Source organism: Epinephelus lanceolatus, chromosome 6 (assembly GCF_041903045.1).
Source record: "Epinephelus lanceolatus isolate andai-2023 chromosome 6, ASM4190304v1, whole genome shotgun sequence".
NCBI classification, from domain to species: Eukaryota; Metazoa; Chordata; class Actinopteri; order Perciformes; family Serranidae; genus Epinephelus; species Epinephelus lanceolatus.
In genome coordinates, this window is record NC_135739.1 from 46,918,298 (window position 1) to 47,482,982 (window position 564,685).

The 564,685-nt window shown below is 41.5% G+C and overlaps 5 protein-coding genes, 2 long non-coding RNA genes and 3 pseudogenes across 16 annotated transcripts; 6 read left to right on the forward strand and 4 right to left on the reverse strand.

Moving 5' to 3' along the window:
• Positions 1–30,092: 30,092 nt before the first annotated feature.
• LOC144463710 (uncharacterized) lies at positions 30,093–58,357 on the reverse strand. Its single transcript, XM_078169085.1, has 3 exons — positions 56,611–58,357; positions 56,455–56,511; positions 30,093–32,287 (listed from the first exon to the last, which is right to left on the reverse strand). The coding sequence occupies exons 1-3, from the start codon at positions 56,798–56,800 to the stop codon at positions 32,157–32,159; spliced, it is 378 nt and encodes a 125-aa protein (XP_078025211.1). The 5' UTR covers positions 56,801–58,357; the 3' UTR covers positions 30,093–32,156.
• LOC144463711 (uncharacterized) lies at positions 56,448–60,120 on the forward strand. 2 transcript variants are annotated; one of them, XR_013491746.1, is made up of 4 exons: positions 56,448–56,524; positions 56,597–56,790; positions 57,455–58,070; positions 58,999–60,120. It is a non-coding gene; the product is annotated as an uncharacterized LOC144463711 (long non-coding RNA). The 2 variants fall into 2 exon arrangements; XR_013491745.1 differs by having other exon boundaries at positions 57,455–60,120.
• Positions 60,121–65,421: 5,301 nt separating this feature from the next.
• Positions 65,422–486,628, forward strand: szt2 (SZT2 subunit of KICSTOR complex). 7 transcript variants are annotated; one of them, XM_033622785.2, is made up of 74 exons: positions 65,422–65,595; positions 67,911–68,036; positions 70,376–70,549; positions 73,609–73,779; positions 76,451–76,573; positions 104,701–104,860; positions 108,104–108,210; positions 108,954–109,164; positions 110,672–110,842; positions 110,945–111,176; positions 111,319–111,448; positions 114,901–115,046; positions 115,279–115,431; positions 116,812–116,926; positions 117,235–117,440; positions 117,715–117,951; positions 119,271–119,349; positions 119,501–119,589; positions 120,463–120,631; positions 121,652–121,769; positions 122,172–122,285; positions 126,792–126,995; positions 127,175–127,272; positions 129,863–130,001; positions 130,098–130,421; positions 130,631–130,838; positions 144,970–145,097; positions 150,204–150,471; positions 159,155–159,326; positions 159,731–159,823; positions 160,109–160,187; positions 166,257–166,550; positions 166,868–167,003; positions 168,572–168,688; positions 168,816–168,885; positions 169,759–169,944; positions 173,517–173,738; positions 213,753–214,005; positions 229,538–229,612; positions 233,353–233,491; positions 233,925–234,060; positions 237,030–237,150; positions 237,354–237,506; positions 238,747–238,849; positions 251,721–251,835; positions 256,036–256,123; positions 272,369–272,487; positions 272,721–272,885; positions 288,055–288,139; positions 310,732–310,911; positions 320,895–321,086; positions 325,413–325,612; positions 326,647–326,813; positions 359,877–359,974; positions 360,112–360,244; positions 376,053–376,183; positions 377,489–377,536; positions 380,007–380,128; positions 384,864–385,049; positions 405,041–405,296; positions 405,423–405,502; positions 424,105–424,230; positions 438,720–438,922; positions 440,687–440,783; positions 443,405–443,485; positions 446,237–446,311; positions 462,207–462,272; positions 464,990–465,203; positions 466,621–466,798; positions 466,896–467,018; positions 470,448–470,964; positions 473,333–473,443; positions 485,069–485,137; positions 485,230–486,628. In XM_033622785.2, the coding sequence occupies exons 1-74, from the start codon at positions 65,572–65,574 to the stop codon at positions 485,371–485,373; spliced, it is 11,142 nt and encodes a 3,713-aa protein (XP_033478676.2). In that variant the 5' UTR covers positions 65,422–65,571; the 3' UTR covers positions 485,374–486,628. The 7 variants fall into 7 exon arrangements, with proteins under 7 accessions (XP_033478676.2, XP_033478677.2, XP_033478679.2 ...); XM_033622786.2 differs by having other exon boundaries at positions 377,492–377,536; XM_033622788.2 differs by having other exon boundaries at positions 310,732–310,905.
• Positions 143,508–144,142, reverse strand: LOC144463721 (uncharacterized; annotated as a pseudogene).
• On the reverse strand, positions 336,100–337,311 carry LOC144463722 (E3 SUMO-protein ligase ZBED1-like). The gene has a single exon (XM_078169109.1). It carries the CDS (start codon positions 337,309–337,311, stop codon positions 336,124–336,126), a length of 1,188 nt encoding a protein of 395 aa, XP_078025235.1. The 3' UTR covers positions 336,100–336,123.
• LOC117254467 (dynein light chain 2, cytoplasmic pseudogene) lies at positions 483,022–484,842 on the forward strand (annotated as a pseudogene).
• Positions 486,629–490,439: 3,811 nt separating the features above from the next.
• hyi (hydroxypyruvate isomerase) lies at positions 490,440–500,443 on the reverse strand. 3 transcript variants are annotated; one of them, XM_078169087.1, is made up of 9 exons: positions 500,147–500,443; positions 499,925–500,036; positions 496,184–496,298; positions 493,933–494,011; positions 492,753–492,802; positions 492,590–492,659; positions 492,077–492,211; positions 491,914–491,993; positions 490,440–491,118 (listed from the first exon to the last, which is right to left on the reverse strand). In XM_078169087.1, exons 1-8 carry the CDS (start codon positions 500,343–500,345, stop codon positions 491,935–491,937), a joined length of 819 nt encoding a protein of 272 aa, XP_078025213.1. In that variant the 5' UTR covers positions 500,346–500,443; the 3' UTR covers positions 490,440–491,118; positions 491,914–491,934. The 3 variants fall into 3 exon arrangements, with proteins under 3 accessions (XP_078025213.1, XP_078025214.1, XP_033478682.1); XM_078169088.1 differs by having other exon boundaries at positions 491,909–491,993; XM_033622791.2 differs by having other exon boundaries at positions 491,939–491,993; positions 500,147–500,442.
• Positions 500,444–508,712: 8,269 nt separating this feature from the next.
• Positions 508,713–509,252, forward strand: LOC144463767 (uncharacterized). Its single transcript, XR_013491771.1, has 3 exons — positions 508,713–508,778; positions 508,892–509,043; positions 509,167–509,252. It is a non-coding gene; the product is annotated as an uncharacterized LOC144463767 (long non-coding RNA).
• A 2,925-nt stretch (positions 509,253–512,177) lies between these two features.
• LOC117253374 (uncharacterized) lies at positions 512,178–515,138 on the forward strand. The gene is made up of 4 exons (XM_033620761.2): positions 512,178–513,187; positions 513,414–513,569; positions 513,764–513,856; positions 514,047–515,138. The coding sequence occupies exons 1-4, from the start codon at positions 512,843–512,845 to the stop codon at positions 514,323–514,325; spliced, it is 873 nt and encodes a 290-aa protein (XP_033476652.1). The 5' UTR covers positions 512,178–512,842; the 3' UTR covers positions 514,326–515,138.
• A 7,411-nt stretch (positions 515,139–522,549) lies between these two features.
• LOC144463638 (uncharacterized) lies at positions 522,550–562,915 on the forward strand (annotated as a pseudogene).
• Positions 562,916–564,685: the final 1,770 nt, after the last annotated feature.

Consider the following 564,685-nt stretch of genomic DNA (forward strand, 5'->3'; position numbering starts at 1 on the left):
GAGCATTTGAATATCAATATTATGAAAATGTGACAACACATGTACAGCATCGACACGCTCACGACCAGTTGTTTTCTCCCCTTAGAACAACTTCCCATATGGGAAGTTGTTCTCCCCTTAGAACAACTTCCCATATGGTCTAGCAGGTTAGGATTCCTGGTTTTCACCCAGGTAGCCCGGGTTTGACTCCCAGTATGGGAACTACTGTTTTCTAAATATTTGGTGATTCTTGAACATGACAGTGAGTTCACTGTACTCCAATGGCCTCCACAGTCACAAGATCTCAATCCAATAGAGCACCCTAGGGATGTGGTGGAACGGGAGATTCTCATCATGGATGTGCAGCTGACAAATCTGCGGCAACTGTGTGATGCTATCATGTCAATATGGACCAAAATATCTAAGGAATGTTTCCAGCACCATCTTAAATCTGTGCCATCTCTGCTATTTCTCCCATAGAACACAACTTATTTATTAGTGCCTATTTTCCTATTTATAAAGTCTTGCATATCTGTCCACAATAAATGTGAATGATCACATTGAAAGAACAAATAAAATAATGCTTCTCTTTCTGAATTACAAAAAGCACATGTATTATCTGCATTTAGCTTAAATCTTTCCAGCACTTCTTTAGCAAATTTGATGTAACATAAATAAATAAAGATAAACGACAAAGGATATCTTTCACTTTATTATTGATACAATATTTGCTTAAAATAGAGCAAGCCTTTTTCAAACGTAAATCTCCCATGATGGAAGAGCTAATTAACAGTATTTTTAACAAAACATAGCTAATTTAGTGACGTTAAACAACAACAAACTCCGGTAACAAATAGTCACTGTGGTTCCAAGACTGCAGGCTAACTTAAAAGCAGACAAGCTGTAATATAAACTCAAGGACACCGCCGGCTTTGACACGTTTATGAGCCAAACATGAAATATAACACAGCTAGCTCCCGCTGCTCCGGGTTGTCTTACCAAAAACAGAGTGGAGCTCGTGCCCTGGTCGATGGCAGCAACCAGCGGCCCCAACATTATCCGGTGTGAGGACGCGGCCATGGTGCCGTTCACGGGCAGCCCCGGAGCTTTTGGCACTGAACTGGGGGACAGGTGTCCATGTCCATATGGGATAGGGCTTTAATTACTTTCCCACAAAACTGTTGCCCAGTAAACATGGGGAAATACAATCAATTTGTTTATCTAAACCAGTATGAATATTACTTGTATAAAAACAAAGCTTTGGATAACACATCAATAATGAATCATACATTTGATCTAGTTCTGACAGACAGTGCATCAGAGAGAGAGAGGATGTCATGCTACTTGCCACTGTGTGGGATTTAGTGGCATCTATTGGCAGAAATTGTAAATACTAGCCTGTTCACGACTGTATTTTCATTAGTGTATAATCACCTGAAAATAAGAAGTGTTGTATTTTTTCTTTACGTTAAAATGAGCTGTTTATATCTACGTAAGAGCTGTGTTCCGAATCACATACTTTTAGCGGGTGCTGCCCTTATAAAGTAGGTACTGTTGCATACAGTATGCACACAATCACAACATACCACTTCATCATAACATTGTACCCTGAACTATGACCCTCTTGCTTATATATCCATTATCTGGAGATAAAACAAAGCACCGAGCTCACCAGCGAGAGCTCTGCTGTTGTTATAGTCCAATGTATGTCGTTTTAGCTGTAAAGTTATAACTGCATACATTTTAGATTCTAACATATTATGCTCATGAGAGTTAAATTAACCTATTATTTTTATAGTTATGTCTTTTTGTTTTTGGTTATCTTTATGATTATTTTGTTAACTTAAAAACTTCCTACTCCCATTTTTACTATCTATTTGACTGGTCACCTGTCGCCGAAGGACTGACCAGCCGTGGCTTCCCTCGCACGTCACTGTTTACGTCACACGCTGAGCTACACGTTTTGTTACTTGCTCACGCCCCCCATTGCCCCGAAAAAGGCGCATTCTGTATAGACAAAAGTTGGCAGGTGGCATTTTGCTGCACTCCCCGATTTTGTTTTTATACTGCCAATGCTGAAAAAAGACTGACTGGGCTTTCCTGCAAATTTGCACAATTCCTATTTAAAAAGGGTGATAGACAGTGCAGGCAGTTCTGCTGCACTGGGACCCTTGAGGCAGGGGGGTCCATAGAGAGAGTGGGCCCTCCAACAATGTGTTGGGTGAAGAATGGGCCCTCATGAGTGATTGCCACCTTGGAAAAATGCCTGTTTCGTAGAAGAAATCTCATTTGCTAATGCCATTTGCTAATATGCCTTTGGAAACAGCAATCTCATCTCTGTCATGTTTTTTTTTTTCTTTTTTTTATAAAAATAGTCAGTAGCATCTATAACAAAAATATATGCTTATTTCAAGTAAACTATAATAAACCATTAAAATTGTTAGATGAAATGAATAATTTCTCATTTTCTTCTGCATTTCTTGTGATATACAGATATCCAGTGATGATTGCTGGGTAATATATATGTAAATGTTATCCAGTGTCAAGTCTCAGGTCGTGTAACAATATGATATCTGCACGATAGCATGCACTGGGGTCCGTCGTGGCTACATTACGCCACTGGTTCCTTCTTAAAGCTGGTATTTACTATGTGTGCTGTCTCAGACCATCTATTCTAGTAACAAATGCACCGTCTCATTCCAGGGACTGTCTTTGGACATAATCAAGTAACTGCAGGACCTGTACAACAAAGCATTACTAAGCAGATAGTATGCCCAATGTCCCACCAAACCAATGAACCAACCACACGCAGCAAAAATTACAAATATCACTAGAATACATTTAGACCTAAGAAAACATGGTGTGTTAAACAATAAAACAAAATGTTACATACTTAGTGACTTCAATAGGCCCTTTGTTTGAGTAAAGATTACTGCTTGGTACTCACAACCAAAATACAAGCCATGGGGAGACTATTCTTTCACAAAGTCACCTAATTTTGTTTGCAACACATTAGATAGTACCACCAAGAAAAACCTGACAGTAATTCTTAGTTTTAAGTGATAGTATTTTTTATTTTATGTAAAACTTCACAATTAAAAAGTACACATAAACATGAATCCAATAAGATTTACCTTAAAATTACGAATAAAAATGGCAAGACAGATGTTGCTGGTACATTAAGGTCTCCGTAGCCAACACTGCTATTGGCACCTGGGGTGTAAAAAGCCAATGTTGCCGTTTACACCGAGGTGTTTATGCCAATGGCAAAATATGACACAAACGAGTCTATTCCACTATTCTCCTGACAAATATGTAAACTGTGTGCAATCAGCAGCTTTATACATCCTTAAAAGTGAAAATAATAAGTCAACTAAATACGCCAAAACTCACTCACACCCAGCCTCTTGTGTGAAAGTCCAGTGTTTAACCCCTTCATTCATCACATATGTGTGCACTATTGTTCTTTTACACTACATCACCTTACTAGCAGTGCATTTGTGATTTTTTTTCCGTACATCTGGTAAGGTGATTGGAGAAACTAACACAAAGTGAATAGTGTGTGTGTGTGTGTGTGTGTGGAGGTCAGGAGGTCGTTTGACTACTGTAGGTTCACGCTTTGGGTTGTTCAGTGACAATTGCTTGTACTTTTCACAATAATGTTTAACCGTTCATCTTTTCAGTCGTTAGAACTCATCTTTTCACCCTCTGTAACTAATATAATTAACGTGCTGAAACTTTTTCATGTCAAAAAAAAAGAGTTTAAATAAACTGAATATTTAATTGCTGTGTGTGTGTGTGTGTGTGAGACAAAGAGAAAGAAAAAAAGAAGATGGTGAGGACGTGTACAGAGACTTTGATGATGATGTTTCCAATTTAACCTCCTTTCTACATCACCATATCATGATATTATGAATCATGAATATCATGAACATACAAACATCATTATTGTGCCTTTTTTTAACCTCTCTTTTTCCCCCTCCCAACATCCTGAGTTCCAACATCTAAACAAACGGCGTTAACCCGGTGTTCACCCTGGAGGAAGGAGTGATGTGAATACCTGAACATCAGAGTTATTGTGCCTTTTTAACCTCCCTGTTTACTTCATCAACATGCTTTCTGTAGGGCGACCGTGCTCCCAGATGGGTGAGACCTTGCGTTCACCCCTGAGGAATGCATGGTGTGAATGCCTGAACATCGGACATCGTTATTATGCCTTTTTTTAACCTCCCTGTTTAGTTCATCAACATGCTTTCTGTAGGTTGATGGTAGACTCACAAGTAAGTCTTTAGACGCTTTGCTTAACTAAAGACTGATGACTTTCTCCCTGATTTTGTGTTTAGATGGGCGGATACAATTTCAGAGTTTAAAAAAACTCCCTACGTTGCAGAACCAATAGTAAATCTGCAGGGCGGTCCTTTGGTGGCTTGCTGAACTCTTGTGCTCGTAAACATAGTCCCACTAGAAACACATGTAGCGGTACAAAATGGCTCAGCCGTGCTCGCAGAAAACGCCGTCAAAGTTAGTGGATGTTTGTCGCGTTTGCGGCGACACATTCTCACCAACTAAAAGAAACAAACATAATCTTTTACAAGGCCGTGACTCATCTGTCCGATCGGACTATAGAGGGATTCACCTTGTTGTTTACAAATACTTCCGGGCAGAAAACCAGCAGAGCTTTTAGCTATATATATATATATATATATATATATAGCCTATATATCATATTTTTCACATCACTATATCACCGTTTGGACTAATCCAATGTTTGTAAAGTCTATAAACACAATGATTGAACAAACATTAGTATTTCTTAGCCGTTAGCGGTGTCTGTAATAGGTAATAACTCATTAAACGGTCCGTGAAAAAAATATTTTTTCCAGCGGATATCTTAACTACAACATAATTGAGCTAGCAAAGCAGTTTTGTGTTGCTATGTGTGGTATTTATTCAGTTTTAGGAAATCACAATGTCTAGAAAGCATCAGTGGCTGCAGCTGACAGGGACAGCTAATGTTAACACTAGCAGCAAAGCTAACATCAGGATCGTCAGATGTTAAAAGCCTCCCGTTGTCGGATACGACATGAAACTACTCCAGTTAGCTCAATCATGTAACTAAGACATCCGCTGGAAAAAATATTTTCTTCACAGATGAACACACGTTTGATAAAACGGAGTTAAATCTCTCAGCATCCATTTTCAAGCTCTCTGTGTGTTTGTTTCCTTGCGGACGAGAAAAGGAGGAGCGCACATTTCCGAGAAGGCGTGTCCTTTTCAAAAATGCAAGAGGCGTTGCTTTGTTGCCGGCCGTTTTCACTAGTGTGTTAAACACACTTTAGAAAGGAGTGTCCCCAGACTATCAGAAGGCGGAGATCTCTGATCGTCTGGTGGCGAGACTATGTTGACGGTGCTCACAGATGAGTGAGATCTAAGAACAGATATTTACGGATCTCAACAGACACACAGCTTCTTAGGTGAGGGGCGGGGGTCCGCAGAAAACTCCCTCGTGATGTGAGCTAAAATAGGTTAAAGGGCACCGGCCATCACATTTTGACAGAAGTCTCCTAGGAGGGAGGGGTGGATGGGTGAGTGGGGGAACCCCCATCCCACCTATTATGATGTGGGGGGGGGGGGGGGGGGGGGCAGAAGCGGAATTATACTACTCTCTTTCGGGGTTAACATGTTCCAGATTACCTGCGTGTCCACCAACACTGTCATCATCACTGTTGTCATCATCTCCTGTTGTGAGTGGGACTTCTGGTTTGTGTTTCAGAAGTTTGAAGTGTGATCTGTGCCTTGTGATTTTGTGTTCATATCTCTGTGCGGTGACCATTGTTCCTTTCACTGTGATGACTTTGTATGGGTTAGGGTTGAATGGTGTTATGAGTTTTCCTGTTTTCTTCTGATGTATTAGGACAACATCACCCTCCTTGAGTTCAGAGTGTGATGCGTTCCTCTTTTTGTCTGCATAACGTTTCATCCTGTCTTTCTTCAATCTGTCTGTTAGACGGAGAGCTTCATCATCGGGAGGATGAGAGATGGAAGGCAGCTTTATTGCTACGGGTCGACCATAGAACACTTCAGCTGGAGGCCGGTTGGTGGTGTGATGAGGGGTTGCACGGTAGTTCCTGAGGAACTTGTAGAGCTCCTGTTTCCATGGCTTGCCTTCTAGTGTAGCTGTGTGTACTGCTTTGGTCAGAGTTCTGTTAAATCTTTCAACTCCAGCATTGGCCTGTGGCCAGTAGGGGGTGATCTTTCTATGGTGGAAACCAAGGTACTTTGCAAAATCTGAAAAGTCTTTGCTTGAGAATGGAGGGCTGTTATCACTTTTCACCACTTCTGGTATGCCCACGGCCGAAAAGACTTTGTCCATGACAGGGATGAGTTTGCATGCTGAAGTGGATTGCATAATCTCGATAAAGGAAAACCTTGAGTATTCATCCAGCATGACCAATAGATAGTCACCTGAAGGGAAAGGTCCACAGAAGTCCACTGCAACATTTTTCCAAGGTCCCTGTGGAAGTTCTAACATTTGTAGTGGCTGATGCTCGGTTTTGGGTGTGGATGACTGACAAGGAAGGCAGCGGGATATCAGTTCTTCAGCTTGTTTGTCTATTCCTGGAAACCATATTTTCTCTCGGAGCAGCTGCTTAGTTTTGACAATGCCCTGATGTCCTTCATGAGCAAGGGCAAGTGCTCTGGATTGCAGGGTCTGAGGTATGATAAGTCTGTTGCCCCTGAGAATGAGGTTGCCTCCTTCCAGAGTTGTAAGTTCTTCTCTGATGTTGTAAAATGTTTTCAGGATTGACTGATCGACTTGTGTAGCATTGTCATGCAGGCTGTTCCAGTTACCTGAGTGAATCACTTTGACAAGATGTTGTAGCGGTGGATCTCCTAAGGTCTCTCTCTTTACTTCTTCGAGAGTCATTGCTTTCGGTACTGCATGTGCTGCAATAAGGAGACATGCATTTCAGTGTCAACATCATCTGTGATGCTGGGTGAGTGAAGTGTTTGCGGATGGTGAGACATGTAGTCTGCTGGGCTTGATTTTTCAGCTTTGTGGACTACTTTGAACCTGTAAGGTTGCAGTCTGAGGGCACACCTTTCTATCTGTGCGGGAGGCTTGGATTTTGGGTTGTTGAAGACGAGCTCCAGTAGGGGTGGGCGATATATATCGTTAACGATAATATTGTCATTGTTGTTTTAACGATGTGCAAATTTACGTTATCGAGTATGCAAATGACTTCACAAAAACAACTGAAAACACACGTTGAAACCAGGTTGAAACCTCACATTCACTGAACAAGAGTTACGTAACTTGCGTGCAGCAGCACGCCGCAGTACGCCTAGGTGGTCACATGATGTCTCACTGGCACCTTCCCAGCAGGTTAGCCTGCTGCTAAACAAACATTAGCGAGACAACATGGCAAGCTTCGGAAGACGTGGGTCAACTGTAGTGATAGGTCCCAGCCTGTCAGGTGGGAACTAAGGTCATGCTGTATTGTGTTGCAGGGGAACAATTAAAGGGTTGCTCAAGTACCTGAAGCCTGCGTGGTTCATGAGTGGTTTGCGGTTATACCAATAAATAACTGAACATGGTGTCAGAAGTAAAGTCAGACGTGAGCGACAGTACTAGTGACTTAGTCTGCATATAGCGACACGCAAAAGTGTCTAGTTGTAGGTCGGGAAAGTTCGCAGTACCGGAAGACCATCTATGGAGCTACCTAGCCTAGCCACAGTTAGCTGAACAAAGCGGCAACATGGCACAGTTTCAAGTCTCCCTGCCGGAAAAGTTCACCTTCAAGGCTGAAGACTGGCCTAAATGGATTAAATGCTTCGACAGATTCCGCATTGCTTCTGGATTGGAGACGCAAGCAGAAGAGAATCACAGGAATGTGATCTTTGAGAGAGCAATGTTTAATCAGCAGCATCAAGAAACGGGCGAGACGGCCGACAGTTTCATTACAGCGCTGCACTGCCTGCCTGGCGGAGCACTGCGGTTACGGGGCTCTACATGATGAGATGGTGAGGGACAGGTTTGTGGTGAATCTGCGGGACAAACGCCTATCTGAACAGTTGCATATGGACCCAGAATTGACGCTACAAAAGGCCGTCACCAGAGTCAAACAGAGCGAGCAGGTAAAAAAGCAGCAAGAAATGTTAAGAACATTTTTCGTTTAAAACATTGCGCCCATTAATATCATCCATTAGAAACAATTAATGAGCTATAACTCAGGCTGTTAAAAACACATATTTAAAAGAATATCGTCTAATTATCGTTATCGTCAAAATCCCCCAAAATATCGAGATATAATTTTTTGTCCATATCGCACACCCCTACTCCAGTGGTTTGTGGTCTGTGATCATGGTGAATTCAGCTCCATATAGATAGAGATGAAAGTGCTCACAGCTCCAAATGATTGCCAGCGCCTCTCGTTCCGTTTGGGAGTATTGCTGTTCCACTGGAGTCAGAGCCCCGCTTGCATAGGCTACAATGTATGTCTTGTTTTCTACTTCGTCAGTCTGCGCCAGGATGGCACCAAGACCAACTGGACTTGCGTCCACGATGACATTTGTCTTTCTTTCAGGGTGAAAGTAGCTCATGACTGGATTGCTGATCAGCCTGTTTGTCAGCTGATTGAGGGCCTCTTTATGTTTCATTTCCCATGACCACTCTGCATCTTTCTTTGTGAGCTCGCGTAGTGGCTGGGTAATTGAGGAGAAGTCCGGAATGAAAGGAGCGCTGTAGATGGTCATCCCCAGTAGACTGCGGACTTCACTTGGATTCTGTGGGACTGACATGTGTGTAATGGCTTGTATTTTCTTAGGGTCAGGTGAGATACCTTCCCTGGAGAAGACGTAGCCATAGAACTCCAGAGACATTTTGTGGAACTCACATTTGTTCCTGTTGATCATGAGATTGTTGTCGTGGAGTCATTTGAAAACCTCTTCCAGGGAACGGTCGTGCTCTGCGGGAGTGGTACCAAAAATGATGATGTCATCACTGAAGTTTCTGACTCCCAGTATTCCATGGAGCACATTTTGGATTGTGTGTTGGAAAACCTCTGCTGCTGAAGAGATCCCAAAGATGAGCCTTGTGCATCGTCTCAGTCCGACATGTGTTGAGAATGTAGTGATGTACCTGGATTCAGGTGCTAGTTCCAGTTGTTGATATCCTGCATTGAGGTCCAATTTTGAGAACATGGTTGCACCATTGAGATCATGCACGATGTCATCCACAGTGGGTGCTATGTGTCTTTCTCTTTGGACAGCTTTATTAGGTAGGCACATGTGTATGCAGAGGCGTATTTTCTCTGGGTTTTTTGGTTTTGGGGATGCCACAATGGGTGACACCCATGGTGTTGGACCCTCTACTTTTTCAATAATGCCTTGGTCCTCCAGGCATTGTAGCTCCTCCTCTACTTTCTTCCTCATGTGAAAGGGAATGCGACGGTGGGGCTGGAAAATTGGTTGCACGCTTTGGTCAATGTGCAGCTTGACCTGGAAGTTTTTCAGCTTCCCTATGCCTGAGGTGAGACTTGGATACTGCAGGAGCAGCTGTTCAGCTTTAGACAGATTTTGTGGTATGACCTGCTGTGGGCTTTTCCATCCAGGAGGTTGGCTGAAGCTCCTGAATCAACAAGAACATCAATGTTTTCACCAGCTGTTATAACTGACCTCACTGGTGGTTCTCCGTCCTCTGCATCTTTTGTGAGAAAGACATACTCCTCATCTGTACTTGAGTCAGCAGCAGCTACGTGACTGATGGGGGCAGTTTCAGCATCATTAGTAAGAATAGTTTTGACTTGCTTGCGTCGGTTAGGCAATGTCATCTTTTGTGTGCTTTGTGTTGGTTTCATTTTCTGTCCATGTTGGTTTTGTTTCACCTTTTTGTCAGGGTCAGAGAGACAGCAGCGGGCATAGTGGTTGTATTTCCCACATGCTCGACACTGGGCGCCTTTCGCTGGACATGCAAACTGACCACCCTGATGAGGAAATGTACCTCCACAATTCCTGCATGTCATCTTTGGCTGATTTTGCTGTTCAGCGTTTGCCTTTTGTTGTTCAGCGTTTGCCTTTTGCGGCCCAGAGTTGGTCCATTTTTTGTTTCTTGTGTTGGGCATGGCTGCGACCTGTCCTGTTTCATGTTTGTTTTCCATGCCAGAGGCCTGAAGTTCTGAGGTTTCCAAAGCTCTGGCAAGATCCAAAAGTCCTTTAAGAGTCATGTCTGGGTCTCTCAGTGCCCTTCTCCTGAGGCATGATGATGTGCAGCTGAGTATTATCTGAGACTTCTTTGTCCACGTCACTGAATTCACAATTCTGGGCTAGCTGTCTTAGTCTGGTATGAAACACATCAACAGTCTCACCTGGGTTTTGTTTTGATTGTCGAAATATGTAGATTTCATACTCCACATTATGACTTGGACTGAAGTATTCGGTGAGTAGCTGTACTGCCTTATCAAAATCATCTGGCTCTCCTTTTTCAGGAAAAGTCTCAAAGATATCTTGCACTTGTTCTCCAGCATAATACAGAAGCATAGCCCTTTTTCTTGTTTTATCAGTTATGGCGGCTGCAGTGAGGAATGTTTCAAATCTCATCATCCACTTTTTCCATTTTGGGGAAAGGGAGGCTGGTTCTGCATTTACATCAAAGAGTGGAAACGAGGGTAATCCAGCAACACCAGCCATTGTTGATGTTGTTCTGTTTCTCCGGGGTTTTTTTTTTTTTTTAAACTACTGTCCAGTTACATCGATGTGTGTCTTGTTGTTGCTAGTTTATTAGCATTAACACATTTCTCTTGGCTGCAGTGCTGAGTGTCACTAACCAGCAAAGATTTCAAGATAAGAGTTCAGTCCGTAGGATAGCTTTGCTCTGGAGATCGTTCTGTATTTTTTTTTCCATTTGGCAGTTTACTCACAAAGCTGTTAGCAGCACTGTGGCCCTCCTGTGTTTCAGCAGGCAAAGCGGTCGTGTGAAGGGAGTAACTCCGTTGTGTGGATCCGTTCGCAACGATTGCGCAGCATCCTCGTCGCCTTTGTAGAAACTCAATGTCCTCATCGTTTCATATGTTTGGACTTGAAGCTTTAATTAACTTTCTTTTACATGAAATCAGCACAGATAGCATGCTTCATTGTCAGTCTCTCAGCTCCTGCTGCAGCTACTAACGCCGACAGTACACAAACATGACTTCCTCAGTCTCTTAAAGGGATACTGCCTAATTCTCACAACACTACAGTGTGAATGTCAGGGGGGAGCTTGTTCCACAATCTTGGAGCAGCAACGGCGAACGAACGGTCACCCCATTGTTTATATCTCGACCTTGGGACTTCTAACAGAAGCTGACCAGACAAGCACAGGGCCCTGCCACTATTGTGGATAGTTAAAATCTCTGACAAGTAGAGAGGAGCAAGGCCATTAATGTCATTAAAAACAAACAACAAAAGTTTAAAATCTATCCGAAAACCAACTGGAAGCCAGTGGAGTGACGACAGCACAGGGGTGATGTGTTCATGTCTGGGTGTGTTTGTTAAAAACTGGGCCGCAACATTCTGTACAAGTTGAAGACGTGAAAGGGAAGACTGGCTGAGGCCTGTCATGTTCCACTGTTTGTTAATTATTTTATTTTCTCCCTCATGTTTCATGTCTTGTCTTCCTGTTTTATTTTGTGATCACTCACCGCTGTCTCTGTTCCAGGTTCCTGTCTGCCCTGCCCCCTCCCCGTCTGTGTGCACCTGATCCCTGATTGTGTCTCCCGCACCTGTGTCTAATCACTCCTCATCAGCCCTGCATATATTCCCTCGTGTGTCTTGTCTCGTTGCCAGTTCGTCGATGCTCTCTGCTCACGTTCCAGCGTTTCTTTCAGTCATAGTCATAGTCATAGTGTGTTTGATCCTTGCCTGTTTTTTGACCTTGCCTTTTTGCCTCACGTTTTGGATACCTCTGCCTGGTTTGTACTGCTTCCTTGTGTATATACCGCTGCCTGGAATAAATCCTGTTTTACTGTGTGAAACCGGACTGAGTCGTGCATTTGAGCCCTGCCTTTTCTGTGCCAAAGTTCATGACAGAACGAACTGGCCAGAATGGACTCAGCTGACTCGGACCCGGTTCGCCAAGCCCTTCGTGTACAGGGACACAAGCTGGCTCAACAGCAAGAGCAGCTCACGTCCCTGTGCGCTGATCTTAGAGATCTGGCGGTTCGCCAGGACTCAATGATGACATCGTTGGGCTCACAGATTAATGAATTACTCGCTCACCTGCCACGAGAAGCTCCTGCGGCGGCGCCGTCTAACCCAGCTGCTCTTTCTGGGTTATCCACAGACTCACAGCCACCGGCCAGCGCCGCCTCACCCTGCCTGCAGCTCTCCCGTCCGGAACGATTCTCCGGGGAATCAGGTGACGTGAGACCCTTTCTGACTCAATGTGAACTGCATTTTGAATTGCAAGCTTCGGCTTTCCCCACAGACCGGACCAAGGTTGCTTTCATCATCTCCCACCTCACGGGGCGGGCAGAGGCGTGGGCCACCGCTGAGTGGAGCCACAGGTCCACAGCCTGCTCCACCCTCACCAGGTTCACTCGAGCCCTCGAGCAGGTCTTCCAGCACACCTCGCCGGGCAGGGAAGCCGCCAGGTCTTTGCTTAAGTCATCCGTCCCTCCTCATCTCCTGCTGGAGCAGGGTTTTTCTTCATGGAGAAAAAGGATAAGACCCTCAGACCCTGCATAGACTATCGCAGCCTCAATGACATTACTGTTAAGAACAGGTACACTCTCCCCCTCATCTCTACAGCCTTCGAGTTGTTTTCACCAAACTTGACCTCCGTAATGCGTACCCTTTAGTTCGAATCAGGGAGGGGGATGAATGGAAAACGGCTTTTAACACTCCCACAGGTCACTATGAATATCTTGTCATGCCTTTTGGTCTCACTAATGCTCCTGCAGTATTTTAGAACCTGGTAAATGATGTTCTCCGTGATATGCTTAATGTTTTTGTTTTTGTCTACCTAGACGACATCCTGATCTTTTCCCCCGATGAAGAGACCCACACTCACCATGTCCACTCAGTGCTTCAGCGGTTGCTTCAGAACCAGCTGTTCGTTAAAGCGGAGAAATGCGAGTTTCACAAACCCTTGGTCTCATTCCTCGGGTTTGTGCTTGCTGAGGGGGAGGTCAGGATGGATCCCGAGAAGGTTTTCGCAGTTGCGGATTGGGCCACCCCCAGTTCACGCAAAGAGGTTCAAAAGTTTTTGGGTTTTGCCAACTTTTATAGAAAGTTCATTCGCAACTATAGCACTATAGCCTCACCTCTGCATGACCTTTCCTCTCCTCACAGACCATTTGTCTGGAGCCCCGAATGTGATGCTGCATTTCAGGGCCTCAAGAAGAGCTTCACCTCCGCCCCTGGTCTCATCCTCCCGGACCCCAGCCAGCAGTTTGTGGTGGAGGTAGACGCTTCTGACGTTGGAGTCGGAGCGGTCCTCTCACAAGTCAATTCCAAGGATGGTAAGCTGCACCCCTGTGCATATTTGTCCAAGAAACTGTCTTCCTCTGAATGAAATTATGATATTGGGGACCGTGAACTGCTGGCTGTGAAGGTGGCCCTGGAGGAGTGGAGACACTGGCTGGAGGGAGCTTCCCAGCCATTTCAGGTTTGGACTGATCACAAGAATCTTGAATATTTAAAGACTGCTAAGAGGCTTAATGCGAGGCAGGCTAGATGGGCTATCTTTTTTAGCCGCTTTAACTTCACGCTCTCCTACCGACCAGGTTCCAAGAATGTTAAACTTGATTCCCTGTCTCAAATATTTTCTCACAACCATGTTGATCCTGAACCCAAGACCATTTTACCCGAAACTTGTTTTGTTGCTGTGCTTTCTTGGGAGGTGGAGGGTAAAGTTAAGGCGGCGGCTGAAGCTGTCACCCTTCCCCCGGAGTGTCCTGACAGCAAGCTTTTTGTGGTTCAGCCCCTCAGGGGGGAGGTGATTCACTGGGCTCACACTAATAAGACTGTCTGTCACCCTGGTATCAATAAGACATTATTTGTGGTGCAACAACGTTTTTGGTGGCCTAAAATGGCTCAAGATGTCACTGATTATGTCAATGCTTGCTCTGTGTGTGCCAGTAAAAAGGTTTCCCACCAGAAGCCCTCAGGAGAACTCAGGCCCTTGCCCATTCCTCAACGCCCCTGGTCCCACATCTCCATGGACTTCGTCATGGGGCTACCCCCCTCTAACGGTAACACTGTGGTTCTGACGGTAGTTGACAGGCTGTCTAAGATGGTACATTTTATTGTTCTTCCCAAACTTCCCTCAGCCAAGGAAACGGCTGAGGTCATAATGTTTAATGTTTTCCGGATTCATGGTTTCCCCAAAGACATTGTTTCGGACCGTGGCCCTCAGTTTATCTCACGGTTCTGGAAGGAGTTCTGCAGCCTGCTTGGGGCCACTGTCAGCCTTTCTTCCGGGTTCCATCCACAGACCAATGGGCAGTCTGAGCACCTCAACCAGGAGTTGGAAACTGGTCTTCGCATCACCGCGTCCCAGAACCCTGACACCTGGTCACAGAAACTGGTTTGGGTTGAGTTTGCCCACAACACTCTCCCATCTGCCTCCACTGGTTTATCCCCATTTCATATTGTTCATGGTCATCAACCCTCTCTTTTCACCACCATAGACTCGGAGTCCTCGGTACCCTCCGCATTGGCCTTGGTGAGACGCTGTAGGAGAACCTGGGAGCGAGCCTGCCAGAACCTCCAATGGCAGTCCAACATCTACAAGGCAGCCGCGGACCGTAAGAGGACACCCGCTCCACGCTACAGAAATGGCCAGAGGGTGTGGTTATCCACCAGGAACCTTCCACTTCGGGTGGAGTCCAAGAAGCTCGCTCCCAGGTTTGTCGGCCTATTCCCCATCTCCAAGGTCATCAATCCGGTCACAGTCCAGCTGAAACTCCCAAGGTCAATGCGGGTCCACCCCACGTTTCATGTCAGTCACGTCAAGCCTGTCAGAACCAGTCCGCTCGTCCCTCCTACCAGACCCCCTCCGCCCGCCCAGTTCATTGATGGTGACCCGGTGTTCACCGTCCGGAAGCTCCTGTCTGCTCACTGTCAGGGCCAGGGGGTCCAGTACCTCATCGACTGGGAGGGCTATGGGCCTGAGTAACGTTCCTGGATCCCGTCGAGATTCGTCATGGACCCCTCCCTCATTCGGGACTTTCATGCCACCCACCCTGATGCGTCTGGGCCTTCAGGAGCCGGCCCTTAAGGGGGGGGTACTGTCATGTTCCACTGTTTGTTAAGTATTTTATTTTCTCTCTCATGTTTCATGTCTTATCTTCCTGTTTTATTTTGTGATCACTCACCGCTGTCTCTGTTCCAGGTTCCTGTCTGCCCTGCCCCCTCCCCGTCTGTGTGCACCTGATCCCTGATTGTGTCTCCCGCACCTGTGTCTAATCACTCCTCATCAGCCCTGCATATATTCCCTCGTGTGTCTTGTCTCGTTGCCAGTTCGTCGATGCTCTCTGCTCACGTTCCAGCGTTTCTCTCAGTCATAGTCATAGTCATAGTGTGTTTGATCCTTGCCTGTTTTTTGACCTTGCCTTTTTGCCTCACGTTTTGGATACCTCTGCCTGGTTTGTACTGCTTCCTTGTGTATATACCGCTGCCTGGAATAAATCCTGTTTTACTGTGTGAAACCGGTCTGAGTCGTGCATTTGAGCCCTGCCTTTTCTGTGCCAAAGTTCATGACAAGGCCGACATAAAGGGCATTACAGTAATCCAATCGTGAGCTGATGAATGCATGAATTGCAATTGGGAAAAAATGGTAGAGACCTCAGGAAGAGCAACTGAGGAGGGATCCCTCTTCCAGGATGGACAGACGTGCAATAGATGTCGTACAGAACAGATCAACATGATAAATTAATAGTAATCCGTATGACACAATGAGACAGAGAGAGAGAGAGACAGAGAGAGATGCAGGACAGACGGTAATGACAGTAGCTTACAACAACATTAATGAAAATAATAATATTATAATTATAATTCTGGCTACTGTGGTACAATATGTTAAAAGTATATATTAATATCTGATAGTGTACATATGTGACAATAATCATATGTGTATAATAACAGTAGAAGTATGACTAATGATAACAGCAGCAGCAGGAGGCATCTGGCAGGACCACGGCAGCAGCACAACCACACACGTCACGCTGTCCAGGCACCGCTGTGATATGAGTTAATCTGAGAGACAGTGGAGCACAAAGGCTCCGGAGAAGAAGCCGAGTTAGTGACATCCAGAATGGCCGAGTTAGCAAGATGCAGTAATAGGATACGAGAGAGAGAGAGAGAAGGAGAGAGAGAGAGAGAGAAGGTGCCCGGTGTATTATAGGGGGGTCCTCCGGCAGACTAGGCCTAAGTCAGCCTAACTAGGGGCTGGTACAGGGCAAGCCTGAGCCAGCCCTAACTATAAGCTTTATCAAAGAGGAAAGTCTTAAGTCTAGTCTTAAATGTGGAGACGGTGTCTGCCTCCCGGACCGTAACAGGAAGATGATTCCACAGGAGAGGAGCCTGATAGCTGAAGGCTCTGGCTCCTGATCTACTTTTGGAGACTTTAGGGACCACGAGTAACCCTGCGTTCTCAGAGCGCAGTGTTCTGGTGGGATAATATGGCACTATGAGCTCTCTAAGATATGACGGAGCCTGACCATTTAGAGCTTTATAAGTTAACAGTAGGATTTTAAATTCAATTCTGGATTTTACAGGGAGCCAGTGCAGAGAAGCTAAAACAGGAGAAATATGATCTCGTTTCTTAGTTCCTGTTAGTACAAAAACAACTTTTTCTAAGACCTTCGAAAGAAAAGGTCAATGGGAGACAGGTCTAAAATTGGACAGCACAGAGGGGTCAAGATGGGTTTTTTTTAGGAGGGGCCTAACCACAGCATGTTTGAAAGCAGCTGGGACAGACCCTGAAGACAGGAGTTAATAAAAACAAGGAGACTTGACCCAACAGAATTTTTTTTTAATATATATATATAATCTATTAATCCAATTACACACAGGTCCGAAAGACACATACATGCACAAACAGGACCTATACATGCACAAAGTGGAGAGATGTCAGAGTGAGGGGGCTGCCTTGGTCAGGCGCCCTGAGCGGTTGGGGAGGTTCGGTGCCTTGCTCAAGGGCACCTCGGAAGTGCCCAGGAGGTGAACTGGCACCTCTCCAGCCACCAGTCCACACTCCATATTTGGTCCGGATGGGGACTCAAACAGGCGACCCTCCAGTTCCCAACCCAAGTCCCTATGGACTGAGCTACTGCCGCCCCCTAATGAAAAACCTCCTTTAAGAATTTGGCAGGAATAATATCTAAGGGACAGTTAGTAGGTTTCACGCCATTAACCACCTTAGTGAAAAACGAGAAATTGTCTCAAACCACTCGAAAACGGTAGACAGTGAAGGAGGAGCACACACATCACCAGGAGGGATAGATATTTTACTAATATTCTGCCTGACAGATGCCACTTTGTCAGTAAAAAAAGAAACAAACTCTTCACAGGTTGCCGTGGAAGCATCAGACAGGACAGTGGGGCGTGGGTTAATGACAGAGTCTATAGTATTAAATAACACCCTTGGATGATGAGAGCTGTTAGCTATGATAGAGGACAGATATTTAGACTTTGCCTCCTTCAGAGCTCTCTGATAAGCAGCCAAACTGTCCCTTAACAAGCCCAAGGAAACATGTGGTTTGTCCTTCTTCCACCGCCGTTAAGCCTGTCTGCATTGTTGCCTGAGCGTACGGGTGGAATCATTCACCCAGGGATCTGCCTTGGGTTTAGTGCATTTTTGCCGAAGAGGGGCAACTGAGTCCAGAATCGTGGAGCATGTGGAGTGGAAAGCAGAGAGGAGGCTATCTGTGCAAAGGGGAGAAACCAGCCCACTGTCACCATACAGCTGACAGTCCTTGAAGGCAGCAGCAAACTCTCCAGCCGTTGATGAGGTAAAGATGTGGCGGCGGCAAGCAGGGGAAACAGGCCTGTTGGCAGGTGGGGCAGCAGCAAAGTCAAAAATAATGGGGAGGTGATCCGAGGGAGACAGGAAGCCCATGAGAAATTACGAGGTCAAGAGTGTGCCCATGCTCAAAACACCCTTTAAATTTATTGATTTTTGTACTCGATAATATGTTCGCCCTTTGCTGGCTCCATCTCATCTTTCTTGCCATTTGCTCATTATCTCTTTTTTAATTATTGCTTTTCCTTCTCCCTTTCCAAACTTAACATGTAGGATGTTATATGTAATATTAGTTGATCTTTAAGCAATTTTATCAGCTGCTTCATTACCTTTAACCCCTACATGTGCAGGCATCTAACAGAACCTTACATCCTTGCCTATTTGATGCAGTCTATACAGGCTCTGATGTATTTCAAGAGTTAAATCAGGTCTTACAGATTCCATAGATTTAATACAAAGTAACGCTGCCATAGAATCAACACAGAATACCACCCTAACATCTTCCACCTCTATTATTATTGCCATCATTTCTGCTGAGAAAACTGACAAATGATCAGAAATCCTACTCCCTATACTGGATTTTGTCTTTGGTATATAAACCTCTACCTACTTTACCAAACTCATCTTTTGACCCATCTGTGTAAATGTCTAGATAGTTGTAATATTTACTTGTTATATATTGACCTGTCACGATCCCTATTTCAAAATCAGCCCACTCCTTCTTTAATTCTTTTATGTTGACATCTACTTCAGGTTTCATAAATAGCCGTGGGGGAACATTGCTCACAGGAGTACGGAAACTAAACTAAAATCAGTATTGTGCAACCTATATTCTTCTGCTTTACTTTTTGCTGTCCAGCCAAATCCATTTCCCTGTAACCCATATTCCCAACATTCCTGTAACACCCCTTTAGCTGGATTTTCATTGCCACACCTGCATAGCCTGATCCAGTATGACATCATCAGTTTATTCCTTCTCAGATCAACTGGTACCTCTCCTGCCTCTACTTGAATTGCATTGATAGGTGTTGATAGCTGTGTAAATTCTGAGAGCTTTGTTCTGAATTCTTTCAGTTCTGCTGAGGTGTGTCTTAGCTGCCCCTCCATACCCAAAACATCCATAATCAATTGACGATCTAATTAAGTAATCACATAAGTGATTCTTTATCAGCTCCCCAATCTCTTCCTGCTATTGCTCTCATCAGATTGACCATGTTTTTTCACTTTGTTTCCAGTTTTTCTACATGTATTTTCCATGTGTTTCTTTGGTCTAACCAGACTCCCAAATACTTGAATACACTGACCTTTTCCATTGATTGCCCATATAGCTTGAAATTTTGATTTTCTCTCCCCTTTTTCTTGTAAAAATCATGTAGCAAGATTTACTTGGTGATAACTTAAACCCCCAGTCGTATGACCACTGTTCTGTTTTCACTATAGCTTTTTCCATTTGGTCTATTACTCTTCTCAAATCTCGTCCTCTACTCCATATGGCTCCGTCATCAGCATAGAGAGCTGATCCTATCCTTCTATCTAAATTATGAAATTTATCATTTATCATTATATTAAAGAGTATTGGGCTAATCGCGCTCTCTTGTGGGATTCCATTATCAATATTAAATACATCAGAAATTTCAGATCCAACCGTAACCCTGAATTTACAATCTGACAAAAAAAATCTAATACAAAATTATACATTTTTTCTCTAATCCCCATCCTATTCATTTTAATTAACAACCCATTTCTCCCCATGGAGTCATATGCCTTTTCAATATCAAAAAATACAATCACCATAGATTCTTTCATTTTATTTGCTTTTTCTATCTCATTACAAACAGTAATAGCTGCATCCATTGTTGACCTTCCCTTCTGAAACCCACTTTGATATGGAGCTATTAATCCATTTCATTCCAAAAAGCAGTTGAGCCTCTTTACCAAAATCTTTTCCATCCATTTATATAAATGTAATGTGAGTGCTATTAGTCTATAGCTACCTACATTGCTCGGATCCTTACCTGGTTTATTGAATGGAAGAATTAAAGCACTTTTCCAGCTTACTGGTATCTTCCTTCCTCCCAAATCTTATTAAAAAACTGGAGTACAAGCTTTAGGACTTGTTCAGGAAACTTTCGAAACATTGCATAGCTTAATTGATCTGCACCTGTCGCTGTATACCCAGTTCCTTCTAATGCTGATTCTAGTTCAGTCATAGTTATTTCATTATCCATTACACTGTCTGACTCTGCAATATCTTTCTTTTAATGTACATCTCTGTTTTCTTTCAATATATCCTCTTTCCTTTGTTTGTGCAGCTCATCCAAATGATTACCACTGTGAACATTAGCAAAATTCCTTCCTAATGCATTAGCCTTTTCTTTATCTGATATTGCTAATAAACCATTCTCTTCCAGTACTTGAGTTCTCACTGTCAACCTTTTCCCATTCATTCTCTTCAACATAGACCATACGTCCCTAATATCCACTTCTCTGCCTATCGAAGAACAATAATTCCTCCATGTATTTCTTTTACTATTCTTAATGATTCTCCTTACACTTGCCCTTTTCTTCTGCTATTCTAATACATTTTCTTGACTCATATTATTTCTTATTTTTTTTAAGTGCTTTATTTCTCTCTCTAGTAGCCTCTGTGCATTCATTGTTCCACCATGGCACTAATTTCCTGTTCCCTCCTATTTCTTTCATTGGAATACTTTTTAACGTTGCATCTCTTATTAATTTTGTGATTTGGGAGGCACACTCCTCTATGTTCCCACCCATTTTAACTAATGTATACATATACATTAGGTCCATAATTATTTGGACAATGATACAGTTGTCGTCATTTTGGCTCTGTACACCACCACAATGGGTTTTAAATGAAACAATGAATACCTGCTTAAAGTGCAGACTCTCAGCTTTCATTTAAGGCTTTTTTCAAAAATGTAGTATGAACCGTGTAGGAATGACAACCATTTCTTCACACAGTCCCCCAACTTTAAGGGCTCATAAGTATTTGGACAAACTAACATAATCATCAATTAAACAGTCAGTTTTAATACTTGGTTGCAAATCCTTTACAGTCAATGACTGCCTGAAGTGTTGGACACATAGGCATCATCAGATGCTGGGTTTCTTCCCTGGTGATGCTCTGCCAGCCCTTTACTGCAGCCGTCTGCACTTCCTGCTTGTGTTTTGGGTGTTTTGCCCTCAGTTTTGGCTTCAGCAAGAGAAACGCATGCTCAGTTGGATTCAGGTCAGATGATATGATTTGGCCATTGCAGAACATTCCACTTCTTTGCCTTAAAAATGTCTTTGGTTGCTTTTGCAGTATGCTTCAGGTCAATGTCCATCTGCACTGTGAAGCATCATCCAATGAGTTTTGAAGCATTTAATTGAATCTGAGCAGATAATGGTGCCCCAAACACTTCAGCTTTCATCCTGCTGCTCTTGTAAGCGAGACAAGACTTCACTAGAATAAATACAGAGGGTTTATCACAAGATGCAAACCATTGGTTAGCCTTAAAAATGGAAGGCCAGATTAGAGTTTGTCAAAAACCATCTAAAAAGCCTGTACAGTTGTGGAACAGCATACTATGGACAAATAAAACAAAGATCAACTACCAGAATGATGGGAAGACAAGAGAAGGAAGAAGGGAAGGAACTGCTCATGATCCAAAGCACACCACCTCATCAGTGAAGCATGGTGGAGGTACTGTTATGTCATGGCCATGTATGGCTGCCAGTGGAACTGGTTCTCTTGTATTTATTGATGATGTGACTGCTGAGAAGAGCAGCAGGATGAAAGCTGAAGTGTTTGGGGCACCATTATCTGCTCAGATTCAACCAAATGCTTCAAAACTCATTGGACGATGCTTCACAGTGCAGTTGGACAATGACCTGAAGCATATTGCAAAAGCAACCAAAGACATTTTTAAGGCAAAGAAGTGGAATGTTCTGCAATGGCCAAGTCATATCATCTGACCTGAATCCAATTGAGCATGCATTTTTCTTGCTGAAGCCAAAACTGAGGGCAAAACACCCAAAACACAAGCAGGAAGTGCAGACGGCTGCAGTAAAGGGCTGGCAGAGCATCACCAGGGAAGAAACCCAGCATCTGATGATGCCTATGTGTCCAACACTTCAGGCAGTCATTGACTGTAAAGGATTTGCAACCAAGTATTAAAACTGACTGTTTAATTGATGATTATGTTAGTTTGTCCAAATACTTATGAGCCCTTAAAGTTGGGGGACTGTGTGAAGAAATGGTTGTAATTCCTACACGGTTCATACTACATTTTTGAAAAAAGCCTTAAATGAAAGCTGAGAGTCTGCACTTTAAGCACGTATTCATTGTTTCATTTAAAACCCATTGTGGTGGTGTACAGAGCCAAAATGATGACAACTGTATCATTGTCCAAATAATTATGGACCTGACTGTACACTGAACAAAAATATAAACGCAACACTTTTGTTTTTGCTCCCATTTTTCATGAGCTGAACTCAAAGATCTAAAACATTTTCTATACACACAAAAGACCATTTCTCACAAATATTGTTCACAAATCTGTCTAAATCTGTGTTAGTGAGCACTTCTCCTTTGCCGAGATAATCCATCCCACCTCACAGGTGTGGCATATCAAGATGCTGATTAGACAGCATGAATATTGCACAGGTGTGCCTTAGGCTGGCCACAATAAAAGGCCACTCTAAAATGTGCAGTTTTATCACACAGCACAATGCCACAGATGTCGCAAGTTTTGAGGGAGCATGCAATTGGCATGCTGACTGCAGGAATGTCCACCAGAGCTGTTGCCCGTGAATTGAATGTTCATTTCTCTACCATAAGCCGTCTCCAAAGGCGTTTCAGACAGTTTGGCAGTATATCCAACCGGCCTCACAACCGCAGACCACGTGTAACCACACCAGCCCAGGACCTCCACATCCAGCATGTTCACCTCCAAGATCGTCTGAGACCAGCCACCCAGACAGCTGCTGCAACAATGGGTTTGCATAACCAAAGAATTTCTGCACAAACTGTCAGAAACCGTCTCAGGGAAGCTCATCTGCATGCTCATTGTCCTCATCGGGGTCTAGACCTGACTGCAGTTTGTTGTAACCAACTTGAGTGGGCAAATGCTCACATTCGATGGCGTCTGGCATGTTGGAGAGGTGTTCTCTTCACGGATGAATCCCGGTTTTCACTGTTCAGGGCAGATGGCAGACAGCGTGTGTGGCGTCGTGTGGGTGAGCGGTTTCCTGATGTCAACGTTGTGGATCGAGTGGCCCATGGTGCAGGCGTATGTTATGGACAACGAACACAGGTGCATTTTATTGATGGCATTTTGAATGCACAGAGATACCGTGACGAGATCCTGAGGCCCATTGTTGTTCCATTCATCCACGACCATCACCTCATGTTGCAGCATGATAATGCACGGCCCCATGTTGCAAGGATCTGTACACAATTCCTGGAAGCTGAAAACATCCCAGTTCTTGCATGGCCAGCATTCTCACCGGACAGGTCACCCATTGAGCATGTTTGGGATGCTCTGGATCGGCGTATACGACAGCGTGTTCCAGTTCCTGCCAATATCCAGCAACTTCGCACAGCCATTGAAGAGGAGTGGACCAACATTCCACAGGCCACAATCAACAACCTGATCAACTCTATGCGAAGGAGATGTGTTGCACTGCGTGAGGCAAATGGTGGTCACACCAGATACTGACTGGTTTTCTGACCCCCCCAATAAAGCAAAACTGCACATTTCAGAGTGGCCTTTTATTGTGGCCAGCCTAAGGCACACCTGTGCAACATTCATGCTGTCTAATCAGCATCTTGATATGCCACACCTGTGAGGTGGGATGGATTATCTCGGCAAAGGAGAAGTGCTCACTAACACAGATTTAGACCAGTTTGTGAACAATATTTGTGAGAAATGGTCTTTTGTGTATATAGAAAATGTTTTAGATCTTTGAGTTCAGCTCATGAAAAATGGGAGCAAAAACAAAAGTGTTGCGTTTATATTTTTGTTCAGTGTAATTCTTTCAGGGAATTAAAACAGACAGGTTATTTTTGGTCAAACAGGAATTTTATTACTATATTTGAAACTTGAAGCCATTTTTTCACGGAAGGATGTGTAAAAAGTGTCCCTTTTGAAAATAACTCAAATGGAGTTGAGATTTTCTGTCCAGCTGTTTATTTTCCCCAGTGTTGTCGATAAGCAAATGTACACAGTAGCCTACTATAACTGTCAATTTTAATATCAGGGTATACCTTGAAACTGGTATACTATTGTAACCCCAGTGGTGATTACATATAGCAAAACCAATACACAAAAAAATCTTGCTAACTCGGCCATTCTGGATGTCACTAACCCGTATTGCAGCGGTGCCTGGATAGTGTGACGAGTGTGGTTATGCTGCTGCCGTGGTACTGCCAGATGCCTCCTGCTGCTGCTGCCATCATTAGTCATTAGTCATACTCTACTGATATTATACACATATGATTATTGTCACACATGTATACTGCCAGATATTAATACATACTTTCAACATATTGTACCACAGTAGCCAGAACTATAACTATAATATTATTACTTTCAATAATGTTGTTGTAAGCTACTGTCATTACCTGCATCTCTCTCTCTCTCTCTCTGTCTCTCTCTCTCTCTCTCTCTCTGTCTCATTGTGTCATATGGATTACTGTTAATTTATTATGCTGATCTGTTCTGTACGACATCTATTGCACGTCTGTCCGTCCTGGAAGAGGGATCCCTCCTCAGTTGCTCTTCCTGAGGTTTCTACTGTTTTTTTTCCCCGTTAAAGGGTTTTTTGGGGGGAGTTTTTCCTGATCAGCTGTGAGGGTCATAAGGACAGAGGGATGTCGTATGCTGTAAAGCCCTGTGAGGCAAATTGTGATTTGTGATATTGGGCTTTATAAATAAAATTGATTGATTGATTGATTGAAACAAACAGCATCACTTCATTATCACAAAAAAAGCAGGAAAAAAGCAGATGGAAACTAAACAATGTACCTCATACAACATGGCGGCAAATAGACATTTTATATCGACATAACAATATTCCAAACTAGCTCAACTGCAAGTACATTCTTGAAGAGATTAGGTTCGTTCGAGATGAGCCAGGCCTGCGCAGATTAGATCACCGGCGATCGGCGCACAATGCATGCCGGTTAGTTTGTTAGTTTTGTGTCCAACTTCATCCTGACTTGCTCTGACGTATTACAAAAGTGGACGGCGATAACATTGAGAGAGTGAGGCGGCCACAGTTTTCAGAGCCAGGCGCTGCAGTTGCTCTCCACCGACTACACCGCCTGGCTCTCACCTGATCTAACAGCTGATTGGTTTAGATGTCGACTCAGCAATATGACGTTTTAGATAAACTATTCATTTTTGTTGAATTTCAGAGATTAAAATTTAATTTGTCTGATTTGAAGTTTATTCTGTCACAGAAAACATTTTGTCTTATAGTCAAACACAGTGTATTCAGCCTGTGTAGTTGAGGGGACAGGTCAAACTGATATGATGCTGATTTACATGAAAATACATGTAAAATGGAGGATAAACATGAACATGAACCACAGATCACCTGTAAAGCATTTTAATAAATTAATCTATCATAATTAAAACAACTGGAGACTGAAAACAAATTGATATATGGGTCTGATCCCTTTTATTAACGAATTGACATCATTCCGGACAGGATGTTAGTGTGTCTGTGACTTCCTGTACGGACTGAAGGCTGCTGGAAACTGTTGGGAAACTGTCCAACTTCACCGCGGCTTTTTGTCACCGCCTCCTGCTGCAGCCGCCTGCTCTCGTCTACTTTCCAGGCGAGGTGCAGTTCATCTCGAACGAACCTAGTAGAATAGAGGCCAGTCACTGTCAAAAGTAGGCTGCATAACTTATAACTAACTGGATAACCAACTACCTCACGGGTAATCCACAGTATGTGAGGCTGCAGAACACAGTGTCAGACATCATAGTGAGCAGTACGGGGGCACCTCAGGGGACGTCTCCCTTTCTGTTCACACTCTACACCACAGACTGCAGATATTGCTCACAGTTCTGCCACCTGCAGAGGTTTCTGGACGACTCTGCCATCATATCTGATGGAACCAATACAGGAGTGCAGTGGACAGCTTTGTGGAGTGGTGTGGACAAAACCACCTGCAAGTCAGTGTCACAAAGACAACGGAAAGGGTGGTGGATTTTAGGAGGCAGAGGACCCATCTCAACCCAGTCAGCATCAAGGGGACTGAGGTGGACTTTGTGGATGATTACAAGTATCTGGGTGTTCACATAGACAATAAGCTGGACCAGACTAAAAACACTGATGCTGTGTATAAGAAAGGTCAGTGCCACCTGTATTTTCTCAGGAGACTCAGATCTTTCAACATCTGCAAACCATGCTGCAGATGTTTTATCACTTGGTGGGAGTCAGCATCATCTTCTGCTGGGGCAGCAGGGTGAAGGGAGCTGATGCTAACAGACTCAATAAGCCCATCAGGAAAGCCGGTTCTGTCCTGGGTGTTGTGGTCCTGATTTTCTGTGAAACTGTGTTTGCTGCTATCTGATCCTTCTCTCCCTCTCCCTGCAGAGTGAGTGCTGAGGGGCGGGGCGATCTCCGGGAGCACTGGGCTCCCGGCACACCTGCAGCTCGTTCTGCCTAATTAGCCGGCTTCTTAAGCCACACTCTCTTTGTCTCCAGTGCTGGATTATTCTCCTTGCTATAGTACTACGCTCGTGCTCTCTGTGATCTCCTGCCTCTCGCCACGTGTTTATGCTCCAGTGTTTGGTCTCCAGGTTTTGTGAGTTTTGTGCCTTGTCACTCTTTTCGTTGCACTTTTGTTCTTGCTTTTTTCCCATGTTAATGGTGATTTTCAGTTTAGCCTTTTCTGTTGTTACTTTTCCCTCAGAAAGAGTTTTGGTTGATACTTTGTTTGCTCGTATTTTTCTGTGAACTGATTTTTTGTTGCTACTTTGTAAATAAACTGTTTTTTGAACTTTGCAACTGGGTCCTGGCTTCCTTGACTGGCACGTAACACTGGGAGTGGAACTCTTAAGTGGAGGTGTCTTAGAGAAGCATGTATTCCAGACAATGCTTCTCACTCCCTGCATGCCACTCTGGAGTCATATAAGAGCACATTCAGCCATGCATAGACTGAGACCACCAAGGAGTGAACGCCACAGGACATCTTTTCTATCTGTGGCCATCAAACTGTGTAACTCCGTCCCCTTCTGTAGAGAGGAGAGCTGAAACAAAGGACACTGATAACAATATTCACCTACATTAGGTGAACTATTACTTTTACTCGCTCGACACAATAGGCTCGTTGGAGGTGAACTGCGCCTCGCCTGGAAAGTAGACAAGAGCAGGCAGCTGCAGCAGGAGGCAGTGACAAAAAGCTGCTGTCAGGTCGGACAGTTTTCGGACAGTTTTCAGCAGCCTTCAGTCAGTACAGGAAGTCACAGAAACATTTAACATCCTGTCTGATACAATGTCAATTTTTTAAAATATCGTCAGACTTATATACAAGTTTGTTCTCAGACTCCAACTGTTTTAATTATGATAGATTAATTTATTAAAATGCTTCACCTGTAGTTTATGTTCATGGTTCAACTTCCATTTTACATGAATTCTCATTAAATCAGCATCATATTAGTTTGCTGCTGCAGAGCAGACCTGTCCCTCAAATACACAGGCTGAATACACTGTTTGACTATAAGGTTAATATTTTCAGAGGAAAAAATACAAGACAACAGTTTTCATTAAAGATCAGTCAGATATAGTCAGGGCCTCACATCTGTACAGATATTATTTTAAGAATCCTCACATCCCACTGACCACCAGTTTCTGTGATGCTAAATACGTCAATAATTAAAACAGTCCAACGTTAATATACAGTAGACTACATATAGTTTATGATGAATGTATTTAGTCTCTAACAACTAAACTTCATCAGTCACACACCATGTTTTCTGTTCACAGAATAAACCTTCAAATCAGACAAATGAAATTAAAATATATATGAAATTCAACAAAAATTAAAAGTTTATCTAAAATGTCATATTGTTGTGTTGACATCTAAACCAATCAGCTGTTAGATCAGATGAGAGCCAGGCCCTGCATCCGGTGGACAGCAACTGCAGCGCCTGGCTCTAAAAACTGTGGCTGCCTCGCTCTCCCAGCATGCATTGTGCACCGATTGCCAGTGATTGAATCTGTGCAGGCCTGGCTCTTCTGGAACGAGCCTATTAACAGCAATAGAAACGTTTGATGGAGTTTGTTGCTGCACGCACATATTATTATATATACATATATAATGATAAAGATACAGATATCAGTAGCAGAGCAGTGGTGTTTTCTCTCTGTCCAACAATCATCTGCACATGAACAACAACCTGCGTTTTGTATTACTGTGTCCTGCTCAGAGTCACACCATGTGTTTATATGATCTATTCATTATTTGCATCTGTATTTATTGATATTCTGATTGTGAGTTAATTATTTAATCACCCAGAATATGATCACGATGTCTTTGAACACTGGAAATAATATATTAGGCCAAATGTTTCAGGGAAAATTAAAATTCTGTAACTCATCAACCCGTTGCTCAGGAATGATCAGCCTCAGTGTGACTGAATGGAAAAGGCGATCACTGATGTAAAAGTGTTTCTCGTTGACCATTCTTGGAACCCATCGGCTGTATTCAGAGTCTGACTTCCAGCAGACGGCGATACAGCCTCTGGGGGCAGACCCCCGATTTTTTTGGCATTCTGGTTTGATTTGGGCGGAGGAGGCGAATTTCCGTTTGTGACTTCCATTTATATATAAGTAAATATGCTGAACCACTGCGATGGATTCAGAGTTTGCAGTGACGCCAATTATGTTCTGCCTCATTAGTTCACCGCACGGAGCGTTTAACCTGGCAACAACTGCAGCCGGCTCAAACGTAATTGGTCAATATCAAGCGGACTACAAACAGCCTACAACTGGAAACCAGGGCTCTTCCGCTTTTCTTCTGGAGGCAAGATCTCCGGGGTTTGCCTACAGACTCTACATTCACTGAATGTAGAGTCTGTATATAGAGACTACTTGTTGGCAGACCGACTCTGACAGACAGACTCTCTGATTGTATACATAATCAAAGTTGATGACAGAATGAACAGATCGTGAAGAGAAAAACTCTTTCCGATAAATGAAGACACTCGTTTGTTTCCTTTTCTTGTTCAAATTTTTAACTCGATGGTGAATTAGAAAACAGATAAAATATCTATAGTCTATAGTTTAATCTGTTATCTGTCTTTACTCTATAGGAAACTCCAGTGATGTTGTGATGTAGCCTATCAGATCAGTCTGATCAGCTGGCTGTCCAATCAATAACTGATATCCAATCAGCCAGGGGTATGTGTCGGTTGGTAAAAGACTTCCGCGAAGGCTGCATTCGTATATCCTTGCTTCCCTCCCCTGTGAAAGCCTCCTCTCTCCTCGACTCCTCCGAGTGCATTTAACGAATTGAGACGTCCTACCAGATGGCGAGTCTCAATCGATTTGCGGGTCAAGTGATTGAGGATAGAGGACAGAGGAGTCAAGGAGGGATATTGGGATGAACCCCTAGTGTTTCGATTAGTGATGTGACGTGAGCCAGTTCCTAATTTAACGAGCCAGTTCATAATTTAACATACTAACCCACTGTTGGGGTCAACACATTAGGCTTCACACGGAGGCACCAAAAATGTTGGGAACATAAATATAGGCTTCACATGGCGGTACCAACTATGTTGAGATTTAATTGGCTGTCGGAAATAATTAATAATTATTAATAATTAATAATTGTGTTAAATAATGTGACTTAATTAACATTAAATCACCTCGTGGGGCACCATTCCCGTAAAGGGAAAAATGATAGCCAGTTAAAGATATCAGTCTCATAAAATAGGCTAAACTATTAATTTGGAGTTTTGATTAATAATTAAATTAATAACAACCAAAATTAATGGTAATGCCTGAAGGATTTCGGAGTTCTTGACGCAGCAGAGGTTGACTATTCATTCACTCTTGTGCAACATTAAACAGACAGCAGGTATGATTCCAAAGAATTATATTTATTCACAAACTAGCAAAGCAAACCAAAACACACAAATTCTAACTAACTATATACAAGCTTGGTGTGTATATGTGTGTGTGTGTGTGTGTGTGTGTGTGTGTGTGTGTGTGTGAGTGAGAGAGAGAGAGAGAAAGAAGAGAAAGACTAAGGCGGGTGTGGTGATCAAGGAGCTGTTTGGCCTACAAAACAAAATGGCTGACAACAGAGAACTACCAAAATGGCCGCATCAAGGCTGGCTTCAGGGGAAGGTGTTTGTCTGACCGTGTGGTCAGGACAAAGACAAAGGAAGAGACCTTTGAGATGCCTATTTGGGTGTAGCTCTGTTGAAAGTCTATTTGTTAATGAGTCTATGTGACTGTGATTTGTGTTGCAAACGGTCTGAATTAGTGCAGAGATTGTTTAGTTGGGTGCAAGAATCTGTTTGTGAACAGTATTAGCAAACTAAACACTTAGCTTTGGCAAAGCCAACTAATCAGTGACCTAACTGCAATCAATCACAATAATAACTCAATGACAGCATCAAATCACATACAACAAGTCAAACAGTCTTGCTTAGCCTGTAAAGCTGTGATAAACTATGCCCAGTTGTTACGTTACCGATCCTTGAATGGATGGGAGAAAGAGTCACTTGGTGGTGTGCTGCTTTGTTAGCCGGCAGAAGAAGGCTGGGAAGATGGTTCCAGCTGCAGTCTTTGTTGGGTCTTTTGTTCCAAAGGTGAAACTCAGAGGAAGCTGGTCGCTCAGGGTTTAGCAGAGTTAGACGCTGGGTGCTAACTCACTTAGTTCCTTGCTGCTGGAAAGCTAGTTGCAAACCTTGTGTTTGCAAGAGAGTCTATGATCAGTTGCCCTCCCTTTAGTGGTTTGGGCTATGGAGCAGGGGTTCGGGCCTCTGCTGTCCAGGCCCAGCCAGAAAGGGGTGTTAGCTGTTCAACAGCTGGAGAGCAAGAGGGAGAGAGATCTGAAAGGAGCAGACCTTGTACAGATGCCTGTGACATCACAGAGTCACATGACACTGTAAAAGGTCTTGTCCAATCAAGTTTTGGGACTTGAGTCTCACTGAGGTGTGAGGTGAGACCTCCTGTGGAGATGGGTGTCACCTAGCTCTCTTTGTTTGAAGACAAAGAGCATGCAGAGGAAAAAGCCTTGAAATCAGTGATGATTTTACCAAATGATAAATCATCTGTGGTCCTGTGAATCCCAACACCACTATCCGCTAGCACTTGCTTGTATTGACAGGCTTGTTGTTTATAAAGGCTGCTGCTATGGCTACACCAAACTTTATATCTGCGGAGTCTATTCTGGGTCCACGTTACAATATCCACATCACGTGATGCGATAAATAAGTAATGCGATTCGTTGTTGTACCCACTAATGATCCCTACACACACACACACAGCAAAAAAAATAAATAAATAAAAAAATAAAAAATGAACCAACAAACCGCATCTTTAAACTGGCTCTTCAAAGTGAACGAGAGCCAAAGAACCGGCTCTCACAAGTGAAAGAGAAATCCCATTACTAGTTTCGATCCCTGCTTTGGCATGCCCACAATCACTTAACTACTGAGAGCGAGGCCTTGTTACAGGCAGTCCTGAGGCTTTTTCAGGTCTTCCACTTAGATGCAGTTCTGACACACAGCAAGCTATGTCACTCTTCTGACTGTATGAAACGCTTCGAAACACTGTTTCATTCTTGAAGCAGTTGTGTCAAAGTGGTTCACTGCTTCGTGAAGCTTTGATTTCACCATCACTAACTTTTACATGATGTAGGCTACATTACTACTCTTCAATATCTTGTCCTATATTTTCTCAACATCATCATTACTTTTCAGTATTATGATCACTTTTCAATGTAGCGCAATATCATTTTCTCAAAGGAATGTGCCATACTACTTCTCATTTCTATCATATACAATATAACATTGATAATGAGGTGCAATCTGTATTTTTCCACCATTTCAGTTAATTTTTTGTTACAGGGTGGCAGCAAGGACCCAAGTGCAGACAGACGGTGAAGCAGCAGTTTGAGTCCAAAAGGTTTATTTTAGCTTTCTGGGTGAGGGGCTGAGTCCGGAGGGGAGGATGGGAAGGGTGAAGGGGTATGGGCCCAGAGCGTCCGAGGTGGGGGCAGGTGGAGCAGAGTGGGGCCAGAGAGCAGAGCAGGCAGGTTGGATACTGGAAACACAGGAAAACAGGATTACTGACAAAGTTTAACTCAGGGATTCAAACTAGAGGCTAGAGTCGAGCTGATACTGACTGAACAGTGGCTACGATCTGGCAGCGTGGATGTGGCAGGGCTGAGTACAAGTAGGCAGAGTCGATTGCAGGATGAGATCATACCTGTCAAGTTTTGCATTTGAAAATAAGGGAAATTTTCTGGCGCGCTGTGAGCCGTCCCACCTCCCCAACCAAGCTCCAGTATCCCTTAGATTTTAAGACAGGTGTACAGGAAATCTAAAATAACCACTTGTCAACCAGACCCGCTATTGACACTAACCTCGCGACAACTGCCACCCAGGCTACTGCAAGTGGCAGTTCTCATGAGGCTAGTGACAGAGTTCAGTTTGGAGAGGCAGAGGAATGTTGTTGGTTTTTAAATTATATTATAATACGGGAGATTTATGTGAAAATACTAATATGGGAGGACGGCGGGAAAGAGGGGTAAAATACGGTAGTTTCCCGGCCAAAACGGGAGACTTGACAGCTATGGATGCGATGCAACCAGTGGTGCTCTGCTCTGTCTCCGGCACACCTGTAACCACTCTGCTCACCACACACACACACACACACACACACACACAGACACACACACTCAAGCAGCAGATGTAACATTTTTAGTAACTCTTGTACTTATCTTACTTCTATCGTTACTCTCTTAGGCGCTGGCTTTTGTTCTTGCTCCTTAAACACTTGATATCTTATGCATTTTGAATATTTTGACTCATACTTAATACTCTATTGTTTTAAAAACCAGGCCAAGTGTGTGACTCTGACCTAGAGAACCAACTGTTTTTTATGCTTGTTTTTGGTTTAAGAACTTTAATTGTTGTTACTGTATTTTGTGTTACTACAATTGAAGCATTCTCTGGCACAAGAATTTTTCGATGCCATAGAAAGCGGAGAGAAGCACAAGAACCATGATTGGAAAGCGCACCACTGATGAGCTTAATAATTTCCTTGATTTCATTAACTCTACCACGGAGTTTCTATGGTTTACAGTTGAACAATCCAAACAAAAAATCAATTTTTTGGACTTGACCATTTACAAAAACAAACACGTGGGTCTGGACACTACAATCTATTGCAAACCATTAAGTAAAAACACTCTCCTGAGAGCGGATAGCCATCATCCCAAGCAATTAATCAAAAATATCCCTACGGGACAGTTTCTGCGACTGAAAAGGAATTGCAGCACTGAGGAAGAGTTTGAGCACAAGGCAATGGAAATGACGGAGCACTTCCTGGAAAGAGGCTACGCTGAGAGGGATGTATCGATAGCCTATCAGAGGGCGGCGCGCACTAACAGGTCCAGCCTTCTTGATAAATCCAAGCGCTCGTCTGCACCACGTCTCTGCTTCTCCACTGCATTCTCTCCTGTTGTGGGAGAAATTAAGAACATTATGAAAAAACACTGTGGCACGTCTCACAAAGCGACCCTGCCCTCAAAAAGATCTGTGCTGAACCCCCTCTGGTCTCTTTCAGAAGAGTGCGCTCATTAAGAGACAGACTGGTTCATACTGTCTTGAGTGTCCCCTCTCCCAGGTCTATGTGGTTGCCCTCCCCACCTCTAGGTTTTTATAGATGTGGTCACTGTACCCACCGCTCCAATTCAACTGACTCTAAATATTTTTGTCATCCGCGTACGGGGAAAAAGTTCACAATTAATTCATTTATCAACTGCAGCACAACCCATGTTATTTACATTCTGAAATGTCCATGCGGTAAGGTTTATGTGGGACAGACTAAATGCCCTCTTAAAGCCAGGATAGCTGAACATAAGGCTGCTATTCGCAATCACAACATGGATTACGCAATAGCACGCCATTATGTTAAAGCTAATCATGGTTCTTGTGCTTATCTCCGCTTCTACGGCATCGAAAAAGTCTACCCCCCACAGAGAGGTGGAGATATTGTCAACAAACTCCTCAGAAGAGAAGCTTATTGTATTTATACACTGAACACTGTTGAACTGCATGGACTTAATGAAGAATTGAATTTTTCATGTTTTCTGTAAAACATCGGGTTACATCTTTAGGTGATTTGTAATTTTATTTTATTATTATTAGTATTCATTTATTTTATTTATTGTTATTATTATTATTATTTGATTTATATGTATATGTATGTTTTTATGTATGTATATACAGTACAGACCAAAAGTTTGGACACACCTTCTCATTCAATGCGTTTTCTTTATTTTCATGACTATTTACATTGTAGATTCTCACTGAAGGCATCAAAACTATGAATGAACACATGTGGAGTTATGTACTTAACAAAAAAAGGTGAAATAACTGAAAACATGTTTTATATTCTAGTTTCTTCAAAATAGCCACCCTTTGCTCTGATTACTGCTTTGCACACTCTTGGCATTCTCTCCATGAGCTTCAAGAGGTAGTCACCTGAAATGGTTTCCACTTCACAGGTGTGCCTTATCAGGGTTAATTAGTGGAATTTCTTGCTTTATCAATGGGGTTGGGACCATCAGTTGTGTTGTGCAGAAGTCAGGTTAATACACAGCCGACAGCCCTATTGGACAACTGTTAAAATTCATATTATGGCAAGAACCAATCAGCTAACTAAAGAAAAACCAGTGGCCATCATTACTTTAAGAAATGAAGGTCAGTCAGTCCGGAAAATTGCAAAAACTTTAAATGTGTCCCCAAGTGGAGTCGCAAAAACCATCAAGCGCTACAACGAAACTGGCACACATGAGGACCGACCCAGGAAAGGAAGACCAAGAGTCACCTCTGCTTCTGAGGATAAGTTCATCCGAGTCACCAGCCTCAGAAATGGCAAGTTAACAGCAGCTCAGATCAGAGACCAGATGAATGCCACACAGAGTTCTAGCAGCAGACCCATCTCTAGAACAACTGTTAAGAGGAGACTGCGCCAATCAGGCCTTCATGGTCAAATAGCTGCTAGGAAACCACTGCTAAGGAGAGGCAACAAGCAGAAGAGATTTGTTTGGGCCAAGAAACACAAGGAATGGACATTAGACCAGTGGAAATCTGTGCTTTGGTCTGATGAGTCCAAATTTGAGATCTTTGGTTCCAACCGCCGTGTCTTTGTGAGACGCAGAAAAGGTGAACGGATGGATTCCACATGCCTGGTTCCCACTGTGAAGCATGGAGGAGGAGGTGTGATGGTGTGGGGGTGTTTTGCTGGTGACACTGTTGGGGATTTATTCAAAATTGAAGGCACACTGAACCAGCATGGCTACCACAGCATCCTGCAGCGACATGCCATCCCATCCGGTTTGCGTTTAGTTGGACCATCATTTATTTTTCAACAGGACAATGACCCCAAACACACCTCCAGGCTGTGTAAGGGCTATTTGACCAAGAAGGAGAGTGATGGAGTGCTGCGGCAGATGACCTGGCCTCCACAGTCACCGGACCTGAACCCAATCCAGATGGTTTGGGGTGAGCTGGACCGCAGAGTGAAGGCAAAGGGGCCAACAAGTGCTAAACACCTCTGGGAACTCCTTCAAGACTGTTGGAAAACCATTTCAGGTGACTACCTCTTGAAGCTCATGGAGAGAATGCCAAGAGTGTGCAAAGCAGTAATCAGAGCAAAGGGTGGCTATTTTGAAGAAACTAGAATATAAAACATGTTTTCAGTTATTTCACCTTTTTTTGTTAAGTACATAACTCCACATGTGTTCATTCATAGTTTTGATGCCTTCAGTGAGAATCTACAATGTAAATAGTCATGAAAATAAAGAAAACGCATTGAATGAGAAGGTGTGTCCAAACTTTTGGCCTGTACTGTATATATATATATATATATATATATATATATTCTTTTTTCTTCCTTTTTTTAATATACATTATTATTTAATTTTTTTCAATATATTATTATTATTTATTTTTTTTATTTATTTATTTTTTTTTTTTCTTATCTTCATCATTCTTAGTGGGAGTGTTTTCTGTTTTGGATTGCTGATTCTTTACACCCTCTTTTTGATGAGTGCCTCAACAGTTAATTTTCCCTCATCCTCATTCACCAATGAGAGACCGTTGGGGTTTCAGGATGTGTGTATTTAACTGCCATTGTTCTATCAGTACCTGTTTGACTCTGAAGAAGACGCAGTAGCATCGAAATGTCAGTCTGTTTGCACCTTATTAAAAGCTCTGCAATTTTATCGAGTGCTCCAGCCTCCTTTCATTTGGGTTCAGTCATTTTTGAAGTGGCCCACTTGATGTATTGTCTAAGGATGACTGATGCACTTACATTAAATGTTTGCAATAAACAAAGACATGGTCACACCAGATTTAGCTAAAAGCTACATTCCATCAGCAGTCCATTGCTACTGGTGTTTTAGGACCCTTCTTATTTTTGTCACAGCGCCACCCACGGTTAGAAGGACTAGAGAGGATGAGATGAGAAAAAGTGAGTATCTACGGTTAGAAGGAGTAACGTTAGAGAGGACAAGACGTAAAGTCCGCTGAGTATGATACTTTTACGATAGTTTGCTGCAACGGCGTTAGCTTGTTAGCATGCTGGCTTACACGGATGCTACATTATTACATGCTAATGTGTGTTTTTGAAAAAAAAAAAAATCCTAATGTTATCCACCTTATTTTTAAACATGGAAGTAAATCAGAATCAGAATCAGAATCAGAAATACTTTATTGATCCCCGAGGGGAAATTATTTATGTTACAGGTGCTCCTTGCAAGAGAGGAAAGACACGTGAAAATATAAGAAATTTACACAATAGTATTTACAAATATATAGTTAAATAAACAGGAATTAACAAACATAAATGTAAATAAATATATATATATATATATATATATAAATATATATATATTGTAAGTTGAACAAGATTATTTACACAAACAGAATATATACAGTCAGGGTGAATGGGGTTATTGCACAAGTTAAATTAAGTTATTGCAGTGTGTGAAAAAGTCTCAGGGCCACCCAGAGGGAGGAGTTGTACAGTTTGATGACCACAGGCAGGAATGATTTCCTGTGGCGCTCAGTGGTACATCTTGGTGGTATGAGTCTCCCACTGAAAGTACTCTTGTGCCTGACCAGCACATGGTGGAGTGGGTGTGAGACATTGTCCAAGACAGTTCGTAGCTTAGACAGCATCCTCCTCTCTGACACCACCATCAGAGAGTCACACTCCGTTCCCACAACGTCACTGGCCTTGTGGATCAGTTTGTTGAGTCTGTTGGCGTCCGCCTCCCTCAGCCTGCTGCCCCAGCACACAACAGCATAGAGGATAGCACTGGCCACCACAGACTCATAGAAAATCCTCAGCATAGTCCGGCAGATGTTGAAGGACCTCAGTCGCCTCAGAAAATAGAGACGGCTCTGGCCCTTCCTGTAGAGAGCGTTAGTGTTCTTAACCCAGTCCAGTTTACTGTCAATGTGTACCCCCAGGTACTTATAGTCCTCTACAATGTCCACACTGACCCCCTGGATGGAAACAGGGGTCACCGGTGTCTTGGTCCTCCTCAGATCCACAGCCAGTTCCTTTGTCTTTGCCACGTTGAGCTGCAGATGGTTCTGCTCACACCATGTGACAAAGTTATCCACAACAGCCCTGTACTCATCCTCATCACCCTTGGTGATACATCCAACTATAGCAGAGTCATCAGAAAACTTCTGAAGATGGCAGGTCTGCAATAGCTGAAGTCCGTGGTGTAGAGGGTGAAGAGGAAGGGAGAGAGGACAGTCCCCTGCGGGGCCCCGGTATTGCTGACCACTCTGTCTGACACACAGCGTTGCAAGCGCACATACTGTGGTCTGCCAGTCAAGTAGTCTACAATCCAGGACACCAGGGGGGCATCCACCTGCATTGCTGTCAGCTTGTCACCCAGTAGAGCTGGACGTATGGTGTTGAACGCACTAGAGAAGTCAAAAAACATGACCCTCACAGTGCTCGCCGGCTTATCCAAATGGGTGTAGACGCGGTTGAGCAGGTAGATGATGGCGTCCTCAACTCCAAGTCGGGGCTGATAGGCGAACTGGAGGGGGTCCAAAAGTGGCTTGACCATGGGCCGGAGCTGCTCCAAGACGAGTCTCTCCAGTGTCTTCATGATGTGGGAGGTCAATGCCACAGGTCTGTAGTCCTTGGAGCCACTGGGACGTGACGTCTTTGGCACAGGAACAAGGCAGGATGTCTTCCACAGCACGGGGACCCTCTGGAGACTCAGGCTCATGTTGAAGACATGCTGAAGTACTCCACATAGCTGGGGGGCACAGGCTTTGAGCACCCTGGGGCTGACACCATCAGGGCCTGCAGCCTTATTTGAGTGGAGTCTCATCAGCTGTCTTCTCACATGGTCAGCAGTGAAGCACATTGTGGAGGTGACGACACGTGAGGGAGGGGTGTAGTCCTCATGATGGAGAGAGCAGTCAGTCTGACCATGGGGGAGGAGGTGTGAGGAGGAGGAGGGGAGGGTCAAGCAGGAGGGTGTTGAGGTGTGAGAGGGAGGAGGGCGGAGTGGGAGATGCAGGGCTGCCCCTGACCAAATTGGGGCCTTAAGCGAAATTTTATTTGGAGGCCCCCATCCCAAATGTATCATAGGTACAAAATGACCATGCAACAACTTGCCATTTAACTTGACAACCTTTACTGGCAATAACAAATGTACTGTAGATACAGTAGTTTGGCTGTATGAGTCAAATAAAATAAAAAATTCAACCTGAAATAAATAAATAAATATTAAATAAAAATAACTTCAAACTGAAATAAATAAATAAACAAATCTGAGTCACAAATAGCCATCAATTACTCATCAAAACAAAGTAACTTCCACCACCTCATCCCCCACCCTTGATTAAACACTGAAAATAAAATAAAAGAGGGAGACAGGTTTTTCCTATTTAATCTTATTTTGTTATATTTCTCCCTCTCCCCTCTCTGGAGGCGTCCGATCTCGCTCAGCCCTCCGCCTCTCCCACCTTAATTCTGTTTTCAGTGGAAAACAGAAATGAAATACAGAGACATTCTTTTCATCCGACCTCCGGGCCCCGCACATACCCCCGAGGCTCGAGGCTCTTCACCTGCTGCAGCTCTGCAAGTGCCTTCCAGCGCACCCCTCTTATTGTTCAGATGTCGAGTGCTGTCAATCATTGCAGCAACGCATAGGCGGTCAGGTCTCTTCTCTCCTTCCTCGAGCTGATTCTACGTGCGCCTCATCCATTGCACACAGCGCATGTTCTGCGTTTAGGGAGGGGCGGCCCTGGGGAGATGGTTGACCAAAACAGACAGCGGGGGGGGGGGGGGGGGGAATAGGGCCAGTAGTGTCAAATCTGTTAAAAACAGATTCAGTTCATTGGCCCTGTCCATGCTGCCTTCAACTCCTCTGTGGTTGTTGGTCCTGAAGCCAGTGATGGTCCTCATTCCACTCCAGACCTCTCTCATATTGTTCTGCTGGAGTTTCCTCTCCAGCTTCCTCCTGTACCTCTCCTTAGCCTCCCTGATCTTCATCTTCAGTTCCCCCTGTATTGTTCTCACCTCCTCCCTGTTACCAGCTCTGAAGGCCCTCTTCTTTGCGTTGAGGATGACTTTGATGTCCTTTGTTACCCACGGTTTGTTATTCGGATAACAATGGACAGTCCTGGCTGGGACAGTGGAGTCCACACAGAAGCTGATGTAGTCCGTGATGCATTCTGTGAGCCCGTCGATGTCCTCCCCATGTGGCTCACAGAGTGCCTGCCAGTCTGTCACACTAAAACAGCCCTGCAGCGTCTCATAAGCCTCCTCCGACCATCTCCTTACTGTCCTCATGGTCGCAGGCTGGCTCTTGACTAGTGGTACATAGCAGGGGTTGAGGTGCACCAGGTTGTGGTCTGACCTACCCAGAGGGGGGAGCAGCTGTATGCATCTTTGGCGTTTGCATACAGCAAGTCCAGTGTCCTCTCCTCTCTGGTAGGGCAGCTCACATACTGTGTGAATGTGGGCAATGATGTTTCCATGGTGACATGGTTGAAGTCACCCGAGATAGCTATGAAGGCACTCGGGTGTTTAGTCTGCAGGCGGGCTATGGCTGAGTGAATGACATCACATGCCGACGTCAGGTTGGCAGAGGGGGGGATGTAAACAGTAACAATAATGGCATGTAAAAACTCCCTGGGCAAATAATATGGCCTGAGTCCAACAGTGAACAGTTCAATGTCCGGGCAACAGATTTGTTCCTTAATGAAAATATGGTCAGGACTGCACTAGCGGTTATTTACCAGAACAGCAAGCCCCCCTCCTTTGCGCTTACCGCTCTCGGTGCAGTCCCGGTCGGCCCGAACAGTCTGAAAGCCGCTGATGGAGACGTTGTTGTCGGGAATGTCCTGGTGAAGCCATGTCTCAGTGAAGCACATAAGACTACATTCCCGGTACTCCTTCTGACTCCTGGCGACCGCTGTCAGCTCGTCCATCTTATTTGCCAGCGACCTCACGTTGCCCATGATGAGAGAGGGGAGACACGGCTTATATCTTCTCTTCTCCATAAGCCTCCATTATCTCAACCCTGCTTTTTTCGCTGCTGTTTACTTCCTCCCCTGCATCCTCTGTGTGTTTTCCTCCACAGTTCAGCTGGTATCTCCGATGTTCCGGCCACCAAGCCGGCCGTTCTCAGCGCAATCAGCTGATCTCTGGAGTAAACAATATGGCCATGAAGTTGTTGCACAATGGTGCCGGGTCTGAATGAAATAAGTAATTCCAGAGTGAGGAAAACGAGCACAACTCTCTCAATCAGCATGTTTGGAGAGGGCGCAGTTTCAAAATGACAGTCACAAAAAAGCCAGCACAAATACCAAACTTAATAAAGCAAAAAAGTAAGAAAAGTGAGAAAACAAGCAGGAGCGACTGCAACAGGCTGCACGCACTGAAAAGTGCGAAAAATAGTGATCAACTTCCGTGTTTTTGTGACTTCCGGTCAGCCGCTTTCCCTCATGCTTTCCCTTACCGGAGCTAACGGTGCAAGCTAATTTTTTTCAATTTTCATTTGTTTATGTTAGTCAATCAGTTAGTTAGTTAGTTAGTTAGTCTGTGTATTTTATCTCAAGGCAATTGAATCGAACGCAACTGGACTTGGTTTTGTCTTAGAAGACGTTTCACCTCTTATCCAAGAGGCTTTATAAGTTCATGCTTGTCTGACTAGGCTGGAACTAGTCTGACAAACTGGTGTGGAAGCACCCAGGTATTTAACCTCTGAGGAGGTCTTCACAAGGCCAATGATGTCACTGGTTGGTTAGTGCTCCAATGGTGTGTCAACTACAGTCGTTGAGACTCCTGCTGCAACGGTTGTCACTGGAGTCGTTAGAGTCACATGAGGCCATTTGTGAACGACTGTTGTTTTTAGAGGTTAAGTTGTTAAGCCTCCTGGGAAAGGATGAAAGGACAGCATTATAGGTGGGGGATAGGTAGTGTTGCAGACCTCCTCCTCTATTGAGAGATGGCTTTTCCAATTTCACATAGATGGCTTCTTTTACACCTCTTTCAAACCATCGGTCTTCCCTGTCCAAAATGTGCACATTGCTGTCTTCGAAGGAGTGTACTTTCTCCTTGAGGTGTAGATAGACAGCTGAGTCTTGCCCTGACGAGTTAGCCCTTCTATGTTGGGCCATGCGTTTGTTTAGTGGTTGTTTTGTTCACCAGTGTACAAGTCTGGGCATTCCTCACTGCATTGGACAGTGTACACTAGGTTGCTCTTCTGAGTGTGTGGTGTACGGTCTTTTGGGTGTACCAGTCTTTGTCTGAGTGTGTTACTGGGTTTGAAATACACAGGGATGTGGTGTTTGCTGAAAATCCTCTGAGTTTTTCAGATACCGCAGACACATAGGGGATGACAATGTTATCGCGCCTTGTTCTTTCTGGAACAGGCTGCTGATTTCACAAAGGTCCAACTGGGATAACCACAAGTTTTTAGAGCCTCCCTCAGATGTTCATGCTCTTTCCCTTGGGCCTGAGTGCTGGTAGGTACGTTATCAGCTCTGTGTTGAAGGGTCCTGATAACACCTAGTTTGTGTTCCAGTGGGTGGTGAGAATCGAACAGTAAGTATCGGTCTGTGTGAGTGGGTTTCCTGTATACCCCAATGTGGAGGCCTCTGTCCTCTGTAATGTGCACGTCACAATCCAAGAAGGGCAAACTATTCTCCTTAACATCTTCTCTTGTGAACTTGATGTTTCTGTCCACTGAATTGATGTGTTCAGTGAAAGCTTGTACCTCTTGAGTTTTGATTTTAACCCATGTGTCATCCACATATCTGAACCAGTGGCTCAGTGCTGTTCCCTCAAAGGAGTTCAATGCTCTGTATTCTACATCCTCCATGTACAGGTTAGCCACAATGGGAGATACCGGTGAGCCCATGGCACAGCCATGTTTCTGTCTGTAAAAATTGCCATTGTATTTGAAATAGGTAGTGCTCAGGCAGAGCTTCAGTAGTTGGCATATCTGGTCTGGGCTGAGCTTGGTTCTGTCGTGGAGGGTGTTGTCATGTATCAACCGTTGCCTGACTGTTTCCAAAGCCTCCATGGTTGGAATGCAGGTGAACAGGGAAGTCACATCATAGGATACCATGGTATCATCTGGATCCATTTTTAAACCTCTTACTTTGTATAACATTGCCAAACATTTAGCCAACATCCTGGCTCCCTTGGTGGGCACCATATCCAGAACTCCGTAGACTTTGTGAACAAAGTAAGAGGTTTAAAAATGGATCCAGATGATACCATGGTATCCTATGATGTGACTTCCCTGTTCACTTGCATTCCAACCATGGAGGCTTTGGAAACAGTCAGGCAACGGTTGATACATGACAACACCCTCCACGACAGAACCAAGCTCAGCCCAGACCAGATATGCCAACTACTGGAGCTCTGCCTGAGCACTACCTATTTCAAATACAATGGCAATTTTTACAGACAGAAACATGGCTGTGCCATGGGCTCACCGGTATCTCCCATTGTGGCTAACCTGTACATGGAGGATGTAGAATACAGAGCATTGAACTCCTTTGAGGGAACAGCACCGAGCCACTGGTTCAGATATGTGGATGACACATGGGTTAAAATCAAAACTCAAGAGGTACAAGCTTTCACTGAACACATCAATTCAGTGGACAGAAACATCAAGTTCACAAGAGAAGATGTTAAGGAGAATAGTTTGCCCTTCTTGGATTGTGACGTGCACATTACAGAGGACAGAGGCCTCCACATTGGGGTATACAGGAAACCCACTCACACAGACTGATACTTACTGTTCGATTCTCACCACCCACTGGAACACAAACTAGGTGTTATCAGGACCCTTCAACACAGAGCTGATAACGTACCTACCAGCACTCAGGCCCAAGGGAAAGAGCATGAACATCTGAGGGAGGCTCTAAAAACTTGTGGTTACCCCAGTTGGACCTTTGTGAAATCAGCAGCCTGTTCCAGAAAGAACAAGGTGGGTGAGGAAGAAAAGAACAAGCGCAATAACATTTTCATCCCCTATGTGTCTGCGGTATCTGAAAAACTCAGAGGATTTTCAGCAAACACCACATCCCTGTGTATTTCAAACCCAGTAACACACTCAGACAAAGACTGGTACACCCAAAAGACCGTACACCACACACTCAGAAGAGCAACCTAGTGTACACTGTCCAATGCAGTGAGGAATGCCCAGACTTGTACACTGGTGAAACAAAACAACCACTAAACAAACGCATGGCCCAACATAGAAGGGCTAACTCGTCAGGGCAAGACTCAGCTGTCTACTTACACCTCAAGGAGGAAGCACACTCCTTCGAAGACAGCAATGTGCACATTTTGGACAGGGAAGACCGATGGTTTGAAAGAGGTGTAAAAGAAGCCATCTATGTGAAATTGGAAAAGCCATCTCTCAACAGAGGAGGAGGTCTGCGACACCACCTATCCCCCACCTATAATGCTGTGCTTTCATCCTTGCCCAGGAGGCTTAACAACTTAACCTCTAAAAACAACAGTCGTTCACAAATGGCCTCATGTGACTCTAACGACTCCAGTGACAACCGTTGCAGCAGGAGTCTCAACGACTGTCTTTGACACACCATTGGAGCACTAACCAACCAGTGACATCATTGGCCTTGTGAAGACCTCCCCAGAGGTTAAATACCTGGGTGCTTCCACACCAGTTTGTCAGACTAGTTCCAGCCTAGTCAGACAAGCATGAACTTATAAAGCCTCTTGGATAAGAGGTGAAACGTCTTCTAAGACAAAACCAAGTCCAGTTGCGTTCGATTCAATTGCCTTGAGATAACTATGACCTGGATGAATGAGAATATCCACAGGCATGTCTGTGTATTTTATATAGATAACTGTGCCCACGTTTCCGTTATCCGGCAATTGCCGGTAAAAATAATACCCTCTAAACGCAAATAAATCGCACGTCAATCAAAAACTATGACCCAAAAAAAGCACAATCTATCCTGAGTGAGACAAACTGCTTGATCCCCGTCTCCAGTGTACCAGCAGAGAACCTGCAGAACCGAATCAGTGAAAAAACACACCGGGCTACACAGCCTCTCTACCTGAGCAGCTGAAGCTGCGGCTCACACCCTCGACACACAGACACACAGACGGTGCTTCTGCATGCCAGCCACACGTGTGCGCACCTGTGAGAAATAAATATGTGAGGTGTACGCTGCTTTTCTATCTTTTTTTTTTTTTCCTTTTCTTTCTTTCTCTCTGTCAACGACATACACTCCTCACACAGGACGGGTTGTTTTTATTGACTGAGTTGATTATTTAAGCAATATCACACTCGAGCTTGTAATGTTATACTCGTATATCGTCACGGCTGTGATTTGGTCATCGGCACGAGGCCGCGCATCACTCCCTCTCGTGTGATATTGCTTAAATATCACATTTTTCACGTCACTATATCACCGTTTAGACGAATCTGATGTTTGTAAAGTCTATAAGCACAATGATTGAACAAACATTACTATTTCTGTGTGCACGTTTTGTAATAACATGGTTATTGTAGATTAGCTGGGCTAACCGTTAACCGTTAGCGGTGTCTGTAATAACTCAATAAACAGTCCATGAAAAAAATATTTTCTCCAGCGGATGTCTTAGTTACAACATGACTGAGCTAATTGGAGTAGTTTCATGTCGTATCCGACAACGGGAGGCTTTTAACAGATGACGATCCTGATGTTAGCTTTGCTGCTAGTGTTAACGTTAGCTGTCCCTGTCAGCTGCAGCCACTGATGCTTTCTAGACATCGTGATTTCCCAAAACTGAATAAATACCACACATAGCAACACAAAACTGCTTTGCTAGCTCAATCATGTTGTAACAGCTGGATGGTTGATGCGTACATGCTGATTCAGGCGCTATCAGAGCCGATCCGCGCATCACTATGGCTTATTATACAACAGTTAGTTCCGGCCCTGCAATCTCATTGGTTGAGAGACAGTAAAACCGTGACGATAATGGAGTACAACATCACGGTTATTTCACTGTGTATGTATCACTCCGCCTCACAGCTGATTGCAATCAACAATCAAATCAAAACTGACGGTTAGTGTCAGTTAGGTCAGCAGTTGCGTTGCATCCCTGGAAAAGTATTTAAACAAACTTCCACCAGATGCAAATGCCTTTTATCTGAAGCCCAGGATGACAGCAGCTCACACAGACAATATCTGGTATACTAAAGCTCCGCTGGGAATAAACTCACTCGCACAGATGCTGCTGAAGATGTGTAAAGAGGCGGGGACAACAGCTATCTACACCAATCACAGCCTCAGGGCGACTGCCATACAGAAGCTGTCAGATGCGCGTCTTGATGCTAGGGAGATCATGACAGTGAGTGGGCACAGGTATGATGTTGTTTTAATGTAGCCTATGTGTAAAGTTAGTCTTCTAATTAGGAGTTGGGCCCTAAAATATACCTTTTGTCTTGCTGGTCTGAGAGCTCGTTAAAAGCTACTGGAAGCCATCCATGGAGAGCAGAAAATGATGGAGCAACATACTTTCAGATCAGAGGGCAGAGTCGGCTGTGCCTGTGAAGCGACAGTCCACCATGCAGTCACCAGAGACTTATTTCACCGGCTGCACAATTAATGGAAATGTGCAGATAAATGTGTATAAAGAGTAAATGCCTGGCGCACCATGTCTGCGTTACATAGCAACGGTGACAGCGGAGTCCTGAGGGAACTATTTTTGTTGGCGGAAGACAAATAAAATGCTTAAATTATCTATTTTGTCCTCATTTTTCAACATTTCTTAATCAGCCTTGCTTATTTAACTGTTGAACTGTTGTATAAAAGCAATATCACACTTGAGCTGAAAAATAAGGTGAATATAGCCAGTGGGTTTATTCTCTTACTTAGAGAAACATCACAAGTTGGTTTAATTATATAGGTTTTTGCAGACACGTTTTATTAACTCCATACTGACAGTGTTTTACTACGTTATACTTCGATTGAGGACGTTTTCACAATACTGTAGCGCCCCACGGTACAGAAGCTACTACAATCTGCTGGTTTGTGAAATAGACGTAAAGGGTTGATTCCGGATTTGACTAACTATGTTGTCTCTTTTTTAGGATGCTTATTTCAATACAAAGCGGGCGATCACTACCAGACATTAACATATGCAGCACATGCTGCAACAAATTTCGTTGTCCGTTGTGCAGCTCAACAGTTTATCAGCCCACAAAGCAGAGCAAAGTACAGGCTCATCTGGACAGCCACTTTTTTTTTTTTTTGGAAACGTCTCTCAGAAAATGCTAATAAAGTTACCTTGTGTCTGTCTATGCATTAATACCAGATGTGCACAATATTGGTGTTTATGAATGTCAGTTGTGCACATAGAACTTGTCCTTTTCCACATGTAATAATTTATTTCAATGTTGTTATTAAGACATGGCCAGAGATTTGCCTTGTGGAGTAATGAGGCCAGAAGCTTGCTCCAGGGAACTCTTCAGCCAGTGTACAGAGTGCCAAAACAGTGGCCCCAACTGAAGATGTTCCCGCTCACATGCAGGCAGTCAGTAACCATGTTTCCATCAGTCTGTTTAGAAGTAGGCATCTAGAAGTATCGCATCGGAAAATTATGATGGAAATGCCAAAATTCAAATTAAAATCCCGATTCGCATAAACTAAAATACGCTCGCTTTAGCCGGGTTTTGGTTGATTCGAAAAAATGTTGATTCGCAAAACGGGGGATGGAAACAGTTATGTTTGCATTAAGTCTGACGTAGCGCACCTCTCTCCATGGTGATATCCACACTCCGGGTCAGGAAGGTGGTAATGCATTTACAAGCTGGTTGCCAACCACCAGAAAATGTAGAAGAAGAAGAATGCAAGACTTGTTTTGTTTCTGCGGAAAACTCGCGCAAGTTTGTAGTTTTCACCAAAGTCCGTACATTTAATGGAAACACACAGGATTCGTATTTTTTTAATGCACATTTCCCAATCATTCGAATCACTTTTGGATGGAAACATAGCTAATGACCGTAGACAAAAAGAAAAAAGACTTGTGGACTTCATCATACAGTCACAGGGAGCAGTGCAGCATTGGGTGGTACTTTGACAACTATTACATTTTACATACTAAATAACTGAATTGATTCACCCTCTCCCATTATTAGGATATTGTACATAACATAAAAACATAATTATTTCTGTCCTTTGCTTTATTTACAGGATGTGCTTAATGGAAAGTGTAATTGTAATTTCATTTTCTTTGTGTATTCTTTGTGTTTTCAAATACTGATGTCTAGACCTCTTAACCTCCCACCTAGATACAAAATCCTGCAGGATACGCTAGGTGTGAAACACACCCTAGGGGGTCGGAGCCAATACTTGCGGCAGGCAAAAGAGTGTGAAAACAATGGGTAGGGGCGCCGCTCCCTGACGCAGACAGAAGGGTGTGAAACACACCGTAAGAGGCGGTCCTCAGGTATAAATGTTTAAGCCTCCCCATGCTCAGGGTCTTTCTTCATTCTGACCACTCGTGTGCTGATTGACCTTTTCTTTGCAAAGAAAATAAAAACCTTGTCGGCCGGCAGAAGTCTCTATTTCATCATTCACCAGCAGCAGAGAATTTCCACAACAATTTGGTGTCAGAAGTGGGATCCTCGAGCAATCGTCTGGGACGGAGCGCGGACAGTGACAGGCCATCCTGGAAGGAAAAAGATTTCCAGCCTCCAACCTCAAATCCTCTTCTGAGAACGGAGGACTGACTGCAGACGTCTCAGATCGTTGCCACTGGGATTCCATGAACGCAATTCAGCAAAATTCATCTGGTGAGCACTGAAATATTGACATTTAAATTATTTATTTTTTTTTTTTTAATTTGGGTTTTTAATTTGGCATAACATTTCCATTTCTCATATTATCCACAATTGATCTGCTTTTTGTCGCTTGTAGCCTAAACGAAGTGATCCTTACAGAGACGTCTGTATTGTAATAGTCGTGCACGACCTCCACATTTGGAATGGGGAGTAAGATTTCCGTCAAGGTTGGACCTCCGGAGGGGCCTATTGTGGATGTTATGAGAAGGAAATATGGGGATAAAAGTCTAAAATATTTAAATGTCTGGACAGCTGAGTTTGGATTCCCAATAGGGGGATCCCTCAGTTTAAAAAACATATCAATATTAGAAGAAAAACTGAAGGGAAAAGAACAAGAAATGAGAAGGAAAAAGGAAGTTTCTGTTAAAAAAAAAATTAAAAATTATGGAAGGTCAAAAAGAATGTTTACAGATATGGAAAGGAGAAGCAGAGACACAAAATAGGAAAACAATGCAGAAACAACTACCCTTTTCATGTGAAAAAGTTGGAACCAATGAAAAGCAAAATTCACACACACAAAGAACAGCAGACTCGCAGATCTCCTCTTCTTTGTTTCCACAGTTGGCGGCTTTGAAGCTGGATCCAGACCTCAACAGCAACTAGGGGTGGGGGAAATTTCCGATTCTTAGATGCATCGCGATTCGGACGTGGACGAATCTGAATCGATTCACAAATGTCCAAATTTCGATTATTTAAATCTGTTAATTAGAGTAATACAGAAGGTTCTAAATAATGCGGAACTAAGAAGCGCGGTACGTGTCATCTCCAGGACACTTTGGGATGCGCACCTGGAGCAGACACGCCGACACGCGCACAGAGGAAAACAAACATGGCTGACCTCTACCCACCTCGCCATGAGAGCTGAACAGCTTCTTCTAATTTAAAAGCAGATGTGTGGAAATACTTCGGCTTCTACAACGTTGACGGCGGAAGCGAACTGGACAAGAGCCACGTTATGTGTAAGCTGTGTTGTGCTAAAATAAAATACTTTGGCAACACAACAAACATGAGAAGCCATGACGGAGGAGTCAGGGAGACGGCAGGCAGTTGTTGCTGCGGCAACTAGTGGCGCTACCGACAAGCGAACAATCGAGGAAGCAATTAGAAAGCTGCCACCCTCATCGGAAAAGGCGAAGCGAATTACGAAGGCCATCGCGGCATTTATTGCCAAGGATTTGCGTCCTTATTCTGTCGTGGAAAATCAGGGATTTCGAGCACTGCTGCATACACTGGAGCCCAGATACACCATCCCATCCCAACGCTATTTCACCGACACTCTACCATCAAACCAAAACAGAAGTCATGGCCTCACTGTTGAAGGCAGGCAGGAACGCAGTTACATGTGATGCGTGGACGTCTGTCGCCACCGAATCATTTGTTACTCTAACTGCGCATTTTATCTTGTGATTTAAGATACCTGTTGTTACCTTTGGTTCCGTACAACGAAGTTGTAACTTTCCAGTTTGCAAGCATTTCCATTTATATGTTTAATAAAATATAATGGAAATGAATTCAACTCTTTCTTATTACAAATGCACTGTTTTTAAAAATTGCAAGTGTTGAATGCTTATTCAGTGAGACAAAAAGAAATGTGTGTTGTGAAAAAGTGCATCAATATACATAAATTAAAGATGCATCAATAATCGTTTTATAATCGAATCGTAGCCCCTGGATCGTAATCGTAATCGAATCGTGAGGTGCCCAAAGATTCCCACCCCTAACAGCAACCCATCTTTTCGTCCTTCAGCTCCACCACCATACAACTCCACAACACCCAATGAGAGAAGATGTTTGCCACAACAAAAAACAAGTTCAGAAGCAGCTCATCCTGAAGTGTCTGTTTCACCACAAAACTCTACAGTAGACAAGTCGGACTGAAAATGGTTGAGGGTTGTTGGAGAGAGATGGACTCCTGCTGACAAGCCAAACCAACTTGTGGGGCCAGAAGAAGGTACTGCACCACACTCACATACACACACACACACACACACACATACTGAGCAGATTAATACACAAGCTATTGAGAGTTCAGACAATAGATATACAATTGCTCTAACATATGTTCAGTACACATCTGATCATTTCAAGAAGTTTCCGCAACATACATTGACCATCACAGAACTAAATGTTGTATTCTTAGTTGACTCAGGAGCCACACATTCTGTGATAAAAGCTTTAGAATTCACTAAGAAACCAAAATTAAGTGGAGATTATGTGTACTCTGTTGGTTCATCAGGTCAAACAATTAGAAAAAACATTACTATCCCACTCAAATGTGTGGATGAGTCAAATACAAGCTTCAAACATGCATTCTTGCTCTCTGAAGTCTGTCCCATTATCCTGATGGGCAGGGACTTGATGTGCAAATTAGGCCTTTGTCTGATCTCAACCCTAGAAGGTGTCAAAGTTCACAGACTATCTGATCTGGAACCAAATTTTTCACACTCCTTTGTCCACCACACCTCGAACCTGAGATATGCATATCAGTGGAAATTGCAATCATCAACAACCTCTGAGCTTGTTACAGAAGCTAGGAAAACAGTTTTAACAGCTTCAACAGATTTCATGACACCAGAGGACCTGCATTGCACCTCTCATGTGTCACCAGGACCTGATGAGCCATATGAATAAGATTGGTTGAGGGAGAGATTTGACAAACTCACATTGACACATAGTGGGGTGGCTTAGGTCAATATATCACAACAATCGTTCATTTTGTGATGAAAGCACAAAATTTGGTACATGTGTTGGTGGATATATTTCAAACAAATCTAGATATTGGGGCATCACAAAAACGCACCCTAGTTGCCGTAGCAACCATTTATTCCATAAAATTAATCAAAATTATTAAATGATTCATTACAAGATTTTAAAAATGTAAATATGTATTAAATTAAGAAAAATACAGTTAGACACACTCACAGTTCACATTAAATTAAGAACAAGTGCAAATTCGCAATAGCTGTGACCTCATACATGCATGCATCCACACAACATGCATACACACAACCTCAAGAAAAGCAAAATTTTCTTGAAATGCTTAGTATAGCGCCACCTATGAATGAATCCTTGTCATTCTTTCTGGCATAGTTACTCATGGTCTCTACTTGCAGTATGCAAATTTAGAACATTTTTGGTCAAGTACTTTTTGAATTATTTAAGAAAAGCTTTGTGGACAGACCGACCAAAAAATACAGTTAGACACACTCACAGTGTCTCAAACACTTTCTACCCCACCACCACTACAAGCCAGATAGCCAACTGCCAGCCAACTGCCAGCCAGCGGCAGTTGCTTCCTGCAACAAGCAGTGCAGTGGGCTGTCCATTAAGGTAAACATTTAATTACATAGACGGAAGTTCAGTGATAAGAAGTTTGTCATAGATGATGAGGAAATCTCAACAATTAGGGAAAAGTCAGTAAAGAGCTTAGGTAGATGGTACAATGTGGAGTTGAATGGTGAGGAACAGGTGGTGAAATTTAGAAAAGATGTGGCTGAAGGATTGGATATAATAGATAAATCAGAACTTCAGGAAAGTTGAAGTTGTGGTGTTTGCAATTTGGGCTATATCCTAGGTTAATGTGGCCATTGTCAGTTTATGAAATTCCAATATCTGTTGTGGAGAGAATGGAAAGGTCGGTTAGCTCCTATATTAGGAAGTGGTTGGGTGCTCCTAGGTGCCTAAGTAGTGTTGCATTGTATGGAAAAGGGATACTTCAGCTGCCAGTATCGAGTTTAACAGAGGAATTTAAATGTACCAAGGTCAGGACAGAGCTCTTGTTATCTGGGAGTAAGGACGTGGTAGTTAGGAGTGTGGTTCCAAATCCAACCAAGGGGAGGAAGTGGAACCCAAGATCGGCAGTTCAGGAGGCAGAGGCAGCTCTTAGACATGCAGAGATTGTAGGTAATGTTCAGTTTGGCCGGGGAGGCCTGGGGCTTGGCTCAGGTAAACCGGTATGGAATACAGCAGGTCTCTAAGATAAAAGAAAGCTGGTTGTAGAACAGATACGTAGACAGGAAGAGATAGTAAGGGGTGCAAAGGTAGTGGCCCAGGCTAAACAGGGACAGTGGTTGAATTGGGAAAGTGTAGAGAAGAGGAAGCTTAGTTGGAGGGACCTGTGGAGTATGGAGGAGAATCGTATTAGATTCCTGGTAGGGGCTACATACGATGTGTTACCAACCCCCCAGAACCTAAAACTGTGGGTAAATGAGGACCCATCATTCCCATTGTGTTCAGGTACTGCAACTTTAAAGCATATTTTGTCAGGCTGTAAAGTTAGCTTGTCACAAGGCTGATATACATGGTGACATAACCAGGTGTTGAAATGTTTAGCTGCAGGCATCGAAGGGAAACGAAGACAGGTGAATTCAGAAGGTGTTAAGAAGAGGAGTTTAGCAATTCAGTTTGTCCGTGAGGGAGAGAAATACAGAAGGGATAAGTTAGTAAGGAGGCAAGGGTGTGGCTGCCTAGAAGGTGCTTGTGATTGGGAAATGCAAGTAGATTTAGGGGGAAAGCTTGTTGTTCCTCAGGAAATAGTTTGTACCAAGCAGAGGCCTGACATAGTGTTGTGGTCAGTGAGTCAACAGATAGTTTATTTCATTGAGCTGACAGTTCCTTGGGAAGACTCAGTGGAAGAAGCCCATGAAAGAAAAAAGCTTAGATATGCAGGCTTAGGAGCAGAAGCTGAGCAGCGAGGATGGAAGACTAGGATTTGTCCAGTGGAAGTGGGGTGTAGGGGATTCATAGCAAGATCAACTGTCTCACTCCTGGGGGAACTCGGAGTGCGGGGACAGAGTTTGAGGAAGACAGTGAGGGAAATCTATCTATCTATGGATCTATAAGAGAAGAAATAATGTCAGTTGGGGGCCAGCATGGGGAACTACTAAGCAGGGTACATAACTCCTTGAGATCAGGTGGAGAGAGATCCACCAATCAGTCCTCTCAGGAGGAAATCCAGGAAGAGGAAGGTTATTTAAGTGTGGGAGGGGCCTATTTGAAACCCTTTTGTTTGAGACCATGCTGCAAGGTGAGTGTGTTTGCTGATCATGTGAGTTTATTTATCTCTTTTAACTTAAAGGGATAGTGCACCCAAAAATGAAAATTCAGGCATTATCTACTCACCCATATGCCGATGGAGGCCCTGGTGAAGTTTTAGAGTCCTCACATCCCTTGCGCCTAATGGCTGACGGCGCCCCAGACCAACGTCCAAGAGCACAAAATTGAATCCACAGAGTACCTCCATACTGCTCATCCATAGTGATCCAAGTGTGCTGCAGCCCCGACATAAAAAGTTGTTTCGAAAAACGTCATATGAACTCTGTTTTTAGCCTCACTGTAGCCTGTAGCTCTGACTGTTTCTCTGTGCTCCGCGCTCATGTGTGCGCGCTCAGGGTGATCGGTGATGCACGGTCTCTGAAGAGCAGCAGTCTCGTCAGTACTGATGTCCAGATTCTCAAGTGCAGGCATCGCCAATCCCCAATCTGAGCAGCAAAGACTTTCCTCATCCGTTGGCATTGCTTTGCATTTGAAACAACTACACCACCAGGTTTCCAGTGCTCGACTCCGGTATTCTGCGGCTGGCTGAGGGTTAGGCTCATGAGCTGCGGCAGCTGCTTCGTCCAGTAGCCTGAGTTCCGTCCGTATACTCGGGCTCAAACAAATACGGCTCAACAAAGAAATGCTGTTCCTCCTCAACTTCAAAGTCTTCAGACATGTTGGGCTGTACTTTACTAAAAGACCGTAGTGCAAATTATCTTTTAGCTACTGTGGTTACTGCTATCTCCCCCTGTGGTGCACGTGTCACGTGATGTAAACACGGGTAAGCAAAGCTCATGCTTTCACTGGTCTCGTGCAAGTGCGCACACGTGAGCGCGGAGCACAGAGAAACAGTCAGAGCTACAGGCTACAGTGAAGCTAAAAACAAGATTTCATATGACGTTTTTCGAAACAACTTTTTATGTCGGAGCTGCAGCACACTTGGATCACTATGGATGAGCAGTATGGAGATACTTTGTGGATTCAATTTTGTGCTCTTGGACGTTAGTCTGGGGCGCCGTCAGCCATTAGGTGTGCTAGCCGCTCCCCCCGCCGATCTCCGCAAGGGATGTGAGGACTCTAAAACTTCACCAGGGCCTCCATCGGCATATGGGTGAGTAGATAATGGCTGAATTTTCATTTTTGGGTGCACTATCCCTTTAAGCTTATATTGGAGTTATGCTATGTAGCATGTGAAATAGAGTATGGTGAATGTGCTAGGAAAGGTAGTATCAGCACTACTTCTACCTGGAGCTCGCAAGTACGGAGCCTGGGTGTGGTTGAAGGTGGCAGTGCTGTTTGGGCTGAGAAGGCTATGTGTAAGTAAGGTAAAGGAGGTTATTGGGTCGGTGCGGGGAGCAATGAGAGCTGGCATTAGGGGAGTGTCTCTGGGACGTCAGAGTCTAGCCTCCTGGAGGTGTCGTGGGACCAACTAGACGAAACACTGGTGAAAGGAGGTTCCCACCTGATGACCCCAAAGACATGCTAGTTATCACTGCTCACTGGTCTGTATAGATAAGCCTTGCCATAATAGCTTATCATAGGGCTTAGGAGGTTATTCACTGAGTGCTGATCCTTTCTCTAGAGCACAAATTCTTGTGTTTATGTGAATGAATTATTTCAACTGTAATAACTATGTAATAAAATTTAATTTTTAGGATGTACACATTTTGAACATCATAGGTAAAGGCTAAAGAGAAAAACAATCAATATGGGCCTCAGTGGAAAAGTAAATTCACAAGCTAGCAAAGCTAACTAGTTACGCTAAGTAGTTAGCTTGGTACATGTAGCAGTGACAGAGCTGAGTGTGGGAGAGTAAGACATTGTAAAATTATGAAGGAATGTTTGAACCCCACTGGATGACACTGCCACAGGCATCAAAATCCTGTTGGGAGCTGATCTCTTGTGGTTGCAAGAGCGGTTGCAGAAAGCTCTGCGGGTGGAAGAAGGCTGGTGCACAGGCCTCTGCTTCTGTGAGGGAGAATGTGAGAGCTGACCATATCTCTCATAACTAAAAGTACAAGGTAGGTGTTCTATTTATTTTGTACATTCACTGTACTGAAAATAATGAGTCTAACAATATCATCTGGCAAGTGATTAAAATATTTTAATTTTTTTGCTTTTTAAGGAGCAACAAAGGAAGACAAGCCAAAGAGGAGGCCGTAAACTGTGAATGAGAAGCTAATAAAATGTTTTAAAGAGCTCATGTTCTATTCTATTACATTTTAATAAAGCTTTTTCCACTTTAATATGCCTCTAAATTATATTTGTGGCACTAAAAACATGAAACAGCAGCTCTAGGATAGACAAAGCATTCCATGCCAGTAACCAATGGCTGCCACATTCCTCAGAATTAAAATTTGCGATGCCCCAATATCCAGATTCATTCAACATATATTCAGCAATGAGTGTACCAAATTTGGTGCTTTCATCACAAAATGAACGATAGTTTAGCTATGCCGCCCCACTAACACATTTATTGGACACAACACAAATGCGCTATATCAGTCTTTCTCACACCAGCTCAACGTGACATGTACACCATGGACCATTCAGTCCCACACATCACACTTGCAAAACACACATCAGATAACTGGGAAGATTTGGGCCCATTTATAAAATCATGTCAGCGCGCAGCCGATTGGCAAGAAACATCTGATCGATCTATTTGATTGTAGTGGTATGAGATACCACTGCCACACTGAACACAAGTCGCGGCTTCACCACGCCCTTTCTGGGCTATTAGCCTATCACTGTTCAGGCGAAGGTGATAAAGGAGGGCCGTGTCCCTCCTCCTGACCTCTCACTTCCTGCCTCTTCGCCCCGCCCACTTCCAGGTCGTTGCACTCGCCGCTCGCTGCAGAACACAGGTATGCACACCTTAGCATTGTATTTACATTCGGCTGCGTCTTATGTATCTGAAACCGTAACCTTTTTATTAGGTCCGGCATCTCACCTGCAGTCGAGGCGATTATCCAGGGTGGTCTATCGCTGCCGACCGGAGCATAGCCTGCTGCACATGGGATACGCGGTGGCTGCCTTCCCCTGCCGCAGTGACTCTCTTCACCCCTCTCCCTCTTTGGGCGGACGCCTGTCCTACCCAGCTGGCCACCAGAACACACGGACGCTAAGCTAAGTAGGAGCATTGCTGTTTAACTATGGTCTTTTAGCCACGGCTACCGCTGTTTCGCTGTTGCTGCTGCTTCGCCGGCTTGGACTGGGCTTCCTGTCGGCTGCGTGTGTGTCAACCTGCTTCCTGCTGTCGGCTCGCTCTCCTGCTTCTGCGAGTGTGGTGCTGCTGGATGTGTGTGGCTGCCGCTCGTGTTGACCGGGGCTCCATCAGGACTTTCAGCCACCCATGTGGACTGGGCTGTGTGTGTGTGCGTGTGTATGTGCGTGTGTATGTGTGCGTGTTAATCAAGGTTTGGCTTAATTGTTTTGTTTATTTTCTTATTTAATTATTGGTCGATTCTCTTGAATTTCTTAGTTTAGTTCCTTGCTTTGTGTTGGGGAATTTATTGTAATTAAGTTTCATTTGGGAGGGGAACTCCTCAGTTTGAGTTCTCAGTTATTTGTGTTATATCAGTTATGATGATTAACTGTTGAGTTGATATCTGTGGCCAGAGACTCATTAGTTTCCTTTGTGTTTCTTTTGTTTGGTTGATTCATTATTGATCTAAATCCATATTTGTCAGTTTATTAATTCATTACAATTTGTTTCCTTATGTTATGGGATGTTGTTTGTTTTCTTTTTTTCTTATCCTTGAGCCTTGACTGTGTCTCTCCTTTTTCCCCTACAGCTGAAGGCCAACGGTGGTGGTGGTGGTTTCCCTGGGTGGTGGTGATCCCCTGTTTGCTGTGTGACCCCTGTTCAAGATTTGCTTTGTGTGCACTTCACGTTTTTGCTGTGTGTTTGGGGTGTTCTCCCTTTTCTTTTTGGACTTCACTCCCCCTTGTCACCCCCTCCTCCAGCCAGTAAGCCTCAGTCTGTGTCCCCTTCCTTTAGTTGGGCTCTCTTCTCCTTTTTGGTTATTGTGCCAAACCCCATTGTTTTAATTAATAAAATATTTTTTTTTGATCATTGAACTCCGTCTCCTGTCCTCCCTGAGTGAACGAACCTGAGTGTCTTTCTGGTGATAGCTCACCTTTAATATGGGTCCTTGGGCCCTACCCCAAGGTGGCGTTGTCTGTAAAGAGATCCCCTAATATATAAATTAATAATCACCCCCTCGTGTTGCCACATTATTTTCATCACCACTGCAGTGCTACTCTAAAACTTTAACATCTGTTGTGCACACTCAAAGAAAAATCCAGCTGGTACCTAAAAGCACTTCTAAATCTTTTTCTTTTTGTCCAAAGAACAAGCTACAGCTATTACAGCCCCACAGGAGGTCCCTAAGACACTGTGGGCTGTCGGTAAGTATGATGTTAGCCTCATCAAAGCCTGTGAACCTGTTGTCATCACTCCAAAATCAGACTTTAGACTTTGCAAGACTCAATATCCACTTAAACAAGAAGCCATCGAGGGCATAACACCAGTCTTTGAGTCTCTTAAAGCAGCAGGAGTAATTGTTCCCTGTGGTGACTCTCCAATGCGCATACCTTTGTTCCATTTTGCTCCCAAAACTCAGTTGCTGTATGTAAATGCCTTGCTCATACTAACAACTCAGATTCTGTCTCTAGAAAACGTAAGAGGTGATGCCGCTGCACTCCAACCCACTATCCTTGATCCTTTGTTTGTTTCAACTCCAGTCTCTATTCCCAGCTCCCTTACAGCAAAACAGTCCTTTGCCACACCACAAGAAAAGACGTTGTGGAGTCGCTGCGGCGCCACACAGAAAGAAGCAGTGTGGCCGGGACACGATAACAAAACCTTGCCTGCCCAAACATTTCTTTCCTCACTTTGTAAAATTGACACACCAGACAGACCATTTGAACATTTTAATACCAACTAAACTGAGCAGCGATAATGGCTCACACTTTGTCAATTCTGCAATAACCCAAATCAGTGATTTTCTTGCCACTGACCTCAAACAACATTGTGCATACCACCCTGCCAGTGGAGCTGCTGTCGAACGAGAAAATGGCACTCTGAAATCAAAATTGGCCAACTGTTGTAAGGAAACGGGACTGCCATGGACAAAAGCTCTGCCTATTGTTCTAATGCATATGAGAATGAGAAAAAGGTCCAGAGTGAACATGAGTCTCTTTGAAATTCTTTTTGGCAGACCTCCATCCCTAGGAGTGGAGCCTGTAACCAGGCCACTCCCCTCCACTGGCCTATGTGAGGATGACATGTTACAATATTGCAAAAACTTATCTTCCACTCTCTCTCAAATCTCAGCAGGTGAAATCAGCCCTTCCACCACCAGCTTCCACATCACGCCATGATTTCCAACCTGGCAACTGGGTGGTGATAAAGGACCTAAGAAGGAAACACTGGCACTCCAAACACTGGCGAGGTCCATTCCAGGTGTTCCTGACAACGCATACTGCTGTGAAGATCGCTGAGAGAGCAACGTGGATTCACGCCAGCCACTTCAGGAAGATCCCTGAGCCAACGGAGGAACTCAGCTGTCGACGCAAGGACGGACAACGCGAGGACGGACGAGCGCGCGCGCGCAACAGAGGACGACACGAGAAATAACTCTGTGAATTCAACAGACACCAACTAGACGTGCAGGACTAACAACGCAAAACCTTTTCCCACCAGACTACACCATGCACCACCTGATCCTGACTCTATCATGCGATACTGATAGAGACCTACACCTACAAACCTGCCAAGACTGTCACTCTGACAGAAGGATAAAGTGCAACATTCACCTGTACTGTTCACCCCGAAATTTGACAATCAGGTCAAATTCACACATTATGTACGTTAACAATGCCGATCAAAATTCAGCCTCATTTCACATTCCTGATCCCCATCATTACCCCAGCTCAGACTCTGACTCTAATGATGACATTTTGTACATAATGTTTTCTTTTTTTTGTTTTTGTTTTGCTTTTTTTGTCTTGTCTCTCTCTCTCTCTCTCCCTTTCCTTCAGTTTTTACATACATACATATTGTTTTGTTTTGTTTTAGTGATTAATCAATAATCAAAAGGGGGGGATTGTAATTGTAATTTCATTTTCTTTGTGTATTCTTTGTGTTTTCAAATACTGATGTCTAGACCTCTTAACCTCCCACCTAGATACAAAATCCTGCAGGATACGCCAGGTGTGAAACACACCCTAGGGGGTCAGAGCCAATACTTGCGGCAGGCGAAAGAGTGTGAAAACAATGGGTAGAGGCGCCGCTCCCTGACGCAGACAGAAGGGTGTGAAACACACCGTAAGAGGCGGTCCTCAGGTATAAATGTTTAAGCTTCCCCATGCTCAGGGTCTTTCTTCATTCTGACCGCTCGTGTGCTGATTGACCTTTTCTTTGCAAAGAAAATAAAAACCCTGTCGGCCGGCAGAAGTCTCTATTTCATCATTCACCAGCAGCACAGAATTTCCACAACAAAAGTCATCTAAGTGGTTTCCTCAGAAACCCTCATACAAGGTGCCTGTGTACCTCGAAAGTGAAGAGCAGCAGGACACCCTGTTTGCCTGTCTTAAGGGCATATTGGAGAAAACACAAACAACACTGAGCTTTACCGATGAAGTAGACTTCACATGTGGTGTTCTTTTTCCTGAAGTAAGCATGACTGTGTAATGCATTTCTGTGTGGTTATTGATTTTAAAGCTCCCCCTCTCACTCCCATTTATTTTTATATATACATACATACATACATACACTACCTCTTGAAGCTCATGGAGAGAATGCCAAGAGTGTGCAAAGCAGTAATCAGAGCAAAGGGTGGCTATTTTGAAGAAACTAGAATATAAAACATGTTTTCAGTTATTTCACCTTTTTTTGTTAAGTACATAACTCCACATGTGTTCATTCATAGTTTTGATGCCTTCAGTGAGAATCTACAATGTAAATAGTCATGAAAATAAAGAAAACGCATTGAATGAGAAGGTGTGTCCAAACTTTTGGCCTGTACTGTATATATATATATATATATATATATATATATATATATACACACACACATATATATACACACTCAGAACAAGAGTGAATACCAACAGGAGAATATTGCAGGGGATTTTGGCACATTGTTTTGGGGCGTTACCCACATGTTTAGCTCATTCCACTAAAGCATGATCCTTGCAAGTTTTACCTCGTTGTAAAGGTGATGAATCAGGCTTTCCAACAATATAAAATACAACACCAATTGGTATAAATAAAGGGGAGAAATAATTGACTGAAATAACATTTCCAAACCTTTTTTGGTAGGATGGCCCCCCCTGGCGACCCGTAGGCTCCTACATTGGTACACCTTTATATATAAGGCAATTCTTGGTCTGCTTCCATATTACCTGTGTGTTTTCATCACGCAAAAAAACACCGGGCAGTATTCACTGCGTTCTCAGGACCTCTTTATGCTCTCTGTCCCAAATGCTCGGACTGAAATTGGGAAAAGGGCTTTTGGGTATTCTGCACCCTCAGCCTGGAATTTGTTGCAGAATGATTTAAAACTGAAGGAGCTCGTGTCATTACATGTTTTTAAATCTAAATTGAAGGACTTGGAAGCAGTTTCTATGGGATGTCGATGTTTTTAGCTTGACTGTTTGTACAAATTACTCCCAGAAACACTCGTTTTGATTTATTGGTAGTTTTTCTTTATGCAAATTTTAGTGCTTGTGAATTGTACTTGTTCTCCCTGTATGTCTCTGTCTGCAACTTTGTGTTTTTGCTGCTGACCGTCTTGGCCAGGTCTCCCTTGAAAAAGAGATTCTTAATCTCAACGGGACTAACCTGGCTAAATAAAGGTTAAATAAATAAAAATAAAAAAAATAAGTATAATGTGTGTGTGTGTATATATTCTGGCGGCAGGCACTCATATATGGACTGACTGAGCTAAAGGGGCTGTCCTCACAGGAGGCTGAACAGGCCTATCTCTCTGGTCCAGTTTATGATAAAAGGTAAGGGTGGATAATTACATTTTCAAATGCAATTTGAAGTAAAATATCAACTTGGCAATCATTGTGTCCTCTGTTACCAATTTAGTGAAGTGGAAGACTTCATACAGAAGCCTGCAAAGAGAAGGAAGATAGAGGAATGGAATTTCCATTAAAAATGGGAAGAAAAAAAACTTGTCTCTGACTTCTCATTTCTTATTGTTTTTTGTACATTTTTATTTATACATGTTCAGTTTAATATTTTGAATCTGTCCCCACAGTAATCATTGTGTTTTCTGTTTTTGTAATCTTAAATATCTGGTGAGGAGTCAGTCAACTCAGCTTTATTTATCAATCATACAATAAGAGAGGTCTGTTAATCTTTTAGGGCACTTTTGATGGAGATCTGAATTGTACATGCAATTGTTTTTATTTCTGGGTGTACTTAATTATTACTATACCATTATATTAAATTATAACCAGTGTTGGGCAAGTTACTAGTTAAGAGTAATTAAATTACTTTTTACTCTAAAAAGTAATCACGGTTCTGATCTATTTACTTAAAGGACAACTTCGGTATTTTTCAACCTGGGCTCTATTTCCTCGTGTATGCGTGCGTATGATTCATGGGTACCACTCGTTCTAAAATTGGTTCAGTATTGAGCCGCGAAACGAGCTAAAACGGTAATGGGGCAAATGCGTCCCGTATAAAAGTGCTTTTTTTTTGCCACTGACTGGTTCAGATAGCCAGTGTTATCTCTGTAAATAGCATATGGTAGCGGCCCTGGGGCAGTGGTGAGTGTGAATGAGTGGAGTCAGCTGTCAGTTAGTCTGAGTGGGCGGAAGTTTGGTGCAGAGATCAGCCTCTCATTGGGCGGAACGAGCCACACTGAAGTCCTGCCCTACCACCTCCGGTTGTGTAGCAGTTTTCAACCGTTTTCAACACGTCCTTTACTAACTTTTGCGGTGTTTGATCTTGCGGGGATGTAGCCATTTTTCTGCCATGGTTCGCGTCCTGTAGGTGATATTTTTGTGGGCGTGTTACACCAAAACCTGTTTCCCCCCTGCAATATTTTTGCAAGTGCCCGTTGCTGTGGCACCGCCCAGAACGATTGTGATTGGTTGAAAGAAGTACAAGCAGCCGGGACGTTTTTTTCTCCAATCTCAAAGTGAGAGCGAGACTAGCTGTCAGCAGAGATATTGGTTTGAGGGAGAACAGGCTCTGATTGGAGGGAGACCTAACCACGCCCACTTAGGAGACAGGGCTGTGTGACGTCACGAGCTTTGCTCCACTGTGTCTGTAGCTCTCTCTACTCGTGGGACAGCCCTTTTCTTGAGGAAGAGGTGTTTCGGGATTGGATGTCTTCTCTTCTTCGGCTGGCAGTAGTCATCTTGGGAGAAGTGAGCACTGCAGACCCGATGGTCTGCAAGGCGCAGTGTCTGGAGAGGAGTGTTGGCATTTATGTGAGCACTCCAAAACCTCTGGTAACACTCCAGGGGGTAGCACGTAAAAGACTCCGTCCTCTGACTCTTCTAGCGTAACACACACTTCACACACACATACTCATTTACAATACCGAGCGGGGACACCTTCCGCCTTTCTGCTCACCTCAGCGCTGAGGAAAGCCAAGTGCTGAAACGTGTCCGTTTGTGATACTGCTGTGTGTATATGTGTGTATATGCATATGTATATATATATATATATATATATATATATGTATGTATGTATATATGTACGTATGCATATATGTACATATATGTACATATATGTACATATATATATATATATATATATGTACATCTATCTATCTATCTATCTATCTATCTATATAATATATATGGCATCTTGGACCATTTATATCAGAACTGATTACTGCTTTAGCATTAAAATATATCATAATAAAATAGCCTATATATTATTATTATTATTATTACTGTCCCCTTACTGTACAAACTGTAAATAAATCTTTATTCCTGACTATGTGACGTCGCCATTAATGTGTTTCTAGTTAAAATACTGATTTTTTTTTTTTTTTTGGTAGATTGGCTTATGGTGTGATTTTGAAGGAGTAATTAAGTTAATCTTCTCTTAAGTGGATGTAATATGTAGAGATGCCATTTAGGCCGTTTTTCTTCGTTTTTTTAAAGTCTATATTTTGCTTTACAAAAACGTGAAAAAGCAGCTGTGACCAAGCTATCACGAGGTGAGTAGCATTGTAAGCATAATTAATAGCGATATACTTCAGTTTGTCTGTGTGTTTTTGTATGCAAGCGGGTCTGCTGCGGTCTGCTGACAGTCCAAAATGGCGGCGGTAGGACGAAACCATGGGCGAGTCTGTTGTTCTATTGAGCTTCGCCTCTTGGTATCCATGCTCTTTGCCTACGGTAAGGGGGCATAAAGGGCTCACTCACTGACTCACTGACTTGACGATTTGACAATGGGACAGCCCTCACACACTCACGTACTTAACATGAACGCGCCTCTAAATCAGTGAGTCTGTAAGGGATCTGATTGGAATTGGGCCTTAGTCACCGCCCCCCCGCTGCAGCCGCCTGGTCTCGTCTACTTTACAGGCGAGGCACATGACCATGAGCCAATCGTGCTCGTTGTTCTGAGACAAACGTCACCTGTATCTCACGCTAAGCAAAGCGCGATTGGCTGGTAACATGTCACATTGGAACAGATGCCTTCAGGGTTCACAAAAACCTCCGGCATACTGAAAACAACCACACATTCACGAAATGGTCAAATTATCGTTCATTTGTTCTTTCTTGGGATTATTGATTGTACGTCGTACAGAGGGCCAAATTATCGCACAAATACGATAAATAATATTTATATTTTTTAAAGTTTTTTTGGGGCTTTTTAGCCTTTAATGTATAGGACAGACAAGCGTGAAGGGGGAAGAGAGAGAGGGGGGAGTGACATGCAGCAGAGGGCCACGGGCTGGAGTCTAACCCGGGCCGCTGCGGCAACAGCCTTGTACATGGGGCGCCTGCTCTGCCACTAAGCCACCGGCGCCCCAATAATATTTACATTTATTAAAATCGTACACCTGTCAACGCTGGCCGTCACGCTTCCTGTCCCGAAAGAGGGAAAAAAAGACGCGATGACGCTTCCGGATCACATGGCGCCTAAAAACATGATCCACGGAAGTGTAATGAATGTTATTTCAAAACAAAAGCTTATAAATTGTGTCTATGCCTTAAACTGTTGTCTTACTAATGGATAGATCCTCCATTAAATTTTTTAAAAATCTTTAGACAGTGTGGGAGATATATCGGTGCTATAAAAAAAACTATAGACCTACAACTACACTATACTCCATGAAAACGTTTCTTTTAGTAGCTTAATTCTGTAGGCTACTTGTGGTAGCTGAAAAGAATGTAAATCCCTTTAAAACAACTGACTCAGCAATAGGTTTACAGTACATAGTAGGGTCTACAAAAGCCCTGCCCACATAACCTGTCTCGGTTTCCTTCAGCAGAGTAGACTTGCTAGATTCTATAGGAAGTCAAGGTAACTCGTATCTTTATATCTGTAGTTTAGCCCAGGAGTGTCCAGACCTTGATGGACGGGGGCGGTGCAGTGCAGGGAGCAACCGCACTGCATGCACTGTCTATATACGCCCTTGCACCATACCGATGTAAATGTCATGTTTGAGGGCATTATCTTAAGGCACTCTCATTAGACGTATCTATGTATTCATGTTCGTCTAATAGGTTTTATTTTGAAAGATCTGACCGGAAATATATGCTCTGTAACCCAGTGGAAGCTGATAGTACTCCACAAACATCTGGTTATTAGACAGGACAGTTGATAAACAAGTATTGGAACAGACTGTTTCACAGAAACCAAAGTGAATATTAATCAGCGGAGGCTCGCTAACGTCCCTGCAGTCCCTATGCGAAACACGGCATGGCAGAGAGACAGGACAATGAGGTAACGTTAACGTTAACAGTGCCTTTAATCTGCAGTAAAAAGTACAGGGGGGTACACTGGTGAGGAAATAAGCGCACGTTTATCATTCGATTGTGTGTCCTAACCGTCACATCTCGATAAAGTCTTGTGTGAAGTGACGCAAAGATAAAAACAGCCTCCAGGCCGCAAACAGAGCTTTGCTAACACTTACGGACGAATATAAACTCGTGTTAGCGCTACGTTAGCTCGGCTGCTAGCAGTGACCGCTCAGCTGCACGTTACCACGAGCCACCTTAACGTCAGGTCCCTCGTCACATCAAAGATAAGAGATGTTCTGTGTTTTTCTGCCCCATCAGTCCACTGCTCAGACCAATGCAGATTAACGATAGACCATCGGTTAATCGAGCTAGACCATGCTGCGCCTTGGTAAACAAAGTTTTCATCCAGCACCAAAATTTGCCCGACCAATAAAGGGATTTAGTGTTGTTTTGTTAAACGGCTAACATTGATTTTAATTATCATATCATAATTGACGTTCAGCAAATTACTTAGACCTTTTGGTGAACTCGGCGTACAAGCTACCCGTTAAAGTGCATTGTATTTAATAGAGTTGCAACGGTATGCCGTGATATTAAAATTGACAGTTAAAATACCGTGTACATTTGCTTAACTTGAAAAAAAAGCAACTTACAAAAAAAGTCTTTTATTTTAGTTATTTTCAAAAGGGAGACTTTTTACATATACTTCCATTAAAAATGGTTTCAAGTTTCAAATATAATAATAAAACATCTGTTTAACCAAAATAATACATCGGTTTCATTCATTTAAGGGGCATTTTGATGGATAATAATAATAATTCTCTAATGCAGTGATACCTTGAAACTGCAGTATTTTCGGAGACGTAATTGTACTGTGAAAATCTCATACTGTTGCAGCCCCAGTATTTGAGAAAAATATTAACTTGAAATGGCACACACTTTGTGTCAGCGTTGACATGGTACAGAGGGTTGACATTAGATAACGAAAGACTGTATCAAAAGTAGAAATATGATTGAGGAAGATGCTGGTCAGTGGATTGGGGGTAGCTACACTGTGAACTTTAATATTTGTTAAAGTTTTTAAATCATAATTTTGCAGCTGTTCAACTTTGCCAGCAAGGACACGTGATGGACTAAAAACTGTCAGATTTAGGCAGTATCAGCCAATATTGGCTTTAAAATGAACTATCAGAATTGGCAGACATGCTTTTTCTTATTTTGCACAATGAACATTACATACATTGAAAGTATTCTGTTTCATGTCTCCATCTTCTGGTGGGCCATCACAATAAGAGTATGCATGCATAATATGATGTTAATTCCTCTACAGAAGAGACTTGATGATCACTAAAATTTGGTGGGATAAAAAGTGGATATATTGATATCGGTATTGGTTATCGTCAAATTAGCTGTCAATTAGTTAGTTACCAGCATATTGGATATCAGTAAAAAATCCAACATTGTCCATCCCTATTAAAAACATGTAGAGTTTATAATAACAATAATAATAATAATTTAATTTGTGTAGCACAGTTAATAGAGCGAGTGCAGCTCAAAATGCTTTACACAATAAAATTTGTAAATACAGACAAAAGACTGTATAAGATAGAGTAAATAAGATACAAATACACAACCACACACTCACACAGGCACATGCACACATAAAAAATACAAATTAGGTTTGATACCAATTAATTAATTTAAAGCTACATAAGTACGAGTCTAAAAATATAAGTTTTAAGAATTTGTTTGAAGTTGTCAACTGAATCAGAGAGTCTGACCTCCTCTGGAAGGCTGTTCCAGAGATGAAACAAATGACACAGAATGCAGCATCACCGTACTTTTTAATTTACTCTGGGGGACATTTGGTAGACCAGAGGTGGAGGATCTAAGGGATCTCGAGGGAACGTATTTGACCAACATATCAGATAAATAGTCAGGAGCCATTCCATTAAGTGATTTAAAAACTAAAAGCAAAATTTTAAGATTAATTCTGAAAAGAACAGGAAGCCAGCGAAGAGCCTTTGAAACTAGAGTAGTGTGTTTCTGATATTTAGTCTTGGTGAGCAGACATACTGCTGTGTTTTGGATCATCTGAAGTTTGTAAAAAGGTTTCTTTGAGAGGTCTGAGAACAAGGCATTACAGTAGTCCAGTCTGCTTGAATTAAAGCATGAACAAGTTAAATGCTGTGTATTTTAGCCATTATCAGGAAACTTGCTAATTCTTATTAGTGGGTAAAAAGTACTCTACTGCTTAACTCTAAATACGTACTAATGTAATATGTCTCCCATGGGAAGGTGGAGGAGGCTGACCAGATCTACCTGCTGATGAAGGAGGAGTATCGGATCTCTAGGAATGTGCGTCTGGCGTGGTTCCTTGGTAAACTTAACCAAGTCATCTGGCCAGCATCAAAGCCTGAACTGGTAAGTCTCCTGTTCCCATCGAGCCTGACAGCGTCATGATGGAAAAGTGGCTCATGGTGTGCCACTCGTGTTGGAAGTTGTACATTCTGAATGGTTCCTCACTGTTGGCCATTACTATGCTGCTGCTCTTTTTACTGGTATATACCACTGCAGATTATAATCTTTTGCTGCTGTATGGGGCATTCTGTCAGACATCAGTTACCTTCTGACTTCACCACTTAAAGTTTGAACCAGTCACTGTAATATATAAACCTAGTTTGTAAGCTTGGAAGTGTCTGTGCACATACAAGGAATTTGACTCTGTTTTTTTTCTGTTGCCCTCAATGCACACACACACAGAATAGACATACAGTGAAAGACAAGGACAACAAAGGTGACAAAGGTGGCCCTAGCTAACAGCAGCTAACAGCTAACAGCGGCGCAGTGATGCGAGGAGAGGGATGAGATGTGTGAGGTTGAGCCACTTGTCAGTTGTCAAAAGACAAGACGTGATTGGTTTGTTTTGATTTACACCCGCCCCAACAGTCCTACGTTGTAAACACAGCCAGCATGGTGAGGAGGGGGTTTGTCAACTCGCGTTGCGTGTGTCTGTGTAGGAGCCTGAATGAATACTCCATGAAGTATCGGATGACATGGTTTCATCAATGTTATCATAGCTTTTTGGTACATAGCAGCTACCGTTGTTGCAATACGCGTTTGAAACAGTGAGGTGCTAGAGTGCGCTATCCGTTTGAATGCAATATATGATTTCAACATTAGATGGGAGAAATTCCTACACACTGTGGCTTTAAAGAAAAGGAACCAACCACAGGATTTTATGATAGCAGATATGCAATTTTAGCAACAGCTAAACCAATAATAAATCCATCCACTGAACATGAAATCTATCCACGATCTCATCATTAGCCCCTTTTACACTGCCAGATTTTCTGCAAATGTTGGGCCACTTTGCCGGCAAGCTGCGAGCACAGAGCCGGATTGACGAGTTGATCCAAGGTGCCCAATTTTCCGCCTCATAGGGTAGTCATATTGGCGGAACCTTTTTAGTTTAAACAGAACGAGGCGGCCCTCCGTCAGGGGAGGGGCTGTTGATGACGCCGCATGTGCGACCCACTGGCGGTGGATAAACAGGAAACAGCTGATAGCAGGAATGAGCAGCTAGTACTGGTAGCAAGACGGAAATGCAAACCTGACGGACACTACAGTAAAGATGAGCAACTGGGGAGACAGAATTGCGGGCCCTCCTTGTCCTTGCAAACAAAGAGGCCATTGATCGTCGAGTGACGGGGATGGTGAAGGGCGGGCCAATATGAGAGAATCACTGAAGGACTGACTAGCAGAGCTACATGTTTTGTTACTCGCACACGTCCCCCCATTGCCCCAAAAAAGGCACATTCTGTATAAACAAAAGTAGGTAGGCGGCATTTTGAAGAAGACTGATAGGGCTTTCCTGCAAATTTGCACAAATCCTGTCTAAAAAGGGCTACTGACTCTGATAAAGGCCACGCATATCCCATAACTTATATATGCTAATGCGTAACCATGGTAACACATATGCAAGCCAGTGAGGGTATTTTCCCTGATTAAAATGCTGTTAAAACTGCCATCATTGTATCCCGCTCCGTGTACTTTTTCTGTTCATGAAGTCCATTAAAAAGTGAGTGACAGTGATTCCACAGTATTAAGCCTTGGATCATTACGGTACAATACGCCTTCTTTTCATCCTGTCTCTGTGTTAGTCATCATTCATAACATGCCATTGCCTTGCAGTCTAATAATAGCCTACTACTAATGCTCACAATCAGTTCTTTCTCTATGAGCTCTTTGTGAAACCAGAGAACATAAACACTTTAAAGCATTAAAGTGCTGCTGCATAAACCTAAGTTGGTCACCAGAATTTGATTTCCCCACGTGGGTCCTGATTTTGCAGGATGACAAGCATCAAAACTGTCTGTCAAAGAGTTGCCTGTCAGTCAGCAGGACTTCATATTTACTCCTCTTGGTTTGTTTGCAAAAAGTCAGTGTGAACAGGAACCAAACCAAAGTGCGACCAAATGAACCCAACTACAGTTGTGAAAGCACCCATAAAGAAAAGTGGCATATATCGGTGTATTCTAGTGAAGAGTGGTACCTGCGGTAGTGGACCATGAATGACTCCACAAAGCCAACACTGACATTAGCTATCATTCACCTTTCAGTCTCAGTGTCACTCTGGTGGCCTCTGTCCTCCACATTCATACTAACATTTGAAGGACAATGAAGTACAAAATTCCTGAACCACATGAATGTTGTGAATGATAAGACGCTGATGTCATGTTTCATTCTCACTTCATTTACAGCTCAACTCAGAGAATGAATTAGACTTGCTGAGTATTTTACCTAAAGGATGGCAGGCAGATTTCTCCCCCACCATGTACCCCTACAAGTTGATGCCATCCACTCGAGCCACCTTCCTGGCCCGGAGGTACCGCTTCATTATCGAGCTGGACCTCAGCCCCTCCACGGGGATTGTGGTAAGACTTAAACACACTTTAATGGTTGGTGACTTTATTTATTTATTTATTTTTTATTTTATATACTTTTATTAATCCCCCTGAGGGGAAATTCACTGTTTACTGAATGAATGCGCTTGACACAAATTAGGTAGAAAAGTGGTGGAGTGATGTTCCCCCAACAACAAATATCAATTTTGTTTCATTTGCAATATTTGTCCTGTAAATTCTTCACAGTAGAAAAATATCTATTTGTATCCATAATATCTACAGAATATCCAACATAAAATCTTAGTTGTCCACTGCTGAGTTGCCCATGGGTGCAGCCATACTTAGTACTGGACCAATTTCAACAATTGTTCACATCAGTCTCTTTGACCAATTTACACAGGGAAATAGGGTCCAGGTTGAAAAATGCTGAAGGTATCCAGTTAACCTCTTTAGCTCCAGTGCTATGTGCAAAAAGTCAACATAACAGCCCTATTTATTTGATATCATTTTTCATTTACATGTTATACAGCTGTATATTTTCAAACAGGGAAAAATCCCTGTTTTTGCTTTTTTGTGTTGATCCCAGCCTGTTTTTATAAAAGAGCTGGTGACATCTCAAATGTGGCTTTGACTTGCAACTGAACATATAGCCCATTTCATTGAAAATACTGAGGTATACAGTGCCCTCCAAAAGTATTGGAACAGTGAGGCCAATTCCTTTATTTCTGTTGTAGACTGAAAATATTTGGGTTTGACATCAAAAGTTGAATATGGGACAAGAGATCAACATTTCAGCTTTTATTTCCAGGTATTTACATCTGGATCTGATACACAACTTAGAAGATAGCACCTTTTGTTTGAACCCACCCATTTTTCATGAGAGCAAAAGTATTGGAACATGTGACTGACAGGTGTGTTTTGTTGCCCAGGTGTCTCCCAATTACATTGATTATTCAAACAATAAATAGCACTGAATGTCTGAGCTCAGTTTCAGATTGGGTACGATAGGTTTTGCCTGTGCAGACTGCATTTAGAGGTGGAACCAACATGAAAACCAGAGAGCTGTCTATGGGTGAAAAAGAAGCAATTGTGAATCTGAGAGAAGATGGACAATCAATCAGAGCCATTGCACAAACATTGGCCATAGCCAGTACAACCATTTGGAATATCCTGAAGAAGAAAGAAACCACTGGTGTACTAAGCAACAGACGTCGAACAGGTAGACCAAGGAAAACATCAGCAGTTGATGAGAAACATTGTGAGAGCTGTAAAGAACGACCCTAAAACAACTGTTAGTGACATCAGCAACAACCTCCAGAGGGCAGGAGTGAAGGTATCACAATCTACTGTTCGCAGAAGACTTCATGAACAAAAGTACAGAGGCTACACCAGAAGATGCAAACCACTCATTAGCAAGAAGAATAGCAAGGCCAGGCTGGAATTTGCCAAAAGGTACAGAGATGAGCCTCAAAAATTCTGGGAAAAAGTTTTATGGACTGATGAGACAAAGATGAACTTTTTCCAAAGTGATGGAAAGGCGAAAGTTTGGAGAAAGAAAGGATCTGCTCATGATCCCAAACATACAAGCTCATCTGTGAAACACGGTGGAGGTAATGTCATGGCTTGGGCTTGCATGGCTTCTTCTGGGACGGGCTCTTTCATCTTCATTGATGATGTAACACATGATGGCAGCAGCAAAATGAACTCAGAAGTCTACAGAAACATTTTGTCTGCTAATTTAAAGAAAGATGCAACCAAACTGATTGGGAGATCCTTCATCATGCAGCAAGATAACGACCCAAAACACACTGCCAAAACAACAAAGGAGTTCATCAGGGGCAAGAAGTGGAAGGTTTTAGACTGGCCAAGTCAGTCTCCAGACTTAAACCCAATAGAGCATGCATTTTACCTGCTGAAGAGGAGACTGAAGGGAGTAACCCCCCAAAACAAACAACAACTGAAAGAGGCTGTGGTGAAAGCCTGGAAAAGCATCACAAAAGAAGAATGCAAACGTTTGGTGATGTCAATGGGTCACAGGCTTGATGCAGTTATTGAAAGCAAAGGATTTGCAACTAAATATTAAGTCTCATTCACTTTAATCTATTTTAAGTTTATATGTTCCAATACTTTTGCTCACCTAAAAATTTTGTGTTCCATTACAAATAATGCTATCTTCTAAGTTGTGTATCAGATCCAGATGTAAATACCTGGAAATAAAAGCTGAAATGTTGATCTCTTGTCTCATATTCATCTTTTGATGTCAAACCCAAATGTTTTCAGTCTACAACAAAAGTAAACGAATTGGACTCACTGTTCCAATACTTTTGGAGGGCACTGTACATTGTGTATCGCCATTCAGCCTGAAAATACTGAGATATGAATTTCTGTCCACATTGCTTAGCTCTACTTTCTAATATTAATATTGGTATTGGTATATGCATTGATAAAACTGTATTGGTCAGAGTCTAATGTGAGCAGTGTTTTGCTGGTGGATAGAGCATTTAACTCTGTGTCATCCTATCATTTGCTCTGTCCAATGTCAAAACTAAAGCAGTTTGGGATTCTTTGTTAAAGGTAAGATCTGGAGGATTTTCAAACAAAACAAAATATAGACATATACAAATGAAATCCTGCTTAATCATCACCTATGGGCTTCTACTCATGTGTGGTGGTGACTCTGTTTGCAGAGCAGATGCCCCTTAACTGTATTTTGATGTTTTTGTGAGCTCGGACCGCTTCTGGGCGGAGATTTCCCCAGCCAATGAGAGAGCGCAGGTGCCGTGCCTGAGCGTGTCCGAGCGTGCACCAGCGCGAGCCTTGCTAGAACCTCTTCTGTGAAGCCTTCTGTACCTCCGGGCTCCGTACACCCGGGAGAGTTGAGCCTGATAGGAGAGGCCAAATTTGAATGTGTGTTTACAAAGAGCAAATGGAAAATCCTCCAGACTCTACCTTTAATGCTACTGTTTGACAGGTGCTGTGTGTGTATCAGTATGGACCTTAACTCACAAGAGTAATACCTTCTATCTGACAAAACAGAGGTTGCTGAGTGCAGAAATGAAATGAGGTATGTATTGTTTTCTCTTGTTCAGGATGACAGCACAGGAGAAATGATCTTCGATGAGGTGTTTCACGCCCTGTCGAGGTGTCTGGCTGGTCTTGCTCAACCATTCAAAGTTCCTGGAACTGATCAACTTTTCAAACCAAAGATCTTCATCACCATCTTGGCGTATTCATCAATTATTGGCCTCACTTCCCATCAGGTCATTATAGTAGCTTACTTGTCATCCTGTTTTTGTCCACTGGTGTTTTATGTACACATTTATGTATCCAAATATCCCAAAAAAGGTTCAAAGGCCTTGGAATAAATGATCTAGTATGAATGTTTAAAGGCAGATTTATACTTGTGCGTCAGCTCTAAGTAGAACCTAAGCACGTGGCCTATGCCATTGTGAGCGTTTATACTTGTGCGGCAGTGTGCCTATGTCACTCTGCAGTCGCCCTTTCAAAACACTAGTCAGCGGTGGGGTTTCTGTGTAGTGCTGTAAAATTTGGTTGATTCAAGACACACCCAAAACACACATAAACATGGCTTAATAGAGACAATTTCAAACATAAGTACACAAATTGGCTTCATTATAACTCGCAGGATTCACAGACAAAACACTTGTCTTTTGCTGGTCACATTTTCCCCACAAATAAATCATGCTAAAGTTAGTAGCACGAGCCTATGTCATTTTACATTGCATAAATAAGCTTAGCGGCAAGCAGAGATTTCCTCTACTCATATGAAGTCAGGAACAACAGCAACATTTAACAAAGGTAACTTTACAAAATTTGGCTCCATTTCAACTCAAAAGGTTCACCGACAAAACAACTGTCATATACTAAACACGTTTTCCAGACAAATACAACATGCATTATTGGCACAGGCCTAGGTATTTTACATTGTATAAATTAGCCACATGACTAGTGGAGATTTCCTCTACTCAAATGAAGCCAGGATGAATACCACATAAGACTTAAAATGCTATTTTGTTGAGACAGTCTTCACAATTCATTGTTTCTTATTTGTGAAATAAAAGTAGATAAAAGCCTAGTTTCCACTGAGGAAAATGGTTTTCATCTTACAAAAATAGACAGGAAGTCTGCGTTGCTGCGACGTGTAGTTATATTTCTGGGTAGGTGAGTGTCAGGCTACAGTGTATGGTCGATGCAGAGCCTACGCTGTAGGTACGGCACTGATTCGATGCAGAAGTATCAATCAGCTTACAGGGTTTCCCCTGGGTTTTTTTGAGACCAAGGTGGCAAAGGCCTGTGGCGGGGGGCATCTTGACAGCTGTACTTTAAGATACACTCTCCCCCTCTATTAAATATGAAAGGAGGCCCCCACATGCTTGAGCTTTACACTGCTGACTTGTATAATCAGAATAGACATGTCCTGTGATTTTCAGCCCTCTATGATTATATTTACCCTTTACAGCAGGCACATCCTGACAGCTGAGAATATTACTGTCAGGCATTGTCCCCCCTCTATTAAATATGAAAGGAGGCTGCAAATTACAGGACACGTCTGTTCTGATGATACAAGTCAGGGGTCCTGAAATGTGTGTTTCTCTTCTATAATACACATTCTACATCTCGGAGGCGACTTCTTTGCACATAAGGGCTTCCTTCACCTTTCAGATGGGGCAGAGCGCTGTCGGAAACAGCAGGAGAGACACAGCCCGAGGGGGAACCGGGATCTGACACAATACTGGAGGGAGAAGCAGGTCCGTGGAGCTGTGTTCTGGACGAAAAAATGAGTGCATCGCACCGAATGTGCGCCGCTACGGCATCGCTTTGGGTTGCGAGCGCGTATGATGCGCGTCAACATTGACAGTAATGGGTTTGTGCGCGCAAAAGACGCTACATCTGAACACCCCCCCATGCACACACACACGCTTTAACCAAGGCGGCGGCCAAAATCACACAGGCGGCCCGCCTTTGTCTTAGATAGGCAGGGAAAACCCTGGCTTAAGACTATGGCTTCTTAATTACCAAGTTAACTTTACATAGACGGCATATCTTTTCAATTTCTCCTGACATTGTGTTGTTTGATACGGATACCGCGGAGGTCCGCACGTACTCAAAGTGGACGTCCGCAAGCCCTGTGCGCGCAAAGCGCAGATTTTACGACCGCGCGGACTCCGCTCCGCGCACCAGTGACTGCTCGGCATGTATTTTTCACATCGCGGGGATTTTTCACGGACATTTTTACAGGAAACTACAACGCGGAAGTGCGCTCGACTATGAAAGCCCGAATGACTGCGGACATTCCTCGCAGAGTCCGCTCCGCCTATAGTACGCCCGAGTATGCTTGTGTCGAGTGGGTGAAGGCGTTGATCCCCCCCTCCGCTCTCTCACTAAGCAGCCTCCCTCTGTCTCCTCTCACTCAGCCTCGTTCAGCCTCGATCTCATCAGCACGCTCCACACACGCGCTGTCTCCCCCCCCACACCTTGCGATTGCATCGTCATTTAAAAAAGATCGGATCGGATCGCCCATCGGCACAACCCTAGTCGGCATCACTGTAGGATGTCAGAAGTGTGCTCTGTTGATCCTGTAACCACACCCAACGGTGATGTCACAGGTTCCAAGAGTACACCTGTCCCTCACTGCAGCAAATGAAAACCTAGATGGATTCAATGAAGGACTTGAATAAGCAACCTCTATGCTGTTTGAAGAAGGATGCATTAATGAAGCACAATGCAATCCTGTCCTTTGTTAGGTCCCAAGAATATCCTATATCTTGAAATTGCTTGGTCAGATCATCTTATCCTTGCATCATGTGCCCCTAAAAATGTAAACATAGAGCCCTGGTTTGTTTCAGTGTGATGCATATAGCTGCTGCAGATGTTGTTGCAGTTCTCTGACAGCCTCATTTCCCCCTGCAGGTTTTGGTACAGGGCTGTCAGCTTGACAGAACAGACCTCGTCGAGTTCCTACATCACATCTATCAGCAGCTCAGAGCAGTGGAGAGTAACATCGCAGAAGTCCTACATCAGCAACATGAACAGGCAAGTGCTCATGAATAGTATTGACATGATGTCAATCATTATTACCAATAATGATTAATTATGTTAAATAATGTGACTTGATTTACATAAAATCACCTTGTGGGGCACCATTCCCGAAAAAGAAAAAATAATTGCCAAACACATTGCCAATTGCAATATACTAAACTATCGATTTGTTACTTAATAATTAAATTAATAACTACAACCAAAATTACCATATTAATAGTAAAGGCTGAGGGATTTTTGAGTTCTTGACACAGTAGCTGATGATTCAGTCACTCTAATGCAACATCAAAGAGACAACAAGTATGATTCCAAAAACACGTATTCTAAAGAAAGCAAGCAAAATAAACACACAGATCCTACCTAATATACAGTACAGGCCAAAAGTTTGGACACACCTTCTCATTCAATGCGTTTTCTTTATTTTCATGACTATTTACATTGTAGATTCTCACTGAAGGCATCAAAACTATGAATGAACACATGTGGAGTTATGTACTTAACAAAAAAAGGTGAAATAACTGAAAACATGTTTTATATTCTAGTTTCTTCAAAATAGCCACCCTTTGCTCTGATTACTGCTTTGCACACTCTTGGCATTCTCTCCATGAGCTTCAAGAGGTAGTCACCTGAAATGGTTTTCCAACAGTCTTGAAGGAGTTCCCAGAGGTGTTTAGCACTTGTTGGCCCCTTTGCCTTCACTCTGCGGTCCAGCTCACCCCAAACCATCTGGATTGGGTTCAGGTCCGGTGACTGTGGAGGCCAGGTCATCTGCCGCAGCACTCCATCACTCTCCTTCTTGGTCAAATAGCCCTTACACAGCCTGGAGGTGTGTTTGGGGTCATTGTCCTGTTGAAAAATAAATGATGGTCCAACTAAACGCAAACCGGATGGGATGGCATGTCGCTGCAGGATGCTGTGGTAGCCATGCTGGTTCAGTGTGCCTTCAATTTTGAATAAATCCCCAACAGTGTCACCAGCAAAACACCCCCACACCATCACACCTCCTCCTCCATGCTTCACAGTGGGAACCAGGCATGTGGAATCCATCCGTTCACCTTTTCTGCGTCTCACAAAGACACGGCGGTTGGAACCAAAGATCTCAAATTTGGACTCATCAGACCAAAGCACAGATTTCCACTGGTCTAATGTCCATTCCTTGTGTTTCTTGGCCCAAACAAATCTCTTCTGCTTGTTGCCTCTCCTTAGCAGTGGTTTCCTAGCAGCTATTTGACCATGAAGGCCTGATTGGCGCAGTCTCCTCTTAACAGTTGTTCTAGAGATGGGTCTGCTGCTAGAACTCTGTGTGGCATTCATCTGGTCTCTGATCTGAGCTGCTGTTAACTTGCCATTTCTGAGGCTGGTGACTCGGATGAACTTATCCTCAGAAGCAGAGGTGACTCTTGGTCTTCCTTTCCTGGGTCGGTCCTCATGTGTGCCAGTTTCGTTGTAGTGCTTGATGGTTTTTGCGACTCCACTTGGGGACACATTTAAAGTTTTTGCAATTTTCCGGACTGACTGACCTTCATTTCTTAAAGTAATGATGGCCACTGGTTTTTCTTTAGTTAGCTGATTGGTTCTTGCCATAATATGAATTTTAACAGTTGTCCAATAGGGCTGTCGGCTGTGTATTAACCTGACTTCTGCACAACACAACTGATGGTCCCAACCCCATTGATAAAGCAAGAAATTCCACTAATTAACCCTGATAAGGCACACCTGTGAAGTGGAAACCATTTCAGGTGACTACCTCTTGAAGCTCATGGAGAGAATGCCAAGAGTGTGCAAAGCAGTAATCAGAGCAAAGGGTGGCTATTTTGAAGAAACTAGAATATAAAACATGTTTTCAGTTATTTCACCTTTTTTTGTTAAGTACATAACTCCACATGTGTTCATTCATAGTTTTGATGCCTTCAGTGAGAATCTACAATGTAAATAGTCATGAAAATAAAGAAAACGCATTGAATGAGAAGGTGTGTCCAAACTTTTGGCCTGTACTGTATATATGTATATATATATATATATATATATATTTATGTATATATGTATGTATATATATATGTACATATATATATACCGAGATAATCCATCCCACCTCACAGGTGTGGCATATCAAGATGCTGATTAGACAGCATGATTATTGCACAGGTGTGCCTTAGGCTGGCCACAATGAAAGGCCACTCTAAAATGTTCAGTTTTATGCTCGTCGTCCTCATCGGGGTCTCGACCTGACTGCAGTTCGTCGTCATAACCGACTTGAGTGGGCAAATGCTCACATTCGATGGCGTCTGGCATGTTGGAGAGATGTTCTCTTCACGGATGAATCCCGGTTTTCACTGTTCAGGGCAGATGGCAGACAGCGTGTGTGGCGTCGTGTGGGTGAGCGGTTTGCTGATGTCAATGTTGTGGATCGAGTGGCCCATGGTGGCGGTGGGGTTATGGTATGGGCAGGCGTATGTTATGGACAACAAACACAGGTGCATTTTATTGATACCATTTTGAATGCACAGAGATACCGTGACGAGATCCTGAGGCCCATTGTTGTGCCATTCATCCACAACCACCACCTCATGTTGCAGCATGATAATGCACGGCCCCATGTTGCAAGGATCTGTGCACAATTCCTGGAAGCTGAAAACATCCCAGTTCTTGCATGGCCAGCATTCTCACCGGACAGGTCACCCATTGAGCATGTTTGGGATGCTCTGGATCGGCGTATACGACAGCGTGTTCCAGTTCCTGCCAATATCCAGCAACTTCGCACAGCCATTGAAGAGGAGTGGACCAACATTCCACAGGCCACAATCAACAACCTGATCAACTCTATGCGAAGGTGATGTGTTGCACTGCGTGAGGCAAATGGTGGTCACACCAGATACTGACTGGTTTTCTGACCCCCCCAATAAAGCAAAACTGCACATTTCAGAGTGGCCTTTTATTGTGGCCAGCCTAAGGCACACCTGTGCAACATTCATGCTGTCTAATCAGCATCTTGATATGCCACACCTGTGAGGTGGGATGGATTATCTCGGCAAAGGAGAAGTGCTCACTAACACAGATTTAGACAGATTTGTGAACAATATTTGAGGGAAATGGTCTTTTGTGTGTATAGAAAATGTTTTAGATCTTTGAGTTCAGCTCAAGAAAAATGGGAGCAAAAACAAAAGTGTTGTGTTTATATTTTTGTTCAGTGTACATATATATATATATATATATATATATATATATATATGTGTGTAGTAATCGCGCTGTTTATTATTATTAGGGCCCGAGCGACGACAAAGTCGTCCGTGAGAACCCTATTGTAATCACGCTGTTTATTATTATTTATTATTAGGGCCCGAGCAACGACGAAGTCGTCCGCGGAGGACCCTATTGAACTCGCGCTGTTTATTATTAGGGCCTGAGCACCTAGCGGTGTGAGGACCCTATTGAAATGCAAGGATTTTTTATTATTATTATTATTATTAGGGCCCGAGCACCTAGCAGTGCAAGGATTTCTTCTTCTTCTTCTTCTTCTTCTTCTTCTTCTTCTTCTTCTTCTTCTTCTTCCTCCTCCAAATGAATTGCCTTATTGGGAGGCTTAACATACCTGAAAACTCATGAAACTTTGCAGATATATCAGGACTGATGAAAAATTTGATATTTTAAGGGTCTCGTGCATGGGTTCCAAAAAATGGCTCAGTAGCGCCCCCTACAAAAGTTTGAGGAAGCAGCCCCTGAAGCTAGTTTAACCTACATGTATGAAACTTGGCAGGCTTATGTAATGCTCAGAGACGTACAAAAAAGCCTCTTGGAGGCATGCTCTAAACCCAACAGGAAGTCGGCCATTTTGAATTTACTGTGCAATTTTGGTGCATTTTTGGCCATTTCCAGGGGTCCTAAATGAATGAACTAGTCCTAGAGATTTCATCTGATCGACTTAAAACCTTGGTCTGTCCCATCCCAAGACCTTGAAGATGAAAAGTTATCAAAAGCTTGAGTTTTCGTCAATGCGTATGACTGTGGGATGGCGTCAAAGTTAGGGGTGTCGCCACTAAACAGGAAGTAGTTTATAACTCCAGCATACATGGTCCAATCTTGCCCAAACTTCACAGGATTGATGCCAGTCCCGCCCTGAACACATCTACATGTCAATAATTAGAGATAAATATAGCGCCCCCTACTGTCATGTTTTAGACTTTAATGTACATCTCTTACAGAATTGACCAGATCCACCTCAAACCTGGTGAAAAAAGCCATAAGACGTTGATGATGCTTTATTGCAGAAAAGGGAGTGGCCATGGTCTGGCGGCAAACTTTGATATTTCGCTGTGATGATAAACGTTGCTGTAACTTGACTCCACGTGGGAATATCTTGCCAAAACTTGACACATATGATGACAGTCCATCCCTGAACACATCTACAGAGGAATTTTGAATCACTGCCATAGCGCCACCTACTGGCAAGAGAAAGTTACTTTATACATTCTTTGATGTCTCGCTTCTAGCAGATTAATCAGACCCACCTCAAACTTGCTGATCTAAGTCCTTGTTCGCCATTAAACACAATGTTGTTTTGAAGGGATAAGGGATGCTTGAAAACTCACCAAACGTGGCATACACATCACAGGTTGCAAGTCCTGTTGTCTGATGTGATTTTTGTGCTTTGATGCACCAAAATGGCTCAACAGCGCCCCCTAGAATATTTCAATTAAGCAGCCACCAAAGCTGGTTTGACCTGCATGTATGAAACTTGGTAGGCACCTTTAACACTCTATCACATACAAAAAAGCCTCTTGGAGCCATGCTCCAAACCCAACAGGAAGTCCGCCATTTTGAATTTACTTGTGCCACTTTTGTGCATTTTTGCCCATTTCCAGGGCTTGTAAATTAACGAACTTGTCCTACAGATTTAATCAGATTGGCTCCAAACTTGGTGTATGTAAGTGTGACTACGTTGTGACCAAAAGTTATTACAGGATTTGCCCAATGTTGAATGGTGCGCCTGCTGCCGAGCGTTGAATCTTGAGGTCTCGCCATGAAAAACAAAATTGCTGTAGCGTTGGCATAAATGGTCCAGTCTCCACCAAACTTCACGTGATTTATATTAGTCCTGCCCTGAACACATTTTCGTTACCATATTTCCTAGGGATGCACCGAATATTCAGTAACCGAATATATTCGGCCGAATATTGCAAAAAAACACACATTCGGTATTCGGTTGAATAAGTTAAAAGCAAGGCCGAATAATAGCAGCGTTTTGATAACGCAATCAAACGGCGTGCCGTGACGGGCGGAATAAAATGTCAGTAGTGTGGCGATCCGCCCGTCACGGCACTCGCATTTGCGACTAAAAATAGTTTTGAGCAAGCAAAATAGGCTTAAATCATTCAGCACACTGTGCGAGCAGCCTACAGATTTCAACCAGCAGCAGAAACGAAAGGCGAATCCCACTGATTGTGGGTTGAACGGGGGTCACAGACACAGACAGTAACGTTAATGTATTCCTGTCAATTACGGTGGCCATCGGCTTACCGGGTGACGGAGAAGTCGGTTCCAATAATATCCTCTTCTTGGTGTCATGACTGCCCAGAAGTACCTGAACAGCCAAGCCAGCCAAACACAGGTATGTGACGTGTCAGAGGAGAAACGAGCTGTTCACATTTCTCTCTTTCTGGCAGTAACGGCCCACAAACCTCACCACACTTTAGAGACTGTTCATTACTTATGAAGGGACTGTTCTTTACTTGTCAGGGGAGGAGGGTGGCTGGTTGATTTTTATTTTATTTATTTATTTTATTTTGATCCCCCCTATGTTAATCACTTATTGATGCTGTTTTTGAAGTATGAATAAGTCAGTAAGTAATTTATTCCATTGAAATATCATTGATGTATTATAGAAAAGTGACTTATCTTTTTATAAATGACAAAAGGCACATCTGCCTCATTTTCGCTGTGGTATTGTGATACTACTCAGAACCATGGTATTTTCATTGGTATCGCACAGTGGGTCCCAATTTTGGTACCGTGACAACACTAATCTGGAGGGGGTTCATCTGCAAAAACTAATGAAAAACTAAACAATGATATTCGGTATTCGGTACTCGGTATTCGGCCAAGCGTTTAATAATATTCGGCTTCGGCTTTGGCCACAAATTTTCATTTCGGTGCATCCCTAATATTTCCTGATACTCATAGTGCCACCTAGTGGTGACGGGAAGTAGGTCTCATCAAACACTTATTTTTCGATTCATGTGAAAGTTACATGCTGTGGTGTATATTTGACGTATAAAAACATGATGCATAATTAGTGAGCTCTCCAACTCCCTCTAGTGGAAGGAGGAAGTGATACAAAATGTGAAATATGTCATTCCAGCACTGTATCAAGGATATGCCAAGCCACTCCTGCATGCGATGTCTAACTTTGACAGAAATGAACTGACGTGTCAGAAGGCGTACTGCCAGCCCCCCCACCCCCCGAGTTGCGTGAAGGTGCGAGGGTCTGTTCATCGCTGCTGGCAGCTTTAATTATTATTGTTATTCTTCAGAAATGTTTTCGCAAATTCCTGTGAGATGGTACATCGCAGAGACATGAACTTTTCACCAGTGATTGGAAGTTGTGTGCAAATGTATGGAGCTACATTAGGGTCAAATGTTTTGTACTTGAAAAAATAAAATTTGAAACTGAAAATTCATGTGTTGATCTTGAATTTTGAAAAATACAACAATGTATTCAAAATAAAAATAAGTGTATGAAACGTTTTTTTCTGGTTAAATATAATTTTGATTCACTTTGGTAATTCTTTTGGATGAATAATTTATTTTCACTTTTCACTTCCATATATATATTTTAACATTTGAGGTCTTATTTTTTTCAGTTGCATGTTTTATCTTTTCAGATTCAGATCTTTATTTTTTTATGATTTTTTCAAATCATATTTTTTCACTTTCAAATCTTTTTTTCACTTTCAAATCTTTTGTTTACTTTCAGATCTTTTTTTTTTTTCAGTTTCAAATCTGTTTTTTGAGTTTCATTTTTTTGACCCTGATGTGGCGTGGGGGGCGTGGCATCAACTGAGAGGGGTGTGGAATCATGAGTGACAGTGCCTTCAGGTAACGTAGGAACTAAAACAATTCTGACTCAACACTTATATACACCATATTCATGTGACTGGCAGTGTAAAAATTGATGCCAGTGACAAACTTCCATTTAGAAATCTGTTTTAGACAGTACTGAGCACCAATTGCGGTATAAGAGTGATAACTTATGCCAGATTTTGCAGTTCAACAGCCACATTTTAAGTGCTGATATGTCCGATATGCGTTCACAGTGCTATGTGAAAATCGGACATATCAGCACTTAAAATGTGGCTGTTGAACTGCAAAATCTGGCATAATTTATCGCTCTTACACCGCAATTGGTGCTCAGTACTGTCTAAAACAGATTTCTAAATGGAAGTTTGTCACTGGCATCAATTTTTACACTGCCAGTCACATAAATATGGTGTATGTAAGTGTTGAGTCAGAATTTTTTTAGTTCCTATGTTCCCTGAAGGCACTGTCACACCCCTCTCAGCTGATGCCACGCCCCCCACGCCACATCAGGGTCAAAAGTCTGAAACTCAAAAAACAGATTTTAAACTGGAAAAAAAAGGATCTGAAAGCGAAAAAAAAGATTTGAAACTGAAAAAATAAGATTTGAAACTGTAAAATATAAGATCTGAACTGAAAAAAATAAGACCTGAAATGTTAAAATATATATGGAAGTGAAAAGTGAAAATAAATTATTCATTCAAAAGAATTACCAAAGTGAATCAAAATTATAAAAGTTTCATACACTTATTTTTATTTTGAATACATTGTTGTATTTTTCAAAATTCAAGATCAACACATGAATTTTCAGTTTCAAATTTTATTTTTTCAAATACAAAACATTTGACCCTAATGTAGCTCCATACAATTGATGCTCAAAATATGAAAATGCCAGTCAGCCAGATGGGGACGCTATGATTAAGCTCAAGGAAAATTTGGTTTTGAAAAGCCACCACCCTCGCACCGTGTGTCAGATTGACATGAAACTCTAAACAAATGGTCTGGTGAAGGAGTTCTACGAAAATCTACAATATCCTTAAGATCCGCTTTCTTCTTGATATGTCATTGTGTTTTGATGATCTTGACCAATGAACTTTAGAGGGGGCGTGGCTCAGCACATACATGGCTTTTACTCCTTAACCGTTGAGCCAATTGTCACAAAACTTGTAGGAAATGTCGACATAAGTATCTGAATCATACCATGAAAGGCTGATCAAATCAACCAATACTGGGCGCTACACAAGCAAAAAGTTGATGCCAGAGATATTTGTACGAAACTTAGTTTGCATCATCTAGGGCCATGTCTCAGTCAAAGCACAGAATCTGAAAGTGATTGCTTAAAGGAGGCGTGGCTTATTACGTTAAATCTACGTTACATAAAAAAAAAAGACATTTTACATTCCATACTTCAAAAAATCATAATAAATCACCAGTGTGTCCTACACAGTTGAAAGTTTTTCAGCACATCCACTGAATTGTGACAAAAACTTACCACGTTGCAACCTATGGTCAATTCAGAAGTCCATCACTCTATATTGTTAAGAATGTACAAAATTAATTAACATCTATATCGCCATCCGAAGTCCACCCCCCATCATTTTGTTGTGACAGTGTAAGAAGATGGGCAGATACCCACCCCTCTCCCTTAAAGTTAACCCTATCTGATTAGTTGGTTATTTCCTTGATTGACAACTGTCACACATTCATAATCACTCACATACACCCCCCCATACGAACAGGGCAATCACTCCTAGCACAAAGCACAAACAAAAAACCAGCCCCACTGCTTGCCAAGGGAAAAAAAAGAAAAAAAAAAAGAATAATATAGACAAAATATGTAATACAAATAACCATAATAATAATAATAAAACATATACATAACATGACATTAACACATAACTACTCACACATTAGAGATTCACACATACACACACACACACACACACACACACACACACACACACACAGCACATCTCTCCCATCCCTGTACACACAAATCCACATCTCCACATCCATTCCAACGCAAATCAATAGAGATAATACCATAGTCAATGGTGGAAACAATAATAACAATAATCATCATCCCCATTGTAACAACAGTGACAGCACCCAATGTGAAATATTAAGTGAGAATAATACTTCTTATTTTGTGCTATAGCTCAGATAAGGGTAGTAATTAATTGAGCAAGCTAACATAAACTTAATTTCATTTTAGCTCATATACAAAACAACAGTGGTGAAACAAGTAGGCTCCTCTTCTCCGGCCACTGAGTCAAGGAGTCTGTGTAGTATGAGGAACTACAGTGGTAAACAATAGTCTCAAGTTGATTGCTTATGTTACTTATCCTCAAATGAAGTGATGTACTTCTCTGCCTCCGACACCTCTCGGAATAAAAGCTGATCGGAACCATTGATCAGTCTGATGGTAGCCGGGTAGATTAAGAAGGCTTGCATACCCAGGACACGAGCTCTGTTCATCACCGGGTAGCAGGGTCGTCTGCGCTTCATAGTGTGGTCGCTGAAGTCCGCAGTGAAGAGGATGGTGTGGCTGGCGATCTCCACTGAGTTCTTCCTGGACTCCTTCAGGATGCGGTCTCTATCCGTGAAACGAAGGCATCTGAAGATCAGGACTCGAGTAGCAGATGAGTGCTCTCGCTGTTGTCTCATGCGATGCGCTCTCATGACCTCAGGAGTTTTATTAGCGAGGGCTGGGAACCACTTGGGGATGTTAGCAGAAAGGTAGGCTAACACATTGTCCTTCTCCTCACCCTCTTTGAGGAATAACACCCGCAGGTTCTGTCTCTGTCCTCCATATCCGTAACTTCCTCAATTCACTGTTTTGAGCGGCCGTTGTTTCCACTTTCTGTAAGCGCTCCTGCATCTTTGACGTAATTGCACGCTGGGTTTTAATTTCTTCATCGTGTTTGGTTAAGGTTGCTTGCATTGTTACCAGCTTAGACTCCAAGCGATCAAATCTTTCATTGGTATTTTTCTCGGCCAAGTTGAAATATCTTTGTAGTGTGGCTTCGAGAGACGCCGTTGTCAGTTGGCTGTCATTAGTCTCCACCGGATCCATTTGTTTTGTTCGTCATTTTCTCTTTATTGCCACGTGATCGCGTTGTTGTCATTGCCACATCAAACAATGAAACTTGTTAAATTTACCACTGTTAAAGCTAAGTGGAGTCTGTTTCGATAACAATAGAAAGTTTGCTCAAACAATTGCGGGGGAGAGGAGCTGAGTTTACCTACTCTGCCATCTTGGTCATGTCCCCTTGTTTTTCCATCTGATTTTGGGGTGGGAAGGGCGATACGGGATATGTTTGTTTGATCCTATGTGTAGTTTATTGTTTTTGTTGCTTGGGTTGGTATGGGTTGCCAATTGTGGGATGGGACCGGACCTTTTTTATGGACAACGATATGCTGCATTAAACAATGGAAATGAAATCATTTGCAATCAAGTTTTATCTATGTTACAGAGGAGTAGTGATAGCTGCCTATGTTCTCCTTTTAGTTTGATTCCAATGCACTTTCTACGAATCATCCATGGTTGAGTTGAATATTTTATCTTTGAATGTGAGCGGCCTTAATATCCCTCATAAGAGGGCGAGTATATTAGAGATACTTTGGAAAAAAAGAGCAGACATTGCCTTACTGCAAGAGACCCATCTGGTGACCAAGGATGCAGCTAGATTGAGTAATAGATTATATCATGTTATAGGTTTTTCCTCAGCAAACACAAAGTCTAAAGGAGTAGCAATTGTGGTAAGACGTAACCTTAATATTGGAATTATAGAACAAACCCAAGATACTCAAGGAAGGATTGCGATAGTTAAAATGCAGTTATACAACAAGAACATTGCATTGGTATCAGTATATGCTCCCAATTCTTTTGATAAGAAATTCTATGATACACTTACTAAAATGCTTTTAGACCTCACAGATTACTCTCTCATAATAGGAGCAGATTTTAATGCTGTGTGGAATCATGAAAAAGATAGGACTGGCATATATGAAAGTAGTGAGCAAAAATCTACATCAGCGGCTCTGCGTCAATAGACATTTCATCTGGGGGTAATAGACATCTGGCGTATGGTCAACCCAACTGAATGTGATTTTTCCCACCTTTCAGCTAGGCATAAATCCTTTTCTAGAATTGATGTTGTCTTTGCCACTAAGAACATTTTCTCTAATATTATAAATTGTTCTCTATTGCCTATGACTATCACAGATCATAAGGCTGTTTTCTGCAGTGTCCATCGACAACACTCCAGCTCGTGCGGCCAGATGGCGGCTAAATACAACCTTATTGAAGGATGAGAATTTCAGAATACAATTTGAGGAAAAATGTACAGAATTTATACAGTTTAATAGGGAATCAGTGAATGACCCTAGGATCCTCTGGGATGCTACTAAAGGATTTATCCGGAATAATGTTATTCTATTTTCCTCCAATCTAAAAAAAGATAGACTTCACAAATTGAAGAAACTTGAATCTAAATATGCAGAATTAGATCATACATTACAAAATAGTTATTCAGATAGCATAGCCATACAACGAGAGCCTGTTAAAAAAGAAATAAATTCCCTAAACAGGTCTCAGTCAGAAGTTCATATTCACAGAGTAAGACAGAAATATTATTTTCATGGATCCAGACCGAGTCATTTATTAGCTATGAAATTTCAATCCAGCGATCAATTTGCTGACATTCTAACCATTAAATCTAAAGATGGGATGTTGGTAACAGAACCCAAACAAATAAACTCGGTATTTCAATCATTTTATGCTGAGCTTTATAAATCAGAAGTAGTGTATAATAAATCTGCCTGTGATGCATTTCTTAATAAACTAGAACTACCTTGCTTATCTGAAGAAGAAGCTAAGAAACTGGCTGATCTTATATCATTAGAAGAATTAGAACAATCTGTGAGAGAAATGCAAACAGGAAAATCACCTGGAATAGATGGGATTCCACCTGAATTTATTAACATTTTAGAATACTCTTGGTCCATTGCTTCTAAATATGATAAATTACTCTATAGAAAAGGGCTCATTCTCTAGGAATATTAATATTGCTTTAATATCTGTATTATTAAAAAAAGATAAGGACCCAACTGAATGTAGCAATTATAGACCGCTGTCATTATTGAACAGTGATGTTAAGATCTTTGCCAAGGTCCTTGCCCGCAGACTACAAGCTCACATGACTACACTTGTTCACTGTGATCAAACAGGTTTTATTATATCCCGCCTGGCCTGTGACAATGTTAGACGGCTACTACATATTTTGGATTCAGTAGGGAAGAATAATTCAGCAGCAGTGTTGTCTTTGGATGCAATGAAAGCATTTGATCGCTTCAAGTGGTCCTACTTGGGGTCTGCACTACAGAAAATGGGATTAGGAAAGGGGTTTATATCAATGATTAAAGTGTTGTATACCAATCCATCTGCAATGGTCTTGACAGGCAAAAATTGCTCTTCTTTATTTGATGTTTCTGGGTCCTCAAGACAAGGTTGCCCTTTGAGTCCACTTTTATTTGCTTTATCACTTGAACCATTAGCTCAAGCAGTGTGCCAAGCAGACAATATTTGCCCAATCTCAATTCACAATACTCAACATTCTATATCTCTATATGCTGAAAATTAAATATGATTTTGATAGATGGATGAATCTACCAAACGAATTACAGGCTCGTATAGCTATTATAAAGATGAATGTGCTACCTAGAATTAATTTTGTAAGTTCCATGTTACTGCTTGCTCCCCCAGCGGGAAGTTGGGAAAAATTACATAAAGACATTAACAAATTTATCTGGAAGGACAAGAGGCCTCGACTGAAAACTTCTACTCTCGATCGAAATAGAAGGGATGGAGGATTGTCATTGCCTAATTTTAAATTCTACTCCTGGGCTTTTACCCTTCGCCCACTCACTATATGTTTTAATCCCACAGCTAATGTCTCGTGGCGTACACTGGAGGAATACATAGTGCATCCTTGGTCTCTCAGAGAGGTGCTGTTATCTAATTTACCAACTAAAATCTGCAAATTACAATTTGGTTCAATCATAGCTCATCTGATCTCAACATGGCATTGTGTGGAAAAGCTATGTAATATTAAAACTCAGTGGCATCTGAATACCCCAATTTTTAACAATTTTAGCTTATGAATTGGGGGCAGACCCATCCAGTTCCCACAATGGAGAGATCGGGGGATTCATCTGCTTAGGGACATCTATGATGGAAATGGCCTGCGCACATTTCAAGACATCAAGTCTAGTTTTGATTTACAGAATACATCTTTCTTTTTTTACTTGCAGATTAGGGCCGCACTTAAGGCGCAAGGTGTACCTAATGATGTCAATTTATCTGAACATCCCTTATTTGTGCTAATAGACAAGTTAAAAACAAGGGGCGTGGTCACTACTATATACCAATACATTTTTAAAAATTCATATAAACCTTTAGCCCTAGATGCAAAATGGAGAAGGGACATACCAGATTGGGATCCAAACCACGACTGGAATGATGTATGGGCTAATATAATAGCATCTTCCAGAAACCCAGATCACCAGCTTATACATTACCAGTTTGTGCACAGAACTTATTTAACACCCTGTAAGCTTTACCGTATGAAGATCCTGGATAATTCTTTATGTACACTATGCCCTCAGAATAAACCAGGGACTTTCATGCATACGATCTGGGAATGCCAACCTGTTGCCAGCTTCTGGCAGCAGGTTGCAGCTGCACTATCTTCAATAACAGCATAAATTATTCCAGTTAACCCTCAAACACTTAATTTAAATAACTTATCCACAATTGATACATCACAATGTAAAAAACGAATATTACTTGATGGCCTAACAGCAGCAAAAAAAATAATTGCAGTAAGATGGAAACCACCACACACACTTAACATCTCCCACTGGTATTTAACTTTACTTGATATTATCTATCTAGAAATATCTACAGCCCGAATCCATAATGCAAAACAACAAAATATTTTATTTTGACATATGGCAGCAGATCAAATTAAAGCCAGACTTGAAAGATGAATTTTAATTGATACACCTTGTTTCAGCTATCCTTGTCCAGTCTGTGCTATCTATATTGTCATCAAAGTGTTCAGGTCCGAGGGTGGGTAGGGTGGGGGGCGGTAAATATGTGTATAATGTTTGTTTGACATAATTGTTGATGCCACTGCTTATAAAAAGAAAATTTAAATGAAAACATTTGATCACAAAAAAAAACATCTATATCTCCAAAAGTCTTCATCTAAATGCAACCACCATTGCCACAAACATTCTTTGGATACTAGATGTCACATGTTTCAAATGGTGTTCATAACGGTTAGCTCACAGCGATATTTACGGTGGCCGACGAGGATAAACGCGATGCAAATACAGAAACACACTGCAAATAGAGAAATGCACTGCATATAAGAAAACAAATGCAAATGAAAATGCTACAAATACAGAAACGTGCTGCATATACAGAAACGCACTGCAAATAGAGAAGCGCGCTGCATATGAGACAACAATTGCAACGGGAAAACGCTGCATATACAGAAACGTGCTGCATATACTGAAACGCGCTGCAAATAAGAAAACACTGAATAGCCACTCATACAACGGAAGTGCTCCAGGCCTCCAGGGGCAGTGCTGAGCTCCCACCTGAGAGACAGACAACGGACGTATCAACATATGGAGCAGACGACTGAGTGAGAAGAAGAAAGTTATGTTTGGAGGAAAGTTGGAGCCGGCACAGGCAACACAGAAAGGTACGTATTCTTTTTTATTTTTCTTTCCTTCTTGTTTTTCACATGTGGCCCTCATCTTTTACTGTATAATGAAAGTTGAATGAAAGTGAAGCTGATTTACACAACTGACGTTAGCGTGCTAGAGACTTTGAGTTCTACACGAGTAATGTATCCGTAGTAGTAATGTTAGCTAACGTTACTGTAACTAACGTTACTTTCCGGGACACCCCAGGTTTCAGTTCGGAGGCCTACTTTTCTGAACATTTTTTAATTTATAATACAGAGGTCATGATTATATTGTAGACTTATTCATTATAGACTTTTAACAGCTCAGATCATAAATAATTTGATATTAGTTTTTCGGATATAAAATTAAATATTATATATTAGTGTTTAGAGCTGAACCGCTGTGAAACAATCATGAAATAATGTTTTCTCTGATTTGCCTGCTGTCTATCAGCGCTAAGTGCCACCTCCTCCCATTCATTCTGTACCGTGGACACAACGCTGCACTGCCCGAGTCCGAGGAGGACAGAAAAGACGCTTTTGCTACTCATAATAAAAACTCCATGGGCTGCAATAATCCAAGATCAGAGGCTCACCGCAATTGTAGAAAATATGCACAAGTGGGATAAAAAACATGATGGTGAAAGTGATTACATCCAGCAAGGACTTTCACCCAGCATTGATTATGACATATTCCTATTAACATAGGAAACAGATTATCATGACATTTATATTAAAATCCTAAAAACAAGGAAAATCAGTTTTTTTTAATGAATGTGGTTTTGATATGCTTTACATTTAGTTAAAAGACAAGTTTCAATATTTTGTAAGACAGCCAGGCTGTCATAATTTGTGCATGTGCATGGTCTGAGGAAGTTCAAAATTTGTTTGCAGAATGAGGCCCAACGTGTACAAGTCCACAAGAGACGGCAGATTGCAGCTGAAGGTCTTCTCTGCAGACTGGATAATGTGCTGCAGACTGAAAAATGTTGTCTCTTTATCTTTTTCTCCCTTTGTTTGTCAGGGTCAGCATTGGACAGTACCACATAAGAGGATCTGATTCGGAAGTATTTCCATCTACAGTAAGAAAGAGAAGAGAATAAAATGGAAATCAATAAAATGTAACACAGCTATATAATCTGTCATTTGACTTTATATGAGTCTACATGGTTACTGGTGTGTGAGCATACCTTCACTGTTTTCTGTTCCTTCTTAGACCTAAGACGTGTCTTTGAAAAGAATGTCTTTCTCTCCCTCTCTTTTACTTCCCTAAATTTAAGAAAGGACTCTACACCAGACCTTGCTGCTACAATGGAAATAAGAAAAGACAGGAATGAGACATTAATTACTCTTTTATTTATTCTTTACTGCTTTATTAACTCTTTTTAAAGGGGACTTATCATGCATTGCGTTGCATTGCATGCTTTTTTCCTCATCACATATATAATATACATATATGTATATAATGTTAAAATATCGGCTGCTCACATTATACATGGTCAAAGTTTCAAATAATGGGGTAAACATATGTAGAAGTAATCACTGTGAGTAGAAAGCACAAGCCTAAGACTGCTCTGAATGCCAGCTGATGTCATCTCGCGAGTCAACATATTCCATATTTCATATGCTCACAAGTTTCAACCCAGGCTGGAACCTCTTCAGGGAGAAAATAAAACATGGCTGCCCGAAGCTGGGCTGCCCAGTAATAAAGTTTCATATTGGGTAGTTTAAGCCTTCCCCGATGATATGGCAAATAAAGTAAACTGGGACGAAGTCAAGGGTGTTTATTGTTCCATATAAAGCGAGTAAAGCTTTTTCTTAGTGTAGAGAAAAAGGAGGGTGGCAGGGGAAGTGGAATTGATTGATACAAATATAGAAATTTGGATAAAATCGATATTTTGATAAAATTGATGCGTCCTACCATAGAAATAGGCAAAGGGCTCCATCTCACTAACATTTCCATTACTTCTTTCACCAAGGGATTATAATTGGCTGATATAATATTTTCAATGTCAGGGGTTATTTTAATTCCTAAATAAGTGAATCCATCAGGGGCTAAAGCAAACTGTATGAATTGTCGGATGTTGTCTCTCTCTTCTTTGTTTAGTAATAATAGAGTACTTTTATTGTTATTAGTTTTTTAGCCAGAAAATTGTCCGAATGCATTCAAAAGTTAATGCAGTGATTTAATTGAAGTATTTAGGTTCATCAAAAACAAAACAACATCATCTGCGAAAAGGGCTAGAAGATGCAGTGTCTCTCCTATTATTATACCTGTGATTTCAGAAGACTGACAAATGGCCATGGCTAAGGGTTCAATGGCAAATAAAAATAAAAGAGGTGACATAGGGCAACCCTGGCATGTGGATCTACAGAGTTTAAAAGGTTTTGAAAATTTTTTTTCCACCTGATCACTGCAGATCTTAAGGATGGAGGTAATATCCCTTTTTCATAGGATTCATTAAATGCATTCAGGAGATGTGGGAACAGCTTTCCTGAAAACATCATATATATATTTCTGTGGGCAAGCCATCGGGTCCAGGTGCCTTTCCACTATTCAAGCCCTTCAGAGCTTCTATTAATTCTTCGATGCATATTTTTTTTCCAAGATTAGTTTTAGCTTCTTCGGTTAGGGTTGGAAATCTAAGCTGGTTAAGAAAGCCATTTTGTTTTTCTGGGTTATTTGGGTATTCAGATTTATATAGCTCTTTATAATAATTTGTCAACGCAGCATTTATTTCAACTGGATCGATTCGATTCTTTCCTTCCTCAGTTTCGATCAAATTAATAGCTCTGTCTGTCTGTCTGTACCTTTTTAATCCTCCATGCCAGGACCTTTCCAGCTTTCTCCCCTTGATCGTAATATGACTGATTTAACCACATCAAGCTGTAGGCGATTGTATTAGTAGTTAGTTCATTGTACTGACATTTTAATTGTAGTAGTTCCCTCTCTTTTTCTTGATTGACACTATGATATAGCTGGTTTTCTAATTCCTTAACTTTTTTTCCATAAAGTTCAGTTGGGTATAATATAATTTAGATTTATGTTTATTAAAGCTTATTATCTCAGCTCTTACATAAGCTTTAAATGCTTCCCACTTTTTTGATGCACTGGTTTGATTTGTGTTGAAAGTAAATAAGTCATCTATTTTCCCCTCAAGGAACTTGACAAAATCAGGGTTTTGAAGCCACCTAGGCTGAAAACGAAATCTTGGTGTTGAGGTGAGTATATTGGATACCTGCAGTATAAAGGAGATTGGAGCATGATCAGAGAGCAATATACTATCGTACCAACATTTTTCAACATTTGATAATAGGCAGTTAGAGATCAGAAAATAATCAATCCCAGAATATGTTTTTTATGTGTTTGAGAGGCAAGAGTATTCTTTCTTAATAGGGTTAAGTTGTCTCCAAATATCTATTAATTTTAAATCACACATATATTTCTTAATTGTTTTTCTGGTTTGTTGATGAGAAGTATCATTACCTGTAGAGCGATCTTGTATCGGGTCCAGCGCACAATTGAAGTCACCACTGATTATACACTGACCAGGGTATGATGATAGGGAAAGGAAGCGATCTTAATAAAAGAAGGGTTCGTCGACATTGGGGGCATATACATTTATTTAATTGATTTGAATGGATACCATGGCGCAATTGAGTATAATATATCTATCAGATGGGTCTATGTATTTGTTTTTTAGCAGAAAAGGAACTGATTTGTGAATCAATATCATGACACCTCTGGCATGAGAAGTAAAGCAAGCTGAATATATTTTTCCTGGCCACCTTCTACTTACATTTTTAATGTCTTCATTGGGTAGGTGTGTTTCCTGTATGAAAATTATATTGGATTATTTGTTTAATTCTATTCAGCACCTGTTTGAGTTTTGTCAGATTGTTCAGTCCTCTTGTATTCCAGCTAGGGATATCTTTAACTGTGAACCATTAAACATATTGAAATAATAAAACTATCAGTTCAATGCATAGAGCAATCTCAAACATAATAATGATATGTACTCTTTTTATTGCTTTAGAATAGCATGACCCTGAACATAAAGAAATATGATAAAGTAACCCAAAACAAAAAACAATATGCTGAGATCCCAACTACCCTGTATAGCAGACCATGTTCATGAGCAACTAAGAAATAAACCTGATGCGTCGATTTTTGTTGTCGGAGATGTAAACCATTGCAAGTTAGAACAGGCTCTTCCTGGATTCCAGCAATATGTAAAAAATAGCACACGTCGAAATAATATCCTTGACAAGTGCTACGGCAACATTAAAGATTAAAACATATGCTGCTAGAATCAGACCCCCTCCTCTTAAACTCGGACCATAACACTATTCAGCTTATCCCCATCTTCAAACCAGCCATCAAGAGAAGTAAACCTGTCTCTAAAACCATCAGTGTCTGGAAAGAAGAAGACAAGGAAAAGTTGAGGGGCTGTTTCTTCTCTACAAACTGGGATGTTTTTTATGAGGACAATGATGTACACTCTGCTGCAGAGGCAATTACAGACTATATACATTTCTGTGTTGATAATATTATTCCTAAAAATATTATCAGGAAATATCCAAATATCAAAGAATATACCACACCTGACATTAAGAAGTGCATCCAAAGAAAAAAGGAAGCCTTTAGGAATAAAGACTCAGTAGGTCTGAGAGAGGCTCAGAGAGAATTAAAAGGAAGTTAAAAGCATCTAGGGAACAACATAGTAAGCGGGTCAGGGAGGCCTACTCCTCAAAGAGCTCTACGGAAATCTGGGACTCAACAAGGGAAATGACTAATATGAAAACTGGGAAGAAAGAAATGCATATGATAAATGAAAGTGAGAAGGCAAATGAGCTAAATAACTTTTAAAAAAGATTTGACTCGAATGCTGAGACTAACATTGAGAAGTGCAGGGACCTGCTGGATACAGTAGTATGTGAAACAGATGACAGAATAATAATAGACACGAAGATGTGACTAAAGTCTTCAAGAAATTGAACATAAAAAAAGCCTGTGGGCCAGACGGTATCACAGCCTTTATGCTCAAAACATTTGCGGAGGAACTGACCCCAGCCTGGAGTCCCCTGTATCAGCACTCAGCCGACACAGGAGAAATACCCAGACTGTGGACATCAGCGATAATTATTCCAATTCCCAAGAAACCCTGCCCACAGGAAAATAGTGATTTTCAACCAGTAGTGCTTACTTAGGCAGTTATGAAGTCATTTGAACGTATAATGGTAAGGAAAGTGAGGGACGAGGTTCAGCATCTCCTGGATCCCTACTAGTTTGCGTATAGAAACGATAGAGGAACGGATGACGCTCTTTACACAACAACCCATTTTTTATTAAAACACTTGGAAAATAACATGGCATATGCGAGGCTCCTGTTCATGGATTTTTCCTCCACATTTAACACGATTCTTCCTCAGATCATGTTAAGAAAGCTGTTAGAATGTAATGTGAATCTCTACTCAATTAGATGGTACTCTGCATTTCTCACTAAGAGACAGCAAAGGGTGAGGGTCAATTCAACCCTCTCTAATACTTTGGAAATAAGTACAGGGGCCCACAAGGCTGTGTAAGTTCCGCCTTTTTTTTACATTATATACAAATAACTGTTGAAGCCAGCATTCATGTAACTACATCATAAAATATTCTGATGATACAGCCTTGTTAAGTCTACTGACCTGGGATTCAGACATATCAATCTATAGATCAGAATTAGCTGATGTTTTTAAGTGGTGTGAGGAGCACAACCTCTTAGCACAACTCTTTTGTCTTCACTTAACCTTGTTAAGTGAAGACAAAAGAGTTGATCTTCGATCCCAGGATCTGGTTTGGTAACTTCCCTGTTAAATTGAAAGCACAACTCCAGAATTTGATTGGACAAGCAGGAAAAATTATCGGCATGCCACCCCCATCCTCTCTCCAGGAGATATTTGAGGACATGGTGAGGAGGCAAGGCCGCAAAATTGCTGGTGACCCAAACCACATCCTTCACAGCGAGTATGAGTTGTTGCCCTCAGGCAAAAGGTACAGGGTACCAAACTGTAAGTTGAATAGATACAAACTGTCCTTTATACCTACCTTGCTAAATAATGCAAGATAGTGTGTGTGTGCGTGGGTGTGTGTTTAAGTGAGAGATTGTAAAGGGATTGTGCAATAAAACTGATAGTATAGGGAAATGCAATAGAAAGGACTCCAATGAATTAATTTGTGCAATAGAAGTAGGCCTAGTGATTGAATGGGGGAGTGCAATATTAGTAGTGCAGTAGTGCAAATGGCGTGTGTGTGTGTGTGTGTGTGTGTAGGGTTGCGAGATGGAAGGATTGTGGACATCTGGTGCTGTTTCTTATGTTTCTGTGTTGAGACAAAGTAACTAAACTAAATTAAACTAAACTAAAAACTCCCTCATGAACTTCCCCAAACGAAGCACACATAAAAAAAACCAAAAAGTAATAGAATCCCGTTATGTAGAACGGTTGATCCATGTTAAGAGGAGCAACGTATTCTGCACACCGACACATCCTTTATAGGCTTGCTAAGAAATAACAAAAGACCGTGAGCTCAACTTACCGATATTTGAAAGAAGAGGGAAAAAATAACAATAGACTAAATAAAAAAAGCAATAAGGAGTTCACTCCTACTTAAATCTTAACAATTGTCCCTTATATTGCCTTCAATTATTTAGCCCTTGATGTGTGGAAAGCCAAATTTTCACATAAAATTGTCCATTTGGTGATTTAACACTGATCCACAGGTGCAGTGCGCAAAGGTAAAAAGAGGGACAGAAAGAGAGAGAGAGAAAGAAAAGTGCTTGCACTGTCTCATATTAAACACCGTTATTAATCACCTGTATGTAGTCCAACATACCTTTTAGCATTTGAGATGAGGATTACTAAGAAAAAAAGTCAAAGGCAGCAGAAAAAAAGAGTAAATGTGGAATACTTTAGACAACGTCAGGGCTTGGGTCTCGGTGACTCTCCTGAAGAAGACTGGATACTGTGAAGATATTTCTTGGCCTCTGGGACGGATCTGAAGACCGTGCGCTGTCCGCCATGGGTGATCACCAGGTTGGCCGGGTACAGCATCCCGTAGTGGACGTTCAAGGCTCAGAACCGGGCCTTTACTCTGTCAAATAGGTGCTGAAGCTGGCGGGTCTCAGCTGATAAGTCAGGATAGAAGCCAACTAGATGATTTTCTTACCGCACTTCTTTCAGGTTTCTGGCTGCTCTCAGTATCTTCTCCCAGTCTTGATAGTTGAGAAGATTCATGACAGTCGATCTGGGTGACGAAGGCCGGTTTGGATTTACCTGGCCTACCCTGTGCGCCCTTTCAATGACTGGTTAAGGGATTAAGGAGTCCCCCAGCACTTTAGGTAGCCAATTTTCCAGAAAGCTGCACATATTTGGACCTTTGGTTTTTTTGGGAAGACCAACTAGTCTCAGATTAGAGCGTCTTGCTCGGTCTTCTTGGTCTTGGATCTTGTTTTTCAGCATTTCCATTGTGTGACAGTATGTCGTTTTAAATGTTGTTTATTGCTTCCATCATATTGGCAGATTGTGTGTTGATATCTTCCTTATGTGCACCCCAGGATGTCGCTGTTTGTAGGCACACCAGCTACGGCTTAGTCTTCACTAGCATTTGTAGCAGCACTAGCATCTCCTGCTGCTCCTTTAGCACATGTGGTCATCATGCTTATTTCCACCGTTGTTTTCAGTGATTGTTGTCTATGTCTGGATTTTTTGGATGGCATTAACTCCCACAGAACCTCTTCAAGTGTTCAAACCAATACTCGAGCCTTTGGTCGTTTTAACAGGAGTTTTCAGAAAGTTAGTGAGGAGCCAAGTGTAATGCGGCTTGTCAGCATCGCACCATAACTGGAAGTCCTATGTCCTAGGTACCTGGGTTAGTTAAATGTAGGTTTAGTTGCATGCAAGACTCTGTCTTTGCAAAGGATTAGCAAACTAAAATCAACTTAGCTTTGGAGGAGCAAACTACCCAATAACCTAACGACAAAAAAGGTGGCAACAATAATGCATGTAAAACATCAAATCAATATGTTACACATACATGAAGGTTAACACTCTTGCATAGCCTGTACTGTTGTACTACCTCTATTTCCAGTTGTTACGTTACCAGTCTACGAATGAAGGAAAGAGTTGCCTTATGATGCTGCTTTTAAGCCGGTGGTTGTCCGTTGTGGATGAGCCTGGTTTAGAGAAGGAGGTTCCAGATGCGGTCATGCCAGTCACTTGGTATCCATGCAGAGTTAGAAGTTTGGCGCTAACTTGACTTTGTTCTCCTTTGCTTTGAAAAGTAATATGTAGACTTGTCTGGTTTCTTGTACTGGAAAGTTCTGTTGAGGTTTTGTTTTAAACAGCTATTTAATCATGTGCGTGTGAATATACACTGAACAAAAATATAAATGCAACACTTTTGTTTTTGCTCCCATTTTTCATGAGCTGAACTCAAAGATCTAAAACATTCCCTCAAATATTGTTCACAAATCTGTCTAAATCTGTGTTAGTGAGCACTTCTCCTTTGCTGAGATAATCCATCCCACCTCACAGGTGTGGCATATCAAGATGCTGATTAGACAGCATGAATATTGTACAGGTGTGCCTTAGGCTGGCCACAATAAAATGCCACTCTGAAATGTGCAGTTTTGCTTTATTGGAGGGGTCTGGGGGGGGTCAGAAAACCAGTCAGTATCTGGTGTGACCACCATTTGCCTCACGCAGTGCAACACATCTCCTTCGCATAGAGTTGATCAGGTTGTTGATTGTGGCCTGTGGAATGTTGGTCCACTCCTCTTCAATGGCTGTGCGAAGTTGCTGGATATTGGCAGGAACTGGAACACGCTGTCGTATACGCCGATCCAGAGCATCCCAAACATGCTCAATGGGTGACATGTCCGGTGAGAATGCTGGCCATGCAAGAACTGGGATGTTTTCAGCTTCCAGGAATTGTGTACAGATCCTTGCAACATGGGGCCGTGCATTATCATGCTGCAACATGAGGTGATGGTCGTGGATGAATGGCACAACAATGGGCCTCAGGATCTCGTCACGGTATCTCTGTGCATTCAAAATGCCATCAATAAAATGCACCTGTGTTCGTTGTCCATAACATACGCCTGCACCATGGGCCACTCGATCCACAACGTTGACATCAGGAAACCGCTCACCCACACGACGCCACACATGCTGTCTGCCATCTGCCCTGAACAGTGAAAACCGGGATTCATCTGTGAAGAGAACACCTCTCCAACGTGCCAGATGCCATCGAATGTGAGCATTTGCCCACTCAAGTCGGTTATGACGATGAACTGCAGTCAGGTTGAGACCCCGATGAGGACAATGAGCATGCAGATGAGCTTCCCTGAGACGGTTTCTGACAGTTTGTGCAGAAATTCTTTGGTTATGCAAACCCATTGTTGCAGCAGCTGTCTGGGTGGCTGGTCTCAGACGATCTTGGAGGTGAACATGCTGGATGTGGAGGTCCTGGGCTGGTGTGGTTACACGTGGTCTGCGGTTGTGAGGCCGGTTGGATGTACTGCCAAATTGTATGAAATGCCTTTGGAGACGGCTTATGGTAGAGAAATGAATATTCAATTCACGGGCAACAGCTCTGGTGGACATTCCTGCAGTCAGCATGCCAATTGCACGCTCCCTCAAAACTTGCGACATCTGTGGCATTGTGCTGTGTGATAAAACTGCACATTTCAGAGTGGCCTTTTATTGTGGCCAGCCTAAGGCACACCTGTACAGTATTCATGCTGTCTAATCAGCATCTTGATATGCCACACCTGTGAGGTGGGATGGATTATCTCGGCAAAGGAGAAGTGCTCACTAACACAGATTTAGACAGATTTGTGAACAATATTTGAGGGAAATGGTCTTTTGTGTGTATAGAAAATGTTTTAGATCTTTGAGTTCAGCTCATGAAAAATGGGAGCAAAAACAAAAGTGTTTATATTTTTGTTCAGTGTATATATCTAAATAAATATATCTAAATAAATAAATAAATATATATATATATGTATGTATGTATGTAGACATACATATATGTGTATGTATATATGCATGCGTATATGTGTACATGTATATCATCTTATCAAATTGAGTTAAAAGCTAATCAAGAGCACCAAAATCTAAGCATAATCACTGTGTGTTGAGTTGTATTATCAGTGCATTATCAATATGTAATCAATATGTTACCACTGTGTCATCAATACATCACTACTACATCATCAATATGACATTACTGTGTGAATCCAAATATAACAGTAGAATGAAGCCCCTATTGAGTGTGCCAGGGCTGACGTCAAAACCCGGAAGTTTAGCATCACGCTTGTTCCCGGAAGAGTAAATGAATGTGATTTTTGCATTGTGTTTATGTCAGCGGATTATGTCAGAAAATAAGCTCTGTGGCTAACACAAGTTTATGATACTTACAGGTTTTTTTCAGCGAGATAATCGTCACATATGAACACCTTTCATACTGCATTTGAAGCTTAAATGCGATCGCCAGAAGTAAGAAAGCTAACGTTAGGCTTTAACGGACTACATGACTACTCCACGGTCGCATGACTCTTGATGTCAACTGATTTCGGCCGCTTTATTTTAAAAACATTGTATAATGGGGAAATCGGACTGTTTAAGCTAAATAAGAAGCTGTAATGGCGGACTGACAGCACTCTCGCCTGTTCGGGGGTGATGACGTTTAATGTCCCTGACAGGGTTTGTAGTCGTATTGAGCAACTTGTTAGCAACCGCCTTTTTTACGACACGTAAAAGCTTCAAAATTCACAAGTTGGCTATTTACTGACGTGTTTTATGTCGTAGAACAAAACCTGAAACTAGTTTAAGCTTTTGTTAACCACAGACCTTATTTGAGGCATTTTACCAAAATCCCATTCAAAAAACGTATTGACTTTTAGACGAGAGAACCGGAAGTGCTAAAAGCACTAACGGGGTTCCGGGTTTACTGGCACACTCTATAGTATAAGCAAGCCAGGAGAACGAGGGAGCACTGGGAGACTAGGGCCCACTGGCAGGCTAATAGACACCATAGTACATGCACGGTCTGGGAAATACAAATATCCCAGGGCCAGTCCAAGCACCCGCAACATACACACCAACTCAGACCTGGATACATGAGGGGAGGGGGTAAGATAAGGGAAGACGAAAACTGCATAGGTCGACACTTGAGAAAAACAACCTGCCCAACCAGTTTCAACCGGTTTGAGGGGATTTCCAGGGGTCTTTCAGGAGCCAAGTGATGTAGAAGTGATGTTGTGATGTATATGAATTAGAAAAAATAAGAGTAGTTCTATACATATGATTGGTTAAAAGAAAGAGAGAGAGAGACCAAGTATGAAGGTCAGTACCCGAGCCTTTTGAGTTCAGTTCTTGGTTTGGACCACCAAATCAAATGGGTTTATTTGGATGTCATCTTTAAACAAAGAATAAACCTTCTGTCATTGGACTTCTGATCAGCCTTCTGGTTTTTCATCAGAGTGCTCTGAACTGTCTTTGGTTTTATTGGAAGCAAGTTTTACTGAATTTTTACCAACACCACAGACTAATCTTTTGTTTGAGGGCGACGAATTCATCCACAACAGTTCAGTGTGGCTGCTTGTGCAGGCCACGTTCCAATCAGAGAGCTTTGTTTTTTAGGTCCTGCTGGAAGGTAAGGTGAGACAAGGTGGACATAGGGGCTAGCCGGTCCAGCTACCACCCATGACCATCCTCTGTGGCGGTCTGAGGAGAAGAGAGAAAGAAGAGCAGTAACATTCTTCTTTTGGTTGCTTAGTGACCTTCCATGGGGTCACACGTCACAATGGCCAATCATATTTGAAGCTTGGTCCATGGGCAGGATGTCACACTGAGGTGTGATAGATGAAGCACCCTGGGAAGTTGAGTGCAAAATGGCTCTCTTTGTTCTATAGAAGAAAGAACATGCAGTCTCAGCCACTGTTTTCCATGAGAGCTGAACTTACAGGACATGTTCACGTGTCCAATGAACAAATCATCTTTGCTCCAGTGACACACCACATGAACCGAGTTTCATGTACTTGAATGAACCACCACACCACCGTGCCGCCCACCAATTTATTTCAAACAAAAAATATTTTGAAGCCTGAAATCCACTCTGCATTTATGTGGTAAATATGTATGGGCTTCTCGGTTATTTATTTCAGAATTAGGGCATTTTCACACCATAAATCTCTAACTCTCCATAGTCATACATGGTCGGGCACAACATGGAGTTTATCTTTATTTTTAACTTTAACTTCTTAACCACAATTTAGAACAACAAGAGAAACAACTGAGAAACAATGTTTTTAGTGACATCAAGATGTGTACTTTTTTTTTTTTTTTTTAAACGGGATTAAAAGTCCTGACTGCACAGCTGTGTTAGATTTGTATCTAGTTCTATTTTTGCTATCAAAATATATCACATTATATAGCCCATCGATCTTCTTCCCGTAGCGATTGTGAGAATGATTGTGGCAGTTAAAATGACACAGCAAGTCTGCACCATTTTCAAACGATACCGTTACATTTAAAATGCTAAAACAACAACAACAGAACACAAGTGTAGCGTTGCGAAACGTAAACAACTTCCCAATTGCCCGCAAAGCCCACAATGCATTGCGGTTTTTCCACCTCCGCTACGTCACCCTTTTGAGCCCTATTATTAGCACTGCAGATGGGACGGAGGTGTGGCCCTTCTCTATCCCCGACCCCTCTCCAATTGACTACAGTTCAAGATATTCGCAGAAGATGAAAGGACGGGGCATCGGTGGCTTAGTGGTAGAGCAGGCGCCCCATGTACAAGGCTGTTGCCGCGGTGGCCGGGTATCGACTCCAGCCTGTGGCCCTTTGCTGCATGTCACTCCCTCTCTCTCTCCCCCTTTCACGCTTATCTGTCAATTAAAGGCTGAAAAATGCCCAAAAAAAATCTTAAAAAAAAAAAAAAAGAAGATGAAAGGACTCTGACTCTTTCAGAGGAGGCACCCTGTTTGTCTTTCAAATGACAAGGAAGAACTTTGTCAACCCAAACTGGTGAACATCTTGACCCTCATGAGTTCTACATCTACAGCACTTATTTTGTCATTTGTCTTGTTCTGGATTTGGCGCTTTAATGACATTTAACATGCACTTCACATGTGTTACTACCTGTTAAGGACCTGCTTGAGTCAAATCTTGTGTATTTGTTAGCGTTTAGTGTTGAAGATATAGAGTAATGTATTTTTTTTCCTGTGCCTTTAGTCTGTGGAGCCAATCCAAAGCTCAGACCTCTTTAGCAACAACCTGGATCAGCCCCACAGGAAGCAAGGGATTTCCATGGTGTCAGCCGATATGGGTCTGGTCAGCATGGTACGCCAGGGCATCCTGGCCCTTCAGTTGCTGCCCCCAAACTCCAGTGCAGGTAGGTTTGATGTATTTACTCAGAGCTGTCATTTAGTTTCTCAATTAAGGTTCTGTCTACAAGGTTAGGAGTTCCTCTCTTGCAGAGTCGCAAATTTTTTTCATACAAGCTCTTTGAAGGAGTCCAAATACCTCTAAAAACCAGGCTTTTGACTGGGTAGCTACTGCATCTTTGTTTATTTGTTGGCATATTAGAATTGTACAGTTATTTTAAAATATATATGTGCACTAATACAATGCTGTAAAAAACAGCAGCAAAGAAAGGTAATGAATTGTGGAAAATATGTAAGTTTAAATTTCACTAAACAGCTCCTCTATATCAGTCAGTCAATCAACCAATCAATCAATCAACCAGTAAACCAGTCAGTCAACCAATCAACCAATCAATCATTTGTTACATGGAATTATACAAGGTCCAGCTCTAGTGAAATGTGATCCCATCAGCTCCTTTAACTTGTGTTCTTAAATTTGTCCTTTTTTGCTAATTCGCATTTTTAGCTGCTGCTTTATAATTGTCCACGTTTCAGGATGGTTTTGCTAATCCATGGTCTCAGGCTGCGGAATGATTAAACAGTCGACGCATTCCGACTTCAGCAAGATGGCCATATGGTTACTCCACCTGAACACAGGCAGCGCCACTTAGCATTCACCTCTGAATGGCATATAGCAGTGATCTACAGCAGAAACTGGACAGCACCTCATATTTTTTCACCATCACATCGGTCCTTACTCACCGTAAAGCACACCCCTCCTCTCCCTCTCTTAACAGAGTCCTCTGCTCTGTCAAATTGACATATAGAAAAATCATCCTGGTTAAATGGTGCTGCAAATTTAGGGCCAGGAAAGTCACATAAGATCCCACCCTCTGAACAGCCTTTTCTCCCTGCTGAGGTCAGGAAGAAGGTACTGGATACACCAAGCAGTGCTGGGAGGCTCAGGAGGAGCTTCTACCCTTAGGATACAAGGATACATCCTAAATAAAGACACTGGCTTACACTATTAGCAAGTCTTTTTTAATGCACACATTGAAGGAACTTACAGGATAACATTTCACAGGAATTGATTGACTGATTGATTGCCTTTAAGTTCGGTGTGAACTGTGATGGCTTGAAGTTGATGCTGGTTCCATTCCATTATTTTACTCATGCTTTTCAGGTCGACATGGCAATGTTAACAGAACAAATTGCATCATTTTGTTTTTAACAAGAAAATTAAGAGAATTAGTATTTTGACTGTAGCAGAAAGGGGAAATGGAAAAAAAGGGTAGAACAGGAGTAAGAGGGGCTCAAGGAGAAGATGATTTAAAGTTAGTTTAAGTTTAATAGTTTATTTGTTTAAGAAGGGACACTGTACATCAATGAACATTCCTTTTAAAGAGAAGAAAAAAAGAAAATGTAGATGCACCCAATTGCAGCCAGGAGCTGATTTACATTGGTAGTCCCCTGCCAGATGTTTATCAGCGTAGTTCCTAAAAAGTAATATAAAATCAATACAGTACACATAAATTATACAATTACCGTATAAGATACATTAAAACACATAACAGTCTTTTCGTTGCATTATAGAGTCGGCCAGCGACACATAACAGAAATATTGCACACATCATTTTGCCTCCAGTGCCTTAAGTATGTGTAAGCTTTACACCTTGTTTCTGGATGCAACCAGGTAACAAGCAGACAGGGAGAAGGGGCTGTATGGGGTGTGTGGATAGTGTGTAAGCCTGTAGCAGTGCAGAGTCCAGTACATAGATCTTGTTGTAGTTGTGATCAGTTGTGACAGATGACAGTAGTAGATGTAGAGACATTGGGGGTTAAAGTGCTGGAGTATTGTAAAACACTAGAAATTAAAGTGCTTACTTCACTTTATGGACAACTTTGCTTTAAAACTAAATTGGAAAAAAGAAAAGTAAAGCAAGCAGCAGTTAAAACAAGGACCAGCTGGATGGTGTAAACGTTTCTGGACACCAAAGCTACTGAAGGTGTGCTGATACCTGGAGCAGGTAGAAGGGAGGGACTCTTGTTCAAATACCTCTGAAACCTGTCTGGATACATTGGTAGCCATCAGATAAGTTTCCCTGTACTGCCCTCTCCAGGCTTCTCTCGTAAGTAATTTATATTACCCCTCGTCCTCGTTACTTTACTCTTGAGTCAGTTTACCCCACATACACTCACTGAACTGAACTGGTTTGAGCTCAACTGCAGCCACACGCATACATGCACATTGACACTCACTGAATTGAAATGATCAAGAGTCCTACTTTTATTCATTTATTTGAAGGACATTTAATTTTCAGAGCTTGTCTCAGAATTTGAATTTTGTTTTTTTAATGTGATGGGCATTTGGTGTGTGAGATTTTGTTTTTATTAACCATAATCATTTGATTTGATGCAAAACGCAGCCGCCTGCCTGCTGACTGGAAAGAAACGGCGTGATCGCATCAGTCCCACCCTTGCATCTTTGCACTGGCTGCCTGTTAATTTTAGGATCCAGTTCAAGGTTTTATTAATTGTTTTTAAGTGTTTAAATGGTCTGGCACCGTCTTATTTATCAGAGCTTGTACAGCCTCACAGTGGTTCTAGAGCACTTAGGTCGTCAAACCAGCTGCTCCTGGCAGTACCTCGGTCCAGACTCTCTACTCGTGGGGACAGAGCCTTCTCAGTGGCGGCCCCAAAGCTGTGGAACAGCCTACCATTCCAGGTTAGAGCTGCACAGTCTGTTGAGCACTTTAAAACATTACTGAAAACCCATCTTTTCTCCTTGGCGTTCAGTCCCTGCTAGGCAAGAATCCTTGGCTTTTACTCTTTTTACTCTTTTATTTTCCCTTTTTTAATCTAATTTTTAGTTTTTTTAAATTGAGCCCTTACTATTTCCTTTGTTTTATTTATTATGATATTTGTGTATGATTATTTTATATTTCAATAACTGTACAGCACTTTGGTCAACTGAGGTTGTTTTTAAATGTGCTTTATAAATAAAGTTTGACTTGACTTGATGATATTTTGGGTTAGGTACAAAGAGATGTAATTGATGATGAACAGATAGGTGGTGTCTCGATCTCTTCGCATTTAGCAGGGGGGGTGGCCAGATATTAGGAATATCTAATCCCCCAACCGTTTAAATGAATATTTTTCATAGAGTGACAGCGTTGGATTGTGTTTATTCTCTTGTCTGGTGCCCAACTCCTACTTTTGTCATTTGGGAATAAATTTGGGAATATACCTGTGTCACAATTTGTGTGTTCTAGGTATCATTATAATCACAGATGGAGTGACGAGTGTTCCTGATGTTGCTGTGTGTGAAACCCTGTTGAACCAGCTCAGGAGTGGAACCATTGCCTGCTCCTTTGTGCAGGTAAAGACAATAACATCTCTCTGTTTGCAACTCTGACTTTGTTTTTTGTCTAGTGTCTCTAAATTTAGTTTTAAATGGAATGCTAAATATATTCCTGACACAGTTTTGTCAGTGGTTTTCATTGTGTGCTTATGGTGTATTAGGCCCCAGTCACACAGAAAGCGTTTTGCAGGTTGCAAAGCGCTTGAGCAAAAACACCAGGCGCCTCAAGCGCAGAAACACAAGGCACATCGCAAAGCAAAAACTGCAAGCAAAAAGCTTGATTCTTATTAAAAACAGGTATTAAAAAGCTGCCTCCAGCTGCCAAAAAGCTTTCTGTGTAATCGGGCCTCAGTGGGTTTTGTCAGTATCCATAGCTGTCTTTGTTGTTTTAAAGGGGTACTTGCATGACAGTATTACAGGTTTTATTCAGGGTGAGTGAATTTATTCTCAACTGCTTCTGTAACTTTGACAATACAGAAAATTACACTAAAAGGCTGAGATGTTTAGGGTTATGTTTGAATCATGCATGCAAAGATATGGAGAACCAGGTTGCTGTGCTCTCCATTTGATAAAAATGTCTCATCTGGAATATGAATATAAGGAATATAAAACTGAATAAGTGTGTATATGGTGACACACTCAATAACTCTAACTTAAAGAACTGTTTCTGTGATTCTTCCATAGTCTCGATCCAGAATGGAGTAGACATTACTCTGAAGCCTCTGACTGCTCCTCTTTGAATTGTGTTTGTCTTATTTCAGGTTGGCGGTGCATACTCCTATGACTGCAGCTTTGGCTACATCCCCAACGTAGAGCTAATGAAGTTCATCTCATTAGCCACCTTTGGATCATATCTGCCCAGCTGTCCTGATGTGGATCTTAACAGCCGGGAGATGAATACCTACCACAAGGCCTTCTTAACCTACTCCTTCCTTAACATCCCAGAGTCTTTGAACTCTGAGTACTTCTGTGGTGAGACAGCTATGCAAACTTTTAAATCCTGAGTCTGTGTGAAGGTTATTACAAACACACTCAATAACAATGATACAGGCAACAGGTGTCGGATTTACAGACACAGACAAATGAATGCAAAGTGCTCTGAAAATTAATTTTGTTGTTCAAAAAAGTTCTGTTCTGCAAATGGAAGTGGGTTCCAAAGAAGGCTGTGTTTACTGATTGGCCCATTTCATTGTAAAGCTAATTTGAAATGTGAAATGAATTTTAAATTTGAAATAGATTTTTGAATGTAGTCAAACAAGAAAATTAGGCAGTGTTTTCTTTCCCAATAAAACACAGTAGAAAAGAAATACAATCCAATTTAACTGAATACAACTGATCATGAAGCAAAATACATGTGTATCATCCGCTTATAAAGTACATTTTTATGTTTTGAAACCCAATATAATTAATGTACAACAGAAACGGTAACTGGCCTAACAGTGAACCGTATCATCAGTTTAAATTAAAATATAGTTCTTTTTTGTTTTTCAATTCAGATATGACCTATATACATTTTAGCCCGGTAAGACCATCCTGATGACATGAGCTGACATGACATTCTGTTTCGCTCTTTGTATCAGTCTTGATTTGCTGCAGCCCCAAATCCAGAAATAAAAGAATCCAGTTGGGGCCAATCAAGATTTTACACCGTAACTGACAACGTAAACAGCCAATCAGCGACTGCATTGTAGTTGATGATGTAAACTGAAGGCAGCAGCTTGCAGAACATTGGGTCCTCGCCATTTCAGTGTGCCATGCACTACTTAACACATAATGGTGAGGGCCAGGAAAGTTATTTAAGTGGAGTGTAATGTGTCAGCCAGAACAGCAACCACATAACTGTCAGCTGATGAAACAAACAACAGTGTCGGCCTCCCTTGACCTGTTTGTGTTTGTATGAGCCATGTAATTGTGATGACGTATTTGCTGCTTGCGCTGCTAAAATTTAGTTGCAAATCTGGCATATTTGCTGGCTTTGATAACTGTCAAATGATGTGCAGACTCCGCCTACTTGGCACATGAGCTCCTGAAGCAACAAACACTAACTCTTATGTTAGTAAACACATTAATTAGTGAAGTAATTGCAGAAATAGAGTCAATAACAACAATTAAACAAGAGCAGGAGTATGCAGTCACAGAATTTCTTGGAGTAAAAGATGATTTTGTTGTTCCTCCAACTGGATTTGGCAAAAGCTTGATTTATCAACTGGGTCCGTTGGTGATGAAGAAGATGTTCTCCGGTGTTTTGTAAGCTGATTGGCTGAAGGAGTTTGTCTGTCAAGGCGAGTACTCCCGCCCACTGAAAGTGTTTGAGTCCAAACTGATACAGAGAGTGCAATAGAATGTTGAATTGTTGACATTAGTTTCCAGGTAAAATGGAATGCAAAATAGGTTTATTTGGTAATGATGATGATGATTATGATGGTTATGAGGATGAAAATAAATAGGCCTACTTAGTGACTACTTCACTGTTTTGTAGTTTCCCAGCACAAGCTGTTCAATGAGCACCTGGTGTCAGCTAGTGGTAACCCCGCCCTGGTCATGAGGAGGAAAAAGCATGCAGAGAAGGAAGTCCATGCTCATTTAATCAGTGTGGTGTCTGTGCGACTGAGAGAGGGCTATACCATCAGAGAGATCAGCCTCACCAAAGGTAAACATCTGTCTTCACTAAAGTCTGATATATTTGAAAATTCTGAGAGCAAGTAGCTCAACAGGATGGTGTAGTGTAAGACCTTAGTCTTGGTTCCTTCAGGTGGGACTCAGCTCGAGGTGAAGCTGGTGCTGTTATGGAAACACAACATGCATATCGAGTACCTGGTAGCTGCCTCATGGCCGTTGGACCCTGCCAAAAGAACCACTAGAGTGGAGGTGACTATGGAGGGAAGCTACGACATCCTGCATGACATCAGCTGCACCCAGAGGAAACCCATCACCAGCCCATACCGCACATCTGTCATCCGACGCTTCTGGAACACACTGCAGAGGTACACCTTTTCTGGCGGGCAAAGAGAAATTCTATGTGCAATTTGTGTGCAATTCCACCATCATGTAGAACATTAAGTAATGATGATGCATCTGAAAGAGAGTGTGTTGTTACCTTACTGCATGGGCTGTGTGTCCTTTCAGCATCAACCAGACTGATCAGATGTTGGTGCACCTCCAGTCATTTAATTCAATTCCTGAGAACTACACAATTCCTGAGAGCACCAAAAATGGAGTTCCTCTGTTCTACATCCCTCCTGGCTCTACCACTCCGGTACAGACCTTCCCTGATCATATTAAAATACTTTGTTGGGAACATGTAGACATTCTGGTCCAAGTGAATGTCCACTCCAGTGTAGCATTATGTAAATCTATAGCTGGCTTTTGTGAGCCTTTTCATGAAAATGTATTTTGTATGCTAATAGCTTCCATCAAATCCACTCTGTGTTGAATGTAGCAGTGTAAATTCTCCAGTGTCTTATTTGGTACTACCACTAGTGGCTTAAAGCAGTTGTAGAAAATAGTGCAGAATCTGCAACAGAAATGGTCCTAAACAAAGAAAAACAATTTTGCTAAAAATCAAATTTGACACAGTGATGTCAGAGGTTGCTGCTGTTATTGAAGTCTTAAAAGTGGCATGAAGATGTGTTTTGAGTAATTCATGGTTCAGGTCAGAAGTTGGAGGAGAGGAATATCCTGGGGGTTTGTAATTCTACAAAGCAGCCCGTTAGCTAACCTTACCACACCCTGTTCATTACTAGGTTAGAAAGGAACTGAGTCTGATAATATACAATATTTTTCTTATTGTCATCAAATGTCATGTGCAGACGAATATTGAATGTATCAACTACAAAGTATTTTATATGTATCTTGAGCCTGATGTATCTTCTTCATCTGTGCCATAGAGCTCCACTGTTGTCTAAAAATTATTAAAACACATCAATGAGCCACACTCAATACATTTCCATACACAGTTACGTGGAGCTACAATTATAGCTTGACTAGGTCATTTAATTGGACTACTGTCTTAGTCCCAGTGTACAAGCACGGGAGGGGAATTGATATATTGACCTAAGTATGTCTAACTATGCTACGATAGGTGGTGATATGTTCCCTTTTAGCTTGTTAGTATTGGACCTTTTTCCAGTTGACGTATTACAACACAGACCAAACAATCGCAATTACATGTTTTCCTCCCATCCATGTATTTTAAAATGTTGAACTCTTTCAGCTGACACAGCATGAACTGTGTCTCCTAGTCTGTCCAAAAATGCACGGTCTCGATGTAGATTTCACCATGTTGCTATAGGGCTCTTCTTCTGTTGCACATTTAATGCTGTTTGACTTCCGGTCAAAGCCTGGGGTGGAAACTGTGGAGCATGTGTGGAGCACCTAGGCCAGTTTTGGTCTGATTGACTGTATACATGCAGGAGTAATTCGACTCCCAGTCACATTATCTGGGTGTGTTAGTCCAACTTTGAGAAATTCGATTTAGTACGATTTCAGTCGGACTAACATGCTTACATGAATTTTAAAAGTCTGGTTTTAGTCGGATGAACACAATAAATCCGTTTTCCCTAATGTCATACAACACTGTAGTCTTTTTTAACTCATGCTCACATACACCGTCCTGCTGCCACACATGCTCACTAGAGCACCAAACATTGATAGAATTGAATGTGCTTTATTTCAAACATTTAAGTTAAGTTATGAAATAAGATACTATGTCTATGTAAAAGCAAGAAACAAAATCAGGGTGAAAATATATAACAGACTTGTCAGTAAATAACATAAATTAACATTTCATGTCCAAAAAGAAGGAAGAAGCAAACAGCTTGTCTTCTCCAGCCCCTGTTATATTTGAACTCATCAATACACAGTCAATCTCATAAGCTAAATCTCCACCCCAGCGTCCATCCCCACAATTACACCTCTCTGTTTATGCCCTGCATATTTACATACACGATCAACAACACTACCCAAAAAATAATAAAGAAAACTAATAACATCAATATCTCCATTAGATATTTACATTTCCCTTATTCATTGCTATACCTCTCAGAATTTATTTTTTGTATCTCATTTTTTTATTTTTACTTTGTTTGATTTCTTCCTCTAGTCCGTGGCAGAGGAGATTCGGCACACCAATGTAACTGGGCTAGACAGCCACAAAAAGGTCTAGATCAAAGGTCTGCGATCAGTGCAAAAATAGTCAATTTATTTAAGACATCCGTGCCCAAAGAAAAGGTACTCAAAGTGCAGAAAACAACAGCAGCAAATGTTTCAGTCCTCATCAGTGCTACTGACATGAGTGGTTCACACAACAGATATAGACACAGACAGATTCCTACCAGGTGTCATAAATCAATCAGCTGGTGCCACTAATTGGGTGAGATTAACTCTGAGATGTAGAAGCATGACTACCAAATCACAATGACCTGTCATCCAAGAATTACACTATTCACATCATCCTTAAACACTAATATGATAGCAGCAGTAAGAATATACAAATGTACAAACACAACACAACAATACACAGAATGATAGAAAAGAAAGGAAAAAATATGACAAAGCATGTCCCACAAGGCCATGTTTGTACATGCAGATGCCTATAAAAAAACAAGACAAATTAAGTGTTTCATTTAGGCCTAAAGGCTGTTCAGTTTTGAGAAGAAGGGTCTATCTGCTTTCACACTGAAGTAAGTTTTGTTTCCAGATCTGTATGTCTGCAGCTAGGGTTAACTACATCACTGCCACAGAAACTGAGTGCAGTGGCACAGCTTGTTTTGCACTTTGAGTACCTTTTTTTGTGCATAGATATCTTAAATACACAACATTTTTTGCATTGATCTCAGCCGGTAGGCCTTTTTGTGGCTTCCTAGCCCAGTTACACTGGTGTGTTGGTGTCTCCTCTGCCGTCCTTTCTAGGTTATTGTACCAATGCACCCAAGACACTTTTTTGTTGCCACAAGTAAGAACAGTTTTACAGCAGCCCTGAGACTTATAGTCCCTTCTACAAAAGCACACCACAAACAGATGCACACATACTTTTAAGGTTGGTGCCAACACAGCATCATTTCAGATTCAGTTTGCCTCTTAAGTCATAACCCCCTTCCCTCTTCAGGAACAGTTTTTGTATAGTGCAAGGAAGTAGATTATTTCTTGCTCTCTGTACGGTATTTGTGCAGACTTAAATTCTACCAGATCCATGAATTTCAATGCATGTGACTTTAAAAACAAATAGATTAAGCCGCCACTGAAAATAGTCCCCAACAAAGTCACTCTTTCCTCCTTTGCTTGTTAAAACTACAGTGAGCAGCTGTTCAAGGAAATCACTGAGCCTTTTTTAAACCTGCAACTATATATTTGTGAGATGTTTTTTTTTAAGATTTACATCTACAGTGGAAACCAATGGGCCATAGACAGGAAGTCAGAAAGTATTGAGAGACGCATTGCATTGTGGTAAATATAACACATGCATTGCTGCTTGTGGTCTTTTCATGGGATTTGTTGACATTAAGAAAAAAAACACCATCTTTATCTTGGAAGCATCAAAAAACTTGAATGACAGTAATTAAAAGAACCATGGTCAATGCATATTCCCCATCTCCAGTCTGCCTTGCCCTGTTAATGCTGATTAAGTTGGATCCACAATCATTGTAACCTCTCAGCCTTTCTTTAATTTTGTTCTGTTTTCTTGGACTGAATGAGCTCCTGTTTTCCCAGGTCCTGTCCTTGCAGCACAGCGGATCCAAAGACTCCTCTCAATCCCAGTTTGCTTCCTATTGGAAGCCCATCCTTTCCATGGATGCCAACTTCTGGCAGAGATGGCTGCACATGCATCGCATTGCTATCATCCTTGAACATGACATGTGAGAAACACATAGCTGTGTTTTACTACTGAAGGATGATTTGCACAGCCACAGATAACAGCTTTACTGATATCAACTCTTCCCAGAGACAAGAGGGATGTTTTAAGATAAATTTGAAAGAAAAAAAGGCTTGTGTGGATGTAGATCCAGAGTTTACAAATGCTTGGTGTTAAGCCTCATTATCTGTCAGATTTTCTAATCCTTTGTTACATTAACCATTTTGTCCCTGCAGGCCTGTCCCCAAACATCTGCACACAGCTGGAAACAATGGGCGTTACAGCACCATTCAGTGTCGGATCTCCCACTCTGCCCTCACATCACTGCTGAGGGACTGGAGCAGCTTTGTGCTGGTGGAGGGATACTCATATGTTAAACTCATATACAGGTGAGACAATGGATGCAGAAAAAACAGCACTGATAGCTGCCATTTATCTGCAGCTGGAAATACCGTGTGAGGTCAAGAAGCCTAGTGAGACCATCCTGATGACATGAGCACAACAAATTTTCGCTTTTCTGAATCAGTCTGAATTCAATGCCGCCCCAAACTCTCAGTACATTTACATGCACAGTTAAGTCAAGCTCGATCGATTATAACTGGACTAGGCCATTTAATTGGACTACGGTCCTTATCCTAGTATACAAGCACAGACTGACTCCGCTACGATAGATGGTGATATGCCCCCTTTCAGCTTGTTAGTATTGGACCTTTTCCAGGTTGACCTATTATGTCACAGACCATCAATTGCCATTCTGTGTTTTCCTCCCATCTATGTATTTTAAAGTATTTAACCCTTTCAGCTGACACAGCATGAACTGTGTGTCCTTGTCCATCCAAAATGCACAGCTCTGGATGTAGATTTCACTATGTTGTTACCACCCTTTTCTTCTGTTACACATTTAATGCTATTTGACCTCCGGGTCAAAACGGAAACTGTAGAGAACGCGGAGAGCGCCTCAGCCAGTTGGGGTCCGATTGACTGTATACATGCAGGAGGAATTCGACTCCCAATCGCATTATGTGGGTGTGTTGGTCTGACTTTGAGAAATTCGATTTAGTGGGATTTGAGTTGGACTTACATGTCTGGTTTTCGTTGGACTAAAACAATAAATCCATTTTCTCTAATGTCATGTAAACGTACTGACTTTCAAAAAATTAAAATCCAGTCAGGAACAATCAGGGATCTGCACCGTAGTTGACAATGTAAGCAGTCATTTAGGGACTGTGTTGTAGTTGATGATGTAAAATGCAGACCACAGCTTGCAGAACAGTAATGGCGGCTTTCAAAGCAACAAGCACTAACTCCAACGTTAGCAGAGTAAACACAGCAAATAGTGAAGTTATTGCAGAAATAGATTTAATAATAACAAGTAATCAAGAACAAGAGTATGCGCTTGCTGAGTTTTTTTGGAGGAAAGACGTTTTCGCTGTTCTTCCAACTGGATTTGGCAAAAGCTTGATTTATCAACTGGCTTCATTGGTGATGAACATGATGCTACTAGATACGTTGATATCTGTACGATTTTAAATTGCAATCATCCATGAAGAAAAAAAAGACCATTTTGTCAAAGTGCTCATGTCCACAGTTAGGCTAAGGCCAATATATTGCAAGTATTTAACTTGTTTAAAGTGGCCACAAGCCAAAATGGTTGGGTAACACTGCTTAAAGTCACAGCACTTTTTGCTCTTTAAAATGAGAAGTCCATGTTACATCAACTCTGTTAGACATAATTCTATTCCTGAGTTAAATCAATTCTGTCTCTGCAGTGCGTTGGACCAGCCTCCAACCTCCTTCTATCTGGTCCGTCTCATCTCCAAGACGCCTTGCATGGTCCTGCGTCTGGGCTTCCCTATCGGGACACCAGCCCATGTTAGAAACAAGGTACTGAGAGGCAAATACACAACAGATTAAAACAGTATCAGGGACAATCCAAGCCAGTGTCTCTGCAGGAATCCTGTCCTTATGAAGATGACAATGTCAGTGTTTGGTGCCCACTCTGACTGTAGGTGCTGGTAATGTATTGGATTGCATGTTGCATTAGTGTTTGTATTTAGTAGTGTTGAAAATAATACAGCAGTAGACATACGTACGGTTGATTAGCATGCCTCCCTCATCTGTACAGGCAGTGTGTGTCTGAATGATTTATTTTTTCTGCACTAACTCATCCTGACTTTTGTGTTTTCCATCAGATTGTAGATGAGCTGCGAGAGCAGATCCTCAAACTTCGCTTCCCTCATCGTGTTCAGAACAAAGAGGCAACGCCGAAGACCAAGAGGAAGGTTGTTGGTCATCCATCACCATCCAAATCTCCATCCATCCCTGCTCCCAAACCTGCACTGTCAGACAGACCCTGTGTGGTGGTGCTCAATAAGCCTCTAGAGAAGCTGCTTATAAGGTCAGTGGATATGATAGACAGGCATTAGAATAGCATATCATGTCACCAAGTAAAGAGTAAAGAACGAGTGTCATAAAACACAATATGCATTTATTTTTGCTTGTACTGTTAAAATTCCTTAGTTAAAGGTTTTGGTTACACCTGGTTGTGACTACCCATGAATTTGAATGTGTTGTGTAAAGAGACCAAACAAGTTCCAGCAGTGTCTCCTCTGTGTGAAAGGAGGCTGCCAGTTGGACACATTTTAATGAATCAAACCGTCGCTGCTTTGCAGGTATGAGAAGCTCCCATTGGACTTCAGGACTCCCTTCATTTTCAACATGGAGAACTTTCCTCAGCCCTCCAACAGTTCCGTCCCCCTAAGCATGGCAGCCAACCGGACAGCCTCCTCCACCCTGGCATCTCTGTCACGCTACTTCCTGCACCAGCGCTGGGTATGGGCCGTGCAGAGCAGTCAAGGATCGGCTGTGGCCATGCAGGCTGTCGCTCACATACTGTCCATGCTCTCCGAGTGAGTTTATACACCAAATTTTTTATTTTTTTTGGCATGCCCATACTCAAGTTCTGTTTCAAGTTTGAAAGGATAGGATTCATTCTTTAAACAGTATTTCTGAAAGAAACTGAGACCAACAGAGTGGCGAGTGGAAACAATGCTGTTAAATGTACATTAAATTTACTTTGATTTATTGTAGTACAGCGATAGCCGTAGTCAGTGGCATTATGTTTTTGGGTTGTTCATCCGTTCATCAGCTGTCGCATTCTCGTGATCATGATATCTCAAGAACACCTTCAGGGAATTTCTTTAAATTTGCCAAAACATTCACTTAGAGTCACGGATGAAATAATTACAATTTAATGATCAAAGGTCAAACTCACTCACCGTGACCTTGTTTGGTGCATTCTCATGAACACGATATCTCAAGAGCACCTAGAAGGAATTTCTTTAAATTTGGCATACTGTAAATGTCCATTTGGACTCAACAATTAAATGACTGACATATTTTTGGCCCTATCTCAAGAATTCTTATGCTATTTATGACAAAATTTGACATGTCTCATAGAATATAATGAAAGTGATGACATTTGATATCCAAAGGTCAACTTTACTGTGACATCATAATGTTCTGCAAAAACACTTATCTGGCCATTACTCACATACTATCTTAGGAACAGAAGACATTTGGTCAGATACTCAATTGGTGACACTCACTTTGGGTGTCCACCTTGAAACCATGCTGATTGTATAGATATTCTTTTCTGCCAGGGAGATGTGTGTCAGGCATCCAGACATGGGTGTAAACTGTAAGAGAAACCTGAATGGTTCATGGAGGCATACAACCATGGGGAAGTAATTCTAGTTAGTTATACTCCGAGCTACAGTTACTTATTGCTTAGCTTTTAATTACAGGGCTGTAAACTGCATCTAAACAGAGATGGAGCACATGTTTGATTTAATAAAGCCAAAGTAATCCATCACATTTAGCATTAGGCAAGTCTATTTGTACAGCACCTTTCAAAAACAAGAAAATGTTAAGTGCTTTACATATTATAAACACAGGATGTTGGTAAAATGAAGGACTGCGTCTTTGATAACAGTTAAACAGTAAATCCTGAGCAAAACTTCCTATTCTAGAAAGCAGTGTTTGTGTAGTTATAAATGTGACCTTTAGGTTTTCTGTTTCATCAGTGGAGTTAATTCTGATGAGCTATGATGTTTCAATGCTGTTTGGCTTGTACATGCTTAAAGACATAGCAGCTGGGTTGGCTTAATATGAGAGAAGCAGCTTTGTTGAATGTGTTGCCTGAAAATGTCTCTTGATGTCTGTGAAGGATCCGCATATCAGAAGGCTTTCATTTTGCTGCCAGTGGAGAGGGCATTGTTAACATGGTGATTGAGCTGCCAATGAAGGTAAAGAACAGCAGGACAGCAATCTCCCACAACACTAAATACTGAGGTTTTCCATTTGTACCATGTGATTGGTTTTATCTTCAGTGCTGTCGTGTTGATGTGTGATGAGTGGTTCTGATCTGTTTTCACTGAATTTAATGTTGATTTTTAGGGCATGTCAGGAGACACGGACAGAGAGAGTCACTCTTGTATTGTTCAGTACATCCTGTTTCCACCTCACTCCACATCCACCAAGGACAGGTGAGACTGGCAGTAATCTTATCCTTATTTTATGACTGGTCAAACCGACACACTCAAAAGAAATGCAGCCCCTCAATCTTTAGAATGAATCCTGACACTCGGGGCCTCTGCAAAAAACTAACAAACAAACAAAAAAACAATCATTTTGCAAAGTTAAACTTGTTTCAACTTTTGTTGCAAAACAAGGCGATGGTGATGATGTTTGCCTGGGTGGTGTTTTGATGCTACCTTTAGATGGTGAAGAAATACATTCAAATTGTACAACAGCATGGCAAAACCATATACCATGGAGGCCAAAACAGTTAACAGGTTTGTTTTGCCACAAAAGACCCCAAACACTTGCTTCTTCTCAAAGTCAAGGATGCTTCCTTGGTAGGACGGGTCCTTCCAAGGGTAATACAGAAGCTAGGCAAGACTCCATCCTGGCATTCGATGAACATACAATTGAGGCTACGGAGTGCAGAAGCCCCGCCTTTAATTCTGGTAAATCTTGCCCAAAGCATTGTGGCTACTTCATGCCTGCTGAGGGTACACATGTGGATCTTAAATTCTCGGAAGGAAGGACTTGGTCCTTTGTCCTCCTTCAGTGGGATTGGATGTCATAGCCACCTTGAAATTCAGCAGTTTAAGGATCCTTCATTGACTTTGAGAAGCACCAACTGATTAGGATCTATCAGGAAGGAGGAGGAACTCAGTGAACACTTCTGCAGAATGAAAACCTGCAGACTATTGGCCACCCCTGCTCTACACGTAGTGGTTTTAACTCAGATGTATAATCTGCATACCTTAGCATTCACACTGACCCTTCTTAATCAGTGCTGGCACCAAGTGCATTTGTCAGCCTGTTGTGTTTTGTCTTTCATGGGACTCCAGCTTCTCCACTGATGATGACAACGACACCGAGGTGGAAGCTGTAGACGTGGACTTGGAGCTGAACCTTGTGACAGAGTGCTGGGTAGAACCACAGAGCGGCATAGTGATGAACTGCATGGACCAGCATCGCCACTTTCAGGGCCTTAAGTACCAGGAGATCCCTCAAGCAGTGTGTATAGCTAGTTTACTACAGCTGCCTGTCCCGGAGTGATAGTCCGTCCACACACTCATTCACTGTGACATAGAGTTGTTGGTAGGACCTGTCACCTGTTGGCGATAGTCTAAGGCCCTGATCACACAGAAAGCGTTTTAGCAGCTGGAGGTGTTTTGTTTTGTTTTTGTAATTGTTTTGCATGAGAATGAAGCTTTTTGTTTGTGGTTTTGTGTGCACCTCAAGTTTCTGTGCTCTAGGCCGGATCGCTTTGAACTCCTTGAGTTGAAAAAACTTCAACTTAAAGCGGAAAAACACCCACGTCACCTATTTTTTCATCATCTTTTTTTCCATGGTCCAGTTGGATGATTTGAGAGACAGGCCTTCTGTGGTGGTCACGACAACAAGTTTACAGTTGGTAAACAATGGAGGAGAAACTGGTGGTAGCGGTTGCTGGATGCCCAGTGCTATACGGCCTGACGATAGACAGCAGGTTGTCAAACTGCCCTCGAGTCATCCTAAAATATGCCTGGAAATGGCCAAAATCGAGGCAAAGTACCTGGAATGACTGATGGTACTCCCCGTGATTCGCCCTTTTGTTTTAGGGTCTCATGTACCCTCACAGTTCTCGGTTTCCCTGTGCCCAAAAACATATTTGCTGACAGCCTCTCACCCTCAACCAGAGCTGCAGCAAGTACTGCCTGCCTGTCCATTTTAGTAACTAGATACTAATTACCGTTGAATATAATAATGAAATTAATGGTGAACTGATTACACTGGAAGGTTAGAGTAAGGAGGTGATTGCGTGGTTGCCTGGCAACAATAAAAAGGCGAAGCAAGTTTTTTTTTTTCACTAGTGGCATTTAGTTTAAAAAAAAAAGCAGTGCATTATTTTACAACCTACAAAACACCTTCTATGTGATCTGTGTGTGCCTACAAAGAGCTCAGTTTACTGTTGTGACAACATGTCATCTGTGTGTGAGGTTATTTTAAGACCTATGAGGTTGTGTTTAATAGTGACCTGATCTGTTGTTATAGATCTATCCAAAGGATCTGGCCTGTATGTCCACCATGATGACCTTTGAGCATTTGAGCCAGTTGTGTCAGAATAAAGACCAGGTCTGCTCACTGCCAGCTAGACCCAAGGATGTGACAGGTAATAAAACACTCTGCAGTCCAGAAATTCACAATTTTTCAAACCTCCAGCATAGGAAGAATTCTGGCCTTTGAGCTGCTAGGATGCTTTTAATGTGAGGCAACAGTGCAGGAATGGTTCAGTTTTATTAATGGTAGATTAAAAGTAATTAAAACACACACACACACACACACACACACACAGACACACACAGAATGGAAGCAGTTGGAAATAAGTGGATTTGTTATGTTTCTGCCAGTGCATCAATATATTTGTGTTGTACTAATACCTGTCTCTTGTAGCTAATGGCTCTGTCGAAATTGTGTATTCTGTGTGGTGTAAAATCTGTGTGTTGCTCTATTTGAAGGGCAAAGCTTTTGGATACTCAAGAATGAATTTGATTGCACATGATTGTGTGTGCAGGAGAAGCCCTGGCCTCTGAGGACAGTATTCACATGGTTCCTTTCCAGTTTGACCTCATTCAGCTGCTCCCAAAATGCCAGCAGGTGGAAATCTTCTTCCTCACATTCAGTACAGGTACAATACTCATAGTGTTCAACTGCACACTTCACAGTTTTCAACAATGAGAATGATATATGATTTAACTCTTATATGGCACTGAATCATAGTAAAATCAATCAATCTAATCAAGTAAAAAAGTAGACAAAAAAATGTACAAACCACTTCCTGCTTGGAACATATGATGAGATATGCTGGCTATGAACAGGTTGCTAGGTACAGACTTTGCCAGATGCCTCTGTCGCCTCTGTCAACTGCTTAAATTTTCTGTTTATCTATGGTATTTAAGTTTATTTACAAATATCAGCTGTGCTTTTTATGATTAATATTGGACAATGATGGTAACATATGACTTTAGGTGACTTATGAGGATAAGGAAATCAGCTCACCGCTTTGTGAACTCTTCTCCTGCTGATTCTGCTAACTAACTGACTGATGGAAGTTTTCAAATGTAAACATAAGAGAACACATTGAGGAAAAGTGGAAAAGACGAGCAATACCTACAGTTCTGACTGCATGGACGAGCAGCACCGTCTCTTCATCGGAAGAGGCGCTGAGGCAAATGAGGAGTGGTTAAACACCAGCTGAGATCTCGGCAATATAAATGCTACTGCTAGCTAATGTACAGGTTCTCCATAATAAAATGGGTGATCTCAGTGCCTGTATCAGTTTCCAGCAGGATATCAGGAACTGTAATGTGTTTTGTTTCATCAAAACTACACTGCTCAAAAAATAAGGGAACACTTAAACCACACATCAGATCTTGATGAACACATTATTCAAGTTGAAACTCTTTATTGATGTACATTGTATAATTTGTTGAGATCAAAGTGACTTAACAACAGTCAGTGGAAACCAAAATCATCAACTCACTGAGGGCTGGATTAAAAATCACATCAAAAATCTAAGTAAAAAAATGAATTCACAGGCTGATCAAACTCAGATGGATTTTATCACAGCAACACAATGTGACTCAGTAGTGTATATGGCCCCCACATGCCTGTATGCACTACTGACAACGTGTGGGCATGCTCCTGATGAGTGTGTTGATGGTGTCCCAGGGGATCTCCTCACAGACCTGGATCAGGGCATCACTGAGCTCCTGGACAGTCTGTGGCGGTACTCGGTGGCGTTGGATGCACCAACACATAATGTCCCATAGGTGCTCAAATGGATTTAGGTCAGGGGAATGAGAGGGCCAGTCAATGGCATCAATGCCTTCGTCATCCAGATAATGTTAGAGGCGGTGCCAATGGTGGACCTGACTATTCTGGTTTTCTCTGGAGAATGCTAATCAAGCTGCACTGTGCTGGGCTGTGAGCACAGGTCCCACCAGAGGATGTCTGGCCTTCATGCCACCCTCATAGAGTCTGTTACTAACAGTTTGGTCAGAAACATGCACACCAGTAGCCTGCTGGAGGTCATATTGTAGAGCTCTGGCAGTGCCCCCTCTGTTCCTTAACACACAAAGGACCAGATACTGGTCCTGCTGCTGAGTCGATGCCATTCAAGGGCCCTATCCAGCTCTCCTGGTGTAACCCCCAGTCTCCTGGTATCTCCTCCATGCTATTGAGACTGTGCTGGGAGAGACAGCAAACACTCTTGTGACTGCATGTATGGATGTGTCATCCTGGAGGAGCTGGACTACCTGTGAAACCTGATTGGGCTGTAGGTACTGCCTTATGCTACCAGTAGTGACAAGGACACTAGCAGAACACAAAACTAGAGAAGAATCAGTCAGGAAGGATAAGGAGAGAGCAACGGTCTGTGGCTACCATATGTAAAACCATTCCCTTTTTGGAGTAGTCTTGCTTTTGCCTCACCATTGCACCTGTTGTCACTTTCATTTGCACCAAAGCAGGTGAAACTGATTCACAATCACTTGTGCTTCCCAAATGGACAGATTGATTTCCCGAAGTGACTTGGTGTTATTCTGTGACTATAAAGTGTTCCCTTAATTCTTTTGAGTCGCGTAAATCCTAAAGTGCTGGACAGCGCCATTCAACTGGGTGGCTATTTTTCCATATATTGATGTAACAGAACAGTGGACTCCTGGGAAAAAGGGGGAAGAGGTGTGTGTGCTTTCTGGTGAATAAGAGCTGGTGTGACAGCAGGAATATTAAACTGCTATCCTGTTCCTGCTCACCTGACCTGGAGCTATTGACTGCACTTCAATCTGAGGGTATTCACATTGATCATTATCACAGCAGTCTACATTCCACCACAAGCAAATACAGAGGCTGCCCTGTCGGATCTGTGCAAAGACCTGAACTGCTAACAGACTGCTAATCCTGACGCTGTGCTAATTGTTGCTTGAGACTTCAATCGTGTGAGCCTTATGAAGGTTATGCCTGACTTCCATCAACATACTGACTGCGTCACAAGGGGAATTAAGACTCTAGACCACTGTTTAACAGCGTTTAGAGGCGGCTGCTGAGCTGAATTACAAACCCCATCTGAGGGGTATTCCAGAAAGCAGGTTTAGTGAAAACTCTGTGTTATCTATGTTAACCCTGAAATGAGGGAAACTCTGGGTTTTCAGTTCCAGAAAGAGAGGTAAATCAAACTCTGAGTCAGTCACCATGGCAACAGACTCTGTGAACCTAACCTGCTCGCTGACAGGTTTTCTTCAATAAACCCTGAGTGTTTCTCTGTCTCCTCCCTCTTACACGCTGTTTCATTTCCTCATTCATTCAGTCCGTGTCAAAGCTTGAGATTTACCGTCTGTCACAGTCTAAATCCTGCTGGATATTAGTTTGTTACTCAGGACTGTCTTAAGTTACTGAATTTATGCACATCAATCATTTCTTTGGACATCAGCTTTTGTCTTAACATTCAAATATTACACAGGGAGAATTCACCCTCAGCTCAGAATCAAACCTCTGTCCTTTTTATATTTATTATTATTTTGTATAACACTGTGCACAAGGATCAGACTGTCGGTTTAATGCAAATGTTTATTGCACATAATGTGTAGGTCTAATTATTTAAATTTTAAAAATCGGTATAGACACGTAGTATCAATGACTAATGATCTCTGTCACTGATGTCATTGGTCGCACTGATGGAACATAATTCCTATAGCCTAATATTGGGGATTATATGTTTATATGTTAATATTTCTGAGTGAGCAATGGTGCAGCATTTCACTGTCTTTAAATTTACTACATTCATAGCTGAAATAAAGTCACTGAATGCTGTTGAGTCAAGATACAAATAGATGTGCAACATTTTAAAATCTACTGTATTTTAACCTCAACGTCTTTTCAAGCGCAAATCACCAAACATATTATTACTGGGTCAGACTGTGAGTTTACAGTCATGTCTTTATGTCTTTGATCTATAGCCTAGCCTATATGTTTTAAATCTTCTGCCTCCTGTGTTTTTCCCCATCAGATTAAATCTGAACAAATATATTATTATATATTATTAATATAATGTAATGTATCTACAGCCTGATACACAGTCAGATTCCACCACTTTATCTTCATTAAGGAAATGTAAGTCTGATAAATGATGAATCAACTTTTTTATTAACTTTATGGTTAACTTATTTACACTTTCCTCGCTCTGACTCAGGCTCTTCTTTTAAAGATAAACGTGCACCGTCTGCTACACATGCATTAATATCTCTGCATCCACTGGATTAAAATGGAGGCGCTGTCTTTTATTTACCTGTTGCCATGGTGAATCGTGGAGTCGGAGCTCCATTGATGATGGCTTTTTATTGTCGGCTTAACTCAGAGTGAACATACTCAGAGCTGACTGAACTAACTCAGATCAGCTGTTCTGGAACCGGATACTCAGAGTTTCCCATCTCAGAGTAAATCAACTCAGAGTTCAGGGTCAGACTCAGAGTTTGTTGAACCTCCTACCTGGAATACTCCTCTGGTAACAGCAACCATTGTTTCATTGAGGTCAAAGTATGTAAACAAATTTAGCAGCTTACAAATTAGGACTGCAGTCTGGAAACATGGACATTATAAATGTAAGCAATGTAAGAAGAGCAGTCAGAGAGGCAGAAAGGGACTATGGAAAGAAAGTGGGACTACAACTCCAGGAGAATAATCCCAGAATAATTTTTCAGCTCCTCTCTCTCCTGTGTGTATCTCACTTACTTGAATCATAATGAATATTTTTGATTGGCTGAGTAGTATCACATGAGATGATTTTATGCATACATTTCGTGTGTGAGCATTGGTCACTAAACCTGTGCTATATGTTTTGTGCCGGTTAGAATTGAAATTATGTAGTAATTATTTATTTGTTTATATTCAGTTATTTATTAGTTATAATTCTGGGTATGGATAGAATGGCAGGTTAACAAGGGGGACAGATTTTGGTCATTTTGCTTATAAGGGGGCTGACCTCCCCGCCCGTATATCACCTACTGCAGCAGATGTACATAAGAAATTTATGATGCAATTAAGAAAATACTGGGAAATTCCAGGAATACCATTTTCTTTTCTAAGATCTAGGAAGTGTTTCTTGTTGTCATGTGTGTCTTCACCTTTTTCTCTGTAGCAGTGGAGAATGAGGAGCAGATTTACAGCTCCCCCTGTCTGCCCAACGAGCTCCTGCTTAGTCTCTTCCACAGCAGCCTGGAGCATGAGCTTAGTGACCGAGAGATCCCGTTAGCTGACAGCGACCATGCTGCCTTCATGCAGCATATCTTAGAGCGAGAACGAGACGGTTTTGTTGCTCCTTTCTCCTTACCTGTTATTAAAGGTCAGTACATGTCTCTGCATCTTACCATCAGCTATTGTACTAGCTATTGTATGTGACTTTGTGAGAGTGTGATGACATGTACTGCTTTGCATACAGTTTTATACAGGAAGGGCTTCCTGATGACCTACTGTCTTCTAATGTATCACAATTTATGCCTCTTATGTTGTGCTTTATGTCAGAGGAGTTTGTGAAGCCTCCAGACAGACAGGACACCCTAACGTCATTCCACACCACTGGCAGCAGCAAAGAGGTGATGGGATCTACCAGCACTTTACAGGTAATCTCATCTATCAGCAAACCTTAATGCACATTCAAGTATTAAGCCATAATAGGAAGTAATTTACTTAAGTAATTATAGACATTATACTGTATATAGCACAATATCACAATTTGATTTTGTATTGGCCATAATAGTAAGTAATTTACTTAAGTTTTTATAGACATTATACAGTATATAGCACAATATCACAATTTGATTTTGTATAAGTAATACATTCATTCTTATACATGTTATATGTTCTAAAACATATGATGTTTATCCAACTGGCACTAATAGGGCATATTTATATCATCAACATTGGCATTTATGGCAAAACTAAACACATTTGCATCTAAGTGTAACTCCTTCAGGGTAGTCTGAGAGGGAACACATGGTCCCTATATCATGTTAAAAATTTAAACCATCTGTTCTACCGACCTGTTTACAGTATTTCCTTTCTAAAGATACGGCTTTACTATTAAGATCTGAGACCAAAGTAGGTCTACAGTATGGGAAGAAGGTTAAAGGAATACTTCACCCACAGAATGACTGTTTATAAATCAATGAGTGGTCAGGGTTTCACGCACATTAATTTATTTGTGGTGGCCCGCCACGATTAAAACATCTATCACCTGCCACCACAAAAAGATTTTGTATTGTTATTTCAACATATACAGTACAGGCCAAAAGTTTGGACACACCTTCTCATTCAATGCGTTTTCTTTATTTTCATGACTATTTACATTGTAGATTCTCACTGAAGGCATCAAAACTATGAATGAACACATGTGGAGTTATGTACTTAACAAAAAAAGGTGAAATAACTGAAAACATGTTTTATATTCTAGTTTCTTCAAAATAGCCACCCTTTGCTCTGATTACTGCTTTGCACACTCTTGGCATTCTCTCCATGAGCTTCAAGAGGTAGTCACCTGAAATGGTTTCCACTTCACAGGTGTGCCTTATCAGGGTTAATTAGTGGAATTTCTTGCTTTATCAATGGGGTTGGGACCATCAGTTGTGTTGTGCAGAAGTCAGGTTAATACACAGCCGACAGCCCTATTGGACAACTGTTAAAATTCATATTATGGCAAGAACCAATCAGCTAACTAAAGAAAAACCAGTGGCCATCATTACTTTAAGAAATGAAGGTCAGTCAGTCCGGAAAATTGCAAAAACTTTAAATGTGTCCCCAAGTGGAGTCGCAAAAACCATCAAGCGCTACAACGAAACTGGCACACATGAGGACCGACCCAGGAAAGGAAGACCAAGAGTCACCTCTGCTTCTGAGGATAAGTTCATCCGAGTCACCAGCCTCAGAAATGGCAAGTTAACAGCAGCTCAGATCAGAGACCAGATGAATGCCACACAGAGTTCTAGCAGCAGACCCATCTCTAGAACAACTGTTAAGAGGAGACTGCGCCAATCAGGCCTTCATGGTCAAATAGCTGCTAGGAAACCACTGCTAAGGAGAGGCAACAAGCAGAAGAGATTTGTTTGGGCCAAGAAACACAAGGAATGGACATTAGACCAGTGGAAATCTGTGCTTTGGTCTGATGAGTCCAAATTTGAGATCTTTGGTTCCAACCGCCGTGTCTTTGTGAGACGCAGAAAAGGTGAACGGATGGATTCCACATGCCTGGTTCCCACTGTGAAGCATGGAGGAGGAGGTGTGATGGTGTGGGGGTGTTTTGCTGGTGACACTGTTGGGGATTTATTCAAAATTGAAGGCACACTGAACCAGCATGGCTACCACAGCATCCTGCAGCGACATGCCATCCCATCCGGTTTGCGTTTAGTTGGACCATCATTTATTTTTCAACAGGACAATGACCCCAAACACACCTCCAGGCTGTGTAAGGGCTATTTGACCAAGAAGGAGAGTGATGGAGTGCTGCGGCAGATGACCTGGCCTCCACAGTCACCGGACCTGAACCCAATCCAGATGGTTTGGGGTGAGCTGGACCGCAGAGTGAAGGCAAAGGGGCCAACAAGTGCTAAACACCTCTGGGAACTCCTTCAAGACTGTTGGAAAACCATTTCAGGTGACTACCTCTTGAAGCTCATGGAGAGAATGCCAAGAGTGTGCAAAGCAGTAATCAGAGCAAAGGGTGGCTATTTTGAAGAAACTAGAATATAAAACATGTTTTCAGTTATTTCACCTTTTTTTGTTAAGTACATAACTCCACATGTGTTCATTCATAGTTTTGATGCCTTCAGTGAGAATCTACAATGTAAATAGTCATGAAAATAAAGAAAATGCATTGAATGAGAAGGTGTGTCCAAACTTTTGGCCTGTACTGTAGGTCATTCGGTTATTTATAGCACCACACTGTTTGAGTGCAGAGTGCACTCATGGTAGAGATGGAGCAGCAGAATGTCATGGACACTGAAAGTGAAACTTAACCGTTGATTCAGCTGGGCCTTAAAGTTTACATTCACTTGCAGCAGCTGCTCCTCTCATCCATCGATCCGATCTGATCAGATCAGCCCTGAATATTTCTTGACAGGAGCTATTTGTAAATGTAAAACTAATGTAAAAAACTCTTACTGAGTTCTTGCAGTGCAGTGATACAGTAAACATATGTTTCCTCTCTGTCTTTGACAGAGTTTCAGTAATGCAGACCTTGTGGGTGAAGAGCCTTTGCTGGGGGAGAGGAGCTGCTCTGTGCCACAGTGGAGGTGCTACGCCAAATACATCAACTCCCAGCAGATTCTCCTCACCTTTCTCCCTGCCTCCTTCACTGGTACATCTTGGATTTTTACTATTATGTGGTTTCATATGTATTATGAACAATGTGTTCAAAAAAGAGTTAAATGTGGATATTATGTGTATGTTGCAGATGTTCTGATGTTGATGGTGTCAGGGCTGGAGACAGAGCCTCAGAGTAATGTTAATACACAGGAGGATGACACTTTGACTCCTAGCAACAAATCTCAGGCTGACTCCCTATCTGGCTCCATCAGCGGGCTGGAGAGGTCTGAGTCGGGCCTCAGTATGGCCAGTAAACTGCAAAGGAGCTTCAGCAACGGACTCTTCACTGCCAGATCCCCTGTGCTCTCACCACAGTCTGAGGGCCAGACTGGAGCCGCTGATTCCCTGGTCCTTGACCAGCACAGCTGGGACAGCAGAGTGTCAGAGACAGAGTCTGGGGCCCCAGGCTCAGGTCGGTTTAACACACTTATCCAGAGTTGTAATCAAAAGCAAATTGGTATCTTCTAGTTAAAGACAGGTTTAGGGCTAAAGCAACACCACAAACTTGTTAACTGACACACATTGAAATCTATGTTGGCACCACATGTATTTTACACACAAAAGGTAAGCTGAGCCAGAGAAAATAAATTAAGAAAAATATCCACCTTTCTATCTTTCCAGATCTGGTAGAAAAAGAAGGGGTCCAATTTTCTGAGCCGCAGAAGGCAGATTTACACATCAGCTTCATCAGGCAGGTCTCCCAGCAGAACACCAGCGACAGCAGCCAATTAAAGTGTCCAGTCTATGTCTACAACTGCTCTCTGGAGCACCTGAAGGAGCAACTGGTACATCCCAACTCCAGCCGCCAACCTAGGGACATTTTCTTCAGGTACTGAAAGACAAAGGCAGGGTTCACATCTTAAAAGAAATATAACAGGTCCCTATTTGAAAAAAGGTTTTAAGGAATTACACATTTGATCAGTCTAATCATATGAGAGGAAATACACTTTCCAGACATCACATTCCAGCTGGCCTGTCCTGCAGCAGAACCACCATCTGTGATCAGCGCCACTGGAACACGAAGTTCAGATAGATACTGACCATCAGCTAATTGCTAAAATAGAAGTAAGATAGTGAACAGCACTGATCTTTGCAGTAAGAATTTGCCATTATTGTAAATATACCGTGTTATCAATATAAATAGTATTTTGTAGTCGTGGCAATCATTGTTATCCGTAATAACAGTATTGTACTCGGCAAAGTAATTTCTTTTTTTTTTTTTTTTTTTGGTGACAAATCTTTTTGTTTTCATCATGGAGGAAACATCACAACTGAAAAAATACAGTATTGACAATACATGCCATATCTACATCTGTACTTGAAGGTATCCACAAAAACATTAAGCATATAATGTATTTACGTAAATTAGATGAATAGCAATACAAAATAAATTTGAGCGATACTCAAAATGTTTATATACTGTACCTTCACTTATCCTCCTATAATCCAAATAAAAGTTTAAACCCTACTCTTTACCCCCACACACAATGAAGAAAAACTCATCCTTATGTTTTACATTGATTTAAATCTGTGTTTTAAAACCAGCCCTCAATGGAATGAAGATTCTGGTCTTAAACTGAGTAACTTGTTCATCCAGATTCAATGTATAATCCAAGTGTACCCCCAATTTAAAAAAAAAAACAAAAAAAAAAAACATATGCAACATGCAACATTATACACATGTGCATACACATACACATATAAAGGATGACATATTCATATTATTTTAGGCGTACACCATATACGACCATAAACAGACATCAGTAATCTCTACACATGCTAGTTATTGTGATTTCAATTTTTCCATTATTAGAAGAAGAGCTTCTGTTACTTCAGCTTTAATGCCCCTTATTCTACCTATTGCCACTTCTATGGAAAGATTAGAATAAAAAGATGACTGCCAGTAACATATATTTAAATCTTGTGGATGTTTCCATCTCATTACTACTATTTCTTTTGCTGCATTTAATCCACAAAAAAAGAGTCTTTCTTTGATGGCTTGATAGAGCAAGCGAAGAATCATCGTTCAATAAAATAATATGAAGGGTATAATTAATTCCAATATATTTGATAAAGTTCTTGTTACTTGCATCCAGAGGGTGTTAACCTCTGGGCATTCCCATAGCATATGTATCCATTGGGTGAATAGGTACTGGCTGGGTCCATGGTACCCCATATGTACGCATGGCTGTGCGCAATTGTAAATAAAAAAAGAAGGAAGACCCAGGTAAATTAAAAATGTCTTTCAGATCTTGAAATGACCGTAGGCCATTATTATTATAGATATCTGAGAGAGTATGAATACCAGTGTTTTGCCACTTTGGGAACTATATGGGTTTTCCACCTATTTGTAAAATAGTGTTATTAAATATTGGGATATCTACATGCCACTTTGTTTCCCAGTGGCCTATCTTTACACAATGCTGCCAAGTATGAATCGAATGTCCTATTATTGGTCCAAATTTAGTACTACATTGCTTATATGATAGACCTGAAAAAAGAACATCTTTAAAAGTATATGGTGATATGTTTGTGATATGTGATGATATGTGTTTCTAATTGGACCCAGGGGTCTTTAACTCATCTTCGAACCACTTTTCCAATGAACGAAGCATAAAAGATAAATAATACAATTCAAAATTTGGGACATTTAAGCCACCTGATCTATTATCACGCTGAAGTATTGTAGTTTTAATCCTTGGTTTTTGTCCTTTCCATATAAACTTTGATACATGGTTCTGTAATTTATTCCAATAACCTGCTAATGGGGGCATTTGTAACATACTACAGTAAAAGGTAATCCGAGGAAGTAAATTCATTTTTACGATAGAGATTATAGCTGTTAATGATATTGTTAGTTTTGACCACTTACTTAAATTCTCTATAATAGAATTTGAAAGTTTTTTGTAATTTTTCATCACTGTTTTCTCCAAGAAAGAGTAAATGTCAAGTCCCAAGTATCTAAAATTAGACACTACTAGAATTTGTGTTAATACTCTTCAGCACCGCATTTAAGGGCAGCAAAGAAGACTTTCCCAGATTGATCTTATAACCAGAAATAGAACCAAATTCCTTCAGTATATTTAAAACAATTGAAAGAGAAGTTGGTACCTGGTCCAGATATATTATCAAATCATCTGCATACAAAGATGTCTTATGAATTGTGTCTTTTACTGTTATTCCCTCCAGCTCTTGCGAATTTCGTATTTCTTGGGCTAGCGGCTTAAGGGATAAAACAAATAGGAGTGCTGACACAGGGCACCCCTGACGGGTACCCTGAGCAATGGCAAACTGTGGAGAACACTGATTGCCCGTTAAGACCACGGCCATTGGGTTAGCATATAAAATTTTAAGCGTATTTATGAACATTTTCCCAAATCCCATATGCTGCAGTGTGTACCACAAATATGACCACTGAAGCAGGTCAAAGGCTTTTTCTGCGTTGACGGATAAAACTGCACATGGTGATGATATCGTCTGACTAAAATGTATAATGTGGAGGAGACGCCTTATATGCAAAACAGAGATAATTGCGGTATTCACATTTCTATTAAATTCACCTTTATGTATAGATGTTTGTATCATATGTAATAATAAAGGACCCAATTCATGCAGCATATAATTCATCTAACGTTATAGGAGAATCTAATAATCTTGCGTCCTCACTGGAAAGAGTGGGTAAATTAATCCCTTCAACAAAAATGTCAAAATTATTTTTTGTACACTGTTCTTTTGAAGAATATTGTTTTCATATAAAAATGTTGAAATTCACGAATAATTAGTAATGGGTCATACAGTAGAACACCATCATTGGACATAATCGCTGAAATATCAGCCATTCGATCATTTTCACGTATTTTGCTAGCTAACAGAAAACTGGGGTGACTTCCATCCAAATATTCTATTTGCCTCGCTCCATGAACTAGAAACTCAGCTCTTCGTGTAAGTAATGCATTTAATTCTGCTTTTACTTTGGATAATTCAATTTCATTTTTCAGGATCAAAATTACTCTGCTGCTCTGCAGTCAGTCTAGCTTGAATATACTATATAGATCTGTGATTTTTTTAAGATTTGTCTTATTGAGACCACAGGCAAATGCTATAGTATTATTTCTAATGAGACCTTTGGTAGCATCCCATAAGAACCTTACATCATTCACAGAATTCTCACTGAGATCCAAGAATTCCCGTAAAGCTAATCGAAACTGCTTGCAGTACTTTCCATTCTATAATAATGTTAAATTAAATCTCCATCTAGGGGCCCGATTTGGAGTATTAGGAAATTCTACTGTGCATAAATTAGCATGATGATCAGAAATAGACATGGATACAATTTCTGTCTTCTGCACCAAATAAATAATCTTAGTTGACATCAAAATATAATCAATTCTGGAGTATGTTCGATGTCTAGCTAAGAAAAAACTAAATTGCTTCCTGTCTGGATGATACACTCTCCAAACATCTACCATGGCATAATTTGTTGCCATATTAGATAATGCTAAAGTTGAGAGAGCCAGTACTAGTTATTTTAGAGCGATCCATCAAAGGATCAAACACAGAATTCATATCTCCTCCAAAAATTAATTGATAATCAGTCATATCACCCAAGATGCTAGATGATTTAGCAAATAAAGCAGGTTCATACATATTTGGTGTGTATACTGACAGAAAAGCTATTTTCTCACAAAAAATTGTTTTTATAAAAGCTATTCTACCTTCTTCATCTTGCCCTTTAGCAATTACATGTAGTTTGAGATTATTGCGAAGCAATATTATAATTCCCTTTGTTTTTTTATTGGCAGAAGATGAAGCAACTACTTTATACGCATTATTTCCTATTTTGTGAATATGTTGTATATTCAGGGTTTCTCGAAGTAATGCAATGTGCGCACCTTGTCTGCCAATAACATCAAGACACCCTATACTCTTAGTCTGGTTATTAATCCCCTGGACATTCCAAGATAATACTTTTAAGTTAATCCTTGACTGTGTATTAAAATGATTTGGTGAACCTGTTTCCATATTAACTTTGCTGCACAACTTATGTGACATTACTTGTATGCGAAATGAGGGGGACTGTAACAACCCAAAAACTGTACACATAAAGTAAAATAAAAATAAAATAAAGTAAATTCTACCCTCAGGCCACTTCCCCATGTCATTCCCCAGCTGTTTTTCCCAAAACCCACCAAAGGGAGTCAACCATTCATAATTATTCACATCATTTTTCCCTATTTCTGTGACTTCTCCCGTCTGCCTCCCCATACCTTCAGCTTCATCAGCGTTCCCCTTTATATTCCCATTGTGCCCCTAAATATGAAAAGGTACTAGACAGTATAAAACTAATTCAGTAACTTTATTCTGTCCCCTCTACTTCTAAGTAAATTAAATTAAGGGGGAAAATCACAAACAGATCACAAATGTACTATATGTACTATGTACTATACTGTATTGTCCATCCAAGTTAACAAAAAAACAGCAAAATATTTACTGTATTCCTTTTTTTTTTTTTGTTTTGTCTCTGGCGCAGTTCATGACCAAATTCCATACCTGTATTTCAGGCAAAACCACACAGTCTGCTAGTCATTCTTCAAAGCTGGCTGGATCACCTTCATGTAGAAGTCCATAGCTTCAGATGGGGTATTGAAGGCTTGCATTTCATTATTGAAAGTAATCAGCATCTTCCCTGGATTTACCACCCCGTGCTTCAGCTTGGTCTCGTTGATCAGCAGTCAGGTCTGGTGTTACAACCCAGTATGAGTCTAGGGGTAAGGGAAGCAACATAAAACCAGACAATGAAAGTAAAGTAAATAAGGCAAGCTGCCGTTTATTTGTACACAATATAAATTAACGATACAAGCTACGCTTTTGAAGACAGCGGCACACAAAAAGAAAACACGCTCACAGGCTCTGCAACACAACCCGGAAATCGGACCTCAAGAAAGGAGCCTCAGCGGTGAATTACATTTAAGGTATAACAAACTCAGGGAAGGGCTGCGGGTGACGGCAAACCATAAAACAATTAAAACAAAACTCTGACCTGTCACCAACAAAATAAACACCCCAGCTAACTAACGGTGGTGGAAGGCCACCCAGAATAACAAAACCAAAACATATCTGCCTGTCTGCTCTATCACTTACCTGTCAAACAAAACACACTCAACCGACACCCATAAATCTAGTGATCTATACAGCAAACAATCTACGTGTGTGTGAAAAAGGATGTGTGGCTAGGCTAAGGAGCTAAATCCTAAAGCCCACAGATTCCCCAGATACAACAACTAACAGATTACAGCAATTGAAAACACAAACGGAGCGAGGCGGACTGCTCAGATTAAATCACAGCCGCCGATTGCCGTTGACGCCGTGCAGCTTTTAAAGGTTCGGACGAGAGGCCGGTGAAGCCGTGATTGGCCGGAACCGATGACGACAGCGAGGAGGCCGGCTGACCAGCAAGCAGGGGAACACTGAACAGCATCAGAGGAGGGCAGGCTGGAGGTGTGGTTCGCCAGGGATTTCCTCCAGAAAAGCAGACAATTAGACACACACATAAATGATTGACAAGTGCTGGCCGAATAGCTCCCACAATGACGTGCATAGCACATTAAACACAGAAAATAAATGTACTAAGGTCCGGAGACCGTAACACCCCCCCCACATAAATACAAACCTGCCGGATTTGTTACTGAACAGACTACACACGGGACAGGGTGTTGGCTACGACATTATCGGCCCCTTTCTTATGCTTAATCACAAGGTTCCACTCTTGAACCAACAGGGCCCAGTGCATGAGACGTTGGTTGTGATTGTACATGCGTGCAAGGAATACGAGGGGGTTATGGTTGGTGTAAACGACGATGGGGAGACTACAAGACCCAAGATACACCTCGAAATGCTGGAGTGACCATAGTAGGGCGAGCGTCTCCTTTTCTATGGTCGAATAACGAAGCTGGTGAGTGTTAAATTTTCGCAAGAAATAGCTGACAGGATGCTCGACACCTGCCGCATCCTCCTGCAGCAACACCGCACCGGCACTGACCGCTATGGAATCCCATTTCTGCCACTTGATGGAAAAAAATAAGATCTAATAAGTCAAAATAATGAGATACTAAGTCAAAATAATGACTTACTAAGTCAAAATAATGAGATACTAAGTCAAAATTATGACTTACTAAGTCAAAATAATGAGATACTAAGTCAAAATAATGAGATGCTAAGTCAAAAATAATGAGATACTAAGTCAAAATTATAACTTGCTAAGTCAAAATAATGAGATACTAAGTCAAAATTATAACTTGCTAAGTCAAAATAATGAGATACCAAGTCCAGTAATGGGGTGAATGAGTACAGTTTCAGCCTTCGACAATCCATACTCTTCATCTCTCAGTCACGATGGATAACATCATTGAGGGATACTAACTCAAAACAGTGAAGTAATAACTGTGTACATCGGATATGCCACACATGATGTGATGTATGGGGTATGTTTGGCTACTTAAGTAGTCTACAAATTACAAAATGTAGTAAAATAGTGTTGATTTTAAGTGTTTTGTTTGGCTAAGACATAAAGTTAATTATACAACATTTAGTTCCGACCGAGTAATTTGACTGGACGAGAAGCATTCCGTGACCGCTGACATAGAGTATAACATCACTGGGACATGTAACAGTAAAATCACTCTGCTCATAGGTGTTAAAAATATAAACACAACTGTTAATTAACCAACTGTCACACTCGCTACACTGACACAAACTGACACTAGCGTTACACCAAGAAGATGGATATTAAGTAGGTAGGGGCGTCGTTTCAGCAAAAGCTAAGGTATGGCGATATGACATGACGTCACAGAGCTACTGATGATGGAGTTTCAAAAATATGAACTTATATAAAACTTCACTTTGGTCTTTGACCTGTCAGAAGTACATACTATGCTATTGAAAACTGTTTCAAAGGACATGAAGCTGTTTCTCACATTCATAATACCTCATGTCTGCATGCAATGCACGACTTGGTGAGAGCAGTGAAAACATCGGACCTATTTCGGTGCATATTTCAGCACCACGGACAGCGAGCGGACATTTAATTATCATTATTTAACTTCACAGAAAATAAAGAAAATAAATTAATTACAAGCTCCTTTCTAGAAGATAACCAAGGGGTCCAGTGTATGAAACACAGTAAAACAAAGGCCAATTTGGTACAATACTGTATAGGCAAATTTATTGGAGTGTCTCCAGAGACCGAAAATACAAGCTTAACATCCCGACATGAAGAAAAAAACCCCACATACAATCAGACAGGCATCAAGACATCATTTAGACAGGCTGTTTACAGCAGCAGAGCAAAATGCTTTTACAACACATAGATACCATATTTTTCCAAATAGTAGCCCTGGCGTTTATTTCGCAAAATCGATTTTGACCCCAGGCGTTTAAAAGAACCAGGGGCTATTTGCTCAAGGCTTTTTTTTTTTTTTTTTTGGCACTGACCTGCACCAGGCCGTTATTTGGTTTCAGTTCCTGTCCAGTATGTTTTTAGTACAAAAATACTGTATAATGTAGGGGTAAGTTCATGTACAAAAATCTCTAAACATTTAGAGTGGGTCATTTTTTTCGTGTACATGGGTTTCACCGCTGGGTGGTGCTATTGCATTATACCAGTAAAGCCCCAGTCATCCCAATACCAACCGAACGGGCCATTTAACCAACAGTTACAGGCCGCCACACCGAAATATCGCCATCCCGACGGTCCGCCATCCCGAATTCTGGTCCCTGAGTCCTGACAGTGAGCTATGGCGAGCCTGTAGAAGCTGTATTCCCCATGCATGTCAGCGATTTTCACCGGGGACGCACGTGAATAATTCAGGCTGACATTACCTGTTTTTCAGCGAACTCTTCTGGTAATTTTGTTAAAAGGCATGGCATATAGGTCCACAGTAACTTCTTCTTCTTCTTCTTATTACTATTATTGGGTCTTCTAAGAGTGAGCTACAATGAGTACCGGGCCATCAAATCACAGCATCCGCGGTGGGAGGACACGGAATTGTGTGCGCTTTTACGCACGCGGGTCAAGGCGATCACGGATATTTGATGTGGGAAAGATGTAGCCAGATGTATTAGCTGTTTTAGATACGTGGCTGTCTGTCTGTCCGTCCGTGCGTGCATAGCATGAGTCATGTGCACCACTTCACCACCGACACCTGCATAAAAGCGCAAACAGTCCTAGCCCTTTTTAGATAGGAATTGTGCAAATTTGCAGAAAAGTCCAATCAGTCTTTTTTCAGCATTGGCAGTATAAAAACAAAATCGGGGAGGGCGGAAAATTGCCGCCTGCCTACTTTTGTTTATACAGAATGTGCCTTTTTCGGGGCAATGGGGGGCGTGAGCAAGTAACAAAACGTGTAGCTCAGCGTGTGACGTAAACAGTGACGTGGGAGGGAAGCTGCGTCTAGTCAGGTGGCGATTCTCTCCTAAATCAGCCTGTTCTTCACCGTCCCCGTCAGGGGTCATCCCTATGTTTCCCGACTTCTATGCTCCCCACTTAACCCTGCTAAAAAGGTTCTATGTTCCCCGCTTACACAAAAAGGGTTCTATGTTTCCTGCTTGGTTGAGCGGGGAACATAGAACCTTTTTTGCAGGGTTAATTGGGGAACATAGAACCCGGGAAACATAGATACGCTCCCTCCCCGTCATCTGATGGTTAATGGCCTCTTCGTTTGCGAGGGCAAGGAGGGCGCGCAATTCCTTGTCTCCCAGTTGCTCATCTTCACAGTGTCTGTCAGGTTTGTGTTTCCCTCTTGCTACTAGCTGCTCGCTAATTCCTGCTATCAGCTGTTTCCTGTTTATCCACCACCAGTGGCTCGCATGTGCCGCGTCATCAACAGCTCCTCCCACAAGTCATCAACAGCCCCTCCCGTTGGGGAAGACCACCTCGGTCTGTAAGGGTTCCGCCAATATGACTACCCTTCGAGGCTGAAAATTGGGCACCTCGGACAACTTGTCTTTCCGCCTCTGTGTGTATAAACACTCGCGGCTGGCCGGCAAATCGGCCCAACATTCGTGGAATACCTGGCAGTGTGAAGGGGCTTCTCTCTCTCTCTCTCTCTCTCTCTCTCTCTCTCTCTCTCTCTCTCTCTCACACCTGTAGTTTTGTGTCTCTTATGTGAGGTGGAACATGGAATGGAACGGAGTGTTGGAGCACTTCAATTCAGCTTAATTCAATTCAACAGGCTTTACTGGCTGAAATGTTGAGGGTAGGGCTACACGATATTGGAAAAAACTGACATTGCGGGGTTTTTTTGCAATATATATTGCGATATTAAAAAATACAAGAATTTTCACCAGATGACTTGAATAGCTCTATTTGGAAAGAATTAGATTCACTCACCATGACACCATTGTATTCATATAACACCCTTCTATTAATCCAGGCTGAGGTCAATGATCTAACATGTCACACTCTAAAATAAGGGGGTTCATCTGTGAATGAAGAAGATTGCTAGTATATAAAAGGGATCCAGGAGGCCATGTCTCTGTACTCGAGATTAAAACAGAGCATTAGGGATATCATCTTTTTATATCTGAAATAGTTCCATGTTTTGGACGTTGACCTTCTTTTGGGGACTTGCATGTCGCTCATTTTCAGTGTGTGACTGCAGCATGTGCATGAGAGGGGGAGGGGCTGCTAGTGCTTAGAGAGAGAGAGAGAGAGAGAGAGAGACGAGTGGAGCGGAGCAAGGAGCTTTCTTCAGAACTGCTTTTCTGAAGCAAAAAGTTTACATGTTCTATAAAAAAAGAGAAAACATTGCATGTCCTGCGATGTGACTATCGCACATGTGCACATCGTGATGGCGATGTTCAAAAGATATATCGTGCAGCCCTAGTTCAGGGGTCAACACACACCTGGAGGCTGACAATCAAAAACCAGGATACTGTTATGATCATGTATATAGGGATACAGTAACCAGATTTAAACATCAGATCCAAAACACGAGCTAAACAAGGATAAGACTGAAAGCTAAGATTCTCATGCAGATGAACACATTCATTGTTGTTATTGGACTGAAAGTGGTTTTAGATAATCTGGGTAAACTATTGCCATCCTAGGCTGGTCTGTGCTTCCTTCTCAGGCTTGTGTTGCTTCATGTACGCACAGGATGTACAGTGCTGCCACACACGGAACACAACTTATATTTAATCAAGTCCCTTTTCACACTTGTCAGTGTTAGAGCATTGTTCAGTCCAGAGACACTTATCTTGTGCTATGCTGTGTAATGTTCGTTTGTAGCACTGGTCAGGTAGTTGCCTTTTTTTTTCCTGCCATTGTCATGAGTTCACACAGTTTTCCATTAAAATGCTCATCATCATTGCCAGGAAATCAGGAAGCCAAAAAAATAGGTTTTCTATTCAAGAATATCACATCATATAAGAGGCAATCCCAGATATAAAGGAAGCATAATGTTTGTGCATTAAAATAAGACAAGGAAGGCTGCTGCTTGTGTTGGGCCTTTGGAGCTTGGTTGCACAAGCAAATGCAGATTGCCCATCTTTTGCAGGTTAATTGGTGACTTTAAATTGCCCGTAGGTGTGAATGGTTGTCTGTCTCTATATGTCAACCCTGTGATAGTCTAGCGTCCTGTCCAGAGGATAATGGTTATGTGGCGCAGCTCTGAAATATGCATAACTTTAAGCCTTAATAAAATGTAAACAGGTGAGTTATATAAAGATTCACCTCTACACAGTCAATCTGGAAATCCATCTGGAGGCACAGCCCGGAGTTTTTCGACTAACCGGAAGTGAAGGGGCCTCACGCCTTTCACTTCCGGCGGTGCCCCCAGGGAATCGCCGTGTTGTTTACAAATACAGAGTTTAGCTATATATCACATTTTTCACGTCACTATATCACCGTGTAGATTAATCTGATCTATGTTAAGTCTATAAACACAATGACTGAACAAACGTTACTATTTCTGTGTGCACGTAATTAATATGGTTATCGTCGATTAGCTGGGCTAACCGTTAGCTGTTAACGTTAGCCGTTAGCGTTGTCTACAACCATAGACTGTATAAAAATAAGGTAATAACTCAATAAACGGTCCGTGAATAAAATATTTTTTCCAGCGAATATGTTACAACATGATTGAGCTAGCAAAGCAGTTTTGTGTTGCTATGTGTGGTATTTATTCAGTTATGGGATACGATACCAGTTACGATGTCTAGAAAGCATCAGTGGCTGCAGCTGACAGGGACAGCTAACGTTAACACTAGCAGCAAAGCTAACATCAGGATCGTCATCTGTTAAAAGCCTCCCGTTGCCGGATACGACATGAAACTACTCCAGTTAGCTCAATCGTGTTGTAACTCAGACATCCGCTGGAAAAAATATTTTTTTTCACGTTGACGAGACGGCATTACTGGAGCGGTCGCTATGGACGTGGAGCTTGCTGTTTCTGTAGGTACACATTTCCTGGGGACACCTGCACGTCTCGGCTGCACCCCCTCCATTGTGATTGGCTAAAGCGCAGTATCGTTCAGACTCAAAGCCCCGCCCTCCCCCCTTCTCTAGTCGTCTTTCACACAGGGCTGCTGACAGATTCTACAATGTAGATTGCAGAATCTGTCTTGAGAAATTACTACACAGTTGTCATGAATGTTGAAATTAGTTAGAGACCAAAACCAGGCTGTAAACATGTTTATATCTGCTGTTAAGTTGGACATTTCCACATGGGAGTCTATGGGGATGGACTTGTTCTTGGAGCCATCCTCAAGTGGTCATTAGAGGAACTGCAGTTTTTGGCACTGAGGCACTGGCTTCATTTTTTAGCCTTGAAGGTTACTGCTTGATGTGTCTGTGCTTGCTGCAGCTTTGCAGGTGATTGTGTATGTTGCAGTTGTTTGTCTTGAGCTGTTTGCTTCCTATGACCTTACTGTTAAATACAGTGCCACCAGAAAGTATTCACACCCCTTCACTTTTTCCACATTTTGTTATGTTACAGAGTTATTCTAAAACTGATTTGAGTATAGTTTTCTTTTAAAAGATCTACATAAAATGTCCCATAATGACAAAGTAAAAACATATTTTCAGACATTTGTGTAAATTTATTGAAAATGTAAACATTTAAACATAATAGGTACATAAGTATTCACACCCTTGGTGTAATATTTTGTTTAAGCACCTTTGGCAGCAATCACAGCCTCAAGTCTTCTTGGGTATGTCTCTACGAGCTTGGCACGCCTGTTTTGGGGCATTTTCTCCAATTCTTCTCTGCAGATCCTCTCAAGCTCAGTCAGGTTGGATGGGCAGCATCACTAGACAGGCATTTTTAGGTCTTTCCAGAGATGTTCACTTGGATTCAAGTCTGGGCTCTGACTGGGCCACTCAAGGACATTCACAGGCTGCTCCTGAAGCTACTCCTTTGTTATCTTGGCTGTGTGCTTCGGGTCATTGTCGTGCTGGAAGGTGACTCGACGCCCTAGTCTGAGTTCCAGAGCTGTCATCTTACCCTCTATGCGGACTAGTCGCCCAGTTCCTGCAGCAGAAAAACATCCCCACAGCATGATGCTGCCACCACCACCATGCTTCACAGTAGGGATGGTGTTAGCCAGGTGATGAGCAGTGCCTCTTCTTCTCCAGATATGACGCTTGCAGTTCAGGCCAAAAAGTTGTATTTTGGTTTCATCAGACCAGAGAATTTTGTTTCTCCAGCTCTGAGAATCCTTAAGGTGCCTTTTGGTAAACTCCAAGCGGGCTGCCATGTCCCTTTTTGTGAGAAGTGGCTTCTGTCTGGCCACTCTACCATAAAGGCCTGATTGGTGGAGTGCAACAGCAATGCTTGACCTTCTGGATGGTTGTCTTATCTCTGCAAGGGAACACTGGAGCTCTGCCTTAGTGACCATTGGGTTCTTGTTCACCTCTCTGACCAAGGCCCTTCTTCCCCGGTTACTCAGCTTGGTCGGACGGCCAGATCTAGGAAGGGTCCTGGTGGTTCCAAACTTCTTGCATTTCCGAATAATCGAGACCACAGTGCTTTTTGTGACCTTCAATGCTGCTGAAATTCTTTTGTATCCTTCCCCAGATTTGTGCTTTGACACAATCCGGTCTCGGAGGTCTGCAGACAATTCCTTGAATTTCATTGCTTGGTTTCTGCTCTGATATGCACTGTCAACTGTGAAACCTTATATAGACAGGTGTGTGCCATTCCAAATCATGTTCAATCAACTGAATTTACCACAGGTGGATTCCATTCAAGTTGTAGAAGCATTTCAAGGATGATCAGTGGAAATCAGATGCACCTGAGCTTGAGCTTGAGTGTCAGAGCAAAGGGTGTGAATACTTATGTACCTATTATGTTTAAATGTTTACATTTTTCATAAATTTACAAAAATGTCTGAAAAGATGTTTTCACTGAATCATTATGGGCTATTTTGTGCAGATTTTTTAAAAGAAAACTATACTCAAATCAGTTTTAGAATAACTCTGTAACATAACAAAATGTGGAAAAAGTGAAGGGGTGTGAATACTTTCTGGTGGCACTGTAGATGAAAACATTGTGGTGGTTGAGGTCTTTTTTGTTTACCGTTTTATATTTTGTCCTCTTTTGTCCTGATTTTTTTTTTTCTTGAATACAACGCTTCAATGGCATTTGTAAAGGTTGAGCTGTCCCTCACAGGTTTGTGGGTTCTCTGGACTTTGCTTACTGCTGTGGAGATCTGGGCTGAAGCTTTCTAAATGCTTATATACAATTACATGGAATGGAATTATCTGTTTTTATGTTGTCTGACATTGTATCTTTCCACGTACTATATGTGAAATTTAGGTTGTATAAGCATAAATCTATTGGAAAACAATAAATTAGGTTGTAATCCATGTGGGTGCAGCAGATCCTTCATTAGTCTTGCTAACGGTGAACTTTGTTGAATTCCCGTCTCAGTGTGTATTCTGTTTTGTTGTCCTCTTGCAGGTCACTGTCTCAGGACCGCAGTAGTCCTTCCCCTTGGACTGACCTCCTGGCTCAGCCTCACAAACACAAGGAGCTCACCAACTACTGCAGCCTGCTGCAAGAACATTACCACCAGAGCTACGTCAAAGGTGACCTCCCCCCACCTGCATACACTTGAAAAAGTTACTTTTGCCCAAGATTTCTTCGTAACAATTTATCTAACTAAAATAAAAGCACATATTTTTACAGTTTACCTGCACCATTATTCTCTGCTGGTACAGTGCAAAATGCCCAGTCCAGTATTTACACCATGACTATTTTATTAAATCCTGTAAATAGGAAATAGGTTATCTGCAAGCAGCTCTCTGAGAAAAAAGCTATCTGTACACTTGTTTATCCACCTTATTTTCAAACACGGAAGTAAATAGTGATCAACTTCCGTTTTTTGTGCGTGACTTCCGGTCAGTCGCTTTACCTCATGCTTTCCCTTACCGGAGCTAACGGTGCAAGCTATTTTTTTTTAATTTTCAGTTGTTTATGTTAGTCAATCAGTTAGTTAGTTAGTTAGTTAGTTAGTTAGTCTGTGTATTTTGTATAGATAACTGTGCCCACGTTTCCGTTATAAGGGAAATTTATGCCTCTAAACGCGAATAAATCGCACATCAGTCATAAACTACGAACCAAAAAAGCACAATCTATCCCGAGTGAGACAAACTGCTTGATCCCCGTCTCCAGTATACCAGCAGAGAACCTGCAGAACCGAATCAGCGAAAAAACACACTGGGCTACACAGCCTCTCTACCTGAGCAGCTGAAGCTGCGGCTCACACCCTCGACACACAGACACACAGACGGTGCTTCTGCATGCCAGCCACACGTGTGCGCAACTGTGAGAAATAAATATGTGAGGTGTACGCTGCTTTTCTATCTTTTTTTTCCCTTTTCTTTCTTTCTGTCAGTGACATACACTCCTAACACAGGACGGGTTGTTTTTATTAACTGAGTTGATCATTAAGCCATAGTGATGCACGGATCGGCTCTGATAGCGCCTGAATCAGCATGTACGCATCAACCATCCAGCCGTTACAACATGATTGAGCTAGCAAAGCAGTTTTGTGTTGCTATGTGTGGTATTTATTCAGTTTTGGGAAATCACGATGTCTAGAAAGCATCAGTGGCTGCAGCTGACAGGGACAGCTAACGTTAACACTAGCAGCAAAGCTAACATCAGGATCGTCAGATGTTAAAAGCCTCCCGTTGCCGGATACGACATGAAACTACTCCAGTTAGCTCAGTCATGTTGTAACTAAGACATCCGCTGGAGAAAATATTTTTTTCACGGGCCACTTTGTGAGTTTAGTGAGTTATTACAGACACGGCTAACGGCTAACAGCTAACGGTTAGCCCAGCTAATCTACGATAACCATGTTATTAATTACACACAGAGAAAATACTAATGTTTGTTCAGTCATTGTGTTTATAGACTTTACAAACATCAGATTAGTCTAAACGGTGATATAGTGACGTGAAAAATGTGATATATATATATATATATATATATATATATAGCTAAACTCAGCAAGGTAAACAAGGCGATTCCCATTTACACAGTGGTAAGAGTGCTGGACAGGAAGTGTCGCACAAAAAAACGGAAGCTGGCTGCGTTCTGTTTTGCCTCCGTGTTACCGTGAAAAATAAGGTGGATAGCATTCGAAGGAAAGGGAATTGCAAGGACACAGAGAGTAAATTGTACAAATTGAAGTTCTTAACCCTATGGGTGCGAACAACGCAAAGTGTGTCCAAATTCACACCTGTTCTTCTCTATTGATTTTCTCCGTAACCGTTCGTCACAGCTTTCCGACAAGACCAATCACTTGTCGGTAGTCCAATGTTTTCACAACGACAAAAAATGATAAAGTTACACTAAAATTATGTATAACAGAGCTTTCATAGAGCTCTGCACACACATTACTCTTGGATGGATTACTGACGAATGCAGCATCGCACACAAATGCCACGCATATCATGAAAGCACAGGACCGGAGCTTTCCGATGATACCAAACACATCATTGTGCTGTCATCCCATCACGCTATAAATACAGATCAGTTGTCTACAAAATAAAAACCTGATGAATTTCTTTACAATCCATTATACAGATCTTGTTATCAGTCACTTCATATAGTGAGGAATAATATTATTACTATTTTTCTATGATCTTAGATGTAAATATTGCATGTTTCTTTCAGATAAAACACATTTTTGACTTGTGAATGAGTCAATGGAATTTCTTGCAATAATGAAAAAATAATGGCAATCATGTCCGCCTGGCACAAACCACATGTTTTGGACAACTGTGAAGTGACAGAATGTCCCACCATCATGGTTCTTATATTGCCAGATTCCAGAGAGTCTCCCCTCTTCATATATGGCAGAATATGTCAACTTCCAACTTGCAATGGTGAGATACATGTAAAAATGTAAGAATTTAGTAACACAGATTTTTTTTCCATTGATTTAAAAATTAATATAAAATACAGGCACATAGAAGGACATGGAATGATGGCAAATCTGGTTAGCCCAGATTTTCCTGAAAAAAAAACCAACAAGATATAGCATGTGTATGTAGCCTTTATAATGACTGTGATATGAGCTTAAAAGTAAAGGCAGTAAAAATACCCCAAAAAAGTCCAAGGGTCCAAAGGTTAAAATTTCCACTGCATCACAGAAAAACATTAGATAATATGCAGTCAACTTATTCAGTCCCAAATGGAGATTCATGATCAAACCTTTTGATCTCATTAATAAACACAGTGTAAGAGCAAATTTCAAGTTGTTAGGCTTAGGGAATTAGGGGTTGGCCGATGTAAAAATGATCAAAACTGTTTGATATTATGCATAATACCGGACCAGACCAGTATACCTCATTTGCCAGGTGTCACACTTGACTCAGCAGCCGCTCCAGAGTGGAACATAATGACACCATGTCTCAACAGCAAACGAGCGTCTGACTATAGCGTCACATAACATAACATCAGAGGTCTGTGTCCACTATGAATCCATTAAACATGCACTTCTGTTAGGCCTACTTCATGTAAACACACCATGTAAATATCAGCTGTGTGTTCGAGATCAGACTTGGAGACGTAACCACTTAAAACAGTGGTTCCCAACTGGTGGTTCGCAGTCCAAAAGTGGGTTGCAGGTCCATTCCAAATGGGCTGCAAGTGACTCGCAAAAGTGTCAAGTTTGTAAAAAAAACTCACACACTTTATTTTTAAGTGCAGTAAATTTCCAGCATAGCGCTTTTATTTTGAAGTGCCGTTTACTGCCGTAGAGGGAGTGACTAGCTGACAGCTACTTGACAGAGACAGCAAACGAGCTCAACGTCCTGGCCAAATGCAGGTATGACGCTGAACGTATTAAACTGTGTGGACCTTGAACTAATTACTAAGGAGAAATCTGGACTCCGTGGCTGGACCAGTTGGGAACCACTGACTTAAAAGATGAGTGAGTAGCCCTCCAGTCCCTGTACCGAAGGAGCACGAGTCTGGTTCGCGTGGCCGGCAGTAAGTCGGATCTGTTCCCGGTGAGGGTTGGACTCCGCCAGGGCTGCCCTTTGTCACCGGTTCTGTTCATAACTTTCATGGACAGAATTTCTAGGCGCAGCCGAGTGGTGGAGGGTGTCAGGTTCGGTGACGGGAGGATCTCGTCCCTGCTTTTTGCGGATGACGTGGTCCTCCTAGCTCCATCGAACAGTGACCTCCAGCTCTTGCTGGGACGGTTCCCAGCCGAGTGTGAAGCGGCTGGGATGAGAATCAGCACCTCCAAGTCTGAGGCCATGGTCCTCAGCCGGAAAAGGGTGGATTGCCCACTCCAGGTCGGGGGGGAGGTCCTGCCTCAGGTGGAGGAGTTTAAGTATCTCGGGATCTTGTTCACGAGTCGGGGTAGGATGGAGCGGGAGATTGACAGGCGGATTGGGGCGGCGTCAGCAGTGATGCGGACTCTTAACCAGTCCGTTGTGGTGAAGAGGGAGCTTAGCCAGAAAGCGAAGCTCTCGATTTACCGGTCGATCTATGTTCCAACCCTCACCTATGGTCACGAGCTCTGGGTAGTGACCAAAAGAATGAGATCGCGAGTACAAGCGGCCGAAATGAGTTTCCTCCGCAGGGTGGCTGGGCTCAGCCTTAGGGATAGGGTGAAGAGCTCAGACATCCGGGAGGGACTTGGAGTAGAGCCACTGCTCCTCCACATCAAGAGGAGCCAGTTGAGGTGGTTCGGGCATCTGGTAAGGATGCCTCCCAGACACCTCCCTTGGGAGGTGTTTCGGGCATGTCCAACCGGGAGGAGACCTCGGGGCCGCCCTGGGACACGCTGGAGGGATTACATCGCCCGGCTGGCCTGGGAACGCCTCGGGGTTCCCTCGGAAGAGCTGACAGAGGTGGCTGGGGAGAGGACTGTCTGGGCTTCTTTGCTGAGGCTGCTGCCCCCACGACCCGGACCCGGATAAGCGGAGGACGACGAGACGAGACGAGTAGCCCTACTCTGTAAGGTTACTTTTTAAAAGAGAAAACTGTTTAATATTGTGACAGCTACTGGAAATGACAAACAACATAGCCATCAGCAAATAATGTTTGCCTGGCTTGTTATTAGCATGGGGTTGTTTCGCTCACCAGAAACTTTGAGCTCCCCGTTGATCTCTCTTCAGCCAGCCTCCACCTGATGTTGGTTTTTGTAGTGGAATTAGAAGGTATGGTGTAGATAATTCCTCATCTTAACCTGATGAATCAGTCGTTCCTCATTCATTGCAGCACTTTTAAAGCCAGTGACCAATATAAATAGAAACACAGCATCCAACAAAATTTTGTCTCACCACAGCAACACTCGCGGTTATGTAAGGCAACCCTTTCGTCGGCTGCAGGTCTACAATGTTGTCATATTTGTGCAGTTTTAGTTTAATTGCCTCTCCTCACCCAAAAACACATGAACTTTGTTGTAAACAAACACTGCATGCCCTGCTCTGCCCCTCATATCTCCTGAATTGTGATCACTGTCATGTTGCCTACACCGGCCTTGGCTGACAGCAGGCCAGGCACTAGTGGCTTCATTGGTCCATTTATAAACATAATAATATGTTGATCTTGCAGAGCAAGATCTACCCTCTGCTGTGATCACATGTCCCAGATAGGTCACTTGCTGTTGAACCCATTGCAATCAACACAGCATCAGTCATTGTTTTCCTCACTCTGTTCCTCAGGTGTGTACCGCAGCCTACAGCAGTCCTACAGCATCAGCTCCCAGGATGTCCTGATGGCCATGGACTACTGTGAGGAATCCCTGCAGGAGATCGACATCACCTCCTTCCTGCAGACCCTCTGTGGACACATCAAGATCTTTAGGGAGCATAGTGTGACTCCAGGATGGGGAGGGAACCCAAAACCTTCAGGGAGTTCTGCTGCTTTCGTCATTGGAGAGGTTGAGGAGGACCTATCAAATGACAGGGCAGCCATGGCCTCCTCATCCAGGTAGGACATTGTATATTAGTCATACTAAGCTTAACCATGATACTGAGCTTAACCAACATTTACAGCGATTTTAACCACTGTTAATTAGAAATGTCCCTTCCAGGCTTCCAGCAATACGTCAAGTGAAATACCCGTGATAATTAAGTTTTAGATAAATGTTACGGGAACATTAAAAACGCATACAGCGCAAGATCTAAGCCTCCTCTATCAATTTCAGACCACAATACAGTCCATTTGATCCCTGCAAACAAAATGGTTTTTAAGAGCAATACGCCACAGTCAAAAACAGTGACTGTTTGGACTCAGGACAGCTTAGAAACTCTAAAGGGATCTTTGCTCTGCACAGACTGGGACATTTTTCACGAATTGGAAATAAATGAGGCCACTGATACAATTACAGATTATATTTCATTTTGTGTTGACTGTGTAGTCCCCAAGAAGGACATTACTGTATATCCAAATAATAAGCCTCACATTACTAGAGAGATTAAAGACTGCATTAATAGGAAAAAAATAGCTTTTAGAAACCATGACAAGGTGGGCTTAAAAGTGGTGCAAAAGGAACTTAATAAACTGCTGAGAGGGGCAAAGAGAAAACACAGGGACAATATTGAACATCATTTGAAAACTATAAACAACACACAACAGCTTTAAACAGCTATGGGACTTCATGAAAGCTGCAACCAGTATGTCCACAAGCAGGAAGCCCATTGCCACAGATGATGAATCTAAAACAGCAAACTACTGACTTTTTGTCAGGTTTGACACACAGGATTTCTCCTCAGAATGTAATGAACTGCTGCTGACTATCCCAACTACTGATTCCGTATTGGTAGTTGACCCTTACAAAATTCAATCTATTTTTAGGAATACATGCAGGACAAAATCCACAGGCCCAGATGGCATTTCTGCTATGCTATTAAAGACGTGCAGAGGAACTTACTCCAGCTTGGTGCCCTGTATTTCAGTTGTCTGTGGATACACACATTGGGCCTCATTCATGAAAAGTGAGTAAATCTATGTGTAGATTTGCACGTAAAAGCCTACGCTACTAAAAACCTACTCTGGATTCAGGAACGCCGCGGGAAACTCAGATTTGATCGTAAACACGTGTGTATGATCATGAATGCCAATCCATCGTAAAGTGACAGTGCGCTCCCGGTAATCAGCAATTAGCATAAATCCCCGCCCATGAATAGCCAATGACCACCATATAAGGAGGTGTAGGTGCATCCTGTCGACCTGTCAGTCATGGTGCAAAGAAAGAAAGAGAGAGAAAGAAAAAATAATTTTTCTGAAGCGAAGATCAAAATAATTTTGGGTGAAGTGGACTTAAGAAAAAACATTTTGTTTTCTTCAGTTAGTAGTGGTGTGACAGGGACAGGCAAAGCGAAGGCCTGGAGGGAGGTAACAGATGCTGTTAATGTTGTCTCCGTACAAAGAACCATGTCAGAGATGAAGCGTAAATGGTTTGATATGAAACTGGAGGCAAAGAAACGCATAAGCACACACAAAAAAATACAGCGGTCACCAAACAAACAGAAGATTCATTTGTGGGGTTTTGAATGAAGTGGGAACGGGAAACCAGAGATGTTTTGTGCGTAATGGATAACCTCTAAATCAGTGATGGCTGTAGGAATGTAGAGCTATTTAACATTTATTTTAACAAATGATACAGATAACATATAGCCTACAGCAGTTTGTATGCATCGTCTTCAAATTATTTGAATCTTAATAGACTAAAGCTCTGTTTTATACAACGTAAATTAAACAGTTTTCAAATCAGATTTATTCATTCAAATGATCAAAAAGCCACCAAAAAAGAAAAAAAAAAAGTCTTGTCTCAAATAATTCTTTCAGCTGGCGCGTGCTCCTTCGTGGCTCCACCACCTGCTGCTCCTGCTGAACCCAGGCACTGAGGCAGAAGAGGCTGTGATCCGGCTGTCCTTACGGATATTTTTATTATCATCATTCAACATGTAGAAAGAATGTGTAATCTGTTTAGTCAATTTACATAGATAATTCACAATCATGAACCTAATCTGGATCTTAAACCTGCTAATTGCCAACTAATTTAACTAAATGTGTTATATTTTTAATATTTTTGTCATGTTTAGATTACGTGTTTCAAAGGCATCTGTGTATTATGTAGGCCTACATAACAGAGGGCAATACGAATTAAAATTGTAATTTCCAATAGTGACAAGCAATATTTATGTGCTTTACTAAATTTACACAAGCACTACGAGTGGTCAGGAGCAGGAGTAGATTTTGTTAGTAGCTACGAAAAGATCGGAGCTACTAAAATATTGATGAATGCGGACATGCACATAAATTTACATCTGCGAACAGTTTACACACAAATTCCTTCTGCTCACGTTTCATGAATGAGACCCATTGTCCCTGCCCTTTGGAAAAAATCTACAATCATACCTGTGCCTAAAAAACCTTGTCCTTCTGAGAATAATGATTACAGACCGGTCGCTTTGACTTCAATCGTAATGAAATATTTTGAGAAGTGTATTGTCGATACTCAAATCAGAGGTAAATTCTCAGCTCGATCCAAACCAATTTGCTTACCGACAAGGGTGAGCTGCTGATGATGCTAGTAATAGTATCACCCACCTAACGTTAAAGCACCTTGAAAACCCTAAAGCGTATGCCCGTCTTCTATTTATTGATTTCAGTTCGGCATTTAACACCTTGCAGCCTCATCTGTTAATAAGGAAATTGTCTCAGATGACTGTAAGCCCCCTGATCATTAAATGGTTTTATTCTTTTTTGACTAATAGAAGTCAGAATGTCAGAGTAAACAATACCCTCTCTGACACTAAATCTATAAGTATGGGAGCTCCTCAAGGTTGTGTGAGTTCCCCTGTTTTATTTACACTTTACACAAATGAATGCTGCAGTAGCTTCCCTGGCAATTTAAAGAGGCAACAGATACCATATTTTCCTAAGTATATCATTATGAAAATAATGTGGGTTGCACAGGGTAGTGGCCACAGTAAAATCAGACTATCAACGTTTACATAGGTTACTTAGTGGCTTTGCAATCTTTGTAATAAGCTTTTGCCACCGGTGCCAAAATTCCGCGGAAAAAATCTGCCTTTTCGGCAGGAAATGCGTCATGTATTGCGAAACTGGTCGGTCAGCCAATCAGGGACTGGAGCTGGTCCTTATGAGGAGTTGGGCATGAGATAGTTGAGTCAGGAGCACAATGGCAGACGGACAAAGTTTGGAGACAAGTGAAAAATGGCCTAGCAAAAGAAAACTAGCTCCTCTGTCTGAGGAGGTAAAGAGCAAAAAGGAGAGTGATAGAAGAAGAGGAAAAACAAGAGTAAACCTCAGTCAGGCGTTCAAGAGATGGAGGGAGCTCCGTGACCAAAGAGGCTTCAACACCGGTGTGCAGCTAGCTTTCTTTCTAATGGATCAGTAAGTAACACGGCTAAATGCTAGCTAGACCAGAGAGGACTGTACTGTACTGGCTGCTAGTTCATTCTAGTGCTGCACGATTTGATAAAAATGTGCGATTGCGATTATGGTGGACAATATCGCGATTTGCGATTGCGATTACAATATAATTTCAATAAAATATAATAAATAAATGGTATCATAAGTCTTTTTGCTTGATTCAGTGTTTCCCCTACATTATATCAGGGGGCACTGACCTGACCTGACATAATTATTGTTATGGACAGACAGTGTGTAAATGACCATCAACAGACTGAGCACAGTCAAACACGCTGCTCACACAGCAGCGCAGCACGGAACTGTACACACAGCAGAGCGAGCATATGTTGCGTTCAGGCGTTGTCACGTAAATGACAAATTCCAGCGCCATAGCACAACACAACAGCATGTCAAGTGGGCCGAACCCGAGCTCAGTTTTTCATTTGTTATGGAGTCCATGATTTCCCTGTGACACTTACAAATGTTTGCTTAACTGTGCTTGGATGTTGTTTTATGAGGCTCTGGCGGCTTTCAGTTGTCTCTTTGTCTTTAACGTTACACGGCTCGGCTTTCTCTCACATACATTACTCCTACTTTTCCCTGTGCTGTGCTATCTCAAGTGTTGATATAGATTGGTCGCGTTGCCGCAGGATGTGGCGACTTTAATTTTTACACTTACACAGCACGTCTTTCTGTCCAACATCGCCGTACCTGAATCCAAAGTATCGCCATGCAACAGACGTTTTTTTCGCCACCAACTCAGCCTGTTCATGGTCGAGCTCATGCTCTTCTTCAGCATCTGTGTTGGTCACTGCTGCACGCCGGCTGCACACACCAGGATAGCTTGTGGGCGTGATGTCAACGAACTCCACACACTACAGGAGAGGCAGTCACATTCACAGGCACACACGTTAACATTTATTTAGCCTACGTTAAATCGCAAATCGCAGCCTTTTATGCAGTTATGTAATCGCACAGCCTGACATCGTGATTGCGGTTAGATTAATCGTGCAGCACTAGTTAATTCCTAGCTGGCCAGCATCTCAAATCACCGCAACCAGGGAGCGGGTAGCGAGTGTTGGTCAGCTGACATCCTGTTGCCATTCTAAGTCAGCCCTTGGACAGCGATATGCTCCGTTGCTAGGGACGCCATAGCAACGGCCTTACAGCTCTCCCAAGCTGGCCTGGAGAGCAGGGAGATCATGTTGGTCACTGGCCATAAATGTGAGGGCAGCCTTCACAGCTACTGGGCACCCAGCATCTCCGACCGGGAGAGGTGGAGTAAAATCCTCTCCTCCACTCGAGTTTGTCTGGTGAACGCCTCTCCTCTGTTAATACACTCTGCCAGCAATTTAATAATATTGATGCCAGTTGTAACTAGGGCTGAACGATATATCGTTATCGTATCTATACCGAGATATGAACATGCAAGATATTAATATCCCAAAAGGCAACGATATTGACGATATAATTTCCCCATGAGTTTCCCCAGCTTGACCTGCATGTACAGCTCAGCCAATCACAAACATCCTTTTTACGCTTACCCTAAATGTACGGCTACAGCCAGCCAATCACAAAACTCATTTCCTGCTTGCCTTGGATCGACAACAACGCCAGCCAATCACAAACATCCCCTTGAGCGAGGGAGACGTGCTGCTGCTAGCAACTTGCTAGTACACACAACACATTTGCGACTAAAAATAGTTTTGTTCGAGCAAATTAAATCATTCAGCACGCTGTGTGAGTACAGATTTCAACCAGCAGCAGAAACGAAAGGCGAAACTTACCGGTTGTGCGTTGAACGGGGGTCACAGACGGGAATACGGCGGAGCGCTATGGCCGCCGCAAGATAACGTGGTTTACCGGCGTTTCGCCGTATGTGAAGAGCCTGGTGACGCGGGGCTACCGGCGACCGAGAAGCCCGGCTCCAGGTGAATAAGTTGGTGTCATGACTGCCCAGTAGTATCGGAACAGCCGAGCCGTAGCAGCACACAGGTATGTGACGTGTCAGAGGAGAAACGAGCTGTTAACATTTCCACAAACCTCACCGCACTTTAGGGACTGTTCTTTACCTATGAAGGGACTGTTCTTTACTTGTCAGGGGAGGAGGGTGGCTGGTTGATTTTTATTTTATTTTTTTATTTTATTTTGATCCCCCCTATGTTAATCACTTATTGATGCTGTTTTTGAAGTATGAATAAGTCAATAAGTAATTTATTCCATTGAAATATCATTGATGTATTATAGAAAAGTGATTTATCTTTTTATAAATGACAAAAGGCACATCTGCCTCATTTTGGCTGTGGTATCCTGATACTACTCCTGAACCGTGATACTTTTACTGGTATCATACCGTGGGTCCCAATTTTGGTACCGTGACAACACTACCAAGGACTGTATGAACAGTGCCTTGCATTAAAAGACACGGCAGGGACATCTGGGTCCTCCTGTGTCAAGCCCAAGCAAGGTCGGATTGCCGATGCATTCAGTAGCATAATGCCATACAAATCGATGTCCAGCAGGCACAAAGACATTACAAATGCTATAATGTACCATATTGCTACACATGATTCCCGTGTATTCAGTCACTAAAGAGGGCTTCCAGAAAATGGTTCGGACTCGTTTTTTTTAAAAAAAATTTTATAAAGAATGCTTAGTTTTCACTGAACCCATAGTCATATCGTATCGTATCAGTATCGAGATATCTTGCATAAATATCGAGATATGAAATTTTCTCCATATCGTTCAGCCCTAGTTGTAACATTTGAATGTTTTAGTAGTAAGCCATGTTCTAAGCGGGATAATGTATAGTGAGCCAGTGACAGTTGAAAAATAACTCTGCTGCGCGTCCATTCCCTTGTTGGGAGTTATTTTTCAACAGTCACCGGCTCACTATACATTATCCCTTACGTGTCTACTGTTGTTTGTACTGATACTGTACATATTGGTATAATTTACTGTGAGCTGTTTGTACTGGTACTGTGCATTGTGGTATAATTATTTGCATTACGATTTGTTTTTTCTTCAGATAAATCTGATAATTGTTGCTCAGTCTCATTTATTGTTTGTTTGTCTGTTTGTCAGCAAAATAATTTGAAAAGTCTTTAACGGATTTTGATGAAATTTTCAGGAAAGGTTAATAATGGGACAAGGAACAGATGATAAAATGTTGGTGGTGATCGGTTGAAGCGAAGTGGATAAAATAATAAAATGGCAGCGGCCACGGGTTCGAATCCGACTTGCGGCCCTTTGCTGCATGTCAGTCCCCACTCTCTCTCTGTCTCCCCATTTCACCTTCGGTCCTGTCATTAAAGGCAAAAAAGCCAACAAAAATAATAATTAAAAATAATAAAAAAATAAAGAAATAAAAATAATAAAAAATAATAAAATACATACATACATACATACATATATATATATATATATATATATATATATATATATATATATATATATATATATATTTATATATATATATATATATATATATATATATATATATATATATATATATTTATCTCTTAGGGTTGGGTACCGAAACTCTGTACTTTTTGTACTTGGTACCGATTCAGGTCGGTACTACCGAGTAACCAATTCACTTAAAATTAATCGGTGCCAAATTTCGGTACCTGAGGTGGAGGCGGAGCGAGAGCGCATGACTCGCACCTCAGACTCAGCAACAATGGCAACAAAAAAAATGTGCAGACAAAAGTTAACGTGCAGCACTGTTCCTAAATGTTCTCAATAAAATGTTGAAACTGAGAAATTTAGACTATGGGCCCGAACAACGCATAGTGCGTCCAAATTCACACCCGTTCTTCTCTGTGAATTTTCTCTGCGAAGCCACACATATTACGTGAAACGGCAGAACTGTAGCTTTCTGACAAGGTCAAGCACTTGTCGGTAATCCAATGTTTTCACAGCGAAAAAAATTGATAAATTTACAATAAAATGATGTGTAACAGAGCTTTCATACAGCTTTGCACACACATTACTGTTGGATGGATTACTCGCGAACGCAGGCTCGCACAGAAATGCCACGCATTGTACATGAAAGCGCAGGAGCAGAGCTTTCCAATGATACCACACATCATTGTGCTGTCATCCCATCATGCTATAAATATAGATTAATTGTCTACAAAATAAAAACCTGATGAATTTCTTTACAATCCATTATACAGATCTTGTTGTCAGTCACTTCATATAGTGAGGAATATTGTATCTTACCACGTCTTAGGGTTGCGTGTGTTTCTCCCTGTCTATCCACATTTGTAGTCCAGCTTTCAAGATGCAAATATCTCCATATTGTCCAGTTGACACTCCATTAAACTTTGTATGACAAGACCAGCCACTTCACCTTTGCGCACCCAGACAACAGTAGCCTAATTATGCATGCTGACAGGGCCGTAGTCACCATATACATTGAGGGGGACACCAGATTCCAGAGAGTCTCCCCTCTTCATATATGGTAGAATATGTCAACTTCCAACTTGCTATGCTGAGATACATGTAAAAATGTAAGAATTTAGGCACACAGATTTTGTTTTTTCATTGATATAAAAATTAATATAAAATACAGGCACATAGAAGGACATGGAATGATGGCAAATCTGGATAGCCCAGATTGTCCTGAAAAAAAACAAACAAGATATAGCATGTGTATGTAGCCTTTATAATGACTGTGATATGAGCTTAAAAGTAAAGGCAGTAAAAATACCCCAAAAAGGCCTAGGGCCCATAGAGTTAAAAAGTACCGAAATAAGGTACCAAACGGTACCTTATTGCTTAATTATGAACGGTACCCAACCCTAATGTGTATATATATATATATATATATATATATATATATATATACACAGATTAACTAATACAGTGGCCTCTGGCTATTTTTAACAACACAAACATTCCATAAACATTACGCATTTTATGTCAATTCCTGAGTGAGCAAGTACCTTGTAGCTGGTATAAAAAAAGAAATTGTGGAAAGAGGTAGGATGAACTACACTCTGTTTTTAACAGCCTTTTTTCTGCCTCCATATGGCCAAAAAAATCAGCTAATACTGTTTGCAATGGTGTCATTGGATTGATAACAGTATGTCTGAGGGCTGATTCATTTACGTACAACAAACCCCATTCAATGCTCTTAATTTAATGAGGTCTCATTTTTACATGTCAGCCATTTTACAGTGAGCTTTTAAAATGATTAATGCTGTGATATTTATGGCTGTAGTACTGAAATGGAAGATGCTGGTGAAGCTGAACCTAGAGGGAAGACCTCTGCTCCTACATCTCCACTGATCCTGGATGAGTCCAAGACAGCCAAAATCCCAGAGTTCCCTCTGACACTGCTTCAAACACAGCCCACGTGTGAAATGTATCCAGATCTGCACAACATTATACAGGTACTGTCTAAGGACTTAATGATTAATCAGGAGATTAATCATGACAAGGCCTACATTTTATATGTTTCAACTAGAACTGGTTATTTCCTTTTATTCATAGACCCTTTTCTGAGTCATGATGAGTAACTAGATTAGCTATGAACTCTCTATGCAGCACCTCAGTTTCATTGTCTGTATTGGAACTATGTGAAATTTTCTTAACTGATGGTATCTATTATTTTTTTTTTTATCCTGTTTTATATCTTGTACATGTTTCATAAGATTTTATTAAGGTGCAATATAGATAGTTATTAGTATTATCATAATTAAATTGCATCGCCTCTATCGAATAAAATAAACTGAATTCCGCTATATCAACTAATAGGGTGAAACTCATGTCAAATATGAAAATAATCATTTGACAGGATAAATTCATGGGGATCGTGTCTCAGTATTTCAAAACTGTGCCCTCCAATCCACACTACTACTTCTACTGCCCATCTTCATGCAAGAAAGAGGTGAGTTGACTGAGTTGTGTTTTGCCATCCTAATTGTTATCCTTGTGTTGAGAGGGGAAAAGGAGATGACTAGATTAACACTGGCTGTCAAAAAAAAAAACAATAAAAAAGAGCAATTTGTAATTCTTTAACCAAAGAAAAATCTAATCTGACAGATGGTATAAATGATGGTAGTGCGATTTGTGCATGTGAAAACATGTATGTGCACGTGTCAGCTCTGGCATGGAAAGAGAAGATTGTTGATTAGCCTGGATGAAATGTTGCACTGTGTGTTTGTCTTGTCAGGAGGACTCAGAGGACGGTGAGAGAGGGAGGAGGCCAAGTGAGGAGCTGGTGTCAGAAGCTGAGCCAGCTACAGAGGATGGTAAGGATAATTTAGAAAAGTTGAGCTTTAATTAGGTATTGTTCAAATTCTTTCATTGCAGCTAGGGGCTTTTTATTACATTTTTTTAATTCTGACACTGCATTCACACAGTCAGTGGGAATGTTATTAAATTTTCTGTGATCAGGATCATGGTGCAGCTGCAGAATGACAGTGAGTTTTTTAAATAGGCTTTGTATAGTATGAATGTATTTTATCAGCAATTTTGTGACTGTGTTTAAAATGACTACATTGGTTGAAGTAGCTGAAGTAAAGCCACTGAGCACCGTTGAGCCAAAGATACAGATAGATGTCCTATATATATATATATATATATATATATATGTATATATATATATGTGTGTGTGTGTGTGTGTGTGTGTCATATTTATACATTTTCACTCACATTCATATATTTTAGTCTCATATTTATATATTTGAACACACACATTGATACATTTTTCTCTCATATTCATATATTTTATGCACACATTCATACACTTTGCTCTCATGCACATGCAATCATGTATACATTTAATACTACAAGTAATATATGTATGTAAAAGGAAAATGTATGTATGTTGGAAGAGAATATATGAATGTAAGAGAAGAATGTATGCATTTGTGAGTGAGAGTATAGTGAAAACAGAAGGAGTATAGTGGAAACGGAAGGCAGTCCATTTATCGTCTACATACTCCGGTACAGTAGGTGGCGGTATACACCTAATGAGCTAGTAGTTGCAACGCGCCATAAAACCAAACTAAGAAGAAGAATTTATCGCACTGTGATTGGCTGAGAAGGATGTTATTGACATGGGTCTGCTGTGGTGAAACTACACTGTTCTAAAGATGGACTACAAAATGCACACAATGAGAACGTATGGGGCGTACGTTCTCATCGTGTTGTTTCATGCAGGATATATAAACGTGGACAACACGGTGAAAGATATTGTTTAATTACTAAGGTCGGAATTGAAATAAAAAAAGGAATATAGGCTACCAGCCACAAACTGAAATGAAATTGTCACATTGAGAATGTTTGCTCACACTCACCCGTCTGAATCCCAAGTAGTAAAATGAATTAATGATATTACTAAAGGCTGGCAATACAACAACGCTCAAATGAATAAATGACTGATGCAAACTGAGCATATGTTGCGGTGCGTGTCCCCTCCGTCCACAGCTGTGTTCAACTTGTTTGTTTTATAACAGGATAAACACATATTAAATGCATTATTTTGTTTTTCTGTGTGAATAAAAAAAATAATGGAAATCCATCTTTTTCCATTTTCTTCTTCAAATGGGCAGTTGGAGTAGAAATGAGACCACAACCAGTAATTAACTTGTGTTTGGCCTTTATTGTTAAATCAATATTATGTGCCCCTACTGCATAGATAGACAGATAAATAATAAATAATAATAATAATAATAATAAAAGGGACGCTGCTGTGCCTCGTGCGTAAATGCGCACAGCGTCTCTCTTTATAGGGAAACGCGCTTATTGTTTCTGCTGCGGGGTGGGTTGCGGGGTGGGGTGGGGTGCTCGCTGCAGGTATCTAATAACCTCAGGCAGATATCTTTTAACGTTACAGTCTTTTGTATTTTTTGTTATGATCCTTCCACTGTTGCTCTGCAGGGAAACACTGTACAGGGGAATAAAAAGTGGGAGGCAGTAACTTCACTGATTATTTAAATCTCCAGATACGCCAAGTATATGCGCATTTACGCACGAGGCACAGCAACGTTACTTCATTGATTATCTATCTATTTTTTTTAGAGAGAGATGCAGTAGGGGCAGATAATATAGATATAACAATAAAGGCAAAAAACAAGTAGGTTTCTGGTTTTGGTTTAATTTCTATTTTCAATTAGCCATTTGAAGATGAAAATGGGAAAAGCACGTGGATTTCCGTTTTTTCTCATTCACACGAAAATCGGAAAATTTAAATGATGCATTGTATATTTGTATATTTGTTTATATCCTGTTATAAAACAAGTTAAACAAAGCTGTGGACGGAGGGTACACCAATAGTAGCGAAACGTTTATAGTTCACATCTAAGTTTAACATAATGTTGAAAGTTGAAAAAATATATATGACCAAGTTATGGCATGAGATGTATAATGCTTCATAAACAGCGGTAACTTAGATGGCGATCTCCTTCCTTTCTCGGTCATGTTGATCTTTTTCTTTCCTAATCATTTGAGTTTGTGAATGGTGCGTAAATATTGCTGCCGCAATGACTTGTGGGATGGAATTATCTCCTTTCCTATTGCTTAGGAAGGTCTGATGTATCCTATGCTAAAGGAGATCTGAAAGGAAGCATTGAACCTTAGTGTTTAGAGAATTCAGCTTTACAGCTCTTATCATGGCGGCCACTAAAATACTTCCGGGACATTTCACTCAGCTAGGAACCTTCCTAAGCAAAAAAGACTTTCCGACCGCAGCCTATGTGTATGTGTTGAAAAGTAAAGTGTATATATATGTGAGAGTGAAAATATATGTATGTGAAAGAAGAGTGAAAATGTATGTATTTGAAAGGAGAGTGAAAAATAAATGTATGTGAAAGGAGAATGTATGTGTGTGAGAGTGAAAATATATGTATGTGAAAGGAGAATGTATGTGTGTGAGAGAAAATATATGTATGTGAAAGGAGAATGTATGTGTGTGAGAGTGAAAATATATGTATGTGTAAAGAGAATGTATGTGTGTGAGTGAAAATATATGTATGTGTAAAGAGAATGTATGTGTGTGAGAGAAAATATATGTATGTGAAAGGAGAATGTATGTGTGTGAGAGTGAAAATATATGTATGTGTAAAGAGAATGTATGTGTGTGAGTGAAAATATATGTATGTGTAAAGAGAATGTATGTGTGTGAGAGTGAAAATATATGTATGTGTAAAGAGAATGTATGTGTGTGAGAGTGAAAATATATGTATGTGTAAAGAGAATGTATGTGTGTGAGAGTGAAAATATATGTATGTGTAAAGAGAATGTATGTGAAAGGAGAATGTATGTGTGTGAGAGAGAAAATATATGTATGTGAAAGGAGAATGTATGTGTGTGAGAGAGAAAATATATGTATGTGTAAGGAGAATGTATGTGTGTGAGAGTGAAAATATATGTATGTGTAAAGAGAATGTATGTGTGTGAGAGTGAAAATATATGTATGTGTAAAGAGAATGTATGTGTGTGAGAGTGAAAATATATGTATGTGTAAAGAGAATGTATGTGTGTGAGAGTGAAAATATATGTATGTGTAAAGAGAATGTATGTGTGTGAGAGTGAAAATATATGTATGTGTAAAGAGAATGTATGTGTGTGAGAGTGAAAATATATGTATGTTAAAATATATGTATGTGAAAGGAGAATGTATGTGTGTGAGAGAGAAAATATATGTATGTGAAAGGAGAATGTATGTGTGTGAGAGAGAAAATATATGTATGTGTAAGGAGAATGTATGTGTGTGAGAGTGAAAATATATGTATGTGTAAGGAGAATGTATGTGTGTGAGAGAGAAAATATATGTATGTGAAAGGAGAATGTATGTGTGTGAGAGAGAAAATATATGTATGTGTAAGGAGAATGTATGTGTGTGAGAGTGAAAATATATGTATGTGTAAGGAGAATGTATGTGTGTGAGAGAGAAAATATATGTATGTGTAAGGAGAATGTATGTGTGTGAGAGTGAAAATATATGTATGTGTAAGGAGAATGTATGTGTGTGAGAGGGCCAGAATGAATTATGGCTTGTACGGGCCCTCATGTGTGAGTGTGTGTGTGTGTGTGTGTGTATATATATATATATATATATATATATATATATATATATATATATATATATATATATATATATTCATATAGTATTCAGTTGCTGCCCCTGTGTTGTGTTCCCGTCAGATTAAAGATGTACAAATATATTTATGATGATGTGACACTTTAGCCCCTTTTACACTGCCAGATTTTCCGCAAATGTTGGGCTGTTTTGCCGGCAAGCTGCGAGCGTTTAGACACACAGAGCTGGATTGGCGAGTTGATCCGAGGTGCCCAATTTTCCGCCTCATAGGGTAGTCATATTGGTGGAACCCTTTTAGTTTAAAAAGACAGAAGACGCTTTCTGCAACGGGAGGGGCTGTTGATGACTTGTGGGAGGAGCTGTTGATGACGCCGCACGTGCGAGCCACTGGCGGTGGATAAACAGGAAACAGCTGATAGCAGGAATTAGCGAGCAGCTGGTAGCAAGAGGGAAACACAAACCTGACAGACACTGTAAAGATGAGCAACTGGGGAGACAAGGAATTGTGCGCCCTCCTTGCCCTCGCAAACGAAGAGACCATTGACCGGCAGATGACGGGGACGGTGAAGGACGGGCCGACTTACGAGAGAATTGCCAAAGGACTGATTAGCAGCGGCTTCCCTCCCACGTCACTGTTTACGTCACACGCTGAGCTACACGTTTTGTTACTTGCTCACGCCCCCCATTGCCCCGAAAAAGGCACATTCTGTATAAACAAAAGTAGGTAGGCGGCATTTTGCTGCACTCCCTGATTTTGCTTTTATACTGCCAATGCTGAAAAAACACTGATTGGGCTTTCCTGCAAATTTGCACAATTCCTGTCTAAAAAGGGCTTTTGTTTCATATATATATATTTTTTAGATAAATCTGCACTGTATGCATATTTATACATTAATGTCTCTACATCCACAGGATTAAAATGGAGGCTCCGCCTTGTATTTACCTTTTGCCATGGTGAATCGTAGTATCAGAGCTTAAGTAGCTTTGCATTCAATTTGTATGAGCTTATCTCAGATTGAACATACTTAGAATTGACTGAACTCTGATCAGCTGTTCTGAAACTGAAAAATCGTAGTTTTCCATCTCAGGTTCATCAACTCAGAGTTCAGGGTTCAACTCAGAGTCTTTTAAACCTGCTGCATGAGTTGTGTGAGTTTGTGAACAGATGTTTTGGTTAAAGCCTCAGTGTGTAAAAATGGTAACAGTGACATCAGCGGTCAAATTCTAGATTGCAGCGCTCACTTGCTCACCCCTCCCGTCGAGTAAGTGATGGTGGCCTCGTAGGACAAATATGGCGACGCAAGAGGGCAGCCTCCAGCAGACTGCGCCCTGCCTGTGTACTGTATATATAGAGAAATCATTCTAAGCCTATGAGAAAGCTTCCATTTGTATGTGAATTGCATTACACTTTAGTAAATATATATTTACGGAAGCAATAGTTGATATTTGCTAATAAACAACCACGTAAATTACACATTGTAACTTGCTGTTGTTAAACGTGGAGCCCGATCAATCAATATGCTCACTGTTTTCCGTGGAGGCATAAGAGAAAGCATTTTCTTTACAAATTCAAGGTAAAACAGAGTGAGTAATTAATATACAAATGGTGATTTGGAGGTTGAAGTATTCCTTTAAGTTAGGTTTAGTTAAGGATAAGTAAGGTTAAGTTTAAGTCATCTGGCTAATTTAATGTTACGAAACAATAACAGTTGATGTTGTGTATGGATTACTGGAGACACTTGGGTCTCTTTAACAGTTCAAACAGCATAATAAATTTTATTTTATTAGCCTAATGCTAACGTTTGATAATTCTATGAGAATGACTTATAAACATGATTTTAAACTGATGACATCCTTCAGAAGTAAAAAAATATGCTGTACTTTTCTCAGAGACTTCAGCTTTAAAACATGTTTTAGACATGTTCATATGCTCAGTATCTGTGACCGGTGTTGACTATACTTTTACTATACTCTTTTTTTTGGTTATTAAAGTTTTGTAACAGTTAATTCATAAGATGACTTAAGTAAGGCCACCATGTAGGATACTATACAATATGTGCATTTCTTTGTCTGTGAATTACTTTTTTTTGGACACAAAGGAATGTATTTTTCCTCATGCACAGCCTATTTACAGTATAAAATGTGAAATCTTCACTTATTTGGTGTAATAAATGTGCTTCATGGTCATTTCATTTTTCAACCATAGTTGAGATACACTAAATTATGTTCCTTATCTAGTGATATAAAAATGACCACTTTGTTATTTTGTGTATAGAAAATCTTTCGGGCTGCTGCATTATGACGGAAAGCGACACAGATTTGGTGGTAGAATACGAGGAGCAGGCGCCAGGTGCCATTTCCCACATAGAAGGTGACGACCAATCCCTGTCCGACTCAAACACTGTCAACCAGGACCAGGACTCCTTCAGTATCCTGGAAGGAGACTCCCTGCTGGAGCCCGAGGGGCCACAGCTGGACATGCCACCGCTGTTTGTTCATATCACTTGCTCTGTCAATGTGAAAAGCTGCCATGGCTCCATGCCCATACAAACACTGCCTACGTGCCTGGGTGAGTAAGGCCTTGGTTTTCTCTTCCTCTAGAGTCAGGACAGACCATGTCAACACAAACCTCTGATTATGGAGTTAGGTTAAGATCTATCAGTTTCTTCCATATTTAACATTGCTATATATTTTTTTCCCAATATTTAGACGGTAGTTCAAATTTTTAATCAAAAGTTGCAGCCTTCATTCTTTCATCAAAATAACGGTTTTCCCAGCTTGTCTTCCTATCTTCCCTCTGTAAAATATTTGTAGTTGAAAAGTTGACATTTGACCACTGAGACTTTTGCTTTTGTCATGGCGTTTATTTCTGTTTTGTGACTGCAGGTGAGATTATTTCCTGCCTGGAGAATGCTGAAGCCTTACAGTCTTTGGATTTGAATGAGCTTTCTGCCACCTTAGATATTTTTGTCCTGACACTACCTCTGGAGATTGAAGTCATGGCTGATTTCCATCATAACAGGTGCATCAGAGTGTGAGCAAAAAGCAACAACACAGCAATTTTGCAAGGAAAGAGAATTCTACAAGGTTTTTTGACATATGTTAAAGTTCCTAACTTCCTGATCACGCTGAGGCCTATTTACAAACATGTTGAATGCATTTCTTTTTTTTTTTTTTCTTTTTTTTTTTTAAGATATTTTTTGGGGCATTTTCGCCTTTAATGTATATGACAGACAAGTGTGAAGGGGGGAGAGAGAGGGGGAGTGACATGAAGCAAAGGGCCACAGGCTGGAGTCGAACCTGGGCCACTGCGGCAACAGCCTTGTACATGGGGCGCCTGCTCTACCACTAAGCCACCGGCGCCCCGCATTTACTTTTTTAATCTCAAACATATTTGTATTGATTTTTTCACAATAAGAAATGCACGTACAAAATTATGACAGGATTGTAAAACGTAAAGGTACATAAAACCTTATCTTAACCCTCCCCTTACCCTCCCTAACATCTTTAACAAGCCAAGTTGTACATAGAAAGATAAACAAAATAACCAATTGTATTTCATTCCTGGAGTGGTACAGGTGGTAGCTGGAATTCAGGTTCAATTCGAGGAGAATAATGCAATGAGTAAAGAGATCAGAATACGTATGTAAGCACATATATACAAGCACATCCACAAACATATACCCATATATGTACATACACACAAAAACAAGTATAATAAGTAATAAATCCATAGATGGGTTAGAAGTAGGGGTCCGAGAGATGATTTTATACATGTGATATTACTGACATGAAAATAGACAGGCAGACCAGGAAGCAAGCCTTTAGATGGTCTGGAGATTATGCATTTCCTTTTTCATAACATTAGTAATGATGACCATGAATGAAATTTTGGAGCCTACATTGTCAATGTTTTAAGTGGCTAGCAGTCTTGTTTTTCCTTCCTTCAATCAATGGAAAAGTGTAAGATACAGCTAATTGGATCACTATCGACAGAAAAATAATTGGTAACTATTTTGATAATTTATGAATTGTTTGAACATATGTTTAATCAAAAACAGCAATAATACCCAGTAATTTTATGAAAGGTAGAAGATATATCTAAAACAGTTGTTTATATTCATTGCATTATGTTTGTTTTCGGGTTGTCCGTGCATACATCTGTATGTCTGTACGTTCCATTCTTGTGGTCACGATTTTTCAAATTTGGTACAAACATCCACTTGGACTCAACGATAAACTCATAAGAATTTGGTAGTCGAAGGTCAAGGGTCAAGGTCACGGTGACCTTGTCTGTCTCATTCTAATGAACATGATATCTCAATAAAACCTTGGGGGGGGGGGGTGGGATGTGTGACGCATCCATGTTTTCACAGACATGGATATAAACTGTAAGAGAAACTTGACTGGTGCATGGAGGAATATAGCCACATTTGGTAATTCTAGTAAAGTTTTCATTAAGCTATGCACTCATTGGCCCTAAATGTCTGCTGATGACCATAATGTGGCTTAACAATGTAAGTGTTATCCTTAACATAAGTGCAAATGATAAAACCAGTGTGACAAGTCAGATCTTGTTTTTGTGTGCAGGTACACCTCAGAGAGCAGTGTGTCCTTGAATCGTTCACCAGGACAGCCCTCCTCCTATCGCTCTGATGAGGAACTGATGGCTGTGTTGGACGGTCTTAGGGGGGCTGGTGTTGATGAGTGAGTTTGTTCAACACACATCCTAGTTTAACTGGATAATACTGAACTTGAATTTCTCTGATTGACTCTGATTCTGTCAGTCTACAGAGGTATCTGTTTTACTGATATCTGGCTTGTCTTTCATCAGGGTCTCTGGAGATTCCTTATCCAAACTCCCAGTTCCTCACAAGTTAGCTATTCTGGCCACAATGGATGAGGTGAGTCTTTATCTACCAAATGTGAACTATCAAAGCAGCAACATCACAATACAATATAACACATAATAAATACAACACATCTACATCCAGAGGAGAGTAGCTTTACTTATTAGCTTTACCCAAATATTCACTATACCCCTCAGGCAGTCTGGGCATTCACACAGTTCACAAGTATGCTATCAGATACATTTAATTAGACGGAATTTACCTTTTCCCCAGGTGTATGTACTGAAATCAGTGATGTTAACCACCTTTAGAAATGGACATTATCATTCTTTAAACAGGATTAGTGGTTTAGAAAATTGAGTATGAAACTACAAAGGAGGAAATCGAAAGCTTCCTAACTTCCACACTTTTCTCTAGCAACACCATCAAGCCTAGATTTTCATATTTACACAAGAAATAATGAAACTGTCAGGTTACTATGATATTAACTGAGCATATACATGCTCCATACAAGGCACGCCCTTTAAGCTTTTCTTTAGCACCATGCTCAGGCAAAGACCAGACATAACCTAGAATAACAGGCTGATTGCCATTTCATTTATTGGCCACATTTATGTGCACAAGTGGATGAACCCTTTTATGTTTTAGCACAAACTTTAGCCTCACTGTTGGTCAGATCTTAAGGATATCAAAATCATCAATCATCATGCTTCTGCCTCTTTCTAATTGTTTAACACAGGCATTGTAAATGCATCTTTGTAATGAACATTGCAGCTTTTAGAATATGTTAACAAGCTTAAGTTTCTTAGTCTTACTGATATTAGAGGGGTGTTTTTTCCTCTCTGAAAACTCTCAGGGCCATATTTTTGTTACTACAGCACACACACACACAGCAGTGGTAAGCTTTTCTTGGTTCTGCTCTTTCAGATTCGCTGGCTGCTGGAGGATGAGATTGTTTCTGCTTTGCGTCACTCTCGGGTCATCAGCTCGGACACTCTGCAGAAAGTAGCAGAGCACGTTTTGCGCTCCACAGGTCGACCGCATTGTCACTGTGAAGATGTCCCCCTTCAGTTTGTCTTCAGGCCTGAGCAGTCTCTGGAGAAATTCAAAGAGGCAAGGACACACATGCATTCACATGTATACACAAACACTCACACACACGACTCCAGGAGTATTCTCATTACAAGGACAGTTACAGATGTAATTAAGGTTCTATGAATTCTGGATGATCGCCAGAGATGGTTTGACATACCTGGTTACCTCCGTACCTTTTGTTCTACTCCATTCTCCCTGACCACCAGAGATGGTATAAAAAGCTGACCTGGATGACCCATACCATGAATGTCACAATTATTCTATACTCACCCAGCCTCAGTTGCAGACTGAAAAAGCTAACAAGACCATTGTTGCCACAGGGTGGGGAGCATTCACATTAAATGTGTAGAAGTGGGCAAAGCTGGAGCAGCTGCAGCACAAATCCCGCTCAGCGGAACATCTCTCAAGGCAGCCCAAGAAATTAAAATGCTTCTGTTTAAATGACATTTCACTTAGGGAACCTGGACCTCAGCTTGAATGCTTGAGATATGATGCTGACAATCCAGTTTGAGAGTCTTTGTTTAGGCCGTAGACTAAAAATAATGGATGTAGCTACTATGACTTCACCCGTTGGTTTGTGGACTCCCGATTTGAAGCCTCAAGTTTGACATTTTGGCCGTCCCCATCTTGGTTTTTTTGGAGCCAGAAGTCACCATTTTTGGATGAGAAGATGGAGCTGTGGAGGAGTGAGGGGTGGATCTCCCTGACAAGCCAAGGACACTATCAGCAGACAGTCTGTCACTTAAAGTAGCCCGCCCTTAATTATTTATAACTTAAAGCCTGAATACAATGTAAATGGGTGAGTTATATAAAAATTCATTCCCCTCCCAGCACAGTTGTCATGAAGGAGGGAATAAGCTATAGAGAGCAAAACGTAAACATGTTTATTTCAGCTGTAAAGTTGGTTGTTTAAACATGGGGTCTAAGCAGATTGACTGGCTTGCGGAGCAAGCCTCAAGTGGTTATTAGAAGAACTGCCGTTCTTGGCACTTGCATGTTTTAATTTTTCAGCCTCAGATGTTGCTTCCTGGTTTACACAAGGCACAACCCGAACAGTGCATCAGACTTCCGGAACCCAGATGGCACATCAGTGTACTGCATCAGAGCCCAAACAGGCTAAAGTAGGCTGGCATTAGGAGGAAGTTCCTCTGCCACTGGCTGTGAGGTAGGGCTGGGCGGTATGTTGATTTTTTTTTACAATACATTGATATGTTTTCAAGCAAGATATAGATTAAGACAATATCGTTTATATCGATATAGGGACAAGTTGCGCCACTTAACGTGTACCAGTGTTCATCTCTACTTTCTCACACTCACAGCTCCATGGGTAGTGGTGGTGTCTCACCAACCGCAGCAAACCCCCGACCACCGTGTTTGTCGGGAGACTCTTATCCCCTCTGTCTGCAGGAGACCAGAGAGAAAGGTGTTTTCAGAAGTCTCTGTGTGTTCAGGTCTCAGTACTTCTGTAGCTTCTAACTGAATCCCTGTGGCTTGGAGTTTAGTTTCTCCTGGTTCCTGTTTGTACTTGAGATATCTGCTTTATTTTACTGTTTATGTTTGCTATTTGCCATTTGAAGTTGCGTGAAGTTGCTGCTTGAAAATTTGACATTGCCTTATTTTGCTGCTTCACAATGAAAGTTTTTACATAGGGGCAAGAAGCTCACTGTAGTAGGGGTCTGAACAGCACAAACAGTGTACTGTCAACTCAGATTGTCCTTTTTATTGCTCACACACAATGTCACAACCATTATTCTTCCTGTTTGATCCTCTGCTATCTTGCCTGGTGACATCCATTTACTCCAGTTTTTCAAATGGCACAAACTGAAAGCACAAGTATTCCTGACAGGAGGACAGGCATTCATTTTAGGGAGTATGATTAGCCAACTCACCGAACACTGCTCACCTGAGCCGTCCAAACGCCTCGTGTCCTGCAGCTGAAAGCCAACAATGCTGAGCTCCACACTCACCAACTGGTTTTGCAGATGCAACAGCAAAACGAAAAACAGTCTTTCCAGATAGTCATCTAAGGTCAGCTTATTACAGTGGCTCAAACAAGGGGAATTAAAAGATTTTAAGATGATACGCAAATCCTATGAAGGAACCCGTACAGCACGTCGGCAATGAGCAACCGGAGAGCACCTTTCAGAGTACAGCTCACCAGAGAATATGACCCCACAGTTCAGCCTTCCACCAAAACATGTTGACCTGATATGGCAGCAAAATACACTTACATGGAGACTGACAGCCCCTTATCCAGTAACACCTGCAACTGTTTTAGTAATATAGGCAAAGAGCAATGTTCTGGGTCCATAAGTTGATCCCTAAACCAACTGAAAAAAAGTTCCAACCTGTTGACACACAGTGCCCTAGTCGAGGATGCACAAGCATTGAATATGGCCTAGACCAGGGCCCAAACAGCCTCTCACCATTTAAGACTACACAGTCAATTGAGATCACTTGCATCAAAAGAGTTTGATTTTTAAAACGGCATTTGTTTGTTATCCATTGGAATATCTATTTAATTTAGCCAACAAATAGTTTTGTTACACATACATTTAAAAACATTTTGAAACACAAGCTCCCACCTGGTCAAGGCACCTTGTTTGTGCATGCCAACCATCTTGCTGGATCATTCTTCCTTTACCTCCACTCATATCTCATCCTGGACCAGCTGACGTAGCGGGGCTTGGGACAACTACCCAAACCTGTCCACCAGGATGCTGTGTCTGCTCTGTCGTCCACTCCCTGTGCCTGCCATTTCCTTATGGTCTTAACAGATATTCCGGCTGAAACGACTTTAACATCAGAGCAGTCTCTGTACTTCATCACCTCCCTACTTTGGGGACTTTGAACTCATCTGACAGGCCACTGATGGGTAGTTGCAGCTTGGTAAAATGTCCATAAAAGGTGATGTTGCTGAATGACTGAGGGAGCCCCAGCATCCTTTGCAGGAACTAGCACTTTTCATGTGCCTCCACTGTTGTCACAGGCACCTCATAGGCTAGAAGAGGCCAAAGTAGCCTTGGCAGGACTCCATGCTGGTACATCCAGACTTTGAATTTGTCTGGAAGCCCCAACTTGTCTATAGCAGTGAGCCATGCTGTCAAGTCTAATAATTAGAAATTGACAAAATTTCAACAGTTAACAGCTGGGAGAGCTGTTGTTGCTATAGTACATTTAAAAGAATAGAAAAGAGAGATCGAGGATTAAGAAAGAGAGACCAGAGATGCAGAGGCTGTCAGTACTGCCAATGAAACAGTATAGCCAAAGGGTCAGACATAGCTTAGAGGAATACTTCACCCACAAAATGACCATTTGTGAATCAGTAAGTCATACCATGTTACCTTGAATTTGTGAAGAAAACTTTTTTATGTTTGTCTCCATGGAAAACATGGTTGATTGGGGACCACATTTAACAACAGCAACACTATATCCAAACATCTGTGTACAGACTCTCACACAACTCCTGCAGTGTAATCCAAGTCTCATTGATCCAGTCATTTGCACAGTATTTCCCAAACACATGTATTTTAACATACAGTTAGGATGTATGATTCTATTGTATGACTGAATCATGTATGATCCTGCAGGAGTTCCGCAGAATATCTTTCTGTGGCTACATGTTGAATGGAGAACAGTGCAGCTTCTACTACATGTCCCTGAGCAGACTGCACCCTCAGAGGATCCACGCTACCAAGAGGCTGTCTGAGAGTACTGCAGACCCCCCACAACACACCAACCTCTGCAGTGCTGGAGCACAGATGGAGGACGTGATGCTGGAGAGTGAAGCAGAGGCTCACGCAGAAAGCGAGGTCAGATACATGTGATGTGCAGGAATAACTTGATGTCTGCATTAGTATAATCATTTTTAGTAGCTAGTGAGACTTCATTAGCCAACTGTCCTTGGGATCATGTGTATTTTATAAATAATCAAAATTGAGCTTCATGAAGCTATTTGACTACAGTACTTGATTGGCCTTAGATAATTGATTAGTGGAGGCGGCTTGTCATACAGTCTCTCCTGATTCTGACTTATTTTGATGTTTCCCTACACTTTTTTTTCTATTTTCAACATAGGAAACCTCAGGTTTTAGTTGTATTTTCAATATTGCAATATTCCACCAAGTTTACTACATGTGAGCAACATTTTGTAAAATGACTTCAACCCTCTTTCTCATTTTGATGGGCCGCTAATCAGAATAAACGCGATACTAAAGTTAGGGCTGCACCTAACCATTGTTTTTTTATCGGTTAATTTTGTTTTGATTAGTCAACTAAGCTAATGAGTAATTTATTGATTATGTTAAAGATTATTTTTTATTACTCGATTGAACACATAACTAAAAAACAAAAAAAGAAAAACTTGTTTCATGAATATTTAAATCATTGTCTCTTAAAAAACAATGACAATAGTGGCATATGTTAATTTCTATGTCACTGTTGTGTTATGATAATATTAATTATAATAATATGCCCTATGTGTCAGATACCTGTTCAGGAAGTACTGGACCTTAAACTCAACAGCATTGTTGTAACACATACATTAATTTAATCACTGTACATCACAGCAATCCTTTCCCTGAACTGGAGAATAAGGGTTTTTTTCTTGAGTCTTCTTTTTTCGGCTGTTCCCTTAAGGGGTCACCACAGCGAATCATCTGCCTCCATCTAACTCTATCCTCTGCATCCTTTTCTCTCACACCAGCTGACTTCATATCCTCTTTCACAACAACCTCCTCTTTCATCTTCCTCTAGGCCTCTTGCCTGGCAGTTCCAACCTCAGCATCCTTCTGCCGATGTATTCACTCTCCCTCCTCTGAACATTTCCAAACAATCTCAGTCTGGCCTCTCTGACTTTATCTCCAAAACATCTAACATGAGCTGTCCATCTGATGTACTCATTCCTGATCCTATCCATCCTCATTAATCCCAAAGAGAACCTCAACATCTTCATCTCTGCTACCTCCAGCTCTGCCTCCTGTCTTTCCCTCAGTCCCACTGTCTTGAAACCAAACAACATCGCTGGTCTCACCATCGTGTTGTACACCTTTCCTTTTAATCTTGCTGGTACTTTTCTATCACATCTGACACTTTTCTCCACCCGTTCCAACCAAGCACACATTTCTTCACCTCTTTTCTACACTCTCCGTTGCTCTGGTATGTTGACCCGAAGTACTTAAAATCCTCCACCTTCTTTATTTCTACTGTAACCTCACTGTTCCACTTGGGCCCTTCTCATTCACACACATGTATTCTGTCTTGCTGCAACTAACCACTTTAACACACTTCTCTGCCACTCCAGACATCCTCATACAATACCACAGCTCCTCTCTCTGCACCCTGTCACATGCTTTCTCGAGATCTACAAAGACACAGTGCAGTTCCCTTTGACCTTCTCTGTACTTCTCCATCAGCATCCTCAAAGCAAATACTGCATTTGTAGTACTTTTTCTTGGCATGAAACCATACTGCTGCTCACAGATGCTCACTTCTGCTCTTAGGCTAGCTTCCACTACTCTTTCCCATGGCTTCATTGTATGCTTGTATTGTATGTAGGCTCATCAACTTAATACCTCTGTAGTTGCCTCAACTCTGCACGTCTCCCTTGTTCTTAAAAATCGGCACCATCACACTTCTCCTTCATTCCTCAGGCATCCCCTCACTCTGTAAGACCTTGTTGAAAAACCTAGTCAAAAACTCTACTGCCACCTCTCCTAGACAACTCAATACCTCCACAGGTATATCATCAGTACCAACTGCCTTTCCACTCTTCATCCTCTTCAATGCCCTCCTCACTTCATCTTTACTAATCTTTGCTACTTTCTGCTCCACAATGGTCACCTCTTCTACTCTTTTTCTCTCTCATTTTCCGCATTCATCAACTCTTCAAAGTTCACTTTCCATCTTCCCATCACACTTGTGGCACCTGTCAATACATTCCCATCTCTATCCTTAATCAACCTAACCTGCTGCACGTCCTTCCCATCTCTATCTCTCTGGCTTGCCAACCTGTATAAATCAGTTTCTCCCTCCTTATTGTCCAACCTATCATACAAGTCGTCATACGCCCTTTGTTTGGCCTTTGCCACCTCTACCTTCTTTCTCTGTATACACTCCTGCACTTCCTCATTCCACCACCAGGTCTCCTTATCTCCTTTCCTTCCAGATGACACACCAAGTACTCTTCTACCTGTCTCTGTGATAACATTAGCTGTAGTTATCCAGTCATTTGGGAGCACCTCCTTGCTACCCAGAGCCTGTCTCCACTCCTCCTTGAAAACCACACAACTCTTACCTTTTCAGCTTCCACCACTTCGTCCTCTGCTCTGCCTTTGTCCTCTTCATCTTCCTCACCACCAGAGTCATCCTACACACCACCATCCTATGCTGTCTGGCTACACTCTCACCTACCATGACTTTGCAGTCACTGATCTCCTTCAGATTACATCGTCTACACAAAATGTGTGTGCTCCAACCTCCGCTCTTGTAAGTCAATCAATCAATCAATCAATCAATCAATCAATTTTATTTATAAAGCCCAATATCACAAATCACAGTTTGCCTCAGAGGGCTTTACAGGACATCCCTCTGTCCGTAGGACCCTCGCAGCAGATAAGGAAAAACTCCCCAAAAAACCTTTTAACGGGGGGAAAAATGGTAGAAACCTCAGAAAGAGCAACTGAGGAGGGATCCCTCTTCCAGGACGGACAGACGTGCAATAGATGTCGTACAGAACAGATCAACATGATAAATTAACAGTAATCCGTATGATACAATGTTCCTGCCTCTTCTGGAAGAAAGTATTCACTACAGCCATTTCCATTCTTTTTGTCCACCACAATCTGTCCTTCTGCGTTCCTATCCTGGTTACCAAACCTGCCCATCACTTCCTCCTCACCTCTGTTCCCTGCCCCGACATGTCCATTGAAGTTTGCACCAATCACCACTCTCTCACCTCTAGGGATATTCTGCATCACTTCTAACTCACTCCAGAATTTCTCCTTCTCTTCTAACTCACAGCCTACCTGTGGGACATAACCACTAACAACATTGAACATCACAACTTTAATTTCTAGCTTCAGACTCATCATCCTATCTAACACTCTTTTCACCTCCAAAACATTCCTAACAAACTCCTCCTTCAGGATAACTCCTACTTTATTTCGCCCGATCCAAACCATAATAAAACAGCTTGAACCCTGCTCCTAAGCTTCTAGCCTTGCTACCTTTCCACCAGGGGCCTCATGCACAAAGGGTGCGTACGCACAAAAACGTGGCGTACGTCCTTTTCCACGGCAAAGTTCAGATGTATCAAGAGTGAAATGACCGTGGAAATGTGCGGTGCCTCACGCCAACCTCATGGCTGGTGTACGCACATTTCTACAGCTGTTGATCCTTTGACAACACTTAGAGGTGATGCTGGGAAACTGTTATAATAAATAAATGTGAAAACAATTAGTCCTCGGAGTGATGTGCACATCAGAGACACATGAACAATTAACACTGATGAACAATTAACACACCCACGTGTTGCAATTAGATGAGTGGATATAAAAGCATGCGCAAAGTGGTGCCAAAAATACCGTTAACAACAACGGCTGTTTTAGCAGTATTTGCCGCATTGGTTCCTGAGGTCAATCCTCCTGGAACCGTGCGCAGAGCTGCGGCCGACCTTGGAGCGCGATACGGCGAGGAGCCATGCGCTGCCTGTATCCATACAGGTTCTGACCACACTGGGGTTCAGGCAACACGGGCATTCCAGAGGGAGCTGGCTGACCGATCGGGACTGTGCCAGTCGACCCTGAGCCAAGTCATGCCAGCTGTGTGGGACGGAATTATCTGCATGTCAGCCAGGTTTATCAAATTCCCATATGCAGCTGAACAGGCCAACATTAAAGCGCAATTTGCATCGACAGCCGGTTTTCCTAATGCTGTCGACTGCACACACATTATAAAAGCGCCATCGCAGGATGAATTTGTTTTTGTTTCGATCAATGTACAGATCATATGTGATGCGCAAATGCAATTAACCAACATTGTGGCGAGGTGGCCTGGTTCAACGCACGATTCATAGCCTACATTCTGAGTAACAGCATGGTTGGGAGCAGAGTAGCTGGCGCTGTGCGCGATGGGTGGCTTCTTGGTGAGTAAATAATTTATTCGTTTAACTGTCCTAATATTAATAATCCCCCTGATGCGCACTGAGCATGTGCGCCCCCAAATATTATCTTGTCTTCACAGCATCAGTACTAGTCAGTGGTTAAAGTTAGTGACTTGTTGTTTTTTAAACTACAGCTTCAGAGCTTTCGAACAAGCCCCTGATTGTCTCTGTGTGTAAAGTACTCATGTCAATAAACCCGTGCGTAAAGTGTGACATTTCCTTATCAGCCTCACCTTTTCCCCGGTGCACTTCTGCATTCATTTACAACAATAGTGTTTGATCCATGTAAGTGGTGTATAAAATTAACAAATGGAAACTGTAAATCCAGTTCACATAATTAATTGTCTGCTTTCAACTGACCCCAGGCGACTCTCTGTTCAAACGGGGTGAGTTCCACCTCTCCTGTCCCCCCGCCTGTTTTGGCCACACTTTGGCGGTGGGCAGCCCTCCTCTGCTTCACGTCCACCTTAATGTTGGACCACTTCTTTTTAATTCTGCGTGTGTACGCTTTTCTGTCCCCACAGCATTGACAGCCTCACACACACTCTTCCACTCACTCCTCTTGCGTTTTGTATTGATGCCGGAGGACAGTGTGCCAAAAAGTACATCTTTGCGCGCCTCCACTTAAATGAGTAGCGTTTCCAATTCGCATTCTGTGAAGATTTTCTTTTTTTCCCCGTCTTATTCATTATTTTGTTTTAATTTTCTGATCTCAGGTGCAGGGTTTATTTAAATATGATTTGCATATTTAAATAGGGGCGTGGACAGGGAGGGTTCGGGTACTCCAACATGTGCGCTCAATTCCACGTTGATTGGGATGTACAAAAAAAATGTACTTGGATTCATGCGTATGCACTGATTCATACATCTGGATATTTTTGTGCGTACGACGTTTTCTGGATTTAAGCGTACACCATGTTTTAGTAGGAGATCCACGCAAGTCTTTGTACATGAGGCCCCTGGTCTCCTGAACACACAGTATATCCACCTTCCTCCTCTGCATCATGTCAGCCAACTCTTTAGCTAGTCATAGTCCCAACATTCAAAGTCCCTACTCTCTGTTCTAGGCTCTTGCCTTTCCTCTACTCTCTCTGCCTACAGACACGCCTTACTCCTCTCCTTTTTCGACTAACAGTAGTCACCTTGTAGGTCAACAGCACTGGTGGAGGTCGTTGTTAACCCGGGCCTCGACTGATCCGGTATGGCAGTCATATTCGTAATTCGCATGTTTGATTTGGCATAGGTTTTATGTCGGATGCCCTTCCTGACACAACCCTCTGCATTTATCCAGGCTTGGGACCGGCCCAATGAGAACACTGGCTTGTGCCTCTTTGGGGCTGCATTAGGGTTTTTTTCTCAAGTACTTGACTTAAAACTTAATCAGTGTGGGGCGAGGAAAATAAATTAATTACAGACTGTAACAGCAGTCACAGACTGTAACAACGGTCTGTAATATTAGTTTAAACCGTTTTGTTGCTTGTGCATGCCTATTAAAGTGAATGGAAAATATTAAACAGCAGAACAACAACATTTGATGACACGAGGTATTATAAGTGGAGGTGCAGAAAGCTTAAGTGACGTCTACTAACAGAAGAATGTTCGGTGTGTTGTTAATCCTAATATATCATTGTTGGGTGGGGACGAAAAGTAAACAGGATGGTGCTTACTGCTGCTGTCTTTACAAAGTGCTCTGGGATGCTTTCACTTTGAGTGTCTGTGCACTGCAGTTCTCCTGTGAGAAATTATTTTCACTTTGTAGGTGAGGTTTTCAGCTGCTGCTCATTCTCTGAAAGAATACACGCTTTCACTGAGTGCAGCCTACTTTATTGTGACGTGCTGAAATACGTTTTGCAAACTGATGTATTTTCGTAACCGATGTCGATGAATTGCCCCACCCCTAGTGATAGTAGTAACCCATACATGGGCAGGCAGGAGGGCAATAGGACCTCCAAATTACATTGTCGTTTGCAAGTAACAATCATTTGTTATATGCAACACTGCCACCATTTGTGATCTATGTGTAAGCACTGCTTACTTAATCCTGATTTATAATGCTGCCAATGGGACATCTGAGCGGCAGCAGGATAAATCCCCCCATGGAGTCCAGACACTGGTGGTGGTGGTGGCTGATGACTCTGAGGCTGCTGACTGCTGAGTTGTATTAGAGTGATGAATCCGTAAGGGCTGGGTTGTGATGGGGATGTGGTGGGCCCGCACACTGCGGCAAGAAAGAACTTTGGGAGAAAAAGAACCATATTTAAAATAAGGAGCAGTAAGATGATAGACTGACAGAGAAGGATTGTCGCTGTGCTATTCAGGGCCGGCCCTGGACATCTGGGGGCCCTAAGCAGGACACGCTCCGGAGGCCCTACTTTGCCATAAATAGACAGTTAAGGATACACAAAACCAGATACCGTATGCAATTATTAACCTTTTGCATTAAATTTTTATCTCTATCAACATGATGGGCCATGGTTTATTGCTACACTCACGTACTCAAGAACAGATGTTGGGTGGCTTTGATCAGCAGTCTCAACTGGATCCGAGGAGTAAAATCAGTTGGAAAAGCTTTAGTAACTTTTGTGTACACAATTTAATTTTCCAAGAAAGACCTCCACAATTTGGTAGCAAACATAAAACTTACCAAATTCAAATAAACACAAGAAGTTTGTGCTCTAGAAAAGGATCAGCACTCAGTGAATAACCTCCTAAGCCCTATGATAAGCTACTGTGGCAGGGCTTAACTATACAGACCAGTGAGCAGTGATAACTAACATGTCTTTGGGGTCATCGGGTGGGAACCTCCTTTCACCGGTGTTTCGTCTAGTTGGTCCCACGACACCTCCAGGAGGCTAGACTCTGACGTCCCAGAGACACTCCCCTAATGCCAGCTCTCATTGCTCCCCGCACCGACCCAATAACCTCCTTTACCTTACCTATACTACCACAGAGGAGGTAGACCCAGGGAAGGAAGCCTTGTTAGGCTATCACACTCCCCCGCCGGGTTAGGCTGTACAGTCTACCTCCCCAGGACGAGCCCTCACAACAATGACACCTCCAGGAGGCTGGACAGTGATCTCAGCCCAAACAGCACTGCCACCTTCAACCAAACCCAGGCTCCGTACATGCGAGCTCCAGGCAGAAGCAATGCTGATACTAGCTTTCCTGTCACATTCACCACACTCTATTTCACACGCTACATAGCATAACTACAATATAAGCTAAAGTTAAAGGAGCTAACTGGACTTACAGGATCAGCAAACACACTCACCTTGCAGCATGGCCTCAAACAAAATGGATTCCAATAGGCCACTCCCACACTTAAATAACCTTCCTCTTCCTGGATTTCTCCTGACAGGAAGTGGATCTCTCCACCTGATCTCAAGGAGTTATGTGCCCTGCTTAGTAGTTCCCCCTGCTGGCCCCCAGCTGACATTATTTCTTCTCTTATAGATAAACTGGCTGGCTCTGGCTGCTTCATCTGACATTTCCCTCACTGTCTTCCTCAAATTCTGTCCCCGCACTCCGAGTTCCCCCAGGAGTGAGACAGTTGATCTTGCTATGAATCCCCTACACCCCACTTCCACTGGACAAATCCTAGTCTTCCATCCTCGCTGCTCAGCTTCTGCTCCTAAGTCTGCATATCTAAGCTTTTTTCTTTCATAGGCTTCTTCCACTGAGTCTTCCCAAGGAACTGTCAGCTCAATGAAATAAACTATCCGTTGACTCACTCAATATATCACTGGAACCAACCCCAGGGGCTGAAGATGAGTCAGCATTTATCTTATATCTCAAAATCATAAATTAGTTCAAATTGTTGTAAACAAAGACATAATTAATTTCCTGTTGGGAATATATTTTATGTACCAGGAACATCTGTTGAGGTGTCCTTTGTGGATGAACCAGGAGTTGGAGTATTGTCATCTCCAGCTGCTGTGTGAGAATACAAATAGAACATGCATAACATGCAGAGTAGATAAAACATAAGCAATTATACCAGGTAACATCCATGAACAAGAAGACAACACAGTGAACTGTAATTTTAAAACATTTTCACCTGCCAGTGCCATCCTCTTTCATCCTAGTTCCACCACCACTAAAATATTTGAGTATTGCTCCTTCTGAAAAAGTGATATATTAATTACTTTATCTATTTCAATAACACATACTAACAGAAAATAATGCTAAAAGAAAATTTATGTAGGGGTAACTAATATTAATTACCAATATAGCTTTAGTTTAGTATGATTTTTTAATCCTTTCATACTGTTCATATTCTGACCTTCGCAGTATGGAGCAGGTAGTTTTTGACCCTTTATTATTAGACACTGTCAAGAAATATAAACCACAGATATGTTGTGCATCCTGGCCAATGCTGCTATTAATTTTTTCCATGAATTCTATTGAAAGTGAAGGATGAAACAACCTTGCTAAATGATAGGTTTCACCATAATCATTTGAAACTCTACACTGTGTGAATGCATTAGTCAAACAACAAAACAACAAACTGGTCTGTAAATTTCAAACAAACACTGCAAAAGCACATATTGCACATACCTAACTAATCACGCATGTAGTGACAAACGTTGCTTTACTTGACTTTACCTTGAGCTTGTTTGTTTGCCTCTTCAACCTTTTTTTTTCTTCTTCCTCTTCTCCGCTCCTGAGGGATATGCTCGCTTCGACATCTTCGTAAATGGTACTCTGCATGCTCTGTTCAGCGAACGGCACCTGCCCCCTGGTCTGTAGGGTCCCCGCCCTGCTATAGGTCATGCTATGTATGTTGACCATTGACGTTGACTCAGTACTCATCGTTGCCAGTTTTTGGGATCAAACAAACATGAGGATCCTCACATGCTGCCCTATAGACAAGTAGGCTGCAGTTCATTGTAAATAACGTGGTTACCAGGTCTGCGCAGAGGTGTGACAGACAGTTACTTCAGTTTACTGTGCATCCATCTGGGGGCTCCCTAGCGGCCGCGGGGCCCTAAGCAGCTGCTTAATTCGCTTATAGGGAGGGCCGTCTTGTGATTCAGCTGATGACTCAATTGACCTACTCAGACAGTGACACCTGGAGACAGTATGTGAGCATACATGCAAGGAGTGAATGGCAGGGGGAGAATGAACGTAGAGCCTGAGCGATAAAAGTATTGTCTTCCTGACTGAACTTTCCCTAGAGCTTCATTACTGTGATATACAATCATGTGAAAAAATTAGGACACCCTATGAAATCCTGTGTGTTTTTCGTAACATATTTGGACATATGGATATTTAATATCAATTTTAACAATACTGAGAGATTCGAGTAATATAACTAAACAATTAAAACTCAAGAAAATACTTTATAAAACTTTCTGTAAAATGTAATTTAAAAAAATGCAATTTCTAGTGAAGCATGAATTAGGACACCCCCACATTTATTCCCACTTAAAATGGCTAAAATTGAGGCGCCCTATGTACAAGGCTGTTGCCACAGCGGCCCAGGTTCGAATCCAGCTCATGGCCCTTTGCTGCATGTCATCCCCTCTCTCTCTCCCCCTTTCATACAGTACTTACCTGTCCTGTGCATTAAAGGCAAAAATGCCCCCCAAAACAGCTTTAAAAAAAAAAAAAAAAGGCTAAAATCACACACAGTAATACCACATCAGGTGCACAAGATTTGAACATCTTTACTCAGCATTTTGAAGGAGGCTTGCCCTATTTAAACCTCAGACATTTAGTTTGGTGTGCTCCTGATTTTTGAAGTGAGAGTGAACACCATGGTGAGATCGAAAGAGCTGTCTGAGGCCATCAGAAAGAAGATTGTAGCAGCCTATGAGTCTGGCAAGGGTTATGAAAAGATCTCAAAAGAATTTGAAATCAGCCATTCCACTGTCCAGAAAATAGTCTACAAATGGAGGACATTCAAAACAACTGCCAACATGCCCAGGTCTGGCCATCCAAGCAAGTTCACCCTGAGAGCAGACCGCAAGATGCTAAAAGAAGTCTCCAAAAACCCTAAAATGTCATCACGGAACCTACAGCAGGCTCTTGCTACTGTTGATGTGAAAGTGCATGCCTCTACAATCAAAAAGAGACTGCACGAGTCAACTTTCATGGGAGGTGTGCAAGGAGGAAACCTTTGCTCTCTAAGAGAAACATGAAGGCCAGACTGAAGTTTGCCAGAGAACCTAGACAAGGACCAGGACTTCTGGAATAATGTAATTAATGTAAAATAAGTAAATCCACTAAGGACTTTCTGAAAACTAAGAAATGGAGAGTCCTGGAATGGCCGAGTCAAATCCCAGATCTTAATCCCATTGAGATGCTGTGGGGTGACTTGAAACGGGCTGTACATGCAAGAAACCCCTCAAACATCTCACAGCTGAAAGAATTCTGCATTGAGGAGTGGGGCAAACTCTCCTCAGACTGATGTCAGAGACTGATAGATGGCTACAAGAAGCGTCTCACTTAAGTTATTTCAGCCAAAGGGGGTAACACTAGCTATTAAAGTAAAGGTAAAGGTAAAGTTCCACTGATTGTCACACACCTGAATGTGTGAAATTTGTTCTCCGCATTTGACCCATCCCCTGAGGGAGCGGTGAGCAGCAGCGGTGCTGCGCTCGGGAATCATGTGGTGATCTAACCCCCCAATTCCAACCCCTGATGCTGAGTGCCAAGCAGGGAGGCAATGGGTCCCATTTTTACAGTCTTTGGTATGACCCGGCCAGGGATCGAACCCATGACCTCCCAGTCTCAGGGCGGACACTCTACCACAAGGCCACTGAGCTGGTATTAGGGGGTAGGGAGTCCTAACTTTTTCCTAGAATACACATTTTTGTTGATATCTTTTGTTTCATGAGTAAAACAAGGTTAATTTTTGTTGTTTACCTGCAATTACATCACCTTCTTTTCCAGAGATAAATAAAAACAAGATTAGACATTGATATGTGAACATTTCTTAATAAAGAACTGAATATTTAATAGGGTGTCCTAATTTTTTCACATGACTGTATGTCCAGGTTTTTGAAAGGCTGACGCTACACTACAATAGGCCTGTCACGATAATAAATTTTGCTGGGTGATTAATTGCGTCAGAAATTATTGCAATAAGCGATAATATTGTGTAATATTGTGCTTTTAAGACCATTTTTATTATTGTTGTTTTTAATTTTGCTGTTTTTATACCTTTTTTTTAACGTATATAATGATAATAAAGGCATGTTGATGCAAGTACACCCTTTTAAAGAGAAATAAACATTTATTTAACAAGAATATTTAGGAATGCAAAAAAGGAAATTTAAATATCCGAAATAACAAGTAAAAATATTGAAATAAATAAATGAATACAAAAAAATAGACTCTCAGTCTCTCACTCTCAGGTGTGCAGTTAAGTTGGTCATATTCGCTCTTTTTGTTGAGATGGTTTTAGAACAAACTCGGCATACTGGCTCGTCCAAATTACTGGGCTGCCCTCTGTCATTTGGTTTAAATCAATATACTTCCACACAGGGGCCGTGGCATTTGGTTTGGGAACAAGTTCCCTGTCTTTCTCTTACTCTCAACTCTCTGTTTTTTCTCCGCCTCGTCTCCCCCTCACGAAGATCGCACTGTGTGTGTGTGTGTGTGTGTGTGTGTGTGGCCCATAGCCCCGCCTCCCCCACAGAGACAAAGACACTCGATGACAAGAGCTTTTCCTCCGTTCATTACGCTAATGAACCAACTCACCTGGCTGCCAGACGATGCACGGCAGTGAACGCTCTTGTCGTCCAGTCTCTTTGGTGGAGAGAGACGAGGAAAACAAACACGCATGAATAGTTTTTGAGTTTGACTTCTCAAGCTGTTTAATTTGTGCTTGTGAAGTTCAGTACCTTTTGGGAACTCCTGGTCAATGTTACCGTGTGTTGCTTTGAAATGCCGCTTGAGATTTGAAACTTTGAAATGTCCCAACAACGTCTGGCATATCAGACATAACGGCTTTCCATTACGTTCAACAAAGAAAAAATCCCTCTCCCACTCTGTTAAAAATGTCCTTTGTTGGGCTTCATACTTTCACTTAGCCACTTAATTCTTCCCTGCCATTTTTTGTTGTGCGATATTGCCACTGTGCTGTCGTCCTGCATTACTCCTGAACTCCACGCCCTCTCACCTGTGCTCCCTCCTCTCTCTCACTTGCTCCACTCACGCCTGTTACATTTCTTAAAGGGCTATATGCACTCATAACAATGAATTGATTTTTTTATTACGGATGGAAGAGCCGCATGCCGATGGTTTTAATTAATGGATCGAAGAGCCGCACACTGATAGGCAAAGAGCCGCATGCAGCTGGCGAGCCGCGGGTTGGCCACCCCTGTTATAGAGATTTAGTTGAAGCACAACTGCTGGCCTTTCCTCAAAAACAGTGTGAAATTTGTGTCTGTAGTGTCAAAAATGTGAGCATGGTCGTAGGTTAGAAAACTGGCATGATCTGCTGTCCCCCAGAGATTTCTGGTCTCACCTAACATTGAGTTCAGTGTGTCAGTTGGTGGAGTTTCTCTCACTTTCAGGCTCACTGTGCCAAATGTATAAGGCCGATTGCTGCCAAAGTAATATTGTTTCAAAGAGCACAAGTTTTACTCCACTTTGACCAAAAATGACTTATGTAGAGTGGAAATTGTGGGCATGACAGTGAGTTAAAGATAAATGTTTTAGAAGCTCTCTGCACTCTGACAGTTGAGTCCCCCACTGTAGCCCTGAACATTTTGTTCCATTGAAACCCATTATAAAACCTGAGCATGGCATTTTTACCATGCTAGGAACAAGTTTGAATATTTCAAAACGTTTGAATGGGATTTGAAAGTTGAATGGAAGAAAGAATGTATGGAAGATAAAGAACATTTTTAAAGTTTGAATGGAGTTTCTACGTGAATGTATGAATGAGGAGATATGAATGAGCTGAAAATGCTTAAAAAAACCTGAATTTGTGTCAAGTTTGAACAGTCCTCCCATCTGCTTGAATGGGGAAAAAATGCCAGAAAAACGATGAATATTTCAGAAAGTATGAATGTTATGAAAGTTTGTATGTTGAAAAATGTGGAAGGAGTAGTGTGGCAAAAAAGTGAAAGAGTGATAATTATAAAGAATTCCGAAGCAGCTGTTAATGTTGAAAGCATTCACACCCAATAAACAGATGAATTTACTTGCGCATCATCTATCTCTTGTACAGGTCCCTTCTCCCTTCAACCTGACAGCAGGGTTCCCATGATCCTGAAATTCCTGGATAAGTTGTGAAATTCTAAACACTGTTTTTACTGCCTGAAATGGTTTCAATATACATTGTTTTGGCTATTTCATAAAATATGTTCATAAAAATCCTAAAAGCATGTATAATATTACACGAAATAAGTTTCTTGTATTACTAATTTAAAATCTAGTACTGCACTGCCTGACCATTAAAGCATCATAGTATCACAAGGGCAGAGTGAATTGGTGAATCACTAGTATCTCCGTATTTACAAACAGACTGGCGATACCCAGTATATCTCAGTATTTTCTACGAAAAGGGCTACACATCAATTTGCAAGTCAAAGCCATATTTGAGATATCAAAGATGCATTTATAAAAACAGACTGTGATCAAAAGTAAATGCAAAGACAGGAATTTTTTTTCCCGTTTGAAAATATACAGCTGCATAACATGTAATTGAAAAAAATGTATAAAATAAAAAGCAGGGCTGTACATTTATGTTTTTGCTCATGACACTAGAGCTACAGAGGTTCAAAGGTTTGCAGCACAGGCCACAAAAGTATAACATGACTATAAAACTATCAAGTACGCCTAAATCCATTGTAGTTTGAGCAATTAAAAATCTTTGTGGGGGTAGTTAAAAACTCATTTCCATGGGCTTTCAAATTAATGTAGTGCTTGAAAATGATTTTTTTTAGTTTAGGCTATTAATCTTATTTATGCACATAGCATCAGTAGAGAGACGGAAGGAGGGAAGGAGAGCAAGACACTTGTCCACTTATGTCTTGTATTATGAAACATCTGTGTTGTCACCACATTTTTTTATTTTTTTGTTAGATATATTCATTGACTTTTCTTCTCTTTATAAACAACATCGAACAGCTCAGCACAACACTGATTTGCACAACCATCAAGAAAGAAAAGATGAATCATTTAGATATAAATTCAAAACAATAGTACGATCCATAGGTGCATTGTCTATGAGTCAACCCAGCAAAATGCTTGCAAGTGTTGAAGCCACAGTAATGTTTGAGAAACGGAGGTAAGGAGTCCATATTTCCATAAATCGTCCCTTTGTGGTCAGGTATTCCAGAGGAAAACACTCCATGATTATCTTATGCCAGTTTGCCTTAGAAGTTAGTTTGTCACTTATCCATGACAAAAATATATTCTTCCCTGCAGCATATGCAAGAATGGCATATAATCTGCTAGAGCAACCAACAATAGCATCTTGACACGGGCGACCAAGGAACAAAGTGTTCATGCATAAAGCAATACCAACAATTTTTCCCATATCCTGTAGAATGTCTACCCAGTATGCTTGAATTTTAGGATGGAGCCAGACACAATTTGTATATGTTCCTACTGAGATTTTACATTTTAAACACAAAAGTGTCATTTACTGGGAGATAGTTACAAGCGATGCAGAAATTTATATTTTATATTTATATTTTACATATGTATCAAGTACGATTGCATACTGACATCTTCCTTATATGGTTCCATATCAAATCCCATTCATCCTCATCAATATTTACACCAAGTGCATTTTGCCATGTTTGTGCAGCAGCTGGAACATTTAACACATCAGTCTGATTTAAAACATTATAAAAGCGAGTAATGAATTTCTGAGTTGGACACTGAAGCAGTAACTGCTCTATTGGTGATAATGTGGCATTAATATGAAAAGTGTTTTTGCTGATCACAAAATCTCTGATCTGTAGGAATCTAAAGAAGTGGCATCTGGGGATATTATATTTTGTTTGGATTTGTTAAAATGATAACAGGGATGTCCCCTCAAATATATCACACATTTTCTTTATACTCTGGGCTGTCCAAGAGCTATATCCAATGCCAATCATGCCTAGTTTAAAGTCCGGGTTACCATAATCTCTCAAGACAGATTCTGCAATCTACATTGTAGAATCTGTCAGCAGCCCTGTGTGAAAGACGACTAGAGAAGGGGGGAGGGCGGGGCTTTGAGTCTGAACGATGCTGCGCTTTAGCCAATCACAGTGTAGGGGGCGCGGCCGAGACGTGCAGGTGTCCCCAGGAAATGTGTACCTACAGAAACAGCAAGCTCCGCGTCCATAGCGACCGCTCCAGTAATGCCGTCTCGTCAACGTGAAAAAAAATATTTTTTCCAGCGGATGTCTGAGTTACAACATGATTGAGCTAACTGGAGTAGTTTCATGTCGTATCCGGCAACGGGAGGCTTTTAACAGATGACGATCCTGATGTTAGCTTTGCTGCTAGTGTTAACGTTAGCTGTCCCTGTCAGCTGCAGCCACTGATGCTTTCTAGACATCGTGATTTCCCATAACTGAATAAATACCACACATAGCAACACAAAACTGAGATATTCGCTGGAAAAAATATTTTATTCACGGACTGTTTATTGAGTTATTACCTTATTTTTATACAGTCTGTGGTTATAGACAAGGCTAACGGCTAAGCCCAGCTAATCTACGATAACCATATTAATTACGTGCACACAGAAATAATAACGTTTGTTCAGTCATTGTGTTTATAGACTTAACAAACATCAGATTAGTCTACACGGTGATATAGTGACGTGAAAAATGTGATATATAGCTAAACTGCTGGTTTTCTACCCGAAGTATTTGTAAACACGGTGATTCCCTGGGGGCACCGCCGGAAGTGAAGGACGTGAGGCCCCTTCACTTCCGGTTAGTCGAAAAACTCTGGGCTGTGCCTCCAGAGGTAAGGGTTTTTTTTTTTTTTTACCAATGGATTTCCAGATTGGGGTTACCTTAAATTGGAATCAGTAGGGGGGTTAAGTTTGATCGCCCCTTAAGTAAGAATTGGCCTTAAACATCTGATGAAACAACATTTGAGTAATCTGAATACCCAGATACACAAATCCTGACATGGACCACCGGAATGGGAATGGGACTAAGGAATTACTTTTATCTCTGAGGGTTCCCATTGGCATTGCAAGAGACTTCAAGAAATTGATTTTGTAGCCAGAGAAGGCACGAGCAAATTTAATTATTTCAATAAGATGTGGAACAGAGGTTGCAGGCACTGTAATAAACAACAAAACGTCATTGCCGTAAAGAAAGATTTTATGCTGGGTTTTACTGACACTTACACCCCTTATAGTTGGAAACTGTCTGATAGCCTTAGGCTAAGGCTCCACTCTAACCCCCAAATTCCACCAGATGCGTGTGGGTTGCGTCTGCGCTCCTGAACGGCAGCGGAGCCAATCCGTTTCAATTCTAGTCAATGTGTGTGCTTCCACCGGCTGCGGCTGTGCTGCGTTCTGGCTCTGACTCAGCTGCGGCGCTCCGGAGCCCTCCGCAACAGATACGCAGGACTTCTATTTTTGCTGGACGCTGGAGCACAACGCAGCAATTCAGCACAGAGCAGGTCGTGCGGGGCAGGAAGTCGTGCAGAGAAACAAAATAAAACATCCGGTTAATTTTCAAAATAAAATACACAGTGTTCACGGCGGATCATATTTCTCTGCACTATACATTGAAAACGTCATAATGGGCGGAGGCAGGCCTGAAGTCAACAGGTCAGAGGTTTTCAGACGTTATTTCACTCCGTTGACACCATGGACGAGGAGATGTTAATCATGGAGGTGCAAAACCATAAAATCATATATGACCCCTTTAATATATCATATATACATCTTGTTATATCGCGCGATTATCCGTGAATTTGCGAGATCTCGTGGGTCCTTGTGACTCCCGCTGTCCGGCGGAGCTGCACCGCACCGCACCGCACAGCAAACGCAGCCGGTGGAGCACGCAGCGGATAACCAGCGCAGCCGTTCCGCAACGGACACACATCCAGTGGAATTCCGACGTAAGGGCACAAAGGGTGTGAAAGGCTGCCCTCTCAGTCTTGCCCTTGAGCAGTGAAGTTGGAAGCTGTTGGATTTTTAACCATTGATGACTGAGGCCATTGTGTACAGTGCCAGGCTGTGCTGCTGTGCGAGCAGCGTGTTAGACTGTGCTCAGTCTGTTGATGGTCATTTACAAACTGTCCATAACAATAACTATGTCAGGTCAGCTCAGTGCCCCCACCCCCCCCCCCCCCCAAATATAATGTAGGGGAACCACTGAATCAAGCAAGAAGACTAATGATACCATTTTTTTAAAAATTATATTGAAATCGCAATTGCAAATCGCGATATTGTCCACTCAAATTGCAGTCGCACATTTTTATCAAATCGTGCAGCACTAGTTTGTTATGTAGTAGTTTAATCCATTTTATAAAATTCTCACCCAAATTAAATTTGTGTAAAATATGGAACAGATAGGGACACTCCACAGAGTCAAAGGCCTTATCTGCATCCAGTGAGATGACAATGCTATCAATTTCTTGTGTTTGGCAGAAGTGAATAATGTTCAAGAGCCTCCTAACATTGTGACTAGAGTTCCTGCCTTTGATAAAGCTTAATGATAGAGGGCAAGACCCTCTCCAATCGTAGTGCTAATATCTTAGATAGCAGCTTAAGATCTTGATTTAGGAAGGCAATAGGTCTGTAAGTTGAACAGTCCTCAGGGTTTTATTAGAGAGATGTCAGCTTCCATTAATGAATGGGGAAGGCTGCCAAATATAAAAGAGTGTTCCGGCATCTCCAAGAAAGGATCCACCAGCTTATGATTAAACTCTTTATAAAATTCAGAGCTTAGGCTGTCCAACCCAGGTGCTTTACCTGACTGAAGCTTTTCTCTTCTCTGGAGATGGGAGCTTTTAATTCACATTTCTGAGTGTCAGAGCTGGTAAGGAGAACTACACCTGCCAAAAAAGATTCCATCTTTTCCAAAGTCCCCAATAGCTGGTCTGCTTCGTACAACTGAATATAAAACTGCCTGAAAGCATTGTTAATATTTTTGTTGTCAAAGTGATGGGAGCCATTTGCGTCTAAAATTGAGGGTATCACTTGGGGGTCTGTCTTAATTTTGGTTAGGCGAGTTAAATACTTGCTAGGCTTATCACCATACAGGGTCCGAAGTTAAGGTTTTTTCCTACTTGCCCTGCCGGGCAAGTACTTCTCAAATCTACTTGCCCCATCTAAATTCTTACTTGCACTGCCTAAGAGGTTTTTTCCAGTGGAGGCAGCAGCACATAAAAAAAACAGCACACTGCAACTGGCCCCTCCGAGGACAGAAACAGGAGAGGAAATACATGATTACAGGCCTGAAATTAAGATATTTTTAGGGCAAGGCCACTTTGGCCTTTGATAAATACAAATTTATTGGGGCATCATGGCCAAAATGTGGGGCACCAAGGCCAAAACAAATGGCGCAATAACAATATGTGCTAACTACATTGAATGAAGACAAAACAGTATATGTGTTGAAAAACAGTACTGAGTTTATTAAAACTGGGTGTGCATGACTGGGGATATATCTCGTTTCTTGTTGTTTTGATTCATGTCCCTTATTTTTTAAGTCTTTGCAATTCTTTATTCTTTTGTTATCTCCTAGTTATTAAGAAATTATTAGAAGAAGAATATGTCCGGTGTGTGTGTGTGTGTCTGTCTGTCTGTCTGTCTGTCTGAGGAGTGTCAGTACGTTAACTTGTTAGCTGTAGCCTTGCTGTTTGTCATGTTAATGTTAAAAAAACATGGCATGCTACACTGGCCCTATGGGTAGGAGGGGCATTACGGCCACACTCCGGGGCATCCACGGCACTGGCCAAGGTATAATTCCTGCCCTGCGATTAGGGGAAAAAAAAAACAACAGAAAATCTGAGTCGGTGCTGCTCGCCCGATCGGGCATGTCTGCGCTGGGTCTGCTGGCCCGCCAGCTATTTTTACTTGTCCCGGGCATTCGGGCAACCATTAATGTCGGACCCTGCCATATTCATATAAACTTTGTTTTGAAAAGAGAATAGCACTCTTGGCTTGCCGAGTTAACAAGGCATCTAAAGCAGCCTTTGCAGCACACTTCCTTTGTATTTTTAAGTTGTCGGCTGATGAACCAAGTGTTTTCTTAAAGCAACTCTTACCTTTCTTGCATTTCACACAGTACTTAGAAAAAATTTGAACATCCACAACTCCCGCCTCCCTCCAAAGTCCCATCCTCCTCCTCCTGCAACTCTACCTCCCTCCAAAGGCCTACTCCCCCCTCCTCCATTACGTCCTCATTACGTCTATGATAGACGTAAGCATTGGCATGGTAACGTTAGATACACGGAAGAGGAGAGCAAGTGTAACGTTACAAATGCAACCCCGGAGTTTTAAAACTCAACCGGAGTCAGTGATGACTGATGAGTTTTAGAATAAGGTTACAGTGCTAAAGTTAGATAGCAGCGTTAACATTACTAGTTAGTGGAAACGCACAAGGAAGAGAACGTTAATGTTTGAGAGGCTACGCTACAGTAGGCTAATGTTAGCCATTAGCAACTGGATGCTGTGTTGTCATATATAACGTTATGAACTGATGTGAACTTATTTGTCATTTTTATGCGCAGCACAAAAACGAAATGACATTTTGCATACCCCCAAAAAAAGGAAACAAAACATTTAAAAACAATTTGTGCAACATATAAGAAGGAACATATAGTGCAACAGAAAGATGGCGAGTTTTGAGAGGGATGTCTGTCAGTTAAAGGGTTGAGTGAACAGTTGAAATCACCTCCCACTAAAGCCACTGCTGAGCTGAGGATAATTCTGTAAATTCTGAGAATGCTTTTGTTAAAAAATCTGGGGTGTAATTTGGTGGGCAATAAGGATTCATAACTGATTTCTTCACCCTGAAAAACACCCTTAATAATTACAAATCTTTATGACTACTCCTCTGCTGCTGGTAGTAAAGGAGGAGAAATAAAGTAGGCTAACCCAGCTGTGTCTGTAAGGTGTACATTGTCATCTAGATGTGACTCTTGTGGTAAGGCTACATCAACTCTCTCCCTTTTCAATAAAGCAAAAACTTTTCTCTGTTTGACATTACCCCACAAAACCCCTTACATTCCAGGAGCAATAGTTTATCTTATTAGATGACATTCACACAAACAGAGGTTTGAAAGATTAATTCTCCCCAAAAGCAAACTACAGGACAATGCACCTTCTTTTGCACCGCTGAGTCTTCTGTTCAGCCAACATCAATAACCACATTAACATGATAATATAAATGTGACAGACTAGTACTGAGCATGAAATACAAACAAAAACACAGAACCACAGACATTAGGAATACTGAAAAACAATAAAAAGAAAATAATTTGGGGGTCTGTCCCCAGTTTACATGGGGATTGCTGATCTGCGAGGCACCTGTAAGAGGTTCATCATATTTCGTGTACGAAAAAAGTAAACTGAAAACTGGTGTTAAATAACCCTCTAATCACCAGTGCACAAACGATCAAAGCAAGTCACATAACTCAGTTGACTGGGAGCAACAGAAACACCGTAAAAATTCCTGCGTTATAAATCTAACATTCACAATAATGTAAAACAATGATGTTAAATGTGATACGGTATCTCCCATTCAAACAGCTGGGAAACAATGGGTTGCGCCTCTGCAGGCATAACAATTAACATTGTGTACATTGTTTAAGCCGTATGTAATGATCAGCAATTTACACATTTATACTAAATATGCCATAATAAAGGATATCCATCAGTATAAACGACTCACTTTACAAACTTGGCTCTGCTACCGGCACATCCATCATCAGCCCTGGCTTGCTATGCTGGACACAAATGACAGGGCTTCAGTGGGGGAGAGGAAAGTTTTCTTTTTGCCGTTGAATGACACCTGTAGCCTCGCCGGGAAAAGCATGGAGGATTCTGCCCTGATATCTCTGACACGTCGTTTAGCTTCTGTGAATTTCTTTTGCCTCTGAAGCACAGCGGCAGACAGATTGTAATTAAAGGAGATCTTCTTCCCCTCCAGGATGATATCGCTCTCACCAGCTTTGCGCCTCACAGCTGTCATCACTTTCTGCTTGTCAGGAAAGGAGTGGAATCTTATGAAGACCGGGAGTAGCTGCTGGTCGTTGCCGGCTAAGGCGCTAGGGACCAGTGAGCTCTTTCAGGTTTGACCCAACTTCCCTTGGTCTCCATGTCGAGGAAATTTGGGAGCCATTGCTCAAAAAAGTCCAAAGCATTCCTCCCCTCCATGATCTCTGGAATATTGAAAATCCGTATGTTCTTTCGCCGTCCTCTGTTTTCAAACTTGTCTATGTGATCCGTGAGGGATTCAACTTTCCTCTCGTGGGCTAGCATTTTAGCAGCTTGGGGCTCACTAGCCATTTCCACCTGTAGCATCCTCGCTTCTCCTCATCAAATTGGTCGTTGGCCCTCTTTAATTCGTTGGTGTGTGAGAGGACTGTTTTAAGATAAGATAAGATAAGATACACCTTTATTGATCCCACAATTGAGAAATTCCAGTGTTACAGCAGTCAAGGGGAAAGAGTCAGATTAAAGATTTCAATATTTAAAAACTTAAAAAACTAGGCATGCAAAAAAAGGTACAAAAATACAAGAAACAGCAATAATTAATAATAATAATATTATTATTATTATTAATAATAATGAGTAGTGGATAAAAAGTGAGCAATGGATTAAAGTGAGCATATTTAGTGCAAAGTGAATATTGTATGTGCAAATAAACAACAACAAGGGGGACAGAAATGCTTATAGTGGTGTTTAAAAAGTGTCCATAGTGTCCCTAAAGTGTCCATGGTGCAGTTTACTGTGAGCAGTGCTGGTTATGTAGCCTGACAGCAGCAGGCAGGAAGGACCTGTGATAGCGTTCCTTCACACACTTTGGGTGAATCAGTCTATCACTGAAGGAGCTCTCCAGAGCTTTTATCTCCTCCTGCAGGGGTTGGGAGTCGTTAGTCCTCAGAGATGTGGAGACATCCTCCTTTCTCCCACCACCTGCACAGAGTCCAAAGAGCATCCCAGGACAGAGCTGGCCTCCTTGATCAGCTTGTCCAGTCTCTTCCTATCTGCAACCAAGACGCTGCTGCCCAAGCAGACCACTCTGTAGAAGATGGCTGATGCCACCACAGTGTCAAAGAAGGTCTTCAGGAGCGCCCCCTGCACTCCAAAAGACCTGCCTCAGCAGGTAGAGTCTGCTTTGGCCTTTCCTGTACAGTGCTGTTATGTGATCAGTCCAGTCCAGTTTATTGTTAAGATGAACACCCAGGTACTTATAAGATGTCACCATCTCAATGTCCTTTCCCTGGATGTTCACCGGTGTTGGGGGGAGGAATCTGTGCCTGTGGAAATCCACCACCAGCTCTTTGGTTTTCCCTGCGTTGATCTGAATGTGGTTCCTCAGGCACCAGTCCACAAAGACCTGGTTCAGTTCTCTGTACTCCCTGTCGTCCCCATCTGTGATGAGGCCGACTATGGCAGAGTCGTCAGAGAACTTCTGCAGATGACAGGTGGTGGTGTCGTATGAAAAGTCTGCAGTGTAGAGGGTGAAGAGGAACAGTGCCGGCACCGTCCCCTGCGGGGCCCCCGTACTGCAGACAGCCAAGTTCAATACACAATCCTGGGTCCTGACATACTGTGGCCGGTCCGTGAGGTAGTCCAGGATCCAGGATGTGAGGTGATTAGCCACCCCTATGTGCTCCAGTTTGTCCCTCAGAAGCGCAGGCTGTATGGTGTTGAAAGCACTAGAGAAGTCAAAGAACATTATTCTCACAGAGCTTCCAGGCTTCTCCAGGTGAGGAAGAGCTCTATGCAGGAGGAAGATGATGGCGTCGTCCACCCCAATGCCAGGCTGGTTTGCAAACTGCAGTGGGTCCATTGAAGGGCCTACTGCAGGGCGGAGACAAGACAGGACCAGGCGCTCCAGAGTCTTCATGAGGTGCGATGTTAATGCCACCGGTCTGAAGCTGCTGAAGTCCTTGGGGTGCGGAGTCTTGGGCACAGGTACCACGCAGGATGTCTTCCACAGCTGTGGTACTCTCCCCAGCCTCAGGCTCAGGTTGAAGATGGTTTCAACTTTATCCCGCACAGTTGGTCTGCGCAGGACTTCAGGAGCCTGGAGCTGATGCCGTCTGGACCCGCAGCCTTCCTCATCTTTATCCTCCTCAGCTGATCTTGCACCTGACAGGTAGTGAAGGACAAGCTGGAGCAGGGGGGCTGTGCGCTGGGGGGTGGAGGTGATGAAGTGGGGGGAGGAGTGGGGGGTGGTGAGATGTCCGGGGGAGCGGGGGTGGGGAAGGTGTCGAAGCAGTGTGCCAGGAGTGTAGGTGGGGGGGAAGGTGAAGGTGAGGATGAGGGGGGTTGCAGCCGTGATGTCTGGGCCAGGGGAGGGGCAGACTGATCAAATCTATTGAAGAACAGATTCAGATCATTCACCCACTTCTGGTCGCCTCTGGCCTGGGAGTCTGGTTGTTTGTGTGTTTGAGATGGTTTTCAGACCTCTCCAGACTCCACTGATGTCGCTCTGCTGCAGCTGTTCCTCCATCTTCTTTTTATATTCTTCCTTTCCTCGCCTGATGTTTCTCTGTAGCTCCTTCTGCATGGCCTTCAGCTCCTCCCTAGTTCCAGAGTTAAAAGCTCTCTGTTTCTCCTTCAGGAGAGCTTTTATATCTGGAGTAATCCAGGGTTTGGTGTTGGAGAAGCAGCGTACAGTCCTAGTGGGTACAGTGCTTTCCACACAGAAGCTTATATAATCTGTAATGCATGATGTCAGTCTGTCAATGTCCTCCCATGGGAACCGCTGAGTACCTCCCACACAGTGGTCTTGAAGCAGTCCCTCAGGGCCTCCTCGGCCCCATCAGACCACGTCTTCACAGTGCGGGTGGTTGCTGGTTCCCTCTGCACCGGAGGTTTGTAGACAGGCAGAAGATGAACCTGGTTGTATTCAGCTTTTCCCAGGGGGGGGCAGGGGGGGTGAGTGGTATGCCTCCTTGGTGTTGGCATAAAATAAATCCAGTGTTTTATTGTCTCTGGTGTGGCAGGAAACATACTGGGTGAAGGTGGGCAGGGTGGTGGAAGGACAGGCATGGTTGAAGTCCCCAGAGATCAGAAGGAGGGCCTGAGGGTGCTGTGTCTGCAGCCTACTTGTAACAGAGTGGAGAACGTCACAAGCAGACTCAGCCTTTGCAGATAAGAATAAGAATAACTTTATTCATCCCCAAGGGGAAATTCAATTATCTGTCAGCTCATCTATTATATGTCAAAGAATTATAAAGACTGATGGCTGTTGGTATATAAGATCTTCTGTATCTCTCTCTGTCCTGCATCGAAGAGAGAGGAGCCGTCCACCACAGTTTTTTTGGTCCATGAAGGTGTTGTGGAGTGGATGATCTGGGTTGTTCATGATGGCCTCGAACATCTTCAGTGTGCATCTCTCCACCATCTCCTCCAGTGTGTCCAACCTGACTCCAATCACAGAGCCAGCTCTTTTGACTAGTTTGTCCAGTCGCCTTGCATCTTTGTGTCTGATGCTTCCTCCCCAGCAGACTGCAGCATAAAACAACACACTTGCCACCACAGACTGATAAAACATCTGCAGCATCTTACTACAGATGTCGAGAGATCTGAGCTTCCTCAAGAAAAAGAGTCGGCTCTGCCCTTTTTTGTAGAGAGCATCTGTGTTTAGGGACCAGTCCAACTTATTATCCAGGTGTACACCTAGATACTTATAGCTTGGCACCACCTCGATTTCCACCCCACAGGTATTCACTGACTGAAGAGGGGGCTTGGACCTGCGGAAATCTATGATCATTTCCTTGGTCTTTGAGGTGTTCAGGAGGAGACAGTTCTTGTGACTCCAGTCACTGAAGGCTTTTATCAGGTACCTATATTCAGACTCCTGCCCATTCCTGATACACGCCACAATAGCAGTGTCGTCTGAGTATTTCTGGATGTGGCAGGACTCAGAGTTATATTTGAAGTCCGCCGTGTACAGTGTGAACAGGAATGGAGCCAGGACAGTCCCTTGTGGAGCCCCCGTGCTGCTCATTAATGTCCCAGAAACACGGTTCCCCAACCTGACATACTGTGGCCTTCCTGTCAGGTAATCTGTGATCCAGGAGATAAAGGAAGGATCCACTGCCATCTCTGTGAGCTTGTCTTTGAGTATGTTGGGTTGGATGGTGTTGAATGCGCTTGAAAAATCAAAGAACATGATTCTCACATAAGCGCCAGGTTCCTCCAGATGAGCTAGGGCATGGTGAAGCATGTAGAGGACAGCATCGTTCACTCCAATGTGTTGTTGGTATGCAAACTGCAGGGGGTCGAGTTTATCTTTGACCTTAAGTCTCAGGCCCTGTTTATACGACAACGATTTCAACTGAAAACGGTAAACTTTAGTTGCGTTTTGCTCGATCATTTACACAACAGCGGCGTTTTGGGTGCCTGAAAACGCAACGATTTGAAAATGGGTTCCAGAGTCTTTGTTGTCATGTAAATGTGCAATATGCAGTTCCTCTGAAAACGGACTTTTCGCACATGCGCATTACGGTTCCAGTCACTAGGCATGCCGACCGTCACAACAACAATGCCGAGCTCAGTTTGTGCTGCTCACCCTGTTGATTTGAAGTGAAGTGTAGATCTGTTACTGTAGCAACTCCACCTCGTCATCCATCCAGACAAAGTTATCTCTGCCTGCTTTCGCCATTGTGTCTTCTTTGTTTTGGTTTGTAATCACCGCATTGTAGAGGAAGGCGCTTCAGTGCAGGTGCATGGTGTCATGCTGTGGTGTTGTTTTGCAAATTTACACTGCCACCCATTGGCCTGGCGTGCATACTACAACATTTCCAGTAGATTTTGCAGCTCTGTGTGAACGGGATTGTTTCAATAATGTTGTCATATAAACGCAGAACTTTTTTAAAATGCAAAGGACAGACTCTTCTGTTTTTACTCAAATCGTTGTCGTATAAACGGAGACACACTGGAGTTGTACACAAGTTGTGGAGGTGATGATGGAGGAGGAGGAGGAGGAGCAGTATTGGAAGTGGGAGTGGCTGCCGTATTGAATCTATTGAAGGACTGATTGAGTTCATCAGCTCTTTCTGCATCACCCACCACTGGCTGTCTTTTCTTGTTGTTGTAACCAGAGATGGTGTTGACTCCTCTCCACATTTCACGGATGTTGCTGTGTTGTAGATTCCTCTCCAATTTCTTTTTGTATTCCACCTTTGCCATCTAAAGTCTCTTCTTCAACTCATGTTGCACTTGTTTGACCCGTGCTTTGTCACCATCTTTAAAAGCTGCCTTCTTCTCATTGAGGATTGCCTTTATGTCACTGGTAATCCAAGGTTTATTCTGGAAACAGCGTACAGTCTTTGCAGGTATGACTGTGTCTCTACAGAAGTTGATGTAATCAGTACAACAGTCAACCTGTCTATCAATGTCCATGATGTTCTCCTCTGTTTCCAGCAGCACATCCCAGTCTGTGCATTCAAAGCAGTCTCTTAGAGCCTCAGTAGCCTCTGGTGTGCGTTTCCTGACTGTGAGTTTAGTTGCAGGCTGCTTCCACACACAGGGTTTGTAACATGTCTGCAGAAGAACCCAGTTTTGATCTGACCTGCCCAGTGGTGGTAAGGCAGTGGCTCTGTAAGTTTCTTTGACATTGGCATACAGCAGATCAAGGGTTTTATAGGGGGGGGGGGGGGGCATACACTGCTACCATAATAACATGAGAAAACTCCCAGGGTAGATAATGGTCTCATGCCAACAGCCAGCAGCTCAGTGTCCCTGCAGCAATGCTGTCCCTTGATAGTGATGTGCCCAGAGTTGCACCATTTATCATTCACAAACACAGCCAGCCCTCCTCCTTTCCTCTTACCGCTGTCCGCTGTCCTGTTGTGTCTGATGAGCTGGAATCCGGTACTTCCGCGTTCAGCCATGTCTCTGTAAACACCAGCACGCTGCTCTGCCTGTTCTCCCTCTGATTAGGGTTGGGTCGGTTCTCGGTAATACCAATTCGGTTTGGTACTTCGTCATGGACCAGGTTTTTTTTTTTTTTTTGGAGACCGACCGCATACGTGATTTTACAGCTTGTGTCTGCAAGCAGGAGAGAGGGGGGTGGGGGTGGGGCGGCGGGCGCCAAGGCTACTGTAGCCTGGAGTTTGTTTAACAGTGATGGGGAGTTGATAATGGCAAATAATTTAGTCTCGAAGAAATCAAAGAATGCACCAGTATGGCAACACTTTGGCTTTGAGCCAGATGAAGGAGGCAACCCTTGTTTGCACTGATTGAGTAAGCTGTAAAATTTATTTGTAAGGAATAAAAGAAACAACGTGTTACTGTCACTTTGTTGTCCTATGGTCATTTATATATTCATATATTTATTTTAAATGAGTCAATTGCGCCCCCAAGTGGCGAAAATCCGGTATTACCGACTTGATGCAGTTTTTCACAAAAACCTGACCGTTTTTTTTTCTCATACTGACCCAACCCTACCTCTGATGGTGAGTCAGCGCCGACAGCTCGTCCATCTTGTCGGGGAGCGATCTTACATTGTCCCATGACGACGGATGGGATGACGGGTTTGTACCGTCTCCTCCGGTATCAGCACTGCACTCCGGCGTGACATTCCCATCTCCTTCTCTGCAGCTCGCGGGGAATATCGTGCCTCTCCTCAGGCTGCACCGCGGTGTGTCATATCGCTAACAGCTGGTCCCGGGTGTAAACAATGGAACCACGGCTTGGCGCGGGGTCCCCGCACACGAACATATCCATAGAAAAATGGGAGAAAGACCGCTATGAACAAAGCGGTCTTCATCTCCATACCAAAACAAAACATAAGTGCTAGGTAGCTAAACTGAAAAACAAAAACCCTCAAAGTAAGAAAGTTAAAAAGAAAAAAAAAAAAAGAGAAAAGCTCAGCGTTGAGCAGGAGCTGCTTTAACAGGCATCTGCACTGCGGGCGCCACCTTGCTTGTTTTAGCCAGGTGGTCGAGTTTTTCGTTTATAGCCATCATTATTTTACGAGTCATTAATTCAAACTCTTTCGTCATCCCAGGTTCCAGCTCCACCTTGTTGTCATCTTCCTCCTGCTCACGGCCTCGCTGGGCTAATGTTGTAGCCATGCTGTAAGTGGTCTGCTGTTGTGGTTTGCCGTTGCCTTTACCTTTGGAACACGGCATTGTCTGATGTTGTTTTGTCCAGACATGTTCAAGAGTCTCTCTGATATCCTTCTTTTTGATTTTTTGGTTATAATGATTTCTTAATCTGAGGTATCCTAAGAAATCCTGCTTTTCTAATGAAAAGGTCTCTCTTACGGTTGGAAGTACATAATTTCATCTTTCTGTACAATACTAGGTAGGGATGTTGTGCCTTTTTTTAATCCAAAACTTAAATCTATCATTCAGCAAATTTGGTGTACAATCAGAGTCATATGCACACCAATTCAGGATTTTAATAACTTCCTCCAATTTAGGCTTTTTTTTATTACAGCTTTCCAAACCCATGGATCTAACCCATGGGATTTCCACTCTATCTATGTATCTTTGCAGGTTTTTATCTGGAAATACAGCCTGAATATGGACATCAGATATTATTCTACCTTCAATGTCTTTCCACTGTGCTTTATAGAATGGGTCACACCAATACAGCAATGCTCTAATCTGTGCTGAGATATAGTAATTTTTCAAAGATGGTAAGCCCCAGCTTTCTTTTCTTTGGGTAGTTGTAATGATTTGTACTGCACTCGGGGTCTCCTTCCTTGCCATATAAATCTTGATGTCATTTTGTCCCACTTTATGAATTGGTTTTGGGCAATTGTGATTGTGAGGGTTTGAAAAAGATACAAAAATAAGTCAAATTTATTTATAAAGCACATTTAAAAACAACCCAAGTTGACCAAAGTGCTGTACAGTTAAAAATGAATAAAGGAGATACAAGTGAAGTAAAATAATATACAGAACAAAAACAGCAACCAACATAAATCAAGGCACAAATAAACACATAGGCAACATCAGGAGGACTGAAAAGCTTTAGTAAAAAGGAACATTTTTAGCCTTGATTTAAAAGATTCGATGGAGGGGGCAAGTTTGACAGAGGGGGGGAATGCTGTTCCAGAGTCTGGGGACTGTGACCGCAAAGGAACGGTCACCAGAGCCGCCTTAACCTAATGTTAGGCCCTGGGGCTCAGAGGTTTTGTAGGCCCCACATCCCCTCAATTTACAGAGTCTCATTATAAAAAAGTGTAATATCTAGGTAATCTACATCACAAAATGCATTTGTTTCTTTCGGGACATACAACAGTGAGTTTTCCCTCTTTGAGCCAGAAAACACCATCATATTTTGATTAACTTATCACTGAGCCCACTGGAGCATAAACACAAGACACTTTTTATAACAACCACACACAGCAACTCATGGTGATAATAAAACCAAGATGTGTGTAAGTTTGATTTCACACCATATTATGGAAAACATCACCATCACCAACCGCCACATGCAACTGCACAGACACACAAACGCACACTCCATTCAGCACCATGGATAGCAACATGGCCTAATGCCAGGTACCAAAAGATGAAACTGATCAACATTTATAGAAGATTTGCAGTATAATCTAGACAAAAATCTAAGCAAATATGCATTTCTCTTAAAACAATGCACAACCACAACAATTTAAAACCTGCACAAGCTAGCAATAAATACAGCACTTTCTTACCTTTTTAGAAGTGCTTTCGTCTGGTCTTCTTAGAAGAAAAGGCCCTGATAATATCCTTGAAATCCAAATCACGAAGGATGTCATGCTCAATGAACATCAGTGTGAGATGACTGACTCGGTCTTACTGCATGCTTGATCGCAGTCTATTTTTCACCAAGGCCAGTTTGGAGAAGGACCGCTCTCTGCTTGCGTTGGTCACTGGCATAGTCAGGAATAGCCGTAGAGCTATGTGTGTGTTTGGAAACACTGTATGAAGTTTTCTTCTTCTTAAAAAATTCAGTAACTCCACTGCAGATGTGCTGCTCACCTTCTCATCCCATACAAATTCTCTGAACTGTACCACCTCCTCCACAAAGTCCTCTTCCAAGTCACTGTTGTATTTCCTCTGCAGGCTCAACGCTGCTGAGCGGAGGTCTTGGGGGGAAATCAAGTGCAATCCATTTAAAAACCCAAAGTTTTCACACACAGCATTGTATGACTGGTATCTTCTGTCCAGTTCTGACACTAAATGGTCAATGGCGTAAATATACACAGATGTACAGAAGCATTTGCGGCCTGATAGTTCGCACTCAGGCTCAGACGACTCATTAACCTGTCTCTTTCTTTTTTTCTTTCGTTGGGTGTCTGCTTTGTACTCATCAGACACGGTGGGGGACATGTTCCTTGCAGCTGTCTCAAAGCTATCAAACTGATCCCGGAGGCCTGCTACATATTCACGCAATGACCGAACCAGATCCACAGCATTGCACAGATCCAATTCCACCGCTTGTAGTCCAGTACTCACACCCTGGAAACTTTGAAGGATGGCATTCCACATGTTGCACATGAATGCAATTTCCAGTTTATTCATCTTTTTGTGCAGTGCCCTAGCCTCCTCTCTCTTGTGCTCAAATTCTGGTGCTCATCATCAGCAATGTTGAGTAATGACTGCTGGATCCCAGCGTAATTCTGACATAGGGCTTTGGTTGCGACAGCGTGCGCTGACCATCTTGTATCAGAAAGTGATTTCAAAGTCTCTATTCTTTTATTATCATTGGGCTGCAACCCTGCCCTGATCATCTGACAGTGTGAAGTGGTCTTTGATGAAAAGTTGAACAAAGCTTGTACAAAACTGAAAAACTGTTCAGTCTCCTCACAGCAGTTCACACTGTTAACCCCCACCAGGTCTAGTGTATGTGCTGCACAGGGTATCCACTGTGCCAATGAGCTGATCTGCTTGATACGGGCCTGCACGCCTTTGTAGGCTCCTGACATATTACTAGCATTGTCATAACATTGTTCTCTACAGTTATTAATGTCAATGTCCATCTCCTCTTAAACACTAATAACTGAGTTGAACAGTGCTTCTCCCGTGTGGCTTTCAATAGGGAGGAACTTTACAAAGCGCTCCTCTAAACAGCTCTCTGGTGATACGTACCGCAGGATGAAAGTCAGCTGGTCCACATGTGTGATATCTGGTGTGGAGTTCACACTGATAACAAAATACTTTGCAAGTTTCACTCTGCTGATGATTTCCTCGAGCACCTTCTGTCCCATCAGCTGTATGAATTCCTCACACATATTCAGGGAGAGGTAGGATGAAGTTCCTCTGCCAGCGTTTCCGTATTTTTCAATATGAGCCTTTAAAAAAGGATCAAACTGGCTGATCAACTCCATGCTGCCCAAATAATTGCCGTTGTCGGTGTCTCCAAGCCTGTGGCTGTCACCCCTGAAAGCAAGTCCCCGTTCAGCCACAACAGTAACAACTCTCTGTAGAGCCTGTGTCCAATATTCACACTCCTCATTCAACTGTTTTTTGAGTTCTGAGTCCACTGTCCCACAGTCAGCTGCTTGATTGATGTAAGTGATCATGGCTTTTCTGTGAATTTCACAGCTTTCATGTTCTGCTGTATGATCACTAGCATATTTCCAGTCAGAATAACCCCCACTAACAAATGCTGACTTTTCCTTGTTCTCGCCGAATATTTTGCATGCAAAACAAAACACACTACCTGCTAATGGTGAATAACACAGCCATGCTCTGGACACACACTCCCTGTTACTGAGTTTGCGTTTGAAATGCATTTTTGAGAAAAATATTCTCTGCTGCTTATATTGGCGTTCTGATGCTGATAAGTCGGCATCTTTGTTTTGACAGGACTCTGGTCCCATTTTATCCCAGTAGGCGCACACTTTTACGTCCATATTGTTTCCCCAGCGGCCCGGGTCTTTGTTATAGGGGTCATCCGACTCGTCTCCCCCTGCCTGGTTTGCAGCCTGGTCCTCTCTCTGGGGCTCGTGTGTTCCCCCTCCTCCTCCCCTCCACTGCGGGCAGTCCCCTGCTCCTCTCCAGCTACATCCACCGGCGCGGCCCGCGCCTCCTCCGCTCCCTCCGGTGGGTGAGTTAGCGAGCTTCCTCCTCCCGTGGGTCAATCATCAGCAGCAACAGCTGGTTTAAAAAAATCCTGTGAGCTTTGGGATGCTCTTTAGCAATTCTTTTTCTCAATTCTCTTTCTCAATAAGTTTTTTTCTCCTCTGGGCACCGCTCTCAAACTTCTTGCCCGACATTTTGCAACTGTCACTCACTCAATCATAGAGGGACACACCCTAAAACTAGCTATACACATTCTGATAGGTGAGGCCATAGGCCATGGGGCCACGTGGGCCACTCGTAATTTGAATCAATCAGCAGCCATGTAAAGTGCGTGTAGAGTGACAGACAGAAAACCTGACAAGTTACAAAACAATATGACTTTTTCAGCTCATCATGACCCCAAAATGATAAGCCCCTGAACTTGGTAGGCCCCTGGGCTTCAGCCTAGGTAAACCCGTGCATTAAAGCGGCCTTGACGGTCACCCCTGAGTTTAAAATAAGTGTGTGGAACAGTTAAAAGCCCTAGGTTAGCCGACCTGAGGGGTCTGGAGGTGGAGTATGGGGTTAAAAGTTCTGTCGTGGGAAGGGGCCATTCCGTTCAGGGCTTTGTATGTGAAAAAAAGAAGTTTAAAATCAATATGGCACTGCACTGGCAGTCAGTGGAGAGAGGCTAGGACGGGTGATGTGGTCTCTCTTTCGGGTACCTGTCAAAAGTCTGGCTGCAGCGTTTTGTACTACTTGTAAATGGGAGAGAGATGACTGATTAATTCCAGTGTAAAGAGAATTGCAGTAGTCCAAGCGGGTGGAGATGAAAGCATGGATGACTTTTTCTTGGCAGAGCATTGATTTTAATTGTTTCAATTCTTGAACTTAAACTCAAGAAAGGTATAAGATTCCACTTTGCAAGCTCTTCTTTGATTTTTTTTTTGACAGCGGGTCATAATTTTCTCAAAAATTCTTGAGAGGTCTTTAGGCAAGATTACACCCAGGTATTTGAAGTATTCTGTTTTCCACTTCAAGTTCAATTTGTAACCTGATAGTGGACCTACAATTTTAAGAGAATTCATCACTTCTGGTAGATATTTCAGGGTTTTTTTAAGTATAAAAGAACATCATCTGCATAATAAGCTATTTATGTTCCACTCCATTAATTTCAATACCCTAAATTTGGTCATTCTGTCTAAAATGCGTGGGTTCGTGGCTCAAGAAACAAAAATAAGTGGGGACCAAGCAAAACCTTGTCTTACTCCTATTTCTAGTGTTAAGGGTTTTGATAAGTGCCCATTAATTCTGATTTTGGCTGTGGGGTTGTAATGAATAGCCTTAATGCTATGTATTGCTGGTTGACTAAAACCAATTTTATTTAGAACCTTGTATAGATATTGCCAGCTAACAGAATGGAAAGCTTTTTCTGCATCTAGACCTTTGTTGTTGTATGTGATCCATAATATGCAGAGTTCCGCTTATATTATCCTGTGTTTTACACATGTGTATGAATCATGTCTGGTCATTATTAATTAAGCTGGGGAGAAATTTCTCTATTCTTTTGGCCATTATAGATGTACAGTAGTCCACATTAAGGATTGAAATCGACCTATATGACCCACATTCTGTCTTTTCTTTTCCTTCTTTCAGTGCAAGAGCAATAATAGCCTCTTTCCATGTAGGAGGGATCTTAGCTTTTTTAAACCTCCAGTTGCAAGTGGTCATTTGCATAGGCGTAAGTTTCTTTCCAAATGCTCTGTACCATTCATCTGTGTAACTGTCACTTCCTGGAGATTTGGAAGCTTTAAGTCTACTAATTGCCTTGTTTAGTTCTTTTGTAGTTATTTCTGCACTTAGGTCCTTATTCTGTTTTTCAGTCATAACTGGTAATAACAGGGCCTCCAAAAAGGAGTCTATCCTCTATCCTATATGGTCCTCATTATCCTCTGGCATTCTAGAGTAAAGTCGGTGATGGAGTGATTCAAAGACAGCTTGGATCTCATCCTGTTTGCATTCTGTGGTATCTTTTTGGGAGTCTCGAATTTTATATATTGTATTCTCGGCTTGTTGTTTTTTCAATTTCCTTGCCAGTAGTTTTGTAAATTTTGAGCCATTCTCATAATATATTTGTTTAGTGAATAGCATCTTTTTTTCTGTGTCCATTATGTTTATTTCATTTCTGATTTTCTTTATTTGTTGGAGTATCTTTGGGTTTTGGTCTTGTGCCAGAGTCCTGCATGGGTCCAGTTTTCAAGATCCGCCCTGACCCGACCCGGGGACGTACAAACCCACACCCGAACCGCAAACCCGCGCACCAGGCCAATTAGTACCACAACCCCGTCTGACCCGTTGAAACACAACCCGCAGCCCGACCCATAACCCGGATTTAAAGTAATCATTTTGGGTCATATTGGCTGAATATTGAACAGCATATTGCCACAGTTAAGGTGCCAGTGAGTAAGCAACGACTTGAATGAAGCAGCTCTCACAATAAAAACCTGACTTCAGCTCCATCATCAACCCTCTGTGTTCTTCTCCCATACGGGTGTAAAAGCACTCGTTTGTTATGTTTAATGCTTTTAAACGTTTAATCTATGTAAAGGAACTTTACATGTGTAATAATAGACATACTTTCTGTCCAGAGCGACGTTCAGCAGTTACGAGCCGTCACGTGTTTTTAGAATCCATCGAGGAGAGAAGTAATCCATCAGGGAAACACTTCAGAAACATTATAAAGTGATAGCTGTATGTTTTATCCACTTATTTCTCAAATACTTAAATAATTATTTACTGTTTTGGAAGCGGCGCTTGTTAGACGGTGGCAGCAGGTGTCGTCCAGTCACAAATTGTGTTATTAGGTGGTGAAACGCGTGTAAACAGCAGAACCAATGACCGTTGCGAAATAGCGGAGGCGATCCTCAGAGAGTAAATAATGACCAAGATAGTTATCTGTAATTTACCAAACTAATGACTGATGTGTTTATCTAAAACCCCCGATCCAACCCGCATGTTATTTTTTCCACCCAGATCCGAACCCGGGAACATTGTTTTTAAAAAAAAAAAAAACACCCGCAAATCAGCTGTTTTTGCGGGTACCCGACCCAGTGCAGGACTCTGTCTTGTGCATGTCTACCCTCCAGCAGCTTCAGCTGATTTTGCAAATCAAGTAATTTTCTTTGACGTAGCCTTTTTTTTCAGTGAGGTCATAGCTATAATTTTGCCTCTTAAGACAGCTTTCGCTGCATCCCAAATCATAAGGGGTGAGACCTCTCCATTATTATCTTTAATGTACATTTGTATTTCATTGCTCATTTGTCTTTTAAAGGAAGGATCATTAAAGGGATAGTGCACCCAAAAATGAAAATTCAGCCATTATCTACTCACCCATATGCCGAGGGAGGCTCTGGTGAAGTTTTAGAGTCCTCACAACACTTGCGTAGATCCGAGGGGGGAGTGGGTAGCAGCACAACTACACACCTAATGGCTGACCCAGATTAAAACGTCCAAGAACACATAATTGAAACCACAAAATATCTCCATACTGCTCATCCGTAGTGATCCAAGTGTCCTGAAGCCCCGACATAAAAAGTTGTTTGGAAAAATGTCATTTGAACTCTGTTTTTAGCCTCATTGTAGCCTGTGGCTCTAACTGCCTCTCTGTACACTGCGCTGATGTGTGTGCGCTTGCGCGAGGCCATGAGACATGGGCACCGACTTCATGTGTGTCCACGTGCTTTCGCTGGTCTCGCGCGCAAGTGCGCACACGTGAGCACAGTCCACAGAGAGGCAGTTAGAGCTGCAGGCTACAATGAGGCTTAAAACAGAGTTCAAATGACATTTTTCCAAACAACTTTTTATGTCGGAGCTTCAGGACACTTGGATCACTATGGACGAGCAGTATGGAGATATTTTGTGGTTTCAATTATGTGCTCTTGGACGTTTTAATCTGGAGCGCCGTCAGCCATTAGGTGTGCAGTTGTGATGCTACCCACTCCCCCCTCGGATCTACGCAAGTGTTGTGAGGACTCTAAAACTTCACCAGAGCCTCCCTCGGCATGAGGGTGAGTAGATAATGGCTGAATTTTCATTTTTGGGTGCACTATCCCTTTAAAAAGGCTTGACTTGAACTTCCATATTGTATTTCTCTGGCAATTGATTGTGATGTGTATGGGGGCATGATCACTCAGATCTATTGTTCCAATATCTGAGTCCTTGATCCTTGACCCATCTTTACTGAAAATGATGAAATAATCAATTCTAGTATAGACTGAATGAGGAGTAATGTGTATACTGCCTGGCATTTGGAAACATTTCTCTCCATATATCTATTAAGCTTGTGTCTTTCATTAATTCATTGAACTTTTTACTTACAGCTTTAGATGTGTGTTTATGGTTTGATATATCCAGTTTTGGTTGCAGATGTATGTTCAAATCTCCTCCACATACTAGGACCCTTTCTGTATAACTTATTATGTCAGATATATTTTTGAAAAAGAGAAGTCACTTCCTGGAGGAGTATAAATATTAAGTAAAGTGATTTCAGTCCCATCTACTGTTCCCCTAACTAGAATAAATCTACCCTCCTTATCTTTCTGTTTATGTCTGTTCAAAAGCAGTCTTACTAGAAATCAAGACCCCACATTTATTAGATTTAAATGATGAGTAAAATGTTTTTGTTCAGCCCATCTTTTTGAGTTTTTCATGTTTTTATCCTCCAAATGTGCTTCTTGTAAGTATACAATACGTGCCTTCTCTTTTTTTCATTTTCTAAAGTATCTTAATGTGTTTTATTTGATTAAAGGGCCAGTGTGTAATATTTGGCATGGTTTATTGTCAATCTGAATCTGAATCTGAATATTCTACCCATTAATATGTTTATATAAGTGTATAATCGCTATAAAATAAAATTCGTTTGGTTTTCGTAGCCTTATAATTATGCTTTTATATACATATATATATATATATATATATATATATATATATATATATATATATATATATATATATATATATATATATATATACAGTACAGGCCAAAAGTTTGGACACACCTTCTCATTCAATGCGTTTTCTTTATTTTCATGACTATTTACATTGTAGATTCTCACTGAAGGCATCAAAACTATGAATGAACACATGTGGAGTTATGTACTTAACAAAAAAAGGTGAAATAACTGAAAACATGTTTTATATTCTAGTTTCTTCAAAATAGCCACCCTTTGCTCTGATTACTGCTTTGCACACTCTTGGCATTCTCTCCATGAGCTTCAAGAGGTAGTCACCTGAAATGGTTTCCACTTCACAGGTGTGCCTTATCAGGGTTAATTAGTGGAATTTCTTGCTTTATCAATGGGGTTGGGACCATCAGTTGTGTTGTGCAGAAGTCAGGTTAATACACAGCCGACAGCCCTATTGGACAACTGTTAAAATTCATATTATGGCAAGAACCAATCAGCTAACTAAAGAAAAACAAGTGGCCATCATTACAGATGGACTTATCCTCAGAAGCAGAGGTGACTCTTGGTCTTCCTTTCCTGGGTCGGTCCTCATGTGTGCCAGTTTCGTTGTAGCGCTTGATGGTTTTTGCGACTCCACTTGGGGACACATTTAAAGTTTTTGCAATTTTCCGGACTGACTGACCTTCATTTCTTAAAGTAATGATGGCCACTCGTTTTTCTTTAGTTAGCTGATTGGTTCTTGCCATAATATGAATTTTAACAGTTGTCCAATAGGGCTGTCGGCTGTGTATTAACCTGACTTCTGCACAGCACAACTGATGGTCCCAACCCCATTGATAAAGCAAGAAATTCCACTAATTAACCCTGATAAGGCACACCTGTGAAGTGGAAACCATTTCAGGTGACTACCTCTTGAAGCTCATGGAGAGAATGCCAAGAGTGTGCAAAGCAGTAATCAGAGCAAAGGGTGGCTATTTTGAAGAAACTAGAATATAAAACATGTTTTCAGTTATTTCACCTTTTTTTGTTAAGTACATAACTCCACATGTGTTCATTCATAGTTTTGATGCCTTCAGTGAGAATCTACAATGTAAATAGTCATGAAAATAAAGAAAACGCATTGAATGAGAAGGTGTGTCCAAACTTTTGGCCTGTACTGTATATATATATATATATATATATATATATATATATATAGCAAGGGCCTTGCTTTAGAGAGGTCGCCATCTTGCGCCGCCATGTATGTAAGGCAGCCCGAGTGGACAATCCAGCCAGCCAGAGAACGCGTTTCACGTGTATAAATCAACCAAAGAAGACAGTGGAAGGAAGGAAGAAGGAGGAGGAAACAGCAGAGAGTGTTAGTAGTTCGTCAATAGAGAGTAGTGAACAGTTTTTTTAGTTATAAAGTTTGCGAATGGACCACACTTACCACGCAACAGAAGAGAATGAACCCAAACCGTCATCTGCGAGGAAAAGAAAACGCAACTTCACTCCTTGTGATGCACTCTCTGCGGCGCTTTTCCTCCTGATGATATATCTCCCCAACGATGGCAGCAGTAGCACCGAATCCCATTCTGTGCATTCAGCCTCTCTTCTCACCCGCTCAGCATCAAACACATGGAGTTCCTCATCTGTATGCTCCGGCTCAAACAGGTATGGCTCTGGGTCTGTGTCCGCTACAAGAAACTCTTCAAAATCACGTTCAAAGTCGTCCATTGCAGCTACTATAGTCCGGAGATATTGCTAGGCTAAATAAACAGCTGAGCTCTGTTTACAGGCTACGCTGTCAGTCAGTGTGCGGGCTGGAGATTGGCGGAGCAGAGAGGGGAGGGGGTCTCCACTTGGTAATGTAAATGAGAATGTGTGTATGGAGTGTGTGTGTTATGCTAGAAGAGTCAGAGTTTGGGACGGAGTCTTTTACCCCGTGGAGTGTTACCTGAGTTTCTGGAGTGCTCAAATAAACTGGCCTTTTTCTCGAACGCTCCTCTGGTCTCCTGCTCGTGAGGGATTCATTACAATATCGTAACATGGTTTAGATTTCTAAATAAACATTCACCTCGTCGGTAGATAGACCTACTCCTGAAAAACTCGTGCGCAAGGCTTTTGGTCCCTACGAGGCCACTGTCATTTACCTGACGGGAGGGGTGAGCGAGTGAGCCCTGCAATCTAGAATTTGACCAGTGATGTCACTGTTTCCAACCCATTTTACACACTAGCCCTTTAAGTATAACATTAACAATGAAGGATTCATTTTGATGTGGCCCACCTTGGTGCAGGAAATCCTTTGATACAGACAAGTAAACAGATATATGGTATACAATGTCACAACTGAGATTTTAATAGCTGCGGTGTGAGCACAGGGTTTGTCTTTGCAGCCTTTATTCAAACTCGAAATATCTGGCACCATAGAAAAAAAGCACTGAGAAATATCCACTGTTATGTCCTCACAGGAATGATTCAGCACCAATTTATTTATTTTACTCTATTCAGTGATCTCAGATCAAGCAATCACTCTCTCTCTCTCTCTCTCTCTCTCTCTCTCTGTGCGTGCATGCATGTTTCATCTGCACTCTTTCCCACTGCAGAGTGAAGTCAAGAAGTCCATCACTATTGCTGCTGACACTCCCAGTGACACAGCTGCAGAGGCCAGTGAGCCGGTCAGTGCCTTGAGGCTGGAGACTGATGACACTGTTTCTCAGAGCTCAGTTAGCATGGCGGGGGACAGAGGTCAGCCCAGAACCCCCCAGCTCCACACTGAATGCTGTATAGATGCCACCTCACCACCAAAGACGCCGTCCAGTGTCAGCCTGGCTGAGTCCATGCAGTCAGCCTCTCACAGTGAGTCTAACAGACACACTGCATACCTTTACATCTTAGACCTAAATATATCTGCTTGAAATCTATATCTGTAATGTGATACTGTCTAACACTAATTATTAGGCATTGCAAGTATGCTCACAACACTTCACAAGAATTAGTTATCTCAGTGTGGTCATGTGTCGCTGTAATGTCTCAGTGACTGCTCATTTTTATGCCTCCACACTGGCGATTGGTGACACTGATCTTGGGTGTCCAGCTTGACACGTGCTGATTGTATAGCTTTTCTGTACTGCTGCGGGAGGGTTGTGTGAAACAGTAAAGACGTTTTTGGTATGTAGGCCAAACTATATAACCAGTCAGAGTTTACTGTGTGTTTGCTATGTGAGCTCCACTGTGAGGACTAATAATCTTGTTTACAATTGTATTTAATAAGATATTATGAATAGTTTTACCAAGGCATTATGATTATGATTTCCAGTGGAGGAGGCACACAGGGTTGTCTTTTGTTCAGTGCCATTCACATAAATGTACTCAGAGGTGGAAAAAGTACTGAAAAATTCTACTCAAGTAAAAGTACCTTTACTTTGATGAAATTCTACTTAAGTACAATCAATCAATCAATCAATCAATTTTATTTATAAAGCCCAATATCACAAATCACAATTTACCTCACAGGGCTTTACAGCATACGACATCCCTCTGTCCTTATGACCCTCACAGCTGATCAGGAAAAACTCCCCAAAAAAACGGTAGAAACCTCAGGAAGAGCAACTGAGGAGGGATCCCTCTTCCAGGACGGACAGACGTGCAATAGATGTCGTACAGAACAGATCAGCATAATAAATTAACAGTAATCCATATGACAAAATGAGACAGAGAGAGAGAGAGAGAGAGACAGAGAGAGAGAGATGCAGGACAGACGGTAATGACAGTAGCTTACAACAACATTAATGAAAGTAATAATATTATAGTTATAGTTCTGGCTACTGTGGTACAATATGTTGAAAGTATGTATTAATATCTGGCAGTATACATGTGTGACAATAGTCATATGTGTATAATAACAGTAGAAGTATGACTAATGACTAATGATGGCAGCAGCAGCAGGAGGCATCTGGCAGGACCACGGCAGCAGCACAACCACACACGTCACACTGTCCAGGCACCGCTGTGATATGAGTTAATCTGAGAGACAGTGGAGCACAAAGGCTCCGGAGAAGAAGCCGAGTTAGTGACATCCAGAATGGCCGAGTTAGCAAGATGCAGTAATAGGATACGAGAGAGAGAGACAGAAAGAGAGAAAAGGAGGGAAGGTGCCCGGTGTATTATAGGGGGTCCTCCAGCAGACTAGGCCTAAGTCAGCCTAACTAGGGGCTGGTACAGGGCAAGCCTGAGCCAGCCCTAACTATAAGCTTTATCAAAGAGGAAAGTCTTAAGTCTAGTCTTAAATGTGGAGACGGTGTCTGCCTCCCGGACCGTAACAGGAAGATGATTCCACAGGAGAGGAGCCTGATAGCTGAAGGCTCTGGCTCCTGATCTACTTTTGGAGACTTTAGGGACCACGAGTAACCCTGCGTTCTCAGAGCGCAGTGTTCTGGTGGGATAACATGGCACTATGAGCTCTCTAAGATATGACGGAGCTTGACCATTTAGAGCTTTATAAGTTAACATAGGATTTTAAATTCAATTCTGGATTTTACAGGGAGCCAGTGCAGAGAAGCTAAAACAGGAGAAATATGATCTCGTTTCTTAGTTCCTGTTAGTACACGAGCTGCTGCATTCTGAATTAGCTGGAGAGTTTTTAAGGACTTACTAGAGCTACCTGATAATAGAGAGTTACAGTAATCCAGCCTTGAGGTAACAAAAGCGTGGACCAATTTTTCTGCATCTTTTCGGGTCAGGATAGGCCTAATTTTCGCAATATTACGCAGATGAAAAAATGCAGTCCGTGAGGTTTGTTTTAAATGAGAATTAAAAGACAAATCTTGATCAAATATTACTCCGAGGTTTCTTACGGTAGTGCTAGAGGCCAGAGCAATGCCATCTGGAGAAACTATGTCATCAGATAAAGAGTCTCTGAGTTGTTTGGGGCCAAGAACAATAACTTCAGTTTTGTCTGAATTTAACATCAGGAAATTGGTGCTCATCCAGGTTTTTATGTCTTTAAGGCGTTTTATGGAGTTTAGTTAATTGATTACTTTCTTCTGGCTTCATCGATAAATACAACTGTGTATCATCCGCATAACAATGGAAATTTATAGAGTGATTTCTAATGATGTTACCTAAAGGAAGCATATATAGAGTAAATAGGATTGGTCCGAGCACAGAAACTTGCAGAACTCCAAAACAAACTTTAGTAAGTAAGGATGATTCATTATGAACGTCAACAAACTGAAAACGATCAGATAAATAAGATTTAAACCAGCTTAGTGCAGAACCTTTTAGGCCAATTAAGTGATCCAGTCTCTGCAGTAGAATTTGATGGTCAATTGTGTCAAACGCCGCACTAAGATCTAATAAAACAAGAACAGAGACAAGTCCTTTGTCTGAAGCAATCAGAAGGTCATTTGTAATTTTAACTAGTGCTGTCTCAGTGCTATGATGCACTCTAAATCCTGACTGAAATTCCTCAAATAAATTATTATCATGGAGAAAATCACACAGCTGGTCTGCGACTACTCTCTCAAGGATCTTTGACAGAAAGGGAAGATTAGATATCGGTCTATAGTAAAGTACTATAGACAAGTAATACAAGTAAAGCTACCCATCTAAAAATCTACTCAAGTAAAAGTAAAAAGTAGTTCGTTTAAAATGTACTTAAAGTAGAAGTTACTTAGTTACTTCCAACAACTTGATGGGGGTCTCTCCTATGCAGTGCAAAAATGGTCCAGGGGTCATAAATCAAATCTGAAAACTGGTTATTTTTCTATGATGAACCATAGAATTCAATTCAGTTTAGGGCTGCACAATATCATTAGAGCATCACCATCGCAATGTGTTCTTGTGCAATAGTCACATTGTGAGACTCTGAGTATAAGTTCATCATATCAATATAATATTAGTCAAAGGCAATATGCCATACTTATTTTGCTGGTTAATACTTTAGGTTGTGAAGTTCTCAATTTCCATGACAGCTTGATCATTAAATGTATATTTCATGCAAATACAGCCTTTCCAAATCCCAAATGATGATTTCTTTCCAAATAGAGCTATTCAAGTTATTGCAGTACACTGTATATTGCAATACATATTGCAGTATACAAAATCGTCACATTGTCAGTTTTGTCTAATATTGCACAGCCCTCATTCATTTTGACACACAACTGTTAGACTGATGATACACAGAGCAACTTTTTGAGCAATGTTGTTGGGCATTATTCTCAGAGATGCAAACAGGTGTATGGTCAAAAAAGAGAGAGCTTGTCGAAGTGAAATTCTGAATATTAAAATACACTAACCCTAATTTGGAAAAATACTGTGTATTCCAAAACAGAACAAATCCATTGATCAGCAGTGTTTCCCCTATATGCAACTAGCAGCGGTGGTGCCTCGCTGCGGAAATACTGTATGACTGCTGCTGCTGATTTATTTTTAGATTTTTTTTTGCTCTTTAGAAACCACCGTTATATTATTTGGTGCTACAGACGCTTCATATCCAGGTCAATTCACACACTTGTGAGTAAAGCATATAAGAGGAGAGGAGAGGGCTCCGTCTTATCTCTTCATAAACTAAAGTTATATTATTTTGAGTAACAGACCCTTCATATAATAACATAAAAACTAGTCCATACCCGGGGATGTGTTATGTATAGAGGAATAAGAAATCAAAAACAGTATATTAGAGGAGATGCAAAATCAGAGCACTTTGTAATAAATATTAATGTAAGACAAACAATGCACACTGTATTTAGAAACATGCTTTATGGCAAAATACATGGACCATAGTTTTGGCTGACAGCATGGAGGCACGCGCGTGCGCGGGACCGTGCGCGGGCACACAGGTACACACATATAGGTTTCGATCCGCAAGTGTTGGAGATAAAGGCTTCCCAGCCAAACTGTGGTCCCAGCGCAGGTGTTTTTGAAGTGGTCTCACGCTGCTAATGGTACTCGCAGTATGAATGGGTAGTGGACAAAAACGCGAATATAAACAGTAGAAATATGGGAAAAATGCAAAAACGGCATTGTGGCTGTGTGCACATGACCCGCGCATGCACAGCTCGTGCTGCTAATGGTGCTCACAGTATGAATGGGTAGTGGACAAAAAAACGGCGATAGGAACAGTAGAAATGTGGGAAAAATGCAAAAACGGCATTGTGGCTGTCTGCACATGACCAAGATGAAAGCCTGTGTGCAAGTTCAGAGAAGTAAGTCAAAGCAGTGAGGAGGAAAACAGATGATGACAGACAGACAGACGGACGGACGGAGGGACAGAAGTTTCTCCATTTAATAGTAGGACATACTATTTATAGTGTTACACGGGGAAACGTTTCACCTGATAACATGATGACTTATATTGATTACACGACGGCATGTCATTTCTTTCTCTACATGGTTGCACCTTTACAGTCCTCCTCTGCTCTCTATAAATAAATGTTAACATTTAGGTTAAACAGTATTGTGTCATTTGTTATCATATTCAGTCCTAGATCCAAAAGCACAATTCAGGAGGCAGAGAGCAGGTGAAGCCTGGGCTTGAGGCGAGGGACAGGAGACCTGTGACAACAAAATATTGTATTTTATAAGATGGGGGAGAAAAAAGTGATATCGGCCATCAGCCACCCTGCTCTCTCTCAATATTGGCATCGGCATAATCGGCCTAAAGGCCATATCGGTCGACCTCTATTACAAAGTGCTTTATAATAAAACTAGAGAAGCAATTTCTGAAGAAATTGCAGGTGTGAATGCTGTGAGCTGAAGCCACGCTGCAATGCTGCCTTGAATACAATGAAGTTTGAATGATTAGAATATTTGAATGTTTTACTGAGATTTATGAAATCCAATATGGCCGCCGCCTAGTGACGCCACAATATGCAAATTAGATGAGTTAATTTACTCCCATGACAAACTTTGGGTCATGATGAATAGTTTTCTCATTTACAGTATGCCTCTATCTCTCACCACTTTCATGCGAAAGCCTTTTGAAATGTTGAAATGAATATTTTCCTCAATAAACTCTGGCAACTAAAGGGTTAAAATGGAGATTCTGCCCCTGTCATGTCTGCATGTAACATGTAGACACACACACACATCATGTTTCTGTGAGTTTGTGTGGCACAGTGGTTGCCATGGTAATAAACTAGGTGCACCTGGCAGAAGAGCAGAGAGAGACAGACAGAACACAGAGAAGAGAGCTCTTTTAGAGGAGATTTAACTCCTCGAACAAGTTCTTCCCATACCCAAACCGCTGGTCCAATCATGAAAATAAAGTGATTGGGAAGAGAGCCACTTCTTGTGAACGCACGTGTCATGTTTTATATTTCTACAGTCAAAAATGGGGTCACCAGAGCGATTTACAAATGTGTTGCACCTCGGCTGTTTCCAGAAATTTCTCCTCTCAGTTTACATGGGAGTGAATGAGAAAAAAATCGGCGCTCCCTTCGCTTTGGAGCCGCTCAGCAAAAATGTGTACATGTGACAGATTCCATGTCAACATTTCTGTGACCAGGACAAATTTTCCTACGTTTTGTGGTATAAATTGTGTATGTACAGTGAAAATTGTGGCCATATGAGCGAGTTGAAGAGAAAATTTCTTGATGAGTTTACAGCTGCTCTTCACTCTAGTGATGACATCACTCACTCTAGCTCACGCAATACACACCCATTATAAAGTCTGAGAAGGGCTGAAAACGTCATGTATTTTAAACTGACTTTGTAGAAAAACTAAAAGAGATATTGAAAATTTGAATTAGTTCCTGAAAGTCAACGACAGCGTCAACATTTGAGAGTTGGAATGGAGTTTCTACGTCAATGTATGAATTCGTGATGTGTGGGTGAAGATGAGTGAGTTTGAAGGATTTTCTCATTGACTTCCATTATAACAAAGTTCCAGAAAACGCTGAATATTTTTGAAAGTTTGAATGGGATTGAAAAGTTGAATCATATGTAAAATGTCAGCAAAATGATGAATATTTTCCATTTTGAATGGAGTTTCTAGCTGAAAGTATGAATCGGTAGTTACAGTTTGAAAAAAGGTGAAATTTTTAGATTTTTGAGGATTCCGTAATGCATTCCCAATGGGAAAAGGATTTGGGAAAAATCGGAAAAATCTCGGAAAGTATGAATTTTAGGAAAAAAGTGAGTACATCCGTGAATGTCCTAATTCAGCTGAACGTTTTCATGTTTGAATGGTTTGAATCGGTTGAAGTTTGTGGAACTAGTAGCGGTCCAACTGTTTTCACTCCATCCGCTTTAATAGAAGTCGGAATTTTAACGTTGAATTCCCGGGAAAATATGAAGGTTATGGAAAAATTTGAAAGTTTCCGATAATGTCCAAATGAAGCCGAATCAGAAGAAGTTTGAATGGTTTGAATCGGTTGAAGTATGTTGAAGATAATTGATGTTGAAAAACGCGGCGGAAGAATAATAATAAGAAGAAAAATAAAGAATTTTGGTAGTAGAAGAACATAGGCAACTAAACACATTTAAAACACAAGGAGAGTGGAAAACAAAATTGTGAAAAACTAAAATGTCTCTATAATAAAAGAAATACAAAAAGGCTAGAAGTCACATCAAGATAATAAACAATAATTAAAATTAATAAGATAGCAATAAAATAGACAGCTCAGATAAAATCAGATCATGCTTTTTGATAGAATTCCGTTTTTAGGGGAGAGTTAAATTAAGACCATGGGCTCTAGTTTCCCGGTGCAGCACAGGGCGGCGCAGGGTGGCGAACCCTGCGCAGAGCTAGTTTCGAGCGGCGCAACCCGAGGCATGCTCAGTTTGGTAGTTTGTCAGACCGAGGTGCGCTGAGATGGGTGTGGCGGCTCAGCAGGGGGAGGTGTCGACAGATCCAGCTTAGCTGAAACCAGGTCTACTGTCAGCGCAGGCGGAGCGCAGCCGGTGTAAGTGGAAGTTTGGCCGACCGGCAGACAGTGCGCACACGTCACCAAAACCTCACAGGCAGGTTTCCAGAATGTCAGGCACATTAAGGATGCAATAAATAGCCACAAAATCCACTATTCAATGCAACTATCTGCAATCAGCACATAAATGTATCTCTATATCGACTGTCCCGTCACATCTGATGTCAGATCAAAGAGGATTGGCACTGTTTGGCACGTTTGGCACGCGTAATGGAAACCCAACCTGATTTGATTAACACAGCTGCAAAGTAATGAGTTCACATCCCTCTCAGCCAACCACAAACAGCCACAGCATCAGATAGGGAGAATATATTCAGCATCTGTCATCTTAGAAAAGTCAAAAGAAAAGAAACAGTGTTGCGCGCACGAGAGAAACACAACATTGATTTACAATTGTGGTGACCTCCTCCCAGGCTACCTTTGCATCATCAGCCCGTGGAGGTCTGCTCGCAGTTCTGTATATTCGAATACTGTGAGCTTGGACCTCCCGAACCAAAACATCAGTTTCCTCCTGAGAGAAGTTTGGCCGTCTGACGCTGCTGCTCTCTTCTGCCATGGCGAATTGAGTAAACTCTCATTAAGCCTTCGCGCGGCACATTTAAGGGCGAGGAGAGGGGCTCATTTGATTGGTGTGATGTGTGTAAAACCCACTCCACGCCTTCTCTCCTCCCTCTTTCTGACTTGCGCAGGTAGGAGGGACGGAGGTGGGAAAGAGGAGTAGCTGCGCCAGGGTGCACGGTGTGCCAAACTTGCAAAATCCGCCTGGCCACATCCAGTTGGCGAAGTGCAGGTGCGCTGCGCCTCCGCCTCGCCCGGTATGCGAAACTAGAGGCCAATGACTCACACAGCTTTATATCCTGTAAGCCTATAACCCATCATATCTTTGTTGTTTCACCTTGGACTGAAAAATCGTTTCACAAAAATTCTAAAACACAGGATGTGATGCTTACTGTTGTCTTTTATCTAAATATGTGCATTTGTTTTTCTTGTAATTGGTCTCTAAACAGATCATGACTCTGTTCAGCAGCCGCATCTCAAGCTCCTTAGCTCCATGATAGCTAAATGCTATCTGCTGTTAGCGGCGACTTCATTTGATTTTCAGTGACTAACCAAACTTTGAACTGTTAATGCTATGTAATAATATTCAGGAGGACTAATGTTGGAAAATGTTTTCTATTATTGTCAGGAGGTGGCGCTAATCACCACATTGTTAGAAATGTGGACCTTCATCACTTGCCAGTGCTCTTACTGTGTTTAGGAGTAAATCAAGCTAGCATTTGCACTTGTTAAGCTGTTTAGCTACCATTAGCCAGCAATTCCTCTGTTGAGACACCCTACATTATATGAACTGTTAATGTTAGTAAGTAATAATTCTGGTGAAGATGTAAAGAAACAGACAGAGAGCTGTATTGTTGGTGAGTGACAGCAAATACTACAGCCTCTCTAGCTTGATCGCTGACTTGTGTGCTAGACAGTAATGGCAGACAGTAATTATTAATTATTAAATACTGTGTGTCAAATTTTCTAGTCATAAATCTGTGATAAATATTTAATTTTGGTAAGGGGCCTATTCAAATGTTAATGGTTTAGAGCAGAGGTCTACAATATTTGTCAGGCCAAGGACCCCCAAACTGATGGAGGGTTGGAGCAGGGACCCCCTACAGTATATATTTTATATTAAATTGTGTTTTATATTAAACTGGGCCTAGTACCATGTATAAACGCACCTTGTTATTGTGCATCCAATACTAAGCTATTCAAATAATACACAGGTTCATGTATTCATGTTTTTATTTTAAACATGTACAAGGTACAGTGAGTAGGGTGGCCTTGCCACTGCCATTTATAAACATATCTTGTCAAATGATACCAATGCCAATATCAACGCTGTCTGTGAACAGGCTCTGATTGGAGGGAGAGCTAACCACGCCCACTTAGGAGACAGGAACATAAGAGTAACTGTTTTCTTAACAGTGGATAAGCCTACAGTTGGGTGTCTCCCTTCAGCCAATATCTCTGACTGTTCCCTCTAAAAGCTGTTTTACTGCGCAATTGCGCACTGCTCCCCACCTCTTTGCGCAGATGACATAAAAGTTGCGCGCTCAAATATCCCCGACCAGTTTTTATTTTTATTTTTTTCTCATATGCACTGTTCTATGACTTGAACAGTAAATACGTAACGTTACTCCACTGTGGGCGTCTGTGCAATGAGTGACAGATGACAGTGAACTGTCAGTCAGTGATGATTAAAAAAACATGCCCACCAGGCGCTGCCCAGCCAATACCTGCAACGGTTGTTTAGCTTGACAGCCAATCAATGGCATTATGTTGGGTATTCGCTGCTGTCGTATTTGTTGTTAGCCGTTAGCCATAGCATCGTAGCTATGGCTAAACGTGTGGGCTATTTCGTCCGAAATCTTAAGAAAAAACGTGTGTCGTTTAAGGTGAAGTGGCTGTCAGAGTACATACAAACAGACATGCGAACGCCACCGGTGAAACTCGGCGATATTTTTTCTTTTTCAAGCGAGAATGGAGTTCTTTGCGAGACGTGCAAGACGTGAAGCAGGGGTCCGTTTGTTTCAAATTTTTAATAAGACGACTTTGCTGTGGCCGTCAAGGGCCGCCCCCTAACACACACTGGCAGCGGCGCGCAGCGGCACCGTCAACATGTATTTCCCACCCCTACCTACACTAGTTGCCAACGGTTGCCAACTGCTAGTAACAGAGGAAGAAGAGGAAAAACTTTGAGGCAACAACAACTTGAATTTCACGGGTGAGTTTCTTATCAAAGTCGTCTTATTAAAAATTTGAAACAACCGGAGTTGATCCTACGAGACGAGACGTACATAAAAGGCTTTTCTCGCAGCGCCGCCATGAGCGCCGGCTGCACTGGAAATAGAGCAGTGGGCTGAAGCAGAGCGGCGCGGCGCGTCGGCCAGCGCCAGTGTGGGTTGGTTCATAGAATATAATGGAGGCGGGCGTTTTGACGCGCGGCGTACGGCGGCGGTGTGTGTTGCACTTAATCCTGAACTCTGAGTTGATCTACTCTGAGATAGGAAACTCTGAGTTTCCGGTTCCAGAACAGCTGATTTGAATCAGTTTAATCAACTCGGAGTAGTTTCACCTGGAGTTAAGCGCGTGCACCACGACTATAAAAAGCCAGCATCAATGGAGCCCCGATTCGACGAGTCACCATGGCAACTGGGAAGAGGAGGGCTGCGTTTTTCAGCCCACTAGAATTAGAAATCTTAATACGCTCATACGGCAACATTGCTGCTCTGGTTAATGCAAGGTTTAAATGTAGTCCTTTGCAATCATAATAATATTACAGGAGAAAACTGCTTGAATGGTAGCCTATTAATTTATTTCATTTAGGTGCAATCCCGCGGGTGAGAAGCGCACTTGGCAGCAGTTTAGGATGAAATATATAAACATTGTTCAAACAGGTAAGACCTCGGCATAATCTCATGGGGGAACCTCATTCTGATCATGTTTTACATTGTAAAGTAAATATTAAGTGGCTGTTTGACTGTGCAGTTGTTTTATCCCCAACATAATGCTGTTTTCACACACATAAATGTCTTCTCATCTATATCATGTTCTGTTAAATAATTAAGCCTATTTAAACTAACACAGACTTCTACTCAGCCAACAGAAAGAAGGCAGATGCCGTAAAACGAGCACACTTTTCTGACCGCCCTGCATACAGTTGCCTTATTCAAGTGCTCAGCATCTCCGACATTGTACAAAAACTTCCATTTGCAAAGAAACGCAGCGCAACACACAATATCTGCTGGGATGTGAGAGCATGACTATGATTGGTAATGTTGCAGATGTAAGGACAGATTAGGTTGTGTATGTAGATGATGGACTGTGACGTGAAACGGTACCGCTCAAAAAGATAATTGTGTGGAAATGCTAAAACATCTATGCGCGGTCTGATAACCATCTCCTGACGAATATTTAATTCTCTGCGCAGTAATGCTGCACCTTCATCCACGGGATCGTTATCAAAAGGACATGCCATGTTAGTGAAAAAAGTCGCCACCTACTGTGCCTAATGGACTTCTGATATACTGACTCTGATTTTTTAAAATGATTTTTTAAATGACAGACGGCAGAACTAGGCTACGCCAAAACTCGCCTGCTGACTGAATGAATGAGGAAATCACATGGAGTGTGTGGCTCTGAAAGAGGGCGGAGACAGAGAGAAACTCGAGGTTCATTGAGAAAAACCTGGTCCCGACCAGGTTAGGTTCATAGAGTCTGTTACTACGGTTACCTCTCTCTCTGAAACAGGCTGGAGTTACCCCTCTTTCTCTGGTTTGAGTTACCTCCCTTTTTGAAACGGAAAACTCAGAGTTTCCCTCATTTCAGGGTTAACAGACTCTGAGTTTTCACTAAACCAGCTTTGTGAAACGGACCCCAGAAGTACAAGGCGAGTTTACACACACACACACACACACACACACACACACACACAGAATATGTATGCACAAACACTTACAACATAAACGTATTCTGATATTTTTCTGCACTACCTGGCCAGGCCAGCAATATGTTTTTGCCACTAAAAACTTCATCCAGTACAGCACTGTCTGTAGTAGCAGCTCTGCTACAGTTTTTTGTTTACAATGTATGTTTACATGCACTCATTGCACTGCCTGGCTACTAATATTTTTTGCCAGGAAAATGTTTTCATCCAGTACAGCACTGTCTGTAGTAGTACAACTGCAATTTAAGTTTACATTTAGTTTTTGATCTAGCATATTATATTTGTTGCAGTTTAGAGGCCTAAAGTAGCTGGCAATTACTATTAAAGAGTGTTACTTATTTTATTTTCCAAAGAGAGTCTTTTTGTTACCATCACTCTTAAATGTTTGTGTATTGTCTCCAAGTGACTTTTATGGAGCACATTTCCTCTTAATTGTTCACATTATGGCAATAAATGCAGAATCTATTTTGCCAAAACAATGTTTTGTTATTGTTAATTGTAACTGACCTAGATATTCAGTAGTTCATGTTGTTAAAATAATCTTATTATTAGTATTTATAGTAATATTCACTTGTAATGATATTTGGGGTTGGAGAGGTGATGCCATGGCACTGCTATGTGGATGTAGTGTGTACGTGTCAGATGTCGCTCAAGTAGGTGATCAGAGGAGTTGAATGTCTGCTCAGGAGTTTTCAAAATTAGAGGGAACATTGGTATCCATGTCTTGTCCCTGCGCCAGGAGTCAGCCTCAGAAAAGTAGTTCCTATAAATTGACCCTCAAGCGCTTCCAAGTGCGCAAGAATTGCTTGTGTTACGGGAGGGTAGAGCACAGCAGAATCTCCCAGCTCATTCACTGATGGAAATATGGAAAATATTCTCTCCCCGACACGCTCCCTCCATCTTCGGATTTTTTTGAGAAAGCCTTCCATTCTGTCGTACAGCTGAATGGCATGTGTATTGCGACCTTGCATAGAACTGTTAAGTTTGTTTTGCTAAGTGAAAATGTCAGTAAGATATGCAAGTTTGGTGACCCAGATATTGTCACTGAAAAGTGTAGCCAGCTCTGTGCGCTTTTGGAGAAAAAAAAACTCTTGAATAGATGTGCGTAATTCCAACACACGTGACAACACTGTTCCACGTGAAAGCCATTGAACCTCAGAATGGTACGGTAGCGCAGTGTGGTGTTCTCCCTCAGCAGCACAGAGATTAGAGAAGAGAAGTGTTTGTAAAGCACTCTTCTTGACTACATTGACAACTTTCACGACTGAGTCCATGACATTTGACAATTCAGCACTCATGTCCTTGGCAACAAGTGACTCCATGTGAAGCATGCAGTGCATCCAAATCACTTGCGGAGCCACATCCTTTACAAGCACAATTAGTCCACTTTTTAAACCAGCCAGGGCTCTTGCACCGTTGGTGCACAGCGTAATACATTTTGGCCATGAAATGTAATTTTCTCTGAAAAAAAAAAACGTCAGTCACTTTGAAGATTTCAGAACTAGCTGTGCGTTCAGGAAGCCGCTTACGACACAAAAATTCCTCCTGCATTTAATTTTGATCGACAAAGTGCACAAACGCCAGAAGCTGGGTGTCCTTTGACACATCTATTGATTTATCCAATTGTAATACAAATGCATCTGTCAGCCTCAGCTTCTCTATCAGTTGCACCCTCACATCAGATGCCATCTTGTCAATACGGCGAGCGATGGTTGTGTCCGACAACGGAATAGTTTTCAGTTTATTAATGTCAATATCATTCCCATACATTGTTTTACACATGTCAATTGCTGAAGCCAATATTAAATCCTCTACAAGTGTGTATGGCTGTTTCTTCTGGGCAATCCGGAGAGCAACTTGATAAGAGCATTTCAAAGCTATCTCACCAACTTTGGCTGATTTTCTCATCAATATCTGTTGACCTTGGAGGGATTTGAGACTAGTTTGGAAGTATTCAACAGGTTTGTCTTTTAAGTGGCTGTGGGTTGTCTCCAAGTGACGCTGCAGCTTTATGGCTTCATTGATTCATTTGACAGCACAGTAGAGCAAATGACTTCTCATTCTCTTCTCTTCTCTTCTCTCATTTGCGCTTACCCTTATCAGCTGCTACATCAGCAGCAGGTGCCGCCTCGCCACTTGCATTTTCACCAGTGGTGTCTGAGGTGGAGGGTATCTCTCTTGTGCTTGTGGAGTTTTTGGTCGAGTTACAAATCGATCCATTTTCGCTCATAACAATGTCCATGCACTTGGCATAATAATATACTAGTGTCAGTAGTTGACTGTTGTGGGTAGGAGCTGCAGTGTTTTAGCCAGGAATATCTTGCAAAAATTATTGCACAAGGATTCGTGGTTGAAGTAAATGTCATTTCTTCATTTATTTGTTTTATTATTTTATTTTTTTTTTACAAAGGTATGTTCTTTTCAAATAATACTGCAGCGTGTATCCTTGTGTCTGGGATCTTAGCCAGCTGGGGACTGAATAGGCTCTTGGCCAATCATGGGGAACCTGACAGAGCCAGCATGTAACATGCGGCCGCGTGATTGGCACAGCAGCGTGAGGGGTGGGTCCTCCTCTTTGTGTGCAAGAGGCTTGGAGGGACAGGTCAAGGCTAGTCTCGTACTGTGAGCGAAGCGGTGCCCCGTTTGAGAGAGCTCCTGTGTGTCGCTGAATGTTTGCATTTCTGACTGAAAGATAACATCTTCTGCCTCCATTTATCCATTTGCTACAATATGTTGGATTCATGTTAATGTGTATTTAAAGACATTATAATTTGTGGAAAACGAATGGGGGAAAAAAATTAAAAAATATAAAAAATTATCTAATCAACCAAAAATGTCATGACCCCATCTGCAGTACCTCCGCGGACCCCCTAGGGGTCGCGGATCCCCTGTTGAAGACCTCTGGTTTAGAGTGTATAGGGGCTTACAACATAATGATAGAGGCATATGATATTTAGCAGATATTTACCAAACTGACAGACCATATCATTAAGTCCAGCCAGAATAATATTAAGATATCATTAAGAACTGAACTGGTTATGATTGCAATCTGATCAGTAATAACAGGTCATACCATTTGCCTATGTATTATGATGTAACTTAAACTATCTTGGAGCAAACAGGAGCTTGAGATGCAGCTGCTGGACAGAGTCACAATCTGTTTGGAGACCACTAACAAGGAAAACAAACACATATATTTAGATAAATACATCAGTCAACACCATGTAATGTGTGCTTTTTAATCCAGTGGAAGTATTTTTTTTTAATTTTTTTTTTTATTTTTTTCAGTTAAAGGTGAAACAACAAAGATATGATGGGTTGAAGTGTTACTTGCCCACCCTGTTCCTCAAATGCTGTCACTGACGTCATGTGCTTTCCTTCTTTTATATTTTTCTTGACAGGAAGGAGACATTAAAGTATTTCACATATAACTCATTTCAAATAATTAAATTTTCTCAAGTTTTCTGATGGAGACCTTACCACCACAGGATTTCACCTTTAATACAAGATATTTAGGAAAAACCTTTTACTGTTAGAGGAAGATACTTAACTTTAAACAGTAGCTAAATATTAAATTAGCATTAACAGTTCCAATGGGGGAAAATATTTCCAGGTAGTTATAATTGTCCCCAAATCCCCCTTCACACCTTATCTATTCTGTGGCCAACATCTATTCAGTGTATATGGAACTGTTTGTTTAGCAAAGAGTGCTGATGGCAAACAGCGGTGGATGCCAACACAGCAACCAGGTCAGGTTGAGCTTGAACCTTTATCACATGTCTGCCTCTAGGTTGTTTCCTCCTCTCCAATGTGGCAGATGACACTCAGCACTGACAGATTTGTACATGAACCAGTCAGGCTCTGAGGGTGTGTAATCAGGCAGAGCTCATCTTTTGTTTGTGATTTAATACTGTCATTCCACCGACTCTGAATCTCCTGACTGAAATGTCCAATGGTCTTTCCTCAGGCTGTGGCAAACTCAGGCCGAGCCGAGTTCAGAGTGTCGTCTCCAGCCAGGGCAGCCTGGACTCAGACATGCAGGGTAAGTGTTGCACAAAGATGAATGATGTTTGAAGAATTAAGTGGTTGTGACAAGTATTAAATCCCTTAATGTTAGCTCAATTCTCATCAGCTTGTTAGTTTCACACTTAAACAAAATTAGGGCTGTACCCCACTAAAAATGATGTCAGTTGAATCAGATTGGGAAGTTTAATATGAATATTCAATGATTTGTTTTGTTTTTTTCCATATAAAGTTAAAGAGTTTGAACGAAGTTCAGTGTGACAGTGCAGTATTCATGTAATGTAGTAAACAAAGTAACAGCGCTAATGAGGGATCGGAAATGTGCCACAACATTTTTTAAACTAAATATCAAACAAAAACCAAAGACTGTGTTGTATTAAGTATCTGTGAGCTATAAATTCACCACTTCCAAGCAGACAAGATAATGCTACCTTGGAGCCTTAGTGTGGAAAGTTTCTCGCTTAGTGGTAGAGCAGGCGCCCCATGTACAAGGCTGTTGCCGCAGCGGCCCGGATTCAAATCCAGCCTGTGGCCCTTTGCTGCATGTCATCCCCCCTCTTTCTCTCCCCCCTTCAAGCTTACCTGTCCTGTCCATTAAAGGCAAAATGGCCAAAAAAAAAATCTTTAAAAAAAAGAACACTCACTCCACAACAAAATCTGGGGATCAAAACATCCCCAGGCTCACACTGCACAGCATGCTGACTAGCAAAATAATAGAAATCTATCCCTACAACACAGATTTGCTTCCTCATTCAAAGCCCTTAAGACCAGAATGTATTTTGCAGCATAGCCAGCCTGTAGCCAGATGATTTAGAGAGTCTGTCTATTTCTTTAACCTGTGGACAAACACCTCTAATGATTTAAATAGCCTGTGCTTTTGAGTATACATTTTAGTGAATTCCGAAACTATCTTGCAACTTCAACTCACCAGCTTGGCTGAAGCTCAGCATCATGCAGCTGCTGGTACACATTTTCAATACATAGTAGATTTTATCTTTTATGTTTATGCTTATTTTATTTTGAAAGGAACAGTGCACATTAATGAACATGATCACTTAAGTTGCGTAAATGTGCCAGATCTAGTCATACAGGCTAATTTTCATCTGCAGTCCCTGGCAGGTTGAATGTGTAAGTATATAGGAGAAAGACAAAATAACATACAAAAGCACAGAAACACATATGCACAGATAAAAGATGGATTGATGGCATGTCAATAGAAAGGCACGTGAGCACAAAGCAAGCATGTAACCACAGACAAAAGCACATAACAAGGCACACAGGCAAAAACAACAAGATGTAAGCAGTATTAATAAAACTATGACCTATACCATCCATCAATCCATTCATTTTCATCCGCTTACCTGAGGCTGGGTTGCGGGGGCAGCAGGCCGAGCAAAGCACCCCAGGCATTCCCAGGCCAGATGAGATATGTAATCCCTCCAGCGTGTTCTGGGCCTACCCCAGGGCCTCCTACCAGTGGGACGTGCCCGGGACACATCCAGTGTCTGTCAGCCTCCCCCAACATCTGATCCAACTCACCACCAGGTGGTGATCAGTTGACAGCTCTGCTCCTCTCTTCACCCGAGTGTATAAGACACACGGCCACAGATCTGATGATACAACCACAAGGTCAATCATTGATCTTTGGCCTAGGGTGTTCTGGTGCCAGGTACACTTATGAACCTCCCTGTGCTCGAACATGGTGTTCGTTATGGCCAGTCTATGACTCACACAGAAGTCCAATAACAAAGCACCACTCGGGTTCAGATCAGGCAGGCCGTTCCTCCCAATTAACCCCCTCCGGGTTTCTCCGTCATTGCCCATGTGAGCGTTGAAGTCCCCCAGGAGAATTATGGAGTCCCCAGCCGGCATCCTTTGCAGGACACCGCCAAGAGACTCTAAGAAGGCTTGATACTCCGCACTGCTATTTGGCACGTACACACAAACAACAGTCAGAGACCTTCTCTTTGCAACCCACACAGTCGCATCGAGGTGACCCTCTCGTTCTCCAAGGAGAATCCCAACACAGCGGCGCTCAGCCAGGGGCTTGTGAGTATCCCCACACCCACCCGGCGCCTCTCACCTTGAGGTGAGCCCAACTAAATCTAGTCAGTATCACGCCACCTCCCGCACGAGCTCCGGCTCCTTCCCCACCAGACAGGTGACATTCCCCGTTCCCAAAGCCAGTCCACGACACCAGGGATCAGCACGCCAGGGACCCCGCCCCTGCCTGCTGCCCGGCACACAATGCACCTGACCCCGATTTCTGTCGCTGTGGGTGATGGGCCCACAGGGTGACTGCTCTGTTATCTGTTCAGGCTGAGACCGACCTACCCCCATGGCCTAAAGCCACACATATTGCACATACTTAACTAATCACCCATTCAGGTAAGTGACAAACGAACTTATTTGTTTGCCTCTTCGACCTTTTTTTTTTCCTTCCTCTTCTCCGCTCCTGAGGGATATGCCTGCTTTGACATCTTCGTAGACGGTACTCTGCATGCTCCGTTCAGTGAACAGCACCTGCCCCCTGGTCCGTAGGGTCCCCTCCCTGCTACAGGTCACGTTATATATGTTGACCATTGACGTTGCATCAATACTCATCGTTGCCAGTTTTTTGGATCAAACAAACATGAGGATCCTCACATGCTGCCCTATAGACATGTAGGCTGCAGTTCATTGTAAATAACGGGGTTGCCAGGTCTGCGCAGAGGTGTGACAGTCAGTCAATTCAGTTTACTGTACATCCATCTGGGGGCCCCCTAGTGGCCGCGGGGCCCTAAGCAGCTGCTTAATTCGCTTATAGGGAGGGCCGGCTCTGACATTGATGACATGATTTTTCTTTTCTACTCTATCCGTCTCTCCTCAAGCTCTCCTCTAAAACATCTCACGCTCTGATCACTGCAATCACACACAAGGTGCAATACCTTCACATTTACAATCCCTGTAAATGTGAAGGGATCTTTAATGCCTGTAATAATTTATGAAATGAAATTTTGATGTAAATAAAATAACAGGCAATGTTATGTGATTATGTGACAGTAGAAAACAAAATCCAGTTTCAAGAGAGATTGAAGACATGTCCAGATATACAACACAAAATTAGAAACAACAGCTATGACCATAGTCAACATTTTAATAAAATACACTGCATGAAAATGAGAGTAAGGTTGGTAGAAGAACACCCTAATAAAGCACTGACCTGAACCAAAATGACCAAATGTTCTTGAAAACAGCTGAGACGCCTCTGTACCAAGCTTAGATATAACAGTAGAAAATACTGCCAGCCAATCTTGCTTGTATGACAGTCACTCAGTATCAAGTGCTGTGGTGATACAGTAAGTTTCAGTGGTGTTATGGTACTGTCGGATTATGGAGCCAGGACAGTATCATTATATTTTGACATTGAAAATAATGTTTGACATTGAAAAAAGTTCCACTAAGAAATAAAACACGAGCATTAAAAATTATTTTATTCTACTTTTTACTATTAAAACTGACATATGTGTGAACGTTTCCAATCCTCTCTGTTAGCTCTGCTATATTTGTGCTTAATTTGGCCCTTATGTCTATTTTGCAAGTGTTGGTGGTGCTTTTTATGGTTGTTGTTGGTAGAGTTTGAAAGACTTTAGTCACAGTAATAAATCCTGTTGAGAGATGGGGAGCTGTCCTGTCACCAAGGTTTACACACTTGGCATGACTTAAATAGTGACACCATAATGTTGCCTCTTTTTTTGTTTCGCCCCTGTGTGTTTAAAGGTTACGATGGTGGGAGCAGTGACTCTGAGTGTGAGAGCCCCACCCTGGATGAACACGAGTGTCAGTCACCACTAATGCCCGACTTCTGGCTCATTGTCAAGATCCACCAGGATAGAGTAAAAGTCTACTCCCATTCCAGGTCAGAAAAACCTCAGACAATAATCCAAGCACCTCTGTGTAGTCTGTTGCCCCTATTTATCAAACACTTCGAGGTTCCTACCTGGTCCAGGATTCTCAGAGTAACACTTTTTTGCTTGTTCTGTTAGGCTTACAAGTAAAAAGAAATGTATCAAGTTTCCTGCAAAGTCATCCTGTATTCAGCTGCAACGATAAATTATGAGACGTCAACAATGATTTCAGTTTAAACGGTCTGTAAAATAGTGATGTCATTCACTTTCAAAGGAAGGTGCTTTCTCCTTGGTGAGACTGCCTGTAGGAAGCTTCATTAAAACTCTAACAACAGTAATGAAAGTCCCAGTCAAACTTTCAGCACAGTCCCTTAGATGGATTCTTAGATGCTGGATCACAGCTGGTCATTGTCAAGTTTCTTATGATTTGTCATATTGCTGCAGGTGCTTCACAGAAGGAAAAGTGGTCAGTGCTGAGGAGTTGGAGAAGAAGGAAGAAGAGCAGGAACTGCCTGAATACTTACACTTGCATCAAATGGTGGTCAGGAAGATCGGTGAAATCTGCAGAATAGTCAATCAGGTAGCTCCTGCAGCACTCAGCACACTACATCACAAATATTTTGTCTTTCAAAAACATTAGCTGCCAAGGAGAGCCTGTAGCTGTCCAGTAATTACTTCTTGGCTCGGTGTGTTTTTATTCACCACTCTCTCTTACCATCATTCTCATGATTCACAGAAGTATCTCTTAACACCAGACCAAGAGGTTATTGAAGGATCTTCTATTTCTGGTCTACTAACCATCTTGCAATTAGCTAGCTTAGTGTGTTAGTGTTTTGGGATGGGAGGGGCAGACAGCATGTTGCCTGTTCCGTCCTGTGGGCTGCCTTGTTGAGCGCAGTGGCACTGAGGACATTATACACTCACTGGCCACTTTATTAGATACACTTGTTCAACTGCTCTTAAACGCAAATAGCTAATCAGTCAATCATGTGGCAGCAATTCAGTGCATTTGTTCAAGACAACCTGCTGAAGTTCAAACCGAGCATCAGAATAGAGAAGAAAAGTGATTTAAGTGACTTTGAACGTGGCATGGTTGTTAGTGCCAGACAGGCTGGTCAGAGTGTTTCAGAAATTGCTGATCTACTGGGATTTTCAGTCACAACCATCTGTAGGGTTTACAGAGGATGGTCCAAAAAAGAGAAAATATCCAGTGAGCAGCAGTTCTCTGGGCAAAAATACCTTGTTGATACCAGAGGTCAGAGGATAATGGCCAGACTGATTCAAGATGATAGAGAGGCAACAGTTACTCAAATAACCACCTGTTATAAGAAAGGTATGCAGAAGGCTTTCTCTGATCGAACACGTTGAACCTTGAAGCAGATGGGCTACAGCAGCAGAAGACCACACCGGGTCTTACTCCTGTCAGCTTAGAACAGGAAACTGAGGCTGCAGTTTCCTGCACAGGCTCACCAAAACTGGACAATAGAATATTGGAAAAACGTTGCCTGGTCTGATGAGTTACCAGTTGAGTGGCTACCTGATTATTTTTGCTGACTGTGTCCATCCCTTTATGACCACAATGTGCCCATCTTCTTATAGCTACTTCCAGCAGGAAGCAGAAACCTGGTTTCTTGAACATGACAGTTCACTGTACTCCAGTGGTCTCCATAGTCACCAGATCTCAATCCAGTATAGCACCTTTGGAATGTGGTGGAAAGAGAGATTTGCATCATGGATGTGCAGCTGACAAATCTGCAGCAACTGCGTGATGCTGTCTTGTCAATATGAACCAAAATCTCTGAGAAACTTTTCCCGCACCTTGTTGAATCTGTGCCACGAAGAATTAAGTCAGTTCTGAAGAGAGCCTCAAACAGAATGGCTCCATACGAGCATGTGTATTGAAATGCCCCTATTGCAAATGTTTAGGAAAATTGTACGAATGACATTACCTTGCCACTACATGGCAGTGTTAAAAAGAGCACAGGAATAGAAACAACATATGCAAATGAGGAAATTAAAATTTAAAATAACAGGAATACTGAACCTGAATAAACATGTACATCAGTCCAGACTTCTATCCACTCAGTTGATTTAGTGTTTAAGTTTTTTTGTTTGCTTTATATCGATTCAGTTCTTAGCAAAAAACACAAAAACAAAACACCCAAATGCACAAGGAAACGTTTCTTTTCACCTATTACGAACACACAGCACTGCAAGTGTCAAAGACAGATGCAATATTAGGACCTTTTCCATCAACGCCACATTTGTTGTTGTGAAACTTTTGACTCTGCCCTCTAGTGCCATCTAATGGCTGTATGCCAACATAAAAGGATGCATGAGGGCAGTGACGTTTGAAATGAACAAATCTATGTTCGTACATAAAGAGAATGTAATGAACCCTTAGGTCTGTTGCTTTTAGACCTTAACCATCAGCCTCTGGTCATTGCAGTTTATGGTTGCCAGAGCATTTCTGGTATTTGCAGGGGGGCCATTGAGCATTGACACTGTCATTGGTATCGCTCTACACCAATTACCTGTTAGTATAAGTTTTGCACCCAACTGTTTTCCTACCAGCTACAGTCTTGCTACTTACTGCATTTTGTTCTTTTTCTGTCTACAACGTAAAATAACACAAGAGTGAGGTTTTCAATAAATAGGGAGGCACTGAAGTTACACTATTCAAGCATTCCATATTGGATCCCATCAGTTTACCTACTGTGGTGTCTCTGTCATAAGGAAATACAAAAGTCTCTAAAGAAAACTGTATTAAATTGCTAACTCAGGATGAACAAATGCTGACCTGCCGGTCCCCTCGGTCTGTATCCTCTGTTGGAAGCAGTAGTTCTACAGTATACAAATGATGATACCTTCCAAGTTTTTTTTTTTTTGTTTTTTTTGGGACTCGGTAATCTTGTTGTACACATGGAGACTCTCCATTTTTTGTTATTTAATTATGTGCAGCTAACATTAAGTGTGTCATATTCTAGTCACTTTTGTGTCTCCAACCCAACTGTCCAGGATGGGTGGCCATGGAACTGAAGTCATCTCATAATGTATCTCTGCACCCCACAGATGGATCACTAACCAAACTGTGTGTCACACTCTGGGATGTGGGCCCAGTTCAGAAAATATTTTGAATTTCAACTTTCCTCTCTTACTTGCCTCTAACCACTCTATATGCCATCCATACAAGATACAAAGTACCAGGACTGGCACAGAAGAGACACAAACTAATAAAACAAATTTTTGGGAAAAAAAGTTTCTGGGCAGATCTCTTGTATTGCAGAATGCTGTGTTCTGCGTACAGCTGTGTGCACTGGACTGTGACAGTGTTGTGCAAGTACACGAACCATTACAGACCGATGTTTTCAGCATTTGTCTCTTACCCATAAACCCTTACAAAGTTCTTTGCGATACTGAACTATCAAATCTCACTATTTTTTGTTAGAAATACATCTTTATTCTAAGCAACACACACATCAACACAATCCTATATATAGTAAGTGCAGTTGCTTGTGAAATGATTCCTTTGTTTGTGTGTATATGTAGCGCATGTTGCTGCAGGACCTACACGACAGCCATGTATGTAACTCTCTGCTGGTGGCTGAGAGTGAGGAAGACATCTGGAAGAATGAATCTCTCTACAGGCAGAGGCTCAACACCTCTGATGGTGAGTCAGAAACAGATACAGATAGTTTTGGGTTTATTTCTTTAGGTTTTGAGATTTCTGTGTTTTAGACCTGTCAATATAAGATTTTAGAGGTAAAAGGAAGTTTTGATTCAATTGTGTCAACAGACCCTTTAATTTCTTCTTTGATGTCTCACATGCCCTCACCTTTATATTTTTTTTTATATTTTGGCCTGCCCACACAGATTACAACACAGATGAGAGCTACCAGGCCAGAGACTATCTTGCAGCCACCATGCAGTTCATCCCTGGACATTTTGCCTGTGACGTAGTGTGGAGCACAGTCATCCACATTCACCCACGCCTCAAGATGGGACCTAACATGGGGGTATCCAGGGGTGAGTAGCAGATCTGAGTTATTGGTTTTATAAAAAAAAAATAAAAACACAGGTTGACATCCATCATGACATCAAATCTATCTGAGCAAATTGGTAGTTAGCAGAAAACCAGAATCCTAGGTATTAAAGTTAGCGTATTCACTTTATAGAACTGCTCAAGATGACTCAGAATAAATGGTTTCATATGTAACATTTAAGCTCTGTTCTGCTCTTCCTTATTTTTCTGTTTACAGAAGATGAATTACAAATACTCAATTATATATTTACAGGAAATAGATTATAAAAATACAAAGTAAATACAGAAACAGGGTGGTAAAGAGACGTAAGACATAAGACAGGGTCCAGTCCATTCCATTGTTACAAGAGAGCCATCGCTATTGACACATGGAGTTATTTACAGTTCAGAGGCACTCATTTAAAGCTCACATTTTCTGTTACAGTAAGAAAAAAAACATCATTAAAGCTGAATATTATCTAACCTAGCCTGTCAAATGTAAATGAAAAGGCAAGCAAACCCTCTTTCTCTTCTTGTTGAGAAGTAAAATCGTTTGCCTGCTTATCGACATTACGCACAGTTTTACGCCTCTGCACCAGTGACCAACAAGACACATTGTGATCCAGTCATTCAAACTACTTGTTATCTGGGACGCATTTGATCACGTATCCTTTTTAGTATAATCGCTTAAGCATCCTGATGCAAGGACTGTGTCATGGGTGTAGGACGAGGTGGTTGTTGTGCTTAAAGCTCTATAACTTACCCATTTTACTGTATGTTGGGTTGGATGTAGTGTTGCATCATCATTCCTTGTTTTGCCCTGTGAAAGGAGACGTGTTAAATTCTGCTGACAGCTATATATATATATCCGGCTGTACTGATACAACCACTAATGTGACAAGCAAACATGCAACAGAGCAGCTAGCAAAGGTGTGGACGTAGTGACTAAATGGGGCAGTAATGAAATCTGAACATAAGTGGTCAGCAGGTGTGAACAGTGATGGGTCTCGGCTGTCCGCTAGTGGTCGGATCACCGAAAGGATTTTTAATACCAGGTCTAATCAGACTATGTAGGTAATTAAATTAAATTGAGCATAGTGTTAGTTCAGTTAGTTCATTAATGAACCACTTCTCAATTTAGTCTGTTTTTGTTTGAATATAGTCATGATCGTCTGCTTAAATTAAATAGATATATTTTGCAAACATGCTAAATTTGTTAATATATTTTTTATCTCCCTATGGTAGCGATCCAGGCCCTGCGCTCTGTCCTGAACTCTTTCTGTGTGGTCAACAGGAAGAACATGTTTGTCTATCAGGAGCGTACAACCAAATCAGTCTTCTACCTCAGGTTAGACTCTCATCATTATTCACTCTTCACATTTTCATTTCTTTACTGGATTTCAGTCTTTGTCTACTAGGGATCACATTTTTCACAAGTGTGTTCTTCAGCATTTTAAACCCAAATTCACAAACACACATATCTTATAAACCCTCCTTTACATGTAATGGCTTTGAGAGGGCTGTGCCAGCATTCACCTTTAAACTTTATCCTCAAGGGTAGTCTCACTCACCAGACCTTTCTCAAGAAAAGAAAGGTCTGGCTGCGCCGACTCTCACTTTAAGATTGGAGAAAAAACGTCCCGGCTTTTTTTGCAGGACGCGAACCATGGCAGAAAAATGGCTACATCCCCGCAAGATCAAACACCGCAAAAGTTAGTAAAGGACGTTTGTCGACTATGACAACCAGAGTTGGTAGGGCGGGACTTCAGCGGGTGGCTCGTTCCGCCCAATGAGAGGCTGATCTCTGCAGCGAACTTCCACCCACTCAGACTACCTCAAGGGTGACTGTCATGGGTGTGGTCTGAACCCAATAGCAGCACCAAAGAAAGAAAAAAAACAGTCAACATTTTGGCCTGGAACCTTTCAAGACATAGGTTCAGTCCAAAGTGCTTGAAGTGGCACGCCAAAGCAGAGAGCAGGTGAGTCAGTGGCGTTTGCTGGATGCACACAAATGGCAAACAGTTTAAATGTGTGCAGCGGTGAGGAAGTAGTCAGAAGGCAATGTCTGACGAGCACAGAGTCCACAACCAGGACTACACACAAGAGAAGCCAACACACCTGAGTGGAGCGGACTGTAGGCAGCGAGGGTCTTGAAAACGGCAATGATGATCCTGCGGTGCACACACAACAGCAGAATGTACAGCCACATGGCGAGGTAATCCACAGCACAGGAAATCAGGCTTTTTCTTTTTACAACAGGTGAACTCACTATGGAGAACTGGATGACTGCAACAAGGAAACAGTCTGGGAATAAATGCTGGAAGTCTTGCATGAGTATGACAAAGAACAATTTTGCAAGAAAAGTCTGTGAAGCTGGAGTCTTTATACTGGCAGGAGGCAATGATCCACAGATGAGAGCAGTTGGCTTGATGAGGTGGGTGTGGTGGACTGGCAGGAGTGGGAGATGTGTGGACAGGTGATAGGCTGGCAGGCAGGTGTGGTGCAGAGGCAGGATTAGTGAGAATTAACTAGGTTAACTGAGAGAGTTGCATGTATGGCAGGTTGACAGTGCCCAGTGTGACAGTGACACTAAGTGTTGGGCAATATTTTCATAAGTCTGCTTAAAGGAAAAATACAACCACTGATGGTTTTAAGGCAGCAACATAGTAGAAAGGAAAAAATACTTGCTGGAAACTGACCTGCTGTCAAAACGCCCTTGTAAGTGAAGGTCATTTCTGGATGCCCTGAGTCAGATGGTGGAGCTTCTATATTACATTGTTAACTGTGAGGCTAGAGCGAACACTTCGGTATCTTCACAGTCCCACCTTACAGAGTTCACACAGATGATTTCACAACTTCACCATGACTGGGCTCAAAGTGACTTGTCATGGCAGTGAGCAGAATGAAGAGTAAGAAAGTTACCTAAGACCATGCAGCTGTAAAGATGTAACACAATTAATCATATAACACTGTTGACCACTTTATGCATGCTTAAGTTAAGCATGCTGAGGGTTTTCCATAAAGCAACATTACCAGTTAAATCACTTGAGTAAATAGTGGTTGTTCCAGGATAATCTCTTTAATAATGGAGGTGAAGCTCAGTCCTATAGTTCTGGTGTGCTGAGAGCAGAAGTCAAAGTCTAATTGCAGCAAACATCACCTTTATCACAATTTAACATGGACTGCAGTTGTTGCCAGTCCAAATGGTAGAACTTAGACCTTTGTCAAAATCAAGTATCTTGCAGTAGTCTAGGCCACATGTGTTTCCAAGTACACTTGTTTTTTTTAGGTTGTCCGTCTGTCTGTCTGTCCCATCCTTGTGAACACGGTATTTCAAGAATGCCTCAAATGAATTTCTTCAAATTTGGCACAGACTTTCACTTAACTCAGTGGTAAACTCATTAGATTTTGTGGTCAAAGATCACGGTCAGTGTGACCTTGCATCTGTCTGATTCTAGTGAACACAATATCTCAAGAACACCTTATGGGAATTTCTTTAAAGGGACATTGTGTAACATTTTCAGTTGTTTATTGGCAAAAAATTTTTGTACATTGTGCGGGCAAGTCATCTGGGGGGTTCCATAACGTTTCGCCATCTTGAGAATACATCCGCCAGCAAGGGACATACAGCACCGCCTTCAGCTTTTTTTGTGGGGAGCCAGGCCAGCGCTGCGTGACTGAGAAGCTGAAGGAGAGGAGCAAGAGGCGCTTCGCTACTACCCCAGCACTACTGCAGCATAACAGTCCCACTCTTTGAGCATAATGCAGGATCATGCATATGCAGCATCATAGGAGACGGAATCCTTGTCAGCAAGAAAGTGCAAAGGGAATCAAAAAGGCAACGAGACTGGCGAATTAAAAAAAAAAAAACGAGGGTCAACATCGGGGTAGCCTTTCCCAGGTGGAGAGAGCTGCTGAAGGAGAAAGGTAATGCAATCACAGGTCATCGCCACTGCGAGCTAAGAGCGACAAGTGGCTCAACCTCACACACCTCATCCTTCTCCTCGCATCACTGCGCCGCTGTTAGCTGTTAACTGTTAGCTGCTGTTAGCACCACCGCTAACAGCGGTTAACAGCGGCGCTGGCCTGTGATTGCATTACCTTTCTCCTTCAGACACACGCGACACAAGTTGACAAACCCCCTCCTCACCATGCTGTCTGTGTTTACAACGTAGGACTGTTGGGAAGGTTGTAAATCGAATCAAACCAATCACGTCTTGTCTTTTGACAACTGACAAGTGGCTCAACCTCACACACCTCATCCCTCTACTCGCCTTGTGTAGGAGCCTGAATGAATACTCCATGAAGTGTCAGATACATGGTTTCATCAATGTTACCATAGCTTTTTGGTACACAGCGGCTACCGTTGTTGCAATGCGCCTTTGAAACAGTGAGGCGCTAGAGTGCGCTATCCATTTGTATGCAATATACAGTACAGGCCAAAAGTTTGGACACACCTTCTCATTCAATGTGTTTTCTTTATTTTCATGACTATTTACATTGTAGATTCTCACTGAAGGCATCAAAACTATGAATGAACACATGTGGAGTTATGTACTTAACAAAAAAAGGTGAAATAACTGAAAACATGTTTTATATTCTAGTTTCTTCAAAATAGCCACCCTTTGCTCTGATTACTGCTTTGCACACTCTTGGCATTCTCTCCATGAGCTTCAAGAAATCTCTTGAACTGTCCAAACTTATGGCCTGTACTGTATGATTTCAACGGTAGATGGGAGAAATTCCTACACACTGTGGCTTTAAATTGGACACAGAGATCAACTGAACTGAAGAATAAACTTATTAGAATTCTGTGGTTAATGTTCAAAGGTCACGGTCAGTGTGACCTCACAAAATATGTTTTTGGCCATAACTCAAGAATTCATATACTAATTATTACAAAACTTTATACATATGTCTAATAGGATAAAATGATGAAGAGATGACATTTTTTATCCAAAAGGTCAAAGGTCAGCTTCACTGTGACAACACAAGCCCTTTTTAGATAGGAATTGTGCAAATTTGCAGGAAAGCCCAATCAGTCTTTTTTCAGCATTGGCAGTATAAAAACAAAATCGGGGAGGGCGGAAAATTGCAGCCTACCTACTTTTGTTTATACAGAATGCGCCTTTTTCGGGGCAATGGGGGGCGTGAGCAAGTAACAAAACGTGTAGCTCAGCGTGTGACGTAAACAGTGACGTGGGAGGGAAGCTGCAGCTAGTCAGGTGGCAGTTCATCTTTACAGTGTCTGTCAGGTTTGCGTTTCCCTCTTGCTACTAGCTGCTCGCTAGTCTGGGGCCGTTTAGTGGCCAGAACCAGGGTGAGAGAGACAGGATCCGGAATTCGATGGATGCGCCTTTCCGTCAAAATAAAAGCACCAAGCTAATAAAAATGCGGTGAAACTTTTTAATTTAAAGAATATAATTCACAAGAAAAAGCCCCAAGCCATTAAGTTAAACTTTTTCTTTTATTGTAAATCAATGGTGCGCCAGAATTTAAAGTTTTACTTCGGTGAACACTTTTAGTTTGGTGAATTTGGTGAATTCCGGATCCGCTCTCTAGATCAGAACCAGAATCCAGACAAAATTCAGAGTGAATGGAAACCAGGCTCTTCGCTGTATGTGAAGAGCCTGGTAACGCGAGGCTACTGTGTTGCTAATTCCTGCTATCAGCTGTTTCCTGTTTATCCACCGCCAGTGGCTCGCACATGCAGTGTGTTTAAACTTAAAGTGTTCGGCCCATAGCCATATATACATAGACGCCGCATTGACTGTGGAGAGGCGTACCTAAAACGCCGCATGTACATGTACATCTACGGAGGTGAGAGGTACTCCACAATCTGAAAGTAGAATTATTCGCTGAATTTTCGACCGATTTCCAAATGGTTTGATTTGTTAAAAACGTCACACGTGTAGCTATGACACAGGATGCTTGGACATTTTAAAAATGACGGTTTTACTACCCAAATACAAATTCTACTTAATGTTTTCAGCAGACAGTCTTCTGACTGAAAAAGATTTCTGACTTTTGTGCCGCTTATGGATGTTCAAATGAGCGGAACATACAAACCAGATCCCGTGGAATCACTTTTCACAGATAAGGTGTACGTAAGGGATAATATCGAGTGAGCAGGTTGTTCGTACTCGTCTCGTACTCGTCGTCCTCTGCTTATCCGGGTCCGGGTCGCGGGGGCAGCAGCCTCAGCAGAGAAGCCCAGCCACTTCCGTCAGCTCTTCCGAGGGAACCCCGAGGCGTTCCCAGGCCAGCAAGGCGATGTAATCCCTCCAGCGTGTCCTGGGGTGGCCCTGAGGTCTCCTCCCGGTTGGACATGCCCGGAAAACCTCTCAAGGGAGGCGCCCGGAAGGCATCCTTACCAGATGCCTGAACCACCTCAACTGGCTCCTCTCGATGTGGAGGAGCAGTGGCTCTACTCCGAGTCCCTCCCGGATGTCCGAGCTCCTCACCCTATCCCTAAGGCTGAGCCCAGCCACCCTGCGGAGGAAACTCATTTCGGCTGCTTGCACTCGCGATCTCGTTCTTTCGGTCACTACCCAGAGTTCGTGACCATAGGTGAGGGTTGGAACGTAGATTGACCGGTAAATCGAGAGCTTAGCTGCAAGTTGTTAAATAGTGAAATAAACCCCGACAGAACGGATAGAAGCCCTCCGCTCCGCGTTCTATCCATAATATAACCAGCTCATTTTACATTATCCCACGAATTACACAACTGCTTACTAGTGAAATAACTAATTTGAGACATAATTTTGGTTAAAATGCAATGTTATTTCATCTATAAACTGCCTCTGGTCTGAAAACAAAACAGACCTTAGACTGCAGTGATTGACCAGTTAGAAAATTAATGATAAATATTGGATGTATATTGATTTTTTTGATTTGATTTCTTTATTTAAATGTCATGCTTCAAAGAACCCCAGCCCTTATGGGCTTATAAGACACTTTATCTCAAAAACAGAAACAATGATCAAACATACAATTAAGAAACAACCAAGATACAAAACAGATGTACACTAATACAGATATACAATAGTAGAACGTAAACACAACAGTCCTCATGATTAGGACAGTGAACCCTAATCTAATCCATTGATATATCTCACTTAAAGAGCAAGGATTGCCTTCTATTCCAGGCTTTGAAAATGAAATTAGCAGTCTTAAAAACCTCAGCCTTAAATAACTACTCCAACTTCTGACCATCATCCGCCCAAAATAAATCAGCTTTTTGTTTTTGCATTTCATCAAACAAGGGAACCCTTACATCCTTATGCTGTGAACAATAAAACATAAAGTGAAATTCATTTTCAACCTCTTTTAGATCACAGACTTTATATCCTATTGTCTTCAGGTACAGCAGTGAACCGCCCCACTTCAGTAGCGAGGGGTAGGATACCAGCTCTCAGCTGAGCACACAGTGACCTCTGGCTTCTGGTTAGAAAGAAAGTAATGTCGGGTTCAGGGCCAAAACTCTGCTTCATTTGAACATATGATCTAAGCTTGGGCTTGAGCCATATGTCATTTGACCATTTCTCTTTATATTGGAGAATTAACTTTTGTTTCAACATATTGACATTACAACAAAGCATGTTATGTTGTGAGCCTTATCCCAGTTGAAAACCCTTTTTGTTAATCTACTCTCTGGCATATTAAGCAGAGAAGCAGAGAGAGAAGCAGAGAAGCCCAGACAGTCCTCTTCCCAGCCACTTCCATCAGATTCCACAGCCCTATCATTTCTCCCAGTTGTTTAATTTCCATAGGCTCCCACCCCATATCTCCCTGTATTGCAAGACTGGGACAAATGTATGTACCCCGAGGAAACATCTTAGAACATAGAATTTACTTTTTTTTTAGCATCCTTGTTACCCAATTCTCTAGCTGCATAAGTGAGAATTGGACATACAAAAGCTTCATAAAGCTGCGAGAATGTGGAGTAACCAGTATCTTTACAAATTTTAATTTTACTAATTATTGACCCTATAGCTCTTCCCCCAGAGTCTGCAAGTATTCCAATCCCCACATCATAAGACATGGATTCATCCAAAGTAAAGCCCAGGTATCTATAAGAATCAATAAATTCCAAAGGCATATCACCCAGTAGAAAGTTCTGTGAGGATCTTGCAGTACCCTTTTTTCTGAAGTGCATAATCTGGGTTTTAGTCTGGTTGAACACAAGCCTCCATTTAGAGCACCAGAGCTGAACTTAAGAGCTTAAGTTAAGTTAAACAAGTTAAGTTAAACACATGACTAATAATAATTAAATGTCCGCTCGCTGTCCGTGGTGCTGAAATATGCGCCGAAATAGGTCCGATGTTTTCATTGCTCTCACCAAGTCGTGCATTGCATGCAGACATGAGGTATTATGAATGTGAGAAACAGCTTCATGTCCTTTGAAACAGTTTTCAATAGCATAGTATGTACTTCTGACAGGTCAAAGACCAAAGTGAAGTTTTATATAAGTTAATATTTTTGAAACTCCATCATCAGTAGCTCTGTGACGTCATGTCATATCGCCATACCTTAGCTTTTGCTGAAACGACGCCCCTGAGAGGCTGACATGAGGAAGAAGTGGAAAGTTCTTCTCAGCAAGGCAAAAAAATACATCTCCTCCAAAAAAAAATCATCCAACTGGCGGGGGTCCTCCCCGAAAACCTCAGTGACATCATTGTTGACGTATTTGGGGAGGATTCCCCTGCCTGGTGGGAAGGCTGGTGGTAGTGCTGCGTTGCAGCCCAACACAAACTGTAAATCCAGTGACAGCTCTTCATTAAGTTCAAACAGATCTCTCCTACCGAATTGAAACCTCTCAATCAGCTCCTCGTCATTATATAGGCTATGTCCAATTGCTTCTGTCCCTAATTACCCTCTCCCATCTAAATGCCCGCTCATTTACAGACGGTGGATGAGACGTGCCATAATCAAGTTGCGCTCTCTGCGCTCTAGAGCTCATGAGCACAGCTTGATAATGACCTTACACCTGCTCTTGACTAGGTGTAAGATTTACGCCCTGTCTTAGTGAGAGGAAGGCTTAAGCCCTGTTGGTGCAACCGGCGCAACTATTAGATCGGACTTAGAATGCCAAGTTACGACCGACTTAGCTTAAGACCAGGCTTAAGACCAGTTGGTGCAACTGGCCCCTGAACTCCTGCATGATTTCCGTGTTGCCACTCTGTAGCGACTTGCTTCTCTTTTCTTCCGTCATTCATCAGTTTTCCAGATGTTGAAGTAATCTTTGTGATCTTGTTGCTCAACCAAAAGTTATTATTGAAGTTTGATCAAAGTTTAAAGGAGCAAAAAGCGAAATCCTTTCACCGCTAGGTTTGCTGTTGTGCACTGCCTGTAGACCAAAACAAAGTGTGTCATGAGCCACACCTCCCTCTACCTCTGCTCTACACCCCCCCCACCCCCCCACCCCACTCACCTAATCTGTGCAGCCAAGTACTGCAGCCTCTCCACAGACTATTAAATCCAGACGGTCCCGGTGTTTCTTCCGCAGGCTCCACTTCACTCAGCTTCACTCAGCTGCCCGATAAACCCGCTGCTTCTTCCCATATTAACCTGAATAACAAACCAGGGCTCGGTGCTCTGGTTGGATCCTGGCGCAGCTACTCCTCTTTCCCACCTCCGTCCCTCCTACCGGCGCAAGTTGAAAAGAGGGAGGAGAGAAGGTGTGGAGTGGGTTTTACACACATCACACCAATCAAATGAGCCCCTCTCCTCGCCCTTAAATGCGCCGCGCGAAGGCGTAATGAGAGTTTACTCAATTCGCCATGGCAGAAGAGAGCAGCAGTGTCAAACAGCCAAACTTCTCCCAGGAGGAAACTGATGTTTTGGTCCGGGAGGTCCAAGCTCACAGTGTCCGAATATACGGAACTGCGAGCAGACCTCCACGGGCTGATGATGCAAAGGTAGCCTGGGAGGAGGTCACCACAATTGTAAATCAATGTTGCGTTTCTCTCGTGCGCGCACGCTCTCTCTTTCTCTCTCACAGTCTCACTCTGTTTCTTTTCTTTTGACTTTTCTAAGATGACAGATGCTGAATATATACTCCCTATCTGATGCTGTGGCTGTTTGTGGTTGGCTGAGAGGGATGTGAACTCATTAGTTTGCAGCTGTGTTAATCCAATCAGGTTGGGTTTCCATTACGTGTGCCAAACGTGCCAAACGGTGCCAATCCCCTTTGATCTGACATCAGATGTGACGGGACAGTCGATATAGAGATACATTTATGTGCTGACTGCAGATAGTTGCATTGAATAGTGGTTTTTGTGGGTATTTATTGCATCGTTAATGTGCCTGACATTCTGGAAACCTGCCTGTGAGGTTTTGGTGACGTGTGCGCACTGTCCGCCGGTCAGCCAAACTTCGGCTTACACCGGCTGTGCTCCCCCTGCGCTGACAGTAGACCTGGTTTCAGTTGGCGAGCTTTTAGCGCACCTTCGGCGAAGCCTTTTGGCACAAAACTGTCACTGCGCCAAGCTGGATCTGTTGACACCTCCCCCTGCTGTGCCGCCACACCCATCTCAGCGCACCTCGGTCTGCCAAACTACCAAACTGAGTGCGCCTCGGGTTGCACTGCTCGAAACTAGCTCTGCGCGGGGTTCGCCACCCTGCGCCGCCCTGTGCTGCGCCAGGAAACTAGAGCCCTTAGAAAACCTCCGTGAGACACAATGACACACGTGCACCATATGTATAATTTATACCTACAATAATAATAATAATGATAATAATGAGAGTGATAATAAAAATAATAATAACGATACATACACATAATAAAATAATGATGATAGTAATATAGTTATAATAATAGTGATGATAATAATAATAATAATAATAGCAAAGATTATGATAAAATAATGATAATAGCAATATCATTATAATGGTAGTGATAATAATAATAAAATAATAATTATAATAGCAATATAATTATAATGATAGTCATGATGATGATGATGATGATGATAATAATGATAATAGCAATAATAATAATAATAATAATAATAATAATAATAATAATCAAATGCAATATATACCCTACACGCAATTCTCTAAATAAAGACCTGAACACCTGAACGTTTTCTGGGTTCCTTTTGTTCTATTTATGTCTGTATCTGTCCTCCATGTCTGACGTTTGTAACAAACAAATATATGTTGACAATTGAGCGATTTATGATCACTTTAATAGTGCAAACATGTCATTCCTCTATAGATGTAATGCGCTGTAGGAGCGAGTGGCACTGTACCAAGATGGCTGTGCTTTAGGCACGCCCCTCCAATCGGCAGCAGCAGTCAACGCGGCGTTTATGTATATATGTCTATGGTTCCACCAATATGACTATCCTCCGAGGCAGAAAATTGGGCGCCTCGGATCGACTTGCCTCTGTGTGTATAAACGCTTGCAGCTGGCCGGCAAATCGGCCCAACATTCGCGGAAAATCTGGCAGTGTAAAAGGGGCTATAATGTTCTGCATAAAACACTTTTCTGGCCATTACTCAATGCCATATCTCAGGACCAGAAAGGAAATATTTGGTCAGATACTGAATTGGTGACACTAATCTTGGGTTCCCACCTTGAAACTGTGCTGAATGTATAGATCTTTTGTGCTGCTGGTGGGAACATGTATATGAAGCATCCATGTTTTCATGGACATGGATTTAAACTGTAAGAGAAACTTGACTTGTGCATACAACCCCAGGGCGGTAATTCTAATTTTGCCTTTGCCTGCTTTAATTTATTTCTTAATAAGGGCAATATATAATACAGGCACAGCAGCTTTCATATGGTTAAAATATGTTTTATATATCTTAAGACTGACTGCCTGCCCCTATGTCTGTTTCATTTCTTTTTTTCATATGTAAATGGCTCTGTTCGAGAGGTCAAACATCGGCTTTGTGTTGTCTTAATGAAACAGTTTAATCCTGGTTAGTCTATTTAAAGTTACAATGTGTAATTTATGTGGTTGTTTATTAGCAAAAATCAACTATTGCTTTCATAAATATATATATACTAAAGTGTAATGCAATTCACATACAAAGGGAAACTTTCTCATAGGCTTGGAATGATTTCTCTATATATACACAGGCAGGGCGCGGTCTGCTGGAGGCTGCCTTCTTGCGTCGCCATATTTGAATACAGTGGCCGAAAGGGATATACGCGCTTCGCCTTTCACGTTTACCTAGAACTTGCCGTCACCGTAGACAGAGACGGTGAAGCTCAATCCGGGGCGCTTCTGCGTGACCCTGCTTTATACTTTTATGATTCTGTCGCACTTTAAATGGAGGACCACACATATGTTTTGCCCCGTAAGAGGGAAACCACGGCACCAAATAAAAGAAAAAGATCAGATAAGCGAGGACGGGACAAAACGCGAGTGAATATTGGCGTTGCTTATTCCAGGTGGAAAGAACTTCTGTGGAAGAACACTCTGGAAACGCATATATTATATTAATGTATCACATAAAACGTGTTATTTTATCATTACTGTGCTAATGTTTGCTCGTGTTACCAAAACAATTAGAAATAAAACACTCCTAACATAAGGTTATATCTCACAGATAACCTATATGTCACTGGTAAGCTATAACATATTGTAGCGCCCGCCAGGACGTGTGGAAAGGATGACGCAGTTATTCGGCAAACCACCGTTTATTACTGAACAGTACAGGTTACTGTTGGCCGTAACCACGCCAAAACAACCAACAAACAAGAATTTAGCTGTAACTCCAACTGTGCACTGCTGCTCTCTCCTCCAGCTCGCTCATACACACACCAGCACACGCACTCACACAGCCCTCATTCCCGTCACACTCGCACCCCGCCCCCCTACCTATACTCATTCAATCCCAAACATGCCATTAACTCACAGAACATTGACATTAATACAGAACGTTTACTGCAGGGTCGCTACAACATCGTAACATGGTTTAGATTCCTAAATAAATATTCACCTCATCGCTAGATAGACCTACTCCTGAAAAACTTGAAAAACTCGTGGATGATGCCATCTCTGTCTGCGCAAGGCTTTCTGTCCTACGAGGCCACCGTCACTTACCTGACGGGAGGGGTGAGCGAGTGAGCGCGAGGAAGCCCTGCAATCTAGAATTTGACCACTGATGTCACTGTTACTCACCATTTTTACACACTGAGGCTTTAAGGCAGGCTTTTCACAATAAGCCCTGCTTCTTTATTAAACACTATTCTGGTATATTATGGGGTCAGTTTGTTCAGCTGACCCAGCTTGTACACAGCAGCAATGAAATCTTATATGAACCTGTTCTTTGTCACAGTTTGACCATTTTCCTTGAGCAAACAAGACACATTGAATTGTATTTAACTGTGTCATGCTGCCTGTGGCTTATAAGATATCATCAGTTTTGAGTGTTAAGTTTCAAAGTTATTCACTGACCAAGTGCTGTAATTTATAGGAGTGGCCATGAGTAATATTTTCTCAAATGCACTCATTCAAGGGGGGATTGATTCCTTGTGGAGGGAAATCTATTTATAGATTGCATTTAAAGAGCACAGCAGCATAATGCTTATTTTCAATCAAAATAGTCACCTTTTGATACAAAGAATTAATTCAAAGCAAACAAAATGTAACAAAAAAGCATTAGATAATAGGCCTATTTACTAAAAAAACTATTATCAACTATTGAACTTGTGCCCTGCAGCTTCAGCGTCAGGTGAGGGAGATCCTACTGTGCCTTTGACAGTTTGGCAGAAGCTGTGAGACTTTATAGTTTGTGATGTTTAAAGGCTCCAACAGATTCTCAATACAATAATTTGTTAGGTGTTCTAAAGTTGTCTGTTACATTTTGTTTTGCCTTTAAATTGATAAGTATCCTCATCATAAAAGATATTAAAATTCACCTGCTCTGTGCTCCTACTGTGGAAAACACTCTCACCAATCAAGACCACACAGTCAATTTGTTCATTTTCCATTTTTGATTGAGAGAACAAATGGTTGTGTTCTACATACATGTTAAAAGATTGTTAAATATATCGATAAAAAAATCCAGTTCCATAGAATTACTTTCCAACACTTTGTTGGAAACATTAGCGCATTAGTGTGAGTGGCTAAGAGAGAAAAGGATAGATGGAATTAGTCCAAAATAATCATTATTAAGTATTAAAAGTACATAACTATTATCAGCTTAGCCATAAATACATCAACTTACAAACCACTTGCTTGTGTTTATCTTACCAGACTCTGTGAAACATCACTAACAGGGAAATACTCTGATCTGGATGGAAACCTCTACATGACTCGCTCTATTGGGCTTGCTAGGAGTCAAGAGCCCCTGTTTTCCGATGAAGTAATGGTAAGTGAACAAATGCAGTGTACACCCATTTGACTAACAGCTACAGTAAATTTTAATAATTTATATTGGCATATGAATTCCATAAGCAAATAACTAAAACACTGTCCTCAGATTCTGGTAATGAATCTTATCAGAGATGTAGACTAACATGGACTTGAGTCACCTTGCAAATGAGGACTTTTGACTTGATTTGAACCTGACTGCTATGTGATGTTGTGATTTGAGACTTGACTGCCAGAGCTCCTAATTTGACTTGAGACTTTACAAAAAGCACATAAATCAGTGCCAAAATAGCATCAGTAACTGACACAGTCACAGAGATGCACATGCTAACATTCCACAATCAAACAGTTTTAGGTGCAATACACAGGAATAAAATTCGGAAAAAAACAATGCAGTTGAAACATAAAGCCTAATTTATGCTGGGCGTGTAACACTTGCTGAGTGATGCTTGACGGAGATGATGTGGTATTGACATAAAAATTGCTGCACGACACTTTTCTTTTATGTCATGTGCATGGAAAATGTTTCTATATCGCGGACAACGTCATATTTTGTCATGCGTTGTTAGTGATAGTGTTACTATTGTCGGCAAGGAGACAGTAGTTTTAAATCCACACCGACTCTGACCTGCATTCAGCATCTCTGTACACAGATGGAGTGTCTATCAGCAGCAGCTCCTGTGGAGCAGAGAGGACAGGCTGATCCATTATACACCTATGGGCCAGAAAAATGAGTGAGCAGAATCTGCCTCTTACAGACAGACTGGGGGCTAATTACTCAATGACAATAAAATTAATGAGATAAGCACACATGTTAAGTGGGATATTTGTGTGATTTAAACAGCTGTCTGTGCAGATTACTCTTTACTAAACAGTAGCTATGTTTCCATCCAAAAGTGATTCGAATCATTGGGAAATGCGCATTAAAAGAAATAGAAATGCTGTGTGTTTCCATTAAATGTACGGACTTTGGTGAAAACTACGAACTTGTGCGAGTTTTCCGCAGATCCGGAAACAAAACAAGTCTCGCATTCTTCTTCTTCTACATTTTCTGCCGGTTGGCAACCAGCAGTAAATGCATTACCGCCTTCCCGACCCAGAGTGTGGATTTCACCATGGAGAGAGGTGCGCTACGTCAGACTTAATTCGAACATAACTGTTTCCATCCCCTGTTTTGCGAATCAGCATTTTTTCGAATCAACCAAAACCCGGCTAAAGTGAGTGTATTTTAGTTTGTGCGAATCAGGGGATTTTAATTCGAATTTTAGCGTTTCCATCATAAATTTCCGATGCGATACTTCTAAATGCGCATCTAAACAGGGTGATGGAAACATGGCTAGTGACAGAAATAGACTCACAAAAACAGGGAGTATCTGGTTGCCATGGAGACGACTGAAACATTTTGCAAGAGCATAAATTGAAAATGTAGCTTTTTTTTTCTTGTTCTGCCAAGTAACACTCTTCAAAAGTATTGCGTCCCCAAGCATAGATTAGCCTTTACTCTGACTAAAGACCCAAGACTTGACTTCGAGCTGCTCTCAAAGACTTGAAGTTACAGAAAACACATCAATGACAACTGTGGAAACAACAAAACGTTCAAGTCTCTCTCTATTTAATCGCTGTCTGTGACCTTCTCTTAAACCTGTTTGTCCTCATAAATAGGGGTGTCAAATTATCGTGTTAATTGCGAATAATTAATTACAGCCATATTTAACGCGCTATGTTTTTTGATCGCATTAATCTCATTTTTAATCTCTAACTTTACTGTTTCTGTATGCCACAGAGTTGCCTTTTATAAAATCCGTCTGTAGGCGTACGATTGGGCTTCTTTGTGCTTGAGTTGTGGGAGAGCTGCAGTGCTACAGAGCAGAGCCCATGCATCAGCATTGTATGAAAAGCTGTCTGCCCTAGCATGCAAGTATCTGACCTCCCCGGCAACCTCCGTGTAATTTTTGGGACAATCAGGGCAGGATTCAATCCTGAATCCTGAATCCTGCCCTGATTGTCCCGAAAATGACATTAGAGCAGAGTCTGGAGTAGTTATTGCCCGATAAAACATTAAAAACTGATCATGATGGTTGAGTTGTCTTGCAGCTCCCACCGGCTGCACATTGGCTGCAGCAGTTCCTACATGAATTATGGGTGTTATAATTTGAAGAAGAGAAGACAGCGCAAGTTGCAGCCGCAAGGACAGGGAAAGCGCAGGCAGCCACGAGAAGGAGTGATTTGCACGTTGCAGTGCAGCCTCTTGTTCTAATGGCTCAAAACTGTTCTATAAACTGATACAGCTGTAACCAATGTACCAGGTGTCTTTTATTTTGGTAGCTTTTATTTTTTATTAAGTTTAAAGGACAAGCGCACTTACATTGATCACTTCCATGAAATAAAACGAGAAATTGGAAAAGAGGAAAATAATTTAGAAAATTGTTAAAATAAAATTAAGGAGCTGATCACAGATGTATTGTTTCTGTGTGTTTTTACATTTATTGTTGCGTTAATCTGCAGCTATGCTTTTAATGAAGCTGACATGTCATGACAGTCAAGCACCCCCTGGTGGTCGAGACTGAAGGTTGCAGCACTCTATATTGGGACTAATCTCAAAAACAATAGAATGTAATGGCTAGGTGTACTGCATCTGTGTTCAAGTGTGTTATTGTTGAAAACAATAATTATGACTATAAAACCACTTTTTGTAATATATATCAATCTTTTGATCATCTGCCACAATAATATAATGAATTTAAATGAAAATACCTCAAGATGAGGGCTTTTCTCAGCAATTTTGAGATGAGATTAAAAAAGAGATTAATTAGATCAATTAATTACAGATCATAATTAATTAATCTCCCCATTTTTTTAATCTCTTGGCAGCACTACTCATAGTCAGTGTTGCAACTTATTAACCTTAAACTGTATGTCAAATTGTGCTGTTTTGGGTCCTTGAGTTTGAGGAAATCGGCCCTATAAACATCTTGAATTTGATGTTTTTCAAAGGTGTGGGAAAACCTGTACAATTAAATACAAATGCAACTTTTGAGAAGTTGGGACGCTGTGTAAAGCATAGATAAAAACAGATTGCAAATATTTGCAAAACTTTTTTAAACTGTATGGAATTAAAGACAAGATAGTTTATAATTGAACTGATAAACTTTACCTTACAAAGTGGAAAAGTGTGCTGTGGTCTGATGAGTTCACATTTCAAATTGTTTTTGGAAATCATGGACGTTGTGTCTTTCGAGCTAAAGAGGAAAAGGACCATCCAGATTGTTACCAGCTCAAAGTTCAAAGCCAGCATCTGGGATGGTATGGAGGTTTGTTGGTGCCCATGGCATCTTTCGTAACTTGCACATCTGTGATGGCACTATGAATGCTGAAAGGTAAACACATGTTTTGGAGCAACATATGCTGCCATCCAGACGACGTCTTATTCAGGGGGTGTCCCTGCTTATTTCAGCTAGACAATGAGACACATTCTGCTTGTGTTCAACAGTGTGGCATTGTAGTTAAAGAGTGCAGGTACTAGACTGACCTTTCTTCAGTCCAGACCTGTCTCCTATTGAATATGTGTAGGGCATTATGAAGCACAAAATCTGACAATAGGAAAGTCGGTCTGTTAAGCAACTGAAGTTGTATTTCAAGCAAGAATGGGAAAGAATTTCACTTTCAAAACATCAACAGTGTCCTCAGTTCCCAAACACTTACTGATGATGTCATACAGCGGTAAACACACTCCTGTCCCAACATTTTGGGAACATGTTACAGGTATCAAACACAAAGTTAGTGCATGTTAACAAATAAACAACAAAGGTTATCAGTTTGAATATTAAATATCTTGTCTTTATATTGTATTTGATGAAATATATGTTTAAACATCTCTCATCTTTGAATTCTATTTTTATCTATATTTTACACAACATCCCACTGTTTGTGGAATCAGGTTGTACAATAATTCATTAGTGAATAACCAAAAGTAGGGCAGGATTTTGGCATACGCTGGCTTGAATGTGTGATCACATTTGTGGGTTACATGAGGATGCCAAGTCCCTGTACAAATTAAATGTTTCACACAGAGATGAAACGTCCAAAATGAATTCTGTTTTTTCAAAGGTCAGTCCATGTAATCATTCTCAGTTTGGATTAGTTTGTAGTCAAAATGCTAATGCAAAATTGTTGACCTCATTGGTATCTCTTTCCTCAGGGCTCCAGGTCTTCTCTGGATGGCTCTCGGCCAGTTGGACAAGTAGACAAACACATCCTGCTGCTTGTGCATGGTGTGGGAAATGCAGGTGGGGAATATTAAGAGGTGGTAATGATTTAAATTTCTAATATCTAGAAAAAGTTATTTATGATGAAATGGTGCAGTAGTAATAACAACAACAACAACAGTTTGTGTCTTGCAGAAGGCAGATTTACTGTGCCTCAGGGAGAGTCAGTGGATCAGGGGGTGTGGAAGATAACTTCACTCAGGTTAAAAGTTTTAAAAAGAATCTTTGTTTAAGCTTCAGAAGAAAAGTGATTCTGGTGAGCATGGAGACAAGACAAACACACTTATAAGTTGTCTCTGCATGTTCTGCTCTGCATCGTAACAGCAGGGGTTTATACTCATTCGTCTGTGGGCATCAAGAGTTGAGGGGATTTACAAAGACTGTAACACATCTGGTTCACAAGGCAAAAGTGCAAACTGAACTTGAGGGATTCTTGGATAAGACAATCTACGCCTTAGTGTTACTTAAAGGTTCTGCGTGTAACTTAAAGAAATTTCCTGTTTTTAATGACCCCCCTGTCTCTGAGGTTGTTAAGTGATGCTGTTGCTCATTGCTCGAGCTTCGCTGCTGCACTCCATAGCCGTGAGCAGGCACTTGCTCATTGGCCAAAACAGTGACAAACAAGAAGCTGGCAGTGATTGACCACCATCATGTTGATAGAATGCTTGAAAATGAGTTACAGTCATTTTTAGAATAATATTATCTGTAATGTTTGCTGTAGCAAACAGCTGTAGCTTGCTGTTTGCAAATTGATTTATCAGCTGATATTAGCAAAGAACATGCGATCCATGTTGAGAAGCAGCCCGATGGCTAACCTATAGCTCAGGATAGATTTAGCCTGTTGGCCGCCCCTGCAGCGCTCTAGAAAGCTGTAGAAAGCACTTAACATGTTGCTGTGCTAACATTAGCATTGGTTTTGGTTTGTGTCATTTGATTCAGTTACTCTATTCATTCCAAATCCTCTGATTGTCTAGTACCTCAGATTTAACAAGCAAGGAAGACCTGATGATCCATCATGCATTTTGATTTTAAGTCAACATTACAGTTTCACAGACACTTGCATATACTTGCTATAGAATCGGTGTGTTTATTAATCGCTAAGGGGGGATTGGGGTGTTGGCAGTAGCTTAGATAAAATACAGCAATATGAGGATGAAATAGATATATACTTACCATAGCACTGCATGTGTTTACTTTACAGATTGACATGTCTCAGTGGTATTTACACAGTCACCTTCTATCTGTGGATAATTTGTGAACAAATAGCCTCTCTGAGGCTGTAGAAGAGTAAGAAAGAAGAGCGAGGTGGATCATGCAGAAATGGCAGAGCAATTCTCAAAAACTCCCTAAATGCCTTCAGCTAATCATGTTGCTTATGGTGTTAATGGGATGAGGCATTTTCAACGTGGATGGCAGTCATTACAAATAAAGGCCCAAAGCAGCACTGTGTGGTCCTCAGTGGAACAAGCTGTTGACTGATGCTGTTCCACTGCACTGACAGCAGGATGATGGAGGTTGAAAACAGCCAGAGCTGGGGAAACTTTTACTAACATCCTCTGCTGCACTTAATGTGGTGTTAATGTGGCTTGGTCCACTGACAAAGCAGGCATGTCTCACCTACTACTCCAGACAACTCTTAGGTCTAAGGTCCTGCAAAGTCGGGCTGGGAGTACCAAGTTAGATCCAAATTAGATACAAATGTGCAGTTTGTCATAGTCATTTCAGTTACATGTGCTTGGATTTTGACCAAGTAATACACATGTAAAATAACTGTACTGTGGATATCCCTCTTGTGGACCTTATTAGCACAAGAGGGATCCCTCCTCAGTTGCTCTTCCGGGGGTTCTTATCCGCTGCGAGGGTCATAAGGACAGAGGGATGTCGTATGCTGTAAAGCCCTGTGAGGCAAATTGTGATTTGTGATACTGGGCTTTATAAATGAAACTGATTGATTGATTGATTGATTGATTAATTGATATCAGTGTTCAAGAGTTTAAAGAGTGATGCTGACCAAAACCAACAGTGTGTTTGTTCGTCTCTCTAAACTTCCTGACTTCTCCACCCCTAGTTCAGACTGAAGATGTAAATCTTTAAAAACACTTCACAAATATATAGTTTTGACTCAAACAACTGATCAACATAGTTTAAGCAAACAAACAGGAGGAGGAGGATTTCAACTATTTTCACAAAAACACATACATGAACATTTTTGGTGAGGTAGTTTGTCAAAGAGGTACTCTTTCAGTGAATCACTGAGTACGTTTACATGACATTAGAGAAAGTTGATTTAGTGTGTTAGTCTGACTAAATCCGGACTTTTGAAATACATATTAACATGTTAGTCCCACTGAATTTCTCAGAGTCAGACTAACACACCCAGATAATGCATTTGGGAGTCAGACTACTCCTACATAGTCAATCTGACCCAAACTGGTCTAGGCGTTCTTTCAACCCTTGATACTTCTCCACCTTTTCCTGTTCCTTCTTTCTGATTTTGCTGTCAGCTGGTATTGCCACATCTTCCACCACTGTCCTCTTCTGGTGTTTATCAACAACCACTATGTCCGGTTGGTTAGCCAGCAGCTGTTTGTCAGTGTGGAAGCTGAAGTCCCACAGGATCTTAGCCCTGTTGTTCTCAACCACCTTTGGTGGTGTGTCCCATCGGGATTTGGGTACTTCCAGTCCATACTGGGTACAGATGTTCCAGTACACTATCCCAGCCACTTGGTTGGTGCCTCTCCATGTACGCTGATCCTGCTTGCATCTTAGACCCTGTCACTACAGTATGTGCTGGATTGTCTCAGGGGCATCTTTGCACAGCCTGCACCTTGGGTCTGATCTGCTGTAGACCCTGGCCTCTATGGCCTTTGTGCTTAGGGCCTCTTATTGTGCTGCGATTAGTAGTGCCTCCGTGCTGTATATCAGTCCAGCATTCTCCAGCCACTGGTAAGTCTTCTTGATATCAGCCACTTCCTCTATCTGACAGTGGTATTCACCATGTAGGGGTTTGTCCCTCTATGTTGTTTGCTCCTCCACCTCTTTGCTCTCATCAGGTTTCTGTTGTCTGAGGCATTCACTTAGCAGCTCATCCTTTGGGGCCATCTTCTTTATGTACTCCTGGATTTTGGATGTTTTATCCTGGATAGTGGCTCTGATGCTCACTAGTCCTCGGCCTCCCTCTTTCCGCTTAGTGTGTAGCCTCAGGGTGCTGGACTTGGGGTGGAACCCTCTATGCGTAGTGAGGAGCTTTCTTGTCTTGATGTCTGTGGCTTCTATCTTCTCCTTTGGCCAGCTAACGATCCCAGCTGGGCATCTGATGACTGGCAGTGCGTATATGTTGATGGCTCGGACCTTGTTCTGACCATTCAGCTGACTTCTGATCTGCTAAATATTAAAAAACAAAACATAACAAAAAAAAAAACAATCCTGTTAAAGTCCTTTCAGTTCCTCATCATAGTCTTATAGTCTATAGTCTGTATGGCTCTCCTAAAACTGTATATAATAAGTCTGAAGAAGTTTTTAAGACATTGTCAGTTCCTGTGTGTGCATTTACTCCAATCCAATCTCAAGAAGACACCACTGTCAGTTACTGACTTATTCATCACATCACATCACATCACATTATTATTGACGACTTTTTACCATATCTTGCTGTGCTTTGCATTGGTCCTGACCTCAAGTTAATATAGAATTTATATTTGGGCCTTTAATGAAAATAGGCTGAGTACCCCTTTTGTAGAGAGTTGCTGGAGCAAGCTGCTGTTGCTCCTGTGGATGCCTTGATGGCAGTGTTGTACTGGGAACATTACTCTGTTTTAGACATGCTGGGATTACATCAGCACTTTCTCAGAGGTACAGCCCATTAAAATCCTTGTCTGACTGCTCCTTCCGTTCACTGTACTTTGAACTCACTGTCTTTATTTTAAAACATCACTGGATAGCTTTATTGACACCCTCCTTGAATTATGAGTGTATGTGTTTTTACAACGTGCACCATCAAGTAGGGCTGGGCGATATGGCCTTAAAAAAAATCTCAGATTTTTTCCCAACAAATCCGATTCACTATTTAAATATATTTGCGGCCTGGGGTGCAAAACTTTCAGCATGTGAATAAACCCCGGCTTTTCCACGGTAGCCTATATATGGGCACCACATCTCTTATCTCAATATACATGGCGACTGCATCTGTGATCGCTTTCCACCGGACCCCTTTCTTATCATACGGCAGTGTTTCCCCTACCATCATATTGGATCACAACAGAAGTCATTTAAGGTTACCTTTACTATAGAACAGGTCTATACCTTGTCCTTTTATTAAACAAACTAAATAGCCTTATGTTACAGGCTGAGCCTGATGTGTGTGGCTTATGTGTGTGTGTGTGTGTGTGTGTGTGTGTGTGTGGAGCTGTGTATGTGTGTAGTTGATGTAGGAGGTATGAGACGTTAGTGCGCCGGGTGTGGTGTGTGACGTCAGACGGATACGCTCCAGGAAGAAAGTGAGGCATGTGCTATGTTGTTTACATACACAGTTCTGCATGCTGTTTTTGAGTTATTTCCCTCTATATAAAAGTCAGACACTGATGAGAGAGGCTGTGCATCATCCCTGCAGTGCTGAAAATAAAGTGCCGTTCTTTAACGCAGACGAAGTCCCGTTTATGTGTTGTTGCCACAACGAGCTAACACAAGCTAAAGGAGCTAATGGTCTTCGGAGGTCCCTTTACTACGGTTCGGGGGTCTGCCAGCTTGGCGTTGGTATTTATCTTATTTACACAACGGCATGTAAATTCTGTCCCTACACGGTGCGCGTCTAAAATCCTCCTCTGCTCTCTGTGTCGCGCATGGCAGAGTTCAGCCCTGATGCGCACACACAGACACAGACACAGGTGAGCACACAAAAGTGCTGAAGAACTCGTTCCCTTTCTTGAGAACAAGTTCTTCAGCACTTGCTGCCATGTTTGTGTATCAAGCGCGCGGGGGGAGGGGTGAGCCCACTCTGAACTACGGGAGCCCAGCGTGGAGCGGCGGTGGCGGATTTTAAATAGAAACTCGATTTTCATTCAAACAAATCGGCCTAAACTACAAATTCGAATTAATCGATAAAATCGATTTATCGCCCAGCCCTACCATCAAGGTCAGCAGAGAGAAATATCTAAGTTGAACGGCACCTGATATTTTAACCCCTGAACCACTAGTAAATCACATATGTAAATGATTGTCATGTACTGCCTAACATTGTACAACACAGTGGTGAGAACATATGAGAAGTTTTTTTATAATTGAGCATGAGAGAGAGAGACCGAACCTGTTGGCAGCAAAAATGATGCACTCTAGACTTCTTTAATTCTTTAATATGTGGAGTTTTTCATAATGAAGTAGATGATTTACAATTTATCCTACGACAACGATGAACATCAATGGTCCAGAATACTTTTGAGAAAAGGAATGGAGACTTTTCATCATCTACCAAGAAAGGACCAAAATACAACTGCAACAACTACCAGCTAGCTAGCTAGCAAGCTAACAACAACTGCCAATAACTGCCACAGAACACTGACTGATCAGAGCAAGAGAGGACTACTCCAAGTAAGCCTAACTAGCTTATTGAAGTTGACTAAAGTTAACTACAAAAAAAAAAAAAAAAAAAGAAAACAGGGAGAAGCTTCTTCTTTTTTTCCCCAATTACCAAATCAAAAACTACTTTGTTTTTGAAAAGAAATTGAAAGAAAACCAAAAACAACAGTTTCTGAGAAGAATACAGTCAACTGCTGGAAGTGCCACAATGATACAAGGATGTGAGATACTGTGCCCAAGTCACATCACATCTGTTAAGGCTAAAAAGACTTTCAAACTAAATGTCCTAAAGGAGTCACCTGAGACAGTCATTGCAGACTTTAGAATAACAGAGAACAGCAAAGTAAAGACAAACCTGCTGTTCTTTATGCACCAACCAAATGCATGGCATGCAACTTTCACAGAAGCCTTTACGCACACAAAGAAGAATGGAATCAGCAAAAGAAGACAAATCTCTGTCGACACAACCTGCACAATGTTGACCATTAATGTTTATCACAATGGTACAATCATGGTCCAAGGGTCAGAAAACTGCCTGGATAATTTTCAGCATAATTTCCAGAACATGAAAGAGGAAGCTGAAAAGAAAGAGAAAGAAAAATCAGCACACTTAGAGGCAGACAACACAAACAAGACAGCGACCTTCACTACATCCAGCAACCGCTCAGTTACTCTCTCTCCTGAGACCACTCCTAGATTCTCCAACAGTCTAAAGACTCTCAAAGAACGACTTTCAGTGTTGGAAAGGAAATTCATGGAGTTCAGAGAGAGAACTCTTGTCAGCCTGCATCAGAAAACCACCATTGACCGACCACAAAATGAGACCCACACTCTGATCCTACAGCAACGGGACCAAATCAGAGAACTGCAGCAGGCCATGAGAGAGCTGGAGGAGGACAACCAATCTCTAATGATGATGGTCTGGACAATAAGAGATGAAATCACCAACATCAACCACAGCAGAACCAGGCAAGAACTACAGGAAGAGGATCATCACCAACCTATAACCCCTACCCCCTTCTACTCCACTCCTGCTAACCCTCCAACTCCCTGTGCCTCAGCCATCATCCCACCTCCCTCTAAAATCAACTCTCCCATCCCTCCTAACCCCCAACCTCCTCAATATCCTCTACTCCTCTGACTCTAAGCCCACTCACCCCTCCAAAGCCCTCAGAAACTTACACACACATCTCTGCTGACAACCAACCTGACAACAGAATCAACATATCGACACACAAAGAAATCTTGTTTCTCTGCGACTCCAATTGGAAACACATCAGTATAACATGTCTGAAACTCTGTAGCCCCACCACAGAGAAGGCCATGGAACACCTGACCAGTGGAAAGTTTGTAGGCGTGGAACATATCATCATCCATACTGGATCAAATGACCTCACCCGGAGAAACAGTGATATACCCACAGCACTATGGCAGCTAGCAAAAACAGCCACTGAGGACTTCCCAACTGCAAAAGTAACAATATCCACATTACTCCCCCGATCAGACATTCCCCGAAACATTATCAACACCATTAAGTCAGAGATCTTCAGGAGCTGTACTCATCTCCCTAACGTGAGTGTGGTACACCACAGTAGAATACGTTACCAGCACCTATATGATCACATTCATCTTAACCACAGAGGAGTAAAAGTTTTTGCCAAAAGCAAGAGACAGCTCTGAACAGAGAAGCTCAACATCAGCAACGCTACCCTTGTTACCCCCAGGAGCACCAGAGAGACCCTCACCCTCTCCAGGAGCACTAGAGAGACCTCCACCCTCCCCATGAGCACCAGAGGTACCCTCACCTTCCACAAGAGCAACAGAGGTATCCTCACACTCCCAAGGAACACCACAGAGACCACCAGCCCTTCCATGAGCACCACAGAGACCCCCACCCTCCCCACCTGGGATGCTCCTCCCCCCAGCATCTTTTTCAATTAGTAGTTGGAATATTCAGGGATTGAACTCTCAACTTTTGGATTGAAGACACAATAACACCCCTTCAAACTGCCCAAGTATTTTATATTGAACTGAGTCTGCCCTCCTTAAAATATTCAGATCAGATAACACTGTACTTGAAAAAAATAAAGACCCAAACCCAGGCACCTACCCCTGATGACAACCTGTTACCCCTCCCAAAACACTACAAATGGACAGAGAAAAGTCTCACTGATTACACCAATGCATTTAACAACACTAATATCCAAAACATGCTAGATGACTTTCTATGTAAACAATACCTGAAGAACAAAGAGAGTATTAATATGGCCACACAAGATTTGAATCATATATTTATGAAATTGGCAAAATGAAGAGACCAAACCCCAAATCAAACAAAAAGCAAGCAAAAGAAAAATGGTTTGACAGTGAATGTTGCTTTTTCAGAAAGCATCTCAGAAACCTGTCAAACAAGAAACACAATGACCCTAAAAACCAAGAATTACGCCATGAATACCACACAGCCCTTAAACAATACAAGCAAATTATCAACAAAAAAAAATGCTAAATACACAGATGATGAATTACTCAAAATTGAAAAGGTGATAGACCAAAACTCTTAATGGAAAAAATTGAATTAACCAAATATAAAGATACCATTGCAATACAGAATGGCAATTTTTGGAAAAACTATTTCTCAAATTTGTATCAAAATCCACAACACTATGGTTTAAACACACATCAGATGTCCACAATTGACGAATTGAAATCATTAGAAAATGTAATAAAGGACAACCAAAATGCTTTGGACAGTCCAATCACAATGGAAGAGCTTCAAGAAAAACTGTCTGATCTTAAAAATGGAAAGGCTTGTGGTATTGATGGTATCAGGACAGACATGTTTGAACACAGTAGTAGTAAACTTAAAATGGCTGTTCTAAAATTATTAAATTCGGTATTCAAAAGTGACATATATCCTGCAATTTCGAACAAGGGACTGATTACTCCTATTTTTAAAAACAGAGACAATCTAAATCCCAGTAATTATAGAGGTGTCTGTTAGGGTTGTGCAATTAAAGCAACTCTTACCTTTCTTGCATTTCACACAGCACTTAGAAAAAATTTGAACATCCACAACTCCCGCCTCCCTCCAAAATCCCATCCTCCTCCTCCTGCAACTCCACCGCCTTCCAACGGCCTACTCCCCCCTCCTCCATTACATCCTCATTACATCTATGACAGACGTAGGCGTTGGCATGGTAACGTTAGATACACGGAAGAGGAGAGCGAGTGTAACGTTACAAATGCAACCCCGGAGTTTTAAAACTCAACCGGAGTCAATGATGACTGATGGGTTTTAGAATAAGGTAAAGGTAAAGGTAAAGTTCCACTGATTGTCACACACCTGAATGTGTGAAATTTGTTCTCCGCATTTGACCCATCCCCTGAGGGAGCGGTGAGCAGCAGTAGTGCTGCGCTCGGGAATCATGTGGTGATCTAACCCCCCAATTCCAACCCCTGATGCTGAGTGCCAAGCAGGGAGGCAATGGGTCCCATTTTTATAGTCTTTGGTATGACCCGGCCGGGGATCGAACCCACGACCTCCCAGTCTCAGGGCGGACACTCTACCACAAGGCCACTGAGCTGGTTACAGTGCTAACATTAGATAGTAGCGTTAACGTTACTAGTAAGTGGAAACACACAGGGAAGATAACGTTAATGTTTCAGAGGCTACGCTACAGTAGGCTAACATTAGCTATTAGCAACTGGGTGCTGTGTTGTCATATATAACATTATGAACTGAACTGAACTTCTTTGTCATTTTTATGCACAGCACAAAAAAACAAACTGACATTTCACATACCCCAAGCAAAAAGAAACAAAACATTTAAAAACAATTTGTGCAAGATATAAGAAAGACACATCACAGCATACCACGGAGCTTACCAGATGATGCAGCCTCCCTGTCTGCTCTGTCTAGCGTTAGCCTCGTTAGCTCAACACCGGCGTCTTATATATTACCATTCATCCTTGTCTCAGTGAACACAAGGACGCAACAGTCCCTCACTCCTCAGTTAGTGGATCTCCGTTGTCGGATGTAATCCATTTCGTGTCCAGTGAGCGGATGTTCGCCAGAAGGCTGCTGGGAACAGCTGGTTTGACGGGGTTAGCTGTTAGCATAGAGCTAACCTCTGCAGCGCTCCCCCCGCTCCTGCGTCCTGTCACAGCGCTGGGGCCAGCATCTTCCCTTCGGGACAGCTCCAGGCGAAACCAAGGTCATCTACTAGTATCTACTGGTTACTAGTTTATATCCACAAGTGTCCCTGTTACTAGTTTATATCCACAAGCGTCCCTGTTACTAGTTTATATCCACAAGCCTCCCTGTTTCTAGCATATTTCTTGTCTCACAGACTCAGGGGTGGAGGGTGTGGGGGGGATGTTACGCGAGCGGTTACGTCTGTCGGAGGCCTCCACGTGGGGAAGACAGACAGGACAGGAGAAAACTCCGACCAATCTGTTATGCCCAGTCTAGGGGTGTCTGGGACACAACATGAAAGGCCCCCATCTTCCCCAAGTCCCAAGTAGCCACAATGAAAAAGACGTATGGAACGATCAATAGTGCGAATTTATTTACAATATTTAAATAACAGAATTAACTGAATTAGTAACTTCAGGGTGGACTAAGGCCAAAATAACAAACAAAAACAATCCTGCCCAGGGAGTAAGTAAATAACCTAACCAAACAATAAAAAAAAACAAATGACAAAAAGCTTACCTCCCTAACTAAATAAACAGGAGAAAAAGGGTTGGTAACACAGCTGGCAGTCCACCCCTACTATTTAACAGTCTTTAACAATAATGATTTACTGCAACAATATGTGTGGCCGGTTGGGAGAGGAGGAAGGTGAGGTCTGCCTGCTAGCTCGCAGCAACTGCCATCTTTGTCCTTTAAAAACCTGACCCCCCTTGGCGGCAGCCAATCAGGAATGAGCACCGATCAAATTCACCAATCCTCGCCGGGCTATGGCACACACCTATTTGCAGACAGAAAAACACAGAGAACACGCACAGAGAACACATGCAGCAGAACACACGCAAACAAAATAAATTACGACAACAGTCGGAACAAATCATTGCATTCGGTCCGAATGCAATGATTGGTCGGAGTTTTCTTAGAACCATATGAGAATGGTATAATGATGAGTTTTCATCTCTGGTGGAATTCACTTACATTTTAATGTTCCATCAGCGTATTAATAGCATTTTAACCTAAACAGAGAAAAGTGTAAAATTTTCAGAAAGGTAAGGGTTGCTTTAATTGTCCCGGTGATCGTGATTACAATTTTTTTTTTGTCACGGACGCCTGGAGATGTTATTTTATCCTCTATGGAAGCCGTGCATGTGCAATACCGCCTTTCCCCTCCTCTCCCCTATTCACTCGACGAGCCAGTCAGGTAGGTGAACTACGAATAATGCGAGGGGCAGGTGATCGCGGAAGATTTCAAAAACAGCATGCGGAAAATGGCAGAGGGAGAGCGAGAGAGGTTGGTCTGTGTGTGTGCGCATTGGGGCCGAACTCCGCCGTGCACGATACAGAGAGCAGAGGAGAATTGTAAACATACGACCATGTAGAGACAGAAATGACATGCCATCATGTAAACAATATAAGTCATCACGTGCGCCGCATAATCGTTTGCATAATTGGGATTTCAATTTTGACCAAAATAACCGTGATTATGATTTTTTCCATAATTGAGTAGCCTTAGTGTCTGTAAATTCTAATTTGGGAAACTATTTTGTAGCATATTAAATTCAAGAATACTGTCCTACCTGATTGAAAGCAACATACTAAGTAAATCCCAAATTAGCTTTATATCCAAACATAGAACAATAGATCACATATTTACTCTCCATACTCTAATCCAAAAACATTCACACCAAAAAAATGAATGAAAAATGTACGCTTGCTTTGTTGATTTCAGGAAAGCTTTTGATTCGATTTGGCACAATGGTCTTTTCTACCAGTTACTCCGAAATGGCATCGGTGGCAAAGTCCAAAGGACTGAGGTGGAGAGGGCGGACAGCCACAGATTCCTGGGACTGCAGGTGACATCTGACCTGAGCTGGTCTCTAAACACTGTTGCCACAGTGAAAAAAGCCCAGCAGCGGCTGTATTTTATCAGACTGCTCAGAAAATCAGGACTGAACCGTCGCCCTCTCACCCTGGCCTACAGTGGACTTAAAGAGAGCATCCTCACCTCAGGCATCACTGTCTGGTATGGGAACACCACACAGGCAGAGAGGAGGGCTCTCCAAAGGGTCATAAAGACTGCAGAGAGGATCATTGGGACTACACTTCCCTCCATGGACTCCATCTACAGTCAGCGCTGCCAGAAAAGAGCAGAGAGAATCATCAGAGACGCTCTCCACCCAGCTCACCCTCTGCTCAAACACAAACAATATAAATACAGCCTCAGACACAGCAGAGCACAGTTTCATCACACACAAAACAAGATTTCTCAACAGCTTCTTCCCTGCCACAGTGAGACTGATGGCAAAAACAAAGTACATCTGAACCCAAATCCATATACTAAAAAAATAATGTGCAATAACCCTCACCACCCCACCCCCACTTACTATGTGCAATAATGATGTTACCCATGTGTGTATGGTTACACTGTGAATTCTTGCTGCTAAGTAGACTGTAATATATAATGTGCAATTTGTCTTAATCCCAATTATTAAATTTGTATATTTTTATAACTATTTATTATACTGCGCTTTCTCTCTCTCTCTCTCTGTCTCTCTCTCTCTCTCGTTTTTATATTCTGAACTTGACTTGGGAAGCCCTGCACAAGAATTCCTATGTGCTTAGACTGTCTGGTTTGTGCACAAATGGTGAATAAAAGTCTTTGACTTTTGACTTTGACTTTGAAGTACTCAGAAAATGAGTGTGCTGTAAAAAACGGACAACAAGGAACTGAATTTTTCAAAAAATGCAACAGAGTCGACCAAGGTTGTAATATATCCCTGACACTTTTCAGCATATACATTGACCAGTTATCAAAACTACTGGAGAACTCTCCAGCCCCAGGACTGGACTTAGAGGGAAAGGAAGTTAAGTGTCTTTTTTATGCGGATGACCTATTGCTGCTGTCACAAACAGAGCAAGGAATGCAACAACATTTCAGCATACTCCATGATTACTGTGAAAATTGGGCAATCAGAGTAAATCTAGATAAAATTAAAATTACTGTATGATATTTTAAAAAAAGCAAGATTACAAACAAAAAAATATCAGTTTATTTTGGGAGAGACAACATTGAGTCATACAGCGGAGTACACATACCTCTGCCTAACTATCACTGCTTTAGGACATTTTGTCAAGGCTGTAAGTGCACTGGCAGATAAAGTTCTTCAAGCTTATTACAGTATAAGAAAAGTCCTATTCCAATTAAACCCCCCAGTAAAGATTTGTCTTAAAATTTTCCAAAGTGTTTTTGAGCCAATCCTTTTATACAGAAGTGAAGTTTGGGGCCCAGTGATTAAACAAGAGCACTGGGACTCAAACCCAGTTGAAAAACTACATCTCAAGTTCTGTAAAAACATACTGAGAGTCAATAGAAACTGTCCAAACCACGGGTACAGAGCAGAGCTGGGCCAATTTCTCCTCTTAATTAAAATCAAGAAAAGAACAATCAAATTTTGGAACCACTTGATAGAGTAAGATTCAGATTCACATCATCACAGAGCCTACTTAGAACAGCAAAGCTGTCTGAACCCAGCTAAGATCATACTCACAAGTCAAAGTGATGCTATGAAAATAATTCCCAACTCACCAGTAAAACAAATAGACAAAGACAATAAACTGAGATACTTCAAGCAGTGGAAAACAAATTTAATCAACAAATAAACGAGAAAGCTGTAATTCACTGGACAGAGAATTTCAATCAGCCCAATATTTATTTATTTATTTATTTTTTAAAGATATATATATATATATATATATATATATATATATATATATATATATATATATATATATATATATTATTTTTTTCCCCCCTTTTTTTTTATTGAGCTTTTTTAAACAAAAGATTCATGGACACAACATGACGAAAGCACAAAAGGTTGCCCAAGTATTATACATAATACATTATTATAGGCTAAGTAAAAAGAAACCAAAAATATAAAAAACAAATAATCACAACATGAGACAACAACACAAGATAGAAAAACACAACAAAATAGGGCTGCATAGCCGTACAGTCTTGTTGGAGTCGCACTAAAGTTTGCCACAACGTCCAAAATCATACGGAGCCTGAAAAAATGCCACACCCATATGAAAACGCCAGTCCCTTCCTAAAAGAAAACAACAGCACTAGCGTGTTGTGAAAATGCCTGCCTTCATATCGCATACAGTGCACAAACGCATCACAAATAATACACATGCGCATCTCGTACAACGTGTGCAACAAGAAAAAAAAATAAATAAATAAAAATATATGTTTATCTGGCGCCATTGTATCAACATGAGCTCAAAGACATGAAAGCGACATCCAACCATCATGTCCTTATTACATAACAAATCATAACACATTGACAATCAAAATACTCAGAACCAAATTTACCAGTAGCTTACCAGTAGGTGAACAATCTTAAATTGAATAAGAGCATGCCTTGCACAGATAGATGAAGAATGATTTTTTTTTTAAAGAATTTTAGACCACTTATGTTCTGATATGCTACATTCAAGATCATTCTCCCACTTTTCCTTTATAGACACAAGTGAAGAGTCTTCCAACTCAAAAATAAATGTATAAAGCTTGGATATTATTCCCTTGACTTCTGGTTTGATTTCCAAGATTAAATCAAGAGATGTTTTTGGTGGCATGGAGGGATAATGTTTACACTGACTTTTAAAACTATAATGCGTAACTTCTACAGGTCCATAAATGTCCGTTTCACCCAAGCCACTACTAGAGGAGATGACACAATGCTGATTAAGCCGATCGGCTCCTCTAACATCTCGCGGTATTTTTCAATATATATCATTTTTAGTATGCGTGTCGACTGGCGACATTCCCGCGCTGGCACACAGGAAATGCTTCCTCACAACAAGAAGGGAGGGGGAGGAAGAGCGGAGAGTGTCACAGCAAGAGGTAGAGCGCAGGTAGAAAGAGAAAGCAACATGGTGGAGAAGCGGCCGAGACACGGTTCAGAAGTGGATCCTACCACAAAGGCAAGCGTTACTCTGTGTATGGTGTGTGGTGACTGGCAAGTGTTACTCTGTGTACACGGTGTGTGGCGAGTGTTACTGAATTTAGTCAGTGAATTTGTAAATAGCGGGAAAAAAAAAAAAAAAAAACTGTGGAGGAATATTAAATTTGTTCCTGATTTGATCGAATGACATCAAAGTTCCTTCATTATACAGAAAGCTTATATTTGAAATACCTGCGTTGGACCACTGATCAAATGCTTTGTCGATGAGGGAGGCTGGGAACAGATGGTTAGCTGCAATAGGGCCATATATAGACTGGGAAAATAATCTGTAATGTTTCCTGAACTGAGACCAAATTTTCAAAGAGTGTAAGACTACTGGGTTCAGACAGGCTTGGGGGGTGTGCAAAGGGATTGATGAGCACAGAAGGGCAGAGAGTGAAAATCGTGTGCAGGAACTTGATTCAATTTGTAGACAAGCAGGAGTATCATGAGAAGTGGTATCAAATAACCAATAAAGCATAGTCTTGATATTTACTGCCCAGTAATAAATTTGAAAGCTCGGAAGAGCCATACCACCATGCATCTTTGGTCTTTGCAAGAATATTTTCCGAATCCGAGCTGTTTTATTGCTCCAGATAAATGTAGAATGTTCGTTTTAACTGTGTTAATTCGTCCGATTAATGATAGAGGCATATTAGACCAGCGCAGAAGATCCCGTCGGGTATGATTCAGAAGTGGAGTGAAATTGGCTTTTAACAGTTGAGAGTATGATTTTGTAAAAGGGGTTGCAAAGGGTTGCAATAGCTCTGATAAGCCACAATAAAAGCATCACAAAGATAGCTTGATTGTCTATTTTTGACTTAAGCAACCAATGTCAAATGTTTCAAAAAACCCTTAACTCGGGGCATTGGTAGCGTAGTGGATAGTGCCGGTGCCCCATGTACAGAGGCGATGCCTCGCTGCAGCGGTCACAGGTTCGACTCTGGCTTGCAACCTTTTGCAGCATGTCAACCCCCTCTCTCTCTCTCTATCTCTCTCTCTGTCTCTCTCTCTCTCTCTCTCTTTCTCTCTCTCTCTCTCTCACCCCAATCCAGTCTGTCCTGTCTATTTAAGGCAAAAAGCCCAAAAAAATAATCTTAAAAAAAAAAAAAAAACAAACAAAAAAAAACCTTAACTCAAGGCCTGTTTACTGGCTTTTTTCCTAAACCTTTCAACTACACCATCCATGAATAAAGATCACCTGTTATGATGTGACTAGATTCCATACCTGAGCCCAAAGCGTCTACCATTTCATACCTTTGCACACCTGGCCAGCTACTTTGTGAAGTGGACTGTTGGATTGTCACTTTCTGATTGTGCTTCTGGGCGAGGGTGTTTCTGATCCTGTTAGAACACTCACAGAGAACCTGACCAAACAGTTTGAAACATACTACGACCTAAAATTGCTGAAATACAATGACATTTGTAATGCATTAGCTAGATTGTTCATGAGCATGAGGGTGATGCAGATATTTCTACCCCTTTTTTTTCCAGGTCCAGAGATCACAGACGAGCTGGTCAAGGTGCTGCGCAAGCGCCTGGATGAGACCACATTGGACATCATCACTGTCATGCTTGTGAGGAACTGCAAGCTGACACCAGCTGATGTGGAGGTAAATTGCTCATTTTTGTCAATAGTAATTTTTATAAAAGAAATTGGTGGAAAGGCACACAGAAACCATCTGTGTGTTATTTGTGGCTGCTCTGTAGTTCTGTTTATGAACCTGTGTACACCTCCAGAATTGTGGGTTTTATTCCTACTAGGGCAACCAGAAAACACTTGTATGCACTCATGCTACTGAAAATTGCTTTGGATAAAAGCTTTCATAACATATTGTCTGGTCAGTTCATCCAGCCATCAGGATCTCCAGCCACTGAGGTGATGAACTTCAGTCTCCCCCAGTACTGTCTTCCCTGGCTGCCCGCTGTGGCTCACTACCTCAGGCAGAACCTACTCATCTTCCTGCATGTACCCAAGTACACTGACAGCAACACAGCGCACCACTTCAAGGTACAATCCACACTGACTTAATTTTATTGACTTATAGTGTCATGTGCATGTGGCATGGTAATGTTTCCCACAAATGCCTGGAAAATACCTAACATTCAGATATCAGACCTTTCTTTGAGATACAGATAAAGGCCAGAAATTGTTGCTTGACCTCAGAGACAAGTCCTGCTTTAAAGCTATGGTCATATGTTGTAGTTTTTTTCGCCGTCATTTCTGGTGGCTCACAGGTCTAGCTTATGCAATAGTTACATTGTACCCACTAAAGTAATTACTGAGATCTGGGGACAGAACAAAGTGTGACAGGGCAAGAAAGAAACTCAAGCAGTCAGAAAATCGAAAGGAAATGGTAAAAACAAAACAAAAAAATAACCCAGTTGATCCAAATCATATAAGTCATGTAATTTGAAGATTAGATTAAGAGTGAACTCACACAGTTTGATGCCAACAAGCCCTCACTGCACAGGAAACTTGTGCCTATACTACCAAACGTAGGACAGTAGGTAAAAGTTGAAGAGGAAGTGGCTCATCATTATCATCTTCTTTTTATTCTTCTTCATATTTTTCTTTTTTGTTGTACTTTTCTTCTTTGTATTTTTCTACTTACTCATATTCTCCCTGCTCTTCTGATTATTATTTGTTGGTCCAGTCCTGTGTCACAGTTCCTCTACTTAACTAACAGTCCTGATGGTGGCGCTGCAGCAACCCTCAAAAGTTTAAAATGTTGAAAATTAATTTTAAATTCAAATCCAATTAAGGAGAAATGTTCATATATTTAGCTCAATTGACACCAAACTGGCTACAAAGCATCTTCAGACTATTCTGCACAAATGATCCAGCTACATTTTTATGCTTCTGCATCTGTCTGTCCATCCGTCTGTCCATCCCATTCTTGTAAAAGCGATATCTCAAGAACTCCTCAAGATAATTTCTCCCAAAGTTGGCATAAATGTCCACTTCGACTGAACAATGAACTTATTAGATTTTTGTGGTCAAAGGTAGGGATGTAATGATCCATCGATCTGGATCGATATATCGATTGAATGATCAACGATCCAATGTCACCGATGCAAATCCATATCGTCATCTTTATCATAGGCTTTTATTTTGAAAGTCTGTGTCACTGTCAAACAGTGGCAGGCAGACGGCAAACAGCCAAGAAAAAGACGGTGATGATAATGTTGTTTACTTGGGAATAAATCAGCAGAGTGGAAATATTTTGGATTTCGGAAAAACTGTAGGTGAACAATGATGTTACAAGATAAAACACAATGTAACGTTACCTGCCTGGACGAGCGTCTCACTCCGCTAGCTCCTTGCTTTAGCAGCATTAGCTGCTCATTTATAACAACATTCGGCTGAAAAAACGTGCATGCAGGCTGAAATTCAACTGATCTGTTCTGTCAAGAGTTGCAGAGACCTAAACCACCGGTGAGTAAGAAAAATGACAACGGGTACGTCCCAAGTCTCTTATTTTATACTGCTAACTCCTAACTCCTGACTTGAACCGGAAGTCGTTCGAGGTCCGCCATCTTTAAGGCCGTCTCACGTCTCTTACTCCTGCCAGTAAGGAGTTAGCGTTAGGCGTTAGGAGGGATCTGTTAGGTGCGATGAGTAAGGTAACACGAGAGGTTCCTAACAGGAAGTCTTTTCAGCTTGAGGCCATGACGTATAAATACCCACCCCCTTCCTCTGTCTCATTTGAATGAGATGGCGGAGAAACAGCTCAAGTGTACCCGTTACATGCATTCTTTGCAATGACACGCTGTAATTCACATGCCTACGTGACTACAAAGAGTAACGTTGATGATATTTTCTGCAAGACTGTCATGTTGTAATTAAGTTTATTTCATTCACAACCCGTTGCGTTGTTCAGCGGACTGTCTGTGATGTGTGGCTGTTAAATGTGCAGCTGCTCGAGTGATATAACACCACGCACACACACACACACAAACACATTTGCCCATCATTAATTGACCTGCATGTCATGTGAGTGGAATGTTTAATAGCTTGTAGGTAATATGAATTAGCCTATTAATATTGATTAATATTATTACTTTCATTAATGTTGTTGTAAGCTACTGTCATTACCGTCTGTCCTGCATCTGTCTCTCTCTCTCTCTCTGTCTCATTGTGTCATGCGGATTACTGTTAATTTATTATGCTGATCTGTTCTGTACGACATCTATTGCACGTCTGTCCGTCCTGGAAGAGGGATCCCTCCTCAGTTGCTCTTCCTGAGGTTTCTACCGTTTTTTCCCCGTTAAAGGTTTTTTTTTTCCGGAGTTTTTCCTGATCAGCTGTGAGGGTCTTAAGGACAGAGGGATGTCGTATGCTGTAAAGCCCTGTGAGGCAAATTGTGATTTGTGATATTGGGCTTTATAAATAAAATTGAATTGATTGAGGCAGACTGACAGGTCTGATGTCTTATTCACTCAGCAGCTGACTTGTTGAATGATGGCGAGTGGATTTAATAATAGTGATAATAATGATGATAATAATAATGACAATGATGCTCATCACAGTGACAGTGGCAGGGCTACAGGTTCTTTAATTGCACAAACTTCGGCAAATTCATGACGGCGGGGGGTGAGGGTTGCGGCTTTGATCAGTGAATATAATGTGACTTGGGATGTACGCCAAACGCTGGCTCCTTATGCAGCAGATCCAGCTGTGCTGCCGTCACCAGGAAAGGACGTCGCTTTACGTGACGCTTCAGAGTAAGGCCGTCTCATGTCTCTTATCAGCAATCCTTGCTCCTCACTCCTTACTCCTGACTCCTTAAATGTTTTCCTAAGTGGGAGGGACTAAACAGTTAGGTAAGGTGGCTAGGTTAGGTGGTTAGCAGTAATTTTAAGGGACTTGGGACGTACCCAACTTTGTATGTAATTAGTAAAGCTAGGAGAAAAGGAAAAATGTCCGCTAGCCGCTAGGCTAATTTATGCAGTGTAAACATGCTTAAGCTAATAATGGGTGATTAGCAAAAAACAATTGTTTTGTCCATGAACCTTGACAGTTATTGCCGAGCTGAATGTTATACTTTTGTTGAATGATCTTGTTGTTAATCTGTGTTTCATGGCTGTTCGGAGAAGTTTGCCCTCAGGGCTTTAAGCCAGATATTCCTGAAGTTTTATGAAAAAGCTCATGGTCCAGAAAGGTCTCTCTGACCGAAAGCCCTGGAGGGTATCTTATCCCATTTGCTGTTTTATTTGTGTTTGTGTTGTCAGTTTTAAAGTAAACTTTACTGCACTTATTATTTATGTGTTGTTTTTAGCTTTTATGGCCAAAAGTAATAAAGAAAGGGCTGGCAGTGTCTTCTGTAACAGACTGTGTTAAATGGGCATTTAATATCACCTAATATCGATTGCAGACCCCTGAATCATATTGAATCGAAATCGTAGCAGACTTTGTAATATCGGAAAAATATCGTATCGTTGTCCAAAGAATCGATACAATATCGTATCGTGATGAAACTGATGATTTACACCCCTAGTCAAAGGTCAAGGTCACCGTGACCCTACATCCATCTCATTCTCATGGATGCAATATCTCAAGAACACCTTGAGGGAATTTCTTCAAATTTGGCGCGAACATCTACTTCAACTCAGTGATGAACATATTACATTTTTGTGGTCATAGTTCAAAGGTTAAGATCACTGTGACATTGACAGTTTCATTCTTGTGAAAGTGATATGTCAAGGACAACTTGGATGAATTTCTTCAAAGTTGGCACAAATGTTCACTGGACTTAACAATGAAATGGTTAGATTTTGGTGGTTGAAGCTCAAGGTTAGTGTGACCTTGCATCCTTTTCATTCTCGTGAATGTGATATCACAAGATTACCTTTAGGGAATTTTTTTCAGATTTGACACAAACATAATGTTCTGCATGAAACACTTTTCTGGCCATTACTCAATGTCATATCTCAGGAACAGAAGGGGAGACATTTGGTCAGATACTGACACTAATCTTGAAACTCTGCTGATTATATACAGTACAGGCCAAAAGTTTGGACACACCTTCTCATTCAATGCGTTTTCTTTATTTTCATGACTATTTACATTGTAGATTCTCACTGAAGGCATCAAAACTATGAATGAACACATGTGGAGTTATGTACTTAACAAAAAAAGGTGAAATAACTGAAAACATGTTTTATATTCTAGTTTCTTCAAAATAGCCACCCTTTGCTCTGATTACTGCTTTGCACACTCTTGGCATTCTCTCCATGAGCTTCAAGAGGTAGTCACCTGAAATGGTTTTCCAACAGTCTTGAAGGAGTTCCCAGAGGTGTTTAGCACTTGTTGGCCCCTTTGCCTTCACTCTGCGGTCCAGCTCACCCCAAACCAGCACAGGGGGTAGCAGGAATGCAGAAGATGGGGCATAAGTTTTTGTTTTTCACAGTCTTAGTGCAGTAAGGGCGGGGTGGTCTCTGCTTTATGATGGACTGTATGGGGAATGTCTCAGGTGGAAGGGTTAATGATAGGTATGGTCAGACGGGGGCGCTGGTGAGCGGGGCTGTGCTCTGTGCTGCTGTTTGCATGGGGAGAGGAAGAGTGTCGGTGGGGGGGGCGTGTGATGTAAATAGTCATGCACGTGGTGCATGATGTTCAGCATGCTGAATATTGGCTGCCAGCGTGCGGCTTCCTAGGGTGGTAGGGTGAATGCCATCGTGTTTGAAGAAAGAGGGACGGTTCCAGAAAAGATTAAAATTGTCCACGAAGTTGAAGCCTCAAGCATAGCAGGCAGGCATGAGCCAGGTATTCAGCAGGAGCAGTCTGGAGAAGCGTGCGTCCCCGCGACCAAGTGTGGGAATGGGACTGGAGATAAAAACTAACTTTCCAGAAGTGCGTAGGAGGTCCAGGAGGGAGGTGAAAGCACTTTTGGTCAGCTCAGAGGCACCCCGAGCCAGGTCGTTGGTCCCTACATGCACCACGATGTGGGTAATGGAGGATGGGAGTGACTGCAGCAGCCCAGGGAGTTTTCGCAGGATTACTGGGACTGTGGCTCCGAGGAAACAACAGATGGTGGCACTGAAGAAGCGGATATTCCTTGTGATGGAGTCTCCGATGATCAGGGTGATTGGAGGGAAGAGCGGGCGAGGAAGGGTTTTTGCCGGCGGAGATCTGGGTTGCCTGCTAGCACCTCAAAGCAGTTGGAGAGGCTCAGGCGAGGAGGAGAGGCAGTCGCATCGTGGAGTCTGTTTCTGTCGTGGATGGCAACTTAAGCCCAGGATGTCTGGAGGCTGGGTGTGGAGGAGGAGGAAGGCCGCGGACCAGTGGAGGTATCCCATGGGACGGTGTCCTGGAGGGCCACTTTGAGGGAGACAATGTGCAAGGACTGTTCGTGAGCCAGGTCCAGGCAGGAGGTCAGCATGGCCTGTATATCTTGCAGTTTCTGGGAGAGTTGGCGGATGTCTTCCTTAAGGTCTGTAATCTGTTTGTTTGCTTTTGTGAGCATTGTGATGTCACAGGCCATGGATGTAGCACGTTGGCTAGCTTGAGCTATGCTAACGGCTAGGTGCAGGGGTAGGAGGTGCCGGTAGTCAAGGTGGTGGGTAGATGCAGAACTAGGACAACAGTCAGTAGACCCAGCAGGGTTGTGATGAGGTGGTAAGGGTGTATAGGTACCACTGGAGGGAGAATAGCTTCTTGGATCAGCAACGTATCAGGCGTGGAGAGCAAGCTGCTGTGCTGCAAATAATCGTCATTATTTAGTCATTATTTAGTTGACATCGTGGTTAAATCATGCAAGGAAAAATAAGCTCTAATCTGCTCACATACCACATTCTCCATAATTTTACTCAGCATAGGCAGCAAACTTATCGGCCAGCTATTTGACCCAGAGAAAGGTAATCTTGCGTTTTTGGGCAATGGTGTTATTTTTGCCGTCTTCCATTCTTTAGGGCATACACTTTCATTCAGACTTTGGTTGATAATGTGACAGACAACTGGGACAATTAAATCTGCCACCAATTTAAGAAGTTTACCATCAAGGCCGTCAACACCTGGTGGTTTGTCTTTACAATTCTTTAATATATTTTCTGCTTTACTAGTACTTACTTTATCAAATTTCAAACTACAGTTTTTATCTCTCATAATTTTATCTGTTATTAATAAGTAATATTGTTCATTATATATTTTGCTCATATTATGCCTTAAATTATCTATTTTCTTTCTAAAATGATTATTTAGGTGGTTTGCAATCTCCATTGGTTTGGTGAGAAAGTTTCCTTCCGCCTCCAGAAAAGATGGAGTTGGTTTGGTACTCCTACCCATCAAATTATTCAATGTATTCCAAAGTTTTTTACTATCATTTTTAATCTCATTAATCCTTCCTTTATAATATAATTTCTTCTTGTTTTTATTTAACTTGGTTACAAAATTCCTTAATTTGCAGTATATTTGCCAGTCTGATTTATAGCCAGATCTATTAACTGTTAGTTTTACTTGATCACGTTCCACCATATATTCTTTTAATTCTCTATCCAACCAAGGTGTACCTACGCTTCTGACGGTAAACTTTTTCATGGGAGCATGTTTGTCAACCAAAGGCATGAAAATATCAGCAAACTTTCTTAGCGCTTCATCTGGATCCAATTCCGACAAAACATTTGACCAACATACTTTTTTCACATCCTCAATAAATTTAACCTGATCAAACATTCAGCTGCATTCGTAAAAATGTGGTCAATGCAGGTGGAAATTTGAGTGCTGTCGCTCTTAATAGATATTCTGGTTGGTTTGTCAATTATTTGTGAGAGCCCACATACATCTGCCACATTTTGAAGCCTTTTTCTCATTGGACAACCTAAATCACTCCAATCTATGTTCAGATCTCCCATAAAATAGGTTTCACAGCCTGGTCAAACATGTCACATATTTTATCTAGATATACATTATTTGCACTAGGCGGTCTATAACAGCAACCAATCAACATAGGCTTCAAATGTGGAAGATGAACTTGCAACCATAATGCTTCCACCTCCATTGGCATTAAGTCATTTTTAATTTTCATTGGTATATGGTCCTGTAAAAAAAAAATGTGACGCCTCCTCCAAATGCATTTCTATCCCTTCTTGCTATATCCCTGTATAGTAAGTGCTGAATCCTCAAACGTTGAGTCAAGATGTGTTTCTGTTACAGCTAGGATATGTAAATTGTCAGCCAGTAGTATTTCAGAAATTTCAGTTAATTTATTTCTAATGCTACAGATGTTTATGTGGGCTATCTTCAATCCCTTCCTTGGTAGTTTAGAGTGTTTTAACATTGCATAAAATAATGAAAATTACCTTCCAGCCCATTTAATAACCTACCTGCATTGGAGCTTTCACTAAGACAACATTTACCTATACACAAAACCAAAAAACACAACGATAACAAACACAAACACAAAGACAACCACACATACCTTGATAACATAAATATACAAACACTTGTATTGACACTCAAACAGTCCATATCTGCAAGCTTGAGCAAGCTGAACTCCACATTTACTATATTATTGTTAAGTTTCTTTTAAATCAGTGGTTTCAGTATCATCCACTACTTCCTAATTAATTATTCCAATGATTTATGATATATCCTAATCAGCCCGGATGAGTAAACGAAAAAAGAAGATGTCTCCTTATTCACACAATAAAACAACAATACCAGGTGTTCCTTGGACTAGTTCTAATCAGCCCGTATGAATAAACAAAAAAGAACATTTTTCTCCTTATTCACACAGTAAAGCAAAACACAACACACATTAAGTCATAATTATTTCAATCAATTTTTCTTTCCCTCTCTCTCTTTTTTTTAATCTCTATATAACCCAATATGAACTTACTCATACATTGAAACGAAAAATACCAGACTGGATTTTCAAACATAATTATTTCTGCTTATTGTAATCAGAATGGCCCATAGCAATTTTTGTTTATAATCTTTTTTATTATCTGTATACAACTCTCCTTATTCACACAGTAAAGCAAAACACAAAATACCAGACTGGACATTAAGTCATAATTTTCAATCTCTATTTTTTTTTTTCCCTCCCTTTTTAAAAAAAATAAAAATCTGTATATAACCCAGTATAAACTTACTCATACATTGAAACAAAAAATACCAGACTGGATTTTCAAACATAATTATTTCTGCTTATTGTAATCAAAATGGCCCATAGCAATTTTTGTTCATAATCTTTTTTATTTATCTGTATACAACTCCCCTTATTCACACAGTAAAGCAAAACACAACATTTTTTTCTCTCTCTTTTAAATCTGTATATAAGCCAGTGTAAAATTATTCATACCATGAAACAAAACATACCAGTCCATACCAGACTGGACCTCCAAACATAATTATTTAAGCTTATTGAAATCAGAATTATCCATAGCATTTATTTATTTATTTTTTTTTTAAATCTGTAGGTTACAAAATATTAATTTACTCAAACAATGAACCAAAATATACCAGACTGGGCCTTCAAACGTAATTATTTCAGCTTATTGTAATCAAAGTGGCCCATAGCAATTTTTAGTTCTTTTTTTTCCTGCAGATAACAGAATATTATCTTTTTCCCTTCTTTTTTCTTCTTTTATCTCTAATCTGTAACACAATATTAACCTACTTATCATGAAACGAAAAATGCCAGACTGGGCATTCAAACACATTATTTCTGCTTTTTGTGATCAGGATAGCACAAAAGAATATTTAGTTTATAATTTAGTTCATAATTCCTTAAAGTGATCACTTAACTGTCTCTTGGTCCTTTTCTTCATGAGTCTTCTCTTTCGTCTTTGTCTGTGTTCATCTTTTCACCATGTGGACTGTGGACTTGATGTCCATGCTGAGGATGATCTTAGGATTTAATCACTGTGTTGAAGTAGATTTCTGCTGCTTTACGGTGCTTGAAGTATTTCTTCTCCTCCTTGAAGGTGATTATGAGCGTGGCTGGATGAATAATCCCATGTCTGATGCCATGTTCACTCAGTTTGGCTCTGACATCCTGGAACTGGGCTCTTCTTTTGGCCATATCAGTAGTCAGATCCTGGAAGATCCTCACTTTCATCTCTTGAAAATTAATCACTCCCTCATCCTTCGCCAGTTTTAGGCCCAATCCCAATTCCTATCTTAACCCTCAATCTTAATTTTCAAGCTCAGCCCTCAATCTCACTAGCCCTCAAAACCAAGTGTTAAGGGCTATCTTGTGACTTTAAAATGGGACACCACTCAAAGGCGAAAAGTGAAATTCATGGGTACAAAATTGCCAAATATCTTTCAAAAATATTTTATTTGTTTTTCTCAAATCCATTCTTACACAACCAGACAAATTAATAACCTTTATTTACCTAAGTTTAATACATCTCGAGCACAGTACTCATTAAGATACAGGGGAGTACAATTGTGGAACATGTACCATTACTTATTATCTGCCTCTATGTCTTTGTCAGTATATTAGACAAAACTAAAATCTGCTTTGATGACCTAAAGATTCTATAACTGAATAACGTCATCTATAGGGTGATATGTTTTTGCCTGCCTCAAGATGTAAAATGTTATTTTATATTTTTTATTCTTATTATCATCAGTTGTCCACTTTTGTTTTTTGTTTGTTATCGTGTATGTTTTGTTTGTCATTATTTTTTGCATAGTTTTGTTATGTTTGTCTCGGTGAGGTTTCTTAACATAAGCCTGTAATGGGTTTCTACCTCACCTGCACATGCTATGTATGACTATATTACTTCTATGTTCTGTTTTCTTATTTCATATGTGCAAATAAATGAAATGAAATGAAAGGCAAATACGTCTTAAGACTGTCGGGGGCAGCAATATGCCAAAACTCCATCCAGTCTGTCAATTCAAAGAAGAAGAAATATATGTCATCAGTAGTCGTCGATAAAAAGACGTGACGAGTTGTTGTTGTTTTTTCCAACACTTTATTTCAATTCTTGTACAAAACAAGCAGTGACAGACATGAACAGAACAAATATGCCAGGGTTAAGAGAAAAGAAAAAGAAATAAAATAAACAAACAAATTGTTTACATATTTTCAGAGTCTTTATAGCTTTGGAGTTTGTGGAGTGCTGAATGGTTTCTAAGTATTGCTGCATTTCATTCATAAAAAATTTGAACAAGGGTTTTCTGTTACAAAATTTACTCTTATGAATATGGAATTTCGCTGTCATAATAAATAGATTAATGATATAGAATTGTTTTTGTTTTGAAATGCTAACATCATAAAATCCAAACAGCACATCTTTGTACAGTAGTGAAAATAGAACATAAATGTTGCAACGAATATACTCAACAAAATCTTTCCAAAAAGTGACAGTATAGGGGCAGCTCCAAAACAAATGTACAGTTACTAAAAAATAATCTTCGACAATGCCGTCTGCAGCTGTGCTGATTTCATATTGAAACAGAATGCTTGATCATTAGGGGAACAGTTGCCGTTGTGACTGAGAATTATGTTATGAATATGAACAGTTCACAAGTTACAAATTACTCACTCCCATAGTTTTTTTGGAGCCTGTTTGCTTTTTGTAAACTTGTCTTCATTGGTGGCCCTGAAATGAATCAGGGCTTGTGTTTTGTCTAGTGGCCCTGAAATGGAACAGAGATAACAACATTACTTTCTTTTATTTTTTGGGGCTACCTGTCAGATATTCATTACGTTATTAGTTTAGTTTCATGTAGTATTGCAAGTATTATCACAATGAATACTGTAGTCAACATCCAGCAGAACTGGTGAGGCTGTTTACACGGTCTCACAAGTGTTATCTGGTGACTTTCATCCACGTTAACATTTCACTCTTTGGGTTATACGTTGATATTCAACCAAATAACCTGTAAGTTACCACAACAACTGACGTAACTTGTTCAGCGGAAAGTCACCAGATAATACAATCTCTAACGTTAACCTGCAGCTGTAACGTTACCAGCTGCAGACTCTACGGCTACAGGAGATGACACCGTCCGGTCATCTTACAAAAATGATGATGCAAACATTTCACGTATTTTAAAACAACATAACAACTACATTATCACTGAGAAAAATGACTTTTTGTAACTGAATGACAGCATACTCGGTTATCAGAGAACTGGGGTTACGTGCGGCGGGGCAGGCAAGCCGTCGCCCGTGACCAAAAATATGTGTGTTACACTACAAAGAGGTCTATAATCCATAAAATGACGTTAAACTAAGATAATGCAATGGTTATCATAATTTTAAAACAACTATTAACGAGGAAAATACTCACATTGATAACTCTGCTGCCTTAGCTTGTCACCGCCATCTTGCATTGACTGAATCGTCTGTACTTGGCTGGGTTCGGCTGAGCTCGGGGGATGATACGCAAAGGATTCTGGGATAGCACTTATTGCCAAGGGTGGTCCTGGAAAATCTTAAAAGTGAGGGCCATACAGCCCATATTCTTGACCCTCAACTCAACACTCTGAGAATCGGGACAGCACTAGCACTTCGCGGGAGCGCAGATTTTTGAGACTGAGGGTTAAGATTGAGGGTTAAGATAGGAATTGGGATTGGGCCTTAGAATAACTTCTTTGGCCTCGTATCTTTGGATCCTCACAATCATTGGCCTGGCTCTCGACTTCGTAACTGGCCCGACTCTGTGCGCAATTTCCACTTAGGGCTCAGCTGTAAGCTTTTTCCCTTTGAAAACTTCTTTAAAGAAATTTGACATATATGCAGTGGGATTACCTAGGCCAGTCCAAACACTCTCAAATTGAACCTGTGGCTGTGTGCTTCCAACTTTTCAGCCCTCTCTCTCAACTCCGTATTCTCTTTTTGGAGTAATTCATTTGAATTCTCCAGCGAGGTTACACAGTCCTCTATACCTGACAGAGACTGCTCAACCTCCGTGAGTTTCTTGTTGCAGTCTTTCAACTCTGCCTTCATGGAGTTAAGTTGAGGCTGCAGTTTATCTATAGCTGCTGTTATTTCTTCTCTTATGATCGAGCGCATAAGCGTCAGCATTTCACACTGCTTCTCGTCTGCGCTGTCTGCTCCAGCCATTGTACCTGTTGGACGCTCAGCTGAATCAGGTGTAACGCCAGGTGAAACTTCTCCAGGTGAATCAAGCTGGTACAGATTTCTCTTTCCTCCTCTTCCTCGTTTCTTTGGTGCTTTCACAGGCTAATTGATTCCGATGATTTGACCGAAAATTTGACCAAAGTTTTTCAAAAGTTTGTGGAGCTCAGCATTTGCTCGCTCACCCCTTGCAGCCGGACATGACGTCTCAACTGTTATAAACTGTTACTGAACTTGTTAACTGAATTTTTGACACTGCTTGTAAATCTTTCTTCACATGCAACTCTGGTGATTGTTGAAGTCATGTGTGGAGCCAGACTCTGGTTTCTTACTTGGCAGGTAGCTCATCCTGACTTGCTCTTCATGTCTGAGGTTGTGAGTTTGAGCCCTGGATGATGCAAAATGAATGTGCTAATGCCTGCTCAGACATTTTGCTGTGTGGATGAGAGACACATGATTTCCAAGATAGTTTTGATTCAAGATTTTTTAAATAGCTATGATCTGGGCACTTCTTCTGACAGACCCTCTTGTATTTCTCAGTTGTCTTCCTCGTCTTTTTTTCATCTACCTCTTTCTTCCCTCTGGGTAAAGAAAGTGGTAGTGAGTGAAGTTTAGCAAGCTTGTACACTTGCAGACATATTTGTCATATTGAATGCAATCTCAAACTGTTTGCCAACCATGTCTCGTCAGTGGAGCAGTTTGTGCTCCAGCAGAACAGGATTATATAAAAGTAGATGGTAACGCTTTACAATAAGGCGCACAAAATTAGAGTAGTTACTGAGGAATTAATGAGGAACTAATGACTAGTTACTGAGGAACTAAGATACACAAAATTAGAGTATTTACCGAGGAACGAATGAGGAACTAATGAGGAACTAATGAGTAGTTACTGAGGAACTCAGGTACACAAAATTAGAGTAGTTACTGAGGAACTAATGAGGAACTAATGAGTAGTTACTGAGGAACTCAGGTACACAAAATTAGAGTAGTTACTGAGGAACTAATGAGGAACTAATGAGTAGTTACTGAGGAACTCAGGTACACAAAATTAGAGTAGTTACTGAGGAACTAATGAGGAACTAATGAGTAGTTACTGAGGAACTCAGGTACACAAAATTAGAGTAGTTACTGAGGAACTAATGAGGAACTAACTATTAGTTAATGGTCAGTTCTTCATTAACTCATGATCAAATTTCATAGAGGAGTTAATCGTGACTTTATGATTAGTGAACTAGTTACTTCATCAGTACAGAATCATTACTCAATAACCCGTCCATTAGTTAACCTTTTTATGTCCTAAAGTAAAGTGACACATAATGAGTAGTCTTTAATTACTTCATCATCATCTTTACAATTAGTTCCTTAAGAAAAAAAATCACAGACAGCAGGATTCTTGAGAAGAGTTTCATTCATTGTTTTCAGACCACATACACATTAATATGATCATCCATGTTATTCTGTACAATGATGCCTTAAGGTGCTGACACACCAAACTGACATCAAAGAACTAGCGGCGTCAAAAGCCAACTGTTGCGTCGACTCACGTCGCCCTGTGTCAATTGCATTTGAACACACTACAAAGACTACATCCAACGGCCAAGTGGCACGTACGTTCTGCGCCTGTGTGAGAGGAAATAACTCAAAAAGGGAAACCGGAAGTCCCGCCGGGTCCCACAGGACCCAACCCAAATCTTGCGGGAGCGGGCGGTTTGAACTTTGCTGCGGGCGGGATCAGGCGGCTAAAAAAACCCACTGCGGGATTGGGATGTAGCCTATAGCGACAGGATGGAGTTAACAAATGTTGTGGAAAAGAAGCTCAAACAAGGTGTGAAGGCGCACTGAGCTCTCTACCTCCCAGCGCTCTCAAAGCTGGCGCGTTTCATCTTCAGTATCCCCACATCCAGTGCGCCTTCAGAGCGGACCTTTAGTGTCTGTGGGCGCATATTGGAAGAGAGACACAAGGGATTGGGACCGCAGTCGGTCAGCAACATTCTCTTCCTCCACAGCAATATTATGGCCAAGTGATTCATTTGTTAAATTCATTCGTTTCATTCGTTAACTTTGTTTATTTTATGTTATTTATTAGTGTTATTTGAGCCACTCACAGCCTACTCTCGTTGCTGTTTGTTAATTACATAAAGAGGAGTGATGATGCCGGTGTTATTGAGCATAGGCTTTATCTTTGTCTCATTAATGTTTCTTCAGGTCCCTCTTAGAAAAGAGACCTTAACCTCAATCACTGCGTGATAATATAAAGGTAGAAAAATAAATAAAATACAGAGGAGGAAAATAGAATATGAAACAGTCTTTATTTCATTAAAAACTAAATGAAAACAACGAAATAGGAGCGCTATTCCTGACCAGTGCGTCAAAAGACATGGAGGCCAGGGAAACGAAACAAACAACCCCATGAATCTCTTTATTAATAGCCTATAAAATGACATGTTTTCTCCTGCGGGACGGGAGAACACACAAAATCAATGCATCTCTATTATTGTGTGGGCATAAATTCTCAGAGTTTTGCGGGAGCGGGCGGAAGTGGACATACACATTGTGGGTGCGGGCGGGAGTGTAACACACACGTTGCGGTTGCGGGCAGTAATGGTCAGAAATTCAGCGGGAGCGGGCAGGAACGGGATGAAGAAAACAGTCCCGCGCAGGGCTCTGCTCTGTGTTATATTTGATCAACAGTTATCTAATCATCGCAAGAGGATCTGTGATAGTTCTAACCCACACATAATCCTTGAAACTATTGCTGCATGCTCAGTGTCTTAGAAGCAGTTAAAAAGTCTGGGTAACAAACAAAGAAAAAAAAAAAAAAAAAAAACAATGTAAGCAGCTGAAGAAGGATTTATTAACTAGTAAAAATATGTCATTGCTGCTTTGCAAATGAAAAATGCCTCCCTGCACTAATAGATGACAGTTTGACATATGTAAGTGCACTACAAACAGCTCTGTTTAATGTGATTTGGATTAAGAATGAATACATTTTAGATATGGGAGGCTCTGAGCTCTGCAAACCGGTGGCACAGACTGAGATCATTCTGACAAGTCTCATTGTGATGTATGAAATACATGCCGTCTTCTGTGGTTTGAGCTTCCAGGGATGCATTTACTCTCCTGTTCTGTCTACAGCACTACTGTAACCTGATCGGTGACTTGGCTGATGGTGATATCTACCTCTACAACAAACCTGGAGGCCAGGGGACTGGAGGCAAAGGTATTAACATTCCCCAAGCCCTGTCCTTTGTGTGTGTGTGTGTGTGTGTGTGTGTGTGTGTGTGTGTGTGTGTGTGCGCGCGCACGCACATCACCACAGTGACTCAATGTTCTCTTACTGTATTATCACTGATTATTAGATACAATGCAATGGCTGTCTAAGGGCCAGAACTGAGACCTCTTGAAGAGAAGAAACCCATTAGATCACAGATTTACATCCATGTTAGTGCCGAAATGATTAGTCGGTAAAGCAGTTATATACTCCCCCAAAAAAACCCTTTAATGGGGAAAACAATGGTAGAAACCTCAGGAAGAGCAACTGAGGAGGGATCCCTCTTCCAGGACGGACAGACGTGCAATAGATGTCATACAGAACAGATCAACATGATAAATTTGCAGTAATCCATATGACACAATGATACATAAAGGGAGACAGAGACAGAGTTGTTGCTCAGTTGCTCTTCCGTTTCTATCATCCCCCCCCCCCCCCTTAAAGGGTTTTTTGGGGGGGAGTTTTTCCTGATCAGCTGTGAGGGTCATAAGGACAGAGGGATGTCGTATGCTGTAAAGCCCTGTGAGGCAAATTGTGATGTGTGATATTGGGCTTTATAAATAAAATTGATTGATTGATTGATTGACTGTCTCGTTGTCGCTGAGATTTAAAAGTATCAATCAATCAATTGGTTGGCATCACCCTTTAAACTCTTGAACACTGATATCAATCAATCAATCAATCAATTTTATTTATAAAGCCCAATATCACAAATCACAATTTGCCTCACAGGGCTTTACAGCATACGACATCCCTCTGTCCTTATGACCCTCACAGCTGATCAGGAAAAACTCCCCAAAAAAACCCTTTAGTACTGTTTCATCTCAAATGTTGTGAACTAGCCTACTTCATTCTGATGATGTTGCTTGCGATTAACACTCCCACCTCTTTCACATGAACACACTAGAGGCTGGATAGGAAAACCCAGAGCTTTGTAGTACCTGTTATCCGGACAGTCAATGTTCAGATTAGCCAAACCCGATAATGAGAATATAGCCTGGGTAAATTGAACTGGCTTCGTAGTACTGTTACAAACAGTGGTGGAGGCCCAAGTGCAGGACACGGAGCGGGATGCTGTTTATATAAGGTCTTTTATTGTAAGGGGGTATTGGATGACGGGCTGATGGCAAGGGCAAGGAGATCCACAGTAGATGAAGGCAGCAGTGGTGTGGAGAGGCGGACGTGCAGGTAAGTGGATGGGTAGCGTGGCAGGCAGCTTGATGAGCAGGGAGCAGGTGATGGATCTGAAGCAGAGGAAAAACTATGTTAAACACTGAAAAGTCACAGGGAAGCAAAGCTTAGAACACTATAGAGTTGGCCTGAAGCGTACTACCGCAGCAGTGAAACAACAATCTGGCGATGAGCGGCTGGAAAACTGGGGTAGATATACCGCAGGGCTGATGAGCTGATGGACTGCAGGTGACTGGCTTGGAACAGGTGTGTCAGATCGGCAGTGACCAGGGAGCCGGAAGCAGAGGGACGCCACGCCCACCGCACAGACACACAGAGAAACAGACAGGGGAGCATAGGAGACACAAGGGTAGGGGAAACACAAGGAAAAAACTGGAGGTCAGGCTGTGGCCGCAACAAGTACAGGCCTCAGCTCCCTCTGAATGCTCCCTCACCTCTCCCTAAATGCTCAAGAGGACCTGGACATGTTGGTTTGTCCAACAGGTGTTCTCCATTGTTTTGTAATTTTTTTTTTTTTTTGTTACAACTTTATTTATCATTTTTTCCATAACGAAAATATTAAAAAAAAGTTGTAAACCCCCCCCCCCCACCAACTCCAGGTGGCATCCCCCACTACAAACATACAATCACACACACAACCAAATATACATAGGTCAAAAGCAATCATACACATGTGCATATAAATAAAGGCATACATGTCCCTTCCATCTGCAGGAATATACACTGTATCCAAACATAAATACCTAAAGAAGAAAATAAATACACAGATACAAAAAATAAATAGACATATACTCACACTAAGGACTCAAGCTAGTCTGTTTTGAATATTGCAGTTATAATACCAGCATTTTGGACCTTTTGAGAAAACAAACAAAAAAAAAAAGTACAAATGGATCCTGATAGTCATAATTTGGGCATCTAAAAATATAAGTCAGAAGTCAAAGGGAGACAACGAGTGGTCAGGTGAAAGGCAAGGCTCCTACTATGAGTTATGAACCGTGACCACGTTTTATCATACTTATCCTCCAGCCCACATACTGTATACCTAATTTTTTCTAAATCTAATCCCAACATCACCTCCCTAATCCAATGAATATAGATGGGAGGATTCTTTCCCTTCCAGTTCAGCAATATCAGATGACTGGCATGCAACAATGCATAGGCAATTGCATTTCTGTGGAGGCGGGACAACTCCAACTCGTCTCTAACGATACCAAAGATGGCTGTTAAAGGGTCAGGCCGCTGTGTTTTGCCAGGTATCGCCGAAAGCGAATGAAAAATTGGAGACCAGAAATTATGCAAAGACGGACATGACCAAAACATGTGTCCCAAGGAAACGGGAATATTGACATCTAGGACAGTCTGGTGCAACATTGGGGTATAGTTTGGTTAATCTATCATTAGAATAATGTAATCTATGGACAACTTTAAATTGGATCAAGCCATGTCTGATACAAAGGGAGGATGTATGTATACGTTGTATGGCATTTTTCCAGGTGTCTTCATAGTCGGTCTTCTATAGCTTCTCCAAGGTCTCCCTCCCACACTACTTTGGCTTTATCCCACGTATGAGGACAGTTATTCAGAAGTAATGCATATATTTTTGATATTGCTCCTTTATTAAATGGATTCATATTAAGGATACCAGGTGAGCAGGTGCTGTATGCTGGCTGTATCTGAGAACTTGTGAGCATGCTTGAGTCAAACCATAAGCCACAAATAAAACAAAACAAAAGATGTCTGCTCACCGGCTGGGGCCGTGATCTTCAGTGTGGCGGGGTATAAGAGGCCGTATTTCACGCCCGGACATCAGCGAAGCAATCTCCTGACCTCGGTGAAGGCCGCTCTTTTCTTCCTGATGGCGGCCAAGTAGTCTGAGTAGATAAAAAAACGCTTGCTGTTGTGGGAGATGGGCCTTCATGGTCTTTCGGAGAACATCCACCTTCTCCTGAAAGTAATGAAACTTAGCAATTATTGGCCTCGAGGCATTCCCATCCTTTGGCCTTGGCTGAAGGCTTCTGTGAGCCCGATCGAGCTTCGGTGTATAGCCGTGGCCCAGTGCTTCTTTCAGCAATTCGGCTACGGCATTCTCCGGTCGTATATTTCCAAGTCCTTCTTCCACGTCAACCAGCCTGATATTATCCCGCCGCTGTCGGGACTCCAAGTCCTCAGTCTTATCCGTCAACTGAGTTACTTGTGTGGACAGCGTATTGACTTTAGCTTCAAGTGCTATGACCCGGTTAGCATAGCCGTTAGCCCCGTCCTCAAGATCATCAACGCGTGTTGCAAGTGTTGCATTTTCCTTCTGCACTTCTTCAATTACCTTCGTAAACTCTGCATGCACGTTCAGGATTTCTTTCCTTAAATCATTCGCCAGGTTGTCTATTTACTCGTGCAGTTTACCTGCAGCCTCCATCACCAACGCATCAATCTTGGTTAGCTCACACTGCTCAGTTCGCTTTAGGGCAGCCATTATTGCGTCGGCGTCAGACCCTGTCTCCGTTCTCGCGGCCGGCTTCATGTCAGGTAAATCTGAGGCGTCCAGGCCAGACTTCGGCTTTTGAGACTTGGGCATTTTGAGCAGCTTTGGGCTTCAACCCTGAACAAAAACACAATTAGTTTTTGGAATGTAGCACTTTAGGCACACGTCTGTACCACGGAATAGAGGAAGGAAAGGAAGGATATTAAATAAATGTTCATTCTATGCAGAGCTCACGAAACCACGTCTTTACATGTTGCTGCTCAGCTGCGCCCCTTCGTTTTGTGCTTTGTTAAACTAGTGGTTGTCCTTGTTGATTAGGGCTGGGTATTGCCACTGATTTCCTGAATCGATTGAATCTCAATTCACAAGGTCCCGATTCGATTCGATTTTCAGATACAATCTGATTCAGTTGGAGATATTTCAGTTACAATACCAATTTTTGCAAGTATGTAAAAGAGAGTCTCAGAGAACCAATACTGTAAAACAACAAATTATTATTAAAAAAAAAGAATAAATTAAGAACAGAAATAAAATTGGTATTTTATAACTGAATGTTGTTGCTAGAGCGAAGTCAAAATATAAAATCAAGATCTCACTGGAAACAAGTCTAAAATGCAAATAAAATTAAAGCTGCAAGCAGCGTTTGGCGGGACCTCGCACTCGCGCCCGTTTCGGGCCCCAGCTTATGTCATCATTGTGAATTATTTAGAAATATCAAACATATTGCCACAAACATCAGAAAATCCTTACAGAGCTGAACGTTTTGATGTTTGAATGCTTTCTGTAGCTGTAGGTATGTAGAAGTGATGTCACAATATGCAAATTAGATGAGTTAATTTATTCCCATCAGATTCCTCTTACTTTATTTCGAGGCTGAGATGATAAAAACGGCACAAAATAAAAGAAATGTACTGTGTAAATATGTTCAAAAGGCTTTTTTACTGATATTTATGAAATCCAATATGGCCGCCGCCTAGTGACCCCACAATATGCAAATTAGATGAGTTAATTTACTCCCATGACAAACTTTGGGTCATGATGAATAGTTTTCTCATTTACAGTATGCCTTTATCTCTCACCACTTTCAAGCCACAGCCTTTTGAAATGTTGAAATGAATATTTTCCTCAATAAACTCTGGCACCTAAAGGGTTAAAATGGAGAATGTGGCCATGTCATGTCTACATGTAAGATTTAGACACACACACACATCATGTTTCTGTGAGTTTGTGTGTGACAGCGGTTGCCATGGTGATGAAGTAGGTGCACCTGGCAGAAGAGCAGAGAGAGAGACAGACAGAACACAGAGAAGAGAGCTCTTTTAGTGGAGATTTAACTCCTCAAACAAGTTCTTCCCATTCCCAAACCGCTGGTCCAATCATGAAAATAATGTGATGGTGAGAGAGATAAAGTTATACAGAAGATCTGTTTAGCAGCAGTTGAGCTGGCATGTGTGCGTCTTTAAAGCTGATAAAATAAACAGTGTAGGAGGAGATGTGTTTTTTTAAGAGCACGTTTGAGGTGAAATCTTACTTTGAAAGGTCAAGTAGCTCACTTCCTGTTGGAATTAGGTCATGGGTGTCAGCGCGTGATTTGTATGTCAAACACACCCGTTTTGGTTTGATCTTGATACGACATTCCTACGGGCTGCAGTGGCCAGTTTAGTGCACCTATGTGGCGCTGGAGAGCCCATTTTGGCACTGTAGGGGTTAATAATGTGTGTGTTCTGTTTCAAATGAAGTTTCTGCTGCTGTAATCTGTCCTTTAAAGATTGTGAGACACACAGACCAGAGAACCCTGTGGCTGTGTCTGTGTGTGCAGCCGTTGTCATGGCGATTAATGACTTGCCTGCACCTGTGGCAGACACAGACACGTCAGGAGAGCAGATCACCAAAGGCTGTTTATAAAGGGATTTAACTCCTCGAACAAATGCTTCGCATACCCAAACCGTTGGTCCAAGCAAGAAAATAAAGTGATTTTGAGAGACAGCCACGTCTCGTGAACGCGCGTGTCGCGTTTTATATTTCTCAAGTCAAAAATGTGGTCAGAGGAGCGAGTTTAAAATGTGTTGCACCCCAGCTGTTTCCAGAAATTTCTCCTCAGAGTTTACATGGGAGTGAATGAGAAAAAAATCAGCGCTCCCTTCGCTTTGGAGCCACTCAGCAAAAATGTGTACGTGTGACAGATTCCATGTCAACATATCTGTGAGCTGGACAAATTTTCCTACGTTTTGTGGTATAAATTGTGTCTGTACAGTGAAAATTGTGGCCATGACAGTGAGTTAAAGACAAAAGTTTTAGACGATTTTTAGAGCCTCTCCACTCTAGCTCACAGCATTCCGTGCAATACACACCCATTGTAAACTGAGAATTTCTCCACTTTTGCTCATGGTACTTTGAGAGGCACAGATGAAAAACGGTAAAAGATATGAAAAAGATGAAAACATGAGTGAATAGATGAGACCTGTGGCAACATTTGAGAGTTGGAATGGAGTCTGTAGCACAAAGTATGGAGACGCTGTAAATGCTAGAAAAAGCCCTAAGATTGGTCTCTTTCTCCCCCCTGCTGCCATTCATTTACTATGGGACAGCTTTCGAAGATCGTCAGGACGTTTTTCTGACGTCTCACCTTTAGGAGGCCATAAAATCCAAACTAAGCGAGTAATGACAAAGTTATAAATAAGATCTGATTAGAAGGAGTTGATCTGTCATCTGTGCAAGTTTGAAGCCGATTGGATAAGCGGTGTATGAGAAGAAGATTTTTTAGGAAAGGCAGTTTTAAGGCAAAATCTTACTTTGAAAGGGCAAATAGCTCACTTCCTGTTGGATTTAGATCAGGGGTGTCAGCACGTGATTTTTAGGTCTTCATGAGACGAACACGCCACTTTTGGTTTCATGTTTCTACGACGGTCCTACAGGCCGTGGCGGCCATTTTTGTGTGCCTAGGTGGCGCTAGAGAGCCCATTTTGGCACTTTAGGGGTTAATGTCATGATTTTCTAAAATTTTTCACCGGTTCTGATGTGCGTGCCAATTTTGGTGAGTTTTTGAGCATGTTTAGGGGGTCAAATTCCAGTTCAAAGAGGCGGCGGGAGAAAGAATAATAATAATAATAATAATAATAATAATAATAATAATAATAATAATAAACGCAGCGAGGACTGGTCTGTGGGAATAAACACAGCAAAAAGTATAGGGGGGGTCCTTGCCTTCGGTGAGGACTGGTCTGTGAGTAGTCCACTACTGTTGGAGTCGGTCCACAATAAACCCACGCAGCAAAAACAAGAGGGTCCTTCTGCCTCTAGGCTCGGTCCCTAATAAACGCAGCAAAATCGCAGTCCTCTGCCTCTAGGCTCGGTCCCTAATAAAGCATATTCCTGACATCACAATACTGAGCGAAGTGTAGAAAGAATGAAGAACACAGACATCAGTCAGTATCATTCCTCGTTTTCTCTCTGCTCCTCCCTCTGCTGCTGAGATTCACTGCTTACAGGTGACTTACTGTTAGTAAGTGTTAAGATACATAGCAAACTAAGCTAAACAGTTAAACATAAACAGCTGTTGTTTCAGCTTGTTAGTAACAAATTGCCTTTAGCTAGAAAGCACTCTGTGCTTGTTTAAACATAATATTAGCGGTGGTGGATGAGAGCAGACTGAAATACTGCTTTTCTACATGTTTGTATGTGGTTAAAGAGGTGTATTGACAAAGTATTTACTTTTTCCATGTGGAGGTTTTATTGCACTCACAGTAACAAGCATCGTAGTCTTTAGCTCAAGTTATCTTCACTTCTCTGTCTCTACCGCGGCATCTCTACTCCATGTTTGTGTGTTTGTGTGTGTGCAGCAGCCCCAACGCACAGACAGGAGAAGGACAGGCTGCTGCTGCATGATAATAAATTACGCCAAAACATAAAAACAGTAAGCTAACAGTTACAGATAAAAAGAGCCGGTAACGTCTGAGCTTCTCAAGACTACGGTCGTTATTAATTTAGCTCCATGGCTCATTTACTACTGGCGAGATTAGTGGGGTTAAAGCTTCATACATTCATCGTGGGAAAAAGCTATATTAAGAGATTGATCACGGATTTTACGAATCGATATCGGGTCATTCAAATGAAGATCAATTTGAATCAGATAAATTGATTAATTAAACCCAGCCCTATTGTTGAGACACATAGGGTGGTATTTGGGTGATTACTGTTGTTGTGTTTGTTATTTCCTTGTGATTTCATGTTTGACCGATGACAATCAGCAGCACTGCCAGCAACCCCTAAAAAGTACCTGGAACTTACCTTCAGAATCACCTGTGCCCACGTTTAGTTCCAGGAGCTCCAAAGAAAGACCCGAGACAATGAGCTTCATTCACCAACTGTTCTTAAAAAGGAATTTCTTCTTAAAACCTACTTACACAGTTTTTAAGAGGGTTCTGACATTCACCAATATTTTCTTAGCTGGAAATTGTTCTTAGGTAAGAACAGAATCTATGCATACTCCGGAGAACTCTTAGGCACATTTAGTGCTGACATGTTTGTACAGAGTAAGTGGTTATTGCATTTCCTTAATGCTACAATTGTATAATACTATAGGATTTATATTACAAAAATATTTTTAGAATTTATAATATTTTTAATTATTATTTTTAATATTTTACAAAAAGCTTTTTAAAATAAACACTACACTAACTTACATCAGTTATGTTAATGAGAACCATGCCATCTAATAATTAGTGACTGATCACACCAGAAAATATAACTGGGACAAAAAAGAGGAAGCATCGTTCCAAGTAAGTTATCACCTTAATAGGCTGACTTAGCCTACAGAAACCTTGCATGAGTCCACCCTCACTACTCTCACTTTGAACAGCGCCGTGGCGCTCATCTCTGTCCTCAGTCCTGAAATTTGTGCTACTATAATGCCTGAAGTTTGCGGTTTGCGGGTTAGGGTGGTTGATTAACATGTATTTTTAGCACCTCATACATCTGTTTATATTATTTTATATCCACTCCTGATGCAAATAAATGTGGCAGCTCGTTTGGTGTTCACTTTCTGCAGAATTATTTGAAAACAAAGGGTTTTTTTTATATTTGGAGTCCTTTGCTCCAACCTCTTTAGACTCTCAGTTGTGCAGTCTTGACGTAATTCTTTCAACTTAACTTCTTTAGTCTCTGTGTGTGCACATTGCCCTGCAGTCTTGTGCCCAGTTATGGGGATTTGTGGGTGTTTACCTATGCTAACAAGGGTCAACTGGCACACGCTGTCAACTTTCATGATTTATGATGGTAAGAACACAGGTGCAAACAATTCTGAGGTTTAAAACATGACATGAATCTGACGTAGAGGTTTTGTAGGACTTTTCTGAAGAACAAATTTAAGAAAAGAGCTATAGGTGAATGAGGCCCAATGACTTTGTTTTCCTGCTGTAGAAAAGGGCTAAAAGTATCCACACGTGAAACTGTTTTAAAAAACTAAATTATTCATGTGTAATCAGGTCAGGAAATAGAGCTCAGATCACAAGAGACAGGCATTTGAAAGAAACATAAATACTGAAACCAAGTTTGTATCATCTAAACTGGATATATTCTCTTTTTTTCCTTTGTATTAGTGCCAAATATTTTCTGGACTGATAGATTTTGTTAATCTACTTCATACTATAGATGTTAAATAAGTTATTTTTGTTTACTAGGAGCAAATAATTTCTTGGAAATGTTGCTGTAACCTCAGGTTTTGGCTGAGTTGTAGTGCTTCACTGACCTCTCCCTCCTACTGTTGAGCTGCTGGTTTAGAGGCAGTATGATATCATCGGATATGCTGACAGTTTATTTTCCTATTACTTTTCCTATTTATAACTCCCATATTAAAGTCAGAATACATTTTCCTCTGCCTGTCTGGCATAACAATGTACTATAGTCGTCTTCTCTTCACTAGTCACACAGTGCTTGTTTCTCTGATGAGCGTCAGCACAATTATTTCCTGACGTGGCTCGATCTTCTCTCTGTGCATCAAACCTCATGCTTAGGCTCCTAACCAGACACTTCACACATTTCTCTATCTGTTGACATTGGCCTTTCTTGTTCTGCTCACTGTTATTACAGGCATACATTTGCATCTAGAAAGCCAACCCAATCTGCTCTCTTTCCAGAGATGACCTGCCCCCTGCATGAAAGCATCTCAGCTGTCTCGTTCTTTATGCGATGTTGGTCGACAGCTACACAAACAACACACAAATGCTGTGTAGGTCTACACAGAGATTGTATGAGACTAGCAGGAGGCTGTTGCCCTGGTAGCCCAGTCCTACACTGTGGTCACTTGTTCATGAATGCCAGGTGCACAGTCAGTGCAGTATATATTCATACTTGTATGGAAAATGATTTACTGAGTGTTAACAGTACCATATCTAATTATACACTTGATGCAAATCAAAATGAAATGAAGTTCAGCTAAGCTCTCTGTTTGTCACTTTCCCTCTCCATTTATTTTCCCCACATCCAGAAGGCATCATTGCCATTTCATATTGCAATACCTTCTCATTTATCAATACGCTCACACTATCTATTGGCATTTGAAGTTAGGTAGGTAGGTAGGTAGGTAGGTAGGTAGGTAGGTAGGGGAGTGCTGCTGCTGGAATTGACTCTGTGACTGAAAGGTTACCCTGTTCATTGTGAACATGTGGCTGTGGAAAGTGAGTAAATAAGGTCTCAATCACACAGAAAGCGTTTTAGCAGCTGGAGGTGGCTTTTTGTAATTGTTTTTAAATGATATTTAAGCTTTTTGCTCGCTGTTTTTGCATACTACATATGCTGCGTGCCTCGCATTTCTGCGCTCTAGGCGCCTGCCGTTTTTGCTGGAGTGCTCTGAACTCCTCAAGCTGAAAAAACTTCAGCTCAGAGCAGAAAAGCGCCCCACATCATCTGCTTTTTTCTCATTGTCTGATTGGATGATTCCAATTTAAATTAAACAGTAGATATGGATTGTGGTTTACTGCACTTTGCAGCGGCAGCCTGGAGACGGGCCTTCACTTACCGCTGAGGTTTGAGACCCGGTTTTTATTTGACCAGTGATCGTCAGTTATTGCACCATATGCAAGCCTTAACTACAACTAAAATCACTGCCAGTCTGTTGATTTAAAAAAAAAAAAAAAAAGTTTTCAAAATCAGAACAGTTCCTTTAGGCCTGGGCCACACTGCATGCGTGAGCAGCATGTGACAGCTGCCTTGCTGAACTGCTGCAGCTCACACGCTTGCAATGTTCATACATACAGCATTGTTGGTGTGGCACTGCTGCAGAGCTGCCTACTGTTGTATCTACTGTATTTTCACAATTAAGTGCCAGTACTCCACTCATTTATGAAGCTGTGCAAGCCACTGCATTGTCAACAACACTGTCATGCAAATTTCACAATAAAAAGCCTCATGTTAACAAATGAAGGGATTCTATCCACAGAAACATTGTCAGCTTTTTTATTTTAAAAAGTGAACAGCAAAGGTTGAGTGAAAGTAATTGAATGATCTAGACATTGAAACTGTAGTGAAAGGTGACATAACGTGAACATGATTAGCAAAAGACCATTTTCACTGTCTGTTTTTGCTGAGAACCATGTACTCAGCATGGAAAATAATCAGCAACCTCAAAATATCTAGATGCTCTGCAGCTGAGCAGCAGCTAAGCCGCGTCTGAGCACCACTGATCACATGGGTGGTATGGCTGCCGACACACATGCACTGCTAGGCAGGCATTGTGGCCCGGATGTTACTCTTGACGTCTCCGAGTGGGCAGAAAGACTATGTGAACATACATGCACTGTATGACAAGCTTAAGATGGACAGTGTTTTGTTACTAGTATTGTTGAAAACAACCACATCATTAAGCACTGAAGCCGACTGATGTTGACCTTTGGAGTTCAGTTGTTAGCTATTCAATTTGCTTCAGTAAACTACCTTGTAAGTGATGCAAACTAATGTTAGCATCACTCTTTTACTTGGTGGATGTCTGTTTGCTAGTTCAGCAAGTCAGTGTGACACAGAGGGCAGGCCTATGCTTGTAGCCAATGTTGCAGATGTGGATTGTTGCTCAGGCCCATGGCTCTTATTGTGTTGTATCTCAGGCTGTTAGTCAATGGCTGTCCAACCAGTTGCAGAACATAGAGAACAGAGACATTGCTCCATTATGTAAATGCAGTTTAAAATGAAATTTTAACTGTCACATTAGTGAACACTGAAATACCAATTGGTTGCTGTAACCATTCCGTTGGCTCATGCTGGCTGTGAAGTGACTGCTCTGTCGCACAGCTCTTCATTCCATGCAAAAATGTATTCAAAATTTTAGATGAGGTTAATCGGAGGCTTCAGCAGTCTGAGATAACGAAATGAAGAGAGTATCTTGCAATGGTGGTGTTCAGTACAAGATTGCTTTTTGTGTTTTCCCAGATTCAGATTGTGTTTCCTTGCTGTGCTGTGTCAGAGGAAAACTTTCTGCTAGTCTTTACTAGGTTTGTAGTTGGAACATATTAGCTTTGACAGATGCACTTCAGTGACTGTGTGAAACAGTGACTGTGGATTGTGCTCCGTATCTTTGATGATGTGGTCATGTTACGAAGCAGTCATTTCATTGCTTAAATGGACAGGATAAAAATAGTGGTTGCAGACAAACAGCAACTGTGAACATATCTTTTCAAACTACCACATGCAGAATTTGAAAATGTGTGACTTTGGTATCCCCACTGTTAGCGTCATAACTGCAGACTGAATCTATTGAGAAGAATGGACTGATTGCAAAACACACGAACTGCACCAGTTTTTATCAGAATTGTCTATTTTTTCTACTAACACAGACATGCAGTGGGAATCACTTGGAAATTTTTTAAAATCTTATTTCATTACATTACATATGCTGACTTAAAGTCTACCACTAGAATCACGGAGTTTGCTTTTTTTCACTCTTGAGAGGAGATTAACAGACTGCATGTTATTGTCTTTATTTCTTAGTAATTTCAGAATAAAAGTCTCAGATTTTGTTCATAAAACTAATGAATGTAATTAGGATGCACAAAATCAGCCCGTCATCTGTATCGGCCGGTGATGGCTTTAAAATTACCTATCAGAATTGGATAACAGGCTTTTCTTTATTTTGCACAATGAGTGAATATCACATGCATGTTCTGTTTCTTGTCTCCATCTGCTGGTGGGCCATCATGATTAAAGTATGCGTGTATAACATGATGTTAATTCCACTACAGAAAAGACTTGATGATCACTAAAATTAAGTGGGGAAAATGTGAATATATTTAAATCGGTATGGCACGTATAATTGGCATTTCGAATACCTGCAAAACATCCAATATTGTGCATCTCTGAATGTAATGGTATTGGTACTCGGTTCATGAAAATGCCTCAAGTTTATCCATCCACTTTCCTTACTTGGCTTTTCCATTCTTTGGGCGAAAGGGAGTAAAACACTGTGAAAAAGTCATCAGGGTATCAGAGGGCCAAAACATCCACCTATGGGCAGTCTGTAGAAGTGGAAGAAAACCACAGCACACTGAGGGATTCTCACAAAAATACATGCAGACTCTACACACAAAGGTCCTGTGAGGATTTGATGGTGTGGCCCTCTTGCTATGAGGCAACGTCACCTGTCAACTGCAACTGCTGGAGTTTAATGATGTTAAATTGGATTGAAAGTGAATAAATGAATGCTACTGGTATATCCCTAATGCTCTTCTCTGGGCATCTCTAATGTTGACCCAGGTACCATGTCGGAGCTGGTTCAGCAACTCTTCCCACCTTCTCAGTTTAAAGGTACTGCCACATGTCTTCCTCTGTCTTCTTGACCTTTCACACACACCGTGTTGACTGAAGCCCATGCTGCTGCTGGCCCCATGTGCTCTGCTCTTGGCCTTTTTTACTTTGCAGTGCTGTACCTCCTTTAATTAAGACTTTGCAATACATATACTGTATGTTTTTTTGTTTTGTTTTTTTTAATTGTATCTTTGAGTTGTGGCGTGGACCTCTTAGGTGCATGATGCAATGTTTCTTGAGTTTGAGCCAGTTTTTCACTGGTGTTAAGCTTACTCAAAACACTTTTAGTACAGCTTCTCTTTCATTTCATTAAATCCCTGCAGCCACCTGAAGGCAGTAGAACACATACTGCATAGAGACAGAGCACAACATGTCACACTCTGAAAACCATGTTTACTGCAGGGGAAAACAGTCCATGCCACAATATGCAACCAATGGCTGACACACTAACAGGATGCCTGTAGCCAGCTGAAAACATAAGATTTCAGTATGTCAGAGGATTATTATAGCACCCTGTGTTTACCAGAGAGGAAAGGCTATACTGACAAACTCAATATTATCGCTTCTCTGTGTCCTCTCTTTACCTTTCTTATCTCTGAGAAATGATCCCACTGAATGGCCACAAGTGAAATACTTTGATATCTAATACTGTTTGATGGACTAAGCAGGTAAAGTCATCATTCAGCTTATCAAAGATCAGAACCAGGCATAACAAAGCCTAGTAAACTTCACCCTTGACAATTTGTCTGACCAAATTAACAACTCTAACTTATTTATGAGTGTCGGGATCCTACAGTTTCCCATTCCCTGCTGATGCCTCATGTCCTGTATCTTTTTCCCTCTTCTTAAAGCCTCAGGTTTTTTGGTTCGGCAGCCTTTAAAAATGTAGTTCTGGTTCTTTAACCTGTTGGCAGTATACGCCATATAGTGTTACAGTCCATGCCTACATTCAGAGCGAGGGGGTGACGAGGAAGTAGAACTACACATGGCATACGCGAAAGGTACGGTCCAGTACTGCGTACCACTAAAAGATTCAGTGGCGGTACGCAGTACCAGGAAGAGGAGAGCAGCTACCTGCTAAAGCCCAAATTCAGAACCAGTCACGGCCGCACTTTAGGCCAGAAAATAGATCTGCTAGCAATATATGCACTTTTAAACACCACTTTGTCCGTTTATTAATTGCTTTTAACTTGTTCCGAATTGCTTCTGAACCGCCCGTGCTGTGTTTTGGTCCATGCTTGACGGAGCCTTGTCCAGACATATCCCTCTCTCCCCCAGCCCCTCCCCTGGGAGAGAGTCAGGTGGTCTCCTCTGAGCCCAGCCTTTGAGACGTGCAACACTCTATTAAATGCCATTCAGTTCATCAAAAAATTTTAAAATCAGTAGCATAATAAACAGATATGTTCCATGTTATTTTGTTTAATTTCAACAACACAGAGAACAACTTGAACAAGCTGTGTGTGTGAGCTAACAGTCAGGGATTCACTCTCAGCAGTACGTGACTTCCGAAACACAGCGGTTAGGGTGCGTTTGATATATTGTACTGGCACGTAGTGTTGCTTTCGTCAACGAAAAGTATGACTAAATATCGTCGTCAACGAACCTTTATCACGTGACGAAGACGAGACGCAACGTAAATGGTGGTCATATGACGATAACTATAATTAAATATATAATGCAATATTGTTGACGAATAAAAACGAGACTAAATGTGGTTTACAAAATAAAACCTCTGCTAAAGTGTCTCTTCATTTTCGCTGACCAAAACGAGACGAGACGAAATAACGTTATAATGTTTAGTCGCGTTATTATTATTATTATTAGTTTGCAGTATTTCTGTTTCCTAGGCTGTGCGTCGCACTGCGCAGACAGATTACAGCTGTGACGATATACAGTACAACATCACTTGCTCTCATGTGATATTGCTTTTATACAACAGTTCAACAACAGCTTAAACAGCAATGCTGAGTAAGGAAATGTTAACAAAAGGTGATGAAATAAATTATTTAAGTATGTTATGTAGCTCTGTGAAAAAAAAAAACAGTTCCCCCAGTCTGTTGCCAGGCAACGCGGCGCACACACCAGGAACTCACAAGCTACTTTGAAGTTACATTGATCTGCAGCTGTGTAACTTCATCCAGTTTGGCTGATAAAACGTTGGCAAACCTGGATGTTGGCACAGCTTTCCTTTTCCTCGTCCTCTCCTGACGACCTCTCATAATTTAATTCAAATGTAATTTTGGGGAAAATATCCATCTTCTTGGTGTAACGCTATAGTGTTAGTTTGTGTCAATGTAGCGAGTGTGACAGCTGGTTAATTAACGGCAGTGTTTATATTTATAACACCTGTGAGATGAGTGATTTTACTGTTACAAGTCCCAGTGATGTTATACTCTATGTCAGCACTCACAGACGGCCTCTTGTCCAATCAAATTACTCAGTCGGAACTAACTGTTGTATAAATAAATATATATTTAGCTCTAACTGGGAGCTAATTTAGAAAAGAAAATTTTGGTTTGATTATACTATACTAGGTACTTATACTATATTGACTGGGTATAATAGAATTGCATCACTAAAAAGAGACTAAAATACAATTTTCATTGACTAAAACTAGACTAAAATGTCATCAGTTTTCGTCAACTAAAACGAGACGAAAATAGTCATGGATTATTCTCACTAAAATAAGACTAAAACGCTCAGACTTTTAGTTGACTGAAACTTGACTAGACAAAAAAGAGTATGAACGTGACTAAAACTAATAAAAACTAAAATGACAGTTTGACACAAAGACTAGACTAAAACTAAAATTAAAACAGGCCACCAAAAACAACACTACTGGGACGTTTGATTTTTCCACAACTGGACTACGGACATCAAAAAATGCCGTTTGCACTGGGACAGGACAAACAATACATAAAACTAACAAAATTCCACACATTCTTGTGGTTGCCTCAAATGCTGTCAGCGTGATTTAAATAGTAAATATTTTAATAGTTCATTGAGTTTATTGCAGATGTTAATCGATGTTTTTCACAACGAAAAATAGGTAAAGAGGAAAAGAGAGAAAGAAAAAAATGCATGAAGCGAGGAGAGGTGGACAATATGAAGCAATTAAGGTTTTGGTAATAGTACCGGCAAGAATTTCAAACTACTTTCACCCCTGTATAAAAGTAATATCAATCTGTTGATAGAAATGTTATTTTATATGCAAATATTTTAATTAAGTATTGCTTATTTAAGTACATGGGATCTTAGGATTTTTTTTTTTTTTTTTTTTTTTTTAATTGTAGTATCGACTTTGGTATCGGGAATCGTGTAATTTTACTGGTATCGGGTCCGACTACCAAATTTTTGGTATTGTGACATCCCTAGTTATAACTCTCTATTCTGCTATTTATACAGGAGACATCAGATTAATACATCTTAACCCTGTGCATCACAGCTTCCATTCCATGGTTTAATTCCAGATTTAATCCAATTAACTTCAAATTTTATCTGTACCATCAGGTTAGAGCTATAGTGCGTAACTTCTGTCGCCTCCCAGCGGATAATGCGTTATTACAACTAATAAGCCGGCGGCACTTTCATGTACACAGAGTAACACTCGCCAGTCGTCACACACCGTACACAGAGTAGCACTTGCCTTTGTGGTAGGATCCACTTCTGAACCGTGTCTCGGCCGCTTCTCCGCCATGTTGCTTTCTCTTTCTACCTGCACTCTACCTCTTGATATGACACTCTCCGCTCTTCCTCCCCCTCCCTTCTTGTTGTGAGGAAGCATTTCCTGTGCGCCAGCGCGGGAATGTCGCTGGTCCACACGCAATGGTATATATTGAAAAATACCGCGAGATGTTAGAGGAGCCGATCGGCTTAATCAGCATTGTGTCACCTCCTCTAGTAGTGGCTTGGGTGAAACGGACATTTATGGACCTGTAGAAGTTACGCACTATAGCTTTAATAAAAAGCCGTAAAAAAACTGTGGCAAGGCATCAAATTTCCATGTTTCACCAAGAAACGGGAAGTGCTTTGTAACTCTCCTGTAGATGGTCAAATCTGACCCAAACGTCACGTTTGATAAGTTTGATAGTTATAATTACACCTACTGGCAACAGGAAATGACTGTTTTAGTACTGTGTTGTACATCTCCTGTCGGGTTGACCAAATTCATCTCAAATTAGGTGATTAAAGCCTTTAAACCTTAATGTTGGTCTTTGTTAAGATTGTGAGTCTTCATTGAACACCATTTCCATGGGGACGCATTATTTGCCATGAAACAGGCAGTAGTTTTAACTTTGGTGAATATTTTTCAGTCTACCCCGACTTTAATGTCCAGGCCTGAAGACATCAGCATGCCAATTAGGTTTCACAGTCTCTGCGCCACCCACTGGAAACAGGATGTAAGCCTTGTTTGACAATAGCATTTGATTTCAGGGGCGATTGCTCTGAGACAACAAGGGAGGCTGAACTTCCCCTAAAATTTCATAGAAGAAATGGCCAAATATGCACAATTGAACTTACATTAAAATAAGAATTTACATTGCATTAAACGTGCACTAGGATGCATTTAACATCACAACTATGATGTTCAAACATCAGCTGTTTATCACCAGTTTTCAAACGTGACCTCCCTGTCATACATTCTCGTGTCAGCACAGTGGACCCGGAGCCTCCAAGCATTCCTATGAGACGGCGCTGAGCAGGTTTTTTAATGCAGCAAAGCGACACAGTCATTGGATAAATGCAACAAAATCGTCACTTCCAGGGAGGCTCAGCTTCCCTGGGACCTAATGGAGTGGTAAGTGGGAGAGGACGCTCGGTGTATGCATGATGATTGGAGGAATTGTCTAAAAGGCTGAACCCCTTTGTGATTGACAGTGCTAAGCATTTCAAGCTCAGTCCCATGCGGAGATTTGTGAGTGGAGTCTTCTGACAGAGTGCCATCCGGAGTTCCTTATTTCCATAAGCCATATAGCTCATTTTCACCGTTTGTACAGTACACACACAACACACACTGTAAATAAAGACATAAATGTTGCGTTATTGAGTTTGTACCCTGTTTAGTGTCGTTAGTTGGTTCGTTTGTACGTTGAATCACAAAGCTGTAGTTGTGTTGTGTGCGTGCAGTTGGTATGACAGGTTCACAGACCATGTTCTGCAAAAGCAGTGGAGGGCAGAATTCATGTATTAAAAAATGTGTGTTTCAGTAATATTTGAGAATGTTCAGAGAATGTTGCTATATATAGCACTGTTTGTTACCTGGGCCAGTGTTAAGGTGCTGCTCCTTTCAGGGAAACTTATTTTGAGAGAAAATCAGTTCTGGTGGTGTAGACACAGTTCAGGTGTTTAAACCCATCTGAAAATCTTTGAGGTGTGTTTTGCTGTGGTTCTATGGCATGAGTGTGGTTGAAAAACGACTTCAATTAAATGTTCCTTTTATAAGTTACTTCCAAGCTACAATATGACAAATTTTATGATGTAAACTTAAAGTGAGCTTCCCCTGTTTGAAAGACCAGCAGCCGCCACTGTTTGATTTGCATAAAACTTTACTGTACATGGTGTGGTCCACAATTCATATACAGTGACATGAAGTATATAACTATGTTCTCTAGCACCACAAAGTGGACACAGGAAGTGGTAAAAAGTTTGCAACTTGTCATTTACAGCGCCACCACACACAGTAAATGCCATCTCATTCCGTCACTCAGTGTGTGACTTTCACAGAAGACATAAGCTGCATTGAATGGCGAACCTCCAGTACCCCCCAGTGTGTGCAAAGGTACAGGGGCTCATTCATAGCTGCTTGTGGTTTTAATTCTTTCTACATTTTTTGTTTTATTTTGCCCAAGCCTTTTTTTTTTTAAATAACCTATTATGACAGTTTCACTCTGTTTTCATATAGTGTTTTCATATAATAAGCCAGAGTAACCTTGAAGTGAACTGTGTCATTGCGAGACGATGCCGATCTTGAGTCACATATTAATTGCTTTTCATCTGCCCTGCTCATTTTATTGTTTTTTAGTGTTTATAGTAACTCGCATTTTGGTGAAATAGACAGTATACTATGAAAATCACGCTAGTATCAGAAATTGCCGTGTTTTCTTTGTGGCATGTTTGTTTTGAAATGGCAAACGTGGTTTCTGAAATGCTTTCGTGTCTCCTGTTTCTGCTGCCTGTGAGGACAGGACATCCAGCTGGCTCCATGCATGATGCTGCTTACCCACTGTGTGCATAATAGCCAGTACCATGTCAAAGCCAACACATCCAGCACTACTGTCTTGCAGGAGTGGTTTATAGGCCAACTAGCCCCTGGGTCCTGGTGAAGCATGTCCACTGTTGACATTTGATGAGAAACTTTTTGGAATGTTTTGGCCTCATGAGGCCATGCTATATATTCAAATGTATTAAACTGTGTAAAAAACTGTTTCCTTTTCTCCTTTTTTAAAGTTTAGGGTTCTTTTGTCCCAAAATAGGTTGCAGTTTTTTGGTCCATACAGCATATGGGGTTGGAAACTACCACCACCCGCCAGCCAGTTGCTGGTAAAAAATGTGACTGCCAGATTTGCTTTACTCACCAGCCAAAAAAATAATAAATAAATTGAGTGGCTGGTAGTTTTTGGAATCTACCAGCCACGGTTGCAGTTGGACACTGTAAAGACTGTTGTCATATTGCAATACATGTTGTATTGCAATATGACAATATATTAGATAAATACAGCATTGACACAATCATTGTATCAACTGAGGATACAGTTCACATTTGACTAACCTGCTAGCTTCCAGTTGGGCCAAACTCACAACCGAGCTTCACAGAATCATACTGTGAACTTATCGATGATAGTGCAACCTTTTTATTTTATTTTACTTTACCTTTATTTAACCAGGAAGTCCCAATGAGATTTACAATCTCTTTTACAAGAGAAACCTGGCCAAGGTATCAGCCAATCAAAACGTATTAAAATGCAAAAAATACAACATATATTACAAAAATCCACAATATAACCAAAAACTATTCAAATATAGCATCACCACATTCTTTATGATGCCCTCAAAATTTTCAATGGTGTTTCTAATAGGGGTGTAACGGTACACAAAAATCTCGGTTCGGTACGTACCTCGGTACACAAGTCACGGTTCGTTTTTTTTCGGTAAAGTAATGAAAAAAATAGACAACTATTAAATATCTTTTACTTACTGGTAACCTTATTAAAACATACCACCACAGCAGTTAACTCTTTTTACACAATTTTTGAATGAAACAAATATATATAAAATCCTGCTTTTTCACATTGTTTGAATGAAAATAGAAATATAAAAGTGAAAATAAAATCCTGCTGTTTTTTTTAACACATTTTTTGAATGACAACTATAAATTTCTGCTTTAACAGTTTTACTCAATTAAAATAAAAAGTATAGTGCAGCTGGTCAGCTTTAAAGCCTGCTCAGATTCAGTTTTACTAGGAACTTACTTAGCTTTCCCACTTTGTTAAAGTGCAGTAAACAAAACATGCTTATATCTAAAGTGCAGCTTAAACAGTTTTACTCAGCTCCAATGGCGTTGGTTATTTCTTTAGCGCGATGGTCAGGGAAACGCTCTTTCTTTTTAAACGACGACGATATCGTAGTTTGCACCAGATTGCTTTTTCTAGTCGTGCCGGTTAACGTTCAAACTCGGGTGGTGTCGCTTTAGATGCGTTAGCATGTTAGACGTGTTTCCAAGTACATACCCGAGCGCTGTTCTGCAGTGTCGGCACACTGCTTTTGTCTTGTCAACTTGTTTATTTCCATCTTCGTATTTTACCCTGAAACCAAAGTGTTCCCAAACGGAGGACTTAAGGTTTGCGGGTGGGTCTTCAGGTTCGTCAGGCTCACTTGCCATGTTGTCAAAATGCGAGAATGCGCCGCACAAAGTGAAAGCGGAGATTTACGGGACTCGGTCCGTCACTCAATTATGTCCGTCGGGGAACTAGATATTGTAAATGGTTCGGCTCGCAAAAACGGAATTAAAATAAAACAAAATAAAATAAAAATAATATCCTTCGCCCAATAATTCGGTACAGGGCCGTGCCGAACCGAAAGTCGCGTACCGAACGGTTCGACACAAATACATGTACCTTTACAGCCCTAGTTTCTAATTTTAGATCTTTCTGAAGATTGCTCTATGCCCGTGGTGCAAAGTAGAAAACTACAGTTTTCCTCAGATCTGTTAAAACCCAGGATACATTAAAACCAACCACTTGAAGCAGCGTAGCTGGTAACTACCAGAGCTGACACACAGAAGGGTGCATAAGAAGGCTGGAAGTTTGCCCAGTTTTGCTTTGTAGATAAAATATACCAGTGCTGTTGTCTGTGAGTGGTCAATGATGTCCAACCCACCAAATCATAAAGAATGCAGTGATGAGTAAACATGATCAGAGATCTGAGAATACACAAATGTTAGGAAAAGAAACGTTTTTCATAGGCCATCCTCTCTGTTCCCCATGCTGCTTTGGTTTACCAATAGAGGTCACCTGAGGCCTGTGTTATGCCTGACACATGATTGGACTGTTTTTGCCAGTTGAGTTTTTACAGGTAAGACGTGAGTGAGGGCAGTTGGTGATTAGGGTGTGGGATTTTGAAGGCCAGTGTTTTCCAGGTGAACAAAGTGTGCTAAATGATGCAGTTTGTGCTCAGAGTTTTGCAAAGATGTGAATTAGAATTACCATTTAAGTGAAAACAAATTGTGAGTTCAGCAGTCAGGTTTGTTAATGATACATAAGCTTCAAGCTTTCAGAATTGTGCGAGAAAAACAGTAAGTATCCCCATTTTACTGTTTTACTGTGCTCAGTTTAAATACCATGGCAATTAAAATCAAATATGACATTTTCCAGTCAGACAATTGTAAATTTGCCTAATAACCAGAAGGCTAAATGAAAACTTCTGAACTGTCATAGCTCTTTGGATAATAGTGAACAAAAGCAGATCATATGCGACTCTGCAGGTAGTATGCATTGAAAACCTAATGCAGCTGAGTAAAATTCAGTTTTAAGGCTCTGTGCTAGTTTGTAGGCCGTTTGAACATATTCTCTTGCTATTTCAGGTATCGCCTGCATCACCCTCTCATTTGTAGACGGCCATGGTCATCCCCTTCAGGTTCCAGCTCAGGACTGTGCTGCACCACAGAAATCGGAGAACTGCACCACCCCCCTTCATCCAGACCATTTTGATGAGCTGACTGCTGTGGATAAAGTGGACTTCATCAACAGCAGCTCAGGTACAGGTAAACCCAACATTGAGCAGTTGTAGCTAAACTTAATTTGGCATGTATTGTGATATGATTGATGCTGCGCCTTGGGAGAAACACTGACCTCATTTTAGTTCCTAATTCTAAAGTTGAAAGTTTCACACACTGGCCAAGTTGGTCAACATGTATATGCTCAGTTCACTGATGACATGAGGGTCATGAATTAATGGGGCCTTGAGGCAGTAGTGCGCTTGAATGTCAGAAAACACAAGGTAAAGCAAAAATGAAAGCTCATACTCTCTCACACATGTATGCAGTTACCAACCCTACCGATAAAATATGGAAGCGAATCGTGACTGATATTTAAATTAAAATGTATTTGCAGAAATGCTTTTTCATTTTAAGAATGTGGCTGCATTATTTGACTCATAAATAAAATTAATCATCAGTCATCCTATTTGCATTTTAATTTTCTTCTTCAAGACTGCTCATTCTTTTACTTAATTAAAATGAAAAAGAAAAAGTCATTTGAGATTTAATTTTCAAAATATGCCCCAGCAAATAGATACCAAAATTCAATTTGAAATGTAAAATTTGAAAATTCAAATGCATTTGCAGAAATGCTTTTTCATTTTAAGAATGTGGCTGCATTAATTCACTCATAAATAAAATGAATAATCGATCAACCTATTTGCATTTGCATTTTCTTCTTCAAGACTGCACATTTTATGCCATAATCAAAAAGAAAACAAAGAAGACATTGCTATTTCATTTTCGTGGTCTGCCCTGCAAAACATTGCTCATAATTCCAAAATGATTTGGCAATCTGAGCGGCGCAGGAGAGTGACGTCAGTAGCCGCTCTTCTTCAGCTCCGTGCTGACCGTGCTACCCATCTAATACAGTAGGGGGCGGTGTGCACATTTGATATATGGATGCATCACAGATCATGGCGCTCCCTGAGATTGTGCTTTCTAAACATCGTAATTTCCCAAAACTGAATAAATACCACACATAGCAACACAAAACTGCTTTGCTAGCTCAATCATGTTGTAACTAAGATATCTGCTGGAAAAAAAATAATTTTTTCATGGACTTTTCATTGAGTTACGGAGTTAATACGTCTGCTGACTTGACAGTCATTTAAACTGGTAGCAGCTTATACTTGCCGGCAGCACTTCCATGTACACAGAGTAACACACGCCACACCATGTACACAGAGTAACACACGCCACACCATGTACACAGAGTAACACTGGCCAGTCGCCACACACCGTGTAAACAGAGCAACACTCGCTACACACCGTGTACACAGAGTAACACTCGCTTCACACCGTGTACACAACGCTACACAACGTGGCGAACACCAGGCTGCTAACATTAGGCCTACATTATGTTCATAGCACCATTTCCAAGAAAATAATAAAGTACTAGGTCCAGTACATGTAACAGCAACACATACTACTCATAATATAATTATAAACCAAGTCACTTACTTATCCAACAGCAGCAAGGCAACATCCGTGTCTGCCCTCAGCCCAATTTCTTCCTTCAGGGCTCTCCACCGAGGAAAAGCGACGCCAATACAAATCCTTGTTTGCCTGCTCCGTCGGTCACTTTCCTTCTTTGCTAACAGACCTTCAGCCGAACGTCCAGGCTTTTTCTCTGTGGTAGGATCCACTTCTGAACCGTGTCTCGGCCGCTTCTTTGGGTTCTCTGCCATGTTGCTTTCTCTTTCTACCTGCGCTCTACCTCTTGCTATGAGACTCTCCGCTCTTCCTCCCCCTCCCTTCTTGTTGTGAGGTAAAACGCGGCATTTCCTGTGTGCCAGCGTGGGAATGTCGCCGGTCGACACGCATACTAAAAATGATATATATTGAAAAATATTGCAAGATCTTAGAGGAGCCGATCGGCTTAATCAGCATTGTGTCACCTCCTCTAGTAGTGGCTTGGGTGAAACGGACATTTACGGACCTGTAGAAGTTACGCACTATAGTTTTGATACGTTTCTTTGTACCACTGTGTAACAGTGGGAGGTTTGTCACTTATCCACTGCTTTAAAATACATATCCTAGCCAAAAACAGAAGTTTGTCACCAATATCTTTGATATATTGCCCACCAAGATCATGTTCCCACTTCTGTATAACCTTACTGATATCTGATGGATCTATAGAGTAGAACAGCAAATAAGAATGAGAAAGAAAATGTCTTGTGTCCTTTCGGTTCAATAGAAATAAATCTATATCGCTAGAAATGGGAGTGTCTGTGGGGAGATTTTTCACCTTTGACAGAATAAAATTACGGACTTGAAGGTACCCAAAAAAGTGTTCGGATGCAATGTCATATTTTTGTTGAAGCTGCTGGAAGGACATCAGTGTATTACCCTGGTATACATCCCGAATAAGTCTGATGCCTTTCACGTGCCATCTATCAGAAATACAATTTTTAACTCCTGGGGCAAACTCTTCATCCTTAGTCAGAGGTGTTAATGCAAAGGATGAAGTGTTTTTCTCAACATATTTTGTTATGTCTTGCCAGATTCTGATAGTGTTGTAAATAATAGGGTTATGATGGATGTCTAAAGATCTCTTTTTCCCATAATTAGTTAGTTTACTCAGCAAGGAGTAGGGAGAGGGGAACCACTCATCAATACCTGTTTCAGATTCTAAATGAGACTGTAGCCAGTCCCAAATTATTCGGGTGTGGCAGGCCCAGTTATAAAATCTCAAATTAGGTAGGGCTAAACCTCCTCGTTCCCAAGGCAGTTGTAAAGTCTTAATTCTAATTCTGGGCTTTTTATTGTGCCAAATAAATTGTGAAAAGGCCCTTTGTAGATCTGAAATTACCTTCTTTGATATCCATAATGGTAACATCTGCAAAGGATAAAGTAATCTGGGGAGTATGTTCATCTTTATGAGACTAATTCTGCCCATCCAGGAGAGGGGAAGGTCATGCCATCTCTCAAGGTCATTCTTAACTGCTCTAATTGTAGACACAAAATTAAGTCTCCATGAACCCCTACTCCACCCCATCAAACGCCTTTTCCGCATCTAATGCTATAGCTAGTGCCCAGTGTTGCATCTGTGAGGAATACTGTACAACATTAAGAAGTCTTCTCACATTAGAATACGAGAACCTCCCCCTGATAAATCCTGTCGGATCATCATTTATAAGTGAAGGTAAATAATTCTCCAATCTTCTGGCCAGCACTTTAGAAAGTATCTTGCTGTCTACATTTATAAGACTGACAGGTCTGTAAGAACCACACTCATCAGATGTTTTTTTTTTTTTTTTTCTTTCCAGGATTAAGGAGATTTTGGCTAGATGTAGAGAGGAAGGGAGATATCTCTTCCCAAAAGAGTCCAAAAACATTGGTCAGGGGGCCCACTGCATCTTCATTATTTTTTTTTATTTTTTTTATAATACTCTGGCCCATAGCCATCCGGTCCTGGTGCTTTCCCACTTTGAAGTGTGCAATTGGCATCCAGGACCTCTTCTCTGGTAACCGGTCTATTCAAAAACTCCTGCTGTTCCTCTGTGAGAGAGGGGAGACTGACTTGATCCAGGAAAGATTTTCTTAGCTCATCTGAAGTATTACATTCGGTGGAATATAACTTGTAGTAGAACTGTCTCATAATATTGTTAATTTTCTTTCATTCATGAACTTTGTCTCCATTACTATCTTTAAGTGATGATATTAAATTAATGGCATTTCTGCCCTTTGCCAGGGGGGCAAGAAGGCGGCCAGATTTATTGCCATGTTCATATAGCCTCTGTCTGGCAAAAAGGATAGAAGCCTCTGCTTTGCTTGTTAAGAGTTCATTAAGCACAGATCTTGCGGCTTCTAATTTTTTTTTTTTTTTTTGTCCTCATGTCTGTTATTTTATTAGTTTTTTTTAAGTTATAAAAGATACAATTTGATATACGTTTCAATACAATCCCACCTCACAAACAACCCCACCCCACTGCACCACCACGAGTCAGTAAATGTACATGATTTAAAGGAAAGAAGAAAAAAAAAAGAAAGAAAGAAAAGAAAATGCACACACACATACACAAAAATCCGCAAATCAAGTTAACAAAACAAACAAAAACATACACAAATAAAAATAAAAGGATAGTAAAAAGAAGAAGGGGTTATATCTATACGTTTAAAATGTCTGAGGCATCTATCTTTTCAACATGATCTAGCACTGGTTGCCATATAGCATAGAAGTTGAGGGCACAGCCTCTTGTGGCATAGTGGATTTTTTCTAAAGTCAGATGGTGCAGAAGATCCCTGATCCATTGACTGAAGGTTGAAGGAGATTTGTCTTTCCATTTAAGCAATATCTATATGAGTCTTCTAGCCAGTAGCATAGCAAAGGCCATCATGTTTTTGCCATGTCGAGTGGGGCATAAATCCTGTGGTGCTACACCAAATATTGCTATTATGGCAAGAGGTTCTATGGGTATTCCTAGCAAGTCAGAAAAGAATTTGAATATAGGTTGCCAAAACTCTGTTAATTTTGGGCAAAACCAGAACATATGTGATAAAGTAGCTGTTGCTGTTCCACAGCGGTCACAGTTAAGGTCAATATTTGGTGTTATTTTTGCCAATCTCGCTTGAGACCAGTGTAACCTATGTACAATCTTGAACTGTATTACCTTATGTCTTAAGCAAATTGATGAATGTAGAAGAAGATGAATGTATCCTATCTAATGTGGAGTCCCATATATCCTCAGTAAGTTCGATGCCTAATTCTTCTTCCCATTGGCTTTTTAAACGTGTCAAAGGTTCTAGATTGGGCTTCTAATTTTTTAAGATTATGTTTAGATGGAGAGCCTTTAAACGTGTTCTCTAAATCCTGGATCGAATGTTCTAATTCCAGTTGCTTCCTGATTGTATCCCTTTTATGAGCTGCTGTGTAAGATATAATGAACCCATTCATGAACGCCTTAGCCGCTTGCCACAATAGGGAAGGATTTTTACCTGGAGTGTTATTTGTAGACATAAAAAGTTCCCATTGCGGGGGGGGGAGGGTCAGACAATATACATATTTCAATTGAGCATGCTTTTGACTCTGTCTACCACCTCTATCACCTACCACCTTTAGACACTAGAAAATAGTCAATTCTTGACAGGGATTGTTGGGGGTGGAGTAAAAAGTGTAGTCTTTTGCCCTTGGATTTATAATCCTCCCAACGTCAAAGAGACACAGATCTGCACACGGCTCCTTCAGCCTTGCTGTCTTTTTTGAGGTAAAAGCAAGCTTTGATGGAGATTGGTCAATATTAGCATCCTGAACACAGTTAAAGTCTCCTCCAAATACTGTGAAGGGGGTTAGATGTGAGGATGTCGCTGCGAGTAGCTTAGAAAACAAAGAGGGCTTGAACGTGTTAGGGCCGTAAACAGAGCCAACAAGGATTCCTTCCCCATAAAGAAAACCTGAAATAATAACAAATCAGCCTTCGTCATCCAAAGTAAAGGACCCCAGACCCCCTTCTCTTCAGGGATTATGATGCTCTGGCCACAGAGTCGACATCCCCTTTTTTATCATAACAATCCAAACCAAACTTTTTTTGAGTTTACACCATAGCCATTAGAACCCCAGCTTAGTGCAGTGTGGCTACATTAACTAAACATTACTAAACATTTTTCAAGATTAATGTGCACAGCTGTATAACCATATAAACAAAGTAAAGAAAGGCACTATGTAGACTCCATATTAAGTGTCACATACAGGGGTTCAAATTTAAATTACTGAGTGGCATCCTGCCACTAAATATACTGAATATTTACCCAGTGGTAATCATTACACAGTTCACGGTAGTCCATCCACAAAGGACTGCGCTGCTCGGGGGACTGGAAAGCATATTTCTCTTCTCGTTGTACGTGAGGCTGAGGACAGCGGGGAACCGCATGAAGAAGCGGATGTTCAGTCCAATCAGACGCTCACACACCTTGTTGAAGCTGTGCCGCTTCTCCTTCACTGCAGCAGAGAAGTCCTGCTGGATGTAGGCTACAGCTTCTGTCCCTCATGTGTCAGCTGTCGTCTCTCCCTCAGTGCAGCCATGATCCGCTGTTTATCCCCGGAGTGGTGCAGCTGGATGAGGACGGGTCAGGGGCGGTAGCCGCGGGCCGGTCCGAAGCCCTTTGTGCGCCCTGTCAATCTTAATTATGCCCCGTTTAGTGTCCAAGTTCAGTAATTTCGGCAGCCAGCATTCAAAGGAGGCAACAGGTTGCTCACCTTAAGCTCCTTCCTTTAAGCCAACAACCCTGATGCTGTCCCGTCTCGTTCTGTTCTCCGTGTCGTCTGCTTTCTCAGCGAGCGTTTGTTTCTCGGATTTATTTGAGATTTACTTGTTTTTCCGGACGGAACCGAGCCACTTTCCTTGCCCGACATCATTCGGATGCATAAAAGGGTCAAAAACAAATAGAAATAACAGTCTGTGGTTGGTAAAAATGTAAATTAAGGTTGATGGGAGCGGGAGCTCAGTGCCAGTCCGACCTCTCAGCTCAGTGACGTCATCGCAACCCCACACCTGGTATTCATGTAAGAACTGTATCAGGTTAATGACATCTGGTCACAGGCCTTTGCATTTACACCAGGTTTTATAAGCGTCCTTGTTATCTCACTCAAAACTCAACATGCCTGTAGTCAAATGGATCGGGCAGACTTTTAAACAAACGTGGTGTGCCTCAAGTCAAGTGAAGCATTGTGTGATACTGTCAAACCAGTACAATGAGCACGAAAATGGTTGTGTGATGAACAGCTCAAGAAAGATTGTATGCTATTTTTCAATGGCTTTGCCAACTGGGCTAATGTCAGAGTCCTGCACTAGGTCGATAATGGGTAAAAATATGTATATATAAAAATTAATGGTCACGGGCATGGGTAAGAATAAACTACACCCAGGTGGGCAGTGGGTAAGAACAAAACTCAGTTTTTTATTTTTCATAATAAAACAAATGAAAAAGATACTCAGTATATGTGTAATATTTTGGCATCTAAATCACTATTATCAAGCTGCAGTTCCTTTTATTTTGAAAGTCAATGACAGAAGTCTAACCTTTGTCCCTGTCATCACATTCGTCACCGAGCCACCGACATGGAGGACTCCAGCCATGAAACTTTGAAGCCCGAGGGTGAGGTGGCAGTCTGCATTGAGTTCAAGACAACCAAAGAGGATCCTTTTGAGGTTTTATGGTGGTGAAAGAAGCTTGCTAAAATGTTTCCTAACCTGGCAGTGATTGCGCAGAATGTTTTCTTATCCCAGCATTGAGCACAGCCAGGAAAACAGACTTAAACTCTGTTGGATTTGTAATTCAAGAACCAAGAACCCAGCTTAATGAGAGTGACTGTAGCCTGTGTGTGTTTAATCACGGGTGGGGGTCGAGTCGCGGGACTTTAAATAACGGCTTTGACTTAGATATCATGATGAGTAATGGGTCGGTTCTGGTATGGAGCTTTACAGGTATGGGTGGGTGTAGGTTTTCAAAAATGGACTTATGCAGGACTCTTGTCTAACGTTACCAATACTGTAACAAGGTAATCAGAGGTTTGAGCAAGCCCCTGTTGGTCCTATGACTCTTGTCCTCTACATTCATCCATCCATCTGTTTGTCCATCCATTTATTGATTGATCCATCCATCCATCCATCCACCCACCCATTTTCATCCACTTATCTGGGGACAGGTCACAGGGACAGCAGGCTTGAAAGTCTCCTGATGAGATGTTGCTGTATGGGCTCTGCTTACTTTCCTTTGGCAGCTTGAGAAAGTAGAATTGTAGTTATTGATAACTGGAGTTGGATGTTTTCAACTGATTTTTTTTCCTACAGAATGTGGTCAGACTGTACAAAAATAATTTATACCTGGATCAAAATGTGAGACAGACTGCCTCTAGGTGTGATCTGGGTAATCTGATTCATATGCAGTGTGTTCTCTGTGCATTCACTCCTGCATCAATGTGTTTGTTCTGATCCAGATAAGATATCCAGGTGGCAAAATGTCCAAAGTCAGACCCCAACCTGTTTTATAAGTTGACCAGTACTAGCTATGACTAATAAACTGAATGCAGTGTGTGAAATCAGTGCCGATAAGCTAAAGCAAGTCCGGGAGTAATTTTATGCTATGTACTCGTTGTACTCACTGTACTCATTTAAAAATGCATTTGTTACAGTCATAAATGAAATGGAATAAGTAAATCTTTGTGGTAAATGAATACAGTTCTGTAATTTGAAAAGATTTTTCTTCCTGGAGGTTAGATTTGTCAATGTGACACTGCATCACTGGGAGATAAATCCTAAGTAATTCCTGGTATTGGAGGGTTTATATATTTTCTTGTATTTATTAAGTGTTAGCCATAATCTATTTGTGTTTCAACAGGAAAGACATTTGGTTTTGTGCTTTTAATAGAGCCATCCTGAAATTAAGGGTTTGATTGTGGGTTTAATTAATTAAAACTTCATTGTTCAGTGACAGTCATCTGCGCTATCTGTGCTTGTATATAGTTTGAAGATATATTAATGAAATATCGAGAGTGTGTATGATGTAGAATGCTGATGAAACACTGGCTGCTGGCGGGATAGGAGTGTGTGAAGGAAGCAGGAGAGGACAGACATTGGTGCCAGATCAGAGAAGAGGCAACAACAATCATCATGTCCAGTTTCTCCAGTTATGTCCTTACCCTGAACATGTTTCATATTTTCATCATCCCTGTAGAGATGAACAGTATTATATTTTTCATAAGTCTGTACAGATGAAGCATCTCCCTCTGTCAGGCAAAGCCTGTCAGAGGGAGATGCTTCTGTTTTTAAACATCAGTATATCGTAGTCAGAATAATCATGATCCATCTGAAAGAAATGACACCATAGTGGAGATGATTAACAGCCTCAAGTCAGTACTGCTGACCCACTATTAAAGCCACACTATGCAGGATTTGTCACTTCCTGTTTGTAAGCAAAATATTCAAACTTGGGTCCTCCCCCTCAGCTCAATGACACTGAGAGAGCAGTCCTGGTCAAGCAAACTAGAAAGAGAATGCAGAGAGGGAGTGGTGGTAACGTGAATCAGCACAACCCTGCAGGAAGGTGCTGCACTGATGTGTGTGTGTGTGTGTGTGTGTGTGTGTGTGTGTTGGCTCAACCTTGCTCTCGATTGAACAGACACACAGACCTAAAGCTTGCATCCACAGAGCAGAGAATAGGGAGAGCTGGTGCTACATTTTTTGAGTCTTGACCTCGTGCTGATATTGGCTGGGGTCTACACACCACTACCCAAAGGCTGACACCCAGAAACATCCTGAACAAATAAAAATAAGAAGAAATAAAGAAAATCCAGGCAGAGGGCAGGTTCTCTGCAGATACAGATAATGCCACACACTGCCAGAGGGTCATGAGTAGGCCCATACAGAATCTGCGCCCTCAGAACAACGCAGATTTTCTACAGATTTTAGGAATATAGATGCTGCTTGTAAAACTCAGAGTGTTGTCACTGTCTGCTCCACCTCCTTGTACATGTGTGACAGCTGTGTGTTGTATTCATTTAGCATTAAAATCAGTAAGTGGTGAAGTGAGAAGAAATGTCAAAAATAATATTTACTGTTAATACATTGGCAAATTAATTTTTGTTCTCTGCTCCATATTGAAGCTTCCATTTTAATGGCCATGTGTCCCATATTTTGATGACTTTTCCAACAAATTTGTAAATTTATTCTTGGAGGTTCAGACAAGGTTTCCCATAAACCTTGTGCTTCTTTAGTCTAATTGAGTGTAGGTTCTTGTCTCCCAGAGTACTAACCCCAATCCCTCACCCTACTATATTTACTCAACTGTCTCTATCCATTTACAAACAGCTCTAAACATTTTCCAAATGTCATAGATCCCCTAATATGATATTAGTATGTGCTGAGTCAGCAGGATTTTCCTTCTTTATGTTTTGTCTAATGTCATTGTTATATAGTTGTTTTCATTTGAATGTTTGGGATTCAGAGTGATAAACCCACCAATCGCTGCATCTGCTTGTGTTCCAACAGAGCCACAGCTGTATGTACGCTTTGACATCTGGGAACAAGGCAACATCAGCCCCTTACAGCTGAGCGATAAACTGCAGGGGGCACTACGCCATGCACTCTGTGATGTTGTCATGGAGCTGAGAGTCTTACCAAATCCTCTTTGTCTGGGGGTGTTTTGCCCAGCAACCAAAGCTCAGAGAGAAGAGGCTAAAGGTAAGGTCATCTCCAAATGCTTATTGGTTTCCTCCATGCTGTACGTACTACATACTTAACCTGTTTGCAGTCAAATTGCAGGGGATGGACACTATACAGCATTAAGCAAAACTCTGTAAGTAATAGTTTGAAAGTCATTTTTATTATTTAATGAGAAGTATATTTTTAATAAGAGGAAATAAAAGTCTTCTTGGAAATTTGAATATATCTTTATCAGGGATTCCCTCCTGACTGGGGACCTGTTGCATCTTCAAATGGTTCAGGGAGATAAAGGGAGTTACACATATAAATAAAACCCAGGGAAAGAAAGACACAAGGCAAATGGAAGTGTATCAACCAAAAATGAGCGTTTTTATTATCACTTTGAATAAATATAGATTTAAAACAAAGATAAAGATGTTAACTGAAAACATAGTACTACTTCCTATTGAAAAGAAAAAGGAAAACATAGTTAATTAAATGATGACAAAACATACTAGATGGAACAACAGACTACAACACAACACAACCTCCTCCCAGACTCCCACTGCTGACCTCAGTACACCACAACACCAAGTTTTTCACTGCCAACACCCTGCATAGAAGCTGCCAAATGGCTGGCACCGCCTGCTTTTCTTTCCTGGTCTTTTAACTGTTACATCTAGTGCTGCACAATTTGGTAAAAATGTGCGATTGCGATTTGAGTGGACAATATCGCGATTGCGATTACAATATAATAAATAAATGGTATCATGAGTCTTTTTGCTTGATTCAGTGTTTCCCTACATTATATCAGGGGGCACTGACCTGACATAGTTATTGTTATGGACAGTGTGTAAATGACCATCAACAGACTGAGCACAGTCAAACACGTTGATCACACAGCAGCGCAGCACGGCACTGTACCTAAAGCGGAGCAAGCCTGTGTTGCGTTCAGGTGTTGTCACGTAAATGACAAATTCCAGCGCCATGGCACAACACGACAGCATGTCAAGTGGGCCGAACCCGAGCAAAATTGCACAGTTTTTCATTTGTTATTATATAGTTTGTTATGGAGTCCATGATTTCCCCGTGACACTTACAAATGTTTGTGTAACTGTGCTTGGATGTTGTGTCTTTGTCTTTAATGTTACACGGCTCGGCTTTCTCTCGCATGCATCCTTCTTACCTTTCCCTGTGCTGTCTCAAGTGCTGATATAGATTGGTCGTGTTGCCGTGGAATGTGGCGACTTTTAACTTTTAAACTTTTACACAGCACGTCTTTCTGTTCAACGTCGCCGTACCTGAATCCAAAGTATCGCCATATACAGTGCCCTCCAAAAGTATTGGAACAGTGAGGCCAATTCCTTTATTTTTGTTGTAGACTGAAAATATTTGGGTTTGACATCAAAAGATGAATATGGGACAAGAGATCAACATTTCAGCTTTTATTTCCAGGTATTTACATCTGGATCTGATACACAACTTAGAAGATAGCACCTTTTGTTTGAACCCACCCATTTTTCATGAGAGCAAAAGTATTGGAACATGTGACTGACAGGTGTGTTTTGTTGCCCAGGTGTCTCCCAATTACATTGATTATTCAAACAATAAATAGCACTGAATGTCTGAGCTCAGTTTCAGATTGGGTACGATAGGTTTTGCCTGTGCAGACTGCATTTAGAGGTGGAACCAACATGAAAACCAGAGAGCTGTCTAAGGGTGAAAAAGAAGCAATTGTGAATCTGAGAGAAGATGGACAATCAATCAGAGCCATTGCACAAACATTGGCCATAGCCAGTACAACCATTTGGAATGTCCTGAAGAAGAAAGAATCCACTGGTGTACTAAGCAACAGACGTCGAACAGGTAGACCAAGGAAAACATCAGCAGTTGATGACAGAAACATTGTGAGAGCTGTCAAGAAAGACCCTAAAACAACTGTTAGTGACATCAGCAACAACCTCCAGAGGGCAGGAGTGAAGGTATCACAATCTACTGTTCGCAGAAGACTTCATGAACAAAAGTACAGAGGCTACACCAGAAGATGCAAACCACTCATTAGCAAGAAGAATAGCAAGGCCAGGCTGGAATTTGCCAAAAGGTACAGAGATGAGCCTCAAAAATTCTGGGAAAAAGTTTTATGGACTGATGAGACAAAGATGAACTTTTTCCAAAGTGATGGAAAGGTGAAAGTTTGGAGAAAGAAAGGATCTGCTCATGATCCCAAACATACAAGCTCATCTGTGAAACACGGTGGAGGTAATGTCATGGCTTGGGCTTGCATGGCTTCTTCTGGGACGGGCTCTTTCATCTTCATTGATGATGTAACACATGATGGCAGCAGCAAAATGAACTCAGAAGTCTACAGAAACATTTTGTCTGCTAATTTAAAGAAAGATGCAACCAAACTGATTGGGAGATCCTTCATCATGCAGCAAGATAACGACCCAAAACACACTGCCAAAACAACAAAGGAGTTCATCAGGGGCAAGAAGTGGAAGGTTTTAGACTGGCCAAGTCAGTCTCCAGACTTAAACCCAATAGAGCATGCATTTTACCTGCTGAAGAGGAGACTGAAGGGAGTAACCCCCCAAAACAAACAACAACTGAAAGAGGCTGCGGTGAAAGCCTGGAAAAGCATCACAAAAGAAGAATGCAAAAGTTTGGTGATGTCAATGGGTCACAGGCTTGATGCAGTTATTGAAAGCAAAGGATTTGCAACTAAATATTAAGTCTCATTCACTTTAATCTATTTTAAGTTTATATGTTCCAATACTTTTGCTCACCTAAAAATTTTGTGTTCCATTACAAATAATGCTATCTTCTAAGTTGTGTATCAGATCCAGATGTAAATACCTGGAAATAAAAGCTGAAATGTTGATCTCTTGTCTCATATTCATCTTTTGATGTCAAACCCAAATGTTTTCAGTCGACAACAAAAGTAAACGAATTGGACTCACTGTTCCAATACTTTTGGAGGGCACTGTATTAGACGTTGCGTTTTTTTCCACCACCAACTCAGCCTGCCCATGGTCGTGCTCACACTCTTCTTCAGTGTCTATGTTGGTCACTGCTACACGCGGCTGGTCACCTGACCATACATGCTGCACACACCAGGATAGCTTGTGGGCATAATGTCAACCAACTCCACACACTACAGGAGAGGCAGTCACGTTCACAGGCACACACCTTAACATTTATTTACATTAAATCGCAAATCTCTATGGAAGCGAATCGTGACCAATATTGAAATTAAAATGCATTTTCAGAAATGCTTTTTCATTTTAAGAATGTGGCTGCATTATTTGACTCATAAATAAAATTAATCATCAATCATCCTATTTGCATTTGCATTTTCTTCTTCAAGACTGCTCATTCTTTTACTTAATTAAAATGAAAAAGAAAGACATTTGAGATTTAATTTTCAAAATATGCCCCAGCAAATAGATACCAAAATTCAATTTGAAATGTAAAATTTGAACATTAAAATGCATTTGCAGAAATGCTTTTTCATTATAAGAATGTGGCTGCATTAATTGACTCATAGATAAAATTAATAATCAATCAACCTATTTGCATTTTCATTTTTTTCTTCAAGACTGCTCATTCTTTTACATAACTTTACTGAAAATCACGGTGTGCAGACTTTACTCTGTGTCACTGATAATGAGGAAATACAGTGAGTGCCTGACGGAGCAGTGAGTGACAACAACCCCGCCCACATTTAAAGGTATGGTTTGCAGTGGAAACGCCAGGGTCTAGGTACCATGCCTGAAGGGTATTTTCGGTTCCAAAGGTACCATACTGAAAATGTTTGGTGATAACGGGGCTTAAGAGGATGTATCATATGAATCCATCCTCCAAGTGTTTGCATGCTTTGGACTCTGTATATCATGGTGCACTTAGATTCATTACTAACTGTAAGCCCCTATTCTTGGCCTACTTCCAGCATATTTATGTGTGTACATACAGCAACAAATTGGAAAAAACGGCTCTACTCCCCATTCACAGAACATGTTTTTATTGTCTATTTCGAGGGTATGTATGGAGTTTGGTGTAAAAAAAAAAAAAAACATTATGTATCGAGCTTCTTATATGTGGAATGTTCTGCAGAGGGAAGTAAGGTTGCACTCATTGGTTCGTCTTGGCTGTTTTAAAGCACTGTTGCAGGACTTTTATACACAGTCATCTATAAGCCTATAAGCATATATTTACATGTATAATACATATATATATATACACACACACACACACACACATACATATATATACATATAATATAGTACAAACATAATAGGTATAAATTGACTAATATAAATGTCTCTCACTTGTTTGTGTTCATCTCTGTGTAAAATGTGTCTTTAGGGCTGTTGATTCCTTTGCCTGAGGTGAAAGAATTAAAGGACAGCCCCAGGCAACGCAGTGGCTCACGGGTCTTTAAAACCAGCCCGTCTCCCATCACCCTAACCCAAGCTGTAGGGGGAAGCCCCATGACAGGGAGCAGCACACCCGAGGCCACCACACCCACCAGCAAGAGCACCCGCCGGAGCTTCTGGGACATACTGGTCAGTTTCTCCAGAGGTCAAAGGCATTCACTGTGGAGCTCTGCTCTCTGTGTGGCCCTAATTACAGGCTACATTAGAATTTATTACAGTACGCTTGGACATATTATTGGCAATGGGTTGTATAACTTAAATCAATGTTTATAGTTAGACCCCTTTTCTACCAAAACGAGTGTATGTATGTGGGGCTTTTTAAGCACCAGAAAACCTGTTAAAAATAGATGATAGGGGCCATAGTCGTTGTGTCTTTAACTATGTGAAAAATGCAAGGTTGTTCAGTGGGTGCTACTCTTGTGCCTACTCTCTGCCAACTTTTGAGGGCACGAAGGTAGGTTGCACCTGAGGTTGCTAAGTGACCATAATCAGCACTGTATCATTTACCAGAAATCCTGAGTGCAGAGCTGATCATCTACCAGGTGTTGTTTTGTAAAAGTGTATTAGGCCAAAAATATTGTCTGGGGGACAGATGTAAAGCTCTAGCATCCCTGCACTAAAATCTTCTCCATATTTACCACAGACTGATATTTACTGAAGAAGGGAAAGATATTTGTTGGCTGTGATTGGTTGTTCCGTGTCACATGACATGTGGTGCCTGCTGCTGCATTCCAAAAGTCGAACTGTTTATCTCAGGGCGCAGCCATCGAGCCCTGAAAAAAACAGTGCAGGGAAACACATGTGCGCCGCAGCAGCGTCACTTTTGAGTGCGCCTGCCGCATGTCTACATTAAAAACAATGAATTTGAGGGGGCAAAAAACACGGGATGTATACAGCCCCATAGACTGCTTTCTAATTGCCAGTACACCAGCGCTGTGTGCATGGCTCTGCATTCACCGGCTACTTGTGACTTTTAGATTAAGTTTGTGTTAAGCACTTTTGAGGCAGGTCTGGATCTGCATCCGGGTTACGTTTTAGATATTTCTTCATATGAGCCAGTACACCACCAAAGGTCCTCAGATAGTGCCTTGCCGGTTGTTCCTACTACACACTGAGCTTATATTTGTACTTGTGGTTTAAATGTGTTCTATCCATTCTTGCAGAGTAAGCCAGATTCATCAGAGCTTGGGAGTCCAAAGACAACCGATGACATAGTTCAAGAAAAAGGAGAGGAGGGCCGAGCAGCACGTCGAAGACACAAGACAGAGAACGTAAAGCAGCAGTGGAGCCAGGAGAAAGCTATGGCTGTGGAGCTGGAGCAGGTCCAGAGGTGAGGTATAACTGGAAACGTCACTGCATTGATTGAATTATTACCACTGCATTGAATTATTATAATGCATCCTAAGTCAGTTTGAATTATTACCAAAGCTGCAGAGATTTAACCACAAAAAGGCCATCGTATTTTGCAATTGAAAGTCATGTTCATTCCAGATGTAATACAAATGTTTAATATTTCCGAAAGGGAGAGCCTTGTCTGTGAGTGGGCTTGGCAGTGTACAGGCCACTGTACACTACTTACCCAGCAAACAAATGGCAGACTGACAAATTTAGAGATTAGCTTGTGAGCATACTGAAACATTCAGTGGCTAAAGAGCCTGATATTTCACTACAGAGTTGGTGGAGACCAAAGCAGAACAGAAAGAGAATGAGTACTGGACATAGATTCAGCAGGTGGATATGGTGCAGGTTTTTATGTCAGTAACACACTGACTTCTTGGTTAGGTGTTGAGATTTATGACTTCCACAAATTAATGTCAGGATAGTGCTCTATAGGATTATAAGGACCCTGCTAACCCATTGCAGTCTAATAGCGCTTTGCATAATATTGTGCTATGAATGTTGTCATTAGTTTTCACGGATTAAAATTGCAGGGTCTTTATGCCTCTGCACCAGCAGTAGCTGTGACCCCAGGCATTATGTTTTCGTGTTGTTTTTCCATCTGTCCGTATGTACGTCTCATCCTTGTGAACATGGTATCTCTCTTTCTTTTTTTTATAATGTATTTTTATTGAAGATAAAGGGCATACCAGCAATTGACAAAGAAAAAACATTTCCATTTGTATCCCCACCCAACCACCCACCCATACTGCCTTTACAAGATAATGTACAAGAAACATTTCACAGGAGATTATAATACCAACATTAGGAGTGAAATAAACAGACAAACACAAAAAATACTTCACAGACAACAAAATACAAATACATATTTAGGAATAAAAATAAATTCAATCTGTGGATATCTTACTATACAGGCTAATTTACCTACAACTCTTACAACTACACTCTGGCATATTGTAAGGTTTTGATGGTGGTAAACCCCTACAATCAGGATGAGAACCAGCGGTATTGAGGTGTAAAGCATGTGGGAGGAATGAACAGCACCAGACAAGCAGGGTTTTTTCTAAAGCTCTGATATTTTTTACTTGAGTCCAAAAACAAGGTTACAGTTTAAAAATCTGGGAATCATGATAGACTCACAGCTGCACTTTAAACAAGTAAAAAAGAACTGTGAATCGAATAAAATGTAATCTCTCTAACTTCAAATACATTAGAAATAGCTTAACTGTTGATTCAGCTAAACTGTACCTTAATGCGATGATAATGCCACATATTACCTACTGTGTAACAACCTGGGCACTGGCATGTAAGTCCACACTAAAGCCTGTTGAAATAGCATACAAACAATCTCTGAAAATTCTAGATAAAAAGCCCAACACATACCATCATTGTGCCATCTTGAAGAAATATGAACTCCTGACAGGGTTCCCACTCTTGTCTTGAAATTATTTTTCCAGGACTTTTCCAGGACATTTTCAGGACTTTTTCAGCTGCTACAGTACGAATCAAGTTATCACAACATACACTAATAAATTCCACCCCCAAGCTTTGGAGAAGTGTTATTTTCTACAATTGAACCTTATATTTTGTACATTTAACCAGATTGCTTCAATGTTTATTCCTCTCCCTCTTTCTCTCTTGTACTTTCTCCACAAAATATTTTTATATGTTCAATAAATCACCAAAACAATTTCCTTTAGTTCATCTGTTTACTGTTTACTTACAGTTTACTTTGTGCATCTGACACCTGCGTTCTTAAAGTAAAAATCAAAATCACTGCAAAAATAAATCAAAAATATAAATATCAAAATCAAATCCTATCCTGCAGTGCAAAAAGGTCAATATAAAACAAAGCAATGTCATTTAAATTAAAATGTTCCTCCAAAAAAAATCTCAGTTATTGTAGCTTCTTGACACTCTCCTGCAGGTCTTTCAGTGTTTTTGCTAGAGCTTGTAGCTCTTCCTTTTTCTCAGCCACACTTTTGCGATTGCAATTTGCGAAAGCATTGGATTTGGACAGTAATGTGAAGTCCTGTTTTTTTTCTGCATTCACTGCCATTTCGTCTGCCCTTTCTGCATCATCTCACTGCTTTTCATTATTCTTCTCTGTTTTGCTTTGACATTTTCTATGTCTTGGTGGAGCTTCGTTCTTTTCTTCTCATTTGCAGTTTGTTCTTTTTTCTTTTTTTTATCCTCAAGGTACTGCATATACCTCATTCTTGCTCCTTTGCAGTGTTGGATTAAGTCTTTTGGCAGGGCTTCATCAACTGCATGCTCAGCCATTGCATCCTGGACCATGCGCAATGCTATCAGACTCTTCTCCTTCAAGTTTTCTACTAGCATGTCCCTGATGACGGAGTACCCTCGCTCCACTGCTGCTTGTCCATGAGACAGAGTGAGGAGACATTTCATCATGTCCCACAGTGCTGCATACTCTGCTCTGCCACTGACAAATCTCCCAAAAATTTCTTCAAGCCTGCAACTGTATGAAAAATCTTGGAATTCTGCCTTGAGGTTTGCACTTGCATGCACTGAGAATGTTTTATACTGAGCAAGGATTTTGTCACACTCTGAGGCAGTGCACCATCCTGCATTGAGGAGAACCTGTAGGAGTTTCTCAAACATTGCTATTGCATGCTCAGTCTCTGTCACCATGATCACAGGGTCGAGGGAGCTCATGTGCCGCACTGCTGGGTACACAAGAGGACTTCTCTCCATAATTTTTTTGCAGGTCACAGCAAGGAAGGAGACACATTCCTTCTTGAACACCTGTATGTTCACTGGATTTTCCTGGAGCTTTTCAGATGCCTTCTCTAAAGCTTGTTTTGTGGCAAATCCTGTGTCCAGTTGTTTGAGTGGCACATGGATTGATTTGTTTTGGAGGTCAAGTTTCAGCAGCTGGACAGGTGTTTTCATCTTCTCCAATTCTTCCCTTTTAATAAAGCATGACAGCAAGCATCTCAGGATGGACTAGAGCTCTTTTGCTAAGAAAGGCACCATTGGTGCATCTGTCTGGAATTTCTCCAAAAAAGGCTTCAGCTGTCTAGCAACATGCAAAAAACTGGAGCTTAGCCTGAAAAAGAGGGTCAGCTGTGGTCTCTTTTACTGTACAGTAGGATGCAGACGATGGTACTTTTCTTTTCGGGAGTTTCTGGTGGCTGCTGATGTACTGTTGCACAGCTGGCCACACTTCTATTGCCCGCTCAGCAACTGCTAAGTCTTCAACCCATCGATGGGCACAGAACTTCAGAGGAAATTTTGTTGTTTTGGTCACCTCAGTGAAGTCAGCTCGTCTTGCTGGTGAGTCATGGAACATCTGCCAAAGTGCTCTGAGCACATCTCCCACCTTCCAACCTGTTTCTCTGTCTCCATCTTGAAAACTTCCATGAACAACATGCAAACCAAAACTTCCCAAATTGATCATCTTTGGTGCATCTGGGTCCTCTCGGCTTTTGTCCTCTTGGAATATCCTCTGGAGCTTCCAGTTGACGGCAGGGCCATCCATTGAAATCTGTAAGAGCTTACTGGGATTAAATGGTGACAGGTCTCTCTTGATTTTTTCCAGAAGCTTCTCTGCTTGAGTGTGTCCCATAAACTCTGAATCAAAATAATGCCCCACAACCTTCTCTTCACGTTCACTCCAGTGCCTCACTACAACATCCAACTGTTCTGTCTGTGTCACTTTATTCAAGCATTCATCAAAAGATACTACATAGCACGGTGCTTTTCTTATATCTTTGATCCGTTGCTCTTTGAAATAAGGACCCAAGCCAAAACATATAAGGTAAGCTGCTTTTGTTGCGCCACATGAAAACTTTTTGGCAATCTCACTGTCTGGGAACATCTCACCAAAAATGGCTGAGATATCAGAGCTGGAGTTGAATGAGTAGTGTGACCTCACCATCTTAATTACCCAGCGAATCTCTGCTTCAAACACAGCTTGGCTTGAAAAAAATGCTGAGCTTCCTTGTGTTCCTGAGCTTTTCCTCTGTCCACTTGTACTAGACACTTGTAATGCTGTACTTTCACTACTGACACTTTCCTTGATGATTGATGACTAATATCTCTAGCTAGCACCACAGTATCATATTGAACCTGTAAATATTTATTTCTAACTCTCAGACATAAATAGTGTTTGCTAGCTATCTTTTTAGTCTGGCTTTTATGTAGTGTCTTACTATTATAAATTTATTGTTATCATTTTTTTTACTTATTCTATTTATTAATTTAGCCATGTTGAATCCCATTCATTTATGCTAACAACATTGTTCAAATGAACATGCAAGTCTTCAGTTTTCACTGCCCTCTTTCCTCCTTTAGGCTAAGGGGTGTGCCTCTTCGCTGTGGTCTGTGTGCATCTCACTCATGGATATATAAGATCTCACTTGGATGTTGACATCTAAATTACTTTCATTGCAAAGTAGCTAGCTAAAAACTGTATGAAAAGTCGGAGCTCTGCTCTCTGTGCACATACACAGTATTTTAATAGAGCTGAATTCCTAATGAAGTTTTTCTCATTCACATATTTTCTGTTTCTGCTGTCGGACAATGGAGCAAGTATGAAATACTGAGTGAAAGGTGGCCCAGCAAGACTACCTGTTACCCGTCGCTATCTCGAAGCTGTCGTCATGGTCGCTGCGGCTCTACTGAAACCAGAGATGTATTTCATCTCAGAGCGCACAGCCAAAAGTGACGGCACGCCCACTACAGCTCTCCGCTGCTCCTCTGTCACTCAACAGAGGAGACAGAGAGAGGGAGAAAAACCTCACACTCGATATACAGCGATACAGCAACACTCTTGAACTGAAAGTCGCTAGTTTTGGCACTTCTTTGGAGAAAATAAATCCTTACTTGGGTCTGAAAAGTCGGTAAATCTAGCAACAAAGTCATATGGAAACACTGGGCAACAGAACTGTTCTAAGGGAATATGCAATTTGATTGGTTGGTAGCGTCACATGGGGCGCTGTGCTGGCTAGAAGCAGAGATGAAGCAGAGAAGCGCTACAGCTCAGTGTTGCCCATTAAAGGCAGCTGAAAACAGACATACATGCGTAAAATGTTTAACTCATTTGCGTTCACCCACAAGACAGATAGAAGCAGAGGGAGGAAAAATAATTTTCCAGGACAACTCAAGCTTTTCCGGGACATTTTACTTTTTTTCTCATTTTCCATGTGTTTTCCATGACTGGAAAATTGGTCAATCATTTTCCAGGTTTTCCAGGACGCATGGGAACCCTGCCTGAGTTGGGAAAACATAATAAAATATTCAGATTAGGGCTGCAGCTATCGAATATTTTGGTAATCGAGTATTCTATCGAATATTCCATCGATTAATCGAGTAATCAGATAAAACATACTTTTGCTTAATTAAAGCCCAATTATAAATATACAATAGAAAATAAGACAGATCACTTAATAATAACAACCAATTTGTTTCCTTTTTAAGAAAAACTGACATTTATTTATTACATGCATATTATGCAAAGTAGTAAACCGATTCAGCCAAAATTTCCAATAAAAATAAATAGAATTACTTCCAACTTAACATTTCCTGAGAAGAAAACACAAATAAAAATAAATAAAATTTAAAGCTGCAAGCAGCGATGAAAGGGCCCTCACACCTTCGCACAACTCGGGGGGGCTGGCAGGACGCCTTCTGGCGCGTCAGTTCATTTCTGTCAAAGTTAGACATCGCATGCAGGAGTGACTTGGCATATCCCGGATACAGTGCTGGAATGACATATTTCACATTTTGTATCACTTCCTCCTTCCACTAGAGGGAGTTGGAGAGCGCAGTAATTATACATCATGTTTTTATACATCAAATATACACCACAGCATGTAACTTTCAGATAAATTGAAAGATAAGTGTTTGATGAGACCTGTTTCCTGTCACCACTAGGTGGCACTGTGGGTATCAGGAAATATGGTTATGTTAATGTGTTCAGGGCAGGACTAATATGAATCATGTGAAGTTTGGTGGATATCGGACCAATAACGCCAAAGTTATAGCACTTTTGTTTTTCATGGCGAGACCTCAAAATTCAACACTCCACAGCGGCCACGCCATTCAACGTTGGGCAGATCCTTTAATAACTTTTGGTCGCAACGTAGTCAGGCTCACATAAACCAAGTTTGGAGCAAATCTGATTAAATCTGTAGGACAAGTTTGTTAATTTACAAGCCCTGGAAATGGGCAAAAATGCACAAAAGTGGCACAAGTAAATCCAAAATGGCGGACTTCCTGTTGGGTTTGGAGCATGGCTCCAAGAGACTTTTTTGTACGTGATAGAGTGTTGCAACCTGTGATGTGTATGCCACGTTTGGTGAGTTTTCAAGCATCCCTTATCCCTTCAAAACAACATTGTGTTTAATGGCAAACAAGGCGGCGCCACGGTGACAGCGTTTGATGAAAACTCAAAAGCTTCATTTTTAAGTATCATCAAGGTCTAAGGACTTAGATCAGCAAGTTTGAGGTGGGTCTGATTAACCTGCTAGAAGCGAGACATCAAAGAATGTATAAAGTAGCTTTCTGTTGCCAGAAGGTGGCGCTATGGCGGTGATTCAAAATTCCTCTGTTAATGTGTTCAGGGCTGGACTGTCATCATATGTGTCAAGTTTTGCCAAGATATTCCCACATGGACTCAAGTTACAGCAACATTTATCATCATGGCGAAACATCAAAGTTCGCCGCCAGGCCATGGCCACGCCCTTCGATGAAAATTCACAGTTTCCACAATAAAGCATCATCAACGTCTTACAACTTTTTTCACCAAGTTTGAGATGGATCTGGTCAATCTTGTAGGAGATGTACATTAAAGTCTAAAACATGACATTTCCTGTTGCCAGTAGGGGGCGCTATGTTTATCACTTATTATTGACATGTAGATGTGTTCAGGGCAGGACTGGCATCAATCCTGTGAAGTTTGGCCAAAATTGGACCATGTATGCTGGAGTTATAAACTACTTCCTGTTTAGTGGCGAGACCCCTAACTTTGACGCCATCCCACGGTCACACGCATTGACGAAAACTCAAGCTTTTGATAACTTTTCATCTTCAAGGTCTTGGGGTGGGACAGACCAAGGTTTGAAGTCGATCAGATGAAATCTCTAGGACTAGTTCGTTCATTTATGACCCCTGGAAATGGCCAAAAATGCATCAAAATTGCACAGTAAATTCAAAATGGCCGACTTCCTGTTGGGTTTAGAGCATGCCTCCAAGAGGCTTTTTTGTACGTCTCTGAGCGTTACATAAGCCTGCCAAGTTTCATACATGTAGGTTAAACTAGCTTCAGGGGCTGTTTCCTCAAACTTTTGTAGGGGGCGCTACTGAGCCATTTTTTGGAACCCACACACGAGACCCTTAAAATATCAAATTTTTCACCAGTTTTGAGATCTGTGCAAAGTGTCATGAGTTTTCACGTATGTTAAGCCTCCCAAAAAGGCAATTCATTTGGAGGAAGAATAATAATAATAATAAAAAATCCTTGCATTTCAATAGGGTCCTCGCACCGCTAGGTGCTCGGGCCCTAATAATAATAAATGGAGCAGTTTCAATAGGGCCTTCGCCGGCCTTCGGTCGAGGGGTGGACCCTCATCACACATGTGAAATTTTGAGCAAATCGGACAATGCGTGAATGATTTATACCAAGTTGATGTTCCGTGGCGAAGGATGAAAAGTCACCACCACCGCCACGGCAGCCTGCAACATGACAGGACACGTGTGTCACTGTGGAGATTCATCAGCTTGATCGTCATGTGGCCACAAAATGTAGTTGATCAGGTCAGGAGCTTGAGGTTGGCGTTTGTCAGTGTAAAAGATGGCATTTCCTGTTTCCACAAGGGGGCAGCATGAGCAAGATTGCCTACGAGCATATGGAGGCGTTGAGGGCGGGGCTCTTATCATGTACAGAAATTTTGAAGCAGTTTGGATGAATTATGTGGGAGAGAGAGCTGCTTGAATAAGCATGGCGATGGATCAAAAATGGCAGCACCATAGCAGCCACGCCGTTTGACCTACAGACATGCAGAGCACAACTTTTGATCAGCATGGTCTCTGGATGATCTTTAAAAAATTTGAAGTCGATTGGATGAAATCCCTAGGACTAGTTCGTTAAAATACAACATGTGGAAATCACGCCAAAATGACAATTCCAAATCAAAATGGCCGACTTCCTGTTTGGAGTTGACCATTGGTGCCAGAGACTTTTATGTGCGTCTGGACAACATACACATGTGTACCAATTTTCATGTTCCAACTCCAAAAAAAAACCCTATGGGGAGGGGTTTTTGAAAATTTCAAGGGGGCTCTATAGAGGCATTTTGTTCCCCCCATGGGCGACGCCCCCTATCAGATGCAAGAGCTCGCCATTCTGGACCTGTGTATCAATGTTCTTGAGAATATGAGGTCGCTGAAGCCATCAAAAAGCCAAATGTATTTAGTGGCGAGGGATCGATAGTCACCACGCTGCCACATTGACATTGACACCATTACACGATTGGTTAGACCATTTCGTTTGCCTCTGACAAACTAACCCCATTGGGGAGGGTATTTTGAAAATTTGTAGGGGGCGCTATTTCGGCATTTCGCGCCGACCACGTGCAACCGCCCAAAAATATCAAATTTCGGATGAGGCCGGACGAATGTGGAAAGTTAGAAGCATTTTCAAATTTGGGAAAGGGGCGAAATTGGGACACAAAATGTCGCAAGAATAATAATAATAATAACAACTTCGTCGTTGCTCGGGCCCTAATAATAATAATAATAATAATAATAATAATAATAATAATAATAATAATAATAAACAGCGCAATTACAATAGGTTCCTCACGGACGACTTTGTCGTCGCTCGGGCCCTAATAATAATAATAATAAAAAATCCTTGCATTTCAATAGGGTCTTCGCACCGCTAGGTGCTCGGGCCCTAATAATAATAATAAACGGAGCAGTTTCAATAGGGCCTTCGCCGGCCTTTGGTCGGTGCTCGGGCCCTAATAATAATAATCATTTGAAAAACAATAGGGACCTCGCAGGTCGAGACCTGCTCGAGCCCTAATAATAATAATAATAATAATAATAATAAATAATAAACAGCACGATTACAATAGGGTCCTCACACTTTAAATTATGTGTACTGCCTTATTGTGGAAATTGTTGGAGAAAACCAAAATAAAACACTATTTGTATATGAAAATCACTTACCTCCTTCTGTACAGCTTCATTTGACACTGGTGGAGTCTGAGTCAAGGAACATCGTCATCTTGCCACCATGTGCTGCTGGTGGGGAGTCTTGCAGTGGACCTCATTTGCTGTTTGGCAGCAAGTGCCATGGTCTGTACTGTGCTTTTGACACTGAATGCTTGGTCAGCAGGCAAGAACTTCAGTTTCCGAAACCTGGGATCCAGAGCAGCAGGAAGCAGGGTAATATTTGGAGATTCAGGTTTGAACTCTGTTAAGTCTTTCCATCTTTCTGTGACCCGTTCTGTCACATGAGCCTGGAATGACTTCACAGATGACGACTCAAGATCTGGATTCTGTAGTTTCTTCTTAATTTTCTGCACAATATGTGGAAGTGCAGACAGTGTGACATATTGTTGGCCACTCATAAACTCTGTGGCTGAGTTAAAGGGCTCAAGGACCTGGTTCAGCTCCTCAATCAGGCTCCACTGTTCAGTCTTGAGATCCAGATAGTGTTTCCCTCTCTGGGTCACTGCTGGGTCAGACAGTGTAGCAGTCACTGGCCATCTCTGTTCTTGCAGCCTGGACAACATGGCATAGGTGCTGTTCCAGCGTGTGCAGACATCTTGCACCAGCATGTTCTCCTTGGTACCCATTTGTGTCTGCTTGACCCTCAACTTTGTGCATGCCAGTTCACTCTTCTTAAAGTGTTCAACAAGGCTTCTTGCAGCAGCCACACACACGGAGATAGCCTGTTGGCTTTTCAGAGAGTTTTGCACTACCAAGTTGAGGGTGTGTCCTGCACATTTCACCGATGCCCATTCATGCTTTTCATGCAAAATCTTCGCTGCTCCTACGACATTAGCACCATTGTCATGGACGACGGCCTTGATTTTCTCCGGTGGAATGTTAAATTTGGCAATTACCTCCTCGATCCATTCTGCAATATTTGCAGCTGTGTGTCTCTCTTCCAGGGGCATCGTTGTCAGGCAGTGGGACACCATTTTCCAATTCTTCAGATAGTGGCACATCACCCCCATATAAGCCTCTTTTGCAATGCTCGTCCAGATATCAGTTGTGAGTGCCACGCTGTCAGTCTCTTGCAGGGCATTCTTCATCTTGTCTTTGATGTCTTTATACTTTTTGTCCAACTGTTTTGTGAAGAAGGTTCTTGATGGAAGTTCATAATTGGGATGGAAAGTGGAAATCATCGCCTTAAAGCTGCCATCCTCCACCATGCTCAGCGGACGCATGTCTGTGATCAGCATATTTAAAATGCTGTCTGTCAGTACAGCTGCTTGTGCAGGGGTGCAGGCTGGTGCTTTGAGCAGAAACTTTCCATAAGAGGCTGTGACCACTGAAAAAGAGGAAAAAATAATAATAATTACTTAATAGATATTTTAAAGGCTAAATGTCTTAATCATACAATAAGCCTTACTTTTCATTTCATTTCATTTCATTTATTCCTTTTGACCCCTCCCCGGGGTATAAGGGGCAGACAACAAAAAATAACATTAACAAATCAGAACAGGCGGCAGCCAACGCACAGCAAAATAAATAAAACAGAATTTGTGTACATACATACAAGTCAAAGCAAATCAAGAGAAACTATTCAAGATTATCTTTAAAAGTTTCAACAAATTTGACAAGACCTTTACTTTTCGAGATGACATTAACTTTTGAAACTTATAAATATTTGGATTTGCTCTATAGAACTGTCCGACCTCTCTTTATCAAAAAAAGAACACACAAGTACATAATGATATTCGTCTCCTCGATTGCCAGTCAAACAAAGAGTACATTTCCGGGGGACATTTTCACGATCATACTTGCGCTCAGAGATAGGTAACTTATGATTTCCACACTGAAACTTAGACAAACAAACTCTTTCGGGAGGTCTTAACATAATCAGATAAGGTTCAAAAGTGAAATCAGTTTTAAACAATTTATAACTATCACATAAAGGGTTGCTTTGTAATTTCTCATGCCATCTCTGTAGTTCCATGTCAGATAATCTACGTTCAATCATTAATTGTAAATATTTAGGGTTTATCCGTCCAGCGTCATGCCATAAGTACGATAAACCACAATCATCAAGAATATTTTTAACTTTGGAAATCCATTTACACTGAAAAATATTGTCATCATACAATGTCTTGAAAACAATAAACACAGTCAAAGAGATTTTTGCTGTATTATGACTAATTAAATGTACCCAAAAGTTAATCATTCTCATGTTTACCTTTAAATCTAAACTATTTCGACCAAACTCTCCATAAATAATACAATTTGCTGTGTGTTTATTAACATTAAGTAAACGTTTCAAGAAAGATCTGTGAAGCATTTCAATTTGGTAAGTTTATGAAATCCCCAGACTTCACTTCCATATAAAAGAATAGGCACTATAAGCTGGTCAAATAACTCACAATGTATATCAACAGGTAACTGTAATCTAGTAACTCTGTTTTCCAAGGAGAATAAAGCTCTTTTAGCTAGTTTAACTTGCTTAGCTATTGCTTTATCAAATCGTCCATTAAAATTAAATAACGTTCCAAGATAGTCATACTCAAAAGTAACTTCTAATTTATCTGAACCAAACTTAAATTCTGGGAGTATCCGTAATTTCCCCCTAGAGAAAATAACAACCTTTGTTTTGTCTGTGTTGACAGTTAAATACCAGTTTTTACAATAAGAAGCAACTGCATTTAATGCGGCCTGTAATTCTGAAGGAGTCTCTGCCAGTACAGTCGTATCATCCGTGTAAAGCAGGACATATAATTTCAAATATATCCCTAATACTGACCCAATATACTGCAAACTAAAATTAATCGACATGTGGTATGGTTAATCTGTTAATAGCAGATCTACGCGAGCTTGTAGTCTGGCTATTTTCAAATAGCTGAAGTTCATACGTGCATAGGGCTGAAGTGGTTACTGTATGTTTTGTAATAATAATCTAAATCTACAAAGTTGTCAAACTGTACTGGAATAAATGTTCAATATTTGCCTCTGAGATGTAATGGAGTAGAAGTAAAAGTATTAAAAACTGGAAATACTCAAGTGAAGTAAAAATACCTAAAATTGTATTTCAGTGCTTGAGTAAGTTTACTTAGTTACTTTCCACCACTGCTTAATGTTAGTCATAATTAATAACAACAATGTTCCTTGGACTAACGCGACGTTAGTAACGTTAACTTTATCACATCATGGATTTTATGTTGAATTTACCTTGTCTCGGGTCGTCTGCTCATGTCGCCAAATGGGTGTTTTCTTTTGAGATGCTGCAGCATTGAATACGTGCTGTTATGGTATGCCAGCTCCATCTTGCAATGTACACACACCACAATGTTGTCCTTAATTTTTAATTTAAAATGATCCCACACCTTCAACATCTTATGTCTCTTTCTCTCACTGCTTTCGCTTTACTGCGTTTGCTCATTTTTGCTGTTTTCGGGCCCGGCGTCTGCCATTCTGTCGGCTCGCAGCAAAACATTTCCAAAAGACCGCTTCCGTCTTTTTCCGCCTTGCAGGGGATGCATAGCCTGTGGTGTAAGCACTTTTTCACACTAAAAAGAGTCCATGCGAGACATGAGCTTTAAATTTAATTAAACGAGGCTTCGAGGCACAGAAAATTCCTCTATCATTTTTTGTAATCAAGGTACTCGAGTTACTCGAGGAATCGTTGCAGCCCTAATTCAGATTGTATCCTGGTCTATAAAATCCTCCACGGACTGGCTCCACCTCCGTTAAGTGAATTTATAAAGAAAAACACAAATAGGTCAACCAGAGCAGGATCCAGAGGTGACTGTCTGGTCCCATTTAGGCAAAATGTTTTTGGGCAGCCAGCGTTCTCATATCGAGCGTCACATACATGGAACACAGTACCGAGTGACATACTTGATTTACCAACTCTTACCTCATTCAATAAACACTTAAAAACATGGTTCCTAGATAATCAATACTGTACTCATATGCTATCGTAATCCTCTGAATGTGCTGTATGTATTTGTTTGTTGTAATGTGTGGGATTATTTGTTGGGCTGTAATTTTGGGGATGTTGCTGGTGTCAAACCAGTCCTTGTGACCGTGTATACATACATATAATTATGTAGGTGAATATTGTGAATACTGTGCGTACACAAATACATCTGTGTACATTTAACAAGTGCAATAATATCTGCACACTTATCTGTGTGTAAGAAATATGTCAAAATATGCAATAACACCAGCAGGTTTTGATACTACAACACGTAGCACTTTAGCACTCAAGCACTTTATCACCTAAACACTTTAGCACTCAAGCACTTTATGGCTCCCCAAATTCTGGTTCTGTCAAGAGTACACGGTTTTTATGCTTATTGTTTATCTGTCTGACTACTGTACTTTTATTATCTAATTTTTTCTTAAATGTCATTGTACTTAACATCAACCTGCCCCCACGGACTAAAGATAGAAATTAGCCACTGGCTATAATCTTGCATATTTACATGCAAATGTTATCATCAATATGCACTGTTCCTGTTTTGTTTCTTAAATAACTAAATCTACAAATCTACAAAAAAATTCCACAATTCCTCACCAAACATTCAGCAGGCTGGTGAATAACAGAGACAGTCTTTTCAGGAACAGCATATTCTAGCAGCAGAGGTAACGCTCAACCTGACCCCTGTCTCTCCAACACTCCCCACTGCTCTTACACCCACTATATATACATCTGGCCCCTATTAACACCATTAAATTGTGAAGGGCCCATAGACACCCCCCACAATAGCATTAAAACATACATTTACAAGTTAACTTGAACATCATTCCAATATTCAATATACAAATGACTATGTCAGAATACAGGATACATAAAATACCTAATAGACTAAAGAAATAACAACAAAAGCAAAACCTAACCAAAATCTACTCTACCCACTCCCCCTCTCTCTTTCCTAAGCACTTGGTACAGCCTAATTGACATCTGCTGGCATCCTGAGGCTGCAGTCTCACGTGTGCACTCCATGAAAACCAGGCCCCCGAAGTAGACCTCAAAGAGAGAGAGATTAGTGGACTTTCCAAAACAAAAGCACAACATAACAAAAAATGAACCTCCTGTATCAGTCAGTTAGACTTCACTTTACACAGTCATTGAGTGTGTGTTTTTTTCACCTTAGTGAGGGGGATACTCTCCAGCTTCCTCACACATATTAAGAGCTCCATATATGGTCCTTGGAGAGAGCCATTCATGAATAATAAAGATTACAGATCCTGCCTAGTCTTGCGGGAGAGTCTTAAGTCTTTCAAAATGAAGTATCAAAGGGTCCCAGGTCGCATGGAATTTTTGGGTTGACCCTCTAATTGAGTATTTAATTTTTTCTAGTTTGAGGAATATCAAGTTATTCATCCAGACAGAAGCTTTGGGTGGATATTCTGACTTCCATTCTAACAAAATCCTTCTCTGTGCCAGTAGTGTAGCAAAGGCGAACACATCTTTCTTTCTTTTTTTGTCATTAATATACCCTCCCCAGGGACTCCAAAGATTGCAAATTCAATGCTGGGTTGAATGTTCTTGTGAAAAGCCTCAGATAGAGTCTGAAATACAGTGGCCCAGTAGTTGTGCAGCCTATGACAAGACCAGAACATATGAGTCAGGTGTGCCTTTCCAGTGCAACAATGATCACATTTTTCATCTACATTAGGGTAAATCTTAGACAGTTTGACCTTACTATAAAAATTTGATGGAGAACCTTGAACTGACTTAAGCCAAGGTGAGCACATGAGGTTGAATCATTTACCCTTTCCAAAGCTCTATCCCAAGTGCCGTCTACATAGAGATCACTGAATTTAGTGAGGCCTGTTCTTTGCCATTGTGTGAACACAGGGTCTAAATTGGCTGAAAAGAAGGTGTGGTTACTACATATGGGACCATAGATAGAAAAATCTGTACATTTGAAATGTTGTCTAAATTGAGACCAAATCCTGAGAGTGGAAGTTACTGTAGGGCAAGAGGAGTACTGTTTAGGAGATAGAGGTAATTTGGCAGAAACTAGTGATGATAATGTACAGGTACTTGCTTCAGACTGGCACCAGTCAGCTTTGGGGACCTGGATACAATACACTGTTTTTCATAGGTTAGCCACCCAGTAATAGTACATCAGATTGGGCAGGGCCAATCCCCCCTCCACCCTGTGTTTCTGAAGAAGTACCCTATGAACCCTGGGATGCTTATTACCCCATAAAAAAGTGGATGTTAACCAATCAACAAACCTGGGAAAAAAGATTATGAGAGGAAAACTGGGATGCTTTGGAAAAAATACAAGAATCCTGGTAGAATATTAATTTTCACACATGCAAATATTGCCTGTAAGGGACAAATTTAGTGCTGTCCACTTCTGAAGGTCAATTTTAAGATTATTAATCAAGGGTATATAATTTTTGTCATAGAGACCAGATAGGGTACGGGTGATATTAATTCCTAAATATTAAAAACCTATAGAGAAGGAAAGGCAAGTCCGTTTCTGCAATTTTAAGGGCTGAGTTGTTAATTGGGAAACATTCACTTTTTGAGAATTTTAATTTATATCCGGAAAAACTGAAGAATCGATTTAGAATATTCACAATGTCAAGGGCACATGGCACAGGGTCTGAAATGTATAGCAATAGGTCATCCGCATATAAGCACATTTTTCCTGTAAATTCCACTGAAGTGCTTCAGAGTTTTCAGCATAATAGAGAGTGGCTCTATGGCCAAAGCAAAAAGGAGTGGGCTGAGAGGACAACCTTGCCGCGTAGCCCTTGACAGTGGAAAGGGTTTGGAGCATATTCTGTTAGTTATTACTGACGCTTTAGGTGAAGCATATAGCAAGTGAATCCAGCCAGTGATATGGCTGGGAACCGAGCGATAGTATAGCAAGAACAAAACTGCATTTGAATCATTAGTCTTATCTGCAGTGCATATATATATATATATATATATATATATATATATATATATATATATAATTTATGGTGCTGTTTTTTTTTTCTAATCTCAGCAAATATGGACTGAAGCAGAATCGTTTGTGAGATAGAAAGAGCTTGTGAATGTTGGAAATGACTACATAGGTATTTTCTCTTTTAATTATTATTTTGACGTTCGGACTGCACAACGCTGTGCACACACTCTGCCTGCCGCACGCAGCACGGCTTCACCTCATTGATCTGTTGCTGTCTGTCTAAACAGATTCATGGAAGCAATATTTCACAAATTGTCAGTGAAGATTCTCAGTCATCCAGGTCATGGTAATCGTAAGTGCTATATCGTAGGCAACTGGACTTGCTTGCGTTTCTTGAAGACATTTTGCCTCTCATCTAAGAAGCTTCTTCAGTTCTAAATGACTGGTACAGAGTTGCAGGCTTTAAACCCTGTGTGGGTGTGAACCCCTGCAGATTCATTAGGGTCACATGTGAACTCTTAGTTTCAGAGTCGTTAAGGTCACAGTGTGAGTCGTTGGCCCACCTGGCCACAATGTGAGTCGTTAGGCTCAGGTGGGACCAGGGGTGAATGGGTGTGAATCGTCTGGGGAGGGATCCCAAGACTGCATTGTAGGTGGGTGATAAGTGGTGTTGTAAGTCACCCCCTCTGTTTAATGATGGTCGTTCCAGCTTGATGTAGACGGCTTCTTTTACTCCTCTTTCAAACCATCTTTCTTCCCTGGCCAAGATGTGCACATTGCTGTCTTCAAAGGAGTGTCCCTTCTCCTGTAGAGCTGGCTCTACTGTGCTGTGCCATGCACTTGTAGAGTGGTTGTTTTGTTTCCCCAGTGTATAAATCTGTGCATTCCTGGCTGCACTGAACTGCATACACTACATTGCTCTGCTTTTGTCTAGGTGTTTTGTCTTTGGGGTGGACAAGTTTCTGTCTCAGTGTGTTACTGGGTTTGAAGTGCACCGGGATGTGGTGTTTATTGAAAATCCTCCTGAGTTTCTCAGACACTCCTGCGACATAAGGAATGACAATGTTGTTACGCTTTTGTGTCCCTTCCTCTCTGTCTCCTCTGGATCTTTTAGAAGTTTTTGCAAAGGCCCAGTTGGGTAGCCATAGGTTTGAAGTGCTTCCCTGATTTGTTTCTGTTTCTGTTTCAAATTTGGACTGAATGTTCACAGACAGTTGCTGCACACAATGCAGCAAAGATTTCATCAGTACCTTGCTCCTTTTAAAAAAATGTATACACCTAAACACACATGAATTACAGGCGGACATGGAATAAGGAATAAAAAAAATCCAAAGGGCATGTATATATATGTGTGTTTGCCATTATTAATGTAAATAAGCCAATCACATCAAAATTGCATTTATATGTGCCAAAGAATGTCATCTTATCGTAAAAGTAGGTTATTAGATTATTCACCTCACCATCTGATGTCACCAGCCCCTGACAGGTAACTAGTGCAGCCAGAACTTCAAACAGACAAATAGAATGGGGCCCTATTAGTCCAGGGGCTAAAGGGATCGTTTTCACACCTTGGTAGGCCCCTATCACCCACGGGGACCAAACAATTTTGGCATTTTTATCACTCTAAAGGTCTCTAGTTTATATTTTGGTATGATAGCCCTGCCTATCTAGTAGCTTAATTATAGTTATCATTCTGTAAACAAACTTACACCCATGTAGGCAAAACATTACAAATAGGGCAAAAAATCAACTAATAGATATTCCCATGTAACTTGCCCAGTTGATCACTCATATTAAGACAAGTATTTTTTGTATTACAAATTATCTGAAATATTTTATTTAAATACGCACCAATATTGTTAATGAAGGCAATCACAAGGAGGGGAAATTGATTACGCAGTTACTGTGCTAACACTCAGTGCTACTGTAGCCTACAGTAGGCCTACTAGCACTCAGAGCTGCCCAGTTGCTATTTGACTCATAACTAGGAGGCAAAGGGAGTGCTACCGCTTGCCTAAGGCGGACTCCCAGGCTAGCAGAGAGAAGGAGATGCCTTATTTAGTTAACTGAGCCGCCTGTGCAGGCAAAACCGCCGAATGACATCACAGGAGCTTCAGCAGCAGTGGTCAAACCAAACTGGTGTCCAGTGTTCCACCTGCACTGTACGTGGCCGACTTTTAGATCATGGCTTAAGGTCCTACAAGGCTATCAAGAAGCCCCTGATCAATGAGAGACAGAGGTTAGCCCGGTGTCGTTGGGCCCAGGCACACAAGAACTGGACAGCCAGGAATTGGAAGAAGATTTTGTGGTCAGATGAGTCCAGTTTCCAGCTTTATCTTCCTCCTACTAATGTGAGGGTACGCAGAAGGCCAGGCGAAGCATTATCTCCAGCATGTACAGTACCTGCTGTCAAGCATGGTGGAGGCAGTATCATGGTTTGGGGATGCATGAGTGCTGCTGGTGTTGGTCATCTCACTGTCTGTGATGGCACATTGAACTCTACCAAGTATTGTACCATTCTCGAAACCCACATGCTCCCTTCTGCGCGTGCACTGTTCCGTCGAGGTAAAAACTGGATGTTTCAACAAGATAATGCCCCTTGCCACACATCCAAGGCCAGTAGAACTTGGCTGCAGGAGCACAGTATCCAGGTCTTAGAGTGGCCAGCTCAATCCCCGGACATGAGCCCCATTGAAAATCTGTGGTGGATTATCAAAAGGTCTGTTTCAAAGCATAAACCAAAGAATTTAGAAGAATTAAAAGCAGTAATTCAAGAAGAATGGGACAAGATTACCCCTCAACAGTGTGAAAGGCTCGTGGGGAACATGCCAGCCAGGATTAGAGCTCTACTACGTGCCAATGGCAGGACTACTAAATATTAATTTGATGATGTGATGGTTTATTTATTTTTTGTTCAGTTTTGAACACATTCTCTGTTATTTGTTGACTTTGATACCGACAATGTTGAGAACTGACATATTGAAACTGTCAAGAATTTAGTTTTGTTAGTTTTTCTTGTAAACAATAAACAAAAAAATATAATTTGTATTTGTTTGTATCTGTCTAATGCAGCCACACCTTTTGAAACACAAAAAAGATTTTTCCACAAATATTTCATGATAATATTTGAGATTGTGTAAAATTTTAAGGGTGTCCGAAAACTTTTTTCCACCACTGTATGTAAGACCCAACCTCCTGCTTGCATTTACTACACAGGGGAGAGATTTCAGGATAGAAAGAGTTCAAGGACTGGGGCGTGCGTTGTAATCTATGAAGGATCCTATACTGGTTCTCAGTTAGTCTGTTGCATAAAAAGATCTTGCCTATTGATGCTATTGCATCTGACCATGCTTCCTCTCCAAACTCAGTTGCCAAGTCCCTGTGCCATAAACCTTTAATTTTATCAATATTACATAGATTGAGGGACTGTAGTTTCCTATAGAAAAGGGAAATAATTTTCTTGTTATGTTGACATTGTAACAAAAATGAGTCAATAGCTGAAGTTATTGGCTGGGCTTCAGTGAGACCTAGGCTATTAATAAAATGTCTGACCTGGAGGTAGCCATAAAAATGTTGAGATGGTACACCAAATTTGGCCCTTATTTGTTTGAAAGACAACAGTTCATCCCTCTCAAACAAATCCCCAACAATTTTAATACCATGATCATACCAGCACTGGAATATATTTGTATCAAGTCCTGGGGGAAAGGCCTTATTCTGAATAATAGGGTGAAGGGCTGGTGAGGGACCTTTACTTTGAGTGGGCTTAACAATCCTCTCCCATGTTCTGACTGACTTCTCATTAACAACAAGGCTAAGTGGAGACAACAAGGGGCAGTGCCAAGCATCAATGTGGGTTTCCTGTTTGGGATCCATAAAATGTTTCAGCCACCCAAACACTGTACGCACATGACATGCCCAATTATAAAGTTTAAAGTCAGGCAATGAAAGACCCCCACTCTCCCTGGGCAGCCGCAGCGTTTTCAAACTGAGACGCGGCTTCTTCCCATGCCAGATAAATTTTGAAACAGCTTTATCAATATCAGAGAAAACAGAATTATTTATCCTCAAAGGGAGCATCTGCATTGGGTACAGAATTCTTGGGAGAACATTCATTTTGATTAAACTCACTCTACCCATCCAGGAGAGGGGGAGGTCAAACCACCTGAGTAAGTCACTTTTTATTGAAGACAAAATGGGGAGAAAATTTAGCTTACACAGGTTGTTTAGGTTGGCAGAGATCTTAACACCTAAATATGTGAAACCAGAATCAGACCATTTAAAGGGAAAATTGGGTATTGCACCCTTATCCCCAAAGTCACCCAACGGCAGTGCTTCAGATTTGTCGAAATTAATTTTGTAACCTGAGAACTTGCCAAATAATTGTATAGTGGAGATGAGGGCAGGGACAGAAGATTCAGGCTGAGTCAAAAAGAGAATAACATCATCAGCATAAAGTGCCAGTTTATGAACAGTTCCACAGAGATTGACACCAAAAATGTTATCTGCACACCTTATTACCTCAGCTAATGGCTCAATGGCCAAAGCAAATAGCAGAGGGGACAAGGGGCAGCCCTGCCTCGTGCCTCGACCAAGATGAAATGCCATTAACCAGCACTCTTGCCATGGGGGCGCTATAGAGCAGCCTAACCCACTTAATAAATTCAGGCCCAAGTCCAAACCTCTGAAGAACTTCAAACAAATATTCAAATTCCACTCTATCAAATGCTTTAGCTGCATCTAAAGCTACACATGAAATTCTCTCTTGAGTACCGTTTGCATGTTGAATCACATTAAGAAGGCGCCTAACATTAGTGTGTGAGAACCTGTTCCTGATGAAACCTGTCTGATCAGCCATAATGAGAGCTGGAAGATGAACCTCCAGTCTCCTGGCAAGGAGTTTAGATAGCAATTTACAGTCAACCCCGATCAGGCTTATTGGCCTATATGATGAGCAGCAGTCTGAGGGTTTGCCCTTCTTTAAAATAAGCGATATATTAGCCAAATTGAGTGTTGGCGGTAATGTGCCACGTTCAAAGGACTCTGTATACATTCTGGTAAGTGGGTCCACCACCAATTTGGCCATTTTCTTATAAAATTCTGGGCAGAATCCATCGGGACCTGGAGCTTTCCCACCTGGTAAAGATTTAATTGTTTCAAAAACCTCCTCTTTAGTGACCGGATGGCAAAGAAGGTCCCTGCTCTCAGCTGACAGTGTTGGGAGATCTATATGGTTCAAAAATTTGGCCTGGTCCCCAGTGTCATTCAGGCTTTCTGGAGAGTACAAATTTTGATAAAAACATTTCATGATATTAACCAGATGTTTATTTTCAAAAAATTTAACTCCTTTATCATCTTTCAATGATGGAATGACATTAGACTCAACCCTGCCCCTTGCCAGACGAGCCAGGAGTCTCCCTGGTTTTTTAGCAGACTCAAATAATCGGTGCCTAGCATAGAAAATTGTAGTTTCTGCTTTTTGCGTAAGAAGGTTATCAAGGGCAGAACGGACTGCATCCAGCTTCAGCCGAGATGATTTAGAGAGGGACTGTTTAAACTCCCTTTCTAGGACAGAGATTTGGGATTCAAGCTCTAATTCTTGTCTGAGCGTTTCTTTCCTTTTAGCTGAGGTGTAAGATATAATAACTCCCCTTATATAGGCTTTCGCTGTCTCCCATAATGTAGATGCTGAAACCTCAGATGTATCGTTTGTAGAGAAAAAGAGCACCAGTTGTTCTTCTAACATAGATACAAAGGTGGGATTACTAAGCAAAGAGGGGTTGAGCCGCCAGTGACGTGTGGCAGGGTCATAATAAGGAGGTGTAAGTTCCAGACCAACAAGAGAATGATCAGAGAGTGCCATGGTTTTTATACTACATGTTCTAACTCTATCCAATGCTTGTCTTGAGGTAAGAAAATAATCAATCCTTGAAAATGAGTTATGTGGACGGGAGAAAAATGTGTAATCCTTCATTTTCGGGTTCAATATTCTCCAAGCGTCAAATAAATTTAAATCACAGCATAGCGCCTTGGTGGCTACTGCCATTCTAGATGGACGTGTGGATTTCCCGGAACACTGGTCCAGCTCTGGCTCCAGACAGACATTCAGGTCCCCGGCCAGAACTATGAGAGGTGATGTACTGGAAGACAAATCAGCCATCAATTTGGAATAGAAAGAAGCCTCAAATGTATTGGGGGAATATATGCACCCCAGAATAAGCCTTTCCCCATATAAGAAACCTGAAATTATTACATATCTTCCTTCGTGATCCTTTATGCATTTTTCAAGTGTCAAAGGCAGCCTTTTATGTAGCAAGATCGCCACCCCCCTACTTTTGGAATTAAAAGAAGAATAGAAAACTTGACCCACCCAGTCTCTTCTTAATTTCACATGTTCAAGGTCACTTAAGTGGGTCTCTTGTATAAAAGCTATCTGGGCCGCTTCCTTTTTGAGGGATGAGAGAATTTTACGTCTTTTAACTGCATTATTAATTCCCTTTACATTCCATGTAATACATTTAGTGACACTCATCTTAAGGATGTATTTCCCATGTACATGAACATTGGTGTCCACAAAAACCTGTAGCTCTTAGACACTGAAAAGAACAGAAAAGAAAATAAAGCTGTCATGTGAAAAAAGAGGTCGTTCCCAAACGACGACCGCACACTAAGAGGAACCAGAACCCACCCAAAACAGAAAAACAAACTCAAATGTGACCAGTAGGTCTCAAATACCCATGGGGTCTTACAAGGGGACGTGATGCTAAAGGGGGCCATCACTATAGAGAGGGCATGAGAGAGAAAAGAACACAAATCCCCCCCCCCCCCCCCCAAAAAAAAAAGACCCCCGCTCCAATCCCAATTTGGCAACAATATAATTAGATAGCACCTAAACAAATCTGGGCAAAATTCAGTAGTGTCCGCACCTCTGTCAAACACAGATCCATGTGCCTAAAATTACATTATCTCTCTAACTATTCGGTGTATGATAAAGTAACCACCAAGGATGTAAACAAGAAAAACAGAGTAGCACAAAGATCAAATCAGAGACAGTTTTAACAAAGCCAACATTATAATAATGAAGCTCCAGAGCTTTCAAGCTTTTAACTGAGCTAAACTTGGTCTAAATGTAGTCCTGGCAGAAGAATACCACATAATGGAGAGATTCTTACCACAAAAAGTCTATAGGTGTAAGTATAGAGCTGGCATGACCATTTCTTGTGGCGTGTTTATATCCATACCTCACCGACAGTATGGTCAGTCAAGCGTGGCCAGAAAACGCCGAGCCTCCTCTGCGTCATTGAAACCGCGCTCTGTCCCGTTATGCTGTATCACAAGCCTGGCTGGAAACCGCATCATGAATCTAATGTCCTTGTCTATAAACTTTCGAACTACATCATTATAGGAGTGACGCTTCAGACGAACCGCGCTGGACAGGTCCTGATGGATGAAGATGCGCGACCCCCCCATGTTCCAGGTTTTTCACCTTTATTGCGGCTGCTAAGATCCGAGGCTTGTCCCGGGAGTTGTGGAGTTTGATGATCACCGGTCTGGGTCGGTCACTCCTCGGTCCGGCGGTCCGTTGCGCGCGGTCCATCTTTATGCGCCCCTTTGCGGCGGACAAACCGAGCAACGTTGGTAACCAGGATTCAAAGAACTCCAGAGGATTTTCACTCTCTGTGCCTTCCTTCAAATTTAAGATCCGTATGTTGTCGCGTCTGCTACAGTTTTCCACGTCGTCTATCTGCTCGGCCATGGTCACCTGCTTGTCCTCCACCTGTGAAAGACGGAGCTCGAGGGTGGCGACCTGATCCTCCACGGCGGAGACCCGCTGTTCAGCTTCAGTGATGCGTTTAGCCTGACCTTCCAGGCTGCCGGCGATTCTGTCCAAAGTGTCGGTTAGTTTTGAAAACTTCTGCTCCATAATTTCATTTATGTTTTGAGTAACTTCCCGCACCAGCTCGGACATGTCCATGCCGCTAGCTCCCGTCTTGCTAGCTGCCGGAGAGGAAGTACCGTTAGCCGCCATGCTAGGCCGCGGCGGGTGATCCGTAATCTTCGACTGGGTTGTTTGCCTCAAATTAGCCGGTCTTTCTTCTTGAGACTGACTGCCAAGTTTATTTGCCATGTTATAATATCGTTAGAGTAGCATCAGGTTGGTATAAGGTGCTTTTAGGCTGAAAAATATCGGGACCAGAGCGGGAGCTCCGCGAAGACACAGCCTTCAGCCACCCATCGTCACGTGACCCCCTGTCTCTTTATCTTTAACGTTACTCGGCTTGGCTTTCTCTTGCATGCATTCTTAGTACTTTTCTCTGTGCTGTCTCAAGTGCTGAGTGTGTGTTGTTGAGTGTGAGTGGTTGAGGTGCCGCGGGATGTGGCGACTTTAACTTTTAAAGTTTTACACAGCACATCTTTCTGTTAAACGTCGCCGTACCTGAATCCAAAGTATCACCATATAATAGACACTGGGTTATTTTTCGCCACCAACTCCTCGCCTGTTCATGGTCGTGCTCATGCTCTTCTTCAGCATCCATGTTTGTCACTGCTGCAAGCCAGGTGGTCACCTGACCATACGTGCTGCACACACCATAGCTTGTGGACGTAATGTCAACAAACTCCACACACTACAGGAGAGGTAGTCACATTCACAGGCACACACTTTAACATTCATTTACATTAAATCGCAAATCACAGCCTTTTACATGGTTATGTAATCACACAGCCTGACATCGCAATTGCAACTGCGATTAGATTAACTGTGCAGCACTAGTCAGGGGCCCTCAATAAATTCTGGGAGACCAACAATCCTGATGTTGTTTCGCCGGCTTCGCCCCTCCAGGTCAGTAGCTTAAGCTTTGAGTTTAGCACAAGCCTCCGCTATGCTGAAACAGGATGCCTCGAGGGTCTGGATGCGTTCTTCGGTTAAATTGGCGTTGGTCTCTAGACTTGCAGTTTGCTCACCATAGTCGGTCACTGTGGCTTTCACCACATCCAGTTTGGTTTCAAGAGATGCAAACGCCAGTTTAAACTCAGTGGAGAGGGCTGACGATATAGACTGGTGGTGTTCCTCCAGCAGGCTAGCCAGACCATGCATGCTAATCCGGTCAGCGTTGGTAGCCGGCTTGTCTTTCTTGTTGTCCTCCTTTTTTGTCTTGGCTTTGGAGGTCATAGTACGGCTTGAAAATAGCATCTGCCTTTACTGAAAAAACGGGGTTGAGTTTTTGGGTTATTAAAAGTAATAAATAGTCAAGTCGCGGGAGAGCGCAAAATATGCGTCTGCTCCATTCCTCTCACCACCGGAAGTCCTCGTGTTGTCTGGACTATTTCAAAGCCATGTCTTTCTCCCGGTACCGATGGAAGCACAGGATCTGGGTGTTGGAAATACATCTGCTCCCATAGCTTGTCTCAGCAAATTGGATGCAAACGTAGTGGGATCCTGACCATCTTAGCTTCCCTCAGGTATATTTAGGATGTACAGGTTGGCTCTGCGAGACCTATTTTCCGGATTTTCAAGGTGGTCTTACAGAGACGCGTTCTGGACCTCAAGGGTTTTGATGGTGGTGATGGTGTGATCATTTGTTTGTTTTTATAAAGCCCAATATCACAAATCACAATTTGCCTCACAGGGACATCCCTCTGTCCTTAGGATCCTCGCAGCGGATAAGGAAAAACTCCCCCAAAAACAGTGAACAGGGAAAAAATACGATAGAAACCTCAGGAAGAGCAACTGAGGAGGGATCCCTCTTCCAGGACAGACAGACGTGCAATAGATGTCGTACAGAACAGATCAGCATAATAAATTAACAGTAATCCGTATGACACAATGAGACAGAGAGAGAGAGAGAGAGAGAGATGCAGGACAGATGTTAACGGTAATAGCTTACAATAACATTAATGAAAGTAATAATATTATAGTTATAGTTCTGGCTACTGTGGTACAATATGTTGAAAGTATATATTAATATCTGATAGTATACATGTGTGACAATAGTCATATGTGTATAATAACAGTAGAAGTATGACTAATGACTAATGATGGCAGCAGCAGCAGGAGGCATCTGGCAGGACCACGGCAGCAGCACAACCACACACGTCACGCTGTCCAGGCACCGCTGTGATATGAGTTAATCTGAGAGACAGTGGAGCACAAAGGCTCTGGAGAAGAAGCCGAGTTAGTGACATCCAGAATGGCCGAGTTAGCAAGATGCAGTGAGTGAGTGAGTGTGAGAGTGAGAGAGAGAGAGAGAGAGAGAAGGAGAGAAGGTGCCCGGTGTATTATAGGAGGTCCCCTGGCAGACTAGGCCTAAGTCAGCCTAACTAGGTGCTGGTACAGGGCAAGCCTGAGCCAGCCCTAACTATAAGCTTTATCAAAGAGGAAAGTCTTAAGTCTAGTCTTAAATGTGGAGACGGTGTCTGCCTCCCGGACCGTAACAGGAAGATGATTCCACAGGAGAGGAGCCTGATAGCTGAAGGCTCTGGCTCCTGATCTACTTTTGGAGACTTTAGGGACCACGAGTAACCCTGCGTTCTCAGAGCGCAGTGTTCTGGTGGGATAATATGGCACTATGAGCTCACTAAGATATGACGGAGCTTGACCATTTAGAGCTTTATAAGTTAACATAGGATTTTAAATTCAATTCTGGATTTTACAGGGAGCCAGTGCAGAGAAGCTAAAACAGGAGAAATATGATCTTGTTTCTTAGTTCCTGTTAGTACACGTGCTGCTGCATTCTGAATTAGCTGGAGAGTTTTTAAAGACTTATTAGAGCTACCTGATAATAGAGAGTTACAGTAATCCAGCCTTGAGGTAACAAAAGCGTGGACCAATTTTTCTGCATCTTTTCGGGTCAGGATAGGCCTAATTTTTGCAATATTACGCAGATGAAAAAATGCAGTCCGTGAGGTTTGTTTTAAATGAGAATTAAAAGACAAATCTTGATCAAATATTACTCCGAGGTTTCTTACGGTAGTGCTAGAGGCCAGAGCAATGCCATCTAGAGAAACTATGTCATCAGATAAAGAGTCTCTGAGTTGTTTGGGGCCAAGAACAATAACTTCAGTTTTGTCTGAATTTAACATCAGCTGTGAAAAGCCGCTCAAAGTTTTCTCCTGCCAGAGCCTTTGTTGAGGTAAGAGGGCTTTGAAAAGTGTTGACTGTGTCAAGTAGTCCATCCACTGAAGCTTGCAGGGGTTAGATTGAGTCTTGAATTAGTGTGGCCATGTCTTCCTTAAGGCTAGTACATTTTTTTGCCAGTTCAGATTTGCTGTCAACAGTACCATCTGCGGTGGACGCAGCTGCCGCCGCCATGGTTGCTAGTTTGCTGGCGAAGCCAACACTAGAACATGTGGCTGGAGTGTGCATGTTCATTTGTCTCTCCACTGTCTCCTACATAGTCAAACCGGAAGTCCGTGAACACGGTATACCTCAAGGGAATTTCTTCAGATTTGGCACAGATGTCCACTGTGTGTGACTCAGCAATGAACTGATTAGTTTTTAGTGGTCATTAGATAGATAGATAGATAGATAGATAGATAGATATATTTGTGTGTCACAAAGTGACAGAAATTCGTCTTTGACAGGTACAAATACGGAAACATTAAAGCAACATTAAAAGCACAATACCAAAGCATACAAACAGGGGCTGTTAAAAAAAGGAACACGTGTCTATTTCTGGTTGTTCAAAACGGTTATTGCAGAGGGGATGAAGGATTTTTTTGTAAATGTTTTTCCAGGCCAGTGGAACCTTATAAAGTTTCCCTGATGGCAGCAACTGAAAGCAGTGGTGGAGGGGGTGAGAGGGGTCTTCTGTGATCAGGGTGGCTGTGCAATTCCAAAAGGGGAGGTTGTGGTGATCCAATGATTTTGCTGGCCTGGTTTACTATGCGGAAGAGTTTTGTTTTGTGTTTGGATGAGAGGGAGCTGTACCAGGATCAGATGTTGAAGGTGAGTATGGATTTGATCAGTGACTGGTAAAACAAAGTTAAAATATGACTGCTGACGCTGAAAGTCCTTAATTTCCTCAGCAGGTAGAGGCGCTGTTGTTGTTTTTTTTTTTTAATATGGTGTCTGCATGCTGAGAGAAGGATAGACAGTTGTCTAGGTCTGTTCCTAAGTATTTAAAAGACTCAACCTGCTCTACAAGCTGACCCTGGATGCTGAGTGGTTTAAAAAGAGTGGTTGCTGACTCTCTTCTATCCCCGCAACACAGCTCTTTGGTTTTTGAGACATTTAGCTCAAGAGAGAGCTGATTATATTAGATAGTACTTTATTAATCCCTTGGGAGGGTTCCCTCAGGGAAATTGAGCTAAATGTCTGGGCCAGGTTTTCAACAACCTGCTGATACTGGTTCAGAGCAGTGGTGTCAGTCAGGTGAGCCACAAGGGCCATGTCATCTGCGTATTTAAAAAGATTCATTCCCTCACTGTTACAAGTGATGTTGTTGGTGTAAGCAGAGGAGAGAACTGCAGATAAAACACAACCCTGGGGTACACCTGTGTTTAAAATCAGCTTGTTTGATTTAAAACCTTTAAAAAGCCTGTTGTGGTCTGTCATATGAAAAGTTCCTAATCCATTTGTGTTAAAAGTAGAGGAGAAGTCCATAAATAAGACCCTGGTGTGAGGGTGTGCAGAGTCCAGGTGTTTAGTAACAGAATCCAACAGTGTGACATTTGCATCCTCTACACCTCGTTTTGCCTTGTAGGCAAACTGAAAAGGGTCCGTTTTGTGTGACAGCATTTTGGACAGGAGTCCAGTCTCTCCATGCACAGCACAGAAGTCAGGGCCACTGGTCTACAGTCCTTCAGCTCCTTAGCTGGTGACTTTTTGGGGATTGGAATTATAGTGGATTTCTTCCACTGATTGGGGACATATCCAGAGTCCAAAAGATACTCAAACAGTCTAGTGAACACTCCACCTAGCTGAGTGGAGCAGTCCTTGAGCACCCTGCCTCTGAGCTTGTCAGGGCCAGAGGCCTTATGTGGTTTGATTCGGTGAAGGATGGAGGTCACCTGCTGCATGTCGATGATGATAGCTGGGTGGGAGGAGATGGAAGTTGAGCAGTTAAAGTTGGATGGAGTGCTGTTGCTGTTAAACCGGGCGAAGAAGATGTTGAGTTGCTCTGCAAAGGGAGCGGGGTCCGGGCAGCTGACCACTGCAGGTTTGGGGGCTCTGTCCGTCATGATGTTTAGACCCTGCCACACCTGCTTTGCATTGCCAGATGTTAATTTTCGCTCCACGTTGTTCCTGTAGTTGATTTTTGCAAGCTTGGCCATCCTTCTGAACTCTTTCTCCAACTCCCTCACTCTGAATCTGTCTCCTTGCACAAATGCTGCTCTCTTTTGTATTAGGCAGATTTTCATGTCCCTTGTGACCCATTTTTTTTATTATTTGGGTGAATAATTGTCTTTTTGGTCTGTGTGACCGTATCCTCACAAAATAAAATGTAGGAGGTCAGCACATCAGTCAGCATGTTAAAATCACAACCACAGGTATCAAAAAACAAGACCCAATCTGTCAAAGCAACCCTTGAGTGTTTTGGTTGCTTCGTCATTCCAGACTCTTATGGTTTTTGTGATGGGTTCATCTGTCTTCAGTTTTGATCTGTATGTGGAAAGTAATAAAATAACATTATGGTCTGAGCGGCCAAGAGGGGGGCATGGTTTTGAGGTATATACACCAGGGATGTTACCATAGCACATGTCCAGTATGTTCTGTTTTCTTGTGGGGGTTGTGACATACTACAGTAGATTTGGCAGATGTGTGGTAATGTCACACCGGTTGAAGTCCCCCAGTAGAAATACTGGCTGTTCCCCAGTTTGATTAACTGCTCTGTTGTAGTAGTCAGCTAAATGTTCAGCAGCTAGATTAAAATCAGGACCTGGTACATATACTAAAATGACAGTGATCTGAGAAAATTCTCGTGGTAAGTAGCATGGTCTAAAAGACACAGTCATCAGTTCATAATGTTTGCAGCATACAGTCTCTCTCACTGTGGCATTTGCTGCCAATCTACTTTTGACTGCCATGCAGAGCCCGCCCCCAATCGACTTCCGTGTTCTCACTGCATCCCTGTCAAAGCGAGTGATGTTAAAACCACTCAGGCAAAACTCTGTGCCCACCTAGTATTGTATTGTCAAAGTTCAAGGTCACTGTGACCTTGTCTGTCTAATTCTCGTGAATGTGATAACTCAAGAACACCCATATTCTCAAGTGAATTTCTTAAAATTTGGCACTAAGATTGACTTGGACTCAAGGATGAACTAATTAGATTTTAGTAGTCAAGGGTCAAAGGTCAAGGCCACTGTGACATCGCATCCATTTCCTTCTCTTGAATGCAATAGCTCAAGAACAATTTGAAGGAAATTTGACACACATGTCAACTTGGAATCACATTGATCTAATGATGATTTCGGTGGTCAAAGGTCAAGGTCAGCGTGACCATGCATCCATCTCAGTGTCGTGAATGTAATATCTCAAGAACACTCAAAGATAATTTTTTTGAATTTGACACAAACCTTCACTTGGACTAAAGAGTAAACTGATTATAATTTTGTGGTCAAAGGTAAAAGGTCAAAGGTCAGTGCGACCTCAAAAAACATATTTTTGGCCATAACTCAAAAATTAATACGCTAATTATGACAAAACTTCACACAAATGTCTGATAGGATAAAATAATGAAGTGATAACATTTTTTTATACAAAAGGTTAAAGGTCAACTTCACTGTGACATCAAATTTTTTGTAAAAAAACACTTGCCATTACTCAGTGTAGTACATCAGGAACAGAAGGGGAGACATATGACTGAATTGGTGACACAAATCTTGGTTTCTACTTTGAAACTGTGCTGATTGTATAGATCTGTGTGTAAAGCATCCAGGTTTTTACAGACATAGATGTAAATTGTAAGAAAAACTTGACTGGTGCACAGAGGCATAAAACCGTGTGGCGGTAATTCTAGTTTCTATCACAGAATACAGATCTGCTTAGTGGTTGCCACAAGGGAGAAAATTTTACTGTGTCATGACAGTGCCCCCTGGCCTACAAACCACACTCTACTTTAGCTTTCTAGCTGACGCTTCTTTAGTCTTGATTTTCTTTTTTCAGTTTGATTATTTGATAGGGAAAAAGCTGACTGATCAACACAAATAAATGACTGTATGGTTAATACAGCTATCAAACAAGAATTCACCAATTAAAAACTGCACTGCTAGTGTCTGTATGCAGACAAGACAACTTATTAGCTAAAGAGCTGTAGCACCTTTTTGACAGTGATTGACAAGCCTTTAAACCAGTACAGCTCGGGCCGTATTCACAAAGCCTCCTAATACAAAGAGTTGCTCCCAGTGACAAAATTCCAAGAAAATTCTTACTGTACGTTCATACCAGAAGTTTCCAAAGAGGCAAAGTCTGTCGTGGACGCCCAAAAAGCACAACTGTCAAAAATATTTGTGGCAGCTTTGGTCGCTCTAGTCGCTCATCACGTGAATCATTGAACGTTCGATCGTGCTTGTCAATTTAAAGGAGCCGCAAAGTGGGCTACTGGCTTGAAAGCTGTTGTCCAGTCAGAAAGATTATAGTTGGCCTACAGAAAGTTATGTTTGGTCAATGAAAACAGAAAACGTATGTCAGCCTATTCAAACCAAGCAAGGAATACCTGCATGCTACGTCGCAACATTAGTCTGCAATTCTCTCCTCTATACTAACATTACACACTTTAAAACTCACCAGACTGACCAACTACCTCCCCAAGCCTCATTCTTTTTATTTTGGTCTCTGTAACCGAACAGCGACACATTATAAAGGACTGAGTGGGCGCGAACGCAAGTAATAAACTTCTCGATATCCATTGTCGAAACAAGTGTGCTGTAGGAAGCAAAGTTAAATGGCTTGTTCTCTGGGACCCGCTTCATCGAAGCACGTCAGCATTCCAATTGGTTGCCGCCGAACCGCGTCAGAGCTCATTACCATAAAGTTAAAAGAGTTTTAACTCTCCTCCGTAGCTGCTCCGGCCACTTTGTTCGCCCAAGACTCGCGGCTGACGACCAGGTTGCCCGATTCGCCAGGCTGTCATTGAAAATGAATGACGTCCACCGCTTTGGAAGCTCTGGTCGCTGTTGGTGTGAACGTACAGTTAGAATTGTGACGTTTTCTCAGAATTTCCCCTTAAGGTTAAGACTAGGTCCTTGTAAAGATAAAAGTTAATCACAGAGCATCTTAAGCTGAAAACCTGTCAGAGTAGAGAGGAGGAATTTTAACAGGCTTTAGAGTTTCTTTAGCAGAGGAGAAAACTGTGGAAAGACAAAGATGTAGGAGAAATATTCTCCAAACAATGAATAACAATGAGGAAATGAAATGCTACAGATTATACTGTGCAGGGATAATACGCATGGTTGATATCATTAGGGATATGCACCCATTTCCCACCTAGCACTATATTTCTAGGAACAAAATGATCACAATACTAAAACTGGTAAAATGCAACAGTGCAGCAGTGATGACTTGGGTCTGTCTCAACATTCCATCAGTAGAGTGATCACACCAACAATGACAACACTTTCACAGTCAGTAGTTCATTTCATTTCCACTGGGTGTCCACACCTTGCAGGCTCACTAAAGGGCATGTCTGTGACAGCCAATCACATATGTTAAAAGGATGCATCATACCTAGCAACGGGGTCAATGATAGCCCCTCTCTAAGGTAAAAGCGTCTGTCCCTTCCTTGCTCAGAGTTGCTCTGAGAACTTTTCTAAATCACTCCTAGTCTAGGGCTCCTTACTAAACTTGTATAGGCTAAGTTAGGAGCTCTCTGAGAGTTTTCCTAGAATGTCCGTGGATATGGCCCCAGGTCTGTATTCTGGAGCACTCTAATGCAGTATGGGTGTTTGTGGCTGTGTAGGAGGCAGGTGTCTCAGTTGGAAGAGGGAGATGCAGGCACGTTACACCCCATCTACCAGGTTACCTGCCAGCCATGGATCACTTTCATGGCTAAACTTGGTAAGTGTTATTTCAGTACCTCATATTTTCTGCCAATATGGGAAAATAATTTCATAAAGACTTCATATTCTGTATGCTGGAGTTTCTCTCACTACCTATATTTCTTTTTCCATTCTGACTTGGCCTCTGGAACACAGGCTGCCCCTCCATTCAGCAGTGCACGGCTGAAACGGCTTCACACTTCCTGCTGCCCTCCATCTTGGCAGAGATTGTCAGTTTGGTCAGTTCTCTGGCCAGTGATACAACAGTAAAGGCATTTGAAAAGACAAGGTGAGTTATTTGTGCTGGGTATGAAGTGAGTGGTAGAATGCAACACGCATTACTTGCTTGTGCCATATAAAATTGACAGGGATGAACGTGGCGTTGTGTCCCACCGGCCTCTGTGGTCTTCAACGATACACCTCAACCGAAAGTCCAGCTGCCCTCAGTGCTTACTTGTCAAATTATATTACAGCTTATTTTTTTTCTTTGACTTTGATCAACATTTCAACTGTTTTCAACTCCTGACTTATAGTGCACTCAGTAGCATGTAGATCTAAGTGACCAAGTAACCACCCAGGCTGATAGCTGCCACTCTAGACAATAATAATAATAATAATAATAATAATAAATTTTATTTGAAGGCGCCTTTCTTGGCACTCAAGGACACCGTACAGATACACAAAATGACATTAAAAAGACATTAAAAAGAAACAACAATTTAAAAAACAAAACAAAAAACAATAGAAAGTGACAGAGCAATTGGCATCAGATGGAATAGGCAGTTTTAAACAGATGTGTTTTGAGTTGTGATTTGAAATGGGGGAGTGAATGTTTCTGAGTTGGGGTGGTAATGAATTCCAGAGACGGGGAGCAGAGCGGCTGAGTGCTCTGCTCCCCATGGTGGTGAGGCGGGCGGAGGGGACAGACAGGTGTGTGGAGGAAGAGGATCTGAGGGAGTGGGAGGGAGTAGGAACATGGAGGAGGTTGGACAGATATGAGGGGACGATGCAATACTTGTATTTCCAGCAGATGTGTTGCAGCCTGTTCTACAAAGTGTCCCAAAAGCTCATAAACCTACCAACACTTTAGATGTTTAAATTCAAATGGTTTAGCAATTTGTTTTGTTTTTTTGTTTTGTTTTGTTTTTTCCAGAAAGTTTTTTTTTTTTTTTTTTGTTACCATAGTGCCTAGTTGCATAAAATGTCTTAAGAAAATTTTATCCTTTGTGTCTTCCCTTAAATAAGCTGAGCAAATTGTCATTTCAAGTCATGTCCATAGGAAATATCCTTGATAATTAGATTAATGTATATAGTGCATTTTCAAGACTTTCTTTTGCAATTTTTAATATACAATGGCCATATCAGCAAGAACAAGGGGAAACTTACAGTGGTACTGTACCCTCACTGGTAACTTATTTCAAATAAAGACTGATTTACAGAATAAAAGTGTCCAGTGCACAGTGGTTAGAGACAAGGAAACCCTTGCAGATATTTGATCATGTACTTTACATTTGTCATTCCCACAGAATAGATGATACAGTGGCATGCAAAAGTTTAGGCAACCCCTGGTCAAAATTTTGTTTACTGTGAATGGTTAAGTAATACAATACAAATTTATTTATGTAGCACATTTAAAAACAACAGCGTTGAAGTGTTGTACGAAAAATATGCGTGACAAAAATACAAAACACGAAAAGTTTGTTAACACGAAGAACACAAAATTCAGATCACAAAGCAACCTGCTATCACACAGAGACTGCGAAGGCCAGAGAAAACAAATGGGTTTTTAAACGAGACTTAAAAACAGGCAATCTGTCAGCAGACCTCAATGCTCAAGAGGAAACACAGGGGTGCAGGAGACTAGACAAGTAAGAGGGGGCCAACCCATTTAGAGCCTTAAAAGTAAACAATAAGATCTTAAAATGAATCCTAAAAGACATAGAAAGCCAGTGTAGGGACTGTAATATCGGGGAAAATGTGCTCTTGCCTGCGTGCTCCAGTTAAAAGTTGAGCAGCCGCATTCTGAAATAATTGGAGCTGTGAAATGCAAGTCTAAGAGACACCAACAAGGAGGGCATTACAATAGTCAAGTCTTGTGGAGACAAAAGCATGGATACCCTCTCAAAGTCATTAAAAGAAAGGAAGGGCTTAACCTTTGATAAGATCCTTAACTGGAAAAAGCTGGATTTTACAATGGAATTTATCTGTTGATCCATTTTAAGACTGTTGTCAATTTTGACCTCAAAATTTGTCACAGTAGGTTTAAGATACGAAGCAAGAGAAACCAGATCAAGAGGGGCTTTAGAGGTACTGGTGGGTCCGAACATTATAACCTGTCTTGCTTTCATTAAAATTTAGAAAATTACGGGCCAACCACGCTTTAATGTCAATAAGACATTTTAATAAGGGCTCTAAGCAACTCGGGTCATTGGCTTTTAGGGGCATGTAGATTTGGCTATCATCAGCATAAAGTAGGTGTAAGATGATCTCCAAAAGGCATGAAGTTAAAGATGAAACTCACTTTTCAAAATTTTATGCAAGATTATGGTATTATTCTAGTTTTTATAATTTTAGAGTGGAAGAAAAGGATAAGAGCACCAAGCAAAGATTTGCACACTAAGACTTTTGAGCTCTCACACAACTTTATAACAGGGTCTCAGACCTTAATTAGCTTGTTAGGGCTATGGCTTGTTCACAGTACTCATTAGGAAAGGCTAAGTGATACAAATTTCAAAGCTTTGTGAATATTCTGACTCCTGAAACCTTGTACCAACAATCAGCAGCTAAGGGCTGTCCTGAACAGCTACCTAGTACTCTGAAAACTAAAATGACTGATGCCCAAAAAGCAGGAGAAGGCTATAAGAAGATAGCAAATGTTTTCAAGTAGCTGTTTCCTCAGTTCATAATGTAATTAAAAAATGGCAGTTAATAGGAACTGTGGAGGTCAAGTTAAGGTCTGCAAGACCAAGAAAACTTTATGAGAAAGCTGCTCAAAGGAATGTTAGAAAAGCAATTCAAAAGCCCTGTTTTACTCCAAAAGACCTGCAGAAAGATTTAGCAGACTCTGGAGTGGTGGTGCACTGTTTTACTGTGCAGTGATACCTGTACAAATATGACTTTCATGGAAGAGTCATCAGAAGAAAACCTTTCTTGTATCCTCACAACAAAATCCAGCATCAGAAGTTTGCAAAGGAGCATCTAAACAAGCCTGATGCTTTTTGGAAACAAGTCCTGTGGACTTAAAATAGTTAAATAGTTAAAATAGAACATTTTGGACACAATGAGCAAAGGTATGTTTAGAAAAAAAAAAGAGGTTGTAGAATTTCATGAAAAGAACACCTGTCCAGCTGTTAAACACGGGGGTGGATGGATCATGCTTGTGTAGCAGCCAGTGGCACAGGGAACATTTCACAGGTAGAGTGAAGGATGGATTCAGTTAAATTCCAGCAAATCTGGTACACATCACATCATCTGTAAAAAACAAACAAACTTAAAGATCAAGAGAGGACGGCTTCTTCAACAGGACAATGATCCTAAACACACCACCGAATCCAAAGGGACTACCTCAAGAGGTGCAAACTGAAGGTTTTGCCAAATCTGTAGATAGACCTCAAAAGAGCAGTGCATGCTAGACAGCGGATGAATCTCACAGAACTAGAAGCCTTTTGCAGGAAGGAATGTGGAACTGAAAGACTCATAGCTGGTTACAAGAGGTGTTTAGAAGCTGTGATACTTGCTAAAGGGGGTGTTACTAGATACATGCAGGATGCCCAAACCTTTGCTTCAAACATAACGTTAGTAACGTCCTGCACAGTCAAACGCAACCCCGGAGTTTTGAAACGTATCTGGGGTCAGTGATGACTGATGAGTTTTATAATATAACATAAATGCTAACATTAGATAGTACTGGTGACTGGCAACAAACAAGGAGGCTCAGGCAACATTAGGCTACAGTAGGCTAACCGTTAGTAACTGGATGCTGTGTTGTCATATATAACGTTATAGCCCATGTTACATTAGAGGCAAACTAAAAATACCTGTCCAGCAGAAAGTCTGCAACCATCTTGTCCCTTTTTAGCTCAGGATGAAGCTGCATCAGTCTACACCATCACTCGAAAGCAGAGCCGATGTTGACCCGAGTTTTGGCTCTTTCAGCCTCGAGTTCTCTCTTAGTGTTAGCTTTTTCTGCTATATTCTTTCTTTTGCCAACTGATTTCCCTGTTGGAGTGGCTGGAGGTGAAAGCGGTGGTCCGCATTTGTCTGCCATTGTTACTGAGATAAGTTTATATCCACAAGCGTCCCTGTTACTAGTTTATATCCACAAGCGTCTCTGTTACTGGTAGACTGTCACAGACTCGGAGGCTGGAACTATATGAGAATGGTATAATTATGAGTTTTTATTTCTGGTGTAATTCACTTACATTTTAGTGTGCCATCAGCTTATTAATAGCATTTTAACCTAAACAAAGAAAAGCATAAAATTTCCAGAAAGGCAAGTGTTGCGTTAATGCATCTTGGACATCAGTTAATCTTCTACTTACTTAACTACTCACAGTAAATGAAATTTTAACCAGGGGTGACCAAACTTTTGTATGCCACTGTAACTTTGGATCAGACATTTATTACAAAATTTTCTTTTGGCACAACTAGCTAACTCATTGAACAATACAGTACAAGTTTTTTTTCTACTCAGTCCAGTGCAGTTCCCTTTCCCCTGCCAGAGAGACAACAACAATAAAAGTCTGAATTGCATCAAGATTAAAGGTGTATCAGCATAGAGATAGTGCAGCTGCAAAATGATTGAGCCCTGCCATAGACAGACAGGTTTTGATTTAGGACTGCACGATTTCAGGAAAACGTGATAATGTTGTGGAATATTGCGTTGACGATATGACTCAGGATAAATTAACAAATATTGAAGTTTACAATTATAATGTTTTTCTGCTTCAGATTGGCCCTGCTAACATAGACCCCCGACAAATGCACATTGTCTATGCACACTGAATAAAAAAAAAACAACGAAATGCAGTAATGTTGATAGGTTTTCAATTTAGTGAGTCTCTGGGACTCATAGGAGGTCATTTGAGTGGGTTAAACTATTGTTTGATGTTATATGGTTCTAATTATGGTTATATTCATGTACATTACATAAGTTTTAAGATTTTATCTAACTTTCAGACACATTTTTATGGAGATAGATTTGTTTCATAATTATGTGTGACCAGATTGACAATCTGTGTGTAAATGTGTAATCTGTAAATATAAAACACTTTCCACAAATACAAAAAAAATATTTGTAAACTCACAAAAATATTTTGCAAGTATAAAACAGATCTGCAAATATACAAACACATTCCACAAATAAAAAAAAATATCTGTGAATACATTAAATTAATTTGCAAATAAATGAAAAGCATTTGTGAATATCTTCCTAACATTTACAACTTTCCAACAGGCATTTGTGAACTCAGTTTTTATTTGTGAATCAAAAAAACTTTTGTGGATCTTTTTACACACACAGAGTTTTGAAACAAACTTTCCGCCGGTCCAAACGAAAATGAACTCGTATCACTCGGCCATTTTTGGATAGCACGTGATCACCCAGCTGATGACGTCATTTCTGCATGTCAAAGAGCACGCAGTCTTTCTATGAGCTGTTTTTGTATTCTTGTTTTTTTAAATAATCAGCGATAAGTAACATGCATTCATTGTTTTATGTTAATGTCATAGAGTGATACTCACTGACATTATTAATGTACTAATAATATGATGTGACTCTAAATGTCTAACTCTTAAACCCCATAATTTTCTACTGATTACACTAGCATTGAAAGGTTGTGGAGAGATGTCTGGATGTCAGTCACCAGAATCTTCTACCGTGGCCCTCTTTACAGGTTGGATGGTACTGACTTCTGGTCTATTTATGAAGTATAAAATGCTGCACCCTGCTTTTGTCCCCCAGCCGGCAACATGAATGTTTACTGTTGCCACGGCAACAGATGCCGTTTCAGTAGCTAACGTTAGCTTAGCGCAATCTACATATCAAGAATGAACAATAAAACTACAATACGACATTTCTAAACAAAAACAGCTACCAACACCAACAGCTGTTCTATCAAAGACCTTAACCAGGGTGTTGCCACTTGTCATATCTTACAACAGTTATTGTAACCTCACTGAAACTATGTAACCTAACTAAACACAGTGCGGTCAGCACAGACATTACAACTACATTACTAAGAGTACACTAATAAGATGTGAAGTGCTTTGTGACTTGAATCCTACTCGAAAGAATAAATGAAAAATATAAAGGATGAGTTGGTTGATAACTGCCAACTGAAGAAGCAGCCAAGCCACCGTGCCTTTCATACTCAAACAGAAATGTATACAAAAGTGTGTGCCAGATAATATACATAGAACAAATAAACACACACTAATACTCACTGTATGACATTAACATAAAACAATGAATGTACGTTATTTATGGCTGATTATTTAAAAAAAGACAACAAAAAAAAAACAGCTCATAGAAAGACTGCATGCTCTTACTTTGACATGTGGAAATGACATCATCAGCTGGGTGATCACGTGCTATCCAAAAATGGCCGAGTGGTTCGGACCGGAGGAAAGTTTGTTTCAAAACTCTCTGTGTGTAAAAAGTAAATCCAAACGCATAGAACTGAAATCCACAAATGTTTTTTCGATTCATAAATAAAAACTGAGTTCACAAATGCCTGTTCGAAAGTTGTAAATGTAAGGAAGATATTCACAAATGCTTTTCGTTCATGTTTATGTATCTTTTATTTATTTTTATTTAACCCATTTTTAACCAGGTTAGTCCCATTGAGATCAGTGAACTCTTTTTCAAGGGAGACCTGGCCAAGACGGCAGCATAAAAATTCCAACACAACAATGAACAGCAAGGACATAAAAAACACAAACATAAAAGATACTCACTAAGATATAAATGATTTAAATACCTACAGGCATCGACAAGTACCAACCAATTCATTCACCACTGTACTTATGAGACCTTTAAAACCAGACATAGGGACCAAAAACCTCAGTTTCAATACATCTTGCAGGCCGTTCCAAGTGAGGGGAGCAGAGACCTTAAAGGATTTCTTTCCCAATTCAGTCCGTGCACATGGGACAGACAATAAAACCAAATCTTGCGATCTCAGACTATAACTACAGTCAGAACTCTGAGCAATCAAAGTGCAAATGTACAATGGTAGTTTACCCAGAATGGCTTTATAAATAAACAAATACCAGTAACTGAGCCTACGCATAGTCAAAGATGGCCACCCAGCCCTGGAGTAAAGAGTACAATGATGAGTGAGGCCTTCACAGTTTGTAACAAATCTCAGACCACTGTGATATACAGTATCTAACATGTGCAGACAGTGTGCAGATGCATTCATGTACAATAGATCACCATAATCAAGAATCGGTAGGAAGGTAGCAAAGATCAGTCTCCTTCTGGCCTCCATAGAGAAGCAGGACCTGTTTCTGAAATAGAACCCTAACTTCAGTCTCAGCTTTTTTAAAAGATTTTCAACATGAGGTTTAAAAGAAAGACCATCATCAAGCCAAATACCGAGATATTTAAAACTGGAGAAACTTTCTAACTTTTTTTCCCTGGGCAGAAATTATGTGTTCTCAGGCTTTTTACTAACATTTGAAAAATGCATTACCTTAGTTTTATCAACATTCAAAACCAGCTTAAAAACATCCCGCAGTTTGGCAAGAGCCTCAGCAATGGAGGGACCAGCACAATAGATCACAGTGTCATCTTCATAAAAATGAAAATAGGCTCCATCCACATTACAACCTAAAATATTAATATAGATAGAGAATAACAGTGGACACCATTACACCATTAAAAACACTTAACCAATCAGAGGAGAGCCCATCAAACTGGACACATTAAGATCTTTCAGAGAGGTCGTTCACAAACCATCCTACTGCCTGGTCAGACACACCAATATTAGTCAACCTCTGTTTCAAGACGAGATGGTCAACATTATCAAAAGTTTTGGACAGGTCAATAAATAGAGCTACACAACTCTGCTTCTTATCCAGTATGCCGATGATATCATTCACCACCTTCATTGTCACAGTAATAGTGCTGTGTTGTTTTCTGAATCCAGACTGATATTTAGATAAAATGTCATTTTTACATATAAACTCCTTCAACTGTTCACTAACAAGTTTTTCAAGGATCTTAGCCAGAACTGACAATTTAGAAATGGGCCTATAATTAGTTAATAAAGTGGCCTCCCCCCTTTTAGTAGAGGGAGGACATAGGCTGACTTCCATATTTTGGGAATCACATTGGTGCTTAATGTAAGATTGAAAAGTTAAGTAAGATGAGGTGCAGTAAACTCTGCACCTGTTTTTAGAAAGAAAGGTTCGAAGTTGTCAGGACCAGCAGGTTTTAGAATCCAAGTTACCTAGGGCTTCATACACCCCATCAACACAAAAGGGAGAAAAACAGAATGTTTGATTTGTACCAACATAGATCAGATCAAAACCTACGGTATTTGCATATGTAGACGTGGACACAGAATCAAACAATGAACCACAGGACACACAATGCTCGTTAAAAGACTTCAACATAGAAGACCTATCTGAGATAGTGCCAGAGGCAGTGGAAATGCAAGGGGGTAACTCATTACAACTTCCAGGCAGATAGAGCTTTAATGACTTTCCAAAATTTTCTTGGATTATTCAAATTCTCAGTAGTAGCTGAAAGATAGTACTCAGCTTTTGAGCTTTTGATTTGTGATGTACAGTAATTTCTTAGCTGCCTAAAACAGTACCAGTCAGCCTCAGACCCTGTCATTCTAACCTTTGCCCAAGCTTTGTTTCTCTTGTGTAGCAAATTAGATAACTCTGCAGTAGACCAGGGGTTATGCCAGCCCTTCACCCTGTATTTACAAAGAGAAGCATGTCTATCTATTATTTCCTTAAAACCATTTGAAAAAGATGTCCAAGCGATTTCAGCATCATCTATCAAATAAATTTTGTCCCAATCAAAGTGAAACAAATCCTTATAACGATGCACGGTTTACCTTTCAGAACCTTTGTGTCTCTAACTGTGGATACAACACAGTGGTCACTCACATCATTAGCAAATACTCTGGCTGCAGAGTATTTGTGAGGAACATTTGTCAAGGTCAGATCAATTAAAGATGATTTTTCAGGAAATTTATTATTAGGATGGGTGGGACTATCCACAATCTGAGTAAAGTTCAGTGAGACGCAGAGATTTTTAAGATCATCAGACTTAGAAGTTAACCAGTCCCAATTTAAATCGCCAAGTAAAACTATTTCCTTGTACTGAAGCTGGGACAAAATATGTGCCAATGATGACAAGGATTGATTAACAGCTGAGGGGGGGTCTATAACATCGACAACCATCACAAGGAGGCCTTTAGACACTTCAAAATTTAAGTTACATATCAATTTTGAAACCAAAATATTTACATAGAACTTAGACTTCACATAAATGGCAACACCACCGCCTCTCTTAGGTCAGTCCGTGCGATATACATTGTATCCATTTATGGAGATGTCCGTGTCAGGGATAGCTTTGTTAAGCCCTGTTTCTGATACCACAATGACATCAGCATCAGTTGAAACAGCCCAAATACAAATAAAATCCATTTTAGATAAAAGACTACGCACATTTAGGTGTATAATGCCCAAGCCAGATCTTGACTGCAGTCAGCAGGAGTATCAAACTGACTGCAATTATTCGGACCCGGATTTGGCTGCACATTTCCTGATATTAATAACAGCATAAAGATAAGACATATTCTCTTTTTAACCGCACATGAAACACCCTTTGCCTTACAGTATTTAACTAGGCCTAACAGAGAGTGATCATAACTCAAAAATAGTCCTTTAGAACCATAATTGATGGACACCGAGCAAAACAAACATAATTGCCCACCCTGGTAGGCTCAGATAGAGCAGAGCGAAATAGTTCATGAGTCACACTTGATCCTTTACAAGGGACGCACACTGCTGGTGATGAGACAGGCTCAAGTTCACTCCCAGGTAAAAGAGTAAGCTCGCCATCCAGGACAGTCAAAAAACAGAGTAAGACAATAAGGGATGCCATATTTACCGGGCAGAATGACATTAAGGAGCGTCAATAATCCATGCGGTGGCTGGACAACAAGTGTCGGACAAAATCCTCGCAAGGAGCCTCAATGAGTGCGCAAACACACACACAGACCCTTGTTCACAATCCAGGTAGTCCACGGAGAGTGTGATGAATGAATGTTCACCACAAAACCCAAGCCAGCCAGATGGCGTGGGATGAGTCGGGCAGAGAAAAGCCTCACTGTGTCCGCAAACACACACACACAGACCCCCATTCACAATCCAGCCAGTATACGGAAAGTACAGCGCATAAATATACACTGGAAAAGCCGAGTAGGCTGGGAGGAGTGGAATGAGCCAGGCAGAGATGGACACCTTAGGCCTAGTCAGGGACCCAGGTACGAGCAGGCTCACCAGCAGATGACTAAAACAATAGGCAGAAGACAATCCAATTTAATCCAGCCACGGTATGCATATGACTCCAGAAAACGTTCTCCAGGTAGAGCTCAGGACAGTTTCCGTTGTGCAAAAGATTCAATGGACATTTAAAAGACATTACAAACTTTAAACATAATAAAAACGTAGCGACGTGACACTGACAGGTAGATGTGCTGCCATCTTTGCAGATCCGTTTTATACTTGCAAAGTATTCTTGTGAATTTACAAATCTTTTTTTGTATTTGTGGAAGGTGTTTTATGTATACAGATTACACATTTACACACAGATTGTCGATCTGTTCACACACATAATTAGGAAACAAATCTATCTCCATAAAAATGTGTCTGAAAGTTAGATCAAATCTTAAAACTTTCTTTACAAAACCACATACTGTATATGTATCTTTATATAGAGTCTATGTACAAAACATTATACAAATGACACATGTTGAGCTGAGTTTAGTGAGCACCGAAATCATCTACCGAAATCATCTTAGGTCAATCAGAAATGAAGCATGATTGTGATTTGTGATAATCCCATAGAAATAGTTTGACTTTAGATAATTCATAAAAATTCCAAAAAGTTACTGTATAAGTTTAATAGTTAAACATTTTGAGAAATAAGCAGATGCTCTGTCATTATGTTTTCTTTCACTCATTGAGACTATGACTCAAACAGGAAACAACAGCAAAACTGGTCTTAAGCGAGATATACAATATGTACGATAAGAAAATGGCTGCTGTCGGTGAAAACATTTTTTTCAATGTGGTGTGTTCCCTGGACGGTAAAACATCATCAGGTCATCATTGACATGAGTCAATACAATATTGATCAGTAGCACAATCATTTTGTCACAATGTAGCATTATCAGGGGGGAAAAAAACCTGTCATCTTACCCCTCTGAGAACCGTCACCTTATCGTGGTGGAGGAGTTTGAGTGCCCTAATGACCCTAGGAGCTATGCTGTCTGGCGCATTTTGCCACTGGTAGGGTTTCCCATGGCAGATTGGTTCTGGGCGAAGGGTCAGACGAAGAATGGTTCAAAAGACCCTTCATGATGGACAACAACAAGAACTTGTGTACCCGGCCCGGAGGGGTGCTCCGGGAGTATGGGGCCCCGCCCTGGAGCCAGGCCTGGGGTTGGGGCCCGCGGGCGAGTGCCTGGTGGCCGGGCCTTTGCCCATGGGCCCAGCGCGAACCGCTACATGGGCTCGTCCCCCTGCAGGCCCACCACCCGCAGAGGGATCCAGAAGGGATCGGTGCTTTGTGGATCGGGCAGCAGACCAAGGCGGGGGCCTTGGCGGTCCGATCCTCAGCTACAGAAGTTGGCTCTTGGGACATGGAATGTCACCTCTCTGGCGGGGAAGGAACCGGAACTTGTGGAAGAGGTTGAGCACTACCGGCTAGATATAGACGGCCTCACCTCGACACATAGTTCCGGCTCTGGAACCCAAGTCCTTGAGAGGGGTTGGACTCTCTCCTTTGCTGGAGTTGCTCCAAGTGAGAGGCGGAGGGCCGGGGTGGGCTTTCTGATAGCCCCCAGACTCTCTGTACGTTGGGGTTCACCCCAGTAGACGAAAGGGTTGCTTCCCTGCACCTTCGGGTCGGGGAACGGGTCCTGACTGTTGTCTGCGCTTATGCGCCGAACAGCAGTTCAGAGTACCCGCCCTTTTTGGAGTCCCTGGGACGGGTGCTGGACAGTGCCCCAACCGGGGACTCCATTGTTCTTCTGGAGGACTTCAACGCTCACGTGGGCAATGACAGCAGGACCTGGAGGGGCGTGATTGGGAGGAACGGCCTGCCTGATCTGAACCTGAATGGTGTTCAGTTATTGGACTTCTGTGCGGGTCGCAGTTTGGCCATAACGAACACCATGTTCAAACATAAGGATGTCCATCGGTGCACGTGGCACCAGGACAGCCTAGGTCGCAAGTCAGTGATTGACTTTGTAGTCATATCATTTGACCTGCTGCCATATGTTCTGGACACTTGGGTGAAGAGAGGAGCAGAGCTGTCAACTGATCACCACCTGGTGGTGAGTTGGATCAGATGGCAGGGGAGGACGCCACGCAGACCTTGCAGGCCCAAACGAGCAGTGAGGGTCTACTGGGAACGCCTGGCGGAAGAACCTGTCAAGATGATCTTCAACTCCCACCTCCGGGAGAGCTTCGACCGCGTCCCGAGGGCAGAGGGGGACATTGAGTCTGAATGGGCCTTGTTCCACTGTGCCATTGTCCAAGCGGCTGATGCGAGCTGTGGCCATTCGCGGAGGTAATCCCTGAACCCGCTGATGGACACCAGAGGTGAGGGGAGCCATCAGGCTGAAGAAGGAGGCCTACGGGGCATGGTTGGTCTGCGGGTCTCTGGAAGCAGCTGACGGGTACCGGCGGGCAAAGCGGAGCGCAGCAGCGGCAGTCGCAGAGGCAAAAACTCGGGCATGGGAGGAGTTCGGTGAAGCCATGGAGAAAGACTATTGATTGGCTCCAAAGAGGTTCTGGCAAACCTTCCAGCGCCTCAGGGGGGGGAAGGCGGCAACTTGCTCACATTGTTTACAGCGGGGGCAGGGAGCTGCTGACATCAACTGGAGACATTGTCGGGCGGTGGTAGGAATACTTTGAGGAGCTCCTCAATCCCACCAACACGTATTCCATTGAGGAAACAGAGCCGGGGGTCTCGGGGGCGGGTCGTCCAATTTCTGGGGCAGAAGTCGCAGAGGTAGTGAAGCAACTCCGCGGCGGCGGAGCCCCAGGGGTGGATGAGATTCTCCCTGGATATCTCAAGGCTCTGGATGTTGTAGGGCTGTCCTGGTTGACGCGCCTCTGCAACATTGCGTGGACATCGGGGGCAGTGCCTCTGGAGTGGCAGACCGGGGTGGTGGTCTCCATCTTCAAGAAAGGGGACCAGAGGGTGTGCTCCAACTACAGGGGGATCACACTCCTCAGCCTACCCGGTAAGGTCTACTCCAGGGTGCTGGAGAAGAGGGTCCGGTCAATAGTTGAACCTCAGATTGAGGAGGAGCAATGTGGTTTTCGTCCCAGACGTGGAACCATGGACCAGCTCTTTACCCTAGCCAGGGTGCTGGAGGGGGCATGGGAGTTTGCCCAACCAGTCCACATGTGTTTTGTGGATTTGGAGAAGGCTTACGACCGTGTCCCCAGGGACATCCTGGGAGGGGTACTCCGGGAGTATGGGGTTGGTGGCTTGCTAAGGGCCATCCAGTCCCTGTACCGAAAGAACGCGAGTCTGGTTCGTGTGGCCGGCAGTAAGTCGGACCTGTTCCCGGTGAGAGTTGGACTCCACGAGGGCTGCCCCCTCCATTGAACAGTGACCATGACGGTTTGCAGCCGAGTGTGAATCGGCTGGGATGAGAATCAGCACTTTCGAGTCTGAAGCCAGGTCCTCAGCCGGAAAAGGGTGGATTGCCCACTCCAGGTCGGGGGGGAGGTCCTGCCTCAGGTGGAGGAGTTTAAGTATCTCGGGATCTTGTTCACGAGTCGGGGTAGGATGGAGCGGGAGATTGACAGGCTGATTGGGGCGGCGTCAGCAGTGATACAGGCGCTGAAAAGGGAGCTTAGCCAGAAAGCAAAGCTCTCGATTTACCGGTCAATCTACGTTCCAACCCTCACCTATGGTCACAAGCTCTGGGTAGTGACCGAAAGAACGAGATTGCGAGTGCAAGCAGCCAAAATGAGTTTCCTCCGCAGGGTGGATGGGCTCAGCCTTAGGGATAGGGTGAGGAGCTTGGACATCCGGGAGGGACTCGGAGTAGAGCCGCTGCTCCTCCACATTGAGAGGAGCCAGTTGAGGTGGTTCAGGCATCTGGTAAGGATGTCTTCCGGGCGCCTCCCTTGTGAGGTGTTTCGGGCATGTCCAACCGAGAGGAGACCTCAGGGCCGCCCCCGGACACGCTGGAGGGATTACATCGCCCGGCTGGCCTGGGAACGCCTCGGGGTTCCCTCGGAAGAGCTGACGGAAGTGGCTGGGCTTCTCTGCTGAGGCTGCTGCCCCCGCGACCCGGACCCGGATAAGCGGAGGATGACGACGACAAAAAAAAAAAAAAAACAAAAAAAACACGGTGCATTCCCTGAATGTTAAAGCACTGTCGGCTCTGACATGAGTGAATACAGCATCTGCTGTCACAGTAGATTGCAATGTAAGATAACACAAAGGTCTTTTGTAATATCTTACATATTCGTGAATTAGGGTGAATTTTATGAACATTTAAATACAAGGTTATTGTCAACTGGCGGTCTCCAGGGACCTCCGTGCTGCCCAGCTGTCTTTACCAGGAAACAGTGGCGCACTGACCTTCAGAGAGCCAGGGATGAGAACGCGCAGGCAGGCGCGCAGGCAGGCGGACAGGTGTCAGATCTGCGCAGACCGCCACAACAAAAACACCAACACATCATGGACAGTATAATAGTAACATCAAAAACAAGTCTCACTGTTAGTGTGTTTTGTGACATGAGAAATTCTTTAAAAACTATTAAAGTCACCAGACGTCACTGTTACAACACAACATGCAGCGTGTTAATGCATGACACATGTTAATATACTACAGTTTTTATCGCAGTTCAAGCTGTCTTTTGTGATACCTAAATTGTGCATGGTGATATCGCAATGAAGGTAAATTTCAATATACAGTGCAGCCCTGTTGTGAGGAATTCCTCCACCTTGTTTTGCATAAGTGCTTGTCTGGTGAGAAGCAAGTGAGGAATTATGTCTTTATTGCTGCACTAGTTATTCCAACTGGTTGTTTGAGATAGGACATGTCTGTTTGCAGTCTTTCATGAATCAACAGTAATGTTAGGAGACCACAGTGCAGTGCAGAAGCAGAAACATTTTCCACATCAGGAGACCAAAGGGATCAAACCCACAAAATCCCTGTTGTCCAACTGTAGAGAATCTTTAACTATGTCACATCACTTAATTCTTACACCTGTGCAACTCAATGTCCTTATAGGTCCCTTATTTTGCACATGTTCAGGTTCATAGTTGTGCTTTGGGTTTCTACTAGAACATGTTTACATGAATTAATGTTCAAAAAACACATTTATTTTTCTTATACTGTCTGCCTGAATATACCTGTAATTACCTTCTGTCTGAAATGCTCTGTTTTTCTATCTTTATAGGCCGCTTTACTGAAATTTCATTGCTAGGCAACAGCTTGGGTCCATGCTTGCTTCCTGTCAGCTGATGGCATGAAACGTTCTAACAGGAAACACAAAAGGATCCATTTAAAATGTTTATGTTTCAAACGCTCTATAAAATATAGTTGTGACATCTCAAATTCAAAGAAATCCTGACAGCTCATTTAAAGGCACAGGTCATGAATACGAATTGTGTGCATTTCTCTGTGGACTGAGTGTTTTGTTACTTTCACAGTATTTATAGAGCACCTATACCTGCTTTATTTTTAAAAAGACATGGAAATCTGACTTTTCACAATATGGGACCTTTAATATCTCAGACCAGTACTAGTGTTACAACTGTGTCTTATGTATCATCATAATTTTTTTTTCTGTCTCTTAAACCTTTCTAGCTCTCCCCCATCTGGAGACATATTTGTACCATTCCCTCTTGTCCAGAACCTCAGCCAGCCTCCAGATTCCACAAGGAGCTTCATTCTCATTGGCCGCAACTTCCACCAGTGGCACTGTAGCACAGAGCAAGGTAACTGCTGAAGCCAGTGTCTCTGTACATTCACAGCTGTCACTCAGAGATAATTTAGTTGGTTAAAAAAATACAGAGACAGACACAGATAATGGTGCACTGGCTAATTCCTAAAGACAATGTCGTTAAAGTGATAATGTAGTTAAAATTGAAGTTAGATTATGACAGAATGTGGTGGTGAGCATAAAATGCAGGAAATTTCTCATCCAGTTGCTTTTCTCCTTCAGACCTTTGTTCTTTGTTGGTGAGTTATTTAGATGCTATTCTTACCAGCCTTAGAGCGGGTCCCTCAGCACAGTCATCACCACACATAATTTTATAAACAGAGGAGTAAAAAGAGATTACTTACCTGTAAATACAGCTGTTTTTTTCTGTGTAGAATCAAAGCGCCCAAAGTCCCGATATCAGCTTTCCAGCTTTTCTCAAACCAATCACATCAAGGTCACCAAATTATGTGGTGGAGAGACAACAACAGCTGCCGGAGATCCTTCCAATAAAGACTTTAATTAACGTGTAACAAAGGCCGAGTCAGTCCGCAGAGTAGCTGAGTCATATTTTTTGAGAGACAGGCATTTATATAGTCAGGCACGGATTAATGTCAGATCTTGATCCATGGTCTGCATACACACCAATATCAACCACTAGCTGCAAATCCTTTATCTTCTTTGTTGTGACATATTGTAGTCAAATACAAAAAATAAAGTGCCATAAATTCCTGGCACTGTCCAAAAAACAGAAGATCTCACCCCTGAACTAAGAGCTGCCTCGGAGCAGAACACTGTGGTGTAAACACCTTCCCAAACTGTTAGACGTTACACAAGAGTTTAAACACGTTTCACCCTCCACTCCAGTGCTGCTGAATGTTACTTTTTTGGTGTATTTATATAGAGATACCTACCTAAGATGAAGTGGTATTTATCTTTGAATAAAATATACCACATGACCCCAAAATAAATCCCATTATCCAGAGGTGCTGCCATGGATTGATGATTAGAAAGGTCTATATTAGTGTATGACAGTGTGTTAAGACTTAAATCACCTTATATTAGCAGCATGTTGCTAACTCCTGTATTAACCTAATTTGTCGTGTTGAGCAAGAGGTGGAAGCATGAATGTTTGTGTTGAAGCTTTCAATATGCTCTCCCTGCTGCTGCTCTTTGTTTCTGTGTTTCTTTTGTCCGTGCTAGCAACTGTCTAACATGACTGCATTATTTTGCAAGTGTCTGCTTACATCAGTTTGCGTCGAGCTGTGTGTTTCACTGTCCATGCTGCCTTGCTGTTTGTCCCATCTCTGTTTGCCTCCAGAAGACAGTTCAGATGAGGAAAACACCGCAGTGCTAAATAGGTTCACACGTAAGTTTACCTCTGAGCTTCCACATTGATGCTGATGGGATGTTTGCAAATGCTGCTTGATAGAAATGTAGTGCTTAATATATAATTTAGATTTTCTTGATTAAATATATCCATTAGTTAACATACAACCCATCTTAAAAGTGGACAGAAAGCAAGTAGCTTTCAAACTCTAAATCAATTCCAATGGCTTTAAATCTTTTAAACAGAGACATCAGTCTCTATTTTTATGAATCAAGGTATAAAGCACAAAGATGATGCCAGTTAACATCATCTATAGCCAATGCTGACTGGTGCTTTGGCCAGATAAAATGAGAAACTTCATAGGACACAGGTTATATTAGCTTGTTAATTAATTGATTGAATTAATTAATTGATTTGACAAGTAACTTGATGAGAGATCAAAATGATCTTTTGGCTGCTGTCAGGTTAACCCGATCTCTGCACTGAGTGGACTGTGTGTTTTGCAGTTTCAGCTGATTGTGTTGCATCAGCTTCAGGAGTTGTCCAAACCAGTAATTTAGGCTGATCAACTAAGATTTGAATAAGGACCTCCAGTGTCAATATTTTATGAATGAGCAAACTGTTGACATGCCGTGAAATGTGCACAATTAAAGAAATAGGTCATTCATAACCATGATTTGCTACATTTTTTAATAAGTTAGTTACTTATTTTACAAACGTATAGATGTGAAATGTTAACAGGCTGCCATTCTCTGTAATGGCAGTGATTTGAGATTTCTGTGTTGAAAAACAATAAAGTTACTGAATATTGAAATGGATCGTATTACACTTTTATGATGGTCCCTAACTACACACGTTGGACAGATGTTCAGTTCATTGTGCTCTCAACTGCATTGTCAGGTCTTGATATGGGACTATTGAAGATAATAGCTGCGAAAAACAGCGAATATCACATATTACCGCTTTGCGGTCACCTTTCACACCTATGTATTACATATATATTACAATTATCACATCAGGATGTCATAATTACAAGATCTTATATCCTAATTATGAGATGAGGTGTCATTATATTTTTTTTAAGTGAATGCAGTGCGCTTCCATACAAAGCTGCACATTGTGAATTGAGATTTTAACTCAATATTTTTTAAAATATGTCGTTTATTATTTTAATTACTTACAAAAGTATGCCCCTAAAAAAAATGTAAGCGTGGAGTCTTGATACTATCATGATACTATCACCTGTTATCAATTAACCTGTGTATCTGTGAAATATTTTAAACTGGGTTTTTTGAGCATCCCACAACTTTCCCAGTCTTTTTTGTGTATACTTACCAAAACACAATAACGTTTATCAGTTTGAACACTAAATATCTTGTCTTTGGACTGTATACAATTGAATATAGGTCAAAAGGATTTGTAAATCATTACATTCTGTTTAAATTTATGGTTTACACAGCGTTACAACTTTTTTGGAATTGGGGTTGTATATAGATAATGTAATCTGAATTTTGGAATGCAAAGAATAAACACTCCATGCTTTTTCTCGCCCACTTCTCATGATCAGCTCATTTTACAAATGGCTGGAATTTCCAGTGCAGTATAAGGCCCCGATCACACAGAAAGCATTTTTCACATTGTAAAACTAGAGGCGCACCACACTGCCTTTTTTAAATTTAAGATTAAATGCCACTAGTAAAACACTGCTTGCTTTTTATTGTTGCGCGGGTGACAACAAATCATGCGGGACATGGTCTCAATTTGCGTGACACATGAAAAGAGACAGAAAGGCTGTGCCGCGCAATGTGGGACGTCTGGTCACCCTAGTGTGGGTACATGAGACCTTAAAATAGAGGGTGGATTACAAAGAGTACCACCAGTTGGTCCAGGAGCTTCACCTCCATGATGGCCATTTCCAGGCATTTTTAAGGATGACAGTTTGACAACCTGCTGTCTATCATTGGGCCTTGCATCACAAAAATGAATACTAACTACAGGGATTCCATTGGTCGACTGGATAATGGTAAAAAAAAAAAAAAAAACAAATGACGTGGGGCGCTTTTCTGCTCTGAACTCTTCTGAGTTTTTTCAATTTGAAGAGTTCAGAGCGCTCTGGCAAAAACGGCAGGTGCCTAGAGTGCAGAAATACGAGGCACATTGTAATGCAAAAACAGCAAGCAAGGACTTACTGTTTTGTCTAGTCGGTATAGCTTTTCTTCATTTGTCAGCCAAACCTTGGAGACCTTGCAGAGAATCCTGGGTAATTCAGTGAGTTTGGCCTCTGGGCTTATAAAGACCCAGTGAGCAGTTCCCCAGTGAATGAGCCAATGAAAATTATTTACATGTAAAAAGTAGATCTCAAAGCCCTGGTACAGTGTTGTCCTTAGAACAGATGAAATAATGTCTTGACGGTCAGTAGGGATTCTGTTTAAGGACATGCCACAGTGATCTGTCTGCCTTTACTCATATTGCTTTGCAATTTCACTGAGTTTTGCTCTCCTCTTCGCAGCTCATAAGGGCTTCCAGCGCTTCGATGCACTGGAGCAGAGTGATTGGATAAGTCCTAGCCAGGCTGGGGCTGGCCTGGCTCCCCGCCAGAGGTTCCTCTTCATCAGCATCCTGGACAAAAAGGTGACTTGGCATATTGAAGCCTCTGTATTGTGAATGTCCCTCAGGCCAAGTGAACGAGACAGAGTTCTTACAACTTAAAAAGGTCATGATCATTTAGCTACCTACATCCAGTTGTCCGTCTGCATGTAGGTACAGTTAAGGTCAAAATGATTAGCCCCCTTTATGAAATCAAACAAACCCCTAAACTTTTCCATGAAAACCACCATAACCAAAAATGTTTATAGTTTAATTGCTTCCAAAAGAACAAAGACAAAATATCCACTAAGCTTGATTAAGATATTTTACTGATGAGCTGAATTTAATTGAAAAAAAAAATAGTCAATTAATATTAATAGTCAATACAGTGTTTCCCATACATTGACGAGACTATGGCGGCCCGCCATAGTTTATTTTCCCCCGCCATAGTCTCCAAAAATCGGCCAGATATAAAATGCCTCTGGTAAATGAACAACACTCTGTAGCGCACCGGCTGGAGCGCGGCGTCCGTCAAAAATAGACCTGGCCCGTATTTTTAGCGGAGTGGAGCGCCGAGCCGCTTCTAGGCTGCGGCTAGGACGCGCTGCGGCACTTCTGGTGGAGCAGCTTACATTGACTTGAATGGCCGCGATTAGCTCCAGCACCCACGCCTCGGCCAGCTCGCGCACATGACGGATCCAGTGGGTTGCCATAAATGGGCCTGTCCCAGAGGCATTCAACTACCAGAGGGCTTTTGAATTCTCCTTTTTGAAGCCGTGTAAAATTAAATGCTCTGATTCAGGGTGCCGCAGAGAGACATCCCTCAATTGGGACCCACGGTATGATACCAGTGAAAGTATCTCGGTTCTGAGTAGTATCAGGATACCACAGCGAAAATGAGGCAGATGTGCCTTTTGTCATTTATAAAAAGATAAATCACTTTTCTATAATACATCAATGATATTTCAATGGAATAAATTACTTATTGACTTATTCATACTTCAAAAACAGCATCAATAAGTGATTAACATAGGGGGGATCAAAATAGAATAAATAAATGAAATAAAAATCAAGAAGCCACCCTCCTCCCCTGACAAGTCCCTTCGTAAGTAACGAACAGTCCCTAAAGTGCAGTGAGGTTTGTGGACACAAAGAGAGAAATGTGAACGGCTCGTTTCTCCTCTGATACACCGCATACTGTGTGCCGCCATGGCTCAGCTGTTCAGGTACTTTTCATGACAGCAAGTTATTCACCTGGAGCCGGACTTCTTCGTCGCCGGTAAGCCATTATAATGCGCTGCCGTATTTGACAGGAATACGTATTCCTGTCCGTGTCTGTGACCCCCGTTCAACCCACAACCGGGATTCGCCGTTTAGTTTCTGCTGCTGGTTGAAATCTGTACTCGCACAGCGTGCTGAATGATTTATTTTGCCCGCACAAAACTATTTTTAGTCGCAAAAGCGAGTGCGGTGACGGACGGAGTAAAATATCGCCACACTGCCGACATTTTACTCTGTCCGTCACCATCCCTAAATAGGAGCCTTCCCCCACTCCCCACTCCCCCCTCCCCTCACCGCTGCTCTCCTCACTATACTGGCTGCTGCGCTGTGCAAGTGCACAGATGTCTTAGAGTGGTGGTGCATTTGCAAAATAAATGTTTTGAAGGAGCAGCAGCGGCGTGTCGCCGCTGCTAAATGAATGTAGCGGAAACACTGATCGATCAGTGGTTTATCCATCAGTGTACGTTAGTAGGCTACGCACATAGACGTTGGAACTAGGGGTGCGGGGGTTGCGGCCACACCCCCTCCCATCCGCCCACTCGCACCCCATCAGCTTCCCTAAACTCAATTTGTCTGACTTAGCCTACATTTAGGCTATCTCTTTCATATCATTAATGCATAGATCTATGCTTTTGATGTGCAGCCTGCCTGACTACATACAGAGGCCCTGGACCTGCTGCGCTCAGAGGTGGAGTTGCATTTTGATCAGGAGAGACTCTGCGTAGCTGCAGGGTGAGAGCAGGCAGTTCTTGAGGCGGCTCAGGGGTAACGAGTGGATGTGGGTTCCCCGGAACTGACCCCCTTTCCATGAGAGCGGCTAATAGAGCTTAGATTGGGCCCAAAAAATCCAGCCCGACCCGACCCGAGCCTGTGCACGTTATGTCCGGGACCGTCCGGCCCGTCCAATTAACTGTAATTATGGGCCCAAGCCCGATTTAAACCCGACATTTTTCAGTAAGTTGGCTGTTATAATTAAGAGTATTAAACCACAATTCTTGTTATTTGAATGACAGAAATATCGGATCTTAATGAATGGCGCAACACGGAAGCATGATTATGTAATAAAACAGGTGTTTATTTTAGGATCCAGGTGGTGAAGGGCTGTGCGTGCACAGTGTTCCAACAGGGGACAGCCCTCCATTCTGAAACCCTGCCGTTCCGAACCACCCCCACTCCGAAATTGATTTTCAAGTCCATATCGAGTTTCCTGCATCAAACACTGCCGCCCACTCTCCATCACTCGCACAATTCTGAAATTCGTTGTACTACAAAAGCTTGAAATGAACGTTCAACTCATTGTTTTTTATTGAAAATGTCACTGTCTTCATTTATTATGTATAATTTCGCTTGCAGCAAACACATTTAAAGGAGACACTTGTCAAGTCTTTTTACGCGCGCTGTCTGGTGCTGAAATCCCCGCTGCAGCCGCCGCTCCTGCTGACAGCAGACCGAGGGAGAAAAAACAGACATTTCTTTGCTCTGTGCTTCCAGAAAATAACCAGGGTTAGGGGAAGAAAGACCAACAGTCTGTACAGCAGTACCACTGTGTTTGCCAGGGCATACCAGGCTGTGTGATTATGCACAAAGATTGGTTTAACGCATTGGAGCAATTTCATACAATTTCGGACATTTAACGTGATAAACTAATTTCAATTCAACATGGTCATTTGCTTAGAGGATTCAGCTGAAGCATAATGAGTGTTATATGTCATTAAGATGAAGTATTTGGTTGTTTTGTGGTTAATTATGCACATGATCCGTTTGACTCCATCATGCGGCCCTGCAGACAGGGGCAAAAGGATCTTTGGAACTTTGTAAACACGGTTGGCATATTTTGCCATCATAACTTGGCTCTCAGAATTCACCAGATTGATGCCTTTAAATCAAATAAAGAAAGTTCAGACCCCCCGCCATAGTCTCCAAAAATCCTGTGGGAAACACTGCAATAGTGTAATCTTTCTGACTCACAACTGACAACAACTTCTTATGGTTGTTCCTTACTAGGTTGGCACATGTCTTGAGGGGTCATAGCCCTTTTTCCATGGCAATTGCTCCAGCTCATCCAGATCGAGTGGTTTTCAAGCATGAACATTGACCTTGAGCACCTGCCACAGGTTCTCAAAAGGGTTGAGAACTGGGCTCTGATAAGGCCACTCCAGGACCTTGATTTTGGTGTCCTACAAAAACTTATTGAACAACTTGGGTGTATGCTTCACATCATTGTCTTGCTTGAAGACCCAGTGGTGATCTAAAGCAAGACTGGTAGCAGATTTCTTTACATTAACCTTCAAAATGTCAACATAGTCTTCTGTCTTCATGATCCCATGCACACGAACAAGGTTCTCTGTGCCTGAAGCAGCAAAACAGCTCCACAGCATTGTGCTCCGACCACCATGTTTAACTGTGACAACTGTGTTTTTTGAGTTGAAGGCCTCTCCCTTCCTTTGCCAGACAACAGCAACATCCATGTGTCCAAACAGCTCAGATTTAGTCTCAACAGACCAAAGGACAGACTTCCAAAACTCATTCCCATGTTTCAAATGTTCATGGGCAAACCTTACTCTGGCCTCACAACAGTCTTCCTCGAAACATCAAGTCCAGAAGAGGCCAGTTCAGCAACAGTCGTCTTGGCAGAGAACCAGGGATTATTGTTGACATCTCTGACTATTTTCCTCTCCAAAGTTTGTGAAATCTTGCACTGTCGACCATGCCCAGGTTTGTCTCTAACAGGATTTGTCTCCTTGTGCTCTGCAATGATGCAACATACAGCTGTTCTAGACACTGTGAAACGCTTGGAAATAGCAGTGTAGTGTACACCTTGAAGATGAGCATCCATGATCTTCTGTCTGAGTCCAAGACTGATTTCTTTACTTTTTGGCATAATAAAATGACTTCAAACCGGGAATCTAAGAGTAGTCCCTCTCAATGTAGTGTTTAAGTGCCACTAGCCCTGTTCACTGGAGTCCCTTAAGTAAAGTTCAATGCTGACTTCTTGCTCAGGTGTGTTTTGAAAGCAAAAAATCACATTGGGGCTAACAATTTGGACCACAATTTTCACTAAAATTGGTATAACATACATAATATACATTCCAAAATGTATCAAATGGGGGCCTTAACATCGATGAATGTTTTACTATGTAAAGTTTTATGAATGATGCATTGGGCAAAATTTTAGGAAGATGTTACTTGGCTTCTTGGGGGCTAATCATTTTGATCTTAACTATAGTTATTTGTCCAGGTTTTGACAAGTCTATCTTTGAGACAGACAGCTGAGGACCACCATGTTGAAGGGCTTGGACAAGTTATATCAGCATGTGAGGCAGTTATTAAATGGGGACCGTTTCAACCCTCTGACCACCTGTCTTACTTTTTAAAGCTAGAGAGGCGCAGTCATAACATAATTTGTGATGCCTAGACTGCTCTGGTGTTTACATGCTACAACTTGTGTAAGTGCAAGCATCTTATAGCTCTGTTTAACTTGTCATATGTCATATCGTAGGTGACTCTGTACAGCTATAACTGGTCTGTGGACCTGGGTGCCTCTCTGAACCGTGAGCTGGTCCGCCTTGTCAAGTGGCAGAATGCGAGGGCTCATGTTGTCCGCTGCCTGCTCAACCAGAAGATGGGCCTCTTCCATCACTACTGCTTCTCTGATACACCCGTCCATGAAATGGACTCCAAGCAGGTAAAGACACTGACACAGTTTCAACAAGTCAACAGCACAACAGGATGAAAAATTCTGAAAACTGGCCAAGCTATGGTTACATTAGCTTCATTTCATAACGCTGCATCAGCAGTCACTTACTTGTTTCTTTGAAATAATTTATAGTGGAAATTGCTACAGTTTTTGTAGTAATGGAATATATCAGGATTAGGAGTAAAGTTTGACAGTTGTAGATGCCCAGTTAATTTCTGTTCTGTCAGTAAAATGCGACAGACCTGAGCAGAACTTTTAAGATGAAATAAGATTTTCTCCGTCAGCAGTCACTACCGTACCTCACAGACAGCATGTTAGACTGCTTTTCCAGATGTGCTGACACACCACAAATGTGTCACTAAAAAGTAGCGGCAGTGCCTTCTGTTTCACTATGGCTTAATACAATGGGGGTCGGGAGCTGCTAGTTCAGGTGGAATCAGCCTGTCAGGACAACATCTGGATTCATACCACTGCAGAAGGTAGCAGGTCCCAGGGCAGATTTCATACAGCTGTTGTATCCTGGGGAAGAATCTCAGTGACTCCCACACAAGTGATGATGTCACTACCTGTACAGCAGCCTGTTTAACATGTGCTTCTTATAGTAGTTATGATGTTTCTACACTCAGTGTCGGAGGTAGAATCATCTACCTGCACTTCTGTTGCTTCTACTTGTACAATGATACAACATTTCTAACCTTAGTGGTGAGCTGCTACCGAGGGGGGTGATGTTTTCTTTTAACAATGATGTGTCTTTGTATTCCTGTCTCCTGCTGTGATACATTACATTACACTGACCGCCAAAAACACATCAGTGAACTACAGTCACCATCATTTCTTTCATGTATCAAGACGGCTTCAGTAAGTCAGTACAGTCCCTCACTGAGAGTTCTGTTCCATCACTGCAGTGTAGATAAATGATCCTCTTCAGAACTTTCTAGTAGAATTTGTGACCTTTGTGATTTCATCAAAGTCAACTAATTTTAACTAATTACCGTTCACAAAACTACAACTCCCATGCAGTTTTAAGGAGCACTACAGCGGTTGTATGTATGTCATCATGAATCTGTCTCACTTATTTTCTATCACTTTGTCTTTGTCAAATCAAACCAAATCAAACTTTATTTATATAGCGCTTTTCATACATTAAAAATGCAACACAAAGTGCTTCACAAGATAAAAAACAATGAAAAACACGCCCCTCCCACCCCCACATATAACACACACACACACACACACACACACACACACACACACACACAGAGCACTCACTAACTGTCAGTATAGTAACATGGCAGGGCACTGAGGCACCAGGTGAGGAAAAACCACCTATGGGGAGCCATCCACACCAAGTGGCGCCACAGCCGACAGTCATAAGGAGCGCCACCACAGAGACCACCCGAACCCAGATAGACTGGGGTGGACTCCACACCTGGTGCGGAGCCCCCCCAGTCCTCCAGGCCCCCCATGAGGAAACACTGGAGCTAAAAACTAAAAGACTAAAAGACAACGTAGGGCTGGGCGATATGCCCTAAAAAAAAATCTCCGATTTTTTCACAACAAATCCAATTCACGATTTAAATCGATTTTTTCCCCTCCTACTTACAAAAAAAATTGTGATTGGCAAGAGGCAAGATGGCCGCATAGTGATTCTTGCCCGCAAACCTCCCGCAGTTTTCTTTGATAAATTTACTAACTCACCTGATCTCTAAATTAACGCTGGTGACTGCTTTACAGTGAGTTTATCTAACAGAGGATTGAACACAGCCAATGCCTCGTACAACCAAAAACCCTGTTAAAGCACAAACTTCTGCGGAAGCCACGCCAGACATGGACACGCCGGAGTCACTGGCTTCAATGATAGAGGACGCCTTGGAAAAACACTTTTCCCGAGCTGAGACGAGCAACAATGAGCACTTTGCACGGATGGAATAGAGATTTGATTCTCTACAAACAGAGCTCTCCTCGCTGAGAGAAGAAACCCTGGCATTACGGGCTGACCAGTCTGCTTTGCTGAAGCGCACCGAAAAACTTGAGCGTACCACGGCCTCTCTTTCTAATTCAGCGTCGGCTACTGACTTTAAGTTGGCAGATCTGGAAGACCGGAGTCGCCGCAATAATATATGCTTACACGGATTACCTGAAGGACATAAAGGAACGAATGCACGTCAGTTCCTCATTGAACAGTTTTGCCTGTGGTCTCCCTCCCTAGCTGATTCTCCACCTGAGATCATGCGAGCCCATCGCATTGGCCCTCCCCGGAGTGGTGGCTCCAAACGCTAATAATGCGGTGTCTTCGCTACACGGACAGAAATCGCATTCTGAAGGCTATGAGGGACTCACCGGTTGAGGTGGCCGGTAAGTAGATCCGCTGCACACCAGACTTCAGTGCCTTCACCAGAGGGAGACGCAGAGCCTGCTATCCGGTCATGGAGAAAGCTCGCCAGGCAGGTTTCCAAGCTTTCCTGTTATATCCAGCAACGATCAAGTTTTCAAAGGGACACGAGAAAAACGTCTTTGATGATCCCTCCAAAGCGGAGAACTTTCTCAACAACTTAGCCAAATGAGGGGTAAGACTGATGTTAGTTGGCTAACGTTTGTTTAGCGATCATCTGATAGCCTACTAACTGTGCTCATAGCGTAGCCTATATATTTTTTTTTCTTCTTCCTTATTCTCCTCCTTTCGCTTGACATTTCAACTTAGAGGACGTTCATTTTCGTTTGCGTTAACTGTGTGTGGCGTGACAACAGATAATTATTTGTACTGAGGAGCACTGTAATGCCACACTGTAAGGACGAGCAGTCCACGTTGTTTTTGTTTTGGTATCCTGCCGGTCACGTGACCAATACGGAACACGACAAGGACTATGGGAGATGTAGTTCCCTCCTATCTGCTCGTTTCTCTCCCTGAAAAGGGCGATATTTGGCTAAGTGAAAGGATACAGTCCTATAGGACTGCTGTTTACTCATTTTTCATGTGTATCTGGATGTCTTTTTATTTATTTATTTATTTTTTTCTCTAGTAATGTATACAATAAGGTGTTGCAAACGGGAGGTGGGGCAGCTGAGGGACTTTCTTCCTCAATGATTGCTGATCTTTTTTGGGGGGGTGGGGGGGAGCAGAAGGGGATAGGTGTGGATAAGATGCTTTACCTTATCCTGCTTTTTTGGATTTGCGGGGGGGTTAAGGTGGGGAACATTTGGACATTTTTTCTCTCACATTTTAGTTGGTTATTGAAAGGTTTTTTTTTTTCGTTTGGGCGGGGGAGAGGATGGCTATGTGTTTATATGTGTTGTGTATGTGTGGGGTGGGAGGGGCGGGGGGTGGTTACACTAGACCCTTATACTTTCCTGGCTTATTTACATCTTTTTTCTGCTAAGACTCATGATGTATTGTCTTATTTTTTGTGTGACAGATGGATTAAATATATTAACGCTGAATGCTCGGGGTCTTAATCTTTCCCGTAAGAGAATAAGTTATTTGGATTTGCTCCATAGAAAGAAAATTGATATTGCCTTTATTCAAGAATCTCACCTGTTTAAGGATGATGTTTTCCGTTTTAGCAATAAGCACTACCAGGTCTTGGCATCTTCTTCATTCCGCAAAAAGTCAAGAGGTGTTCTAATTGTAGGCAGATGTAAGTTACCTCTAACTATTTTGGATTCTGGGAATGATGAGGAGGGTAGAGTAGCTTATGTTAAGACAATGTTGAGTAATTATAAAATAGCTTTTATTTCAGTGTATGCTCCTAATTCCCATGAACAGAACTTTTTTGACTCCTTCACACTTACACTGTTGGATCTCTCTGGGTTTTCTCTGATTGTGAGCGGTGATTTCAATGGAGTATGGGAACATCAAATGGACAGAACGGGTTTGAGTGAACTGAGAGAACAACGACTAACTTCTTCTTCATTACATAGATGGGCCAGTGATGTATCAGTTCTTGACTCTTGGCGCTTGGTCAACCCTTCCTTTAGAGACTATTCTTTTTACTCTGCACGCCATAAATCCTTTTCAAGGATTGATTATATATTTATCTCTAAGGTCCTCGCTGGGAAAGTTCATAACTCGCTGCACATCCCAATTACCTTTTCTGATCATAATGCCGTCCTATCTCAGATAAACATTCCCTTAGAGATCCCCAGAGATGGCGTTTCAACAGTTCACTTTTTACATTTATCACTCATATGAATACAGAATTGTTAGAATTCATTGGTTTTAACAAAGGCTCAGTAAGTGACCCAAGAGTTCTGTGGGAGTCAGTCAAAGGGTTTATTAGATCTTTCTCAATTAGTTTTGCCTCCAATCTAAATAAAAATCGTTTACAGGAAATTAACAAATTGGAGAAGAAACTATTGTCAATTGAAAGTAGGATGCATGATACTCCTTCACAATTAACACAAGAAAGAGAGGTAACAAGGATGGAGCTAAATTCCCTTCTTCGACACAGAACCGAATTTATGATACATAGAACACGCTGCAAATTCTATTTTAATGGCTCTCGTCCTAGTCGTCTCTTGGCTCAAAAACTACGTAAGAATGAAAACTTGTCCAGCATTTCTTGCATCATAGATGATATGGGCAATTCACTGGTTAACCCAGCCGATATATCTTCTACCTTTGCTAACTTTTTTCCAAATGATATAGTTCTGATCCCTCTTTGAACAAGGTGGAACTTACAGCCTTTCTGGCTAAAGCCAATCTTTCACAGATCCCTCAACCTTCTGCAGAATTGTTTGATTCCCCAGTTACACTTACAGAGCTTAAAGAGGCATTACTAACTATGAAGACGGGAAAATCACCTGGGCTTGATGGTATCCCCCTGAGGTCTTTCTCACTTTTTGGGCACAATTAGGTCCACTGCTACTGGACATGATACACTTCTCAATTAAAAGTGGCTCCTTTTCTAGAGATACAAATACAGCGATCATCTCATCAATTCCAAAAAAAGACAAGGATCCCACTGCTGTTTCTAATTACCGTCCATTATCACTGCTAAATACAGAAATAAGCTTTTTGCCAAGGTTCTGGCCAAGAGACTTGACCCATTGATGACCCATCTGGTGCATTATGATCAAACTGGTTTCATAAAATCTCGCCTTGCTTCTGATAATGTCTGTCGCCTTTAACATGTTATCGAGGGTAGTGCCAGCATCTTAACACCATGTGCTGTTTTATCAGTTGACGCCGAGAAGGCTTTCGACCGCCTTGAATGGCATTATCTCTGGCAGGCTTTACATCACATGGGGTTTGGTGTGCAATATATCTCCATGATTAAAGTTTTATATTCCAATCCCATCGCCAGAGTCTTGATAGTCAGCACATACTCAGATAGTATAGCCATTTCCAGGGGCACAAGACAAGGGTGCCCGCTTAGCCCTTTATTGTTTGCCCTTTAGCTGGAACCATTGGCCCAGGTGATATGTCTAACTCATGACCCTGTCACTATTTATAATACTAATCACCATCTTTCATTGTATGCTGATGATGTTCTTATTTATGTTAATGACATTTCCACACAGCTTCTTGATTTACTAAATACCTTCGCTAGGTCTGGGGATATTTCAGGCTACAAGATAAATTGGTCTAAATCAGTGTTACTTCCACTGAATAATGTAGCTAAATCTGTTGACCTTACAACAAGTATCCCCATAGTCCAAAATTTTCGATACCTTGGTTTGAATATTTTTCCTTCACCGTTTAGAGGATGTTGTTTATTCAAACATCCCAAACAAAAATTTCCTAGTAAAGTTCGGTTCCATTATTTCTAATTTAATTTCGGTTTGGTGCTCCATCAGGAAAATTATGACTGTTTGTAAATACCATCTCAATGTTCCTTTGTTTAATAACTACTCTATTACATTGGATGGCAAACCTATATCTCTCCCCAGCTGGTCTGGCAAAGGAATCCATGTTCTAGCAGACATTATACAAGGTAATAGACTCAGAGCTTTCCAAGATCTTAAAGATTCCTATAATCTTCCAGGTACCACATTGTTCTTTTATTTACAGCTGAGATCTGCTCTCAATGCCTTTGGTGTTCCCTGGGGTACCAATCTGCATACTCTTCCTATTCATAGGCTTTATACCTCCAACGCCCAGTATATGCTCGTATCAAATCAAATATACCTTGTGTACCTACTCTGTTTTTGTTAAATGATGATTCAGGTTTTGTCCTCCTGTTTCTTAACGCCGCATTCTCTTAGCGGGCATAACTGCTGCAAAGAAATTAGTGGCCCTTCGATGGAAGCAACCCCAGTCACTCAACGTACCACAATGGTATCTATCACTCATGGACATTTTGTATTTGGAGAGTTCTGTAGCTAAAATTCACGGTGCCAAACAGAAGAATGTGAGCTTTATTGATGTAATGAGAGAGAAGATAAAAAGTTATTTGTTTTAATCTGTCTGTCACTAAATGTAAAAGTCTGTGATCGAATAGCATACATGAAATACTGTGGGTCTAGGTAATAGGGTTTTTAGGGTATGGAATGCGGGGGGGGGGGGTTACATTGTTGTCCTGTCCTTTGTTCTGTGGTTGTTGTTGTCATTTTTGCTTCCTTCTGTTTTTTGGTTTATTTGTTATCTTTATTTTAGTTTTGGAGTGTACTGTTATTGTTTTATACACTGGTTCTATGTGTATTGTCTTGTCAGTGGTCGAAACAAAAAATAAAAATTGGATCACCAAAAAAAAAAAAAAAAAAAATTGTGGCCTGGTAGCACATACTGTACGTGGGGTCCAAAACTTTCAGCATGTGAATAAACCCGAGCTTTTCCACGGTAGCCTATATGTGGGCACCATATACAATATACATGGCGACTGCATCTGTGATCGCTTTCCACCGGACCCCTTTCTTATTATACGGCAGTGTTTCCCCTACCATTGTATTGGATCACAACAGAAGTCATTTAAGGTTACCTTTCCTATAGAACAGGTCTATACCTTGTCCTTTTATTAAACAGACTAAATAGCCTTATGTTAAAGGCTGAGCCTGATGTGTGTGGCTTGTGTGTGCAAGTGCCGTTCTTCAACGCAGATGAAGTCCCGTTGTTTATGTTCGGCCCTGATGCGCACACACACACACTCACAGACACAGGTGAGCACACAAAATCGCTGAAGAACTCGTTCCCTTTCTTGAGAACGAGTTCTTCCCCGCTCGCTGCCATGTAGTTTGTGTATTAAGTGCGCAGGGGTGAGGGGTGAGCCCACTCTGAACTACCGGAGCCCAGCGGGGAGCGGCGGTGGCGGATTTTAAAGAGAAACTCGATTTTCATTCAAACAAATCGACCTAAACTACAAATTTGAATTAATCGATAAAATTGATTTATCGCCCAGCCCTAAGAAATGGGATAAAAACAAGCATAAGATAGAATAATGATAAAATGCATAACAAATTTAAAGATTTAAAAATTTAAAAAAAAATAGAGTTAAAAATTAAAAATAATAAAATGCATAAGGATTTAAAAGTAGATCATTAAGAACATTAGACATTAAAACATAAATAAAAATAAATAAATAAAATAAAATATAATAGGAGTAGAAGCAAGTTAAAAGCCAAATTAAAAAAGTGAATCTTGAGCCTCCTTTTAAAAACATCAACAGTCTCTGCAGTCCTGCTGCTCTCTGGCAGGCTATTCTACAAGTGTGGGCCATAATGGCTGAATGCAGCCTCCCCGTGGGATTTTGTTCTGACTTTTTGTGACGATTAAAAGGCCGGTGCCAGAGGACCTCAGGATCTGCGAGGGTTGATATGATAAAAGCAGGTCAGATAAATAAGATGGCTCAAGACCGTTAAGACATTTAAAAACTAATTAATGAACCTTAAAATCGATCCTGAAACACACGGGGAGCCAATGCAGCGATTTTAAAATCGGCGTAATGTGCGCCCGCCCTCTGGTCTTCATCAGCACACGTGTGGCTTAGTTTTGAAGTAACTGTAGATTGGAGATTGGCTTTTTGGGAAGACTGGAGAGCAGGGCATTACAATAGTCTAAACGGCAAGAGATAAAAGCATGCATCAGCACCTCCAGGTTAGCCTAAGAGAGAAACGGGCGGACTCTGGCTATATTCTTAAGGTGGTAGAAACCTGTCTTTGTTACATTTTTGATGTGTGGAAATAAAATTAAGCTCAGAGTCAAAAATGACGCCCAGGTTCTTCACACATTGTGAAGGTTTAAAATCTTGTAGTTTTGGTAAAAGTTTCTCTCTCTTGCCTTCAGGACCAATAACTAAGACCTCTGTTTTGTCCTGGTTGAGCTGCAGGAAATTCACTGCCATCCATGACTTGATATCTAAAACACAGTTAAAAAGGGCATCAATTGGCTTTGTGTCATCAGGAGACACGGCCATGTACAGCTGTGTGTCATCTGCGTAACTGTGGAAGCTGATGCCGTGCCTCCTGATGACGTCCCCCAGAGGAAGCATATATAGATTAAAAAGAATTGGACCTAAAATTGACCCTTGGGGCACCCCACACATGATTTCACGCGTTCTGGAGGAACATGTATCCATACTTACAAAGAAACAACGATCTGTGAGATAAGAGCTGAACCAGTTAAAAACAGTACCAGAGAGGCCGACCAGGATTCTGAGTCTGTTTAATAAAATGTGATGGTCTACTGTATCAGAAGCAGCGCTTAGATCCAGTAGTACCAAGACTGTGAGTTTTTGTGAATCAGCATTAAACCTGATGTCATTTAAAATCTTTTAAAGGGCTGTCTCGGTACTGTGGTTCATCCTAAAACCAGATTGATATTTCTCTAAAATATTGTTTCTATTTAAAAAATCATTTACTTGGTTAAAAGCCAGTTTTCCTAAAATCTTACTTAAAAATGGTAAGTTGGATACAGGTCGGTAATTATTAAAATTAAAATACTCTTTTCCAGATTAGACCACTGATAGGAACCCAAAGAGATTCTTCATGAATGATGAGGAAAGTGTGGTCAAGCTTATTACCTGGAACTGCAAAGGGTTGAATGGAGCTGTGAAACGTGGTAATGTATGTGCAAATCTGCAGCGATTGGGGGCTGGTGTAGCCTTCTTACAAGAAACACATCTCAAAAACCACACACATAAACAATTACACAAGAATTGGATGGGGAATGTGTTTCATTCTAGCTTTTCCAAATCATGTGGGACTGCTATTATAATCAATAAAAATATTCCCTTTACTACATCGGATATAATCTCTGATTCAAATGGCAGATATGTAATAGTAACTGGGGAAATTTATAACTCTCCAATAATTCTAGCAAACGTTTATGCCCCAAACTTTGATGATGAGAGGTTTATAAGTTCAGTACTAGCTTCCTTACCCAGTCTTCACACCCACAACCTGATTCTTGCTGGAGATTTTAACTTTGTGATGGATCCAGTGCTCGATAGATCATCGAACAAACAACGTTCATTGTCTAAATCAGCTAAACTGTTGCACATTTTTTTAAAGTCAGTTAATGTAATAGATGCATGGAGATATATGAACCAAAATCAATGAAAATATTCATTTTTCTCTCAGCCACACAAGTCCTTCTCCAGGATTGATTACTTCTTCATAAACTCCAAACTACTTACAGCAGTAAAATATATAGATTATGAAGTCATCATTTTATCAGATCATGCCCCACTAAGACTGCAACAAAATTTTCCCTGTAGGCACTCAGCCAAAATGTGGCGTATGGATAAAGGTTTACTAACCAGTGAAACCCATGTGGAATTTATCAGATCTCAAATAGCTTTTTATATGCAAATTAATGAGACTCCACATGTCTCTAAAAGTACATTATGGGAGGCCCTAAAAGCATACGTTCGAGGACAGATTATTTCCTACTTCACTCAGTTGGTCAAAACACAAAATGAGAGAAGAATAAATATAACAGGTCAAATTGTTGAACTGGATAAACAGTATGCAGTGTCTCCTACTCCTGAACTGCTTGCTGAGAGGACAAGTCTGCAAACTGAGTTTAATCTCCTTTCCACATCCGAGACAACTTAATTAATAAATTGTTCCAGGCATAAATACTATGAACATGGAGAGAAAATAGGAAGGCAACTGGCTCATCAGATAAGAGTATCTGAGGCATCTAGACATATAACTGAAATTCGCACAGGTTCTGGAAATACAACAAAAAAACAATCAGAAATAAATCAAGAATTCAAACAATTTTATTCTAAACTATATACAACAGAAGCAACAGTTAATTCTGGAACTGTGCAGGAGTTTTTTGATAACTTAAAGATTCCCTCCATCTGTCAGGAGGATAGGTGTTTGTTAGAGGAGCCTGTAACTCTGGAGGAGATTACTTTAGCAGTACGTAGCTTACAAAGCTCGAAGGCACCAGGTCCAGATGGGTATACACCTGAATTTTATAAGAACTTTGTTGCGGAGGTTGCATCTCTTCTCTTGAAAGTCTTTAATGAATCATCACAAAGATATTTTCTTCCAACGACATTTTATCAGGCAACAATCTCTTTAATACACAAAAAAGGTAAAGACCCCCTGGAAGCAGCATCTTACAGACCAGTAAGTCTACTGAATATAGACACCAAAATTTTAGCTAAAATATTGGCAGTTAGACTAGAAAATGTACTCCCAACAATAATTCATGAGGATCAAACAGGTTTTATCAAAAATAGACAATTAACCCATAACATTCGTAGACTATTTAATATTATATATACATCCAACTCCAACTCCCTCTCTGAGATATTGATATCACTGGACGCAGAGAAGGCCTTTGACAGGGTCGAGTGGGATTATCTCTTTTCTAGGCCCTGTCAAGGTTTGGTTTTGGCTCAAAATATATTTCATGGATCAAGCTCCTTTATGCATCTTCAATGGCTTCAGTGCAGACAAATAAGATTAGATCTGAGTATTTTAAGTTAATATGATCCAGTAGACAGGGATGTCCACTATCTCCGCTCCTTTTTGCACTGGCAATAGAACCTCTTGCGGTCTCTTTGCATGCTTCAACTGAATATAGTGGGATTTATTGAGGAGGCAAGGAGCACAAGGTTTCACTCTTCGCAGATGATTTACACCTCTAAGTCAGTCCCTGCAATAATTTCAATTTTGAATAAATTTGGACAACTATCGGGATATAAAATAAATATCAGCAAAAGTATATTATTTCCAATAAAGACTATAAATGACCATCAACTCCTTGATAATGTGCCCTTTAAGATCTCAACCCAGTTTAAGTATTTAGGTATTAATATTACCAAAACCTTCACAGATCTCTACAAAGAGAATTTTCAGAAATTACTAGACAAAACAACAGAAGACCTGCAGAGATGGTCCCATATCCCCATAACACTAGCAGGCCGAATCAACATAATCAAAATGACCATCCTCCCCAGATTTCTTTTTTTATATCAGTGTATTCCCATTTATATCAAAAAAAAGTTTTTTTTTTCATAGCATAGATAAAATAATCTCAGAATTCATTTGGAATAAGAAAAAACCTAGATTAAGGACAATCTTCTTACAGAGGCCAAAATCAGTAGTAGGTATGGGGTTGCCAAATTCTAAACTTTATTATTGGGCATCAAAAATGATGACCTATTGGCTACAAAAAAAGCCTCCATTATGGTTAGATATAGAAAATGCCTGCTGTCACCCTCTTCCCTTCCTGCCATGTTGCTCTCAGCTTTGCCCACTGTAGACCCTGAATCAATAACTAGTCCAATCGTCTCGCATTCACTCAAGATTTGGTCCCAGATTCGAAAATTTTATGGTTGGCAGTCTTGTTCACTTCAAAGCCCTCTTATCAAAAACCACGCCTTCGCACCTTCATTTACCAATACAATGTTTAAGGATTGGTTCGATAAAGGAATTCATAGCTTCTTGGATATATTCATAGATCAAGTATTTCCAACATTTGAACAGATACAGAGAAAATACAATATTCCAAGGTCACAGTTTTATAAATATTTACAGGTACGGAGTTTTATTATACAAAATAATCCATCATATCCAAACGCTCCCAGCCAATCCTCAATGGAATTGATACTTATGCAGGATCCCTCTAAGAAGGAAAGAATATCCAAGATATATAAAAATCTGTCAAACCTGACTTGTACAGCTACTATGGAACATCTGAGATCGGCCTGGCAGGACGACCTAGGCAGGGAGATTACAGAAGAACAATGGCAGACAGCCCTAGCACAAACTCACAGCTCTTCAATATGTGCAAGACATGGCCTCCTGCAATTTAAAATAATACACCGCTTACATTGGTCAAAACAAAAGCTTCATAAAATATTTACCTCAGTAGATCCTTCATGTGACAGATGTGGACTTGGACCAGCAACACTGGGTCATATGTTCTGGAGCTGCCCGAAGCTATCACATTACTGGGAAAATCTCTTTCAGACTGTATCAAATATTTTACACAGACCTATTTGACTCAAATATTACAAAAAGCAACATGGAACATAGTATGGTTTCGTTTGTCAGTCTACTTGCAAGAAGATTGCTTCTACTTAACTGGAAACAAAAAACAGCCCCAAGTTATTCAAATCTTACGACAGATGTTGTGAGACATTTAGAGCTGGAGAAAATAAGATTTTTACTGAAAAAGCAAGACAGAAAGTTCTATAGAATCTGGCAGCCATTTATTGATTATTTAACCGCAATACTTTTGGAAGTTTTGGAAGTGCTCTTAACCATCAGTAAAAGGAAAGATTTTTATTTATTTATTTATTATTATTATTATTTTTATTCTTTGTTCAGGGTTTTCTTCTTTTCTCCCTCTTTTTTTTCACTATATGTGTATGTGTTTATATGTATATACATATATAAATATTATTTTGTACTGATCTCCTTTATCATATTCCTCTGTGACCTGTTTATGCTTATTTTTATTATATTTTATTTTGAGATACATAATTTATCTATAATTAGCTTTATGTGTAAACGTGTACGTGTAAATGTGTATGATGTTTGTATTACTGTCTGTTGTGTAGTATGTTCAAAATGAGAAAAATCAATAAAGAGAGTTGAAAAAAAAATGTTGGGATCTAAATTACTCTCTTCTTCAGAAGAGAGTAATTTACTATATTTAAAATCTGTTCCTCAAAGAATCCATAAAAAGTTTTTAAAAGTGATGTGGGAATCAGATCTAAAAGGCAGGTTGTTGGGTTTACCTGGGAGAAAACTCGACCAAGTGTCCTCGCATCAACCAGGGCAAAACTCTCCAGTGTTTCCTCGGATAAAAGCAACTGTTCAGGTGTGTTAAAAATTACATTCTGTTGAGATAAAAGACTGGATCTGATTTCATCTATTTTACTTCTGAAGTGGTCTGCAAAGTACTCGCAGAGGGCATGCCACCGTGTCAGTCTCTTAGAGCAGAGTCCATGTTCTCAGACAACATCTGGGATCCCCTCCTGTTTGGGTGGAGCCGTCACGCTTCAGAAAGATGAGCCTCGCCCAGAATAGGTCGAAGTTGTTGATGAAGGGGATCCCAGAGGCGGCACAGTAGTCTTTCAGCCAGGTGTGAAGGTGAATAAGTCTGGACCACCTCTCAATTCCTCTGTTGTGAGTGGGGATGGGGCCTGAGATGACAGCCTGCGCTGAGAGGGCGAGTGAGGGTGGAGAGGGGGTTGGGATTGGGGTCTGTAGGAACCAGGCTGCCTGGGAGCAGGGGGGCCGGGCAGATGAGGGCTGGGATGGATGAGGTGGGAAAGAGGGGGTGTGTGCTGGGGTGGGACGTGTGTGGTCCGAGGCCAGTGCATCAAAGCGGTTTGACAGCTGGGTGGTGTGAAGAGACCCGACCTTGTGATCTTCCCTGACACCAAGGTACCTGCTTCCAGGGGAGCTGTGGGGTGGAGTTAGTGGGACAGGGGAGGGTAGATGAACAGGGGAGAGAGGCTGTGGGGGCAAGGGGGTCCAGAGGAATGGCATGCATGGTGGTGGTGCTGGGGGCAGGGAGGTCCTGAGAAACATGCCTCATGGAGATGGCAGGAGGGTCCTGAAGTGGCAGAGTAGCAGCTAAAAGCCCAGAGTGGATCGGTCCGAGTCCAGGGGAGCCAACTAAAACAACTGAAACAATGAAAATTGTCCTGCATTTTGGATTGCTCCTTTAAAATAGCATTTCGCTCAGTCAGCAGCTTGATTTGAGCTTTTAATTCAGTGAGCAAGTCTTGTAACTGGTTAAAACAGTAATCTCTCAAGACAGATTCTGCAATTTACATTGTAGAATCTGTCGGCAGACCTGTGTGAAAGACGACTAGAGGGGGGGGAGGGCGAGGCTTTGAGTTTGAACGATGCTACGCTTTAGCCAATCACAGTGGAGGGGCGTGGCCAAGACGTGCAGGTGTCCCCAGGATAGCCATAGCGACCACTCCACCCAAAACGCTGTCTTGTCAATGTGAAAAAAAAAATTCCAGTGGATGTCTGAGTTACAACATGATTGAGCTAACTGGAGTAGTTTCATGTCGTATCCGACAATGGGAGGCTTTTAACAGATGACGTCCTGATGTTAGCTTTGCTAACTGTCCCTGTCAGCTGCAGCCACTGATGCTTTCTACACATCATGATTTCCCATAACTGAATAAATACCACACATAGCAACACAAAACTGCTTTGCTAGCTCAATCATGTTGTAACTAAGATATCTGCTGGAAAAAATGATCTTTACCGTTATCTTATTTTCATACAGTCTGTGGTTATTACAGACACCGCTAACGGCTGACGTTAACAGCTAACAGTTAGCCCAGCTAATCTACGATAACCATGTTATTATTACAAAACGTGCACACAGAAATAGTAACGTTTGTTCAATCGTGTTTATAGACTTAACAAACATCAGATTAGTCTAAACGGTGATATAGTGACGTGAAAAATGTGATATATAGCTAAACTCTGCTGGTTCTCTACCTGAAGTATTTGTAAACAACACAGCGATTCCCTGGGGGCACCGCCGGAAGTGAAGGACGTGAGCAATCGCCGAGGCCCCTGCACTTCCGTTAGTCGAAAAACTCCAGGCTGTGCCTCCAGAGGTAAAGGAAGGGGGGAAAAAAGTTTTTTTGTTTTTTTGTTGTTGTTTTTTTTATCGATGGATTTCCAGATTGTTAAAACAGTGACATTTGGAGCAGATAAAAGCACCGTCAGTAAAATCCTCTTTGGAGACGATGACAAACATGTCGCACAGATCGCATTTCATAACTTTCGGGACCAGCCGTCATAGTTACAAAAGGTTTAGTGTCGGGTAAAGGTTGAGAGTAATGGATGTTTTAAAATGACTTGATAAAACGACAAAAACCACAGCAGGTCACATGACCTGGAAGCTATTGAGCTAAAATGCTATTTTTTAATAAAATTAATTAATATATAAATATGAGGAGTATAAAACTCGAATTAAATTGACTGTGTCTTAGCCTACCAGTGTACTAACATGATCCTACACTGACTTTGAGCCATTAGGTCACATGACCTGGAAGCTATTGAGCTAAAATGCTAATTTTTAATGAAATAAATTAATTTTAAATATGAGGAGTATTAAACTTGAATTAAATTGACTGTGTCTTAACCTGCTAGTGTATTAACATGATTCTACACTGACTTTGAGCCATTAGGTCACATGACCTGGAAGCTATTGAGCTAAAATGCTAATTTTTCATTTAAAAATTATAAAAAAAGATATCAGGAGCATTAAACTCAAATTGAAGTGGCTGTGTCTTAACCTGACAGTGGAGTAATATAAATCTACACTGATTTTGAGCCATTAGGTCATATGACCTGGAAGCTATTGAGCTAAAATGCAATTTTTTAATAAAATAAATTAGTATTAAATAGGAGGAGTATAAAACTCAAATTAAATTGACTGTGTCTTAGCCTGCTAGTGTACAAACATGATCCTACACTGACTTTGAGCCATTGAGTCACATGACCTGGAAGCTATTGCGACAAAATGTTAATTTTTAATAAAATAAATTAATATAAAATATGAGGAGCATTAAACTAAAATTAAATTGACTGTGTCGTAACCTGCCAGTGTACTAACATGATCCTACACTGAGCTAAAATGCTGTTTTTAATAAAATAAATTAATATTCAATATGAGGAGCATTTGACCTAATGGCTGATAATCAGTGTAGGATCATGTTAGAACTCTAGCAGGTTAAGACACAGCCAATTTAATTCAAGTTTAATACTCCTCACATTTAATATTAATTTATTTTATTAAAAATTAGCATTTTAGCTCAATAGCTTCCAGGTCATGTGACCTAATGGCTCAAAATCAGTGTAGGATCATGTTAGAACACTGGCAGGTGAAGACACAGCCAATTTAATTTGAGTTTAATCCTCCTGATATTTTATATTAATTTATTTTATTAAAAAATAGCATTTTAGCTCAATAGCTTCCAGGTCATGTGACATAATGGCTCAAAATCAGTGTATCATCATTTTACTACACTGTCAGGTTAAGACACAGTCAATTTAATTAGAGTGTTAATACTCCTCATATTTAATATTAATTTTTTAATGAAAAATTAGCATTTTAGCTCAATAGCTTCCAGGTCATGTGACCTAATGCCTCAAAATCAATGCAGGATCATGTTAGTACACTGGCAGGTGAAGACACAGCCAATTTAATTAGTGTTTATTGCTCCTTATATTTAATATTAATTTATTTTATTAAAAATTAACATTTTAGCGCAATAGCTTCCAAGTCATGTGACCTAAACACTCGCAGCTTAAGACACAGTCAATTTAATTAGAGTGCAATGCTCCACATATTTTATATTAAGTATGTAATGACAAAAATAATATTGTATCTCAATATCTACCAGGTCATGTGACACAATGACTCAAAACCAGCATTGGATCATTTTGAAACATCTCTTCTTATTGACTTTCACATTTTATTTTGAAAACCGGAAGTTTATACACACTGAAGTATTACTAGCGCTGACTTTCTCAGCCTTATCGGTGTATTTGCCATAAAGTCTACAATACGGGCGCACTTGAAATGTCGGGGCGGCTGGCTTGACAATGCAAAAACGAGAGACGGCTGGCTTGACCGCAGTCTCGTACTGGCTTGATATCTCCATGGCTCAACGTGTCTTTGGAGGATATCAGTGGAAACAGCGACTGTTTCTGTCATAATGTTGCAAACGACAGCTTTAGATAAATGAAATACAGACGCGAAGCAATGGCAATGTTTATTTCCTGGTTAGCTGACAATGGGTTCTCAAAAGCCACGCCCACACCACATCTGTCTCTATCACCAGTTAATTCAACCACCAGTTAATCTTGCACACTGGCAGGACACCACCCGCCCCCGCTCACCTACCCGGTCAGAGCGGCTAGCTCCCTGGTGCAGCACACAGCCGGCGGGTCGAGACGACGGCTAATCGCCTTGCACAGCCGGCGCTCAGATAGATTTTAATCCACCTGCAACTGGTGAATTACAGATGGGCTAGGTTGTAAAGGGGAGGCAGCAGGACAGGGGCAGCTGATAACCATGCAGTGACGAGAGACGAGGACCCCTTCAACCGCAGACACACAACAACTGTACCGGCACAATTCTCCAACTTCTGCAAACGTCTCCCATCTCCCATGCCCTAATGCTAGTCATGAGACTACACTTGTCTACACTTTTGTGATCACCTGTCTGGGATCATGGGCTTTTTAAAAATGTTGTTCCTTAAATGCTGTTAAAAACAGAAATATTAGGTAAAAGAAAAAGAGTTTAGTTCTTTAAAATTGCATTAATTGACAACAAGCTGTAAAACACTGACATATTATCGTTTTACAAAGTAAACGCCCGTTATAAACAACAAGCCTGCCAATACAAGCAAGTGCTGATAGTGGGTTAGCTTCCTACCTTTCGTTTCTAACCGAGGGTGGTCATCAACACAACGTGAATTAGGAATTGGCTCGTTCACTCGAAAGAGCTGGTTCACTCGTTCACTTCAAAGAGCCGTTTCAAAGACACGGCTCGTTCGCGAACGTGACATCACTAGTTTCTGTATACTGACATCATGAAATTGTCTCTATTAAGCCATATTTAATGTGTGTTTTGAATCAACTATATAAAAAAAGTTTGATCTGAACTAAACTTTACAGCACTTAACACAGTCCTCTGCCGCCGACTAGTGTTTTGGAGGTGTAACTGCAGAGTGACACAGACACACCACCGCAGAAGTAAAAATAACGTGCAGAATCGCCCTCCCCCCCCCCCCCCCACGACTAATCGATTAGTTGAAGATTATGTGCGACTTTAGTCGACCAAGATTTTCTTTGGTTGACTACAGCCCTAATGATTAGACCAAACCGTATTAGAAAGTTGCACAGAAAAGTAGCAACAGTGTGAACTGGCTGGTCTGAGCTTGACTCAAGCTGGCTGATGGTGTCACCTGCAACTCAGCTGGTCAAATCATCAGCAGCTGATTTTAGAGCACAAAGTACGTCACCTGTTTCAACAGCCAAATGGCTTGTAGTGAAGTCCGCTGTCAAGTCAAAATGACCGCAGACAGTGTGTTCATTTGCTGCGACAGGTGCTCTGTCCCCTCTGTTGCCGTCTTCATAGTGTGCCGATGTCAGATGTTGGGTTGCTGCTGCTGCTTGCTGTGTGCTCACTTATGTCATTGAGGTAGAGCAGAAGTGCTCCTACCATGCCAAGAATTAGGCCACAGAGGGGCAGGTTTTTCTCATCTCAGGACATAGTAGGCTTCCACTCAGGCCCGGACTGGCCCACAGGAGAACGGGGGAGTTCCCCGGTGGCCTGGCCCGCAAGTGGTCTGCTCTGGCCTGCCTGTCTGTTTTTGTTTTTGTTTTTGTTTTTTGTTTTTTTTTTGTTTTTTTAAAGGCGCGCTCTGCCACTAAGTGCAATCGGGACTGAGTGATTTTATGGTTTGTATTCCTAACTTAATTTGTATTCAGTCAGATAACCACATAGAAAACCTTTGGCCAGTAGTTTTCCACCACAGGAATAACATGCAAAATGCACAGAAGGGGAGGAAGGGGGTAGGGGTGGATGGGTTAATAAGGCCTAGCAGCTTGTTGTTGATCTATAGGCCCCCCCAGCAGGTCAGTCTGGTAACATTGACATAAAGCATGCAATGCAGTTGAGTTTAAATGAAGAGAGGTTAAAAAATAGATAAAATGTCCTCTTCAGTGTTGTTCCCACACTGCTGTGTAGAACAGGCTGCAGCAGAGATTTATTAGAGCAGCCTTTTACTGCACAGAAGACACAAAATGCCCTTTTAGCCTCTCCCCTACAGCCAATTACAAAACAAGCTCAGAGAGTAGAAAGAACCAAACTTTTCCTTTCCCTCCGATGGCCCTGCTCTTCATCGCTGCATTACTAATGAGTCTGGACAGAAGGCAGAGTCAGAGCAGCAGAAAATTTGCCTGAACCGAGCTTCATCTGTCATGGTCCTGATGAGAAGCAGAGGGAGCACCAGTGCACAGTTTGACCCTCCAGCCTGTAGGCATTGTGCAGCCAGCTCTGTCACACTGAGGCATCTGGGCCCTGAGCTACTTTGCTGAACTAACTCGCCCAAAAGTTTCTCTCAACAGCAACCAGGGCACACACAATGCTCCGGAAATGTAGGTATCCAATAGTAATAATACTCATCAACACTAATGTACAGCGCTGTGAATATATTCTACACAATGCCACAGTTATGACAGTGACTCACCATGGGATCTGTAACGTCCTAGTGTTGAAGCTGACCTGCAGACATTAATGAATACACCATTTGGGCCCATCCCCTAAGTTTTCAGTGGGATGAAGATGCTCATTGATGTAATTTAATTCAAGATTCCAAAAATTTTTTGGTGCTGCTTTCACCAACATTATTCTGTAAAAGTACCAACTCTCCCTGCTTCTGGTGCTTCAAGAGCACCACATTCAGGCATTGTTTGGTCTATCTTCACTTTCTTTTTGTTTAGCATTTATTAACCATTCACCTGGTGTCCTTTGTCTTTTTTCACTGATTTTTTTCTTTTTTTCTTACTTCTGTCATTTCCAGGATACCAACCCTTTCTTAAGCCCCTCCATGGAGCCTGATGCGTTGCTGCGTAGTGCAGTTCCTCCCTTGCCCAGTAAAGAGCAGGGCAGGCTGGGAAGCTCTGGCCGAAGTCTTGCTCCTCTCCACTTCCCCTCCGAGTTGCTTCCCTTTGACGAGGCTCTGAGGGATGTGTGCACCATCCGACCCTTGATGGAGGGGGATGTTGTGGCCCAACATGGTGGCCAGCTCTTAGAGATCAAAGCTGCCGAGCGGAGAGGTTAATAAAGCTACTACTACTACTACTATTAATAATAATGATAATAATAATATTTTTTGTATCCAATGACCTTATCAAATCCTCCACTGGACAGGAACGGTAATGGCTTTGTCTTTGTGCCAGCAGAACTGGAGAAACAGATGAAGATAGAAAACCTGTTTGTGACTTGGCAGCAGAGGTCAGCACAGTCCAACATGCCCATTTCAGTAAGTATTTCACAAGCAAGTTAAAGTTTTGAGAACCACATACAGACATAACTAAATATTTGTAACTTTGATACAGTATTGAAATAGTTGACGAATATGTTCGTGCTGCAGGGAAGGGTGGATAACATCTGTTATTTATTCCCCTCATATACACTGTAAATACTTCATTTTAATGGCAGTATGAACAACACAACACATTACATCACATTAATCTCTGAGATTTTGTTTTAAGATTTTTGGTTCAAAATAGGATACAAGTCTATTTAAAGGCAAATAACCTCAGTTTAAGTTTTTTTTAGTTTCAGTCGATTCACTTCAGTGTATCACTTTTCATGTGGGAAGGTGGAGACCGCACCTCTGAGTGTTCAGCAGAGGGACAGAGAGGACTGAATTATTTAGAATCAGAATACGATTTATTGCCAATAGGTTTTCACATACATTGAATTTGCTTTTGTTTTTGGTGCATGCATTCAACATTCGTTAACATTGTTTTTGATATTGTGATATTGTGAATTGTTTGTAATGTGATTTTGAATGTTTGTCTTTTGTGTGGACCCCAGGAAGAATAGCTGTTGCTGTGGTAACAACTAATGGGGATCCTAAATAAACAATAAACAATAAGGGGAATAAAAATAAGGCAAAGCATTGCAACACTCCAGAACATAAATATAGAATAGAAGAGTTAAGCTGAAAATTAAAATGAAATCCAAAATTGAAAGGCAAAGTAAAAACATAATTTTCAAATGTATTTTTCATTTCCAATTTTACTCATCCAAATGCTCCACTATGTTTACCAGCGAGAAAACCAGTGCTGCCGCAGCTCAGTTCATCAGGTGACAGGCATCAAGGCCACCCCTACCACACACGGGACGCGTTGTGCTGCAGCTCCTCAACAGACAACTACACAAAGTTATTGATAATGAAAGATCTGTACCTCTTGTACCTCTGCATTAGCTTAAAGGAAATGGCCACTTTAGAATGAAAATACAGACAGTACTTACTGACCCTCATGCCGACAAGAAGTCCAGAGTAGTTTTTTAATCCACAAAACTTATTCGGGGTATCGGAGGATAACAGCTAGCCGGAATAACAGCCACACTTGAAGTGCATGGAACCCACATTTTGAAAATGTAATAAAACTCCGTTAATGCATTTCAAAAACGTCAGAACGGCTTGTCTGTCATAATCCAAGTGCCCTGAAGCCGTGGCATGCAAAATTGACATGAGGGTCAGTAAGTACAGTCTGTATTTTCATTCTAAAGTGGCCATTTCCTTTAAAGTCGTGTGTGAACACCCTCTAACTAAAGTTGATTTCTCACCTGAAGAGCCATTCTCTAGAGCTATGACTTGCCAGGCAATAGCTTTTTGGCCATGGTCTTTTTAATGACTGGACTGTGTGTCATTCAGTTTGGGATATTTCTTGTCCTCAACAAAGTTGCTCCTCATCCATTCTTTGTCACACATGAGACACAGTAACAGTGAAAGAGTTGTTTTTATGCATCATTGGTGAGGAGAGGAGTCGAGCTGCCGTAGGAACAGAGAAGAAGAGCTACTATTGGAGTTGGTATGTACAAACAGAGAGTGAGTGGGGAAAAATGAATTTAATTTCCTGGGGGGCTGAGACTGGAAATAGGACAGTGGCATGGACTGCCGCAGGGCGGCACGTCTTGCTGCTGCCAGTGTGGGGTAGTGTTGTCATGGTACCAAAATTGGGACCCACGGTACGATACCAGTGAAAGTATCACGGTTCTGAGTAGTATCACGATACCACAGCAAAAATTAGGCAGATGTGCCTTTTGTCATTTATAAAAAGATAAATTACTATTTTATAATACATGGATTGACACAATGATATTTCAGTGGAATAAATTACTTATTGACTTATTCATACTTCAAAAACAGCATCAATAAGTGATTAACATAGGGGGGATCAAAATAAAATAAATAATAAAATAAAAATCAACCAAAAATCAACTCAAGTCCCTTAAGTGCGGTGAGGTTTGTGGAAATGTGAACGGTTCGTTTCTCCTCTGACATGTCACATACCTGTGTGCCGCCATGGCTCGGCTGTTCAGGTACTACTGGGCAGTCATGACACCAACTTATCACCTGGAGCCGGGCTTCTTGGTCGCCGGTAAACCGCATTATCTTGCGGTGGCCATAGCGCTCCACCATATTCCTGTATGTGACCCCCTGTTCAACCCACAACCAGCAGGATTCACCTTTCATTTCTGCTGCTGGTTGGTCTATACTCGCACAGCCTGCTCCTGAATGATTTCTTTCGCTCGCACAAAACTATTTTTAGTCACAAATGCGAGTAAAATGCTCGCACCGTAGAGCTCTGTAGTGGAAAACAAATCACTGTAGCATATATAAACAAATCTAGCCTACAAGTAAAAATGAATCAATAATAACTTTCAGTGCTTAAAGATCCTCAATAGCTCAGCTAATACCTGGAATGTCACTGGAAAACAAACCACTACAGCAGCATATTGAGTGCCAGGTGGCCAGCGCATGCCGTTATTGGCCAGCGTGCGCCGTTATTGGACGCCGCATGGACACTCACCCTTTTGCGAATGGACTTTGAACTTATCCCACAGTAGTGGTGCCATGAGGTACCGTAGTAGTACTGTTCTCCAACATGATGGTATCATATGGACCATGGTGTTTAAGTACCGCGGTCTACCGTTGGTACCAGTATACTGTGTAACACTAGCGTGGGGTCATTATACATTGAAAATACACTGAACAAAAATATAAACGCAACACTTTTGTTTTTGCTCCCATTTTTCATGAGCTGGACTCAAAGATCTAAAACATTTTCTATACACACAAAAGACCATTTCCCTCAAATATTGTTCACAAATCTGTCTAAATCTGTGTTAGTGAGCACTTCTCCTTTGCCGAGATAATCGATCCCACCTCACAGGTGTGGCATATCAAGATGCTGATTAGACAGCATGATTATTGCACAGGTGTGCCTTAGGCTGGCCACAATAAAAAACAGTAGAAACCTCAGGAAGAGCAGCTGAGGAGGGATCCCTCTTCCAGGACGGACAGACGTGCAATAGATGTCGTACAGAACAGATCAGCATAATAAATTAACAGTAATCCGTATGACACAATGAGACAGAGAGAGAGAGAGAGATGCAGGTAATGACAGTAGCTTACAACAACATTATTGAAAGTAATAATATTATAGTTATAGTTCTGGCTACTGTGGTACAATATGTTGAAAGTATGTATTAATATCTGGCAGCATACATGTGTGACAATAGTCATATGTGTATAGTAACAGTAGAAGTATGACTAATGACTAATGATGGCAGCAGCAGCAGGAGGCATCTGGCAGGACCACGGCAGCAGCACAACCACACACGTCACGCTGTCCAGGCACCGCTGTGATATGAGTTAATCTGAGAGACAGTGGAGCACAAAGGCTCCGGAGAAGAAGCCGAGTTAGTGACATCCAGAATGGCCGAGTTAGCAAGATGCAGTAATAGGATACGAGAGAGAGAGAGAGAGAGAGAAGGAGAGAAGTGCCCGGTGTATTATAGGGGGGTCCTCCGGCAGACTAGGCCTAAGTCAGTCTAACTAGGGGCTGGTACAGGGCAAGCCTGAGCCAGCCCTTTTTAAGGACTTACTAGAGCTACCTGATAATAGAGAATTACAGTAATCCAGCCTTGAGGTAACAAAAGCGTGGACCAATTTTTCTGCATCTTTTCGGGTCAGGATAGGCCTAATTTTCGCAATATTACGCAGATGAAAAAATGCAGTCCGTGAGGTTTGTTTTAAATGAGAATTAAAAGACAAATCTTGATCAAATATTACTCCGAGGTTTCTTACGGTAGTGCTAGAGGCCAGAGCAATGCCATCTGGAGAAACTATGTCATCAGATAAAGAGTCTCTGAGTTGTTTGGGGCCAAGAACAATAACTTCAGTTTTGTCTGAATTTAACATCAGGAAATTGGTGCTCATCCAACTTTTTATGTCTTTAAGGCGTTTTATGGAGTTTAGTTAATTGATTACTTTCTTCTGGCTTCATCGATAAATACAACTGAGTATCATCCGCATAACAATGGAAATTTATGTAGTGATTTCTAATGATGTTACCTAAAGGAAGCATATATAGAGTAAATAGGATTGGTCCGAGCACAGAACCTTGGGGAACTCCAAAACAAACTTTGGTACGTAAGGATGATTCATTATGAACGTCAACAAACTGAAAACGATCAGATAAATAAGATTTAAACCAGCTTAGTGCAGAACCTTTTAGGCCAATTAAGTGATCCAGTCTCTGCAGTAGAATTTGATGGTCAATTGTGTCAAACGCCGCACTAAGATCTAATAAAACAAGAACAGAGACAAGTCCTTTGTCTGAAGCAATCAGAAGGTCATTTGTAATTTTAACTAGTGCTGTCTCAGTGCTATGATGCACTCTAAATCCTGACTGAAATTCCTCAAATAAATTATTATCATGGAGAAAATCACACAGCTGGTCTGCGACTACTTTCTCAAGGATCTTTGACATAAAGGGAAGATTAGATATTGGTCTATAGTTGGCTAACACCTCTGGATCCAGGGTGGGCTTTTTTAGTAGAGGTTTAATTACAGCTGCCTTAAAAGACTGTGGTATATAGCCTGTTAATAAGGATATATTGATCATATCTAATATATGAGTGTTAACTAAAGGAAAGACCTCCTTAAGTAGCCTAGTTGGGATGGGGTCTAAGAGACACGTTGATGATTTAGATGAAGAAATCACTGCGGTCAATTCTTGAAGAGAAATTGGGGAGAAGCAATCTAAATATATATTAGGTCTTACAGCTGTGTTTGAGGTTAGATAGGTACTATCTGAGGGCAGGAGGTCATGAATTTTGCCTCCAATAGTTAGAATTTTGTCATTAAAAAAGCTCATAAAATCATTACTGCTAAGGGCTAAAGGAATACAAGGCTCAATAGAGCTTTGACTCTCAGTCAGCCTGGCTACAGTGCTGAAAAGAAACCTGGGGTTGTTCTTGTTTTCTTCTATTAATGCTGAGTAATAGTTTACTCTGGCATTGCGGAGGCCCCTCTTATAAGTTTTGAGACTGTCTGTCCAGATTAAATGAGATTCTTCCAGTTTGGTCAATCGCCAATTCCTTTCAAATTTTCGCGATATTTGTTTTAACTTACGGGTTTGAGAGTTACACCAAGGAGCGAACTTTCTTTGCTTTTTTAACTTCTTTTTAAGAGGAGCTACGGAGTCAAGTGTTGTTCGCAGCAAGCCTACGGCGCTATCGACAAAATGATCAAAGTCGGTACAGGAAACCTCTGTTACTGAGGGACTTGGTATTGATCTGTCAGAAATGTTGCATACAGCTGACAAACTTAACTGTTGGCAGATTTAACGCCCTCTGCAAGGCCAGATTAAGCATGTGAGGCAAACACTTCACATGCAGGTATCCTACTAACTGAATGGCAGTACCCATGTTAGAAGTGTTATCTGTTATAACCACAATCCTCCATTCTTGTGCTGCATTTTGCAGAAGGTCTGCAGTGTTTGCTCCAGTTTGACTTCGGTTTACTGCTCTAGTTTGGAAAACATGAGATGGCAGTTGCCAGTTACCTGTGAGATAATGTGCCCTTATAGTCACATTGAAGTCCAGGCATCATATTTTAATGCTAACCTTCCTGCTGTACTCAAAGATTCCTCAGCTTAATGTTTCACTTCTCTGTAGAGTTTCGGTATCCAGCTGGGTTGGTGAAAAACAATGGTGGTTTTCAGGTTCAGGTTCAGGTTACTTTATTGATACCCAAGGGTAAACTAGTTAAACTCAAAACATCCATCACAGTTTGAACAATCACAACAAAACATACAACATATAATACAAGAAAGAAATTTTAAACGACAGAAAGTGCTGCAATCCATGAAATAAAAGCATGAAATAAAAGCAAATAATTAAAAACGCCAACAGCAAAATTCCCTACAAGACATAGGTTTTGTTAAGTGTGTCCAGTGTTGGTGTATTTTCAGCAGCGCGGGTTTAGCATTAGCTTGGCTGTCAGTGGCTTACACTGAGCGTTTCTCAATATTCAAGTTTAGGAGTTCGGACTTGTGGACTTGGCAAGTTCCGACTTGGCAAGTCCATGCGAGAGTCCGGAGTGGGTGTACAGTCATTTCTGCTTTTGGAACAGCAGCTAACTTGATGATGTCACCTCCTCCGCTTGCCTTGGCTGTTGTACTGTGTTGTATACATGCATTTGGAATAAAACAATATAAACACAGCCCAGCCTTGCGTCTTTTCATGGACATTGTAAGAAATTAATGTGTATATGTTTTTAACGTTTCAACATATATAACTGACATACAAAAACATATAAATAGCCAAAATATTTTCATAAACTGTCTTATAAAACCTTTTCCCCACAGCTGGCTTTTGATCAGATTTAATCTATATCCAAATCCCGCACCTGGCTTCTGATTATAATCAAAAGTCAGGTGCGGGGGGGAAAGTTTGTGGAGAGTAGGTGGTTATTGTGATCGTGAGCATTGGCGAGTTGGAAATCAAAAAATCAAAAATTAATTGACATGGATCAGAGAAGGCGTCTTGGTGCAGTTATTGCAGCAGGATTGCTGTACCTGCAGGCTGAGGAGGAGGCTGCCCAGCTGAGGAGGCAGATCCGAGAAAGACAGCAGAGAATGAGGTGGAGGATGAGGATGAGACGTGCTATGCTTGCATGTCTCTATTGTTTGGTATGTTTGTCCAGTTGTGGACAAAGTACCCAGAAAAAGTAGTAATATCACAACAAAGACCAAAAACTCAGTCACAAGTAAAAGTGCTGCATACCAAATCTGACTTGAGTAAAAGTATATGGGTATTGTCAGCAAAATGTAGGCCTACTTAAAATGAAAAGTTAAAAGTACTCATTATGCATAGTAATAATGATGATGATAATAATAATAATAATAATAAATTTTATTTGTAACGCACTTTACATAAAAACAAATCTCAAAGTGCTACAGAAGGCAGTGTAGATATGCTATGCTAAGAGTTACAAAGGGACAACATGATAAAATACATCAAAAGGCTTAAGTAAAAATGTAAGTCTTTAAGTTGCGTTTAAAAGCGTCCACAGTCTGCGGGGCTCTCAGGAGGTCAGGGAGAGCATTCCGCAGTCTGGGAGCGGCTGAGCAGAAGGCCCGGTCTCCCATGGTGCGGAGTCTGGTCCTGGGGGGGCTGAGGAGGATGGCGGTGTGGCGGGTGCATGAGGAAGTCTGAGGAGTGAGGAGTTCTTTAAGGTAGAGTGGCGCATGTCCATGAATGCACTGATGTGCGAGGAGGGAGACCTTGTATTGAATTCTGAGTTCAACGGGCAGCTAATGGAGTGATTTGAGGATGGGTGTGATATGGTCATGCTTGCGCACCCACATCAGGATCCTAGCAGCGCTGCTCTGGACGTATTGAAGCCTCTGGATGCTTTTACTAGGGATCCTGATGAGGAGTGCATTACAGTAGTCCAGCCTGGAGGAGACAAAGGCATGGACGAGCTTTTCAGCATCTGACAGGTGAGTGATGTACGGAGTTTTGCAATGTTCCTGAGGTGGTAAAAGGAAGTCTTGCACAGGTGTTTGATGTGGGTCTCGAATGTAAGGTGGGGGTCCATTTTAACGGCAAGGTTAGTGACTGAAGTAGACGGGGGATGTTCTCACCGGAGAAAGAGATGCTGGTGAGGGTGGATGATCTGACCTGGTGTGGGGTGCCAACAAGGATGGCTTCAGTCTTGGAGCTGTTAAGTTGAAGAGATGGGCTGTGGGCAGGGGGTCCAGGGCATAGGTGGATGGTTTCATTGACTTAATGATGTTCTCAACTTCCTGCTGTGTGGTGTCTGAGAAATAGCAAAGAGGTTGGGCGGTTCCCAATCTGGAAATCCATCGGTTAAAAAATAAAAAAAAAATAAAATTAAAAATTCTTTACCTCTGGAGGCACTGCCCGGTAGTTTTTCAACTAACAGAAGTGCAGGGGCCTCGGGGATCGCTCACCCCCTTCACTTCCGGCAGTGCCCCCAGCGGTACACTTCTACCTGCAACTCGAACCAAACGGCGGTAGAAACGTTGCAGCTAATGCCCTTTTTTTCCTGTCGTGAGGAGTGGAAGGTGTGCTAGTGGATGCGCAATGCTTGTAAGTTGTGCTGTTGTCCATGTTTTTCACGTTGACGAGACGGCGTTTTGGGTGGAGAGGTCGCCATGGACACGAAGCTTGCTGTTTCTGTAGGTACGCATTTCCTGGGGACACCTGCACGTCTCGGCCCCGCCCTCTCCTCTGCCACCTCGACCAGAGCTGCAAGCTTTCTCTAAGAAGTTATACCCAGGAGGGCAGGCTTCATTTAGAGAAGTACCCCTCTGGCTGGTGCCAGGTCTCTGTAAGGCACATCAAGTGTAGCCCCTTATCCATGATGTGATCTTGAATGAAAGATGCTTTATTGTTTATGGATTGTACATTTAGAAGTTCCAGTTTAACCATACGTGGGGAGGTGAATCTCTGTACAGGTCGTAATAGGGAGAAATCCACTCCTTGCACTCTGTAATCCGGTCTGTGTCTTCTGGCCTGCTGGGTATGTGGAGATCACAGCGATTTCCTTGCGGCGTTTCCTGTGCTGAGGTGTGGAGATCTTGCGCTGTTCCGTGTACATACACCAGGTGCGACAGCTGTCAGATGACGCGTCACAGGTGCAACAGACAAGATGGAGGGAATGGTTTTCGGAGCCACACAGCGGTACTGAAAGCTGCATCGGGGGCCCCGGTGAATATACCGGGGGTGGCAAAGGAGTCAAAGAGATTTAATCACAGCGACAGAGTCCGGTGTGGAGTGGGTGATGAGGTCGCGGAGCTCCACAGAGATGTATTGGATCCTCCCCATGGCCAAGGAAAGGCAGCAGCTACCGGTGGCTAACGCTAGTGCTGGATGGAAAACAGCCCAAGTAGTCCAAAAAATCCATTAGACATACCCCAAACAAATTAAATTTCATATTTAACCACTTCAGAGATATCAGCAACGAATTTCAAAAGGACTACCCGAGAGAGGCTGCTCTCGGTGGAGTAGCCTGAGCGTTCATACACACGTTTATTATCTGTGAGCACTGACACCGCTGTCATCTAGCGGAACCTTACAATCAAGTGGGCTCTATATTAATACATCGACCACGGGTTTGAAGTTTAAACTACGCATGAAAACACTATATTCCGTGACAAAACAACAATAACATATCGGTAATTACGGCTTACAATTGTGGGCCTTTCCCTCACTTGCCATTTCCGATCAATCACTCAATCTAACAACAAAACTACAGGGGGCCCTGCGTCATACTGACACAGACCCCATGCACCCCACACCGGAGCGCATCCCACCTCCAGACCGCATCCAGAAACGATGCAGCCCAACCACACCCACACCCAGCACCATCATGCCCTGATGGAGACACATGATACCAGGCGTAGATGTAGTCAGGCCAAATCACATCCAGACGCAGTTCAGACACGAGACGCACCCCAGCGCGAGATGCAAGGACCTGAGAGAACCGAAGAAACGCCATCAGTGAGGAAACACTGGAGGAAAAAAGAAGCAAGTAACAAAACCTAAAAATAAAAGTGTAAAAGAAATAGATAGAATAAGAATAAATAGAAATAGCAATAAAATATATAAATATAAATAAAAAATAAAAATAAAATGAATAAATATAAAAATACATAAATAAAAGTATATAGATAAATAGAAATAAATTGCTAAGTAGATAACTTTAAAAGCATATAAGATACATGACTAAAAGTTATCAATAAGAAATAAAGGATTTAAAATTTCTCATTTAAAACAAACCTCACGGACTGCATTTTTTCATCTGCGTAATATTGTGAAAATTAGGCCTATCTTGACCCGAAAAGATGCAGAAAAATTGGTCCACGCTTTTGTTACCTCAAGGCTGAATTACTGTAACTCTCTATTATCAGGTAGCTCTAGTAAGTCCTTAAAAACTCTCCAGCTAATTCAGAATGCAGCAGCACGTGTACTAACAGGAACTAAGAAACAAGATCATATTTCTCCTGTTTTAGCTTCTCTGCACTGGCTCCCTGTAAAATCCAGAATTGAATTTAAAATCCTACTGTTAACTTATAAAGCTCTAAATGGTCAAGCTCCGTCATATCTTAGAGAGCTCATAGTGCCATATTATCCCACCAGAACACTGCGCTCTGAGAACGCAGGGTTACTCGTGGTCCCTAAAGTCTCCAAAAGTAGATCAGGAGCCAGAGCCTTCAGCTATCAGGCTCCTCTCCTGTGGAATCATCTTCCTGTTACGGTCCGGGAGGCAGACACCGTCTCCACATTTAAGACTAGACTTAAGACTTTCCTCTTTTATAAAGCTTATAGTTAGGGCTGGCTCAGGCTTGCCCTGTACCAGCCCCTAGTTAGGCTGACTTAGGCCTAGTCTGCCGGAGGACCCCCTATAATACACCGGGCACCTTCTCTCTCCCTCTCTCCTTCTCTCTCTCTCTCTCGTATTCTATTACTGCATCTTGCTAACTCGGCCATTCTGGATGTCACTAACTCGGCTTCTTCTCCGGAGCCTTTGTGCTCCACTGTCTCTCAGATTAACTCATATCACAGCGGTGCCTGGACAGTGTGACGTGTGTGGTTGTGCTGCTGCCGTGGTCCTGCCAGATGCCTCCTGCTGCTGCTGCCATCATTAGTCATTAGTCATACTTCTACTGTTATTATACACATATGACTATTGTCACACATGTATACTGCCAGATATTAATACATACTTTCAACATATTGTACCACAGTAGCCAGAACTATAACTATAATATTATTACTTTCAATAATGTTGTTGTAAGCTACTGTCATTACCTGCATCTCTCTCTGTCTCTCTCTCTCTCTCTGTCTCTCTCTCTGTCTCATTGTGTCATACGGATTACTGTTAATTTATTATGCTGATCTGTTCTGTACGACATCTATTGCACGTCTGTCCGTCCTGGAAGAGGGATCCCTCCTCAGTTGCTCTTTTTGAGGTTTCTACCATTTTTTTTTTCCCCGTTAAAGGGTTTTTTTTTGGGGGAGTTTTTCCTGATCAGCTGTGAGGGTCATAAGGACAGAGGGATGTCATATGCTGTAAAGCCCTGTGAGGCAAATTGTGATTTGTGATATTGGGCTTTATAAATAAAATTGAAAATTGAATTGATTGAAAATGTATGACAATGATAAAATGTCTAAAAAAGTTCAAGAAATAGATGAGAAATAAGTAAATAAATAAGAATAAATAGATCAGTAAAAATCAACTAAAAGCCAAACTAAAAAGGTAGGTCTTGAGTTTGCCTTTAAAAATATCCACACTCTCTGCTGCCCTCAGATCCTCTGGCAGGCTGTTCCACAGACGTTGGCCGTAATAAGAAAAGGACGCCTCACCGTGGGTTTTAGTTCTAACTTCTGGAATAATTAACAGTCTATTACCAGAGGACCTGAGGGTCCTAGAGGGCTGATAGGTTAAAAGCAAATCTGATAAATGAGAAGGACCAAGACCATTAAGAACTTTAAAAACTAATAAAAGAATCTTAAAATCAATTCTGAAGCTAACAGGAAGCCAATGCAGAGACTCTAGGATGTGAGTAATGTGTGCTTTCTTTCTGGTCCTCGTCAGAACTCAAGCAGCTGCATTTTGAACTCGTTGTAATGGTATAATGAAGAGCATTACAATAATCAATTCTACAGGTGATAAAAGCATGCACTAGAGTCTTTGCATTGGCATTAGAGACAAACAGCCTGACTCTGGAAATGTTTTTCAAATGGTAAATGCTGTTTTTGTTCTATTCTTAATGTGAGGCTCAAAACTGAAGTCAGCATCAATTATTACTCCAACATTTTTTACTTTTTGACATGGTTCCAGGGCCAGTGTTACTTGTTTTGTATGCAGTTTCTCTCTCTGTGCTTCAGACCCAATAACTAAAAATTCTGTTTTGTCCTGAATGAGCTGTAGAAAATTATCTGCTATCCAGCACTTAATATCTAAAATACAGCTAAAAAGTGCATCAAGAGGCTTTGGGTCATCATGAGACACAGCAATATATAGCTGTGTATCATCAGCATAACTATGAAATTGTATGCCATGCCTCCTGATGACCCCTCCAAGTGGCAGCATGTAAAGATTAAAAAGTACTGGACATAAAATCGAACCTTGGGGGACTCCAAAGTCCATTTTATAGCGTTTGAAGGAGCAGTCATCAATGCCAACATAAAATTCCCCGTTTAAAAGATATGATTCAAACCAGCTAAAAACAGTGCCAGAGAGTCCAGTCATAGTGCGAAGTCTCTTTAAAAGAATTGAGTGGTCTACTGTGTCAAAGGCTGCAGTGAAGTCAAGTAGGACAAGTACTGTGACCTTTTTAGTGTCCATATTTGACCTAATGTCGTTTACAACCTTGACCAGTGCCGTTTCAGTGCTATGATTGGCCCGAAAATCAGATTGGTACTGTTCAAGAACTTTGTTTGAATCTAAAAACTCATTGAACTGATTAAAAACTAGTTTCTCTAAAATTTTGCGTAAAAAGGGAAGACATTTGACACAGGTCAGAAGTTATTAACAATTGATGGGTCTAGATTGTTTCTCTTAAGAAGGGGCTTCACCACAGCGGTTTTAAGTACCTGCAGGAAAACCCCCGTCTGAAGAGAACAGTTTACTATATGAAGAACATGCTCATCCAAACAGCTTCTTTAAAGGGCCAGTGTGTAATATTTGTCATGGTTTATTGTCAATCTGAATCTGAATCTGAATCCTCTACCCATTAATATGTTTATACAAGTGTATAATCGTTATAAAATAAAATTCGTTTGGTTTTCGTAGCCTTATAATTATGCTTTTATATGTAAGGGATAATGTATAATGAGCCGGTGAATACTGGGAAAATAACTCCCGACAGGGGAGTAGAACCCCGACGCGCAGCGTTTACAATTTTACTGAGTTATAAATTAAATCGGGAGGAGAGAAAAAACCAACTGCCGGCAACGGCTGAATATGCGCTACAATAGCTACAAGAGAAAATGAAAAGAAAATAGCCTAACAATGCACATAGGCTATAAAGTGGACTTAAAGTAAAGATCTTTTTTTTATTCTGGTAAAGGCTAATGTTTAACTTTCTAAGATTATGAATCAATATTTATTATTTACAACCATAGCTAGCTTATACATTTCCATTTTTCACAACACAATAATCATTTCTCCTGTCACTGACCATTAAAAGATTAGGCTATATGTCTTCAACAAAAAGTCAGTGACAACTTAGGCTGTTTCTATTTATAATGTATATTAAATTGGACACTGCCATTGAAAGTGACATTAGACATTGTAAATGGGACGGCTGGGATGTTAAAATTATAGTCGCTGTTGTCATCTGGCTGTGGCTCCGGAGGTGACACACCTGTAAACAAAATGTTTATCGTTAGACTACAAGTCGTAAGAAGCTATTATTAGGCTACTATGACTTTATCAAAGCGATCCACTAGACCTACTGTTTCCTGAGGACAGGATCCTGCTCCAATTTGCGCGATCCGAGGTGGACAGAGCCCAGTAGCTCTTGAGGCTGCTTTCACATCTGTGCCCAGTTACAGACATGATCTGACGACTCTCAAGGCCAGCCTGGGAGAGAAGCTGGACAGCGGTGCTTCTCAGGCTGTGATTGGTGTATCGTTGAGAAAGTCCGGCTGCCTTGCTTATCTGAGGTAACATCTGTCCGAGGAAATTGTGTCCCATGGGTTCACGAGAAAACCACACTGGTTGCTTGTTGAGTAGCTGCTGGTCTTTTTTTAATGGGTGAAGGTAAAAAGTGTTTGCGTCAGGAGGGCAAAGGGAGAGATATTTCTTAAAACTGGAGACGGCACAGTTTGGGTTGTCGGGCTCAGCAAAGATGAAACCTCTGTAATTTTCTTTACAGGGATCTTTTGCATCTTTATGATTCTTGGTCTCAGCGTTGTGAGCGAGGGTTATATACTCAAGACCGTTCTCATCCTTTTTCAAAACAAAAGAGTCTCTTTTCAAGTCTCTGTTGCCCTCTCTCCCTCGTCTTGCCAAATGCAGCTGCACATCAAACCACACTTTTCGGACCAACCCGACAGCTGTGTGCGGAGACAGCACCTCTGAGCACCTGAGCAGCTGCATATCTGTAGCTGAGATCGGGGGATGGTGGTGACTCATGTCCTTCCCGTTTTTGCGGAGTTTTTTTATTACTGATTTAAATACCCCATTGCTAGATTTGAAGGCAGCACTGTTCATGATGTCAAACTTTGAGAAGTGCTGACAAATAGCACCCCTGAGTGAGATATAACTGGCAACGGAGTAGGTTTGACCGTTAGAGTTTTGCACCGATGGATAAAAGGATCGCAGCACTTGGTTTAGCTCTTCTGACCCATAACTGTCTAAATCTGTTGTCATTTTCTTCTCATTCAGCCAGTCATTAAACACCTTCAAGCCCCATAAAGTGCTCCGTTTGGTGTTTAGTTCATGTCTTTCTTCTTCGATGCGATCAACCTCCCTGTCATCCACAATCTTGTGTCTCCTCTCTTTCCCGTGCGCCTCTGAGCATCCCTCTTCTCTGGCATTCTTCTCATCTTCAGCCAGTAACCATGTCTCAAGATTTTCATGCTCACCAAATATATTAAAAGTTATCTCATGAAAATAGTCCATCTTTGTATTTTGTAAATTATTATTTTGTAAGCGGTAACGGCTACTTTAGCCCGATAAAAAAAGTAACTGTTGTCAGGGCAGCGTCCCTATAGCAACGCCGGGCTACATAGCAACTGTGTGTAATGACCGTTGCTACTAGCAGCGGTCATTATACAGTAATATCAGACCGCAGAATGCCGCGACTCAGAATGCAGCATTTAATAGAGCCGTGTAATAAACAGAGCTACAATGCTAGTGCATTGCAAATACATTGAAGATGTGGAAAAAGACTAGGGCTATAGTCAACCAAAGAAAATCTTGGTCGACTAAAGTGGCACACAATCGTCAACTAATCGATTAGTCGTGGGAAAAAAAATTTTGCACGTTATTTTTACTTGTGCTGTGGTGTGTCTACGTCACTATGCAGTTAACGTTACACCTCCAAAACACTAGTCGGCGGTGGAGGACTGTGTTAAGTGCTGTAAAGTTTAGTTCAAATCAAACTTTATTTATATAGTTGATTCAAAACACACACTAAACATGGCTTAATAGAGATTATTTCAAACACAAGTACACAAATTGGCTTCACTGTAAATCGCAGAACTGACAGACAAACACTTGTCTTTATCTGGACACATTTCCCCCACCAGTACAACATGCTAACGTTATTAGCACAAGTCTATGGCATTTTACATTGTATAAATTAGCCTAGCGTCTAGAGATCTTTTCCTCTTGTCATATCCACCTTATTTTCAAACACGGAAGTAAATAGTGATCAACTTCCGTTTTTTTGTGCGTGACTTCCGCTCATGCTTTCCCTTACCGGAGCTAACGGTGCAAGCTAATTTTTTTTCAATTTTCATTTGTTTATGTTAGTCAATCAGTTAGTTAGTTAGTTAGTTAGTTAGTCTGTGTATTTTGTATAACGTTAGATAACTGTGCCCACGTTTCCGTTATAACGGAAATTTATTCCCTCTAAACGCGAATAAATCGCACGTCAATCATAAACTATGAACCAAAAAAGCACAATCTATCCCGAGTGAGACAAACTGCTTGATCCCCGTCTCCAGTGTACCAGCAGAGAACCTGCAGAACCGAATCAGTGAAAAAACACACCGGGCTACACAGCCTCTCTACCTGAGCAGCTGAAGCTGCGGCTCACACCCTCGACACACAGACACACAGACGGTGCTTCTGCATGCCAGCCACACGTGTGCGCACCTGTGAGAAATAAATATGTGAGGTGTACGCTGCTTTTCTATCTTTTTTTCCCTTTTCTTTCTTTCTTTCTTTCTGTCAGCGACATACACTCCTAACACAGGACGAGTTGTTTTTATTAACTGAGTTGATCATTAAGCCATAGTGATGCGCGGATCGGCTCTGATAGCACCTGAATCAGCATGTATGCATCAACCATCCAGCCGTTACAACATGATTGAGCTAGCAAAGCAGTTTTGTGTTGCTATGTGTGGTATTTATTCAGTTTTGGGAAATCACGATGTCTAGAAAGCATCAGTGGCTGCAGCTGACAGGGACAGCTAACGTTAACACTAGCAGCAAAGCTAACATCAGGACGTCATCTGTTAAAAGCCTCCCGTTGTCGGATACGACATGAAACTACTCCAGTTAGCTCAATCATGTTGTAACTAAGACATCCGCTGGAGAAAATATTTTTTTCACGGGCCACTTTGTGAGTTTAGTGAGTTATTACAGACACGGCTAACGGCTAACAGCTAACGGTTAGCCCGGCTAATCTACGATAACCATGTTATTAATTACACACAGAGAAAATACTAATGTTTGTTCAGTCATTGTGTTTATAGACTTTACAAACATCAGATTAGTCTAAACGGTGATATAGTGACGTGAAAAATGTGATATATACATATATATATAGCTAAACTCAGCAAGGTAAACAACAAGGCGATTCCCATTTACACAGTGGTAAGAGTGCTGGACAGGAAGTGTTGCACAAAAAAACAGAAGCTGGCTGCGTTCTGTTTTGCCTCCGTGTTTCTGTGAAAAATAAGGTGGATAATGCCAGGGACAACAGCAACATCTAACAAAGGTAACGGTACATAATTTGGCTCCATTACAACTCACAACATTCACCTACAAAACAACTGCCTTATACTAACACGTTTTCCAAGCAAATACAACAAGCTAACGTTATTAACATTAACTGAGCCTCCTACCTGCCTGTCAAACAGCATCAACCCATAAACCTTCTCAAGTCTCAACTGAGTGGAGTCCTGCAGGGATCAGCTGTGAAGTCTGGCAACCGGTGGCTGCTCGCTCTGCTGCCGTTCAGCAGCAGAGCTAACTGCTAACAGCCACCACTGTAACTAACAAATCCATTCAACTGCTCCACCATCCACAGACAGACACGGCTGATTATTTACTGCTGAATTACAGCTCATAACTCACACCAATGGCTGACGCTACTCCAGTGTGAGTGTTTTTGCTAGCTAGCAAAATATCCTGGGCTCAAACGATTTACTGGAGTTTACCAGCCTGTTGCTCATGTGGCATTTGAAGATAATTACAAGGAAGCCCGCTCTGGGCTTTTGATGTCTGATAGTCTACCACTAACATTTTCACCACATCTCGTCTTGTCAATGAAACATAGATTTTGTTGTAATTTTTATTACCAAGATCTATTTTCAGTTCGTCATCATTTCAAATTCATCATGGAAAAAAGGTAGTTGACAAAAGATTTTCATCATAGTTTTTGTCAAATACATTAACAGTTGTATTTTAAATATACATTTTCATTCTTGTTATTTTGTCCTGTTGTTCCAGGTAGTAGGAAGGGGTTGATAGGGGGAATGGTATGTTACCCCTGTAGCCACTGTAAATTTAAATAAAGATATATTTTTTAAAAAAGAAAAAAAAAGATGTGCCCATGCATGAGCATCAAAGATATTGAAATCTGGTGTCGTTTTGTACTTTAGCTCATATGTTAGTACATAAAGTTAAAAAGGATACAGTGTTAGATATTGGACACATTAAAACAGTCTAACAACAAATTGGATCTGACAAGTAAGTCACATTTGAGTATTAAAGTCCTGTATGGTGAAAGTAGCCTAATGTGAAATTTAGCTAATTGGACGTTACCTGGGGAATAGTGCCTCTCACTAATTTATGGCCTCAATTAATTACAGTTCACTCCTCAGGGAAATCATTCAGCATTGGCTTGATTCAAAGTGGAGAATATCTGGGCTAATTAAAAAAGGCTTCTGTCTCCCACAGTGATATCTCAGGAGAGGTTACATGTTGGCATAGAATTTACCAATTTGATATTTCCACAGACACCTAGGGAGCATTCTAACTCAAGCACATCCAAGAGGAGATCTGCAGCTTGACTCCAACAGGGCCCACAGCCATTTCCTCTGGCATTTGGTTTTAGGTGGATTTTAATGCCATCAGATGAATTAAATTAAATATAAGATGTGATGTGAATATATCATGGGGTGGCTGTGGCTCAGGAGGTAAAGTGGGATGGTCAATAATGGACAGATCAGCATTTGGATCCCTGGCTCCTCAAGTCCACATGTCAAAGTATCCTTAGGCATGATACTCAAACCCAAACAAATGTGTGACTGTCTAAGGGCTTAGTCCAAGACTGAGTAACAGGTGGCACCTTGTATGGTAGCCTTGGCTACCAGTGTGTGAATGTGTGTGTGTCCATTTACCATCCATTGTCAGGCTGGTTTCTGTCACTGCCAAGCCTCATGTACCATATCTTTGATGAAAGAGCTGCTCAGGAACAGTGCTGCTACAAAACAAAGTACTGTAGACTTAATTCTTGAAAGCAAAGTTGTTGTAGTCTTATACATCACAATCATCCTGCTTCTCTCAAAATTCACGCTCTGCATTGTCACCGTCTTATCCTAACATGGATGTCTCAACAGGGGACAGATTTGGAGACCCTGAAACAGTCGTCCAGGCTCGTCCACTACTGTGCCACCCCTCTCCTCTTTGACTCAGTCTTCCGCAAGCAGATCCAAGAGGAACAGATCATTCATCCTCCAGTGAAGGTATGTTTGCCATCACACTCAAAGGAAAGTGACAGGATGAGGATTTTGTGTCTTAATTATTGGTGTCTACAGAGTGATCCACATACAACCTTTTTCTATGGGCTGACACAGAAATTAGCCTTGCCCTGGTTCCCTGGTCAAAAAGCCTGTGGGATTTTTCTATTTGATTTTGGATTATCACAGAAAAAAGCTCAGGCAAACAAATGTTTATGATACTTACAGGTCTTTGAGTTTTAACGATGCTGCGCTTTAGCCAATCACAATGGAGGGGGCGTGGCCGAGACGTGCACTTGTCCCCAGGAAATGTGTGCCTACAGAAACAGCAAGCTCCGCGTCCATAGCGACCACTCCACCCAAAACGCTGTCTCGTCAACGTGGAAAAAAAAAAAAAAATTCCAGCAGATGTCTGAGTTACAACATGATTAAGCTAACTGGAATAGTTTCATGTCGTATCCGACAACGGGAGGCTTTTAACAGATGACGTCCTGACGTTACCTTTGCTAACTGTCCCTGTCAGCTGCAGCCACTGATGCTTTCTAGACATCGTGATTTCCCATAACTGAATAAATACCACACATAGCAACACAAAACTGCTTTGCAAGCTCAATCATATTGTAACTAAGATATCCGCTGGAAAAAATGATCTTTACCGTTATCTTATTTTCATACAGTCTGTGGTTATTACAGACACCGCCAACGGCTAACGTTAACAGCTAACGGTTAGCCCAGCTAACCTACGATAACCATATTACCAATTAATTACAAATCGTGCACACAGAAATAGTAACGTTTGTTCAGTTTGTTGTGTTTATAGACTCAACAAACATCAGATTAGTCTAAACGGTGATATAGTGACGTGAAAAATGTGATATATAGCTAAACTCTGCTGGTTTTTTACCCGAAGTATTTGTAAACAACACAGTGATTCCCTGGGGGCACCGCCGGAAGTGAATGGCGTGAGCGATCACCGTGGCCCCTGCACTTCCTTTAGTCAAAAAACTCCGGGCTGTGCCTCCAGAGGTAAAGGAAGAAAAAAATATATATATACAGTACAGGCCAAAAGTTTGGACACACCTTCTCATTCAATGCGTTTTCTTTATTTTCATGACTATTTACATTGTAGATTCTCACTGAAGGCATCAAAACTATGAATGAACACATGTGGAGTTATGTACTTAACAAAAAAAGGTGAAATAACTGAAAACATGTTTTATATTCTAGTTTCTTCAAAATAGCCACCCTTTGCTCTGATTACTGCTTTGCACACTCTTGGCATTCTCTCCATGAGCTTCAAGAGGTAGTCACCTGAAATGGTTTTCCAACAGTCTTGAAGGAGTTCCCAGAGGTGTTTAGCACTTGTTGGCCCCTTTGCCTTCACTCTGCGGTCCAGCTCACCCCAAACCATCTGGATTGGGTTCAGGTCCGGTGACTGTGGAGGCCAGGTCATCTGCCGCAGCACTCCATCACTCTCCTTCTTGGTCAAATAGCCCTTACACAGCCTGGAGGTGTGTTTGGGGTCATTGTCCTGTTGAAAAATAAATGATGGTCCAACTAAACGCAAACCGGATGGGATGGCATGTCGCTGCAGGATGCTGTGGTAGCCATGCTGGTTCAGTGTGCCTTCAATTTTGAATAAATCCCCAACAGTGTCACCAGCAAAACACCCCCACACCATCACACCTCCTCCTCCATGGTTCACAGTGGGAACCAGGCATGTGGAATCCATCCGTTCACCTTTCCTGCGTCTCACAAAGACACGGCGGTTGGAACCAAAGATCTCAAATTTGGACTCATCAGACCAAAGCACAGATTTCCACTGGTCTAATGTCCATTCCTTGTGTTTCTTGGCCCAAACAAATCTCTTCTGCTTGTTGCCTCTCCTTAGCAGTGGTTTCCTAGCAGCTATTTGACCATGAAGGCCTGATTGGCGCAGTCTCCTCTTAACAGTTGTTCTAGAGATGGGTCTGCTGCTAGAACTCTGTGTGGCATTCATCTGGTCTCTGATCTGAGCTGCTGTTAACTTGCCATTTCTGAGGCTGGTGACTCGGATGAACTTATCCTCAGAAGCAGAGGTGACTCTTGGTCTTCCTTTCCTGGGTCGGTCCTCATGTGTGCCAGTTTCGTTGTAGCGCTTGATGGTTTTTGCGACTCCACTTGGGGACACATTTAAAGTTTTTGCAATTTTCTGGACTGACTGACCTTCATTTCTTAAAGTAATGATGGCCACTCGTTTTTCTTTAGTTAGCTGATTGGTTCTTGCCATAATATGAATTTTAACAGTTGTCCAATAGGGCTGTCGGCTGTGTATTAACCTGACTTCTGCACAACACAACTGATGGTCCCAACCCCATTGATAAAGCAAGAAATTCCACTAATTAACCCTGATAAGGCACACCTGTGAAGTGGAAACCATTTCAGGTGACTACCTCTTGAAGCTCATGGAGAGAATGCCAAGAGTGTGCAAAGCAGTAATCAGAGCAAAGGGTGGCTATTTTGAAGAAACTAGAATATAAAACATGTTTTCAGTTATTTCACCTTTTTTTGTTAAGTACATAACTCCACATGTGTTCATTCATAGTTTTGATGCCTTCAGTGAGAATCTACAATGTAAATAGTCATGAAAATAAAGAAAACGCATTGAATGAGAAGGTGTGTCCAAACTTTTGGCCTGTACTGTATACATGTATATATTTTATTTATTTATTTATTTTTTACCGATGGATTTCCAGATTGGATTTTTATTGATGTCTCACACAAATTTAATGTCACGCTATACCCACCTTAGATCCACATTATCATTGAAATTAAATCCAGCAGCCTAATAATAATTGTTTCATAAAAAACGTTGTAAAATCCAACTCAAATCCTGAATTGAAATTCTTTCTAAATACGTATTTAATCCGCACTGCCTCTAACGTCTCCTTGTCCACTCTGTGAGCGCAGGAGGGGGAGAGGACGGCGCGACTGCATGGAATATATTAAATATTTCCAGTGCATTTATCATGTCTCGAAATACAGCCATTAAGCACAACCATTACACTCATTTCATCAGCCCTACTTAGACATGCTTTTCATGACAAAACCAGCATGAAGAAACGTGTTGGCCTATTACACTTTGAATTGTATTTCAAATTACACGTTGTATTTTGGGACAGGGATACCACTGGTTCATGCTGTAATTCAGGCCGGGAGTCTGATCAGACTAATTGCCAAAAACATATAAATACTGCGGTGACCCTCGTGCGTAATTGCGCAAGATGGCACTGGCACATCCTCCTTTTTGCCTCCACCTTTATCAATCAATCAATCAATCAATTTTATTTATAAAGCCCAATATCACAAATCACAATTTGCCTCACAGGGCTTTACAGCATACGACATCCCTCTGTCCTTATGACCCTCACAGCTGATAAGGAAAAACTCCCCAAAAAAAAAAAAAAAAAAACCCTTTAACGGGGAAAAAAAACGGTAGAAACCTCAGGAAGAGCAACTGAGGAGGGATCCCTCTTCCAGGACGGACAGACGTGCAATAGATGTCGTACAGAACAGATCAGCATAATAAATTAACAGTAATCCGTATGACACAATGAGACAGAGAGAGACAGAGAGAGAGAGAGATGCAGGTAATGACAGTAGCTTACAACAACATTAATGAAAGTAATAATATTATAGTTATAGTTCTGGCTACTGTGGTACAATATGTTGAAAGTATGTATTAATATCTGACAGTATACTTGTGTGACAATAGTCATATGTGTATAATAACAGTAGAAGTATGACTAATGACTAATGATGGCAGCAGCAGCAGGAGGCATCTGGCAGGACCACGGCAGCAGCACAACCACACACGTCACGCTGTCCAGGCACCGCTGTGATATGAGTTAATCTGAGAGACAGTGGAGCACAAAGGCTCCGGAGAAGAAGCCGAGTTAGTGACATCCAGAATGGCCGAGTTAGCAAGATGCAGTAACAGGATACGAGAGAGAGAGAGAGAGAGAGAGAGAGAGAAGGAGAGAGGGTGCCCGGTGTATTATAGGGGGTCCTCCGGCAGACTAGGCCTAAGTCAGCCTAACTAGGGGCTGGTACAGGGCAAGCCTGAGCCAGCCCTAACTATAAGCTTTATCAAAGAGGAAAGTCTTAAGTCTAGTCTTAAATGTGGAGACGGTGTCTGCCTCCCGGACCGTAACAGGAAGATGATTCCACAGGAGAGGAGCCTGATAGCTGAAGGCTCTGGCTCCTGATCTACTTTTGGAGACTTTAGGGACCACGAGTAACCCTGCGTTCTCAGAGCGCAGTGTTCTGGTGGGATAATATGGCACTATGAGCTCTCTAAGATATGACGGAGCTTGACCATTTAGAGCTTTATAAGTTAACAGTAGGATTTTAAATTCAATTCTGGATTTTACAGGGAGCCAGTGCAGAGAAGCTAAAACAGGAGAAATATGATCTTGTTTCTTAGTTCCTGTTAGTACACGTGCTGCTGCATTCTGAATTAGCTGGAGAGTTTTTAAGGACTTACTAGAGCTACCTGATAATAGAGAGTTACAGTAATCCAGCCTTGAGGTAACAAAAGCGTGGACCAATTTTTCTGCATCTTTTCGGGTCAGGATAGGCCTAATTTTCACAATATTACGCAGATGAAAAAATGCAGTCCGTGATCTTGATCAAATATTACTCCGAGGTTTCTTACGGTAGTGGTAGAGGCCAGAGCAATGCCATCTAGAGAAACTATGTCATCAGATAAAGAGTCTCTGAGTTGTTTGGGGCCAAGAACAATAACTTCAGTTTTGTCTGAATTTAACATCATTTAATAAATGTGATTCTTTATGTCGCACATCAATGTCAAACATCCTCAAATTTAAAAGCAACACATTAATTACATGTTGGTAAAGGAGTAGAAATATTTGGTATACTTTAGATCAGACCACTTTTTTTTTTTCTCTGTCACTGTCCGTGCAGTCCCACAGACACAGCTGACAGCATCAGCAGTGTTGATGTGTTGCCACTTTTTTTGCTTTCTTTTATTAGTGATCCCACTGCTGTGGCCACCAAATAAAATCTTTCTTCAGTCCTCCACCTCCCGTTAAAGGGTCTCTTGCTCAGTCTCGGAGAAATTCCGTTTTTTGGTTCGTTTCTCACACCTGTCGCCGTGACTCACAACGAGAGAACACTCACATGCCGGCTTATTTATATGCAGATCACATTCATGAGGTGATTTGCATGACCATTTATGGTTGAACTAGGGCATGTAGAGGGCAGAATATGAGGCGGATCTGGGTGCGCACAACTCCAGGAGGTCTGTGATTTATAAAGATAACATTGCGTGCAAGTGTGCGTGCGCAGGGTTTTATAAATCAGATTATTTTTTGGCGCACGTCAACTTTTAGTATGAATCCTAAGCATTCTTTTATAAATGAGGCCCCTGGTGTGTATCAATATACTGACAACTAACTAACTCCAACAACTCCAAACAGCACCGATATCCCGACCCACTCAGTATATTTCGGGCTCTAACTCAACCACACGTTATTCAAAACACACGCCGTTCATCTCAAATGAAAGCTGAGACTCCACTCTTTCCACATGTATATCCAAATCACTCTCCCTTTAACCATCACAGAGCTACAGCCCAAAGAACAACAACAACAGAAAGCTCTTTGCCAAAATATATTTGTAATATGGCTCTTTACCTTATTAATTTCGCCATAAAATGCACATTCTGCTGTTCATTCACGCTCCGTTCGCGTACTACTGTTGTCCGTCATTCAAATGAATCCGGGCGGAAAAAAGATTCCGGGGGAACAAAAACAATGACCACTCACAGCAGCCGACATCTCCCCACAACGTGTTCTGCTGACTTTGATTGGCTTACAGTGCTGTCAATCACTCAAATCGGCCAAGCCGTCGCAGAGATACGGGCCTCCAAAGCTCAGAATAGATTCTCAGGTTCAAATGTAGTAGGTGCATATTGGTCAGTTTGGAGTGGGAAATGGCGTAAAAGACAGTTCTATGTGTATACCCTAAACATCAGTAGGGATTTACAGAAACAAAAAATGAAAAATATAGGATTGTACATGACAAAAATCACATGCAAACATGGTGCAATTTTGGAGAGCTCGTCTGAATTTTCTGTACTCAAACCTCTCTTATATTGTTCTGCTTCACGTTATCAGAATCAACCTTTGCAGATTTAATGTTCACATGTTGTACTATGATGTGATAGAAGTTTAGAGCTGCAGCTGCATCATTACAAAGGGATACTAAAATCACAAATGATCCTAAAAATGCTTTTTTTCTTTTTTTAGGCAAACCTCAAAATATTTCATTTGTGCTGTGTGCCATCTTCATTTACTCCTCACATATAACACATATACTGATATTTACACATCTTAACAGCTCTCACAAGTGTTCCCTTTACCATGACACCAAAAGTATTAAAATAGAACTTGTGGTTGCAGAGATATAGTTGAAGATGGATATGGAATTTTCGAGCAGAGGCCTATAAAATAGGGTCAGGGACACATAAAAGCTTCAAAATTCACAGTGGGGTATTTTATGCTGTAGAACAAAACCTGAAAGTCTCTTCAGCTTGGAATCAGGAGTGCTGAAATGCTGACTCATGTCCACGTTTTAGGACTCATTCTTCGGGGCACTTTACAGACAGTAATTTATGATTCAATAGATACATAAATAAAAAACAAAAGGGAACAAAAAATATAAAGTGAATGTGATGGTGTGGTAGAAACTTGTACAGGCATATACAAATAACATACCCAGAAGACCTCCAGGCCAGCAGACCTGAAGCCTTCTCCATCCACTCTGCTGAGGCCTACTCCATCTGCTGCCCTGCAGCCTGAAGTCTTGTCCATCCACTCTGCTGAGGCCTATTCCATCTACTGCCCTGCAGCCTGAGGCCCTCTCCATCCACTCTGCACTACAGCCTGAAGCCTTTTCCATTTACTGCTCTACAGCCTAAGCAGCTTATCTTCACATCTAACTGTAGGACCCTGTTTTGTCTGATTATCTTCTGATAACTTGATAAAATGCCACCTAAGAAGAGTGAAGAAGACTATGTTTCTCTCTCGGTTGTTCGAGACCTCTTGGATCAGCAAAAGGCTTTCTATAAAGACCTGATCATGCAACAAGAGAATAGCTTTAAGGGCTTTGTGAAAATGATTCATGATTCCAACAATAAACGTGTTGATGATCTGACTAGAGAAGTGCAGGAGGTAAAAAGGAGCCTTGAATTTACTCAAAGTGAAGTGGATGGTTTGAAAGTCACTTTAACATCTGTGACCACGGATACAATTAAACACCTCCAATCCAACACTGAGGCCCTGCAAGTCGATAATAAACACTGGATGGCCAAAGCTGAGTATTTAGAAAGCAAATCTAGGAGAAACAACATTGTTATAGATGCCATCCCTGAGTCACCTGATGAAAGTTGGTCTGATTCAGAGAAGAAATTCAGAGAAATCTTAACTGGAAAAATGAAAATCGATCAAAGGCACATTGAAATTGAACGAGCGCACCGCACTGGGAAGCTGTTGGCCGGCGGTGATGGGAAAAGACCAAGACCTATGGTAGTTAAGCTACTTAGGCACAAAGACAAACAGTCAATCCTCTCAAAAGCCAAAATCTTAAAGGGCACAAACATTTATATTAATGAGGACTACTCCGATGCTGTGCGCCAAAAGCGTAAAGAACTGGTGCCGAAGATGAGAGCGGCAAGAGCAAGGGGAGACATTACATATCTAAAATATGACAAGCTTGTCGTGCATCCCCGAGGAGAGCAACCTAATCGCCCTTTAGTGGCAAATGCTGCTGAAATTACGGCCCAGGACAGTAATTAAGCCTTTGTCTTTGGACACCAGTATATCATGATCAATGACCAGTGTGCAAAATGCAAAAAAGGGTAAATACTTGTATTTGTTGTGGTATTTGCAAAAACATATTCCACTATCGATGTACACCTGTTACAAAGAAGAACATTGATCTATGGTCAAACTGGTTTTGTCAGACATGTACTGAACTGTTTCCCTTTTATTCTTTGGATATTGGTGATTATCTTGCTGTTACAAACACCACAGAATCAATTTCTGTTACAAATGAGCATTATGTTTTTAATCCTTTTGATTTAGAAAGGGGTGATAGCGATAAATATGACTTAATTGGGATCCAGATGTGAATGTCCTATCAGAAACATATACTTTACCATCTTGCAACTATATGAATGAAAATCAGTTTAATACTTTTAGATGTTCTATTCCACTAGATTTACATACCTTTTCAACCCTCCATATGAATATCCGGAGTCTGGTAAAGTATCATGATCAGTTAATTCATTATCTAACATCTCTTGAGCATACTTTTCCAATTATAGCACTTACAGAAACCTGGCTTTCTGAAAACATCAGCAGTTTATATGAACTTCCCTTGTACAATTCATTGCACTCTTACAGAGAAAATAAAGTGGGTGGTGGTGTATCTATTTTTATCCACCTTGATTATGAATACAAGATAAGACACGATTTGTGCTTGAATTCTGAAACTGTGCCAGTTGAATCAATTTTCATTGAAATGTTTGTTGAAGCCAAAAAAATCATTATAGGTTGTGTGTATCGTCCACCAAATACTGTAATTAGTGAATTCAATGATTGTGTGGCTAATGCAATGGATGTTATTAATAAGGAGGGGAAATTATTGTTCATTTTGGATAATTTTAATATTAATCTTCTCAAGATGGAAACACACTCAGAAACTGAGGACTTCTTAAGTACTATGTATTCCAATTACTCTTATCCAGTCATAAGTAAACCCACCAGAGTAAATGATAAAACGGCTATTTTGATTGATAATATTTTTACCAATTCTTTGAATGAGGTGATCCATTCTGGAATATTAGTTACAGACATATCTGATCATTTTCCTATATTTCAGTTCACTAGGCTTAAAGGTCAATATACCAAGCAAACAAGAAACAGAACAGCCCATCGTAAATTCAATAAACATAACATTTCAATATTTAAGAAAGAGCTTGAGGAAGTCTCATGGAGTGAAGTGTACAGATGTCCAGATGCTGAATCTGCATACAAGTGTTTTTTCTCATTCTCTGAATGTAGTATTTAACAAATGTTTTCCACTTGTGTTACCTGTTAGACCTAAATGTAATGGAGATAATAGCAAACCTTGGTTTACCTCAGGATTATATAAATCTTCTAAGAACAAAAATAAGTTGTGTAAGAAGTATTTGTTATCACCAACACCTCTAAATCTAGCATTATATAAAAGCTATAAAAACAGATACAACCACCTTCTGAAATTGGCAGAAAAGAACTATTACTCACAACAATTAAAGGAATCATCAAATAACATCAAATACACATGACAAATTATCAGCCAGTTGTTGCAAAGAAAGAAAGAAAAAGCTGAGTTTCCCTCAAATTTTTCCAATGGTGCTGAATCATTTTCTAATCCCTATGATATTACATGTAAATTTAATGATTTTTTTTGCTAATATTGGTGTTTCACTTGCAAAAAAGATTCCTAATATAGAGTATAATCCTTTAGATTATATTCATGGTAAATTTCCAATTATGTCTAACTTTATCAAACCTAAACCTGAAGAAATTAAAGAAATAATTACAGGGCTGAAGAATACTGCCGCGGGACACGACGAAATTGGTGCCTTTCTTATAAAAGAAGTAAAAGAGTGACTTGCAGATCCGTTAACCTATATTTTTTCTGTCTCCATGGATAAGGGTAAAGTTCCTGATGATTTAAAGTTGGCAAAGGTCATTCCTCTATATAAGGCCGATGACCCCAATCTTTTTACAAACTATAGACCCATATCAATTTTACCTTGTTTCTCAAAAATCTTAGAAAAACTGGTCTACAAAAGAATTTTTCAGCATCTGGAACTGAATAACATATTATACACGCATCAGTATGGTTTCAGAAAAAATCACTCTTCCTACATGGCCCTGCTCCAGCTGGTAAACAAAATCATATCAGCACAAGATCACAATGAATATGCATTAGGTATTTTTCTGGACCTGTCCAAAGCATTTGACACTGTAAACCATCATATTTTACTGTCAAAATTAGATAGATATGGTTTTAAAGGACATGCTCTTAGCTGGCTAGGTGATTATCTTAAAAACAGACAGCAATATGTATATTTCAATTGTGTCTCTTGTAAAGCTACCATCCAATGTGGGGTCCCTCAAGGCTCAATTCTTGGACCATTATTATTTCTTATTTATGTTAACAATTTGGCTACTGTATCTAAAGACATTTTACTTATTCTTTTTGCAGATGATACTAATTTAGTGATGTCAAACAGCAATTTTGATTGTCTTATGAGTGAGGCAGATAGGGGTCTCAAAGAATTTTCAAATTGGTTTAAAATAAACAAATTATCTTTGAATGTAAAAAAATCAAATTTTATGATCTTCAGCGGTAAGAGAAAATATAACATAGAAAGTGCATCCTTAAATATAGATGGAAATCAGGTTAAGCAAGTGCATGTTGTGAAGTTTTTAGGAGTTCTAGTTGATGACCAACTCTGTTGGAAAACGCACATTAATTACATTTACACAAAGGCTCTGAAATCCCTTGGTATAATTAAGAAAATGTGTTATTTCTTAAACAAGTCTTGTTTGCTGATCCTGTATTATAGTCTTATTTTTCCATATATTAGTTACTGTAACATTGTATGGGGTTCAAACTATTACACTAGTCTTAAGAGGATCTACATGTTACAAAAAAGATTTGTCAGAAGTGCCACTTTTTCAAATGCATTTGTTCTGTCTTTGCCACTATTTCACAAACTTAAGCTCTTAACAATTTATGACATAAACACAATTCAGATTTGTACTTTTGTTTATAAAACCAGATTTAGGAGAGATCTTTTGCCTGAGTGCTTTGAGAATTATTTCACACTGAATTCTGACGTTCATCAATATAGTACCCGGCAAGCCAATTGTATACATCTGCCTAAGAATCTCACCACAAGGGGTCAGCTTTTGGTGAAGTATTGTGGTGCAGAGCTGTGGAATTATCATCAACACTTGGTAAATATCTCTCCATCCCTGTCAATATTTAAAAACAATTTAAAACAATTTCTGGTTTCTCTATATTCAAAATGAACTATAAAATTGTTTAGATGCAGGATAAACTTTGCATTTCACTATGGTGATTTGATGATCTTTTGAATGCAGATTAGTGTCACACCTTAAGTGGTACATTTGATTAGTATTTTGTTTCTGTTCTCGATTTTTTGTTTGTTTCTGATAAATATACAAAACACGCACGCACACACACACACACATACACACAGCATTGATTAGGGACTTTATTAGATGGCATACTTACTTACATACTGTTTCTTCTCTACTTTATATTTCTATTTTTGGTACTATATTGTATCTTATTGATTATTTTAAAGGCAATTTTAAATCTTTGTCTTTTTGTTTTATTGAATATTTAGGTGAGATAACTTATAACACTTTAACGAGTTTTTCATCTCACCTGCACAATCTGTTTTTTGTTGTTGTTGTTTTTAAAACCAATTGTTTTAATATTGTGCAAATAAATAATACGAAATACGAAGACATAGAAGTGGTAAAATAAATACTGGCAAAATTGTCATTATATTTGAATATCAGAATTCAGAAAAAAATTCGCCATTTAAGTTAAATTTAACTAACAGCATGAACAACAGTTCCTAAGAGTGATCAATATAGTTGTAAATCAAATGATTTTGACAGTAGACTATTTCTAAGTCTCTTTTGTACAAAGACAATGACACAGAAGTATCCAGTAAATTAACATTTAATTCATTCATTCATCCTGTTGGGGGTCGTAGGGGGCCTGGAGCCTATCCCAGTTGACATTGGGCGAGAGGCAGGGTACACCCTGGACAGGTCGCCAGACTATCGCAGGGCTGACACATAGAGACAGTCAACCAAACACGCTCACATTCACACCTACAGGCAATTTAGAGTCACCAGTTAACCTAACCTGCATGTCTTTGGATTATGGGAGGAAGCTGGAGTACCCGGAGAAAACCAACGCGGACATGGGGAGAAAATGCAAACTCCACACAGAAGGGCTATCCCCCACCCCAGGTTCGAACCAGGAACCTTTTTGCTGTGAGGCGAAGCACTACCGTGCTTCTCTAAATTAACATTTTCATTCCATAAAACAACTCCGTGATATTTAATAGAAAACTGGCCACGGGATGTTTTGTACAAAGGACAATAAAGATTCTGAGCCTGTCAAGTTGTGTATTTATGGAGTTGTTAGTTATTAACAAAATAATATCCAAAACTACAAGGTAAATCTCTAGTCTCACATTTCACTTTCAAGATAAATGTACAGTTTTAAAGAATATCAATGTCATAAATAGTCAACAGTTGCAGTTTAAAAGAGAGGTGCACTAGGTACAACAACCTTAGAAAAGGTCACTAACAAACTGTTTCTGTGCCAGCACAATTTTGTACAGATAAGTTGGAAAAGTACTCATCCATACAATATTGCAGTGTGTTAAATTAAACTATAATATAATGGTAATAAACACACATTCTGTACAGAACCTCATATTTTTCTAAGAATGCCAAGAGACCAGCCTGTTCTGTCCAGGAGAGTTTATCATCAGTTGATACCTCTGCATCACTTGCCTGACAGCAGCAGGGTGAACAGACTGTGACTGGGGTTGGCACTGTCTTTTAGTATCCTTGGGCTGTGCACAGGCCTTTCACCAATGTCACTGATGCTCGGTACATGGGTACCAATGATGTTCTGGCTGCTTTATCACTTCATCACTGCTATTATCACCTCCTGCATAGACCTCCTGTCCTGGGCCGTGCACATCCCACAAAGTGTCTGAAATCACTGCTGAGCTCCAGTTATAAAAACAGGAACATCCATCCCTTGCTTCCAAGTCATAAGCACTGTCACCAGCCTCCATCAGGGCATTTCCATGAACAGGGGTGGGTCTGTTTTAGTTGCACTGTGTAAAGCTAAGCCATGATGAAGTGTGCTTCCACTAGAGCTTCACAGCAGGTGATAGCCACGTCAGTGACTAGAAAGAAAGCTTTGTGTCAAAGTCTGTTTTCAGGTCACAGAACTTCTGTAGCCTTATTTTACTTTTAGCTGATTTCCTTCAGCTGTATTGGAGCTGGGTTAAGTTACTGCTGATGCAGACCAAATATTTCCTGCTGCTGCTGCCTCACATAAAAAAAACTACAGCTGATAAACCAGGAGGGTGCTTTTTGTGAAGACACATGAAATACAGTCAGCAGAGCTTCAACAGTGGTGCTCTTCTTAAATAGAAACAGGTCACAACAACATATTCAGTATTATATGGTCAGCAGATCATTTTAAATACTGCAGGGTGGAATAGTGCAAACACAAAATAGCCACAGTGAGCTGAAGAGAGCCTCAGGTGACAGGCTTTAACTGAGGTCTGTGGCCAGCACACCTCCATCAAGGTAAACTACTTTAAGCCCAGGGTATGTCAGTGCTTGGAGCATCTCAGGGCAAGTGCTGCAAGTGGACCTGTATCAGAGGGATTGGAAGGTTGTGACCTGTGGGACAACTTAGTCTCGCCGACCGCAGCTAACCCCTGTTGACCCCGCTTGCAAGACTCTACTCACCTCTGTCTGCAGGAGACCAGAGAGAAAGGCATTTTTAAAAGTCTCTTTGTGTTCAGCTCTCATTACTTTATTTTACTGTTTCATGTTCGCTATCAGCTGTATTAGAAGTTGTGTGAAGTTGCTGCTTGAAAACTAAAATTTTCTTTATGTTGCTGCTTCACAAGAAATGTTTTTACATAACAAAATAACATGGGACTTTTATTGTGAAGAATCTGCAGGAAATGGAATGTGTTTGTCATCGAATTAGCAGAACTCTGTTAGCAGCTTTTCTTCAATAAAGGCAGGTCTAATACCGCAGGAAGAGTGAAAGAAGTAACAGCCAAATTGGGATGTTTGATGAAGAGCTGCAGACAACAGGCTCTTACTGCACCTCTGCAAACCTCTCACCTCCAACAGGTGAACTTCTTTTACCTGCTGTGCTGTGGATAAAAACATGCAGCAAAAATAACAGGGGACTTAAGCCATTCATCAGCCCACTGCTTTTAAATGTCATCACTCAAGACAAGCCGCCATGGGCTAAAGACACACCTTCAAGTTGGTAGCCCTGTTGTAATGGAAATGCAAATCCCTGCAGCACTAGGCTAATGGCCCAAACCAAGCCAAGCCAAGTCAGCCCATGACTGTGGACAAGGGATACAAGAAGGATGGGCAATCAAAGAGCTAAGCTAATTAAGTAAAACAAGCTATTGTAACCTAGTGGTTATTAGCCAGATAGGTTAAAGTATATTTTGTTTAATGAATCTACATAGTGGTAAATGAGATCAGGTGTGCATACTTGACAGAGTCTTCCTTTTATGTTTAAGTGATGTCCAGTGTTCTCTGTGCCAGAAACGCCATCGCTCCAGCGACTCCACAGCGTCAGGTCGGGACCGAAGCTACAGCACCGACTCAGCTGACATGCTGCCCAGCCGACTAAAGGAAGAATCCTGGCTGCTTGAGATTTCTAGCAACTTCCTCCAGCAGTATGTCCAGTACCTTCAGAGCATGGGCTTCATTCTTGTCCAGGTCCGACCTCAGTCTCCAGCCCGCAGGTCTGTATCTGTGAAAACATTTCATTTTTTTTGCTTCAAGTTGTTATTGAATGGCAGTCTGTATTTGGCATGATTTTTGTGGCTTCTTTCTATGATCGATGTAAGCTCAAATGCATGTGAAAACATCCTGCAATACACCATGACGCCATGCCCATCAAATCCTGATGGCAGTGGATAAGGTAGATGGAATTTTAGCTCATTTTCAAGTATTACACTGTTTTTCAAACAACAGCCCAACCTTTTGGTAGGTTTTGGTTTGCTCTGTAAAATACATAAGCTGTCAGACCATTCCCTTTGTATATGATAGTGTGTTATACACTATCACAAAGTGTTTTTCTCATGTATCTGCCCATATTTTGTGTTATTGGGAACAACAATATTAGGCCTCACCAAGGGGCACCATTAACGTAGGGAACAACTCTGGTCCTCGGGGGGGGGGGGGGATTATTAATGTTTTAAATTATACTGGTGATACTGTAAAAGAGGGGATACTATTTGTTGTGATCTAGGCACTAGTGCTATGTTTTACACATTGGCACCATTTGCTGGGACTTAAGCCTTAACAGGGGCCTGACCTTGCAATAGATCTCCAATTAAAGTATCAAATCGGCTATCGGAAATAATTACTAATTATTAATAATAATTATTGATTATGTTAAATAATATGACTTAATTTACATTCAGTCACCTCGTGGGGCACCACAAAATGATAGCCAGTTAAAGATATCGTCTCATAAAATACACTTAACTATGAATTTGGAATTTTTATTAATAATTAAATTAATAACAATAACCAAATGTAATAGTAAAGCCTGAAGGATTTTGGAGTTCTTGACGCAGCAGAGGTTGACTATTCATTCAATCTTGTGCAGCATTAAACAGACGGCAGGTATGATTTCAAAAATTATATTTATTCATAAAGTAAGCAAAGCAAAACCAAAACACACATATTCTAACTAACTAACTAACTATATACAAGCTTGAAGCTAGTGTGAATGGGACAGACAGACAGACAGACAGACAGAGATCATTGCATTCAGACCGAATGCAATAATTGGCCAAGCGTCCTGTCTGTCTTTCCCACATGGAGTCCTCTGACTGACGTAACCACTTGCGAAACATCTAGGCTGGTCCACAGTTCAGGACAAGGAGGTGTGAGCTGCTCGGCAGCTAAGGAGCAAGAAAAAGACTGTCTGAAGGGAGCAGACCTTCTACAGTTGGCTGGTGACATCACAGAGTCACATGTCACTGTAAAAGTCCTGTCCAATCAAGTTTGACAACTGGTCTCACTGAGGTGAGAAATAGCTCTGTTTGAGCTTTGTCTGAAGAACAAAGAGCATGCAGAGAAGAGAGGCCTTCACATGTCCAGTTTAGATTTTAACAAATGACAAATCATCTGTGGTCCTGTGAATCCCAACAATGTGAAACTTTTCTGCGTCTCTGCCATTCTCTCAGTCTCCTTTCCTCCTCCATTGCAAGCAGCATTTATCCTTTATCCTTTATGTGTTTTGATTCTTGTCTGACTTCTGACCTGCTAGCGCTGCTGCCCCATGGCTGATATAAGCAGAACAGATGCAGGGCAGATGCCTGTCCTGCCTGCCTGTCACTTTCTAGGCTCAGATTGTGTGACTCTCTCTGAATTATGTTTTACAGCTTGGCTATGTGTTGTTGGGGCTCCATTTTTCCCTGGGCCCAGACCTCTCTGATTTAACCAGACCCTAACTGTCCCCTGTCCCTCGTCCCACCCCGCTCCGTCTTTTACAGCATTGCCCGGGCCCGTGCTGCCATGCTGAGCTCTATGTCATCGGAAGGGAGGATGTCATTTTCTTATGTAAAGCAAAAGAGTGAGGACAGCCCTAAGGTTAGTGTTCACCTCAGAGATGCAGAAATCTTATTCTCCAAACACACACACACTTGGGGATTGACCCAGGCTGCTAAAGTAACATTGGCCCCTATGCATTTTATATGCCTCATTACAACTGAGTCTGTGTGTCCTAGAACAGTGCAACATTCTTCCTTTCATTATGTTTTAATCCACTTTTTATTTTAATTTAGTCCCGTCTTGATACCTACACGTGAAGTGCATTCAGTTTCTACATATATATTTTTAGAGGTTGAAATTAGTAGTAACAGTAGTAGTAGTCAAGTAAAAACTATTACTACATGCATAATTTTAAAAAAACAATCTGTGCCTATTGTGCAGCAGGAACACCAAATACCAAACATAATACTAAATAAGCATATCTCCATGTGTAAATCAGACGCTGGCTCTGAGTGAAGGGTTGCCACTGGGATATAGTTTGAATTGAGGTGAGGCAGAACACACAGACTGAAGGCAATGCTTTCAGTCAAAGCCAAAAGCTGGGCATCAGAGATGAAGTGAAAATTTGTTGTAGTTCAGGTTGTGAGGTATGGCATTGGACCCAATAAATGGCTGTTCACTGTATATAGTTTCATATATCTTTCTGTATTTTTCACAGTAAACAGTATTTATGCTTCCAATATTGATATCAATGACAAAAGACTGCAGTGCCTCACTACCTGCTGGGCATTCAGATAACATGCTGTATTTTTTTTGTCAGGTGGTGGTGACCTTTTCATTGCTGCTTAACATCAGCAAGAGGTGGCTGAGATTAGAGGTTCCACTCCCTTTGTGGCACACACAGGGTCCGAAATTAACACTGGCCAAGCGCCAAATGTGGGTAGATTTTCCGTTTGGCGAGTAAATCTGGAAAGACTATCCGCCACAGTGGCGGGAAAGTGTTTGTACAAAAATAGTCATGTCCTAAAGAAACTATGCTGAGAGTCCCTGCTGCATGATGGTATCTTTAAGGGGTGCACAGCTCTGCTGCCCCTGAGCTGCTCCTGGGCCGTGTGTGTCAGGCACAGACAGACTCACATACACGCGCATCTAAATGGTGGCATGAGACTGACTGTGTGAAATACTCCGAGTTTTGCGGCACTGTTTACTGTACCAGACTGATCTTCTGATCTGCTAAAACATCACTTGCCGCTGGTCTGCTGCTAGCTAGCGTTGCAGCCATACTACTGTACATACTATGAAGGAAATGAAATAATAACACAGAGGCCCGGTAGTCTGAACCAATATGGCCAACTCTTTATTCCTTCCGACATTGTCACTCCACTTAGCTCCACTTTCTTCTTTCACAATAAGAGCCCTGGAAATATACATTAGATCACTGCTTAGCATCGTTAGAAATTAAGTGTTTTTGTTTACCTACCACTGTAGCTGGTGGTTAGCAAAACCTACCAGCCACTTGAAGGATCACCATTGTTTTTTGGCTGGTGAATGAAGTACATCTAGCAGCCACTTGCATATTTTAACAGTATTTGACTGGTGGCTGATGCTGATTTCCAACCCTGCTGCTTACCAGTGGGAACTTATTTACATGCTGAGGCTGTAGTGATGAGTTCATCAATATTATGAAATAATTTTACTTCAGATTTTGATCTGGCCTCTTCTTTAAGTTTTTATTCAGCAAAATGCCTTATTCTCTCAATAAATGTACTCAAACAAATGGATTTTTGAAACAAGAAAAGGCCATTTATTATTTTGGCAGGTTAAAAAAAAACATGCTTGGCCAGTGGATTTTTTCATCTAAATGATAAGAGGAAAATATGGTTTTGCTGTAATTTGTGGTCAACAATGATAGCAGAGTAAAGAGGCCACAGTGAAATAATAGATAATGTTTTACTGGAGTTGATGACAACTATACTCGTAACTGTAAGCAAAATAAAACCTTTGTGAGCCTTTGTGAACACTGGTTCAACAAGCATACATTTGCATAAGCATTTTCTTTTTTTTGGTGCTGTTTTCAGTCATCCATCCACTGCCAGTCTTGTTGAAGTTTGTCCTCCCCTAAATAGTGTTTACTGTAGCTGTGCCATCTGCAGTGGGGGATTAGGGCTGAAGTTGGGTTATGGTTAAGCGTAGCAGATATGATTGGTTGGGGTTAATGTAAGGTGAAACGCATAACAGCAGGGAAACAGACTTCGAACTTCACGGATTCTTGTAGATCCAGATGTAGACCCCCACTCCAAAATCAGCCCTCCTCCCTCTACCAACATCACCCCCTCAACAATCAATCCACAGAGGACAAAATGAATGAGACATAGTGACTGATTCTATGTTCTTCATTCTTTTGAAATGTTGCTCAGTGTTGTGATGTTCTTGTATTTAGATATTAGATGCATTTGAGTTTATGTTGTGACTGTGCTGTTGTAATCAATGCTGGTGCTGCTGTAGAAGCAATGTTTATTTTCTATTCTAATTCTGTTCAGAATATATTCTTTTAACAGTACCTATCCCTACTCACAAAATTGGTTGAGGGTTTAATTAGAAATTAAATAAGAGCTCAAAATTATCAGCAACATGGCTTAGAAACCAGCTGTATGTGCCTCTAAAACACTTATATCAGACAAATGCTGATTGTATGGTTGTTTTGTAAATGAACCTTGCAGGCTACAGCATCTGGAACCACCGCATATCACCTCCAGAGGGCGTTGCCAGGGGGGATCGTGTTGATGGAACTGGCTTTTCAGGTGAGATCAGGATCATTAAGGACACTCAGAATCACCATGCTCACTGACATATTGGCTAACATCACAAAGGTATAATTCTGTTGGTCCCTTTTAATGTTAAGCACATTTGGTACAGGTCCTGTATGTTTATATGCAATGCAAAAAGTTTCCGGAGCATACTAAAGATTTCTCACAATGACTTCTTCCAGACAGCCATTGGTGTCAGTGTATGACATTGCAATATATGTTTTTAAACAATTTGGAGTGGGCAGACACACCTCTTCCACCATCATCCTTAACACAGGAGCACCCCAGGGCTGCATTTTGAGCCCCCTGCCTTACACTTCAGACTCCAACACCATTTGCTGACAGCACAGCTGTGGTGGGCCTGATCACAGATAACAATGAAAAGGCCTACCTGAAAGAAGTAGAGGACCTGACTTAGAAGATGACAGTGGACTTGGGGAAGAAGCCAAGGAACTACACCCTCTTTAATATCAATGGAACCTCAGTAGAGAGGGTGGATAGCTTCAAATACCTTGGTGTCCACATCACTCTGGGCCTCACCACGGAACTGTAAACTGACTCAGAGGTGAAAAAAGCAAGGCAGAGACTGATTTACCTCAGATACCTGAGAAAATTTTGGGTATCCCCTCACATACTTAGGAATTTCTACTCCTGCAACATCACTGCCTAGTCCAGAGACATCACCGAACAGGACAGCAAGGCAATTCGAAGACTGGGTCGTTTATCTGAACATACAATAGGCTCTGCTCTGCCCTGCACAAAGGGTGTTAGAATAAGGCCAGGTGAATCAAGCTGTTACTTGAAACTGTCGCTGCAGATTGCTAGCTGGCTGCAGAGCTCAGGGCCGCAGCCCTTCCAGTGTGACCAGCCCAACTGGTCAACATGGGCACTGAAAGTATGCAGGCTGTACTCCATGGGAAATCAACACGTTTTGCGGTGCTTCTGTGTACAGTGTGAATCCAGCATGAAACTGCCCAATCATATATCCACTACTCCAGTCTCTTAAATGCACAAAGGAGCTGACATTTAGTGAAATTGTATGTATATAATTTCATGTGATACATAATGTGACTGAACAAGGCAGCTGAAGGATAGCATCTGGTTGCCATGGAGACAACTGAATCAATTCACAAAGCGTAAATTAAAAACATCATGCTGCTGTCGAGTGACACTCATCGGAAGTGACCATAAGTCAGGCTTAAGAATCTACAGCCATACTAGCAGCTCTGAGAGGCGGTACTTAGAGGCACACTGGTGCTTTGAGCTAAGTGCTAACATCATCATGCTAAAATGGTCACAATGGCAATGCTGACATGCTTATGTTTAGCAGGTAATGTTTGCCACGTTCACCATTTTAGTCCAGTCACCATTTGCAAGTAGCACTGAACAAAGTACAGCCGAGGCTGATGGGAATGTTATTAATTTAGCATCTTCTGGTCATAAATCAAAATATTGGACCCTTTAAAATATTGACCTGCTGGTGGCACTAGATGAAAAGTCAGAAACAGCCACACCTTTCTGGATCCTCAGCCCCAGTTTGATGTGCGGACTTTCTGTAAACAATTAGTAGTTGCCAAGCCCATACTGAGATATTCACTAATTTAATTTTCTCAGACTTGACAAAGCTCCTGCAAAGCCACAGAAAACATAATACCACTGTTTTTATTAAGCTGAGACAAGTAAAATTAGGCAAAGGGTTAACTTTGACCAGAGGATATTGATGGGATCAGAGGTAATGTTTGATTGCATTCTCATGTTGTCACAGTACAGTAAGCCAGGATGCTTTTCTGGTCATATTTCCAAGCAAACATCACAATTATTTGTCTAGTGTCTTGTGTGGCCAGAGCCATTATATTTTTAGGTTGTCCATCCTTCCATCCATCCCATCCTTGTGATTGCTACCTCAAGAATACCTTGAGGGAATTTCTTCAAATTTGGCACATACCTTCACTTGAACTCAGTGATGAACTGATTAGATTTTGGTGGTCATAGGTCAAAGGTCAAGGTCTGTGTGACCTTATCTGTCTCATTCTTGTGAACATGATATCTCAAGAATACCTTGAGGGTTTTCTTCAAATTTGGCACAAATGTTCACTTGATTTTAGTGATAAACGGATGGTGGTCGTAGGTCAAAGGACAAAGGTCACTGTGACCTTGACTGTCTGATTGGTGTGAATGCGAATATCTCAAGAGCAACTTAAGGGAATTTCTTTATACTTGACACTTATTTCCACTTGGACTGAAGAATAAACTGATTAGAATTTTGTGGTTGATGGTCAAAGGTCAAGGTCAGTGTGACCTCACAAAATATGTTTTTGGCCATAACTCAAGAATTCATATACTAATTATGACAAAACAAATCTCTAATAGGATAAAATAATGAACTGATGACATTTTACATCCAAAAGGTCAAAGGTCAACTTTACTGTGACATCATAATGTTCTTCATAAAACACTTTTCTGGACATTACTCAACATGATATCTCAAGAACAGAAGGGGAGACATTTGGTCAGATACTGAATTAGTGACACTAATCTTGGGTGTCCATCTTGAAATTGTGCTAATTGTATTGATCTTCTGTGCTGGGGAAGGAAGATGTGTGTGAAGCATCCATGTTTTCAGACATGGATGTGAACTGTAAGAGAAACTTGACTGGTGTGTGAAGGCATGCAAACACAACGCGGTAATTCTAGTTTCTTGGAAAGATAATCATGTGCTCCTCATGTGTCCTCTCCTTCTGCCAGGGGTGTTACTTCTGTGTGAAGCAGTATGCGCTGGAGTGTTCCCGCATACCCATGGGCCAGACAGTCAACTCCCAGGTAAATGACTGACAGAAATCTGTACTGCTTTGTGGAAACACGACACTAAGCTGGTCCTTTCTTCTGTGGGATCATGCTTTTGGCATGACAGAGAGCAAGAATAACAAAAGAAAATGGACAGGGTTCAAATTGGTCCTTGAAATCATGAAAGTTTGTGAATTTAAGGGGTAGATATCAAGGCCTTGAAATAGTTTGAAAATAGACATAAAGAGACATGGGTCATTGAAAGCGCTTGAATTTTGATATTTTGTGCAAGAATAGAAATTGAATCTCTTCTGATATTGTCTGCCATCACTGTAACACAGCGCGGTTGAGAAGTGTTCACGCATTCAAGCCCCTCTCTCTTTAATTGTTGTCTGTGAGTTTCTGTGAAGCCTGCTACATTTCATTATAAAGATCATTACATCACAATTCTCATCACATTACATAATAATGGCAAGTTTTAGCCATCATGATGCCAGAATAAAGAGCAGGGTTTGTAAGACTAAGCACAGTGCCAAATGAAATGAAAAACTACCCTGAGACACATTTTGCTGCCATTTCTGGTTGCACTGCTTCTGTCTTCCTGGGTAGGGATCAGGTCCTCCCCACACACACACACACACACACACACACACACACATACTCTCACATAGACAGATTTTGTTTTATTTGTTTTGGATATTTAATTTTTTTTTCACATTCCAAGTCAAATATCTGAATATTCTTTGTTCTTTGAAAGGGTGTACTTGTCGCACATAATCATGGTAATCTCTGATGTTGTATTTATGAATCTGAGCTGGTGTTGTGTGTTTTTGGTTTGTTTGTTCCTATTACTTAGTCCTTTGTACTTTCTCTCTGTCTCTCTCCTGTTGATTGCATAATTCATGTTCTACTTATTGGAAAAGTTTAAATTACAATAACTCTGTTGTGTGTTCTATGCATAAAGCTGCAATTTGTGTTTTCTACACATTGTCAGAGGTGCAAATTGTCACATCTCTGATTCTGCATTTTTGTAGGATTTTAAGCTTTTCAGATTTAACTCTGATCTTATCTGCCAACACCCCACATCACAATTTCCTGTTTTCAGCCCTGGTTCTATACTACTGTGGGTGATCTTCACTAAGTGTTTACATTCTCTCCCACCTGTGACTGATCCATTTTCAGATTTTAGGACCAGATCACTTTTATGTGACAAAGGCAGAGAAGGGTGTTTTAAAAAATGTCAGTGATGTCATGGCATTTGTTTCTCTCTCTCTGGTGTCAAAATGTCTACAAAGTAACAGATTGACTGTCAGAACAGAGACAGTGGCTTTATACACAGCAAGAGGGGGGGTTAGGGCTTAAGTGGCGAGAAATGAAGAAAGGATGCATTCATTACAGCTATTGTGTGTGCTCAGGAGGTCCTTGAAGGAACAATCAGTGTGTCTCAAATCACATATTTCTGTACTAAACATACACGTTTTGAGTGCACTAGTGTACCAAGTGTGTTCACACTGCATAGTGCAGGAAAATGTAGTTTACTACTGGCACACTCAAAGCCTGTTAGTTACACGTTTTTTGTACTAAGTATCAATACTGTTAGAAGCCGTCAGTAATGTTTGTTATGTCTGTAATGATTTGGTACTGCAAACAAAAACGCAAGGGCTAATGTTAGCTTGGTAGTAGAAGTAGGTCAACGTAGGTCACAGCAGCAGTCACACAATGAGATGGTCATCCCAAATTTCTGACACTGTCAGAATTTTAACCCAAGCTGTCTTTGATCCATCCACTTAAGAAGAATAAGCCGGCGAGCCAGAAGAGAGGCAAATGCCAGGGGGTTAGATTGGTTGCTTGTAAGGGACACCCCCTCTGGGCTCGCTACAGCAAACACAGCAGTAATGGGATTCGGTGGTATCTTACAGCAATACATCTGTGAAAGAGTTTCAAATACAGAGGACCAAAATGGGGCAATTGACCAGCAGGAGAAAAACATATGATACAGAGTAGCAGGGGCGGTATGACACCTCTAGCAGATAGGATCGACCTCAGGGTACAACCTGGCGAGCCTGCTTCTGCATAGGTGTAGGCGATGAAGCACCTTAAATTGAATTACACCGTGTCTCACATAAAAATAAGATTTATGTATTCTGTCAATCGCATACTGCTAGGTTTTACACGATACCATCATCCCATATTCCTCCTCCCAGGTGCATTTGAGATGATTAAGAGAGGGGCTAGAAATATCTTGAACCATACTATACAGCTTAGAAACACTGCCTTCTTGGTACGGGTTAAGGCTAAAGCAGTTTTCCATCCACCCCTCTGGTGGGGGCACTGGAAAGGAGGAGAAATGCTTTTGAGCGTAGTCTCTAATCTGGTAATATCTAAAATAATGGTTCTTTGGGATGTTATATTCTTTAACTAGATATTCAAAAGAAACAAATGCACCACTTTGGAAGAGGTCAGCTACACATTTCAGGTCTTTTTGGTACCACAGATGAAACGCAAAATCCAACAGGGCGGGCATGAAAGCAGGGTTGCGGACTATGGGGGTGGACAGAACCATGTGTTTAAATCCAAAGTGTGTCCTGAACTGTGACCATATCTTAAGAGAGCTACTAACCACTGGATTATTTGAGTGATATTTTTTACTGAGTGGCAGAGCAGCACATAACAGGGAGGCCAGGTCTAGTGGTTCACATGAATGCCGTTCCATACTGGACCAAACAGGTCCGTTCCCATCCCTAAAATGAGACATCCAAAATGTAATTTTGTGGATATTCGCAGCCCAGTAGTAGTAGTCAAAAAATTAGGAAGTGAGAGCCCCCCCTCTCACTTCCATCTCTCTAAAAATGACTTATGAAAGTGAGGAATTTTCTTATTCCAAATAAATGTGGTAACATGCTTATCCAACTCCTTAAAGAAGGATTTTGGGAGAAAAACAGGAATTGACTGAAAGTAGTACAGCATTCTTGGCATGATGACCATTTTAATGGAGTTTACCCTGCCTGCAAGTGAGATGGGAAGGGACGCCCAGCGTTTGAGGTCCTCTTTCGCCTTTTCAAGGGCTGGCTGCAGATTCTTTTTGAACAGTTCTTTAAATTCCCATGTTACAGGTACCCCCAAGTAAGTAAATGAGTCAGTAACTACTTTGAAGGGAAACTGAGTATAGGAGAGTTCCAATGACATTGTATTAAAAGGGAAAAATAAGGTTTTGATTAAACTGATTTTGTATCCAGATGCAGAGCCAAAGGACGCAGTTGTATCAAGTGCAGTTGGAATTGACCTAAGTGGATCTGTGCAATACAGTAAGCGGTCATCTGCATATAGAGCCAATTGATGTACATGAACCCCCCCCCCCCAGCCCGTGGAGTTAACCTGTCCTGACCTGTTTAGTTTAGTTAGTTAACTGTTAATAAAACCATTTCACATATGAAGCCCTCGTCTTGCCAATTGGATATTATTCCCACATCTTTTTTAAAGGAGGTGTTAGAAACCATTGGCCCTACCGTCCTTTCCATTTTAAATAACTCCTTAGTCTCCAGTGTTTTTCCCTCCTCTTTTAAGCATGCTTTAATCCAACCTCTTTTAAAGAAACCTGGTCTTGATCCTCATCTTCTTGTTAATTACAGACCCATCTCAAAATTATCCTTTTTATCGAAGATTTTAGAGAAACTGATCTCCACTCAGCTCCTTACTCATTTGAGTAACAACAGTTACAGACCTCAACAAAATTGGGGCAGCAGTAGCTCAGTCCATAGGGACTTGGGTTGGGAACCGGAAGGTCGTCTGTTCGAGTCCCCATCTGGACCAAATATGGAGCGTGGACTGGTGGCTGGAGAGGTGCCAGTTTACCTCCTGGGCACTGCCGAGGTGCCCTTGAGCAAGGCACCGAACCCCCCAACCGCTCGGGGCGCCTGACCAAGGCAGCCCCCTCACTCTGACATCTCTCCACTTTGTGCATGTATAGGTCCTGTTTGTGCATGTGTGTGTCTTTCAGACCTGTTTATTAATGACAAAAAAAGAGTGAAAAAATTTAATTTCCCCTCAGGGGGATTAATAAAGTATATAAAATTAAAAAAAAAAAAAATTGTAAATGCCCTCGTGTCCTCCCGCTTAGACTACTGCAACGCCCTCTACACCTGTCTTAGCCAGAGTTGTCTCCACCGTCTGCAGTTGGTGCAAAACACTGCTGCCAGACTGATCACCGGTTAAAGGAGATTTGAGCACATAACTCCAGTTTTAGCTGCACTTCACTGGCTGCCAGTTAAATTTAGAATTGATTTTAAAATTTTACTGTTAACTTTTAAAGCTCTCCATGACCTAGCTCCCGGCTACATCACGGAGCTTTTAATTCCCTACAAGCCAGCCGGTAATTTGAGGTCCTCAAATATGACTGTTCTGTCCTCGATGCGTGCTATGCCTGTATGACAGGCAGCTAAACGCTTCACTTCAATCAGGACTCTGCATGTAGTTTGACAGATTTATTGACGAAGCCAAGTGTGAAACTAAACAGAAAAATAGACAAATAATAATCAAATCATGAATATCATATGTCCATAAATGTATAAAGCATAAATAAACAACACCACGTAGCATGGATGCACTATATTAGCTGAAAATAGCATAGCTAATGACAACAATATGCTAGAAAGAAACGTAAATGATGTGAGCTACTAAAGAGCATACAATTTAAATTTACCACTTAAACGTAGCACATGAGAGTAAATAAACATATCAATAATACATACTGACGATGCAACCTCAAACAAGATGTATGCCGAAGCGGCCGATAAACACCGTGAGCTTCCAAAACATCTCAACTACAGTATCTCACATAAGTGAGTACACCCCTTCCATTTTTGCAAATATTTCATTATATCTTGTCATGGGACAACACTATAGAAATGACTTTGATATAACTGAAAGTAGTCAGTGTACAGCTTGTATAGTAGTATAGATTTACCTTCCTCTGAAAATTACTCAAAACACAGCCATCAACATCTAAACAGCTGGCAACATAAGTGAGTACACCCCACAGTGAACATGTCCAAATTGTGCCTAAAGTGTCAATATTTTGTGTGCCAACCATTATTATCTAGCACTGCCTTAACCCTTTTGGGCATGGAATTCACCAGAGCTCACAGCTTGCTTCAGGAATCCTCTCCCACTCCTCCATGATGACATCATGGAGCAGATGGATGTGAAGACACCTTGCATTACCCCACCTTCAGCTTGAGGATGGCCCACAGGTGCGTTTAGGGCTGGATACATACAGTGGTGGAAAAAAGTTTTCGGACACCCTTAAAATTTTACACAATCTCAAATATTATCATGAAATATTTGTGGAAAAATCTTTTTTGTGTTTCAAAAGGTGTGGCTGCATTAGACAGATACACACAAATACAAATTATATTTTTTTGTTTATTGTTTACAAGAAAAACTAACAAAACTAAATTCTTGACAGTTTCAATATGTCAGTTCTCAACATTGTCGGTATCAAAGTCAACAAATAACAGAGAATGTGTTCAAAACTGAACAAAAAATAAATAAACCATCACATCATCAAATTAATATTTAGTAGTCCTGCCATTGGCACGCAGTAGAGCTCTAATCTGGCTGGCATGTTCCCCACGAGCCTTTCACACTGTTGAGGGGTAATCTTGTCCCATTCTTCTTGAATTACTGCTTTTAATTCTTCTAAATTCTTTGGTTTATGCTTTGAAACAGACCTTTTGATAATCCACCACAGATTTTCAATGGGGCTCATGTCCGGGGATTGAGCTGGCCACTCTAAGACCTGGATACTGTGCTCCTGCAGCCAAGTTCTACTGGCCTTGGATGTGTGGCAAGGGCCATTATCTTGTTGAAACATCCAGTTTTTACCTCGACGGAACAGTGCACGCGCAGAAGGGAGCAGGAGGGTTTCGAGAATGGTACAATACTTGGTAGAGTTCAATGTGCCATCACAGACAGTGAGATGACCAACACCAGCAGCACTCATGCATCCCCAAACCATGATACTGCCTCCACCATGCTTGACAGCAGGTACTGTACATGCTGGAGATAATGCTTCGCCTGGCCTTCTGCGTACCCTCACATTAGTAGGAGGAAGATAAAGCTGGAAACTGGACTCATCTGACCACAAAATCTTCTTCCAATTCCTGGCTGTCCAGTTCTTGTGTGCCTGGGCCCAACGACGCCGGGCTAACCTCTGTCTCTCATTGATCAGGGGCTTCTTGATAGCCTTGTAGGACCTTAAGCCATGATCTAAAAGTCGGCCACGTACAGTGCAGGTGGAACACTGGACACCAGTTTGGTTTGACCACTGCTGCTGAAGCTCCTGTGATGTCATTCGGCGGTTTTGCCTGCACAGGCGGATCAGGATGCGGTCATTTCTTGCTGAAGAAACCCTTGGACGCCCAGATCTTGGTTTATCTTCCAAGCTGTTGGTTCGTCTGTATTTCTGCAGAGTGTATCCAACTGCTGAAGGACTGCATCTGCATTTCCTGGCTATCTGGCGGCAGCTGTACCCTTCCTGGCTGAGAATCTTTACCTTCAGGCATGTTTCCTGCGTTAGGTTCCTTGTTTTAGCCATTTTTGTGTCTGAAGAACTTTCAAATGTGCTGGCTTTATGTAGACACGAAGCTTGGCAACAAAAATTGTGTCTTTTAATAAAAAGAACGACCTTCATCACTGGTACCAAAATGACCCAATACTCAAAATTTCTTATGTATTTTTATGGAACCAATCAATTTTAAGTTTTTAATGGCTTTTTTAGGATTTATTTAGCATTTTGGCTGTGACTGTACGAAAAGAAATTGCACTTGAAGACCTAAGAGTGATTCTTAATGCAATATTTCACAAATGCATGGGGTGTCCGAAAACTTTTTTCCACCACTGTACTTGGCCAGTCCATCACCTTCACCTTCAGCTTCCTCGGCAAGGCAGATGTCATCTACTAGGTGTGTTTTGGGTCATTATCATGTTGGAAAACTTGATAATGAAAACTTGCAGCCCAGTTTCTTAAGGGGGCGATCATGCTCTGCTTGGAATTCATGTTTCCCTAAATGAGCCGAGCTCCCCAGAGCCGGCAGCACTCATGCAGCCCCAAACCATGATGCTGCCACCACTATACTTGACTGTAAGCATGGGACAGTTGTCTTGGTGCTCTTCACCAAGGTGCCACACATGCTGAAAGAGCACCAAGACAACTGTCCCATGCTTACAGTCAAGTATAGTGGTGGCAGCAGCACTCATGCAGCCCCAAACCATGATGCTGCCCCCCTTCAGAAACTGAGCTGCAAGCTTTCATTTTCAAGTTTTCCAACATGATAATGACCCAAAACACACCTAGAAGATGACAACTGCCTTGCTGAAGAAGCTGAAGGTGAAGGTGATGGACTGGCCAAGTACGTATCCAGCCCTAAACTCACCTGTGCACCTGTGGGGCATCCTCAAGCTGAAGGTGGAGGAGCACAAGGTGTCTTCACATCCATCTGCTCCATGATGTCGTCATGGAGGAGTGGGAGAGGATTCCTGAAGCAACCTGTGAGCTCTGGTGAATTCCATGCCCAAAAGGGTTAAGGCAGTGCTAGATAATAATGGTTGGCACACAAAATATTGACACTTTAGGCACAATTTGGACATGTTCACTGTGGGGTGTACTCACTTATGTTGCCAGCTATTTAGATGTTGATGACTGTGTTTTGAGTAATTTTCAGAGGAAGGTAAATCTATACTACTATACAAGCTGTACACTGACTACTTTCAGTTATATCAAAGTCATTTCTATAGTGTTGTCCCATGACAAGATATAATGAAATATTGGGAGGGGTGTACTCACTTATGTGAGATACTGTACGTGACCTAGTTCTCACTTCTTTAATAAAGTTTTCAATTCAAAAAAACAAAACATAGACTTTTGAACTAAAATCGACCAGTAGGTGGCGGTATTGCGCTTTTAACTTTCTCTTTTCTGTAAAATACAATGAAATGAATGAAAGTAGATACATGAAATGATTTTAAAACTTAACACATTGATTATAATGAACTAAAACAGAACAATGACTCTACTGGTTATACCTAGGACTAGGCTTGTGACTAAGGGAGACAGGGCCTTTGCCATCTATGCGCCCTGATTGTGGAACGATCTTCCTGAGGACATCAAGTTAGCCAGCTCCATATCTAATTTTAAATCTCTTCTAAAAACTTATATCTATAAAAAAGGCATTTTATTCCTGCTAATAGCAGCAGTCTAGTGCATCTATGCTCTTGTTCTCTTTTCTCCTTCTGATTTTACTGATTTATTCATTATTGTTGTTACGTTGTTTTTATTGTTGTTTTACTATGTTATTGTCACTGTATTTTTTATTCCTTGTGCATGCACCTTGTAACTTTGTTAAGTAAGGTGCAATACAAATAAAGTTTATTATTATTATTAAAGCCTAGTTCACATTACACAATTTTCACCACGATTTTGACGTCACCGAGGATCTTGAGAGCCACCTTAGGTCAGAGGTGAGTCGGCAGATAGTCTGCCATGACAAGTCCTCATGTGTGAACAAGCCTACGAGCAAGTCGTCCCCTTGTCTGAGACTGGGACTTGATATCTGGCATGCTAGAAAACTGGAGAAGTGTGACACGACTGACAAAGAGCATCAGCCAATGAGAGGCGGGATACGTCCCACGTCAGCACACAGGAGGACGGAAGAAATGTGACGAGGACAAGCCGCAAGGTTGCCAGGTCCGCTTATTAGCCGTGACTTTGGGCTTGTTTCTAAAGTGGAGTTGCTTATTTGGGCTTGCTCTCTAAATGTCGCCTTCCTCTATATATATCCATCTAATAAGTTATTTAAACCCATTATAGTGTGTTGGGAGTCGCTTCTTTTGGGCTTGTTTCCATAGCCCTGATTGCTTGTTTCTCTCCCAAGATCTGGCAACCTTGACAAGCGGGCAAGTAACAGCAACAATGGTGGCATCTATAGGATCATGGGGAGCGCATTGTGTTTGGACCCAGGCCCTGGAGGCAGATCTGATTCAACACTGGAGAGAATATCCATGCTTTTACGATGTGTCGTCTCCAAGTTAAAAAGTTTGGGGCTCTGTCGGCGAGGGCTCACTGTCCTTGCAGGTGATATACGCCAGACCCAGCCCAGGATGGAGGTATGTACAGGGGCAATGGTGGTCTTGGTGGCAGATCACAGCGTTGTAGGGCAGAAAGAACCCACCTCCAGACAGCTAGCAAGTCCTCAAGAGTGTCCACGCCGCAATACAGGTCGTCTGCCACTTTGGCCACATGGCCTTGTTCAAGGAGGTCTCCAAAGACTCTGCATGTTAACTCCTCCAGCACCGTCTCGGACCCTGGCATGCCCATAGCACTCCGCACGTACACACGGACACCCTTAAAGGGCGTGACGACCCCACAGCATTTCCATGAGTCTCTGGATAAAGGGATCTGGTAGAAGGCTATGGTCAGGTCTGTGGCGATGATGTATTTCCACTGGGCTATGAGGCGCAGAGTGGAGTCAACATCAGGCATCAGAGAGGGTTGGGGCTTACTGTATCGGCCGACATCTGCAAAGGCTGTGACCAGGCGGAAACCGCCGCCAGGCTTCTTGAGGAGGAATGAAGGATTGACATATTCCACCGTGATGTCGACGTCCTCGGGCCTCCTGAAGATGCCCATGCCCTCCAACTCGTCGAACTGAGCCTGGAGCTCTTGCAGCTGACCCCTGGAGTATTGTGGAACCCCCCCCCTTGCGTTGTGGGGGTAGGACGGGACCCATGTTCACCCTGGCCTGGAATGGCCCCACGGCGCCAATGTATCCTTTAAAGTGGGGATCAAACACGCTGTCAAACTCTCTGTGCAGGGCGCGGAACTTATCCGTGATGTCAGGAGGCATGACGTCATCAGGGTCAAGAGCGACAGGGTCAGAGGACAAGGCTGATCTGGTCGTCGCAACCAGTCTGGGGGGGTTGGCCAGCACAGCGGCGTCGCTGGGTGAGGGGATATATGTCGCGCGAACACGACACAAGTGGTCGCTCTTCTGAACCAGCCGTGGTTCGCCAGTGAGATTTGGGACACGGATTCTTCCTGACACACCCCGCAGCAAGGTAGGAGTAGGCCATTGGCGTGAGCCTGACTGGTCACGCGAGACGTCCGCATAAGGTTCAATAGCCAGTTCACAGTCCACATCACACAGTTCAGACGGCAGCTCGAGCTCGATGTACCCCCCGGGCCACACAGTATATTTTTCCGGGGCGTGCCTGTCCATAGGTGTCTGGAGGGTGCCGTAGCTGTAGATGTCCTCACCCAAACATATCTGGTGTTTGGCTGTTCTGATGGAGACGTCGTTCTTTTCCATGAAAGGAATCCCAGCTAGTATGTCAGAGTCGAGATTTTCAACGACGAGACCCTCGAAGTAGAGGTTGTGGCCGTCTCTCTGGAAGTGTGTCCGTGTCTCTCCCACAACCTTCAAAAGGGTTGAGCCATCTGCTTGGAATGCAGACTGTGTACTTCCTGTGACCGTAACACCCAGCCTAGTTGCACACGAGGCCTTCATCATGTTGCCTGTAGCTCCACTGTCAACGGTGAGACACACAGGGCAGTGACCATGGAATGCATCCAAGTAGGGGGACTGTTTGATCAGTACACGCTTTACGCCACTAGATGGTGTTGTCTCTTCACTAATGCACTCGCCCACCAACTCATCAGTCTCAGTCTGCTCACCCATCACTTGGTGTGATTTAGCCATGAACATTCTGTCTTGGGGGGGCAGGAACGTGCATTTGCTAAGGAAGTGATTATCAGGCCTGCCGGCACATTTGCATAAGGGACATGACTTCCTCGGACGGGCAGGCAGAGCTTGCTTTGACCTGGGGAGCTCAGATACGGCCGCATGCATAGCACGGGCATCCTCTGAGGCCTGCAACTCATCTAGTAGTGAGTCAAGGGCTTGTGAGATTTCTGGTTTAATGGATGCCAACGTGCGGGACCACAGTTCAGTGCCATACCTTTGTTTGATGAGCTTTGGCAGATCAGCATGTATGAGGCGGAGCCATGTGGCTGATACCGGAATCCTTACGCAGTAAGTTGTCGTCAGTAAAAGCCATCAGACATTGATATAAATCCTCTGGTCTCTCATCAGGTTCCCGTTTGATAGCCGCAAGGTCAATGAAGTGGGCTCCAGTGCACTGAAAGCCTTAATGTAGGCGAATAGCTTGCCATATACTGTCAATAGAAGTGGAGTTTCTGACAATGCTGTGACGAGAGATGACAGGACAGTAATTAGTAATTAATCTGTCCCAGCATGAGCTCCAGCATGGCCACCTTGCGTTCTTTAGTGCGACGTTGGGCAGCAGGAACTGGGTTGACGTCATCTGTAAATCCTCAGCATGGAGACGTTTTGGATATCTTCTCCCATTCTGCACCATTGACCAGAAATGGGGCAAACTCACCATCAAGTGACAGTGTGTACAACAGGTTCTGGCGCCAGTTCTCAAAAGAGTTCACAGTTTCAGTCTTGGTTAGACACCATTGCTTCAGTGCTCTGTGTGAATTAGCCATGCTGTGCACTTAGCTACCGTTACCTCAACTGCGTCTGGTTGTAGACGTCACTACACTGTGATTCCTCTGACAGGGTAGTTACCGTTATGACTTCGGTAGTTGATAATATCCTCGGGTTATATGTTCGGGAAGCGCTGCCACCACGCCAGTAATAGAGGACGATACACATGAATCACACAACACAGGTTGAGTAGTGCGGCAGCAGCCGTTTAGTGTAAACAAGAACAGGGGCGAACACGGACACAAAGGAAGTGACGCCCGGTAACTATAACAACCACACCGTACATAGCGGAAGTGACGTATGGTCACTCTGACAACCACAAACAATACTGGCGTAATGTGAACTAGCCTTAAGAGCAACCGCTAAAGGTTCGATTGCAAGGTTGAACAAAAGGGGCGACAGGGGGCAACCCTACCACGTGCCCCTCTAAAGGAGGAAATATTTTGACACAACATTATTTGTACGAACTGCTGCTTGTGCTGTTGAATATAAGACTTTTATCCAGGATATGAAGCCAGGGCTGAATCCAAATTGGCCAAGAGCTGTAAGTAGATAGTCAAATTCAATGCGGTCAAATGCTTTGTGTGCATCTAGTGATCTGAGGACCTCTGAAGTAGGGCCAGGGTTTGAATAAACTATATTATATAGGCGTCTAAGGTTACCAAATGATACCTTTCATGAACCCTGCCTGGTCAGGGTGGATAATTTTGTTCAAGACAGTTTCCAGGCGCAGGGCTAGGGCTTTGCAAAGTATTTTGTTAGCACAGCAGACTAGACTAACTGGCCAATATGAGTCACATTTTGTTGGGTCTCTACCCTTTTTAAGGAGGACTGATATAACAGCTTGTGACAAGGTAGGGGGGAGAGACCCCAGACGGAATGCTTCTGCATATACAGTACAGGCCAAAAGTTTGGACACACCTTCTCATTCAATGTGTTTTCTTTATTTTCATGACTATTTACATTGTAGATTCTCACTGAAGGCATCAAAACTATGAATGAACACATGTGGAGTTATGTACTTAACAAAAAAAGGTGAAATAACTGAAAACATGTTTTATATTCTAGTTTCTTCAAAATAGCCACCCTTTGCTCTGATTACTGCTTTGCACACTCTTGGCATTCTCTCCATGAGCTTCAAGAGGTAGTCACCTGAAATGGTTTTCCAACAGTCTTGAAGGAGTTCCCAGAGGTGTTTAGCACTTGTTGGCCCCTTTGCCTTCACTCTGCGGTCCAGCACTCTGCCTGCCGCAGCACTCCATCACTCTCCTTCTTGGTCAAATAGCCCTTACACAGTACATGTACATGTATTCAATGTAACGCAGAGATTGAAAAAGACTATTCATCCCATTCTTGTAGAAATAGTTATATATATATATATATATATACTGTAGATGCAACTCTTAAGAGGTGGCAGGGACCCAACCCTCCAGCATTGGCATCACAATCAATGCCAAGATCACAGAGCTCCGTGCCAAAAGTAAAGCATCCCCTTAAATTGAGCTTTGTTGCTGTTTGTTGTTTGTTGTGTAATTTCAGTACTCAGATTGTTGAAAACAAACACACTGTTCCATGTGAAATGATTATTGTTCAGCAGTGGTAAATATTAGTCAATATAAGTGACTAAGCCTAATTTGTTTTGCGAATAAAGTTTGTTGAATTAAAAATTTGCCTAACAGCCATTTTTTCAGTATTACAGGTATTGAAAGACAACATTTATGTAATTTGAATGGTAGAAAGTAGTTGTTCTGGGAGCTGACCAAGCAGTTAGTGCACTGCTAGTTTGTTACACAGTTTGATCCAATTGCAGTAGTAAAGGGACAAATTAAGTCTTGTCATTTTCATATGTGAGTCATGTGTTTCTTATGACAGAAACTTATATGAAACTGACTGTATAGATTCGTAAAAGTATATGAAGTATGTATTTTTTATAATCTTATTTCAAATTTCACAGGCTGACATTTAAGAATTCTTATAGAAAAAACATAAAGAAAACATAGTTTATCATGACATTATGTCCCTTAACATACAAAAAAACTATATGTAATGGTACATATTCATATATGTTTTTATAGCCTACTGGTTTTTATTAAATGACATATAACCAGCTCGATGGCCTAGTGGTAGAGTGTCCACCCTGAGACTGGGAGGTCGTGGGTTCGATCCCCGGCCGGGTCATGCCAAAGACTATAAAAATGGGACTCATTGCCTCCCCGCTTGGCACTCAGCATCAGGGGTTGGAATTGGGGGTTAGATCACCACATGATTCACATGTGGAGAACAAATTTCACACACTCAGGTGTGTGACAATCAGTGGAACTTTACCTTTAATGAGCTTATATAAAGCATATAAATAAAGCATAATTCCCCTGCAAAATATATTGACTTTACATACAGAAAACATATATATAATGGTATTTGTTCATATATGTAAAGCATATGTCTTTAAAACAGACATATAGGAAAAACTGCAAAAATTATATGTAACATGTATGGAAAACATACTTTGACATGTACTTTCCTTATATACCGCATACGTAGATTTCACATGATTCTTATGTAATTCTTTTTATTTTCTTGTATGAAAAAAATGCAAAAGAGGCCACTTTCAAGAGTAAATCATATAAGCTTTATATGATGCACAATACATAAAACATACACTGAAGGTGATGGAACTTCTTATAAGTTTTTTCTATTTCTTTTCCATATGGGTATATGTGTAGAAATATAGTTAATGAAATCTCTGTCTGACAATAAGCGTGGGTTGAGACGCCAAATTCGTTGTGGGGGTACATGGTCAGGGAAACAGAGCTGCAGTTCCACTCGGCTGTGATCTGAAACAATGATGGTCTCATTATCACTAGATTTGAGGCAAGAAAGTAACTTTTTGACTAAGAGGAAGTAATCTATTCTCAAGTACGACTGTTGGGCAGCAGAGAAAAAAGAGAATTGCTTCACTGTAGGATTCTTAAATCTCCAGGGGTCCACCATCCCATTGTCCTCAACGAAAGAGTTCACAACACGAGCAGAGTTTGACAGTGGTCTAGTGGGTATAGCAGAGCGATCCACAGTGTGATTAAGCACACAATTAAATTCTGCGCCTAAAATGAGGTGATGGGAATTCAAATCTGGAGGTAAATAGAATAGATTACTGAAAAAATCAGAGTCGTCCCAGTTGGGCGCATAAACGCATGCCAACACAACAGGTGTATTATAGCAAACTGTGTAAAATAATAAAAAACGGCCATTATAACAACAAAAACAAAACTAACAAAAGGCTAAACACTGCACAGCTATTAAATACATTCCAAGATGTGGATGGAGAATTCCTTTCACTATATCACCAATTCGTTCCATCCCGCTGTTGTTGAAATGTCTTCATTATCTCCTACAAGCATAGATTGGCAGCTGTGGCTCAGAGGAAGAGTGGGTCGTCCATTCATCGGAAGATCAGCGGTTTGATCACTGGCTCCTCCAGTCTGCATGTCAAAGTATCCTTGGGCAAGATACTGAACCGCAGTTTCCTCCCGATAGCTGTTCCATTGGTGTGTGAGTGTGTGTGAATGGTGACCGAGTAGCAGGTGTTCCCATGTATGGTAGCCTCGGCCACCAGTGTGTGAATGGGTGAAAGTGACATGTCGTGTAAAAAAGTGCTTTGAGTGGTCAGAAGTCTAGAAAAGCGCTTTACAAGTGCAGTTAATTTACCATTAAAATCGCTTGAACTAGGCACACTACCTCCACGATTTCCAGTGGTGCTGCTCCATTTTGTTGATATATGTAAGCTTTCAGAAAATGTGCACAAATATGGAATAAAATGAAATAGGGACAGAAAGCTCTATCCATCTCAGTTTTTGTGTCTATAATTGAGCATAAATGAGCCCTTAGTATCAACAGTAGGAAGAAAGCAACTGGCCTCCAGTTTTGACAATGCACTGGTAAATAATGATGAATAAGGCAATACTGTGCACAGACCCATGGGACCACAACTCAGTGGAGGTAACAGAGAGAATGTCAATACTGTATGTACAGGCATTGTTGTTCTACACACTAACTACTGTAAATATTGTAGTAGTCAGAACTTCTGAACTAGTCCAATATCTTTTCCACACATAGTTAAATGGTCCAATCTACAACAGACATGGTATTCCTATATTGACCTCTGGACACCAGTCTTATTAAATGGAAGTCCACAGCTCTAATATGTGTATGTACCGTTTGTCTTATTACACATTTGTAGTATGGAAAAGGTTTGAGAAACCCTGTTCTTATTTATACTTGTAGTATCTCTTCAGTCTTCCTTTCCATCCATCTGTCTGTGTCTCTGTGTGACTGCCTAGTCCCACTTCATGTCATCTCTCCATCAGGGCAGCCTCCTCACCAAACCTCGTTGCAAGCCGTTTCCAGATGCCACCCCAGTATCTGACTGTGCGGTATGTCCCAGCCATTCTCAGGGGAGGGGTGTCTCACCACAATCAGGCTTCACCCCTCCCCACTGCTCTGCTTGCTGCCATCGGTTCTGGTCTCTTCCTTTCCAAAATCTACATGTCTGTGTTTTTGCCTCTTTGGGAATGAAAAGGTTTCATTGTCCAATGAAGTGTTCTTTCATACCTGTGGGAGCTACAGTTGCTACAACATACAGCTTGACTGTAAAGCAAGAACCAGGTTTAGCAGAATGTAGGCTCTCAAAGACTGGTTTTACTTGGGCATATATATCAGGTACTGAAATATCTTATTTTTTGAGGTTCAGGCCTGTGTCATGCTCCCCTGTGATTTCCTTTTCCTCCCTAACTTTTTAACGGGCTGTCCATCTCCATGCTTGCTGTGTGTCTCATTGTGTCTCATTGTTGTGGGTGTCTCAGCTTGTGTTTTTCTAAATGCCCGTTCAACCACTGTTGTCCCCTCTGCCCTTTTTCTCATAGTCTCACTATATTTCCTCTTGCATCTTTGGTTGCCAGGTGGTTGACTGGAGGAAGGACTTTCTTCCAGGCATACTTCCACTGTCAGTCCTTGTATCTCTTTGGGGTTAAAGGGTCAATCATTGAATAACATGGGGCTGAAAACTGCTGCTGCTCTGCTCACTACAGATGATCATGTGGACAGACTGTAAAATTTGGTTGGATTTCCTGGCACTGAATGGGTTCAAATCCTTTTTAAATGATAGATTATTTTGTGTTTACATACTTGAGTGAACAAAAATGATAAGGAGTTCCACATTTTTAGGGCCTCCTCTGTTCAAAGTCTACATGCTCGCATTAGCTTAAATTGGGCAAAACTACTTAGCACAAGTCAGTGATTGGATGTGCTACAAAGAAGGAATTTAAGGACATACAGTACATAATGGCACAGGTGGTTTTCAGACATTTCACTTGTGCAATTTAAATTGTGTAAAAACATCAATGTCACATTTAACATAACATGTGCAACACTGTTTCAAGAATAAATTCACACACATACCCATGTTTAACATTTCAAAGTGATGAATTCATAAAGAGGCCAAAATGCTAGGTTTATTTTCAAATGGAAACAGCCATCTAATGTTGGACCTAATTTTTAAAGATAAGTACTAAAAAAAAATCTACAAAATATAATCATGTGAAAACACAACAGGTTGCATGAAAGAATTTTTTTTCAGGAAGCAGATGAGGTAGCAGGTATCATAGACACCCCCCAAAAAAATCACATGGAGGCATATTTCACGTGAAATCTTATATTTCACATTATTTGCAATGTTATGTCACTCATGACTTTGGTATTTGTATAGTCCCTGCTCTACCACCACATTAAAAATATCATGAAAATTAAAGGATTTATGTGCTAAGGAAGACCTAGGAATGTATGTTAGATCACTGTACTAGCCACCTGTGTGTAATATACATACTTCTCACTAAAATAACATATAAGTGGATGAAAAACATGATTATTATTTTTTTTTTTCCCCAGGACAGAAAATACAGGCGTACAACATCAAAGTGAGAAGTCGGTGGATGTCGCCAAGCATTCCTATCATAACTGTTATTTCTTTAATCAACCAGCTTTGTGTATTCTCTTCTTCTTGAATGACCCCGAGTTTCTCTCATCAATATAGCCATTATCATTAATTTTACTTCCACTGATAGAGGCTGACAGGAGATGAACTGCAGCCCTGCAACTCAACCTAACAATTTGTTTTTGTCAAAGTTACACAAGGTGTTTAATTATCCAGAACATGAACCATTTGGGATTACAGGTTAGGAAATAATAAATGCTAGCTTGACAGTCAAGAGGACAAATGCAGGAAATGAGTTCAAGAGATCTCTGTCGTCCCAGTGGCCTCCCGGCCCATAGGTAGCAAGCTAGAGGTCACACCTAATTTGTCTGCCAGACAGCAGGAACACTACGGGAGAGCGGGAAGTTAATGTTCATGCTTTCATGCCTCTGTGCCAAAAGTATATTCCTATTCCTCATTTCTGCTGTGAGGGTAGCCATGATGGCGTAACTCTCCTGTCCTTATACTAGTTTCTGAACTAGTGTTGAGGTGGGAAAAGGAGGTAAAAGGTTCCAGACACTGACGCAGAAAAGAAAGTTTTTCTCTCACTAAGGAGAGCTATGCAGTTTTTCTTATCTCTTTCTTACCCTGTTTGTATTTGTTCAAGGCAAGTGGTCCAGATGAAAGTAAACAGCTCTCTGTGTAAACTCTTACTGTGCTGTGATTAACTGCTCACCGTAGCCTCTTACTGCAGCCATTTACATTTGCAATGAAAGCTTTTGTCAGCCTCTTTTGGTGTTGGATTTGATTAAACAAGATAATGTTATAAATTCGATTAATATCAACGTTGGTTACAGTAGGCTCGCACCAAGGAGTCACAAAGCAGGGGAGCCTTAAGGTACACAGCACAGAGCAGTCAAAGCTGGGAGCAGTTGGAAGAGCAGGGTGTTCCCCCCTTAAATGCAAAGCATGTTTACTAGTGGATGATTACACTGATAACCATTCAGAGGAAGTACCTGTTTGTGCCAGATGCTATTAATTTTCTAGTGAATGAAAATGACCAGACTTGAGCCTGGAATTAAAGCAACTTCTACAGTCTTTGTGACTGTAACTTTTTTTGCCCTGTGACTGGCCGCTAGTCATTCTGTGCTGTCAATGACTGTGTCCACCTCTCTGTTTTAGCTCTCCATGCTCTTCACTGAGGAGTGTGATAAGGTGCGGGACCTGATGCATGTTCACTCCTTCAGCTACGACTTCCACCTGAGAGTGGTTCATCAGTACTTGGTTGGCTGTCACATGACGCTACGCCAGGGCTACCAACTCACAGACTTCCTAGATGACTTCATCTCCCATCACCCAGACATTCCAAAGTTTGGCCGCAACCACGTCTTCCAAGGTGACTTTAGTGTAAAGTAATATTTAAAGTCACCCTGCAACTCCCAGTACTCTGGACATCTAGAATCAGCAGAATTATGCATATTCACTAACTGTTTGCACTTGAAGGAGCAAGCAAATAAATACATTAGAATACCATGTGATTAACTCTCTGTGGAGAAAGAGTTCAGTGCTAGCTAACTCTGCTATCTTGGCTTTGGCCTAAGATGTGCAAAAATATACTAATTGCCCCTAAGGCCCAAACACCAAACTGATTTACGGGAAGTATCAGTGATGAGGGCCCCCTGTTGTATTTCCTGACATTGGTGTGTCTCGGACAGAAAGTTGTATCTGGACACACCACAAAGGCTACAGCCTGTGGCCAACCAGCATGTATGTTCTGCGCCTACGTGAGAGGAAATAACTTTCCACACCAGCAGACAGCAGTAGTCTGTATTCATCATTAAAAAAGGGAAACTGCAAGATTGTCTTTACACTAGTCAGCCAGTTAGCATAACACAACACAATCCAATGTTGTAAAGAGCAGAACATATTACCGTGCACCAGTGAAAAATAACACAAACAATCAGGAAATGTTTCTGTGGAAGAACTCAATGGCCAAAGAAAACTAATATGACCTCATATAACAAGTTTGTTTTGGTCTCACTCCCTCTTGATTTTAGCTGTTTGTTTACTTTCCTCACCTCTGTTTCTTTCCTTGTGCACTAAGCTGCACTGCCAATGACTGCCAGTGACACAAATGGGCTCCACTGTCACTGATGAATTGGCCAAAAATAAAAAATAAAATAGGCAGTGTGGGACAGACTGCACCAACGAGGGCAAACAGACGTTCACTAACGGCCGACCGTTGGCTTGGTGTGTCAGAGCCTTACAGTGTATTAGAATCCAAGCCTCAGGCTTTGACCACATCTGTCAAAATCTCTGTTGATAGCACACACACTGATATAATGCTGTTATTCCTGTGACTTGCTGATATTTAGAAACTAGCTTCTCAGAAACAAATGTGAGCAGCAGTGACAGAGAGGTAAGAGGGTCGGGCTGGGTATTGTTTGCAAATGGCAGTGCTACCAGAGCAGTACTTGTAGTTTGTGGGACATGCACATGCCCTTGTTTATCAAACCAAACAAATACTCAATACTTAAGCATTAATTTCACATGATTTTGCCAAAATCTTAAGTTAGAACAGTTTTCAAACTTATATCAAGAACTATCTGATTAGGTAATGAATAAACAAGCCTAAGACTAGCACAAGAGCTAAGTAATGGTACTTAGAGTAGAGTAGCACCGAGGCTACTAATTCTACCTGTGTCGTCTAGTAGCTACTACATGCTCAGGCTTTTAAACCACTGTGGTTGGGCAGAAAGAACCAGGCCATCTAGTGATTATCTTTGAGAGTCTCTTATCCTTGTGTACATCAGGTAGCTTCTCTATCTCCACTGGGATGATAACTGCTCATCAGCTCTACAACTATATCACTGATCATGCCAGCACCTACGGCATGAAGCCGCTCCGCATGTCCAAGGCTGCAGTCACCACTGACAGCAAGAAAGGGACGCCTGACCTGCACGAGTATGCACTAGTGGCTTTGTGGAACAGGTAAAAATACTTTAGAATTAGAAAGTATGCAGTATATTCTCAGTACAGAAGCAGCTTCATTTGAACCCCATCTGAATTCTCTTTTGTCTTGCTTTAGTTCGGGTTCTTACAAGGATCTGGAGGGCCTGCACCACCATGACGACTTTGACGTGTCCCTAGTGGTGTGTCACAATGCTGCCCCCTTTGAGGAACAGTCAGATGGGGAAAGGCATTTGTTGAGGTAATGAGATATGAACTAACATATTAATGAGGACTAAGACTTCACCTTGGCTTTTTTTCTGAAATTGATTTTTATTAATCAAATGATTGAAATAAATAGTGACTTGTTAATGAAAAGAACTGGTCATAGCAGCCTGAGTTATGCCTCTGTGCTGGCGGTAACCGTGGCCAGAGGCATTATGTTTTCAGGTTGTCCATACATCCATCTGTCCCATTCTCTCACAACTGTCAAATTGGGTCAGGTCTCTATTTCTTTCTCATGTGTGATATCTCAAGGACACTTTGAGGGAATTTCTTCAACTTTGGCACAAACATCCACTTCGACTAAATGGTCCAAGGTCATTGTAACCTTGTCTGTTTTATTTTCATGAACATGATATCTCAGAGCACCTTGAGGGGATTTATTCAAATTTGGCACAGACATCCTCTTGGACTCAATGTGAAACTGATTAGAATTTGGTGGTCAAAGGTAAAGGTCACCGACATTGCATCCGTCTCATTCTTGTGAATTTGATATCTAAAGAAAACCTTGGGGGAATTTCCTGATATTTGTTGCAATGGACTCAGCAATAAGCTGATTAGAATTTTTTGGTTAAAGGTCAAGGTCACTGTGACCCCACAAAACATGTTTTTTGGCCAAAACTAACTAAAAAAAATGTAACTGGATAAAATTGGAAGTGATGACATTTTATATTCACAAGGTCAAAGGTGAAGTTCACTGTGACATCATAATATTCTGCATACAGCTATTTTCTGGTCATTATTATTTAACATCATAACTCAGGAACAGATGGGGAGATATTTCCGTTTTCACCAAACACTTTCGGTATAATACCTTTGGAACCAAAAATAACCCTTCAGACGTGGTACCTACACCCTAGGCTACACTCTTGGTCCGTTGAGCATTTCCACCGAAAAGAGTACTCTTAAATGTGGGTAAGGTTGTTGTCACTCACTGCTCCTTCCAGTACTCACTGTTTTTTCTCATCACCACTGACACAGATGGAAGTGTCCACCTTGTTTATCATCCACAGAACGAGGTTGCTCACCAACATCCTACTATCCTACTATTAAATGGAGAAGCCTCTGTCCCTCCGTCCGTCCGTCTGTCTGTCTGTCATCATCTGTTTTCCTCCTCACTGCTTTGACTTACTTCTCTGAACTTGCACATAGGCTTTCATCTTGGTCATGTGCACACAGCCACAATGCCGTTTTTGCATTTTTCCCATATTTCTACTGTTTATATTCGCGTTTTTGTCCACTACCCATTCATACTGTGAGCACCATTAGCAGCGTGAGACCACTTCAAAAACACCTGCGCTGGGACCACAGTGTGGCTGGGAAGCCTTTATCTCCAACACTTGCGGATCGAAACCTATATGTGTGTACCTGTGTGCCCGCGCACGGCCCCGCGCACGCGCGTGCCTCCATGCTGTCAGCCAAAACTATGGTCCATGTATTTTGCCATAAAGCATGTTTCTAAATACAGTGTGCATTGTTTGTCTTACATTAATATTTATTACACAGTGCTCTGATTTTGCATCTCCTCTAATATACTGTTTTTGATTTCTTATTCCTCTATACATAACACATCCCCGGGTATGGACTAGTTTTTAGAATAGAATACACTGCTTAAAAAAAATGAAGGGAACACGTAATGGACAAAGTACAACACCAAGTCAGTTAAACTTCAGGGATATCAGTATGTCCCTTTAGGAAGCACAAGTGATTGTGAATCAGTTTCACCTCGTCTGGTGCAAATGAAAGCGATAACTGGTGCAATGAAGAGGCAAAAGCAGGACAACCCCCAAAAAGGGAATGGTTTTATATGTGGTGGCCCCAGACAATTGTTCTCTCCTTATCCTTCCTTAGTGATTCTTCTCTAGTTCTGTGTTCTGCTGATGTCCTTGTCACTACTTGTAGGATGAGGCAATACCTGCAGCTACTGGTGCGCATGTTTCTGACCAAACAGTCAAAGTCAGAAACAGACTCCATAAGGGTGGAACGAGGGCCCAAAGTCTAGTGGGACCTGTGCTCACCGCAAAGCACCGTGCAGCTTGATTGGCATTTGCCAGGGAATACCAGAATTGGCAGATCCAGCACTGACACCCCGTTGTCTTTACAGATGAGAGTAGGTTTACACTGAGCACATGTAACAGGCGTGAAAGTGTCTGGAGACGCGGTGGTGAGCGTTATGCTGCCTGTAACATCATCCAGCATGACCGGTTTAGCTGTGGGTCAGTGATCGTCTGGGGAGGCATATCGTTGGAAGGCCACACAGACTTAGTCAGTCAGTATCCTGACTGCTATTAGGTACCGGGATGAAATCCTCAGAGCGATTGTCAGGCCATACACTGGTGCAGTGGGACCTGGGTTCCTCCTGGTGCAGGACAATGCCTGGCCTCATGTTGCCAGAGTGTGTGGGCACTTCCTGGATGACGAAGGCATTAATGCCATTGATTGACCCTCTCGTTCCCCTGACCTAAATCCAATTGAGCACCTATGGGACATTATGTATCGTGTATCTGACGCAGCCAAGACGCGCCACAGACTGTCCGGGAGCTGACTGATGCCCTGATTCAGGTCTGGGAGGAGAACCCCCAGGACACCATCCGCTGACTCATCAGGAGCATGTCCAGAAGTTGTAGGGAGTACATACAGGCACGCAGAGGCCACACACACTACTGAGTCACTTTATGAGTTGCTGTGATAAAATTCACACAATTTGGATCAGTTGGTGATTCCAACTTTTTACTCTTCTCAGTTTCTTTTCTGAAATACACAGTAAACTCCATAGTTGTCAAAGAAAATAGTGTGGGTGTGTGCAGGTGCAAAGATGCATTCTGGGTGGGGCATGAGCGACTGGAGCGAAATTGGAGCGAGAGATAAGGCTCCGCTCCACCTTTTTTTTTTAAAAAAAAAAATAGCCGCTCCTCGCTCAATACAAAATCCTTCCGCTCCCCGCTCAGCTCCGCTCCGCTCACATGCTCTGGTACAGATGTATGTATGTAGATGTATCTTCTGTAAAGCCAGGGGGAGAATAGGTGTAGAGCATTCATGTTTTCACAGACATGGATATAAACTGTATGAGAAACTTGACTGCATACATATTTTCAGACAACATAAGAAAATACCTGTGTGTTGTTTCCTGCTTCATTTATTCATCTTTTCACCTGAATATGGAGTCTTAAAAGCAACTGAGTCAAGAATGTCAGGAAATGAAAGGAAATTCAAATCCAATGTCATGTTATGACCAGAAGCCACAGTGGCTGCTGTTCAGCCAAAGTTACACAGTCCTGCTTCCAATGAATACTTGATGATAAAGCAGTCTATGTATGTCTATATGACCAGTTCACCTTGACATATTAAACTCAAGGAACATATTCTGTAATTAATGCCTCTCATACTACTCCTATACCTTTATGTGTAGGTTGCGGTTCTATGTAATCATGACAAGTCAGAGAGAGCTCTTCCCACGCCTCACTGCTGACATGCGCCGTTTCAAGAAGCTTCCTCAGATCCACCGTGAGCCTGGTGAGCTAAGTGGCCGGCTCCCCCCAGATCGGGCAGAGGCCTACGGGTCAAGAGGTGCCGAGCAGGACCTCTGGGAGGAAACGCCATCTGAAGCTGCTGCTGCCTCAACTCCTAGCGACGGCAATGAGTTTTACCCTCTGGCTGAGGGTGGACCAGAGGCTCAGGGGCTACTCTACCCCTCCCCTCTGTTCCCTCTACTCAACAACGAGGTGGTGTCAGCCCGCAGACAGATCCAGCTGAGTGTTGAGCAGGCCATGGGCCACTGCCGCAGGGATAACCTGTGGAGGAGGCTGTTCCACGGAGAGCACCTGGCCCTGGACAAACTGAAGCTGACAAAGCTGTCATTCAGCGAGCTGGAGGAGTTGCTGGAGGCTGTGCAGAGCCGCTCTGTGGGGGAGATTGACCCACAACTGGTAAGATACCCACTTAAGCCTTTCATTTTACATTCATCCACTATCCTTCGAGTCAGCACTCAAGACTCAGACTTTAGGTGCACATATCAAGGCCTGGTAAATTGTAAGAAAATAGTATAAACTGGATCTAACTTATAGTTGAGCCAACCTTCCTCTTGGTTAGTAAAACATTGTGTACTCACCAGGTTTATTGCCTTATTGCAGTCCTCAGACTGCTCCAGGTTCCTGCCCTTTAGACCTGGAGGTTAGCCACACTTATTTTGCTAACCTGGGGGGTATCCCATCAAGCAGGCTAAAGGCAAATCCAGGCTTAAATGGCCAAGTCTGGCTAATGTGAGCCAGAGTTCTGTTCCATCAAAGTGGCTAAGATGAGCCTCACATCGGTAACCATGGAAACCATGGTTCTGGCTAAGCCTGATACATCGAGCTAAACTCCGGTTTCCGTTCCATCAACCTGAGCTACAACTCCGTTCCATCAAGGTGGTTAACCTGAATCCCAGCCTAGTAACCATGGTAACTTATGCTGCCAGGCAATCCTGGTCTGTAGCAGGATTAAGGTGAGGATTAGCTCCATCTATGATCAACAAATGTTCAATAGACAAGAACAGACACCTAAAAGACAGTTACACATATATAACATAATTAATCAGAAAACATTAACTATTAAAAAACTAATTAAAATGTAATAAAAATAAGATCATTGCAACAATAAAGCCAAAATCAAACTAATAACAACAAAACTATAGTAAAATGAAACTGAGGCATTAAAAAAAGATTGTATATGTACACCAAACCACATGAATATGTGATTGCCCTCCATCCCCACCCCACACTGTTTTCAATTGGCTAGTAAATTCACAGCCAATTAAGATCAACTGACAACAGCCATATAAGGAGTGCATCCAAGAGAAGGAGAGGGACACACCCAGAGAGACACAGAGACACAGCAAGCAGGATATTCTTATATTTTATCTTGACCTGCTGCCAAGTCCTCCTCTGGCTACTGAGACTGCTTCTGTTGAGACATAACCGTGAGGGATGAAGATGGGACACACACCATTGTGGTTTGTCTGTTCCTCATCCTGTAGCACACTCCATACATTTAAGAGGATTTTCCTTATTTTGATATAATAAAGGACAGAGCTCACAGTTGACTCCCAAATGATGAGAAATAGATAATCAGTTCACTATGACCTGCATTCACTTAATAGGTTTCCTCATCTCCACTGAATTGATGGATTTGCTAAATGTCATTTTCTACAATCAATAGATAAATGTCATGTGATTATTTCCTATAAACTGATCATTTCGGAAATTCCATAATCTACAATCAATTATGTCATAAATACGATGACTGACATAAAATAGTTTGATTAAATGCATCATCTGAAATGTACATAGGAATCAGTAGATAAATGTGATAAACAGTCTGTCACTAATATTAATTTACACATTTGGTTAATTTCATTAGGTATAATTGAATTGTTAGATTTATCTATATATATATTTTGTCCCTTTGATGCAGGATTTATAGAACATGATATTATGCTAAAATTCTGAATTTTCTTTGTCACTTACGCATTTAGCCTGTGGGCAATATTTCACCACGCCACCTCCTTTGCTTTATTAATTGCTGCAGTATTGCCTTTGTTCCTAATCATGTCCTTATAATCCTCATACACTTCCATAAGGAGCGTTTGCTCCGCCGTAGAAAAAGCCTCCGTTCGCTCCTTTCCTTTGCTGTTTGACATTTTGCAACATTTTCGGCACTCGACTAGTTTGGGCTTTTTATTTTCCCTGGGCGCGTGCATGAGTTGAGGCTTCACAGGTGAGGCTTGAATTAGTGTCAGTTGGAGCCAGCTGATTTCACTTGATGGAACGCTTGGTGCTAGATTGGGAGTTGGCGTTTAGTCAAACTTCAAGATTACACCTTAGTCTGGATATTCTTAGCTACGTTGATGGAATACCCCCCTGAATCCCAACTGTGTGCTGTAAACATCCATCATAGTTTACAGACCCATTTCCTGCTTCAGCTTTGATATGAAATAATTTCTTGTCGTTATGCTGGTGTGCACTAGATGCAAGTTTGCATGTGATGCATGTTTGGCTGCTGTCAGATAGATTCAAAGGATATGCATTGTCAAGAACAGTTGATTTGCTTCATGTTGTTTTCAGGTTAAGGAGGTTATGAAATCATTCCAAGTCAGAAGGCTTAAGTCCAAATGAGTCAAACCTACATACAGGCAAAACACTTAGTGCTTCTCAAAGGGAACTCAGTCATTGAAAAAACAGTTGTAATATGTATGCAGATACAGTTTATGATGACAGGCAGGTTGTTGTAATGGCACTGTGTGATGTGTTGCTGCAGGACTGTTTCCTGACCATGAGTCCAGCCTGGTACCAGAGTCTCATCAAAGTCCTCCTGAACCGCTTCCCCCAGAGCTGCAGACACTTTGATGACAACGGCATCCAGTATCTGGTGAGGAGATGCTTTTTTTCCTCCCTGCCCTTTTTATATGAGAGCAAATGAAGCATGGTCAGAAACAATGGTCAGTATGTTTACATGCACAGTGAAGTGGAGCCACTGTAATAGACTAATTGGAATACTGTCCTTGTCCCAGTATACAAGCACAGGAAGGGATTCCATGTATTGGCTGAAGTATGTCAATATGCCCCCTTTCAGCTTGTTTGTATTATATCACAGACCAAACAATCAACAAACAAGTTAGCTACGGTTAGCTAGTGGCAAACTGGTACCATGGTGGATGTACGTAGATTTCGCCATGTTGTTACCAGCATTTATTATGCATTTAATGCTATTCGACTTCTGGGTCAAAGCCAGAGGGGGGAACTGTGGAACATGTGTGCATGCCTTGGCCAGTTTAGGCCCAATTGACTGTAGACACGGACGAGTTATCCACCTCCCAATCGCATTAAATGGGTGTGGTTGTTCGTCTTGGAGAAATTTGATTTAGTACGATTTCAGTGGGACTAACATGTTTACATGTACAGTACAGGCCAAAAGTTTGGACACACCTTCTCATTCAATGCGTTTTCTTTATTTTCATGACTATTTACATTGTAGATTCTCACTGAAGGCATCAAAACTATGAATGAACACATGTGTAGTTATGTACTTAACAAAAAAAGGTGAAATAACTGAAAACATGTTTTATATTCTAGTTTCTTCAAAATAGCCACCCTTTGCTCTGATTACTGCTTTGCACACTCTTGGCATTCTCTCCATGAGCTTCAAGAGGTAGTCACCTGAAATGGTTTTCCAACAGTCTTGAAGGAGTTCCCAGAGGTGTTTAGCACTTGTTGGCCCCTTTGCCTTCACTCTGCGGTCCAGCTCACCCCAAACCATCTCGATTGGGTTCAGGTTCGGTGACTGTGGAGGCCAGGTCATCTGCCGCAGCACTCCATCACTCTCCTTCTTGGTCAAATAGCCCTTACACAGCCTGGAGGTGTGTTTGGGGTCATTGTCCTGTTGAAAAATAAATGATCGTCCAACTAAACGCAAACCGGATGGGATGGCATGTCACTGCAGGATGCTGTGGTAGCCATGCTGGTTCAGTGTGCCTTCAATTTTGAATAAATCCCCAACAGTGTCACCAGCAAAACACCCCCACACCATCACACCTCCTCCTCCATGCTTCACAGTGGGAACCAGGCATGTGGAATCCATCCGTTCACCTTTTCTGCGTCTCACAAAGACACGGCGGTTGGAACCAAAGATCTCAAATTTGGACTCATCAGACCAAAGCACAGATTTCCACTGGTCTAATGTCCATTCCTTGTGTTTCTTGGCCCAAACAAATCTCTTCTGCTTGTTGCCTCTCCTTAGCAGTGGTTTCCTAGCAGCTATTTGACCATGAAGGCCTGATTCGCGCAGTCTCCTCTTAACAGTTGTTCTAGAGATGGGTCTGCTGCTAGAACTCTGTGTGGCATTCATCTGGTCTCTGATCTGAGCTGCTGTTAACTTGCGATTTCTGAGGCTGGTGACTCGGATGAACTTATGCTCAGAAGCAGAGGTGACTCTTGGTCTTCCTTTCCTGGGTCGGTCCTCATGTGTGCCAGTTTCATTGTAGCGCTTGATGGTTTTTGCGACTCCACTTGGGGACACATTTAAAGTTTTTGCAATTTTCCAGACTGACTGACCTTCATTTCTTAAAGTAATGATGGCCACTCGTTTTTCTTTAGTTAGCTGATTGGTTCTTGCCATAATATGAATTTTAACAGTTGTCCAATAGGGCTGTCGGCTGTGTATTAACCTGACTTCTGCACAACACAACTGATGGTCCCAACCCCATTGATAAAGCAAGAAATTCCACTAATTAACCCTGATAAGGCACACCTGTGAAGTGGAAACCATTTCAGGTGACTACCTCTTGAAGCTCATGGAGAGAATGCCAAGAGTGTGCAAAGCAGTAATCAGAGCAAAGGGTGGCTATTTTGAAGAAACTAGAATATAAAACATGTTTTCAGTTATTTCACCTTTTTTTGTTAAGTACATAACTCCACATGTGTTCATTCATAGTTTTGATGCCTTCAGTGAGAATCTACAATGTAAATAGTCATGAAAATAAAGAAAACGCATTGAATGAGAAGGTGTGTCCAAACTTTTGGCCTGTACTGTATTTAAAAGTCCAGTTTTAGTCAATATAACACAATGAATCATTTTTCTCTTATGTCATGCAAACGTACTGACTGATTTTGATGAATCAACCAAATATCATGTCTAAGTGGTGTTTTCAGGTTTTTAGTGGTTCAGTGTTATTGGAGGTTTGCAAAATGTAACTGTAGTGTAACCACTAAGTCTCCCAAGTTAGCCTCAGAATTTTCTCTGGCATCTGCATGATGCCAAACATGGGAACTGTCATTTTACTAAAAGATTAGTGTCACTTTAAAAGTACCTGAGCTCAGTGTGTAAATGTGTAGGAGCAATACCTTTTTGAGAATGTTTGCACTCATAATAAAGTTTGGGGCACCACCCTCTTAACTTAATGACTAATAAAATTAATACCTCTGTAAACCAATTATTAATTCGTCAGCACACTTATCAATAATGAATCAATCTCAGTATCTGGGTTATGAATTCTCCATACAGGGATCTTAGTTCCTGTTCAAAAGAAATATACACAGACAACAACTTGGTGATAAATGCAGATTTATTTAAGCTAAATGTGTAACAACTGAGTAAATGAATAGCAAATGATAACGATATGAAATAACACAAAATCAACAATATATACATACACAACTTTCATAGATTATAGATTCAGGGCCCACAATTTAAACGATTTCAAGTATTTATTTGTTTATTTTTACATAATTTGGGCTTCCAGCTCATAAAACCCACGAAAACAGGAATTCAAAAAATTAGAATACTGTGAAGAAATCACCATTTACTTCTCAGTTTTTGCAGAAAAAAAGAAAGAAATTAGGATCACATCAAATCAATCAAAATATGGTACTTTCAAAACGATATGTCAATCTTCAATACTTGGTTGGGAATCCCTTTGCCTTAATCACTGCCTCGATGCGCCGTGGCATTGAGGCAATCAGCCTGTGGCATTGCCTGGGAGTTATGGAAGCCCAGATTTCCTTGATGCTTGCTGTCAGCCCTTTCTTTGTTTTTGGGTCGGGTGTCCCTCATTTTCCTCTTGATAATACCCCATAGATTCTCAATGGGATTTAGGTCCGGCGAGTTGGCTGGCCAGTTAAGCACTGTGATGGCATGGGCATCAAACCAGGTTTTGGTGCTTCTGGCGTTATGGGCAGGGGCCAGGTCCTGCTGGAAGATGAAATCTGCATCTCCATACGGATCCTCAGCAGAAGGAATCATGAAGTCCTCTAAAACATTCTGGTAGACTGTTGCGGTGACCTTGGATTTAAAAAAGCAGAGTTTACCAACACCTGCACCGGACATTGCACCCCAAATCATGACTGACTGTGGATATTTCACACTGGACCTCAAGCAGCTTGGGTTCTGTTCCTCACCCGTCTTCCTCCAAACCCTTGGACCTTGATTCCTGAATGAAAGGCACACTTTACTTTCATCGGAAAAGAGGACCTTGGACCACTGGCCAACAGTCCAGTCCTTCTTCTCCTTGGCCCAGTTGAGACGCTTCCTACGTTGGCTCAGGCTCAGAAGTGGCTTGACCCGAGGAACCCGACAGTTGTAGCCCATCTCCTGGATGCGTCTGAATGTGGTGGTTTTTGAAGCTGTGACTCCCGCCTCATTCCACTCTTTCTGGATCTCTGCCAGATTCTTGAATCTTCTCTGTTTGATAATCTGCTGAAGCCCACGGTCATCTCTTTTGCTGGTGCATCTTCTCCTGCCACATTTTGCCCTTCCACTAGACTTTCCGTTGATATGCTTGGACACAGCACTCTGTGAACAGCCAGCCTCCTTAGCTATGAACTTTTGTGGCTTACCCATCCTATGGAGGGTATCAATGATGGTCTTCTGGCCAGTTGTCAAGTCTGCAGTCTTCCCCATATTGAACCGAACTGAGACAATTGAACCAAACTGAAACAATTTAATGACACCTGGGGAAACCTGTGCAGGTGCTTTGAGTTTAATAGATGATTAGTGTGTGACACTCAGTTTAAAACATTCATGCCCTGCAAAATTTGGGCTGATTTCTTCACAGTACTCTAATTTTTTTGAATTCCTGTTTTCGTGGGTTTTATGAGCTGGAAGCCCAAATTATGTAAAAATAAACAAATAAATACTTGAAATCGTTTAAATTGTGGGCCCTGAATCTATATTCTATGAAAGTTTAACTTTTTGAATGGAATTATGGAAATGAAACAACTTTTCCATGATATTCTAATTTTTTGGAAAGGGTCTGTATATATATGGATTGAAATGAGAGGTAACACTCGTGTGAGTTATTTAGTTTGGCGATAGTGAGAGAGTATGTGCCTGTAGATAAATTCGGGACCGGAGGGATGCGCAAAACCATTCACCTAAGGAAATCTAACTTACAACCAGAATAATTAAGCTTCCTGTTCGACATCAACTCTTTTACCACACAGCGGCGGCCTGGAGTTAGAGAAATTATTTTCCTACTTTCTTAGCAGCGTTGATTTAGGCAAACGTTTCTTTCCGAGGACCCCTGGACTATCGCTTTACGACTCCCGGCTTCACTTCACGGCCTTCCAGCAGGGTGATACAAACTGGAGTGCAGCGGTGATGGGCGTTGGAGCCTGGTGGTGGTGTCCTTTGGGGTGGCTCTCAACGTTGGTTCTCTTAAGCTGCAGAAAGTCTCTGGGTTTGGCAACAGAACCACTGTGACAAGTGGCTGGCAGCTGCTGGCTCCAGTGAATCTGGTGTGAAGAGGCAGGTCGAACAGGCGCTTGCCTACTTTGTTATGATTACTCGCTTATAATAAAGTTGAAAACAATCTCGTTGGCCGTTCGATCTTGTTATCAAAGTTACTATTAACGCGCATAAAAATGTTAAAATCGGCTGGCTTCGTCACTTCAAGTATAATGTTACTGAAGGCACTGGAGGTAAAAGAAAAACTGGATAAGTAAAATTTAAAAGTTTAAAGTAACTTTGATTATGAGCAAGTAAGAGTTACGCAGGAACCGTAGCTGGCTGAAACAGAAGATACAGCAAAAGCAAGTGGACAAAAACGAAAAAAGCTAAAAAAAAAAAAAAAAAAAAAAAACAGAGAGAGAGAGACGAAGAGTACGGAAAATGACGTAGAAGAGGTTAAGAGACGCAAAGAAGAGCAAGAGGACAAGAACAAGAGAGAGAGACGCTTATGGCAAGCCGTTTTAACATTTAATCACTAAGTCTGACTATCCGGAATTACCATTATAGATATCTATAACATCATTTTGACTAGTAGTAATGTCATTGTGACTAGTATGAATTTTAATTTAAGATATCTGTAACGTCATTCTGACTAGTCAAAACTACAGTTACAGATATCTGTAATTCAGTTTTGACTAGTAAGATTCAAATTATTTTTGCCATTCATGTGTATGGGGTTTGTCATTATAGATATCTACAATTACATTATGACTATCTATAATTCCAGTTTGAGATATCTACAACATCATTTTGACTAGTCATAATTCAGATGCAGATATCTACAACGTCATTCTGACTATCTGAAACTCAATTCAAGATATCTAGAAAGGACCATGTAGATACCTTCAGTTGATGATAATTAAAGATATCTTGAACTTGAATTATGAAAAATAATTAAAATTAAAATTAAATTGTAGATATCTCAAACTGGAATTACAGATATCCACAATTCAGTTGCAGATATCCACAATAACAATTGTAGATATCCGCAACTACATTGGAGATATCTATAATGACAAACCCCATACACATGAATGGCAAAAATAGTTTGAATCTTACTAGTCAAAACTGAATTACAGATATCTGTAATTAGAATTTTGACTAGGCAAAATCTAATTAGGGATATCTTGAATAAGAGTTTTGACTAAGCAAAATTATGTTGCAGATATCAGTAATGAATATCCAGCCTATCGATTAAATGTTAAAACGGCTTGCCATAGACGCTTCTCGCTCACTTGTTCTTATCTGGCCAAAGTGGGCGGGTTTGTTAAGGCGGTCCCTTTTGTTGTAAATAGGCTTATCATTTTATTTTGGAGGAAACGTAATGCTTTAGATTATACAAGATCATATACTTTAACATGTTACGCGCAATAGACACATACTCTTCCCATAATGGTCAAAATCGGTTCTTAACATCCAATTAAAATTAATACAATTATTATACCGCGTGTATCAGCAAAGTACATGTTTAAGCTGCTCCAAATACACACACTCTAGACTAACCTATAGTTGCAATATAAAATGAAAATACAAAATGAGGAAGCACATATTCATAAAAACAGGTTAATTAATAAAACCCAACTATATTTTAATTCTAAATATAATATGGAATTCCTTAGGGGAACTCTCCTTAACTCCGTCACAAGATGGCAGTATGGTTCCATGTCAAATGAGGGATTAAAAGAAAAGTGAATTTACAACTCATTAAAGAAAAATATCATTCAGCTACCAAACATGGATTATGCACATGTACAAGGTTAGGAAATGAAGATGAGAACAAAAAGGAAACAAATGTATAATTTCACTTCTAAGAGACACTGTTACAACAGAGACTTGGTTTCATGTTCAGGAATGCATATCTAATTTAGGACATTAACATTTGTTCAGTCTCCTCTTCACCCCATTGTGAATGAGCTGGTGGGATTTCCCGGAGTGGTGCGAGGGGACATCATGGGATGTACTTAGAAAGCATTGTCTTAAGATCCTAGCCGGGCGGTTAATCAAACCAAGTTGCCCCCAGGCTGGATCCCTTTTAAGAGTTAATGACATCAGGAGCCTTGAAGGATCTCAAGTGAACGTTTTACCCCATTTTGGCATTAGGACAGCTGAAAGAAGCGTTTGTCAAGACTGGGGGGGTAGATTCTGGGATTGAGTCCTAAACATTTGACCCTCCGGTGGGCATTTGTAGTCCAATCTGGAGAGTTTAGAATACTGGTGTCCCTACACTGAGCTCAGTGTGTAATTATGGGGTCCTTCAAATTTTATGAGACCACTCATTCATTTTGTAAATGAGAATGAGCAAAGCACCCCAGACATCCCTCTCCCCAGCAACGTTTTCCAGCTCCTCCTGGTGGACCCCAAGATATGTAATCCCCCCAGCGTGTTCTGGGTCTGCCCCGAGGCCTCTTACCAGTGGGATGTGCCCAGAACACCTCCAGCGGGAGGCACACAGGAGGCATCCTGATCAGATGCCCGAACCACCTCAACCGACCCCTTTCGACCCCTTTCATTCCAGAAGCAGTGCTGTGTGTGGAGGTTAGCCCAACTATATCTAGTCAGGACCGCTCCACCTCCCGCACCAGCTCCGGCTCCTTCCCCACCAGAGAGGTGACATTCCACGTTCCCAAAGCCAGTCCACAAAGCCAGGGATCAGCACGCCAGGGGCCCCACCCCTGCCTGACGCTCGGCACACAATGTGCACACAATGCACTCGTGTGCCAAACGTCACAATGCACCCAACCCTGATGTCTATTCTTGTGGGTGGTGGGCCCTGTGGCCAATGACTTGTGACTCATTTGGACCCGCATGTTACCTCTTTGGGCTCTTTGGGCTAATACTTTGTCACCGCTAAAATGGAATATTTTACTGGTTCCTTTCTGTGTACTAGAACTCTGATTTAGTAGCTTTGGCTGAAGTCTCTCCAGAGCAATGGCCACTAAGACTCATGGGAAGTGTATTGTTTTGAGCCAATCAAATCAGTTCTAATTTACGTCACTACACTGTTGTGCTTTAGGAATTGGAATGTACTCTCTCTGTTTCTTCAGGCAGCCTTTGGTTTCAATCCAATCTGAACATCCACTAGCACTTGACCGGTGTGTATGTTTATGGTAATAAAGGAACTTACAATAATGGAGCACTATCGCACAGAGGAGGAAGATATATCAGGCTTTGATACACCAAATATTTGTTTATAGATAAAACCACAATTCCAAAAAAGTTGGGGTGCTGTGTAAAATGTAAATAAAAACAGAATGTAATGATTTGCAAATCTTTTTTGACCTATATTAAATTTAATACACTTCAGAGACAAGCTCATTAATGTCCACACTGATGAACTATTTTTTTATGAATATACTGTTGTTCCGAAAAAGTTGGGACAGGAGCATGTTTACCACTGTGTGACATCACCTTTTCATTTAACAACACTCAGTTAGTGTTTGGGAACTGAGAACACTAGCTGCTGAAGTTTTAAAAGTAAAATTCTTTTCCATTCTTGCTTGATATACAACTCCAGTTGCTCAACAGTGCAGGGTCTCTGTTATCATTATTTGTGCTTCACAATGTGCCACACATTTTCAATGGGAGACAAGTCTGGACTGCACAATGTGTCTCATTGTCTTGCTGGAATAAGCAGGGACATCCCTGAAAAAGACATTGTCTGCTATGGCAGCATATGTTGCTCCCATAACCCATATGTACCTTTCAGTATTCATGGTGCCTTCACAGATGTGCAAGCTTCCCATGATGCCATGGGCACTAACACACCTCCATACCATCACAGATCGTGCTTTGAACTTTGAGCTGGTAACAGTCTGGATGGTCCTTTACCTTTTTAGTCCGGGGGACATGACTTCCATGATGGACTCTTAAGACCACAGCACACTTTTGTCAGTCCATCTCAGATTACAGATTATTGTTTCTGGATGTTGTTGATAGATGGCTTTCACTTTGCATGGTAGAGTCTTAACTTGCATTTGTAGATGCAGAGATGAACTGATCCAAAGTGTTCCTGAGCCCATGAAGTAATATCTTTTATATAATCATGTTGCTTTTTAATGAAGTGCTGTCTGGGGATTCAAAGTTTGCAATTCAATGTTGGTTTTCAGCCTTGCCCTTAACATGCAAAGAGATTATCTCAATCTTTTGATGATATTATGGATTGTAGATCGTGAAATCCTAATTTCTTTGCAGTTGTGCTTTGAGAAACATTCTTTAACTGTTGCACTGTTTGCTCACACAGTTTTTCACAAAGTGACCATCCTTGCTTGTGGACAACTGAGCCTTTCGAGGATGCCCCTTTATATCTGAAAATAATACTTTGATCTGTTACCAGTGAACCTGTTTACGTGTGGAATGTTCCAAACAGGTCTTTTTTGAGCATTCCACAACTTCCCCTGTCTTTTGTTGCTCCTGTCCCATCTATTTTGTAACATGTTGCAGACATCAAACTCAGAATGACTGTATATTTTTCAAAAAACTATAAAGTTTATCATTTTGAACATTAAGTATCTTGTCTTTGCATTGTATTCAATTGAATGAAGGTAAAAAAAAAAATTGCAAATCATTGCATTCTGTTTTTATTTACATTTTAAGGCCCTGACACACCAAGCCGACGGTCGGCCGTCGACCAAAGTCGGGCCGTCGGTGAGCGTCTGTCTGCCTAGTTTTTGCAGTGTGTCCTGCACCGTTGGCACTTTGGCGTCAGCGGCTTTTCGGCTGATTGAGCATGTTGAATTGGCGGCAGAGCTTGTCGGTGAAAGAGATCACTCTGATTGGCTGTTCAGGTTTTATTTCCTCGCCCCTGTAGCGAGTGAATCTGCCTGTAGTGAAACCGGGGCTAACCGGTGCTTCCTCCTCAGGCTCCACTTCACTCAGCTGCCCCACAGACCCGCTGCTTCTTCACACTTTAACCTGAATAACAAACCGGAGCTAGCTGGGAGCGGCTAGCGGAGCGTTAGCCGCAGCATGACCGGAGGGAAGCACAGCCAGTTAGCCTCCGCTAGTCTCTGAGCTAGCCCCGGCTCTCCGTTTGGATCCAACCGGAGCACCGAGCCCTGGTTTGTTATTCAGGTTAAAGTGGGAAGAAGCAGCGGGTTTATCGGGCAGCTGAGTGAAGTGGAGCCTGCGGAGGAAACACCGGGACCGTCTGGATGTAATAGTCCGTGGAGGTGCTGCGGTGCTCGGCTGCACAGATAGGAAACCCCTCGGCTGACAGGATGTACCACTCTCTCACTCCGCTCTCTCTCACGCAGGCGCAGAACGTACGTGCTACTTGGCCGTCGGATGTAGTCCGTGTAGTGTGTTCAAATGCAACTGTAACCGTAACGTGCTACAATAAACTGTTCAACGGAGCTGTTAGACGACCAAAAGCCAAAATGACTGACAGGAAGGCAGTGATAAAGAATGCAGACATGTCTGAAGAGATGCAGCAGGATGCTGTGGACTGTGCCATGCAGGCTATGGATAAGTACAACACTGAGAAGGATATCGCCGCCTTTGTCAAAAAGGAGTTTGACAAGAAGTACAACCCCACATGGCACTGCATAGTCGGGAGGAACTTTGGCAGCTATGTGACACATGAGACGAAGTATTTCATCTACTTCTACCTGGGCCAAGTGGCCATTCTACTCTTCAAGTCGGGCTGAAATCCAAACATGCCCTCCCAAAACTACTTTAAATTCAGCCTACAATATTTCTGTGCCATGCTGTACATTGGCTACCACCTTTATGCAGACATGCCTACCTCCTGGTTTCCAGCTTGCATCAGTCTGTTATAGTTTGCCACCTACAACACTACAACCATCGCTGAATGGCGCTTTAGTCATGCCTGGACTGGTGATGTGCCATTTGTAGAAAATGCCAATTTCAAACTACTCTCCATTCCAGCACTCAGTCAGCATTTTCACATCTGACAGACTCACCATGATGCATAGTTTCTGCGTATTGTTTTTGCTGTGCGTTGATGCACAGGCCTTGTACATTGTTTCATATCAATATGTTTTTTGTTTTGTACGACATCTATTGCACGTCTGTCCGTCCTGGAAGAGGGATCCCTCCTCAGTTGCTCTTCCTGAGGTTTCTACCGTTTTTTTTTCCCCGTTAAAGGTTTTTTTGGGGAGTTTTTCCTGATCAGCTGTGAGGGTCATAAGGACAGAGGGATGTCGTATGCTGTAAAGCCCTGTGAGGCAAATTGTGATTTGTGATATTGGGATTAATAAATAAAATTGATTGATTGATTGCATTGAACTGACACAAGGCGACGTGAGGCAACGTACACGACCCAACAGTTAGCTTTTCTCGCCGCTAGTTCTTTGATGTCGGTTTGGTGTGTCAGCACCTTTACACAGCATCCCAACTTTTTGGAATTAAGGTTGTACATTTACTGTTGGTTTTGCACTGCACAAGATTTTTTTTGACAGTGAGAAAAATATAAATATCACCAGACTTACCCTGTAAATAATACTGTATAGTCAGAGGTCATGTCATAATCTTACAGTTAACAGTGCTTCAATTATCCAGGAGAGCCCAATGTGTCTGTGTTGAGAACATTGTTTTTTTAAGAAAAAGAAAACTTTAAATGAGGAACTTGGTGGAAGAAATACCTCTGGAGCCAGAGGCTCTGCAAACTTTCTGTTTGCTTCATACTTACTGTCAGTATTTTAACATTAGACCTTTTCTTTGTCATGATGTAAAGGATGAAACCTTGTAATCATACAGCTTTACTTTTACATGTCTGTCAAATCTGTATCTGTGTCTGTCATCTTGTTTCAGGCTGTTCTGAACCAGAAGTTCACTGACTGCTTTGTTTTGGTCTTTCTGGATGCCCAAGCTGGAAAAACAGTGAGCTCATATACTGATATGATTCATATTATTCTCATACCATAGTTGTGCAAACATCTCAGCAATGTTTCTTCTCCATTTTTGTCCTACAGAGCCTTAAGGTTGTGTTTCGGGAGCCACTGCCATCGCAGCAACAGGCAAGCAACAGCCCTCCTCCCCAGCTGGTGTCCATGTATCATCACCTGGAGTCTGTCATCAACACTGCCTGCTATAACCTCTGGACAGGACTGTTATAGAGCAGATTATTGGATTTACCTCAACTCATGTCCATGTGATCATCGACATATGGATATAGGAAAGTACCATTAGAAGACAACAGAGGACAAGATTTAAATGAGTCCATTTGGGGAAAATCCTCTTGACAGTATGCTCTCCCAGCAGCTACAGATCACTTCTACCTTGCTCCATGGGGCATCATACTGGACAGTGATGTTTTGGTGTTCATGCATTTCTCTGTTAGTGCACAGGAAGCACTCAGATCTAAATGGATCTGACAGAAACCAAAACACACCCAAACCTGTTGAGAAGTCTAAATAAAAATAAAATCGCTCCAGCCTGATTTGCCTCACAGTGGATAAACTCTCTACAGCGGTGAGCTGTGTGTACATTTATCAAAAAGCAAGCAGATCACAAGTGTTGGAGCAGTTTGCTTCACTCCAATACTGTGTCAGATTTCTTTGTGCACATAGGGAGTGCAAATAATGTGTAAAACTGTCCATGGTGGAGTTTATTGAGCCAAGCTTACTGTAGTGTATGAGCTGGTTTGCCACAGTGTATTATAGCAGTGGCACAGAACCTCACCTAAATTAAAGAACACTTCTGCTAACATCAGAAGAGAAATGGATTCACACTTGCATAATATAGAGACTCAAGATAAATTAGCAGAGCTGCACCATAAGCTGGGTAGACACAGTGTTTTTATTAATCTTGCACATTGGGTTAACTCACAAATGAGCTCCAAATTATGTCATTGCAATCACATTCGGCTGTTAAAGATGAATATTTAACTTTTTTTTTTTTTTAACCATATAAATTTTTACTTTGAAAGGGTTCAGCAGGATGTTCAGTGTGACAGTGGCATTTACATAATATAGTAAACAAGCTAAAATTGCTAACAAAGCTTTGGAAATATGCTACAATAACATCGCCAGAAACTATTAATAAGTATGTGAGCTGTAAATTAACCACTTCCAAGCAGAAAAGAGAAGATTATCTCTGCCCGCTGCATCACATCCACAGCTGACTGTGCCACAGTGTTGCGTGAAAGTCAAGAGCGCTTACTCTACAGCAAAATCTGGGGACCAAACTGTCCTCAGGGGCACACTGTACAACACACTGATTAGCAAAAAAAAAAAAAAAAACCCCACTGCTGCTTGACTCCACCCACCCACCACCTCTGCTAACCAACCAACCAGGCAAAAGCTAGTTCGGATTTTTTGAGGTGGGGTCGGAGTTGGGCTGGAGTCCGACATGGAATTTCAGCCACTTAAACTGGTATTGATTTGTTTTTTGTTTTTTTTAAGTGTATGCTATACTGAGAATATTGTCACTGCTTTATCATTTCATCAGACAGCCTGTCCTGATGGGAAAGCTATTAATGGCTTCAGTTTCCCACCCATGCACTCATCAAAGCCACCAGACTCCATTGACAAAAACAGTAATTTTAGCTCGCTGAACACAAAAAAAAAAACTGTACCGTACACCTTTCATACTTGCCAGCTTCATTCATAGGTCTGTATTATCATGGATCTTGTGCCTTCTGATAGCATTTTGCTCACTCTTCATACCACAACAGTGTTTTTATGAGAGAGAGACAGCTGAGATGTCAGTGTGCAGAGTGGGATGGCTTTTATGTTAGATTTTCAGTAGTGTCAAACCTGTTACCCACTTGAACACCACTGCCATATTTGGTAGCCTGAAGTGCCTTTCTCTGTTTTTTTGTTTGTTTGTTTTATTCCCAGACCTACCACATGACACTGATGTTGATCCATCAGCTCTGTATAGCAGATATTTTGAAATACACTCCTCATGTTACGCAGTGAACATGCCCAAAACAGTTTGGAGACATTTGACAGAAATTTCCTTTCATACGGAAGAAAATGGTCATATCAAATGTGATGATTTGCATAATAGCATGCCACATGTCATCAGAGCCAAGTGTTTCCAAAGCATGTTCAAGGTGATGAGTGCCACTGGTAATCACACTGAAATTTAAAAGAGGGCATGAAGTCAGCCTGATAAAAGTGTGACATCACTACACACATAAAGGCTTGATATCCACTGTAATACCTTCATTAATGACCTGCTGAGCAGCCTTAGATTTCTAGACATTTTACTGGAAGGAAACCACATGTTTAAGCTAATTTGTGGATGTAAAACGAAAAAATGTGGCGCGAAGCTGGGTTGTCACTGCCCAGAGAACTCAGTCTGAATGTGAAAAACTGGATACTCAAAATGCAAAATGTGAAGTTAGCCTTTAACATTCTGACTGTAATATAAACCCTGCACTGTCTCTAACTGTATAATCTATAATATGTATGTACAGAATACTTAATACAGTGTGTGAAATGCTAAATAAAGCAGTAGGATGAACTCTGTTTTTAATCGTTCATACATTAACAGTATATGATATGTAGCAGGGGTGCAAACACGGCGATTCTCACTTTTTTTGACGGGAGCTTGAATGACTTGTGTCATTCCCATAGATCCCAGGAGTTTTCTTTTTTTTTGGTCACGCTACATGATGGAACTGCACTGAGGAAGAGGAGGATAAAAATAAAACAGCTGTCGCAGGTAAAGCAACTCTAGTCGCAGGATGCGTGTCACTGCTCGCCTGCCTTTCTCTCTCCCGCGGTCCGTCACTCCACTGTCTCCGCTCTGATACTCGCTCTCCCCCGGTCGGCCTGTACTACGATGCACGTTTGACATAGCCAGGCTTTCTTTAACAGCGCCCATCCAGGATAACCAGCACTACAAAGCTGATTATCAACTCGCTCTGTCATCTGTGTTTTCCAGCAATGAGCGCGTTCATGTGAACGAGGCGGAGTTGTTAATTAGGAGCGACATCATCATCATGAACTCATCCTCATGAGATGAAATTGTAGCCTATCTGTAAAAAACTTCTGTTTCAGTGACAGCAAAACAGTTAATTTCGACTAAGTAACAACTGTGAACTGTAATAATAGGCTCCAACAGAATAAAATAAGACAGATAAAACAGATAAAAAATCCTTGTCAATAATTTTTGCGAACATCAGCTTGACTGATTTAACAGATGTAGAGACTAGAAATAATTTACAAATATTAAAAGTAGGCTAAGGAACATTTAAGAATTATGAGTATTTTTCGCTATTTAGTTTGATGACAGGATGAAATCATTCTTAATATCACATACTGTAATAGAACTTTAAAATAATTCCAGACTGTTTCTGCTACCGAACCAAAGAGTGTAAAAGTAGTTAATGACTGATGAGGTCTATCTGATCGAAATGTTACATTTATAATCACGGGAGCTAATTAACAATGTGGGTTATTTCTTTAGTTTTTATTTCCAGTTATCAGGTGTCTCAAGTTATTCTGAGCTGCAGAGTGTAAAATCATCCACACTGTCAGCTGTCACTGTGAGGATAAAATAAAGTTTACACCATTAAAATGCAGCTAAAATCATCATTAGGATATGTGTTTAGTGTGGTTATAAAGCATCTCTGTTTGTTAGAAACTGTTTTAAAACCAGAGTGGAAATAGAAAACTTGGAACAATAAAATATTAATACTGACCGATTAACATATAGCCTATATAGCTTTTTTTTTCTTTTTAACACTGTCACTTTGTTAAGCAAACTGGGGACTTTTGCTCATGACATTCTCTGGCCTTTTTAGCTTGGTTAATGCATATTTTAGATATTTAGCTTACTGTGGCCAAAATTGTTTACAGAAACAAGAAGTTCTTCATATATCTAGCCTCCTAAATTTGCTCTCGAAGTGCACCAGATTGATGTATTTAACTTTAAAATAGTCAAACATGCCCCCGGACCCCCCTAGAAGTTCAGAGGCTCTCTCTTTTTTCACCATACCTCTGTTTGCATCACTGATGAATCCATCTTAAGGACTGTCTTTGCTTCTAATTAGAGGGAAAAATAACTGACTCTCCAATAACTGGCTGATGTTGAATAATGGCCAGAAAAGTGTTTAATACAGAATACTATGGTGTCACAGTATGGTCAGTTCATCCTTGAGTCCAAGTAGATGTTTGTGCCAAATTTGAAGAAATTCCCTCCAGGTGGTGGAAGAAGGACAAACCACATGTTTCCTTGGGCTTGTTAAGGGACAGTTTGGCTGCTTATCAGAGAGCTCTGAAGGAGGCAAAGTCTAAATATCTGTCCTCTATCATAGCTAACAGCTCTCATCATCCAAGGGTGTTATTTAATACTATAGACTCTGTCATTAACCCACGCCCCACTGTCCTGTCTGATGCTTCCACGGCAACCTGTGAAGAGTTTGTTTCTTTTTTTACTGACAAAGTGGCATCTGTCAGGCAGAATATTAGTAAAATATCTATCCCTCCTGGTGATGTGTGTGCTCCTCCTTCACTGTCTACCGTTTTCGAGTGGTTTGAGACAATTTCTCGTTTTTCACTAAGGTGGTTAATGGCGTGAAACCTACTAACTGTCCCTTAGATATTATTCCTGCCAAATTTCATTCATTCTGTTGGGTCAAGTCTCCTTGTTTTTATTAACTCCTGTCTTAGTTCAGGGTCTGTCCCAGCTGCCTTCAAACATGCTGTGGTTAGGCCCCTCCTAAAAAAACAAAACATCTTGACCCCTCTGTGCTGTCCAATTTTAGACCTGTCTCCCATTGACCTTTTCTAAGGTCTTAAAAAAAGTTGTTTTCATACAATTACAGTTATTTTTAGAGATAAATTCTGTTCTTGATCAATTTCAGTCTGGTTTTAGAGCCCGACAATGCACTGAGTCAGCACTGTTCAAGGTGCACAATGATATTGCCTTGTCTGTGGATGCTGGGAACCCTGGTACTGCTGGACCTCACAGCGTCCTTTGATACAGTCAACCATGCAGTCCTTGTATCTTGCCTAGAGCAGTATGTAGGCATCTGCAGCACCGCTCTTCAATGGTTTAGGTCGTACCTGGCAAATAGGAGCTTCTCTGTGATGATTGGTGACCTCCACTCATCACATGCATCTCTCCCTTGTGGGGTGCCACAGGGATCTATTCTTGGCTCTATCCTCTTTTCATTGTATTTGCTATCTCTGGGATCAATAATAACAAAACACAATCTGTCTTTCCATTTTTATGCAGATGATTTACAGATTTATTTGCCCATGAAACCCAATGAAAGTACTGCATTTAATAAATTACTGGACTGTATTAGTGACGTAAAGCAGTGGCTGGCATGAAACTTTCTGCACCTCAACGACAGCAAAACTGAATGTATTTTGTTTGGCACTTCACCTATGTCGAATGTTATTGCAACAAACTGTAGCACTCTAGCCCCCTTTTCTTGGGGTAACATTTAACAATTGTTTGAAATTCGATAAACAGATTAGTTCTGTTGTTAGAACAAGCTTTTTCCAGTGCCATCTCTTGGCCACAGTGAAGCCTTTTCTCAGTCGGCAGGACCTTGAGAAGGCAATTCATGCATTCATCAGTTCACGATTAGATTACTGTAATGCCCTTTATGTCGGCCTCAGCCAGTCTTCTCTTTCACGTTATAAAGGCAGTTATATTGGACAATCTTGCTGCCTTCTGGGCTTCAGGTATACAGACAGTAAAAATGTACCAATTGAATGTTAGTTGGGGATAGTATAAGTGAAAGAAATAAATGACTAATAGAATCACTGGTCATTTAATCATGGCATTTAGATTGGAATTTGTCATTTAAACACTGAAATATTCAGTATGACAGGTCCCTACATCACAGCACAAACTTGGATTTAAATTGCATGGGTGTGATTGGCCACTGGAATCTGTTCAAAGGAAAAAGAATAAAAAAAATTACTCTGCGTAACTTCAGCAGAAGTTGTAATGTAGTATTGCATAGTACAACAAGCCTGGCTTTAAAGGGAAAGTTGCGTTTTTACAACCTGGACCTTATTTCTGGTATTAAATCAGGGGCGCAGATGGGATTTTTGAACTGGGGGGGACCAAGCTGTCAGCAAATGATTCCAACTCAATTAGTTATTTTGTGTAAATACATACATACATACATACATACATACATATATATACACATTATATATATATATATTTATATATATATATATATATATTTATATGTAAATATATATATATGTATATATATACACACACATGTATATGTATAAATATATATATATATATACACACACACACATATATATATATATATATATATATATATATATATATATATATATATATATATATACATATATATATATGTAAATATATATATATGTAAATACATATATATGTAAATATATATGTATAAATGACCCGGAAGATGATGACAAGCAACTCTAGCGATTCATAAAAACATATTGGTGAAACGAACAAGTTTCGCTGCAGATAATGTGTTATTTAGAGCCTCATTGTCGGTGCCCCGATCATTCCCACTATATGGATCTACGCGGTTCTCGCAGATCTAAATATCTTCCGAAGTACTCCAAATGACACCAAACTTATCTGGGTGAGTAAACAACCGTATTTAATGCCAGAAATAAGATCCAGGTTGTAAAAAATGGAACTTCCCCTTTAAGCAGAACACTTGAAACATACGCAGCTTTGTGACTAGACAGCTGTGCTCACCACTTGCTGTGTGTGCAGTAATCTTTGATCCAACCCAGGCCCTCCTTTGTGGAGCCTGAAGTGGACACAGATGATTATAAAGATGGATTTTTTTTCTGATTGATTTCCATTTCCAAAAATAATAAAAACAGCACTCACATAGCGGCTTGTATTCACAGCCTATGTATCCCTGGTAGTCAAGGTTTTCCAGCATGCTGAACAGGTAGCTGTAGTTGAGCTCTCCGGCACTGTCAGGCTCATTCCTGCCTGGAACCTGTGCAATCTGAACATGACCTGAGACAAGACTTCTTACACTCATGTTCTGTGGTCAGTAACACCCATGAACATCATTATACACTGCTCGAAAACATTAAGGGAACACTTAAATCACACATAAGATCTTGATGAACAAATTAGTTAAGTTGAAAATCTTAATTGATGTACACTGTATAATTTGTTGAGAACAAAATGACATAACCAAGATCAATGAAAACCAAAATCATCAACCCACTGAGGGCTGGATTCAAAAATCCCATCAAAAATCAAAGTAAGGGGGCATGTTTCCAGTGTAACACTGTATTATCATTAGACTGCTATTCTGTTGTATTTATTTGTGTATGGACATTAAATATTTGTATTTGTATTAATTATTTTATCTTAAATCTTACTCACCAATTATGGGAAAATACTTGTGTATGTTTTGTGTCAGGTTTCCATCCATTATTTGCCAATGAAAGACATCCTGAAACAGTTCAGACATCTGTTAAGTCAAGATTTTCATCATATATTTTTGTTCTTTTCTTTTCAAGTTCAGACAAATTTCCAGAGCACCCACCATTTGCAGTTTTATATTTGGCTTTCCAACCTTCTCTAGTATTGCGGCAGCTGTAGACACAAAAATTAGAATGAGCCAAAATAAAAGTCATGGCAGGCAGACAGACAGACATTATGTATGCCAGACAGGAGGTGTGTTTTCCCCAAGAGAAGTGGGAGAAATAAGACACAAACACACACACTTAGGGGTGGGAATCTCTAAGCACTTAAAAATTTGTGTATGATTCAGAGAGCGCTCAATGCATCAAAATTTTTGCAGTTATCTGGTTTCAGACTCAGAAAAAAATCTCACATAGACAACTGTTCATATATATTTAAAAAAAAATCCACTCAGACTGGCTCGGACCTTGTTCTTTCCATTCAGCTGACTATTCAGGTACTTGGCTGTGGCTGACTTCCTTGCGACTTCCTCATGGTTCCCATTTGCCTGCAGGACCCCAAGGTATTTGTAGCTATCCTGAACATCTGCAATGCTGCTTTCTGGTAGTTCAACCCCCTCGGTTCTGATCATCTTCCCTCTCTTTGACACCATCTGACCACACCTATTTAGTCCGAATGACGTTCCGATGTCATCGCTGTAGATCCTGGTGAGGAGGATCAATGAGTCGATGTCTCGCTCATTACTAGCAAGCAACTTGATGTCATGCATGTAGAGAAGGTGATGGTGACCGATGGTTGCTCCACTTTGCAACCGGTAGCCAGCCACATACGTACATACATACATACATATTTGTGGAATTAGAATATACTGAATGAATGAATGGAAGTTTAGGTTTAGGGTAAGGAGATGATGGGGTGGTTGTCTGGCAACAATAAAAAAAAATGCAGCAAGTGTTTTTTTTACGAGTTGCATTCAGTTAAAAAAAAATGCTGTTCTAACAGTTGATTGGGCTGCTTGAGATTAGCTGATGTAGCTGGGATGTGAGCTTCTGTCAAGCTGTCATCTGTCTGTGGCTCAGTCGACGTGATGTATCTTCTGCTGTGCAGAGGACTGTGGGTCAGAAAAACCAGAAAAGCATGCTTGCTTGCATACTGCAAAATTCATCCGGATGTAGTAGAACATCCTGTTATTTTTGGCACACTGCATTTGACATACTATGTATTGGTACATACTGAATCTTTTTTTTTCCCATACTAAATAGTATAGTGGTGTGGATATTCGAATGCACCGGTGGTCTTACCCTGATGAGGGGAGTCCAGAAAATACCTGGGATCTGTAATCCTTGTGTTGATTGGTTCAATCAAACCAGTGATTCCTTCCTGTGAGAAACAGTGACAGTAGCCTGACACAATTTTTTGAGGGTGATGAGATGTTTAACTTTAAACACTGTCAGACACATTAAGCAATGCAACAACTAAATGAATACTACAATATCCATGTACTGTAACACTGCACTGCAGAGAAATGCATCCTAACAGGATTGTGATGTGACATCAACACACTGTTACGCTAACACTGGCATGTTTTGTAATGCTTACTAATTATGTAACAAGCTTTGTTATGGTTTTGGACAGTTATGTGGTTACATTTCAGATTTTGCAGATTTAAAGAGGCAACCGATAGCATCTTTTCCTAAATATATCATTATGAAAATAATGTGGGTTGCACAGGGTAGTGACCACAGTAAAATCAGACTATCAGCGTTTACATAGGTTACTTAGTGGCTTTGCAATCTTTGTAATAAGCTTCTGCCACCAGGGGCAAAATTTCATGGAAAGACTCTGCTTTACAGCAGGAAACGCGTTATGTATTGCGAAACTGGTCGGTCAGCCAATCAGGGACTGGAGCTGGTCCTTATGAGGAGTTGGGCATGAGATAGTTGAGTCAGGAGCACAATGGCAGACGGACAAAGTTTGGAGACAAGTGAAAAATGGCCTAGCAAAAGAAAACTAGCTCCTCTGTCTGAGGAGGTAAAGAGCAAAAAGGAGAGTGATAGAAGAAGAGGAAAAACAAGAGTAAACCTCAGTCAGGCGTTCAAGAGATGGAGGGAGCTCCGTGACCAAAGAGGCTTCAACACCGGTGTCCAGCTAGCTTTCTTTCTAATGGATCAGTAAGTAACACGGCTGAATGTTAGCTAGCCGAGAGAGGACTGTACTGTACTGGCTGCTAGTTCATTCCTAGCTGGTCAGCATCGCAAATCACCACAACCAGGGAGCGGGTAGCGAGTGTTGGTCGGCTGACATCCTCGTTGCCATTCTATGGCAGCCCTCGGACAGTGATACCCCCCTCCCTTCCTTCTGTTCTCTTCTCACGGAAGCAGCTATCCACGGACATCGCCCAGCTAAGTTACACCCAGCTAAGTGAACACTGGACTTTTCATTGCAAAGGCCTTAGACTGAGGTGCATCAAAGTCAGTTAACGTTAGTCCACACAGCTCTCCCAAGCTGGCCTGGAGAGCAGGGAGATCATGTTGGTCACTGGCCATAAATGTGAGGGCAGCCTTCACAGCTACTGGGCACCCAGCATCTCCGACCGGGAGAGGTGGAGTAAAATCCTCTCCTCCACTCCCATTTGTCTGGTGAACGCCTCTCCTCTGTCAATACACTCTGCCAGCAATTTAATAATATTGATGCCAGTTGTAACATTTGAATGTTTTAGTAGTAAGCCATGTTCTAAGCGGGATAATGTATAGTGAGCCAGTGACAGTTGAAAAATAACTCTGCTGCGCGTCCATTCCCTTGTTGGGAGTTATTTTTCAACAGTCACTGGCTCACTATACATTATCCCTTACGTGTCTACTGTTGTTTGTACTGATACTGTACATATTGGTATCATTTACTGTGAGCTGTTTGTACTGGTACTGTGCATTGTAGTATAATTATTTGCATTACGATTTGTTTTTTCTTCAGATAAATCTGATGATTGTTGCTCGGTCTCTTTACTCATTTATTTAGTAGAGTGTCCACACACCTTCTCATTCTACATATACATAGTGGTATACTGGTGGCTTTACAGCCTACATTTTATTGATTATCTCTGATCCCCACGGTCAATTTGGTCGTTGTGACAGTGCGAGCAACACCGCTGAGGCTAGGTGGCACCAAGCTAAAAAAAAAAATAAACGAATCCTATCTGTTGCCTCTTTAACAACTTTATAATTTTTTCAAATATTACAATACTGTTTAACATTGTGGTCAGTTCATTCATGTGCATGACTAATGTAATCAAAATCACAAATTAGTGATGGGTACTCATGAATGTTTTTTCCTCTAAGACTTACATTTCTCATTCTCGGGGTGTATTGTATAGTATCTCCTGTAGCATATCAAATTCCTGTAAATATCAGTTGAATCATATTTAATATCTTCCACTTGTTTTAATCTTCCATAGTCCTTTGTCTTTGCAGTATCCCACTAAATTTCTGTAGAAATCCAGTTTCACCACATTCATACTGCCAGGAGTTGTAATGTTGGACAGAGAAGGGCACCAACCTTTGATAGGATATCAGCAGCATAGTTTAGATTCTGCACAAAGATGGATTCCATCTCCTTGGCAACCGCTGTTCTGTGTGAGCCCCCAGGAACCCTCCCTGCCATCAGGTGGATCCTGAGAAATTCATGGCAAATACTTCATACACATATGCAAATCTGAAAAATTAAAATCCTTTTATTTAAAAACCAAAATTGCACCTATTATGGCCAAAAACTGTGAAAACGGAAAATACTGTTGAATTGTTACATGTCCGACGGTCCTTGAACACATCATGTGTGACGAAGGCTTCCATTAAGTAACACAATCAAATCTAAGCTTAAAATAGTGATATTTCATCAGAATCACTGGAAAAGTCAATGTTACTCAAAGTAGCAGGGAAAAAAAGCTGAACACACCTGATACTAAATGTCTGTACAGGTGAATAAGTGCTGTGAATGGAAAGAAGTGTACACTGAGATCAGACCACTGCATCTGCGGTACACATTTAATTTCAGGTAAGTAAAATCAGCTAACAAGTGAATCATAATGAAAATACATGAAAGTGATAATTTTCTTTGGAGTAAAAAGCTTGACATGTCTTTATCTATGATGATAGTCAATGCTTTTGAGTCAAATTGGTTGCAGGCCATGAAGAGACCTGGATACAGCATTAGAGGTGGGGCCCTTTTCATTCCTATTAATGTTGCTAAGTGGCACAGGAAGCCAAAAAAGCTCTGTTTTGTGTAATAAAATTACCTGAATTGGGATAAAATTAATTAATCTTGCAGCTCTTCTAGACTTTCCAAATGGATCAAATCCTCATAGCGGAATGAGTCAATACAGGGTGGTTTCGAAGCTCAAAAAAATGTATCCACTGATTTACAGATATAAATGATCTCTTTCACAATATATGTGTCTAGGGGAAAAAGTCTTTTTGGACCCAGTGGCATCATGTGGCAGACCAGGAATCTTTGGACACAACAAAAACTGGCCTCGGATCCCAGCACACTTCTTGGGGACTGAGAGCGGGACAGAGCAGGGACCCCCTACTGCATTACCACTACTGCTATTATACAAGATTGAGTTCCACTTGAGATAACAGGCCTTTTTCACAGCAGACATTTGGACGTGTCATAGGAGGAAAAGCACAGAGGAAACTCATACCATCAGGCTCGTTCGAGATGAACCACCAGGGGCGATTCTAGGATCAGAGGTTTAGGGGTGCTGAGCACCCAGAGAGCTGCCCGGCCAGGCAAGATAAATTTCACTGTTTTGTACATTTTAACTCAATTTCATTCCCACATTTGTGAAAGAAAAGCACAACACTTTTTGGGAAAGTCTGTGACTAAACCATCAAATCTGATAAAGGTTATTTAAATGCTGAGTCACAGCAAAAGAGGAATGGATTGGAATCATAAAAGAAACATATCATAACCCTAATTTCTGGGGGAGGATAACTCATTTTGATACAGCAACTCCTCAACATACACATAAACAGTATGTACAGTACAGGCCAAAAGTTTGGACACACCTTCTCATTCAATGCGTTTTCTTTATTTTCATGACTATTTACATTGTAGATTCTCACTGAAGGCATCAAAACTATGAATGAACACATGTGGAGTTATGTACTTAACAAAAAAAGGTGAAATAACTGAAAACATGTTTTATATTCTAGTTTCTTCAAAATAGCCACCCTTTGCTCTGATTACTGCTTTGCACACTCTTGGCATTCTCTCCATGAGCTTCAAGAGGTAGTCACCTGAAATGGTTTTCCAACAGTCTTGAAGGAGTTCCCAGAGGTGTTTAGCACTTGTTGGCCCCTTTGCCTTCACTCTGCGGTCCAGCTCACCCCAAACCATCTGGATTGGGTTCAGGTCCGGTGACTGTGGAGGCCAGGTCATCTGCCGCAGCACTCCATCACTCTCCTTCTTGGTCAAATAGCCCTTACACAGCCTGGAGGTGTGTTTGGGGTCATTGTCCTGTTGAAAAATAAATGATCGTCCAACTAAACGCAAACCGGATGGGATGGCATGTCGCTGCAGGATGCTGTGGTAGCCATGCTGGTTCAGTGTGCCTTCAATTTTGAATAAATCCCCAACAGTGTCACCAGCAAAACACCCCCACACCATCACACCTCCTCCTCCATGCTTCACAGTGGGAACCAGGCATGTGGAATCCATCCGTTCACCTTTTCTGCGTCTCACAAAGACACGGCGGTTGGAACCAAAGATCTCAAATTTGGACTCATCAGACCAAAGCACAGATTTCCACTGGTCTAATGTCCATTCCTTGTGTTTCTTGGCCCAAACAAATCTCTTCTGCTTGTTGCCTCTCCTTAGCAGTGGTTTCCTAGCAGCTATTTGACCATGAAGGCCTGATTGGCGCAGTCTCCTCTTAACAGTTGTTCTAGAGATGGGTCTGCTGCTAGAACTCTGTGTGGCATTCATCTGGTCTCTGATCTGAGCTGCTGTTAACTTGCCATTTCTGAGGCTGGTGACTCGGATGAACTTATCCTCAGAAGCAGAGGTGACTCTTGGTCTTCCTTTCCTGGGTCGGTCCTCATGTGTGCCAGTTTCGTTGTAGCGCTTGATGGTTTTTGCGACTCCACTTGGGGACACATTTAAAGTTTTTGCAATTTTCCGGACTGACTGACCTTCATTTCTTAAAGTAATGATGGCCACTTGTTTTTCTTTAGTTAGCTGATTGGTTCTTGCCATAATATGAATTTTAACAGTTGTCCAATAGGGCTGTCGGCTGTGTATTAACCTGACTTCTGCACAACACAACTGATGGTCCCAACCCCATTGATAAAGCAAGAAATTCCACTAATTAACCCTGATAAGGCACACCTGTGAAGTGGAAACCATTTCAGGTGACTACCTCTTGAAGCTCATGGAGAGAATGCCAAGAGTGTGCAAAGCAGTAATCAGAGCAAAGGGTGGCTATTTTGAAGAAACTAGAATATAAAACATGTTTTCAGTTATTTCACCTTTTTTTGTTAAGTACATAACTCCACATGTGTTCATTCATAGTTTTGATGCCTTCAGTGAGAATCTACAATGTAAATAGTCATGAAAATAAAGAAAACGCATTGAATGAGAAGGTGTGTCCAAACTTTTGGCCTGTACTGTATGTTTCTGGAGTAAACTAGCCCCCTATAGTGAGTACCAAAAATACCAAAAATGCTGCTGCTGTATTTTTGTTGTTAAAATATTACGTTGCATCCAAGTACTGTATGGTTTTGACACTTTTCTCGCTTGTTAACAAGGGACATACAGTAAAAAAATATATATTTTTTTAAATCTCTCAAATTTTAGGGGTGCAGGGGTTCAATTTAGGGGTGCTTCAGCACCCCCAAAAATGGGCTAGAAATGCCTATGTGAACCGTGCCTTGTTTTCATTATGATAGATTAATTTATTAAAATGATTTACAGGTGATATGTAATTTCTGTTCATGGTTCAACCTCTAGTCTACATGATTTCTCATATAAATCAGCATAATCTCAGTTTGGTGCTGCAGGGCAGACCTGTCCTTTCAACTACAGAGACTAAATAAATTGTGTTTGACAATAAGGTTCACATTTTCAGAGGAAAAAAAAGACAACAACAATCCGTACAGATGTTATTTTAAGAATTCTCACATCCCACTGACCACAAGTCTCTGTGATACTAAACAGGCTACTTCAATAATTAAAACAGTCCAGTGTTAAGAACCACGGCCGATATATTAAAGTTGCCTTCACTCGGCCACGCCTCACCTTGTACAGTTCAACGCTCTGGCATACTTCAGAGCCTGATCCAGACCCTGTCTGAACTCTGCCTCTCTGCCTGGAACTGCTCCCAAACCAAGTTCACCCTTCTTAGTATTTCCTGCAACACACATATACCTTATCATCATCCTCTGAACATTGCTAAGCATTTCAGTGGTTGAAGTGAAAGGCTGCTGACTGAAGCTCGGTGTGTGTGCTGTGTAATGTTACCAGGCGGGGTGTTGATGAGGACTACCTCCACTCCTGTAGCCTCTCTGGCTCTCTGAAGCTCCTGCAGGTCGGAGTCGTAGAGCCAGGCTGCCTCCACCGCCTGAAAGCCAGCCGAGGCAGCCGCGTATATTCTCTGACTGAAATCTGGGAGCTCCGTGAACAGCCACGAAATATTCGCACACAACTTCAGTGGAGCCATCCTGAGTTTTCAGCCAGGGCAATGACCCTACGTTCAGGGTCCTTCTCATTATTCTTACGTGCGCTTGCCGCCTTGCCCGCCTTCTTCCTTGTCCCATGCCCCGGAAACTGTTCCCGCTCCGCCATCGTGAGGGCAAAGAGCATGGATACCAAGAGGCGAAGCTCAATAGAACAACAGACTCGCCCATGGTTTCGTCCTACCGCCGCCATTTTGGACTGTCAGCAGACCGCAGCAGACCCGCTTGCATACAAAAACACACAGACAAACTGAAGTATGTCGCTATTAATTATGCTTACAATGCTACTCACCTCGTGATAGCTTGGTCACAGCTGCTTTTTCACGTTTTTGTAAAGCAAAATATAGACTTTAAAAAAAACGAAGAAAAACGGCCTAGATGGCATCTCTACATATTACATCCACTTAAGAGAAGATTAACTTAATTACTCCTTCAAAATCACTGTAATTACTGTCTGTATAGCAGACGGGGGGGGGGCGGGATTGTTTTCCCCCTCGGCTCTAACCGGCTGTTACATTACATTTGTGGGCGTTCCCGTTGTTGCCGACGTTACGTCCCAGTGCATTAAATCAAACGCACCGATCCCCATAGCAACCGCTGTATTTCGGAAGTAGAAGCGCATGCGCACTCACGTACTGCTGAGTGAACTCTCCGGTCGTTAGATCATAAGCAGTTTCTTTTCCGAGCTGTTCTGTATCGTTAAAATTGAACAAAATAACACGAAACACAACTGCTTACTCTCCTACTGATTTTAATTGGGACATTTTGCAACGAACGTAAAGACATTAAACGTGTGGAACACGTTTTGAAGGCTGGGCGCAGAAGAGACCACCGGGCTCTCTCCGAGGGGAGGGGGAGAGAAGCAGGGCAAGAGCCTTGAGGACGAGAGGGAGATGCCCGGCCAAGGCTCCGTCCAGCATGGACTAAATCACAGCACGGACAGTTCAGAAACAATTCGGAATGAGTTAAAAGCAATTTTTAAACAGACAAAGTAGTTTTCAAGACTGCATATTGCTAGCGGATCTATTTTCTGACCCAGAGTGCGGCCGTGACTGGTTCTGAATGAGGGCTTTATAGCAGGCAGCCGCTCTCCCATCTTCCTGGTACTGCGTACCGCCACAGAATCTTTTAGTGGTATACGGTATACCACAATGCAATGCGGTCGTGTTTTGTGAGAGGAGAAGAAGAACTAAACAACCACATGAGTCAGAGGTGTTTCAGTTTGCTCTGCCTCTTCTAGACTATACAAACTGGACGGTCGAGTATTACCCTTACTCACGGGGACTTTATTTAACACTTGCCGTAACTCACTCTTACAGTGCAATCTAATCTCATTGCAGGTACAACAACAACTGCGCATGTGCGGTGCTTCAACTAATGCAGTCCGTGTGTAAACAACAGTACGGAACAAACCCATTGTTACATCCCTTTTCTTTTAAACAAAATAAACAACAGTGAAAGAAAAAGATTTTCATTCTCTCTCTCTCTTTGTTCAGTCTTCTTCTGATAGCAGAATATCTTTGTGTCAACTCCTTAAACACTTCATATTCACAAATACAACATATCCTCTGGGTATAAAGTGCAACTTAACCATAGCTTTCAAACACTTACATTATAAACTCTATACAGTGTAGCTTTTCATAAACAAATAAAATTACCGTATGAAAGTTTAGGAACATTTTTTTTTCATGTCACTGTCCCCTCATTTACACACAAACTCATTTAAGTATCTAGGTTTCTGAACTACTCGTCCCGACCGTGTAATAACACTGTGATGGTTACCAGTGTCCTGTGTAGACACGGGCACCTGTGTCTCTCCTGTATCCACAGGCCTCGTTGGTGTTGGATCAACTGTCTCAGTGTCCATGGCTCGCCTGAGGTGACGGCGATTCCTTCTCAGGACACTGCCTGTGTCCAGTTCCACTTTGTAGGATCTATGACCCACCGGGGTCATCACCGTTGCTTTCTTCCAGGTTGTGTTTGGCTGAAGTGGCTGAACTCGCACACAGTCCCCAGCTCTTAGCGTCTCCATGTCCTTTGCTGTACGATTGTAGTACTTTGCTTGTCTTTGTTGGTTATGTACGAGTCCTGCTCTGATGTCCATCACCTTTGGCTTCAAAAGACTCTCTTTGGTGGGCAGCAGAGTCCTTGTCCTTCTACTTAAGAGCCTCTGTGCCGGACTTGCATTCAGCCCTTGTGTTGGGGTGTTCCTATGATCAAGTATGGACAGGTATGGATCCTGTCCAGACATTTTCGCCTTCTTCATAAGCCGCTTGGCTGTCTTTACAGCTGATTCTGCTTTCCCGTTACCTTGCGGGTAGCCAGGTGAGGAAGTGATGTGAGTGAATTCCCAATTTTGGCTGAATTTTTTGAACTCTCTGGATGAATACTGGGGCCCATTGTCAGAAATGACAATGTCTGGGATCCCCTGTCTGGCAAAGTGTGCTTTTAACTTCCTGATAACTGTGCTGGACATTGTGTCTGGGAGGTAATCAATTTCCCAAAAGTTGGAAAAGTAGTCTACTGTTATCAGATAATCTCTGCCTTCAAAACTAAAGAGGTCAGTACCCACTTTAGCCCGTGGTCTGTCTGTGATCTCGTGCGGCTGAAGTGTTTCTTTCTGCTATTTATGATCTGCTGACCTGCATATGTCACACTTTGTCACAAATGTTCTTATGTGTTCATTCATATCTGGCCAATAAATGCATTCTCTTGCCCTCCTCAAGCATCCCTCAATCCCCAGATGTGATGAGTGAATCCGTTGGGTGATGTCTCCCTGTAGTGATTCAGGGATGACAACTCTCTCTCCCCTGAAAACAAGTCCATCTTGGGTGCTCAGTTCATCCTGAAAGGAAAAGTACTGCATTATGCCAACAGGTACATCTTTCTTGTATCGTTCCCACCCTTTCTGTATGGTGTTGATCAGGGTCTGCAGCTTTTTGTCTGCCTGTGTTGCAGCACGTATCTCACTCAGCCTCTCTGCTGAGATTGGTACAAAAGCCACCATGTTGACAACCTCAATCTCCAAGTCTATCTGGTTCTTGTGGCTGTCTTTCAGATATGCTCTGCTCAATGTGTCGGCCAGTAGCATGTCACGACCTGGAACATAAGTGACATTTAAGTCATATTTTTGCAGTCTCAACAACATTCTCTGAAGTCGTTTTGGTGCATTCCACAGTGGTTTTTTGATGATATTTTCAAGTGGTTTGTGGTCTGATTGTACATTAACAGGTCGGCCATATGTATACTGATGGAACTTTTCCATCCCAAATACTATAGCGAGGCACTCTTTTTCAATCTGGGCATAACCCCTTTCTGTTGGTGTGAGTGCCCTGCTCACATACGCCACAGGCCTGCCATTTTGCGTCAAAGCTGCTCCCAGCCCGGTTTCACTGGTGTCGCACTGCAGTGTCAGCTCCATCTCTGGCTCATAGTATTTTAAGACCGGTACCTGTGTTATTTTGTCTTTTAGTCTCTTGAATGCACTTTCCTGCACATCAGACCACTCCCACAGACTCTCCTTGTGTGTGAGCTGCCTCAGTATCTCGCAGTCGTCTGAGAGGTGTTCATAAAACTTGGTTAAATAGTTCACCATCCCTACTAGTCTCTGGACGCCTTTAACGTCTGTAGGTGGTGGCATGTCTGTGATGGCTCGAACCTTCTCAGGATCGACTTTCAAACCCTCAGCTGTGAGAAGGTGTCCGATGTAAGGCACCTCCTGCTTTCTGAGCTTGAGTTTGTCTGCATTTAGCTTGATGTTCCTCTCTCTGCATCTCCGAAGGAACTGTCTGAGTTTGTTGTCATGGTCTAGACTCGCGCTCTGCATTGTTTCACCTTCTCCTGTGATGAGAACATCATCCGCTATGATGTGGATGCCTGGAAAGCCTTCCAGTGCTTGCATCAGCTTGCGTTGAAAAACCTCTGGCGCTGGGCTGATACCCATTGGCATCCTGAGCCATCTAAATCTCCCAAAAGGTGTGGCAAAAGTGGTAAGGTAGCTTGATTCTGCTGCTAGCTTCACATGCCAGAATCCATGTTTTACATCGCAGACAGTGAAAACTTTTGCCCTTGACATGTCTGGCAAAATGTCATCTATAGTAGGCAGTGGGAAATGGTTTCGTTTCAATGCAAGTAGATTTAGGGGGAAAGCTTGTTGTTCCTCAGGAAATAGTCTGTACCAGGCAGAGGCCTGACTTAGTGTTGTGGTCAGTGAGTCAACAGATAGTTTATTTCATTGAGCTGACAGTTCCTTGGGAAGACTCAGTGGAAGAAGCCTATGAAAGAAAAAAGCTTAGATATGCAGACTTAGGAGCAGAAGCTGAGCAGCGAGGATGGAAGACTAGGATTTGTCCAGTGGAAGTGGGGTGTAGGGGATTCATAGCAAGATCAGCTGTCTCACTCCTGGGGGAACTCGGAGTGCGGGGACAGAGTTTGAGGAAGACAGTGAGGGAAATGTCAGATGAAGCAGCCAGAGCCAGCCAGTTTATCTATAAGAGAAGAAATAATGTCAGCTGGGGGCCAGCAGGGGGAACTACTAAGCAGGGCACATAACTCCTTGAGATCAGGTGGAGAGATCCACTTCCTGTCAGGAGAAATCCAGGAAGAGGAAGTATTTAAGTGTGGGAGTGGCCTATTGGAATCCATTTTGTTTGAGGCCATGCGGCAAGGTGAGTGTGTTTGCTGATCCTGTAAGTCCAGTTAGCTCCTTTAACTTTAGCTTATATTGTAGTTATGCTATGTAGCGTGTGAAATAGAGTGTGGTGAATGTGACAGGAAAGCTAGTATCAGCATTGCTTCTACCTGGAGCTCGCATGTACGGAGCCTGGGTTTGGTTGAAGGTGGCAGTGCTGTTTGGGCTGAGATCACTGTCCAGCCTCCTGGAGGTGTCATTGTTGTGAGGGCTCGTCTTGGGGAGGTAGACTGTACAGCCTAACCCGGCGGGGGAGTGTGATAGCCTAACAAGGCTTCCTTCCCTGGGTCTACCTCCTCTGTGGTAGCATAGGTAAGGTAAAGGAGGTTATTGGGTCGGTGCGGGGAGCAGTGAGACCTGGCATTAGGGGAGTGTCTCTGGGACGTCAGAGTCTAGCCTCCTGGAGGTGTCGTGGGACCAACTAGACGAAACACCGGTGAAAGGAGGTTCCCACCTGATGACCCCAAAGACATGTTAGTTATCACTGCTCACTGGTCTGTATAGTTAAGCCTTGCCATAATAGCTTATCGTAGGGCTTAGGAGGTTATTCACTGAGTGCTGATCCTTTTTTTTGTTTGTTTGTTTGTTTTTTTTTTTAGAGCACAAACTTCTTGTGTTTATTTGGATTCAGAGCCCTGTTTAACGGTCTTGGGTCGATGCAGATTCTGGGCTTTCCATTTGGTTTCTGCACAGATACCATGCCACTTATCCAATCTGTACTGCAGTCAACTGGTGCAATAATCTCTCTGTCCACAAGACTCTGTAATTCCTCTCGTAGGGGTTTCATCATAGCCACAGGGACTCTTCGCTTTGGGAGTTTCACAGGTTCGACAGTGGAGTCAATCTCCATTTTGTATTCTCCTTCCAAGCATCCATCCCCTGTGAACACATCCTTGAACTCAGTCATTATCTCGTCTAAAGTCCATGTAGACTCACTGGTGTCAGTTGTGGACACAATACAGTCAGTGGCAAATATGTTCTCATACTGTACTTTAATGAGTTTCATGGCTTCACTAGCTTTCCTGCCAAGCAGGGGTGTTTTACAGTCCTCTCCCACAACTTGAAACTCCAGTCTGTACAACTTCTGGTTTCTGGGATTTCTTACTTTGACCTTGCATTTGCAACTTGGACTTGTTGTACATCACTAGCACTTTATCTGTGTGTTCAATCTGTGTGTCTGGATTTAGCATGTGTACTGGTATAACATTGCATGTCGCTCCATAGTCAATTTGAAAGTTCACCAGGTTGTTGTTGATCATCATTCCAGCAAACAATTGCTGCGTTTCATTCTGTGTCATTCTCATGTCCTTTAAGTGATTCACAGCCTCCGTCTCCTGTGTAACTGCTGTGACTGTCATTATATCCTCACAGGAGTCTGAGTCCTGTTCTGCAACAGCGTGCACTTTCTTCCTCTGTTCTCTGTGACTCGATTTGCTCCTGCAGGTCACTGCGAAGTGGTTTTCTTTCCCACACTTTTTGCATCTTTTCCCAAAAGCAGGGCATTTTGTTTTCTGTCTTTCATGCATTCTGCCACAAAATTTGCATGATATTTCTGTACTTTTGTCTGTCTTTATTTTCCGCTGGAAAGCATGAACTTCCTCCACCACTTGTCCCTCAATAGTCTTGCTGTGCTCACGGGAGATTTCCATAGCTCTACACACCTGCAGGCATTTATCCAGTGTCAGATCATCCTCTCTGAGTAGTCTTTCTCTCCAACTTGAACTGTGTGTGCCACAAACGATCCTATCCCTAATAAGGGAGTCTTGTAGCCCACCGAAATTGCAGGTGCTGGCTAGCATCCTCAAATCTGCGACGTATTTGTCGATCGTTTCATTTGGACCTTGATTCCTTGCAAAAAAGCGATATCTTTCCACAGTCTCATTGATTTTGGGAGTGCAATGTTCATCAAACCTTGCTAACATACGATCCACAGTCCTGTTTGCTGTACTCACACCACTCATTAGCGTGTTGCAGAGCTCTCTTCCACGCTCCCCGATGAGGTAGTGAAACAGCATCACTCTGGCAGTCTCGTCCGCGTCTGGCATTGCTAGTCCCATGTAAAGAGTAAACTCCTCTTTCCATGATTTCCAGGACTTCGCCAGGTTGCTTGCGTCCATATCCCACTGTGCGGGTGGTTTTAATCCCTCCATGTCTCACTTGTGAACCCGTGTGTATTCTTCCACACTCTCATCTGGGCTGCGTGTCGGTAGTTACGGTGTTTCACGCTGTAAATCCGCTGGTCGTCAGCCGGACCGCTGCCACCATGTTTCAGTTTGCTCTGCCTCTTCTAGACTATACAAACTGGACGGTCGAGTATTACCCTTACTCACAGGGACTTTATTTAACACTTGCCGTAAGTCACTCTTACAATGCAATCTAATCTCATTGCAGGTACAACAACAACTGCGCATGTGCGGTGCTTCAACTAATGCAGTCCGTGTGTAAACAACAGTACGGAACAATCCCACAGTGTTGCCAACTTAGCGACTTTGTCGCTATATTTAGCGACTTTTCAGACCCCTCTAACGACTCTTTTTCAAAAAAGCGACTAGTGACAAATCTAGCGACTTTTTCTGATGTTATTGAAGACTTCTGGAGACTCTGTTGTGAGAGCACGTATCATTCTTAGTCTTCTCAACGGGCAGCGGATGCTGCCGTGAGCTCCTCTCTCGCCCCAAAGCACTCACAGATGGCCCAGTTCTCCCTACCAGCAGCAGTCAGAGCAGGAGACGTTAACCCCTCCACGTCCAGACTGCAAGTGAATCGCACATGCGCGGAGCCGCCGCTGGCTGATCCCGACCTGGTTTACAGTCCGGGCGGGATGTAAATGTAAAATTTTCTTTGTCTAATATAAATCACTGAAAAAAGGTTCATTTGTAGTTCTAAACATATTCAGGGTGTTTTTTTACTCAGTTTTTGTCTCTCCCACGATGTTATTCCTCTCTCCTACAGCATCCATTACAATTACATGCATATGGACAATTATGCAAATTAGGCGATGACGTCATTTAGCGACTTCTAGCGACTTTTAGGACAGCCAATAGCTACTTTTCTTACTGAGGAGTTGGCAACAGTGCAATCCCATTGTTACAGGAGGAGCGCAGGACCCCAGGTTTGGTTTATAAATGTAAGTAACGTTAAAGTACCAACATTTACTCTAGTGGCGTTGTTATATATATACCCTTTAACAAGATGCCGCCTTCCGCTTCTCATCGTACGTCAACAGCACCGCCATCTTGGTAACGTTACAGGGTGAAGTTCAACCGCGGTCCGAGCCATGAAAGATGCCAGACTTTTGTGCAGCCTATGGTAGGGTGACCAGACGTCCCCGATTTCCGGGGACAGTCCCTGTTTTGGATGACCTGTCCCAGCTAAAGCTGTCCCCGAAAATGTCCCCGATTTTAGCATTTTATGAATGAAAATGTTGCATGCACCGCATGCACACACATCACCCGGCAGTGACAGTTCAATTAAATGCTTTGAAAGGGAAATATATTAAAAGATGAATGTTAGATGTATGTTTAACAGAGAAATATATTACAATTTAAAAAGGGTGCTAAAAAAATAAATACTGATTGGAAAAGCTGTTTCAAAAGTGTAAAAAAAAAAAAAAGCCTCATAAAAGTAATTTCATTTTTCATCTTCTCCTGGTATCCTGGTGTCGTGGACCAAGGGTTCAAGTTGAGACGTGGTCAGCCTCCTGAAGAAAGCTGTGAAGAAGTACGAGGTGAGACAGAAACATTAACACATTAGTAACTCAGTCAGATCTGTAGTAAATAAATCAGTTGTATTCACACACACCTCCTTGAATCATTTTACTTAATTTATCTCCCTACTTAGGTCTTCAGTGACTTTGCCGTGTGCTTTGCAGGGACAAAAAAACTCTAGCCTTCATCTTCTCCTGGTATCCTGGTGTCGTGGACCAAGGGTTCAAGTTGAGACGTGGTCAGCCTCTCAGGACAAGCTAGACATCACCTTCTCCTTCCCCTGAGGTGAGGAGCGGTCTGATTCCATCTACAATTAGTGACGAAGACACAGGTGAAACTTACTTAGTCACTGTATTGAAGACTCGCAAGTGAAATTGAAAATACTGTCTTGTGTGTGTGTGTGCGCAGGCATGGCTTTCTGGTGTGATGCAGTGTTCTGGTGTCGTGGACCAAGGGGTTCAAGTTGAGACGTGGTCAGCCTCCTGAAGTAAGTGTGAACAAGCATGGAGTGAGACAGAAACATCAAATATGGATTGGCCTTGCAAAATCTGTAAATTTGCGACCCCTACTAAAGACGAGTTGTTGAAACATTATAGGTTACGTCATATCTCCGGTGTGCAACCTCTGCCATGTCCTTACCTTGATTGTTTTTGTTCATTTAAATCATGGGGTAGCCTGAAATCACATATATCAAGGAAACACTCAACTCACTCAACAAGAGTGAGAACCTCTGAAATACTCAGTTTCTGTTGCCAGTTCTGTAATGTGGGCACATTCTCCACTGAAAAAGAGTATTTTGAACACCTCCATCAACATTTGAAAAAGCAAGAAACTGTCACCTGTGTTTTCAAAAACTGCAATTTCAAAACTAATATCTATGGAACCTTTGCTTCGCATAGAAATCACAAGCATACTCCCCACTCATTAGATGAGTTCAAATATGACGTGTTAAAGAGGTATGAAAACCCTTCACAAGCAGATCAGTGCAGTGATGGAGTTAATCAGGAGGGTGAACAGTCTGACATTGATGAGATTAGAGATGATGATGTAAGAGTACTGCCAAAGTTGATTGAAAGAAGCTTGGCTCATTTAATGTTGAAATTAGAGAGTTCGTTTCATGTACCCAACCAATGCATTGATGAGCTTGTAGAGGAGTTGCATTTTATTTCTCATTCAGCCTCTGCTCCCATCATGAAAGACATTTTACAGTCTTGCTTGAAGAGACACAAGTGTGAAATTGATGAAGCCATTGTGTCTGAAATGGTGAACGACATCTGTGGTGCTAACCCTATTAGCTCTGCCCTCCGTGATGGTGGTCGTCTTTCCTCTGCCTTCAAAAGAAGAAAGTATTTTAATGAACACTTTTCTGTCGTTGAACCGATTGAGTATGTTCTTAGTAGAGAGAGCAGCTTCCAGTATGTCCCCATTCTAAAGTCTTTACTTCAGGTTTTTAGCAGGAAAGATATACAGGACCTGATCTTGAGTGAGGCAGAAGCTCAGAACTGTGTACAAGTCATTTCATGACGGCACCTTTTACAAAACCAATGAGCTGTTCTCAGGAAGTGACCTTACAATTGCTCTCAATCTTTATGTGGATGACTTTGAGATTTGCAATCCTCTTGGTACATCCAGGAAAAAACACAAAATCACAGCTGTGTATTGGGTGTTAGCTGATGTCCCCTCATTTCTCAGATCTGAACTAAACTCAATCTTCTTAGCAATTCTGTGCAAGGCTGAGGATGTGAAGAGATTTGGTTACAGTGCTGTGTTGGAGCCACTGCTCAAAGATCTTGTGGTCTTAGAGGAGGAAGGACTGTATGTTCCAGCATTGGGCAGAAGAGTCAAAGGCACAGTGTTTAGTGTGGTTGCAGACAATCTCAGTGCCCATTCTATGGGGGGATTTGTTGAGAGCTTTTCCAGTTCATACGTCTGCAGATTTTGTCTAGGTGAAAAGTCACAGTTTCAAGATGGTGAAGTGAGAACAGGGGCATTCCCACCCAGAACGAAAGAACAACACACACTGCATATTCAGGCTTTACAGGAGAATGATAGTTTGATGCATGTGTATGGAGTGAAGAGACAGTGTGCACTGACAGCAAAACTGAAATATTTTCATGTTTTGTCTGGGTATCCGCCTGATGTGTTGCATGATCTCTTTGAAGGTATAGTGCCCCTAGAAATAGCACTGTGCCTAAGAGTGTTCATTCAGAACAAATACTTCACTCTTGAAGAGCTGAACAAATGCATCAAAGAGTTCCCCTATAAATGGTCAGACAAAACCGATGCACCACAGCCTGTCCCTGTGAACTTTACCCAACGGAAAAGTGTGGGCGGCAATGCCCACGAGAACTGGGCTTTGCTGCGACTCTTGCCACTCATGGTTGGATCGAAAATCCCTGAAGGTGACCCAGCATGGGAAGTGCTTCTTGTGCTCAAAGACATTGTTGAGCTTGTTGTAAACCAAGTCCACACAGAGGAGACCATTTGCTTCCTGGATAGTAAGATATCTGAGCATAAACACAGGTTTCTCATGGTTTTCCCAGAGCAATGCCTCATCCCAAAACACCATTTCCTGGAACATTATCCAGAACTGATCAGGGCTTATGGTCCTCTGGTGTCACTGTGGACAATGCAGTTTGAGGCAAAGCACAGCTTTTTCAAGCGTGCTGTCAGACATACTCATAGCTTTAGAAATATTCTGCTGTCACTCGCCATGAAGCATCAGTTGTTGCTTGCTTATAACCAACATGATTCCAGAGCTGTCAGACCTTTACTACAGGCTACAACACTGTCTACAGTGGATGTTAGTGTGCTGAGAGAGGATATCCAAGAAGCACTGCAGGCTAAGTTTCCTGGTGAGGCATGTGTCCAGATAGCCAAAAGTGTGTGTTACAGGGGCACCAAGTACACTAGTGGAATGATCTTGGCTAATGGTTCCACTGGTGGTCTACCAGATTTTGGGGAGTTGATCCAGATTGTGGTTGTGAAGGGCAGCGTTGGATTCATTGTGAAAGGTCTGACTGCTTGGTCAGTTGAGCATCTGAGGAGTTTTGTGCTTGAGAAAAACGGTCCTGTGAAAGTCATAGAGCCAGCTGAGCTATCAGACATGTTCCCCTTAATATCTTACATCTTTGGTGGAACAAGCATTATGACTCTTAAGCGCAGCATTTATGTTCCATAGATGGTGCCCATATTTGGTGGAGATTTTCAGATGAAGTGATACAAACTCGCATATCACAGTCTTCCTACTGTTTTCAGACTTGGCATATAGTAAATGTGTTCCTGATTTCCATAGCTAGAGGTCAAATATTATATGCTCTTAACATTATTCACCATTTAGCTGTTACTAAAAATTACTGAAACATGTCAAACATTTTGTCTACAGGTTGCATAATGTCACAACTGGCTCAACTCCGAGTGATCCTTGCAGATCATGATGTCCGTAAAGTTGTACTACCATCTGGAATCCCTGAGACGGTGGATGACCTTCACTCAGACATTCGTGATACATTTTCCATGGCTAGAGACGTCCGTCTTCACTATAAAGATGTTGATTTTGGTGATGAGTTTTTCACCTTTTTTTTCTACAGCTGACCTCAAGGATAAGGACACAATCAAGGTTGTGTTTCTCCAGGACCAGGAGCCTACAATAACTTTAACCTTAACTGATGTGACCAACGTGACTGATCAGCCTTGTGAGGAGCACTATGTTGACGACACCTCATCTGTGTCAACCAATGACACACTGATTCTTTAATCATCTGAAGATAGTCCAGGCCACCGTTCCCAGCGCTGGCCTGCTCAGTTTCTGATTCTCAGCTTTTCTGGCCTCACAGAGATCCAAATTCAGTCAGCCAATGAGCGCTTCAAAAAATATGGGACTCTTTTCCCTACAAAAGATTTCATTCCACTACTCCCAGACATCCTTGGAAAACTAGCGGAGGCTATTTATGAGTACACTGCTTATCCATCAAGTCTGCAGATCAGTGAGGTTGCAGAGGCCCTGACTCAAAAGCATCCCTGCCTCAAAGAACCAGGGTCCTTTAATGGGTCCTATGGATGGGCGCAGTGCCTAAAATATAAGATGAACAATTTCAGAAGCAAACTTCAAGGTCTCAGCTGCCCTGAAGTTGAAGTGAACTCACTCAAGAGGAAAACAACACATGACCAGTATCCGGCAAAGAATGTGAAAAAACCAAAGAAGGCTGAGGTGAACTACCTACCCCCTCATGCTCAAGGTGAAACTACGGCAAGTTTGGAAAAAGAGAGAGTCGAGCTCCTAAGTGAAGTGATGAAAAGGGACAACTCCAAGGTGGTAGCTCAGAAAATGGCCAAGACGTTCAGCCTTCGTCGGGAGGAAATAGTGAAAGAGGCCCCTGCCATCAGTGACTTCATGAAGCGCTGGCCTGCACTTTTTAGTGAGGCACAGGTGAGATTATAAAATGTTTATTAAACCAGTATTTTTGTACTGTGGATTGATATATTGTGGATACACGTCCACAAATTGAAGTAAAATAACTAAAGAAATGTAGAAATAAATACATTAAGACCCAAAACATTTAAATGTGTACAAATACACATTTAAATATTTATTTCTGCATTTATTTATTTATACTTATGTCACTTGTGGTCCTTCATACTGGTGTGCCCTGCAGATAAGTGAAGAATTCAAGAGGATAACAACAGTCAGCCTTGAATCGACCTTTCTGGCCAAGCTTGACCAATGCACCCCGAAACTGATGGCCTTGACCCAATCAAAAGGAGGAGCTGCAGGCCTGAAGATAAAGCACATTAAGGACATGCTTCTTGAGGTATAATGACTAACTTTATTATGAATAGACCTTTATTTTAATCTGCCTCACTGTTTTCATGCCAAATGTCAAAATGGATGCTATGAACAAGGTCTATTGTATACTAACACTCATTTTTTTCAAATTGTCATTATTTGGGTTACACTTGCATCTGATTTTTATTGAACACCTGATCTATTTTTTCCATGAATCAGGACAACACAGTTGAAAAGCGCAGAGAAATTGCCATTCGCTGCCTCATAGTCTATCTTGGAGAGAAGGAGGAGGACCTTTTCAAACAGTACCGCGTAAGTAATTGAGTACGCTTTTAATTTTTAATTTTGTTTGAACTGCATGTCTCTGTAGCCTTCCCGCGTGGAGATATGGCCGTTTCAATCCCGTGCACCAGCCTCCTGTGGGCTAGGCGCTGAAGTATACCCTGAAGAGCTTGAGCTATGTATTTTATACATCCTAACACCTTTTAATTTCTTCTACAAGGATGTGGAGGAGCTCGACGCAGACCTTGCAATGCAAGTGATGAAGATTGTCATTATTGGTGATGGGCACGCAACCATCGTAGTCGAGGGAACCAAGATCCTGCAGGGGATTGATGTCGCCAGATCCTGTGCTTTGCTGATGGGAGTAATCTATGCTCTTAACCTTAGCTATCCCAAGCGCTTGAAATTTACCTTTGAGGTATTCCAGAAGCTATGCCTTGAGCTCGATGGACAAAAAGCCAGCTCTAAAGTAATTAATCTCAAGTACGGTATTTTCTAGAGCAGACTTGATCGACCTTGCGTGAGGGAGAGGCTCACATCACTCACACACACACACACTCACACACACAACTCGCTTGTTATTTTTTTCTGAGATAGTATGAATACCTACTGAGTGAAAACCAAATCAGTGTAATCAGAATTGAAAAGGATGGCCTCGTTCTCTGAGGGTGTTGGTGTATTTTGAACTTTATATGCAGTGCCTTTTTTGCTGGAGTTAATCAGGAGGGTGAGCAGTCAGATATTGATGAGATAAGAGATGATGTGAGTACTGCCAAAGTTGATTGAAAGAAGCTCATTTGATGTTGAAATTTGTGCCTTTAATGTACAGCCATCTGTCATCTTTTGTTTTGAATCATTTTCATGTGTTCAAGTCAAAGGATGGTGATTCATGCACTGGGTTTTACTTCATTTTATAACACTGTTCCTCCTCATAAGCTTTTGAGTTCATGTTTTGTGTCTTAGGAGAATATAGCCTAGAAATGCTGCTGTTTGCACGTTTTTTAAGGATTTTGAGCTACGGTTAATTTCTCCCATGACCTCTGTGCTCTGAGGGTATTGGTGTATTTTGAACTTTATATGCAGTGCCTTCTTTTGTTGGCGTTAATCAGGAGGGTGAACAGTCAGATATTGATGAGAATAAGGATGATGATGTGAGAGTACTGCCAAAGTTGATTGAAAGAAGCTTTGCTCATTTGATGTTGAAATTAGTGCCTTTAATGTACAGCCATCTGTCATCTTTTGTTTTGAATCACTTTCATGTGTACAAGTCAAAGAATGGTGATTCATGCACTGGGTTTTACTTCATTTATAACACTGTTCCTCCTCATAAGCTTCTGAGTGCATGTTGTTTTGTGTCTCAGGAGAATGTAGCCTACAAATGCTGCTGTTTGCACTTTTAAGAATTGTTCTACTTTTTTTTACTGTTACTGTAATTTGAATAAATGGTTCTAATTCATTTGAATAATACTGTCTGAATTTCTGTTCTTTTTGAGCACCAGGAAAGAGTCCCTTAGCTGCTGTCCCGTTGCCAGGTTTTGACATCGCCCTCATGCCTCTAAATACTCATAGCAACCTTTCAGAAGGTATTTGTCATCTCCTTGCTGTCAGCTGTTTTCCCTCAGCCACCCTCAAACAAACAGAAACGCACACACCATCCTCATCTTCCTCAGATTGTGTTATAATCATTTGATTTTAACTGCTTCTTGCTTCACAAAGACAGCAAGGCTGTGTAGCTACACCTCATTTCTGGGGGATTCCTTTTCTGAAGGTCATGACACAAGAGCAGACACAACACATGGTAAGCCTGAATATCATTTGGAAAAAAGTCTGATCATCATCAAAAATCTCCAACTCTCTTAGAACCTTGACTGCTTTGTGGGCGGGCTCCACCATGGAGGAGCCCGCCCACAAAGCAGTCAAGGTTCTAAGAGACAACCAAACAACCAAGGTTGGAGTTTTGAGCAACTTAGCCTCCTGGGAAACACAGGAAAATGCCCTTATTAAAGGACAGGGCTCAACTTAACTCTTACAGGGATCAACTTAATTATTAAGTTCCTGTTACTTAGAAATGTGTTTTTATTGTGACCAAAAAGCTACTTCACCATACTTAAAACATGTTGGATCAACTTAAATACTTGCATTCATGTTGACAATTATTAAGTTCATGTTACTAAGAAATGTGTTTTATTGTGGCCAAAAAGCTACTTCACCATACTTAAAACATTATGTTGGATCAACTTAAGTACTTGCATTCATGTTGACAATTATTAAGTTCATGTTACTTAGAAAGGTGTTTTATTGTGGCCAAAAAAGCTACTTCACCATACTCAAAACATTGCTTTGAATTAATGTAATTCTGCCAGCAGTTGGCTTAACTTAAAAATTCTAGTGGAAAACGTTAACATATTTTTTTTTGTTGACCCAATGTTTTATTTATTAGGGTGTACAAATTTGATGTACTTTGGGTATTTCCATTTACTTAGAGGGAAATACTGTACATTCTACTCAAGCTATATTTATTTGATAGCTATAGTTACTTTTCAGATAGTTTGTTTTATACGTTGTAAGTTTCATATTTACAAGTTGCTGTGTGTTGTTATAGATTAGACTAGTGCACCAGTGACAGGTGTTAAAATTAGTTCTACCATGACAACATTTAAATGCTGCTTACATGTAGCTGACGTTGATCAATTAATACTGAGTACATATTCATGTATATGATGATCACAACACTTGAAATTGGGTCACTCTGCATCATGAGTACTTTGAACTTTTAATTTTAAGTAGTCCTACATTTTGCTGACAATACACTTTTACTCAAGTCAGATTTGGTATGCAGCACTTTTACTTGTGACTGAGTTTTTGTTCTTTGTTGTGATATTCCTGAGTACTTTGTCCACAACTGGACAAACATTGAACAGACATGCAAGCATCACACGTCTCATCCTGGAGGATCTGACGTGCTGACGTATTGCGGTAAGCGAGTTGTGTCATTTCCGGTGTTTCTGTGACAGCGTCTCTGTACTGCTCTGGTGAATTCTACTAGCCTGCTTTCTCACTTCAGTTGCTTTAACGCTGCTTTAACGTCTACTTCAAGTCATAACCCACACTGGTTCTGTTTAAGCACTTATAGCTCTCCTTCTTTCTACGACTTTCTCGCTAATCTCTTAGCTGTTGTTTGCACGTTACTAGCCTTGGTAGCTACATTAGCTTTACAGTTAGCGATGGCTTCTCCTTCTGCTCTTTCTTGCCCGGTGTGCCAAATGTTCAGTTATGCCTCTGCCTCCTTTAGCGACAGTGGTAATTGTAATAAGTGTAGCCTATTTGCTGCGTTGGAGGCGAGGCTTAGTGAATTAGAAGCGCGGCTCCATTCAGAAACCATTCAGTAGCTGCGGTAGTTAGCCAGCCCCCTGTAGCCGGTGCGGAGCCACATAGCATAGCCTTAGCCTCAGCTAACTGTCCTCCGGCAACTCCCGTTCAGCCGGGAGGTTGGGTTACGGTTCGCCAGAAGCACAGCTCCAAGCAGAAGCCCACGGCTCACCACCAGCCTGTTCACGTTTCCAACCGCTTTTCCCCACTCAGCGACACAGCCGCTGAGGATAAAACTCTGGTTATTGGCAGCTCTATTCTGAGGAACGTGAAGTTAGCAACACCAGCGGCCATAGTCAAATGTATCCCTGGGGCCAGAGCGGGCGACATTGAATCAAATTTAAAACTGCTGGCTAAAGCTAAACGTAGATTCAGTAAGATTGTTATTCACGTCGGCGGCAATGACACCCGGTTACGCCAATCGGAGGTCACTAAAATTAATATTGCCTCGGTGTGTGAATATGCAAAAACGATGTCGGACGATGTAGTTTTCTCTGGACCCCTCCCAAATCTGACCACTGATGACATGTTTAGCCGCATGTCATCATTTAACCGCTGGCTGTCCAGGTGGTGTCCAGCAAACGATGTGGGTTTTGTTAATAATTGGCAAACTTTCTGGGGAAAACCTGGTCTTATTAGGAGAGACGGCATTCACCCCACTTTGGATGGAGCTGCTCTCATTTCTAGGAACCTGGCAAACTTTATTAGTAATTTAAATCCCTGACAACCCAGAGTTGAGACCAGGACAGAGAGTTGCAGTCCTAAACGCCTCTCTGAGCTTCTAGTTCAGTTACCCAGCCATAGTTTTCATAGTTTTATACAAACGGTGTCTGTCCCCCGACCACCTAAATTATTTAAATCTAAAATTAAACAAAGAGGAGTTGTGCATAACAACCTCATAAAAATTAAAACCTCTTCTGTGACAGAAAGACAAAACAGGAGAATTAAATGCGGACTGTTAAATATCAGGTCTCTATTGTCTAAAGCAGTGTTAGTAAACGAATTAATATCAGATAATCATATTGATTTACTCAGTCTCACTGAAACCTGGCTGTGTCAAGATGAATATGTTAGTCTAAATGAATCCACTCCTCCCAGTCATAATAATACCCACATTCCTCGAGGCAGCGGCCGAGGAGGGGGAGTTGCAGCCATTTTTAACTCTAGTCTGTTAATCAGCCCTAAACCTAAACTAGATTATAATTCATTTGAAAGCCTCGTTCTTAGTCTTTTACATCCGACCTGGAAAACCTCGCAGCCACTTTTATTTGTTATAGTGTACCGTGCTCCTGGCCCGTATTCTGAATTTGTATCTGAATTCTCAGAGTTTTTATCCGGTTTAGTTCTTAAATCAGATAAAGTTATTATTGTAGGCGATTTTAACATTCATGTCGACGTTGATAATGACTCCCTGGCTACCGCGTTCATCTCATTATTAGACTCCATTGGCTTCAGTCAGGGTGTACATGAACCCACTCACTGTTTTAACCATACCCTCGATCTAGTTCTGACGTATGGAATTGAAATTGATAACCTAAAAGTCTTTCCACAGAATCCCTCGCTATCGGATCATTATCTGATTACTTTTGATTTCTTTTTACTTGATTACACGCCACTCAGCAACAGTTACTATACTAGATGTTTATCAGATAGTGCTGTCGCAAAATTTAAGGAAAAGATTACTCCGTCGTTAAATTCAATACCAAGTCCCTCAGTAACAGAGGTTTCCTGTACCGACTTTGATCATTTTGTCGATAGCGCCGTAGGCTCGCTGCGAACAACACTTGACTCTGTAGCTCCTCTTAAAAAGAAGTTAAAAAAGCAAAGAAAGTTCGCTCCTTGGTATAACTCTCAAACCCGTAAGTTAAAACAAATATCGCGAAAATTTGAAAGGAATTGGCGATTAACCAAACTGGAAGAATCTCGTTTAATCTGGACAGACAGTCTCAAAACTTATAAGAGGGGCCTCCGCAATGCCAGAGCAAACTATTACTCAGCTTTAATAGAAGAAAACAAGAACAACCCCAGGTTTCTTTTCAGCACTGTAGCCAGGCTGACTGAGAGTCAAAGCTCTATTGAGCCTTGTATTCCTTTAGCCCTTAGCAGTAATGATTTTATGAGCTTTTTTAATGACAAAATTCTAACTATTAGAGGCAAAATTCATGACCTCCTGTCCTCAGATAGTACCTATCTGCCCTCAAACACAGCTGTAAGACCTAATATATATTTAGATTGCTTCTCCCCAATTTCTCTTCAAGAATTGACCGCAGTGATTTCTTCATCTAAATCATCAACGTGTCTCTTAGACCCCATCCCAACTAGGCTACTTAAGGAGGTCTTTCCTTTAGTTAACACTCATATATTAGATATGATCAATATATCCTTATTAACAGGCTATGTACCACAGTCTTTTAAGGTAGCTGTAATTAAACCTCTCCTAAAAAAGCCCACCCTGGATCCAGAGGTGTTAGCCAACTATAGACCAATATCTAATCTTCCCTTTCTGTCAAAGATCCTTGAGAAAGTAGTCGCAGACCAGCTGTGTGATTTTCTCCAGGATAATAATTTATTTGAGGAATTTCAGTCAGGATTTAGAGTGCATCATAGCACTGAGACAGCACTAGTTAAAATTACAAATGACCTTCTGATTGCTTCAGACAGAGGACTCGTCTCTGTACTTGTTTTATTAGATCTTAGTGCGGCGTTTGACACAATTGACCATCAAATTCTACTGCAGAGACTGGATCACTTAATTGGCCTAAAAGGTTCTGCACTAAGCTGGTTTAAATCTTATTTATCTGATCGTTTTCAGTTTGTTGACGTTCATAATGAGTCATCATTACGTACCAAAGTTTGTTTTGGAGTTCCGCAAGGTTCTGTGCTCGGACCACTCCTATTTACTCTATATATGCTTCCTTTAGGTAACATCATTAGAAATCACTCTATAAATTTCCATTGTTATGCGGATGATACTCAGTTGTATTTATCGATGAAGCCAGAAGAAAGTAATCAATTAACTAAACTCCATAACTGCCTTAAAGACATAAAAAATTGGATGAGCACCAATTTCCTGATGTTAAATTCAGACAAAACTGAAGTTATTGTTCTTGGCCCCAAACAACTCAGAGACTCTTTATCTGATGACATAGTTTCTCCAGATGGCATTGCTCTGGCCTCTAGCACTACCGTAAGAAACCTCGGAGTAATATTTGATCAAGATTTGTCTTTTAATTCTCATTTAAAACAAACCTCACGGACTGCATTTTTTCATCTGTGTAATATTGCGAAAATCAGGCCTATCCTGACCCGAAAAGATGCAGAAAAATTGGTCCACGCTTTTGTTACCTCTAGGCTGGATTACTGTAACTCTCTATTATCAGGTAGCTCTAGTAAGTCCTTAAAAACTCTCCAGCTAATTCAGAATGCAGCAGCACGTGTACTAACAGGAACTAAGAAACGAGATCATATTTCTCCTGTTTTAGCTTCTCTGCACTGGCTCCCTGTAAAATTCAGAATTGAATTTAAAATCCTACTGTTAACTTATAAAGCTCTAAATGGTCAAGCTCCGTCATATCTTAGAGAGCTCATAGTGCCATATTATCCCACCAGAACACTGCGCTCTGAGAACGCAGGGTTACTCGTGGTCCCTAAAGTCTCCAAAAGTAGATCAGGAGCCAGAGCCTTCAGCTATCAGGCTCCTCTCCTGTGGAATCATCTTCCTGTTACGGTCCGGGAGGCAGACACCGTCTCCACATTTAAGACTAGACTTAAGACTTTCCTCTTTGATAAAGCTTATAGTTAGGGCTGGCTCAGGCTTGCCCTGTACCAGCCCCTAGTTAGGCTGACTTAGGCCTAGTCTGCCGGAGGACCCCCCTATAATACACCTCTCTCTCTCTCTCTCTCTCTCTCTCTCTCTCTCTCTCTCTCTCTCTCTCTCTCTCTCTCTCTCTCTCTCTCTCTCTCTCTCTCGTATGCTATTACTGCATCTTGCTAACTCGGCCATTCTGGATGTCACTAACTCGGCTTCTTCTCCGGAGCCTTTGTGCTCCACTGTCTCTCAGATTAACTCATATCACAGCGGTGCCTGGACAGTGTGACGTGTGTGGTTGTGCTGCTGCCGTGGTCCTGCCAGATGCCTCCTGCTGCTGCTGCCATCATTAGTCATTAGTCATACTTCTACTGTTATTATACACATATGACTATTGTCACACATGTATACTGCCAGATATTAATACATACTTTCAACATATTGTACCACAGTAGCCAGAACTATAACTATAATATTATTACTTTCAATAATGTTGTTGTAAGCTACTGTTATTACCTGCATCTCTCTCTCTGTCTCATTGTGTCATATGGATTACTGTTAATTTATTATGCTGATCTGTTCTGTACGACATCTATTGCACGTCTGTCCGTCCTGGAAGAGGGATCCCTCCTCAGTTGCTCTTCCTGAGGTTTCTACTGTTTTTTCCCCCTTTAAAGGGTTTTTTGGGGAGTTTTTCCTGATCAGCTGTGAGGGTCCTAAGGACAGAGGGATGTCGTATGCTGTAAAGCCCTGTGAGGCAAATTGTGATTTGTGATATTGGGCTTTATAAATAAAATTGAATTGATTGAGGCAGACTGACAGGTCTGATATGTCTTATTCACTCAGCAGCTGACTTGTTGAATGATGGCGAGTGGATTTAATAATAGCGATAATAATGATGATAATAATAATGTTAATGATGCTCATCACAGTGACAGTGGCAGGGCTACAGGTTCTTTAATTGCACAAACTTCGGCAAATGACTCAATAACAATGGGAATACATGCAAAACTGTGTGACCAAATTCATGACGGCGGGGGGTGAGGGTTGCGGCTTTGATCAGTGAATATAATGTGACTTGGGATGTACGCCAAACGCTGGCTCCTTATGCAGCAGATCCAGCTGTCCTGCCGTCACCAGGAAAGGACGTCGCTTTACGTGACGCTTCAGAGTAAGGCCGTCTCATGTCTCTTATCAGCAATCCTCGCTCCTCACTCCTAACTCCTGACTCCTTAAATGTTTTCCTAAGTGGGAGGGACTAAACAGTTAGGTAAGGTGGCTAGGTTAGGTGGTTAGCAGTAATTTTAAGGGACTTGGGACGTACCCAGATACTCCACCCCGTGCCTACTTACCATGTTGCTTCATACAGGCTATATAAAGGTGGACAGCACAGTGAAAAATATGACTTAATTACCAACGTCTGAATTGAATTAAAAAAGATAGATACCAACCTAATCCTGCTGCTGCCGTCTGTTGTCCGAGTATTGAGGAGGAAGAACCGCTACAGGGACCCGATGACACACCTGGCCAGCCATGGACTCCGTCGATGGAGAATGCCAGCCGGCTCGGAGGTCCCCCTGCTCCTGGCGCTTCCCAGAGGCCGCAAGGCGAGCATACGAGACTTGACAGCATCTTGGAAACTTCTCCCAGCTCCGAAGATGGCTCCCAGGCGGTGATGAACGTGAATCCCATCTATCATAATATATCTCATGCCGATGTTGGTGAGTGCTGTCCATTTGCACCACATTCTTCCGATTCCACTGGACATTGTTACCGTCCGTCACAGAAAATCAGTCTGACAAGCAACCTGGACACTAACGTTGGGCCTGGCGGTTCCGACGATAACGCAGAACATTCAATTCCCAGGACAAAAGCCAAAAATTACACAGAAAATCCAGCAATTAAAAAACTTTAAAAAATGACCTTCTTTCAGTCAGTTAATAACGTTCGTCTTCTGTGGGATCCTCAGGTTAAGCCTAAAGGCTTACTTGGAGGCCATTTAAATATACGCAGTGTTGGGAATAGAATGATGTCATGTGTTTTACTATAAGTTGTGTTTCACTATATAAGTTTTAGATGTGTGAACAATGAGAATACTGAGATGATTTCAGCTGATCTGAATGTGTTTGCTTTGCAGAAGTGGAGAAGTACAGGAGAGGAAGAGACATGAAGTCTGAGGAGCACATACCGCAATGCTTAGATAATTAGTTTCATATATGGTAAAAAGAATAGAAAGTGATATACAGATAGTAAGGTACAGCACGTGTAGGGAGTTGTGTTGTTCTCTTGTCTTTCAAAACAGGAACCACGCCCCCACCGCCAGCGGGAAGGAGTCAGATTAACAGGAGGCAGGGGCGTGGTGTGGTGAAGGAGGAAGTGGAACTGCCAATGAGAAGAGGACAACGCCTTGCGTGCACAATGACACTCTGTTACGCTCAAATATACTGGGTCAGGGGAAGGACAGGAGGTCAGACTTCGTGAACTGACACACCTTTGTTGTTCGTCAGGGACGTGAAGTTGAGACCCAGAGCTCTGTAATTTTATTCCTTTACTGCTTAATAAACTACATTAACTGAGACCGAATATCTTCTCCTATTGCTTCATTAAAGAACACGCAGGACTGAGCTCACACATAGCACATTAGAGAGTAGGATGAGACTCTTAGTCCATCAGCAGTGTCACTCCAAAAAGTGACCAGATTAAACACCTCCTCCTAGAATCCAACCTGGACTTTCTGTGTCTATCCAAAACATGGCTTCATAGTAATTCTCCAACTGCTGCTCTGACTGTACCTGGATATAATATATTCAGAAAAGATAGATCTGAAGGAAAAGGGGGAGGTCTCATGTTTTATATCAGAGATAACTTACAATGTGACCAGATACACTGGTCCTCTGACAATGAATTAGAATGTATTGGTTTAAATGTCACATTGTCTCTTCAAATGTCATTTACCCTCTTAGGACTATACCGACCCCCAAACTCAAAAAATACTTTTTTCGATCAGCTAAACTCAGTACTCAGGGAATGCAACTTTGACAAAGAAGTTATTTTGATGGGAGACTTTAACATCAACTGGGAACTGAAAAATGGTAGAAGAGCTCTAAAACATGTTATTACAAAATATGACCTTGTGCAGTTAATTAAAGGACCAACAAGGATTACATCTTCCTCCAGCACCCAAATCGACTTAGTGTTTAGCAATAAACCAGAGAGGGTAACCAAATCATTTAACATGGTCACTGGGTTGTCTGATCATAATTTGACACTTAGATCAAGGAAACTGACAAAGAAACGATTTAATCTGACCACCACTCCAAAGAACAGCTATTTTAGAATACCTAAGTGTGACCAAGACGATCTTAGTGCTGCAATAAATGGAATCAACTGGTCAATCAATCAATCAATTTTATTAATAAAGCCCAATATCACAAATCACAATTTGCCTCACAGGGCTTTACAGCATACGACATCCCTCTGTTCTTATGACCCTGGTGTGATCTTATGTCAGGAACAAATGTGGAAACTGGTAGTCATCTGTTTCTTTCCACAATCCAATCCAAATTAAAAAGATTTCAAAAGAAGTGAAGCCCAAACATTGTCAAAAGAGCACTCTCCCGTGGTTAAATGGGGATATACGGAAATTAATGAGTGAACGAGATCGTGCCTTAAAAACAGCAATGAAGTCCAAACTAGAAAATGACAAATGTAGATTCACAACCCTGAGGAATAGAGTAATCAAAGAACTAAGACAGGCGAAGGCATCTTTTTTCATAAATGTATTTAATGAAGCAAAAGGGAACTGTAAATTGATTTGGGATAATTTGAAGAAATTAACTATTAATTAGGAAAAGATCGCAAGGGCTCTGAAAGAAGACTAGAAATAAAATATAAATGGTTGTCAAACATAAGACCCATTACAAATTGCAACTGTCTTTAACACATACTTTGTTGATTCTGTTAAAGCATTAACATATAGCCCAACTATAGATTCCTTAAACATAGTTCCAGTAAATGAAACACAACTTGTGTTCTCTATAAATGAGGTCACAGAACCTATACTGAAAAAAATAATAAGCTCACTAAAAAACTCCAAATCCAAGGATGCGTTCGGGCTGGACCCTATATTTCTGAAAAAATCACAAAGACTCACTTTCCAGTCCTGTCACCAACCTGATCAATGCATCTTTTAGAGAGGCTCAGTATCCACAGGTCTGGAAACCAGCAATAATCACGCCTATTTTTAAGTCAGGAAAAACAAACGAGGTGGGAAACTATAGGCCTATCAGCATTCTTCCAATAGTGTCAAAGATTGCCGAGAGGTGTGTAGCAGAACAGCTAACCTCACATCTCAACAACACTCCATATACATTACACCCCATGCAGTTTGGCTTCAGAGCCAACCACTCCACTGATACTGCAAATTGCTTTTTCATCGAGTCTATTAAGTCAAAAATGGATAAGGGGGGTGTGGTTGGAGCTGTATTTCTAGACCTGAGGAAGGCATTTGACACCATTAGCCACAATGTGCTCATTGCTAAGCTGTCTCGGTTTAATTTTTCCCTCGATGCTTTAAAATGGTTTAAATCCTACCTGGAAGGCAGAACACAATCCATCAGAATTAAGGGTAAACTATCACCTTATCTAAAAAACGAAGTGGTGGTACCCCAGGGATCAATTCTGGGCCCTCTACTGTTTAGTCTGTATATTAATGATTTGCCTTCTGTCTGTACCGGTTCTGAAATTCAAATGTATGCAGACGATACAGTAATCTATGTACATGGTAAAAACAAAGAAGAGGTGGCAAAAAAACTTTCAACAACTATGGTGCAGGTATCCAAATGGCTCCACAATTCCTGTCTTCACCTTAATGTTAAAAAAAACTGTTTGTATGTTTTTCACAAAGAAAACATCTAATACACCTGACCCAAATGTCTATGTTGCAGGTGAGAGGCTTCAAGTGGTGACAGAATTCAAATATCTGGGAATTATTCTTGACTCAAACCTCACATTCAAAAAACAGGTAAAGAAAGTCACGCAAACAATCAAACACAACCTGGCCAACTCCAGATACATCAGAAATTGTTTAAACTTGGAAACCGCAAAATTATAATTCAATGCAATGATAATGCCCCACTTAACATACTGCCTCACCAGCTGGACCCAGACCTGCAAAACAACATTAAAACCAATTCAGTCTGTGTATAAGCAAGCCCTAAAAGTCCTGGACAAGCATGTCCTTTTAAGATGGGATAACACTGTAAAATTTCACAACATAAATCTAGTTTTCAAAATTCTCCATGGTTTGGCTCCACCACCACTTGCCGACTTTTTTACATTGAGCAGCAGACTGACCAGATCGGCCTCAACAACTACTCTTATCGTACCACTGAGATAAAGTTCCTTTAGCCAGTCAGCCTTCTCAGTGCAAGCTGCCCAGTTCTGGAACTCATTACCACCACACATTTGCAATATTGAAACACACAAAGCCTTCAAACACACTCTAAAAATATGGTTAAAAGATAATCAGACCTGCGATCACAATCAGTAGTCCATACTAATCATATAATTCTGTCTACCTGCTTGCGTGCCTCTCTGCCTCCATATTGCCTGCTTGACTACCTATCTGCTTGTCTGTTTCGCTTGCTTACATGTTGCTTAAATGTGCATTGCGTTCTGTTTTGTATTGTTCTGTACTGTTTGTTCCTGGTGTCCTGCCAATATGCTGCATTGCTACTATGTTTGTCTGTTTGCCTGATGTAACCTACCTGCTGGCCGAAGCTTATTTTCCTGTCTTTTAATGTGCTTGATGTGCTTTCCATTGTGATTATGTGCCACTTCTTGTATTTTACTGTGTGTGTTAAGCCTTCTATTCTGATCCATGTGCTTTTATACGTGCTGTGCTGTATATTTTACTGTTATTACGAAATGTTGATTGTAATGTTTTTTCTTTTAGCTGGCATTTAACACCTTGCCTGGGGACTGCAGTTGGAAACTGGCTACTCAGCTTAAACTGGCACATTTACAGAAATGTTCATTAATGTGCACTGTCCCTGTACAAATAAACAAATAAATGAAATAAATGAAAGTTATCCCATTTTTTTGCCGCCTGCATGGATGACGCCTGCCCCTCCAACCCTATTTCTTTCACCACCTGCCTGTAGGTCAGGATTAGCTTAATTTGCCACCATTCATTAGGCTATATCAACATTTTGACCCACAAGTATGACTATTTACTCCCAGCTGGCTTTGGCCGCATTCCTCCTCCCACTGAAGAGGTGCTACAGCCGCACACGTGCCCGTATGAGTGCAGAGATGTCAGCATCTGTGACTGAGGAAAAATTAATCAATGATATTGCTAAAAGCTGGCAATTCAACAAGGCTCAAATAGTGACATGATTAATGCACACTGAGCATATCTTACACCACAATATTAACTTGAATTGGGTAATGTTACAACAGTAGCATGACGTTTATAGTTCGCATGGGTTTGACATATGAGAAAGTTTGGAACATATAACATTACGCATATTATCAAGTTATGGCATGAGATGGGCAAAGCTTCATGTGACGGTGACTTACATGGTGATCTCCGTGACTTTTCAGTCATGCTGAGAGCCAGTTGTTCTTTTTCTTTTCCTTTCATCACTTCTTTCGTTCTTCCTCTTCTCCTACTTCTTCGGGTTTATTCGTTTGTCTCTGTGAACGGTCAGTTTTTGTCAAATCATCAAGTCAGTAAGTCAGTGAGTGAGCCCTTTATGCCCCCTTACCGTAGGTCAGCATCGATGCGCACTTACGGTAAGGAAATTACCCACAGTTCATAGCGTTGTTACGTCAAATACAGGGGTTGCCCTCGGAACACCGGAGGTAACACGGTCGGCAGATATGCAAATGTTAACGTTATGGAAGGAGAGCGAAAAAACAGATAGATAAACAATGAAACGTTACATTAACAAGGATTTAAGATGGTACATAAACACACATGAAGTCAGAGGAATACCAGTGGTTATATTCCACACACAACGAATATATATATATCTATATATATATATAGAGAGAGTGAGATATATCTATCTATCTATCTATAGATATATATATATATATATAGATATATATTCTTTGTGTGTGGAATATATGATGACAATAACCGATAAATGATCACGCCCAGAGCCGCCAGTGTCAACAACATTTTGTAGAGAGGGGGATAAGTGCTGTCCCATTCCTATTTGTAGCATCTGGAGCCCTTTCAGACTCTCACACTCAATCACTTACAGCTGACGTCAGTTAAGTCAGTGAGCGTTCAGGGCTTGAGTCTTTAGGGGCCGGATTGGAATTGGGCCTCATTACGCCTTCGCACGGCGCATTTAAGGGCGAGGAGAGGGGCTCATTTGATTGGTGTGATGTGTGTAAAACCCACTCCACACCTTCTCTCCTCCCTCTTTCTGACTTGCGCAGGTAGGAGGGACGGAGGTGGGAAAGAGGAGTAGCTGCGCCAGGGCGCACGGTGTGCCAAACTTGCAAAATCCGCCTGGCCACATCCAGTTGGCTAAGTGCAGGTGTGCTGGCCTCCGCCTTGCCCGGTCTGCGAAACTAGAGGCCCAAGTGTCTCCATGTGACCACAACTGAGGGGAAAGTCCAGTGACAGCTTAACTCTAACTGATAGTAGCCTATAGTAAATGCCTTTCCATAAGTGTACATCTGTTTTTTCCCATCTGGCTGTCAACATAGGCCTATTCATTCATATTTGTATTTTTGATGACAACTTTGATGCAGTGCGACACCTCCTGGTCATTTTTAATAACTACTTTTGGCGTGCTTGCTGTCATGTTGGTAGTTTTACTGAGAGCAGACTTCACTGTTCACAGTACATTTAGCAACGTGCCATGACTGTGCCTGACCACTCCTCATTTTTAGACCAACACACCCAGAGAAGCGCAAGTTCATTTGCTAGTTAGACGATGAGGGCGCAGGGCGTGAAAATGACAACTGCGCCTGCGTCTAAATAGCAATGACACTTGTGACATGGATTATGCGCCCTCCGCCGTCTGCTTTAGACCATCTAAATAGGGTTCTTAGTTTTTAAATTTTGCCCATGACATCAATTCCCCATTAAACGGCTTACAATCGCATTTCAGTTTTAATTCTGCCAGACCGCAAGAGCCCCTCCCTCATCAACATCCCTTGTCACAGTCACCACAGTTAATGCACTGGAATCGAGTGCCCTGCAGAGTAACATCCATGTCTCCCTGTGACCTGTCTTTATGGACAGCCAGGTAACGATAGTGTTTGCCCTATTGTTTGTCACTGTTGTGAGATTAAACTACAATAAAAACATTTATACAGCCAGCCTAATTTAGGCAATAACCCACCATTAAGCTTTACAATAAGTACGCTAGTCTGGTGTAAAATCATACCGTCCTACTCCAACTCTCTGGCTGATTGCAGTTCACCAAGTGCCCAGTGCGAGCGAAGACAGCCGCTAAAATGCGTTCCCACTTCCACAAAACCATAACTCGATTCAAAATAATGTTTAGATCTCCCACACCGCAGCTCTGGTAGTTAATTTAAATAAATCTGAAATTCATTTTTTTGTTGCTCATGTCTTGTGCAAAGAGTGCAGAGAAGGAGAGGAGGAGTGCGAAGCTGCAGCTGCTGTAGGCATCTGTTCTCTAGGATTCTTTGTGAATACTTAAGGTTATTTAAAGGATAATTTTAAGTATTAGTACATGACTATTTAATAAAAAAAATCACAGTAGTTTTCTTGTATACACAAACTTTATTGTTTACAAATTCTTGGGCAGTGGATTGAATTTCAAAAGGTGGTGAAATTAATTTTGTTTCTGAAACAACAAGAAGTTAAGCATTTAACTGGATCGCAGGTTAAATTAAAGGGTTCTGATGGTAAAGTAACAACAAGAGAAAATATGAAATAAGCTTTGCACTGAAGGCCTGAAGAAGAGAACCCTGTTTTTAAGAAGCTGAATTTGATGCAGATGAACCAAACTTAAGCACTCTGTTAACTTCATATCACTCTGATTATCCTCAGTGTGTTGGTGTGTCAGAGCAGCTTCTACTCTGTACATCCAGAACCATTTAGACCTCACTACAGAACACGGTCCCTCAATCATACACAGTAAAACGTGTTTTGACTCAGTTGACAACATGAAATAAGACAAACTGATCTACAGGAAAATAAATGTTTGAAAGCAGTACAGAATCCCTGAGGGTCTTACTGCATTACATCTTAATATATTTTGATTTAGATTTATTACCTGCCACCTGAATTTTGTTTCCTTTACATAAATAATTACATTTCCACCATGAACTTTTTAAATTTTAATGACAGTAAAATCGAGGTCATGATGTTTGGACCCAGTGGTGCCTCCAAAGCCCCTCTTGACCTGGGCTCTCTTGCTCCTTACGTCAAATCCACTGTGACAAATCTCGGGGTTAAAATCGATAATTGTTTTAAAATGGATCAGCAGATTAATTCAGTTGTAAAATCCAGCTTCTTTCAGTTAAGGATTTTATCAAAGGTTAAGCCTTCCTTTCTTTTAATAATTTTGAGAGGGTTATTCATGCATTTGTCTCCACCCGACTTGATTATTGTAATGCCCTTGATGTTGGTGTTTCTCAGGCCTCCCTCTCTCGACTCCAGTTAGTCCAGAATACTGTTGCTCGACTATTAACTGGAGCACGCAGGCGAGAGCACATTTCCCCCGTATTGGAGTCCCTCCACTGGCTTCCTGTATATTTTAGAATCCAGTTTAAGATTTTATTGTTTACTTTTAAGGCTTTGAATGGGCTGGCCCCATCCTACCTTTCCGATCTTTTGAAAAAATGTGTTTCATCACGGTCATTGAGATCGGCGACCAGATCACTTCTTGTTGTCCCAAGAACAAGGTTAGCGCAGAGGGGAGACAGAGCCTTTGCAATTGTGGCCCCCAAACTCTGGAATTAGCTGCCCCTCCAGGTTAGACTGGCAGATACCCTCACTGTTTTTAAATCTCGTTTAAAAACCCACCTGTTTTCATCGGCCTTCTCTGCCCCTGTATGAGAGTTGGCAGCCTTTTGTTGTCTTATTTTGTGTTTTCTTTTCTTGTGTTTTATTTATTGACTTTTTGTATATTATATTTGATGTACAGCACTTTGGTCAACGCTGTTGTTTTTAAATGTGCTATATAAATAAATTTGTGTTGTATTGTATTGTATAAACTGATGCAGAAAAAAATAACCAGAATGCAGGAAATTAAGTGTTTGAGGCTCAAAACTTCCTAAGGGAGGACCCCCCCCCCCACTTGATATGTGTCCCTCACATGTGGGTAAGCAAAATGTGTTACTGTAGATTACTCTATTTTTTAAATTAATAATTATGAGAGAGGTGTCCCTTTTTTTTGCTTGAGCACCCATCTCTGAAAATGTCTGTGGAAGGGACTGCAACTCACTCAACTGGATAGGAGTTACAGATACAAGGTTGTCAGAAAACCTCATGGGCCCTATTTCGATGGTCTAAAACGCGAAGCACCAGGTGTGCGGCGCATGGGCGTGTCCCAGTCACTTGCTAGTTAGACAGTGCATTTTTAGACTGTGCGCCATGGTGGAGAGCCTTAAAGGGTTGGACTTACTCTGTGAATTAGTCATGGGTGTGATTTGGGCGTATCATTCAATAAGCCAATCAGAGTGTCACCTCTCATTCCCTTTAAGAGAGGAGCGATTGGAGCGCATGGCGGAGAGCTAGTTAGATGGCGGACCTACCAACTGGGAAGAGTGAGCGTTTTACAGCTGAGGAGACGGGTCTCCTCGTGCGGGAGGTGAAAGCCCGTCAGAACCAGATCTACGGGGACAGCAGACAGGCACCCAAGCTCCCCGAGGTAAAGCAGGCGTGGGATCACTAATACAAGAAAGATCTTACTAAATATCTGTGGAATATTATTCAAACCTGTTTTCATCATATAACAGAGCACAGCTGTCAGGACTGCCGCGGAGCTCCCCAAGGTGCTGATCCTGCAGCTATAGGACCTGTTCAGCGTTTTCTCCCCCACCCACGTTTGTTAATTGTGTTCACATGTTTCCTAGAGCTGTGTTCTGCCTCTTATTTGCATGTGTGTCCTCTCTACACTCAGATAACAATATAATAATATAATATAATTTAACCTAGTATATAATGTTAAAATAACTACAATGTGTGGCCTTTGGTTTTCAATCAAAAAAATGATTGATTGGTCAGAATATTTCACAATTTCATTTGTCATTATTACAAATTATGATGATCATTATTACTGCGATTAGATCATTCTGATTAATGACTGACCATTAAGACGTGTTTCTGATAAATATTTTAATGTGCACAATAATAACCCTTCACATTGTAATCATATTTTTATTTGTTATCTTTTGCATATGTGTGGCTGCTCCGTGTGTGTCTGAGCAGAGTGCACGTGCATTGTGCACCCGCCTAGAGACGCATATTACTAACTTGTTTAACAGCGAAATACTGCGCCGTTGACTTTAGACCAGGTTTTTGTTGGTCACTGGCACATTTGCTTTTTACATCATCTAACTAGCAACGTGCCATGACTGCGCCTGACCACTCCTCATTTTTAGACCAACACACCCAGAGAAGCGCAAGTTCATTTGCTAGTTAGACGACGAGGGCACAGGGCGTGAAAATGACAGCTGCGCCTGCATCTAAATAGCAATGACACTTGTGACATGGATTATGCACCCTCCGCCGTCTGCCTTAGACCATCTAAATAGGGCCCCATGTCTGTATTATCAGCAGTGGATTGTAAGGTATGTAGCTCAGTGTAGGAATTTTTTTTTAAAAGATTTCATTAATGACAGATGGATTTACTGTGAGTTTACCTGAGGGTGGTCCTCATTTGTTTAATTTGCTGGGATGCCGACTGACACTTTATTTAGTGTGACAATAGATGTCCTGACTTCTCACCTTGCTCATAAAGAAATTTGTGCAATCGTAAAAGTAACTTTTCAGTCTCTTGCACTGAGAGTAAATTGTAATTCATCAGAAGATTTTGCCTTTCTTTATCTAATTCTGGGGATGGAGACACTGACAACTTGTTGTCTTGTGTCATACTTAACATAAGCTGCTTCTGTTGTTGTTTTCTTAGTTTTATTTTGCCTTGCAGAATAAGATGTAATCTCTTCTCAGACTATCAGATTTAAAGCCACAGTGTGTAGGAATTTCTCCCATCTAATGTTGAAATCATATATTGCATTCAAACGGATAGCGCACTCTAGCACCTCACTGTTTCAAACGCGTATTGCAACAACGGTAGCTGCTGTGTACCAAAAAGCTATGATAACATTGATGAAACCATGTCATCCGATACTTCATGGAGTATTCATTCAGGCTCCTACACAGACACACGCGACGTGAATTGACAAACCCCCTCCTCACCATGAGGGGCTGTTAGCGGCCAGCGGCCAGGGCTGCTAACAGTGGCACAGTGATGCAAGGAGAGGGATGAGGTGTGTGAGGTTGAGCCGCTAACAGCGGCGCTGGCCTGTGATTGCATTACCTTTCTCCTTCAGCAGCTCTCTCCACCTGGGAAAGGCTACCCCGATGTTGACCCTTGTTTTTTGAATTTTCTGGTCAGGTTGCCTTTTTGATTCCCTTTGCACTTTCTTGCTGACAAGGATTCCGTCTCCTGTGATGCTGCATATGCATGATCCTGCATTATGCTCAAAGAGTGGGACCTTGTTTCAAATTTGCCAGGGTAGTAGCAAAGCGCCTCTTGCTCCTCTCCTTCGGCTTCTCAGTCACGCAGCGCTGGCCTGGCTCTCAACGAAAACGCCGAAGGCGGGGCTGTATGTCTCTTGCTGGTGCATGTATTCTCAAGATGGCGAAACATTATGGAACCCCCTAGATGACTTAACCGCACAATGTACAAACAAATCTGAAATTCTCCTTTTACGAGAAAAAGTCAGATTATTGTTGGAGGTAATAGTACACCAATGATGACATATTTATGAATGCAGATATCAATTTTTGCCAATAAACAACTGAAAATGTTACACAATGTCCCTTTAATGTCTCCCAGAGTAGAGATGGAGATATGAGGTCTGAGTTATTAGATATAAGGAAATGATCAGTCACTTTGGAAATGGCTTCACAGACTCTGCTAACACTTAACAGTGTATAATTCAATCTTTAGGGAAGGCATGTTTTTGGTAAGAGTATAAAGGAGATGTCAAATAACAACAGAGTGTGATCAACGGAGTGAGTATTATGTGCTAAAGACAGCAGAGAGAAAATGGTTATCAATGAAAAAGTAATTAATTCTTGAAAAAGATTTATAGACCTGAGAGTAACATTAAGAGCCCTATTTAGATGGTCTAAGGCAGACGGCGGAGGGCGCATAATCCATGTCACAAGTGTCATTGCTATTTAGACGCAGGCGCAGCTGTCATTTTCACGCCCTGTGCCCTCGTCGTCTAACTAGCAAATGAACTTGCGCTTCTCTGGGTGTGTTGGTCTAAAAATGAGGAGTGGTCAGGCGCAGTCATGGCACGTTGCTAGTTAGATGATGTAAAAAGCAAATGCGCCAGTGACCAACAAAAACCTGGTCTAAAGTCAACGGCGCAGTATTTCGCTGTTAAACAAGTTAGTAATATGCGTCTCTAGGCGGGTGCACAATGCACGTGCACTCTGCTCAGACACACACGGAGCAGCCACACATATGCAAAAGATAACAAATAAAAATATGATTACCGTGTGAAAGGTTATTATTGTGCACATTAAAATATTTATCAGAAACACGTCTTAGTGGTCAGTCATTAATCAGAATGATCTAATCGCAGTAATAATGATCATCATAATTTGTAATAATGACAAATAAAATTGTAAAATTATCTGACCAATCAATCATTTTTTTGATTGAAAACCAAAGGCCACACATTGCATTTATTTTAACATGTTATACTAGGCTACATTATATACTAGGTTAAATTATATTATATTATTATATTGTTATCTGAGTGTAGAGAGGACACACATGCAAATAAGAGGCAGAACACAGCTCTAGGAAACATGTGAACACAATTAACAAACGTGGATGGCCATCTAACTAGCTCTGCGCCATACGCTCCAATCGTGCCTCTTTTAAAGGGAATGAGAGGTGACACTCTGATTGGCTTATTCAATCAATCAATCAATCAATCAATCACTCAATCAATTTAATTTATAAAGCTCAATATCACAAATCACAATTTGCCTCACAGGGCTTTACAGCATACGACATCCCTCTGTCCTTATGACCCTCACAGCTGATCAGGAAAAACTCCCCAAAAAACCCTTTAACGGGGAAAAAAAACAGTAGAAACCTCAGGAAGAGCAACTGAGGAGGGATCCCTCTTCCAGGACGGACAGACGTGCAATAGATGTCGTACAGAACAGATCAGCATAATAAATTAACAGTAATCCGTATGACACAATGAGACAGAGAGAGAGACAGAGAGAGAGAGAGAGAGATGCAGGTAATGACAGTAGCTTACAACAACATTAATGAAAGTAAGTAGTTCTGGCTACTGTGGTACAATATGTTGAAAGTATATATTAATATCTGATAGTGTACGAGTTAGCAAGATACAGTAATAGGACACGAGAGAGAGAGAGACAGAGAAGGAGAGAGAGAGGGAGAGAGAGAGAGAAGGAGGGAAGGTGCCCGGTGTATTATAGGGGGTCCTCCGGCAGACTAGGCCTAAGTCAGCCTAACTAGGGGCTGGTACAGGGCAAGCCTGAGCCAGCCCTAACTATAAGCTTTATCAAAGAGGAAAGTCTTAAGTCTAGTCTTAAATGTGGAGACGGTGTCTGCCTCCCGGACCGTAACAGGAAGATGATTCCACAGGAGAGGAGCCTGATAGCTGAAGGCTCTGGCTCCTGATCTACTTTTGGAGACTTATTTATATTGAATGATAAGCCCAAAACACACCGCCAGTCCCGCGGGACCCAACCCAAATCTTGCGGGAGCAGGCGGTTTGAACTTTGCTGCGGGCGGGAACGGGCGGCTAAAAAAACCCACTGCGGGATCGGGATGTAGCCTATAGCGACAGGATGGAGTTAACAAATGTTGTGGAAAAGAAGCTCAAACAAGGTGTGAAGGCGCACTGAGCTCTCTACCTCCCAGCGCTCTCAAAGCTGGCGCGTTTCATCTTCAGTATCCCCACATCCAGTGCGCCTTCAGAGCGGACCTTTAGTGTCTGTGGGCGCATATTGGAAGAGAGACACAAGGGATTGGGACCGCAGTCGGTCAGCAACATTCTCTTCCTCCACAGCAATATTATGGCCAAGTGATTCATTTGTTAAATTCATTCGTTTCATTCGTTAACTTTGTTTATTTTATGTTATTTATTAGTGTTATTTGAGCCACTCACAGCCTACTCTTGTTGCTATTTGTTAATTACATAAAGAGGAGTGATGATGCCGGTGTTATTGAGCATAGGCTTTATCTTTGTCTCATTAATGTTTCTTCAGGTCCCTCTTAGAAAAGAGACCTTAACCTCAATCACTGCGTGATTATATAAAGGTAGAAAAATAAATAAAATACAGAGGAGGAGAATAGAATATGAAACAGTCTTTATTTCATTAAAAACTAAATGAAAACAACGAAATAGGAGCGCTATTCCTGACCAGTGCGTCAAAAGACATGGAGGCCAGGGAAACGAAACAAACAACCCCATGAATCTCTTTATTAATAGCCTATAAAATGACATGTTTTCTCCTGCGGGACGGGAGAAGACACAAAATCAATGCATCTCTATTATTGTGCGGGCATAAATTCTACGCGGAGCGGGCAGGAGTGGACATACACATTGTGGGTGCGGGCGGAAGTGGACATACACATTGCGGGTGCGGGCAGGAGTGTAACACACACGTTGCGGTTGCGGGCGGTAATGGTCAGAAATTCAGCAGGAGCGGGATGAAGAAAACAGTCCCGCGCAGGGCTCTATTTCCAACTTTCTCTAAGGTGGGAGCAACATTAACTGACATTAACTCAGCCTGGCGGGCTCGCGGGCTGCTCAAGCTCCGGACATTAACCCATCCCGGTGTTTCCTCCGCAGCCTCCACTTCACCCAGCTTCACTCAGCTGCCCGATAAACCCGCTGCTTCTTCCCACTTTAACCTGAAGCGATGTTTTAGCCTAGCGGGCAGCCCGCGAGCCAGCTGCCCGCTAGGCTAAAACATCGCTCTCACTCACGGAGAAGAGGAGGAACGTTAGCGTTAGCTCCCGGTGTTAGCACTAGCCGAGTCGGCTGCCACCGGCTACTGGAGTAACTTACAGCTATGGAGCACTTCTACCAGCTCCTCTAGTCACTGAGCCTTTTATTACAGGTACCATCATCATTGAAGTAGGCAGGGGAATAGCTAAACACAGCAGAGACCGAGACATCACTGACTGCTAGACGAGGCGAGTGGGGGGTTGGAGAGCAGAGGTAGAGGGAGGAGTGGCTCATGACACACTTTGTTTTGGTCTGCAGGCAGTGCACAACAGCAAACCTAGCAGTGAAACGATTTCACTTTTTGCCCCTTTAAGCAAACCGCACCACAGACTTGAAGCTAGCCGTACTCAGACCAGAGGCTGTCTGGGTACGGTTGGCTTCAGAGGGGTCTAAGCTCTCTTAAAGTGTCCACAGATGCGAAAAAATGCTGAATCTTCGCTCTGAATCTGCTTATAGGGCTGAAAAGGACCAAGTGTGAAAACACCCTTAAAATCTGCACAGTAGTGTGCTTGTAAACAAGCAAGGGCCAATTAAATTAGACTGAGGTCAAGACCTCTGGATTTTCTGAGCACCAGTTCCAAAGGTTGTGGAAGGTCTTCCTGAGTCCTTATAAAATTAGGCTGTAGGATAGAAGGTCATCTGGGAGGGAAAGAAAGTGAATTGTGTAGCTACATGAGTCATGTAGTTTTAATAATCTTCTAAATTTACTCACTGTCTTGTAGTGAGCTGATGGTGGGAGCTGGACCACCTGCTGGAAGTTGCAGCTGAACCATAAAGCCATGGACAGTGACACCTTGTTCTGTTTGAGAACTCAGTGACACGTAATTTACAGCTGTGCACAGCAGCGAACAGCTACAGTTGTGTTCATTTTGCTTCAGTGACTATGGAGGCCTGTTCCTGCAGTCCCCAGGCAACACTGCACAGAGCCAACAGGCTGTCAAGCCATTGGCTGGATGCCTCATCTTATTTCACAAGCCAAGAGAAGAGGACACAGTCTGTTTAAAAGTGAATGTCCTCCACTTGCCCATAAGCAGGCCTGTTGTGAGAGTAATCAGCTGAATGTTTAATGAACACACTAACACCACTGCCCTCCAGTGATGTGTGGACATTAGTGCACTGAACAATGTCTAAGCTGAGCAACTCTCTGGCATCACAATAAAGATGCACGTATTTACTTCCTCTTGAGAAGTGATGTGGCAGTGCCAGAAGATGACATGCCTGACACAGTTCGCTGGCTTTAGATCATTCTGTCAAAATGGCCCTGAAGCAGCCTCCAGGATCACAGCTGAAATGTTACTTCAGTTCTTCCACACAAACTGTTGTGTTATTGTCCCTCCTGCTCATTTATCAGCTCTGTTTGAAAAGTCCAAGCAAAATGAAGCCACTCAGGAGCAGTGCCCCTGCTTTTCTTCCAATGTTTTATTTTTTTATTTTTTTAAAGCAAACATTAATTGCAGGTTGTTTGTCGTTTTTAAATCTGTGTCGGGTAGAATACGCTGATGGATTCACAGACACTAACATTAGTTGGTACCTGACCCTGCTCGAAAATTGCATATCCATCTTCAACTATATCTCTCCAACCACAAGGTCTATTTGAATACTTTTGGTGTCATGGTAAAGGGAACACTTGTGAGATTTGTTAAGATGATTTAAGAGATTTGTTAAGATGTATAAATATCAGTATATGTGTTATATGCGAAGAGTAAATGAAGATGGCAAACAGCACAAATGAAATATTTTGAGGTTCGCCTAAAAAAAAAAGCAATTTTAGGATGAGTATACCTTTGGAATGATGCAGCAGCAGCAGCAGCAGCAGCAGCAGCTGCAGCTCTAAACCTCTATCAAATCATAGTACAAATATGTGAACATTAACTCTGCAAAGGTTGATTCTAATAAAGTGAAGCAGAACAATATTAGAGAGGTTTTAGTACAGAAAATTCAGGCGAGCTCTCCAAAATTGCACCATGTTTGCATGTGATTTTTGTCATGTACAATCCTATATCTTTGATTTTTTGTTTCTGTAAATCCCTACTGGTGTTTAGGGTATACACATAGAACTGTCTGTTTTGTTTTTTTACTCTATTTCCCACTCCAAACTGACCAATATGCACCTACTACATTTGAACCTGTTTCTATTCTGAGCTTTGGAGGCCTGTATCTCCACGATGGCTTGGCCGATTTGAGTGATTGACACCTCGTTTGATTCGTTAGAGCCAATAGAATGACATATATTTACTATAGGCCTATGCATTGTTGGCAAAGATGGGCAGCATTGTAATTATATGTATTTAAAATGTTTTATCACCTACTATGACAATAGAAATGTCATACAAAAATACATCCTGTGCCTTTTTTCAAAATCTGATTAAACAAATAAAATAATCAATGATTAATCGATTATTTCATAAAGAGCTCCACTATGGGCTAAAATATGTGCCACCAGAAACTGAATTTGAATCATTTATATTTGAATTTGAATTTCTAAACTTGAATAATTGCATTGAAAAACTGAATCTGAATAGTATAATTTGAAATTGAATTTATTTCTATATATCTTCACATTCAGTTCTCACAATTCAAATTCAGTTCTCAAAATTCAATTTCAATTTACTGTGACAGACATCCGGGTAGTTTAAGGATGAAGGAAGAGCAATCGAGCGCAGATACACAGGACTCCTCTTTGGCCAATCAGCACCTACGTTTTTGAGCACGTAGGAAGAAGCGCTCGCCTTGATCCATAGACCAGACGGAGCTGGGAGTATCGCGTGAGTTGGAGAGTGGTAGGATTGAAAATTGTTTGGCGGGTTGCATAAACTGTACTTTGACTGTATCATCATGTCAGCTACCTCAGATGGTTTCAGTGAGAATGAAATGGAGTGGATGATATCCAGATCTACAAGACAGAAAAGGGCGGCTAGAGAGAGGAATAGGAAAGAACGGGAGTTAAGCTGGTCAGATGGCAGCGAAGTCGAACCCACTAAGAGGAAAAAATCAAGACACAGTCCTCAGAAGCAGGACCAACATGATCAATCAAATGACTGGAAGGTAGTGATTGAGTTTAATCAAGACGGAGGGCATTACCACCCGATAAAGCTTACTAAAGCAATCGAAGATGAGATTGGTAAAATCAAGTTCGCGAAGTTTATGAAAAATAAACGAGTAATGATACATGCAAACAGCAAGCAACAACAAGAGAAAATTCTCGGTATGTCTACCTTGCTTGGAGAAAGAATGAAGGCTCACGTACCCGGGGACTTAGCAAGTGTTCGAGGTGTCATTTCTGGAATACCTTTAAGTATGACTATGGAAGACATCAAAAAAGAAATTAAAGGTGGTAAAGTGATTAAGGCCTCAAGAATCAAAAATAAAAGGGATGGGGTACTGAAAGATACCACGGCTGTGATACTTCAGTTTGAGAAAGTTCTCCCCAGATCAGTGCAAATGGGTTACATAAATTTCAATGTAAGGGAGTATATCCCAAAACCCCTCAGGTGCTTTGCTTGTCAAAGAATGGGGCACATTGCCAAACAGTGTAATGGAAAACTTAGATGTGCAAGATGTGGAGGACAGCATGAATATGGAAAATGTGAAAAAGACGCTAAAGTTAAATGTTGTAATTGTGGTGGAGATCACAGTGCAGCATATGAAGGCTGTGTGGTGCAAAAAGAAGCCAGAGAAGCTCAGAGGGTTAAGATAACGGAAAAGGTATCATATGCAGAAGCACTCAAGAAAGTCAGAGTGGAGGGAACACACCAAGTCATTGTAAGTGAGCAGGCTCAAAGAAAAGTACTGCAAGATAAAGCCCATACAAGAGAAAGCCAGGTGCAGAACCCCGTACAGAGTGTCTGCAGTCACAAATGTAAGGCTGGAGAAAACACCATAGCTATCAACAAAATCCAGTTTGTGGCCTTTATCTGCCACACCATTAATGTAGCCACTCAAATGACGAGGAAAAGTGATAAAATCAAAACTATTGTGGAGGCAGCAGGAAAGTTCCTTGAAATGAAAGATCTAAAAGCTGACCAAATCCATGCTCTATTGTCAACGGATGAATCGGTTGGAAATGTACAAACTGTCAGTTAAAACATTAATTATGGTCCTCCTTATTCTCCAATGGAATGCAAGGAGTCTTATAGCTAATGGTCAAGAACTCAAAAAATATGTTTACTCTCTAGAAACTGTGCCAGATGTAATATGTATTCAGGAAACCTGGCTGAGACCTCACTTAGATTTTATAATCCCTGGATTCAGTTCAGTTAGGCATGATAGAGCCAATAATCAGAATGGTGGAGGGTGTGCTACATTTATTAAAGATGGGTTAGCTTATAGAGAGATTGCTTCACCTAATGATATTGAGTGTGTAATTCTTGAGATATGCAGTGGAAGAATTAAGGGAAATATTAAGGTAAAAAATTTCTATAATCCATGTAAAAATCTGGATGTAGAAGTGTTAAAAGAAGTGGCTGGAAGTCCACACAGAGGAGAAATATGGTGTGGAGATTTCAATGCACATAATACTTTATGGGGCAGCAATCACACAGACAGTAATGGTTCTATAATAGAAGACATTTTAGATGAAAGATCACTTGTATGTCTTAATGATGGACAAGGGACAAGATTCGATGTAAATAGAGGTACATTTTCATGTATAGATCTCACGCTAGTGTCTGACTCTTTAGTTAATGCTTGTGAATGGAATGTTAGGAATGACTCTCTGGTAGGTAGTGATCATTTTCCAATACTAATTACAATGAATAAAGAGGTATCTAAACAAGAGGGTTGCACGTTTACAAGATGGTGCTTTGATAAAGCTGACTGGAAGAAATTTAAACACTGTTGTGAAGCCTCAGTAGGCTCTATTGGTCTTGAAGGAGATATTGAGGACTATGCAAAACAGGTAACAGACCATATTCGAGATGCTGCAAATCTGACTGTTGCTAAGAAAACAACAGGGAGTAGGAGGAGGGTAGTTCCTTGGTGGAATGAGGAATGCAGTAAAGCCATTAAAGAGAGAAACAGGGCTTTTAGAAAGCTAATGAAAAACATGATACAAGAGAACCTTATAGAGTTCAAAAGAAAAAGGGCTTTTGCTCGGAAAATAATTAAAGACGCAAAGAAGAGATCATGGAGAGATTTCTGTTCCACCATTGGCAGAGAAACAAAATTAGCTCATGTATGGTCTATGCTTAGACAAATGAATGGTAATAGAAAATCAGGTAAACTCCAGCTTTGATTAATGAGGATGAATTGGTAACTTCAGACAAAGGAAAAGCAGAGCTACTTGGGAAAACATTTATTGCCACTCATAGTGGTGATCACCTTGATGATTTACACAGGAAAAAGAGAGAGCAGGTTCTTAGGGAACATAAAAACATCTGGGAGAAAAAAGAGAATTGTAGTTCAACATTAGATATGGAGTTCACAATGAAAGAACTTAAAACAGCCTTACAAGGCACAGGAAATATGGCTCCAGGACAGGATCAGATTTGTTATGCAATGCTCCGACAGCTTCCTGAAGTAACGTTACAGATAATATTGAATCTTTTTAATAAAATATGGAGAGAGGGACAGATACCCAGGAGCTGGAAGGAGGCAGTAATACTGCCATTCAGCAAACCGGGGAAAGATCCTGGAAACCCAAACAATTACAGACCTATTGCGTTAACGTCTCACATTTGCAAATGGATGGAGAAAGTCATTGTAAATAGATAAGCGTTTTTTCTGGAGCAGAAAGGGCTGCTAAATAATAATCAGTGTGGTTTCAGAAAAGGGCGCTCAACAGTGGATGCCTTAGTAAGAGTGAGCAATGAAATTGAAAAGACTTTTAAAATGAAAGAGGTAATGGTTATTGTGTTTTTTGACATTGAGAAGGCTTATGACTCAGTGTGGAGAGATGGTCTTCTTATAAAACTAAATCAAATGGGTATTGGTGGAAGAGTCTTTAATTGGATAATGAATTTCTTAACAGGCAGAAAAATCAAAGTTAAAGTAGGAACAGCATTATCTCAGGATTTAGAGGTAGAAAATGGTATTCCCCAGGGAAGTGCCATTAGTCCACTTTTGTTTAATATCATGATTAATGATATTTTTTCAAAACTAAATGGGAGTATTAATTCAGCCCTTTATGCGGATGATGGTACCATATGGATGAGAAGCAGAAATGTGACGCATGTTATCAGGAATATTGCAAGCGCTATACAGGAAGTGGAGAGGTGGTCATATGAGTGGGGGTTCAAACTTTCAGTCAGTAAATCCTGTTACATGATAATAACAAAAACGGAAGGTTAATAATGTAAACTTAACACTGTATGGTCAACCACTGCAGAAAGTATCGGAGTTTGAATACCTTGGCCTTTGGTTGGACAATAAACACACATGGAAAACCCATATCCAACATTTAGAAACAAAATGTAAAAAAGTAATAAATCTTTTACGAGCTGTTGCTGGATGCTACTGGGGGGCAGACAAACAAGCTCTAATGGACATATATAAAGCTCTGATGAGGTCAGCAATAGACTATGGCTGTATAATATATGGAGCAGCAGCAAAAACTACTCTACAAAAAATAGACAGATTACAATACAGGGCTTTAAGAATATGCACAGGACTCATGAAAACAACACCAATTAATGCAGTCCTAATAGAGGCAGGAGAAACACCATTGGAGATGAGGAGGGACAAATTTTCACTAACATACTGGGTTAAACTGAAAGGAAATGGTGATGAAAACCCCTCAACTAATACATTAAAACCGTGTTGGGAATCCTCTACATTTCAGAGAAGAGGCTTTGGATGGGAGATAGGAGATAAGGTGAAACAGTTTGGCATGGAGAACTTGGAGTTTACAAAAGCTAATCCTACAAGTAATGTTCCTCCATGGCTGTACCCAGAAACAAAAGTTGACATGAGCATTCTAGAAAAGAAAAGAGAATGGCGCTTGACAGAAACTGGAGTTAAAACAAATGTATATCTGAGACAAAAATATTATAGATACCTAAAAATATTCACAGATGGCTCTAAAAATGAACATGAGTGTGTGGGTATTGGTGTTTTCATTCCAGAATTCAATGTACATATCTCTAAGAGAATTTCAAATCAACTGTCAGTTTACACAGCAGAGGTGGTGGCTGTCATTGTATGCCTGCAGTGGGTGGAGGAGGTCAGACCAGATCGGGTGGTGGTGTGCACAGATTCAGCAGCAACTTTAGAAAGTATACAGTCAACTAAATCAGATAGAGAAGATTTACTAATAGAACTACAACATAGTCTATTAAGGCTTCACCGGGGTGGTGTGGATGTACAGTTCTGCTGGGTACCAGCACACGAGGGGGTGAAAGGGAATGAGACGGCTGACAAGTTAGCAAAAGCATCACTAAGAAAAGAAATTACAATACCTATTCAGCTAGGTAAAGGAGAAGGAAAAACAATAATCAAGAAAAAAGGAATGGAAAAATGGCAGGAAAAGTGGGATGAGGATCAGAAAGGAAGAGGATTTCATAAAATACAAAAGTCAGTAATAACTAAGATGTACAGAGAGAGGAACAGGAGGGAGGAAGTCCTCATTTCACGTCTTAGAGTAGGACACACCGGACTGAATGACACCATGTGGTTACTGAGGAAAAGGATAGATGATTTGTGTGATATGTGCAGAGTAGAGGAAAATGTAGAACATGTGTTGCTTCAATGTATGAAGTATAAAATAAAAAGGAAAAGATTTGAAGAAAAAATTAAAGAGGCAGGTAGGGAGTGGGGCCTAAATGGAATTCTGGGAACAGAAGGAGAGGGAGAAGAGATAAGGAAGGGGAGGAGGGCGCTGCTTGTGTTCCTAAGGGACACAGGGCTGGCAGCTAAAATATAAAAATAGGTAAGTGACATGATGATGCACACTCTTGTACAGTAGGTGGCGGTATGCACCTAAAAGTTGTTTGCGACCCGCCATTAAAAAAAGAGAAGAAGAAGAAGAAGCATAAGCTCCATAGACCATAGACAATAGGCTCGTTGGAGATGAACTGCACCTCGCCTGGAAAGTAGACGAGAGCAGGCGGCTGCAGCGGGGGGCGGTGACAAAAAGCTGCGGTGAAGTTGGACAGTTTCCCAACAGTTTCCAGCAGCCTTCAGTCCGTACAGGAAGTCACAGACACACTAACATCCTGTCTGAAATGATGTCAATTCGTTAATAAAAGGGATCAGACCCATATATCAATTTGTTTTCAGTCTCCAGTTGTTTTAATTATGATAGATTGATTTATTAAAATGCTTTACAGGTGATCTGTGGTTCATGTTCATGGTTTATCCTCCATTTTACATGTATTTTCATGTAAATCAGCATCATATCAGTTTGACCTGTCCCCTCAACTACACAGGCTGAATACACTGTGTTTGACTATAAGGTTCATATTTTATACAAGACAACAGCTTTCATTAAGGCTCAGTCAGATACAGTCAGGGCTTCACATCTGATGTTATTTTAAGAATCCTCACATCCCACTGACCACAAGTCTTGGTCCGTGCATGAAGTATACTTCATCTGCATTGTTCACACTGTATAATGAAAAATCCCACTTTTGGGGGTATTTCTTATTTCATTGTCGTAAGATGTGTCATGCAATTCAGCGCGTCAAAGCGTCCGCTTGTTCCTTTATCCAACTTGTAGGCTACAATGAAAATTGAAAAAGGAAGTCGAGAGCCGGAAACAGCCTTCAAAGTAAAAGTTGCGCTTTGTTTTAAAGCGTGTTGGCTGCAGCAGTCAGTTTAAGGAGAGCGAAACGAAATAAATTAAACTAACAACAAATAGCCTAAATAATTAACATCATTCATAACTGTTATACAGTGATATTTCCGCCACTTTCTCACAACTGAGAGAGATGACCACCGGGGATTTTCAAAGTAAACACACCGTGTTTGAGACGCACTGCAGCTGCAGTCATGTCAAACTTTGTTGTTGTTGATCTTATCCACTAAACGTCTCCAACCCAACACTGTTTAAATTGTTGACCTGCCAGCAGTGTAGCTAACTGCTAGCTACAGAAGATAACCAACGCTAACAATGCTAATTTGTTTGCAGGTAAACTAGCTAGCTGTTGTAGCTAATAAACAGCCGTTGTATGCTAACCTTAACTTACTCGTTTGTTATTATCAGCTGTTTTGCACCTCATTTGAACATTTGCTCATAAGTCTGTGTGAAACGTTTACATTTATGGTAGACCTTACTGGTCATATAAGTAAGGACATAGGAGTGTTTTGATATGCATTTTTGATTTATTAAACTCTAGTGTGGTCTGTGTTCACAAATGTGTATATTACCAGTGTTTGTGCATGCAGACTGCAAAGTAAAGAAATGTTCGAGATAATATAATAAATGTCATGTGTCCCTATAATTGTGCATATAACCCTGCACAATGTACAGCTCTGTCACCCATGGTAAAACAATAATATTCTGCATATTCTGTATATACTACACACACTGTTTCTTATTGTAAATGGTTTTTTCCTGTTTATCACCAGGGCAGGGGAGATATACATGTCCTCTGGGATCACAGAGTTCAGACAGTCGATGACTGAAAACAATTTGACCCCAAATATTAGATATCATGATTAAAGTTTGTTTTAATTGGTCAAATGATCTTTGGTCCACTAAAATTGGGAGACTTTGGTAAAAACTAAAGCTACAATTAATACACTGGTCATCTGCGGATGTACAGTAAACACCATCAAAGTAAAGAGGAAAGATGAACCTCGGTCATATATTGTCTTTATGCAGTCTTTATGTAAAACATCTGTTTTAAACCTAACAAAACATTTTCTTTTATTACAGAGTTTCCAGAGGACCAGAGTAGAGAGCTTGTGAGACACTAGGAGAGGCAGATGTGGATGGAGTGTCGCTCACCTCAGAAGGAGTGAAGGAGTTTCAACATGTCTGCTTTCTGAGTCCCAAACTGTACCTACTAAGAGTGGCTTTCACAGTGAAACACAGCTAGCTTTTCAGTGCAAAGGAAAGGACTAAGACACACATGGTGCTGGGTCTTTACAGATATTGAAAAAATTATAATAAATGAGTTTAGAACACAGCCTTGCTTAATTCTTCTGTAAGAAAGGATGCAGAGATCCAAAGAGGCACTACACAGCTTAATGCCAGATGTCTTATCAAAGCATGACAAGATATGTGATATCAGTACAAACAATTGTAAACAAGAAGTAAGAAATCCAAGGCACTTTGAGTTCTGAGTGTATTAAATACACATTAAGTAAGAGTACATTGATTCAGTTTTGTATTTAACAACTGTCTTTTAATTTACTGGATGATTAGAAGAGATGGTTAATCTTTGTACAGTGCCCACATGAAACATGTACAGTAGCTCATACTGGTCCCAGAAAATGAAGTCATTATAAATCACTGTGGTATTGTATTTGTTGTTTGTATTCATCAGTGATGGTGTACACAACATGGTCTAATTATGTCAGTTAAAAATGCAGCAATTCGTGAAATAAAGTTAATTTTACTGGTGTATTGTACCCTCTCTTGCCATAGTTAAAAGCCTATTAAAATGCAAAATGTCTTAAATAAGTGGAGGGAGTTATCAAATACCCACTAACTCAAAGAAATAGTGTGTCGTAGGAGGTGTAGATTGTTATGAATAATGGGTGAATATTTTATTGGAATTTGACATTTTTACTGAATTGACTCAGTCACATATTAAGGTGTTTTGAAACTGTCCTGTAAGGAACTGAAGGTCATCAGTTTACATTCTAATGTTTCATTTTGAGGGGAGTCTTCTGAACACAGCACACAAAACAAGACTAGGTCTTTAATTTTCAGTACAGTCATAGTGAGGTTGTTGGCCTGTTGAAGAATTCCTTGTATGACGTGTATAAATACAATTCAATGCAAGTTGCCAGAAGTAAGATCTATAGTATTTTAAATATAAAACAATAAGTGATAAGATGCAAAGAACTTTGAATCTGAACAACAAGTCGGTTACACAGCCTGTCCAGTGTCACCCTGTTCCCATGTCACTGCAGAGATGCAACCAGCTGAGTGTCTAAGTGCAGGTCAGTGAGGTTAGGACTCACAGCAAGTTTCACGCTATATAGTCATTTAAAATTGTCAATACATTTTAGTTAATAAACAGATCAGTCAGGTTCTGGGTTTCATAACACCATGTTTAATACAGAAAACTTCACAAGAGCCCTGCACAAATTCACATACACAATAAAAACATTGTGCATTTGTAATGCAACTAATTTAACGTTAACATTTCTACTTTAACTTTTTGTGCATTTGTATTTTAACATTTTGTGCATTTGTAATGCAACATTTCTACTTTAATGTTTTGTGCATTTGTAATTTAACTTTTTGTGCATTTTTAATGCAACATTTGTAACTAGTAACAAAAACATAGTACAGTAAAGTTAACATGAACAACAAAAGGAAAACCAATCTCTCACAGCTCATGGCCTCTCACTGTCCCTATAGCCTCTGACAGGCCAGCCACAGAAACAGTCCTGTCCTGACTAATAGGTGTCCTGCACTTTGGACAACTTTCACTCCGGGACAGCAGGACTGCGATGCATTCCCGGCACCTGATGAAGCTGCGGCAGCACAGCACCAGCAGAGGACCTTCCATCTCAGCTGTAATGACATAAACACAAGAAAGATGACAATTTTATTTCAAATTGATGAAAGAAATCCACACACTCCACATCCTTTGTTATTCCACACATCAGTGTTTCCTCTGTATTCATTTAACAGTGGTGTGCCTCCACAGCAAGGACAGAACTACCACTACACGAGAAAATGTGAAGTTAACAAAAAAAAAACAACAAAGATTCAGGCTTGTTGTTGTCTCAAAATGATCATGATACTTACATCTACATATGAGACACTGGAACGTAGCCCTCAAGGTCTCCACCTGCTGCCTGGTGAGCATATTCCGCATGCGCCCACTTCCCTCATCTCCGCTGCCACAGTAGGGAGAGCCTCTGCTACCTGGATAAACTCTATAATGGCCACTTTTATGGCCCAACACTTTTTGTAGTTTGTAGTTTCAGTAATTAACTGCACAAAAAATGGCAAAAAAAGTAATTCAACTACTTGAATCACTACGCAAATATGAATGTAACAGCTAGTTTAACTACCTGCAATCTACTGAAAAATGTAGTTAAACTAGTAATTGAACTACACGTTAGTTAACTACTCCCCAACACTGCTAAAGAAACCCAGAACTATAACGTTATACGTAACTTGGAAATAAAGATGGCTATCGCGAGCAAAATTTCCACACAAAAAAGGCCTCTCTGTTCGCTGAACTGCTCCACTCATCTCCCGTAACATTTTAATGTGTACCGTGTTTGTTCAAGAACAACGGCCCACCTGCAAAAATGGATTCAGGCTTGTTGTTGTCTCAAAATGATCATGATACTTACATCTACATATGAGACACTGGAACGTAGCCCTCAAGGTCTCCACCTGCTGCCTGGTGAGCATATTCCGCATGCGCCCCACTTCCCTCATCTCCGCTGCCACAGTAGGGAGAGCCTCTGCTACCTGGATAAACTCTATAATTGCCACTTGGACCCCACCCAGATTACTCTGGCTTGACCTTAATTAAAAAATAAATAAATAAATAAAAAATAAAAAAATGCATACACGTGTATGGTCAATTGTCATGTTGTGCTCCGTCTCCTTTGTCTCATGTCCTGCACAGTGGAATGTTATGTTTCTGTCAAAATGTGCAGCCGTTTGAGAATTGCATAGATTGCAGTTCAAGCATGCACCAAGAGGTAAAACTCCCAGGTAATTTTTGATGGTTATTATTAAGTGCTCTTTTATAAGCAACTCCATGTTATTCCCTTTACCTTCTTTTCTTCATTTTCCAGAATTGTTCAAATAGGTCTTGGCGGAAAGCCACGACCTTCCTTGTGCCCCTTCGCCAATATTCTAGGCCTATTTGAAGACAAAGACAATATTAGTGTTGATAGTTACTTCAGGTCAACAGTCTATATAATTTAGTTAGAACTTAGTAAATACAGTGGACAGACTTGTTGCTTTGTAGAACATTGATAAAGTATAACATCTTAATACTCCCTTCTATAAATTGTCACCTATCCATTTCTTAAAGATAAATACTTTGAATTCAATACATATTAAACATACATACGAGGGGAGAGAGGTGACCGAGGAGAAGATAGCCCAACTGGACGACACGCGTTACTGTAAAAGCTACAGTCTACAAGTCATTTTCAATGGAAGCTGGCGACATGAACTAAAACTGACACCCGACACTTGTTTCCAGATATTGAGTTGATATAGTGACTTTGCTGTTGTAAACGTTACTGCTGAAGAAACAATATTTAGTTATATTTAAAATATAAATAAATTCTAGTCCTAACATACCCATCCCTACGGCTGGTTAGTGGCTACAGCCTGAGGAGAAATCACAGTTCAAATCCCTTCACTATATGTCTTGTTTAAGCAGTGTTATTTTATGATTATTTATGGCATATTGATATTATATTATATAGCTGATATTAATTACATAGGGGATCAGTACATCAGTTATCCTGTTGCTAGTAAAGTCAAAGACCAGTTACAGTTAATAAATGCTGCAATACTGAAAATATGAGAGCTTTTTCCATTACTGAGTAATATGCTCAATCAACATTATGTTAACTCAGTCAGCCATAGACCTGATCTTTCCAAATCATAAAAACACCCTTGAATGGGACTGTCTGTGAATGTAGCTTGTTGTAGTGTTGTGTCGGTCGTGAACCCCACCACCACAAATAGATTCCAGTCCTGTGGGAAACACTGCATGTTCTCTTAAGTGTAGTAAGACTAAACAACAACAGCAATAATAATAATAATTATAATAATAATGATTAACCTGATGTCCCAGGGGAGGGGACGATCCGTCGTCCACTGCCATCTGTCAAGATTATATCCATCTCCAAGTCCAGTGCAGATTTCACCACATTTGCTATGGCATTGACATTGGCTTGGTCCTCGGTAAATGTGACTGTTGTCACATGGTTGTGGAGGTTGATGTTGCCATCCATCAGTTGAGCTACAACAACAGGTCTTAAACAATGACAAAAAGAAGACACCCAAGTCACACACAGACCCACTACAATTTATAACCTTTCTATACACTTACAGAAAGGTTATAACTACAGATTGAAACAAAACTACCAATGCATTATTGATTAATCACTATTGTTTTTCATCTTTTACATTTCACTGTTGTGAAACTACAAAAATGCAATTACAAATAGCAACTTAACCAAAATATTATCCTGGAGCATATTATGAATATGTTTTTGAATTTGGGATGGATCTGTTAAATGCAACAATTAAATGAAAATATCAAAATATTGTTAACAAACTTTTATAGACGTCAAATTGACAATGTAGCCTACATGTGATACGAAATCATAACAAAATAATACAAAAAAAGTCACATGACAGTAAAAAAAAAAAAAAATGCCACAGAGTTTATTGCAGAAATGAGAAGTGCCCACTTGTTCTTCAGAAGTCATACATAAACCAAAAAAAATAAAATTTGTTAATAATTAAAACATTAAAAATAGCCAAATATTTTCACAGGTGAGCTGACAATCCAGCTTTCTGGAAGGTGAATAGCCCTGAGACCTAAACCTGTCCTATACAAAAACAATCACATCTGGGCCCGTATTCACAAAGATTCTCAGAGTCCTCTCAGAGAGCTCCTAACTTAGCCTACAAATTCCTAGCAAGGAATCTTAGCTTAAGAGTGATTCAGGAAGTTTCTGAGAGCAACTCTGAGCAAGGAGGGGACAGAAACTTTTATCTTAGTGACGAGGTGTGGTTGACCCCGTTGCTAGGTATGACGCAGTCTTCTAAAAGCTGTGATTGGTTGTTACAAAAAGGAAAAAAGAAAAAAAAAAAGAAAAACAAATGCGCTCCTAGTAATGAATGGACAGTGAAATCAACTGATCATAGAACTTAGACTGTATTAAGAAATGTGTAATCGTGAAAATAATTTCATGTCATGATGATGAAACTCAGCAAAATTAAATTAATTGTTACACAGCTTCAAAATGTTTGAACGTACCTCATTCACATGACGATTATTATATTGATTTGCTTATTGTTATGTTTACTCGCCATGCTGGTAATTTTACTACTTAATCTATTTGATATTAATGGTGGACGCAGACTCAGCTGTCAGCAGTTACTGTGATTGCTGGCCTCCTTGTAAAAAGCGGTTTGATTTGGCAGAATGACCAAAACAACGAATGAAATGGAGAAAAAATGGAACGAGAAAGCCGAGCTGGACAGAAGAGCAGTGCCTGCTGTTGGCGCAGCTCGTGGAGGAGAACAAAGGAGTTTTAAAAGGGAAATTCGGTCCCGGGATCACGGCACAAGGGAAGAGGTAGACTTGGGAGCGCATTGCCCGACAAATCAATGCGTTGTTTCCTCTCCTTTTACGCACATGCGATGAGTGTGAGAAGCGCTGGTACGTGCTGCAATCCAAAGCGGGCATTATTGCGTTACTACGCTGGGTGGGAAAAGTAAGCTCATGTTGGACTAAGAGTCTCATCCTACTCTCTAATGTGCTATGTGTGAGCTCAGTCCTGCGTGTTCTTTAATGAAGCAATAGGAGAAGATATTCGGTCTCAGTTAATGTAGTTTATTAAGCAGTAAAGGAATAAAATTACAGAGCTCTGGGTCTCAACTTCACGTCCATGACGAACAACAAAGGTGTGTCAGTTCACGAAGTCTGACCTCCTGTCCTTCCCCTGACCCAGTATATTTGAGCGTAACAGAGTGTCATTGTGCACGCAAGGCGTTGTCCTCTTCTCATTGGCAGTTCCACTTCCTCCTTCACCACACCACGCCCCTGCCTCGTGTTAATCTGACTCCTTCCCGCTGGCGGTGGGGGCGTGGTTCCTGTTTTGAAAGACAAGAGAACAGCACAACTCCCTACACGTCCTGTACCTTACTATCTGTATATCACTTTCTATTCTTTTTACCATATATGAAACTAATTATCTAAGCATTGCGGTATGTGCTCCTCAGACTTCATGTCTCTTCCTCTCCTGTACTTCTCCACTTCTGCAAAGCAAACACATTCAGATCAGCTGAAATCATCTCAGTATTCTCATTGTTCACACATCTAAAACTTATATAGTGAAACACAACTTATAGTAAAACACATGACATCATTCTATTCCCAACACTCATCCCTGATGAGGTCAACCACAAACATTATCCCTGCACGATCAAGCCGGTATAGCGTCTTATTAAATCACTGTGGTTCAATATACGGAGAATATCTCTCCTTCCTCTCTGTCTTTCCGCCATCTTCTCTGTTTAAGACACTCTTAGGCTTCTTAAAAGTCCTCCTCCCTCCTCTTAACAGTTTTTCACCTTAGGAGCTCTCTTAAGGCCTAAGATGCTTTGTGAATAACTTTTATCTTACCAAGGGAAAATTCTAATAAAAATCTTAGAATTCGAGGAATTCTAAGATTTTTCTTAGAATGACGTCACTAAGAGCTACTTTTAGTCTTAGGATTCTTTGTGAATACGGGCCCTGGACTTTTCACAATGACAAAATTGCAAGGACTGTTGTATTTCTGTTCTAAAACAAATCGGGATTATGTATTATCTGACCACTAAAACAGTAAAGAATAAAATATTTAACTTGCACCTTTTAAGACCATTTGGCCAACATGAACACTGGGAGGCCCTATCTTTTTACATTTCTGAGCAGAATCTCTTAAATACAACACATGAGCAGTCTCTCAAAGTTCATTGTTCAAGTTCACTTTAAGTTACATTGCCTGGGCATGCCTTCACAACGATGAGGGGTAAGAGAAAAATGGGAGGGGGCTCGTTTGTGGGGGTTCAATTAGAGAAGCAATGCTAAAATCAAAATTCATTCATTTCCTTTTATGGCCCAACACTTTTTGTAGTTTGTAGTTTCAGTAATTAACTGCACAAAAAATGGCAAAAAAAGTAATTCAACTACTTGAATCACTACGCAAATATGAATGTAACAGCTAGTTTAACTACCTGCAATCTACTGAAAAATGTAGTTAAACTAGTAATTGAACTACACGTTAGTTAACTACTCCCCAACACTGCTAAAGAAACCCAGAACTATAACGTTATACGTAACTTGGAAATAAAGATGGCTATCGCGAGCAAAATTTCCACACAAAAAAGGCCTCTCTGTTCTCTGAACTGCTCCACTCATCTCCCGTAACATTTTAATGTGTACCGTGTTTGTTCAAGAACAACGGCCCACCTGCAAAAATGGTGCAGGAGATGAGTGGAGCAGTTCAGCGAACAGAGAGGCCTTTTTTATGTGGAAATTTGGCTCGCGATAGCCATCTTTATTTCCAAGTTACGTATATAGTTCTGGGTGTCTTTAGTTAATTCATAAAGAGTATAGTACATACTGTATTGTTTCAAAGCTAAATGGTTTGAATATGAATGAATACATAAATTATCTATACTTGGCAATTAGTCAAGTAGCCTAAGGGTGAAATAAAAATGGCCCTAAAAACAATAACACTTAATGTGCATTTATCATAGAATTCACATTTATGTAATTTGGTAAATGGATATATTCTCATTCACGAATAATGACTACCATAGAGTCTAAACAACATATGAACAGGTGACAAATTAAAGGAAAAACTAAATAAATGAGCGGAGAAACCTAATGAATGCAGATGATTTGGTGGCTCTGTTATGCTGTGGGGGGCATTTTGCTGGCATAGTTTGGCTCCACTTGTCCTAGAGAGAAGGGTCACTGCAAATCAGTACAAAGTTGTTCTGAGTGATCATCTTATCCTATCATGAAACATTTCTAACCTGATGGAAGTGGTCTCTTCCAGGATAACAATGCTCCATGCGGGAATATCTTTTGGAAGAATGGTGTTTATCCCTTCAGTAGAGTTCAGAGACTTGTAGAATCAAGAAGTACTGAAGCTGTTCTGGTGGCACGTGTTGGCCCAAAACCTTACTGAGACACTTTATGTCAGTTTTTCCTTTAATTTGTCGTCCGTCTGCATATTGATACATAGGAAATCAATTCATATCTAATCAAATTTCAGATTGGTCACATCTTGCCATAAAGTATTTTGTGTGAAAAATAAATTATGGCTATGAAGGCTATGAAGCACAGTTTCTTTCTCAAATAAAATAAATAGCTTACATTAAAATGTAATCATGTGAATGCATCATGGAATAGGCGGGTATTGAGGAGGGTGGGTAGGGAGGGGCAGGATGGATGCAAGGATGCATGGATGGGTCTGTTCAGGGTCTGTGTAAAGCAGTTAATTGAATTCCGTTTTGCAATAGGATCAGAAAACGGGACAAGACCCATAGGTTGTCCTTTTACGCACAGCCCCAGCGGTGTAGAGCACAGAGCTAGAGAGTCGGGTCAGAGAAATAAAGATAAGAGTCCCCTCTGCCAGGTGGTCCTGTAGCTCTGCCTACCCACACACAGGACATACACTAAACAATCTGGCCCCACCACATCATATCAAAACAAAGAGAAAATTATATCAAAACCAGGAAACTACCTGTTTTTGTTTTTTTTTGTTTTGGGGGTGGGGTTTGCCACATGAGGGGTGGGAGGACGGGTGGGTTGAAGGGAGGCCGGCACCCAGGTAGGAGTTCTAAAATCATGTCCATGGTCTTGGAGGGATCACTGAACATTCTAGCTTTTTTATTTTTCTATGTCTGGACTTTGTAAAATTATTGATTATTGATTGTGCCTCTCGGACTTTTTAGGACTGTGAAGACACCATTTGGACACTCTGGATGTGGACGTGGTTACCCTTTAAGGGAATGTTTGTTTGTATTGTGAAGTGATGTTATCTTATTTGGTTATATATGAAATGGTGGAAAAATTGAATAAAAACAGTTGATCACAAAAAAACAGGAAACTACCAAATCACAAAGTAAAATAGAATTCTATTTGACACTAATCAGGTAGTAAATGGTGGCAGAGTAGGCTACCTGACTACCGTGACTGATAGAAAATGAAGGAAAACACTTACAGTGTAGACTGATTGGACATAGCCTGGCCATAGAAACAGGCCATCGCAGGCAGAACAGGCTAACCAGGGAGGCCAGGTTGAGTTCACTTTTTCATAAAAGAGGATGAGACAGAATCTCACTTTCTACTATAGTCTACTGTGAGAAATGTAAGGATTTAGGAGAGGTTGTCTGAGAGAAAAAATAAATCTTGAGTTCATCCATGTCCCCGATCCTCAGAAACTGCCCTATGTGGGGAGAAAAGTCAGTGTGTAGTATTAATGGCAACTGTTGTCATACACTGATACAAGCTCTGTAATAAATACTCAAACAATTTCACTGTATGAAGATAAAATAATCAGTTAAGTTATGCAGCTGTAAATGCGCACAGCGCCTCTCTCAAAAATGAGATGGGGGGAGCATATTTATGTTTCTGCCACCTGTACGCAGGGGGCACTAATTCAACAAATATCAAAGGAGAAGAAGATCGGAGGTTTGGCAATACACCCATATGGAAAAGATATAGATAAATCTTATAAAGTTTGTATCTCCTTTGTCTGAAACTTGTATGTAATGCATACGACAGTGAAACCAGATATAAGATCCTTATTAAATTTGTACAAAATGAAACTTGTATGATTTGGGTACTTATAAGAACATTATATGACAGTAATTCCACATACAATATCCTTAGTAGAAAAATGTAATATCAAACTTATATGAGTTGGACAATAATCAGTGAAACTAAACTCTTGTAAGTATTATAGAAAACACTTACAAGATTTACTTGTGGTGCCACAAACAACATAATCTGATAATAAAATTGAAGGGAAAAGCATATGAGTTGACTGAAAGCAGGTTTTCAACATGTAATGACAAAGGACTGTTAAAATGTTGCTAAGTTTAGCATTTTTGCAAAACCAGGCATCATATTCTTCTCTCTAAACTAATTAATTTTTCTAAAATTATTACATGGGTAATATTGTTTAACATTTTAGGAGCAATTATATCCAATAAGTTAGGAAAAATTATTAAATCAACACAGCAAATATTCCCTGTCGAATGTATTCAATGTAACGCAGAGATTGAAAAAGACTATTCATCCCATTCTTGTAGAAATAGTTATATATATATATATATATACTGTAGATGCAACTCTTAAGAGGTGGCAGGGACCCAACCCTCCAGCATTGGCATCACAATCAATGCCAAGATCACAGAGCTCCGTGCCAAAAGTAAAGCATCCCCTTAAATTGAGCTTTGTTGCTGTTTGTTGTTTGTTGTGTAATTTCAGTACTCAGATTGTTGAAAACAAACACACTGTTCCATGTGAAATGATTATTGTTCAGCAGTGGTAAATATTAGTCAATATAAGTGACTAAGCCTAATTTGTTTTGCGAATAAAGTTTGTTGAATTAAAAATTTGCCTAACAGCCATTTTTTCAGTATTACAGGTATTGAAAGACAACATTTATGTAATTTGAATGGTAGAAAGTAGTTGTTCTGGGAGCTGACCAAGCAGTTAGTGCACTGCTAGTTTGTTACACAGTTTGATCCAATTGCAGTAGTAAAGGGACAAATTAAGTCTTGTCATTTTCATATGTGAGTCATGTGTTTCTTATGACAGAAACTTATATGAAACTGATTGTATAGATTCGTAAAAGTATATGAAGTATGTATTTTTTATAATCTTATTTCAAATTTCATAGGCTGACATTTAAGAATTCTTATAGAAAAAACATAAAGAAAACATAGTTTATCATGACATTATGTCCCTTAACATACAAAAAAACTATATGTAATGTTACATATTCATATATGTTTTTATAGCCTACTGGTTTTTATTAAATGACATATAACCAGCTCGATGGCCTAGTGGTAGAGTGTCCGCCCTGAGACTGGGAGGTCGTGGGTTCGATCCCCGGCCGGGTCATGCCAAAGACTATAAAAATGGGACTCATTGCCTCCCCGCTTGGCACTCAGCATCAGGGGTTGGAATTGGGGGTTAGATCACCACATGATTCACATGTGGAGAACAAATTTCACACACTCAGGTGTGTGACAATCAGTGGAACTTTACCTTTAATGAGCTTATATAAAGCATATAAATAAAGCATAATTCCCCTGCAAAATATATTGACTTTACATACAGAAAACATATATATAATGGTATTTGTTCATATATGTAAAGCATATGTCTTTAAAACAGACATATAGGAAAAACTGCAAAAATTATATGCAACATGTATGGAAAACATACTTTGACATGTACTTTCCTTATATACCGCATACGTAGATTTCACATGATCCTTATGTAATTCTTTTTATTTTCTTGTATGAAAAAAATGCAAAAGAGGCCACTTTCAAGAGTAAATCATATAAGCCTTATATGATGCACAATACATAAAACATACACTGAAGGTGATGGAACTTCTTATAAGTTTTTTCTATTTCTTTTCCATATGGGTAGGATCAATTTCCCCACGGGGATCAATAAAGTACTACTACTTCTTTATATTTCCACTCCACTACATTTCAGAGTGAAATATTGTACTTTCTACTCCACTATATTTATCTGGCTTTAATTACTTTTAGATGAAGTTAGTACACTGGTAACAGAAGTAGCAGGAAAAATCCATTCCAATCCTCGATATGACTACTAGATAGAAAAGTTAAAATCTTGGCCTGGGAACTTTTTTTTTTAACCATACCAATGTGCTCTTGTTTCTCAATTAGGTTGGGCCAATGTTTTGGAGGAAAATGATGATGGGATTCCTATCTTCCAGAGGCATACATGCTAGTGAAGAGCGAGTGGGAGCAGCATTACAAGCTGTTCGTCCTCAATACCATGAAGCTCCCCAACAAGTATGTCAGAATATCTATAATATGCGATAACATGAATGAATGAATGAATGAATGAATGAATGAATTGAATGAATTTAACTGACAATTCTTGGGGGGAAATCACACAGCTTTTCTTAATAGCAGCCAGTAATCAATTGTATTTACAAATATTATTATTATTTTTGTTGTCTTTTTAATAATATTTCTTTTTAGCGCTGACTACTGCGGACAGAAACTTCATGTGGACCAAAATGAGAAACTGGTCATGTTTGGGTGACTCATGTTGTAGCCATTGATGGTTATAGTGGAAAAGTGGTTGGCAATTCCACCATGCCAATCAAAAATAACCTCACCATCTGTGTGGAGGTTTACAGGTGTGTATAAGTAGGGTCTTATACATATTGTTTTGATGCATTATTTCGTTATTGGTTTTGTTGTTTAATTCAGCTGTGTTATATCAGAAATATTTGTAGCAGATTTCTAAGGAAAAAACTGGAACAATTTAACCTAGAATGAATCGTCCTCCAAATAGATATTATTTCTTTACTATGTAAACATCATTACACCTTAAAGTTGAGTCAAGATCAGTGATAAATATTTAAAAAATCCACTTAACTGACTGAATAGGTGTCAAAGAATGTTGAATTTTTCTACTTTAATTTTACATTATTAGGACAGTGGGGGTATTGTCAGGGGTTCAGTGTGGCAGAGACCCATTTAAAACCTATTTGGATGAACGCAATCTGCTTTGTCAAATAGACTTTTTTTGTCATTAAAGGCAAGCTGTGCTTAATCACGGCTTATGGGATCAATTTCAGACAGACTGTGGCACAGACCGACCATCATTTCTTCAGATGCCATCGACATTAGTAGGTTTTTTAAAAATTCTTCTTTTGTTATATTATAATGTACAATATGCCATTTCTGATAATTAATTGTTGGGTAGAGCTGGGATGACGCTTTGCCTTCCCTCATGTTAAATAGAGACTTATACAACATTTGATTGTGATTAAGCTGTGCATTTAGTCAAATGTCATGTGTTATTTACTGTATAGGAGTTGCTTTGCAACTAATACAGAGCTAAACTGACTCTTCATGAGAACTTGGTGTGTTGACTTAAATGCACAAAATAAAAACAGACTAATGCATACACCTTCTAAAAAATGCAGAGTTCTACACTGGGTTGCTGTATTGTTGTGGAAATGAAATGTGTATCATGGAATTAACTTTTGAGTCTCGACTCAGAAAAGCTCAATCTGCAACACCTTTTCTTCATGCTCAAGTAGTTGTGTAATAACTGGGGTCATTTTCAGTGGGGACATTTTTGCAAAATATCCTGCTGAAACATAAGCAAGGGTGGAAAGAAACTGATTACAAGTTTCTGTGCTACTGTAACAGAGTAACTCTCTAGTTTTGAGTGTTGCGTTTATAGTTTTGATGTTTTGTATATATTCAAGAATCACAAAGAAGCATACATTTATGATTGTGGAACAATCTGGAGGATATTCTATTTCGGTTTGTTTTGAAACTCTATAATATTGTTATGTCTGAAAAAGGTTTCTTCTATTGAAAAGACGGTCTTCAATTTTGATCATCAATGAATCAGACAATGGGCACAAAACTTTAACAAGAAAGTGCTTGGAATTGATTTTAGAATGTACTCCAACAGCTACATGATAACGCTTACATTATAGTATTTTAGTATCTCACAATACATCAATTTTCCTTGTTCACTTTCAGAACCATCGTATCGAGAGGATTTGGCCAGATGTTTGTATTTTGACACAATAGCTTTTCCCACGGTTTGTGTGCATAAACGCCTTTATTTATTTCTACATTACAATACGATTAGTTTATGAGCAGTGCCTTCTTTAATAAATGAATTTGTTTCTTAGTGTAAACTATTAGGTATTGTTACTAGAATACCGGCGATATCAATTTATAAATCAATCTCTCCAACAAAATTTAATTTTCATGTATGCATTCTTTCCTAGGTAAATAATAGAGTTAATTATCCAATTAAGGCCTGGCTGACACATCTAATGAATCAAGAGGTCATCAATATGGGTGATGAGACTGTCAGATTCTGCGTATCAACGTTGGCATGCCAGGTCGCCAGTGTTGGTGTGAACCGTTTTGTGGAATCCTGGAATGCCCACAGAGTGCCAGGTGTTAAAATTCTCACACTCTTTTTGTCTCTGTCTCTATCTGCCACCTTCATAATGAATGATGTATTACTGCTGGTGTTTACATATACTAGAGATATTTTATATTTAATGGCAGAAACGTACACAGACATGGGAGCAACCACACATAATAATTTCCGGGAAACTATTAGTTTATTTATTTGATAGGAAAGATGCAAGTGTCACTACAAATCATGAAACTGATGTGCTGCATATAGAGTTTATAGCTATTGTTAATTTCAAACTTTTGTCCATTGTTGGACTTTTATATGTACATTGTGATTAATATTGTGTAGTTATCTCACTTGTGTCATTCTCCGGAATCCGATGTACAACTTCATTTGAGAAAGGCTACCTAAGTTTTACAATTGATCTGCCTCCTATGTCTAGCTTGGATCCCCATTCTTTTCCTTGTGACAGTAACCTTGCTATGTGCCTATATTTTTAACATATTGCAGGCAGAGGGATACCCAATGTGTTGGCTTCAGGTGGCTGTCCAGTCAAGCTGACTGAGGATCTACTTCCTTGTGCCTCTGAAGCAGCCAACTGGTATGACGCAGAGAGAGGCTCATCATTGACCAGAGTGTCAACTTTTGGGACTGATCCTTTTGCCTCTGAAGAAGAGAGAGCGCATGCAAGAAGCCGTTTCACAGAGGCTTTTGGAGATCTCTCACTATTGTTTGACAACACAGTCAACAACAATCCTCTGCCACTGCAGGATGCTCTACAGCATCTTATCCGTGTTTCAACCAAAAGTGAGTAACATACAAGACATTACAATACCATTGTAGTACTGGGAGTAGTGGAGATATTGTTTACATTTTCTTTAAACAAAGGTGAATTTGAACACTTTTCTTCCAGGTGGCATTGTTGATGAGTTAGAGATGAAAAACAGGTCCAGTAACTGGAAATAAGGCTGTTACTGTGCACCCACAGTGTGTACATGTCCCTAGTTTTTGGGCCAAATGTAGTTTAAATGTTTGGGTGAATTTTCACTTTATTCAATGTTTCCTCCATAATTACATAATTCTATGCAGCTGTGTTGCTTTGGGAAGTAATTCTAGTTTTATCCTACAGTGTATCTGTTGCTATGCTGGTCCAATTTGTGTTTCAAGTTGAGCTTCCAGTGCTACAAATGTTTTTTTTTAATCTTACTATGGTATAATCATTACTGCTAAAACATTTGGACTACACATTTTTATTTTGAGATAACAACAAACCTGAATCTTTGTTTTTTTTTTTTTGTTAACTTCACATTTTCTCATGTAGTGGTAGTTCTGTCCTTGCTGTGGAGGCACACCACTGTTAAATGAATACAGAGGAAACACTGATGTGGGGAATAACAAAGGATGTGGAGTGTGTGGATTTCTTTCATCAATTTGAAATAAAATTGTCATCTTTCTTGTGTTTATGTCATTACAGCTGAGATGGAAGGTCCTCTGCTGGCGCTGCGCTGCCGCAGCTTCATTGGGTGCCGGGAATGCATCGCAGTCCTGCTGTCCCGGAGTGAAAGTTGTCCAAAGTGCAGGACACCTATTAGTCAGGACAGGACTGTTTCTGTGGCTGGCCTGTCAGAGGCTATAGGGACAGTGAGAGGCCATGAGCTGTGAGAGATTGGTTTTCCTTTTGTTGTTCATGTTAACTTTACTGTACTATGTTTTTGTTACTAGTTACAAATGTTGCATTACAAATGCACAAAAAGTTAAATTACAAATGCACAAAACATTAAAGTAGAAATGTTGCATTACAAATGCACAAAAAGTTAAATTACAAATGCACAAAACATTAAAGTAGAAATGTTGCATTACAAATGCACAAAATGTTAAATTAGTTGCATTACAAATGCACAAAATGTTAAATTACAAATGCACAAAAAGTTAAAGTAGAAATGTTGCATTACAAATGAACAATGTTTTTATTGTGTATGTGAATTTGTGCAGGGCTCTTCGGAATTTTTCTGTATTAAACATGGTGTTATGAAACCCAGAACCTGACTGATCTGTGTAACAGACTTATTGTTCAAATTCAAAGTTCTTAGCATCTTATCACTTATTGTTATATATTTAAAATACTATAGATCTTACTTCTGGCAACTTGCATTGAATTGTATTTATATATGTCATACAAGGAATTCTTCAACAGGCCAACAACCTCACTATGACTGTACTGAAAATTAAAGACCTAGCCTTGTTTTGTGTGCTGTGTTCAGAAGACTCCCCTCAAAATGAAACATTATCAATCAATCAATTCAATCAATTTTATTTATAAAGCCCAATATCACAAATCACAATTTTCCTCACAGGGCTTTACAGCATACGACATCCCTCTGTCCTTATGACCCTCACAGCTGATCAGGAAAAACTCCCCAAAAAACCCCTTTAACGGGGAAAAAAAACAGTAGAAACCTCAGGAGGAGCAACTGAGGAGGGATCCCTCTTCCAGGACGGACAGACGTGCAATAGATGTCGTACAGAACAGATCAGCATAATAAATTAACAGTAATCCATATGACACAATGAGACAGAGAGAGAGACAGAGAGAGAGAGAGAGAGAGAGAGAGAGAGATGCAGGTAATGACAGTAGCTTACAACAACATTAATGAAAGTAATAATATTATAGTTATAGTTCTTGATACAATATGTTGAAAGTATGTATTAATATCTGGCAGTATACATGTGTGACAATAGTCATATGTGTATAATAACAGTAGAAGTATGACTAATGACTAATGATGGCAGCAGCAGCAGGAGGCATCTGGCAGGACCACGGCAGCAGCACAACCACACACGTCACGCTGTCCAGGCACCGCTGTGATATGAGTTAATCTGAGAGACAGTGGAGCACAAAGGCTCCGGAGAAGAAGCCGAGTTAGTGACATCCAGAATGGCCGAGTTAGCAAGATGCAGTAATAGGATGAGAGTGAGAGAGAGAGAGAGAGAGAGAGAGAGAGAGAGAGAGAGGGAGAGAGAGGGAGCCCGGTGTATTATAGGGGGGTCCTCCGGCAGACTAGGCCTAAGTCAGCCTAACTAGGGGCTGGTACAGGGCAAGCCTGAGCCAGCCCTAACTATAAGCTTTATCAAAGAGGAAAGTCTTAAGTCTAGTCTTAAATGTGGAGACGGTGTCTGCCTCCCGGACCGTAACAGGAAGATGATTCCACAGGAGAGGAGCCTGATAGCTGAAGGCTCTGGCTCCTGATCTACTTTTGGAGACTTTAGGGACCACGAGTAACCCTGCGTTCTCAGAGCGCAGTGTTCTGGTGGGATAATATGGCACTATGAGCTCTCTAAGATATGACGGAGCTTGACCATTTAGAGCTTTATAAGTTAACAGTAGGATTTTAAATTCAATTCTGGATTTTACAGGGAGCCATCAATTTATAT

Excerpts from the sequence above, each read along its gene's own strand:
- hyi (XM_078169087.1), bottom strand. The coding sequence starts at position 500,345 with ATGGCTCCACTGAAGTTGTGTGCGAATATTTCGTGGCTGTTCACGGAG. Across the intron at positions 492,212-492,589 it reads CAAGTATTTTCCCATAATTG|GTCATGTTCAGATTGCACAG; the intron begins GTGAGTAAGATT and ends GTCTTGTCTCAG. Across the intron at positions 491,994-492,076 it reads CTGTGAATACAAGCCGCTAT|GCTCCACAAAGGAGGGCCTG; the intron begins GTGAGTGCTGTT and ends TGTCCACTTCAG.
- LOC117253374 (XM_033620761.2), top strand. The coding sequence starts at position 512,843 with ATGAACAATTTCAGAAGCAAACTTCAAGGTCTCAGCTGCCCTGAAGTT. Across the intron at positions 513,188-513,413 it reads CACTTTTTAGTGAGGCACAG|ATAAGTGAAGAATTCAAGAG; the intron begins GTGAGATTATAA and ends TGTGCCCTGCAG. Across the intron at positions 513,857-514,046 it reads ACCTTTTCAAACAGTACCGC|GATGTGGAGGAGCTCGACGC; the intron begins GTAAGTAATTGA and ends TTCTTCTACAAG.
- LOC144463722 (XM_078169109.1), bottom strand. The coding sequence starts at position 337,311 with ATGCGTCCGCTGAGCATGGTGGAGGATGGCAGCTTTAAGGCGATGATT.
- LOC144463710 (XM_078169085.1), bottom strand. The coding sequence starts at position 56,800 with ATGCTCCTACTTAGCTTAGCGTCCGTGTGTTCTGGTGGCCAGCTGGGT. Across the intron at positions 56,512-56,610 it reads GATAATCGCCTCGACTGCAG|CGAGCGGCGAGTGCAACGAC; the intron begins GTGAGATGCCGG and ends TGTGTTCTGCAG. Across the intron at positions 32,288-56,454 it reads GAAGAGGCAGGAAGTGAGAG|TATCCAACCTGCCTGCTCTG; the intron begins GTCAGGAGGAGG and ends CTGTGTTTCCAG.
- szt2 (XM_033622785.2), top strand. The coding sequence starts at position 65,572 with ATGGCAGAGAGACAGGACAATGAG. Across the intron at positions 272,886-288,054 it reads ACACAGCGCACCACTTCAAG|CACTACTGTAACCTGATCGG; the intron begins GTACAATCCACA and ends TTCTGTCTACAG. Across the intron at positions 465,204-466,620 it reads CCGCAACCACGTCTTCCAAG|GTAGCTTCTCTATCTCCACT; the intron begins GTGACTTTAGTG and ends TGTGTACATCAG.